Here is a 540300-nt window from a genome sequence, read left to right on the forward strand (position 1 = left end):
TACGTGTAACTGGAAAAAAAATACTAAAATTTTCACCTAACAACAAAGGAGTGGAAGAAGGGAGGTGAAAATAGAGAAATGGAGGGAGAGAGGAAGAAAGGAAGAGAAGGGAAGAAGTGAGGGAGACTCTCAGGGACAATGTACAGGATGAGATCAAAGCAGGAGGATTGGCTAAAGGAACTGGAGGTGCTTATCGTAGAGAAGAGTTTAGGGACACAATGGTTATCATCAAGTTTTGGAAGGGCTATCACATGGAAAGAGGACTGGACTCGTTCTGCCTGGCTTTAGCACACAGAACTGGGAACTGTGGGTGGAAGTTTCAAGTCAACGTAACAACAACCATTATTCTGGCAGATCTAATTGTTAGAAAGCGGAAGAAAATACATTAATCAAGGGCTCACAATGCACAGAAGAAACTCTAATCAGGTTCAGAAGATGACAGTGAGTGCCAAGTAGGACCACTCTATATGCCCCCCCCCAAAAAACCAAGAAGTTGTCCACAATGAGATTTGAAGTTTCATAAATGAACTTTGCATATGGAAAATATAGTCTTTGTGGGTGTTTATCAAGTTCAGAACAGAAATTAAAAATTAAACAAAGCAATGAGAAATGCCACTGTCTGCATCTAAGACTCGAAGCCAACAGACCTAATTGACATTCTCCAGACTCTACTACCTCTCATTCTGCATTCAACATTTCACATGTATTGATCAAAGTGTTGTCTTTTTGACTTAGTCTTTCCATTTCTAAAATAATTAAACATGGCTATTTGTCTCCACTAGCTACCAGCCTTTCCCTGGTGGGGTTTTCTTTGCTGCTATGGGGAAGTTCAGAACTAGCCCATGGCTTTGGATACAGTTTCAGTGGCAATAGGTGACCCTCCAAGGGGTTCTCAGGAGAGTGTCAAGGGAGAGCCTCTCCTGTAGGTAGGAGGGAAAGATTTGGACCCACCACCACCTGTGGCTGCCACTGATGGATAGGGGATTTTGCCCTTTAAAAACCTGGCCTGCTAGAATCCAGTGACCACTACCCTATGAGGAGGCATCAGAGTAGAATCTGAGTGCCCCCAAAACCTTATTGCTCAAGAATGCCCTTTTTATGGCTGGGTAGAAGGCAATGTTTCAGTCTCAAGTCATTCACCTACTTGTCATATGCTAAATATAGTAAACTATAATTAATTTGAACTATGACGAAAGGACATGCCAGTTATAAGAGTTCACAGGCTCTTAGCTTGAGAGCTAAAAGGTATCTCAAAGGCCACTTAGTCCAGCCCTCTTATCTTCTAGATCAGGAAACTGAGACCCAGGACCATTAAGAGACATGCCCAAGATCACCTTGGTATGTACTTCCAAGGTAGGATTTGAACTCTGACCCTGTGACTCCAGAATAGGTGGTCCTTCTAGCACACAACATCAGCCTTCTATCTGCCAATGAAGCCACATGTTACGTTAATAGCAAAGTTCAGTTGAATGGCTCATTGCCATATAAAGTGCCTCTTGAACAGCCTTTCCTTGGCATGATAATGTTTGATAAGTTCGAGTTCTTTGAAGGCTTTTTAAAATAACTTGTTAATAAGCTACGCCAAACATCTATGTGGTATCTTTAAAGCACACCCTCCTAAGACCAGACCATCGATGCTCAGGCTAGTTCCATGTCATGCATGCAGAAGGGTTTTCAATAATCACTGATGAAAACAATGAATTACAGCTGCAAGAGCACTTACCAACTGATTATTCCTTGTATCCATTGACTAGAACACTGTTCCCTGAACATCAATTAGGCTCAATTCTAAGCAGAAGTATGGAATTAGAATTTTGCTCTCATAATTTAATGGAAAGATGACTAGGACTAGGAATCAAGACCTTGATCTCTCAGGACCGCAGTCTCCTTGTCTGTGAAATGAGGAGGTTGGGTCAGATCATCCAAAAGGTGGCTTTTAGGTCTATATTCCATGAGCCTGTGATTATCTGATCTGATGAAGACAGAAGTTAATCTACGAATACAGATAGTCACTGAAATTCTCCTTTAGCTGAAGTCAGGTGTTTTAAAATATGAAACTTATACTATTGGGGTAATTTTTCAGGAAAAGTGGCTGTTCACATTTTGCTCTTTAAAAAAGTATTCACATTTTTCAAAGCAGTAGATAACACATTTTTTTTTGCACTTTTGCATTTAATATTTATTTTTATTTTTAGTTTACAACAGACGGTTCCACATAATTTGGAGTTCCAGATTTTCTCCCCTCCCTCCCCAAGATGGCATGGAATCTCATATAACTACCACAAATGACTTTGCATTGAATTAATTTATACACTAGTCAAGTTGCGGAGAAGACTTATGACCAATGGAATGAATCATGAGAAAGAAGAAAAAGAACCAAAACAAACAAAAAAAAAACCAGAAAAAAAACCCAACTCAAAAACAAAAACAAAAGAGAAGAGAAAAAGGCGAGCATGAAGTTTGCCTCAATCTGCATTCAAACTTCATAGTTCTTTCTCTGGATGTAGATAGCATTCTCCATCGTGAGTCCTTTGGAGTTGTGCCTGCACCTTGTGTTGCTGAGAAGAGTAAAGGATGTCAGGGTTGGTCCTCACAGAATCCAAATATCTGTGGTTGTGTACAGTGTTCTCCTGGCTCTGCTCCGCTCACTCAGCATTATGTCGTGTACATTTTTCCACATTAGATAACACATATTTTAAAGAATAATTTCAGTTTTTCTTGTAACTACTCTAAAACAAAATATAAGAATTACAAAAGAAAAAACTTCTTCCCCCACCCACACTACTGCCCCAACCAACAAGTTCATTCTGAAACTAATAATGAAATCATAGTGACGGGAAGACAACGGCCAATCATACCGTGCAATAAATAAGCGGCTGAGTCCACTTTGACCTCTCTGGCCCTTTCTCCTCATCTGTAAATGAGTGCCTCCCTCTGTAGTAGCAATTTGGATTTGAAGATCTTTCCCACCCATTAATAGGACATGTGACCTGCTTACATCGCAGGAAGCCTAAGACAAATGTGGTAGGAGGAGCTTCCTGACAGGAAAAGGAAGTTATGTCACAGAAAATGCTGACAGAAAGATGTTATGGCTATTGGTGGCTGCCCTCATGATTGTTAAAACTGAACAGGCTGACTTAGCTGTACTGTGAGTTTGTTTTGGGGAAGACCCCAGCAGGGGGTCAGAGAGGTTTTGGGATGGCAAGTGTCCAGGCTGTGATATGGTGTTTTAAGCTCCTTTGTGTTATGATAGAGTGGGCTGACTGACTGTGGGACCTGAACATTTGATTATGGGATATGGTTTTCTGGTGTCTGAATAAATGTTATACTTCTTTTACTTTCTTTATGGAGAGTCTCTCATACTTTGCGGTGCAGAACTACATAGGCACATTCACGACTATTGTTGATGTTGTGTTTACCGCCTTACTGTTTCATTTGGCAACTAGGAGGATGGGATTGCAAGGTATAAGATCTCTATTTAGAGATAGAAGGGCTTTAGAAGAAATGGTTGTCCCAGGATGGAAGGATGTAACTTATTGCTCCCTAGCAAAGGAATGATCTAAGTGCACTGGTCTCTGTGACGACTGGAAGCAGAAGCTACAGGGTGGAGAACCTAAAGATTTGTAGCGATGCTTCAGAGAAGTTACTGTTGAGCCAGGAATAGAAGTGCCAAGAGTGACCTCTAGATGAGGCTGGATTTTACTCACAGCCTATCGTATTGTTTTTTTTTTTTTCAGGTTATAATAATTTGTCTTTTTATTGAGCACCTTAACAAATCATGCCTTAACAGCAAATTTCCGAAGGGGGTACAGGTGTTCCTTCCTCTGCTGTTTTTTGGTCTTCAGGCTTTCCTCGTGCTTATTAAGCCTGCGGCGCATGGCACGGGTCTTCTTGGGCCTAAGGTCCAGAGGCTTGTATTTCTTGCCCTTATAGAATTTCCTGAGGTTCTCTTTCTGTGTCTGGTTGATGACAGTTAGGACTCGGGCCATAGATTTTCGGACAACTCGGATCTTAGATAGCTTGGATGCAGCTCCTCCAGTGACCTTGGCCACTCTCAACTGGGAAAGTTCCACCTTTAAATCATCCAACTGTTTGAGGAGCTCCTCCTTCTTCTTCCCACGAAGATCCCTGGCCTTGATTTTTGCCATGATCGCCGATCAGACACACCGCCACCGCCTCCGAGGGAAAAGAGGAAGCAAAGCCTATCGTATTGTATGTGAACACAGAGACAGACTATCAAGAGAGAGAGCTCAGGCTCAGACAGTTGCTGAAACGTCTGAGAATACTCAGCCTATATCACAGCAAGATGGAGAAACTCAGGTGGCAGAACAGCAGGAAGCTAACAGCCTTGTTGTAAATTCAGCTAGAAGGCAGAGGGATCCAAGGAGGTCAAGAGTGCACCTCGGTTCAGCTGAGGTCGAACCTAGAAGTCAGTCTGGTTACCTGGTAACAGGGGCAGAGAATCTAGACAGAAGGATACAATGTCAAAACTTTCAGCATAAAGTGAAACTTTGTTGCAAGCTACTTCTCATAGAGACAGTAAGATAGTATCACACCAGAATTCTCAAGAAGTGCGCCCCATAGAGCGGAGGAGGTAGGAAAAATAAGGTGATACTACTCAGTTTAGGCTGGTTTTAGAGGATTTTACACAGCAGGAGATCACAGATATCTTGAGTAGGTTCTCCTACAGAATGGTAGAATCGTTAATATCTTGGATGGTGAGAATCAGTGACGAAGGAGCCACAGGAGTGTCTGTAGACTCTATGGATTATACGAGATTCATAACTATTAGAACTCTTTTGTACAGCAAGCTTTTAGGGATTATTATTCGCAAAGAACTAATCAAGCAACCAGTTTGTTGGCTTTGGCTGCAACAGGCTGTAAAGAGGAATATCCTGCTGATAGCCTACTATAGACAGACCCTGGTAATGAAGACTGATATTAAGTTGGGGAACACCGAAGTTTATTATGAAACTCCATTGGGAGTCTCTCGTAGGAATTTGATAGTTAAGATGGCACCCACCACTTATAAACATGTGATTCTTTGACTTTGCTGATTGCAGAAGTAGGGAACCCTCTTTAGAGGTGCTGGATAAGATTTCACAGTTAAGTGACTTAGGAGACTGGGGAAAAGGTGATAAATTTCCTCAGGAGAGAAGGGTAAAAAACCAGCAGTCAACATCAGAATAGAATGACAAGGAAAATGATGTTTAGTGCTCTATTGAAAGGAGGGGTAGATTTTAGAAGAATAGATGGTATTCCAACTAATGAGCTATACAAAATGTACCAAGATAAGGAGCTTAATAGCAAACAGAATAGAGAAGTAAGAATAGTTCCTACGAATCCTACAGATCTTGAACCCTTGTATGCAAGTGAGTCACATCTTCAAGGAGACTAGGGAACAGGCCGAGCCCCAGGTCAGATTAAAGAAACACACAGACGGGATTACAGACCCCATATTAATCTGACTAGATATTGGAAGAATGGATCAGATACTGTAACTAGGACATTAATAGACACTGGGGCTGAGGCCAGCTTGATTTATGGAAACCCTGATAAATTTAAGCATGGAACACCTATTACCATCACAGGACTAGGATGGCTGAAATATCAGCCAAACAAGTGAAATTGATGATGAAAATTGGACAATTGCTTAAGAAAGAATATACCATGGTCATTGTACCTATCGCTGAATACATCATTGGAATAGATATACTGAAAGGCATGACTCTGCATTTGCCTGAGAGGAGATATCAATTTGCAGTAAGGAAGATAGGAATTAATACAGTTTTGGTGGGAAAAGTAAAGATGAACCCAATCACTTTACCTGAACCCTCTGGAGTAATTCCTTTGAAGCAGTATCATGTGCCAGGTGGGCAAGATGAAATTGCCAATACTATAAAGGAATATGTTGAAGCAGGATTGTTAGTACCCACAACCATTCAATGGAATAATCCTGTATGGCCAGTACAAAAGTCAGATGGAATGTGGAGAATGACAGTTAATTACAGACAATTGAATAAAGGGACTCCTCCCTTGTATGCTGCTGTTCCAGATACTGTTACCTTAATAGAAAGGACCCAGAAATATGATGGGACTTGGTACAGTTACTGATTTGGCCAAAGCTTTCTTTACAATCCCAATAGACTCTAAACAATGGGACCAGTTTGCTTACGTGGCAGGGCTGACGATATACTTTTACACATTTGCCACAAGGATATCTGCATTGCCCAACTATGTGTCATAGGATTGTGGCTGAACATTTGGATGAATGGAAGTTACCTAGTATACAGCTTACCCACTACATAGATGGTATTTTGATACAGGGAGAAATTGTAAAAGACGGGGAGAAGAGTTTTGATACTTTTGATTGAGCATATGAAAAACAAAGGCTAGGAAGTTAACCCTGCAAAGATTCAAGGACCAGCTCAAACCATGAAATTTTTGAGTATACAGTGGAATAAAGGACTGCAAGAAATTCTCCCACAAGCTCAACAAAAGATTCAAGATTTTCTAATCCCCACCAATAAGAAAGAGGCACAAAAGTTCATAGGACTGTTTGGATATTGGCAGCACCACATGCCACATCTTGGACAAATTTTGAAACCCTTAAAGTTACCAGGAAAAAGTATGAATTTGACTGGGGACTTGAACAGAGTAAAGCATTTGAAGAAGCTAAAGTTGCTATACAATTGGCTTTGGATTTATGGCCTATGCAAAGTGGACCAGTGGAATTACAAGTGACTGTACAAGATGACTGTGAATTGGAGTTTATGGCAGAAACAAAAAAGCTGAAATACACCCTTAGGATTTTGGTCAAGGAAGCTACCTTCATCTGGATTACAATATACACCTTTTGAAAAGCAGTTGTTAGCTGCATATTGGTAGAGATTGAAAAACTGACTCTAGGCCATGAAGTGATATTGAGGCCTGGAATCCTGATTATGATTTGGGTAATGAGTATCCCAGCATCTCACAGAATTGGACATGCGCAAGAGGCTAGCATAATTAAATGGAAATGGTATATACAGAATAGATCAAAAACAGGTAAAAGAGGAGTTTCTGCTCTACATGAATCTATTGCAAGCATCAACATTGATGGAAATGACAAACACTCTGAACCAAGGCAACAGTTGGTACAATCCTTAGTAAAATGGAATGACAGTTATGATGGACTGACTGAAGAACAGAAGAAACATGCATGGTTTACTGATGGGAGAGCAAAATATTTGGGCCATAAAAGACATTAGAAAGCAGTAGCCTATAACCTGTGTACTAAGAGAACTTTGGAAAGTACTGGGATAGGTGAAAGTAGTCAATATGCTGAGCTTATGGCAGTACATCAAGCTATTAAAACAGAGAAAGGAGGACAAGAATCATATATTCACTGACTTGTGGGCAGTAGCTAATGGGTTAGCTACATGGATGCCAATGTGGAAAAACCAAAATTGGGAAATTCATGGTAAACAAGTTTGGAGCAAAGAACTATGAGAAGATATATGGGACATCTTTGATTACTAATTTGTCAATTTTTCATGTAGACGCTTACATGCCTCTCACTATGTCAGAACGTGAGTACAACACACATGCTGATTGACTAACACATATTGCTACTGAACATATTGTCCCACACCGACACCAACTGATGATCCAGTACTAGCAAAATGGGTCCACCAAACGGCCGGCCATTTAGGGGTCCAGGCCACACATTGGTGGGCACAAGATTGAGGTATTGGTATCTCTTATTCATTGTTAAAGCAAGTAACAGAGGAATGTCATATATGTAGGGGAAAAGTTCTAGCCCAGATTTGGCAGATAGATTATTTCGGACCACTACCCCAAGATAAAGGACGTAAATTTATATGTACTTGTGTTGACATCTATTCCAGTGTCCTAGGGGCTTGTCCTTATAAGAATGCAACCCAGAAAAACACCTGTAAAACTCTAGATATTATAAGGCTATATTACGGAGCCCCAATGCAGATTCAAAGTGACAATGGGTCATATTTCAAAGGTAATGAGATGAAGAGATACTGTGTATTGAACAATATAGAGTGGATATATCATATTCCATATTATCCACAAGCATCCGAATTGATAAAAAGAATGAATGGTTTGTTGAAAGAACAGTTAAGAAAGTTAAGTTCTAATAATTCATATCAACATTGGAAAGATAATTTGATCATTGCTTTACGTAATTTGAATAATAGACCATTAGGAGGAAGTACACCTCTAGCCAGAATGATGACCCCAAATCTGCAAATCAGAAAACAGTGAACAAATAAGATCCAAAATATTGAGTATTAGACTGTGAGGGAAGAGGTCCCACCACCGTATCCAGGAATACCTGGCAGGATATGATTTACATTGTTTAGAGAACTTTTGGTTGGATAGAAAAGAAGTAAGAAAAATCTCTACTGGGATATGTATGAGAATCCCTAAGAATCATTTTGGATGGATATTACCTAAACCAGGATTAGCAGCTCAAGGAATACATGTATTGGCTGGAGTGATAGATTCTAGTTATCAAGGCGAAATTATTGTGACACTCCAGAATTTAGGTGAACCTACACAGTTGTGTAAAAATGATAAAATAGTTCAATTATTATTCCTTGTGAAACAATACCTCTTGTGAAAACTGACCCTCCTTCCAAAATAACTATCAGAGGAAAGGTAGGATTTGGTTCTACTGATAGAATAAAATTGGGAGCTAAAGTATGGGTAAAGTGGAAGCTGGACGATGTTCCAAAGGCTGCAGAAATTATAGCACAAGGTAAAGACAACGCTGTAACAGCGGTTTACCGAAGAGAAAATGGTTATGAAACTGTATCTTCGACTTATGTATTCTATCGTGAATGAGGCTACGATAGCCTCTTTGTTTCTTTTTGGCTTTCGTCTGCTAAATTTGTGAGATTTGTTTCCTGCAGACTTAGTACCATCCACCTGCAGATGCCTGATGGCTTAAGTCAGATGTCATCCTCTGATGTTTTTGGATGTCACCCCTGGACCTGGCATCAACTGAGTTCCAGATGCCAGCTTGCTGAAGAACTGACCTCTCGATCAGGACTCTATCTTTTGGGGCAGGGACAGCTCTATGTCCAGCTTCAGCAGAAAGAAGCTGTGAAGGATAAGACTTTTGCCCCTTACCCAAGATTTTGAGCCCCATTCATTTGACGGGGGAATGAAGACATTGTTTTATATACTTATTTTCTGTTATCCTTGTTATATTGTTGTGTAAAGTTCTGTTGACACCAGTTATTCCAGAATTCCCATTGCCCTATCTAATGGATAAGAAAGATCTTGCTTGGGGCTGAATGTAGTAGCAATTGGGATTTGAAGATCTTTCCTACCCATTACTAGGCCCTGTGACCTGCTTATATCACAGGAAGCCTAAGTTACATGTGATGGGAGGAGCTTCCTGACAGGAAAAGGAAGTTATGTCACAGAAAATGCTGAGAGAGAGTGACAGAGAGAGAGAGAGAGAAAGAAAGAAGAGAAAAGAAGAGAAAAGAAGAGAAGAGAGATGTTATGGCTGCTAGTGGCTGCCCTCATGATTGTTAGAACTGAAAAGGCTGACTTAGCTGTACTGTGAGTTTGTTTTGGGGAAGACCCCAGCAGGGGATCAGAGAGGTTTTGGGATGGCGAGTTTCCAGGCTGTGGGAGCTGAACATTTGGTTATGGGATATGGTTTTCTGGCTTCTGAATGAATGTTACACTGCTTTTACCTTCTTTACGGACAGTCTCTCATACTTTGTGATACAGAACTACATAGGCATATTCACGACTATCGTTGATGTTGTGTTTATTGCCTGTTTCACCCTCACAAAGATCAAGCAACGTAATGTTGGTGAGGCTCTACATAAATGTGTGCCAGGTAAATAGCAGGTTTCCATTCAGTAACTGTGTGCCCACTAGGCATTTAAAACATCTTAGACATTTGGAGGAAAAGTCAAGGGAACCTCAAGAACTGTGACTACAATATTTCTGCAACGTGCACTGATATATTATACTAATATTTAAGTTTTGCTTACCTGTTTGAAGGATCACAATAGTAAACTGACATTGTAGCAGGTAATAAAGCCATTTTCGTGGCTAAAAGTCACCAGATTAACATCCCTTTGTTCTTTAATATTTAAAAACCATACTGAGAAAAAGAGCAATACTCTATTCCTTATTTTTATTTATAAAGTAGTTATTAGTATAATTTACATTTTTTAAATACTTGTCATTTAAAATTCACCTGTCACATTGTTAAACTATTGCTCATTAGCTATGTTTAAGTTATTTTTTGAGTGACTATCATTCTCATCTCAGTTAAAAAAAATCAAAAGGAGAACTGCATGTCAGGTATATAGTTTATAATCTTTGGAACAAAGAGCTAAGCCAATGCAATTACAAATCTTATTTACACTGATGAAATTGTAGCTTGAGCAGCTAGAAATACACCTGTACCTATGTTAAAGTCTCTGTATTTGTTTGGCATTGGATACTGCCAAACATTTCTGCTGCAAAACCAGTAAACCAAAAACTCTACACACACAAGTATGAATTGCTGAAAAATGATACAGAAATAATAATTTAAATAATACAAACCCTCTTATATTTGGAGCAAAATATGGGAAGCTTTACCACAAATCTGTATATTCATTACATGTATGATTTCATTTTAATTATTTGAATTTTTCTCAGTATTAATATCATAATTTTATAATTTGTACAAATCATTATACTTCAAATGTAACTTATTATATATTAATGAAAACCTGAATCATTTGGGCATTTAATGAAATGGTTTTGAGGTACTTCTAAAACTTACTGGATAGTAATGCAAAACAGCTTTCAGCAGCTATCTGGCAAGTCAGCCTTGAATAATACTGCATTTTTTTTAACTTCCTCCCATGTTCTGTTTGTCACCACTTAGCTCTTCAGAAGCTACTTAATGAAGAATGGTCTTTAAATGCCTTTATGCGTATGTGTGTGCATCTGCATGTGTATGTGTGTATGTGCATGCACGTGCGCACGTGTGTTGATTCACTTGAAAAACATACATTTGGTAGTAGTGTCCACTTGAATATAATCACAGAAAGAACAAATAAAGAAATGAGAAAACTATACTTTGTTAACTTTTTAATAGATTTGGTGTTTTCTAGATAAGAAACACTGTGCTACCTATTCTTCAGTCTTACTAAAATTTTATCTAGTACAAAAATATATTGAGAATTTTTCAGAGTTTGTCTCATCCTTACTTAAAAGTAAATTAGATTGTTCCAGTAGAATGTAAACTCCTTAAGGGCAGGCAGAAGCTGTTATTTCTTTTTGGTTTTTGTATCACTTGCAACTTAATACAGTACCCGGTACACAATCAGTGTAATAGTTTAATAAATTCTTGCCTGCTGTTGTTGCAATAACATCTAAGTATTCACCATGAAGTCTGCACTGATTACAAGTCTAATCATGTTCAATGAACCTTCACAAAATAATTCAGCACATTAACTCATGTGATGCCAATAAAGAAAGGAATGAAGTATTTTTATAAAAATCTCAAATAGCTCACTTACCAAAGTAACTTGACCTAGAAAAACCAATAGTAGAGGTTATTTTTAAAGTACATTACTCTTACAATAAATGCAATAATTTTAATATGCAATCCCCAAATTTTAGTTTTTTAAAATATAGGGAATAATAAATATGGTCATGTTCAGCTCTGTCATAATAATGAAATAATCATTAATTAACCCTGTATTTTATTAGCTAATTACTTAAAAATTACAACTGTCCTATTAAAATAACTTTCAGAAAAACAGGACATCCCAAAATTCTAAGTTAGAGCAGACAAAAAAATTGGAAGGCAATGTGTTGATCAAAAATAGATCTGTGAAAAACCTACATAAAATATAATTTTATGCAAATTTCTTTTTCTTATGAAAAGAGGCACTTAGTGTATACAACTGAAGTTTCAGTACAATAAACATCCTATGGACTTCCCTATTATGCAAAAGGCATTTTTTACAGTTTCATCACAAAAATACAATTTTTTCCGAGCAGTCAGTTGAGATGTAGTGGTGATCGATCATCTACAATTTGAGTAAAAAGAAAACTCACAACTTTTCGGAAATCACAAAAACAATACTGAGTCAGAATATTTCTGTGCCACCAAGGCCATTCCAAATGACAAAACCAACGTTTCCATGTTCAGCTTTTAAAAATTGGTCCGAAGTTTTTTGTTCTCTTCTCGCAGTCTCTCAATTTCAGCTACTAAACTTTCATTGACTGAGTACCTTTCAAGTAAGGAGTGCATTTCATTCTAGAGGGGAACAAAATCAATAGTGAAACTCGATTTGGCAATCTGTACATTCAGTTTGCAATTTTTCCCATCATGATCCCCTCTTTCAAATGGCTAAAAAAATCTCTTCTCCTGTATTCAGGTCACCCTTTGTACATCATATTAAAAGAAATGCAATTGAAACTGTTGATATACTTATAAATCTAGGAGCTTCTGTGGCCATATCCTTCTGAAAGGATGAATATGTAAAAAAATAAAAAACAAACCAGACTTATTTAACTAGGTTCCCATATTCATTCCTTTCATCCCACATATACAGTCAGTTAAAAAAATATAATTGGTCAATTAAAATCCATTTATTCACTCTGCTCCCTATTATTCCTTATTTAGATAGCTTAGCAACTAGATTTAACGGTTAAGTAAAAAATAGCTATAGTTGCCCTTTCGATAGACTTGCTAACTTTCCAGCTGCTCCTAGTCCATTTTTATACACCACTTCCAGTACATACCAATTGCATATGGAACTGTTTAATCATCTCCACTTGCAAATTCACAATGTCACGATGACATGCTTCCCTAGGAAAACAAGAACAAAGAACATCGTAACACAGGAAAGTCAATCCATTCTATCTTAAAAAGTTATCTACCAACTTCTTTCTTTGTGCCATTTTTAATGGTCTTCACTTTTGGTTCAAAGGTCTTTCATTGTATTCATTCCTACAGGATTGTCAATGAGTTGGTTCAAAAACACGTATAATCTCTGGTATAATTGTGGGGAGGGAGAACAATCAGGAGAAGAAATGCTTTTGGAAGTATTCCACAAAGCCAAATTTAGACTCCTCTATGGTGGAGTTCTCTCTACAAATCATCTCTGTAAATTCTATACATATCTAACTATAAGTCTATGTTCATGCACCATGGGGCCCAAGTTCAGATAATAAACAGGAGCCATAAAGCTCATCTAATTTGGCCTGTTTATCTCTACATTTTAGAAGTACATTCCATATGGATTCATTTAATGAATACTTGTAGAGTACCTACTAAATGCAAAGTAATGTACTGAATTACTATGCTAACTAAATCCAAATAAGAACAAGCCCTAGTCCCTACCCTCAAGAGGCTTGGCTGAAATCATGTGTATATGCATATGTGTGTGTGAGTTTATGTATATCTGTAAGAGAGAAGGAGAGAGGCAGAGAGAGACAGGGTTAGAATAAGAGATTTGAACACATCACATACTACAAAGCAATCTATGACAAACAACATAAAAAAGTGACATAGCATTAACAACAGGGAATTGTGAGAAGGGAAAAAATAATTCCTGCTTGGAGTACTCAGATAAGTAGGAATTCAGTTGGTAGAAATGGACAGGACAGAGTTTCTACATCAGTTTTTATTTAAATTTCTTAAACCAATGAAGAGAGAGAGAGATCACTATGACTTGTTCATCTGCTTCCTCTCTCTCATCTCCTAACCCAGGCACAGCAAACTGAAGGCATGTGGGGAAGAACCTGACAAGAGTGAGCTGGAAACCGCCTTGGCCTCTCATGCTCAAATGAAACAAAAATTCTCTCCTCTCTCCACCATTCTTTCTTTCCTACCACTCTGGGCCTCAGTGCTCATTTATGTTCCTCTCTGAGCAAAACCCTACATTGCTACCACCCTTTACAGATATCACTGTTCCCCACATCCCAAAAATTGCCTCCCCTCAGGCTCAAAAACAATTAGCACCTGGCTCTAAGAAACCGAAAGTGTAAATTGATGCCATATATCATGACTGCAGAGATACTTCTGTTATATAAAAATGAAAATAATTATTTTCAATTATATGAATGGCTAATACTTATACTTAATTTCCATGCAGCATACCAACAATAACACATATCATTAAATGTGAGTCAGATTAACTGCTTTAAATTATTTAATTTCAACAAGTTAAAATATCTTCATAGTTTATTTTTCAATTAACAGGGCTGCCCATTCACAATTACAAAGAAGGTGAAAGCAGGAAGGTAGAAATGAGGGATCTCAGGAAAATGAAATTCAGTTAAATTATTTTGTGGGCAGAAAACTGTAAAAAAAGTACTACAAACCAATCAACCGATGGCAAAGACTACTATGGTGGAGTGAGCTAAAGGAGGGTATATTAAGAATATATAAACTACAACCAGGCGGTTGTCAAAGTTTGTTATAACATTTTTAGTATCCAAGAGATGTTTCAACTACGTCAAGGGTTCTTCGATGTTCTAACTGCACTGACACTATTCCTATCACCACTGTTCCTGGCATCACAGATGATTTTAGAAAATGTCATGACAGTCACTTGATTTGGAGCATCTACTTCAGGAAATCCTGGACTAGAAAGATGACCTCTAAGGGTCCTTCACTACCAACAAAATGTGCCGAGTACATAACTTATTATCACTTTGATCTCTTGCCCAAGGCAGGATGGGTGGGTGGGGAAGGGAAGGGGGAAGGGGAAGGGGAAAGAATGTACATTTATTTATCCAATATCTATGCAAAGGAAAACATTACTAAATTTGAACAAAACATTACTAAAATTGAACAATTCTTCATAAAAAAGCAATTATGACCAATAACTATAAATTAAGGGAAGTTGTTAGCCTCAGAAATTTATGTTCAAACAAAAACCAAACTTTAGGCTCACTGATCAACAGGCATTTGGTGACACAGACAATATGTTTTTTGCCTTTCTCAGTATCTAAGCACAGTGCCTGGCATTCTTCACAAAGGCTTTTTGACTAACAATAAAACAATCCCTGCCCTCAAGAAGCTTACATTCAATCACAAGAGAAAACATGTACATACGTAACATTAGGAAAATACACTGAAAATAACTACAAAGTCACAATTTCTTTTGGAGGGCAATAAAAGCACCAGCAGCTAGAGGGAATCAGAAAAGATTTCAGGTGAAAGGTCTCACTTAAGTAGAGTTTTGAAGGAAACAAAGCAGTCTCCAGGCCGAGCTTAAGTGAGGTTTCACTGACCCCAGGGTTAATAGAGAGGAAGATTACAAACTCAGGGTAGCCTTTCCTTTTTATCCCACTAGCTCTTACAACTTCCTGTCTACCCAAATGTCACCTTCCTCCTCCTCCCCTTTGTAGCAATATTTAAGATCTATATTCTTTTCCTTTAGAATGCTCATATATCCATTATAAATGTTCTTATAACAATATATGTCAACAGAGGACTAGTGGCGTTCTACAAATACCCTGCCAATGCTAATCAATCAGGGACTTCAAGAGGTGTTAAAAAGCTATGCAGGACTTTTAAGAAAGGCAACCAACCCAGTAATTAAACAGTTTCAAATTTGGATGGAAGACATTGAGAAGGATGTAGCACCACATTTAACAAATTACTTTCTCAACTTTCTAGAAGTTTAAGGAAAGGCTGAGAATTAAAAGGCTAGGGACAAACAAAAGTTACCAAAAAAAGGCTACAAGTAGATGTGTTCTATTTATAAAATGCGTGTCTCATAATTGCTTTTTTAAAATGTATTTCTCTACTGTATAAATAAATGGTATATTTGACAGATGATCTACAAGTCTTATATTTAAGGGACCTTGTATAAGGGAAAACCAAAAAACTAGATGTTTTCTGTTTTTCAAATTTGGGAAACATTGTTTTGCTAACAAAAGCTTCCAAACTGACAGCTTGCCTGCTGAACTGCAGCTGCCAGGATGCCCTGAATGAATGAATCTTTCACTGGAGGATAATAGGTAAATGCAAGAGACTCAGGTCAGCATCATAATCCACACTACATATTTGCTAAAGTCGTACTAAAAAACCACATTCAAATTTTTGACTTCAGGACTCGAAGCAGAAACTTCAAAGTACTAGTCACTGCATTTTAGTTTTAGTTTGCTTGTATTATAAACAAGAAAACAAACAAACAAAAAACAAGTCAAGAATAGGGGGAAAATAACTTTATTAAGTAATACCTAAAGTCATCCAATGTGTCCTGTATCATGTTCTGGATAAAATGGATTTGAACAGATGTCAGCGGTACATTTGATCTGTTGTTACCAATGGTATCTGCTATTTTTTCTGAAAGTGAATTGGCAACTCCGGAAGTAACAGAGGACGTTATCTTTGGATCTAAAATAGATCAAAAAAACAATCAGACATTTCTAAAAAACAAAACAAAACACCTGGCAAATAAATATTTGAAAATCAGGGGGAAAGAACTAAGTTTCTATGACATTTAGGAGGGAAAATGTCTCTAAAACAGATCCCAAGAACTTTCTATTACGTTATTTCTAACAGTCATTTATCTATATTTATAAACTGCCAACATACTAATGTGATAATACATGACAAGGGGATTCATCTTAAAATTTCTATGAACCATTTATCTATCTTACATAGAGTAAACATAACAAGCTGGTTACAGCTCAACAAGAGAATATACGAGTAAAGGTAAGTATCACTAAAAGATAAATGGCTAAATATGCTTTTAAAATTATTAGACCAACACCCAGAAAGAAGATGAATAAAAGTCAAAATACGCAGGAACCTCATCTTTTGTCATAGTATATACAGTTTATTGCTAAGTGACAGCTGAATGTCTAGCTAACATTTTTGCTAACATCTTTAGTGATCAAGTTGTACATTTTTCTGTTCAAAGATTTAAATGTCGGAAGTTCCCTTCCTCAGAGAACTTTGTTACAGATAGATGTATGTGAGAAGTCCTAAGAGTGAGCACTAAAATGCTGTAAAAACCATCTAATCATGAGCAACGTCTGGTAGCTAAAATCCTTGTAGCTCAATCTGGTGGCCAAGATTCAAGCCAGATATGTGTTATACCTAAAACTATAATCTTGGGCTGGAATTGACCTTTGATATCATTTAGTCAAACCTCTTATCCACACAGGAACCTCCTCTGTGACATCCTTTATCAGCGCTCTCATAAAGCATCTTACTCCATTTTAAATAGGTCTAACTTCTAGGAAACTTTTTGCTTTTTGTTTGTTTACTGAGACCAAATGTACCTCTCTAAAACTCCAAACTATTGATTCTTGTGCCATAAAGAGTAAATTTTACTTTTTATACAACTAGTTAAGTCAGTCAACTCGCATTTACCAATTACTCCTGTGTTCACAGACTGATATCACTGCACTCCAAGTTTTCCCTTTCCTAGACTCAATGTTTCTACTTCAAAGATTCATAGAAACTCAGAGCTGGAAGGCCCTCCCCTGAATGGGAAGCCCATCTACAACACAGTCCTGATGACTCATGAGCCAACCTCTACATGAAAACCTTGAGTGAAGAGAAACCTACTCAATATCTCTTCCTGAGACATTTCATTCCATGTTTGGCTGTTGCTAATTATTAGAGAGTTTAACTTTATCATCTCTAAAAGACTCTACAATTCCTATCCAACTGTTACCAGTTTTGCCTTCTGCCAAGCAGAATAAGCCGAATCTCTTTTCCATAGGACAATCCTTCAAATACTTGAAGACATCTATCATGTCCCCCCTCGACCTGGAGAATAGAAGGTGTAACAATTCCAATCCCTTCTACTGATCCTTTTGTGACATGATTTCTATTCCTCTCACTATCTATCTTAGAAGCACATGTCTAGACGCTCTCCAGCTAACCAATGTCCTTTCCTAAAATGTGGCATCTAGAATTGTACACAACGCTCCAGATGTGTTCTGACCTTGGAAGAATAAAGAAGGATTATTCCCTTCTTCGCTGTGGCCATTTAAGAAGCTGCCAAATCACACTGTTATCTCACATTAAGGTTACAGCCCACTAAACATCCTAATTTGTTTCCACACAAACTGGTACATAGCCGTGTCTCCCACTTGTGCAGGAAATTCCTCAATCCCAGGGGAAAGACTTGACAATTATCCCTAATAAATCTCATCTTATTAGATATAGCCCATTGTTCCAGTCTGTTAAGTTCTTTTTGGAACTTGATGGTCTTACACATACTAATGATCCCTCCCCTCCCTGCACTGTCATCTGCAAATCTGCTATTTCTGACAGTTTTCAAGTTCCTCATAAACAACCTGAACAGCACAGGGCCCAGGACAGGTCCTTGGAGCACTCTGCTAGAGACCTGCCTGCAGGCTAAAGGCCTATTAACGACTACTCTGTGGGGTTGGTAATTCAACCAGTTGAGAATACTATACTGTTGTCTGGCCTGTATTTTTCCATGTTATCTTCAAGGACAGCACTGGAGCCTGTCAAATGGTTTACTGAAATATAGGCATATCACAATTACAGCATTCCCCTGATCTACTAGACTAGTAATCCTACCAAGAGAAGAAATTAAATTAGTCCGGTATGACCCTGATGAAGCTTTGTGGGATCTTAGGAATAAAAAACAAACAAACAAAAAAACACTTTCCTTTCTAAATGGTCATAGTCTATCTCTTAATTAGGGCTTTTTAAATCTTTTTGTGTCATGGACCTCCTTTGACAGTCCAGTAAAGCCTAGACTCATCAGAATAATGTTTTAAATGTATAAAATAAAATACAAAGATTACAAAGAAAGTAGACACACACACAAATACACTTATATACATACACACATATGCATACTCACACAGACATAGAAAACAAGCTCACAGATCTCAGGCTGAGAAGATCTTTAATAACTGAACTCCATTCTCTTCCATTTTGGAAAATTAGGAATTTGTCAAGTATTGAAACAGATTTCCCATTCTCCATTAATAACAGCATAGCCTTTATATCTTCCTGTTCTTTCAGAACTCAGGGCTGTAGTTTGTTGTACTCATTAAGGATAGCTAGATGTTCTCTTTTATTTATGTTTTATCCCCCTGTTCACCATCTATTATCCTTCCTAATACAAATAATGCTCTTCTAGGAACTGAAATTAGCAAGAGTTGACCAACTGCACCTTCTTGATATCAACCATTTTCACTATCTTAACCACTGAGGGGTGGTCCTATCTCTACAATAAAAAAAGGTCTTTTATTACTGTTCTTAGCATTCATCTCCAGCCCCACTTCACCTGAAGATTTGCACTCTCTTACATGAATGTGCAACTTTTATACGTGTTCTTAATTACCTGCTCTTACATCTTCTATCTTTTTAAAATCTGAAGTGGGACAACAAATGTCCTCTGTATCCTCAATGGTCTCTTTAGACAGTCTTCTTTCTTTGCTCAATGGAATAGTTCATGCTTATGCATTCAAAACTTCTGGCTATGTAGTCCTAATTCCAATACCGACTCTCTTGCGTATCGATAACTGCTGTGTATCAGGTCGTTTCTGATTTTTCTGTTAAGTAATGACTACTGTCTATTACTCATTCTTTCTACTGGTATTTTTCCCATGTCATATTTGCTACTCTCTTTAGTTATATGGCTTAGCAGCTATCATATGGACAGTTTTTTTTTCCTTTTTGCCTCTGTTGTCTATTTAAAGTCCTCTTTTTGATTTTACAAATCTTCAGGCAAAGACATATCTTAATGGCCTTTTTTAAATACGCTCCATCCCCAAATAAAAGTCCATCATTCAGATTCTAGTTAGTTGTGGTCAATAACCAAGTCCCTTTTTTAAGTATCATCTTCATAACTAGCTGCTCACTTCCCAAATCTAGCTTTTCTCTTCTGAACAGACTTCCCACAAGGGTTACACGGTCAAGCTACAGTGAGTCATATATGAAAAAAGGCTCCAGTTCATGCGAGTCACCTTACAGACATTGGTGCCTGGCAAATGTAATGAAACAGTATAGCTATCTTTGCTAATTCATATACAATGGTAATTGCCTTCTGTATTCCTCCAAAAATTGAAAACAAAGTCACCTTGGACATGTGTCCAAAATGAAATACATACTTGGGAAATATTTAAATAAATAAAAATGTATTTTAAAAAAGAGAGAATATGAAAAAAAAACCTTAATACTACATACTACATATCCTAAACCTCTTTTCCAAACTCAGTGCTTCCTACTGTATTTAAATTTTTCAAGTTAATTTTTCTCAAACTTTTGAATCCATGCACACATAAAGAAGACATCAATAAGTGGTTTTATGCACTTACTAGCTATGGTAGTTCCATTGATTGGGGGCTCATGTGTCAAATGGCCTTGAATTTCTCTCTCTGGCCTTTCTGTTTTCTCAGGGCTTCTTGTGGCATTAGATGTTGGGGAGGTATTCAGATTTCCAGATTCAGCACCGGAGGAGATGAACTTGGCAAACTTCAAATTTATAACAACAACTTATTTTAGCAACGTATTTGTAGCTTCCAATTTTTTTTTAATATATTAATCTATATCAACAGATTTTTATCTTCTTTTCGGGAGTGGAAGAGAGAAGTGAAAAAAAGTCAGAAGAAAAGTAGTACTGGGACCAATTATTAAGATAAATCTTACTAGAAGGTTAGAACTAGACTCACTGACCTCAACAAATACAATAACAGACTGTTTTTGACAGCCTGATAAAGAAAAATCCAGTCATCCTGAACATTTATTCCTAAATATCACTTTCAATAGAAATACTATCCAGTAAACTAGGATTCCTTGTGAGAATAAAGGTGTACGTTTGACTCGTCCCATAAATATCTGTTAGGCAGTTCAAGCAGCACTTTCATTCTTTTTGAACAACATGTATATTGATTGCTTCCTTCCTCTCAGGAGACAAGTGGTGGGCTACAGGGACAGAGTGATACATAGTCTATCCATGGGAGGCCCTGACAGTTTAGTTATGCTGTTTTTTGCTGGTTTTATTATTGTTAGAAGAAAGTTACTATGGTGGATATTATTGAAATAACTACTGGAAATTGGCTATGGTATAAAAAAATTACACTAATAAAATATTTTAATAACCTGCTTTAATACATTCGGTAATGGTGCTCTTAACATGAATAAAAATCATGTTCTACTGTGTGACTAACTATTTAGCTACAACTCCCTGGCCTTTATGTTTTCACTAGTTCCACCTCTTATGAAGAAGCAAGTTTTTGCAGAAAATAAAATGATTTAGGTCAAGTAAGCTGGATTCTAGTCTTAGCACCACTGATTTGTGACATAGCTTAGGTTAAATTACTTAAGTTCTTTGGTATTTTATGTTCCAATGGATATACGAAGTTCCAGGTGAATGGGGTGAAGAGTGATCTGTTATCCACTTATAAAGCATCTTGTTATTAAAGGAATAAAGAAAGTTTAGCCAATCTGAAAGCTGTGAGGTGGTACTTCAGGGTTGTTTTAATTTGCATTTCTATAATGAGTAGTGATTTATAGCATTTTTTCATATGACTATAGATAGCTTTGATTTCTTTGTCTGACAACTGCCTGTTCATATCCTTTGACCATTTATCAACTGGGGAATGACTTGTATTCTTATAAATTTGATTCAGTTCTCTATATATTTTAGAAATTAGGACTTCAGCAGAAATGTTTGCTGCAAATTTTTTTTTCATAATTTCCTGCTTTCCTTCTAATTTTGGTTGTTTTGTTTGTGCAAAAACTTTAACTTCACATAACCAAAATTATCCATTGTACATTTTATAATCCTCTCCATAGCTAGCTTGATCCTAAATTCTTCCCTTATCAATAGCTCTTACAGGTAAACTATTCCACGCTCTCCTAATTTGCTTATGGTATAACCTTTTATGTGTAAATCATGTACTAATTTTTACCTTATCTTGGAATATGGGGTGAAATGCTGGTCTATACCCAGTTTCTGCCACACTGTTTTCCAATTTTCCTGGTAATTTTTGTCAAATAATGAGCTTTTGTACCAAAAGCTTGGATCTTTGGATTTACCACACACTAGACTACTATTTACATCCAGTCTTGTATTACATCAAGTGTTACTTCAAAATTATTGAAGACTGATTTTTAAAATCATGCCTAACTCCTTACTTAGTTACTCCAAATGCATTGAGAGTCAGCTTCAGACTCTCAAGAGACATCTAAAGATGGGCTTTCACCATGTACTTTACGAGGTCTGCCCCACATGACCCAGCAGTTATAAGGCCTTGCACCAACAACACAATTTCCAATAACCTTCTAACAACAAACTGCACTGGCCTCCACTCAAGTCATACTCCAATTCCTCATGGTGTAGTGGAGGCGACTCTGAATTCCTGAACACTCTATCAGTGGTCCATAAGTTCTGTCAGGTTTTACAAAACACAAAAAGCTTGAAGACAGACACAGAGATGAGACTATATGCCTGCTAGCTGAGAGTCGGTCTTGCTAATTCAGCACCAGAGGTGGGCCAGCAGGTGTTGAATCTCTTTGGCCAATGAAACTTATGAAGACTAAAGGTGCAAAAAGGTCTTAACCTGCATCAAGAGAGCATTAGCAAACCTAAAAAATCGTGAATCTGGTTAAGTATTGAAATGCATTATGCTTACTATCTGTAAAAAGAGAGAAACAAAAGAACAAACAAACAAAAAAAAAAAACCAAACCAACCTGATGGAAATTCTCCTGCAAAGATACCTGTTTTAAGGGTTCCCTCGATTCTTGTTTTCCTGGTTGTATCTTCTTACTCTCTGCTACTATATCTTGACTTTCATTCTCTTCTGTAAGTGGGAATTCCATTGAGACATGAAGAGAGCTAAGATGTGATCCTGGTGTGTTTGTACTTGATGGTTGTTTTCTTGCTGGAAACATTGCATTTAATTGTGGGAGAAAGTCTAGGCCTAAAAAGAAGGAAAAAGGATTTCTTTTGTACATGACTGATACTACCTGTAATCTATTCTCCATTCCACAAAATACTAGTTGTTTAAGTAGTTGGTATAAGTAACAAAAAAGTTATAAACTTCACAGAGATCTTAATCTTTAATATAAATCTCTCATAAAAGTCCTATCAAAATGGGAAAAAAGTTGCAAAATTCCTACCATCTCCTCTGGCAACAAAGTCCTCATTTGCCTTGTGGACAGCAGCATCTATAAAAAATTATACAGTAAAGAAAAAAGTGAAAATAAAACCAAGGTTCTCATTCCCCTTCTATTAATTGTGAAGCCTCTTGAGAGGAATAGAAAAGAAAATTAGCAGAGGACAAGGAAAGGTTTAGAGTCGGCACTTTCTTCTTCATTTCTTCAAGTGGTAGCTACAAGACAATTGTGTTGGTAAGCAAAATGGGCTCCTTAGCACTTAGTTCAACCAAGTGCCCTTGAATAATTTGGCTTTTGTTTCCTTTGAGTAACTCAGTGTATTTCATTGAGTCTTACTAGGTGCTAAGCCCCAGGCTCTAACCCCTATTAGGTGTTAACCTAACCTATGTGGATGTGAACCTCCCAGGGTCCTAAGGGGAGGGGCTAACTCAAGAGCCAATCATAGCAGCCTAAGTTCTGGTCATTCAGATGACGTTTGATGATGTCTGAAGCCCTATATGAAGAAAGGACAGAGCCATTTGCTCACTCGTGGTGGTGCTGAGGCGGAGACTCCTGGCAGCTGTAGCTAGAAGCCCTCCAGCTTGTAAACCAGATGCTGAGACTTTGTTAAACTCTGGTAACTATGTGGTAACTATGGATTTGAATCAGACAAGGTCTGTCTGTTGATGTTTGTACTTTGTTTGTATTTTGCTCTGAAGTTCGGGGTGCTGGCTTTTTCCCCTGAACTAAGTGAATGATATTTGTATGCTGAATTAAAGTAAGCTTGTCATCTTGCTTTCCTTAGTTAAGCAGATCAAAAGAATCTGTGCTTTTGCAGCATGCCAGTAGCGTTCTTGTTGTTGGGGTTGTGTTGGTCTTTCACCCCCATAGCAGCTGCTAGCTGGATTGTTGAAACAACAATACCAAAAAAACAAACAAACAAACAAAAAACCCCACAACTCTACAATGCATGTTCATTTTCTTCCACAATCAATAACTTATTTTATTTTAGATCAGATTAATTTATCAATATATCTAAATGAAACTCCCTTTGAAACAAAGAAAATTTAAGCAGAATTGAACCTACTAAGCAACTGTCAGTATATACATCATTCCATACCCACGGTTCCCCACATTTTTAAAAAGAACAAAGTACACTTCCTCTTTTCTCCATTCATTTAAATAAGACTGGTAACGTCATATTTAAAGAAGGGTCATAAAGGCCAGGAAAAATGTGTTCTAATCCTGACTCATTACACACCACTGAATAAACTTAGGAAAGTCATGACTTTTCCAAATCTCAGTTTTACTCTACCCATAAAACAGGAATAATGACACTTGTCCTGCCCATCTCACACGGTAACTGAGAGGACCAAGAGACATAATATGGTTGGAACTAGTTCAAAATTAATTTTAAAAATTTATACAAGACATTCTTTTATTTTTAATTAAATTTTATTTTCAAACAAAGATCTGCCTTTTCTTGTCCTCCCACCTCCAAAACAAAAACCCCTGTTTACCAACATGTATAGTCAAAACAAATTCCTTTACTGGTTAGGTCAATTTGCAATCTGAGTCTACCACCTGAACAGCGTGTTTTATCGGGAGTGTAAGGTATTATTTTAAACAAAATGATGTTCACTGCTGGTCTGTTCCCACCTATATCACATGACTCCTATGTCCCCCATTCTGGTCCCTTTCTTTGAGTTAAGGAAACTTGCTTTTAGTTTCTTTCTTCTTTTTTTCCCAGACTCCAAGTCTTCTCTTTAACACATATTTTGTAGGATGTGAACAGTCTCCCACCTCCAATCTGCCAAACTATATCCCTCCCCACATTCAAAACCCAATTCAAACAAGTCATATGGCTGGGTTGAGGCATAGGGAAATATGAAAAAACCTGTGAAATAAGGCTGCAAAGGAAGGGTGGGGTTAGTTTATAGAGAGGCTTGAAAGTCACACTATTGGTTTTATTTGTTAGGCAATGGGTAGCCACTGAAAGTTGACAGGGAGATAATGTCATAAGCTCTGTGAAATTATGAATATCGATTCGGCAGCAAATGGGCACACACTACCTAGCAAGTCTTTCCTTCGACTCTAATTGAATCAAAGTGTTTTAAACCTCTTCCTCTCTCCTTAAGCCATCAAAGTTATCACCATGGTCTCCTCTTTCTCAATAGATAACCCCACTTTACTGAAAAGATTGAAGCCATCCAGTGTAGGCTCACTTATCTTTAATCACCAAAAACTGGAAAATCTCTCTACATCCTCCCCCATCCTCTAAGGCTGAGGAACCCCACCTACCTGAAGACACATGCACCCTTGACCTCGTGCCATTAGAATTCCCTCTCGTCTTCGGTGTCTCCTTCTCTAACGGTTCTTTCCCTCCTGCTTGTAAAGACGGTCAGGTCCTGTCACCCCAAAGGCTAGCATTCAACATCTTCTCTCTTCCTATTGGTGATTAAACTTGCAGGAAGAGCAGACCAACACTCAATACCTCGACTTTCTCACCGCCTCAACCTTCCATCCAAAGTGCTCTCTTCCATTTCATCAATGATGTTTTATCTGCCAAATTGAGCAGCCTTGTCTCAGGCCAAATCTTTCTAGTCTTTTCTGTAGCTTCCAATACTCCTGACTATCCTCACCTTCTTCCTTTCTTCATGGCTTCCCTCTTTTTGTCTGACCATGCCTCTGCTTGGCATCCCTCCACTGGTCCATCCCACCACTCTCTTCTTGCCAGTAAACGTAGGGTTGTTCCCAAGGCTCTGTCCACGGTCATCTTTCCTCAATACTCTGATGGCTGTAATTATGTCCCTTCTCTGTAGCTAACTACCAAATCTATCTATCCATTTTTAATCTCTTTCCTGAGCTATGGTGCATATCCAAATGCTTGGAAATCTCTACCTGGTGATAACATACCAGTATCTCAAAATATCTGACTGAATTTCTATCTCACCATGAAAAAGCCTTTCTTCCCAGCTTCTGGATTTCCACTATTGGCACCACTATCCTCCAAATCACCTAGGCTTAAAACCTCACAGTTATTTTTAATACTTCCTCTTTTTTTTCTTCCAAACCACATCCACTAAGTCTTAATTGACTACTTTTTCTTGTTGTTGTTGCTGTATTGTTTTTAGGACTAATTTAATTGAGCTACGAAAATTTCCAAATGGGCTTCAGACTCAAGGTTCAAAGTATGGTACATACCTTGTTAACACAGTACTTGGTCATTAGAGAGGGAGAAGACACAGCATTCCTAATCCAGCTGCCAGGCTGCTCAAGATCCACATTACAATATTCTGGCCCAGGCTACTAATTAGGGTCCTGGTGTTTAAGAGCATCATGGAGGCAGTGGATAGTTGTTTGTTCTTCTGTACATCAAGACAACAAGCTAGGTGCCTGGGCAGAAAGCAGCTCACTTATGCTTAGAGGAATATTCCTTACCCCTCTAGATGTGCAGCTTAAAGCTGGGCACACTTCACTATGCTTGTCTACAAGCTGAAAGGCCTGTACTCGCCTCAGCATCTCAGCCACAGAGAGGCCCACAGGAAGGTGACCTGCAAAGGAACCCCTTCTCATCCATGATGAAAAGACCTCTGAGTGAAATGCATTTCACTTTGTAGCTAGAAAGGCTGATGTCTTTGAACTGCTCATCTGACATAACAATTGTAGCTTTGAAGCCTGGGGCTGGTACACACTTCTGGCATTTAGTGCTGACAGCAACCACTCCACGGAATTCTGACTCAACCCTAATTTCTATCTCCACCCTTTGAGGAAGTGAGCAAGTAGCAGCCCCCAGCTCTGCTTCTGAAATCCCTCTCACTCTGGCCCTCTCCTCTCACTTATTTCTCCTCTGCCACCTGCCTCCTAGTTCAGGCCCTTATCATTTAACACCTGAACTAGGAGTTTCCCCACCTCCAAACTCTTACCCTTCTATACCACACACTTGCCCAAATAAATTCTCCAGAAAAGTAAAGATCTTAGTATGACATTTCTTTAATAAAGAACCTTCATGGTGAGTTACCTCCAGAGGTAAACCCTCTTCAGATTGGCTTTTAGGTCCTTTACTAAAAAGCTCTAATCTACCTTTCCGAACACACTTGACAACCCTTTACCTCTTTACATACTCCATGTTTCAGCAACACTGATTACTCATGATTCTTCCGTCTTATCTTTTACTCCTATGTCTCCATCCAGATGACTCCCATACCTGGAACACACTGGCTATATCTCACTTGTTGAAACCTCCCACTGCCTTTAGGGTCCAGAGCTTTGCTTCTCATTCCTCCACAAATCCTTCCTTCTTCTTTTCTCTCTCTATACTTTTTTTTCTTGGTGAACTCATCAGCTTCCATTGGTTTACTTATCATTTCTATGAAGATTACTCAAAGAACTCTTTATTTTAGCCCCAGTCTCCTCCTGACCTTCAGTCCAGCATCAGGAACTAATAACTCTACATTTCAAACTAGATGCCCCAGAAGTTCAAACAGAACTTGTCCAAAATAGAACCTACTATATTTCTCAAAAAATCTAGTCTTCTTCCTAACTTGCCATTCATAGAAATGGGGATCACCCTGAGAGTATCCCAGATCTGTAATCTTGGTTCCTCACTCTTGCTTGCTCTACGTATCAAGTGAGTTGAAAAATGTTGCCATTTCTATTTCAACATCTCTCAGATCTGATCCTTTCTACTCATGTAGTGGCCCCCTTAGTTCAGATCCTTATCCCCTCTTGCCCCAATGATTTCAATGGCCTCCTAATTGTTCTTCCCACCTCAACTCTCTCTACTCTACAGACTCCACACAGCTGCCAAAGGGACTTTCCTTAGTGCCACCCTCACCATATTCACTCTCCTCTTTAATAAACTTCTCTATGAGCAAATATAAACTCTGCTTAGCCTCTAAAGCCATTCACAACCTGGCCCCAACCTGTCTTTCCAGATTCGTTATACATTACGCCCTACTTCTGGCAGTCTGCAATCCAGCCAAGTTGGCCTGCCCACCATTCATTACACATTCTGTACTTCTGCACTGACTGTCTCATGCCTTAAATACACTCCCTCCTCATAGAATCCCTCTGTCCTTCAAGATGTAGTTCAAACAGGAGTTCTCAACCTGGGATACATGAACTTGAAGTTTTAAAAATATTTTAACATCTATTTCAATGTAATTGGTTTCCTTTGTAATCCTATTTATTTTCTGTTCTACATTTAAAAACATTACTCTGAGAAGAGGTCCACAGGCTGCACCAGACTGTCCAAGGGGACCATGAGCTAAAAGAGTGTGAGAGCCCCTTTTCTACATGAAGGCTTTCCTGATTCCTTAAACTGCTAGTACCCACCCTCTCTCCTAAACTACTTTCTCTTTATGTGGTATTTATTCTGTGTATACACACACTGTCTCCCTTAATAAAATACAAGCTCCTTGAACTACAGATAATTTTATTCTTTGTATTTACATCCCCTGTGCCTAGCCTGGTACTGGGCACAATGTAGGTACTATATAATGGCATGTAGTAGGCACAGTGACTGGCACATAGCAGATGCTGTATAAATGGCACATTTGTAGGCCTGGTGTCTGCAGAAAGTAGGCACATGCCTGGCACAAATAGGTATTATATAAATGTTTATTTCCTTCCCTTCCCTTCAATGCATGTTGATTGACAAGCGATCACTCCTTTACCCCACTACCACAGGCACTCACAGCTTGTGCATTTGTGTGCCTGTCATTTATGCCACCAGGGCACTGGAGATGCAGGTTTGAACATCGTCTGCATAAAGTACTTAATTGAATCCACTGAAATAAATGAGACTTCCAAAGAACTTAGGGGGGAAATAAAGGGGACCAAGGATGGATTCTAAAGAAACTAGGAAAAGTAAAAGGAGCTAGAAAAGGAAGAATTTGTCTCTGAAGCTGGGACATCTCCATAGCTAAGAGAAGTTGGTCAACACTAGGCTATAGATCTGTCAAGGATGAATGGAGAAAAGTCATTGGAATTGCCAAGTTGCTCATTACTGAGTGACCTATAAGAAAGTAGAGTCATTACAACACTAGTAAGGAATGCTAGTCTTCAAGGGGTTGAGGAGTATGTGGTGGTAAGGAAATAAATGGAATCTGTAACTGAGGATTATTCTTGCCAGAAGTTTGGCAGAGAAGTGGAGAGAGAGGTGGGGAGGTTGTAGGCTCAAGGGAGTAACAAAACTAAGGAAAGGCACTTTCAGGAATACAGAATGATGAAACAGAAAAATCAAAAGTAAAAACTCTCTCCACAAAATTAAAGGGTGAATAATTTCTAAGGATTTCTAGGAAAGGTGCACATTATTGTGCATATTCTTTGCCACCTAATGTTATAATCTCCTACAAGTCAAGCATTGTGTATGTCCAGGTATATTCAGATCACTAGTCAGCACACTATGGGTGTGTAGGCTCAAAAAATGATATTGCAAGTCCAATTTTACCCTTTCAAGAATTACAAACCAGAGGAACTAGCTTAACCTACAACGCAATAAAAAACTGAACACCAGGCATTAGCTTCTAGGCCATGTACTTGGGTAAATAATCTGTCTATATGTGCCTCAGTTTCCACGTATGGAAAATAAAGATACTGCCTTATCTGATTCACCTAGAATCAAATTTAAAATCTGAGCTGGGAGGAGCCTTAAGTTGAGGTCACATAATCCAGTCATCTCCTAAGTCATACATCACTTCTACAACATGGCTGACTTGAGTGATTCCAGGGACAAGCATTTCCTGAAGCAGTCCACAAAATCTGCCTGTCCATAAGCTTTCATGCACTAGTGCAAGTTCTTCCCTTTATAACCAAGTAGATGAAGGTGCCATCTTCTGTGTGAAAATATTTTAAATGTAAAATAAATCATGCCACACACCCAGCCCTGCAAGTGTTTTATCTCTAAGATGAAATACCCTTATAACTGGTTCTCAAAAGCAACATCATATGAATCAACACAATATCATAAAAGCTCTGAGAGTAGCAGAAGAACCCAGACCACTAAGGGGGCTTCAAGCTCATAACCCTCAACTAGGGAAGCAATGACTGAGCCAGCAACTTCCACCAACTGCCAGCCAAGTGCCAGTCACATCAGCAAGCAGGTCAGGATGGTGGACACAGGGAGAGACTCTGAGGGAGCAAGTGGAGGTAGCAAGTGCCAGGAAGGTTCAATCATCATCACCACCACCAACCACATCGACAGCCATCTTCCTTCAGACCAAGAGACTCATGAACAGCAGTGCTCCACCCAAGCCATCAGAACTACTTCTAGACCATCCTCCATAGTCATCATAGAAGCAAGAAATTGTAGAGAGGAAGTGCACCTTCCTCATCAACACCAAAAACTACTATTGACCAAGCACCATCAATAGGCAGATTAACATGAGAGCCCCACCTCAACCTCCCCTAGACCACTAGACCTCAAAGGCACCAACTGGGGAAGTAGCTCTGGAGAAGAGGTCAGCCATCGCCACCAAGTGACAGCCAATTGCAACACCCAGTGCAGACATGCTAGCCTAGCTAAAGCAGCAAGGCACCTGTAATACCAATTAAGTTGGGACTTTCTTACTGTTTTAAAATGGTTAGTTAAGTGTCTTTGAGTCTTACTAGGTGCTAAGCCCCAGGCCCAAACCCCTATTAGGTGCTAAACCTATGTGAGTGTGAATTGGTAACTAAGGTGGGGCCCCAGGTGGGGCTAACTAAGGGAGGCCTGATTAGATCTTTGCTCCTAAGTTTGCCCCAAACCCCTAATTACTAGGTGCTACACCTATGTAGGTGTGAAGCTCCCAGGGTCCTAAGGGGAGGTGCTAACTCCAGAGCCAATCATAGGAGCCTAAGTTCTGGTGGCTCAGATGACGTTTGATAACGTCCGGAACTGTATAAAAAAGGGAAGACAGAGCCATTTGCTTAGGGCTCTCACTCTTGGTGGTGCACTGATGGGGAGACTCCGAGCAGCTGTAGCTAAGAGCCCTCCAGCTTGTAAACTGGATGTTGGGACTTTGTTAAACTCTGGTAACTATGAACTGGGATTTGAATCAGACGAGGTCTGTCTGTTGATGTTTGTAATTTGTTTGTACTTGCTCTGAAGTTCAGGGTGTTGGCTTTTTCCCCTGAACTAAGTGAATGATGTCTGTATAATGGATTAAGTAAGCTTGTTAACCCCTTAATGTAAAGCAGATCAAAAGAACCTATTCTGGCAGCGTTCTTGTTGTTGGGCTTGTGTTGGTTTTTCACCCCCACAGCAGCTACTAGCCGGGATTGTTGAAACAGCACCCTGAGGGAGAGATAGAAGGCAAGGGTCAGGCAAACTGAACTAAAACTACCACTACCATCTTGACCACCATTCTCATCTTGGACTCCGATGGAGACAGCCTGGAACCTTGAACCCAAGAGCCTTGGGAATGGCAATGCTTCCAGCTCAGTACTCACAGCCATCACCCTAAGAAGGAATCCCTGTGCAGATGCAGCCTGGGGACTGCTCTTGTAGAGGCTACAGCCATAGCTACTAGAGACCAAGAGAGGGATATTTTTGCTACCAAAGTCCTTGGCACTGTCACATGGCACATCAGAAAGTGATATGATTTTATCAGTGGAAAGGACACTAAAGAAAAGGTATGACCATCTGTTTGGAGGCTGCACCCTAAAGACCATGGAGCCTTCTATCTGACCTGCATTTGAAACCTTCTGTATGAGTTGTCTCCTCCATTACAACGTGAGCTCCTTGAAAGGAGGGACCACCTGACTGTTCTATTTATATCCCCAATGCTTACTGTATAGCAAAAATGCTTAATAAATGCTTCATTCATTCATCACAGTGACCTTCTTCTGGACAACACTAACATGTGGTACCTAAAACTGCACAAAATATTCCCAAAATGCTCTAGTAAGGACAGGGCAAAAAAGGACTGCCATCTCCTTCATTCTAGCCACTATAGTTCTATTAATGGAGCCAAGAGATTTCATTAACTTTTATTTTATGGCTGAAGGTGCAAAAATCGGAGTCAGGAAGACCTGAGTTCCCCAGGCAAATCATGTAAACTCTCTTGAGCACTAGTTTCTTCAACTGTGAACCTCATAAGATTCAAATGTCATAATGTATATAAGGGGCTTTGGGAAATGTAAAGCACTTTAGAAATTCCAGTTATGATTATGACAATACTCCAAAGGCCTTTCTGATGAAGACTGCTGTATGTGTAGGGCAGCTAGGTGGCACAATGGTACAGACCGCTGACCTTGGAATCAGGAAGACTTATGAACTCTGTGAATTCAAATCTGGCCTCAGATACTTACTTAACCCTGTTTGCCTCAGTGTCCTCATCTGAAAAATGAGCTAAAGAAGGAAATGGCAAACCACTCCAGTATCTTTGCCAAGAAAACCCCAAATGGAGTCATGAAAAGTCATACGCAACTCAACAACAACAACAACAAGTTGTAAAGGTAGGTTTCCCTCCATACCACAACTTTTGTGCTCTTCCAAAGCCACATGTGGGACTTCAGATTTATTTCTAAGTTGCAGATCATCTACCCTGTCCAAATATAATTTAATAAGGTTATTTCTTGGACCTTACAGGGTTGTCCAGAGAACTGAATGACAACAAATATGAAAGAGTTAAGACAAATGTACAATATTCCTGGGTACCATCTATCTTTATATCACTTCACCATTTACAAATGAGTTGTGCAAAGGGGGCAAGCATCATTAACAGTGTTTTACAAACAAGGAAAGAGCATCAGAGGGGTTCAAGTGATCAGTACAAGGTTATGGACTACTAAGTGGTAGAGCCAGTAATTTATCCCGTTCTGAGATCCCACATTCAGCACCATTTTTACCTTTACAGGCAGTATAAAACTAAAACTCAGCAGACTTAGCTAGCTATAAGAACTGGGAAGAAGGCCTAAGTCTGGCATTTACCATGTGACCCTTGCAAAATCACTTCATTTCTCTGAGCCTCAGTTTCCTTATCTGGAAAGTGGGGATAATCCTTGCATCTTCCCCGCAGCCAAGTGAGCTGCCATGGCTATCCATCTGATCTTCTTGCCTCTTGGTACAAGAGTTGGAGTGCCTGGCTCTGCTCTTACTTCCTCTCACTATCTCTGTGATCTGGAGTGAATCCCACCCTTCTCTAGCTGGGTTTCCTCCTCTGTAAAATGAAGAGTTTGGTCTGGATGGCCTATGAGCCATGTGGAATCCTAGGAATACAACAATAACTGCACAAAAACATCCTATTAACATTTTGTTCCAGTAAATACAACATATCAGGAAGAATTCACTAGAAGAATTCAGGTGTGAAAGGATCACACCAGATGTTCCTCTGCCTCACTCCCTAAACCAACAAGTCTTTCCTCGTGTTCTAAAGATGTAAAGAAGTGATCACCAAAGCTGCACTGAACTTCATCCACCACCATTACCCAGGATTTTTTATGACTATAGTTAATTAAAAAAAAAGGGCTCAAAAATGTGACTTACCATCTCTCACTGGTGAGAAGAGGTCCCCTAAACTGCTTCTCTCGCCAGAATCATCAAAGCTGGAGAGATCAGAATTTTTCCCACATTCTGTCTCTCTAGGTGGAACAACATCTGGATTTGTGCTTCGAGGCAAGCCTGAAGAAAAAGGTAACAGATATCAAGCTAAGTCTTGTGTTACATGGAGTTAGAAGCTAGACCTGTATTCAAAAACTGGAAAATTGTACCTGTGTTCCAGCAGTGTGGCAATTAGCAATACACAGCTTTATCAAGAACATTACCACAAACACTAGTACAAAGGAGCACAGAGAAAAGGTCCCATTTCTCCAGCATCTTTTGAGTTCTACAAAGTTGAGTTTTTAAGGGAGTGGATACTTACTCTTTCAAGTACCACAATTTTGTTTATCCTAACCAATTCTGATGGAAATCCTGACTAAGATATATGATATCTTTCTCTGGTTTGGGGGGCATGGAATACTGAATGCTATTTAATTCTTCCTTGAAGATCTGTGTTATCACTAAAGATCCATTATTATCCTGGGCTGGAATTCACAGATAACTTTGGTACTCAGGAACAAATGGGTTCTGAAGGGAGCTAAGGGCCCCCATGATCAGAGCAGAAAGCCTAATTTTAGGGCAGGTGCTCAGAGCCCCCTGTTCTGGACGCTCAGTAACCCCTTTTGCTTTTTCTATCTTAAGAACTATGTTCCAGAAGGTCAAAGATGCTAAAAGACTCAGGGAATAGGTGGTAGTTTACCATATTATTTAAAAGGAAGGGGCTTTAGTATATTCTTAGAGGGGAAACACAAAAGATGCCTAAAAATGGTCACAGTATGCTCTGTGTTGCTGGACCACTTGTTTGGAGTACTATCTGATATGAAACTACAGAACCCAATTGTTTATATAATTAGTGCCAGCCAGAAGCCTCCAGGAGAGCCAGGAGCCAAAAGCCAAGATCCACAAGCCTGGCCAAAACAAGATGCCTTAAGCAGCAGCATACTGACAACTTGTCAAGCTTTCAGCTCTCTGATTTTTCTGAAATTATTAGTGAGTGGCAAGAAGACTACAACTGAACATCTGACAAACATTTTGGGTAAATGTCTATTTCCGGATGTAAGACAAAAATCTGTGCAACCAATTATCACAATGGTCAGAGTTGTTGTAGACATGCGCTACATAGATCCCAGAATATAAGGAGGCAAGCCTGATAGACCTTAGGGCAAAGTCTGAACCACCTAAACCAAAGGAAGAGTTTCCAGCAAGTATTTAATAAAATCTATCCTTTTTTTTTTGACACTAACAGAGACTGGATTATTTATCCTTTAAAATAAAACTAATGTTCTTATCAATTTATAAGACTGTAAGGTGTATGTACACAGACACAATACCTTGCTGCTGAGTGAAGGAAAAAACTCTCTGTTGGGGAAGGGGAATGGGGAGGTGGAGCAAGGAGGAAAAAGTCTCCAAAACGTATGAGACTGACAGAAAGTTCTGTCATTCATGAAACAGCATCAAAGAAATACAGACTCTCCAAATTAGAAGGGTGGAACCTCAATCAGCATTAGTCCATCCTAGCTAAAGCATGAATTTCCCAAACATTAATCTCATCCAAAAGGGGTAATTTAGTTTCTATTTAAAAATCTCTACTAATCTCTACTCACTAACTGTGGGCAACAATTGTCATGTAGAAATATTTGCTTCTAGTTAGCCAAAATCTATCCAACTACTGCCCAGTAACTTTAGTTCTTCCCTCAGGAGTCAAGCAGTATAGACGTGATCTTTCTTCTACATGTCAGCCATTCAAATATAAGAAGACGGCTTTCAAGTTCTCTCCCTCCCCCAAAGTATTCTCTTTTCTAGGGTAAACACCCCTAGTACACAACTGTTTCTTTCCATGACGGGCAGTGATCTTGTCAAGTATCATAATAGCAAAAGAATACCCAAGCCAAGTAGCGGTAATGATAAAGATAATCATAATGACAGTAGTTGTGGTAGCAGCAGCATTTTATACAGCACCTTAAGGTTTGCAAAGCCAAACTTCCATCATGAAGCCTATTAAGTGAATTTCATGAATACCATAAAAGATTCTTATAACTCTCAAGAATTATGCATAATTTGAAGATTTACCATTTTACCTTGTTAAAGTTTACTCAAAACACTGTAATACCATAATGGTTTCAACAATAAATATTTTTCTAACAAGTTACATGTAAATTCACTCTCAGTATAATGAATTTGTTTACATGGCCTAGGTAGGTCTTTGCTTCTTCACACAAACTCTAAGGTTATTCACATGACAAAGGTTATTAACTAGCATGATGAGAACCATAGCTATGAAACAACTGTCCTCTCATTTAAAATGTCACAGTCTGCTCCTCCATTTAAAAATAAGAAATCCTCTGGAAAGAAGTGACTTCTGGAGCCTGGTCATTTTTGCTCTGGACCTGGCAGTCTTTTGGTCAAGTTGCTGAACAGTTGCTTTGTGAACTATTTAAAAGGGGTATTAAATTAGATGACCATCAAAATCCTTCTCAGCCCTAAAATTCAATAAATCTATTACTCTTTGCCTTCTAATTTATAAATATAAAACTGTTCTTAAAGTTCTTAGTTCTGTAATCACAGGTTTTTTTTTTAAGGCTCATGTTGGGATAGTTATTCTAATCTTGATTATAGTAATGCTGGTCAATGATACTTGTGGGCAAAGTGTAAACTCTCTATTTCACCTACAAAGTAACTAAACTACCTAATGGGTATCATTAAGTAATACCCTTAGCGAGACTGAGGGGACAGCTAGGTGGCACAGTGGATAGAGCACTGGACTTGGAATCAGGAAGACCTGACTTCAAATCTGGTCTCAGACACTTACTAGCTATGTGACCCTGGGCAAGTCACTTAATTCTGTTTGTCTCAGTTTCCTCATCAGTAAAATGAGCTGTAGAAGGAAATAGCAAACCACTCCAGTATCTTTGCCAAGAAAACCCCAAATGGACAGAAAACAACCGAACAATAACAATTAGATAGACTGAACTTTTACTTCCTCTAGAGTGTTGTTATTACTAAACAGGAAAACTTCCAAAAACTATCATTCAGTAGCACTCATTTTATAATTCTTAAAAATAACTACAGTTTATATAATGAATTAATTCTAAGTCCTTGCAAAAATTACTTAATATAATATTGGGGGAAAACAACAATTTTTTCCTAAGTGAGCTGAAATCCTATCTTGTTGGATTCTATAATGATTAATAATTTCCCCTGTAACTATCAGGACTTATGGGGATAATAAAGATATCCAGAGCCCATATAAAATGATTACAGAGTAGTTTCTAAAAGTACTCATCACCTCAAACGCATGAGTGAGAAACAAGCACTGGTCATAGGACAGTAAGAATGTGGCAGATGGGTTGAGAACTCCACTATAACCCCACAATGCCTGGGGAAAGGCCCCAACAAATTGGGTAGAGCCCCTGGGGCACATTTAAGGGAGAGAATGGATGAAGAGTACTCAGGGCAGAGTGAGATCCTGATCACAGCAAGGAGTGTTCAAAGGGATGAGATCACAGATATATTTGCATATTTTGAAGACTGAACACCCATTACTATCCAAGTCAACAAATATACCATCTATTTTACAATCAGGAAGGAAGGCAAGTCCACAAACTATACAACCCATGAAAGAAAATAGTTTTGCTAAGCTTCTTACACTTTAAAATTAAGACATATACAAATACTTCTATACCAGAAAGTAACTACTACTCTGGAAATGGCCTTGAGCATCGAAGGCATCAATAAATACCTGTTGAGTAAGTGAAAAATGGCACCTCCATATGCTCATTTCCATACCAGCACACATTTAGGGTTTTTCTTTTAATTAGCTGCTGGAAGTTGCTGATGTGACATATTTCTTAGTAGATACTAAAAAGGCTTCCTTCCTTTCAACAATTTAAGTGCTGTACCATTGTACTCTATTCTGGGCAAAAGCAAATGGAACAGTTGGTCAATGCAGAAAGAAGCAAAGTAATATCATGGAAAGAAAAAGTTTATCCCAAAGATCTACCTCTAAGTAGTTAAAAAAAAATCTTTCATCGGTGAAGTCATCATACTTTAAAATACAACTTTTTTCTTCTTTCTATTTTGAAATGACAATCGGAAATAAAATATAAAATAAAGGAGGATCTACTTAACTGGGTAAGATGAAATCCATGTTTGGGGAGACTACTCCATGCTATCTCAACCTCATAAATCTGAAGAAGACTCTTTGGTCATGCAGTACTAAACATGCTGATGTAGTAGCCTGAGCACCGAGAATTTCTATAACCAGCACCATTCTGTCAGTTTGTAGGTAGCCAGTATTCTTTACTGAGTACACTGTTTTCATTTTTAACATCTTTTAAAAAAAACAACCCTAAAACTTTTACTTTAAGTAAATATGAAAAGAAAACTAAATTTACTTTAAACAAAAAAAAATAACAGTTCAGAGTTTCAGGGAAAATTCTGGCTATATAAATCAGATGAAAAATATTAAAAATATTAAGATACTAAAATAGGTTTACCTGATTTGTCCGGAACAGCCACCGATCCTTTCCCTTCAACTGTGGTCATGAGCTGAGATAAAACAGCAGTACCTGATAGAGAAGCTGGTTCTCTGACAATTGCAGGATTTTGGACTGGTGTGCTGGTCACTTTACCCGTTCTTTTGGTCAGGGCAGATTTATTTGAGGAGCCTTTATTTAAACTTGACTAAAATATAACAAGGAATAAGTTTAAAATGTTTTATCACGAGTACTCCAATTTGGAACATAACAAGCCACAAATGCCCTAGTTTGTTTTTTTTTTTTTTTTTTGCTGCGGAGGTCAGATTTCTCCCATATCAATTTCAGCATTATTAATGGCATCTGTACATTTTTTTTTCCTAAATTACAAAGAAAAGTTTAGTTATTTTAAAATAGAGGTTTTAGAAGGAAGAGAGACTATATGAGAATTAAATGTAGAAAAGAACATAGGCATCTTAAAGACAAAGTTTGTCACATGGATATTTAAAAAACAAGATGGCCATTTAAAATTTAATAGACAATAACACTACTCAAATCGTTTTAAGTCTCGACCATGAAGCTTAATCTTTCTCATTACTGCTGTGATTTTATTTAGCAAAACCTAAAATGATAAAAGGAAATTTCTCACCTTAGAAAGGGCAGAAGAACACTGAAATGTTATACACTGCACAGATGTTTTGTGAGCAAGGACGGTCTTTACTGGAGAATTCAACATCCTTAAATCATACTGATATATTTTCCCACGGGAAGATCCAATTGCCAATGTGGCTCCATCAGGCATGAAGTCTACTGCAGTTAGGGGAGCCTCAGCCACTAAAGTTCTTAGTTGTCTTCATAAAGGAAAAAAGACATAGGTCTATGTATAAGTGTATATGAACACAGCCTTTAAACATCCCTTATATCTAGAACGCCACAAGAGTGTAACCCTTCAAATATGGTAGTTTAAACAAAGCAGTATTTTAGAACTGAACTAAAATATCCTCAATACATGACACACATACTTACTTGTAAAAGATATATCCTATCCTATTTTCTTGTTAACTTGTATGTATGTGTTTCTACACAAAAAATATGTTCCTCACCTCACTGCCCATGTTTTGTTGGGTCTGTATGTTAAACTAGTATCTGAAGAAACCAAATGAAGGGAGCTAAACCACATGCCAAACTGACATGTATTGCCCACCCACCTCCCCTACATCCTCTGCTCCCTCCCAAATCCTGTAGCCCCTAGGTTGAAGATTATTAATCATCATCCTTCCCTCTCCTCCCCCCTGAATTAGTGCTCTACCCTTACATCCCAAGCAAAGAGAGCTAGGACCCTTTCTTAAGGAGAGAACTTTCTCCTTAGCTCTTTTTAGCTGCTCATCTCTTAGATTTGGAAGCAATCAAGGAGAACAGAAGCAGCATTCCCCAAAGAAGTGACATAGTACTTGGGCCTACTTGGGCCAAGGCAACAAACTACAACAAGTGAAGCTTCTAACTCCCACAGCTAAGACTAAGCTGACCAGGAGTGAAGGAGGAAAGGGTTCGGAAAGACCACAGACTTATTTTAATAAATTATATCATAGCAATAGTACATACATTAAGATGAATATAGAGGCAATGAACTGAGGGAACAAAAGGCATTACAATTTATAGAGCCCCATCAAATTTGAGTAGTCAAGGACTTACAGTAAGTTGGATTTTCATAACGAATATTCAGAAAGCTATAAAAGTAGTAGCAGTGAAAAACTTAACACGGGGGCGGAAGGTGTCAGCTAGGGCACTCCCTGACGTTACTTGTAACACTATCTTTCACCACGTGAATCCCGTGGTCAAGGGCTCTCATCTTTCTGTAACATCCTGGTAGCTATGTTTACAAAAGACCAGCATCAAGCCAGATTAGAGCTCAGACAAGATGGTACATAATAGTACAGTACCAATATCTGGCAAATTCTGTAACACCAAGATTTTTGGTAATTAATTTTTCCTAGTGTGTTAAAACAAAATGAATCCTGATTTAAATTTTACATACTTAGTTGATCTACTATGAAGGATATCCAATTTGTGAGACAGTTAATTCTGCATGTTTAAAATAATAAGCAACTATATTCCACAGAAAATTTCTTTTTAAACATTGTATCATCATTGTAACAAGAACACTATCCCTGAAAAAAACCTTCTAGCTTTTGCAATATCCTTCATAAAAGAAGAATAAAGCTATCTTATTTCAAACCAGCCACTTAACAACTTCGGTGCTGCTAAAACTTTCTCTAGATTTTGTATAAGCCACAAATGCACACTCTAATTAATATGGGATAATATTTACTCATTACCAAATTAAGAAAGTAGTAAACCACTTACATCTTACTTGCAGTGTCATAGAGAATGATTCTTTTATCCAGGCCTATGGTTACAAGCAGCATGTCATTGACAGGAGAAAAAGATATTCCTGAGGCTGGAGCTTTGTGGCTACATTCAAAATTATGGTATGGACTCTGACTATTAGCATCCCAGAGAGTTACTACTCCATTATCAGACACACTGCCCAGGAGAGATTTCTTAAACAAGGAGTACTTCAATTGACGAACAGACTGTTAAAAACAAAACAGAAAACATTTCATGGAAGTGCAAGCACATACAGCATCTTGTGAATACAGATAAATATACATATGTACATAACGCAGATACTGATCAACCAACTGGATGCCCAGGGGTGGGTACCAGACAGGCAGTATTCTGGTTTCTAGAACAGAAGCTTTCAAGCATTCCCAGCAAATATCATGTTTAATGGTTAAGTCCCAGCCTCTGCCCTCAAGGAGACAAGCTCAAAAGAGGAGAGAAATACTCTGTTACCAATCACACAAAGTGTAAGGTGCTAAGTGCTATAAAAGAGATAAAAAGTATGATGGGAATGTATAAAACCACAGAATCTTGGACTTGGAAAGGCACTTTGAAATCACTTAGTATAACTATTCTGGGATTCCCCATTGCCTGCCAAATCCCATTCAAATGCATGGGCCTCCACTACACGGCCCCACTTTGACTCTATAACTTCCCTCAGGTTGTTCCCCTCCATGCAGTCTACGCCCCATCCTTTCTCTTCCAGGGCCTTTTAGGACTCTTGCTGCTGAAACACTTTTCCTCTTGCTCTTTACCTGCTAAATTACCACCCATCCTTCAAGGCCTAAATACAATGACATCTTCCGATAGCTTGACTTGTAAGGCAGTGAGCTCTTCCACAAAGCTCTCCTTTTCACCAGGTCACTAGTGACCACCCTTTTCCCCTTAACAGTTCAGAAAGCACACTCTTCATGCTTTATTGTGGAATGAGATAGGGAAGCAGCATGGGAGAACCACACATGGAGAGCTACACTTGGAGTCAGAAAAACTTGGGTTCAAGTTCTGCCGCTACCACTTGGTAGAACTGTGATCATGGGCAAATCACTCCATCTCTTTAAGCCTCAGAGTTCTCACCTATAAAATAAGGCTACTGATACAAATGACACTCATTTACTGCTACCCTGTGCCATGGGCCCTGTCCTTCAACAGAGATTGAACAAAATCATCAAGGCTCTGCTTGAATATCTCTAGAAATGAAGATCTCATTATCTAACAAGATGTGTGATGACATTTTTAGATAACTCAAATGGTGAGGCAGTGAACTAAAAGTCTGCCCGCCTCTAACTTCTACCCTCTTGTCCTAACCGGTGCTTTCTCGGGCCAAACAAAACAATTCCCTCTGCTACATAACAGACCTTCAAACATGTGAAGGCCATGACTGCAGTCCTCACCCTGCCCAAGTCTCTTTTCTTTTCTACAACAAAGCTCTTTAGATCCTTGTGCTGGCCCTCACCAGCCTGGACAAGCTCCTGATTAACCGGCTCCTTTATAAAAGGTAGCAGCCAGAAGTGAAGCCAGTTCCCGAGGTGGTCCAACCAGGATAGCAGTCACAGCTCAGACACAACCTCAGAGCATCTGCCTTTGTGGATGTCATGATGTCACCGTTATTCACTCACAAGGGACTTGCAGATTTAAAAAAAAAAAAGTATTTTTCATTGGAGCTGTTGCTCTCTAGCCACATGAGTCCTTCCACTGTACAATGGATTTTTTTTCCTCTTGAGTGCATCGCTTTAATAACACTATTAAAACTATTAAAGCATCTCATTAGATATGGACCATTATTAAAGCCTGCTGAGATCTTTTCAGATTCTGATCCCATCATCCACCACATCATCAAGTCCTCCCAGCTTCTCAACATCCACAAATTGAATAAACATGTCCTCCTCCAACCAAACAGAACAAGACCTAGGACCTCGGACAGCGCCCTCCAGTGAGCAGCAAACTGCCACCTGGTGGCAAGGGGGCATTCTCTGAGTTAGGAGAAACCTGGGTCAAAAATCCACCTCTGGCCTTGGCTAAATCAATTAACTTCACTAAGCCTCAGTGTCTTCCTCTGTAAAAATGGGGATCCTAATACCTGTTGCAACTACTTCACTGGGCTTAAAGCAAGACTTTAAATAGGATAATACATGTAAAGAGCTTTGCAAACATTTAAGTGTCAGATAAATGTCAGCTCTTATTATCACTCCAAAGTGTATAAAAGGTACCTAACTTTACATCCCCTCTAGCCCAGGGGGTGGGGAACCTGTGGCCTCCAGGCCATGGTCCTCTAGGTCCTCATGTGCACAGAAGTTTGTAGCCTTCTTTTGATCCCTAATAAAAGGATTTATTCTGTGAAGTTTGGATTCAAAGGGCTGCACTTGAGGATCTAAAGGGCCACATGTGGCCTTGAGGCCGCAGGTTCCTCACCCCTGCTCTAGCCTATGTATCTCTATCTTGTCCATAAGGATATCATAAGGATAAATACTTTTTAAAATTCATTCATTAACCATTTATTAGTATCTATTAAAAGCAAAATACTGCTAAACATCAGAGGAAATAGAAAGAGACATAAAATACAGTCCCTGGACTCAGAGTCTAAAAACCTAGTAGTAATACATGATATTTATGCCAACTCCCTAATGGATGATGGCTTGGTATAATTACCCAATTCCTTTTCAGTGCTAACAAACCATTGCTTTGATAATCCTCCAAGAATTTTGCCAGCTTCCCAGTCCATAGATCTGAATCCACCTAATTCCCTCTTTTGCAATGAGGGGAACATTTCCTGTTTTAAGTTCCTTGGCAATGTTCCTGTTCCTAATTCTTCACAGACTGCCAACTGAGGTTCAACAATCACACCCACAAGTTGGAGTACACGGGGCCAGAATTCACCTGGGCCAGCTAAACTGACTTTACCAATTAGGTGCTCTTCTATTAACTCCTCATTTGCTCCTGGTTTGAGTTCGCTTATCCATTTTTATTCTATCCTTTTTTAGTCTCATGGTTACTTTCCTTGATAGAGAAAACAGAAATAAAGTCAGAGTTCAAGGGTTCTGCTTTCCTTTCATTCACTGAAATTTTCTCACCTACTCATCAAGTCAGAGATCCATTATTCCTTTTTTAAAATCTTCTTCTGCCAGGCCCCTACAATACAGTTAAGGAAAATGCTATTGATTGTCCTGGGAATTTATGAAAGGCTTAGCCCAAAGTGGGATTTAACCTTCCTAAGGCCTACTGACTAATCCTCCTCCTTGACCTTGCTTGCACTTGTTAAGACTTGCCCTTTTAAAACATGAGTCCAGATAGTTCAAAGCACAAGCCCCAAAGGTTACAGCTCAATGTTTTCCTCTTCATTGGGATCATATATGATCATACTATCAACCTATTGTTGTCTCCCATTCTTCCATGGTATTTTTCTTTTAGTCTCCAGCCATGAGATCCCACCAAACTATTTTTCAAACTTTTTGAAATCTCTTTTCCAAATTCTAAAGTACATGCAACAAGTCATTCAACACTTACTGACCCTGAAGTACATACTACATGTTCTACATGTCCAGCCATGCTGAATGTTCCTTTTTTTCTATCACAAATGCTAAGATGACATAGTCTCTTTTTCCCAAAGTTCCTGTCAACTCATACAACTCCAACCACTTCCTTATTGATAAGCATTAAATCCAGCAGTAGTGAATTAGCAAGAGAAGCAAAACTCCCAACAGACATCCTGAAGGGCTCAAGTTTTCTACAAGTATGCCTGGTGTCTAGGCTATATTATCTTGACTTCCTATTATACAGTGTTACTTCCTATTATACTCGGAGAAAAAGAGTCTAATCCATTCATGTAAAGACTTAATAATATGGGCCCTGTGACTGGTAATGGAATGCTACTTAATGAGATAAGCATCATATACTTAAGAGGATAAGCTTTGGTAACCCTGTAATACTTGAGCCTCATCTGGAGCCATTTATTTCAACTGCTCCTCCATGCGTGCTTTCAAAAGGTACCAAAATTAACTGATTTCAGTTTTGCTTTCTTCTTTGCCATGTCTCCTAGCTGGAGATATAAACATGTTCTAACTTAGCTTAAAAAGGAGACAACAAAGGGAGGCAGGCGAGAAGAGAGAGAGGACAAAACAACTGATCGATCAAATGGAATCAGATTTCTCTTACCAGACACGTCACACATGTCAAAAAATATTACATTGTTAGGAGCCTAATAACATAGCTCTAAAGAAAACTTTCACTATTATAAATCCAACTCAAGATATCAACTAACTCTCAGCTAGACAAGAATTCCCTCACCCTTGTTCCATGTGGTACCACCTGTCACAATGGTTTCAAGTAGAGGTGAACTGACATTCACTTAAACCAAACTCCTCATTCCACTTCTTTGTCATCTGGGTTCCTATATACTTTAGGTGGAGAAAGGGAGGGCTGCAAAGCAAGTGTTTAGGTCCATCCTTAAAATAACTCATCTGACAGTGGCGACAACACTGGATTCAAGGTCAGAAAGCCTGGGTTACCATCTCTGCTCAGGTACTTGCTATCTGTGTGACCCCAGGCAAATCTAGCCTCCAGGGGCCTTACTTTATTCAAACACTTAAAAAAAAAAAGTAGAGGGAGAAGAAGACTGGACTAGTTCAGGGTTCTTAACCATGAACTTGATTTTTCTTTTAACATATGCTGATAATAAAATTCTAATATATAATTGATCTCTATTATAATCTTAAATAATTTGTTCTGCATTTAAAACTATTATTCCAAAAGGGATCCATAAGCTTTACCAGACTGCCAAATGGGTCCATAAAACAAAAAAGGTTAAGGAATCCTGACTAGGTAATTCCCATGACCCATTCTAGCTCTAAGCCCTATGATTCTTTGATTCTAAGGACACACAATGGTAGAAAAATAAGCTCCAAAGGCCAAACTATGTCCTTCACCCTTCTTTTTAAACATGACCTGAAGTCTTTTCTGATTTACTGTAACCAACAATGACCCCTCCTCTCATCTATAACTCCTCATCATCGAAGGACTCAGTTTATGTCATATTCCTATGATTTTCAAGTGTTCTTTAGTTTTTAGTGTGGGTGGGTGTGTGTTTTATTTCACCAAACAAACTAGACCCTCTTGGGGAAGGGATCATGTTTTTTATATTTATTGTCTCCCTATGTCAATGCCCAATATAGTACTATGCATACTAAAATCCCTAATACATCACTAACTGAATCGAAATAACTTAAGCTAGAAAACCCATGTAATCAAATTCTTCAAAAAGGACTAAAAAAGCTTGTCACAAGGCAGCATTATCACATCACCATATGCTGCTTTTACCTCTTAGGCAAATCAATATGCTGGACACAGAGGAAAAGCAAAAGGCTCTTCTCAGTGAAATGAAGGCTGAAGGGACAATGCTGTGCATACCAAGCCATTAACTATATATTCACTTAAAACTACCTAAAAACAAACTACAAAGACTAAACAAATCCATAGATTTCATAGAACTTCAGACAAGGACAATCAGATGCACACTTTGTGCAAGTACGCTGGCAGTCCTATTAAATACAGATAGATGGAGCCTTAAGGTAAATTCTTGTGGAGATCATTCCTTTAGATATGAAATCTTTTAGAAAACCAAAATGGGGTATTTTCTAGGAAGCAAGCCTTTTAAAAAAAGTGAAGAGTTAAGTAAACTATAGCTTAAGTGGCTTCAAACACTTCATGTGTCATTAATAATAATAATAATTAATAAATAATAAATTAATTATAAAAGACATTTAGTCAGTCCTCTACAGTATAAGCATCTCTACCAATAATCACCTAAGTTGTATTTTCAAATGTCAAAAATTTCCCTTCAAAAAAAGAAAATGAGATGTAACTTGCAAAGACTTTTCTACATATAGCAACATCCTAAAAATCTTAATCTCACTTAAAATGATCATGCTAAAATTGTTACATTTAAAGCCCATTTTGGATGTAAAGGGCCAAATATAATCAGATGTTCTATCTCCAAGCTTCATTTCAAGGAATGGATCTCAGGGGTTGACTAATCACCAATTTGTGTGCCTAACTAGTTATGGGCAATTATAATCCAAGGGATCTGTCAGCCATGGCATTTCTGCAGAATCATCAAGGCTTGTTCCTTTAGAGATATATTCCTGATCTATAGAATGCTCAATACAGTTAGAATACCTCAGTACAGTTCAGGTATTTGAAAGCAAATTTCTTAACATGTTCAGAAGATCTATTTCCAACAGAAAATTGAGTCTCTGTGATATCACTCCATAATACTGTCAGCTTCACTAAAAAAAATACAAAAAACTATTTTCTCCAGTTTCACAGACTTCAGGTTCTTGGTTTTTTAAAGAGTTCATGGAATCAATAATAGACTATGTGAATGTACTTGTTGAATATGCCCTAATAATTTTTCTCAAGAACTCTTTTTAACTACAGCAAAAGTAATTGACCTAAAAAAGAGCAATGGAAACAAGTGTTTCACAATTCTTAAGTGTATATTTTAATAGAAGGAAGCTGAATTTCTCTTCATGGGTGCATATGAAATCTTATTTTTAAGAAATGAGTGCTTTAATCATAGTTTGCTGTCCTCCCCCTCCCCTTTTACTGCCCCCCCACCCCAGGCTGGGTACTTACAACAGCCCAGTGATGCCATATGGCTGTGAATTGTGGAACACCAGGTCCTGAATAATTAACATGACAAATAACTCAAAAGGTAATGGAAAAGACAGATGGTGGATGTAACTGCTTACAGTTAGCAGGCTGTAGCATGCTACCAACAATGCCTCACATGAAGGATGTGGCATAAAAGGCACTATAGAGGACATGGATAACTGAGAAAGGAGGTACGCTGGTTGTGTAAGATGAAAGAGAGACAACAGTTAGACAATTCTGAAGGATGCACTGGTACACCTGAGAAAAAGAAGAAGGCTTTCAATGTGTACAACCATTTCCCCAGGTGAGGAATAACACAAGATGAAAGAGGGGTTACAATCTACATCAGTGAAGGAAGTACTTCCACCAATGAAATCATGTCAAACTAAGGGTGATAATACCAAGAGAAGCTTCCAGTTCACCTTTGGGGGAAAAAAGAAGTTTTCCACAAGGTTTTACACTCAAAAAGGGAAAAAGTGAAGGCCATGAAGACACAAATCTACAGGCATAATCTGTCTATGACTTCTCATCTGGGGGTGAGAGGGATGCCTCCTCACCTACATATGGGAAATAACACTATACCCAGTTCTATTTTCTGGGCAATATAAGTTAGTTTGGAGGACAGCCCTCTAGGGGAAAAAACAGAGTTGAGAAATTATTATGTATATACAAATAGGAAGGGAAATCTAGTTTGAAAGACCAAAGTTTAAATCTAGTCATCTCCTTATAAAGCAGATTATGTAGTTATAGAAGCCAATTTTTACTTTCAATCAAAGCTAAGGAAAAAAAAATCTAAACATTTTAAAATTTACTTGGGAAAGAGAAATAGACTAAAAGCTACTTTAACTGATTGGTATCATTATTTTAATAAACCTGATGTACCTAAAAATACTAAAGCTACCCTGCAGCACAATCTTTCTGATTTCTCATGTGTATAACTATGTCAAAGATCACACGGCCCCGTGGTTTGGCCAAACACAAGAGATGGAAGAGAAATCTCTTGAGTTCTGGCTTTTTTGACCTTGGGCAAGAAACAAGCTCTTGGCATTATAATCTCATCTATAAACTAAGGAGGATAGGAACTAGGCTCTAACAGTTGCATGGCAAAGAAAAATGAAATCAATGATCATACAGATGTCTAAAAATTAGAAAGGCAACAGTCATTCGGTTATCTAAAATTATGAAGGAAATACTGTGGCTCTCTTTATATGAAATACACATTTAAAAAAGACTTTAAGGGGAGCTTGTGTGAGAGAAATGATTATTAATAACCAAAGATTTCGGGAGACCCAAAATTCCTCCCTTTTGCTAAAGTCCTCATTTCAAAGCTCAGTCTCTGAAGGCTGAATTAACTTTCTCTTCAATTGTGGTCAGACCCCATCCAACCTCACAAGGAATTTAATCTAAGGAGCCCAATGTGTTCTATACAGATTTGCGTAGGGATAAATTCTTGGCCTAGATTACCCAAGGATGGCAATTTAGAAGCAAATGACATCATCAAAGTTCTTTAGAACAGGTCCAGCCTCTCCCTGTAAGATTCATTCTCTCTTATTACTTGTTAGCTAATCAGAGTTGATTGCTCATCCTCTGGAACACTCACTTTTCAAAGCGTGTATAACCCATGAGCCCTGAGAGTGCCACTGACCTCTTTTATTAAAATGGTAGCATTATTAATAAAATGACTAATTACCCAGAAATTATGTGTCTCTATCTTTTTAAATGTCATACATGTAAAACTCTGGACGCAGAAAGGGTGGGAAGGTAACCACTTTACCCCTTCATTTTCCCATGATCAGTAAGTTAAGACATCAAGGAAAAGAAAAACTGAATTGTGGGCAGTCAAGATCTTCACAGGCTTTAAGGAGTTACAGGCCCTTGAATCTCTGTCTACTACATTTGCCTCTGTACCCCAGGATTAAAAGGAGATGTGAGTCGAGAAGGACACTGGTGAATCCATTCAAATGGGCACATGATTGAAAAATGTGTTTTTTCAAACTCTAAGGGTGTATGTTAAAAGGTCCTGTCCATACCAACAATAAGCGGCAAATACTTCAGCCTTTCAAGTAATTCAACCTCTTGCTGGGTGACATTTCTCACCTCTTTGGTCATCAAAAATAGAGTTAGTCCCAACCATCCTTACGAGAAAAGACAACAGCTACTTCCTTGGTACTGCACTGGATTTGTAAACTCATCTATTTCTTTCTGTATAATTTTTGTCCAAGCCTACATAGGTCTCCCTCTCGGTGAAGGGTTCTAAACTTTTTGTGTGTCATGACCCCTTTGACAATCTGGTGAAATCAGATGCCTTTAGAGAACAATGGTTTTTAAAATGCATAAAGTAAAACACATAGGATCACAAAGGCAATTAATTATACTGAAATACAGTTATCAAAATATATTTAAAAAAACTAAGTTTATGCACCCCAAGTTAAGAATCCCTGCTCTAGATCTTTTAGGATTTCCTAAGTACCAATATTGAATTTGGGGTATCCCTCATTCTGCAAGAACAGCATAAACTTTAAAAATAACTTAAAACATTATTCTGGATATTAAATTTAAGCTCCTCTTATATTCTTGACAACTGTCTTTTCCTTTTCTTCACTTTCTAATAAATATACAAATGAACAAACATCAAAAGAAAAGGAAGACTCCTCAATGATACAGACACCAAATAATCAGCTGTCAAGTATTCAAAAGCTAACTGTAATAAGATTTCCAATTAGGAATTTAACTAAAAATTTGTCTCATTTTGACAAAGAACAATTTGATATGCCTTAAGCAAGTATGAGACAGGCTCTAAACAAGCAGGCAATACATTTTGTACAAGAAAAAAGTTTTGGTATCTCTAATAAAACTGAAGAACTGTTAGCACAGTATCTCTTACATGAAAGACACTGAATCTATTAAACGCTTAGTTAAGTACAGGTTTCTCATGTCCACTTCTACTATCTACATGATTATATTGCAAATGGCACATGGGGGTAATAACAATTAAATGCATACCTCTCACATGAGTCATATACACAAGAACCACTTATAGATGATTATACACTAAATGGCTTTTGAAGAGCCAAGTGGTTATTGAGATCATTCTTTGCACTAAGAAAACCCAAAGATAACGGTAGATAGCCAAAAAAATAAGGCAGTACTGAAAACTGACAGCTTTTCGGATAGCATTTAAGAGCAATTCCAAATCACTTGTGAGTTAGTTTTATAAGTACCTCAGAAACATTTTATTAAATTCCCACAGAGATTCAGGTTTTTCATTAATCAACTTATAGTTAAATTTGAAATATAATAAAATGTGCAAGTTAGCCTAAAATTACAAGGAATGGCATTTAGAAAAAAATTTATTAATACATAAGAATAAATTATACATATATCCACGTGTGTACATATGAGTATATCTAATACACACACACACACACACACACACACACACACACATATATTAAAACTTATAATCACTGTAAACTTACAGAACAGGTTAAGGAATAGAAAGAGAACAAAGAAGAAGAAAAGAAAGGAGAAATGTTCAAGATTCACTTTGCAAGAAGTAGGTATTTCAGGCTTATTTTTTCCTTCTTAGGAATCTTAGCTTCATTTTCTCACCATGTCAGGAACACACACAATGAGCAGACCACACCCTTCTTGACCCCAGCTCCCCACAGAGGACTGACTGGAGGCCAAGTGCAAGAAGCTCACAAGATGAGGGGACATGACTGGACTGCAATTTGTTGATGGAGAGAGATCGCAGATCCATCGAAGTAATGAAGGTAATAAACACAAACAAAGCAGAACTATAAAAAAGTGTGTTAATATTTATTTTTAAGATTTGAGATAATATTTAATAAACACATAATTGGAGCAAGAACCATAACCCAGTTTCCAAATGAGGTTTTCCAATATTATTTCCTAGTTTAGCTTTACAAGAAGATAACCAAACGAGATACAGATGATCATAAAATACATAATAGAAAATGTTGATTACATAAAAGTGAAAAGCTTTGTACCAATAAAAACAAGGCACTTAGAATTAGAAGTAATCAGCAGGGGAAAAAAACCTCTACGGAAAATTTCTCTGGTAAAGGTCTGATATCTAAGATATATAAGGAACCGACACAAATATCTAAGAACAAAAGCCATTCTCCAGTAGATAAAAAATATGAATAGGCAACTTTCAAAAGAAGAAATGCAAGCTATCAAAACTGAAAAAATATTCCTAATCACTAATAAAAAGAGAAAAACAAATTAAAACATCACTGAGGTTCCACCTCACACTAATCAGATTGGCAAAGATGATAAAAAAGGAAAATGACATCTGCTGGATGGCCTGTGGGAGAATAGGTGCACTGCCGAAGGAGTTGTGAATTGATACAATCATTTCAGAAAGTCTTTTGGAATAGTCAAAGTCACATATTCTGAGTATCCTTTCACCTAGTTATTTCACTACTAAGTACCTACACCCAAAAGATCCAAGGTGGAGGGAAAGGAAGGGCCCACATGTACAAAAATAATTGTAGCAGTTCTTTTTGAAGCAAAGAACTAAAGTGGATGCTCACCAACTAGGGCCTGGCCAAAGAAATGATGGCATATAAATGTAAGGGAATATTACTGTGGTGAATAAATGATGAAGGGAATTGAATTCAGAGGAACTGGGGAAGAGCTGTATGAACTAATGCAAAGTGAGCAGAACCAGAAGACCCATCTATCCAGTGACAACAACAACGTAAAGGAAAACAACTATGGAAGACTTCAGAACTCCGATCAACAAGATAACCAACCATGATTCCAGAAGGCTGATAATGAGTCACAATGCCCACTTCTCATCAGGGATGTGATGGACTAGAGGTATCAAACAAGACACATTTTCAGACCCCGCTAATGTGGGAATTAGGAGAGGGCTTTTATCTAGGGGCTGAGGAGAAGAGTGGCAAGGAGAGTGAAGGAGGAGTGAATTAGTGATGTTTAAAAAAAGAAAACAAAGAAAAGGAAAAAAATCCATAAAACAAAAGCATATAAATGCAGCTAGATAGACAGACAGACAGACAGATAGATAGATAAAGATAGACAGATAGATAGATGAGAGCACAAGGAAATTCATATGCTGAGAGAAGTAAGTGGGGCAGTTTGGTTATTAGCAGAGTCTTAAAATATATATTCTTTTAAAATAGCACATAACATAATCTTTCTGCTCTTTTCTGCATACTGAAATGTTCATGTTTGTTAATATTTATTAATTTGTTAAGAAAAAAGAACAAAGGGGAATCTATGTTAATAATTATCCAATTCTAAAAGCTAAAATTGAGATTAAACTCTTAAAAATGTTCTCTTAAGATATCCCAAAAGTTTATTTTAAGATGCAATGATCTCATTATTCAGCAAACAAAGCGGCTTTATTTTTCCTCAACAGGAATACTCAAGAGAGTATGTATTTTAGCCAGAATATTTTAATCAGAGATGGACTCTGCATGCACTTCATCATGCCTCAAGGGGGTCAGTACCTAGCTCAGTCTTCCTTTGCTCTCATTTTAGGGCCTGTAGACACACCCAGTGATGTAGCCAAGAGCTTTCCACTCCTACTTCCCATCTTCACGTTCCACCACCCACAGGGATGGTCAGATCTCAATTCTCACCACAGGCAATACTATGTGCTAACTCCATGACCCAGAATTCTGAGAATTCCCTCTGATCATCTCCTGCTGTCTATCCTTCCTTTGTGGCCTCTGCCTTGTTTTTCCTGAGCCTATTTTTATCTTCACAATGAGCTCTTGTCCCCCAATGCCCTGTTCTGTCGGTCCAACACCATGGCTTTGGCTTCAACTTCCTCCCTTTCCAGTCAAGTCTATGGTTACTGAGTTCAGTCATACACCGTACCCTATCTTTTCATCTGCTGCACCTTCATCCTATTTGCCCCTGACATCCTGCCAAATCCTAAATTTCTATTACTCCCAACTACCTGCCTTCTCTACTCCTACCTGAGTTCCTTCGAATACTGGTAGAAAAAGTCTCATGAAGGTACTGACTGGGTCCACCATAATTTGGTGATACCTAATCTTGACTTGGCCCTCACTGCTTCTCCCTCTCATACTCCCTTCAACAGCTATTCCTAACCTCCTCTTCTATCCTCAAGGCCCCCCTTCATTACTCCAACTCCCCGTCTTCCTAGCAAAGGACCTTAGCTCCTACATTACTAAGAAAATTAAGGTCATTCTAAATGAATCAAATCTTCCCCCTCACTCTACACCTGAAAACCTTCTACAGCATATCCCATGCTCTCCTCTGCTCCGACCTCTCAGAAACAAGTGCCTTTGTTCCTTGCCTCTACCAGGACCCTTGATCCCATCTGCTACATCCTCTAGGATCCTCCCACAATTATGGTCTCTCATCTCCAATCTTTCCTTATCTATACGCATTTACTAAATGCCTACGATGTGCCAGGCACTGTGCTAAGCACTTAACAAATATTATCTCATTTGATTCTCACAATAACCCTACAAGGTAGGTGCTATTACTATTATTCCCATCTTACAGCTGAAGAAAACTGAGACAAACAGAGGTTAAGTGACTTGCCCAAGGTCACACAACTAACATGTAATTGAGGTTGGCTTCCTGAGCTCAGCACTCTATCCACTGCTTCACCAAGCTGCCTCACAGCTATTAGCTCCTTTCTTCCTGCTGACTAACATAACCAAGTCTTCCAATTATTGCAAACCTTCATTTGAACCCGCCATCCCTCATGCTATCATTTTATATTATCTCCTCCCTTTCACCGCCAAAATCCTAGGAAAAGCAGTTCATACTTGTCTTCACCTCATCTCCCACTCATGCCTCAATCCTTTGCAATCTGGCTTCAAACCCCACCATTCACATGAAATGGCACACTCCAAGTGTACCGAGAATTCCTTGATTTCTCAAACAGATGATCTTTCCTCACTCCTTATCCTCCATGACCTCTCTACAGCTTCTGACAACCACTTGCTCCCTCCTTATGGACACTCTTTACCCCACAGCTTCCAAGACACTGCTCTCTTTGTTCACTGCAGATATGCCAGACAATTCCTTCCCATCTCCTTTGCTGGATTAGCATCCTACTCTGTGTTCCCCAAGCCTCCTTCTTGAACTCTTACCCTCCCCCTCTACAGGTGCTCTCCCCTTCAGGGATGTCAGGAACAATCAAGGATTCGTTTGGCAAATGAGTCCCAAACTTACACATCCAGCTCCACTCTGACTCCTCAACCCTAGTCAGGTACCATCCACTAGGCAGCTGTACGGAGATGTCCAATCACTAGCTCAAACCAACAAATTCAAAACAGAATCCATCCTCTTCCCCCTACACCTAGCCCTTTTCCAAACTTCCCTGTCTCTTGCGAGAGCACCACCATTCTTCTGGCCTCCTATACTTACCTCAGATATACAACTGATACTCTCCCCATACTGGCTAAGTTGCCAGCTCTCATCAATCACACTGGCCTGATCTCTCGCACATCTGTTCCTTCCTCTCCACTCCCAATTCCAACCCCCTTATTTTAGGACCTCATTTCTGAGGTTTCTAAGTGCTCCTCCTATACTTCCATCCTTCCCACTGCTGCCAATTCAATCTTCAAACACAGATCGAAGTAGGTCACTTCTCTGCTCAAAATTCTTCAGTAGCTCCCTCCCACCTCTAGAATAAGACAGAAACTCCTGAGTTTGGCATTCAAGGCCTTTCACAACCTGGCCCTCACTTCCTCTTCCAGACTTATTGAATATCACTTCTCCTAACATACTCTGCATGCCAGCCAACATGGCTCTCTTGCTTCTTCCTGTACTTTCATCTCCCACCTGTGGCTGCTGTACTCCTTTAAAGTTCTCCATCACAATCCCAGGAACATGGTCATCCCGGGAGACTCAAGAGCCTCCACACTGACTCCTCATCAGCACTCTCTGGCTGGAAGGCTGAGCTAAGGAGCTCCTCCACAAACCTCCAAGAAGGACTTCTCCAGCCCACCCCTTCAGCTTCCTTTTGGGTGGGGTCTTTTCCTATTAGATTTGAAGCTTCTTCAGAGCACAGACTATTATTCTTTTTCATGTTTGTATCCTCAACACTTAGCACAGTGCCTGGCACATAGTAGGTACTTAATAAAAGTTGCCATGACACCTTTGCACAGGCTCCCCCACCTTTCACTGCAGGTACCACCTCCTAGGTGAAGCCTCTCCCCATCTCCCCAATTGCTAGTGGTGGCTCTGTCCTCAAGTTAACTTGCATTTAAATACCTGTAAACACACATGTAACAGCCCCTCCTGATTTTACCGCCTGTGTGCCTTCCTTGGTACAATTAAGCTTCTTTAGGACAAGGACTATTTCATTTTTGACTCTGGATCCTTAGTACTTAGTACACAGTACCACAGTAAGCAGGCACTGAATTAAATCTCTATTAGACTGAATGAATGACGTTAGCTCTTGGACCCTCACTGATTCTTCTGCCACGTCACTACCAGGCTTATTTTCTTTATACCCACACCAGGTCACATCACTCTTCCGAACAAAACCTTCTCTTCCTCTTGCCCACTAATGAATGAATGAAAAACAATTATTAAGTACTTATTATGTGCAAAGTATTGGGCTAAGCACTGAGGATACAGAGAGAAAAGAAGACAATACTTGCTCGCATCTCAAGCATCTCACAATCTAATGATCAATGTTCAAATTTCCTTCCCTGGAAAGGAGGAATCTAAGACTGTGCACAGTCTGAAGGCATCATACCTTTCAATTCTTATCACCTCTCCACACTAGCCAAAAAGTAGCATTCTGTCCCCATCGATAGCCTGTGTTTTGGAGTTCATACTTCCCTACACCTAGAATTTCCAGGGGCTCCTATCGCCTTCAAGCCCCAGAACCATCTGCATACCTTGAGGCACTATGTAAGGAGGACTTCTTGGAGGAAAAAAATTCTACTTTGTGTGCAAATCTTCTATACTACAAAGCATAGTCCCTGGGGATGAAAAATCCACCTTATCTACCACTAATTACATGACCTTGGGCCAGTCTTTCATCTTCTCTTAGCCTCAGTTTCTTCACTGGAAAATAAGAGGGTTTAACTAGATGACTTCTAAGGTCACTTTTACTTCTAACATTTTATGATTCTGTGATGTGTGAATCCTCCATAATATGAGGTGCTGTTGGGCCTAAGTGCACATCATATGCCATACTGTCCATACAAGGCAATAAATGCAAAACAAACAACAACAAAAAAAAACCCACAACATTTTAATACAACTCTATGAATATGGCAAAGAATTTTAACCACCATACATCGTAAAAGGTAAACAAATTTCTAGAGAACTTGAGAGAAAACCCTTTTTTAAGGCTTTGGCTTTTCTAGCAAATGAAAAAACAAAACCACATTGAAAAAAACTGTTTAGCACTAAAACAATCTTTTCCTTTATGTACAAATATCCTTGACATTCCAACATTAGCCTGGTTAAGTTTTGCCATTTGTTAAGTTACTTTTTCTTCTGTGAACAAACAGAAGAATAAAACCCTTTATTATCTACCAATAAAATGTATTAAAACGTTAGTAAACATGAAGACCTGCCTTTCCCTGTCCCCGAACATGAAGTATAACAAGTGTTTTTCGAACTGTAACAGAAATCCTTCGTAAAACTTGGGATCGAGGGACGGAATTTATAGAGCTATGCCACCTGCTGATGCACAGGGCACTGATATGCTTATACCCAAACAGACAAGACAGAACAATCATAACTGTATCTTTTGGCAGCTAGATTCTCAGTGGATAGAGTGCTGGGCCTGAAATCAGGAGGTTCATCTTCCTAGGTGTGTGACTCTGGGTAAGTCACTTAACCCTGTTTGGCACAGGTTCCTCATCTGTAAAATGAGCCACAGAAGGAAAAGTCAAACCACCCCAGTATTTTTGCCAAGAAAACTGCCCAAGGAGCTACAAAGAGTCATACACAACTGGAAAATGACTGAATAAAAAAACCTCACATATTCATACAGATTATCAGTAGGATTAGTTATTTGAAAATTACCAAATACTACTACTTTTAAAGCAATATAAAATGTTTTAAAACAAGTCAAAAAACCAATTTCAACCAACAAATTCTGGCTGGCCTTCACCATTTAAAGAGCAATAATCCAAAATTGAAATAAAAATTTAATTCATGCCCATACTATACCTGGCCATTACCATGACCAAAGGGAGTACTGGATAAATTGGTAGTTAGGCTGTGCAAAATAATTTCACCACTTATAGATCCAGAAGCAATGTAGCAATCATTCCAATTAAACGTCACACAAGTTACTTCATTTTTATGATCCTGAAAAGAGATAAATTAAAATATGATGCCTAAAATTTGTTTTAACAGCCTATTCTTTAGACTGTTACATTACATTTTTTTTTGGTCAATCTAAGAATGTTTTCACTTTAACATGTCCTTCTATCTAAAAATTATATAATGGTTAGCAGAATATCTATACAACAATAAGTTTTCTTTGGTTGGGAGGGTGGGGAGAGGTGGGGTTAGGAGAAGGGAAATGTTTAATAACACCATGGAGATTATCCATTTCCTTCACTTCAGGAAAAAGTTAGGGCTAGACAAAGAGAGATGTGAGTAATTTGACACCAGAGGTCATTCATGACACAAAACAAATTAGTAACTAGCTAGTAATGGTCAGATTAGCACTAATATGAAAGATAAACACCATTACTCTATTTTTCTGTAACACTAATTAATAAACATTTTTTAAGTACTAGAAGCCAGGCACAGCGCCAGGCACCGAAGATACAAAGATGAAAATGAAACAGTCCCTTCCCTCAAGGAGTTTATGTTCCATTGAGGCAGACGTACACAGATAAGTAAATGGGGTGGAAAGAGAGGCCCTAGCAGCTAGGAAGATGAAGCTAGGCCTCATGTATCTACAGCAACTAACTCAGAAAGGTTTTCTCAGCATCTTATAAGGCTCAGTGCTATTCTTCCTTTTCTCAATCAAATGAAGAGCTGCTATTTCAAACAGGCAATAACTACAAGGGGATGGGAGAGGAAGGAAAAGAGGTGGGACTATTGTTTTAATATTTCAATTGTTTTTAATGTACAATGCAAACATCTTTTATTTTTGAAAGACATAAGTATATTCTTTATTTCAACTGTTAATACTACGGCACAGCAGTTATGTGACTTGCCTAAAAAACTGGGCATACAAGTAATAGAACTAAGAATATAATCCTAATTTCTTTTCATTTGAGGGAATGCTCTCCCATTCTCTTTCAAATAAATGTCTATATCTAAATATAGTTTTATTTTATCACCTCCAATTTAAAGAAAACCTGTATCACCATTCTAGGAAGAACTTATTAACTTTCCATTTATCTAATGTTTATCTAATACTGTAAAAAGTTGATGATCTTCCAATTTCAGCTAACAGGCATCTTCCCCCAAAGGCTGCTAATTACAAAGGTAATTCTAGTATTACAGATATTTTGAAGGATATAATTAAAGCTGAGAGAAAACCATTCATCTTTTTGCAATGTTCATTTCTCTAACTATACTGAACTGACTCAATGAAATCAAGGTCAGTAAGGTTTTCATCTACCTCATTTCCAGGGTAAATGACCACTATAAAAATTTACCCATAGGTATTCACATAGATTTTAGTCAACTTTAGAAACTAGAAACAAAGAAAAATATACTGCAAGGTGTTGTTTCTTTAATGTAAAAACAAATAACAAAAACCCAGCAGCAAGGGAATATTTTAGAGTACTTGAGTCAAATTCTTGATTCTGATGATTTGCAGGGTCCAATAACAACTGTCATTACTATTCTCTCTCATTTATCCATGAGCTCTTTCTTTTCTTTTTCATTAACTTGGTGGTAACATCAAAAAACACTTAAATAAAAAATGATGAGATGGTTCATTTTACTCAAAACAAGAAGTTTCTATTGTAGGGTTAAAACAGACATACAAAGAAAAAGACTTAAATGCAACAATTTATAACTTACAAAAAAAAAAACTATGAGAAAAGGACATTTGTGTCTAGAGGATTTAATAATATACATTTTTTTTACTGAGTCTCATGAGATCTGAAGCATCTTACTACTTTTAGATTGAATGTTAAAAATTCTTAGAAAGTAAAACTTGCTTAGTATAGCAAATAGGAAAAAACTCCCACAATTTTTCTGAGAATTCTGTTGGCAAACTAACTTAAAAATAGTTTCTTACCTTAAGAGATCGATGAAGTCTCTTTGATTTCAAATCCCAAATATTAACAGTGCTATCAAGGCCTCCGCTTACCAGATACATAGATGTAGAGTTTAAGTTTATACATGTCTGCTTTTGCTAAAAAAAAAAAAAAAACCCAAAATTCAATATAGTGGACACACAAATTCAGATTACAAAAAATTAACATGTAATTAAGTAACTGCATTCCTTGTAGAGTAATCCAATTTCAAGTTCTCCTTTCTTTTTGGGGTCGGGGGAGAATCTTTTCAGTACACCAAGAATGTCAGCTCAAGATTTTGGCAGTCAGATTTCAAACATATACTACATATACAGCCATCACCTCTGTCCTTCTGAGGAAGGACTTCTCTACTCAACCACTTGGAGTCTGTCGGGCCATTTTCCTGGCTCTACTTTATAGCATGAACACACATGTGGGGACCATTCAGGTAGTCCCAACAGCTCATCATGTGTTTCATTTAGGCCAAATTGACATGGTGTCAAGAATAGAATTTCAATGGATAACTGAGCATTATGATGTATCAAATATTAATGACCCAGCAGACCTCAGAGATTTTCAGCTATGCCTTTTCTTAGGTCATTCTGACATTTCAATGACCTATAAGCCAAGTCAGGGAACCAGGCACAGGCTCCCACTGAATTACAACACCTACATACTATGTTCTTAAAATCTTGTCATGAAAGGTTTCTTTCTCTTACAATATTATGCAAATTGGAACTTCTTTTTAGTTAATAGATGATTTTTGTTAATCCAAGTTATTAAACTTATTATAGTTAGTTATCTATTTATAAATACAGACTCCTTTTCTGCCCAACAAGAGTCCTTCTATGACAACTTATGGAAACCTTCTCCTAACCAACTTCTACCCAGCCCCATCCCCCCCCCCCCACCCACGTCTTCCATCTTGCTACCAGAGGTGCCAAGGTCAGGTCCTCCTGTGCAGGAGTTCTCTTACTACACTTCAGGAATTACACAGCTTTCCCACTGCTGGCCTCAGGGCTCAAGACTCATAGACACTTACTTCAAAAGGTTTTTTTATGAGCTATCCTAGGAACCTCACTATCATTTGCAATGGGAAAAAGGGAAATACAGTCTAAGTTTCAAACAACCAACTTACTAGTGAATCTATGGAATACAATCCATTTCTACACCAGAGAGTACCTTACAGAGTTGAGTTGTTTTGTTTGTTTTAGGAAATCAACAAGCTCTTAAGCCTGGTTAGGAAATGTCAACATATCCATGAGCATACTTTCAATTGCCTTTGACTATAACAATCAAACACTGATGGGCTTATGAAGATTTTCCTAAGAGCTACATTCCATTCATTCTAGACTATCAGAAAAGCCCTGAAGATTAACTGAAATCACTCCCTCACTGGATAGGAAAGGGCTTACCACAAAAGGTTCATCTTGTAGAGTGCACCATGCCCATACAGAGAGCTACTTGAATATCAAGTTATTTAAAGGATTCTCAGATCAACATCTTCTAAACTAGATGCAATAGCAGAATTCTATAGACGTCTGACCAAAAAGTAGGCATAAAGGAAAGCAGACAAACTGAGATTGTAGTCACATAAAATGGAGGTAATTGTGGTAAGCAAAGGGACCACCTGGAAATGTGGCCAGGTAGCCTCAAACCATTCTCTCAGAGGTCTTATTGAGGTCTTATCAGAGGTCTCTGCCAATAATACTTGTCACCAGGGTCATTAGCCTGTTCAGTTCATCAGCCTATTTATCATGTGAAGCAAAGAGACACAGTGGAAAGACGAGAAGCCATGGAATCACAAGACCTGAGCTCTAATCCCAGTTCCAATTCTTGCCACATGACCTGGAGTAAGTCACTGAGAAAACCAAGGCCCAGGTACCTCAAGCATAAAATGGGGACAACAACCCTAGCTTGTACTCTATGCTTCCCAAGGCCATTTGAGGATCAAAAAAGGAACTATACAGAAAACCCTTTCTGAACTGTAAAGTGCTCTATAGACATGAGCTACTAATTACTGTTATTCTTCCACTGTGACCCGTGTCCAACTCCTCACCATGCAACAAGGATGGCCCTGGGCCCTCCAATGTTGTGCCAGAGGAACACAAACAGATCCCACTACGCTGGAAGGTCTCCGAGTAGAAGTCCAGTGGGACAGGTGCTGCCCAAGGACCCACGTGGTTTAATATCAGAGAGGCTCACAGTGTTGCTTACAAAGAGATGGGTCTTTGTGGCTTCTGTAATTCTTGGATACAAGTCTGTTAAGGTATGGAAGGGTTGCAGCACTGGGTGGAAAAAACATCCACAGTAAAGAAACTATGGGTCATTAAAGAATTTGGTAAAATTCTCAAACTATGTTAGAATAAGCATAAACTGTACTAATCACAGGTGTTCTTGTAGGCTGATGGTCTCAAGAAAAGCTCTCCTTTTACTTTACAAATACAGTCAGCGAACTTTCCATGATTAGGACTTTGATCTTTACAGCATAAATCAAGCTTTTTTCTTTGCCATGATTCTGTGATCTCTGCAAGTTAGATCTACAATAAAGTGTTCCGGAAGTCAGACAGCTTAACCTCCAAGAGGCCATTCTTTTCACTTAAAATTATTCCAGCAGACTGGCATTAACTAGAAAGGTGTGTTAGTTTTCTGTTCAAAATAGTCACTGGTTATAGAACTCATAAACCTCTAGAGCCACAGAATACCTATTAACTGTCATTTATTTGCAAGTACTATTCAGAGAAATCACTTCATTCTAAACAACAGTAAGATTAGTACCATGACTAAACTCAATTTCTCTCTCTCCCTTCCTCCCTCCCCCCAACTCTGTCTCTCTGACTCTATCTCTCTCCCTTTTGGAGAGCTACAGTCACCACATAATAAGTTAGAAATTTAACTTTAAGGAAAAAACAGGAAAAGGTGAATTTCTTGGAAGACTCACAGCTTTAGATTTTGGTTGTCTTAAAAATCTCTAACTGACCTGTAAGGCACAGTGAAAGATCCACCTTTACAAGTTGGCTTATCCTAAGGAACACAGAAGAGTTGAGGTTTCATTAATGTGACTAAGAAGCATAATTAATGGATTTTTAAGAATTGAGATCTTGTATCCCCAAGATTTTTCAAGCAATGGGCATTTTTTGATGCAAAAATAAAGCAGCTGGTTAAGTAAGTCCACGTAATAAGTATATTTAATAGAACATATAAAAATATTTAATACTTCTAATATCAGTTTCTCTTTTAAAAGATAATGTCTTTGAATATTTGCTTAAGTTCAGCACTTTAGTTGATTCAAAATTTTCTTTCAAACATTTATCCATGTGGATGAGGCAGAGTAACCAACTATAAATGAACAATCTGCCTCAGAATTCTCATTCCAACATTTATCTGGCACCTGCTCAATGTTATGCACTGTGCTAGGCAACAGAAAAGCTACAAAGATAAATATAAAGACCCTGCCCACAAGCCATTTATAATCTATGAGGTATCTCTTGCACCTATGTGAACAAACATGATATAAATGAGAATATAAGTGTATGAGAGGGCCCAGCGCTGTGGCACAAATGAGGGGAAATCATTATCAGCTGTGGTATACCAAATAAGGCTTCATAGAGAAAGTGGTACTTCAAGTTGCCTTTGGAGAATAAGTCTGATTTCAAAAAAGATGTAGGAGAAGGGCATTCCAGGCCCTTTCCTAAGAAGTAAGGGTAGAGAGGCAGGAAGACATAAAACATCCAATATGTGGTAAGTAGTCCAATTTAGGTGGAATAGAGTCCACAAAGAGAAGTAGTCTGAGAGAGATTGGAACCAAATTATAAAAAGCTTTGAAAGTCAGCCTGGGTGTCTTCAACTTTATCCAGGAGGCTGTTCTAGGTACTGGAAATGGAATCAATTGCTCACTGAGAAAGGAAGACAGATGACCTGTTTAGGATAGATGGAGTCCAGGGTCATCTGAAACAAGGCAGCCAATTAGGAAGCTACTACAGTAGCCTGGTCAAGTGGCCATAAGGGTCTAAAGTATGGTGCCGGTCAAGGGAAACAGAAAGAAAGAGAAGAAAGAAAGAGAAGAAAGAGAAGAAAGAGAGAAAGAAAGAAAGAAAGAAAGAAAGAAAGAAAGAAAGAAAGAAAGAAAGAAAGAAAGAAAGAAAGAAAGAAGGAAGGAAGGAAGGAAGGAAGGAAGAGAAGGAAGAAGGAAGGAAGGAAGGAAGGAAGAAGAAAGAAAGAAAGAAAGAAAGAAAAAGAAAGAAGAAAGAAAGAAAGAAGAAAGAAAGAAAGAAAGAAAGAAAGAAAGAAAGAAAGAAAAGAAAAGAAAAGAAAAGAAAAGAAAAGAAAAGAAAAGAAAAGAAAAGAAAGAAAAAGAAAGGAGGGAGGGAGGGAAGGAAGGAGTCAAGAAATACAGAGAATGGAACACAACAGCAATAACATCAATAATAATAACAGCTACCTTTCACAGAGCCTTTACTGTGTGCCAAGTACTTTACAGCTATTACTTCATTTGAGTCCTAAAACAACCCTGGGAGGTAGGTGCTATCAAGATCTCCTTTTCACAGAAGAGGAAGCCAAGGCACACAGGTGTAAAGTGATTTACCCAGGGTCACACAGCTACTAAGTGTCTGAACTCAGTTCTTCCTGACTGGAGGCCAGTGCTCCACTGTTGCCACCTAGCCTTCTACTAATAGGACTAATGGTAGCTTATTTGTACCTCTCACAGGCATTTCATTCTATATACCAGTCTTATCTTCCATGCTTGATAATACCCTTGGGAGTAAAGTGCTTTATAACATGGTATTCGACTCTATGGAAATGCCTGAAGGACATCAAAGTTAAGTGACTGGCCCAGGGTCACCAAGCTTTTATGTATCAGAGGCAGGTTGTAAAACTTAGGTCTTTCTAACTCCAAGTTCAGCTCTTCCTGATTCCAAGCCACATTTGCTTCTAGTTGGCACTTAACTAATGTTTGATGAATGAATTACTGGGATCCAATAATCGGGACCAATGGTACAGAAACGGCTCCAATGGTACAGAGATACACCATATAATAGAGCATATTAATTGACTGTGGCCCCCCAAAACCTGTGATGATATATTTTATACCTTCCAGCAGCTGAGCTCTCTCCTCTGCTTCTAGTTCTCTCTCTTTTTTTAAGGGATATTTCTCCCATCTTCAATCGATTTCTGGCACAGGTGGTCAAGAACATGGATTAGTTTTTTCTCTACCTATCAGCCTAACCAGCCTAATGTTTACCACAAAGGAGAGCAGAAAAAATTCTGACTGACCTCTAAGCCAAGCTGAATTATACTCTGTGAGATAGAATGCCACTTATTCTTCTGAACTGTTTAAGCTGTTTATCCCACTGGCTAGGGATTGTGGTAATTCCAAGGGCTTTAAAATAGATATAACAATGTTCTAAAGACACTAGCGATAAAACTAAGCAAGGCAGTATTATCTTAAAAGTATATTCTATAATCCAAACTAAATCAGGAAGAAACAAGATACCTCAACTAACAAATCCCTTTGTTACTGCTCTTTTTAACAAGGCTGGGCTGAGCATAAAGGGCAGGTCCAATCTTCCTCATACTACAATCAAGATGCTGGGAACAATGGAAAAAGTAATACCAGTTGAGGTAAGGCTTCTTGGAGGTGAATCAGGGCCAAAAGGCGGGCTGAATCTCCAGAACTAGGACTGTTCCAATTATTTGGGAGTCAGAAAGATACTAGACACATCCCAACCATACTCAGCCTCCTAAAGCAGTCACTGAGCAGCACAAAAGGTCAGGGAGCCACAGTGTTCCTCAGATGGAGGAAGTAAGAAGGTGTCTCAGTTAGACAAAGAGAATGCACAGCCCAGAATACATCATCATACCTTCTACAGTAATTCTTCTTTCTGGTAGCAAGCTAAAAAGGAAGCTTGTTATTATGGAATATTCTCTTTGCTAAGAGGTATTACACATTGTAGTGTATTTGTGTATTTAACTTAGAGTTCTTAATGAATGACAAACTATCTTTGCAATTAGGTGCAGGTGCCATATACCATCAGGGAATAAAACAAGGTAAAGACCAATGGAAAAAAAAGTCAGGAATACTTACCCCTTCCGCCAACTCTAAAAGTGGAACTGGTTTACACTTGCAACTGGAAACGACTATTTTATCACCACCAGCAGATGCAGTCACCAAAAAATTATCTAAATGAACAGTTACGGAACACTGAACAATACATGAAAATCTACTCAAAGTTCATTTGTAACTAAGTGGTTTTAGAGCTGAAGCGAAACCTTGAAAGAGCTATTTTATTAAATTTGGAAGAATGTTAAAAGAAATCTATTAAGAACTGGTAAACTGGTGCTTTTTAAAGTTGTTTCAGTAAGCACTATCATCTCTGGTTTTACTAGAACTTGAAAGCATTTATAAATGTATTTCTCTAAGGGGCAAGTGAGTGTTTCGAATTTTCTCTCTCAAATATCACAGTAAGCTCAAAGGCCGTAGCAACTGATATCAACAACACAGCTCATCTATGAATTTGGGCTCAAGACAGACCCTGGCCTCCTGGCTGCCCCATGGACAAGATCCTCCATCTCTCTGCTCTGGGCATTCTCTTTGGCTATCCCCTATGCCTGGACACAGGCCCTCCTCCACTCTAAGTCATTTAGCCAGCCCTCATTTCATCTAGAAACCAAGAGGCTTGAACCTCTAAAGTCCCTTCCAACTCCAAATTTATGCTCCAATTAACAGGGAAAATAATTTCTAACCTATCTGGTAACAAGAGTCTAGAATAGCTTCACAGAATAATGCATTTATTATATACAGGAGATCTTTTGATACCAGATGTAGCAACACTGTAGTAGGGATTATTTTTTAGTCACCTGGGTTTCTTACAAAATTAAACAAGTTAATAACTAATGCTTAGAATTCTTGAAGTCATGAAAAATACTAGTCTTCACCAGAAGTTTAAAAAAAGAGTTCAAAAGGCTCATAAAATGAATGAAATTAATCTAGTATTACAGTTAAGATTCTACTTCATTAATATATAGTATCTTCAGAAAGTCCTAGTGTAGTTTAACATTTAATAATCTAGGTTAGTTATAATAGAAACCAACTACTTGTAGCCGCATTTAAAAGACAACTATGTTAAAGCTTAGGATAACTATGTCACAGAATTTGTAGACAATGTATTCTTCCTGACAAACAAGAAATGGCTACCATAGACAAGATACATGGTGTCTGATGACTGGGGAAATTTATGATTTAGGAAGTTACATGTTATTTTCATAAGATCAAAGGTATTAAGGTAAAATGTTACAAAAAGGGCTTTATAAAGCTCCCCCAAATATCTTAGACATTCTAAAAAATAAATACCTTTTAGTATTGGGATTTGGCTCTAGGAAAATCAACTGTTGAATTTTAGCTTCTCCAGGGAAAACTGCATTTTCAAAATCCTTGTTGCCATAATTGGGCAAAGGAGGGAATGAAATTCTTTATTTACAAGTTTCACTCTCCCCTTTACCTTACCCATGGTAAACGTGGTGTGGCAGAAAGAACACTGGATTAGGAAGCAAACTGTGTTTCTGGTCCCAACTCTATCATTACCTTTGGCTAAGTCTTTTCTAGGTCTCATTTTGCTCATCTGTAAAATGAAATTTCACATATTGGGGAATGACAAGCCAAACTGTGACTTGTGGATAGAATGAAATGTTATTGTACCACAAGAAACAATGAACAAGAAAATTTCAGTGATGCATGGGAAAACTTCTATGAATTAATGCACAGTGAAGTCAGTAGAACCAGAAAAACAATACAAAGGGCTGCAACAGCATAAATGGAAAGGGAAAAAAAAAAAACAAAACCGGAATGTTATAAAATTAAAATGACCCAGTTTAGTCATGGAGAAAAAAGGATGAAACGCATGTGTACAAATACACACACATATATATACATATATACCCTTCTCCCTTTCTATTTTGCGGTGGTAGATGCCTATGGGTATGTAACATCATATATGCTAACAACTTTGGTGATGTGTTAATTTAGTTTTGCTTTTTTTCCTTCTTTTTTTTTTTTAATTCATTACTAAAAGGATAGCTCTCTCAACAGAGAAAAATATACTCAGAAGTGAAGGTGATTAAAAAACTCCAAAAGTTATCAATAAAAATTCATATAATAAAATGAAGAAATTAGGATTGATCAATGATCTTTAAGGTCCCTTCTATTGATAAACACTCTCATATTCTGATTCTAATTATTATTCCTAAGACAAAGGAGATAAATCATGTGAATTTAGAACCCTGACAGTCTAGTTTAGGCTGGTGCTTTGTATCATTTTAAGAGATGAGGTTACTTATCTCCAGCCAAGACAGAAAAGAAAGGAAAAGTTCTAAACAGATCAATAGGATGGAACAATTAGGCAACTTCCACCTCTTCCAGGGTCAAAGCTTTATCATGTGCCTTCATTATTTTGTTTAAAATGCTGCCAATTTCCAGAGAAGAAAAATCCCAGTTTCAAGGGGCTTTAGATCATCTAGTCCTACTCCCTGCTGATAGTATAATTCTCCTTTGCAATATGCTTTTCAAATTTCTTTAGGGGGCAGTTCTACCTGTTAATAAGTTCTTCTTTAACTTAAACTAAAACCTACCTCAATGTAACTTATAGCCATTGATCCTAGTTGTCACCAAGCAGAGTAAGACTAAGCCCTCTTGGACACAAGGATCCTTAAAATATATAGAAAAATACCTATTCTCCCTCTAAATCAGGGGTTCAGATGGGGAAAAAATTACATTTTTATTTTCACTAACTTCTAAATGAAAGAAACATTTCCTTTAATTGTGAATGTAGGCAACAAGTACTATTCCAAGGAGGTCCTCACTTGCTAAAGGGAATCATGACACATGAAAAAAGGTTAAGAAACCCTGTTTTAAACTATCCCTTCTCTAGGCTAAACCATCCTTAATGCTCTAAGTTGACCTCATTTATCCTCCAACCTCTCCATTCCCTCAGAATAGATGAATTGTTTTAACAAATACCTGGCTCTACATTTTGAATTATTTCTGCAAAAAAACCCCAAACTCTCAAATATAAAACAATGCTCTTATGAAGAAAAGGATACTATTGCTACTCCAACACAAAGAGCTGATTCCAAGAGATGATGAATGGGGGTTGAACTGTTCTATCACAGTCATAGAGGACGAGTCCCATATTTTAATATCGTCCCCCGATGAGGCAAATCTGATGCTTTCTTGCATGACTGCACCTACAAGAAATGTGAAACAATGTATAAAAAGCATGTTGAAATGAAGCAGTTGATGTGAACCAAATGACTGTTTCCCCTCCATGAAAGCACGATAACAATCAGACCCCACTTATCCTAAAATCTCATCTATATGGAATACAGCAGAATGCCAGGAAGCCAACATCATTATCATACCGTGTAACATTTGCTTAGAGTTTTCACAATTTGCAGAAGAGTATCCCATACATCACCTGAGTCTTTAAAAAGCCCTCCGATATAGCAATAGGAATTATATGCTAATGTTATGGAAGATGAAACTGAGGGTCCGAAAGTTATGACTTAGTCAGGCACAGAGCTAGCACATGGAGATCATGGGATCTAGGGCCCAAACCATCATCTGACTTCCAGGCTAGCACCCTCTCCCCTTCGCTACACTGCCAGCTCAAGGCCACTGAGAGGACATAAAGGCACAGAAGTCAACGTACCAAAGCTCAGCCTGTGACTAACTCATACAAAAGAACTTTACTAATTTTTCAATCACACACACCTCATGTCTACATGTCTCAGACCTGGGACTCACAGGCTCACATGCTAAGAATGGACCTCAGAGGCCAAGTCCCACACAGTGGAAGCTTCCTGAAGGCAGGGACTGTTTTTACATTTTCTTTTGCTTCCCTTGTACCTTGTACGTAATAGGCCCTTCATAAATGACAGTCAAATTGAACCTGTAACTAAGCAGGAATCACCTCCAAAATCCTAGCAGTCACCCTACTTCTATTTTTGAGTCAAACACAGGCTTCTGGTGCACATTCCCCAGGCAATGGCCTAATGTAAAGGTTCTGCTATCCGTGTGATCTTGGCAACTTCTGCTCTCTGTATTTGCTTCTTACCTCTAAAATACAGATGTTGGATTAGACTATTGCTAAGGTCTCGCAGACCTCTGAAACCCATGATCCTAGGTCTCTCAGAAGACAAGGACCACATCTCTTCAAGCGTTGGACCCTGGCACTTAGCACAGTACCTGATACATATTAAGCATCACTGAATTGAACATCTACTGGAGGGTCATCTCCACTGAAGTCCTAGTCTGATGCCTCCTGTTTGGAAGAAACTCTGAGTTCTTTAAATCAGCGATTCAGTTGAGACTTCTCAAATGTCCACTCTTTGCAAGGAATTGTAAATACCAATAGATATAGTCAAAGGTAAAAACAAAGCCTTCCCTTAGAGGGCTACCTTCCACTGGAGGAGAGATGACACCGGTGGTAGACTGTAGCCAGCTAGCCATTGTTAAATTCTCACTGTGAACATATGCACCTTGGAAATTGGCAAACACTACAAATAAAAGCTTGATTTATTGTTTTGTTAATTGTCTGGACTTAAGAAAGTGATGGTGAAACTGTTAGTAATAGAGATTAAACTTTAAAGGTTGTTACAAGTACAACGAAGAGGAGGAGCTGTTTGTTAAACATTTACTAAGACATCACTGGGTGAAATACAAATATAACATTAATAAATACAAAACAAAGTTATGCAAAGTAATTTTGAGGGAGAAAAAATGGGGAGGGGGGTGGAAGGTGAAGGGGAAAGATGCTGGAAAGGACTTCTGTAGCAGGTGATACAAGAGCTGTAGAGGCTTGGGGACCAACCACCCCTGCAGAGTCAGGGAGGCAGCAGATGAAAGTATGTGACGGGGAGTCATATGAAGGTTGCTGCCATGGGGCACAAGCCCTGGGCGAGTTCTACCAAGTGGGAAAGGCTTTCTTCAGTCCCCCATTTCTGAAGCTCACTTACCAAACTAGGCAAGGCTTGTGATTGAATTCAACAAATGCTAATGAGGGTGCCTCCAGTGCCCCATTATGTGGTAGGCACCAGGGAATATGAAAATAAAATCATGCCAGTCCTAAAGGAACTTCCTGTGAAAACATCTATCCCTGAAAATAGCCAAAATCCAATCTGCTAGAGAGGAAGTGCTGAGCAGTGATAAACAGGCAGCCTCTGATATGGAAAGACCTGCCTCTGTTTCATACTGGCTGTGAGACTAGGGATGAGCCAATCAACCTTTTAGTGCCTTCAAGTAACTCTTTAAAGATAACTCTGGGAACTCCCTACAGATGAAATCACAGGATCAAGATCTAAGGTCGTATGGGACCTTAGAGACCATCTAGTACAATCCTTTCATTTGACAAATGAGGAAACTTGAGGCCCAGAAAGGTTCATTTACTCCTGGGAGTTTAGGTGGCCAGGAGTCAGACCTGCGTTCAAATCCAGCCTTGGACAGTTACTCCCTGTATGACCTTAGGCCTGAGTCCATTAACCTCTCTGAGACTGAGTTCCCTAATTTCTAAAATGAGGGGATTGGACTAGACGATTCCAGCTCTAGATCTATGAACCTATGATTTTGGCAAGTCATTTAATTTCCATGGACCTAAGTGACCTCATCTGTTAAATGAGGAAGACTCAGGCCTGGAATGCTCCCCCTTCTTCTCTTCCTTGGCCTCCTTCAAGTTCCCACCTTCTACAAGAAGCCCTTCCTGATCGCCCTCAATGCTGGCACCTTCCTTCGGGGATAATCTCCAGCTAATCCAGTCCACATTTGTTTGGACAGAGCTCTGTCGTGAACAGGGGCTGTCTTGTGCGCCCAGCACAGCACAGCACCTGGCACATAAAAGATGATCTCTAAATGTTATCTATCATTATTCTTAGGCTGGTGCCTGGCACATAGTAGGTTATTAATAAATGCTAGCTATCATTATTTCCATCACTAAACCCAGTGCCTGGCACATAGTAGGTGTTTTATGTAATATTAGCCATTATCATTATAATCTTCCACTTAGACCAGTGCCCAGCACATAGTAGGCTATCAATAAATGCTAGTTATTATATTATTATTTCCCTCACTTAGCCCAGTGCCCAGCACGCAGTAGGTGCTCTATGTAACCTTAGCTATTATTATCCTCTTTGCTTAGTCCAGTGCCCGGTACATAGTAGGCTATTAATAAATTCTAGCTATAATTATTATTTCCATGGCTTAGCCCAGTGCCCGGCACATAGGGTGGCTGTTAATAAATGCTAGCTATCATTTCCAACGCTTAGGCCACACAGTAGGTGCTATACACATGATGTTTGGTATTATCATTATCCTCTTCGCTTGGCCCGGTGTCAGGCACATAGTTGGCGCTTCATAAATATTAGTTCTTATGATTATTCTCGCCCCCCTGTGCTACGCCCTGCACACAGTAGGTGCTCAATACCTGGTCCCTCCCAGCTCTAGATCGGTGCTGACGCCCAGGCCTCTGGGGGCCACTCTACACCCTTCTCTATCTCGATACTGGGGTTATTTGCCCACACCAGGCACAGCCCCTCGGGGCACTTCGGGCCCAGGTAGTCTCGGCATTCAGGGCTTCTGCTGAACATCTTCGAACAAGGTTCGGGGGCTGTGCGGCACCCGCGAGAAGCTCCATTCAGTGCCTGTTGCAACCCTCCCCTCCCCCACAGAACCATCCACGGTGGGGGGTCGGGGAAGGGGGCGGAGAGAGGGAGAGGAACGAGGACGAGAACGCGGCTGCGCTGGGCAGGAACGAGGTTGCACCGCCCCTAGACCCCCCGCCGGGACCTCCGACGCCCCGGAACCTCAGCAGCTCGGACTGGGGAGAGGCCCCGTGCCGGGGCCGCTGCCTGAGCCTCACCTTTCCGTCGCCGGGTGTGAGAGTTAGGAATCCGGCGACGGAGTCCGCGGTCCGGGACCCCCACTCCAGAGCGCGACTTCCGGCTCCCGCGCGAACCGGTTAAAAACTTTGGGGAAATCGGAAGTCCCGCCTCCCCCTCGAGCCCGCGGCCTCGGTTCCGAGCTGGCGCGTGCGCGCCGCGGAGCTGGGGCGTGGCTGCGCGTGCGCGCGCGCTGACGTAGTAGGGCGGTCGGTCGGTCGGTCAGTCACAGGCGCCGCGGGGCTCTCCGTCAGTAACTAGCGGCGGCAGCGTGTGGGTCAGCTGCTGTGCGGCTACGGAGAGTCCGCCGTGGTCGAGTGAGAAGAGGGGCGGGTGCAGACTCCGAGGCCACGGGTTCGAACCCCTCCCCTCCCCCGGGTGACCTCCAAGCGAGTCACCTGTCCCAGCTGGGCCTTAGTGTCCCCATCTGTGTAATGAGAAGACTGAACGGCCCATGAGTGTCTTAAACTTGGCGAATTTAAAACGGAACTCCTTAAGTACTCCTCCCCCAATCGGTCATTCAAATTTATCAGTCAGTCATTTGAAGACCTACTGTGTGCCGGGCGCTGGACTGCGCTGATGATACCAAGACAAAATGGAAAAAACCCGTCTAACAAACTTCTAATTTTTCAGTCTTTCAGCCCCCTTCGTTCCCATCCGGAGTCCATCCTCGGCTGCTTCTTCCAGCTCCATAACTCTTTTTTCCTATCTCAGAGACTATACCTTCCCATGCCCATCACCTCTTCTCTCCCGGACTATTGCAATAGTCTCCCAATTGTCTCCTGCTTCCAGAATCTCACCTCTGGAATCCATCTTCTCTTACGGCTGATATTCTCATAGCAATGCTATGGCCTTATCACTCCCTGTCCTCTCACTTGGACTATTTTAATTTTCTTCTCACTGGTTTATCAGCTGCAACTTTCCTCCCCTCTCCAAACAGTCTCTATGTAGCTGCCAAAATAATCTTCCCAAAGCATTGGTCTGACGATGTTCATTCCATTCTGAAGAATTTTCGGGGAGCTTTTATTGCCTCGGGATAAAGTAAATAGCTCGAGAAGGCATGTCTAAAGAACGCCCTTCACAACCTGGTTCCAGGCTACACTTTTCAGAGTCACTTCACACCATTCCTCTTCACTGTCCTCTCTTTTGCAGCCAAAGGCTATTGTTTAAACTTGACATTCCCATCCTTTGTCTTCACACCTCTCTTTGAACAAGCTGTCTCTATTCCCCCAAGGCCTGAAATGCACTGGGTCCTCCCCTCTGACACTTAGAATTTTTAATTTCCTTCGGTGTTAGCTCAGATGTCACTTTTTATGGGAAACTTTTCATGATTCCTTTACTTGTGGATTCCTCTCACTCTGAATAAACTTGCATTTATTTATCTGTACTTTGTATCTGGAGGACATAGCACAGGGATTGAATTGAGACAGTGTAGTGTACCAGAAAGAGTGCTAAACTTAGGAATCAGGAAACCCAGGTCCAAATACCAGTTTGATAAGCGGTCTCTAGACTGTGTCTCTTCTTTTTCCTGTGATCCTACTTCCTGGAAACTTCCAGCCTCCTAGCCAATCCCTGCCAGCTCTGTGCCTGTGATGTCAGAGGCAAAAAGACAATCAGACACGCCTGTTAACCCTACCCTCTAGTATAAAGCCTCTGCCCTTCTTTGGTCACTGAACTGACGTGTTTGGTGAGAAGGGATGTAAGTGATCTTGTACTGACCTCAGATGACTGAAGAGTGTGATGTAACTTGAGTGTCAGGTAAAGAGGGCTCTGATAGGATCAAAGGCTCCCTCCTTTCTTCTACATATCAAACCTTAACTCTCTTATGAGAGCAGTCCTACATCACCATTGCAGTTCTGATCATCTGCACCTGAATGTGCCATTGGCATCACAGTCTCAGTATGTGCCAAAACAGACATGTTTATCTTTCTCCCTATCCCAACCCTATTCTTACACTCCCTTTTTTTCTGTTGAGGGTACTACCATCCTTCCATTTACCAATGTTTCCAACGTGAGAATCCTTCTCATTCATTCTTCCTCAGCCCTATTATCAACCCAGTCAGTCGCCAAGTCCCTTCAGTTTTTAATTTGCAATATCTCTTGCATATATCCTCTCCTTTTCACTCACACAGCCACTACTTTCTTCAAAGCCTTGTAAGCTCTCAGCTGGACTATTGCAAAAGCCTCCCAATTGGTCTCTCCACATCCAGAATCTCTCCTATCAAATCCATCTTCTGATACAGCTACCAAATGGATAATCTGATGGCACCAATATGACCATATCACTCCCTTGTTCAAGAAACTTCAGTGGCTTCCTGTTGCCTCTAGCATAAATTTCTGGCATTTAAAGACCCTTACAGTCTGACTTCAGCCTATCTTTCCAGACTAATTTTACATTATTCTCTCTGACATACTCCAAACTCAAACTGAAGGGGCCTATTTGCAGTTCCTTGCCTCCCACCTTTGCAGAAGCAATCTCCCTAGTCGGGAATGCTCTTCCCTCCATAATTCCACATTTTGGAATCCTTAGTTCCTTCCAAGTCTCACCTTAAGTGCCTCTTCCTTCAAAAGGCCTTTCCAGATCACCCCAGTGGTTAGTGTTCTCATCTGCCCCCTCCCACCACTAGCATTTGTTAATGGATGAAGAAAATAGTAGTGTATAGAGAGCTAGAGCTTGGAGCCAGGAAGAAGTTGGACTTCTAACACACTGGCTGTTTGACCTTGAGCAAATAACCACCCCTAGATCCCTAAGCAACTCTCTAAGACTCAGTTGTAGAGAGGGTGCAGATTGGCATTGAGAGGGGAAGTTTCCTCCCCTGAGAGGTGGCTCCCTCTACTAGTGAAATCACAAGTCCTGTCCCTACCCCCTCTCATAGCTCTAGAATGGGAAGAGACTTCAGCGATCATCTCAGTACACTCATTTTACAGATAAGGAAAACTGAGACCCGAAGAGGTTAAGTGAGTTACCCATGATCACTCAGTTGAAGTACAGACCAGGATTTGAATTCAGGTCCTCTGATTCTAAACTAACACACTTCACTATGACACATGTATAGATATATATATATGAGTATGTGCACATATTTGTATATTTAGTTTATATGTACACATTATCATTTCCTTCCTCCCATGGTAGAATGTGATGATTGTCTCTATATCCCCATTGCCTAGGAAGGTGCCTTGTATATAGTAGACACTTAATAAATGCTCTTGTATTTATTTTAATTTCCTAAAGACCATCTTATCCACATCCCAGCAGGACCCTTCATCTATCTGTGTCTTTTCTTGTGACTGATTAAGTTATTATATCTATTGTTTCTGAAGACTGTGATGCAACTCTGTCTGTCCTTTACCCTGGACCCCCTTAACCTTGCCTCACCCTGACACCCTTAGGTGTTCCAAATCAGACCTTATGCTCTTCTTGTGTGTGTGTGTTTGAAAATTTTCCATTAATAAAGTGATATTACTTTTAGCGTTGATGAGTAATCTGTTTCATCTCTGGGAACCCCCAAATTCCACAACAGACTAGAATGGAGAGGGGCAGGGCTAACTCTGACACCCAGTAGTTGTGTGACCATGAACAAGTCATTTCTCTGTGCCTCACTGTACTCGTATACAAAGTGATGGTGCCTGGGCAGCTTACATATGTCATAGACATCACCTCACTTCAGGCCTCTACTTCCTTTCACCTGAACTATTTAAGTAGCTTACTATTTGGTCTCCCTGCCTCAATTCTTCCCTGTTCAATCCATCTTCCATACAAATGCCAAGTAACTTTCCTAAAACTCAGGACCATGATCATCTGCACCTCCCCCCACCCAACCTTACTCAACAGATTGCTGTAGCCTCTCTGGAATCAGATATAAACGCTTCTGTTTGACATTTAAATTTCTTCACATCCTAGCCCAGAAAGAAGACATTGTCTGACTGGTCCGTCTTTCCAATCTTTTTACACATTACCTTGGATAGGCCTTAATTTAGAAAGACCAAGGTCACCCCCTGCACCTAGGCTGTTTATAGTTATCTTGACCTTTGTCTTGCCACTGGACTCCAATGACTGGAGGAGAGAGCTAGCTTGATGACTTTGCACAGCTCACCCTCACCCAAGTCCAGTTCACTTGCAAGTCAAGACATCATGCTTGTGATGTCATCAGTCCTCTTCAAGAACAAAGGATGAACCACAACAACACATTACTCCCCTCCTTGAACTCTACTTTGTAGGCCAGCTTTACTGGCCTATTCTCTGTTCCACATGAAGAATAATCCACCTCTCATTTCCATACTTTTGATTGGGATTAGCTGGGCTGTTTTCTCCCCTGCCCCACTCCCCATGCTTTCTGGCTCTGTTCCCATATGCCTTCAATATATTCTGTGTATTCTCCCTCTTTACTTCCCCGTGGTCTCTCCCACTTTGCTCCCTCATGCCTAAAATATTCTTCCTCCTTAACTCCACCTCTTCGATTTCCTGGTTCCACTTGAAACTAAGTTCAAGGGCCACATGAAGGCTTTACTGATCTCCCACCAACTATTAGGACACTCCCTCCCAAAATTACCTTGTGTTCACATTCTATCTATGTTTGTGTTCTCTCTCCTGTTGGAATATAAGTCCCTCTGAGGCGTGTTACACTTTTTGTCTTTCCCCAGTATCTTAGCAGAGTGCTTGGCTGTAAAATAAGCACTTAATAAATTTGTATTCTTGTCTTCCTTATTGCTCTTCAGAAAGAACTTTTCAGATCTTTTGCTGCTTCTGATTCAAATAAAACTTTTGATTTCCATACTTTGCCTAAATAGGAGCAGCCAGACAATGTTTTCTACAAGCTTTTTGTTGTTGTTTTTATGAAAGATGAAAGAATGGCCCCTTCTCTGTCACTTAATGCTAGTTGAAATGGCAAAAGATTTTTGTGAGCAGTTGCAATTGACTAAGTCATGGGTGTTTTCTGAAGGATGGCTTTGGTATTATAAATTTTTAGACAAAGCATTAGAAAACTAGATTAGCTAGTAGAAAGCAATCAACAAACCACAAAATTGTGATGTATTTAGAGTGAGCAAGAAGGTTGAAGTAACTCACTGTTACAGAATAAGGAATAATATTTTCAGTGCTGGAAGTTCAGAAGACACTAAAAGAAAAAGATTCTAGTGAAATGGACAAAGTAATATAGGGAAATCCTTCAGGCCATGATACAGAAATAAAATTTGCAGAAACCTAGCTATATTCTGCTATCCGTGAAAACAGGCATTTGAACATTCCATTTTGATAATACGCAAAAGATAAGCAAATAACCTAGTATCAGGGATAGTGTTTTTTAAAAAGCAACCTAACAGGAAATGTCATCAGCATAGTCTCCTACATATTTATATTGCTGATCTATATGGCAATTGATGAGAATGGGAAACTGAAGGCTCTGAAATAATGTTATTTTTCTGTCATTATGGGAGTGCTTGTATTGCAACTATATGAATATTGGTAATCTTAAGATCATAGGTCTAGAGGTAGAAAGAGGCCCAAGGTCAAACCACCTCATTATATGTAGATGAGGAAACTGAGGCCCAGAGATATTAAAAGTGACACAAGTAGTAAGAGTCAGAAATGGTATTTGAAACCACATCTTTTCACTCTAGAATGAGTGCCAGTCTTCTAAAAAAACAACAAAAACAAAAAACAAACAAGGATATGCCAGGATGTCATAGACAGACAGAGAGATCCATCGATCGATAGATAGATACCTATTTTTTGGGAGAATTGGTAAGGAAAACATAGCAAAATATAGCAAAGCAGTAGTTTGGCTATTCAATTATTTTTATTAACCCATTGTCATATGAACACATAAAAAAGCAGTGATTATTTACACAAATAATGTAATAAAATGTGCCTACATTTTTTGAAACACTCAATATCTCATAACTATTAAAACATGGCTATGAAAGCCAGACTTGGGGCAGTGTGGCCTTACAGATTTATGAGTCATTGAAAAGGGTAGATAATTGAGATAGATCTTACTAGCAATTGGTAATAGAAGGAAGTACAGATAGACAAGTAGTTGACACCAGGAAGGATTAGGTAGTAGATACCAGGGCCTGGGGTTCAGGGCATTATTCTAATCCCTGATAAGCTCATCATCATTATCATCATCATCATCTTCATAATTTATTGCTCTTTAAGGTTTACAAAGCTCATTCTTTACAGCTCTGGGAAGTAAAGTAGTGCAAGTATGATTATTCTCATTTTAAATATGAGAAAACTGAGGTCTAGAGAGGCCAAGTGACTTGGCAAGATTACATAGCTAGTAACAACTGAGATCTGAATCTAGATTTCCTGACATGAAGTCTAGCACTCTTCATTATACCTTGCTTTAGAAAGGACAAAGTAGAATCCCTCTTCTGGCAGAAATTGGGGTAATGGGCAAAGAATCAAAGCAAAGATTCAGATAGAAGGTCTGGGACTTAGCAGAAGTAGGATAGATTAAAAAGAGGTAGCAAAAATACACAGAGGAACCATGTAAGAAAGATCTTAACATCACAATAACCACAGTGGTATGGTTACCCCGATCTAGAGCCAGATGTCCAAGAAAGTGAAGTCAAGTGGACCTTAGGAAGCATTGCTAACAATAAAACTAGTAGATATGACAGAATTCCAGCTGAACTATTTGAAATCCCAAAAGATGATTTGGCTTTACTCAATATGCCAGCAAATTTGGAAAACTCAACTGTGGCCACTGGATTGGAAAGATCAGTTTACTTCCCAGTCCTAAAGAAGGGCAAGGCTGAGGAATGTTCAAATTACCTAGCAATTATGCTCATTTCACATGACAGCAAGGTTAGGCTTAAAATTCTACAAGCTAGGTTTCAGCAATATGTTTAACCAAGAATCACCAGAGGAGCAGCTTGATTTTCAAAGAAAAGAAACTAAAGACCAAATTGCCAACATTTGCTGGATTATGGAGAAAGCAAAGGAGTTAAAGAAAAACATCTACTTCTGCTTCATTGACTACAGGAAAGCCTTTAACTGTGTAGACCACAACAAAATTTGGCAAGTCTTAGATGGAAATACCAGATCATCTTACTTGTCTTCTGAAAAGCCTATATGCAGGCCAAGAAGCAACAGTTAGACCCAAACATGGAACAACTGATAAGTTTAAGATTAGAAAAGGAGTACTACAAAGCTATATATTGTCACCTTATTTATTTAGTCTATATGCAGGGTACATCGTGTGAAATGCCAGGCTGGAGGAATCAAAAGCCAGAATTAAGGTTGCTGGGAGAAATATCAACAATCTCAGATATGCAGATGATACCACTCTGATGGCAGAAAGTGAAAAAAATAAGAAATCTCTTGATGAGGGTGAAAGAGGAGAATATAAAAGCAGCAACTGGTCCCATCACTTCCTGGCAAATAGAGGGAGAAGAAATGGAAGCAGTATCAGATCTTATATTCTTAGGCTCAAAGATCACTGAAGAAGGTGACTGCAGCCATGAAATTAAAAGGCACTTGCTTCTTGAAAGGAAAGCTATGGCAAATCAGGACAGCATACTGAAGAGTAGAGATATCACCTCGCCAACAAGGGCCATATAGTCAAAGCTATGGTTTTTCCTATAGCAATGTAAGGCTGTGAGAGTTGGATTATAAGGAAAGCTGAGTGCCACAGAATTGACACTTTTGAAGTGTAGTGCTAGAGAAGACTTCTGAGAGTCCTTTGGACGCCAAGATCAAATCAGTCAATACTTAAAGAAATTAATTCAGACTCTTTACCAGAAGGTCTACTATTGAAGATGCAGCCTAAATATTTTGGACACATGATGAAAAGACAGGATTTATTGGAAAAGACCCTGATGTTAGCAAAGATTGAAGGCAAAAAGGAAAAGGGGATGGCAGAGGATGAGATGGAGAGATCATGGAAGCAATGAACATGAGCTTGAACTGAAATCAGGAGATAGTGGAAAATAGAAGTGTCTGGCATTCTGTGGTCCATGGGATTACAAAGAGTTGGACTCATCTGAATGACAGAAAACAACAAAGGTAAGTAAAGTGGAGGTACCCGGTAAAAGTCTTCATCACGAGGGACAAGACAAGAGCCAGGTTCGGTCAGAGCGGGACTAGTAACAAGATTCATTTGTTGCTGAGCCACTCAAGCTAAGTAAGATCTAGCTGTGACTCTTGTATTTTCCTTGGCGAGGTGATGAACTGAGAATGGGACTAAGGGAATTAAGGGAACCAGTTTGTGGAGACCAAAAAACTATGGCAGGAACCATGCCAATCATTCATTACACCAACTCTGAGTTAATGCCTTATTCCTCTATCCTAATAAAAATATAGAGTTGAAATTCACAGAATGTGTATATGTGGGTCTATACTGGGTATGTAGATAAAAGTAACCTAAAATGACTATAACGTATCTGTATGTACAATCTAAGGTAGTGTCATTAAGACAAATGAATAATCTGAAGTATCATTCATGTCATGATTGTGGTCTTTGCCACAAAGCCTGAGGGATTCTGGTTTTAATGAGTTCAGTGGTATTTTGAGGTAGCTTTACCATGGCAGGTAGCAGTTGGAAGGCTAAAGAATTCTTAGACGCAGCCCTGGCCTGAACAAAGACCAATCATCATGCATTACAGTCTTAAGGGTCCCCTATTATATTATCTGCAAATAAACTTAATCTTCCTTGCCTAGCTAAAATTTAACACCATTCCACCAATTGAATTTATTAGCCTTGCATTTTAAACTTGATTTCTTGTTACTCCATGCCCTACCTACCTCATCAAGTAAGTCGTCTTATTACTCTGCATATGTGGATTCCTGTCCATCAGATTGCTCCCATTAAGATCCCTACTCCCTCTAATCTTCAGTCTCCCTTGCTACTATCTTCTTACTTCTATACTCTTCCTAAAAACAGTTTCCCCTTTTCTTAATTTAACCATATTGTCCAATATCTTGTCCAATATCTCTTCTCCTTGGTTAAACTCCGTGAGAAAGCATATTAGGTGCCTTCACTTCCTTTCTTACTCTCCTCTAAGTCCTTGTCAATCCGGCTTTTCCCTTCTTCATTCAACTGAAACGCCACCGTTGTCCCACTTATATAGTCACCCAGCTTTAGTCTCTTCCTCACCTAGCCTAGACTATTGCAGTAGCTGTCTAATTCAGCAGCCTTTCTGCTTCGGTTCTCCGTCATCTTCCATCATCCTCAGTTGTAAAAGAGATATCCCTAAAGCTTAGGTTTGAGCATGATAGCACCTACTCAGTGAGCTCCAGTGGTTCTCTGTTACTTACAGGCCCAAATATAAAGCCATCTGTTTGGCATTTAAAGACTACTTTTCCAGTCTTACACTTTACTACATACACAGTGATCCAACTGTACATCATGTAACCAACTACAGGGCAGGGACCATGTTTTTGCCTTTCTTTGATCAAATGGGGTGGCATATGTGAAGCTCTTCCTAAACCTTAAAGTCCCATATAAATCTGTTATGTTACATTTGATCCTATGTAGCACATTAAAGATCTATATAAATATAAAATGCTGTATAAAGCTCTGACTCCCCAGCTCTTAATACAGTGCCTAGCACATAGTAATTTTTTTTTTAATGCTGTTGGCTTACTTACTGTTAGGGACCGGGAGGGTGCAGAGAAGTAAAACCGTGCCATCAGGAAACTCACAGCCTAATTGGAGAATCAAGAGACAAATATGATCATTGAAGTGATATAAGAATTACCAATACAGTCCAAAGATGCCACAAGGCAGCATCATTTTAACATCATAGATATAAAACTGCAAGAGACCTTAGAGACCATATAGTCCAACTCCCTCCTTTAAAGATGAGGAAACTGAGGCCCAGAGAGGTTAAGTGATTTATGTGCAGGGTCTCAGGCAGAGAGTGCTTTCTTTATAGGCAATAAGCATCCAAAAGAGGAGAGGAATGATGACTGGCATGACATGGGATGGGTCTGTAAAGAAGGACTATTTTTCCTTCTGCTTTATCTCCAGAGCCTAGCACAATGCTTTGTAATTCATAGGTGCTTAATAACTGCTTGTTGGATTGATCATTGCTTATTGAACACACTGGTTTGTGGGCTTTTGGCTCAGTTCTTCACCATTAGATCTGATGTGGCAACTAGTTTTAATATGTTGGCAACATTTTAATCTCTATAGCAAATCACTAAATATAAATGTTCTCTCTCTCCACATTTAAATGATGTCACTCAGCCTCTTTTTACTCTTTTATAAAAACTGCTGTGGATTACTCCAAAGTCTTAAAGCTGAATTACTGTAGGCCAGCTAGAGACCCAAAAGTACTTTTGGCAATTTTGTTTGAGTTGTGATGATGCTTCTCAAACAAAGATTAAAGATTGGTTCAAAGAATGACTTTTTGCATCCCATGCAGCAGCTGATTGATCACAGTGCTTGAGGGAACTTTAGCACAGTGGTACTCTCTAGACCTCTACTGAGAATACACTGCCCATATCCATGCAGGTTCACTTTGCGGTCACAGAGCTAGGATGTTTCCTCTGAACATAAAATTTTAAAATGCTTTATATCACTTATCCTAGTACCATGTCACAGACTTTGATTCAACAGCATCAAGTCATAACATCTAATTGGTCCTGAGCACACTTCCTGCCCACCTCTCATAACATGAAGGATGCTTCAGACTTGTTTTATGAGTATGTTTTAACTTTCAATTTTTTTTAAAAAAAGCTCTTTCACTTTAAAGAAGAAACTGGAAATTAGATGATCATAGGAACAGTCCAATATCTGATGACCTCTCATGGGGTTTCCCCATAATATCTATTGTGTCACATCTTTTGTGGAAGAGATTTCTTTTTCTGTTCATTTGCCAGCTGGAAAATTTTCACATTACTATGTTTCACCTGGACTTTCCTATAAGTTGTGTGGGAAGAGAGTTAGAGAAGTTATTTTTGAAGGATGACTAACAATGGCACAAGTAATAGGAATAAGGCCACAGTTTGAGATACATTAAGCTGCATGGTCTATAACCAAACAGGTGGAACAGGAAAATTCGTTTGAATAGAAATTCCCTCACTTAAATGGATTACATTTCTAACACATTTTTTGATTCAGGAGCACATGATATTCCTGTAAAAAGAAACAAGAAAACTCAAAGCAATAATAGAGCAAACTAGCACCAGGCAGTCATGTTCCTAATGATTCAGAGGTGTCACAAGCCCTGCTATGCTCTCTAAATCATTAAAGAAAGATTAAATTATATTCACTATCACTTTAGTGTTAACTATAGAACTCTGCATGAGATGTAGTAACCACTAACTACAAGAGAGCATCCATTTCATAGTGGTAGAGGGCCAGTCTTCAAGTCAGGAAGGTCTTTTTGCCCTTCCTTGCCTGTTACCTAGTAACTATGTGGCTAGGAGCAAGTCACCTCACTTTTCAGTGCCCCAGGTGACTCTCTTAAGACTAAGACAAATCACCGATCTGACTCTGTGGAGAAGGTACCATGTGGACCAAGAAATCCCCTATACCAATGAAATCACAGGTGCAGACAAAATCCCAACCTATTAGCCATAATATGTGATTTCCTCCAAGTGATCACATCAATCCAAGACACAGTACCATTTCTTTTTTTGAGTTTCCTCCTCTTCAAGGAACATCAAGCATTTTGCAAATACCTCTTAAGTCATGTCAAATATGTTGCCATGTCAAATATGTACTTATAGAGAAATTAAGAAAAAAAATCCGAAGTTATATCATGAATCTCAGAGTCATATTATTATAAGAGCTGAAAGGGACTTTAAAGATGCCATCTTCCCTACCTCATTTTACAGATGAAGAAAACGAACCCCAGAGAAATGAAGTGAGTTGGCTTAGGTCATTGACAGAGCCCAGACTAGAACCTAGGTCTCTAGACTCCTAATCCATCTAGCTGTAAGTGCTAAAGTTGGTGATTAAGTATCAATCTAATGGCTCCTTATTCTAGCATAATTGTTATGTATGATATATTCATAGAACTATAGAGTTAGAGGTTGAAGAAATCTTAAGAGGCCATGTAGTCCAATCCCTTCATTTTACAGATGAGGAAATTGAGACCCAGCGAGGTTAAATGTACTAGCCTGAGGCCCCACATGTAGCATAACACGCTGTGTTTTTGTTGAATGATTCTAGATTATAATCATCATTGGACTGACTATATGTGAACCATCATTAGATGATTAGGAATTCTAAGGCTCCCATTTTAAGGTGCATACATTTCCACAAAAAAAAATTTAAAAGTAATCCTGTATTATGATTCTTAGCTCTATTTTGCTTTGGGAGAAGCTGCATCTAAACAGCTGGTATGAAATGTTATAATTGAGAAAGAGAAAATAAAGTTGATTTCTCAAGGCCATTGCCACACAAGAGGCAACTGAAGGTGTTTCCTCACTTAGGAATGCTCCGCTCCATGCAGATAGCCCTGCTCCTCATTCAGCCCTCTCACCCTCTCCCATCCCTGCAGGCTGCTTACAAAGTGGGTCGGAGAAACCTAAGCAGCAATCTGAGAATTCAGTAGTGTCTGATGTGGTTGGGACGTTGCCATAGCAACAATGGATACTGCATTTTTCAGGCTGCTGCCTTGGACCTTCTGGTATTGAAGTAGTGGAAAGGCTATGGAGGAAGAATCCAAAGACCTTCAGCATTTCTCTGCCTCCTGTCACTGCCTATCTGAGCTGTCAGTCTGCACCAGGCCAGCCAGAGCCCATATAACAACTAATTAAAATTGTTTCTGGCCCAGCGATGAATGACAACGCAGTTTTAGAATATTGGAAAAATAAAAAGAACATGCCCAATTTGTTCAAAAGAAAACTTTTTTTTTAAATCAGGGACAGGTTTTTGATAAATATTTTGTCACTTACAAACTGTAATTCTGGTGTAAATGACAGATCAGAATGGGGGAAAAGAAAAAGAAAGAGAAAATGTCCACGTGGAATTTATAAAGTATACAGCTATTAGGAAATACACTAAGCCTTCCTCCTGTGTGCACCTGTGTGCACCTGTGTGCACTGCTTGTATTGAAGTATATAAATTTACAGTTTGAAAATGTGACCAAAACTTTACCTAGGGCTATTTGGAAATTCTGCCTGCGGCTGCCACTCTCCCTACCCACCCGCGCTCCCGCTCCCCGCCCGCCTGCCCGCCGGTTTCTTCTGGAGAAACTGCTGAGTCCTAGAACGCGCGGCTCGTGGAGCAGGGACTCGAGAACCCCCTGAGTTATGGCCGCCATCCGAAAAAAGTTGGTTATAATTGGTGATGGTGCATGTGGGAAGACATGCTTGCTGATTGTATTTAGCAAAGACCAATTCCCCAAAGTTTATGTGCCCACAGTGTTTGAAAATTATGTAGCAGATATTAATGTGGATGGAAAACAGGTGGAGTTGGCTTTGTGGGACACAGCTGGTCAAGAAGATTATGATCGCCTTAGACCTCTTTCCTATCCAGATACCGATGTTATACTTATGTGTTTTTCCGTCGATCGCCCTGATAAGTTAGGAAGCATCCGAGAGAAGTGGACCCCGGAGGCGAAGCATTTCTGTCCCAGCGTGCCCATTATCTTGATTGGGAACAAGAAGGATCTTCGAAATGATGAGCACAGGAGACGAAAGCTGGCCGAGATGAAGCAGGAGCCAGTGAAACCTGAAGAAGGCAGAGATATGGCAAATCGGATTGGTGCATTTTGTTACATGGAGTGTTCAGCAAAGACCAAAGACGGTGTGAGGGAGGTTTTTGAAATGGCCACAAGAGTGGCTTTGCAAGCCAGACATGGAAAGAAAAAATCCGGGTGCCTTGTCTTGTAAGCACAGTGGAAAGCCCAAGTCCTAACTCGGTTAATTTTTGAAGTGCTGTTTATTAATCTTAGTGTATGATTACTGGCCTTTTTCATTTATCTATAATTTAAGAAATTTACAAATCAGAAATCATCTCGCTGCCGGTATTTAGAAGCCAACCGTGATTGTTTAATGACAGTCTGTGTCCAACAAGTCTGTGCACACCAGAGTCCCCCTGACATTACTCTTAATAACCTTCATTCTCCCAACCATCATATCTGGCACTAATTCAAGGGAATTCTTAACATCTTGCTTCTTTCTACAAAGAGATAATTTTGTGAATTGGGCTTTAACTACTTTTATACCTGACCTTTTATACCTAACCTGCCCTGTTGATGTCAACTTCAGGGCCCTCTGGGGAATAAATACAAAGTCATTTCAGAGCAGGACTTCTTATAAGGCTTTTTATTGGTAAAGCTCTGGGGTATTATTCAATTGTTTGAAAATGGGACCCAGTCAGAGATGGCACATCCCCATACAGCTGTGGCAAAGCCACAGTTCTGTCGTTTCGTGTTAGTTACCTTAGAGTTACTGTGTAATTATTGCCACTTAATGTATGTTACCAAAAAATAAATATATCTACCCCAGTTTACATGTAGTATTTTTGGTATAATTGGATTTCCTAATACCAACATTTGTTATCTCTACAGAAGTTCTCTGTTGTTTTTTTTTTTTTAAGAAAGTACATTTGAACATAAAGTCAGATGGAAAAACATTTGAAATCCCTTTTTGTCATTTTCTCCAGTGAATGACAGCAGTTCCTTTTGTGCACGACATAGACCAGTGTCCAATCCTGTTTCCTGGAGCTGGGGTCAGTGAATGGAGAATTGGTTCCACCCCAAGGCAATGCTATGGTTCAGTGATTGGTCTGAACTCAAGTTGTAGCATCTTGGTCTATAAAATGCTTCTTTATTTCTTACTCTTGCAATGGTGCCTCCCCTTAATCTTCTGGGGGAGCTTGCTACCCATTCTCTTTGTTGGTGGCCAAAGTCCCCCCTTGGAACTTCTCATTCCTCTCCAGTGGACTGAACTTTATTCTGTATCAGTTGCTTTTTTTCCCAACTACTAATAGAATTAAGGCAGTTTTCTAAAAATAAAAAAAGAGAAATTCTGCCTGCCTTAGATGCAATATTTCCCTGTCTCAATTCTTTCTTGGACCAGAGCAAAGCTGTGGAATGTGAACATGGTTGCCTTCAAGTAGAAGCCTCATTTGTATGTTTTAACAACATATGATGCCTTGTTGACCAAAAAGAGCTATATCCACAATTCTCTTAGCAAACCATTACCTTCCCCTCAGAGGTATACAAAAATCTGGCTCTTTCAGTGATATTTGGTGCATGAACAGCACCATCCTCTGTCTCGCATTCATTCTAGGATCACATAGCAATCAGTGGCAAATCAAAGGCAAAGTCTTGTTTTGTTTCCTTGCAAGAAAGCAATTGCCCACTTTGGGGGTAGAACCAAGATGGTGGAGTACCAGAAAATATAGCCAAGATCTCCGATACAACTTCTCCACAAAGAGCTCAAACAAACAACCATACCAGACTAAGTTCTGATCAGGAAATTCAAGAAAAAATCCCAATGAGTCTTATTTCCCACTCATGTCAGCATAGGAAGATAGGAAGAGCATTCTGGGATAGAATATTGCCAGATACACATAATACACAGGAACCGAAATGAGAGGCTAGGCTGCTGGGAAAGAGGAGTAAGAATGGAGGGCAGATTAAGGTAGCTGTTAGTTTTAAACAAATCAAACCAAGAAGGGTAGATTGAGAACATCACCAGTCTGGCAATTCCTTGACTGCGCATGTTTGTTCCAAGGGTTTTATTTTTCTTGTTTTCTCAATTGGGGATGAGCAGAAGGGGAAGGAAAAGAAGGAGTAGTATCATATGAAAAAAATTGGGGTTAAGTGACTTGCCCAAAGTCACACAGCTAGTACATATGTCAAGTGTCTGAGGCTGCATTTGAACTCAGGTCCTCCTGACTCCAAGGCCAGTGCTCTACTCATTGCTCCACTTCGCTGCGCCCCCCCCCCCAAAATTTTTTTTTAAAAAGCAGTTGGAGTAATTGGGCATCTAGGGGGCACAGAGGATAGAGCATTGGACTTGAAGTTCAAAAGATTTTAAGTTCAGATTTTTCCTGAGACCCTTACTAGTGACGCTGGATAGATCATAGATAGAACCTAGATAGGCTCTCTGAGTCTCGGTTTCCTCCATTATAAAATGGGACTAGTAATAGCACCCACCTTACAGAATGACAGTTGTGAGGATCAAATGAGGCAGTGCGTGAAGCACTTTATAAACTTTAAAGCATTTTAAAAACAATAGCTGTTGGCTCAGATTCAATCTAGCTCAGAGTGAATCTGGCCCTCTTGTGAAAACAAGCATCACAAATGGTAAAAATTTCTTAAGAGAACCCATTACGGCGAATCCTTAATAAACTTTGTCTTTTTCCTTGGCTGAGAAGGCTTGAGTCGAGTTCTTTGGGCAGGACCCAGAGTGTTGGTATTTTGGGGTCTCGAGCACCTCTAAAAACCCATGGCTCCATACCATCATCATTTTTCTTTAACCTCATCATTTTTGGTTCCCTGAGACCAGGAATACTCTAATCTCCAGTTCTTCTCCAGACAAAACTGGAAGGTATGTAAGCCTCTCCCTCTCCCTATCCCCTTTCCACCCTCCAAGCACTTTGGAGTTGCTTTTCAGGCCTGACTTCCCAGGTCCCAGTAGGTCAGACAGCTGTGAGGCTGTCTGTATTCAGCCTGAAACTCTCAAGTTCTTGGTCCAGTGGTTATGTTCAAGGCCATGGACCTGGGCTCAGCTTCTAAAGCATAGAGGACAAGGACAGACTCCCTATCTGGAAATGCATGCCCAATTTCTCAATTTTCTCAGCATTAGGAAATGGGAAAACCCAAGGTACTTTATTGTGTTTGGTTTTTTTTCTGACTTGTTTTGTTCATTTTTGAGTCTTACTCCCAGATCCTCCTTGTGGAGGGAGAGACTTTCAGCCCCCCAAGCCCATAATGGGTCAATCCTCTTCAATCCCCAAAAATTCGCCTTTGGGTTATCATTTACAAAATTGGAAGAAATTTAGTTTCTCTAAACAACTTAAAAAGAAAAAGCAGGTGTTCTTTTGCAATGCCGTTTGGCCTCAGTATCACCTAGAAGGCCACGAATCAGGGCCCACTGCAGGGACTTTACAATATAATACTCTTTTGCAGCTAGAGTTGTACTGCCAGCGAGAAGGAAAATGGAGAGAAATTTCCTACATAATGGCCTTCATCAAGCTCTCTTGGAACCCTGTTCTCAGAAAAGGTTGTAAGATGCTTATAGCTAGAGCCACCCAACAAAGGGTCAATGGGGGTCAACAGGACATTTTGGATAACCCCATTCTTATGGCTTGCAGGGCTTCGGCCCCAGCTCCTCCTCCTCCCCAACCTTCCCAGAGCACCCTTGTTTTCTGTGCTCCCCTTCCTTGGCCACCCCCTCTTTCCCTTGATTCCCTTCCCTTTTCCTCTAGCCCAACCCTCCTCTTTTCCTGCCTCCTTCACAGTCCAAGTCTCCTACCATGCATCTCCTCCCATGGCCCCTCCCCACTTGGCAACCCCTGCTCAGGTCCCAGCCAAGGGTTTTGTTGAGGTGCTTCCCTCTGTGGCCCCTTCCCCTGAAGGGAACCCTACCCAGGTTCTGGCCTCATGGCCTGCCCCTGCTTCAGGCCCTGCAGTATCTACCACCATGGGCCCTACCCCCAAGGCAACCCCTACTCAGGTTCCAGCCTCTGGCCCTGCCCCCACAGCAGTACTTCCTCCCCTGGCCCCTCTTTCTGAGGCCCTCTAAGGTCTCTTCAGTAATTCCCCTTCTGACCCCTACCCCTTCTCAGGTACCAGCTGATCTCCCTTGCAAGTCAGATCCCTCAACCTTGCAGTCTAATACAGATCAGCCAGGATCTCCCTCCCCAGGCTCTGGTTCCCATAGCACCTTCACAGCTTTTTCCCCTGAGGGAAATGCCTGCCTCACACAGGAGGGACAGTTAGAGTCCATGTTCTGTTCTCCATTTCGGATCTCATTCAGGTTAAAGAGAAACTGGGGCGATACTCAGAAGATTCCATTAAGTTTACTGAGGGTTTTAGGGATCTGTTCCTAAAATTCAAGCTTGCTTGGGGCAATTTGCATATCCTCTTCTCTACCTGCTGTACCATTGAGGAGAAGAGGAGAATCTGGGAACGTGCCCCAAAATTTGGGGATCTTTTGGCTAGCAATGACCCCCTAAAATACCCCCCAGGTACAGCTGCTGTCCCCAATAGTGACCCAGGAAAGAATTATCAAAAGAGTGAGGATAGAGGAAAAAAGAGATCATATGATAATTTGCCTGTTAGAAGGCCTAAGAACAGCATTTCAAGAGCAAATAAATTTTCAAAAAATTAGGGAAATTACTCAGGGAGAAAAGGAAAACCCTGCTCTTTTCCAAAATCAGCTAGTAATGATGAGGGTACAGTCTCTGGGAACTCCCTGGAACCTGATGGAGTACAGTCTCTGGGAACACCCTTGAACTCTCCTTGAATCTTCCCACTAGACCTGGCCTTCCCCTGAGGCCATAAGCCTTTCATCATCTAGGCCCAAATCTCTGCCTGGCCTAACCCAGCTGCTTCCTACCCTTAATCCTATGAAAATTCCATTCTCCCAGTCTCATCAGGATCCTCCTTGGACTCCTCCTCAGGACCCTCCCTAAACCCCTCCTAAAGACTACCCCTCAATCCCTCCCACAATCTTTCTGTATATAATCTCCATCTTGCCTCCACTAAGGCGCTTAGATTCAATCTAGCTCAGATTCAATCTGGCCCACTTAAACAAGCATCACAAAGGGTGGGATTTCTTAAGATAACCCATTATAGTGAATCCTTAATAAACTTTGTCTTTTTCCTTGGTGGAGATGGCTTAAGTCAAATTCTTTTGGCAGGACCCGGACTGTTGGTGTTTGGGGTCTCAAGCATCCCTAAAAATATATGGTTCCCTACCATCATCATTTTTCTTTAACCTCTTCAGTAGAAACTATTAAGAAATATACAAATTTGGATCCTGGTTCTATAGAAGGGGTGGTAATCCTCAGCATGTATTTCATTAATCAGTCTGCCCCAGATATTAGGAGGAAACTGCAGAAATTGGCGATGGGACTCCAAAAATCTCAGGCCCAATTACTGGAAACGGCCTTTGGAGTCTTCAATGACAGAGACCTGGTTGCAGCAGAGGAAAGAGAATGCAGGGAAAGGGCTAGAGACAGAGAACGTGCTCAATTCTTGGCTGCTGCCATGGCCAGGAAAAGACCCAAGGAGCACCCCTCCAGGGCACCCCCTTGGAGGAAGCCCTGTGACTTGGGGAGTGGGGAAATCTGCTTTCAATGCCACAAGGAGGGTTGCTGGTCCAAAGAATGCCCCTCTAGGGTGCCCCCCTGGAGGAAGCCCCTGGAGGAATCCACACCTCCAGGATAGTGCTCAGCATGTGACCAGGAAGGACATTGGAGGAAGGATTGTCCCCGAGATTGGTAAAGTGGTAGAGCTGCCTCCCAGTACCCTATCCTCCAGTCTTCTCAAGACTGGGAAGGAGGGGAAAGCCTGGGGCTTTGTAATACAAGGAAAATTAGGAACCCCTGAGTAACCCCTAGCTACTGACAAGCACCCCCAGAAAGAATGGACTCAGATATCTTTGGCATTTAGCAAACCCCCTGGGACTCCATGACTCCACCAAGGAATGCCAATAGATAGGACCATCCCACTGAAGGATAACCTGGCAGACCCTTTCTAGCAGATATGGAATGTAAATGAGATTATCCCACTAGTACGATAACCTGACTGAATCTTTTGATCAGCCAGGACCTTTGTTCCTGTTTCCCTGCCCTGTACCCCCACATATCCTATATAAGCCAAGCCATCGCCCCAACACATGGCCATTGATTTGTGGTGCAGTACCTCAATGGCTGCCGGCTAATAAATTCTCCACTTAAAACTTATACTCTGTGGTGTGTCTCGCTCGCTTCTGGTACATTTTGGAGGCCCCAGCGAGACGAGGCGGTATTACGTGTTACCGACCTGGAGACACACACAGAATTTCAGACCTCAACAGGGAGTCTCTGCCCCCGATCCACCTTCTCTCACTTCAGAGAGCTGGCTCCTGGGGATTTCTTTTCCTAGGACTCTGATGTGGAGTGATAGTCTCAGAGAATGGGCTCTTTGCTGACCTGTCCCTTTTCGGCCTACGGAGAATTCTGGTTTTCAGACCTCTAGAGGTAAGGTTTTTCTGGTTTGGGGCTAGCCATTTGGGTCTCTGTTATCATGATAAACCCTGACGAGGTTGTGGTACAGAGCTAGGGGGGCTGGGATGCCACCCTCCCTATTGGGGTGTGGGAAGATTGGGGTGTTTTCCTTGAAGAGGAAACCTGGTTTATTTTCTTTCCTCTGAGGGGACCTGTTTAGCCTCCAATTAACTCATGCTAATGGTTTTCTGTTTTGTGTTGGGGTGTGGGAAGATTGGGGTGTCTTCCTTAAAGAGGAAACCTGGTTTACTTTCTTTCTTCAGAGGGGACCTGCTTAGCCTTCAATTCGATCCACATTGTGTTTTTTGTTACATTTTGAGTTTGTCTCTGTTCGTGTGTCTATGTCAAAATTGTGAAATGTCTATGTTTTGTTAAAAATCTGAAACACAGGCAGCCAGAGATTTCAGGCTGCAACTAGGAAAACAGAGACTCTTTTCCCTTGTGGTTCTATGTGTGGGGTCGACCTGGAATCACAACGGAAAAAGGGTTAAAATTTTGGCAAATTCTGGGTTTTAAATTGTTAAAAAGTTTGGAAATTGGTTAGTTGAATTTGGGAAGAAAGAACTCCTGAAATTGTAAAGTTATTCCAGGGGCTCACTCTTGCTAAAACACCTCCTCCCAATGAATGCCTTCTGGCTAAAGTCTTTGTCTTAGTCCCTGATTCCCTTAGATTCAAGTACAAAAGAGGTTTTTGGGAGTGAGCAAGGGGGTGAAGTTTACTTGAATTACAATCATTGAGATCTTTTCACTAGGGCTGCAGTAAAGGTTAGAGCAGTTAAATCAAACTCTTCTCCTCCCAGATCAGATTAGAAGAGAATGCAGGAGAACTGTAGGGAAAAACTTAAATCGCCCTCCCCACCGGGCAATAGGAGGAGAGGGACAGAAATTCACAGACTGACAGTCAGTCCTGTGGCCCTGGGTACCTTTGTAGCCAGTCCTTGTGGTAAAGTTTAAAGGTAAATTTGTGAAAGAGAGAGATAGAAAACCTGCATAAGGAATTTAGGGGGGTTGTAGAATAGCAGCTTGAGACTACCTGTCTAGTCAGGAGTCCATGTGCTCCTCTTGGCTGCCATGTGCTCCTGGCCACACCCTTCCCCCACCCTCCACATCGAAGGATTATCAGAGTTGAAGCTAAAAGAAAGTTGTAAAGAAATAGGGCTGGTTAGTTAGTGCTTGGAAGGGTAGGCTCCTTGCCCTCAAGGGGCTGCCAGGCCCCACCTAGGGAGGAGCCCTTAGAAAACTAAAAGGGATTTTTTCCTGCTCTTAAGGACCTTATCTTCCTTGGGAGTCCAGAAAAAAAATCCTTTAGGCATTTTTGTATAAGATGAAGCTTGGAAAAAGTGGGTGCAAATTAAGTTTCTCTTTCCTTCATAAGTTCATTCATGGCCAGGCAAAAGTTCTAATACCTGGGCCAGAGGTAGTGGTGCTGAAGAATATACAGCTAAATAAAGTGTATTTGGGATGTTAATGTATTAATATATGTGATACATGTATTTATATATTAATGCGTTAATATATAATATCAGAAGTAATAAGACCAACAATTCCTATATTGTATCTGGAAATGCAATTGATGTCATCTGAAATTTATTGTTTCTGTATTTCTAAAATTATACTGTATTTTAATTTGAGTTTGATATATGTGAATTGGATGCTTTTAAAGGATGTGATGAAAAGTTGGTAATTTTAAACTATCATATTTGGTTTAGAAATGTATCTACCTAGCCTGAAATGAGTGGTTCAAATTTTACATACACAATAATGTTTAGGGCATCGTTACATTTCTGTAATATAAAAGTATTTTGTTAGAGTTGCATTAGGTTAAGAAGTTGGACAATTGCTGTAACCTAAGAATTTATTACCTCCAAGTTTTGTCTGGAAGTTCAGTTGAAATTGTTCTTGTTATAAATCAACCATTTTGTTAAAATGTGGTTTTATAAACAGTAACCTTTTCTTTTTCAATGCAGAGAGTATTGGGCCTTAGAAATTAAAATGTTACCACTAGTGGTTATGAATCAGATTCGATTTGCTTACCCAACTCAGTTATGATCACTAGATTGGTAATTAATTGGAATCTGTTTCAAGTTTTAAATACATGATAATTGCTTGTGGTGTACTTATTTCTAAGTTTGTTATTATATACAAATTGGTTAACATCGCATTACCTGTGCTGTTAGAGAATAATTTCTCTTACAATCTGGATGTTGTTAGATTAAGAATTGTACTTAATTAAGAAATTGAGGTTGTTAACTGAACCAAGGACGTTTAGATATTCAATCTTGTGAAAGTTTTCAGGGTAGAGGGATTCCTATAGACAAAGCTTTTAAAAGTCCTAGTAAACTTTGTTATTGTAATAAAAGCTAATTTAATTGGGTCCATTACAACATCTTTTTGACTTAAGGATTTTGTGATATCTAGAAATTCTGTAATAACAAAGAATTGAGTTGTTATGATACCTTGAAAAATATAGGGGTATGATTTTCAAGCCCGTATCATCTAAAGATGTATTTATGTATGTTAATCTGGAGGTTTATGGACTAATTTGTGAATGAATCCAAATGTTTAGAGGTTATTTTGCTTTAAGAAGGGAAAATACTTTTGAAAAAATGTTCTGTAAAATCTTTTTGTATAATTTTAGAAGGCCTGCTGAATTTCCACCTGTAAGCTAATTGGTTGCAGTTCAAACCTATTGTGAGTTTTCGGAGTTTCTGGGTGAGAACCTTATTAGAATTATTAGAATTAATGCTTATCTATAGAAGCCTTGAGGGGGAGGTTGAAGGCCCATTCAATGTCTTATTAAAAGTTTTTTTTTTTGAGTAAGAAGGTTCGAAAGGACAGTCTGAATTCCTTACTCCTCCCTGCCCTTAGTTTAGATAAGGAGAAAAGAATTTCACCTTAGCCTACCTGTCAGAAGGGAAGGAAAGGGGAGGGGCAGCAATAAGAGGATGGTAGGGGTCAAGAAGCCTCCAACCTGGCTTCTTAAAAAAACTGATAAGATTAGACTAAGACTTGAGATGGGTTTGGCCTGGTAGTTTAATTAGTGAAGTCTGCCATCTGATGGAGAAGAACCCACCCTTAGGGGGAGATGAGATGGCAGATCTTTTTAATAAGTGTTCCCTTCTTTTAGAATGAGTTATCACGAAAAACAAATCCCCTTTTTTGTGTCTTTGTGTGTTTAAGAAGCTGGAATGGGATTCCGGTATACACAGTTATGACAATGAAAGTACTAACTTATGAGTTGTTTTGTCTTATGGTTGAAATGTAAAGAAGACTGAGTAATGGGTTTGAAAGATTTGGAAAGGTAAATTAAGGTTGAGGGAAAATAGGAAAGGCAGATAAGAAAGTTTGGGGACAAATGGGAGTTAGCTAAGCCTCTCCTGTCCCAAGAATGATAGTTTCAGATGGTCAAAGTAAGTTGGAGATGAGTGTGAGGAAGTATTTAGAAGATGGAAAAGTTATGTGGCTTGATGTGATAATTATTAGCTCAATAAAATTTGGGCAGTCTTATCTGAAGGATATTTATTTTGCTATTTAAGATTTTATGGGACTACAATTTAATATTGTCTTAAGCTCTGATTACAGGACTAGGTCACATGAAGGCAGTAATAGCATGGCAGGCATTGCAAGCTGAGAACTCGAAAGGTCTGTGCCTGGGAAAAGTCTTGAAGATGACCTTGGACACAGCCTAGGTAGGATCTTCCTGACTTTATTTCCCAACTCTGCTATTTCCTTTCTGAAATGGAAAGTCCCCACCTGGTTACTCCTAAGCCCTGCTTTCAGCACCTGGTGACTATAAGATTAGCTATCAGATATGACTCATGCCTGGAATCAAACAGAGCTAAGGAAGTTCTTTCCTTCTGTTAAGATATATGACATTGTCCCTTGTTTCTTTCATAACAAATTTATATTATCAAGAAGTTCTGTAAGCACTATGCTAAGTCTGTTAGGTAATAGATAGATGAATATTGAAATATTTCTGAGTTATTATAATAGGATACAGGTATGAATAGCTTACAATTTTAACTTATGTTCATGACCAAATAAAACATTGAAATAATATAGGGATAACATCCTCCAAAAGGGGAAAATGATTAGGCAAAGCAAATAAGGCAAAGATGTAATGTGATCAATGTCTAATAAAAGGAAGGGATAGCGAATTTTGAAAAAGGCAATAGGATCAGATTGATTCCCCTAAGAATTATGTACAGATGTGTATGATTGGCTCTAAAAATTTATCAGTTCTGGAAATTCGAGCTGATAAATGTGTTTTGGTAATAAGATCTTAAATTTGGATGCTAACACAAGAAAATTGTATAAGATAGTGGTACAAGTGAAAATATATCTCCTTTGTAAAGTATCTGTAAGTTATAGTAAGTTAAAATTGTCTGAGAATTTCTATATCTGAACCAGAGAAGCAGAACTCTCTTTTACTATCAAGGGAGCAGATAACTACTATCAGGCATCTGGGATTTTAAAATACTGCTTTAAATGAACATTGTGACCGTAATTTAAAGTTACTTTGTATACAAAATGTGCAATTAATTGCTGGAATTGAATCAGAAACATTTTTTAGCTTTGTTAAGAATGGTTTGTGGACTATTTGTAAATGCCATCAAACAGACATGGCATGGCTAAAAGTTTATGTTATATATGATTGTTAATAATGATTGCATTACTTTGTATGGTTCAGGTTTAAGTTTTCTTGTTATCCAATTTATGAATGTAAAACATGTGACATGCAAATCTCCCCCTCTATTGTGAGTCATCTAAGTAATTGGTCTGTACCTGACCCAATGTAATTGTGCAGTTTGTGAATTATGGGAAAACTTTATTGTAATTGTTTGGACTCAGCCCTGTGTGGCTGGGATACTGAACTACTTCTTATATCTGTTTGAACTTAGCCCTGCGTGGCTGGGACCTATGTTGTGTTTCTTTTCTTAATCATCAAATTACATGTGTTCTGGGAACCCCGTGTGAGGAGTGGACATCTGGGCCTATAGGAGACCTTGCCCTGCAGTTCCAAGAGCCTGAGAGGGACAGCACCGGATGCGGATGGCTTTCTCACAGGATCTGGAACCAGAACCTGAGCAAAGACCTGCTTTTTTTCCCTTCTGAGTCCTTGTGTTCTCAAGACTGTTTTCTTGAATTTTTATTATGTTCCCTCTGCTTACTTACAATTAGTTTACAATTTCTGCCCATCCCTGGGGATGTCCAAATACAGAAAAGGGAAAACCTGACTCCACCTAGATAGGGATTTTAGAACTTCACCCCTGTGGAAGATAGAGTTTTTTTTTCCATACCATTAATTGGTCTTTAGGTGAAACTTTCAGTTTGCCTTTGACCAAAAAGGCGGAAATGTGGAACATTTTATACCATTTCTTAAAATTTCTGGAATGCAGTACCCGGGGAGGCTCCTTGGACTCTCCTTGAGTCTTCCAACTAGGTCTGGCCTTCCCCTGGGGCCAACGACCTAGCATTCCTTTTATTGTCACCCCTGCTTAGCATTTGGTTGGCCTCCTAATTTTATTGCTATGCCCCATCAGGTCGTTCATTTTTCAAGGATTTGAAACCCCTCATGAAAAAAAAAGTGGGGAATGTAATACAAGGAAAATTAGGAACCCCTGAGTAACCCCTAGCTACTGACAAGCACCCCCAGAAAGAATGGACTCAGATATCTTTGGCATTTAGCAAACCCCCTGGGACTCCATGACTCCACCAAGGAATGCCAATAGATAGGACCATCCCACTGAAGGATAACCTGGCAGACCCTTTCTAGCAGATATCCCTGGGGCTTCGTGACTCCACCAAGGAATGTAAATGAGATTATCCCACTAGTATGATAACTTGACTGAAATCTTTTGATCAGCCAGGACCTTTGTTCCTGTTTCCCTGCCCTGTACCCCCACATATCCTATATAAGCCAAGCCATCACCCCAACACATGGCCATTGATTTGTGGTGCAGTGCCCCAATGGCCGCTGGCTAATAAATTCTCCACTTAAAACTTATCCTCTGTGGTGTGTCTCGCTCGCTTCTGGTACAACAGCTTGGCAATGCTCCCACTTTCTCCACCTCTCTTACTGAGCCCTGGGCAAAATAAAATTGAGGCTGAAGGCCCCACCCATCAACTTCCAGATGACTGCTCAGACTATGTACCCCTTGAACTGGATCCATCGAGGCAGGGAGAGCTCTACACCCCTTCCCAGCAGGAAGCAATTTCAGAAGTTGAGACCTTCATCCCTGACCCCAAAAGAATTTGGGTCCCATTTGTTTGAGGAGGGAATGATGAGCGTACAGTCTCTGGGAACCCCCTTGAACTCTCCTTGAATCTTCCCACTAGATCTGGCCCCACCTGAGGCCATAAGCCTTTCATTATCTAGGCCCAAATCTCTACCTAGCCTAGCCCTCTATTGTCCAGATGCTTCCCACCCTTAATCCTATGAAAATCCCATTCTCTTGTTTCCTGGAGTCCTGACCTCTAGTCACCCCAGTCCCATCAAGATCCTCCTTAGACTCCTCCTCAAGACTCTCCCTAAACCCCTCCTCTAGTCACCCCAGACTGCTTGACCACCCCTCAATCCCTCCCACAATCTTTCTGTATATAAATTTCATCTTGCCTCCATGAAGGCGCTAAGATTCAATCTATCTCAGATTGAATCTGGCCCGCTTGTGAAAACAAGCATCACAAATGGTAAGATTTCTTAAGACAACCCATTATGGCAAATCCTTAATAAACTTTTTCCTTTCTTTTTCCTTGGAAAAAAAAACAAACAAAAAAACAATAGCTATTATTATTTTTAGAGGAATTGTAACCAGTATCATTCTTTTTTAGAAAAAGTACAAAATAAATCATCAGTTTTGTGACATGATCATTTCCTCAAGATTTAGAGGGTCAGTTCTTTCTTTCATGCAGTCTTTGACCACTCACTTTTCCAAATAGCCCCATAGCTAAAAGATTTCAAACACAACAGAATTTCTACTTTCATCAGAGCACACTAAAGAGACAAGGGCTTTCTTGGACACGTACTAATGTTCCAGCTTACTGCAGTACAGAGTCATATCTGTATCAATCAACCAGTAGACACTAAGCACCTACTATGTTCCACGCACCTTGCTGGGCACAGGAGACAGAAATACCAAGAATAAAACAATCCCTTTTCTTAAAGCACTTACATTCTTTCTCTACTTCTTGCTCGGGTGAATCTTCTTTTCTCCACATTTAGCATTCATGAACTGCTGAAACACTACTTACTGGGAGATGCAATCCTAACAGACCAACTGTCTGCCTCCTATGTCATTTATCTGTTGCCTTTAAAACTATTTAATTTATCCAACCCCAATCAACTGAGGAAGTTTTCTCTGGAGTTGGAAACTGCAGAAACAGCAACGGTCAAGTTGTCCTTCAGAACACTTCTCTGGCTGCCTCTGGCAAAGTCTCTCCTATGCCCAATTCCAGTCCACCATGGGGATGCCACTTGGAAAATACCATTGGCAAGAGGTACCTCAAGATGAACAGTCCAGTTAGAATAGAGGCCTAGCTAGTCTGCAGACTTCTCCATACTTAGTACTTCCCCTGGCCCATAGCTAGCAAAATCCTAACTCCCTTTTAGTTAATCCCTGATTGATAGTTGCCTAGGCAAAAAACCAAAACCAAAATAAAAAAACTACCTCTTTTCTGGGCTTCCTCTCCCCACAGGCTTATCCTTGTCCTTAGTCCTCCGTCCTGCAGTCTTTCCACCTAGGCCCTCTACTTCCACTGTGCCCTCTGGAACTTCTGCTGTATCTTTTAACAAACTTCACTTCATTCTAGTTCTTTTCCATCTTTTATTGCTCCCAGAAACCTTTCTCCTGAAGACATAGGGTCCCATGCCACCCTTTTCACAGGTGGCTACTCCTATTATGCCACCAGACACATGAGTCTAGAAGCAGGAATCACCACACTCTTTGGTCCCCGCTGATACTTCCAGAGCTTTCTTTACTCCATCATTAGCACTGAGAAACCTTTCCTCTTTCGAACGTTATTTATTTGAACGTCATATAGTGACGTTCAAATGATATCACTATCCAGATGGTTGGGTCTGCCATCTACCAATCCAGACTACTCTGTCCTTTTTCCACAAATTCGTACCTAACATAGCTTTACTTTCCACCACAACCCCTTCCCTTTTCCTTAGTGACAACAATATATACATCAATGACCCATTGAACATTCTGGATGCCCAGTTTATGAACCACCTCATGACCTACATCTCTTACTTCAATTATCCACAGGGATGGATAGACATTACTACTTGCAAAACAATATTCTCCCTCCATGATCTTGACTTTTGAAATTTCTCCTCTTATCACAACTTTTCCTTACACCTCTCTCCCATTGCTTAAATCCTCCTGAACCTTTTCATCCTTCCTGCAACCTTCAGTTCCCCATCTCTCCTCCTAGTCTAGTCACTCATTCAATAAACATTTATTAAGCACCTACTATATGCCAGGCACCATGCTAAGTACTGGGGATACAAAGAAAAGCAAGCAGTAGTCTCTGCTTTCAGGGAACTCATGGTCTAATGGGAGAGGCAGCAATCTAAACTATGTACAAACTAGCAATATACAGGATAAATTAGAAATATTCCTCAGAGGGAAGGCACAAGAGGCTCAAGAAAGGCTTCCTGTAGAAGGTGAGATTTTTAGACTTGACTCCAAAATTAACCAGTTTAATAAGCCATTGTTCCACCCTTGAATTCCATAGTCCATTGTCCATATGCTACTCACCCTGCCACAATCCTGGGTCACTCCTACCATCTATCTGCTTTTTCTATGCCTATCTCTGAACCATTCAACGTCACTGAAAGAAATCTTGCGATTTTAGCAGCAGAGTCCACCAAAAATTCATGTTGTCTAAAATCAACTAATCTTTCATTGGCGGATGTCGTCTTTTTGTCCATCTTGCTGTTTCCTCTTCCAGCCTCCGTTGCTGCTCCCATCTCCCTCTCTCAGTGCATGACCATAACACTTGCTTTACTAAGCAAATTGGAATAATCCCTCATGAGTTCCTTTATGTTCCCTCCTCCAAACCTCAGCACTTCTAAACATCTTTACCTATGTTTCTCATCCTTTTCTCTAGTCTCATGTTGAAGCAACCCTTCTCCTTCCTTGAGCTAACCCCTCTACCTGTGTTCTAGGTCCCATCCTTTACTGTTTCCTCCAGGAGCTTGCCCTTTCTCCACTGTCTCAGCCCCCTCCACACAATCCCTTGAAGCACTATACCACCCCAGAAGTCCCTGGACCTTCTGCCAATAATTCCATCTGTCAGCTTATCCTTCTGCCATGGCCAACAAGCGAAGCAGCCTTTGATTAGGCTTTAGAAAAAAGTGATTGACAGGAATGCAAAATACCTATTGACTCCTTTGCTACTTAGAAACAAGCTCAGGTCTTTTTTACCCTTCGAAAACCTTCCATCAAGGCTATCATCCTATCATTTAGATCTTCTAAGTGTTAAAATCCTTTAGCTTTTCTAACTCCTCATCTTCCTTGATCTCACTGCAGCTTTTGACACTGTTGAACACCCTCTCCACGTGAATTCTTTTTTCCCCTTTGATTCCATGACACTCTTAATGCTCCACTCTCCTGCAGCCTATCTCTGTTGGATTGGCATCCATCTCCTGCCTTTTTAGCATGGTGTTCCCCAGGGCTCTGTCACGGATATGTTTTTCTCACTTTCTGGCTCAATCATCACCTCTGCACAAATAACTCCCAAACCATAACTATAATGGATCTCCTCCTCATCTCTACCTCTCAGAATCTTTTTTTCTCTTCAAAGCTCAGTTCAGTTCCCTCCACTCCACACTCACCCCGGCCCTCACTCTATGACTGATGGTGGAGAAACAAAAGCATTGAATTCAGAAGGGAACATAGACAAGCAGGGCAGTGCTGGAGCTGCCATATTAAAAGCGAAATATTAAACAATAAAACAAGCTGTACCTTGTGAAGTTTCAAAGTTTCATATACAGTATTTTTCTGCTCTTTATTAAATAGAATGATCATGTTTATTAGTGTTTTCCAAGTTCATAAAAATAGAAAGGAAACTTTACAAAAAAGAAACAAAAGTCTTTTTGAAGGAGCAAACATATTTAAAGACATATTATTCTTAGTAATGGAATAGTCCAATGAGTACTAGTGAAAAAAGAAAACCAATCTCTCCAATCCTCAAGGCAGGTTTTTAAAGTTATTGTTTTACTTCTACTTGCTTAAATGTTTTCATGTATTTTTATAAGAATGTATTATCTCTCCCATCACTGCAACCCTGATTGGAATTTTTTTTAATATCTTATAGCAAATATTCATAATCCAGCAAAACAAATGCTCACATTGACTATATCCAAAAATGTATGGCTTATCCTACATTTTAGCATTTGAGTCCATCACCCCTCTGTCAAAAGATGGGTGACATGTTTCATCTTCAGTCTTTTGGACTCAGGATTTATTTGCCTTTATAAAAGTTCTGAAGTCTTTCAAAATTGTTTTTCTCTATAATGTTGTTGTCAAATAAATTGTTCTTCTAATTCTGCTTACTTTACAACAGTTCATTAAGATTTTCCCAATTTCTTCTGAAACTATTTTGTCATTTCTTATGACACAATCATATTCCATTACGTGCACATACCATAATTTGTTGATCCATTCCCAAATAGGAGCATATCCCTTTAGTTTCCAATTTTTGACTTCTATGAAAAGAGCTGCTTTAAATGTTTTATACTTTTGGGTCCTTTTTTTCTTTCTCTAAACTCTTTGGGGACATACCTGGAACAACGAGTATGAACACTTTAGTAATTCGGGGAGCATAATTCCAAATGGCTTTCTAGAAAGGCAATACCAATTCACAATTCCACCAATTGTGCACCAATATACCTATTTTCCCACAGCCCTTAAACATTTTGTTATTTTCCTTTTTCTGACATCTTTGCCAGTCTGATGGGTATAAGGTAGAACCTTAGAGTTATTTTAATTTGAATTTCTGTAATTATTAATGATTTGGAGTATTTTTAAAATATGGTTATTGATAGCTAGGGTTTCTTCCTTAGAAAACTACTTCTTTACTTTTTTTGACCATTTATCTATTGGGAAATTGTTCTTAGAATTATAAATTTGAATCAATTTCTTCTGTCTCTTGGATATAAGACCTTTATCCTAAAATTTGCTACAAAAATGTTTTTTTTCCTGTTAAAGACAGAAATATTTTCTTGTGATCATTAACTACAACAGAAGATGAAGAGGGGGCTACCAGGATAGTCATCCTATCAATGGGTGCCTCTTGACTTCAGAGTTAATACAATAGTGATTTTTAAAAGCCATGAAACAGTGGGGCGGAGCCAAGATGGCAGCTGGAAAGCAGGGACTTGCCCAAAGCTCTCCCCCAGGACCCTCCAAACACTGATAAAAAATGGCTCTGAATGAATTCTAGAACTGCAGAACCCACGAAATAGCAGAGGGAAGCAGGGCTCCAGGCCAGGACAACATGGATGGTTGCTGGGTAAGGTCTATCACACCGTACTGGGGGTGGAGAGGTCAGAGGCCAGCATGGGTGCGCCCAGACCAACCAGACCAGGAGCTGGGCAGAACAAGCCTTGGCACCCTGAAATCAGTGAGCTGTGGCAGTTCCCAGACTTCTCAACCCCAAAGACAATAGAGAAAGTTAGTGGGAAAAAACTGCGGGGACAGAGTGAAAGGAGTTTGGGCTGTCAGCCACCACCACTGGGGTGGCTTGAAAGGCAGAATTAGCCAAATGGAAAAGGAGGTCCAAAAGACCACTAAAGAAAATACTACCTTAAAAATTAGATTGGAGAAAGTGGAAGCTAGTGACTTTATGAGAAATCAAGATATTATAAAATAGAACCAAGGGAATGGAAAAATGGAAGACAATGTGAAATATCTCATCGGAAAAACCACTGACCTGGAAAATAGATCCAGGAGAGATAATTTAAAGATTCTTGGACTACCTGAAAGCCATGATCAAAAAAAAAAGCCTAGATATCATCTTTCAAGAAATTATCAAGGAGAACTGCCCTGATATTCTAGAACCAGAGGGTAAAATAGAAATTGAAAGAATCCACAGATCGTCTCCTGAAAAAGATCCCAAAAAGAAAACTTCTAGGAATATTGTCGCCAAATTCCAGAGCTCCCAGATCAAGGAGAAAATACTGTAAGTAGCCAGAAAGAAACAATTTGAGTATTGTGGAAACACAATCATGATAATACAAGATCTCACAGCTTCTACCTTAAGGGATCAAAGGGCTTGGAAGTCAATAAAGCTAGGATTAAAACCAAGAAACACCTACCTAGCAAAACTGAGTATCATGCTCCAAGGCAAAATATGGATTTTCAATAAAATAGAGGATTTTCAAGCTTTCTCAGTGACAAGACCAGAGCTGAATAGAAAATTTGACTTTCAAACACAAGAATCAAGGGAAGCATGAAAAGGTAAACAAGAAAGAGAAATCATAAGGGACTTACTAACGTTGAACTGTTTTGTTTACATTCCTGCACGGTAAGATGATGTGTATAATTCATGAGGCCTCAGTATTAGGGTAGCTCAAGGGAATATACATACACACACACACACACACACACACGTGTATGCATGTGTAGACAGAGGGAACAGGGTAAGTTGAATATGAAGGGATGATATCTAAAAAAAATCAAAGGGATGAGAGAGGAATATATTGAGAGAGGGAGAAAGGGAGAGATAGAATGGGGTAAATTATCTCACATAAAAGTGGCAAGAAAAAACAATTCTGTTGGAAGGGAAGAGGGGGCAGGTGAGGGGGGATGAGTGAATCTTGCTCTCATCAGATTTGACTTGAGGAGGGAATAGCATACACACTCAAATGGGTATCTTACCCCACAGGAAAGAAAGGGGAAGGGAATAAAAAAGGGGGGATGATAGAAGGGAGGGCAGATGGGGGAGGAAGTAATCAAAAGCAAACACTTTTGAAAGGGGACAGGGTCAAGAGAGAAAACTGAATAAAGGGGGATAGGATAGGAAGGAGCAAAATATAGTTAATCTTTCACAACATGAGTATTGTGGAAGGGTTTTGCAAAATGATACACATGTGGCCTATGTTGAATAGCTTGACTTCTTAGGGAGGGTGGGTGGGGAAGGAAGAGGGGAGAGAATTTGGAACTCAAAGTTTTAAAAGCAGATGTTCAAAAAAAAAGTTTTTACATGCAACTAGAAAATCAGACATACAGGCAATGGGGCATAGAAATATATCTTGCCCTACAAGAAAGTAAGGGAAAAGGGGATGGGGGGGAGTGGGGTTGCAGAAGGGAGGGCTGACTGGGAAACAGGGCAATCAGAATATATGCCATCTTGGAGTGGGGGAGAGGGTAGAAATGGGGAGAAAATTTCCACTATCTCCCTTCAAAGATTAAGACAGCCATTTGAGATTTCTGTACTTAAGATTCTCTGTCTGTATAATGACAATAATGAAATTTGACTAATCAGACAAAGGTGTTATGAAGATTTCAGATAGCGGATATGATAAGGACTTGTGTATCTAATTACAGCTCTTATAAAGCTGCGGGTCAAGAGAACAACACTCTTTGGCCATATCAGGCCATCAACCTTACCCTTGTCTTAACTTTTTTAATTAGGTCTATTTTTGTTTTTGCTTTGTCTGAGAGCAGGATTGCCATCTCTGCCTTTTTTACATCTGCTGAAACATATTAGATTCTGCTCCAGCCCTTTATTTTAACTCTGTATATGTCTTTCTGTTCAAGTGTGTATCTTGTAAACAACACATTGTTGGATTCTGGTTTCTAATCCATTCTGCTGTCTGCTTCCATTTTATGAGTGAGCTCATCTCATTCACATTTACAGTTACTATGGCTAACTGCATACACTTCCTTCCATCCCATTTTCTTTTCTCTTTCTCTCTCTCTCTGTCTGTCTGTCTCTTTATCCTGATTCTCATCAAAAGTTTATTTTGCTTCTAACCACTGCCTCCTTTAACCTGCCCTCCCTTTTATTATTTCCCCCACTTTCTCTTATTACCTTCCCCTCCTATTTTCCTACAGGGTAAGTTATATTTCTATACACACCTAAGTGTGTAAATATGTATTCTTCCATTTTTGAACCAATTCTGATGTGAGGTTGAAGCATGGCCTGTCCCCCATCCCCATTTCCCCTTCAATTGTAAAAGCTCTTTCTTCAATGCCTCCCCATTCTATTTCTCCTTTCTCCCTTCTCCCAGTGCATCCCTCTTTCTCATCTATTCATTTTTTGGGAGATTATTCCAATATGATCGACTCATACCTATGCCATCTGTCTGTCTAACCTCCTTTTAACTGCCCTAATAATGGTAAAGTTCTTAGGAATTTCATGTATCATCTTCCTATACAGGAATGTAAACAGTTTAACTTTATTAAGTTCCTTATGATTACTCTTTCATGTTTACCTTTTTTGCTTCTCTTGAGTCTTCTGTTTAAATGTCAAATTTTCTATTCATCTCTGTCCTTTTCATCAAGAGTGCTTGCAAGTCCTCTATTTCATTAAATATCTATTTCCCCTGAAGGATTACACTTAGTTTTTCTGGGTAAGTTATTCTTGATTGTAATCCTAGCTCCTTTGCTTTCTGGAATATCATATACCAAGCCTTTCAGTTCTTTAATGTGGAAGCCATTAAATCTTCTGTGATCCTAATTGCGACTCCATGATATTATAAGTGTTTCTTTGAAGTATTTTCTGTTTGATCTGAGAGCTCTTGCATTTAGCTGTAACATTCCTGGGAGTTTTCATTTTGGGATCTCTTTTGGGAGGTAATAGGTAGATTCTTTCAATTTCTATTTTACCCTCTGGATCTAAGATATTGGGGCAGTTTTCCTTGATGATTCTTGAAATATGATATCTAGTCTCTTTCTTTGATTATGGCTTTCAGGTAGTCCATTTATTTTTAAATTATCTCTTCTCAATCTATTTTCCAAATCAGTTGTTTTTTTCCCACATTTCATATTTTCTTCTATTTTTTATCCTTTTGACTTGTTTTGTTGTTCCTTAGTGTCTCATGGTATCATCATTTTCCACTTGTCCGATTTTTAAGGAATTATTTTCTTCAATAAGCTTTAGTGCCTCTTTTGCCAGTTGGCCAATTCTTGTTTTTTAAGATGTTATTTTCTTCAGCATTCTTTTGTGCCTCCTTTAACAAGCTGTTAATTCTCTTTCTGTTAGTTCTCTTTTCATAATTTTCTCTTGATTATCTCTTAAAATTAATTAATATTGCCTGGGACCATTTCTCTCAGGGATTAATAATGCATCATCTCCAACTGAAATAAAATATGATGACTACAATATAAAACAAAGCAGTTGAAAAATTCATATCTCTCAACATATTTGTTATATAAGCTCCTGTTGGAAGTTATTTCATTCATTTAATAAGCGTCTGCTGTTTGCAGAGCTTTGGATTAAACACTGTGAGAAATGGGAGGTTTAGAGAAGATACAGTCCATAATCTCTTGGGCTGTTAGTCCTATGGATAAAACATAAACCACAAACACAGATAATTGTAACATACAGTTGTGTGACAAGAACAGTAGAGAGGTACAAAATAAATTTCCCTCTCTGGGTGGGGATTCATAGAATCATAGAACTAGATCTGGGAGGGATCTTAGGATTCCTCATTTTACAAATGAGGAAACTGAGGCCTAGGGAAGTTAAGTGAACTGCTCAGAATTACACAGGTAGTAAAAGTCTGAGGAAGGACTTGAACCCAGAGCTTCCTGACTCCAGGGCCAGGACTGGAGAAGGAGAAGATTGTTACCAACTCATGGGAGAAGGGAAGGTTTCATGAGATAGGTATCTTTTGAATTGGGCTTTAAAGAATCAATGAGAATTCAGTAGGAAAAGAGGAAAAAGGAGAATGCGTAACTTAAAGAAAAGAGACAGTTAGGATTTATCTATCAAGACTACTGAAAGCCCCAGCCCTAGAATAATTCCTTCATAATTCCTGAAGTAGCGCAAGACCATGAGTCATAAAGGACCGCAGCATTAAGAAAGCATCCCTTCCCTGCCATCCCATACCCAGCTGGCAATGCTGTAGTTGGGAAAAGGATATCTAAACTTTATAGGATTAAGGGTTTACAAAGGGCTTTACCTATGTATTGCATTTGACCCTTACAATAATCTTGTGAGGTATGAGTAGGTGCTATTATGATCCTCGTTTTATAAATGAGGCAACAGGCTGAAAGAACTTAATTGTCTAGCCTGATGCTGCACGGCTACATTTGAGGAGGGATTCAGATTCAGGTCTTCCTGATTCCAGTTGCAGTACTCTATCCACCTATTTGCCTTTAATCAAATAGTAAATACTTTCTGCCTTATCTAGCCCAGGGGCTGCCACCCTCTGAGGGTCCTATTGCTGGCATATTCCTCATTCCCACCCATCTTTCCACCCTGGCATAACTACAACAGATTGGAAGGCTGTGGGGGGGGGGGGCGGAGAGGAGAGCAACCAGCCATAAGCATACATGCTGACATCAGGGTATCCTGGGGTCTCTGTCTATTCCCTAAATTTGCTCCACAATCAAGAAAGGCCCCATTAACATCTCTGGCTGAAAGAGATCTTACAGATTTTCCAGTTCACCCTTTGATTTTACAGATGAGGAAACTAGAATTCAGTTAATCTGGTGTTTAACAGGAATACCAATTGCATTGTATTCTGTTATAGTTTCCACCTGTGATCTTCATAGAGCTTTCCCCAGACTTAATCAATCCTTAGCATCATTAATGAGAAAAAAAATTACTTCTTCCAGGTTCAAGTGTCAGGTTCTAATCTATTCCTTAAGGTCACATAATTTTTCTTCACAGCATCCAACATTCATAATTTAAAATTTCAGCTCTTTCACTTTCCCTATTAAGCTATTATTTTGATTACTTCATTATCTTAAATTTTTTCCCTCAAGACAATTCAAGATGGTTCCTGACTACCATAAGTCATGCAGATTTCCAATACATTCTCACTCCCTTTATTAGCGTGATCTGCATTAGCAAGGACTTCATTTTCATTCTGAAGGCTAAAAACAATTTCATTATCTGATCAAAATTATCTTCTCATATACTGTAAGGAATGATTCTCCTCATTTGTGATCTCATTAAGCATTTCATCTTCATTCACTGCAGAAAAGAATTTCTTCATCTCCCACTAAGCAGTCCTTGCTGTGACTCAGTTGACAATATCTTTAGCCAAGGACTGTCACATGACTTACTTTCTTTTCATCTAAAATAGTAAATCTTTATACAACTCCTATTTGCATACTGCTTTTTTTTGACATAACATGACTTTCCATTGGTATCTGAATTTATTTAATTGTACATCCAGCCATTCCACCTATAGTACAAGGAGTAGGACGATGGAGGAGCCAGAAGGGACAGAGAAGGGCCCTCCTTAGCAAAGGAAGATGTTGAGCTGGTAAAGGTGGATGAGTAGGCAGATGGAGAATTTTCTGATCAGGAGATAACAAAACACGAGTCGTCAGATGCCCACCAGAACGAGCTCACTGGTATTTATGGACATGCATTAGACCACTCTCAGAAGAAGAGGGAGCATAAAATGAGCAAAAGGATCAGATCACAGCAGGATGTCAAGACCACCATCTTGGGAATAAATGTTTTTGTTTCTCTCCTAGAATATTGCCATAGCCCCCTTAACTATACTCCATGCTTCCTATCTCTCCCCACTCCACTTCATCCTGAACACTATTCCTAGGGGTAGCTCTGACTCTGCAGTTAGGAGACCTAGGTTCTCAACCATGACTTCCTATTTGCTACCTGTGTGACCTTGGGCAATTAGCTCCACTCCTTTGAGGCTCAGATTCCTCATCTGTAAAATGACATTTTCCAATTCCTTTCCAGCTCTGAATCATTGATTCTGTGATTAATTAATGCACAGTTCTCCTCCCAGGAATACACTGTTCAAAATTCTTCAGTAGTGAGTGGGGAATTCTTTTAGACTAACTTTCAAGGCTTTCCATGACCTCACTCCAACCTTCTTCTCCAACTTTACCACACACTACCCCGACATCTTAAATCAAGTCCAATCAAGAAAAATCTATGGTGAAGTTCTAGATTGTTCCTCTTTGTAGGTGGTACCCTGGGATATAATAAAACTTCCTGAGTGAAATCCACTGGAGTGCAAAAGGTTCTATCTAAATATTCCTACTTAGGTGGGGCAGAGCCAACATGGCGGCTGGAAAGCAGGGACTAGCGTGAGCTCCCCGCCAAGTCCCTCCAAAAACCTATAAAAATGGCTCTGAACCAATTCTAAAACTGCAGAACCCACAAAATAGCAGAGGGAAGCAGGGCTCCAGCCCAGGACAGCCTGGATGGTCTCTGGGTGAGGTCTATCCCACATGGAGCTGGGAGCGGAGCGGAGTGAAGCAGAGCCCAGCGCGAGCGGCTTAGACCAACCAGACCAGGAGCTGGGCGGAGGGTGCCCTAGCGCCCTGAATCAGTGAGCTGCAGCAGTAACCAGACTTCTCAACCCACAAACACCAAAGACAACAGAGAAGGTTAGTGGGAAAAGCTGCGGGAGTGGAAGGAGTTCACGGTTCAGCCACCATCCCGGGGGCAGTGGAGGTGAGGCAGCTACAGAACTACAGCTGCAGTTGCTTCCAGCCCCAGGCCCACCTGGTGGGAGGAATTAAGTGACGGATCAGAGCAGAAGTGAAGAGCCTGCTGAAGATCTAAGTCCAGTCCAGGTTGGCGGTTCTTGGGGAAGGAGCAGTGCTGGTGTGGCAGAGCTGGCGCATCCCCCCAAACTTGGAACATAGTTCTCTTAACTCTACAAGCGGTCATACCCCGCTGAAAAACCCAAGGGTCAAGTTAGTTGGCTGGGAATATGGCCAGGCAGCGAAAATGTACCCAGATTCAGTCTCAGATTTTGGAATCTTTCTTTGGTGACAAAGAACACCAAAACATACAGCCAGAAGAAGTCAACAAAGTGAAAGAGCCTACAACAAAATCCTCCAAGAAAAACATGAACTGGTCTCAGGCTGTGGAAGAGCTCAAAAAGGATTTGGAAAAGCAAGTTAGAGAAATAGAGGAAAAATTGGGAAGAGAAATGAGAAGGATGTGAGAAAACCATGAAAAACAAGTCAATGACTTGCTAAAGGAGACCCAAAAAAATACTGAAAAATATGCTGAAGAAAACAACACCTTAAAAAATAGACTAACTCAAATGGCAAAAGAGCTCCAAAAAGCCAATGAAGAGAAGAATGCCTTGAAAGGCACAATTAGCCAAATGGAAAAGGAGGTCCAAAAGACCACTGAAGAAAATACTACCTTAAAAATTAGATTGGAGAAAGTGGAAGCTAGTGACTTTATGAGAAATCAAGATACTATAAAACAGAACCAAAGGAATGAAAAAGTGGAAGACAATGTCAAAGATCTCATTGGAAAAACCACTGACCTGGAAAATAGATCCAGGAGAGATAATTTAAAAATTATTGGACTACCTTAAAGCTATGATCAAAAAAAGAGCCTAGATATCATCTTTCAAGAAATTATCAAGGAAAACTGCCCTGATATTCTAGAACAAGAGGGTAAAATAGAAATTGAAAGAATCCACTGATTGCCTCCTCAAATAGATCCTAAAAAGAAATCTTCTAGGAATATTGTCACCAAATTCCAGAGCTCCCAGATCAAGGAGAAAATTCTGCAAGCAGACAGAAAGAAACAATTTGAGTATTGTGGAAACACAATCAGAATAACTCAAGATCTAGCAGCTTCTACATTAAGAGATTGAAGGGCTTGGAATACGATATTCCCGAGGTCAATGGAGCTAGGATTAAAACCAAGAATCACCTACCCAGCAAAACTGAGTATCATGCTCCAAGCCAAAATATGGATTTTCAATAAAATAGAGGATTTTCAAGCTTTCTCAGTGAAAAGACTAGAGCTGAATAGAAAATTTGACTTTCAAACACAAGAATCAAGAGAAGCATGAAAAGGTAATCAAGAAAAAGAACAAGAAAAAGAAATTACAAGGGACTTACTAAAGTTGAACTGTTTTGTTTACATTCCTACATGGAAAGATGATGTGTATGATTCATGAGACCTCAGTATTAGGGTAGCTGAAGGGAATATTCATACACACACACACACACACACACACACACACACACACACACATATATATGTTTATGTATATATATGCATATATATAGTTTATGTATATATATGTGAGTGTGTATGTATGTATATATGTATGTGTATATATAGATAGAGAGAGAGAGAGTGGGCACAGGGTGAGTTGAAGATGAAGGGAAGATATCTAAAAGAAATAAAATCAAATTCAGGGATGAGAGAGGAATATATTGAGAGAGGGAGATAGGGAGAGATAGAATGGGGTAAATTATCTTGCATAAAAGTGGCAAGAAAAAGCAGTTCTGTAGGAAGAGAAGAGAAGGCAGGTGAGGGGGAATGAGAGAATCTTCCTCTCATCGGATTTGACATGATGGGGTAATATCATATATACGCAATTGGGCATATTACCCCACAGGAAAAAAGGAAGACGAAGATAAAAAAAGGGGGGATGATAGAAGGGAGGGCAGATGGGGGTGGAGGTAATCAAAAACAAACACTTGCGGAAGGGTACAGGGTCAAGGGAGAAAATTCAATAAAGGGGGATAGGTTAGGAAGGAGCAAAATATAGTGAGTCTTTCACAACATGAGTATTGTGGAAGGGTTATACATAATGATACACATGTGGCCTATGTTGAATTGCTTGACTTCTTAGGGAGGGTGGGTGGGAAGGGAAGAGGGGAGAGAATTTGGAACTCAAAGTTTTAAAAACAGATGCTCAAAAACAAAAAAAGTTTTTGCATGCCACTAGAAAATAAGATACACAGGCAATGGGGCGTAGAAATTTATCTTGCCCTACAAGAAAGGAAGGGAAAAGGGGATGGGAGGGGAGTGGGGTGACAGAAGGGAGGGGTGACTGGGGAACAGGGCAACTGGAATATATGCCATCGGAGTGGAGGGGAGGGTAGAAATGGGGAGAAAATTTGTAATTCAAACTCTTGTGAAAATCAATGCTGAAAACGAAATATATTAAATTAAAAAAATATTCCTACTTAAAAAAATGTAGAAGAAATTCATATATTGCTTAGACCATGGCATGACCCTGGAGAGGCAGCTCACCAAAGTATATCTTGGAGCTAAGCCCTGAACTAAATTGGAAGACCATAGATTTAAAGCTAGAAGATATCTCAGAGACCAGTGAATCCAACCCTTCATTTTACAGATGAGGAAACAGGCACAGAGCGATGAGATGACTTTTCCTGGGGATTGAGTCAGTATTAGAATTCATTTCTTCTTGTTGCCAAGTCCAACACCCTGTACAGATAAGGATTCGAGGGGTTAAAATATGCATCGGAGGGGACAAATAAGTGGTGCAGTAAGTACAGCACCAGCCCTGGAGTCAGGAGGACCTGAGTTCAAATCTGGCCTCAGACACTTGACACACTTACTAGCTGTGTGACCTTGGGCAAGTCACTTAACCCCAATTGCCCTGCCTTCCCTTCTCAAAAAAAAACAAAACAAAACAAAACCAAAAAAATGCATTGGAAACACCAGGGGATTCATGGATCCACCAAAATACCAAAATCCTCACCAGTGGGTGGATTTTCACAATGGAGTTGCTTCTTAGAGAAGAGCAACAACTCCAGATGGGACAATCTTACAGCTAAACAATGTCATGTCCCAATGGCCAGAAGAATTGGACCTTCTCAGTTTCTAAAACAGTTCAAGTCTGAGATGAATGTTAATGTGAGGTGTCTCTTCAGCGGCTACACTAAGTTGTCATAACTTCCTCAGGCAGTAATGGAGCATTTAGATGCTTTATCTTTCCACATTAAAGCATGTTTATGAGTATTGTGGGCCATAAATATTTATCATAGCACAGGAAATAAAGAACTGGCCCATCCTTGAGATTCATATTATACAATGAGTACCTTTCTAGTGGAGACCCTGCAATACACATTCTGCAGAGATCCTAGATATGAATTAATTCAACCACTGTTTTTTAAGAGAATAATTACTAACCACTTAGGTTCCAGGCAGTGTGCTAGGCACTGGGAATGAAAAACAAGACAATACTTCCTCTCAAGTAACTTCTGTTCTAATAGGGGAAAACAAAACAAAAGGGAAAAAAGTGAGGAAGATGAGGTAGAAATAGAGAGGGTACCTGCATGGGGTCAAGATGGCAGTTGTGGAGGTGGAGAAAACTGGAGATTAAGCTGGAAGTAAGGAAAGAAAGGAATCTGACCCCTCTCCACACACACACACACACACACACACACACACACAGACACACACAGACACAGACACACACACAGACACACACACACAGACACACACACACACATACACACAGACACACACACACACACACACACACACACACGTCAGGCCTTCCAGAATGAATCAGACTCTACTGTTACAACTTGAGGGATGACCATTTTTATTGCCATAACTTTCCAAACTAGGCTTTCTGCCTTGCCTCTTTTCTGTCTCCCTTCATCCTGAACACTGTTGCCAGAGGCAAATGGTCTCTCCTTTAATGGGCCCTCTGGGCCACAGGGTGCATAAAGTCTTCAGAAGGAGCGCAGATAATCCGACTCTTCAAAAATAGCTGTGATTTCATTAGTTTGGCTCTTTCTTCTACTGACACAGATCACAGCCCCTCTGTGCCTTATTAGAATCCTAGAACCATCAATCTAGAGCTGGGAGAGACCATAGAGGTCGAGTCCAACCACTTTATTTCACAAATGAGGAAACTGAGAACCAGAGACTTTAAGTGATTTGACAAAGTCACCAGGTAATAAGTGATGGAGATGAGAATCCAGGTCTGTTGGCTTCAGATCCAGTGCAGCAGGATCTGAACCATCACTCTTAGTGGGCTGCTACAGCCAAAAAGAATCATTACCTTGTGGCAGCATTCTGACCCACTCAACTGGGCTGGTTCTTGAATGACCAGTGCCATCTCTTCCTGGTCCCACCCTCAAAGCTCTTTCCAGTTGGTAGAAACTGCCTGAGCTTTTACTCATGGGCAGAGCCTCTCAGAGCCCATATCCACTTAAAACTTTGTTTTCCTCTTTATTATTGTGAACTTGAAAAACATCAACAAACGCAAACATTTCCACATACAAAGAACAGAAAAGAGGATTGTACCTGTTCGGACTTTTTAAAAAATACGTATTTCAAAATTAATGTGTTAGTTCCGACACTGCCCTGCTTGGCTATATTTCCATCTGAATTTCTGCTACAGAGCTACCTCTGTGATCACAATGAGCCATCAGAGTGAGACTTTAGTGGATATTTAGTGGAATATTTATGTAACAGCCTGTTATTAATAATTGATTTGTTTTAAGCCTAGAGGCATAATGGCAACCGAGGTCTATGGGGTTCCCTTTACTGGGTTTTTAGGGAGTTGGTTTTAGGTGAAACACTATGGTCTCCCTGAGCCCCTTAAAATAGTAATATTGAAGACTAAAAGTAAATAACTATATTTTTAATAACTCAGTAATTACTTTCAAGTGGTAGGATAATCAGTGGAGCCCCACCCTTACATTTATAAATCTCTGAAAAAGGCATATCTGCTTTATTGAAGTAAAATCCTAATATGGACAGGAGTCTAACATCCAAATAAAATAGTAAGACATGACCATTTCTTCTCATCATCACTATAGGCATTCACTATAGAAACCTGATGGCTTCCACAATCTCCTGTTTCACACTCTTGATTTGCTTCTCAGTTTGGGGGAAAAATTACCCAAATACTTCCTCACTTCACTACAAGGTTATTGAAAAAGATATGAAATGGGAAAATGTGAATGCCATACTAGTGTTAGCTATTCCATATGGAAGACATAATGGAAATCTTCTACCTGGCTGTTTCTTTCAGTTATTTCCATTTCTTGAGAATTAGAAGAGCCCTAGAGGAAATAACCAGGGAGATGAACCCCTTCTATTACACATTTTCCCTAGCCTCATTGATCTTATCTCATGTAGTAAAATATGCTTCTGATTTTCCTTTCCTTCATATATGCTGTTGCCTTAGGCAAGGGAAACATCTAGCAATAGGGAAGGAGTTTGCTATCCCAATTATTTGGCCTGATTATAATTTGATTTATTCTTTAATAATTTTGGCAACTTTTCCCTAAATCTCTGCAATACCTAAATAAAGAAACTACTCTGTATTCATATGACTGGGTGAAGTGAAGGTGTTTTATCATCCTGCAGTACCACTCTCTTGTGGTTCTCCTACTTCTCTAACAGTTCCATCACTGTGTAAGATCCTAGCTTTAAAATATCTAGACAAAACATCAGGGGCCCAAAGAGTTTAAGTAACTTGCCCAAGGTCTTTTAGGTAGTAAATGGAAGAGCTAAGAATGACATGGGCCTATTGACTGCAAATGCAGCTCTCTTTCCATGATGGCACAAGGCCATTTCCCTTGCTTCCTTCTTTTCTCTAAGTGTGGATATTAACCAAGACTCTGCCGTAGTCTGCATCTCTTTTCCCTCCATACTCTCCCTGAATGATCTCCTCCATCTCCATACAGGTGATGCCCAAATCTGGATCTCTTCCCTGCAAGGTAGTCCTGTATTTCCAACATGCCCGCTGGATATCTCCCACTGATTATTTAAAATATCTCAAACTCAACATATCTAAAATGACTCTCCAAATCATTTTCACCCCCAATCTGTCTTCCAAACTTCCTCATTTCTGTTCTTTTAAATAAGTTTCTGTTGTTCTTTTGTTTCTTTTTTTTTTACATGATCACAATTTTCCCCAGCATCCTTTCCTCTGCCTCTCCCAGAGAGCCATCCCATATAATAGACCAAAAAAAAAAAAAACCCCAATCAGGAGAACCAGCAATACATTGAAAAAGTCTGAAAACATGAAATTTGCAACACCTGTGGACCTCCCGCCTCTACAAAGGGATGGATTGGGAGTGTCCTCATATCTCTCTATTCCATTTCTATTAATGACACCTGCCCTTCTTCTTCCAGTGACCTAGACTTAGAATCTTCGTGTCTTTCCTTCTTCCCTTTCTATACCTCCCAGAGCCAGTCGTTTGACAAGTCCTTTGACTTCTGCTCCCACACTGCTGGCTTACATTCCTCCTCTCATTTCTACTCACAGTTACCACCTCAGTTCAAGGCCTCATTATCTCCTGCCTGGATTATCACAGTAGCCTCCTAGATGCTTATTCTCCCTTTTCTAATCCATCCTTCATGCAGCGGCCCAAATATTCTTCTTAAGGCACATATCTATATCATGTGTCATTCCCCCTGCTCAAAAACTTCCAGTGGTCTCCTATTCCCCTACAAAGCAAAATGCAAACTCCCAGTCCTGGAATTCAAGGCTTTCCCCCATCTGGCTCCACCCTGCCTCTCCAGTCTCCTCTCACACTATTTCCCAACAAGCATTTTGTCTTAGAGCCAAACTGGTCTCACAGTTCCTTTCTCTCATCTTGCCACCTCCCTCATCTCTTGTCATTTTCACAGGTTATCGTCCTTCCTGGATCAAAATCTTTCCATATTTCTACCTACTTATTTCCTTCTCTTACTTAGAGACTTAAGTTTCCCCCCTTTTCCACAAAACCTTCCTTCTCTAATCTCCCCAGCTACAGATGACACTTTCTCTATCATTTCTTTCCTGATCTTTCTTCCCAAATCCCTCATCCATTTCTGCTTAAATTCTTCCTTGCAACAATCACATCCTGCCTTGTATTATATCTTCAGTATGAGGTCTTTCCTGATTCCCCCAAACTTCTGGTACCCACTACTTTGTATGTATTTGTAATTATTCACTTTATATTTATACTGTTTGATTATTTTACAGGTACTTGTCTCCCCCACTAATACATATATACTCATTGTAAGTAGACCGTTTCAATTATTGCATTTGTGTCTCCAATGCCTTGCCTAGCCCAGGGCCTGGAACGTTGTAGGTACTTACCTGATACTTGTTGATTAATTGACAGAGTTCTCTGATGAATTTGAGTTGCTGAAAGGGTAGTGGCCCTTTGCTTTCTATGTGATGAGTATCTTTTTTCATATGGAGAATATGGACCTGCCCATTGGAACCTAGTGGAGATGACCTAAACGCATCTTAACTCTGTGCCTGGAGCTACTCCTAATTTGAATTAGTTAGCTCAGAGTCTTAGGAAGACTTGGTCAGTTGGGAGGAGCCACACTTTATGCTGCCCTATAGTGGATGGGTGAATGTTGTTGTTGTCGTTTGACCTTGGACCATGACGTCAGGGAGGTGATGCCATGATGTGCAAGTGAATTGGATTTAAGTGAGGGAGGGCTGTGTAAAGTCACCAGACTCACTTTCTCCTCTGGAGCCATCTAGGTCCAGTGGCGAGATATAGATCAAGATGACTGGAGATGGCCCTGATACAGTGGGAGACCTTGGCCTTTTTAAGCTAAGGTCTTTAATAGGATGGATAAATGAATGAATGAATGAATGAAAAACACTAAGTGCTTATTATGTGCCAAGCACTGTGCTAATCACTGGAGAAGGAAATGGAAAAAAAAAAAGACAGAACTTGCTCTCAAAAAACTCATATTCTAACCAAGGAAGGAGAGTCCAGCTGTAGGGCTGGAGGAAGGCCCAAGAGTTGTAAGGGTGCAAGCTTCCAATCAGATAACAAGGCCCTAGAGTCCCTAGGATGCATCAGGGTGTGTTCTCCATAAAAGCAGCCCACCACCATTGGGAAGGGGAAGCGGGCCTAAGGGTGGGAGTGCAGAAGAGATTCTGTGCCCCCTGTGATAAGAATGGGGACCAGAAGTCATTTTATGGTCAGGATTTGAAAGGGAGAACGAGACATTGGCAGGGAGATTGGGGGCAGGGTCTGAGGAGGGGAAGATGGAGGTTGGGAGGTTGGGTCCCTGCTTGGTGCCATCTCTGGCTATGGCCTCCTAGTGGGATCTGTGGTAGCCCTTCACAAGAGATCTGACAGAGCAGCAGACGTGTATGGGGAGGGGTGGTTTCCAAAAGAACTATTAGTGGCTGCTGTGTGGCATAAGGAAGGATATCTATTGATCAATCAATCAATATAGATATATAGATACATCCTTGCTCCTATGGTCCTATGGTTCCTTTACAATGTTTGCTCTGAATGTGAGCTTCTTCTGTGCCCTGTGGGTGTATGTGTGATGGGGTGATGGAAAAGGCACCATGATCTTAGAATCTAGCCTTCTAGGTGGAGAGGAGAGATTTCATGGGTTGCGCCACAGGGCTTGCCTCACAGGTAACCCTAAATTCAGTTCCCTCTTGAGAACAGTCTAAATCATGGCATGGCACTGAATCTTTGTGACTCTACGAAAAAATGTAAACTGCTGGGGAAGGAGAATTAGACTGTTGATTTATGAGCACCTGTGAATCCTTTACATGTTTTGCATTTTCTCTAGGGTCAAATAAAGGCTGTCTTTTTTTTTTTTGAAATAAATACATTCGTTACCTTGGGTGCTTATATAGGATCTGTGGAGGTCATTGTAATGGCAAGTAAAGTGGGACTTTTTGTTGTCTTTTGTTTTGGAGTGCTTCTTAGCACTAAGGCAATCAAGTGCCTTTGAGTCTTGCCTTTGTTTCAATCAAGAGTGTTTGAATTAGGAGTCTTTGATGACCTGCTTAAGTCACAGGAAGGCCTAGCTCACATGAATTTGAATTGCAAGGTTGGTGATGCTCCCTGAGGTTAGCATTTTGTTTGGGGTTCACTCACTGGAAGAGTGTCATGTTATTTGACCAGACGAGACTCTGGGTAGCCATTAAGGAGCACCCCTCCCCTCAGGCTTTGAAAAACCCAGATGTTGGTGCTTCTCTCTCTGGGAGCTATGTATATAATGTCTTGGTCAGACAGCCAGAAGCCTGTCTGCTGATTTGTGTTATTTTGCTCTGTTTATATAATTTCTACTTGTAATTTCTGTTTGTGTTTTCTTTTTTTTTAATTAAAAAAAATTTTTTTTTGCAGTGGGGAAGGTAGGGCAATTGGGGTTAAGTGACTTGCCCAAGGTCACACAGCTAGTAAGTGTGTCAAGTGTCTGAGGCTGGATTGGAACTCAGGTCCTCACTGTGCCACCTAGCTGTTTGTGTTTTCTCTGAAGTTCAGGATGCTGACTTTCCCCCCTGAACTAAGTGAATGACATATGTATGTTTAATTAAAGTGAGATTGTTAACCCTTTAAAGTTGCTTTCCTTAGAAAAGCAGATCAAAGAACTTGTGCTAGTAGGCCTCCTGTGTGCTGGTGTTATTGGCCTTACACAGCCACAGTAGAGGCAGGTAACATTGTTGTTACAGTCATGCACTCTGTCTAGAAGGAATGATATTTTAGAGTTGCTCCCTAGAGTGGACAAGGTTCCATGTGATCCCAAGACTTGAGGCCACTGGGCCATAGGTTATACATATCTCATTTACCTACTAGATTAGAAACTCCTGCAGATTCTCTGGTACAATTTTAAAATTTTGCATCCCTAACACAGAACACTGCCTAGTACACAGCAAATAATTTTGCAGAACTGAAATGTTAAATCATCCCCTATAATAACTTACATACTCCTAACTACCAATTGTGTTTTCCATCAGTGGTTCCACTTGGTTTTGACTCCAGGGAACATCATGCCTCCCCCAGGATAAACTGATCACCTGACATCTTCTGGCTGGGAAGATTGACTCAGCTTGTGATACTTCAACACCTTCTCAAATTCCTCAGTTGCCTCTCCCCTCTGATTAGAGGGCTGGAGGGTGGAGCAATGGACCCCTTACAAAGCCTTTCTTTGTAGAGGGCACCATTTTCTATCAGTGGGTCTGCCTAGTTTCAATTCTACAGGACATCAAACCCCTGGACCAAGTGCCCTCTTCAGCCCCCCTTACATATTGTCTTCTGCCATTGGGTAGGTTAGGGACTGTTTTTCTTTTTCTTATTTGTTATCTCTAGCAGCGCTAGGAACATAGTAGGTGTTTATTAAATGTTTATTGTTTTCTTTATCTTATTTCTAATCTGTATGTAACAGAGCATGGTGGAAGGAATACTGTTTGGGGAGTCAGAGGACTTTTGGTTCAAATCTTACCTCTGATCCTACTCATGTAGGTAGGCCTTAGTTTCCACATAAATAAAATGAGGGGTTGGATTAAATGGCCTCTGATGTTCCTTCCTTCTAGCTCTAGACCTGTGACCCTAGGAAATAGTTAATCCAAGATAATGTCTCTTAGCTATATCTAATATATATGGGACTTTACTTTGGAAGCATTTTGTTTTTACTCATACAATAGGCATACTCTCAAAATATCCTCATGAGAGAGATTATCTTTTTTTCAGCTAGGGAAACAGATACAAACTGATTAAAATGTACTAGGGTAGTAATGAGTATAGCATTCCCAAGTAAAGCAGCAAAAAATATCCCCATCTCCAAAGATAAGTGAGTAATTCAATCAGATATACTGGCAATTATAATTTGTAGGAACATAGGAAAATAAAATTGACCCAATGCACTGATCTAGAGAGACTAGCCTCCCTCTGGATAGCACACACACTTTGATTTCCTAGATTCCCATCCTGTACAGACTGTGTATGAGCCACTGCAGCAACACCAAGGCTGAGCCCCTTTGACTCTGTGTTCTCTCTGACTACAGTGTCAAGAAGCATAAACCAACTTGCTTTAAGCATGTCAAAAGCAGCAGCTTTTGAAGGCTGGAAGAGTCTTAGTGGGTTTTTGAAAAACAAAAGTACACCTGATAAATTTTTATTACCTGGTGAAAACATGGGGAAAAAAGTCATATTGAATTTAATCCCAACTCCTACGTACTCCAAAATGAAATCATTTTTGGTAGGACAAAGAAAAAATAAACCCCAAAGGATATATTTTTTTAAGGTACTGAATCCTTAAAGCCGATCTCACTGTGTCAAAGGCTTCTCCATCCAAACTTGAATAAATTGTAAGCACAGTGTTGGTTGAAAATGTATGAAATTCATGTATTCTGTAAAGTCAGGATACAGTCTGGATCTTCTCTTTTTGAAGATTCCCATTTAAACATAATTGATCAAAGGCTTCATGAAAGTCAGGTATCTTTTGATTTTAGAATATTTTGCTTGTGGGGTGATCATCCATTCAGGTTTCATTCAAACCACATACGGCACTTAGAGTACAACCTCCCCCCAAGAGTCCCAAATGAGGTCTCTGCCTCTTCCTGAGGTCCAGGCAGCCCTATGGAGCTCAGTGTGCATCAGGTGCCCCTGAATTCTGGAGTGAGCTAGACCAAAGGTGGCAACCTTTTATTGATGGAAAACCTTGGTGGAAACTCCACTGGGAGCTGACCCTAAAACAGAGGCCGACTCGACATGGAAAAAAACCACCAAATAAAGAGTTTACTTAGTTTACTAGAAAAGACAAGAATGCAGGAGAGAAGCAGAAGATACTTATGCAGAACAATTTCAAGTTAGAGAGATCACAAAGGTTAAAGCACAGAAAGAGAAATCAGAAGAGTCAGCTACCCTGGGGAGATAAGAGGGTAGATTCAGGGCAGAAGCTCCAATGAAAAGAGAAAAGAAACTTCACAGGCCATAATCCCTCAGCTCTTCAGTAAAGGGCAGATGGTCAGCATCCTGTCTGCTTCCTACCACATCTGCCTCTGCTCCTTTGGCCCCTCTTCAGATGTCTGTGGCTTTGCCTCCCTTCTTCCCCCTCGTCCACTCAGAACAACTTCACAGCACAACCGAATAGCTACAGTCGATCAAAAGGAAACCCAAAAAAGCAGAAAAACAAAATAAAAAAAGCTTTAAAATCATTTTAAAGCAAGACAAAGTACTTTCTGCCATTGGAATTCTGCATGCTATTGGGTAGGTCTGGTAGATGGAGGAGGATAAACAAGGCAAGAAGGCAAAAAAGGACTGAGAGGAAGAGAACAGGGAGAAGGACCTAGGAGACTCAGGGTTTACATAAATGGAAGATGAAAGCCTGCTTATAATACTTTCTATTATTTCACTAAAACTTTCCTCAGTCATACCCACATTTGCAAGTGGGTATATCTATTTCATCATGCAAGGAAGTACCATGAAGACTTGTTCTCTGGTTTCCTGGATGGGGGCTATGAGCCACAAGAGTGACAAGTCCCCTAAAGTGCACCCAAGCGCTTTTTCGTATCGTAGCTTTCTAATATGAATCACATATGCAAAGCATTTTTAAAGTAATAGGCTAAACATGTTTCCTTTCATATCCATCTACACCTTTGGGGACCTTAAGATGTCTCCTAGCACCTCATTTTACAATGGAGAACACTGAGGCCCACAGGTGGAAGATGATGTGCAGGATTCTTCTGGACAGGAACGCCTGTTGTTTCATGCTAACTTAGAAGCAGAGTTTCAAATGCCCCAGGATCTTTATGGCTTGTTGGGAAAGGCCAGGGGCTAACATGCATATGGTCACCCAGAGGGATAAAGAACCTTTTTATATTTGAATACAGGCCCTGCCTCTTTCTTGCCATCCTTATTTGATAGTGGAGACAAGGGATGCCTCAGAAACCCATTCTGAGGTTGTCTAGTATGGGACGGATTCTTATTGTGCTGCATTGAGCAATCTGGACCACGTAGGACAATTCCCTAGTGCCTACCTGCTAACCAAAGATAAACCAGGCTAGCTAGAACCCCTAAACAGGGGCCACTACTTTCACATGAACACAGAGGGAGGATGGTTCTTAATAAGATACTCTCAGAAGGACAGTTAGGGAGGTATCTACAACTTATGTGTAGCAGGCAGATCTCCAAGATTTCACTTCCCACCACACTTAGGGCTAAAAGACCAACATGTATTGAGAGATGTTCTCTGGACCACATTTCCCAGAAGGCTTTAAATATGACTGCAGAGCATGGTGATGCCAGGAAAGGCCTATTCTGTTTAATGGGGAGTACTCTACAGAGCCCAAGGTTTTAAAATTGGGTTAGTGCCAATGGGGAAAATGGAGAAAAGATAACTATTGGATAGTTCAAGTGGGCACAAGAAGGGTAAGCTTATGCTTGTGGTCAGAGTGGGAGAAGGAAGGAAGGGAATAAGCATTTATTAAGCACCTACTGAAACTATTATCTCATCTGGTCCATACAACAACCCCAGGAGGTGGGTGGTATTATCATTCCCATCTTACATTTAAGGAAACTGAGGCAGGCAGCAGTAAAATGACTTGCCTAGGGTCACACAGCCAGTAAGCATCTGAAGCCATAATTGAACTCAGTTTTTTCTGAATCTAGGCCCAGCACTTCTATCCATTGTGCCACTGAATAAAAAAAGAGAACCACATGCTCTCGTACAATTCCATGTATAGCCATGGAATTCCCAGATCCAGGAGTCAAGACTGAAGAGACAGAAAGGGTCAGAATTGCCTAAAACTGCAAGTAGAGATTTTCCATCTTCATTCAGTCCTGTTTGTGCCCTATGGCTATAAAAAATGTTCCCAAAATGTGAGTAGTTATTAATTTTCCTCATGAAGTCAAGCCTAATGCCAGTCTCAGAGCACTGGGATCAAGTTAGTTCAGATCAGTCCAGATGAGGGAGGGTAAAGGCAATCAGTGCATGGGAAGATCTTCCCCAGTCCATTTGAGTGGGCTTCGGGGGCGGGGTTCTCAGGGTCCTGGGGGGAGTGGCTAGGACTGGAGCCAATGGAAGCCTGTGGTGGGAGGAGCGGTTGGAGCAGAGCTAAGAGGCAGTTGGTGAGAGCAGTTAAGAGCTGAAGGAGAGAGGAAGCAGTCAGCTAGCTGGAACACAGCTTGGAGATTGCGGCGGAAGCAGCAGAAGCAGTGGCAATGGTGGCAGGCACTACAAAAAAAGCAGGACTGACCCTTGTGGAGACCGGAGAGTGCTGAGCAGGGGCTTGAGGCCAGTGGGTGGTCTTCTTGCTGGAGGGCCCTGGCATTGGAGGGGAAGCACCAGTATGGCTTGGCTTGCTGCCATGATGTTTTTCTGTGGCCTCCTGGTCACTATTGTGAGATGGGCATACTGGTTTTGGAAGGTTCTTGCCAGGGTGTCGAACTGGGGACACTGGTTTTCTACTACTTTTGAGTTTCAATAAATGCTTTAACTCCTCTGCCTTCTACTTAGAGAATTCCTTATATCCTGTGATTCTGGACCATTCAGGCATATTCATGGTTATCTTTGAAGTCATGAATTCTGCCTTAATGATACAGGGAGGGAGGAAAATCAGTTGTGAGGACACCCCTGTACCTGCTCAGGGGCTACTATTTTTCCAACATGCATTTTCAAACCTTCTCAGGCAGCATGTGTTTGACAGCTGAATCTGCTGCATAGAACTAGGTGGGGCTTTTGCTGGGTGCAGATGGTACCTTTTATTACCCGACAAATATTTGTATACCAGCACAAGGTGGTGTTTTCCTCTTGTGTTGTTGGCCCATATGCATCCCCATCACTGCAGCGTATCCCCAGCACTCGGTGGTGGACCTTCCTTTTTCGAAGACCAGTGACATCACTGGGTTTTGTCTTGACTCGCTTGTGAATTGGATTTAAGTAAGACAGTTATGCAAAGTCATCAGCCTTACTTTCTCTTCCAGAGACATCGAGGTCCAATGGTAAGACAAAAGTCAGGATGGCTGGTGACGCACCTGGGGTGCAGTGGATGACCTCAGCATCTTCGATGTCTGACCAAGCTCTAAGTGCTCCACAGAGCCTGCTTCAACTGCCTTCAAGGCCACTGTAACAAACTGTTCTCATTTGCTCATTCTGTTTGGGGAGATCTTCACATGTTTGGGATGGACATCTGCCTAACTCACAGACAGGTTTAGCTCTCGGCCAAGAGCTTTACCAGGGCGTGGCCACCACACCTGGCACAGTTTCTTAGAGCCACAGGAAAGAGTTGGGTGACAGGTGGACACCAAAGGTGAGTGAGCAGCCCTGAAAAGGACTTGACAAGCCCTCTTGCCTCAGCCAGAAGGCACAGTAGATAAAGTGCCAGGCCTGGAGTCAGAAGATACATCTTCATGAGTTCAAATCTGGCCTCAGACAGTTCCTAGCTGTGAGACTCTAGGCAAGTCACGTAACCTGCTTTGCCTCAGTTTCCTCACCTGTAAAGTGAGCTGGAAAAAGTAATGGTAAACCAATCCAGTATCTTTGCCAAGAAAACCCCAAATGGAGTCATGAAGAGTTAGACATGACTGAACAAAAAACCCCCCAAATTATAAATGCTACCTCATTTGATTCTAACAACCCTGGGAGGTAGGTGCTATTATTATCCCCCCAGCACTTAACACAGTGGGTTGTACCTTATAAGTGCTTGATAAATGCTGTTTCATTCATTCATCTATTTATTCATATGGTTATAAAGACCCCCCAAAAATCACTCAACTGGAAACAAGGAGATCTGGGTTCTATTCTTGGTCCTACACCTATTAGCTAACTGTATAACCTTAGGCCTCCTTTTCTTCATCTGTGAAATAACAGGGTTGGGTTGAATGAACTCTGGACTCTTTTCCAGCTCTAACATGCTATGATTCTGTAAAGTGACCTCCTTCTGTACCCTGAGATAGAATTAGCCACAATTTTTTTAAAGTCATAGTTATTAAATAATTCAAGGTTTATATATTTTCAATGCCAAGTCTCCTTCTAATACCTCCTTGTAACACACAGGTAGCCCAGGGCTACCAAGGTAGAAAGGGAATAAGTAGGGACCTAGTGACAATCATCCAATGCCCACCCTAGCCAAATGCAGGTGATTTTTCTAAAGTCTAGGTCTGACCACATTACCCACTGCTCATCGGCCTCCAGTCCTCATTTCCTCCAGTGTCAGATATGAAGTCCTCTGTTTGGCATTTAAAGTCCTTCGTAACCTGGCCTCTTCCTACTTTTCCAGCCTTCTTATCCTTAACTTGCCTCCCGTCCCTGACCCCTCCACAAGCTTGATGATCAAACTACACAGGCCTACTTGTATTATTTATACACACACACACACACACACACACACACACACACACACACATACACACAGAAGGAGAGTGAAAGCAGGGTTATTTTTACATGTTGTCTCCCCTTTGAGAATGTGAACTCGTTGAGATCAAGGACTATGTTTGCTTTTCATTTTATCCCCCGGTGATTAAAACAATGCTTTGCACATAGTAAGCGCTTAATAAAACACTTGTTGACTAACAGAAATTTGTCACCAAATGGTTGGCCATGAGGGAATGGATATTTTTAGCCACAGGAACTTATGGAGACTTTTCTGCTAAGGCGAACAGTTTTACGCCTGCCTAGAGTACAGTTGACATAACAAAAGAATTAAGAAAACCCTGAGTCAAGCAAGAGGAGGAATCTTTCTCACTGAGCCAGAGAATGCAGAACCTGAACTGAGAGGAGGGGAAGTCTAGGCAACCTGAGAAACCAGACTAGGCCAATGACTAGGGAGTATATGGGGCACCAGAACTTAAGGGGCTAATGTTGACAATCAGAGGAAAAGGAGAAAAGGAATCCGTAGGAAATAGAAAAAACAAAATGCAAGGTTAATTGTCGAGGGACTATCAAGGAGCTGGCATTTTATCCGACCCAGTCTGATTTCTCAAAGCCCTTGTCTGAAACGGATGTGCCCATTTGGTCAAGGGTGACTCCCACCATACCTCCTCATGACTCAGCCATTCTCTTTTATCTGTTTTCCAGCACATAGCAGAATTGTAATCTCTCTTCGTGAAAGGAATAACCACGACAGTTCAATCCTGGATTCTTAAAGGAAATAAGTCACTATAGAAAGGACCAACCAACAGTAGAAATTCAAGGAACCTTTTCCTCAATAAGAAGTTATTTTCTTGATTTTTCTAATTAGTTTCTGGACTCACTTAGCTACCATCTTAGTCTAAGTGATAAGGATCACTTCTTGCCTAGAGCATTGCAATGGGCCCCAATTGTCTCCCTGCCTCATGTCTCTTCTTACTTCAGTCCATAGTCCACGTGGTTGTCAAAGTTTAACCATGCCACTCCCCTACTCGATAAATTTAGGGGCTTCCTGTTACCACTATAATCACTATAATCTTCCTCTTTCTAAAGCTCTTCACAACCTTACCCCGGCCTATTTTTCTGTTGAACATCACCCCATCTTCCATACTCTGTGACCGAGACAAACTGATTTTCCCCCTTCGTTCCTTTAATTAGACACCCCACCTCCCATTTCTGTGCCTTTGCAGGCAGCACAGTGGTTAGAGTGCTTGGCCTAGAGTCAAGAAGACCTGAGTTCAAATCCAGCCTCAGATACTTACTAGCTGAGTGACCTGGGGCAAGTCTGTAAAAAAAACTGTAATAATAGTACGTACCTTTCCAGGGTATTTGTAAGAATCAAATGAGATAATATTTGTAAAGTGCTTAGAACAGTGCCTTGCACATAGTAGGTACTTAATAAATGCTTGTTTCCTTCCTTCCTTTGCCCTGCCTGGCTGTCTTGCATGCCTGGTATGCACTCTTTCTTCCTCTATGCCTTTTAGAATCTTTTCCCTTTCAATACACTGTTCAAATATCACTTTCCACATGAAGTCTTTCTGCTGGTGCCCCATCTCATCCAAAATTAATTTACATCTATTTTATATTTGTTTTTATTCTCTTTATATTTGGCATATTCCCATATAAGTTACTGTTGTCTTCCCAGTTAGATTATCAGCTCCTTGAGGTTGGGGTTGTTCCACTCTTTTTTTTTTTATCTCCAGCTCATACCATAATCCCTGGCACATAGTAGGCTCCTAATAACGGTTGCTTGATGTTTTGCCTGAGTGACCACAGTTTCCTAAATGTAAAAGAAAACACATTAGGAATTCAGTTGGAACCTTACTGAGCAAATTGAAATGAAAAAAAAAAATGGTTACATCTGGTTGAGTGAGAGGTTTACTTTGAGGAAAAAATTCCATGAATTGAATGGAATCAATCCATTGAATTTCAACCAGGTGGAAAATTTCAAAGGAAAGGTGTTGGGTACTCTGCACAATATCCACATTTGGGCATAAAAGCCAAAGAGGCATTTCACTGACTCTGGTCTTAACTGAGTGCATTTCATGCTAAAGCTATTAAGCACAACTAGTTTTAAATCTCCCCAAAATGAGGGATAGCACAAGAAGCAATTTATTTGCTGTGAATTTATGTTGTCTGTCTGGTATAGAAGAGACCAGCCAATCATAGCCAAATTTGATCCCTCTTAACCCAGCTTTTTAACTAATGAATTCAATTATGAAGAAAAGTGCTGTCACTGAATCTTTCTTCTTAATCTCGCCAAGAATTTGAAATATTCCTGCATCTGTAACATACGCACCCCTTCCTCACCAGAATCTGTTGCTATGGAAATTCTGATGTCAAATTTTCAATGCAGAAAGGCAAAAGCAAGAATTGAGCCATGTTCAAGGAAACTTCTTCCTTGATATTTTCTTTTAAACGTTAAAAATGTATAAAAGGTGGCTTGTCTTTACAGGTGTCCTCATTGTGCATGATAGATGTGCTTCTGAAAGGTTCTGTATGAAACTAATTTTTGCAAATTGAATGATATTTAAATTCGGTAGAGAAAATGGCTATTTAGAGGAAGCCAACAGGGAATCCTTTTGTGAGGTAAATAGCAGTTTTTAAAATGTAATAATCACAACCTATTTATCTAAACGGGGGTGTCTGATTATAGGATGTAAGTGCAGAACCGAAGGAAGGCAAAATCACTGATGCCAGAGAACTCTTTATGGGTTGTTTGCTCTATGCTTGTTATGCCTTCATAGCTTAGCCATCTGCTGCATGAATCAGTATTTAGGCCTGTTGCTGAGGATCATCAACTTATGATTTAAGGCCCAGGATGGTGAAGGGATCAAGTGATATACAGAGCCTTTGATAAGACTAGGAATGTTCAGCCTGGAGAAGGTGGTTGGGGCAAGGTGGAAAGGGGGAAGAAGGGAGGTCGGTAGGATAGAATGAAAGCTGTTTTCATTATACTTGGCCCGAGTACAGATGTGGGAACAGTGAGTGGCAGTTGCCAAGTGGGAGACTTGGGTTCGATATACAGTGAACTTTGTAAAGATTGGAGCTGTCCTGAAGTAGAATTAACTAGTGGTCTCCCTACTCTGAGTCTGTAAACAAGAAATAGTTTCTTTGTGAGTATGGATTATAGGAACATCAGATTTAGAATCAAAGGATCTGAGTGGATAGAGTAGAAAAAGCGCTGACTATGGAAAGGGACCTGGGTTTAAAACCCATCTAGGGTGCTCACTAACCACATGACTTTAACAAGTTACTTAAATTCCTTAGGCTTTGGCTTCCTCATTTCTAAAATGATGAGATTACAAGACCTTTGTCTGAGGGCCTTTCGGTCTCTAGATCTACAAAGATAGTGGCTTCTCCATTGCTCATGGTCTGCAGATAGAGGTAGAAGGATCAGTGTTTTGATGCCAGTGGAGTTGTGGGTCAAGGATGGATTATGTGGACTCCAGCCTCCTCACAGCCCTGAAATTCTGTGGATTTTTGCTTTTGTTCATTGTCAAATAGTATTAAGATGTATGTCATGAGGGGCAGCTAGGTGGCACAGTGGATAGAGCACAGCCTGTGGTCAGGAAGACCTGTGTTCAAGAAGACATGTGTTCAAATCCAGCCTCAGACATTTACTAGCTGTGTGACCCTGGGCAAGTCACTTCACCCCGTTTGCCTTAGTTTCCTCATCTGCGAAATGAGCTGGAGAAGGAAATGGCGACCCCCTCCAGGATCTTTGCCAGAAAAACCCCAAATGGGGTCACGAAGAGCTGACATAACTGAAATGACTGAACAACAACAAAATATATCATGAATGAGCCTTTTAGTGAGAGCTAAATAGCTTGAGTTTTAGTTACTTGGGTTTAAATCCCAAGTCCATTATTTACGATTTGTGTGACCTTGAGCACATAATGACAACAACAATAAATAATAACACGGCCGCCACCACTAAAAGCATTGTTAATCCACTTTACAGATGTTGTTTCATTTTGTCCTTACAACAACCCTGTGAGGTTGGTAATATTATTGTCCCTGTTATACGGTTGACATAACTGAGTCAAATAGACACTAAGTGACTTGCCCAGGGTCACACTGCTAGTAGAACTCAGATCTTCCTGACTCCAAGTCCAAAACTCTACCCGAATTACTTGACCTTTCTAGGCCTCAATTTGAGGGAGTGAGAAAAGATTTCTAAAGCTTCTTCGAGCTCCAAATCTGTGATCTTAAAATCTTTTTTGGCAAATTCTAATTTTCACTCTATGGTTGAGTATAGATTTCTAAATGATTTTGACTTTTCAATACATCCCAAAATTATGACAACCAGCCTTTGGAGAGGACACAGGCAAGAGTTTCACCAGATGGGCAGGAATAGATGGGATATACTCTGCATTGCTGAAGAAAAAATTCAAAATTAAAGGTCTTGAGTAAGGAGCTGGTGCCAGTCTGTATCTGACCTCCAATGACCAACCTAGCTAAATGTAGAGTGGCACAGAACCATGTGATTGATCACCATTCAGCCAATGAGTGTTGGGCGGTAGATAAATGGTGCCACCATTATGGATTTAGAATCACTTCACATGGGTTTGAATTCTAGTTCTGTTACTTGGGCAAGTCACCGTCCCACTCACCTCCACCCTGGGAACTCTCGCTCTCTTCATTTATCAAATGACATGAGGGGTTGGGACTGGATGATTTCTAAGGCCCCTTGTGGTTCTAGATCCTCTGCTGGGCATCATCTCCATCAGCTGGGTAGAGGGCTGATCTGACCTCCCAAGCAGTGAGCAGGTTTCACCAGCAATTCAGGCTGTAAGCTTCTGAGGAGAACGCCAGGGCCCGGTGTTTTATGAGGAGCCTGAACACTAGGAGCTGTACACAAATCTCCATTTTTCAGCCACCAAACATTAGGAAGGTAATCGCTTTCTCTAAATACCAGCCTGAGTTTGTAAGCAGAGCAAATCTCCTGGAGAATCAAGAATTTGGACTTCTGTCACTCAAGTTGTCATTTCTCTCCTCATCTTTGATCCCCTTTTCTTCCTCTCCAATGACTGATCTCCCTATGTCACCCAGGCTGGAAGTACAGGGGCCACTTATGGGTGAGATCCCACTATCAGCACAGGAACCTTGACCTGTTCCATTTCAGACCTGGCTGGTTAGTCCCTCCCTTCAGGCAGCCTGATGTCTCCCCACTCCCCACCTCCTGGCCCATGCCCACTGGTGCCATACTTAGTGCAGACACATGCTGGGCTTTAGCCTCACGGCAGCTCAGATGAACCAGATGGCCCACAAACTTCTGAGCTCAAGTTGTCCATCAGCCTTCCTAGTAGTGAGGATCATAGGCATGTGTCACCAGGCCTAGTTCATTATCTGCTGTTATAATTGAAATAAATGTGGAAAATCTTCTGTAAAACACACTCAGATATTATATTGTTTATGCTGTTGTCCGGTCATTTCAATCATGTCCACTCTCCATGGCCCCAGTTGGAGTGTTCTTGGCAGAGATACTGCAGTGGTTTGCCATTTCCTTCTCCAGCTCATTTTACAGATAAGGAAACCAAGACAAACAGAGTTAAGTGACTTACCCAGGGTCACACAGCTAGTAAATATCTGAGGCTAAATTTGAACTCAGGTCCTCCTGACTTCAGGCCCAGCACTCTATCCATTGCACCGCCTAGACAGATGCTATGTCAGATGAAGAAAGCTTCTTATAAATTAGTTCATATAGAAAGATATTTTCTTTAAAGCATGCGCATGCGCGCACACACACACACACAAAGTCAAAAATCTAAAAATAGTTTTGGAAATAAACACCTCTCTCTTCTGGGTGGATCTTCTATGTTCTCATCTTTTGTGCATGAGCCCAGTTCCGCATCATTTCCTCACACCTAAATCACCACCTTCCACAGAAAGTTTCAGACTTAACAAGCTGTGAGTTTGCGTCTTCTTTGAGCAGAGATGGGGGATTTCTGGAATGAGAGCTCAAACAGGGAAAGCTGTGAAGGCAGGAGTCTGGCACAAGGGTTATAGACCCTGTTTTCTCAGTCAAAACAACACCCCTGACTAATGGCACCCACAAGGAGAACTGCAAAAGTGAAGAGACGCTCCAATTGTGCGCTAAGTGGATCTGGAGGACATTTCTGGCACTTTAATCAGGGAAAGCTGCAAAGGGGGCTTTCTCCAAAGGATGCCACCTTGAAGCAGAGAGAGAGAACCAGCCAGTGCCTTCCACAAGGCCTCGTAAACCTGCGATGCGGCGTCCCACTGGTCAGTTGGTAATTGAGCTACACGCAGACGGCAGCATCAGTGGTCGTTTGGATCGAGGCTCCAGAGCTGGAAGGGACCTTGTGGGCTACCCGGTCCAACCCAACGAGGACACCGACACCTAGGGAGGCCGAAGGACTCTCCAAGGTCATAGTGGTAAGCCTCAGGGGCTGGATGTAAAGCCACGTCCTCTAATTCAAGAACCAGTACTCTTTCCAGTATATCACATCTTAGCTGTGTCTTCTGCTCTCTGGTCTCAGGCTGCCACACCAGAAGAGCAAGCATGTGGGCAGGAGACTGTTCCAATTCTACTCATCACCTTCCTTGTACAGCCCCATGAAATGATTTCTGGTGCCCCTTGGTCAGTGCCCAGTACCTTGTACTCAGAAAATGTCTGATTAATTGAAGACATTGAATTACTCCAAAAAGTTGGTGCAGATACTGTTTGCATGTCCTTTTTGGCAGGAAATCAATTTTAAAAATACATTAAAATATATTAAAATACATTTATAAAGCCTTGGGTATAGCCAATAAATGAAAGGTTCTAATTTAGGCAGAAAATCCTCCTTCTAAACTTTCCCGGGAAACTGTCATTTGGTAGAAATGATTAGCATGCAATATTTGCCATTCTTTATTTCTGTACATACCATGTCAGTTGTATACATGAGATGTTCTACCCTGGTTGCTAATTTTCCCATAATTAATTAAATTTTCCTTATTTAGAAATGCATATAAATAATTTTAAAGTATTCTTTAACCATTTATATTCAACATGACCTTCAACTAGTTGACAGCATGTATAGCTTGATCACCACCACACTGTTGAGAAACATCCAGATCCTACTTGGTGCCAATTGCAACATGGAAACAGGATGCTGTGGAAAAATCACTGAATTTGGAGTCAGAAGATCTGGGTTTGAAATTTGGCTGCATGACTTACTATATGGGTGACCTTACAGGAGTCATCTCTCTTCTCTAGGTCTCAGTTTTTAAGTCTGTAAAATGAAGAGGTCGAATTAGATCACCTTAAAGGTCCCCTAGTACCCTAATGCATACTGAGCATGCACAATTAGAACCCAGGATTGTCAAATTAGAAGGATCTGTGTTCTGCTGGAAATGTGTATGTCACACCCAGGCTCAGGGCTCCAACTGGCCATCCAAAGGTGGTGAGAAGCCCTCACACAGTGGGGTTCTAGTGTATGGGCGTCACAAGCTGTAACGCAACAAAGAATCAAGGTGAGTGGTGTTTACTTGGGGCCTGGCTGCCGCTGGTCAAAAGGAAAACCACACTGTGAAGGCCTATGAAGAGAACCAAATAAAGCCCAGAAAAGAGCTCCAGACATTCCACTCCTCCATGCACATGTGATGGCAGTGGCCTTTCTCCCCTCTCTCCCCCAACTCTAAAAACAACTGGCAGCAAATTGAACTGACCCCAATCTTAGATCTACTTTGTGTTTGTGTAGCTGTGGCTATAGGTGTAAGCTCATCTCCATCATAAATATGTAAGAGAGAAACAGTTCTATTGTGAAGCTTTGCTGAGACCCTTTTTTCTAAGTGTCCTTTTTTGGGGGAGGGGTAGTTTTAAAAGTAGCTTTGGAATTTAAAACAAAATACAAAATAATTAAAGTCTATTCTCTGAAATGATTTTAAGCACTCGCCACTTTGTATTATTAAAGAATAAAAAGCATAAATTTTGTAAAAGGGAAGACACTTTATTTTGTTTTTGGGTTTTTTTTTAACAGCAAAACCATAATAACCATAATTTCAAGCTAATTCAGAACAAAACACTATTGAATTCCCTCTGTTCTTGTAAAGGTTGCAGTATAAAGGGTGCTCATTTAAGAAGAGATGTAATCCACTTGAAAATGTTTTTTGACTTTATGACACAGCCCTTAGAGGGATCAAAAAGCATCTCCAGCTTCATTACAGTGGACAAAGTTATTTCAAATGGAACCTGGAAAAGACAGAAATGTGTTCCTTAAATAAGTGGCTTTAAGTGTTGACAGAATTAGATTCCCTCAAATGCTAAAATATCAATTTCAAATAACAATCACCCACAGCTATCCAAATACAGTCTGGATTTATAGAATTTGCCAGGACTACTGAAAATGTGTTTACGGCCAGTCAAAATGCTGTATGGTTTCTATTTTAGACCACAAAAGACTATCGATGACTACTCTATGGAAGAGGTCTGTCATTTTCATCTGTTTGTCATGATGAGACACGATCAGTTTCCATTTTGGGGCCAGTGGCCCTGCTCACCCACGCCACACTATTTCCCTGGGTGGAGTCTGACAGATGATCATTGCTTTTGCCAACAACCTCCACTCACGACTGGGGAAGGGTTGAGTCATCGACAGGGCCAGGACGCATGTGTCCAGAAGAGGAACTGGACTCTCTTGGTCTCAGGTAACTGGAGCCAGAATTATATTTATATAATCATAGACTCAAGTGGGGAAGGGGCCCTAAAGGTGACCTTGCTAGTCAGTACACTTTTATGAAGTGCCTACTATGTGCCTTCGACTGTGCTAAAGTCCAAAGACAGTCCCTGCCCTCAAGGAAGATGTAATCTAATGGGGAAGATAAAATATAAATGCCTCTGTACAAATGAGAGAGAGACAATGTGAGAGCATCAGCTGGGAATAAGCAACAAACAGAAGGCCTGAGAATTAAGGGGAGTGGGGAAGAGCTTCCTGCAGAAGATGGGATTTTAGCTGGGACTTGAAGGAAGCCAGGAGGCAGAGATGGGAATGGAGAGTATTCCAAGCATGGAGGGCAGAAGAGGAAAATTTCCAGAGTCAGGAGTGGAGAGTCTTGTCCAAGTAGCACCAAGAGGCCAGTGTTGGTGGATCAAAGCAGAGATGGGTCTAAGAAGACTGGAAAGGAGTGGGGAGAGGAGGTTATGAAGGGATTTGAATGCCAAACAAAGGATTTTATATCTGATCCTGGAGTTTATTGAGTAAGAGGGTGACATGGCCGGACTTGTGCATTGGCAAGATCACTTCGACCCCTGCATGGAAGGAACATGGACTAGAGTGGAGAGAGACTTTCAGAAGGGAGATGGTGCAGATGAGGAAATCAAGGTGTGAGAAGCAAAAGGTCTTGCCCAAAGTGACAGGGTCGGAAGCAGCAGAGCTGGGGTCAGGATCCAGGCCCCCTGCCTTCCAATGCAATGTTTCTCCTGCTTCACCATGAGTCAAATGATGAGAATTTAAAAAGGGTACCGAAAAGGTAGCATTTGTGAGCATACTAGGGGAGCCCGCCATCTGATGATGCTAAATATTTGAAAGTTAAACAGGTAAATACCATTTCAAACAATTACAAATTGTTCCTCTTCAACTCAACAGGCATTTATTAGACCGACTATGTACCATACAAAGGTTCTATTATATAGACTAGGGAAAGCTGGCCAGGAAGTCCTGGGTTGAAAGGTTCAGGTCCTGCCTCTGACCCATACTAGCTGTGTGACCTAGGGTAAGTCACTTAACCTCTTAATGCTCCAGGCAACTGCCTGAGACCCTAAGTTACACACAAGATGCTAACTTTAATTGGTAGAGAAAGTTTCTTTTCCAGGAACTTCCCTGAACCATTGAAGTCACAGGTCCAGTTCTTGTCCCTGCCAAGTGCCTAAGGCTATCCAAGGTGCTGGGGCCATGTAGGCAAAAACCCAAACAGGCCCTGCCCTCAAGGACCTCTAATTCTAATGAGGGGGAACAACCTGAAGAGAGATAAAAATAACAGAAAATGGGTACAAAGTAAATAGGAAGTAATGACTCTGTGTGTATGTGGGGAGGGGGGGAGGGATAACATGGAGACTCAGAAGATCCCTCCAGGTGGGAGGGAGCACCTCTGCAAGCCCTCAAGGGAGCTACAGCTTCCAAGCAGAAATGAGCTGGAGGCAGCTGGGCAGAACTCAGTCAAAATTGTCAGCATGAAAATGTCGGAATGCTACAAATCAGGACTGGATTCTTGGTTTTGTTGATTGTCTAGACTTAAGAAAGCAAGGGAGAAAATGTATATTGATGCAGATTCCACTTCAAAGGCTGTTGGGCTTATATCCCCTGCCTCTGTCCCACCCCACCCCACCCCACCCCCAGCCAATTGTTGAACATTTACTAGCATGCCACCACTGGTTCCAAGAGATGAAAGTGGAGAGCTCTCCAAGCATGAGAGAAATCTATGAGAATGCATAGGGATACAGGGAGACCATCTCTCTGCCACCTCTTGTGTTTCGGGCCTTGGGCTGTCTCCATCAGGATCTGAGGGGAGATGGAGGTCAAGGTAATGATGATGGTGGTTTGACTTGCCCTGCCCATGCTGCCTCTTGTTTCTCCCTCTGATGCCTTGTTGTTTCTGCTAGGCTGGTTTCCTTGCCCCATGTGTGGCAGTCGGTAGGAATGACCGACCCCTTCTTTACAGGAGCTGCTTCCCCAAATGACGATTGTGAAGGTGGGACTGGAAGCAAGAATGGTGGTTTAGGGGTTACTTCTACTCCCAAGTCTCCTGTGACTCTCCCCCTTTTGGAAGCAGTTGGGAATACTAACAGACCCTACTGCTTGTGAAATGTGTGGTTAATGCTATGGTAATACATTAAAGAACACCAGGAAATAAGAGATGGAGAAAATGAAGGAGAAAAGTGGAGGGAGGGGGGAGGAGGACAGAAATATGATAATCTCCTTACTTTCTTTATATGGCAGTAGGAGGAAAACCAGAATAAATCTTGGGCATAGGGTGATGCCTTCTGAAGGAGTGGTCATATTTGAGAACTGTGACTTTGGGGACAGAAACATATCTTTAGGACTAACGGTTGCTCATTCAGGTGTCTCTGTCTGTCTTTCTGTCTCTCTCTGTCTCTCCCTCCTCTGAATAAAACCTCCAATATTTGGAACTATATGCTTTTAAGTAAGTAAGTCTCAGTAAATGGTAGAGTATCAATGTACACATTTCCTCAGATTTCCTGGGTAGTAGTTACAAGAGAATGGTAAAATCTCCCAAAGTGTATCCAGGTCCCTTGGGTTTTGAAAGTCTTTAACATACAGCTTACATTGTGAAATCCACATAGAGTGGTTGGGGTGAGGGTGAAGGAAGGAGCTCTGGTCTATCAATGTATTTCTAAGATTAAAATGTATCATTTAAAAGCTGTGTCCTTGGTATATTATTTATACTATAAATATTTCCATTTAGCTATGCATGTGTATACGTGTGTATGTGTATGGGAGTGGGTGGATGTTAAAGAGAGAGAGAGATTTGAAGAGGCTCCATGGCCTAGCGGCTAAAGGGTCAAGAAGACTTGGGTTCAAATCCTTTCTCTTATACGTAGATGTCAGGTGATCAAGGACAAGTCACTAAACCTCTCAGTGCCCTGATATGACTCTCCAAGACTGTAAGTCACATATAAGTGGCCTGTCTGCATCATTATCTTTAGAAGTTTTCCACATCAATGAAACTACCAGTTCACCAGATTATGTCTATATCTATCCATCTATATGTGCACACATGTATCCGTGTATTAACACACATATGTTGCACACATGTACATACATGTATACATGCATATGTTTTGTGGTGTGTTTTTACACTCTTAAGAATAAACATGCAATGACATTAGTTATCAATAAGCAGAACTTTGCTAATTCACAAGATAGCCAACTGGAGACTTATAAAACGTCATCTGGGCCACAGTGGATTTTAGTTCCTCAAAACAAGGATATTCGGCTGAAACAAATTCTTCCAGAGAAGAAAATTTCACTGAAGTTACATTTAGGGGAATTTTTTGGGAAAAATAAACAAATGCAAATCTCTCCATCTGGTGCAAAAGAGAAAGTTTTCATATATATTATACTTAATGGATCATCAGTTCATAGCTGGAAGAGAACTTTAGAGGTGAACTAATTCAAACTGTTCATTTAATAGATGGAGAAAGTGAGACTCATGGTATGGACCTTGCCTATATTCACATAGCTAGCAAACAGCAGGTCTGTCTTTTGCACCCAGAGGCCCTAATTACCAATTCAGTGCACCATCCACTCTACCATGATGGCCACGAAACCGGCATGAGTTTGCACATGAGAGAAAGAACTGCTGAACTTAGAGAAAAAGTTATAAAAACAAAAAGAGGCCAATTCACAGAGATATTTTACTAAGTAGTTCTCATCCCAGGTGGTTTAAAATAAGTAATTCCAGGTGCACTGTGCTGAAAAAGATCCTTTATTTAGAAATCTACACCCCTAGACCAACATCCCAGGTGTGACTATAATAAGGCTGATTTTTTTTCACACGCATCAGAATTTGTGCATCCAGATGAGTGTTGCTGCATTCAAAAGTGTCACTTGGGGAGGCTTCTCCTCTCTCTCCTTCCCACCACTATTTCAACTGTGACTCTGAAGCTTTCGCTAACTCTTCTTTGGAAGTCGCTCTAAGAGTTAGTTTTTGTTACTGTTTAGTCATTTTTTACTCATGCCCTACTCTCTGTGACCCCATTTGGGGTTTTCTGGACAAAGACACTGAAGTGGCTTGCCATTTCCTTCTCCCAGCTCATTTTACAGATGAGGAAACTGAGGCAAACAGGGTTAAGTGACTTGCCCAGAGTCGCACAGGCTAGCTAGTGTCTGTGGAGAGATTTGAACTCAGGAAGAGGAACCTTCCTGACTACAGGCCCTATGTTCTATTCACCCCACCACCTAGCTGCTCCTGCTGTAGGAGATATAAAGATGAAAAAGACAACAGTTCCTGTCCTTAAGGAGCTTACAGTCTAGTACTAGAAGAGATGAAAAGTACATAGGTGATTGTAATGCAACACGATGTGGAAAATGCCAAAAGAAGTACAATCAGGAGTGTTCTGGAGAGGAGACAAAGATAATTTCCTGCTGGGAAATTAAAGAGAAAGAATCCCAAATGTTTTGAGCAATGGCAGAATTGCTGAAATAAATATAGAACCTTTCAAGGTGACTACATAGAAAAGACAACTTTCAACAAATGTTCCAGTAAAACTTCAAGCCATGGGGAGATATTCTTGGGACAGGTTGACTCTCCCACTTGGCATCAGCCTCATCTGCTCATCCATAACACCACGGGGGCAGAAATGAGTCTTTTGATCATTTCTGGTACTCTCTGTTGTAGAAAGAGCAGCTGCTCTGACACTCTAGCATAGCATTTTCCCCTATATATAAGACTGATTAAGAATACCTACTCTAAGCAGGGCAAATGCACTTTAAAATGCCCATGACCCTGGAGAACAGACACCTTCCATTATATACACTAAGAAGAAAGAGGCTGAAAGGGGGAGGTCAGAGCCAACTGCTTAAAGCTTAGAATTTTTAAAGGGAATGGTTTCTTGGGATAGAGTTAGAGATTAAATTTGATATAAATTCATGAACTTTAAATGCCAGGAAATCCAAAGGGTTCATAAATTCCCCTTTAATTATTATTTATGGTGGGTCTCTATGTGGCTCAGTAGATAGAGTGGACAGCTTGGAGTCACAGTGGATAGAATGGCCAGCTTGGAGTCAGGAAGACTAAGCTTACTGAGTTCAAATATGGCCTTAAACACTAGCTGTGTGACCCTGGGCAAGTCACTTTCCCCTGTTTGCCTCAGTTTCCTCATTTGTAAAATTAGCTAGAGAAGGAACTGGCAAACCACTCCAGTATCTTTGCCAAGAAAACCCCAAATGGGTTCATGAAGAGTTGGGCACAACTGAAAAATGGCTGAACAAAAACATGGCGGGCCTCTATTCACCCACTCTCTCACATCTAGATCCCTGGTTTACTGGCTTCCCACTCCCCACCCCCGACCCCTAGCCTTCTCTTCCCTTGTTAGGCTCTGGAGATGCAGAACTAGGCTAGCCCAGTTATTCATGTTGTCAACAAGGCTTCATCATCCTAGTCCCTAAAGCCACTGTGGGGATCTGCTTCAGACTCAGGGCTTACAATCACCTTAACAATTACACAGGTAGCACTGGCCTACCTCTGGAGCCATCCTGCTCAGAACCGACCCCCAAGCTTCTGTAGAGCCAGCCCTGCATCATCATCTCCCATGCTGCCAGGGTTTAAAGAGCCAATATCACAGAGTTCCACACCTGAGCCATTTCATACACACCCTGCCTTGATAACCCTTCAGGGTATCAAGAAAGCACACGTCTCCCCTAAACTTCCCTAAGGATCTGCACCTACACAGATTCACACAGACTTGCCACTGACTCACCACTCTGATGCTGCTAGACATGCCCACGAACTCATCATTCACTGGGATACACAAAAAGACATCTCATGCTTGACTACCACCTACTCATGAAACTAAACTTGTAATATTCTCTGATCAGCTCGGCACAGCTGCTCTCAACTACCTGAAAATCTGCCTTCTTCTGCCAAGAACTCCAGCTTCAAGGAAAGATTCTCACGTCTCCCTCTTGGTGGAAGCTCTTGTAGGGCCCGGACCCCTTTGGCAGCCTGTTAAACATACAGTCCCCCTTCTCAGAATAATGTTTTGTCGCCTGCATTCATAACTGAAGGAAAGGCTAAATTTCTTTTAGGAGGGAGTGAAAATCAAAGTGTAGTGTTTTTTCTTATCCAAGTTCACAGACCCCTTGAAATATATCCATGGACTCTCTCTGGAGTCCTTGCTTTAAATTATTATTATTTTAAAGAGCTTGTTAAATTGTTGTTTTTATATTCTGAGGCAAAATAGTTGTTGTGGGAAAACATTTCCCTTTTTAAAAATAGAAAAGGTTATTCATCTTAAGTCTCATGCATAAATCACAAAAAGGAAACCTTTGGAATTGACCGGACTGATGTCACAAAAGGAAGTCAGCTGCCCTGGTCTGTATTTCTCTTTTGTTCAGTCAGCAATAGAGAGACAACACTGCATAGAGGATAGAGGGGAGCAGGAAGGTAGGTTTTGAGGCTGCATCTGACATCCCGGTGGCATGACCCTCTCAGTGCTCTAGGCAGTTCTCAACATGTAAAAGTGGCAGAAAAGGAGCCCACCTGCTTTGGGGGAGGGAGTTCCCTTCCTTAGGCACCCCTATGCCAAGGAAATCACAGGCCCGGTCCCTTTTCCCACTCAGCCAATAATTCTGGACCAGAACCATTCTAACATCCCTTCCAGCATCTATGATCCTATGAACACAACACTATGTCCTGAGGGGAGGAATAAATTAAATAAAAAGCATCAAGCTGTTGGTTCCTTTATATAATTTCAGAAAGAGGGGGAAGAAAACTTAGAAGAAATATATAATCACAAATATTATTATCAACCCTGACTTAAAATTTCCAGAGGTTGTTAGATGAGTGGAGTGATTGAATGGAGGTGGAATTAATCGGGGAAGCCTTCTTGGGGCACATGGATTTTAAGCCAACTCCAAGAAGGGCTAATGATGACAAGAAAGATGGAAGGGGACTCAGGTGGAGAGGGCCAGAAGTGAAAGCTCAGGGCCCTAGTGTGTGCATGACTGAAATTGGAGCCTCTAGTTAGTAAGTACCGTATCTCACACTGTGTCCAGTCTCTTCAGAGGACCAGCATGCATGCTCTCATTTTTCAAGCGTGGGAGCCCACTGTCAATCCCTAATCCCACTGTCAGTGGATGATACCTTCAGGACTTGAGGGAAGGCTCTGGCCACTATGGAGGAGGCCCCATCAGGCTCAGGTCAAGGCTCTGATCTTTGGCAGCAAAGCCTTTCAGGAGGTGAATCTGCTGCTCTCCCTCCTGGGAGTTTTGCTGGTCCATCCTTTCCAGGCCTCGGGCTCTTGAAAAAAGACACCAGCTTTGGAGTTTGAACAATACTTGGCATTTCTGCATGCTTCTACTGGAAGGTGCTCATGGGGCTGAACACTAATTACTTAACTTCTGACTGTCCGTATCAGGTGGCCCTGTTGTGAGCAAAGGGCCTAGAAAGAACATGAACCGGACGGGGAGAGTCATCAACAGCTGCGGGCCATGCTCCAAATAGCTACAGGAACCAACCAAAGGACAGGCTGAACAAGGGAAGTGGGAGCCAGGAACTGTGGGGCGCATTCGGGTCTTTTCATTCTCACCCGCACACACACAAATAGCAATTGTCAGTATCAACTGCAAACCCTCTTTGTAATGTGGACACCGAAAGTATATTAAACCAGCCACCTGAGGTATTTCTAGAGCCCAGCAACCTTCTATTGTCCAACAAGAGTAACCCCTGAATAGATATAGGCCACTGACAATTCTGTTCCCAGCCTCTGGTTCCCTTGGCTGCGTTAGCAGACTTAGTACTTTAAGGTATATTTTCAAATCCCCAAAGACTTGGGAATTAAAAAAAATAATAATTCTTATCAAAAATATTTTGATATAATAACATATAGCAGGGATATGCAGGAGCCAAGGAGAGCTGATTTTTAAATATGATCATTTATACCTTAGAAATTGGCAAATGTTACAAACTGGAGCATGATTTGTTGTGTTGTTGATTGTCTAAACTTAGGAAAATATTAATAATAATAATGATGATACAGATTAAACTTGAAAGCGTGTCCTGCATAACCCCACACACACTCCTGCATATGTGTGTTGGGGGGTGGGAGAAGTGATTTCTTAGCCTAAAGTCCAAATGGTTCATGTCTATAGCGGAAGAGCACAGTTCAGGGAATTTAATGCAAAAGTATTTAGAAAGCGCCCACTATTATGTGCTGGGCATTGTGCCAGGGCCTGGAGATTCAAGGACAGAAGTAAAATAGGCCCTGACTGTCAAGAAACTTCTCTTCTACTTGGGGGAAGGAACCCTAATGATAATGATGATAGCTAACACTTACACAGCATCTACTATGTGCCAGGTCCTGTGCTAAGCGCTTTACAATAATTGTCTTATTTGATCCTCACAGTAACCCTGGGAGGGAGGTGCTATTATTATCCTATTAGACAGATGAGGAAACTGAGGCAAACTGAGGCCATGTGCCCTTGCCTCAGGTCACACACAGTGTCTAAGGCTGGGTTTGAACTCAGGTCTCCTTGGCTTCATGCCAGCTACTTTATTCAAAAAGCCATCTAGTGCTATGCAGATAAGTAAATGCAAATATATATATATATATACAAAGGAATTCCAAATAATTTGGGGAAAGCAACTGGTGGGGGTAGGGGGAATCAGGATAGGTTCCCTGTAGGAGATGGTGCTTGAACACAATCTTGAAGGCAGTGAGGGATTTCCAGTGTTAGAGGTTAGGAGTGAGAACATTCCAGACATTTGTGCCAAGGCAGGATATCTGGAAAAAAGAGAGAAATGTGTACACGTGTATGTGCATGTGTGTGTGTGTGTATGTGCATGCATCTGTTGGGGGCATGAGGGCTAATTAATGTGTTATTAGCAATTCTAGCACTGTCCCTCTATTGGTCATTTCCAATTAATCCTGTACAGAGCTTGTTTGTCCATACCTGTTTGCATGTTTTCTCCTCTTAGACTGTGAGCTCCTTGAGGGCAGGGCCTGTCATTTGCCTTTCTTTGTATTCCCAGCACTTAGCACAGTGCCTGGCTTATTGCAGGGGCTTAACAAGTGTTTATTGATTGTCAAAAACTAGGTTGGAGCCACAATGTGAAAGGCTTCAACAGACAAGCAGAGGAGTCTGAATTGTATCCAAGAGCCCACGGAAGCTTCAGTGTTTCTATAGTGCTTCCATAGAAGCCTGGTCCCAATGGCGCTTCAAGGCCACGTCTATCAGTTGCATGGAAAATGGATTGGAGAGAGGGTACAGGAGAGACAGACTTAAATGGGATGGCTGAGGGCCTGGATTAGGGCTATGTCATGTGGCTGGAAAGAAGAAGACATCAGGATTTTTTGTGGAAACAGAGTTCATAAGGCTTTGAGACTGGTTGGAATGGAGGTTGGATTTCTCTAGCTGTTTAGAGCACGATCCCAAACATTAAGCTCGAAGTCTTAATCAGAAGGATTTTCAAATGAAAATACTGGGTCTTCAATGCTTGGTAGCTAGGTGGTACAGTGAAAATACAGTGCTGGGTTTGGAGTCAGGAAACCTTGAATTCAAATCCTGCCTCAAAAACTTTCCTCTGTAACCATTTTCAGTTGTGTCATGCTCTCTGTGACCCCATTTGGGGTTTTCTTGGCAGAGATACTGGAGTGGTTTGCCATTTTCTTCTCCAGCTCATTTTACAGATAAGGAAACTAAGGCAAACAGGGTGAAGTGACTTGTCCAGAGCTAGTAAAGTGTCTGAGGTTGGATTTGAACTCATGAAGATGAGTCTTCCTTTCTCCAGGCCCAGTGCTCTATCCAACACTCTAGCTTTGGGGTACCTTAGTTTCATCCTCTGTAAAATGGGGACAGTTGTTGTGAGGACCGAAAGAGATACCACATGGCAAGTGCTATGTAAAGGCTGGTTATTGTCATTGTTATTAAATCCTCCCAGTCCAACATCGATCCAAACCACTGATTCTCTCTCTAAGGTCACTAATGGCCTTTTTTTTTTTCATTAAATAAAGACCACTTTTTTATTTTCTGACTTGATATTTTCTTGCCCTCTATGTAAAATCTGATGCAGCTAAATACCCCAGCCTTCTTCATACTCTCTCTCTCCCTTTAGCCCCCATATCCCTGCACTGTCTTTCTTGTTCTCTGCTGGCTTTTCTGTTACCTCATTCTCCTGTCCCCTCACAGTAGACATCCCTCCCAAGGTTCTGTCTTTGGCCCTCTTCTGTGTTTACAGTCTCTCCTTTTGGACTCAACTTCAAGAGCAGTGGATAGAGCTCCAGGCCTGGAGTCTTACTGAGTCCAAATCCAGCCTCAGACACCTATGAGCTGTGTGACCTTGGGCAAGTCACTTCACTGTGTTTGCCTCAGTTTCCCCATCTATAAAATGAACTGGAGAAGAAAATGGCAAAACACTCCAGTTTCTCTGCCAAGAAAACCCTAAATGGGTCACAAGAGTTGGACATGACTGAAAAATGACTAAACACCAAATCAGTCATGTGGCTTCAATTATCCACTTTTAAAATCATTCTATTCCTATCCTTTCCCCAGAGATCCAGTCTCTTATCTCCAACTGCCTGCTGGCTACCTCCACCTGAATGTGCTCTAGGTATGTGCAAAACTCACCCCATCATGCCCCACTCCTTGACTTCTCCACGTCTATCGATGCAATCATCCTGTCATCCAAGCAGAACCATCTGGGTCATCGTGGGCTCTTGCCTCTCCTTCATAGTCGTTAAGCTGCCAATCCTGATTCTTTCTGCTCACGGTGTCACAGCAGCCTCGCTCAGCTCCCTCACCTCTTCTCACCTGGACTGACCGCTGGAACAGTCTCCTGAATTGCCTTGCTGCTTCTACTGGGTCATCCCTCCAATTCATTCTTCAGTGCAATGGCCAAGGAATCTCCCGCATTCACCACTCAGGTGATCTCACCTTCTTGGCTGCTACTGCCTAAAGCTCTGATCTGGACATTCTTCAGCCTGCCTTGCCTCTTCATACCACTATTCACTCCATATTCCAACCTAACTGGACTAGCCTCTGCCCCTTCCTTTCCTCATCTCTTCCACCTCTGCCTTGGTGCATGCTTTCTGCATTGCCACGATGGACAACCACCTCCTCCCCATCTCTGGACATCTCCTCCTCCTTTGACAGCTCTGCTGGGCACCTTCTCTCCTATAAACCCTTCCCTGAGACTCCAGTACATGGGGAAAGGCACTAGTTCTGGTGCCAGCCCAAAGAGGACCTCTGCTCCCTGTGTGACCTTGGGCACTCCACTTAGTCCCACTAGGGTGCAGTTTTCTTATGTGGAAAATCAGGAGCCAGACTAGAAGGTCTCTGAGATGCCTTTCAGCTCCAGATCTACGATTCTGTGATCTTGGCTTCAAGTAGATCTCTCCTTACTTAAATTTCTTTTTTTTTTCTTTCTTACTTAAATTTTTTAAGAAGCTTTGTTTGGACCTCTCCTTGGTACCTCTCTCACTATTCTCCCCTAGACTGTCAGCCCCTTCAGGGCAAGGTCTCTTTTTATCTCATTTTATATCCTTATTATCCAGCCTAACACAGTGCCTTGTATACAGCAGATACTTAATTTATGCTAACTCATCCATCTGCCACCAAAGGGCAGCTGTGTCAAAGGTGAAGAATAGGGTGTAACCCTCTGCCACACACTGGCCGTTGGGAAATGACATCATTTTTGCCATTCTCCTTTGGTCTCACTTACATCCTGGCCACTTTATTCACTGGCACTCCCCATTTCACTGTAGGCAAGAGTCTCCCCACCCCACCTCCCTGCTTGAGAATGCAGATTATATAAAGGGTCTTGAAGTCATGATGCCTGAGAGCTTCCTTTACCCTGATCCCGCTGCTTGGCAAGGCTCAGAAGATTCGAACATTTTGAAAATGCTATCAATATCTTAGTCTTTTCTTAGCATTTTGAAAACTGCCTTAATAGTCTGGCCTTTTCTTAAGGTTTTTTCTCCCCCTCTTAGCCAGATTTGACAGAAATGAACAGTGAGAGACCAAGATCAAAGTCAGCGGACTGTTTTAAAAGCAGTCTGGAACCAATGTCATCCAGCATTGTCTTCAAAAGAATGGAGGAATATTAAGTGGATGTTTCATGACCTTACACACAAAGAATATTCTTCACATGAGGACAGGGGGATTATATCTCACAGAATAAAGGCAGAATGAGAAGCTCTTATACAGCCTATTCAAAGGACCATTAACAAATACAATAAAGAAAATAAGGCAGGCGACTGCTTTCCAATTTACATCAGCCCAAAGATATTACGTACAAAGGAAATAATTGTTCCAGGATCCATTACCATCACCTCCATCAGATAATACTTACTGAGGACCCACAGGTTGTTGGTGAGGGGATAAGCATTATACAATGCTAGCACAATAAACTCAGTACCCTCCTCTGTAGGAATAAATATTGGAAAAAGGGGTGAAAGCAATGTAGAACCATACAGACAGGCACACACACAGAGTACAGAGAGACACACACACAATACTGATACTTTCCACTCATGAAAGTTTGAAGTCTTCCAATCTCATTAATCCCAGCCCAGGCAGTAGTCAATGAATGTCCTGCCTTCTTGGCAAGAGCCACCGTCACCAGCCCAGAAAGCAAACTGGGCCTCTTTGGTGGGATTCCAAAGGTGGCTGCTTTCTTACTGAGCAGAACTGGGGATTCCAAAGGTGGCTGCTTTCTTATTGAGCATAACTGGGGACCTGCCATGACCTGAGAGAGCAGGATGATGCCCGGAAGCAGGAAGAGGCTCAGGGACAGAGAGGGGGTTTCCCAAAAAGGTCCAGTAGGCAAAGGAGTTGTCATGGTATGAGCCAGTGAGTGGGAGGTTGTGAAGAACAAAGTATTTTGGCTTTTGTAATTAAAGATGCAGGATGGTGTAATAGACTAAATTTGGAATTAAGGACCTAGGTTCAGATGGAACCTATATAGGTAGTACCTATATAACCTTAGGCAATATACTTTCTCTGCCAGTCTCAGTTTCTTCAAATATAAAGTGAAGGGGTGGGCTAGATGACCTTTGAGGTTTCTTTCAGGTCTCAATCTGCAATTCTATGATCTTTCCACAGCCGGAAGCAACCTGTGAGGACCAAGGATAACCTCAATTCCTTAATGAAGAAAGTCAGATCGAAGTTGAAAATGAAATGCCAAGAACTCACAAATTTTTACTGAGAAATAACCTAATTTTACCTCAGAAAACAAGACCATTAGAGGGACCAAGCAACTGGATGAATTGTTACTGATTCCTCTACAGTGAAGTATGGGCTTCTTTAGGTTGGAAGAACAGTGAGAAGAACAATGAAAACAAAGCCCCGAACAGTGGCTAACCACTGCTACAAAGAAAAAAGTACCTGCCATGGGCAAGACAATACAAAGATTGAAGTATTAAAAATTGGGAAAAGGTAATTTTTTACTAATGAAACACAATTTTACATTCAAGGCTGCACCAAAACTATTGTCAGCAAATGTGAACCTGTAAGATCTGGGCATCTTCATCAGACTGTAAATCACTACCCCTACCTGCCCCCCTCAAAAAAAAAAAGAACCAAAGTGTTTTGGGCATTTTTCTTTTACTTTCAATGGGCCTGGAGGTCTTGCTCCCACTGATGGAATGATGAGCCCTGATAACTATATTGAGATAATGAGAAACAGAACTGCTCTAGAATTCCCGATTCCCAAAAAGGAGATAGCACATTACAAAATGACCTTGTACTATGCTAGATTCCACAAAAAGGTCAAGGAATGTGTCCAAGAGATGAATGTAGACCCAAATATGACTTAGCAACTTTCTTGGTTTAATGGCTCATCAAATGTACACTTAACTAGCCAATGGGATAAAAGTGTGATATCACAAGGATGATGATGATGATAACCAGGGTTTATATAATGCCTACTATGACGATGTGAAATCCTGCCCACAGAACCCTGGGCAATTCACCACCTCCCTCACCCTGTAAAATGAAGAGGCTGGACTAGATGGCCACTGAGGTCCCTTTCAGCTCTGTGGGTGAACTTAGACAACCACTCAACTCCCCTGGGCCTGTCTTTTCCTGTCTGTAAAATGAGCATGTTAGACATGACCTCCAAGGTCCCTTCCAGCTCTGGATCTCTGATCCTACAATTATGCAACTTCTAATGATACTACTCATGTTACTTCTTACATGCTGATCCTCACTGGACATATACCCCAACTTAGGAATCCTCAACAATCTGATTCTGCCATCACAGCTAAATTATCTTGCTTCTTTTCACAGCTCCTATTTTCATTCTCTGATTTTTTACATTTCCCTCCCTCTCCCCTCCTATTTCTGTCTACCTGTCAAGTATCTCGAATCCTGAAATTCTGTTCGAGATTAGTTTCTAAGTGGACAAGGAACTGATAAACTCATATGCAAGATCTGTGATGGACTGTATTGTGATAAAAACTCTCTTTCAGGAGTACAAACGGTGTGTCTTCAGACAACAATCCATTTTCATATGTCTTAGTTCTGCCCAAAGTGAGATTTATGATGAGGTTTGTTATTAATGGTTTAGCACCTATATTTCTGGAAGTGAAAATTATATCTATTGCTAAGTCACATTAATTAAGAAGATTGGTTTAGATTCTTGATATTCTATACCAAAGATGTTTTATGCATTTTGGTTTCCACAGCATCAAGCATGTTTGCCTAGAGATAGGGCTGGTATTTTTAGCAGAGGTTTGGTCTTAACACCTCGGTATATTACCTCAACTTTTAGGGGCAAGTCTTCACGTTGCAAAAGCAGACATTCTATCTCAGTGCAACACTCAAAAAGCATAGTCTAGAAAGGAAAAGAAAACAAATTTTGTAAAATGAATCTCAGATAGCTTTTTTCAAAAAAAGGAATTTCTGTATTTTCCACATTCAATTTAACAAACATTAAAGGAAAATGAAGCCGGGTGGAAAGAGTTGGGAGCCAGAGATTTAGATTGATCTGGATTTGAAGTTCAAGGACACGGGTTCAAGGACAAGGGACACTTTCCTGCTTACTACCTTGGTGACCTTAGGCAAGCCACTTAATACCTGGGGCCCCAGGTTCTCCAGAAGTAAAACAAAGGGGTTTGGATTAGATGACATCAGAGGTTACTTCTAGGGCTAAATCTATGACTGTTATGCAGGAAGGGTGAGGACAGTCATTACAAGATATAAAGACAGATTGATTCTTTTTTCAAGGAATTTAGGATCTAATGGTTGGGAAAGTCCATGCATATCAATAATTATGATACAAGCAAGAGTGAGATAAATGCAAAAGAGAGGCCTTTAACTTATGGTCCTTACATCTAATACATCATTACCAGCCCCCACCCCATTCCCCAAACCACCCTTAGTCATGGGCAGGATGGCCAGTTATCTCTATGGAATAATTTCAGGATTAACATCTCTATCACCACCAGCTTTCCTTCACCCAGGTGCCACTGGGTAGGAAACTTGACCCTTGGGGATCTATTACTTCCCCTGTCCCTACCCTGCCCCCTTTAAGATGCAAACACTCTGGAGAGGCACGAGATCTTAATTAAAGCCAATGTGTTCTTGGCACATCTGATTCAGTGAGAAGAGCTGAGTACCTGAGTTTGCATGGGTTCAGTGAGGCAAATAAAAGAAGGGAATGCACAAAGGGAAATGAAATGCAACAAAGACTGTGTTTTCCACTATTATTCCTAGTTCTTCACCTACACATACCACACATTTATTCTTTTGAATTAGTACAATTCAAGTGTAAATGCATTAATATTCAGTGTATTATGACAGAAAACCATTTGATGCCAAGTGACTGATGAATCATGTTGGATAGCTCAAAGGAGCGTGTCTATACCAGCTGAGGCTCATCAGCCTTATGATGGCAAGGCAGGCTAGAGAAGGAGAGAGTGCCCAGCAATCTTGGAGCTGCCAAGGGTCACTTTCCATACTTTCCATATGAGTGGTCTCCCTCATTAGAATATGAACTCCTTGGGAGGAGGGACTGTTTGACTTTTTCATTTATAGCTCCAGAGCTTAGCACAGTGGTTGGCATATAATAAGCAATTAATTAATAAATGCTTCATTCATTCATTCTTTGGCAGAGTAATGTCCACAGATTTAATGCTCCATGACTACTGGGTCTTTCAGGTTTAAGCATTCATATCCATCTATCTAGCTAGACTTACAGATCTTAGCTGTTTTGTGTGCCATGGACCCCTTTGGCAGAGTCTGAGGAAGCTGATGTGGAACCTTTCTCAGAATGATGTTTTTAAGTGCACAAAATAAAATACATGATATTTTTTAACTTCCCAACAACATGAGCATGACTGTCACTAAATGGACTGCTGGTATGCCAATACTAGCCAGGTACATCTGCTCCTTTTCAGGAGTTCATGGAGACCAAGCTTGAGTAGAGGTTCATCTGATCTTGGACTCCCAGGGTTCTTTCTGTGGCCACATTTCCCTTCTAGCTTCCCTTGACCTTACAAGATACTCCCTCAAACAACTATAACAAATACCCGTGGAGTTATTCTCTTTTCACCTTGCCAGATGGGCTACAGAGGTTTCCCTCAAACTGGCAAACCCTGACTTAGAACCCTGCCACATCTTCGATCCAAGAGGCACCAGGTGGCAGAGTTTAAGGATTGTTGCTACAACCATTGCACATGTGCTAAGCAGTCCGTGTGGTCACAGATAGATATCTCCACTCTTATTCTCCTAATGCCTCACACCTGTGTTGTTCTTCCATCCTCTATGGATCGAATCCTAGCAAAAGATTCTGGCTAGGATTCTGGGAGTATCTTATGTGTGTTGTCCTTCCCCTCGCTTTTGTGAGTAAACTTCCTGCACTGTCAGTGGCTTGGGACTTGAGACTTGAGACCCCCTACCCTGGCTCTCAAAGCAACAGTAGTGGCTGGGCTGGGATGAGATAGTCCAGCCCCATCTCTTCATTTTGCAGTATACAGAGCTGAAGTTCAGACCAATTTGGTGACTTAAGATTCACATGCTTATTTAAGGTAAGAACCAAGACCAGGACCAAGGTTCTCCTACCCTCCAACCCAGTGCTCTTTTTGTCTTACTGCAAGGACTCTTAATGCTAGTAAACATTATGCAGTAGAAACCTACGAGGAGGTCTGGTTTCCCTTGTTGTAGAAGGCTTATACTGCCTTTAATGGATTTTCAAATTCCTCAGTCTTCTTTTACATGTTAAAAAAACTAAAAACAAAATAAAATATGATACCTTCCCTCAAAACACACACACACCTCTTTCAAGTTTAATCTGATTCCTCATCATGGACTAGAGGTCATCCTGAGCTCTCCAAGGGTACATTAAAACTTGAGCAGACCTTATAGAGGAAAGGTCTTAAGGACAGGCTTGGTGATGAGCTGTATATACCCTATCCAAGAATCAGCCTAGCTGGGTCCCAAGGGGCTCATCACCAGAGAGCTGTCAATTGGGTGATGAGTGGTTTTGAGCCATAGTAGTTCATGAAACCCCTTTCCTCCAAGGAGACTGTGAGCTATACCCACATTTGTGACATCCCCTAAGTGCTACAGTAAAAAGTACCTTCCTCTTAACTTTAGCCAACTCAACAAAAACCAATAAGCCAGTCTATTTTTCTTTCTAATTGTACTCTTAGGATTGGCTGAGGGAGAACGGGCTGGCTAAACCAATCAGCAAACACATTTTCCATAACGACCTCAGTGAGTAACTGTCACTACTTCATCAACAGCTATCAGGCAAAAACACAACATCTACCTCATTGATCATTTCATATAAGAGGCAAAGTGACGGATACTACATGATGAATGTCTTCCACTCTGGAAATAAACGTCTTCCTGGCTCAGCATTCATCACGCAGCACTTTGGTTCTGACTACCTTCTATTCTGCTGACATTATCTCTTAAATAAACTGTATGGAAACTTGGGAAATTGGCTTGTTTCTTGTTTTCTGCTGTGGTAGAACCACATTCAACCTGGCTAGCAGAAAAATGAGAATAGGGATAGCACAGGACAAGAGAAATGCCTCCCTGGGGATGCATTACTCCCAGGTAAAGAGAATTATCTGAGGTTTGGACAGGGGCGTCCAATCTGGGCTGAAGATGTCTTGCTATTTTTCCTTTAAATGAACTGTTTTCTTTTGTTTGACAAAGAACCATGTTGTTCTGCTACTTGAAAAGTGTGACAAGGCCAGGTTCACGTAGACCCGCAGAGCAAGACTGTCCTCTCCCATGGAGGTGTAGCTCCTGGTGTCCAGTCCAGGATGACTCATATTTAGAGAGCACAGTATTAAAGAACAGAAACTGTGAGGTCTGGAGACTAGTCTCAGCTCTCTCCTTTACTGGCTGTGTGACACTGAACAAGTGGCTTCATTTCTCTGGCCCTGTTTTCACATTAGTAAACTAGGGATATTTGCCTTGTCTCTCACAAGGTGTCTCAGTTCAATTCATATCAATTCAACATGCTTTCTATGTCTTTCTTCCTTCCTTTCTTCCTCCCTTCCTCTCCTTCCCTCCCTCCCTTCCTTTTCTTTCTTACTCTTCCATATTTTAAAAAAAATAACCCTTGCCTAAAGAAATGGAAATTCTACTGGTACTTAGCAGCAAGTACATAGATAAGGGAAAAGTAAAGCACATAGATAAAGTGGGACACAGGGAAGAGGAGGAAGGTGGCGATGTAATTTTCCACATGGAAGAAGCTGGGGAGCCTACTTTAGGAAAGACAAGATGACACAGAATGACCCTGTTCCCTCACTTGGGGCATGTGCAGATGTTTTATTGGTGGCTCCAGTCTGCTGACCAGACAATAAGAAGACAGACTGTGATTGGTTGAGGTGCATTCAAAAGTCATTAGCCTCTCAGGACCTCTTCTTCTTCTTCTTCTTCTTCCTCTTCTTCTTTCTTGTTTGACTCCTTGTGACCCCATTTGGAGTTTCCTTGGCAGAGACACTGGAGTGGTTTGCCATTTTCTTCTCCAGCTCATTTTTCAGATGAGGAAGTGACTGGTCCAGGGTCATACAGCTAGTAAATGTCTGAGCCCAGATTTGAACTTGTGAAGATGAGTCTTCTTGATTCCAGGTCCAGCTCTCTATTTACTGTGCCACCTAGCTACCCTTTACTGCCTGGCTGCATTCCCATGAGAAAGTAAGTGCTATAAAGAGACAGGTCTCAGGGCCCTCCTCCTCCGAGGCCAATGAAATGGCCTATGAATGCAGAACTCAGTTCTTTGCCTCCTTGTGTTGGTCACTGCTTGTAGTTGAAGGAGGATGGAGACAGCTGGGACCTGATGAGCTTTGAAAGTCAGAAGGGTGAGACCCCAGAAATGCCGAAGTTTGAGCTGTGCTGGGAGTTGCTGGATTCTAGACAGTAAGGCATGATGGTTCTAGGTGACCTTTCTAGGCCAGTCCAGCAAGGGCAGAGATACAGATTCATAGGAGTTCTCAAAGTGTGGTCTGGGGACCTTGAGGTTCCACAGGATGTCCATGACCTCAAAACTATTTCATAAAAAATACATTTTAATTTCTAATAAGGTAGTAAATGCCAGTAGATGTAACCCAGATAAACAAAAGCTCCTTGGGGTCCTCAGTAATTTTTAAAATAGTATTTTCTTTTCCCCCAATTGCATGTAAAAACAATTTTTAACATTTTTTTAAACTTTTGAGTTCCAAATTCTATCCCTCCCCTCTCTCTGAAGCAGTAAGCAATCTAATATAGGTTATACATGTGCAATCGTGTAAAACATATTTCCATATTAGTCATTTTGTGGGGAAAAAACTCAAATAGAAAAAAAGGACAGGAGAGAAAAAGAAAGAAAGAAAGAAGCTGTGTTGGTAACCAAAAATGGGCTCCTTAGCACTTAGTCAACAAGTGCCCTTGAATAGTTTGGCTTTTTCCCCTGAACTGAATGCTGTTTATATGTTGGATTGGAGTAAGCTTGTCAGCTCCTTCACCTTGCTTCCCTTGCTTAAGCAGATCGAAAGAACCTGTGCTCTCCCGGTCAACCCCTTCACCTTGCTTAAGCAGACTGAAAGAACCTGTGCTTTCCCTGGCATACCTTACACCCCTGCAGAAGCTGGATGGTTAAAAACAGCTTCCGTTGGAGCCAGAGGCTGCTACAGCTATAGCCACAGCCGAAGCTGAAGCAGGAGCTGCCGGTAGCAGAGCTGACCTATGCGAGGATTGAGGATTAAGGAGTGCTGAACAAGGACTTGAGGCCAGTGGGTAATCTTTTTACCATAGAGGGGAAGCATGTATATGATTTTGCTTTATACCATCATGCTTCTCTGTGGCCTCCTGGTTACTCTTGTAAGGTGGACTTATTGGGCCTGGAAGCTTTTGATCAAAATATCAAAATGGGGATGCTGGTTTGTGGGTTGGTTACTGTGGAGCCTAAATATATGCTTTGATTCTTCTGCCTCCTACTTTGAGAATTACTTATATCCGGCAGTTCTGAACCTTTCAGACATATGTATGATCCTCTTTGAAATTATAAACTCTGCCCTCATACTACAGAAGCAAAGTAAGAAATTTCTGAGAAAAACAGCATGCTTCAGTCTGTATTCAGATATCATCAGTATTTCCTCTGGAGGCAGATAGCATTTTTTTCATCATGAGTCCTTTGGAATTGTTTTGGATCGTTGTATTTCTGAGAATAGCTAAGTCATTCACAGTTGATCCTCCTTACAATATTGCTTTTACTGTGCACAGTGTTCTCCTGGTTCTGTTCACTTCACTCTGCATCAGTTCACATAAGTCTTCCCAGGTTTTTGTCCTCAGTAATTTTTAAGAGTGTAAAGGGAGACCAAAAAATTTGAGAATTTCTTCATTAGAGAAAAACTTCTCCAACCCCTAGACTGAAAACCTGCCCTAGAACCCTGAAGGAAGTGAGTTAAGAGAGTCACAATACATACAAATAATTTCTGGGAGGACCGAAGAGCACTAAAGGGGGTGGGAGGTATCACAATGGGCATCAGGTAGAAGGTAGCACTTGGGCTAAGCCTTGAAGAGAGCCAGAGCTTAAAGAGCTGGAAGTGAGGAGGGGGAGTGTTCTAGGCACAGGGGACAGCTTGGGCCAAAATACAGAGGTAGGAGATGGGGTTGCTGTGTACAGGAAAACAAGCTGACCAGTTTGACAGGACCACAGAGTGCCATGGTGATCATCTCTCATGAGGATCAGATGAGAAAATGACTAGGGGATCTTGGGATGGTATAGAAAGAGTTAGAGCTGGAAGGGACCTTTATGATGAACTTCACCAAAGGCTAGGATAATAAGCTTGCTGTGAGCATTTATTATGTGCCAACTATTTGCTGGGTCAATCAGTCAAAAAACATTTGTTTGCTATGTGCCAAGCACTGGATAAATATCTCTGAGAATACAAAAGAAAAGGCAACACCTCTCCACCCTTGCCTTCCTGGAATACATAATCTGATAATCATTTAATATCATTATAGTAACTTCAATAAGGGTCAGACCCTGAACTGATTAACCAGAGGAAGAGCCTGAACTGATTAATCAGAAAAAGAGTCTGAACCTAACAACCTCTTTGTTCTCTGAGTAAACTCAGAGAATACCTCTTCCTATGTCAACAAGGCCAGATCAGGCTGACTTAAGGGCATTCTTTCCTCTGTCTATTAGCCATTAAAGATGAGACCCTTAACCTGAGAAACTATTTTGCTTAATATTTTATGGGCATATACTATGTTATGGAAAGTTAATGGTAAATTAAACACAGAAATGCTAGGTTGCAGTTTCAATTGACCCTTGTCAACTCTCTTATCTTATTGTATTTACAACCTATTCAATTTAGAAAAGTCTTTTTCTTTTATCATGGTTAAACATATATAGAGATCATAACATTGAGTAACACAGACCTGCTGAGTTGCGACTGTTCTAAAAATGTATTTAAATCTTCTCATACTTCTGTTCAGGCAGTCAGATTTTGTCTGGCCCCATACATGTACATATCTGCTAGCTTTAAGGAAATTAACGATATGGATTTACATATCACCTAGCCTGTTTGCCTCCTTTAACCAAACTTTCAGGTCAACAAATCTAATGGGGGTAGACAACATGTAAATAACCATGCACATAATGGATAGACAGAGAATAGATGAAGGCAATTTGAAAGGGGAGATATTCTGCCACTGGGGGACTGGGAAAGGATTCCTTCAGAAAGCAGAATTTGAGCTGAGCCTGGGATTTTGCCTTTGAAGCTGCCATTTGACTTCTTCCAGTCCAGATCAGCCTCTTCTCTGCATTTCTTCAGCCCATAAGATGTCTGGAGTTTGCGTGCTTTCAATTGCAGTTTGCAAGTTACTTGATGCTGCTTGTGAATGTTCCTAAGTCATTTTCATGTCCTTGTTCTCTCTACCCCAACAGACTGCAGGCATCTCAGGGCAAAAACCATTTTTCCTCTGCTTTTATAAATAGCCACAGTACCTAACACTGTGTTCTACACTCCAAGGTAGCTCAATAAGCTGGTGAATAACTAATGCAAATCACTCAATCACTTGAAGTCTGTACAACTCTTTTCAGAGCTGGGTCTTGTAGGGTGTTAAAGACCAAATTAGTTGGAACACCTATCCTGTGGCCTTCCCAATACAGTTTGCATTCACATTTTCTCTCCTGAAGCTTGTGACATACTTGGTGATTTAAGGACTGGATTTTTTTAAAGAAATTGGAAGCTGGGAGGAGGCACATTTCATAGCCTTTCAGAATGAAGCAACTGCCAACAACTAGTATCAAGGTAAGGAGAAAAGATACTAGATTAGAGGGTCTATGAAATCCTGTCCAGTACAACTTAAGCTTATCTCTCCGTGTCCTAGTTAACTTCTAATTAGCTGCTTGAGATGATACTACACTGTTTACAACTCTTGTGATTTTTAGGTCCAGCTAGAATTGTAGTAAGGGGAGAAAATAGCCAAAACCACTCCCTTTGTTTATTTAACTTCCAAGGGTTGAGAACTTGCCAAAGTAATCAAATGTCTGTCTTTTATCCAGAGGGTGATCTATATTTTTAGCCCTGTCCTCCCCTCACCCATACCAAAAAGAAAATTGGTCTGTCTATAAGATTGTTTTTTTTTTTTTAAAGCAGATTATTTTTTGTTAAATTGACAAACCAGATAACTCACCCAAAATTGCTATACTCCACAGTTGCAATTGGCAGAATTACTGAATTTCAGAGATGGAAGGGACCTTAGATGTCAGCTTGTCCAGACAAAAAGAGAATCCCACGACATCATACCCAATAATTAGTTGTCCAGCCTTTGTTTAAAGACCACCAGTGAAGGGGAGCCCACTCCCTTACAATCCCACCATTTTTCTTCCATTTTTTGGAGAGCTCTATTAGGAGGTTTCTCGAGACAACAATCCTAAATTTGGCTTTTTGAAAATTCTAGCCACTGTTCCTCATTCTGCCCTCTGCTGCCAAATCACCCCATCCAAACTCCCTTCTATGTGATATTCCTTAAGATACTAGAAGACAACCATTATATCCCCTTCATTCTTCCCTTCTCCCATGCTTTAAACCTTGCCATATATTTCAATGGATCCTCTCAAAGCACTAACCCAAAGCTCTCCTTGTTAGCCTCAGCTCCTAGTTTCATCATTTCCGTGCCTTATTATTTGTTTTGTGGTGGGCCTGACTCAGTCTAGCCCCCTGGTAGTTTATGTTTGATTATGGAACAGAACGAGACATTCATAGGTCATTGGACAGTTAATAAAAAGATATTTACTTACCTGGAGGAGAAGGGTGTTCAAAAAAGGACAGGCAAAGAACTGGAAATTGAGGGGATGCTCATCAATTGAGGAATGGCTGAACAAGTTGTGGTATGTGATTGTGATGGAATACTGTTGTGCTATAAGAAATGATGAGCTTGATGACTGTAGAAAAACATGGCTAGACTTGCACAAAATAATGAAAAGTGAAATGAGCAGAGCCAAGAGAATGCTGCATACAGTAACAGCAATTATTGTTTTAAGAAGGACTTTGAGTGATTTTGACTATTAAAAATACCCAGATTAACTACAAAGGACATATGATGGAAGATGCTATCTGCATGCAGAGAAAGAGCTAATAGCAGTATGTATTGAATGGTTTTACACATATACATACACACATTTGTGTCTAATGGTAGCCATCTCTAGGGTAGGGGTGGAGGTGGGGTAGGAAGGAACAAAAAAAGGAAAAAAAAAGAAACTGCCATGATAACTTTATTATATATTTAAAAGGAATAGCTGGTTGAACACAATAGATTTACAGTTTCATGTACAATCATCTTTTTTTCCCTATTCTATGTTATGGAAATGTTTGCTTTATTTCTTAAGTTCCAAATAAAATAAATAAAATTTTAAAAATAAATTGTAAAATTAAAAACAAAAGGACAGGCAATGAAGATAGTTGATTCAGCTGAGTGAAGCTTCCTTCCCTGATGTGCCCCATTTTCCACAAACCAAGCTTCAGAGAGAGCAGCTGGAGTTCCTTGTGGCGGTCTGGTACTTGGACAATGAGATGAGATGTCAGCAACCAGAGCCTTTAGTCCACTCAGCCAAGCAAGTCTAGAAGACAGTCTCAACGCTTTTCAGGGAGAAACCAGTGAGAGTTAGGATGTCGTTCCTATGGCACCATGTTTTGGTAGTCACTCTCCAATGCTTTCATTTTCTGTAAGTCTCATTTAAAACTGTAAGTTGGTCGGAAGTTCTTTGTGAATTCACGTTGCATTTTTCCCCTTTGAAATCATTTTCTTTCACGACTTGAGAATTTGCCACCCCTACTGGGTTGACCTTTCCCGTAGAATTTTCTTCCATACAATCTGACCTGTCCTTCCTCTGAAGCCTGTGAAATCTTCTTTCCCCAATGTTGGAGTATGTGCCAGATGGCCCAGTTTTCCTCTCCTCTAATACAAATACCTAAGAGGCAGTGCCCAGTGCTTGGTACAGTGCCTGGTACATAGCAGGTATTTAATAAATGCTTACTGATTGGTCACTTTCCCCAAGGTCCCCATCATGTTCTCCCAAGCAACCCATTCCTCCTCATTAGTAAGAACTGGATTCTGAATAGATTTGTCCCCTTTGTTTTTTTCCTTCACCTTTTAAAGGATCACCTGATTCTTACAATCTATTTTGATGACTTATTTATAATACTTTGTAGACTATTTGGGAAAATAGGTGAAGAAGGAGTCCTACCAAATTCTTTTTATGACACAAATATGGTACTAATACCCAAACCAGGTAGAGTCAAAACAGAGAAAGAAAATTATAGACCAATTTCTCTAATGAGAACCTTCTTAATATACAATGTTACTCCACCCTCTTTCACCTATCCAGTTTTTTTTTTTTAAATAAGTTATAACTTAGAGTAGGGCCTCTTAACCTCAGGATCTGTGAACTTGTTTTTAAAAAAGAGTCTGATATAAAAGAGTATAGTAAAAGAATATTCTGAGGAAGGGATCATGGGCTTCTCCAGACTGCCAAAAGGGTCCAGAACACAAAAAAGGTCAAAAACCTTTCTCAAAGTGGGGTGATTAAACAACTGCACAAAACGGACAATAGCCGATAAGAATAAGAAGGGGTCCTGAAAAGTGTCTCCACTTCTGCTGTCATTTCGTAGCTGAGGAAATTGAGGCCCAGAGAGGTTGTGTAGTTGATCCATGACAGAACAAGGACTTTCTCCACCCTTAGTCCTTTGTGTTTTGTTTTGTTTTGTTTTGTTTTTGGCCGGAGCTATGCTGCCTCTCCCAAGTCTTTGAGCTGATAAGATTGGCTTAAAACTAGAAAACCTGAGTTGATTGTTGACGGTAGACTTCAGAACTGGCTAAGAAAAGAATGCCCTGGGCTATGACCCCCAATTTCATCATGCTCTTCCCCTCTGAGTCCAAGAGTTAAAATACTTTTCAAATAAGGGCGTATACGTTAATAGAGGAAATACAATGGACAGACATTGTGAGATGGAGGTGGAAAGCATGAATGAATGAATGAATGAAGCATTTATCATGGGCAAAGCATTGTGCTGAGTGCTAGGGACTGTTTGTTTTGAAGAAGACCAATGACATCATGGGGTGATTTCTTGACTTACATGTGAATTGGATTTAAGTGAGGCAGAGTTGCCCAAAGTCATCTGCTTTACTCTCTCTTCCCGAGTTATCAAAAACCCGTGGCAAGACAAAAGTCAGGATGACTGGCGATGGTCTGGGATGTAGTAGATGACCTTGGCATCTTCGATATGTGACCAAACTCTAAGTCCTCCACAATGCCTTCTTCAGCCGCCTTCATGGCTGTTGGAACAAATTGTTCTCATGCGCCCATTTTGCTGGGGGAAGTCTTCATGTGCTTGGAGTAGATATTCCCCTTAGTCACTGATGGGTTTGAGCCTGTCCAGAGTTACCTTCTACCTGGTTTAACCCATCTTTGGAGAAGGTTTTACCAGGGTGCGGCTATAGCTTTTCAGAGCCGCGGGAGAGGTTTGGATGAAAGGCAGACACCAAAGGTGGATGAGCGGCCATGAAAAGAGCTCAGCAGCCCTCACACCAGAGGGGCTAGTCCCCATACAAACACAAATACAAAAGAAGAGACAGTCGTTTCTCTCAAAGAGCTCACATCCTAATGAGGAAAACAAAACATAGGGAAGGTTCTAGGTGTATATTCAACCTAGATCTGGGTTCTAATTCAGTCTCTGATACTTACTACTATTTACTTTTTTTCCCCAAGGTACAATAGGGTTTATTATTTCACATTAACTGGATTTTTGTTCAAATAAACAGAGAGTTCTCTTTAAATAATGATCTCATACTCTGGCCAGTTCAAGAGGAAATCAAAGGAACTTAGTGCATCCAGGAGGGAGTCATTAAGCAGGCATGAAGCTCAAAGGGAAGAGATGAGAATCGAATTGGGACCAACAACAGACACCTTCATACTTGAAGGCCATGGTGGCTTTGGCATAGTAGGCAGTGTGGTCCAACTCACATAGAAATGGGGGCTGCTGAGCCATACATAAGGATCTTTGTGGGCTGCACGTTGACTCAGAAGGATTGTCTTCATCACTAAAATGTAGGGGTTGGGTCTGATGATCTCTAAGGAGACCTGGCTCTCGCTCTCTGATCCCATGACTCTCTCTGAGCCTCAGTATCCTCATCTGTAAACTAGATGTATTACTTAACCTAAGTTGCCATATCAAGAAAAGTGTTTTGTAAGCTTCAAAGTGTTATAGAAATGCAAGCAACCAATAATGAATCTCAGACAGTTATGTCAGGGTGATTTATCATTGTTGTTAGTTGCCCTGCAAGGAGACTGTGTGTGAAATCTGGAAGAGGGTAATGTTCTCCCTGAGAACTGATATGAAATGAACATTTTCTGCAACTCTGTACTTTTGCCAAAAATAATGGACACAAAATAAACATTTGACTGTTGGGGAGACGGTGTTGTTTACTCTCTTCATTTGGGGCACTGTTAATTAAACCTTTGAGTTGCCCTGCTTTAATTATCAGTGGTATAGAAAATGATGCACATTCCAAAGCTTCAAGTGCCAGGCCATCAGTCCCCTGGCTCAACATGGGACCCAGGAGCTTTTGTTGGTTGTAGGAGGTATTTTTAAAGGGATAAGATTGCCCTCTGCAAATCCTTCTACCGCTGTTTTTGAATAAATACAAAATGCATTAGCTTATCTCATTGGCAAAGCCTAGCTTAAAACTCCAACAGAGTCTAATGCAAAAATCAAGAATGAACACATCTGAACAGAAACATTTAAGGAATAAAAATATGGAGAAGAAGGGGACAATGAAGGCCACATGCACGTCCCACTAGAGAAGACTTGTAAGAATTTCTAGCGAATGGTAGGTTCCCAACAATTGAGAGTGGGACAGGGTCAAGCCCTACAAGAGAGTGAAAGCAGTGACAATGGAAAAAGTGACATATTGGAAAAGGATAAAACAAGAGAGCACTGGCCTCTTCTCATGACAGTCGAGGTAAAAGCAAAGTGTCTTCTGTGGATTGGATTTAATTGTATCCAGTGAATCGAGCAGAAATGCTATTGTCATTCAAAAAGGAAGTCTCTTTCCAGAAGTTTTTGTCTTAACCATTTCTTCCAGAGGGAGAAAGGAAACTATTTGTGTAGTCGATGGTTTGGAGTCCATGGATAGATTTTAGGGGGCCCATGAATTTGAATGAATGGGAAAAAATGTACGTCTTTATTTTCACTAGCCTCAAGATTAAACATCTTCACTTATTTAGAGGCATTATTCTGAGGGGCAGAAGCCAATGGACAGATTTCAAGGGGCCTATGAATTTGGAGAGCAAAAAAATTGTAACTTTATTTCAATATAATTATTTTTTCTTGTAATACTGTGTATTTTATTTTACGAATTTAAAGACATGATTCTGAGAAGAGGTCATAGGCATCACTAGTCTGCCAAGGGGTCTATGACACGCACAAAAGGGTTAAGAACTTCTGGTTTAGACTGATGGGAACTAGTTGTTTCTGTTCTGATAAAGGCAGTTTTGGTTTGTTATTGCCATCCAAACATCCCAGGGATACAACATAGCAATGTGAAACTGGTCCAAGTTACTTGCCTTCATTTCTTTAGTGAGCATGACATTTTCAGGGACATCTGGGTTGATTTTTGTAGAGGAATCAAATGACTTTCCTTCTGGAGACAACGGACACGTGTATAACAACATTTCAGCTTGTTGCCTAAGGCCAGATAGTTTTTCATGTAAGGCCATAACCCTAAAAGCAACAGGGGTAAAATCTTTAATCAGCAAACTTACGAAATAAATGCAGGAAAGTATTTTAGGACATTTATGTTCAAAGTGAGCACATGCCTATCTACTAACATTTCAATTAACCAGAAGTCAGTTGGGTCTTTGGGATCCTCAAACATCCATACTGGTGTTGAACATGAAAATAAATGGGGAAATATGGGTGAGGAGGCAAATGGGTTGAAGAGGGTGTGATGAATGAGGAGGAAGAAGCTTGGAGCCTCAGCAAAAGGAGTTCAGAAGTCTAAGAGAGTTCAAGATCATACGCCATGTTGCTGGAACAGAAGGAAAAGAAAGGCTCCACCTGGCTGGTACTGTATATGAAAGGCATGGAATACACATAGAGCCTGCAAAATAAGGAAGGAGTAGACAAAAGACCAGGAGAAAAGGAAAAATAAAGAGGAATGGTGGCAATAATCAGAGAAGGGTAGAGGCACATCCCATATGTCTTCAGCTGCGGCCTCAGGAGAGCACAGTCATTGCCATTCTTAATGACAACGTTGGGTCTCAAGGACATGTTTTAGCAGGCTCTGTTTAAGAGGCAAGATGTGTATGGTTCATGCTATAAAAATTTCTATCATATAAGAAACTGATTAAAATGAAAGGTCTGGTACTCAATGCATTGATATTTCAGTTATCCAGAAAACCTACTTATCCAGAAAGCCACATTCCTGAATGATGCCAGATAACTAAGCATTAAGGACACAAAACTCCATTAAGCTGTTTACTTAATGCCTGATTTATATCTAAATATAGGTTGATGGAGAACAAGGCTTTTGTTGCAGCCTGACTCAAGGAAAAAAAGGAAGGACCCAGTCAGAGAGAGGAGGCACAAGGAATGAAGCTGAGCCTGAGGGCCAGGTATTTTGTCATGCCATTCCTCCAGGACACAGCTGTGCCTATTTTCCCAGCTGCATGAACCCACAGTATGAGAGAGATGAAACTGGGGCATTCCAGAGGCCACTTCCCCAAGGACAAACCAACCCAAGACACACAGTTGTCCATTTGGCCATACCAGAGGAATGTCACATAATAAACATGAGAAAGGGAATGACCCAAGATGACCCCAAGACTTCTCTGACTCACCCTAACCCTGCAGTAGAGACAACTCCCATTTCTGGGAGTACCTGTGTTCTGGACAGCTCTCATCTTTGAGAATTGTTCCAGAAGATAAGGCCCAAGGAGGTACAGAGTACCCACTGACACACGGCCAGGAGTGTCAGAGATGGCATTTGAACTGGGGTCTTCTGACCTCAAGTCTGTCACCTCTTTCTAGTATGGAGTCTTCAGAGGTATTCTGTCTTATGCAAACCTTGTGTTCTGACTCCCAGTTGACTGCCATTTTCCATTACACTAATAAGGAGATTTGGTCATTTCAACTTTTGTTGTGTTCAAAGATTAAGGATACACTCAGTTGTCTAGATTTGCAACATTTCTTATGACTCCCTCTTTCTCTCCCCATTCTTATGAGATTCCCTCTCCTTCCTGTTTATACTCTACAAGACAGGAACAGTGGATGAACTTCGACATGCATTTATGAGGGCATTTACTAGAGCCAAACCAGGACCATCACTAGAAATTGTAACAAATATTGATGAATGGTGCCTAATTTCTATATTGTATTGATTATTTCTGCTTGTGAATACCTTATACCCAGGTTTTCCCACCATTTCACTGAATAATTGATAGTCACTGAATAATGGATAGCTACACCACCTCAAAAAATAGCCTTTGTTTTATTATGTTTGAGGTCTATGCTGAAGAGTCCTTCAAAATTAGAACCACAGAGCAAGAAGACAGCTCCTTGGGGGAGGAAGGAAGGGGAAACTTCATAATTTAGGGAATTTAAAATTTAATTCAAGAGCCATTTCTTGAGTGCTTGTGGCATGTGAGACACTCCTCTGGGCACTAGGGAGAAATCAAAGAATGGAGAATGTGACACTGCATGGGGACGGCTCATTTGCCGTTTTCAAAGGGCTCTCACTTCCATGGCTTCATCAGACTCTCACAGTAACAACAATAATATCTGGTGATTAGCCTGAGCTTTGGGGTTGGCAAAGCTTAACATATACTCTATACTTCACACACGCCATTTCCGTTGTTGTAAGAGGAGAGCGCTACTATCATCTGTATTTTAAGGATGAGGACAGTGAGGCTGAGAATGATTAAATGACTTGCCCATGGTCACACAGCTAATAAATGTCTTAGAATCTGAACTCAGCTCTTTCTGCCTCCGAGACCACCACTTTATCCACTGCACCAACGACCTGCCTCAGTATCTTTTATGGGCAAGGAAGGTGGGAATTATTGGCCTGTCTTACAAAGAGGACTATGAATCAAAAAGAGTCAGTAACTTAATAGCTAGGACCAGACCACAAGTCTTTCCAGAGTTGCTGTAGGGATCAAATGAGATGATATTTGTAAAATGCTTCATAAATCTTAAAGTACTATATTAATGCTATTGATATCATTATTATTGCTAATCCAGCACCCTACGTACTTATGGCACACTGTCTTTCCATGTTATAATTATCATGTATAGTCTCTGCCCACGAAGGATTTATAATTACCTTGGGAGACAGGATAGATATGAAACATGTAAATTATAATCTTAGTATATGAGAAAGTGCCCAAATAGAGGTAGGTTTGGGTAAGATAGCAGGAGTTTCCCAGCCTGGGTTCCACAAGGGCACCAGAAGGTCTGCAGGACTGGGGGGGGGCGGGGCGGTGTCAAAAAGTGAATAGCCAGACTGAAATGAAAAGAAATGCATTCAGTTCATTAAGGAAGACCATTTGGATTGAAGGCAGCTTTAGCTTCTTTAGGGTATAGGTTGGATTTTACAGCTTTTAAGGCTTGCCTAAAAACACAGCCAATCAGCTGCATTCTGTGGCAGGAAAGAAATGGGGGGAATGTGTAAACCTTGGGGGGATGGGTCATAGGACTTGATAAAGGTCAGCTTTGTTCCTGTGGGAAATACATTTCTCTATGGTTGGTTTGATCAAAATCCCCTGAATTGACAGGAAATCTCAAAGATGGTGAAGGCCCTCTAAAAAAGCATCATTCTTGGTCATCCTGCCTTGGCCAATAAGGAGAGAAGTAAAGTAGGTATCCTTTGGTTCTGTTTCCTTCATTTCAGAACATTTGGGGAGAATAATTCCTCAAAATCCACAGTATTCATTTTCACCCAGCTCTTCCACAGCAATAAAGTATCATGTGATTTGGAGGGGTCAAGAAAGGATTTATGAAAGAGGTAGCCCTTCAGTTGTCCCTTCAAGGAAGGAGGATTAGGATGCATAAAGGGTGTGGGAAGTCAGAGGATATAAAATGAGTCCAGATTCAGAGGCACCAATGGAGCAGAGGTTTCGTGTAGGGACAGAGAAGTGGGAGATGTAATGCCAGAATAGATGGTGCTGATATACAAGTTTTGATGTGAGTCTCCAGCCCGGTGGTCTCCAGACTTTTCTGATCCTTTACTCCATCAGTAAAAAACAATTCTGAGTACCTCCCCCGACTATCTGTACATTTGCTTATTCACAAATAATACTGACAATTATGTACATGATAAAACTTACACAAAAAGCAAAAAAAAATTAAAGATGAAATAATATTTGATCCTAGAAGCAAGAGTTGCTGGAGTTTAGGTGAATGAGACAGCCAGACGTGCAGTCTCTGTGACAGCTGTGTGGTGCATGGACTGGAAAGCAGAGAGGCTTGAGTCAGGGGCATCAATTAGGAGGTTATTGCAATTGTCCAGGCCAAAGAAGATGAGGGCCTGAGTGAAAGTGGCCACTGTGGGAGTGGAAATAAGAGCTTAGATACAAAAAGGGATGTGCACAGTACATTTTAAAATTTAATGTGCACTGCTAACATTTTCTCTGTCCTGTCAATCAACAAAACAAAAAACTGATCTCTGATTTGCAGTTTGCTGCTTTCTGAGGTGTAGATGCTCACAAAGAATTTAACGATGACAAGGGCTGGTTCGAACTGGCTCCATCTCATCCTTGGATGTAAGTGATACTGTGGAACAAGACATATCAAGACATGGTGACTGATTGGACCTGTGTGGTGAGGAGAGTAGGATCAAAAATGTTTGTGACCACCGCTCTAGACTGCGAACTATTGAAAGCTTCTGACCTCAATTTAAAAAAAAAAGGCAAAATGTAACCCAGCTAACCATCCTGCCCTTACTGGATTGGCTGACGACTGTGGAGTCATGGAGAGAGCACAGTTCACAGAGGCCGTGGACTTGTCATTAATGAATCTTCTGGTCTTGGGCAAGTCATTTTTACATCTCTGGGCACCTGTTTCTTCAACTACAAATGCCGAAAGCCTAGGATTGCTCCCAATTTCACATTCAACTCCACAAGAATCCTCTCCACTCTGCCTGCCCAAAGAGACACTTGAGACAGCAGCAGAATGCTACGACATCACAGATGATCCTGCTTCACTTACTTGTCCAGAGAAAGCCAGTAAGATCCAGCATATATATGGTTGTCTTTGAACTCAAGGGCATCATAAATCTTGACAGGTTTTGTGTTAACGGCATACAGCAGCATGATCTGGAAGGAGATTACAAAGGCGTGTCAGCATCACACCAAAGGTGCCCCTGCCTCGCAGGTTTCCATATCTGTACCACGTTCATCTTCAGAAACCAAGGCTTTTGTCCTTTCTCTTTTTTAATTGGATGGGAGTTCTTTTCTCCACTTCACTATGAAGTGAAATAATGTAAAATCTCTTCAACTTCCTCCTACCTTGAACTTCCAGTGCATTTATAGCTTAAACCAAGCAACTTGGTATTTAATTATGTTAATGAAACCATAAGAGGCAGCATGGCATACTGTCTAGGGGCTGGCTCTTCCAGCTGGGAAGAGCCAGGTTCAAATCCTCTCTCTCACATGTGCTGGTTGACCCTGAGCCAGCCACTTAGGGGTGTGTGGGTGACACAGGTAACTTTAATCAAGGAAACAAGGAACATTTACTGAGCCCTTATCTGTGACCAGCTCAGTCAATGCTAGGAGCTGGGGATTCAAAGACAAAAGTACAGCTGTCCCTGCCCCTGAGGACCTTATGCAATATCAGAGGAGCCAAGCTAGTCACTAGGTTCTAGAGTGTATAAAGTAGAATAATGCATAACAAGGCTGGAAAGATAAGTCAGAGCCAAGTGAGGAAGGGTTCTCAATAGCAAACAGGAATTGGCATTTGACCCTAGAGTAAAACAGGCCCCCACCAGAATTGATAGACAATCAATGAGGTGAGTGGCATGGGCAGCAGCCCCATGTGTTAGCTGTGAGAAGGATGGACCAGAGAGGGGAAAGACTTGTGGCAGGGGAGACACAATGATGGTCTGAACTAAGGTGGTCGCCAAGGGAATAGAGGGGAATGGATGCTAGGGAGGTTGTGGAGGTGGTGGGTTAAATATGCATGGTGAAGGAGAACAGGGAGCAGATGATGACTCTGAAGTGGCAAACCTGGGTGACAATGGGAATGGTGATACCATTGACAAAAATAGGGAAGCTGAAGAAGAGGGGTGAATTTGGGGCAAGATAATGAATTCTGTTTTGGATGTGTTAATTTTGAGATGCCCACTGCACCCCTAGTTGGAAATATGTAGCCGGTTATGAGGAATTGGTACCCTATGGAGCCCAGGAGAGTATGGTTCATCTACATACAGATGATAATTAAATCCACAAGATCTGATTAAGTTCCATGGAGAGAGAGAAGAGAAGGAGGCTCAGGGCAGAGCCTTGGGAACATCCCAAGTTTTGTGGCATGATATGGATGATAGAGACTGAAAAGGAGGGTCAGGGAGGCAGGAGGTGAACCAAGAGAGATCAATGTCACAAAAATCTCAAGAGTATTCAGGAGAAAAAGGTGGTCAACAGGGTCAAATGCTACAGAGAGGTCCAGAAGAGGACCAAAAAAGGCCATCGGATATGGCAATCAAGAGATCACTAGTCATTTTGGAGAGAGCAGTTTCCATTGAATGATGAGACAAGAAGCCAGACTGCAAAAGATTGAGGAGTGAGAGAAAAGGAGCCAGAAGAGCAGACAAGACAGCCTTTCCTAAGAGTTCAGCTATGAAAAGCAGAAGTGATATAGGATGAATGTATGTTAAGTGTTTGGTTGCTTGCTTAAGGGGGTGGTAGAGGAATGGAGGGTTCTTTTAGGATAGGGGAGACTTTGACAAGCCGCTTAACCTCCAAGTATTCTAGCCAACTCTCTAAGGCTTAAATTTGAAGAAAAGGTGCCAACCTGCATTGGTAGCAGGGGTTTATTCACCTGGGATTTCCCTATATTAATGAATGTACAAATCCAATCCCTATCCCTAGGAATTTACGATTGAGAGGACAAAACATCTGAAAAAGTGGGTTATCTTCAAACATTCTTGGGAGTGTCTGTTTAAAAGGTTGGTTTATTGTCCTTGTGGGGATAAGACAAGAAATACTACTGAACTTGTGGTAGCAACCAGTTCTGAGGATTGAGGGTTAACACGAGATGAGGTATGAAAGGAGCCACAGGGAGAGGCAGAGAGTGCTCAAAGAAAAAAGGCACAGTCGGCGTTCTAGCATTCTTGGCTTCCCAACAGCAGAGTTACCCACTGAGTTGTAAGGGATGTGAGGCCTGCAGAAGCCACCAGGCACACGGCGAGAAAACACAGCACTCAGGGGCTGGGAAGTAGGGGAGTGGGTTCAGCCAGAGTCCAAGAAGCAGGGTACCATGACTGACAAGAGTTCTGGGAAAGAGCGAGGCTCCAAGCAAAGCTTCATGGGAAATAGCCAGAGGGATTTCTTTCCCTCTCTTCTTAGGGAGGCAGTCATCAAAGGGCTGCCAAAGCAGGAGGTCTCTCTGCACCAGGCACCAGCATCGCATGTAAAATAACAACTTGGAAGGGCCAGGCCGGCAGATCTCTCAGAGCCCTCCTGAGCCATTTTTAAACCTAACCCTGCTCTCTATCTCCTCAGTACTATCCGAAACCTGCCCAAAATGTCACTTCAATTCCCTCAACTTATGGGTGTCAGCAAATGCAAATGAGATAATATGTTTGCAAACCTTAAAGGGCTTCATCCACGTGAGTTATCTATTACAATGCTTACTAATGCCAATGGAGCACTTTGGGCAAGGTCCTCCATTCATCTGTCTCATGGCTGAATCACCCTATAGGGCAGGGTAACATGCTCCATGTCCTGGACCCTTTTGGCAGTGCAGTAATACCCATGGACCCCTTGTCAAACTACTAATGCCTTTAAATGTACAAAATAAAATATGCATGGTTACAAAGAAAACCAATTATGCTGAAGTACAGTAAGGAAAATAATTTTTTAAAAAAAAAAACAAGTTCATGGAGCCTATGTGAAGAACCCTTGCCTTAGGAGTAATGATACCCTGGCTTGGGAACCCTTGGTATTGTACATAGACAACTGGCCTTGTAACCAGGAAGATTTAGGTCCAAGCCATACCTCTGACACATTGACTATGTGACCCTGGGCAAGTTCTTAGCCTCTTTGTGCTCCCAGGTGACCCTCTGAAACTATTCAGTTATAGGTGTGGATTTGGGGAAGGAGATTTCAAAGTGGAAGTAACATGAAAAGATAAACTCCTGTATCTGAACACTTCCCACCTCCACTGCAAGCTAGAGACCTTAGCTCAAATAGGCCAAGAAGCAATAGAGAATCCTGCTTGGCGCAAAGAATGCAGCCACTTGCCTAAAACAAATGCCCAAAATGGGGGGCTGAGGAGGAAGGGAGGCAGGTAGAAGCCCTTGGGCTGACTTGGCTAATATCAAGGGCAGGGAACATTTCTTTAATGACCTGGTCTCACCCCTGGCAATGGTTAAGTTTTATAGAATGACAACATTTCATACTAGTATGGGACTTCTTGGGGCCTTCTAGTGCAATCTCAACCTCTTCTTGAAGGCTTCCAATGAAGTGGAACCTCTCATCTCCCAAGAAGACTCATTCCACTTGTTAATAGCTCTGATTAAGTCTAAATTGACCTTTTAAAGATTATTCCCCATTGTTCCCTGTTCAGTCTTCTGGGATCAAACCTAACAAGTCTAATCCTCCCTCCACCATCAGCCTCATCCTCTCCCTCCCCACCTCCACCTTACTATTGTCCAGCTTAAACATCCTTAGGCCTTTCCATTAATCCTTATACAGTATGAACTCAAGAGGTTCCTCCATCCTAAGTGTTTTCCTCTGGATTCTCTATAGGCAGTGGTGTCAAACTCAAATAAAACTGCCACTCATTGAGTTTGAAAACCACAAATTAACATTATCTTTGTTGTGTTGTAGTTTCTGGAGAAGGAAATGACAAGGCACTCCAGTATCTTTGCCAAGAAAACCCCAAATGGGGTCACCAAGAGTTGGATGTGACTAAACTGAACTGTCATTTTATATGATCTATATAACATTTAATATTTAGAACTGGTTCAGGGGAGACACTTGTGGTTGTCTGCTCTACAACTTACCAATGCCCCTCTTAAACTATGACGCCTATAACAGAGCACAGTTCCCCAGAAGAAGCCTGGCTGGGGTCAGCTTCATTCCTGGAAGCACCGCTTCTCTGAAGGCAGAGGCCTTGGGCTGCCATATCACAACACTGACTCTTACTGGACTTGCACTTCACTAAAATCCCCAGATCATTTTCAGAGAAATTGCTTTCTAACTATGCCTCAGTCATCCTGTGCTTATGAAAACGAGATGTTGGTACCCAAGTGTTTACCTTTGTCCCTACTGGATTGCATCTTTCCAGGTATTCAGCACTGAGTGGTCAAGATGTTTGTGGTCCCTGACTCTGTCACCCCATGTGCCAGTTATCCCTCCCAGTTTTGTGTCCATCACACAGTTGACAAGTTTGTCATCTATGCCTTTAACCAAGTCACTGATAAGAATGTTAAAGAACAAAGGACCAAACACAGATCCCTGGAGCAGTCCTCTAAGACCTCCTTCCAAAGTGACACTGAAATGTTCTCCTCCCTTGGGCTCTGGGGCGTCTTCTTCTGGTTTTCCACCCACCTCTCTGAATCCTCCTTCTATCTCTCTTTGTTTCCCTGACTCTTTTCAGTCAGTACTTGAAATGTTCCTGCCAACATAGCCATGCCCAATTACCAAGTACATGGTGCTGGTTAAAGGTAGGGCCACTATTCACACCTCAGCCAAGTCATAAATGACCAGTGAGAGGGTGCATGGCCACTGGCCATGGTCCTAGTCTTATCTGCAGCCTGAGGCTCTGGGTTAACACCCAACTGTCACACACTCTTTTCAGGACTCCAATAGCTGGCTAACTCCTTCTTGTGGCCATCTGATGGTCTACCCTTACTCCCTCCATGTTGTGAATTCACATACCCTGGATGGGGGCTTCAGCTACTGACCTGGGATAAGGGTCTCTTGGCTTATGCCTAGAAAAGCAGGGCTTCATCTATCTGTCTATGCTGCAAAAGGCACCATTTGCCAAACTAGTTGAGCCAAGTAGCCCTGAAGGTTAATGAGGATGCTTGATCCACAGAACTACAGAATTTCAGAGTTTGAAGAGACCTCAGCAGCCAGGAAGTCTCTTTACAACACACCCACAAGTGGTGACCCATCTTTTCAATAAAGATCCAATTCCTTAATCAATCAGCACTTATTTGGCTGCTACTGTATACCAGGCACTTTGCTTAGTGCTGGGACAAAAGTGAAACAATCCTCAGGTAACCCATTCTACTCTAATACAGTTCCAATGATTAAGAAGCTTTTCCTGACATCAAATTTAAATATGTCTCTTATCCTTTTCCACACTTTGCTCCTAATTCTATCTTCTGGATCAATGCAGAGCAAATTCAGTTCCTCTTCCACAGGTAAGATAGTGATCACTCTCCCTTGAGGCTTTTCTTCTCAAAGTGTTCTCATTGGCTAGTGCCTGAGTCATAGCTACTTTGGGGATTTTTCTACTTGAAAATCTAGGGAATAAGATGGGAATACTTAAGACTTCAACCTCATCCTCTCCTCTCTTTTTCCTGCCAGTATCCCCTGCCCAAAGCTCAGATCCCAACTTAAGCTATTAGAGAAAGGATACAAATTCAACCTAATCAATCAATAAAACCTGCTGGGATGTGACTAATTGAATAAGGGAACCACAAGAGCAGTGACTAATGGTTAAATGTCAGCCTGGGGGGAGTAGAGTGCACCAAGCGTGGGTCTCTGGACCAGTTCTGCTTCAGTAATTACCAATGGCCTGGGGGTAGGCATAGATGGCCATACTGATCAAAGCAGAAGATGATTCAAAGCTAAAGGAAAAGCAAACAATTTGAATGACAGAACTGGCATTCAAAAATATTTCATCAGGTCAGAACAGTGTACCAAGACTAATGAAGTGAAATTTAATAGGGATAAATATTTCCTACATTTGGCTAAAAAAAAAAACCCTGCACATTTATGGGATGGGGGACATGTAGCTAGATAATGGGGGAGGGAATACATGGGGGTGGGAGGCCACCCAAGGACATGCACCAAGCTCATGGTTAATCTAAGTCTAGCTCTCCTCCAGAACTTCAAAACAGAAATCGATGTGCGAATAAAATAAAAGAACAGTGGCTACAAAACAGAGGAAAGAAGTTATCAAGTTATCACAAGAAGCAGAAGAAAACAGAAAAAATCAATTGAGAGATTGAATAAATGAGTGAGCACCAGGGCTCTTTTGCTCTCCTACATCTAGGCACTCTTTGGAAAGCACTTAGCACAGTGCCTAGCACAGAGTAAGCACTATATAGAAGTTATTATTGCTATTATTATATAGAAGTGGTAGGACAGTCAGCTCAGAACAGAAGCTGAGTTACCTGAGTAAATCAGCGGACAACCTAAAGAAGAATGGAGGAAACGAAATTCAAAAATGTAATTATACATTAAGAAATATTAGAGCAAAAATCAAAATTCAGAAAAATTGGAAGAGTACATGAGATACTATCAAAAAACAAATGAAATAGGAAAGATGTATGGAGAAAAATCTGACAAATCACCAGTTTCCAAGAAAAAACAAAAAATTAATGTATGAGAAGAAATCATAAAAGAAAGTTGCCCAGAAGCATTGGAATCAGACATAAAAGTACAAACTGAAAGAATTCACAGGTCACCTCCAGAAAGAAGTTCTAGGTAAAATGATACGTGAGTGTGATTGGTAAGCTCCATAACTCCCAGGTCAAATTAAAAATTGCAAGTATTTAAGAAGAGAAAGATCAGATACCAAGGAACCTCATTCAAAACTGCATAGAACTATGAGGAGCGAAAGAAAAATAAGTTATAATACAATATATCAAAAGGCAAAAGAAAATAGCTTCCAGCAAAAGAGAGAAAGAAAAGATCGATAAATTGAACATGTGACAAAAAAAATTTAGAAAACCAACCAACCAGGGGCAGCTAGGTGGCACCATGGATAGAGTGGTGGGCCTGGAGTCAGGAGTACCTGGGTTCAAATCCAGCTTCAGACATTTACTATCTATGTGACCCTGATGTCAAGGAAGGAAGGAAGGAAGGAAGGAAGTAACAATCCACAAATAAACAAAAACATTTGAAATTCTGAAAATCAGGAAAAAATAAAGATTAAAAATAAAATGGCTATTGAGATAAATAATGCTGAGAGTTGTCTTTTTTTTTTCAATGATTAATAAAATGCACAATCAGCTCCCAACTCTAGGCATTTTTATGGGCTGTCCCCCATGCCTGGAATGCTCTCCCTCCTTACTTCTGCCTCTTAGCTTCCCTGGCTTCCTTCAAGTCCCATCTCCAGTCATCCTGACCTACATCTGGCCGCTGGACCCAGATGGCTCTAGAGGAGAAAGTGAGGCTGGTGACTTTGCACAGTCCTCCCTCACTTAAGTCCAATTCACTTGCAAGTTATGGCATCACCTTCCTGATGTCCTGGTCTTCTTCAAGAATGAAGGACAAACAACAAAATCCTGCCTTCTACAGGAAGTCTTTCCCAATCCCCGTTGATGCTAGTACTTTCCTTCAGTTGCTTCCTTCAGTTCCAGTTTATCCTGAATATCTTTCATTTTTACATAATTGTTTGCATGTTGTCTCCCCCAGTAGACTATGAGTTCCTTGAGGGCAAGGACCTTGTTTTTTGCCTTTATTTATATTCCTAAAGCTTGGTAACAGTGCCTAGCACACAGTAGGACCTTAATAAATGTTTACTGAATGAATGACTGATTTGATCTCTCCCATCTCCTGCCCTCTCCAAAGGACAACCAAATTACCAAAATAAAAAATGAGAAGGGATTCACAAAGAATGGAGAGGAAATAAAGAAAAGCATTAGATACTCTTGTGACTATGTGCCAACGAAACTGAAAACCTAAATGAAATAGATGAATGTTGTAACTATGATGAATATGAAAATAGCAAATTTCCAGATTAATAAAATAGCAAATAAATAATATGCATTATAAAATTTTTCAAAAAGAAATTGAGCAAATTGTAAATGAAGTCTTACAGAAAAAAATGAATCTTTCAAATCCATTGATTTAAAGATAGCTTTGTTTTAAATTTAAATCCAATTTCTAAAGTACAGGGTGACCCAGAAATCTTCTGGGTCACCCTGTATAATGTTGCAAAATATTTAATAGGCTGCATATCTTGTCAGAAAATTGTAATTTTAAAAGCCACTGTCTTTAAGAGATAGCATGTTTAAAAAAAAAGACAAACAACAACAAAGCTTTGTATGATTGTTTTAGCTTACCATAGATTCTGTTTCCTTTGGAGGTTTTTCTAGAGGGGGTAGGTACCACTGAAAGCAAACGTCTTTGCTTACAGTACATACAGCAAAATTCGTTATAAAGTCTGGAGGAGCTGATAAGGAGGTCTTAGAAGCTGCAAATTTTTCTACTATCACAGTCGTTTCTTGACCTGTCTGTTGAAGGAAAAAGATCAATCAGAGATTCTTCTCCCTTTCTGTCACCCTCCCAGCCATCCCTCCCTGACCCTCAACATTTGAAAACAATTAGATTTGCCACATTATGTTGATTTGTCTCCTATTGCTATGGTTTTTTGTAGGAAAACTTCCTCTGAAACTTCCTTTCTGCATCACCTCTCAGGTACTCCCCAGTCAGCCTCCAAGTACTATATATGAACAAGTCTAATATGGAAAAAGGACGCTTCATTGAAATTAAAATCTATACTTTCATGAGTTTGCTTGATGAGAACCTCCATTGATATACTGTGAAAATGAAGCTGAGAATCAAAAGCCAGAGGTTTTGATTTCTTTGTCCAGAATAAAACTTGAGAAGTCAACAATCATTTATTAAGCGCCCTACTACGTGTCAGGCACTATTGTAAGCACAGGGAATACAAAGAAAGTCACACACACACACACACACACACACTTACACACACACATACCCAGTCCCTATCCTCAAGGAGCTCAGAGTCCAACGGGGAGATGCCATGCAAGTGACTATGGACAAACAAGGTATCAGCAGGATAAGTCAGAGATAATCTTGGAGAAAAACATGAGCATTAAAGGGGGTCTGGAAAGGCTTATTGTGGAAGAGAATTCATTTGTCATCCATTGCAGAAGGAAACCCAAACTCAGAATCACTTTTTCTCTTCTTTTCTAGAAATCAATATTATTTACCAATTCTCAACAGCAAAGGCTGAACACTGCAAGGTTCTGAACACTGCAAGGCTGGGGCCAGGCATATAAAGCTTTTTCACCTGTATTTTGCTGCCTAAAAAAGAGTCTCTTCATTATGCTTATATTTCTGACACACCATGAGTTAATCCTTATAAGAAGAGCTATAACAAGGGGGAGGTGATAGGGTTTCGTCTGAGAGTAAGTTCCCTTCCCTCTTAGAAGGGCAGAAGCATCAGAGCATTCTGGGGTAGGTTTCCTCCTTCCCCAAAGGCTGCACCCATGCTAATGTATGGGACAGAATCTTTAAATAATAGGAGAGACATAATTAGGAGAAACAAAGCAAATTTATTCTACAAACCTTGCAAGACTTGGGCACACCCCCATAAGGGAGGAGGTGAGGTAAAAGGGAACCTGCCTTAATTTATAGTCTTAATGAAAAAGATTCCCACCCACCTCTATCCCTTCTCACCATTGGCTGGGGGGTGGGCTTACAGTCTAGGCGTGAAAACTACACAGAGGACCAAGATTGATCCGGTTCGTTCAGGTTTTTCCCTATCAGAACTCAACTGCCAGGGTGGCGTCTGAAAGTCTAGGAAAAGAAAAGGGATGGGGGAAGGAGAGACCTTCCCAGGGCAGAGAACAAATAGCTCACAAGAAGTTCATTATCTTCTAACATCTGAGAGTGAGGGAGGGAAGGGCATGCCTTCCCAAAATTATAAGGCCAAATCCCAAAACATCTCCATTAGACATACCCTGTGAAGTCTTCACAATTATCCACCCCATACACTAAGCTTACCCCATCGCCACCATTTTGCCATATCTGCAAAAACTGCTAGTTAAATATACTTGTAATTTGTAGTGTTTGTTGTGAAAGCAATAAACTTCATTGAGGGGAACTAGTTTCTCTACTCCTTTAGGTTATTTAAAATAAATATTCCACTTCCTACCATGTGTCTTCCTTTTTTTTTTTTTTTTTTTGAAGTTTGGTTAATGCCCCTAAAAGTTTCAAATACTCAAAAAGTTAGGTGAACAATTTTGTTTCTTCATCGATGTATAGCTCCTTTTCCTGTTGCATATAAAAATTACCCTTTCTATGTAACACAGGGAATTGTAAGAGCTTATTTTTTAAGACAACTGAGCTTTCACCTTTGTCCAAAGTCAAGACCTTCGTTTCCACACTGCCAGTGAACTAACTAGATTTTGCTTCATGATTCTCCTCTTCCTTTGTAAAATGGTGAACTTCCTAGGATCATAGATTTCAAGTTTGAAGATACCCCAGAGATCATCTTTTTTATCTCCCCCATTGGACAGATAAAAAATGGGGGCCCAGAGAGTTTAAGATCACATAGCTAATGGGAAGCAGAACTGGACTTTGTATCCTGGTCCTGTGACTCCAACTTTAGCGGGCTACCTCCTTCAGTACTCAAGATGACAATGGTACTAGAATGGGACACCAAAATGCCAAATCAGCTGCTTCTCAGCATGGTGTTAATAATCATATGGAAACTACCAAAATGTCTGTCATCATATTCCTTGTTAGGGAGAGGTTGTCAGTATTATAAAACAAAAATAAAATAAAAACAAAATAAAACAAAAATAAAATTATAGGATCATAGATTTAGCAAGATCTTGAGGTCCTGAAAATGACCAGAGGGGCCACTGATCACCAATCCTGATGAAAGTACTTCTTACTTTTGTTCCCTGTTCTGAACCATGGGGAGCCAGGCATTCATCAGAAACAGCTTTCTCTTGGGGCATTAATTTTCAGGTTGTAATAATAACCATAATAATCTTCAATACTTTAATATTCTACAATTAGTCCTCCAAGTCTTATCTGACATTCATATAGCATTTCATGAGTACAAGGCAGTTTAGGGTCACGGGATCATAGGCCACAGCTGGAAGGGATCTCAGTTGGTCACCTGATCCATTCTGTTAATTTTATAGATGAGAAGACTGAGGTGCAGATATGGTGTTCAAAACCAGGTTTATGCCTCCAAATTTAGTATTCCGGGGAAAAAAAAAAAAGATCCCTAGCAGAAATGTGTGCAGAAAAATCTCCCTTTGGTTTGGCCTTTTACAGAAAGCAATCAGACCTTCTCCATGGCCTTGAGCGATTACCACTTTGAAATATTTTCCCTGTAGTGGGGATTTAGAAGTAGAATGATAAACTTGGGAGAGAGGAGAAACAATAACCAATTAGCCCCCTGGAGACTTTAGAAATTTTCCCAGGCTGGGAAAAGAGTAGGTCCTTGTGTCCTGCAATAACACCTGCGCCTAGATTAACAACCTCCCCCCCCACCCCCCAAGAAGGCTATCCTGACCATCAAAAACAGAACGACAAAAATACAACCAATCAAAACTCTAGAATAGAATGAAAGAATTCACTTAGCAAATGCCTCCCTTTATGGAGAGTTAATCAGACCTTGAGGATGATGTCTGGAGAGGGGTTTGGGAGAGGGTCAGGGAGGGGAAGGCCCAACTGGTCCTTTTCCATATGAATAGCACCACAGTTTCTGAAAAATGCCCTTCACAGACTGGCAAGTTTTTCGTAACGTAGGAGTCGCTTGGTGCCAGCACCATCCGTGATTCTGTAGAATCTATAGACATGCAAAAGACAGCATTCTGAACTTAAGGGTTATGGCTTGCTGCTGTCATTTCCTCTGTGGCTGATTTGTGATCACTGGCCGTGGTGAATTCAGGGACACTCAGCCTATCAAAGAATTACAGCTTCTTTTAGGGAACACGAGCCTGGAATCAGTACTGGTGGAGAAGCACAAATGTGTGGGGTCCAATTGGCACTGCCATAAATAATTCACTGGGTTTTTTGAGATCTCCAGGGGCACCACATAGTGTTCAAAATCAGCCCTGAGAAACAGGGTGATCAGAGGGGCTGCAATAACCCCAACAATACCCTCCATTCTTTTATAAAGACCTTCCTCAATGATGTTCAGAGGGCTTTGTGAAACTAACTCCTTGATGGGGAGTGGGAGGGGGAAAGGCGGGTTATTTGTAAGCAGCATTTTTCAAATCCACCCAAACTAATGCATCTCAGGGTTAAATGTCCAGGCTGAAAAGGAGCTTCAGGTGGACTCTCCTGGTGTGGTTCTGTTATCCCCCACATTATCCCGCTGCCTATTCAGGAGAAGATACAGACAGCACTGTCAGTGTGAGGCCTCAAATAAAAAATGGAAATAGGGACGCTGACCTTTCAAGTTGTCAGCCTGTGAGATGAAAAATGCTTTGACGGAAAGCTACTGCATTGAATGTGGAAATGTGTCAAAAATAGATCTTAAGCAACTGTCAGAAAAAGAGATTGTAAAAACCCAAGATCTTTGCCTAACTAAGCAGCAGGAAGATAAAAGTGGGACCCAGGAGTCCCATGAAGAAGATTAAACTCTTAAATGGCCCCTAAACAATTTTGCAAATCAAGGCAATCTGGGGCCAGCCAACTAGCTCCTGAGCGGGCTAGTAAAAGGATTCCATGTCAATTCTGATCCAGAAAGATAGCTCATTTCTCTACAGTTGGCCCACACGGAACCCACCAACTCTGCTGAGGTAGTCATTAACTGTCCAGGTAAGTTGAAGAGACAACAGAGACCTCAAGACCACATACAAAATGGCTATTAGCCTGGAAGTATAACAGTGAATTGGAAGAGGATTCAAAAGCAATTCAGACCTACAGTTTTCCATTATCCTGAAAATAACCAAATACAACGCAGAATCAGGAAGAGCTCTGAGTTCAAATCCTACTGCAAATACCTATTACTGGTGTAACGCTGGGTAAGCCACTTCCTGTCCTGGCACCTCAGTTTCCTCATCTGTAAAATGGGAAGAATGATGGTTTCCTTCAAGTTCCAGCTAAAATCCTACCTTCTACAGGAAGCCCTTCCCAGTTCCCCTTGTGCCCTTCCCCTGTTGATCATCTCCAACTTATCCTGTGTGTTTGAATGCTGTCTCCTCTATTAGACTGTCAGCTACTTGGGGGCTGCAACTGTCTTGCTTTTCTTTGTAACCCAAGTTCTTTTCTTTTTCTTTTTGGAGGCAACAGGGATGAAGTTACTTGCCCAGGGTCACACAATTAGTAAGTGTCTGAGGCCCGATTTGAACTCAGGTCCCCCTGACTCCAGGCCCATGGCTAAATCCACTGCAGTGCCATCTAGCTGTCCCATAACCCTAGCTCTTAACAACACTGTGCTTGGCACATAGTGGGCAAAAGTTTATGGACTGACTGTGGAGAGCAAAAAAAGATAATTTATGTAAAGTGCTTTGTAAACCTTAAAGCCTACATAAATTCAAGCTATTGTTACCAATGAGTTTAATCTAGTGTTAATGAATGGGCTATGTAACAGTTACTTTTGATAGGCTTCTTTTATTCTTTGAAAGTCAACCAGCCCCAGCACCAACCAACACAATGGAGAGAGTATGGCTTGCATTTATTAGCCTTTATCTAATTTTAACCCTAATTCTCCCCAATCTCCAATCTAAACATGTGAAGGACCTCCCCCAGTACCCCCTTTCCCTCTTTCCCCCAGGAAACTGTCACTGGAGGGTTGTGAAATCTAGGCAGGAATACTTCAGCAGTCTACTGGATTTTAATTACATCCTCTTTTGGAACTGTTAATGTCATTTGTTTGGCACCTTTGTTTTTCCATCATAAAGCTTCAATAGACTCAAAGATATGCAGACGTACAGAGATGATGGGAGCTGGTGAACACAAAACAATGCTCTTTTTGGAAAAAGTCATTACTTCTTCGTGCTGGGGTGGAGTGGGGGTGGGGGGAGGAAGCGGGTTTAAGTAGCCAATTACAGAAAGAGTTTGATTGAAATAGCTTCCTGAGTGATTAAAGCCTCAAAAAAAAAATTGTTATTACAAAAATCAACGAAGCTTACAGTTGATGAAAAAAAAATCCAAAAAGCTTTCCGCTTGTTAGCTGTCTACGCCAGTGAAACTAATACATGATTACGCTGCTTGCACCTGTCACGCATATGACAGTGATCTCCCAAGCTGATTATCCTAGGAGAGTGTTATACTAATTATATCACAAGAAGAGCAAACAGAGTGAAACAACTCTTTGATACACTGCTGCTGTTATAATTGTCACACATATTTACAATTTATTCAAGGTTGCACATTCAGTGCCTCATCCTTAGGAACCGGGTAATGATAGGTTGTCCTCCATTCTGGAATAGTCAAGCCCAGCAACTCTCAGAGCAGCTCTTGAAAGGTTAGGAGAAATGGCTCCGGAGAATGGATCTTTCAGATGTATTCGTAACACATTCCTTAAATTCTCCCATGTGGGGAGGATTCCATCTCCCATCACAGGGCCTCAAGGTGGTACAGGGAATGGAGAGTTGAATTGGGAGTCAGGATGGCCTGAGCTCCTGTCTCAGACCCTTGATAGCTGTTGAGTCCCTTAACCTCTCCTGGTTTCAACATCCCCATCTGTGAAATGGGAATAATACTAGCACGGTTATGGGAAAAACAGACAGCTAGGTGGCACAGTGGCTAGAGCGCCAGCCCTGGAGTTAGGAAGACTCATCTTCCTGAGTTCAAATCTGACCTCAGACACTTATCAGCTGGGTGACCCTGTTTGCCTTTCAGAGACAAGTTTTGGTCAGATAAGGTTAACATCGACAGAATCCAGGCTTTCAGTTAACCAAAAGTTGCAGAAAAGAATGGCCTTAAGCCCTAAATAATATAAATTAACAAAAAGAAATTTAAAATCTAAAATTTCCATTACAGCACCAACCTCACTGCTTGCTGTCAGGATCAAACAAGATAACGCTTAAGGTAGTTTACAAACCTTCACTGGATATATAAATGCTAGCAGTTTTCAGTATCTCTGCGCCCTTGTACAGGCCACCCCCAAGCCTGGGATGCACTCCCTCCTCAGAAACCTCTCCTAAAATACCTAGTTTCCTTCAAAGCTCAGCTCACGGGCTACTTCCTACAAGAGGCCGACCTTGATTTCCCTCAGGTACCAATACCCCACTCCCCCCAAGTAGATTGTATCTATTTTCTATTACTCATGCATATGTTGTTTTCCCTCTGTAGAATGTAAGCTCAATGAGGGCAGGGACTGATTTCAGTCAATCAATCAGCAAGCACTTATTAAGTACCTACTGTGTGCCAAGCACTGTGCTCAGCAAAGCAGGTACACAGAAAGGCAGAAACAATCCCTGTTCTCAAGGAGCTCACATGCTAACTGGAGGAGACACAATGAAAATAATAATGCTTGAACCAAATATACAGGAGATAAATCACAGAGGGAAGGAATGAGCATAAAGCGAGACAAGGAAAAACTTTTTATAGAAGTTAGAATTTGGGAGGGTGTTGTTTTGTTTTGTCTTTGTACCCCCAGGGCCCAAAACAGTGCCTGGCACATACGAATTGCTTAATATTTATTGAATGAATGAATGATTTAAAAATCCCTCAACTTCATATTGACAATCTATTTACTAAAGAATAGTTTTTAAATGGATGGCAGAGTTGGTAACATTTAAAAACTATTCTTTTCCTGGGACGGAAGGAAGGAAGGAAAGGAGGAAGGAAAGACAGAAGGAAGGAAGGGAGGGAGGAAGGAAGGGAAGAAGGAAGGAAGGAAGGAAGGAAGGAAGGAAGGAAGGAAGGAAGGAAGGAAGGAAGGAAGGAAGGAAGGAAAGGAGGAAGGAAAGACAGAAGGAAGGAAGGGAGGGAGGAACGAAGGGAAGAAGGAAGGAAGGAAGGAAGGGAAGAAGGAAGGAAAGAAGGAAGGAAGGAAGAAAGGAAGGAAAGAAGGAAGGAAGGAAAGAAGGAAGGAAGGAAGGAAAGAAGGAAGGAAGGAAAGAAGGAAGGAAAGACAGAAGGAAGGAAGGGAGGAAGGAAGGAAGGGAAGAAGGAAGGAAGGAAGGAAGGAAGGAAGGAAGGAAGGAAGAAAGGAAAGAAGGAAGGAAGGAAAGAAGGAAGGAAGAAGGGAGGGAAGGAGGGAGGGAGGAAGGGAAGAAGGAAAGAAGGAAGGAAAGAGGGAGGAAGGGAAGAAGGAAGGAAGGAAGGAAGCAAGGAAGGAAGGAAGGGAGGGTGGGAGGATGGGAGGATGGGAGGAAGGAAGGAAGGAAGGAAGGATTTGTTAAGCACCTACTACATGCTGGGTACTATGCTAAGTGCTTTACAAACATTATCTCATTGATCTTCACAACAGCCCCTGGAAGGTAAGCACTGTTATTATACCCATTTTAAAAGCTGAAGACACAGAGGCAGAGGTTAAGTGACTTGCCCAGGGTCACACAGCTAGTAAGTGTCTGAGGCTGGATTTGAACTCAGGTCTTCCTGACTCTAGGTTCAGCATGCCACTGTATCATGTAGCAGTTTTTTAAACCAACATTCTAGCTGTCACAAGTAGATCTATAGAAAATGAACCAATCTTTATTGAATTGTGCGGAACACTGTAGTAGGTACTGGGAAAGCTACGAAATTTAGATAAAGTCCTGTCCCTGCCCTTATACTTTGTCCAATAGGCATTAGGTCTAAAATCTAATAAACTTCTTAGAGCAAATGAGAGATTTTCCAACCTTTAGAAAAATTGATGCCGAATATAATATTGATGTGTCATGCACTTAGTAATTTTAGCTGGGGCAGGTGCATAGGAGCGATGTTTATAAATATATTGACATGGCTAAATCTTCAAGCACTGCTCCTATACTCCCTATTCAGAGATTACTAGATGTCCTTTAAAGTAACTTCTCTCTACAAAATTTTCAATAAGTTTATTTTGTATAATCATTCCCTTTAGCCTTTCTGTGGGAAAAGCCCCAAAGATACAACATTCTTCCTTCCTTTGTAGATTGATTGTGTGTGTGTGTGTGTATATGTGTGTGTGTGTGTGTGCGCGCGCGCGGCGTGCACTTGGGAAAGGTGGGGGCGGTGGGGAAGAACGTCTGGTTAGTAGTTTGGTTGGTTTGAGAGACTTAACAGTATGAACTTGGAGTTAATGGAATTCAGAAATTACAAGAGCTGGAAGGGATCCTGGAGGTAATCTAGTCCAGGGCTGTCCAAAATGTGACCCACAGTCCCATTCATGCAGCCCGCCTACAAACATAGAAATTTACATAAATGCTTTAGTAAACACAGCCGAGCTACCCCAGAGCTCTCACTAAAATGGCAAATCAAAATATATTGTCTATTGTTTCAATAAAAACCTAAGGTTGGACAGCCCTGATTTAGTCCAACTCCTTTATGATACAGATAAAGAAACTAAGGCCCACAGAGTTTAAGGGACTTGCTGTAGGTCAGGGGTGGGAAACCTGTGGCCTCGAGGCCACCTATGGCTCTCTAGATCCTCAAGTGCGGCCCTTTGACTGAATCCAAACTTTTCTGAGAAGTCAAAGGGCCTCACTTGAGGATCCAGAGGGCCACAGGTGGCCTTGAGGCCACAGGTTCCCTACCCCTGCTCTAGGTCATTCTAGCACTAAGGTCAATTCTAGTACTTAGTAACAGAGATATTAGGTCTCTTTTCTCTCAACTCCTGGGAGTTTCAAATATATTAGGTTTGTATCTGATCACAATACAGAATATTAATATGATAGACTAAGGCTAAAACCTTGGTGGGTGGGCAGAGGACACACCCTTGCCAGAAAGCTGTTGATTCTGCTGGAAGCAAGGAGTGAGAAATAAGTTGTGGCAGTTAAGAACCACTGTCTACCTGGCTTGGCTGATATCAAGATCAGAAGGACCTGGTCTGGAGTCTTGCCCCTGACTTGTAATGACTGTGTGACCCTGAGCAAGCCAAGCATCCTAGACAACTCTCAGTTGTAGAGAAGATACTAACCTGCATCAGTAGAGGGAGTTTCCTCACCTGGGAGTACCCTATCCCAATGAAACCACAGTTTCAAGCTAAAAAGAGAAAAGACCTATGCACATTTCAGAAGCATTTGTAGGAGGCACCAAACAGCTGGAATTATGAGTCTGTGCTCTTGTTTGTTCAACCTCATGTGAGAAGTAGAAGGGCGAGGCATAATTATCATGGATTCAGAAATTCAGGCACAGGACCAGGGTCATGGTGTCAAGCCAGTTTACCTAACTTTCAGTCTAGTGGCCTAGGGCACATTAGAATCAGTCAGTCAGTCAGTCAGTCGATAAACACTTACTAACCCCTACCACATGCCTGTCACTGTGCTAAATGCCAGGGATGCAAAGAAAGGCAAAAGATAACTCCCTGTTTTCAAGGAACTTGCAATCTAATGGAGAAAACAGCACAAAAAGAGGCTGGAAAAGGGAAGGGGAAGAGGGTACCCCTGAAACTTCCAGGGTAGGTCTTGGTACTTCTCAGAAATTAATAATAAGGCCTCCTGACACCTGCCTAGAGTTTTCTGGGCTCTCTTCAGGAACATAAAGATTGTTTTTTTAAACAACTGGTACCTTAATTGATTGCCTACGTTGGGATTTTTCATCGTTGGATGGTTTTTCTACCACAACAAGAAGGTCTTTCGGAAATGGTTCAATACAGGTTCGAGTAAAAGCATTTAAGAATATTTTGAGGAAACCATGCAATTCTTTCTGACGTAAAATCAGATCTGCATTGAAAATGGAAGTGTAGAATACTTCATCTGCTAAGAAAATTGGCTTTGGAGAAGCTTAAAAAAGAAAAAAAAAGAGACTTTAATTAGGCAATACATTCAATAACGGAATGGTCACAGAAAAGTTGGCATGGCATTTCTATCAGCTAGATTTTTAAACTTAACCCAGTGTGGGAATTTCCAACAGCTACTACTAACACTCTGCTCTCATCCTACCTACTTTAGGTCAGGCTGATCAGCCCTGTCACTAACAGGGCCTAATCTAGATCCAAGAGAACTGTCTCCTGCCAGGCAGAAACAGTAGAAAAGTCAGGAGACGGATCGTCAAACTGTTTTCAGTCCTCTTCATCATGTGTATTTTCTTCCCTTGTACATTTAACAGCTAGCGAGACTCCTTGTCTGAGACTTCATACTGTCCTGATACGTAAGCCCTTCATTTGCTAGTATCTTGCTGGTTCCTAGACATATCACTTGCCGCTGGCCTTCTAGGGATGTGACTCCCCGTCTTGGTGTCTGGCTTTGACTCGCTGGCTTGCTTGTCTATCCCGTGGCTGGCCCTTGGTCTGGCGTAGCTGCTCCCCAGTCTGAGTTCCTATCGCTGATCATCAGCCCCTTGCTGCCTAAACCCTAGCACTGACTTATGGGTAAGAGTGACAGTGCATACTCTTATAAAATCTGGGAAACAGGCTAATTAAATCAATTAAGATCATTTCTAAGATGATCATTTCCAGAAGCTACTTAAGGAATATTAATTTAAAACAAGTGGGCACCATTAGAGGAAAATATCACATCCAATAGTATGTATTCTTGTTGTTTTACAAGGCTGAGTGGGCACGAAGTTTTATTAACACAGTGCTGGATATAAATTAACTTAGAACATTATGTGCCTTACATTTGCACTGTAATCTAGACACAAATAGTGTGGTAGACAGAAGTCTGGCCTTGGGCAACCCGAGGTAAAGTGTTCTTTCTGTCTGACAAATACTAACTGTTCACATGTGAATAGGTCACTTAACCATCATAAATGATCCTCTTAACACTGCAAGTTACAGAAAAATTGATGGTCTTGAGACAATGATGATTTCTCTCTTATATTAATAACCAATTATTGAATTAGGACTAAAGTTTTTCCCCTTTTCTATATCCTCATTCAGAAATCAGCCCCTTCTAGGTTACTCAGGCAGCCACTGAAGTACAGGGCTGATGCTGAGATCGAAAACTTCGATCTGATCATAAAGCAAAGAAATTCTAATTTATGTGAATTGGTAGATTCTGGCCCATTGTTTTAGCTAGACAGATCTGGGTGGAAGTGGATACCTCCTTTTATCTACATTATCCTAGGCAGGGTAGTATAGATCTAGGTAAGTTTCTTTGACCAACTCTGAGTCTGATCACTCACATTATTAGAATAAGCCTATTCCTTGTAATATTCATTCTCTCATTACTTGTTAACCCATCAAAGTTGATTTCCACCCTCAGGAACACCCAGTCTTCCAAGAGTATGTAGGCACTGAATGGGTTTCATAAGGGGTCTTTGGTTTAGAAGATACAGCCAAACGACCCTTTTATTAATTATCTGCTAGCATAATTAATAAAATGATTAATTGCCCAGAAATTATGTCTCTTGAGCTCCTTATATGTCAGTCTGAAATCCGGTGAAGAGAGGTTCCACAATGGGAGTCCCCCCTCCCAGAATAAATCATAGATTTCTTCATTTCCTCAAAGGGACTCAGTAGGAGGCAGCTAGGTATCCCAATGGAAAGAGTGTTGGGTTTGAAGTCCAGAAGACCCAAGTTCAAGTCTTGCCCCAGACACTCACTGGCTGTGTGACTCTGGGCCTCTCACTGAATCTCTCTTAGCCTCAGTTCCCTGATCTATAAAATAGGCATCATAATTAACACCTAACTCCCAGGATTGTAGAGAGGATCAAATCAGAAAGAGGTACTGTGAGGCTCTGACAGCCTTAAAATACTCCAGAAATGCTTGCTGCTGCCATTGTTCCTGTCGCTATGGGTGAGGGGTGAGCTAAAAACGAGAATCAGGAAGAATTCTGAAGAAATCACCGCCCTGTCCTCAACAGCTTACCAAGCAAGGTATTCATATTGTTAACTCTTAACAGGTGAATATAGTAGCAGACCAGATGGACCCAGGAGATATTTGGTTCATTCTGCTCTTCATTTTCTTCACTCCCAGTGGTTTCATGATCTTGTTCCACACTTGCATTGTCCAGAATGTTGTCAGGTTGTCTTGGAGAGGAAATTGCAGTCTTGAAGACAGCTTTATAGCTAGCTAAAAAAAAAATTAAAAATTCAGTGTTCTAGTATGACTTTGTTTTTGTGAAAAATAATTTTCAGAACTCATTTATTTTACCCCAAAAGATGCTTATATTCTCTGGTGACAGCTTCAATTATGGAGGTGGGGGAACCTATTATCATTTTACTCACCACTATTTAAAGACAATTATGACTATTTTACTTACTGGAGGTTCAAATGGTAAGGAACATCTAGCTATGTAAATGAACTGCACACAGGAAGGTCTAAAGGAAATGGAAGACAGCCCAATATGGCTGGGTGGCTGTGGCTTGCAGGGCTGGGTTGAGAAGATGCAACTTGGGGAACCAGCTGAAACTTTCTGGCATATCTAAAGAAGGCAGAGGGTTATTGTCAGGTTTACAAGGATTCTTTACTCCTGAAAAAATCCACAATATGATGGAAAAGCTTTGTGCCAGTTCAACAGGGCATGAGTACAAAGAGGCTCATTACCAGGCTGGCTGCAGGGGACAAATGGTTCAGCTATGATTATTTGCCAAGATTGATGACTCTGAAGTTTTTCAGAGTTGCTCTTTCTATGATTGTTTTAGGGAATGGAAATTGTTCTTTGTTTTGTATATTGAAATGTCTGTCTGTTGATGAAAAATTTTTTTTTCCAAAAAGACTGTTTACTCTGACACGGAAAGGTTGCAATCTACATTGGCAGAAGGGAGATCCCACAAAATCACAGGTCCCTGAAGTATTAAAAATCTATCTCTGCATGGGCTCATCAACTCAGGATGGCTATCTCCTAGCTTTTGTGAATAAGCACATGGGTTTTGAAACATCAAAGAAGTAACAGGGTGCCATGACTCCAGAAGGAAGTTATATACAGATCAAGGCTGTGATATAAAAAGGAAATCAAAGCATGCTCTGCCCTCATGGGCCATTATGTGGTATGTATGTAAAGGATTTTGCAAAATTTAAGGCAATTATTACTGTGATGGCTATTTCACCATAGTCTACTTCACCTATATTCCTCTTTAAAGCACAACATCCTTTCCTTTTAAAAAAATACCCAGTGTTAACATTTTTAAGGCTCTAAAACAGGAGCTCTTAACCCTGTGTTGTGTCATGGACCCCTTTGGGGGCCCGGTGAAGCCTATGGACACCTTTTCAGATTGATGTTTTTAAACTAATAAAATAAAATTCAAAGGACACCAATTATGCTGAAAAACAATTATCAAACTTTCTTAAAAACTGAAATAAAGAGACTCCAGGTTAAGAACCATCACCTTAGTGAGTATGGCAAACATGTGATTGTGCTGATAAAGTAAAGCTCTCAAGTAAATTTACCTTCTTACCCAACGGATGATGGGTTCATTACCTTCTGTTACACCCTGGACTTCTATGGAGAGCGTTTGTTGAACTCAACTGAAAGGTGATCTAACATGCCCGAGTTGCTGTGGCTTCAGGGCTGTGCTTATAAGCTCCAACTTAGGAACCAGCTGAAACTTTCTGGTACATCTCATGCAGGGTCGGGCTATTGTCAGGCTTGGCTGGCTTCTTTACTCCTGTACAAATAATCCTTTTGCAATAGCTTATTTATACATGATTTGCTGGACCCCACTTTCCACCTTTCTACATGTGGATTGCTCTGAATAAAAAGCTAGTCTCCTGATCTTTCTTCTTGGCTAACCCATGTCTTTTACTTAATTCATGTCCCCAATAAGTAAGGTAATAATAGTCCTACTGTGCTTTTTGATGACCAAACATGTAGAACACAATCCGTTCAATTCTGAGCATTATGATGGGCACTGACAAATTGGTTAATATATAAAAGGCAAAGGATCTGGAAATACAATGTTAACTATGATAGAATAGAAGGAATTGGGAATTGAAGCCTAGAAAAGCAAAGATTTAGGAAGGACAAGACAGTGGTCATTAAGTACTGGACAAGTGGCATGTGGAAAGATTAGACTTTAGTCCATATAGTTTTCAACAGCACGAATCTAGGAAATAGAATTCCCTCTGATTGTTATGACCAAGCTCCGAGCTCTTCCTTTCCAAATCCCTGTAGGCCGCAGGCTCATAACTTTCGGGAGGTCTGTGAACTTGTATGGGGAAAATATTACAACCATATTTTTGCCTAACCTCTAACTGAAATTTAGCATTTCTTTCCATGACAAATGTAGCCGACGAAGAACAGCAGTATTAGCAGGCCCTGTGGTTTTGTCACTGAGAGAAATCACAGGTATTCTCATGTTACATTACATGTGTTGAAGATATGTCAAAATATTGTTTAAACTGATCACTACTTAGAAATGACTGTAGTCATTGGACTCTTGAATTTGCCTGTACCTTAAATGTATTGTCTCATTGTTTAATGTGATAAGAAAAAAGCACACATACTGCCATATCACAAACTTGTTTCTTTAATATTTCAATGTTTCCATATCATTGGTATCTTTGTTATCCTACGTATTTTTATCTTATGCATTTAAAAACATGAATCTGAGAAGGAGTCTGTAGATTTCACCAGACACTGCCAGAGGAGGTTTGTTCAGCACATAAAAAAGATTGTGTTCCTTAATGAGAGCCTGAAATGCTGATTCAGCCTGAGTTTACAGCAGAAATTCTTAACCTGGGGTCCATGAACTTGTTTTGTTTCCTTTGCAATTCTGTATATTTTATTTTATGCATCAAAAAATTATTCTGACAAAGGATTCAGAGGCCTCATTAGATTGCTAAAGCGGGGTTTATGACCCTCCCCAAAAAAGGTTAAGAACCCCTGCTCTAGGCCATTACAGACCTTAATTTTTTTAAAGCAAAATCGAATCCCTGATATTTGGTTACATGTCTCAGCATTATACAGAAGACTGATTTGACAAATGAACGTACCAGTCAGATAATCTACGTATGTAGAAGTGAGATCCACAACAGCAAATTCTGGGATATTCTGGAAGAGCAACATTTTAATTTTCTCGGTCAAAATACTCTTCTGTCCAAGTAGCTTCTGAACTGCGTTTGTAGCTTTACTGACCTATAATTAACAAATCACTTAGAATCTATTCTATATTTATGCACAGTACATTTTATGATCATAGACAGGCAAACCATCTGTGAAAAGGAGAATCACAAAACAAAACGCTGTATATGCATTGTGTTCTAAGGGGAAAAAAAATAAGGACAACCTAGAGAGCCTGCTTCGAAACCCCGTCTCCCCACCCTGCCCCACCCAACATGAAATTCAAGTCATTGTCAAGTAAGTCATTGTTGCTGACAATTTAATTAATGTCAAAATCATTTCAAATAGACAACTTCCTCTGTATGATTGATATTTGCCTTCCTATCATATCCACACACAACCATCTCCTGATGTTTTCATTAAATCAAGGTTGGAGCAAACAGGGCTAGGCCTGGTGAGCTCTGATTAAAGGCACTGCTCAGACGGGCCCACTTTCGACTACTGTGGAGAACCTCACACCAGCAGAAATCCCGGAGAGTCTGGCTTCAGCTTTCTCCTGTATAACTAACTAGCTGTACTGTGTTTCCTTGGCAGCTGGTAGGAGCTGACTACAGATCTGAGGGCACAAAGGGAGATTAAAGCCTGTGCCACCCACCTGCGAAGCAGCTCGGATTGCCATCCAGGACAACATCAGGTACAGATCACCTTTCCCTTCTGTGGATTCCTTTGATGGACTTCGGCTTTGGGAAGAAGCCTAAAAAATAGCCAAAAGTTCTCTAATGAAGATGGGAACTTGTCCATTGAAAAATCCCAGGCTTCTTATTTTTTAAGGATGGTCCCTTCTGTTTTGCATTTTGTTTTGTTTTTTTGGCAGGGCAATTGGAGTTAAGTGACTTGCCCAAGGTCACACAGTTAGTACATGTGTCAAGTGTCTGAGGCCGGGTTTGAACTCAGATCCTCCTGCCTCCAGGGCTGGTGCTTTACTCACTGTGCCACCTCGTTGCCCCTAGGATGGTCCCTTCTAATGGAGCCAGCTAAAGATTTGCAAAATCTGGGCTGGTAGTATGTTAAGTGCGAAAATAGGGGAAAAGAGCACTGTTCCTCAGACCCATTACTAGGTGGTACTTTGAGTTTTCATTTGGGAAAATGTTTAAAGAGAACTATATCACAGTTTCCTGGAATGGCTTTAAAAAGAAGAGTTGGGGAGCATTTTCATTGATTTTTCAGATGGAGATTTCTCTCTTCTTGAAGGTAGGAAAGGTCAAAGGGGAGACATGAAAAAGAACAACAACATATTCCTGCAACACATCTAGAACATTCCAGGAGAATGTAGTCTTCTGAAGGGCCAGGGCTGTTTTGTAGCACAGCGTAGACTCCACGGTCTACCAGATGGTGGCACGGTGCTACAATTGTGAGGATGGAATTGGAATTTCATAACTACTCATACTAAAGCTGGATCAATTTAAAAGTTGTTGGGTTTGTTTTTTTTTTTTTTAGATTCAAAAGACGACTGAGAAAAATACTCCACACCAAACTCTGCCATCTCCAATATTCTATGTTGACTATTTAGTGATGGGTTACCTGGGCACCGTACTTCATCTTTTCATTGCTTGTTATGGTGGTTGTTCAATCCTTTCAAAGATACTGGCATGATTTGCCATTTTCTTCTCCATCTCATTTCACAGATGAGGAAATTGAGGCAAATAAGGTTAAGTGATTTACTCAGAGTCACACATCTAGTGAGTGTCTGAGGCCAGATTTGAACTCAGGTAGATGAGTCTTCCTGACTCCAGGACCAGCACTACGTACACTATGGCGTTTTCTAGCAGCCTACTTTTGAGCAATTAATAGGTCTTTAATATGAGTGCTAAAAATAGGCAGGGGAAGTAGATAAAAATTCAAATTGGACAATTCAACTGATAGGTCACATGAAATAATATATACACACATATATAAATTGCTATATAAATATTAGTTATTGTTAGAAATACTTGATATAAGAAACAAGTTTATATGTATGACTAAAGTGAGATTTTATATGTGTCTTTTAAATTAATTGAAGATTTAATTAACCATTTATATATGGTGGGAATGTGAGAATGGGACCTATGAATCCACAGTTAACATAAACTATCTTGAATGAATGTAAACATCAAAAGAAGCTCTATCCCATGGGATAATTGCACATGACCCTGAGTGCCTTTTTTGTTCTGTTTCTTTATATCTATCTATCTATCTATCTATCTATCTATCTATCTATCTATATCAATATCTACCTATTTATCTATCTGTATTGATATTTATTTATCTATCTCTCTGTCTGTCTATATCAGTATCTACCTATCCAAGTATCTAACTATCTGTATCTATGTCTATCTGTATCAATATCTATCTATCTATCGATGTATCTGTCTCTATCGATATCTTTCTATCCATTTATCTATCTGTTTTGATATCTATCTATTTATCTATCTCTAACTTTGCCTAAGGGTGGGGCAGGGATCTCTTATTCAGTCCTCCTGCCTGGCCTCCTGAGTACACTCCCCCAATTAACCTAATAAACCTTAATACATATATATCCCCACACTGGCATGGATTGCCCTTCTGTCTTTGGTAGCCTCTTAGAGGGTCTGCTACCCTACAATTGGCAAAATCAGGGCAGATCAGATCTACGTCCTTGCAATTTCTGCTCCCAGGTAATGTTAAGAATTAGGAGTTGTCTGTGTTAAGATTTCTAGAGAGGAGAAAACAAAATTTCCTAAGATCCATTTCTTCAAGCGAGATCTGTTCAAATCGATATTCCAGTCTGGTATCTTGGTGTCTGTACACTCTCACCAGAACACGGTGAGGTCTCAGAGGGTACAAATAATGAATCCCTGAAGTTACTGCCTGTAAACTATGGCAATTTGTGCCAGCCAGGGATTCATTATTTACACTCGTTGGGTCCTAGCTGTATACATGCTAAAGGAAGGAGGGGGAAAAGCCAAGAATCTCTCTCAACTCAGGGCTATACAGAGCATTTGGAAAGTGTGTTCATTTTTAAGTTGTCTGGAGGGTGGGTGGGGGTGGTAGGTCTAAGTTCAGGTTGAATGCTTCAGACACACGGAGGGAGCTCACTAATACAAACATTCTATAACAAACTTTAAAATAACAAGCTGCAGTCCTCTTTCCAGTCTTAGCTGGGCATTCACCGCCTCTCTTCTTCCTGTGTCTATGAAAAGGAACAACTTTTTTTAAAAATCCTGCTATAAATACAGGTGTACCTAAAAATAAAGGGGCTGCCTGAATTCAGCTCCTTTCAGCTCATAACTTGTGTGATAGAACTTATACAATCCGATGCAATTTATTAAGCACCTACTTATATGTAAGGGCATATATTCATACACACATAAAATATACATACATATACATATGTGGAAACCTTCTATACAACAACCTCTATGGCATCTACTTCATAGGGTTTTTTTCTTTTCTGTTTATTTGATTTGATACCTCATATGAAGGGAATTCTACAAATATTACTGGTTGCCTGACAATTTCAGAAGCTTGAATAAAGTTAATATGTAAAAAAGTCCAGAAAGAGCTGAAGATGAAAGATGATGAAAAATGTCTAAGAATCATCAATGTTTGACTAAGATCTTTTATTCTCTAATTCAATAACTAGTGGCAATGAGGCCTGAGAAACTTACTGGCTGTGTAATCCTGGATGAGTCACCTAACATTTGTCTGACTCAGCTTCCTCAGCTGTAGGATGGGCATAAAAATATCACCTGTCTCCTCCAGTTGGTGTAAGGATCAAATGAAATTCTACTTATTAAGCACTTAGCACAGTGCCTAGTGCATAGTAGGTGCTTAATAAACACCTGTTCCCCTCCCTTCCCTGGTGTAACAGAGCAGTTTCAAGTAGATGAATCCCTGCAGAAATCAGCAGAATTGAGCCGGGTTTAGCACGGTTGGGGACCCAGTCCTTCAGTGGTCTACCATAAGTGGTGAGAAAACAAATCATCTCCAATGTTCACGTCACCACACATGTATCCAGCTCACTCCGTGCTCCCGGGGCCATGATCACAGAAGCTTGGGAAAGCAACCATTTCCACCAGCCATGGGTGAAAATCATCTTCATCACTTCATGCCCATACTACATAGAAATACAACGGACCCCAAAGCAGTTCATACAGGAATGAAATGGTTTACCTTAGATTCTACATTGCGTTTCTCAAGATTCTCCATATGTAAATATAATAGGGCTATTTCCAGGTAGGATTTCCTTATCAACCTTAAAAAAAAAGGAAGTTGCAGAATTTCAAAGAGCAGCTTGACTATTTATTACCATGCAATCACTTCCACTCCCTCCTCTTTTCTGCCTCCTGACTTCCTTGATTTTCTTCAAATCCCAGCTAATATTCCAACTTCTACAGAAAGCCCTTCCCGATGCCCCTAATTTCAGTGCTTTCCCTCTGTTGATCATTTCTAATTTACTATGTAAAGATCTTATGTGTGCATCATTGTTGCTTGGTCATTTCAGTCGTGTCTGACTCTTTGTGACCCCATTTGAGGTTTTCTTGGTAAAGACACTGGAGTGGTTTGCCATTTCCTTCGCTAGCTCATTTTACAGGTGAGGAAACTGAAGCAAACAGGGTGAAGTGGCTTTCCCAGGAAGACACAGCTAGGAAGTGTCTGAGGCTGGATTTGAACTCACTAAGAGATGAATCTTCCTGACTCCAGGCCCAAAGCTCTGTGCACTGTGGTGCCACCTAGCTACTACTTGTACAGAGTTGCTTGCATCTTTTCTCCCAGAAAGACAGTGAGCTCCTTGAGGGCAGGGCCTTTTTTCTGGTATTTCTTTGGCTCCCCAGCACTTAATATAGCCCCTGGTACATCTCCAGGGCTTAATAAAAAGCTTGAGGACTGACTCCTTTTGTAGCCAATTGCTTCACAAAGAGAGACAGTTGGTTAGGCCAAATCATCCATACTGACTTCCTTCCCCAACCCTCTTTTTTCCCCAGGGGTCACGGCTGCAGCCATTGGTTCCTTGACACCTAAAATAAGAATGATCTAGATAAGTGCTATAACATTCTTGTGCTGGGGGTTTTAAGCTCTTTATGTGTCATGGACCCTTTTGATATCTTGGTGAAGTCTATGAACCCCTTCTCAGAATTTTGTTTTTAATTTATAACTGAAATAAATGCTAAATTTTAGCTAGAGGTTAGTGAAAATCAAGATCTATTTTTTTTGTCTTCCTGGTTCACAAATCCCTTAAAATTTAGAGAGTCTGTGGGCCCCAGATTAAGTACTTCTATTCTATTGCAACTAAATATGTGCTGGGAAACCTTGGAGCCAATGTCACCTAGTACCTCCTTAACCTCCATACATAAAACCAAGTGAGCCTTTTCATGACAGCATAGAACTTTAAGAAAGAATTAAAAACAACCATGGGGAATTGTGCAGGCTGATACTAGTGATCCAAGAACTTTCAAGGGGACCAGGTTATGCCAGGATCTCTTTTTCCCTTTTCAGGCTAGTTGAGTTCTAGTCCTGGCCCAGACTAGACCTCTTAGGAAACTCCTCTAGGCCTATTCTCCTTCAGTACTTGCACTGCAGGGACAGCTCCTGTGATAGGATCATTTACCTGAGGTCTACTATGTGGGCTAGCAGATTTATGCACCAGTACTACAAAGGAGAGTCTACCAAGTGGCCTGAAGAGTTTAATAATGATGTTTGTTCCCCAGTGTAATAATTGTTGACTCCCTCTTGGGAAGTACATCATCACAGGCCATCCACGTGAACTGGGTCCTAGAGCAGAGCTGAAATTTGTGGTTGATGACCAAATGAGCACACTTGTTAGCCAGAAATTCATTGAGTTACTGGAGAAGTATGCCAGTGACCCAGAGCTGACATGAAGAGGCTTCACAACCATTTCTGACTTGAATAGTCTAAAAGAGAAATACCCCCCAAAGAAGGGCAAGACAAAAAGGCCAAACATACAAACTGCTACGATGGAAAGATATGCTGATTTTTTTTACCCTGTATTTTGATCATTTTTCAGACTTATTTTTATAGCTTCAAAGAGATCTTCAGGTATATGCGTTGTCTCATCTGCAATAAACACTTGACGTTCTAATTTGCCTGAAAGACAAGAAAGGGAAAAAGTAGGTATTAAAACTGTTTCTGTCCTTCTTCATTTTGGCCACCAACATCTCATGCTGGAAAATTAGAAAACCAAATGTACTTTCTGATCCTTCTAGTGGCAGGAAGGCTCATAGTGGGGAAAGGCTATTTATAATATTTTCAAAAATATTCAAGGTTGCAACATCTGCTGCCAAATGAAGAAGTCTGTTTGCCGCCAGGCCATCAAGTGGACAGAGGCCACCAAACAATTAATCAATTGTTCTAGTATGTCTCTTTTGTTCCCAAGTCTTTTCCACAATTCTTTTCCTTACCCTCTCACCTCTCTTTCTACATCTGTGCTTTGTTTCTTCCCCCATTTCCTTTATTTCTCCTTTCTGTAACTATCCCTTCTTTATCATCTACCTTGTCTAATAGGGTAAAAAATAGAGCAAAATAAATTGGTCCTTGGCAACATCGACCAATCAATGAGAACACTTAAGTCCTTTCCTGCAGCCCTTCCAAGCCCCTCTTGGAGAATTCACTGCTTGGCTTAGAGCTAAGTCTGTTCCCTTCATGTTTTCAAAGGCACCACTTGGTGATGGCAGCAGCACCAATACTTCAGAGAAAGACGAGAGAGATGAACACAACGAGTATCAGAACATTGCAATGAAAACTGATCATGGGAAATACGACAAAAACTGATCATGGGAAATACGACAAAAACAACTTGACACCTAAGACAGAGAAGGAAATGTTAAAAAAAATCATAATGAAAACTCCTGGTTCATGCTACATAAATGGCTAAAGGACAGGAACAATTTTTAAAAGAGGAATAATTATTGATAATCACTGAAAAAAGTATCATCTCTCTAATAATTACAGCAGCTCTGAGGTGCTGTCCAGTGCCCATCAAATTGGTAAAAATAAAAACTCAACACTGTCAAGGTTATAGAGAAACTGGCACACTCACTCATTGTGGATGGAATTATAAAGTTGAAGAGTCTTTTTGAAGAAGTCTGGCAGTATACAGTAAAAACTATAAAAATAACCATATCTCTTGAGCAATATTTTCTGATAATCATAAAACATTTAAAAAGTTATCAATCAAAAGATTTTTATGGCACCATTATATGTAATTGGAAAAAAAATTACCTGAAAGCAATCAAAATATCTAATAATAGAGGGAACAGTTAAATAAATGGGTTACATTAATGTAATGGAATTCTATAATGCAATTATGCAGCATAAAAAGAAATCCAGAAAGACCGTTATGAAATAATACAAAGGGGAAAAAGCAGAGCCAGAAAAATGGAGCATATACTGTCAGTTACTAAGTCAATGAACATTTATTTAGTACCTAACATGTACTGGGCACTGTGCTAAGTGTTAGGAATACAAAGAAAAGCAAAAGACAGTCCCTGCCCTCATAAAGCTCACAGTCTAATGGGCATACAAGAAAAAGTGAATGAGAATGAATGGACATAAGGAAGCACAGACAAGCAGAACAGTTTTGAAAGCAATTTGTTCAATTTATTCTATACTATAAAAAAAGCAGTACATACAAGCCTCTTTTTGAGTTCTCTTTTTGTGGTAGGAGGGCACAAATCCAAAAAGATTCCATAACTATATATGGAAAAAACTCATTTTTATTAGTTAAATTCAGTATAAAAATATATGTGCTTATATATAAATAATGAATGGACAAAGGATCCTGATGAAGCCTTAAAGGAAAAGATTGAAAAAAGAAATACTTTATGCTTTCACCTGATTTAAATGTGCTTAGCACAGTTCTTGACACATACTATCATCACCATCATCATCATCATTAAATATGAACAGTTAATAAGCATTGATGTTTAATGTTAAGCTTCTAATAAAAGATTTAATTTCTTTTTTAAAATTGGTCATATGATATGTGTGGGGACATGCACATCCTCCACTATTCTGCTTCCTCATTGAGGCATGAACTAGACCCAGGGATCCCAGAGACTCTGTCTGACAAGCACAAGCTTTATCAGCCCTACCTTATCCCACCCCGAGATGGATGGGTATTCAGTACAGATGGACAGAATACAAGCTAAGAAGTCCCAGCACCAGTCTTGCTAGGTTCCCTGCAAGGCTTATTGTGAAGCTGGCTGCAAAGGGATGGGTTTTTTAGCCACTCTCAAAGACCAGCTACTAAGACACAGAGAAGCTGCAATCTATATTAGTGAAAGGTAAGCCTCACCAGTGAAGGAGTCTATGGGCAGAGTAGCATCCACAAGCAGCGCAGACGTGTTACAAATGGCTCACTTTGATACTTATAAAAATGGATGGCTAAGATGGCAGGCTGGGGGTGGGGAATCTCTTCCCAACATTAATAATAGCAAGCTTTTATGGAGCATTGTTAAGGTTTGCAAACCCCTTTACAAAATATTATCTCACCCTGAGAGATAGATGCCAATATTATTTTACCAATGAGGGAACTGGGGCTGGCACACCACTAATACATATCTGAGGTAGGATCTGAATTCAGGTCTTCCTGATTCCAGGTCCAGAACTCTATCCACCAGGTCATCTAGCTGCTCACCACGTTAGCCAAGGATCTGATGTTAGTATGTATGTTTAACGTGGAGTTGAATCTTCAACAAGAATAACAAATATTCATAAGAACCAACAATTCCAGACAAACTGGAAATGCTGCTGTTTTATCTCCTATTAGGAATGACAAAGGCACAAGTACTTTTTCCATCAGTAAACCCTGCATGATAATAATGTTATTTACATCATCTTTTAAGACATGCAAGCCACTTTACACACGTTATCTCGTTTGCTGCTCACAATAATCCTTAAAGTAGCTGCCATTATTATGACCAGTATTTCAAAAATGAGAAAGCTCAGCTAAGAGGCTGAGGGGCTTTCCCAGGGTCACAAACTTAGTAAGTATCTGAGACAGGATTTGAACCCAGGTTTTCCTGATTCCAAGTCCAACACACTGGGCACTGCACCACCTAGCCACCATGAAAACATGTCAACTGCTGGATAAAGGATTTACATGAGAGACACGGAGAAAAGCTACTGCATCATATGACTTTACTATACCCAAGACACCCAACATCCTCACCTTTCTCGAAAAGGATTTCCGCTTCTAATTCGCCTTCTTGTACTGCAGCTGTCCTACAATGATACAATGCTATCTCAAAGAGATGAATGATAGGTTCCCATTGAGAAGGATCTCCTTTCCCGGAGGAAGCTACTTGCTTGGCTAACGTATGAGCTAGAATGGAAAACGGTCACAATAAATTAAAACAAAAAAATTAAGACAGAAATTCCATCTGCTAGAAGAGCAAACCTTCCAGAAAGTCAGTTACAGGAAGGTCATCCCTAACTAGTATGGTGTAAGGTGTCTTACGGGACTTGACAATTTCCAGTTCTTCTGTAAAAATTTTATTTTTTCTAAAGATTTTATTTAAAGATGCTAAGCAAATAAAGGGCTGGTATCTGAGTTAGGTAGAACTGAGTTCAATTCCTGCTGGGCATGTATGTGTGGGAAAGTGTACCCCAGGTCCTGGGGAGAATGCTTTGTTCTTATAATACCATCTCATTAAATAAATGCCTTTGTAAAAACTAATTCCATCCAGTGAAAGCTCAAAGACTACCTACAGTATTGGGAAGTGTTAGGGGAATAGCCACCCATAGGCCTGCCCCTCGAATCCTGAGAAGAATAGTGAATATCCATCGGGCAGTCAACCAAACAGACTAAATGGAGAAGCAAACGTGGAGGGGGAGGTATACAGATGTCTGCAAACAGATGCACAGTAAGAGGAGGAGGAAGGGCAGAGATAAAATAGGGCTAGAATCAGGGAATGGATGTATGAGAAGAGCTTGTGAAGTTCGTAAGAGAAGGAGAGGGGATTGAGCCATTGATGATGGAGGCTGGGGGAACTGAAGGGTGCAGAGTAAGTCAGCATTGTTGGGGGGTAGGGTTGAGAGATAAGGAGACCTGATTCGGGATACAGTGTGAAATTAGCAGAGATACTAAAATGCTCTTGACCAGACCCCCCCCCTTTTTTTTACAAACTTGTATTTGTTTTATTAACCCTTTCAACCCTATAAAAAAGCATGAATCAGACTGTGTTTTAAGAGCCGAATAGCTCAAAATCACTAATAACCACCAGAGAAATCACTCCTCTCTGGCTTCTCATGACTCACCTTACAAATACTGGCCCTTCCCTTCCAGAGCAGCCTCTTTTTTTATTTCTTTTTTTTTCTCTGCCTGCCATGCTTGGACATGGCTTTGAGATCCAGGCTAATTATGCCATCTCCAGGAAAATCTGCCCTCTCAAATTTATTGATACGAAAGAAGAAGAAATGTAACTAACTGAGTGAATCTGAAAAAAAGTGCTGAGGATTGAGATTAGAGATATTGGCCTTGGGAACAAGAACATGGGCCTGGCTGCAACGGTTGCATGGAGCTGATGACATTGTTGGAGAAACAAGTCGAGGCATCCTGAGTGCCACACCACATCGCAGGGGTGCCGGCCCAACAGACTGCACCCTGACCTGTCAAGGGGTTCTGCCACGGGTGAAAAGGACCTGGGGCAAACTCCTTGCCAGCTCCCTGTGGGAGAGGCATTGGGCTTCCTCATTTTGCTTTATCAATGGTCAGTTTATGGGAGCTTTAGTCGACCACAAAATCAGTGAATCAAAAATGATACCATGTTCTGAGCATTTTCAAATATCTTTAAATTTCTCATAATGTTCTAAATCATAGAATCATAGATTTCAAGCTGGAAGGGAATTTAGAGGCCATTTGGGCCAGATATAGGGAGCCTGCAAAACTCCCAAGCGTAGCCCAAACCAGATTAAAATGCCATTGGGAAATGTTTTTAAAAATAAACGTGACATAGGTGATGTTGATTTGTGGTTTTCTAAGTCAGTATGTGGCCCACTGGATTAGTTTCTTTTAGTTTGGCACCCCCCTTCATCTTTATAGTTAAGGAAACCAAGGCCCAGAGACTTGCCCAAGATCAGATAGGTTTCAGTGGCAAAGCCATAACTCAAACTCAGCAACTGTGACTCCAAGGTCAATACTCTTTGCATTAGACCACACTGCTTCCCATAACACTATGGAAGTCAAATGCTGCAGGAAAGAGAAAAGAAGGGAATAAACATTTAAACATCACCTACTGTGTTCTGGGCACTGTGCTAAGCTCTTTAAAATATCATATTTGATCCTCACAGCAACACTTAGAGGTAGGTGTTGTTATTTTCTCTATTTTACAGTTGAGGAAACTGAGGTAAATGAGAATTAGGTGACTTGTCCAGGGTCATATAGCTAGTGTCTGAAACCAGATTCGAAGTCAGACCTTCCTGTCTCCAGGCCCAGCGCTCTATCTACTGTCCCCCTCGCTGCCTCATAAATAATTAATTGATACAAATTCATATAATGTGGGCAGCTAGGTGGTGCAGTAGATGGGGCTCTAGGCCTGGAGTCAGGAAAATCTGAGTTCAAATCAGGCCTCAGACACTTACTAGGCGTGTGAACCAGGGCAAGTCACTTAACCCAATTTGCCTCAGTTTCCTCATCTGTAAAATGAGCTAGAGAAGAAAATGGCAAACCAATGCAGTACCAGAAAACCCTAAATGGAGTGATGAGGAGTCGGACACAGACCTTCACAGGAGGAAGAATACATATATATATGTATATATATATATACACACACATACATATACATAAACATATAAGTGTATATATGTATGTACACATACGCACATGTGTGTATTTTTATACACGCATATATGTATATCTACAATACACCTATACGTACATGCACGGGTACTCTTTTGATACAGTTGTTTTCGTAAAATAATAATATTTATCCTTAGGAAAGCCTGTTGGGTATAGAGGTAAATATCTAATCACACAATCTTATTGGGGTGGATAATCTGTCCGTGAAGGGAGATGACAAGTCTTCCCTGCCATAGTAAACAGTCTCAGGGGTGCTATAGCCCCCTCAAAAATGGCACCACTCAGTAGTTGGCTTTTTAGTGATGAGACTCTCTGAACTCAGCTAGGCTGATCCATAGGAGACATGATGTCATCTTTGCTCTGCCTGTATGCAATTCTCTTCTAGCTTGGAAAGGTCCAACAGGGCTCAGCTTGTAAGCCTTCAAGGACCCAGTTTTCTCCAGGCCATGATGAAGCCCTGGAATACCACGTTGGGGGAGAACATGTTTGTTAAAGCTGGAAAAAAAAGTAAATCTCAGGTGTTTGGCATTCACTTTTTATTAAAATTACTGTTCAATAAAAACATATTAATGTAGAATACTATCAGGACACAAATTTAAGAGGAAACTGGCAATATGGTTGATGCCTGTCATGTCTTGGTTTCTAGAAATAAAACCCCAAGACGTCTTTTCAATGAAGGCTTTAGGAACATGAATCTTTTCTTTAAAGCTGCCACATTCTTGGGTCAGGATCTACATTGTCACTATTAAAAAAGCTTACGTTTCCTATCAGGAAAAGAGTGTCACGTGCTCTATGCTTCATAATATTGATATATCAAGAAGGCAAAGAGCCCCATTCTTTTCAATAAACTAGAAACTGTAGGAGCTGATGTTGTTTTGACAAGAAAGCTGTTCTTGGTTTTGTTTTCCAAATCTGTATTCAATGCAATCTAACAGAAACAAGCTGTTCACCAGCAAAATGAGTCCCTCAAATTACAACCATTTTGTCATCTTGAGCGGATGACAAGTTTTCAAGTTCTTAAGGCACAGCAGACAAGTATACATTTGGGTTCACACATTGTGTGTTCTTAACTTCCAGTTAAACCAAATGTAATAATGGGGGATAATTGTGGTGTTAAAAGTCCAGGGAAATAATTCTTATACAGTGCCTCTCATTGGATCCTAGATTTGGAAGGGATCTGTTAGATCAGGAAATCTGAAACTTCATCCTACAGATGAGGAAACTGTGAGGCACAGAGAGGTTAAGCCCAGAGCCATCCTAACTCCAAGGTTAATGCCTTGTCCACCACCATATCCATCCCTTATACATTTTTCTTTTCTCTTGGGGGCTGTTTTGCATGTGGTTTTCCACTCTGGAATGTGGGCTCCTCGGGGGCATGCAAAGAGAGACAGTGTTTTCACCTTTTCTTGTATCCCCAGTGCCTGGCACATGCAGGGCTCTTAGGAAATGCTTGTTGACCACTCTTGGCCCCAACCTTTCCAGCCTCGCTGGGCTTTACTTCCCCTCCAGCATGTGGCTACTCAACCACTCATGCAGTCTACATGCCTGAAAGGAACACCCTCCCCTTCCTTTAACTGCAGTTCTAGCACCATCTTTTGAATGAAACCTTTCCTGATCCCTTCCATTGCCCCTAACTACCTTCTATATGAATACTTTGTACATATGAATCCCACTAGACTATAGGCTCCTTAAGGACAGGGACAGGGTTTTTTGCCTTTCTTTGAATCCCTGGTGATTAGCATGGTGCTTGGTGTCTAATAAACACTTGTTGACTTAGCCTTAGGTGTATGCTTTATACAATTGTCTATGGACTTGTCTCCAACAGACTCTATGTCCTTGTGAATAAAGATTAGTTCATTCTTTTTACTTGTATCCCTAGTGTCTAGCACAGTACTGGGCACATGATAAGGTCTTAATAAATACTTGTTGATTGATTTCTAGATTTCTATAGTGGAGAGAATAAATGTGCCCAAATGTCTCTGAGAATCACCTACAAAATGTTACTGAAATCAATTTCCATTTGAAAAAAACAACTTAGAAGTAGGCAGAATAAGGATTATTTAGTGATATCTTGACTAAATAAAATAATTTCTAATAAAATAAAAGCATTGTATACTGCATTGTAACAAGGGTCCAGGGTACCAGAAAATGCCACACATTGCCCATGCCATACATGCGGGCTACCTACCAAACACTCATTAAAGGACAAATGCTATAAATGGGCATCTTTGTGTATCATGCCCTTAATTAAGTAGTGCTCTTATTCAGAGAATCATAGCATCATCGACTGGGAGCTAGAAAGGGCCTTGGAGGTCATATATTTCAACCCTTTTAGATGAGGAAACAGAGATCCTGAGAAAAGTGATTTGCCTAAAGGTCACATTGGGAGAACATAGCAAATACAACAGTTGAACCCAGAATCTTGTATTCCAAGTCCGGTGCCTTTGACTGGTGGCGTCAGATAAGCCTTAAAGGCAGCGATAAGGACCAGAGTTCCTTTCTGAAGAAAAAGCTTCCGTTTACTATAAATCTAGAGAGCTGAAGCACTGGCCAAAGACACCCATCAAAAGGCAAGCTCCCCATTGGCCATGGTGTGAAAAGAATAGCAAGCCAGGCCGAGAGACCTCTTCATGACACACACCTGTCACTCAGATTAATTGGAGGAAACCAGGGGACAGTCATTAGTCAGTTCATTAATCAGGATCCTGGCTCTAGCTCTCTTGCAAAGGATAATCCCTACGGAGATGTTTAAAATCATGTGTCTTTTGGATAAATGTTATTCTGAGATGATATCAGATAGCGACAAGTCACAAAGAGTTGTGAAATTCAAGCATGTTACCTTGGATGACAGTAATGAACCAAGAAGGGTGATTTACAGAAATGACTAAAATCAAGAAGAAGAGAAACCAGACATTGATTAGTGGAGATACCACTGATTATTTTCTGCCTAGGAACAGTTAGCCCAAAACAACTGTGCAATTTTTCTGTGATTTGTAATGGCGTTACTTTGACCATTTTGCCACTAGAGAAACAATCCAAACCATTATAACTATGTCTTTTTAGATGAGCTTCTAAATAAATAATTTTCTTTATATTTTGACCCTTCCTTGAAGTAGCATTATGACAAACGAATTAATAGGAGGTGAACTGATAATGTTTTCTGAAATCTACCCCTCAACAATTTACAACTTTAAGAACTCAAAAATATATAAAATTATCGAAATCTTATTGTTTTGCCTATGATATTTCCATTACAACCTATCAAAGTTATCTTAACATCATTGGATTCTACCACTCAGTCCCTACATATACCCCTTAGAAGATTAGTGGTCTTCTGTTTAAGGATGGAGGATTGATAATATATGTATATATATACACACACCTATGTATTTGTACACACATACATATACATACACGTACTGTAAGTCAACAAGGCAGATGGCAGACTTGAAACTGCTGACCTCTGGGACACAATTTCAGGGGCAATGTTTCAGTTAAACCATTTACTTCTTATATTCCTTATATCTTTTCAGAATTTAAAATATTAGACTGTTTTATGCATATAACTCTTTGTTGATAAGTGTGACATTTAAAAGAAAATTTAAACTTGCCACTGGTGCTCTCTCTATACATACACACACACACACACACACACACACACACACACACACACACACACAAACCATGCTTTAAAGAATTATATATCTATATTATACAATATATGGCCATGCTTTATATATATATATATTACATTATATACAAATGTACATATAAATATAAATGATGCACTCATGGTTAGTAGGCAATAGTGTGATTCTTTGGCACTTAGACGAATTAAAAGGAGTTGAGTGACATTTCACTCAATTTTAGCAATTGAATCTCACTGGGGAAAAGTAATCTTCAAAATCCATAGGTGATTTAGCCCAAACTATTATGATATAATATGAACAAAAGTGTGATTTATAATTTGCTAACAGGCATAAATGCACCATGAGTCAAAATGGCCAGTCTTCTTGACAATTACACTTGCCGGGACTATTACCACAAGTTTCATGTTCTTGCAAATAAAATTCATCCTAGCATATGAGATACTTTATTTTAAAAGGATTTGTCTCATTAAGAAAAAAATAGAAAAATTCTCCTTTTTAATATTGGAGAGACTACAAGGAAAAGAATGCAGGGAGCAGTAGGTCTGCCAGGAGTAAGTCTGAAGTCACATTTGAACTCAGGTCTTGCTGACTCTAGGTTCAGCCCTCTTTCCATTATACCACTTAGCTACCTCTAGGAAGGGCACAGGATAAAAAGGTACAGATGATCCATTCCATTGGAGGGCATGTTTATGGAGCTAAGATCAAAGATTCATTGAAAGGTGAAGATGGGGACCTGAGGCTCTTAGCCAAAGACTGGCATCCAGAACAAAAGTCAGAATGGCGGGTAAGTCCTTGGACTGAGGAGCAGGACACATGGAAGGAAAAGAATGGAGCTTCGAAGGCAGAGGAAATGGGAAGCAATGAAAGAGTCCTAGGAAACTAGGCACTGAATAGGAGTAGTAGCCATGTAGCCATTATAGCAGAGAGAGTCCCAGACTTAGGATCACATCTTGAATTTGTGTCCCAGCTTCAACATTTACTAGCTAGGTGACTCTGAACAAGACCCTTAATGTCTCGACTCCCCTCACTTTCTAATCTGCAGAGTAAGGGATTAAACTTCGTCATTTCCAAGGTCCCTTTTGCATCATCCCTCATCCTTACCAGAAGTGACCTCTGTCTTCAACTAGAAGCCAGCTCTTCCTTCAAGAAGCGGTTCAAGCACCACCTTCTACACAAAGCTTTCTTGGTTCCCCCACCTGCTAGTGCCTCTATAGAATTGTGCTGCACTTATTCTATTTTATTTTATTTTATTTTATTTTATTTTATTTTTTAATCAGAACTGTAGGATCTTAGATCCAGAGCTGGAAGGAGAACCGAGAGGTTGTTAAGTTTGGGTTTCCTTTCCCCAGGGTAACAAAGGTAATAGGCAATTTGAGGGTCATGTCAAGATTTTGAGCCTGGGTAACTTAGAAGAATGAATACATCATGCTATAATTGTCAAAAAGAAAGAAATCAAGAAAAGGAGTTGATTCAGGGAGATGACAAAATGGATTTTTAGGAGATGTTAAAATGTGTGTGCAAAATTGTGTGTGTGCCTCTGGTCCCATTTAAAATTTTATAATAACACATGGCTCTTTTATTTTGCAAATATAAATATATAATCTCTGAACCCTTGAAGGAAGAGGGGAAAGTTTTGAAAAGTATGAGCTTCTTGAAAAAGAATATATTACCATGATTGATGTTATGTCTACCACAATGTTCAATGAAATCATCCTTTGTGCACAAGCTCCTACAATCTACCTACAAAATAATAACTTACAATTAACTTCTGATTTGTCATTCTAATGCAATGACATATTTAAATTTCCTTACCAATTCTCATCTTCACTTTTGCCATTAAGTTGATATATGGAAGATAAACGTTTCTCAGAGGGTACATGATATTTGCATAATCAGTGTCTGAAGAAGCCAGCTTAATTGTTTCACCCAAAGACAGAACCTGTTCAAGACAGACAGCAATGCTTTGAGAGAGTGACTCAGCAGAGTTAGGGGTCAGGAAGGGCAGTGGAAGTTTCTGAGTTGGGCAGAAAGAGTTGTATTCTCACCTGTTCGATAATAAGAGCATGAGCCTGATTTAGTAAATCGAAATTTTCATTTCCAGGAGAGAGATATTTCTGGGGCTCCTCAATTTTCAGTAAGTCATCCATTAACACTAGGCTTTTCACAAGTATTAACGAGCCTCGAGGAGTAACAAAGGGTTTTCCTTGAAGTAAATTGATTATATCCTATTAAAAAATTTGAAAAATGTTTAATAGTAAATTTATCCAAATACTAAGAGATGCTGCTTATTTATCGCACATCAAGAGCCTTATGCAACTTGAATACCTAATTAAAGCATAGGGGCGTGGGAGCTAGAGGCTAGCCTTGAACTTGTGAACAATAAGTTTCACATCCTGCCTCTGACACCTACTGTAGAGGTACGTGACCTCTACAAGTCACTTAGACTCTCAGCGGCCCAAGAAAAATCTCTGAGACTAGAAACAACAAAGGTATGAACAATCTGTATTAGTGGAGGGGTCTCCCACCATGGGAGTTCTACATAAGAATGGCCCACTCCTCCTCCCCATCCCTCATGGAATAAATTTTATTTGGCTATAACTGAGATAATTGTCTACAGAATAATCTAAGGGGGCTTCTTTTTGTACCTGAAGGTGTTTTAGGATCTCGGCCGCAGTGTGCCTTTCTTGCAGGTCAAGCTTGACGGCCTGTACCAACACCTCTGCTTGCATCTCGGGGTCGTTCCAGTCCCGTGCCTCCACGAGCACTTCGTTTATCAGATGTCTGCAGTCGGTCATGTCATTTTCTAAAAGAAACAAGCATATATACTTAGCGATAGTGCAGAACTAGAACAAAGGCAAAAATAATGGGGATGATAATGTTTATTATAGGGATACCGCATAATGCAGTGTTGATAGTAATTGGATTGTTAACAAATGTGCGCTATATGAGACACTTTCAAGACATTTATTGCAACTAATGAGAAAGCATTTTAATGGGCTTCCATGTCTCAAATGAATGACAGAATTAAAATGAAATAATACTTAGCTTAAGATACGTATGTGGGTCAATACAGACCATGAACTATCTGAGTGACCCTGGGCAGGTCATTTTTAACATTCTAGGCTTCATTCTCCTCGTAAGTAAAATGAAGGAACCAGATTGACAAGCTCCAAGGTACCTTTGGTTGTGACAGTCTAAGAATCCAAAAATTTGAACTGGGATTTTATTTAAAATAGACCAAGTCTCCAACTGATGATGCTTTTGTGCTTTGAATGTTGGCTGTTTGGAACTTGGAATGCATTTCCCCACAGAAACAATTATGGAAATGATCGTGTTACTGTCTTTGATCAATCCCCCAAACTTTGAGCAAAGAGTGTAATTAAGGTAGAGTGCATCTTGGGACTGTTTCTACCATGCCTATCCTTTATAACACTTTCTCTGGCAAAGAGAATCAGGACTTCTAAATCAGGAAGCTTAGGATTTATCATGCTTCTTCCTTGCTTCTTCCTCCCAACACACATCCTTAGATCCAACAGGGTAGGAGCCCTTTACATACATTAATCTATTTGACTTGCACAAAGATCTCAAAGCAGTTCAAATATTATGGTGAGGGTTTGGAAAGTGCCCAGGCCAGCTAAGAAGGCATCATCCATGTGGAAGAATCCAGAGGGCTGCTTCTGGGAAACTAGAGAACTGGTACATGGGGTACATGAACATTCTGTGGTGGTCTGCCATCTTGGTAGGAGCTGCATTTTTCTGTTGGCTGCATAGCCAGGACTATCATCATCTTTAAAACCACCCATGGCCTTCGATGGCACTTATTCCCAAGGGAGGAGATAACTCAGCCCAAAGCTGGTGTGACCATATGGTAAAGGGGAAGGTCTTAGGGGCCTCCTTCCCCTCCTGAGGACCTATGGTTCTCAGATACTACATCTCTGGTCTTCTCATTCATTTTCAGTTTTGGGTTTTTTTTTTGTTTGAAGTGGAGGGAGTAGAATCTCTGTGAACACAAACCACAGGCACCCAGGAGTTGAAGATTAAGGCCAGATGTTACAGCCAGCCCAATAGCAATGTCCTAAGGATTGAGGGTCCTGGGACTCCAGTCCAACAGAAGCCATATTGTGGGCTTTGAACTTGAACTTGGTTGGATCGATGCTGTGTAGGAACTGAGTTAAGCTGTGAGCCTAATCCTGTCCCCCTCCCTACAGTTGATACAGAGTAATAGTTTCCTCTAAGATGTTGGGGGAAATGTTTGTATGTTTGTTCTTGCTACATCTTTGAAGTAAATATCCATTTGTAAAAGCTAATCCAATGTTGAGTGATTAAATAGAACTCAGGTGCTAGTCACTGAGCCTTGGAAAAATAGGGGAACATGATTAGTGTGTGTGTGGGGGGGGGGTTAATCCCAGGGCAGAGGAAAGAGGCTCCCCCACACTTTCTGGGTACCCAATAAACCTGAGTGGGATACAACTTGACCGGCCTGGCCCTGAAAGAGTTGGAACAGAGTCAGCCATGGGACACTATTCTACTTAAAGACACTATTCTATTTCCCAAGGCATATGGATGGAGTGCCCAGAGTCAGGAAAACTTGAGTTCAAATTTGGCCTCAGACATTTACTAGCTGTGTGATCCTGGGCAAGTCATCTGCCTCAGTATCATGAACTGTAAAATAGGAATAGAAGTACCTATGGCCCGGGTTACTGGCGGAACAAATGAGATGATATATGTAAAGTGCTTAGCAGAGTATCTGACATATAGTAAGGTGCTTAATAAAAATGCTCGTTGCTTTCCTTCCTTCTTTCGTTCTTCCCTCCCTCCTTTTCTCCCTTATTAGGGCATATGGCTAGTCAAGAGTCAGAAACAACATCAGATTCCATGACTTGAATTCCCAATCTAGATCAAGCTCAGAAATTGCAAAATCTAAATGTTACCCTCAAGTATATCCCACTAAAAACAATATTCCCATAAGAGAAATATATCACTCAGCCCAAAACGTTCTCCCTGGGAAGGGTGTTTATTTGTACCTTTCAAGACCCCTATGCCACGGATGTGTGCCACGGAGGCCACCACCAGGGCCAGGCGGCACCTCAGCCACATATGAATGTTCAGATGTTCTCGGGCTGACATCCCAAGAGGCTCCAAGGCATCGAGCTCATCTGGGTTCTCATAAATCTGCAGCAATTGAAAGACAGTGAGGGAGTTGTGTTCCACCACTGGATGTAGTGCCCCATACACCATCCATCCAACACAACACCCGCCAGAGCGGCACCCTGTATTCTGACACCATATTTTGAAGCAAAGAGAAAAAGAGAGGTGAGGTACTGAGTCAACCAATGGGAGGTATAAAGACCAACCAACATTTACCGAGGGGCCTATTATAAGTTGAATAATTATAAGATACCACTTCTTCGCTGTGTGATCATGGGTAGGTCACATCTGAGCCTTAGTTTCCTCATCCGAGAAATAGGAAAGTTGGACTAGATACCTCTACATCTAAGATCCTAAAGTTTTAATGAGATATAATTATAATTGGGTATTTGGGAAGTCTTGGCAAAACTATTTCTCCAGATCTGATTGCTATCTCCCTAGTTACTAGGCTTCCTTGGACAACAGAAGTGAATCTACTTTCCAGAGGAGATTCATTCCCTTTGTCCAAAGAAACCTAATAACCAGGTGAAATGGTTTTGCTAAGACTTCCCCAGTATTCAGTAATTAATCTATTTTCATCAAGGTTTGGGCATGGTGAGATTCTAGGGTGGGTTGGGGGCAGGGGAGGGGAGGCACACAAATAGATTGATAGAAAACAGATTGATGGAATACGTTGATAAAAAAGATTGTCTGCTCAGACATAAAGGGATCATACTCAGTATCAGAGGAGGAAGTATTGCCCACAGATGGTGATGCATCCTGGAAGTATATCAGTAATTCCAATGAGCAAATAGAGCAGTCTATAACTTAATAATTTCGTATTAAGTACTATAGAGGAAAAAATACATACTTCTTCTTTAGTTTTTTGGAAAACTTCTGCATTCTGAAGAATTTTAATTGCAGTGAAAACAATAGAAGTGCTAGGGAGAGAAACAAAAATAAATTATTATTATTATTTTGTGGTTATTGCTGTTATTATGAATAGCTTTGTGCTTTAATTTCCAAAAGTCAGAATTATTCCAATATACCATGATTGTATGTACTATAAATATTCTGATTAATTATAGAAATGTGTATATTTAGGGTACTCTTCTTCTTCGATTTTTTTATACCTAGAACCATGGTATACCATTGGGCTAAGGAAAGCTAAGACATGTGAATGTATTTGCAGAATCCCACAGGTGAAAGGGACCTCCCAGAGCATCTCCCCCAACCCAGGACTGGAACAAGAACCATCATTGCAACATACCTGAACAAAAGCCTTAGTGAAGGTTCTAGTAAGGGAGGACCCACCACCCCTTGAGGTAGCCTTTTCCACTCCTGGAAAGCTCTAAAAGTCAACAATTCTATTCCCAACATCCACCCATTGTTCTGCCCTCTGGGGTTTAGCAGAACTAGCTGAATTCTGCCACTGTGGAATAACCCTTTCAATACTGAGAGACAGCCATCATGTATCCTAAGTCTTCTCTCCAGGTTAAACACCTGGAAATTCCTTCAACTGATCCATTCAACAAACATCTATGTTCACTTTGTGACAAGCTCCGTACTGGGTGCTAGAGATAAAATGATGAACACAAGAGTCCCTGCTCATGGAACTTTCATTCTATAAGGGAGATAAATATATATACAAATAAGTTTAGAAAAAGGAAAACTGAGGAGAAAGAGAGAGGGCAGAGTGAAGAGGGGTGATCAGAAAAGGCATTTTGGAGGAGATGGCACCCAAGTTGAACCTTGAAGACATCAGATAGTAGAGAAGAGAGGCAGTATGCACACTCCAGGCATGGGAGTGGTTTGGGTGACTATATGTTGGTGAGAGAGGAGATATTGATTCAGTGGGAAAGGGCCATAATCCAATTTGGCTGAAGTGCAGAGTATATGCAGGGGAGAATAATGGAATAAGGCTAGAAAGGTAGATGGAGCCACACAATGGAAAGTCATAATGTCAGGATGCATTTTATCCTATAGACCAGTGGTGTCAAGTTCAAGTAGAAATAGGATCCACTGAACCATACATGAGGATCCTGAGGGTCATATATTGACTTAGAAAACCACATGTTTATGTATTTCTGTTTAAATGAATATATCAACACATCAGGAACTATACTTTAATCTGAGTTGTGGGGCCACACATGGCCTATGAGCCACATGTATGATACCTCTGCAAAAAACCACTGAAGGTTTTTGTTCAGGCGAGTGAACTGCAACTTGGGAAGATTATTTTGGTAGCTGCAGAGGATGGATTGTAGAGGGGAGGGGCCAGAAACAGGGAGACCTATTAAAAGAATATTGTAGTTGTCTACACACAAAGTAATGAAGACCTGAACGAGGGTGAAGTTGAGAGAAGGGGGAAAAATTATAGATAGAGATAGAGAGAAATAGAGACAGAGGCAGACAAGCAGAAACATAGGAGAAAGACACACACACACAGAGAGAGAGAGAGAGAGAGAGAGAGAGAGAGACAGAACATTTATTAAGCACTTACTATGTGCCAGGCACTGTGCTAAGCACAGGGATAAAAATGCAACTCAGACAGTTCCGGACCTTTCATTCTAATAAGAAAGGGCAACACATAAAAGAGGTGGGGGAGAGGAGAAGGGGCTACACAAGGGCTTGGCTTGGAGCTGGTGGCTGGGGCAGTAAGGTAGAGGCTGATTTCCAGGCAAGATAAGGCAGAAGCTCACCATCTCATCAAAGATGGAGATGGAAATGATAAGGTTCGACAGCTGACTGACCACAGGAGATGACAAGAGAAGTCAAGGAGGGCTCTGTGGTTAGAAAGGCTGGCGAATGGAAAGATGGCAGCTCTCATGATCTCCATAGAGTGGAGTTGAGGCCTCCAGCATTGTGAGGCTCTCCAGATGCTATTGTAGCACTCAGAACTGAACTCCATATTCCAACACAGAGTCTGACCAAGGCAGAAGATAGCATGGTCCCATGACATCCGTAGTCCTGGAGGTGCTACATCTCTGAAGGCAGCCCACAGCTGTATGAAGGTTGTTTGCTTGGCTACTATCACTAAGGACTCATTTATTAAACTCTGTAGATCTTTTTCTGATGATTTGTTTCCTCACCATGCTTCCTCCATCTTTTCCCACACTGGGATTGAGACTGGACCTATTATTTCATTGGTACAGAGAAATTCTGGTTGCGGAGGCACCTTCTCTTCAACTTTCACCCTTAGATGCCTGGACCAATGAGAGGTCAAGAGCCTTGGCCAAGGTCATACATTCAGTACATATCAAAGGCAGAACTCGAACAAGGTCCTCCTGGCTCCAAGTCCAGCTCTTTATCTCCCCGACACCATGCTAGCCCATCACAAGCACCCAGGAAATGCTTATTAATCGATCTATTGCTCTGTGAACTTGACTTTTTAAACCTGTTTAAGACATTATCTTTATTCCTATTAAATTCTCATAAATTAGATTCAGTCCAATGTTTTGGCCTGTCATTATAAGATCATGAGGGGGCAGCTAGGTGGTACAGTGGGTAGAGTACCAGCTCTGGAGTCAAGAGGACTAGAATTCAAATCCAGCCTCAGATACTTACTAGCTATATGACTCTGGGCAAGTAACTTAACCCCAACTGCCTTCAAAAAAAGATAATGAGATCACAACTTTGTTAGTCAATGTGTTGGCTATCCCTCTCATTGGTGTGCCATCTGTAAATCTCCAGACAGTCAAGTCTTTTTTTTGCCTTTACCTAAACTATCAGTAAATATGTTAAAGTTAAACAGTCCCAGCACCAAGTGCAGATCTTTGGGGCATCCTACAATTAAAGATACTTATATCTTTAATTGGATTAAGAAATATACATATATAATGGAATAGACATGTCTATACACATATTAGATATATTTATATATACATATATAATGTGTTTTTGTATATGTATATTTTTTCCATGCCCGTATTTTCTTTCAGAGAATCCCCTGAGAAATCTTGAAGATGAATGGAATTCTGATGGGGAAAATGTTCAAAGAACACTGATCTCAGTTATTATCTGAGCCTCTTGTGACAATACATATTTCTCACAACTCAAGTGCAGCCAAGCTATTAGTCCTTTAATTTCCTGGAGCACCTTGTAGTTCTCAAAGTGTTCCATTTCACTTGCTGCTCCCAACCACTCTGAAGTAGGCATTATTATTTCCATTTTTGAGATGAGGGAATGGAAGCTCGAAGAGTTAAGTGACTCTCCCAGGGTCACACAGGTAGATGCGATCCAGCCTGGAGCCTTTGAAGCAGAACCCTTTAGAGCTGAAAGGGGTTCCAAATGGCTTCTGAATTGCACATTCTAGATCTAAAATGAAGATATAAACTTGACATTTGGGGTCTGGAAATTTCCATCACCCCCCTTTGAGGATGTTTTACTTTGATTTGGCCCTACTGTTTCATGGGATGTCTCTGCCAACAGCTTCACCTTTCATTTTTCTTCTTAGTTTATGAGCACCTCCTCAATGAATGGTTGTTCCCATCAGAGACTTGGGCAGGACTCACGGAGAGGACTCTCACAAGGGTTCCAGAGGTTAGGAAATGAGGCTGTAGCCTCAGATTTCAGGATCACTATTTGGGGGATGGGGAAGGGCTGTACAGTGAACTCTGGCTGATAACTTAGTGAAATAGCATGGGGGCAAGATTGTCTCTTGATGTCCTATGGTTCAGATGTGGAATGATTCCTCTCCCAGCTCTGATGCTAACTCTACAGGCTTCACCACCATATCTCAGCTGCCTTCTCACCCTGGGACATCCCCCCCAGCCCTTTTCTCTCATAGATGGATTCCTCACAGAACTCTCCAACTTAAGGAGCCCAGACATCATCCCTCTCTGAGCTGAGTTTCTGACTCTTCAGACTCAGCCACCAAGCTCACGTTTGGGTACCTTTCCCCTTTGCCCCCACTTGTTAACTCTTTTTTGATGTTCTCTTTGAGGACAAGGACTATCTTCCTTTTTGCACATATCTGTGTCCCTAGCAACCTGCATCAAGCACTCTGCCTGGTTTCATATCCATGCATCAAGATGCTCCCATGTCAAGGACCCTGGTATCTGCCCCTGCCTGACCTGCTTCCTTTCATATGCTGTCTCTCTCCATTAGATTGTAAGCTCTTTGTGAGCAGGGACTGTCTTTCTTTTTATTAACGGAATCCCTAGCATTTCACACAGTACCTGGCACATGGTAAGGTTTATTGAATTGAATTGGACTTAGCACTGTGAATACATACATATGTATGCATACATATATGCCTGTATGTATACACATGTATGTGTGTATGCATATATAACTATATACCTATATTGCACATATATTCACATATATACATACACAGTTATCTATGCAAGCATATACCCACATATATACAAATATATGTATATATAGTGCAGTTGAAATACATTTAATACTTGGGGACATCTTGGGGAGACAGAGGGAGGGAAGGAAGGAGAAGGAGGGAGAAAGGGAGAGGAGGAAGGGGAGAGGGGGGAACCAGAGGAGAGGGAGATGGGCCAATGAGGAATAAGATGAGAACGTGGAATGGTAAGCAGGAGGCCCCTGAAACCACAACCATGTAGAAGATTGCTGGCATCCAACCATTTCCCTCGATTCCTGTCCCTGCACCCCAGAGATTGCTAAGAGCTTATGACTTAGATGAGATCTTTTTTTTCCTGGCTGAGCTGAGATTTCAACCTGGACCACAAAGCTTCCTTTCTTCTATTGCCTAAACTAATCTGTACAACTTCCCCATTACTGTTTTAGCGTTTACTTTGACAAATGTATTTGTTCATTATCTGTGATTGTCTTCTGGGTAATGAAAGCGCTTGAAAGGAGGGAGAGCTACTCAGGCTGAGATTAAGCTGTTTCTCCCCACATCTGGGGTGGAACTATCCCCCCCCTCACCACCAGTGACCAGGGAAAGTAGACTTTATCCTAAACCCTAAATACGAATTATACCATTAGATAGCAAATATCTGAAGGACAGACTTAATTCCAAGCCCATCATCCCTCTTAGATAAGAGATGGAGTGACTCCCCAGATGTGGCTGTCCCACAAATATGCATGAAAGTAAAACTCATGTCTCACTGAGACATGGAATGGAAGATGCCAAATTTAGCTATGTATTCCTGTTACACATGAGTCACTTTACTCATCCTGTCATTAAGCAGGCCATAAAAATCTCTTCCCTCTCTCCCTCTCCCCTTTCTTTCTGTCTGTCTGTTTCTTCTCTTTGTCTCACTCTCTATCTCTGTCACAGCATCTCCAAAAACACACATACATACACACATTATATATGTGTATTTGTGACTGTGTGTATATAGACACAAGGAATAGGGACTAGACCTGTAATTAGTATAAGGAACTCCCAGGTGAGGTAATACCTTCTACTAAGGTTTCTTACACCTTACAACCTCCCTCACTCAAATCCAAGTCAACCGCAAGTCACGACATCATTTCCCTGATGTCATGGCCCTCTTCGACAACAAAGGACAAACACAAGAACAATGGTTTTGGAGAGTGCTTAGATCACTGAGAGGCTAGTCTTGCCCAGGGTCACAACAGCCAGAGGCATGTCTTGAATGCAGAGCTTGAACTTCCCAGCTTTGAGGCCCACTCTGGAATCTATCACATCCTGCTGCCTCTCTACACACAAATTGGGGATGGAGAGATTTCCAAAGGCCCTTAGGAAAACAGAACTCAACATAAAATAAGATGCAGATGAAGCCTTTAAGAAATTTCCAATTTGAGTGCCACACGTCCAAGAAAGGAGAAGAAAGCCAGACTAGGTGTCTGATGAAGGAAAGGGCGCCTGGAGAAGGTGGCGGTGCAATTTGAGTAACTGTGATCACGTTTTTTTTCTGATTAACATTCACAGCCAAAATGGTCAGTTTTTTCCTAAAAATATCCATGCGGCTCACTCTTCCTGTCAATTTCCTTGACACGTTATTTTATTAACGGGATTATAAAATGTCAAGTTGGCATTCTTGTGAGAAAATGACTGTCCAACATCTCAGCAATGCCCAAACAGAAGATAATGAGGGGGAAAGTTCATGTAAGGAGAACTCCTCCATCTTGTCAGGAGGTCTCCCCCAAAACCAAGCGACATCCAATAAAATGAGAAGGACTGATTTTCATAGAACATTTTCCCAAGGACTATATCCAGGTATTTGAAATGGGAATGAGAAGAATATGTTTGCATATTATTTGAACATCCCCATTCTAGCCTACTTCAATTCTCTGGTATTTTTCAGATTAATGTACTTTCACTATTTCTGTTGTTTCTTGATTCTTCCCTAATCTTTTCCATCTCTCGGACTGACTACAGTTATTTAGCTCTGTCACCAGGTAACTGGCTATATGTGAAAATAGTATGAATATTGAATAAGGTATTCATAACCACATGAAAAACTACTCCAATTATTCATAAAATTGGAAAAATGTAAGCAAAAGCAACTCTGAGACGCTAACAGACTGGCAAAGAGGAAAATGACAGCTGTTATAGGGGCATGTGGACGCCCTGTGGGCAGAGCTATAAGTTGGTCCGGCCATTCTGAGGAAGAATTAGAGCTGTGCCCTGACAGTTACTAGACTGGAAGCTCTGATTTACTTTACAGAAGTTTCTCTCTAGCAAATCCTCCTGAAATATCTATAGGTAGGGTAAGTTGGCTTCAATTTACTCTATGACCGTCTATGCCACAGGCACAGGGGCAGACATTTATCACAGTCTTTTCTCCCCAACTGGAAGTAAAAGGGAAGAGCATCACAGAACAATTGGGCAACCTCAAGTAGCCATGACTAGTCTTTTGCCCAAAGGGTGTGCCCAGTATGAAAGAGGCATGGGTCTATCTCCATCAGCGTGGAGGTTCAGGACATCCTTTAATATTCCTCTTTCTACCACAGGCTAGACCACTCTGGGCCTAAGTGCTCTCCTCCAGGATGAGAGGTAGGACCAGGTGACCTCCAAGATCTCTTATAGGTCAAAATTTATGACCTGCATTCCATTCCCACATCTGACACCTATTGGCTGTGTGGCATTGGGCAAGTCTCTTCATTTCTCTGGGCCTAAGCTTCATTATCTGTAAAAACGATTTGGGGAAGGAGGTTTGAAATGGTTCTAGATTTGTGATCCTATAATTATGATTGTGCAGTCTCATTTCTGAGGCTTTAATTTCTCAATCCAGCCCATGTTTAATTTAATATACTTGTAAAAAAATAAACTATGCATAATAGAGATTCATAGTGTCATACCCACCCCCACCCCCACCCCTTTTTTGTTCTTTGTACAAGGAAAGGTTCATGCTCATGGTTCTGGGTTGGGCCTGACTCAGGCCTGTCCCCTGGTGGTTGATGTTCATGACCGGAATAAAATGAAATACTGGTAGATCATTCAATAGTTAACAAAAGAAGATGCACTGAGCCATAGGAGGGAAAGGATATTCTTCATCAAAGAGATGCATAGAGAACACCATGAGTTGGTTCATCTAGAAAAACTGCCCTGCCTGTAAATTGCCCATTTTGGTCCGCAGGCTGAGCATCAGAGTCAACCTGGTGCTCCTCGTAGCTGTCAGCTCCCAAGAACTTTGGTCCTCTGAAGCAATCGACTCTTGAAGGTTTGAACAACTCCTGAGGAAAAGCTTGCCTAACCTTTTTTTTGGCAGGGAGGGGGCAGGGTGGGTGGGAAGGAGTTAGGACATTGTTCCTACCATATCACACCCCTTAGTGCTAAGGTCCTCAAGCTTTTCTAGAGGACTTTCTACCACTTAAATGATTTTAGGGTTGTTAACTGGCCTACCTTAGAGATTCAAGAGGCCTGATATAAGGAGCATCAAAGGAAGAAAGGAAAAACCACAGTACAATTAGCCAAGCCAAAAACAGAGCTGCCCTATTCCCCCTCCAGCCAGGATCTCCTCCTCTCCAGGATCTTTTCCCTATTAGAGGCCTCTGAGGGGCTGCCCCCTTCTCCTGGGGGAGCCCTGGTAGATACTTTAACCTGTTCCCTTTTCCAGGGAAGCAGGTCCCCACCAAACACTGCTACCTGTAGGTCCTCCAAGCCCTCCCTGGGGAACATTAGGTGTTATATTGCCAATAACGTAGATGGGCCAATCAATTCTAGAATATGGTAAGCACAGGCCTGCATGGGTCTGTCTTTACCCATTGCTCAATGTGTCTGTGCCCCATGCTGCTGCTGCCTGCTCTGCCAGTCAATGTCCACCCCCTTTCACAAGGGACAGTAGTGACCAACTGCCACTACTGTGCCCTGAGCTCTGCTGCCCAAGGCTGGGTCGAGCACTGCCCATCTATGCAAAGATGACTTCTGCTTCCCCTTCCCTCCTGGGCCCAGCCTTGTGAGCCCTGTGGGTACTCTAGCTGCTGGGGCTCAACCCTGGAGCTTGCTCTCAAGAGAGATTTCTAAAAAGGTAAACTTTTCTTTATAACATTATATTTCCAAACATACCAAATATGTGTGTATATTCTGAAAGCAGACATAGAAGAGTGTCCTGAAAAATATATGTTATTGTAAGACTCATGTCATTACAGAACTAAATAAAATATACTTAATCAATTTTACCTACTTTATAAACATCATGATTAGCTTATTATGCATACTCCACAAAAGCAAATTTCTGATGAGCTCTAATTCCAGGGTAGGGGTCTATTTCTTATTAGCTGGCATAGAGAAGAATGGGCTGGTCTCCAACTCCACTGTGTCCCAGCAATACCAGAAAGCCATGCCACTAAGGGGGTATTAGTACATCATCACTTTGCTACAAGTGCCAGTCAAGATGATGTGGTGGCCTCTGGAGAATATACCTTGATAATTTTAAATATAACAAAAACAAGATCATGGAATTAAGGGCAGGAGGGGGAGAAAATAATAACCTTGTCAGGATTGGACACCACCAGCTGCATAGCATCACTGACTCAGTCAACTGCAATCATCCCTGACCCTCTCTTCCCCTTAATGGGCTTAGTATATAACATAGTTCAAAAGTTGCTATGGTTTTAGAATACTTTTTTTTAAATTATTATTTAGATGTAATTAGTAAAAAAAATCCATATGTGCTGTTTTGGGGTAAGCAAAAAGTTATTCCTAAGATTGTCTCTCACTTAAATAAAAAAGCAGAGCTCAAATTAACTTGCGTGTCCTTTACAGAGGAGGAAGAGGAAACCTGCCAGCAACATGCTGTAATAAAGCAGTTACTAGGGTTTAACAGCTGTCCCTTTAAATTTTGCCATATCTGGTTAAACCTCCTGATATCATAAAATCAGTAGGCTTTTGGGACCCAGAAATTACCATACAGATGTAAAATTTAAGTCATTTTAGAAATTAGGGAGAGGAGAATACTTTAAAATTATTTTAAATGACTTGCTGGATCTGAGATTCAGTTTCTGTTCCTTGGGGAGTTGGAGGGGATTGAGGCCATCCAAGAGACTGAGTCCTGTGATCTGGGGCCACCAAAGTGCCTGGGCAGGAGGGTGTCAGATACACCAGAAGATCTATGTGCTTCTGGGAACACTGAGGCTGGTTGCTAAGTGCCTGTGCCATCTTTGGAGGTTTTTCAAAGGATTCTTCATCCCTGACCATATTAGGATGTAGGCTTGCCCTCTGCCACCACCACAGAATCACAGAATCTCACAATCTCACGATCACATCACAGACTCTCCTCATTGGAAAGGACCTTGGGGGCCATCTTGTCCAATATGAGCAACAGTTCCTACCATGACAATCCTGACATGTTGGCCATCTGGCTTTTGCTCTAGGACCTCCCATGGGAGAGACCCATTGGGCTTGTTACATTAAACTTAAACGTGCCTCTTCTCATGGTCCACCAGTGGCTCCCAGTCCTGCCTTCTGGGGTGAGGCAGAACTACTCGAATCTCTTATCTTCCACATGGTGCCCATTCAAGAACTTGAACAAGGTTATTGCAATTATCCCAGGTCTTCTCTAGGACAAGAATTCTCTTTTCCTTCAACTGATCTTCACATGGAATGAGATCAAAGGCCTTCACCACTCTTCCCAAGAACTGAACAAGGCATGAGCTTCTCTGTTAGACTGTAAGCTCCTGGAGGGCAGGGGCTGTATTTTGCCTCTTTTGGAACCATGAGCGCTTAGTCCAGAGCCTGGTGCATAGTAGGCATTTAATAAATGTTTACTGATTGACTGATTGAGATGTTGTCTGACCTGGTCAGAGGATAAACAGACTACTCCCTCTTTATTCTAGGAAGAGCTGGCTTGGAAGTTGCCCACAGTCACCTTAGCTTTGTTGGTAGCCACATCCCACTCATGACTCGGACTGAGCTTGTAATCCACTAAAACCCCTAGATCTTTTTCATACACTATTGTCTAACCATCTTCCCCCCATCTTAGATTTGTGAGACTTTTTTTAAACCCAAGAAGAGTTTACATTGATCCTTACTGAATTTCACCCTATTAGATGTGGCTGTGTGATATTATGAAGAGTAACCCAGAGTGGGAGAAAACATGGGTTCAAATTCTGCCTCAGAAACTTACTTCTTAGATGATCTTGGGCAAATGTCTTAGCTTGCTGGGCCTCTTCTCCCTTATCCTTCCTTATTCCTTAAATGACAGGGTCAGACTAGATGGCCTTTGAGGTTCTTTAGACTTAGTCTAGCCCATCAAAACATTCTGGATCCTTATTCTGTCACCTACTACTCTAGTCAATCTCCCTAGCTTTGGGCAATCTGCAGTTTTGACCAGAATTCCACCCAAGCCTTTCTCCAAGAAAGTGAGAAAAACATTACACAGCACCAGCCTCCCTGAGAGATGTCCTTCTAAGGCAGCCCCAAGCCATTGCTGACTACTTGAGCTCAGCCACTCAGTCAGTCTTAAATCCATCTAATTATCATGGTTCTAGCCCACATCGCTCCATCTGTTTTCACAATAACAAGCAGCAGCATGGCTCAGTGGATAGAGTGCTGGGCCTGGAGTAAGGAGGACTGGAGTTCAAATCCAGACTAGCTACATGACCTTGAACAAGTCATTTAACTTCTAATTGCTTCAGAATCCTCAACTGCAAGATGAGAATAAAAATAGCACCTGCCTCCTAGGGTTGTGAGGATCAAATCAGATGATATTTGTAAAGCACTCAGCACAGGGCCGGGCATGTAACAGGCACTACATAGATGCTGTTATTCCTAAAGTGGAGGTCTGATCCTGTCACTCTCTTACTCAATAATCTCCTATGGCTCCTGATGGCCTCAAGGATCCAATACAAAATGCTTTCTTTGTCATTCAGAGCCCTTCACAACCTAGCCCCCTCCTACCTTTCCTTACTTCCCACCACATACTCTTCAATCTAGTTACACCGGCCTCCTGGCAGCGCCATTAGCAAAACCCTCCATCTCTTGGCTCCGGACATTCTCTGTGGCTGTCCCCCATATTTGGAATACCCCTCCTCTGCTCTAATCACCACCCTGGCTTTCTTCAAGTCCCAACCTTCTTCAAAACCCCACCTTCTACAGGAAGCCTTCCCCAATGCTTCTTAATTCTAGCATCTTCTCTTTCTTATTTCCTATTTATCCTATATAAAGTTTGTTTGTATATATTTGTTTGTGTGCTGTCTTGCCCATTAGACTATAAGCTCCTAGAGGTCAGGGGCTGTCTTTTCACTGTCTTTTGCCTCTTTCTGTAACCCCAGAACTTAGCATAGTGCCTGGCATGTACTAGGCACTTAATAAAAGTTTATTATTGAATGAAATATTTTTTCAAACACTCTGCTACAATCCATAGCACTCCCTTGATCTATCAGCTTAGTAGCTCTGTCAACAAAGAAATATAAAGTGACTGTGTCATGGCCTGTTCTTAGTGATCCTGATGATCACCACACTGTTCACTAACCATCTCTTTAATGATAATGGCTCATTCCATTACCGAAGCAGATGACTCTCAGATCTGTATACCCTACTCTCATTCCTCTGGATAGCCTTCCTTCAATCACCAATTGCCTTACTGACATCTCCACCTGGATGTCCCATTGGCTACTCAAACTCAACATGTCCATACAACATGTCCTCAGTATCTTTCCTCCTGACTTCCCTATTTCCCTTGAGGGCACTGTACCATCGTCCTCCTAGTCAAACAAGTTTATAATTTCAGTGTTAGCTTCGATCATTTCCTCTTCTTTGTCTCCCATATCCGCATGGTTGAATTGTCTTGTTGATTTTACCTCCACAAAATCTCTTCTATCTGTCCCCTGTTCTCTACTGGCATGGCCTCATCCTCCTTCAGATCCTTATCACCTGCCACCAGGACTATGGTAATAGTTTTCTCATTGCTTTCCCTGCCACTCACCTCTCCCCTTTCCAATTCTTCCTCCACCCAACTACAGAGGAATCTTACTAAGGCACATGTTTGATTATATCACTCCTCTACTCCAAAGCTTTCAATGGTGCCCTATTTCTCCTAGAATTAAAAAAAAATCCACCATGACCACCTCAGTCTAGCATTGAAGGTTTTACATAGCAAGTACCTTTTTAGCTATAGTTCACATGATTCTCTTTCACACATTCCCTGAACTTGATATTCCAACTCCTACACTACCATACCTTTGCTTAGGCCATCACCCCAGCCTGGGAATGTCCTCTCTCCTTATAGCCACCTCTTCTCTCCTAGAACCCTCTCAGGCTATGCCTTCTCTGTGAAGCCTCCCAGCTCACCTCCATCACTCACTCTCTCTCCCCTCTGTAACTGCTTTTATTATCTTGCCTGCGCATTTGCTACTTCTCTCCTATTGGATGTAAGCTCTTCAAGGTCAGGGGCTGCTTTGCTTCTGCCTTGTATCCTCAGTATTTGCACTTAGTAGGTGCCAAAAAGTTTATGGAACTGAGCTAAAATAAAGTAACTCATCTTGTCCAGGGGCACTTACCTGAATGGCGCTTGTTGTCTCTGCAGGGCAATAGCAGCTAGCTGTAGCTTGACCTCAATCATAATCTCTAAATCTACCGGGTTAAACTGAGTTATCCTCTTTTGGATGAGTGACTCTGCATTTTCTATTAGTGTGAGAAGCTTATCTTCGGCTTCTGTGAGTAAAATCCCCTAAAGAACCAAAGGAAGGGAAGAAAAAAATATTCAAATGCCTATCCTATGACAAGTACTGCAAGCACGGATTATACAAATAGAAAAGTGAACCAGGGCCTGTCCACCAGGATCTCACATGCAAATGGGAGAGACAACCAATACAAAGGGCTTGAGCTGCACATCAGAGGAAAAGGCCCCATGGTCCTTAGGGCACAGTGGCAATGTAGATGGCAAGGCCTCTTCTTCAACATCATTTCCACTGATCCAATGACATCAGTTTCTGATGCTGGGCCATCTGACAGTGCTGAGGACTTTGGAAAGAACATTGCATTCACACCGAAGTTCCAGAATCATTCGAATAAAGAGTAGACACTTATAAATTAGCCCAACATCCAACAAAATCAAAATGAATTAAATTCACTGTTTTTGTTATGAACCTGTTCCCTGAATATTTCCCTTAATCTATAGAATTCTATGAGTGAAATGGATCAGCTCCAAGGTTTTACTTAAAACCAGCAAACTGGCAAAAATAACAAGAGGTGGAGAGTAACAGTGCTGAAGGGGAAGGTTTCTGATTTTAACCTTTCTGATTTTATGTAACTCAGATGCAAACATTGCCTAGGTGAAGGCATGTGATAGTTATACTGGAGAAAAAGAAGAAAACCAATAGCAAAGGGGAGCTTGTCCGTTATTTTCCTAGAATCCCATTTTATTTTTTAAAATAAATGTGGGTCAACTAAGTAGTAGAATAAGAGTAATGAAATATTAGATTATCCAACAAAGAATAGGGGGTCCTGCTGCTGTATTTGCAGCAGAAAAGGAAAAAGATACAAAGAGGACTATAGGAAACCACTTCCATGTTATAGAGCAGCCCCCACCCTACAATACTGAAGAACCTATCTTTTTGCACATGAGATGAGAATTTAGGAATGAAATACGAAACATAAGCACAATCAAACAAATCATCTCCATGAGTAGACACCCCCGGTCTTTCCTCTATGTCTTTTATTTAGGCAAGAATAAGCCCCCCAAAACCCAGCAGGAAGAGATAGAAAGATAAATTCCATTTAAAATAACTGCAGATGGTATAAAATACTTACGACCATATTTGTCAAGACAAACCCAGGAACTATATGAACAAAACCAAAAACACTTTTCACACAAGTAAAGACAGATCTAAATAATCTCAAGAAATATTGATTGCCCATAGGTAGGCTGAGTCAATATAGTAAGAATGACAATTCTACCTAAATTAATTTACTTATTCAGTGCCATACCAATTTATCTGCCAAAGAATTGTAGATGTAGGAAAAATACCAAAAAATTCATTTGGAAGAACAAAAGGTCAAGAATATCAAGGGAATCAATGTAAAAAAATATGAAGGAAGGCAGTCTAGCAGTACCAAATTTGGAGCTGTATCACCAAGTAGAATCATGAAAATAATCTGGTACTGGCTAAGAAATAGAGGTGGATCAGTGAAATAGATTAGGTAAACAATACATAAATGACAATAATAATCTAGCATTTGATAAATCTAAAGATCCAAACTTTGGGGAGCAACAACTCACTATTGGACAAAAATTGCTGGGAAAACTGGAAAGTAGTTTGGCAGAAACTAGGCACAAGCCTACATCTTGTACCATATACCAAGATAAGGTCAAAATGGAAAAATCATTTAGACATAAAGAATGATATCATAAGTCAATTAGGGGAGCCTAATTCTGCATGCTAGGCCTGTCAGATCTATGAGAAAGGGAAGAGTTTATGACCAGACAAAAGATAGAGAGGATCAGAGGAAGTAAAAAGGATAATTTTGATTATATGAAATCAGAGTTTTTACACAAACAAAATCAATGCAGCCAAAAGTAGAAGGAAAACAAGAAACTGTGGGAAAATTATACAAATTTCTCTGATGAAAGCCCCATTTCTCAAATATATAGAGAGCTGAGCCAAATTTATAAAAGTAAGCGCCATTGCCCAACTGATAAATGACCAAAGGATATGAACAGGCAATTCTCAGAATAAATCAATGCTATCAATAGTTATATAAAAAAATATTCAAAATCACTATTGATTAGAGAAATGCAAATTAAAATAACTCTGAGATATCACCCCACATCTATCATACTGGTTAACATGACAGAAGAAGAAAATGACAAATGTTGAAAGAGATGTGGAAAAATTGGGACACTAATGCACTGTTAATGATATTGTGAACTGTTCTAGCCATTCTAGAGAACAATTTGGAACTATGCCCAAAGGGCCAGAAACTGTGAATACACTTTGACCCAGCAATATCATTACTAGGTCTGTACCCCAAAAAGATCAAAGGAAAAGGATATGTCTGTACAAAAATATTTATAGCAGCTCTTTTTGTGGCAGCAAAGAATTAGAAATTGAAGGGATACCCATCAAATGGAGAATGGCTGAGCAAGTTTTGATATATGATTGTGATAAAATACTACTGTGCTATAAGAAATAACAAGGGGAATAGTTTCAGAAAAACCTGGGAAGACTTATATAAACTGATGCAGAGTGAAGTGAGCAGAAACAGGAGGTCATTGTACACCGTAACAACAATTTTGTAACAATAGTCAAAAGTGAAAGACTTAGCTACTCCGGTAAAAACAATGATCCAAGACAATTTGAAAGGACACATGATGAAAAAGTGCTATCCACCTCCAGAGAGAGAACCAATGAATTGTGATTGCAGATTGAAGCACACTTTTTTCACTTAATTTTATTTTTCTTGCTTTTTCTTTTACAACATGGCTAATATGGAAATATGTTTTACATGACTTCACATGTATAATTGATATCATATTGTCTTCCCGATGGTGGGGGGAGGAGCTAGAAGAAGGGAGAGAATTAAGAACTCAACTTTTTTTAAAAAAAACATTAAAATAAAGTATAATTATTAAAATCTAAAATAAGCCTCCATCTCTGTCTCCTCAAAGTTAAATTCAGACACAACATCACTCGGTAGTTCCATGGCAGCGCATCCCTGAAAGTGGGCATGGCCAAAGGCACAAGGACTGAGTGATTATGCATCTTGTGATAAATGAAATGTTTAAATTACCTTTAGTTTACCTGGAGTCAGCTCCTGTTTGGTCTTGGTCAGAATAATAGTTGATGTAGGTTCATCCTTTGCATGTTCTTTTATATGGAGACACAGGAGATTTTGGAAAGTAAAACACAAAGTTCAGCATTTCAACCAATGAAACAATAAAAATGATCACGACGATAACAAGAAATGTCCTAAGTCTAGCATCTTTAGCTTGGGAGGAAGGGAATCTGTGAACTTGTATATATGTGTTTTTTAATATTTGGATAACTATTTCAATATAATTGGTTGCTTTTGTAATTCTATGTATTTGATGCATTTAACAACATTATCCTGAGGAGTGGCTAGACTATCAAAGAGGTCTGTGACGCAAACAAGGTCGAGAACCTCTCTTGTCTCAAAAGACTAAAAATGCTGATCTCTCAAAAGCCCCATGTTCACATATCACAAGCCCAAGTCTCACAACGACACTAATAATAACAATGATAATGACAAATATTGTTGTTGTTCAGTCATTTCAATCCTGTCCAACTCTCCGTGACCCCATTTTGGGTTTCCTTGGCAAAGATACTGGAGCGGTTTGTCATTTCATTCTCCAGCTCATTTTACTGATGAGGCAAACAGGATTAAGTAACTCACCCAAGGTCACACAGCTAGTAAGTGTCTGAGGCTGGATCTGAACTCAGGAAGATAAGTCTTCCCGACTCCAGACTCAGTACTCTATCTACTGCAAGAAGAGGAGGAAGAAGAGGAGGAGGTAGAAGGAAAAGGAAAAGGAAGAGACAACAACATTAAGTTGTTCTAGGGCTGCCAAGACAGAAGTGAAATACTCCCTGCCCTCAAGGATCTATTCTGTCAGGGAGACAATATGTGAATACATAGGTATAATAATAACAGCTAACATTTATGTATCACTTTAGGGACTGTAAAGTACTTTATGTAGATTTTCTCAATGGATCTTCTCAACAAGCTTTTAAGGTGACTGCTAGTATTATCTTTTGCCTGGTCCTCTGCTTTCATTTGATTAGGGAATTCCCAGGAAGGAAACCCCCTCTACCTAAACAGACTGGCGACTCTTCCAAGTATGGTCTTAAAGAGCAGCCTGGGGCAGTGGGAGGTTAAGCGTCTCGCCCAGGGTCACCCAGCTAACACATGTCACAGGTGGGACTTGAACCCAGGCCTTCTCAGCTCCACGTCTAGTACTCTATTCTCTTTGCCACGGTAATTCACGGTGGGAGGGGGCAGACTTTGAGAAATTTCGTGAACTCTGGAATCAGGAGACATGTGGCTGGAAAGGACCTTTAAAGGCTCATTCAGGTGCTCGAAGTGCCATTTATTCACTCACTGCCTCTGAGTGGAAACGGATATCCAGATGATCAGAAAGAGTGGTGTGCTTATCAAAGATGCCTTAGAGAACCTTTAAGATCTGCAAAGCATATTCCTCAAAACAGCCCTCAGAGACGGGTGGTTTAATAAGTATTATCAACCCCTTCTGACAGGTGGAGTGGCTGAGGTGAAACAGGAGAAAGTGACTTGGCCATGGCTACAAAGCTAGGTAAGTGTTGGAGGAAGGATTTGAACTGAGCTCCACCTGATTCCAAATCTGCCTTTTACACTATATGATGCTGCCCCATAGCACGAGAAAATAAGAGATGAAGTGTAGATACGGCACTTAAAGGTCTGCTAAACTTTAAACCACTTTCTGTGGCAGCTACTATCAGCAGCCTTATTCTCATTTGACTGAGGAGTAAACTGAAGCTCATGGACTCGGTGACCTGCCGATGGTCAGATAGCAGGCTAGTGTCAGGAGCCAGATCTCTCCCAAGGTTTCTCAGGACATCAAGTCTAAAACTCTGCCCAATCCTCATGATTTCTACTTCCTTTGTGTCTATATGCCTCATTAACTAATCAAGTAATCTGCCCTTATGTACTCTTTCATCGACATGACATCCGTTTCAGATGGTCAGGACATCTATCGTTATCTGGCATGATTGCCAACTAGAAACACTGACTTGTCCGTAAACACATGGCCAACATTGTGTTTTCTGTGCTATTTGGGGGCTTGGTAAGGTCATGTCCGCCTGCCACTGGCCTCAGAGCTATGTGCATCTCTAAGCAGGCAGGGTAATAAACAGGGCTATGAATAGGGTGAGGTGACTATGGCTTTAATGCAGGGCGCTGAAATGTAGAAGGTCCAATTCAAATTTATTTTGTGTGTGTGTGTGTGTGTGTGTGTGTGTGTGTGTGTGTACACATATATATATATATATGTAATATTGATTTCTTTTTGTATATGTTGTTTCTCTCAAATAAAATAATAATAAAAGCAGTAGTACTAGTAGTAGTTAATAATAGTAGTAGTGGTTTGTAGTAGGGATAGTAGTACCAGTAGTAGTAGTTATATGTAGTAGTGGTAATGATAGTACTAGTAGCAGTAGCAGTAGTAGCAGTAGTAGTAGCAGTAGTTAGTAGCAGCTTGCATTTATATAGTGCTTTGATAAATATTATCTTATTTTATCCTGACAACAATCCTAGGAGGTAGGTGCTATCTTTGCTCCATTTTACACAGGAAAAAACTGAGGCAGAAACCTGTTAAGCGATCCTTGCCCAGAGTCACGGAGCTAGCAAGTGTCTGAGGCTGCTCAGAGACCAGTCTGCTGCTAGGTCTGCTGGCTATAAGTTTCTCTCCTCTCCAGCCCACCTTCAATCGTTAAAGTAAATTTCCTAAAACACAGGTCCAACCGTGTCACTCTCCTACTTAATAAACTCCACTTGCTCTCCATCAAATATAAAATCTTCTGTTTTGCAATCGAAGCCCTTTATGACCCTCTTTCACCACCACCACTGCCACCACCTTTACAGTCTTCTTATGATTTAGACCCCAAGACACAATTCTTCACTCCAGGGACACTGGCCTCCTTGTTCTCACATGAAGCAGATTCTCTACTTCTCTTGGCTCTGGGCATTTTCTCCAATGTCCTCCATGCCCAGAATACTCTCCCTCCTTATTTCTGCTTCCTGGCTTCCTTCAAATCCCAGTTAAAATCTCACCTTCTACAGGGAGCCTTTCCTAACCCCTCCTAATTCTACTGCTTTCCTTCTGTCGATTATTTCCTTTTTATTCAATATATAGGTCGTTCACGCTTAGCTGTCTACATGTTGTCTCCTCCGTTAGATTGTAAGCGGGGACTGTCTTTTGCCTTTTTTTGCATCCCTAACTTTTAGCACAGTGCCTGGCACATAATAGGCACTCAATACATGTTTACTGACTGAGGCTGGATTCAAACCCAGGTTCTCCTGATTCCCAGTCCAATGTGCCACCTAGCTGCCTTGAGGACAGTGTCTTGTTTCTCTTTCTCTGTACTCCCCAGCTCCTGCTGTAAGTAGACAAAATTGCGTGGTTAAAGCAATGCAGTTCCCACATGATGCTGATTCCAGCCACCCATGAAGGATGATCATTAGATAAATAAGAATAAATTCTAGACATCGGTCTTTGCCCCTTCTCAGGGCACAGACTCAGCAACCCTCCAAGACTGAAGCTCACACTGCCAGGGCTCTTTTTCCTCTGCTGTCCTGTGACTGGCAGCGTCTTCCAATGATTTCTCAACACCCTAGGTCATCATTTGGGTAAAAAGAGGAAGAGACTGGACAGCAGGTCCCAGCAAGAGAGCCCTGGCATATTTCGTCTCTCCTCTGAGCCCTTCCATTCAAGCGTCTTTTGGCTAATTCTGTATGTCTTTGAGCCTCTCTGGTTGCTCTAGCTTTTTGGTTTTATGGGAGGGGTCAACATGGAGCCCTTGCACCTAAGCATTAGGATCTGTAATTATTGGTATCCCCTTGTTCGCTTTTTCCCAAAGTAACATCCATGACATTTTTTCTAATCATGAAATTGTCTAAATGCCATTAATTTGATCAATGAAGACATAATATTAGATGAAACAGTATTGTAGAGGGCAGTTAATTCCGTAAAAAGCTTATCACACATGGGTAACACCACACCAGAGTTTACTGATATAATAAGTTAAGTTTTTTACTATCAGAAAAAACCAGCATTAGTTTACATGATATTAGTAAAAAATGGGAAATCTTCATAGAAAATCTTTTCAAATCATCTCTCCTGTTTAAATAATTTCATTTTAAAAGAGCTTATTCCCTACCACCCTTTATAATTAAAGTTCACTCTGCAATGTGTCAGGAAATTTTCTACTTTAGAAACAAATTCACATTTTTAGTATAAACTAAAAATAGTTGCTGACTGCTACAGAGGTTTTTACAAAGTTCAATAAATGAAAGTCAGCTAATAGTCACTAAATTATAACAAAACCTCACTAATTTGGACTAATAGGCCAATCTGACTTGGGGAAAAGTCAAAATTATGGAATGCTTGAAAAGAAGCATGGTTGTATTACTTTCAAGAAGGTACTAAGTGCAAGCTAATAAAACGTTCCTTAGAGAGATTTTATTAAGGAATAGATGAGAATAGTTTAACATTGGCATGTCAATTTTAAATAGCTAGGTACTTCCAATGGACTCAGAGGTTTCAAAAAAATTTCCTTTCCTAAGAAGTCACAAATATTTTCTTGTTATTTTGTTTTCTCTGTTGACCTTGGAATCACTGAAAGCACAGTAATTCCCCAAATGCAACTGAGCACACTCTCTTCTTGCATCAAACGCCCCACTCAACTCATCGTCCTCATTGAATATCTGCCCACGATATATGTTGACAGGATGTGGTAGAAAAAAATGCTGCACAAGGAGCCAGCTCAGACCTGGGTTTGCATCTCACCTCTGACACTCACTGGAGCTGTCAGCCTTAACAAGTTCCTTTACTTTTCTAAGCCTCAGTTTCCTCATTCGCAAAGTGGGAACGATACTTACAGTACTGATCTCGCAGGAATAATACGAAGGTGGAATGAGATACTGTATATCTTCAAGCACTAGCTACGTGCCCCCTCTTGCTATTTACTGCTTACAGGTGGACCTCATGGACTTCCCACCAAAGAGCATCCCACAACCCTAAGAAGTCAAAAATGCATGGGACCCCAAAGTCAGGGCAGAGATACACAATGGGGCATATTATCCATGCTGGCAAAAGGAGATGGAGGTGCAACCGGACAAGGAGATGTGCCACTCATGAATTAAGGGTGAGGGGCAGTGGAGTAGCACGTGTGCTCACACAATGTTAGGCCACTTAGAGCAAGGCTTCTTCTTCTAAGGGGAATTTATAGGAAGAAAGGAAGAGAATGAGGGAAGCTGGGAAGATTTGGACAGATTGCAGACTGCATTGTGGGAATCCCTGCACTGATGAGATGAGGAAGGAAGGAAGGAAAGAAGAGAAGGAGGGAGGAAGGAAGGAAGAGAAAGAGAGAGAAAGGAAGCAGGGAAGGAGGAAAGAAGAAAGGAAGGAAGGAAGGAAGGAAGGAAGGAAGGAAGGAAGGAAGGAAGGAAGGAAGGAAGGAAAGAAGAGAAGGAGGGAGGAAGGAAGGAAGAGAAAGAGAGAGAAAGGAAGCAGGGGAGGAGGAAAGAAGGAAGGAAGGAAGGAAAGAAGGAAGGAAGGAAGGAAGGAAGGAAGGAAGGAAGGAAGGAAGAGAAGGAGGGAAGCTGGGAAGATTTGGATAGATTGCAGACTGCATTGTGGGAATCCCTGCACTGATGAGATGAGGAAGGAAGGAAGGAAGGAAGGAAGGAAGGAAGGAAGGAAGGAAGGAAGGAAGGAAGGAAGGAAGGAAGGAAGGAAGGAAGGAAGGAAGGAAAGAAGAGAAAGAGGGAGGAAGGAAGGAAGAGAAAGAGAGAGAAAGGAAGCAGGGAAGGAGGAAAGAAGGAAGGAAATCAAGAAGGGAGAAAGAGGGAGGGAGGAACAAAGGGTGAGATAAGAAAAAGGGACAGATGAGAAGGAAGGAAGGGAAGAAACAAGAAGGAAGGGAGGAAGGGGAAGGGAGAAGAGAAGGAAGGTATTTATTAATACTAAGCATTGAGGTTACAAATAGAAAAGCAAGAGAGTCCCAGCTTTCCAGAAGTTTTCATTCTAATGGGAGAGAGCACACCTGGAGGAGGTTTCAGATCAGCGATGAGTCAGATGGAAAGACTCCATGAACTTTAGCTTGCATATGCTGAACCCTGTGACAATGCCAGTGTAATGTTCAACCCAACCCCTGTCCAAATTCTAATTTTGAAAATAAGCGATTCTAAATTAGCCATGTGTACATTCGTGAAATGTTATATTTAAACAAATGCAAGTCAACTGAAAATTGTCAGTTCCCTGACTGCCCACAGTCTTAAGCTCTGCCACACCGCCTTCCACAAAGCATCCATCATTAAGGATTCATATGGATCATATCTTCCCAGGAGGGAAAAATATATATTTCATTTTTAGAAATATAATTTTATTTACAGTGATACAAAGTATGTGTCAGCTATCCTGTGTGCACAATTGTAGAGAAATTCTAATACGTCTGCCACAAGGTCATTGTGAAGTCTGGGCCAAGCTGATCTCAGCCCGCCTTCAGCTTCGTCATCTACTCTAGGTTATGTTGGGAGGCCTAGAAATAATTTCCTACGTATCACGGCGGCGGCTAGGCAGTGCCTTGGATAGAGGGCCCTGGCCTAGAGTCAGTAAGACTTGCATTCAAATCCAGCCTCGGATGTTTAGTTCTTCTAGCTGTCTAACCCTGGGCAAGTCACTAAAAACACCATCTACCTGTTACCCCAAATGCAAAATGGGAATAGTAAGGTAGCATCCACCCTCCGGGGTTGTCATGAGGATCACATGAGATAATATTTGCAATGCCCTGTTACACAATGGTTGGCACATAGTGGGCACTATATAAATGTTACTATTATCATATAATATAATGCTATTATATTATATACCCAAGGCAGAGGTCCTAAGTTTAGAACCAGAAGTGACCTTAGAGGTCATTTAGTCCCATCCAGATCATGTAGGTCATAAGTAACTGAGCTAAGACTGGAAGCCTGCTCCTCTAGTCTCCAAAACCAGCCTTCTTCCCACCGCTCTTTGCTCCTCTCCCTTCCCCATCCCTGCCTGCCACCTCACTGACCCACCTAATGTCACCAAAACATCATTTCTTTCCACTCGGAGTAGCAGGGCCTTGTTTCCGACCTCCACGCTGCTATCCACTAAAGAGATGATGCATTGTAGATAGGGACAGAAATCACTCCAAACATACTTGATCTACAGAGATTGAGTCACAACTCCCCATCTGGGATTACCTTTATTGGACATGACCTGAAGTCTGTTTCTCTGGGGAAACTCCCGGAAGAATGATTTCACTTCACTTTCTGGCAGGCAATTTATTGTTGCGGCCAGACTGATGAAAAAGCGCATTTTGACCAAAGTAAACTTATAGATGAAAGATGGATGGCACAGAAGAGTCACACACCCGGGGATGCTGTGATTCAATAAATCTTCCAGGGCCTAGGAAGGAGATTGTGAACAAGAATAAGCAACGCAACATTTTAGAAGTTATCAGTTTCTTGCCCCCCTGAATTCAGGACACTCTGTGCCCATCCCTCATATTGCACAGGCCAGCAGGGCCTAGAAGGAGAATATGGGAAACTATATTTTGCTGAAAATATGGCAGTCACCAAAGTGATGCCTTATTGATTCTACACTGGTCAGCTGTGAAAGCTGTACAGTCCAACAACGGATGAGGTGCCACAGAATGGTGCTGCACATTGGCATGGAGGAGGCAGCCTAAGCTCACCCTCATTCCCATGAGCAAATGGCAGGTGCTACTTCGTAATACCAAGTACATAGGCAAACGCCCCAAGGAGGGCTCACAGGGAGGCCTAGGAAGATGAAGAGCAGTGAATGATAGAAATAGCTAGCATTTATAGAGCGCCTTAAAGTGTGCAAATGTTACTTTATTTGACCTTTACAGCTGAGGAAACTGGAAGTGTTAACCTAGAGAAGAGAATATTGGGGTGCAGGGTGATGAGCATTGTTCTACAAGTGTTTGAAGGTTTGCATTGTGGAAAGGAATCAGATGAATGAATGAAAATAGGCACATGTATATGCCTGAATCAGTGAATGGACAAAAAGTGTTTGGCAAGTTCTTGTCATATGCCAAGACCTGTGTTAACTATGAGAAATACAAAAAGAAAAACAATATGGCACCTGTTCTCAAGTTACTGGGTCACATTTGAGTAAAGGGAGACACTCTGCTTGGTTCCAGAGGGTACAACTGAGATCAATGAGTGATAGTTACAGACAGTTTCAGTCCAACATGAGGAATCCATTTTGAACAGTTACAGCTATCTGAAACTAGAATGGCTTCATTTGAGAAGTAATGAGTTCCTCATCAGTGAAGGTTCTCAAGAAGAGGCTTGATGACTACTTCTCTGGAAGAGTATAGAGAAGATTCCTGTTCAGCTTGGGTGAGATAACCTCTGAGGTCCCTTCCAACTGAGATGCTCCAATTCTGATGTGAACTCAGATCATGGAGGAGATTATGTCTCCCAAAGAGGAGTTGGCATATTCTACGTACCCAACTCCCACTTCCAGATCTTTTCCTCTGACAAACTCAAGACCCACCTGTTCCCTTTTCACCATTCTAATCCTTGTTGCTGCCATCTGACAAGCTCCAGGACACTGCCCCATGCCTTGATGGCCTCAGCACATGCAAGGACTTCAATTTTCACATCATACTCCTAACACCCTGGTCGCTTCATTCTTTAACATTTTGTGACCTCCATCCCTAATCTATCTCAGTCCTACCCAGGGATTATCATCCCTCAAACATCCTCTAAACTCTTGTTCTCTCTTACCAAGACCCAGAACACTGGAATTCCCTTCTTTGATCGTAATCTCTTGTCTTTTTACCTCTTCCACCAATTTGCTCCTCTTAAACTTGGTCCTCACCTTATCTGCCACCTCTGTTCCTCAGTCCCTATTTGTTTACCCTGGTCATCTTCTTGGTTCCTTTCCTTACAGGCTATCACTAACAACTATGTGCTCTCCTCTCCTCTCCCAGAAATCATCTTCTTTTTTTAATCATTATTTATTTATTTAATGTTTTTAGTTTTCAGCATTAATTTTCACAAGAGTTTGAATCACCAATTTTCTCCCCATTTCTACCCTCCCCCCCCCACTCCAAGATGGCATATATTCTGATTGCCATGTTCCCCAGTCAGCCCTCCCTTCTATCACCTCACTCCCACCCATCCCCTTTTCCCTTACTTTCTTGTAGGGCAAGATAGAGGTTTATGCCCCATTGCCTGTATATCTTATTTCCTAATTGCACGCAAAAACTTTTTTTTTGAACATCCTCTTTTAAAACTTTGAGTTCCAAATTCTCTCCCCTCTTCCCTCCCCACCCACCCTGCCTAAGAAGGCAAGCAATTCAACATAGGCCACGTGTGTATAATTATGCAAAACCCTTCGACAATACTCATGTTGTGAAAGACTAACTATATTTTGCTCCTTCCTATCCTATCCCCCTTTATCCAATTTTCTCCCCTGACCCTGTCCCTTTTCAAAAGTGTTTGCTTTCCATTACCTCCTCCCCCATCTGCCCTCCTTTCTATCATCCCCCCTTTTTATCTCCTTCCTCCTTCTTTCCTGTGGCATAAGATACCCAATTGAGTGTGTATGTTATTCCCTCCTCAGGTCAAATCCGATGAGAAAAAGATTCACTCATTCCCCCTCACCTGCCCCTCCTTCCTTCCCAAAAGAACTGATTTTTCTTGCCACTTTTATGTGAGATAATTTACCCCATTCTGTCTCTCCCTTTCTCCCTCTCTCAATATATTCCTGTCTCATCCTTTAATTTGATTTTACTTTTTAGATATCATCCCTTCATATTCAACTCACCCTGTGCCCTCCGTATATATGTGTGTGTATATATATATATATGTATATGTATATGTGTATGTATATGTGTATGTATATGTGTATGTATATGTATATTCCCTTCAGCTACCCTAATACTGAGGTCTCATGAATTATACACATCATCTTTCCATGTAGGAATGTAAACAAAACAGTTCAACTTTAGTAAGTGCCTTATGATTTCTCTTTCTTGTTTACCTTTTCATGCTTCTCTTGATTCTTGTGTTTGAAAGTCAAATTTTCTATTCAGCTCTGGTCTTTTCACTGAGAAAGCTTGAAAGTCCTCTATTTTATTGAAAATCCATATTTTGCTTGGAGCATGATACTCAGTTTTGCTGGGCAGGTGAGTCTTGATTTTAACCCTAGCTCCATTGACCTCTGGAATATCATATTCCAAGCCCTTCAATCCCTTAATGTAGAAACTGCTAGATCTTGTGTTATCCTGATTGTGTTTCCACAATACTCAAATTGTTTCTTTCTGTCTGCTTGCAGTATTTTCTCCTTGATCTGGGAGCTCTGGAATTTGGTGACAATATTCCTAGGAGTTTTCTTTTTGAGATCTTTTTCAGAAGGTGATCAGTGGATTCTTTCAATTTCTATTTTACCCTCTGGCTCTAGAATATCAGGGAAGTTTTCCTTGATAATTTCCTGCAAGATGATGTCAAGCCCCAGGTCAGTGGTTTTTCAAATGAGATATTTCACATTATCTTCCATTTTTTCATTCCTTTGGTTCTGTTTTAAAATATTTTGATTTTTCATAAAGTCACTAGCTTCCACTTGCTCCAATCTAATTTTTAAAGTAGTATTTTCTTCAGTGGTCTTTTGGACCTCCTTTTCCATTTGGGTAATTCTGCCTTTCAAGGCATTCTTCTCCTCATTGGCTTTTTGGAGCTCTTCTGCCATTTGAGTTAGTCTATTTTTTAAGGTGTTGTTTTCTTCAGTATTTTTTTGGGTCTCATTTAGCAAGTCATTGACTTGTTTTTCATGGTTTTCTCACATCATACTCATTTCTCTTCCCAATTTTTCCTCTACTTCTCTAACTTGCTTTTCCAAATCCTTTTTGAGCTCTTCCATTGCCTGAGATCAGTTCATGTTTTTCTTGGAGGCTTTTGATTTAGGCTTTTTGACTTTGTTGACTTCTTCTGGCTGTATGTTTTGGTCTTCTTTGTCACCAGAGAAAGATTCCAAAGTCTGAGTCTGAATCTGAGTCCATTCTCACTGCCTGACCATGTTCCCAGCCAACTACTTGACGCTTGAGTTTTTCGTCAGGGTATGACTGCTTGTAGAGTAGAGAGTACTTTGTCCCAAGCTTGAGGGGATGTGGCGTTGTTTTCAGAGCTATTTCTACACAGCAAGCTCTGCCACATCAGTGCTCCTTCTCCCCCAAAAACTGCCAACCTGGATCCGACACAGATCTTAAGCAGACTCTGCACTCCTACTCTGATTCACCACTTAATTCCTCCCATCAGGTGGGCCTGGGGCTGGAAGCAACTGCAGCTGTAGTTCTGTCCTCAGAGCTGCACCACCTCCGCTGCCCCTGGGGTGGTGGCCGAACTGCAAACTCCTTTCACTCTGTCCCCACAGCCTTTCCCACTAACCTTCTCTGTTGTCTTTGGTGTTTGTGGGTTGAGAAGTCTGGTAACTGCCACAGCTCACTGATTCAGGGTGCTAGGGCCTGTTCTGCCTGGCTCCCGGTGTAGTTGATCTGGGTGCAGCCCATGCTGGGCTCTGTTCTGCTCTGCCCCCAGCTCCATGGACGATAGACCTTACCGAGGGACCATCCAGGCTGTTCTGAGCTGGAGCCCTGCTTCCCTCTGCTATTTCGTGGGTTCTGCAGTTCTAGAATTTGTTCAGAGCCATTTTTTATTGGTGTTTGGTGGGTCCTGGGGGAGAGCCCTAGGAAAGTCCCTGTTTTCCAGCCACCATCTTGGCTCCACCCCCCAGAAATCTTCTTAACCTCTGATGGCCCTACCCTGCAAAAGCCCATCCCTGAGTAGCAGCCATCTTTTGCCTTCTCTGTTCCTCTATTTGAGCTGCTGGGCACTGATGAAATAAATTACAAATCACAAAACTGCACTGATTGGGTCCATTACCAATTCATGTTAGTTAGTCCAACTGGGCCAGCATGACTGCATTGTGCTCTTCTCTGCCACATTCACACAGTTGTCATAAATTTCTCATTGCGCTTTATCTGGGGGACCCCCCCACCTTTACATTTGCTACATCTTTTTTTAATCTGGTGTCATACTTATTGGTGTTTATGTTTTTCCTTCCTTATAGATTAGAAATTCCTTGAAGGCAAAGACTGTCATCTGTTTGTCTTTGCATGTCCAACACTTAGTCTGGTCCCTTGTATTTTATAAGTGTCCGTTGATATAAATGGAACCCAAATGAATGGAAATGAGTTGAATTCATATTTGACCAGAACTAGGAGTCGAATGGCCATGCCCACCACTCTTCTGTTTGCCCATGGAGGGCAAGTCATAGAAGCTGCCAGGGTTGGAAGCCATTTCAGGGTCATCTAAGTCAGCTCCTTCACAGAAAGGTTCTAACCCATTTTTGGGTTATATGTCACCAGACTTTGGCAGAGGCTGGTGAAGCCTACAGGCCCCTTCTCTGAATCATCTTTGTTACCCCCATTCATAAGTGAAGGAAATGCTAAATTTCCCTCAGAGGTTAGTGAAAATAAAGATATGCATTTTTCAGTTTTTTCTCTATCTAAATTCATGGGCACTTCCCACCCCACGCATCTCCCTGACAGAATCCCCAGACTAAGAACCTTTGCCCTAGCTAAAGCTGAATCCCCTCTAGGATGTCTTCAACAAACGGTTATCAGACCGTTCTCCAACACCTCATGACAGTGGCATACACCAGGCTAATACTGAATTAAATCTGCCTCCTTATACCTTCTGCCTCTGCCCTTCTGGCTGAAAGCTGGCAATTTTTGTCAGCTTTATCGCTGCTTAGGAAAAATGGAACCACTGGGCTCATGGCACAGGAAAATAGGCATTCAGAGTCATTCAAGTAGATTGGAGTGGAAGTACAAAAATCAAGACTCTCTGGGCCTCTAGTCTGCCATTGTATCAAACTCCCATATCCAGTAGCCAGAGAGATCCCAAAGAGATTCCCAAGTTTGTTGTCCCATCATCCATGCCTACAATATTGTTTAACTCACAAGGGTCCAAAACTAAGTTTCAGCAAATAGAGTACTTTTTTTAGAATTTTGATGTAATCAGCAATGACAATTATATACAAATACTTAAGGATCAACAGAAAATTACTGAGTTATATTCTTTAATGTTACTTTCCCTCAATGCTAAAAAAGTGTGCTCTAAAGGGTATTAAGCAGCCTCCAAAATAGTATTTTAATTAGTTAACTAACGAGTTCATTACTTTGCCATTCTCATTTTATATTAAAAGGAAAAGATCTGAGTGACATTTCCTTTATACATAAAATTATTCCTACAGGAGAAAGCGGGAAGAAATGGAAAAGATGACCTGACATTTCTCTCTGAAAGGAAACAAATACTCTCGAGCTTTCTGAGGGCTTGGGACCTTGAATGAAATACAAATGTGTGATTACATCCTCCTAATGGCAGCCCTTTCAGTGCAAGCTCCTTACAGGGAACTCAAGATCCATTTCACATTCTAATGCAAGAAAAAGAATGAGCCACCTGAAAATGAAGTCTTTGGAATGAAAGTGAGCAATAAAGGAGGAGATTTACAAAGCTACTTTTATTCCAAGGAAAGTGCATTCCTAGCACAAGTCATAAGACATGGAAATGACTCATAAATGAATTTGAAAAGAAAGTCTTCTCAAAACTCGTTAAGAAAAGTAAAGAACTTTTCTAAGGAAATAGAACCCAGAAATGACATAGAAGGATATCCACATTATTTGGGGGCATTTTCCATAGCAAAACAGCATGCTCGTTCCATTGCCTATGACAGCCTGCCTATCCATATTCATAAAACAGTCCCATTGTGGCTGAATCTCTTCCTAGCTATGTGAACAACTTGTCTTTGCTAAGTATCATCCTTCAACAGCATACTGAAAGTGCTATTACTGAATATGAATAGAATTCATCCATTCTTGTTCATGTGGAGGGAGGAACTGAGGATGGCACAAAGAATTTACCCCATTTATTTGATTTTTTAAGCCAGCATCAAGAATTACTAAATGGATGGAATGGGACCCAAGAAACAATCTTTTGTTTTCTGAGAGAAATTTCATGGAAGTTCAAGAATTCTCTTATGATAATGCTTGATTAAAAGACCAAAAAAATGCCAAACAACCCTGTGGAAGGGTTAGAATGAAGGTTAAGGTTAGGAGGAAAAGAGCAGGTATAAAAGAAAAGCAATGCTTGATGGTCAGGAATTTCTAATGGTGAAACCCTAGTATTAGCACATTTGATGAACATCTAACAGGAAATGTGAATTTTGACAAAAACATATACAGGCATAAAGCACATAAATGTATGCATATATACATACATGCATGCAACTATACACGTGCATGTGTGTATCAAGTTAAGTCAACAAGCATTTCTTGAGCAAATATTATGTGCCAAGTGCTATAGACACAAAAGAAAAACAACCAAAACAGAACAAAACTAAAACCAAAACAAGTCCCCACACTCAAGGAGTTCTAAGTCTAAAGGAGGAGATGAACAACTACACACAAAATACATACACACAAAAACAGAGAGAAGGCACTGACATTCGGGGAGTTGGAAAAGGATTCTTGAAGAAAGTGGGGTTTTAGATGAGACTTGAAGGAAGCCAGGAGACAGAGATGAGGAAGGAAAGAATCTCAGGCATGGGGAACAGCCAGTGAAAAATGCCCAGAGTCAAGGGATGGAGTACGTTTCCACAACTGGAAAAATGGGGATTGTAACTGACATTTGGCCCTAAATGGCCCTGTTGTATCTTGGCATTCATATATGGATTTAATGACCACCTCTAAGCTGATGATTCTCAAATCCACTTTTCCTGCCCCAGTCTCTCTGTTGACCTCAAATCTCGCATCCCCAACAGCCTTTCAGATATCTTGAACTGTATGTCCAGTAGACATTTTAAATGCAACATATCTAAAGCCCAATTCATTATCTTTCCCTGTAAATCCTCCCCAATCCCACAATCCTTATTACTGTTGAGGGGAACACCAACCTCCCAGTTACCCAGACTGGAAACCTAGGAGTCAACCTGGCCTCCTCACTCTTGTTCACCTCCCACCTACCCACCCCAACCCTACCCACCCCTATATTCAAGCTATTGTCAAGGCCTCTCGATTTGACCTTTGCAACAGCTCTGGAGTACACCCCCTTCTCTCCTCTGACAATGACACCCCCCTGGAGCAGACCCTCACCACCTCATACCTAAAATAACCTCCTGGTGGGTCTGCCTGCCTCAAGGCTATCCTTCACTCAGCCACTACAGTGATATTCCTAAAGCATAGGCATGACCACTTCTCTTCTCTACTCAATAAACTGCAATGGTTCCCTGTTGCCTCCAGGATGAAATACAAAATGCTATTTGTCATTCAAAGCCCTTCCTAACCTGCCCCTTCTTACCCTTCCGGTTTTCTTATCCCTCAAAATGTACTCTTTGATTCAATGACACTGGCCTCCTGGCTGGCCCATAAACAAGATATTCTATCTCTTGGCTCTGGACATTTTCTCTGGCAGTCCCCCATGCCTGGAATATCCTTCCTCCTCCACTCCAACTACTGACCTCCCTGGCTTCCTTCAAGTCCCAACTTACACCCCATCTTCTACAGGAAGTCTTCCCCAACCGCCTCTTAATTCCAGGGCCTTCCCTTTGGTAATTATCTCCTATTTATCCTCTACATTGCCTGTTTGTACACATTTGCTTATTGTCTCCTCCATTAGACTGTAAGATCTTTGAGGGCAGGCACTGTCTTTTGCTTCTTTTTGTACTCCAGCATTTACCACAGTGCCTGGTACTTAATACGCCCTTAATAAATGTTGACTGACTGACTTATACTCTCAGCATTCCTGTCCAACTGTCTCGGCATTCTGAGAGAAAGCACAGGTAAGTATGAAAAGGCAGCAAACTTTTAACTCAACAAATGCTTTTCCTCAGACCCAATACTGGCCAATAATAATGATGATATGTGATATCATATCACTTGTCTTCTCAAGGGGTGGAGAAGGAGCAAGATAGAGGGAGAGAATTTGGAACTCAACATATTAAACAATGAATGTTAAAATATTTTTAATTTAACAGAAATATTTAATGAAACAAATAAAAATATTTTTGAAAATATAATATAAAATTTAAAATGATATGCAAAAAGGTATTTTACTTACCTGTATATTTTCTTTGCACATATAAGATTTTCCTCCTTCAAATGGCTGTGTGATTGGCTAGCAAACACAAAATTAGAATTAGTGTGAGGACTTTTTTAAGGTTGGCAGAGTGAATTTAATTGAGTGTTGCTATAGCAATGTGTTCTATAGTATCTTTTAAAGACTGTCCCAGTTCTCCCAGGTGTCTCTAGCAAACTCTGTACCATCGGTGGCATAAAAGTGTGATGAGTAAGAAGAATTCATTCCTCCTAGGAAGGTGAACATATGCTTTCCTTCTTATGGCACAAGTTAACCTAAGGAGAAGACTTCTGCAATACTGACCAAGAGTGGGGAAAGCACAAGGGAAAGAAGTCCCTGAGTTCCCGTTCCGTCTCCGATGATAGCTGCTTGTGTGTTCTTGGGCAAGTCTAAGTCATTGCGGCCCTAAAGTCCAAGTCATTGGGGCCAACAAATTTTCAAAATGGTAAGATACTGACTCAGAGTGTTAGTCCAACCTCTACTACCTCCATTTTACATATGAGGAAACTGAGGCCCAAAATGGTTCAATGGCTTGTCCAAGATCATGCAGCTAACTATTAATCAAATCAAACCTGTTTTTTCTGACTCCCAGTTCACAGAGCTACAAAGTCTTGGAGATAGACAGGAGCTCAGAAATCATTCCAGCTAAACCCATCCCTGCACAAGAATCCCTTCTATGATACACCTGACGGAAGGTCACCAGCCTTTATTTAAAGACCTCCAGGGAAGGCTGGTCCACTCTCTCTTGAGTTAGCCCCTTCCACATCTAATTATGAGCAGGCTCTTCCTGACATCAGTCCTCAATATGTCTATTTGTAATTTTTACCTCTGTTCCTGGTGGTGCCCAAGCAACATACACTGACCCCTTCTTCTGCATGACCCCTTATGTCTTCTCTTCTCCAGACCTATCTCTAGTTCTTTCTAATGATCCTTGAGGGAAGCGGTTTTCAAACTTTTTGGCTTCAGGACCCCCTTAAACTCTTAAAAGTTATTGAGAACCATACCCCTCCCCCTCCAAAGGACTTTAATTTATGTGGGCTTTATCTATTGATATTAACTATGCTAGAAATTTAAATATCTTAGACTTATTCTGAAGATAGTTTCAACCTTGCAGACCCCCTGGAAGGGTCTTGGGCACCCTAAGGGGTCTGTTGACCATGCTTTGAGAGCCACTGTTCTAGATCATTCACCATCTGAGCTGCCCTTCTCTGGATGCGCTCCAGCTTATCAATGGCTTTCCTAAAATGTCACGGAACACAAGCTTCCATATAAAGTCTCATTAGGGTAGAGGGATCCCTGGGCCTGGATACCACGTCTGTCTTAGTCCATCTTAAAAACCACGTTAGCCTTCCTGGCTGCCATATCTTACTCTTTCTACTAGCCTATGCTTCATTCTTTACTATGCCTCAGTTTACTAAAAAGCAAAACAAGGATAATACTGGTTGGCCAATCCAATTCACAGGGTTGTTGTGAGATTAGATGAGAATATCTGTATGACACATTGTCACCATAAGCCTTACATAAATATAAGTTGCTGTTACTGCTATTGCTGTCACTGTTGATGCCTCGAAGGAGGAGGAAGACAAGGAGGAAGAGCACAGAACTCTTGAGAATCCAGGCAGAATGATCACAAGAACACAGGATTGGAAACAATAGAACAAAAGATAAAGTGATTCAACAGGGAAATTTACTTCAAAGTGTCCTTTGAAGAAAAAGGACAGGGAAGCAGTGAGGTTGGGGCAGTTAGGATCCTGGCACAAGGAAGAGAGCCCAGGAGACTAGTTAACTTTGAGAACCACTAGAAGGAGGATTTACAGGGAAGAGGTTTTGTGCCCAGTCTATTAGGCTTGAAGTAGGCAACTTTCTACAAAGTGAGAGACCAGAGCCTGGAGAAAGGAAGAGAGAGAGGCTAGGGATAGAAGGATTTCATGATCATTTATTCAGATATTTTAAGTTAATCTAGTTGGTTAAAAAAACAACAAGTGGGGTCATCAAGAGTTGAACACGACTGAAAAACAACTAAAACAAAAATTAAAATATGGTACTAAAAATGCTCATGTTAATGGGTTTGATCCCCACATGGGCCGGTTAGCTTGATTTCATGTCATATTCAAAAACTGGTCCTCAGATACCAATCGCCCATTACAGGAAGATCACAAAAGAGATAAGTGGGGGGAGACTGAATGAATCAGTAAAAATAACAAAAATAAAGTAAAAATAAAAGCCCTGAAGGCTGCTAAATGGCCCACGGGAAAGAGCTCTAAACTTGCAGTCAGGAAAACCTGAGCTGAAATGATGCCTCAGACATCAGACCCTATGACCTTTAACATTTAACCTCTGGCTACTTCAGTTTCATCTTTCTAAAAGTAGAGATAATAACAGCATCTACCTCCCAGGATTGTTGTGAGGATCAAAGGATATAATATTTATAAAGCATTTTGCAAACCTTAAAAATACTACTTATTACAATTTTGATGGTGGGCCAATAAATCATCTTCAAATACAAAATAGAGCTTTTGGTCTTTGAGAATGGTGAGCTCAGTGAAAGATGAGATATAAAGTGAGGAGACCGAAGACCAGATGAATATTAGGGGATGTCTTTTGTCATGGAGGAAGGGAGGAAGCAAGTGGAGGAGGCTCCAAAGCAGCAGCTGAAGCAACAAGAGGAAAACCAAGACTTTATGGCATCAAGGATGTCCCAGTGAGCCATGGCACAAAGATCAGATGCTGGAGGCTAAGCAAAGACAGAGGAGAAAACTTTAGATTCAACCATTGGGGAGTGGATAGGTGATTCTTTCTGGGAGAATGGCTTCAGTACAGTGATAATACTAGGATCAAATAAGGTTTGGAGGATAAACCAAATAATATAATATATAAAAAGGCTCTGTAAATAATAACAATAATCATAATAACTAATATTCATTTAGAGTTTTGAGGTTTAAAACCTCACCCCTATGAGATGCATATTGCAAGTTCTATGAGTCCCATTTTACAGATGAGGAAACTGAGTCTCAGAGAAGTGAAGGGATTTGGCCAGGTCACACAGCTACTGAGTGGTAGTGCCTGGATGGGAGCCCAGACCTTCAGACTTCAGTTTCCAGAGCTTTTTCCACCACAACTCAAGTGATACCTAACCATTTCCATGGACCTACAAATGTGCATTGGTCCCACCCACATTTTCATTTCTTACTGTGATTCCCACCCCACCCCCAGCTCATCATTCTAGCAGACTACGCTCTTTCTGCTATCTCCCAGAGTACCAAGTGATGAAATAAAATACAAATTTACTTATGGCAAAAGCAGACAGAAGTCTAGATTATTGCAAAAACCAAAGCAAAAGAAAATGCAAAGAGGCAGGATACATTAATTTTCTTTGAGTTCCACTTTGATTTAATTTAGACCTAGGTACAAAGACCATTCTTCATTTCTGGGGCTGCTTTAAGCACTCAATTCAATTCCCAAGAACAGAATAAGGAAAGCTAGGAAAAATTATCTCCAAATGGACATAAAATTTGAAATAAATTGGAAAAAGTGGGAGGAAATGTTTTCCTTAGAGAAAATGAAGAAATTAGGGATGAGAAGGGAACACACAGTTCTTACTCTTTAGTGGTATTGGTCAAAACAGTCAAACCAAGAAATTAGGAGAGATGAACTTTTGATTAAGGTCACTCTCTTTAAAGAGGATTCCTAACATTACCCCAAACCTAGGTACATATTCATAATGAAACATCTCATCATTGTTATAATAGATATAATTGCAAAATAACAAGGCCACTAGGAATTTGATTTAGTTTTATTTTAAACATTTCTTCTAAATTGTGGTAACAAGAATGGTACTGTGCTACCATGAATATGCTGACTACAGAGAAGCATGGGAAGACTTATATGAACTGATGGAAAGTGAAGTAAGAAGAACCAGAGAAACAATATACACAGTGACTATACACGTTGTAAATGGAAAGAATGACAACAACAAAACAATCAAAACTGAATGTTGTGAAATTAGAATGGCTAAGCTTAGTCCCAAAGAAGAGATATGAGAATGGACCACCTTTGCCTCTTAGAGGAGGTCAGAAACTATGAATGTGGAACACCGCACATAGTATTGGACTTTTTTTTTGCTATATCCATTCATTTTGGGGGGGGGGTTGATTTTGCTAAATGATTTTGTCCCTCTTTTTTTACTGTATGTTATAAAGGATGACATTCTCGAAGGGAAAGGGAAGTGGGATTCACTGGGAAGTGACGATGATAAAAAATCAATAACTATCAATGCATATTTATTCAAAGAAAAATCACATCTCTTTTGTTTACACTCTCTACGCTTCCCCACCAGCCACTTCCCGACAGCAGGCCTGGGGCCCTATCCATTGTGCTCCCTCACTGGCCCTATCCTAAATATGTGAAGGATACTTAGAACTATAAAGATGAGTCACTGCTGAGAGGCAGAATGGTGTAGTGGGCAGAGTTATCCTAAGAATGAGAAAGACTCAGCGTGAAGTCCCACATCTGACTATGTGACCTTGACCAAGTCAAGTGACTCTGAGCACTTTCCTCAAACTAAGTTGCAGAGAAGATGCCAACCTGCATTAGTGGGAGTTCCCTATATCAGTGAGCTCATAGGTCTAGTCCAAGACCTCACATTTAAAGTACCTACAGATGGGATCTTAGCACCCCTTAGCCACATGCTATCAGCACTTTGCAAGGGAAAAGGGGATGAAGAGGACTGATGAGGGCTACTTTTCTTGGGTTCACAGGTTTCAATGGCTAAATAATTCATAACCTAGGGGCCAACCCAGCGGTGATGAGCCCATCTGAGGTCATCTAGGTCCGTCCTCAGACCAGTTGATTGACATCATCTATCACCAAGGCTATCTTGGAAGCCTTTCCAACCAGGTGGGTCCCATCAGAATTTGTGTTCTGTTGGTGCCACCATAAAGAACCCATGTTACATACCATATTCCAACAAGGCACTGTAGCAGCAGGACCTTGTAGAATAACTTATAATTATGTAAACAATCAGAATAAGCACACAAGCTTGGCCCAGGCAGTGTGCATGAGGTTATAAGAAGCCATGGCTAATTTTCTTCAAATGAGTCAAACTGATGAAAACTGGATTACTCTTGACTTTAAGAGTTCCACATGTGGCTCTTAAACATTGCTTTCCCCACCCTGTTTTTCTAATTCTTTTTTTTTGCAGTAGTCAGTCACCAGAGGCTACAGATGCCTTGATGAAGTCAATTACATACCCTATTTCCAGTGTCTGGGCTGCCATTACATAGGAGCCTGCTATAACTCTGAGAATCTACAAGGCCTCTGTGGGTCAAATCATACCACCCAAACAACTGTCTGTCTTGGGCAGGATGATCGAACGGCCAGTATAAGTGGGCTGTTAGTGTTATTCCCCTAATCCCCATCTTGTAAAGGGTCTACTCACCCTTCAGAGTAAAAAAGACAGCTTGATAATGACTTTCCTTACATTTTAGAAGAAAAGCCTTTAAAGGTAAAAAGATGGCTTTGACTTAGCCTTGAAGACTTACCTTGGGTTTTGAAAAAAGTTTGGAGCCTGAAGAGGTGGCATTGGGGGTGCCTTTTCCAGGACAAAGATTGGCTATTTCATTATAAGCTTCAGAAAGGAATCCTAAGTCAATGAGGATTTCTATCTTTAAACAAAAGAAAAGAAAAAATGAGGCTTTGGATCTGATCACATTAAGCTGCAGTGTGAGAAATGGGGTCAAATCCCTCTAAACTCAGGATTATCCTGATTAACACTGATAATCACAGAAAAAAATAAAAGAAGGTATGTGTTGTGTCTGTAGAGGGAGAAAAGGAAGGGGAGAAGAAGAAAGTGAGAGACAGAGAGGCAAACCAGTGGATCAGTAGACTCAACAGCCAACCAAAGTTTGGTGTCCTGGTAAAGTAGCAAGAGTTGGAATCAAAAGGTCAGGGTTCAAATTCTAATTCTGCCTCTTGCTAACAATGCAAAATATGACAACCCACTTATGATCTCCAGGTTTCAGTTTCTGTATCTGACAAAAAAGGAAAATAATATCAGCCCTCTGTACCCCATGGATTCCTGGGAGGATTATGTGATACATATGCAGGAGTGCTCTGAAAATCATGCCTAGGAAGTCATACCATCATTACTGTCAATACCTATGTGTCATACAGAAAGGCTTACCTCCTGTAATATCAGTGGGGTACCTCTTGGGCTACCATGCATTATGATTTATCCTCTGCATTTGTCCTCTTACTTTTCAACACTTGAAGCCACATCAAAGCCACATCTGACACTTCTTTGTAACTCAAAAACCCAAGCAAGAGGTATCGCACAGAGTACTCACATAATAAATGACTAAGGGGGAGGAGAACATTGGCCCAGAAGAAGACTCATCTACTGATCAACTAGAGAAGACTTGGCTACTCTGATCAAGACAATGATTCAAGACAATTTCAAAGTAGCCATGATGAAAATGCTATCCATTTCCAGAGAGAGAACCAATGAACTCTGAGTGCAGACTGAAGCATATTGTTTTTACTTTCTTTGTGTTTCTTGGTTTGTTTGGTTTTTTTTTTGAATGCATGTTTTCTTTAGCAACATGGTGAATATGGAAATGACTTCGGCATGATTTAGCAAGTATAATCGATATCATAGTGCTTGCCATCTCATAGGGTAGAGGAAGGGCGGGAGAAAGAGAGAATTTGGAACTCAAAATTTTGAAAAATTGATGTTGAAAATTTTAATGTAGTTGGGAAATATTTAGTGAAATAGATAAAAAAATTTAAAGAATCATCTAAAAAATTTGTTTATTGTAAGAAGCCCATATAGAAATTCAAAGCCTACTGACACTACCAAGAAAACATATGATTTTGTATTATTTTAGTTGTAGTGTTTAAGTTTGTTTCTTATTTCTTCTTTTATTTTGTATTTAGTTTAAAATTTTTAAAAATTTAGAAATAAAAAAAATATATGTCTAGGACTAAACTATTCAAATAAGGTGGCTTGGTTCCATGCTTTATTTGAATTATATCAATACATAAAACATGACATTATTTAGCCTTTTTCAGCTGCCAGCATAGCATTGAGGATTGACAATGAATTTGAACTGGGAAAGTATTGATCTAAATCTCAAATACTTAATCTCCCTGTGACTCAGAGTAAGTCATGTAACTTTTTTAGTCTGTTTTGTCATTTGTTAAAATGTTAAAAATTAATATCTGTTACAGTAACAGCAGCCACTTAAAAGAGTTGTTGTGAGGATCAAACAAAATGATATATGAGGCATTTAAGTGGCATAATAGATCTGGAGTCAGGAAGATTCAAGTTCAGATCTGGCCTCAGACACTTCCTAGCCATGTGATCCCGGGCCAGTCACTTAACTCTCGCTTGCCTTTGTTTCCTCATCTGTAAAATGGAGACGATAATAGCACCCACCTCCCCAGGTTGTGGTGTGGATAAAATGGAATATTTGTAAAGGAGTCAGGAAGTCCAGAGATTTGCTTTTTCTAAACAAAATTAAGTCATTATTAAAGCTTCACTATCAATCTCAATGATACTTTAAAGTGCTTATAAATACTATTTTTATTATTAGCTATTATTATGTTGTTATTGTTGTCTAGTAGTTTTCAGTTCTCTCTGTGACCCCATTTGGGATTTTCTTGGCAGAGATACTGCAGTGGTTTGCCATTTCCTTCTCCAGCTCATTTTATAGATGAGGAAACTGAGGCAAATATACTGGGCAATAACTTGCCCAGGGTGACACAGCTAATAAATGTCAGATTTGAACTTGGGTCTTCTTGACTCCAGGATCAGCATACTATCTACTGAGCTACCCAGCTGCCCTGTTATTATGTAAGAGACTCATAAAACCTAAGGACCCACATATATGTGCCGAGTAATATTTTCCTATACTTTAGTTAAAATAACGTGAAATTTAACGTTAGTCCTCTTTAAATTACATTCCAAGGAGTGTTAAAATTTTTTAAACTTTAATTTAATTTTTTTTGTTACATCGTGAGTTCTAAGCTGTCTCCCTCTCTTCCTCCCCTTGCAAGCCTACCCTAAAGACGACCACTACTAGACATGACATGTGAATAAGTAAAACCATACTGGGCATACTTCTATTTATCAGTTCTTCCTCTGGAGCTGGATAGCATCTTTCTTCGTGGGTCCTTTGTAGTTGATTTGCTCAGAATAGCTTAGTCGTTCACAGTTATTCTTCCTAACGATATTGCTGTTACTGTAAACAATGTCCTTTTGGTTCTGCTCACTTCCTTCTTCACTGTTTCATGCAAGTCTTTCCATGTTTTTCTAAAATCTACCTGCTCCTCATTTCTTACAGCACAGTAGTATTTCATCAAAATCACATATCACAACTTGTTTAGCGATTCCCTAATTGATGGGCAGCCCCTCAATTTCACCATAAAGAGAGCTGCTATAAATATTTTAGAGCATATAGGTAGGTTCTTTTCCTTTTTCCCTGAAGACCTTGAAAAACAGACCTAATAGTGTTATAGCTGGGTCAAGAAGTATACACAGTTTTATAACTCCTTGGGCACAATTCCAGATTGCTCTCCAAAATGGTTGGGTCAGTTTGGAATGTTAAAATTAAATTGATTTATGACAATAACCTAAAAAGGGGAACAGATTTGTTATTGAAAAATAACATATAATCTACTTAATGTCTTAAAAGTCAATATGCCATTACCTTAAGGATCTTTGCATCTATGCATTTAGATGCATCTTGGCAAACTTCTGAGACAAAATAATGGTATAATGAAAGGAGCGGCAGAATCTACAGAAAAGGGGGAAAAATTGGTATTTCAGACATACATCTCACAAATATCTGAGAGAGAGTTTCCAATTTAAGAAAATATTAATATTGAAATGATGAATAGCAATCAACCTTCCCTCTTTAGTAACTGGGATGTCTGCTATTTCTGAAATAGGTTGAATTGGCTAGGCATACACTGGGTAACCTTATCAAGACCGGTAGGAAGGAATGCCAGGTCTTCCAAAGGGTTCACACTAAACAGCACAGGTTGTAACAACAATGCTGCTTGCAGCCACTGTGGAGGCACAAGGCCAATAACACCAGCACACAGGAGGGCTGCTAGCACAGGTTCTTTGGTCTGCTTTTCTAAGGAAAGCAACTTTAAGGGGTTTACAATCTCACCTCAATTAAACATACATATACCATTCATTTAGTTCAGGGGAAAAAGTCAGTACCTTCAAATTCAGAGAAAGTACAAACAGAAATTACAAGCAGAAATTATATAAACAGAGCAAATAACACAAATCTGCAGACAGGGCTTCTAACCGTCTGTTCATAGCAATACACACATAGTTACCAGAGAGAGAGAAGCACTAACATCTGGGTTTTCAAAGTTGGGGCGGGGGTGGGGGCACGGCTCCTTAATGGCTATTCAGAGTCTTGGTCTAGCCAAGTCACAGGAACACTCTTCCAATGAGTGAACCCCCAAGCAAAACCTCTCCTCCTGCAGTTCTGAGAGTTCTAGCTTAATGACTACCCTCAGAGTATATATACCCTTTTTCAGGGCCCGAGGGTTTCACACCTCTGGAACTAATTAGCAAAAGGGTGTTGGCCTTCCCACAAACAAAGGCAAGACTCAATCAAAGGCACTTGATTGCCCTAGTGCTGAGAAGCACTCCAAAAGAGAAAAACAGTAAAAAGTCCTACTTTGCAACCTTAAGGGCAACCTTACACAGGTTTCCTCTTAGATAGCTAAAAGACAACCTAACTCAGGACCCCAAGGCTCCAAGGAAGTAAAAAGAGGAAGTGCAGAGGTTTGCTTTTTCTAAACAAAATTAAATCATTATTTAAGCTTCACCATCTACTTCAATGTCACAGCTGATTTAAAAGGGCTCAGGAAATGAAATAATTTAAAACAATAATCCATATTGTTATAGATCTTGGAGTATCAAGTTCAGAATCTGAACAACAAGGAGTTTAGCCTAAATGACCTCTAAGGTCCTGACCTTCGAGCTCTGAGGAACACAGGAAAGAAATGTGAGGCTGGTCATGCAGAAATAAACGTTGAGGTGGCAGCATCTTACTCCCTTTGATTTTGCCTCAAAACCACAACTCCAAGGGAGGGCATGATGTCTGCCTGTCAGCCTCCTTTTTGGCCCTGGTTTCACAGCCTGTATTTTACCCAAAGTAAAGAAATGTGAGTATTAAATGGAAGCAGAGATCTCTGATCTTTCCATGTCTGTTAGTTCTGAGGCTGCTGACCTAGTATGAGAGTCATCTAGCTTTCTTTGTTTCTTCTTCCTCAGGACATGTTTTTTAAAAAAATAAAATTGTCATGGGGGCGGCTAGGTGGCACAGTGGATAGAGCACTGGCCATGAAGTCAGGTGGACCTGAGTTGAAATCCAGCCTCAGAGACTTCATGACCTTGGGCAAGTCACTTAACCCCAATTGCCTCATCACCACCCAAAAAACCAAAACAAACAAATAAACAAACAAAAATTGTCATAGCAAGGCAGTATGGAACAGTAGAAAGAAACCTGGATTTGGAGAGAATGGGTCTGGGTTCAAATTCAGGCTCTGTTACTTATTACCTGTGTTACCCTGAGCAAGATCCATAAAGTCTCTGGGTCTCATTGCCCTCATTTATAAACTGAGGAGGCTGGAGTAGGGGCTCTCTGGAGTCCCTTTCCCTTTAAATCTATGACCCCATGATGTGGCTTCATGGATCTCTGGCCATAGCTGCCTCTCTGAAGCTTTCAATGGTTGTTTTTTTGCTTTTTGTTTTAAAAAAACTAAAAACTCCCTCTAGATGATCAGGAACTTATTTGGAGCTAAGGTAATACAAGTTTTGAAATAATTGTGGACAATGGCACCACTTCTCCATGGTAACCATCAGGAAGAAATAAAAATGTCCTTTTTTTCTCTCCACGATCCATTTTGAGGCGGCCCTCTCAATTTCTCATGCATCTGAGAAAAGCGTCAGCTTTGCTCTTGAAATGAGCAAAAATGTCTCCAAAATGAAAATGCACTGATAACCAAAAGGAGTCCAGTTTAAAAAAAATGCAACCAAAGAATGGCCACATCCAGAGAGAAGAAAAGAAATCTAGACAGCTAAAAAAGTACATCCTGAAACAGTGGAGCAAAGAAAATTATCACTGTTATTAAAGATAATGATGATGATGGTGATGATGGAGATTACTTTCTGCTTCTTAAGAGCTCCCAATGGAGCAAACAGGAAAAGTCCTGGTACTTTTTTCTGTTTTGATGTCAGGAATGACTTAGTCATTCAATGTGTCTTTATCTAACTACTCACCATGTTTTTACTGTTGTTATATCACTGGGACGCAGGGCTCAAAAAGGGGTCTGAGTCAGAAGCCACCAGGGAGCCACTGTAGAATCAGCAATAATAACTAGCATTTAAATGGGGCCTTAAGGGTTCCAAAAATTTTTACATATAGGATCTCATTTGGTCTTCACGACAACCCTGGGAGGTAGGGTCTCTTATTGTGCCCACTTTTACAGATGAGGAAACTGAGGCAGACTGGAGTGAAGTGATTTGCCCAGGATCAGACAGGGATCTGAACCCAGCAGAAGAATAAGGGGTATAGTCTACAGGGGAGTAGTCAAAGGTGAAGATCCAGGAGAAAGTGGGCATGAAAGCCAGAGTAACAAAAAGAAAGAAGAAAGAAGAAAAATGAGGAAAGATGAAACAGGGAAAAGGAAGAAGATTAGCAAAGATTACTAGGGTACAGTAAAGGAGGAAATTGTACCAACACAAACACAAACAATTCTGATAGCAACCAAAAAGTGGGGAGGAACTTTCTGAAGAGTCCCTTTGTGCTTACTCTGCGGGAAGGAATAAGGAAGCCCCTCTGTGTTGCCGACTCTCAGGTGGGGTCTTGAGATGTGTAATGTACCTCAAGAACACCAAAAGATTTGGATGAAGCTTTAGTCTGTCTTTCCCAGCTCCTTCCCCCCACCCCTCCCACACACAACCCCAGATGAGTGGTGACTCTGCTGTAGGCCTCTCCGGAACACAAATAAATGTTCTCATTATGTTTCACAGTCAGCAATCCCTAGCCCACTTGGGTGCTTGTTAGGTGGTGGAATAGCCAAGTGAAGCAAATGATGAAACTACGGTGCTCAGCTCCCCAGCCAAGTACTCGTAAGGATGGATGGGCCATTGATGTAAAAGGAATAAAAGGGGGGGGCCTCTGCACATGGGCTTTGTGTGCACTAATCTCCATGCCTGAGCTCTGTGATATTGCCTTAATCACAGAAGGACTAACATTGGGACGTCAGGGAAAACCAGATAGAAGCAGGCTGGCAAAGACTTATTTTTGTATTCAGTAAGAATATAACTTGTGCAAGAATATTAATACCTTCAAATATAAACTAACTTAAAAAGGCACATGAGGATCTCCATTTCATAATCCTCAAAGGCCATGCCCAAACGGATTCCAGTAAGGTCATATGAGAGACACATAAATGAGTAAGAAATGGCAAAATTGCTGTAACATGTTATTGTTTTAAAATTTTATACTTGACTTACGATGAGATTGTGGCTAACGGAATGGAGCTCATAACAGAGGTAAATTAGGCTGCTGAGGACAATGGTCACATCTGCCCTGTGTCGATCAGAGAAGAGATCCAGGCCTGGTGTGAGCTGGCCAATTTCATACTGGGCATACTCATGGTCATGTTTGGGATGTACTAGAGAGGTTCTGAGGAGAGCCTGGAAAGAAAAAAAGAAAAGAGAAACTTCAACAACTATCAAAGTACATCAGTAAATCCAGAGCAAATATGTATATATATATATATTTATAACATGGATAGAGATGATTTTCTGATTAGAGCACCCCATGTTTCCATGTTTCTGCACCCTCACTATGGGCCATGTAGTTCCGAGATTCTAAGGCATCACTAATGGCAGAAAATGCCATCACTTATCTGGGCAAAAAGCCATGTATGTTACCAAAAAAAACCATTCTGACCAACACTTCCTGCCTCATCAGGCAGAAAGAAGAAAGCCATTGCTGTGAAAGTCCTCTGACAGAGACTTCACATGTTTAGGGGACTCCCCAATGTTTTAAAAAAAAGTTTTAAAAGTTTGTTTTTAAAAAGTCAGGGTTAGTATGGTGGACAGATTGTTTGGCCTTAAAGTCAAGAAGACCCAAGTTCAGATCTAGCCTCAGGCCCTTACCAGCCTTATGACTCGGGGCAAGTTGCTTCATTATCTCTCAGCTTCAGTTCCTTCATCTGTACAATGGGGGTAATAGCACCCCCTTCACAAGGTTGTTTCGAGAATCAACTTAGGTAACTATGTAAGCCTTTAGAGTACTACTTTGTGAGCCTTAGGGTGTTGTATGAATTTTAGTTGTTAGTAACTATTAATAGTATTATTATGAAAGTATAGGTCTCATAAATATATGTTGATTTTTGTATGTGTATGTGCATACACATATATGAGTGTGTGTATGTGTGTATATGTGTGTGTGCATGGGCAACTAGATGGCACAATGGGTAGAGTGCTGGGGCTTGGAGTCAGGAAGTCTCATCTTTCTGAGTTCAAATCTATCCTCAAATCTAGCTGTGTGACCCTGGGCAAGTAACTTAACCTTTTTTGCCTTAGTAAGTTCTTCATCTGTAAAATGAGCTAGGGAAGGAAATGGCAAACCGTTCCAACATCTTTGCCAAGAAAACCCCAAATGGGGTCATGAAGGGTCAGACACAACTAAAAACAATGGAACAACAACGTGTATAATATATGTGTGTGGTATGTGTACATATATGTATGTATGTTCTTCCTACTGTGAATGCATCGTACAATTCTTTTAACAGGTGCTTCCGAAGAGAAGTCTAAGTATATTTCAATGACCAATCAGAAGACTACAAGCTTGTGTAACAAGGGGCTACTTCAAGATTTTACTTCATTAATATATTTTTAAAATCCTAAATAGATTTGATATAGTTTGAGAGATTCAGGGACCCCTCAAGGACAGGAGAGTGGGACAGAGTCATCTGGAATGAATTCACAGACTCAAGCATTCTTTAAGTCAAGGCAGGAAAGTTTTATTGTTACGCTTCTCAGAGGATAAAAGTTCTGAAGGAAACTTCAACCTTAGAGGGGTACAGTTAAAGTTTATATAAGATAAACTACAGTAAAACATGTGCCAAGTATGCTAACTAGGCAATGTGGAGTGGGATTAGGGAGTGGTTAAGGAGTGGTCAGTTTTTAAAGGAATGTGCACTTTTTCTATCTACTGAGTAGGTGTTTTACCCAGAGTTCACCAGGAAAAGCCCAAAGCCACAGGGAGGTGTGGTTTTTAGGTCTGGCACATCACTAAGTTAACTAGTTTTTGTTAGATTTCCCAGTCTGCCATCCATCAATGTCTTGTTTGACAAGACATCAAGATAGATGTAGGGAATATACATATGTTTCAAGTTTAGGATACACACAATGAGGAGTCCAGGATGCACATAATGAGGTAGGGAGTTGGTATAGATAGTCCGGTGGGTACAGAATATCATTAAGAGCTAGTACAAAGCCAGTTCAAGCTAATAATTCTTACTGGTGCAGTTTGTTACTGTACCAGGTAGAGTGATAAGTGTTTTGCTGGGGTCCACTCATGAGTAATTGCTAGGCATAGTGTCCTTGGGCTGGTGAGAAACTGCCAGGGATAGTGTTTTGAGGCTAGGGAGAAATGTAGTCTTGGAATTCAGGTCCAAGTACAGGCACCCAAGCACCCCATCAAAATTAACCAATTTTTTTAAAAAATGCCCCAATAATCAATCATGATTTTAGCAGTTTTTATTAATAGATTGATTATTTTTGTTCTTGTTGTTAAGTTGTTTCAGTTGTGTCTGACTCTTTTGTCACCACCATTTGGGGTTTTCTTGGCAAAGATATTGGAATGGTTTGCCATTTCCTTCTCCAGCTCATTTTACAGATGAGGAAACTGAGGCAAACAGGGTAAAGTGACTTGCCCAGGGTCACACAGCTAGTAAGTGTCTGAGGCCATATGGGAACTCAGGAAGACAAGTCTTTCTGATTCCAAATTCAGTGCTCTATCCACTACACCACCTGGCTGCACCAATAGCTTTATATTCATACTCTATCAAAAGTCAGATATCAAATTTTATTATTCTTTAAAAGGAGTAATTCCACATCCAAGATCAAATGCCCTGTGCTCAAGAAACAAGGAAGGTGAAAGAGAAAAAAGCATAAGAAGAGCAGCTCAAGTAAGTGAGGAGTCCAGGGAAGCTCCTCACTCCCAAAGCAGCCTCCACTTCTCCTCCTCTTCCCCTTTGAAGCATTTGTAGGAGGGATAAGACACACCAGAGGCTGAACAAGCTGGCCTTGTATTCAGAAATGCTTCCCCCCAGAGAGCTGCCTCATCAAGGCTTCATGGAATCAGCCTCTTCTGATACATCAAGCAAGCAGAATCATCCTTCAAAGTAAACAAAGCAAAGGCCCATGGCTACATCTCTAGGTAAAAAACAAAAACTCCAAAAAAGCCCCTTTTTTCTAATTCAGATGAAAGTCTTTTTATCAGCAAAAATCAAGGAATTAAAAACCTAAGAAGGGGAAAGAATTCCACATATGGATAGTCCAATTGGTTTCTTCTCTTCCTTACATAGGTACCCCAAGTCACCAAGGCAGTCCAACATTTTGTTTGGAGATGAAGTTGCCTGGATCCCATGGCTACTGGAGCAATTGGCCCAAGGACTACAGGATGAAGTCGAGAACGACATTTTGACAACATGAACACAAATAATCTTGATTAGGACCAGAAAAAAGGACAGTAGAACTGCCTGAAGAGACCAATATAGATGCCCAAAGAACTCTTCTGATGCCCCCTCTAACACTGAGACTCTATCAAAGAGCTCCAACATTCAGCATATAGTTTCCAGGGGTCACTAAACAAAGCCCACTTCCCAAAATTGGCTTCTTAGATAGGGTTTCCAAAAAAAATTTCAAGTTTTAAATTGCACTAAGATTTTGCCAACAGCTTTCCCTCCTCCCCCCGGAATAATTTTCAAGGGGCTTCAACCAGTTCTTTCAATCCAACTTCCCAACTTAATTTACAGTAATTTAAAGTGACAACCTGTTTTCCTATCATTTTAGGCCTTTGAAGGGGGATATTTAGCCAGCGCAACCCTAGTTCTAATTTTTCAAGAGAAGAGAGAAAAAAACTATTCTCCCCATTCTTTTAAAAAAAATTTAATTTTCTTTCTTATTGTGAACTTCAAAATGATCAAACCCCAACATTTCAATAAACAATTTTTCAAAAGACTGTAGAATAAACTTGATCTTCCATTCTATAGAGTTTATTTTTAAGCATATATGTATATGTAATCTATATCAAATTGCTTACCATCTCAGGGAAGGGGACAGAGAGAATTTGGAACTCAAATTTTCAAAAAATAAATGTTAAAAATTGTGTTTACATGTAATTGGTAAAAAAAAAATTATTCAAAAAAAGTGTGTAAGTAATCAAATTGCTATATTTGTTAAAAGTTCCTTGCCTACTTTTTTGGTTTTTTCTGCACATTAAAAAAAATCTTGAACTCATTGAAACGCACCTTGTCATTAAGATAAGGATGTCCAATATCTCATTGTGGCAGGTAGGGATCTGGCCGTGAACTCGCCAGTGGAAGGCCACTCTGAAACCTCTTCAGGACTAGCAATAGACGCTGTTGTCCTTTGAGCATCAGTCAAAGTTCAAAGAGATTCACTAGCGTCTGAACATGGACTTTGGGTCCAAGGGTCACAGGGAGGTAAACTAGATCTAAACCTCCCATTTTGTAAATGAGAAAGTCAAGGCTCCAAGAGAATATGAGTCAGGACAGACCTCAGGTCTCCAAAAGTCCTGTCTAGGTGTCTTTCATTTCAACTACACTTATTCCTATTTTCCTTTTGACACTTTTGTGGAGTGGTGATTGCAACAGTGTAGTTACTTGCTCTTCTGACACAGATTATGATCCCTCTGAGTCTTTTCCTCCTGTGAAATCCCCGTCCACAACTTTTCATGGATCCTCCAGAGAAGACCAATGATGGAAGTGCTCAACTGTGCTCAACATGATGGAGACCTCTCTCTCATTCATTTAGTGATGTTGGGGTACTGAGGCAGTGATGAGTCTCTAACTATACAACTGTCTCACCCCTCCATTCCCACCATACCACTACACCATTTATAATGGCAACTTGTCATCAGAAAAATCTTTCAGCAAACTCACATCTACCATAGAACTTAACTTTCTGCTTTGCATAACTAATAGTCAACAAGCATTTATTAAGTGTTTACTATGTGCTATGTGATAGGCACATAGGAAAATGCACAAGTTTGGTCAGGACTAAAGGCCATATTCTTGTCTGTTTCATAGGCCACAAAGGTCATCACTTAGTAGTCAACTTTTTAGTAATGAGCCTCTTCATGCTTAGCCAGCCTGTCCCTGGATATCAGGCCTACTGCTTGCCACTAGGCCCACTCCCAAAGGCTTTCCAAATTGGTAGAATTAGCCTGTGTGCTCACTTAGCTGGCAATGCCTTCAAGAGCCCAGCACCACCTCCATGCCAAGATGAGGGTTCCAAGCAAGACATTTGTGGAGACCTCTCTTCATAACTATTTAATGTTTTCTGTGTGTTCTTAAGGGCAGCTAGGTGGCTTAGCGGATAGCTTGAGGGGCCTTGAGTTAGGAAGATCTGAGTTCAAATTTGACCTCAGATGCTAGCTGCATGACCTTGAACAAGGCACTTAACCCTGTTTGCCTCAGTTTCCTCATCCCTAATGACAAAAGAATCATTTGCCCTATTAGTGAATCCCTCCCTAGGAATCACAATTGCTGTCCTTTGACTTTCTCAAGCTTATTGGGATGGGTGGAGGTGCTAAGAGTGAATCCAAAAGGAGCCAAGCAGGAGCTGAACAGAATGGTTGGCCAGCACAGTGAATATGGGCTCCTTACAGTGAATCCCTTTCACACTGTGACTTTCCCTACTGTGATTTCAATACATCATGGGTTGGCATAAGAAATTAAATGAGAATTTCTGCGAAGTTTTTCAGAAGGCACAGATGACGAGCGAAGGCCAGCAGATGACACAGAGCTTATGATCAAATACTTAGCCCAAATTTTACGAGAACGTACTGTAAATACCCCATAAAAGAAAAAGAAAAAAATTAGGCTTCCTCTCTGGTATGAAGGGAGGGCCAAAGAGTTTAGAACTTTCCAGATTGTGGAAGTGCCGCACCCCTAACCCTGCAATGTGGAAGGGATAACTATATTTCTAACCACAGCTTCCTCCCTCCTCTCACCCACAATTTGTAGGCAACTGGATTTGTTGAGCAATTAATTGGTCATGTTATTATGGAAAATTATAAATAGTTACCTTAAAAAAATAGGAAGAGAAAATGCAGCATTCAGTTCGCTCACTTACATTTGATATCAAAATGTATCTGAAAAAAATTACAGCAGAGAAATTATTTGATTGGCAATCAATTTTTCAAAAATATTTTTAAAAGATTATCTAATTACAGAGGATAGCTAGGTGATACAGTGGATAGAATACTAGGCTTGGAATCAGGAAAACTCATCTTCCCGGGTCAATCCAACCTCAGACATTTACTAGCTGTGTGACCCTGGGCAAGTCACTTAACCCTGCTTAGCTTAGTTTCCTCATCTGTAAAATGAGCTGGAGAAGGAAGTGGCAAAGCACTCCAGTATCTCTGCCAAGAAATTAGCCCCAAAATTTTTCATGAAGGGTTGGACCCAACTGCAACAACTCAACAACAACAAATGGAATTATGGTAGTCTTCGAATACACTAAGTATTTTACTTTCTGACAGATGAAATGAGCTAGTTTCATTGAATAACAAATTACTTCATTCTGTTTATTCCAAAAGAACTCACGAGGTGGGATTATTTGCCCTTCCTCTATGGAAGAGAGTTTTCTTCCCTTACCTACTTTGATCCCAGGGAGGAGAAGCAAAAGATCATTTATTAAGAACCTACTAAGAGTCATGTACTGTGCTACGTACTTTTTATTTTACAAATAGTATCTCATTTGATTCTCACAAGAACCCTGGGAGAATGTTGTTGTTCAGTCATTTCAGTTGTGTTTGATTGAAGTTTCAACTCTACTTAGGAGGCAATAGGGAGCCATTGAAGAATTTTGAGCAGGGGAGTAACAGGAGCAGATATATGCGTAAGAATATTCTTCTGCCAGTGGAATGAAGGAAAGATTAGAAGTGGGTGGGTGTGGGGTGGGAGAAGCAGGGTGAAGGCAGGCAGTGATGAGGTCCTGCACCAGAATAGTAATAATGAGAATAGAAAAGAGGACTCTGGAACTGTTCTGATAAGAGAGAGGGGAGACAGAGAGAGAGAGCAACAGAGAGAGACAAAGAGATAGAGACAGAGAGGCATAGAGAGATGGACAAAGAGAGAGACCAAGACACAGACAGAGAGAGTAAGAGAGAGTGAGAGAGAGAAAGAGAGAGACAGACAGACAGAGACAGAGAGACAGAGACAGAGGAGAGAGGAAAGAGAGAAATCGGCAGAAGTATTGATGGGAAGAAGAAGGGTCAGTTTAGGGGGGAAGCTCCATTTTGGACACTCTGTGTTTAAGGTACTAGTAAGACATCCCAACAGAGAAGCCTGATGGGGAGTGGAAAATGATCCTTCAAAGCTCTGAAGAAAGGTCAGGGCTGGAGATTTGGGAGTCATCTGCAGAGAAGAGCAAAAGCCATGAGAGTAAAACTATTTCCCAGGCATGGAATATAGAAAGATAAGAGAGGGGATGACCTTTCCACATAACAGTGGAAAAATCCACCCTAAAGATCAGGAAAGAAGGTGAGGAACCAAGGAAAATGGCAAGAAGGAAAGCAGGAAGGAAAGAAGGAAGGAAAGAAGAGAGGGAGGGAGGAAGGAAGGGAGGGAGGGAGGGAGGGAGGAAGGAAGGAAGGAAGGAAGGAAGGAAGGAAGGAAGGAAGGAAGGAAGGGAGGAAGGGAGGGAGGGAGGGAAGGAGAAAGGGAGGGAGGGAGGGAAGTAAAGCATTTATTGAGCACTTACAGAGATAAAACAATTACAGAGGCAGAGATAGAACCAGGAGTGTATGATATTTCTGAAACCAAATGAGAAAAGAGTATTCATCAGAAAGGTATGGTCAGCCACTCTGAGATCAAGCAGGAAGAGGACCTGGGCAGAGCTGTTGGATTTAGGGCATAGGATGCCACTGGTGACCTTGGAGCCTGGTGGTGAATAAACCACATTGCAGGGGACTGAGATAGCAGGTGATAATGTAGAGAGAAGTGTGGGCTACAGACATGCTTTTAGAACTAGATTTTCAAGAGCGTGACCAAAGCAGGGCTTTTCTACAGCCCTCAAATGAGCAGGTGGAGCCCTGACTGGTCGGGGAAAGCTGGCTTACTGCTGACCAATTCCCCCTCTCTGCCTTCCTGCCCCTTTCTCTTACCTGAATCCAAGCTGGCCCATGTGGGGCCAAGAAGCCAATTCGTGTGCATTGTAGTCAAAGTCCACACCACAGCACATGCACCTACGGAGGAATGTCCTCCTCCTCTCAGACTTTCCCACATGACTCATGAAAGCCCATTTATTAGAAGAACAAACATAAATAAATAAATACATAACCCAAATCAGGCTCCCAATAAATCAGAACTTAGCAAATTACATTACATTTTTAATCTGATTCTTTTACAAACAATAATTTATGAATTTTCTGAATACATTAAAGCTCCACTTATTACGGATGAGTAAACAGTCTACGTGGGTGATGGAAGGTCAAGGGAGAATCCTGATTTGCGCTTCCATAAATTTTCTTCTGAATTTGTCTCTGGGCTCAGGATATTATGTATCTGTCACCACCTCACCCTTAGGTCATGGAGGCAGCCTTCTTTCATTTTCTGTTCCTCCAAGAAGCTGAAGCTACTCAAAAAGATGACAGGAAATTCTGTGGCAGAGGCTCCTGTCACTAGCCAATCCCATTTCACCCCTCCTTTTACAGATGAGGAAACTGAGACCCAGAGAAGTCACAGGTGCCACAGAATTAGAGCTGAAAAGGGCCTCAGAGAGGCTGTATATCCAAGCATACATGGGTAGAAATGGCAAAGCCAGAATTCGAATGCAGGCCCTAGGACACCAGAGGCCAGCGCACTCTCCATTCATATAAGTTCACTGATTCTGAGCTGGAAGGGACCATAGACTCCAATTCTTTCACTTTACAGATGAGGAAGCTGAGGCACAGGGGATGTAACTTCCCTAAAATCAAAATTACCATTTGAAAAAGGGAAAATCAGGGATAAAAATTTTTCCCTTGGATAAATTTTCAAATGGGAGTAGAATCAGCATTGAAACTCAGGCCCCATTTCTACTCAAACAACTGTTCAGTTTTGGGGTGTTTTTCTTTGTCTTTATAAAAAATATATCTAATTTATTCATTTTCAGGGGTCTTTTTCTTAAACAATCCAATTAAAGTGAATAGTTGTGAAACATTTACCGTTTTAGGCATCGGTAGACTGTTACAATCCTCAACAAGCAGAATCAACCATTTCTGGATAAAGGATGAGCAGGACAAATCCCTCCATCTCAAGCCCCTTGACTTGTCTGTTTGAACCATCTACAATGCTAAACAAATGAGTGATCCACCTTTTGCTGAAGTACCTGCTACCATCCCATGCCTTCAGTAAGTGAGGTTTATCCAGTTTATAAGAACGATGATCACAACATTCTTAGCCATAATTATCTTCTTTTTATCCATCTCAAACTCTGATAGCTTGTTTTCTGCAGGTGGATACTTGAAATAATAATAATATAGGCCACAGACAACATTTATGTGAGGCTTTAAGGCTTGCAAAGCACTTTACAAACAGTATCTCATTTCATACTCACGACAACCATGAGAATTAGGGGCTCTTATCATCCCCATATTACATATGGGGAAGATGAGGCAGATTTGCCTGGCATTACCCAGCTAGTAAGTATCTGAGGTGGGATTTGGGCTCAGGTCTTCCTGATCCCAGATCCAGTGTTCTATCCACTGGGCCAAGCATCTTCACCAGCTAAGTAGATAGGAGAGTGAAGTTCACTTATGACTAGAGTTCAGATTTCTGGTCACATTATCTTTCTCTCAAGTGATCATCAGAATAAATGGTTACTCAGATGCCCATGCAGACTGAATGTTTATATGAAGAAGTGAACTTTTGACACTTCGAGAAGAAACCAGACAGTATCTCCAGTGCCAAAGATATTTTACATTCACATAAACAACAAGGAATTGAGTTATTGATTAGTTGGTTTTTTAACAGAAATTGAAGAAGCGTTGTTACTCTTGCCACTTACTGTGCCATCTTTGAGGCTATGACTCCTCCCTGCAAGCATCCCCAAATTCCAGCTATCGACAGAAATTCCTCACTGTAATCGATGGAGTTTGTACCCATGACAATATCCGGAGTTTTTAGAGGGGGATTGGCCAGTTCTTTCCATGTATGAAGAACATCTGGTTTTTTGAGAATGGCATCAAGGGCTTGGCTCCAGCATTTATAAGCTGCCCTGCATGTTGGAAAAAAAATCAGAAATATGCCACTTTCCTGTACATAGAGAGCTGGAATTGCTTCTGTTAGCATCACAGATCCACTTTCATTAAGAAAGTAAATACATGTTTGGACTGATTCGGATGACATTTTACTAATATTTATAATTTATATATTTATAAATATAATTTATGTTTATAATATACCATCAATATCTTAAGGAGCATTTGAATAAAAAGATGATTCCATTCCCATTTGAAAAAGGGGAAATCAGATGAACAATCAATCACTCCAGAGGCATTTCTCAAGTGTCTTCCACATCCCAATGCCAGCAAAGGAAGCCACTCATAAAATGCATTAATATAGCAGCAAGGTTCATGGAAGTGTACCAATAACAGAACTGTTCACGTTAATTAAAATCACTTGCAAATTGGTTTTTAAAAAAGGTTTTCATACATTCTAGCAATGCATCTCCTTCCCAAAAATTCACCTTCTGTTCTCTGCATAGATGTGAAGATTTCCAAGCTCATGTAGTGCTTGTATCTTGAGATCTGTTAGATTGTTGATTTCAAGGGTATCTGGGTTTTTTCCAAAACAAAAGACAGACGTCAGTTCCTCAAAAATAACCGTGACTCCAGACTGTTATGCAAGAGTATTTTTCAAAAGCCTTTAAAATTCCCTTACATATTAATGACAACTGGAAGATTCATCAATTCTTTATGGTTAAATAATTGACCTTGATAAATATTTAGGCCTATTTCTCTTGATCTGAAGGATATTATTCATAGCTAATCAAAACAAAACCAAATTTTCTTTCTCCCCACCTCCCAGATTCTCTATTCTTTGGATGCAGGCTTATAGCTAGATTGAAGGAAAAGCACTTGACTGTGGTCCAGGGCCCCTGGAGCTACAGACCAAAGCACATCATAATAATGACAAAGATACCGCTCCTCAGGGCAGAGTGGGAACAGCCACTAGCCAGTCATATATGGCTGCTATCTACACTCCTCAAACGTTTGTTCTCTTAGTGCTGTATGACCATGGAACAGCATGTCCTAGAAGACCTAAATCTGGGATGGAGGATGTGGGGAAGAGAACGTAAGAGGACCATTCAACTACCACTCCCATAAACCCACACTGGCAAAGCAGGGTAGGTTAACATACACCCGTTTACTTCCTTTGCTAAGAAGAGACTCACACTCAACAGGAATGCATCAGAACAGAGGTAAACCAGGCTTCCAATAAGAGGGAACAGTAATGGCCTGTGTGTGTATAGAAATATGTGTATATTTTTACATATATTTGTATATGTATATTGTGTATACATATGTTCACATATGTGTGTATACACACACAGCATTTTAAGGTTTTCAGCATGCTTTGTAGATAGCCTCATTTTATCCCACAACAACCTTGAGATGTAGAAGCTATTATTATCCCCATTTTAAAGATGAGAAAAGGGAGACAGGTAGGGGTCAAAAGACTTGCCCAGGGTCATACAGCTATTACGTGTCTGAGGTCACATTTAAATTCGGGTTTTCTTGACTCTGGGTCCAGTGCTCCATCCACAGCACCACCTGGCTGCTTAAATAAAGATTTCAAAACCATCTGGAATTATATTTGTTTTCCCAATAGATGAATTCAGGAACTGGGTTCCCACCCCCACGAGGTTTCCAAACTGCTTTGATTTACTGGTATTTCACAATATACGAACTGTCCTTCTTCGAAAGCTAAGAGTTGACGGTGAGATGAAATTTGACAATCAGTCTTGAGGTGGCACAGGAGATCGAGCGCCAGCCCTGGAGTCAAACTCAAATTTGAACCTGAGTTCAAATCCAATCTCAGATACTTACTAGCTGGGTGACCTGGGCAAATCACTTTACTCCCTTTGCCTCAGTTTCCTCGTCTGTAGAATGAGCTGGGGAAGGAAATGGCAAACTACTCCAGGATCTTTGCCAAGAAAAGCCCAAATGAGAGCATGAGGAGTCAGACACAACTGAAACAACTGAACAATAAACAACAACAAAAAACGTGTCTTGCTGAAGTCTTACCAATAGTTTTCTCGTAAGAAGCTATAACAAGTTGAAATTGGGAAGGAGAAAGTTTCTTGCTCTCCACTGTAGTAGAAATAGCGAACTTTTCACTGAGAAGATCAGGGGGTGTTGGCAAATACATTTCTTCAGCTCCAAGGCTAAATTCCACTTTTCCATAAAAAAACTTGGGATTGTTTATCCCACCACTGCTTTCTAAATAGGGGATGGGGGGTGGGAGAAGGGGATAAAAGAACACTTTTTGCTTACATTGGTGATTAACCTGCAGCTTTCTTGTTAGATATGCTAAACTCTTTCTCTCAGATAGTTTGAAAAGAGACCAAATACTCAACAGCAGAGTTCTACAAACATTTTCAATCAATAGCAGCTCCCAACAGCAAGCTTCTAAAAGCTTCTGGTAGCTCCCACCAAGCTAATTTTTCTGTTTGTATCCCTAGGACTTGACACAACAATTTGCAGATCAGTTCAGTTCTGCCATTTTTCTAGTAGAATTCAACTTCTTGTGACCCCATTAGGGGCTTTCTTGGCAAAGATACTGAAGTGGTTTGCCATTTCCTTCTCCAGCTCATTTGACAGATGAAGACACTGAGGCAAACAGGGTTAAATGACTTGCTCAGGGTCACACAGCTAATAATTGTCTGAGGCCAGATTTGAACTCAAGAAGATAAGTCTTCCTGATTCCAAGCTCAGTGATCTATCCACTGGGCCACCTTAGCACATATAGGTGCTCAAGTGTTTTTTCATTCATTTATTCATTCAAGCCAGTTGATAGGAAACCAATCTTCTAAATGATTAACAAGCATTTTAGATTAAGGCAGGCCCCACAGTCCTTTCCACCTTCCCCATAAGATTATCTCCAATTTACCCGGTATTTATCCTGCATGTGTATAGCTGTTTGCATACTGTCTCCCTCATTAGACTATGAGCTCCTTAGCGGATATGACCTTGTTCTTTGTTTTTGCCTTTCATTGGATCCCCAGGGCTTATTAGCACAGTACCATACACACAGTAAATGCTTAATCAAAGCTTGTTGACTTGACATGTGGAGAGAAAAAGGAGCAAGAAATACCTTGCAGAAGCTTTGGGGATAAAAGAAAGATAGAGGGAGGTGGAGACAGGGATTGGAAAAAGAGGTAGAAAGATTTAGCTGTGTTGAAAAAAAGTGAACAAGCAGAGAAAAAAAGTCATTTAAGAGAAATAAGCAAAAAGCAGCTGAGACAGTAGTTAATGAAGGTTCCTAAAGTGATTTAGAACTGAAAGCTGAAAGGGATCACCATGGTCACTCAGGTCTCCCCACCCCTGACTTGAGAGTCAAAGAAACTGAGGCCAAAGGGTAAATGACCTGCCCAAGGTCACAGAGGCAGCTAACCAGAACACTTTGGATTCCAGCCCTGGTGTCTTGATTCTAGATACAGCGCTCTGGCCATTATGCCATGGGCTACTGGAAAAGTCCCAAGCCTGAAATTTGAGGATAAATTATTGGAGAGGTTTTGGGTACCAACTTTCAGAGCACAAGTTAATGCCTCAAAAGACAAAAAATAACAGTAAAGAAAGTAACAGACCTATATATTAGGATTTTTTTTCAAAAAGTACTCTAAGGAAGTATGATTTTTAATTTGTAGTTGAACTGAAGGTGATTTGAATTTGCTTTTAATGATAAGATATTTTTTACATTGAAAGGTATGAGTATCAGTGGTTATAAACCTGTGGTTTAGGCTTAGAATGAAAACCTACCATCAGCAGCAGTCTTTTCTATGTATACCCGATGGCACCTTTCTGATATTGTAGGGATTAGAATGAAATTCTGGTAATGACAGCCACAGTGAAAGGCTTAGCACCAGGAAGACCCGGGTTCAAGTTCTGTCTCTGGCAGAAATGGTTGTTTGACCCTTAGACAAGTCACCACTCAGTGCACTAAAGCCACTGTCTTGAGCCTACAAATTGCAGAGAAGGAGCTGACCTAAATTAGTATAGAAGTTCCTTATACCAAATAAATCACTGGTGAGATGGGGGAAAAGAGCTAAGTAGCATGGCTCATGAAGTGACTGTTAGTTTTATGCCAATGTACAAAATTGTAACCAACCAGTTCCAATTTCTATACCATGCCATCTACAGAAATAGGTCACACTTTCAAGAGACAAATGCAGTAACAATCTATGACAACTGACCAAGTAATTCCAAACTCCCCCTGAATCAACTCAACAATTCCCTTGGGTTTTTGGCCTGAAAACCTGGAAAATCACCTCAGGTTTCCGCCTTGGTGTTAAGTCCAAGACAAGGTAAAATGAAAAATTTTTATTGTGTCCAATTGGGAGGCACACAAAGTATGCTGCAGAAGGGGACACTGACTTTGTGACAATGGCCATGACATGGAAAACTGTGTTGGAGGTTTCTCAGGAGTTGAGGACATTTCCTCTCTGCAAGAGTCCCTGGGATTTTTCCTGGAAAAAATGTAGAGGTCAATTTCGTATGCAAAAATGGACCTATATAGTGTGAAATCACAGGCCAGAGCAGTCATACTATAGGCCACTGCTGGTCATTAAGAAACTGGCTACAGATGAGAAAAAAGGGGTCAGAGGTTATAACAAACATCTAGTGGATACCTTATTAGAGTCATAAGCTGTCAACTTATTAAAATTAATGAAGAAATGTATTGATCTTTACATGGGAAATTTATTTATTTTGCATATTTTGCACATTTAATTTATATTGCTCTGAAGAAATCTATTCAACTTGTAGTTGAGTTGAAAGTGACCCAGGTCTCTTCATTTTAATAATAAAATATGCTTATTTAAATTAAATGGCATGGAAATCAGGTGTTGGGATCTGAGGTCTGACATCTGGAATCCTGGAGAAAGCATACTCCCTTCAAGTGAAATCATGATCATACCCAAGAGCAGCCTGCTAACAGTGCAGGAAAGAATCAGGGAATTCTGGGCCCCCGCATCTCCCGTCAGTGCATATCAGGGAAGACCCCGGGACCTGGCGGAATTGCATTCGACACAATCTAGAGCCCTAGAGCCAAATAGCCTAGAAAGAGTAGTGTACCCCCAGACCATTTGTTCCTGCTTTCAACGCAGCACTAACAGCCTGTGCAGAGGGGAGTAACCCGGCAACTGTGTCTGCAAGTGCCATGGTCCCCTCCTCTTCAGAAGCTACAGCCAATGAATGATAATAATAACAGTAGTAAGTAGTAGTAGTAGCAGCAGCAGCTAACATTGATGTGGCACTTACTATGTGCTAAATGTTTTACAACCATTATCTCATTTACTCCCTATAATAGAAATAATAACAGCTAATATATACATACATACATATATATATATATCACCTCCTATGTGCCACTTTATACAAATATTTTCTTATTTGATCCTCACAACAACCCTGGGGGGTAGGTGCTTTTATTAAACAGAGATGAAGTGACTTGCCCAAGGTCACACAGCTAGTCTCTGAGTCTGGTTTTGAACTGAGGTCTTCCCCCAGCCTCACCGACAATCTCAGATATTCAGATGATACCATTCTGATGGCAGAAAGTGAAAAAGAATTAAGAAGCCTCTTGATAAGGCTGAAAGAGGAGAGAGTAAAAGCTGACAAAGCTTAACATCAAAACAACTATGATCTTGGCAACTGGTCCTAAAAATTCCTGGCAAATAGAGGGAAAAGAAATGGAAGCAATGTCAGATTTTATATTCTTGGACTCAAAGATCACTGCAGTGACAGCAGCCATGAAATTAAAAGACACCTGCTCCTTGGAAGGAAAGCTATGGCAGATCTGGACAGCAGACTAAATAGCAGAGACAGGCTTTGCTGTCAAAGGTTTGTATAGTCAAAGCTACGGTTTCTTCTCAGCAGCAATGCATGGCTGTGGGAGTTGGACTATAAGGAAAGCTATCGCCATAGAATCAATGCTTTCGAATTCTGGTACTGGAGAAGACTTTTGAGAGTCCCTTGGCCATCAAGGAGATTAAATTAGTCAATACTTAAGAAATTAATTCAGGTTTTCACTGGATGGTCACATACTGAAGCTGAAGCTTAAATCCCTTCTTTGGCCACACGATGAGAAGACAGGACTCGTTGGAAAAGACCCAGATACTGGGAAAGATTGAAGGCAAAAGGAAAAATGGACGGTGGAGGATGACATGGCTTTTCTGCTGTTTGGCATGGAGCAAGCCCTTAATGAACATTTGTTCATTCATTCATTAATTTGTTATGGCTTGAGAAATCCTATGCATTTACAGGAAGAAAGAAAGAACTATTCGATCCAAGAAAACCACTGATGGCAAAGCTTGCTGTGGAGAAAAGAAAATCACCAAGTCATTGTCTCAGGTCTTGTGGGAAAGTTTAAAACATGTTTACGTCAAAGCACAACCATTTTCCTGACTCTGAACCCCTCAGCAAGCTAAAAAAAAAGGACATAATTGATTCAGAGTGTTGTCAGTTCATCAATGACAATTTCATTTTCAATTACTTGCTCTGAGGGTGACAAAGAAGGCAGACAGAATCAACCAGTAAATTAATCAATCAACAAATACTGATTGAGGTCCTACTCTCAGCAAGGCATTCAGCTATGTGCTGTGGGAGAGAAAGTTTGGTGAAGAAATTGTAGGGTATGGTGAAAATAAAGGGTGGTAAGAAGGGGTCAGAAAGACAGTGGTGGAAAGAGACAGCAGGAATCGGGGTAGGGATGGAGAGACAAAGAGGGAGGGGAGGGAATGAGAGGGAGGAGCAGAGAGGGGGAGAGAGAGGGAGAGAGAGGAAGAGAGAGAGGGAGCGGGGAAGATAGGAAAGAAGGAAGGAAAGAAGGAAGGAAGGAAGGAAGAAAAGGAGAGAGAAAGGGAAGAGAATGAGAGGGAGGAGCAGAGAGAGGGAGAGAGAAGGAGAGAGAGAGACAGAGAGACAGAGACAGAGACAGAGAGAGAGACAGAGAGACAGAGAGAGACACAGAGAGAAAGGAAGGAAGGAAGGAAGGGGCAGAAAGAGGGAGAGAGGGAAGGATACACAGAGATACAGAGAGAGGGAGGCAGGAGAGAGAGAAAAAGTGAGGAAGGGACAGAAGGAGAGAGAGTAGAAGGGAGAGAGAGAGAAAGAAGGAAGGAGGGAGAAAGGAGGGAAGTTAGAGAAGATTCAGAGATGACAGAGACATAAAGAAGGTGACAGCTGGGAAGGGAGAGGGAAATGTGGGGAAACAAGAGGGGGACAGACAGGGGAAGACGGTTGGCCAATAGAACCCCCAAAGTGATAGCCATACCCAGTTAATGGTTCAGTAGAGATCGTGCGGATTCCTCTGATGGATACTGTACCTTGTGTGTTGGCCAGGAACAAGGTGAGCAACTTTCTGCTGTATTTCAGCGACCTGTTGTGGTACTTAGATTTCCCCAAGGTTTCTCTAAAGTACCTCAAAGTTTCTTTCACATTCAGGGGCACAGAGACTAGTCTGTTTGCTTGGAAGATTTCTAAAAGGAAAACACAGGATTATTGGACAGGAATCATACTGCCAAGTTATTATCAGCCACGTCTATTTTATAGATTAGGTGTTTTTCCTTTCACAAACCAATACTCTCTCCCTGGACCACCAGTAATTGTTTCAACAATATTCAACATGGAAGCTGACTTTGGTAACTTTTTTAAAAGTTAATTTTAAAAACTTGGAAAATTCTTTTGATTCTTATGAAATGCAAATAAGCTCGGATCTCAATGATCTTCTTTATGAAGTCTACTATTTCTCTTTTCTGGCTAATCATAAGAAATGAAACCATCTTTTTTTTAAACTCAGGTAATCTTTTCAAAGCAAGGGAGCCTTGGGGAAGGGAATACAGGAAGAGACTAAGAAACTTCGTGGACTGAGAAGTGTTTTTTTAAGGAATGAACATAAAGGCTCTTGGCAGATTGAGAATCCAGAAGAAAATAAGGTCAAGAGTATGATGGAATGGAGAATTATGCAAATAACCAAGGATATAGAAGAGCATATGGGGAGGACAAATTTTAAGAAAAGGGCAGTAAGAAGCCTTTGACTGGTGAGGAATTGGCATGGGGAATTGGGGAACACTGAAGTGGAAATTTATCATACATGGATGCTCTTCCAAGACATCTCCAAACCTTGTTAGAACAGAGGTTCCCCACCCTTGTGACCTTGGGCTCTGATAGACCAGTGTTCACCTTATTTTGCCTGGTATTGGTATGGCCTGCCATACAGTTACTTGGGTTTAAAGCAGGGCTGTGCAGGAGACAGCCGGGTGTTAAATATTCACTGTGAGCAGTTACCTTTCAGAAAATGGCAAATGATACAATCCAAGCCCTGATTTATTGTTTTGTTGATTGTTTAGGCCAAAGGTGTCAAACAATACTGCTAAGGGATTAAAAGTAACAGATTAAAATGTAACTGAAATATTTGACAAAATAAATAAAATATGGGGTTTTCTAATATGAAGCCAGTAGGGATCCTCACGTACAATTTACTGACCCCCATTTCTATCTGAGTTTGAAGCCATAGCTATAGACATAGTGATGCAAAAAATGCTAACAATGCTGCATTCATGTGGCAGAGGTAGGAAGAACTGGTTGTAAAATGTTTACTAGCGTGCCCTTTGTTGAATTCAAAGAATCAATTATACAAGTACAGGATGGGGGGAGGCAAGACTAAATAAAAAGTCCATGTGAAAAAGGCTTACAAGTCTTAGGTCTTAGGGTCCCAATCAACAGAAAGCCCAGATCTTCTTGGTTGCATTAAAGGAGGTCTGACGTCCAGAATGAGGCTAGCAATTATTCTACACAGCACTGTGCCCCAGGAAAACCACATCTGGTGTATATTACATGCCCAGGTGCTACATTTGAGGAAGGATCTTCACTAGAATGTTCTCCAAAGGCTGATGACCAAAATGGTGGAGACCAAGCCATACAGCGATAACTTAAAGTAATAAGGGGTGTCTAGCCAGGAGAAGAGACGGCGAGGGGTGGGGCATAAGAGTTGCCCATGGGCTGACATGTAGGTCTTGGATGCCTTTTTCTTGACCTCAGAAGGCAAAACTAAGAGCAATGTGTAGAAGCTATGGAGAGATATTTAACTTCATAAAGATGAAATGAGATGTCCCAGGGGTAGTGGATTCCTTGTAACTGGAGGGCTTTAGGTGGGGGCTAAATAGGAAGACTTTTCAGGTTATGTGTAGAGAAGCAGTGTCAAACTCAAATAGAAACAGATGCTTGTGGGCTGCATATTGACTTAGAAAACCCCTAATTAACATTCTCTAAGTTGCATTCTATCTTTACTTATTGGGTTTTGTGGCCCTTCAGCCCAAAACCCTTCTGTTGTAGAGGAGATTATTTTTTCCTCTAGCATAGATTGAACTAAATTACCCCGATAGAATTTCTAGTCTTTTTAAATAATATTTTATTTTCCCCCAATTACACGTAAAAACAATTTTGATGATTTCTACTCTTGATGCAGGGAGACCAATGATAAGGCTACTAGGGAAGAGAACCAGGACTAAGACAGTACTCATAGGAATTGAAAGGAAGATCTGACACACCCTGGGATGATGAGAATTGAGAAGATTGGGGTAAATGTGGGGGTTGAGAAAAAATTTAAGAGATTTTAAGGTTTCAATCCAAGGATGCTGGAAGAATGGTGCTGCCTCTGACAGAAAGAGGACAGTCAATGAAGAGAGTCTGTTGGTGATGGCAACTTTAGAGATGTTGAGTTTGAAGTTAGAAGTACTGGGAGTAGGAAATGGGGAGGTAAGGGAGTCATTTAAAACTAAAAGAGTTCAGAGATAACCCTCCTACTTTAGAGAGAAGGGAACTACAGCACAGAAAAGTTAGGTGACTTGTTCCAGCTCTCACAGATAGTAACAGAGCTAGGATTCAGAGCCAGGTCTTCTAACTACAAATCCAATGCTCTTGCCACTAACCCAAAGAAACAATGGAAGAACAGTATGAGTCATAAAAACGACTATAATGAAGGCTGGCAGTTCCTGTGGAATTAACTATTGCCTTATGAGGGGTAAAGACCTAGTTTGTTTATAGAGGAGGCAGCACATTATAACGCAAATAGTATAGTAGAGTCAAGCATAGGACTTGAACATTAATCCCAGCTCTGTTCCTTATTACTTATATAACCTTTATCACAGTGGCTTAGCACACAGTAAGAACTTAATAAATGTGCGCTCTCTCTCGCTCTCTCGCTCTCTCTCTCTCTCTCTCTGTCTCTCTCTCTTTCTCTCTGTCTCCTCTCTCTCTGTCTCTCTCTCTCTGTCTCTGTCTCTCTCTGTCTCTCTGTCTCTCTCTCTCTCTCTCTCTCTCTCTCTCTCTCTCTCTCTCTCTGTCCCTCTCTCTCTCTTTCTCTCTCTCGCTCTCAACTATCCAGAAATACAATGGACGCAACCATGTGACACAAGAATTAAGAACCCAGTAACCCAGAGTCTGTATTATAACAGAGAGGTGAGGAAGAATATTATCTTACACTAGAGTACACTATGAAATCTTCCCTTTCTATATCTCCCTCAAAGGGGGGAACCTTATGTGTGTCAAAAACTACCCCCTTCTTTTTTCTAAAATGAAGCCATATAGAAATTTTTTCCTTTACTGAAAATGGGGATGAGGACAGTAACACTACTTACTCACAAGGCTAAGCATGGGTTTACTGATTTGTTTTTGCTTCTTGGTTAACTGGTGAGGATTTTGAACATATTCCTTTAATTAATGAGTGATTGTTGTCTCTGCGTGTCAAATTGAAGCAACTGAGTGAAAATACATTTTGTGTGGGGGTGCCTTAACCTGATCCTTCTGTCTCAAGAGACTTCCTGTCTAAGGGATTCTATTTGGTGGTAGAGTCCAATGCTAATGGTGCTTAGCATTATGTCTGGCACATATTAAGTGCATAATAAATGCTCATTGACTTGACTAATGGAGCCAGTTTTTCCCATCCTAATAAACACATATTAAAAGGAGAGAATTGTCTTTTGCTGCCTAGCCCAGCACTGCTTGGCCTGGTAACTACTAAAAGTTTCTCTCCTGATTCCATGGAAGGTATGTTTTGATTTACCATGGCACACAGAAGAATTTTTATGGAACCCATTTTTTTTCCTGCACATTATGCATTAAATTACAATCATGGCAACAGAATATGGTTGAACTCTGGATGGTTATTCTAGAAAAGTCAATATATTTATTCCAAAGGCATATCTATATCCAGAAACTATTTCAAAGTCACTGATATTCTTCACACTTTGAACTGAAGTCAATAAGAATATGCTTCTCCCTGCATCAATGTGGAAACTGAAGCTTAAATGCCAGAGGCTCCCGAAAGTCTAGACCACAAAGAAATAATAGAAGTGAGTGCACTCAGCAACCTTCAAGCTACATCCAAAATACTGGTACATGTCGATCTGAAATGTACAAAGAAACTGATGAAACACACCTGTCAAAAGGGTGAACTTTCAACCGAGTCGGGCATTAAAACCTACCAAAGTAAGTAAATATTATCAGGCTCCAAAGTCAAGAAAATGACTCCAGACATAAAGTTAAAATAGTTCTAAAAAAGAGCTGGTTCATAGAGGTCATGCCACCATTTTTGATTCAGAAAATATGGTTGCTCTCTGCCTCTCGACCCCGGGTGGGAGAAAGGCAGAAAACAACCATATTTTCTGAATCAAAAAATGGCAGGTATGATTTCATACTGATTTTAATCTGTGAATTTATTTTTATGAAAAGTCTTATAAATTATAAAGTGGGGATAACATTTAGTTATAATATATCTAACCACTCATCTTTATTAGAAAAATAAAATTTCATGGAAATATAAAATTCAGCAAAAAATGTATATTAATTTCAGCAAAAATGTATATTAATTAAAGCTATATTTATGTTGTCATATTCATCATTCATCTTAATGTTGAAAAAGTTTATACGGTGAATTGTTCTGTTCAAACTTATTGGAAAAATTCCGCCCGCTCCAGAGTTGTTTATGTCTCTTAATTTTTCCCTCTTGACAAATCTCTGAATAATTCATTTGGATTATCAAGAGACATTTTATAGTTTCAGAGATCAGTGGTGGCTTTTCCAATCTCCCAAAGTTGTTAATCAGTGAAACTGACCTCTACTCAGCTGTGAGAAGATAAATTCATCCATCTCTTTATGTTTGGAATACAAATGAAAAAGTCCTTAATTAAAAATGTTCAACCACTTTTTTAAGACCAGATCTCCCTATTTCAATCCAGCTGCAAAGTGCAGTAGCCCAAGCGTGGAATGCTCTTTTCCCCGACCTCTTAACATCCATCCCTGACCTATTTTACTCAGCTCAGAGACCAACTTCTGCAGGAAGATTTTCTGGGCCTGCCAGTTATTTGCCTTCCTTCCTATTTTGTATCAACCAATTGTTGATATGATTCTAATAACTTGATTTATAGGGCTTTAAAACCATTCTTGCAGAGGAAAGGGGAAAGACTTCTTTTTTCAGTTGAGGGGATCCTATCTTGAAAACTACAGCAGGACTTAGTGTATCAACAGAATGAAGCCTACATGGAGGAAGGGGTCATGCCTGTGTGTGCTGTGAGGAGGGGAGGGAGAATGGGAGGCATAATTCTGAAGGTGTCAGTCACTGCCTTGGGACCAAACTAGACTCTCTTTAAAGGCCTTTTTCTTGGATTTGAGGGTAGATGGAGTGGGGTGGGGAGGAGGGAGAAGATAGAGACAAGTCAATTAGTGCCAAAGCACTATGGGCTAGGCCTTGGAGACCAAGCAGTTCTGGGACCAGTGTGAGTATGTGCAAACTCAGCCCTTTGTTCTGAGGGAGTTTCATGGCCATGAGCTTCCCTGGAGCCTTGTACCCAACTATAGCCCTGGGATGGGGAATCTGGACCTGTTGTGGGAGGGTTACACCACTTGTACCCAACTATAGTCCTGGGATGGGGAATCTGGACCTGTTGTGGGATGGGTACACCATGGGGGACCCAAGTTACTGGGGTTGATCATCAACATTCCTGGGATGCTAGGGGAGCTCCCTGTCAGAACATGACTCCTTTAGTCCCTTGGGCCCCTAGTGCTCAACACAGTGCCAGGCACATAAGTAATGCTTTATAAAAGCTTACAGATTGCTTGATCACTAATCTGCCCCACTCAACTAGTAAGAGCTTAATCAAATATTGAATTGACACAGAGATGGAAGGATCATTAAAGATTTTTGAATATAACCCCTTTATTTTATAAGTGAGAAATTTGAAGCCCCATAATCCTCTGATCCTCTGATTGTGGGCAGCTAGGTGACTCGGTTGATAGAGCACCAGGCTTAGAGTCAGAAAGACTGCTCTTCAAGAGTTCAAATCCAGCCTCAGATACTTACTAGCTATGTGACCCCAGGCAAATAACTTAACCCTGTTTGCCTCAGTTCCTTTATCTGTAAAGTGAGTTGGTTAAGGAAATGGTAAACCACTCCAGTATCTGTGCCAAGAAAACCCCAAATGGGGTTACAGAGAGTCAGAAACAAATGAAAACAACTGAGCACCACCACCACTAACAACCTCCTATTCCAAATCCACTGAGTTCATTCAAATGATCCCAGTACAACAAAGTGGGACAGACACTTTTGGAAAGATCCCCTGTCTTCCATGGATCATGCCTTTTAGAGGATTTTTTCATCCCTAACTGGATCTAGACTGATAGAGAATGCTGAGGACAGCTTTCCAAAGTCTAAATAAATCGAACACTTAACCAAAGAGCCCTCTGTTATAATTGCACTAGTTCATAATATTTCTCCAATCCTCTCCACTCCCAAACTCTCTTCATCATCTACCATCCTTATTCCAGTGTTAGAGAAAGCTATGGCCCTCTTCCTTTTCAAGACTGTACCCTCTTCTTTTCCTCCTTGATAACATCCCTTTCCCATCTCATTCAGGAGCTTATCCTCCAATCATTTCTTCTATTGCTGTGTCTATCTGTCCGTCTGTCTGCCTGTCTGTCTCCTAAAATCCAATCCTGTGAATCAAACTGCTTGCTGGGCATCAATCAGTACCTGTATGTTTCTATTCAATCTCAATCTCAGCATGCCCAAAACAGAACTCGTTCTCAAAAGGCATAATGGTGGATGAGAAAAGTCTTGGACTTGGAGTCCAAAGACACCACTGTTTCTCAGTCCAATCTCAAACATTCATTGATTGTATAACAAAAAGGAAATCAGTCCAACTCTCTGAGCCAAAGGCTCCATCTGTAAAATGGTTATAATGATATCTATAATACTTATCAGGTAGGATTGTTGCAAGGATCATGGATGTAAAGTGCAGAACTTAAGGCATGACACGAAGGTCAGCCTATTATTATTTCCCCTAAACTTACGCTTCTTTCAATGGCTTTATTGGTTGAGGACACCACCCAAGTCAGGTTCAAAATCTGAGTGTTTCTCAATTTTTCCTTCTCCCACAAACCCCACACACAATCAATGACAAAGTCTTATTGATTTTGCCTCCAAAACATCTCTCGCATCTAGTTTCCTATTCTGCGCTCACATGGCCAATGAGGCTCCTGTTCCCTTTCAACTAGATCAGCCTCTTAACTGGTCTCTCTAGGTTCAGATTCTCCATTCTCTGATCCATCCTCTACACGGCTGACAAAGTTATCTTCCTAAGGGGCAGGACTCATTGTGGCATTCCCCTCTCAGTGGCTCCCTGTTGCCTGTGGGACAAAATATAAATTTCTTAGTCTGGCTTTTAAAGCCTTCTAAAACCTGCTTTCAACCTACATTTCCAGACATTTCCCATTACTACCCTTCATATTGGCTTAATTCTAGCAAAACTGTCCTAACTATTCCAATCTCTCATGTCTGGACCTTTTCCCAGATAGTCCTCTGTTCCTGGAACATGTTTCCTCCTCAGTTCTGTAAATGAATGATTTTTTTTTTAAAAAAAGCATTTATTAAGTGCATATTAGGTGTGAAGCATGATGCTAAGTGCTAGGGACACAAAGTGAAAAGCAAAGATGGGCCTTGCTAAGGACATGAGCCCTGACCCCTTGTTAACGGACACATTTGACATAGCAACTCCTCATTAGTCCTTGGTCCCCATGGTTGGAGTTGAGAAGATGGTGGGAGACCAAGCCAGGAAGAACTGCCCACCCTGTGGCCTTTAAGAAAAGCAAGCTAAGCAACTAAGGATTAAATTAAGCCAGAGTGCTCTTGGCGAACCAACTTACTCTTGGCCATATCTCCCTCAGGAGGGAGTGTGCCAGTTTCAGCAGCTGCCTTCATGCCACAGCAGGGGTGGCAAACAACAAGCATATTGTTGGAAAAGTGTCCACACACAATAGCAGCATCATATGCATGCATGCACTGGGTCTCCAGGTTAGCCACATACAGGCAAATTAATTCATCAAAAAAAAAAGGTATTTCAGCCTGGATTCTGTGATGCTCAGCCTAGCTTAGTCCCTTCCCTTCGCAGGCAGGCTGGGCGGTCCTCACCAGCCAGGCTTCTCCAGGCACCTTCTCTTCTGCCAAGCCTGCTCCTCCCGGCTGAATTCTGTTCTGGCTCAGGTGATGGCTGGGTCTGCTTCACATCAGGGCCAAGCTCATGTCCTGTTGATGCCAGGATGGGTGCTAAGGCTATGGAATGATGGGCATTCCTCCCCACTGTCATCACATCTCTACCATTTTCTCCTTTTCTTTCTGCCTATGGTTCTATTTCCATATTCTCCCTTCCCTTCTGCATCTGGGAGGATTCATTACCACAGCAGACAGCACAACACCTAGGGTATTGGACCTAGAGTCAGGAAGACCTGAGTTCAAATCTTGCCTCACATACTTACTAGCAACATGACCCTGGGCAAGTCACTTAACCACTATCTGCCTTGTTTCCTCAACTATAAAATGGGGTTAATAATAGCACCTACTTTACAGGTATATAAAACATGTAAAGTGCTTTGCAAACCTTAAAACAACATATTAGTGCTAGCTATTATTAACCAATATCTGAGGACACCTCATGCCACTGAACGCTGCACATCGGCATGTTCCAGCATGTAAATATGTGCTATGCAGCTGAACCCTACCAAAGTTCTGCTGCTACTGACATTTTGAGGAAAAGACTCTAAAAATTGCTCTTTTTAACCTCTTAATAATAATGATGATGATAGCGAACACTTATATAGCACTCCAAGGTTAACAACCCTGGGAGGCTTTCATTATCACCATTTTATAAACAGGGAAATTGAGGCACAGAGCAGCTTAAGTGACAAAGCCAGTAAGGGTCTGAGTCTGGTCTTCCCGACTCCAGGTCCAGAGCTCTACCCACTGTGCCTCCCAGCTTCCTCTTAAGTTAATGTTCTCAGCTGACGTGCCCACCATTTTCTCTTTGAGTCTGCTGCAGCTCAGGACAGAGAACTTCTTCCTTCGAGGATCCATGATGTTTTTTGAGCGTCCCTTCACTGACACAGATGGCAACCCATTTATGATGTAGCAGACTGTCTTCAAGAGTGGAGGTGGCAAAAAGATTCTTCCTCCTCTGGGTAGGCCACTCCTTTGGAACCAGATACAGTGCCCGTCACAAGACATGGACTCAAAGCCTTTCCATCCTGATAGGACCCTCCAGAACTGGACCCCACACCATGAGGCATCAGAGCAGGATGTTAACAGAGGAACAGGTCACACAGTCATATAATTGGTCACTTGCTTCACCTGGTAAAGGTCAAGTTCAAGAATGTCCATTTTCAACTTCGCCATGATTCTATCAAGGCACCAAAGTACCAAAAAATCCAAAACTTTCAAAAAAAACCAGTTTTCTAAGCTAGGGACAATTTTTTTTACCTTTGTGATTAGATGAGTCTATCATAATGGCAAACACATAGCTTCCCCTTATTCCTAAATACAAAGCCTTCTAACCATCTAAAGGAAGAACATGATTTCCATAAATGCTTTATTTTTTAGCTTTTATTAATCAAAATGTAGGTTCAATATGCAAATTTGTTTAGAGGTAGATCACAATGATTAAAAATCATAATGGTTGTATGATGGGATACATAATTACTTTTCCTCTGTTCTCTTCAAGGGTCTATGTTTTCACCCTTCTGATTATTCCTTCCATGAATACACACAAGCCCCAGACGCGTCAGAAAGAGCATCATTATCACCTGGGTGCCAGTTAAAGCAGTCCCACAGACATTCCACACCACAAGGAGATAGCAGAGGGGAACTCTGGGGTAGGGGCTGCACTTTACCAGGATATAAATGAGAGTTCTTATTGACAAAACTCCCATTTTGATAGAATCATCTCTTACGAGAAATGTCTTCATTGAGGCACTGGGAACTACAGAGCTGACAGCTAATTGGTCTGAGGGCACACGGAGGGAGTAAGTAAAGGAATGTCAGATTTTCTCTGGGTATTATGCATTATGGGAAACTGTCCGATTTCTTTTTTAAAAAAAAGCAAAGCCTCATTAAGTGTACATTTTCTTTTCTTGACCTTTGCAACCATTTTGTATTTTTGAAATTAAATTTCTATTAACAAGCAATTAACATTCTCTCCCTCCCATGTACTTTCCCCAAAACAAGAAATAAAACTCCTGCAACAACTTATTCTGACACAAACATTCAATTTTAGAGTTAGATAATGTTTTTAAAAATTCAAAATTAAAAGCGAAGACTTTAGCCCTTTCTGAGTGAATTGGGTACTCAGCATGTATGTGTGTGTGTGTGTGTGTGTGTGTGTAAGATGGAAGACGAATTGAGCTTACTTTGTATGGTCTCAAAAATCAGAAAAGAAAAAATAAATGGAAGTCAAGAGAATCCAGATTTCTGCTAATAGAAGGAAAATGATCAACCATGTGATGTAGTAGATAGAGAAGCTGGTTTCAGAATCAGGAAGCCCTGAATCCGGGTCTCATATCTGACCCATCCTGGGTGTGGCCTTGGACAAGTCCAGTCCCTCCTCATGGCCACAGGCAACTCTCTAAGACTAGAAGTTATGGGGACAGAGAGATCTGCATTGGTAAAGGGAGCTCCTCACCAAGGTGAAAAAAATTAAGAAAAACATTCATTATAATTCTGAGCTGTACGCATAGAATGGGCTGCCTTCATCACAAAAGCTATAAAAAGAAAGCAGACGGAGCCTCGAGGGCTATGGAGGGGACTCTTGTCAGTATAGGATGGGCTTGGGGACCTCTGGAGTCCATCCCTTCCAACTCCGGCAGTCTATGATTTTGTGATTCTAGGGCCGAAAAGTAAGGAGCATCTTTATATGTCATAAATTTCACATTTCATATTTCTTAGATGATAAATGTAACTGCAAGAAGGAATATCTAGCAAAATAGTACCATACATATTGTCATCCCAGGATTCCCTGAATTTGAGACAAGTTAATTTCATACAGGCAGCTAGGTGGTGTGGTGGATAGAGCGCCCGGCCTGGAGCCAGGAAAATTAATCTATCTGAGTTCAAATGCAGCCTCAGATACTTTCTAGCTGTGTGACCCTGGGCAAGTTACTTCATCTAGTTTGCCTCAGTTTTCTTATCTGTAAAATGAGCTGGAGAAGGAAATAGCGAACCACTCCAGTATTTTTTCCAAGAAAAACCCCAAAAGGGGGTCATGAAGTGTCAGACATAACTGAAAAATTACTAAATAGCAACAATTTCATATAGACAAGACCAATAAAGTAGCTCCATGCCACACTGTACAGAAACTCAGAATCTCATAGATGAGGACTTCAGTACTACCCAATCCAACCCATATCAGAGCAGGAATTCCTTCTACTATAGCCTGGACAAGAGGACTTAAAGTCTAGGCTTGAACCTCCAGTGACAGGAAGCCTTCCTCATCGTTACCTTCCTAGACCCTCCTTTCCCCTTGGAAGCTCTAAGTGTTAGGAAGATTTTCCTTATTTCGAACTGAAATCTGCCTGTCAGTAATTCCTGTGCTCCTCTGGGGCCAATAAAGAAAATGTCATCTCCCTCTCACAGGATGATTCTTCAAAGACATGATGGTAGAGACCCCGCCCTTCCCTGGGTCAGCTCCTTTCCAGGCTGACCATCACCTCCTTCAATAGGATACCCCGTAGTATGGTTATTAGTGCTGATGCAAGAAGTGATTTGGGGTAAAACTGAAGGTGTTCAGCTGACCCAAATGAACTGGGAGAATGCTGCTGTGAGCTGGAGCCAGATGGCAAAAAGAGGAGATTATATCAGATCTCAAAGGTATCAGGGGCCACCCTACATCTAGAGTGAGAGTCTCCTACTACCCAGGGGCCCCTGTCCATGGGAGACAACAAAGTTTTTGCATCTCAAATTCTATTCCTATTGCCACCCTCCACACACACACACACACACATATTCACATAGGCATACATATACTCACACAGTCATATACACACATACACACATATACTCACACATATACACACATTCACACATACTCACATGCAACTCATACAACACACTAACACATACACACCTAACACATCTATACACACTCACACAGATACACATAAACAGACACATACACACACATACTGACACATACACACTCATATACACGTACACACATTTAAAAGGGCCGGGCTGGTTTTAAACAAGGCTCTTACCTAGTCAGAACAGACAAGTATTCCGCATGCCAACCTCCGAAGCCACTGGAACCCCCAGGGCTCCCCCACCTTTTACTTGTGTAGGTCATGGTTTTTTTTTAAATCCAAATGTTGTGTTTTCTTTTATTCCCTATAAAATTAACTCAATTTGATGTGACCCATCATTCCAGCCTGTAAAGATCTCTGTACCCTGACAGACCAGGGGGGAAGATGGAGACCTCTTGCCAGTTTCACCAGCACTAATGCTCTATTTACGCAAATACGACCCTGCCTCAGTCCCTCCACAAGTACCAGCTGAGCTCCCTGTGCTAAGAACACCTCCATTATCTCAATTCACTTTCTTCCTGAAATGATAGTTGTTGGTTTGATGACATTGAGAGTTTCTTCATCCTTTCACCCAAATCCTCTTCAAATTTCTTCATTGTCGAGTGAATGAAAGGAATCACATTTATAATCAGTGGGCAGGTCCCGAAGCAGATGGCTTCCCAGGTCTTGGAAACCAATGAAGGCCAGGACTATATCACTTCTCTGTCTTTGTACCTACAGGGCCTAGCACAACACAAAGCTATGAAACAAATTCTTAATAGACGCTTGTTTGCCTAATCTAACCCTTTTTCATTTAAAGGAATTATTCAAAAAAAAATAGCCAGTGTGGTCTTTCTATTGCTTACTGAAAATTACGCCTCCACCTCCTCCCCCAGATATGGTTTAACTTCTAGAGGTGACCCTTTAGATTTGAACTTTTACAGAAGCAAGTCTAGTGCCCCTTCCCTACATCACTAACCATTACCAGGAGGTACAAGAATGAACCGAATTCAAGACAATTCCATCTTTTATTCTCATCTATGTTACCCTCTCACTGTCTTGTGTCTTCAAGCTAGAGACAACCCAAACCTTGAAGCTCAACTCTCTGGGTGACACATGAGCTAAAATCAGAAGTCACAGGTTCCCTAAAAGCCCTAAGCCTCAGATGACAATCTGAAGAGAGGGAAACTAGGATTCTCAGAAGAGGCAATCTGTATTAATCACGGGAACCGGGGCTGCTTTAGAAACCAGGACAGAAGCCTCTCTGGGGTCCCAGGCAAGGCAACAGCGGAAGGTCATTTCCAATTGTTTCCTTTCCCCTATACTGAAAGAAAGAAAACCACCAACATGTGGGAAATCTCCAACCATCCAGTATCTCCTTTCATCTCAAAAATTCAATAAAAATACATTTGCTTTTTTTTCCCAAAGAATCCATCTTAATTGAGGTTTATAATAACCTAAATCACAAAACTAATGAGATTAAGACAGATGGGTAAATGCCAAATGGATTATTTTTTAATCAAATAAACGTCTGGAAAAGGACTTTTGAAACTTTTTAATTAGGTAAGATTAAGTTCTAGCAGACCGTAGAAGTAATGGAGGAGAAAGGTGAGCCTTATGTAAGAATCAGCAAACAGAGCATCCCTACCTGAATGACCTGCATCCTGATCAAAGTCAACAAAGCCTCCATGCCACCCTCCTTCATTAGGCCGAAAAGCAGGATGGGGCTGTTTTCCAACGACATTGCGGAGGTTTATCTTTAAAAGAAGAAGAAGAATGTTTATTACTTAATCATCCATTTCTAGTCTTCCTTGAATTTTTCTCTTATTTGCACTTGTCAAAATAAAGAAGCAAAACATGATGCTTAATATAGTAGCCAGGATGGCAGCATTCAATCATGATCAACTCTCCCAAACAAACGACAGCATTTTTCATATTCGTTTTGTAGAGTACAGCTGGAGGAGAGCATTATACAAATTACATATGGCAATTAGAGGATAGTTTTCCAATATTGTGTAATTCACTCTCCTAAATTTATCTAATTTGAAACATTTAGGAGATGCAGGCTATTTCTTGTTACTTTGCAATCACAGAACATGTGGGATGGTTCTCCCGTCCCATTTGTCATTTAGGACAATTTAGCGCAATTTCAATTTCCCTTGACGATGTTTTTCAGAATTAACTTCCTCTGTGCTTAATTTGGGGCCATCTACTCTCTACCATCATGAAGTCCAAAGCCTGGAATCATAAGGATTTGAAAATAGAAAGGGTGGAGGAAAGCCTGTCAAAATGAGGGCATCATTTCCGAGGACTTGAAACAGAGGTCCCAGTGTATATGAAATGATGATACAAGCTAATATAGCCAACTGTGGTGAAAACTTTTCTGTGAAGTTTTTCCTTCTGGATACTCACAGTAACCCATCTGTGCCCATTTTGGGAAATGCTACAAAAAGGCTAAAGGAAGAATGGAACATATTCATACAGATGTTTTCTGTTTCAAGATGAGCATGTGGGTGGGTAGCTAGCTAGCTAGACAGACAGACAGACAGACAGGTAGATATACATACACACACACACACACACACACACACACACACACACACACACCCCTCACCTTGTCCTCAATCTCATTTTCTAGATCGATCATCTCTTGGCCGCTAAACTTCTGGATTTTCTCTAGAAGCTTCCTCTGTGCATAGACTAATAATGGTGTCACTTGCTCGGTAAACCTCTCACTGCCAGAACAAAACAGGGCGTTAGAACCATAGCAGTTAAGAGTGTCAACTAACACAGGCCATTTGTATTGGATGCAGGCTCTGTAGGTCAACCCTCCATTCAGTATTACTTACTGTGTAATTTCATTAAAATGGAGAGCAATATGCGCTAGTGTTTCCCATTTTCCCACTCTGTACAAAATTTCCAAAGTTTTAAAGATGAAGTCAGAAATATACTTCAAGTCAATCAAATTCATGTCATCAAAAGGATCTTCAAATGTCAGATTAAAGCCACCATCGTCATCTTCGATGTTCCCGTAAGCGCTTGGAACACCGAAATCTTTATCATCATCCAAAATCTGCAAATGATCAATGAGTTGTGTATCGAGATCAAACACGCGACTATTCAGGATTTGGCGCCAAGGTGTATTTTCTTTCAGACGACACCCCCAAAACTCACTAACCTTAAGTGCATCCAAGAAGTAATAATAACCTAGATCAATCGATCCATGCACAACTATTTATCAAGGCCTTGATCCAGCCAGGCACTGTGCAAAGCAATGCCTGCTCACAAGGCGCTTCCATTCTAATGGGGGAAATGACAGTAGCAATCATTATAATAATAACAGACAGAATTTATACGGTACGCTACGGCATGCAATGCTCTTCACATATGTTAACAACTTTCCCACTCATGATAATCCTGTGAAATGGACGCTATTATTACTACTGTTTTATAGACAAGGAAACTCAAACACAGGGAGATTTAAGGGACCTGTCCAGGATTAGTCACGCATCTAATAAGTTTCAGAGTCAGGATTCCAACTCAGGTCTCTTTAACTCCAAGGCCCATACTCTAACCATTGCACTACCTGCCTCACTGCCTGACTTGAGATACAAGGTAAAAACAAAGTAGTTAAATAGTACCTTAGTCAAGAAGACTTTCCTCGTCTTCCTTGATGCTGATGCCTCCCCTCTGAGGTTATCTCCAATTTATTTTCTCTATATACATATATATTTACTATAATATATTTTATGTTTATATATGTAGGTATATAAGTATATGTATACGTATGTGGTGTTATTCAGTTCTGTCCGACTCTTCATGACCTTGTAATGCACCAATACTGTCCATGGGATTTTCCTGGCAAAGATACTGGAATGGCTTGCCGTTTCCTTCTCCAGTGGATTAAGGCAAACAGAGGTTAGTGACTTGCTCAGAGTCACACAGCTAGTAAGTGTCTGAAGCCAGATTTGGACTCAGGTCTTCCTGACTCCAAGGCCAGCACTCTATCCACTGAGCCTCCATATGTAGCTGCCTCCATGTGTATGTATATATGCATATATATACATAAGTATATATACATATATACACACACATATGCTGGTTATACAAATAAAGGCAAATATATGTGTTTATCGATTTTTATACATATACGTGTATATGTGCACACACATAGACACACACATACAACATACACAATTATTTGAATATTGTCACCCTAAGCAGGGACTATGTTTTTGCCTTTATTTGTATCCCTAGCACATAGTATGGTGTCTAGCACACAGCAGGGGCTTAATAAATGCTTACTGACAACTACACCTAGAGCAATTACAATGCTTGACCATGGGCAAGTCACAGCTTCTCTGAGCTTCAGGCAGCTCTCCAAGGTACCAAAATGAACTAGAAAGGGATCCTCGTGGGCTTCAAAAACCACTAATTAACCTCATCTATACTGTATTTTATTTTTATCTCGCTAGTTAAACATTTCTCCAATTTAATCTGGTTGGAGCAGGCCTCCAGTGGGACCCCTCAATTACAGATGATTGGTGGAGGGAGTTTCCATGTTGTCAAAAATGACAGATCCTAGACATATTGACACATTATCATTATTATTTATTGTTGTTGTTATGAGGCAGATGTGGCATGCTAGCTAGAGAACTGGTCTTGAAGTCTGGAAGGCCTGTGTTCAACTCCTGTTTCTGACATCTATTAGCTGAGTGACCCTGGGAATTCTCTAAGACATTAAGCTGCAGAGTTGATGCCATTCTGCATTGGTAAAAGAATCCATAAACCCCATTGCTAAGCAGCCCACAAAGTACAGAATGCAGAATTCCAGGTCCAGTGGCCTCACCTCTTAATGGAAGCCACCAATCTTCATGCTGACTGTCACCCAGGCAGCTCCCTAAGTATAAGCCGCTACATTTGTTCCTATTGAATTTCACTCTCTTTGACTCTACCTTGCCAAGATCTTGTGACCACGTGTCTGTGTTATTCTCTGCTTCCATCATCTATTCAAGCATTTTAAAAATTTTAGCTAGTTGAAAATTTCCTTGTGCACCTACCCAAGTCTCTTTAAGACAGTGGCCCTTTGCACTCATTGAAACTGATTTATAACTTAAGAATTTCATTCTTTATAACTCCCCGGCCCTTCTAGGCTATGCTTGTAGAATTCTACTCCTATAGAATTTTAATCCATGGAATTCTACCTATCCTCCCTTGGAACCCCTTGAAATCTGTTCTACCAAAATCTAAGGTTTATGCCAAGTAATTCCTAGTAATTCTCCATCACCAAACTCTAAGGTAAAGTAATCATTTCCTACCAAGGTTTCTGATATTTCCCACACCAGCCACCAGTTTGATAGATTTAGAGCTGGAAAGTCTTCAAAGTCTTAAGTCAACTCCTTCATTTTAAAAACGAGGAAATGGAGGCTTTAAGTTGTAAGTTATTTGTCTAGTCTCCCAAAGGGCACTGGAATTTGAAACCACGCCCCCTGATTCCAGACCCAATGCTGTTCCACTATATTCCCTATCATTGGGGGGAATCAGATCCAGAAGGGGGTTTCCCTTGACAGGTTCCTGGACCTTTGGAAGGATGAAATGATCATGAAAGTGAGCCAAGAACGTGCTTGCTGCTCTGCTTTGTGTAGAGAGAGCTGCAGCAAATGAGTGGATAACTGACTTCTCCCATCACTTCACCCTACCATGTCTCCGGGTCTCACCCCTCTGTTTCTGCCTCGACTGATCCTTATCCAAAAGGTGTTCACCATGCCTACTCCTTCTCGTCCTTGGATTTCTTCACACAAGTAGATCTAATGAACATACACTATACCCTCCCCTGGGCTCCCTTTAGCTGTCCTTTTTCTTTTGCACAAAAAGTCAAGAGGAGAATCCTATCATGTCTCAGGGATACTTATGCAGCTACAGTTGCCTCAGTTTCCTTATCTGCAAAATGGGAATAATTATCACAGGGCTGTTGTGAAGATAAAATGCCATAATGTTTGTAAAACCCTTCACACATCTCCTGGAACACAGGAGGCCCTCCAGGAATGTCTGGTCCCTCTTCCCATTCCTCCTGATGAACACTTGGGCCACTTCATTCAATACCTTCAGGTGGAGTTCGCCCTGGCCATGAGACGTGAACTGATTTGGAGTTCCAAAGTGCCTTCCTCCATCTCTGCATTTATCTTTGGTTCCAAAGCCCTCTTACCCACCCCTTCCAATCTTAAGAGGCTTCTTCCCGATAGAGGATACAGAAGCAAGCTGGAATCATAACCCTGCCCCTTTGTGTCCCAAACATGGCTCAAAATATCCTTCCTGTGTAACTTATATCACTCCTCTGAACCTCACCTCCTCATAGGATTTACCCTTACAAGATTCTTGCAGGTCTGTACTAGGTTTTGTTTTGTTTTGTTTTTGGGCTCTCTCTTTGCTACATGCCTCTACTTCCAATTAAATGCATTATTTATTTGCAAATGTGCCCTTTCACTCCCATGGCACCTGCACCCCCACCACATCTATCTCCTTTAGATGTTTCTCTTCTTCTTCCTCATCAAGACAATTCTCAATCCCAACATGAAAACCCTGCTCTGAAGAGCCTCTGGATCCTTCTGGGGTCTCCGACTATAAGGTCATCTTTTATCCGAGCTTTAGGAAATTTGCTCTCCTAAGGTCTCAAGCGTGGCTGACTGCGCCCAGAATTCCCCTTTCTGGCTCTAATGAAGCCTAGGATGACATGGTCCCTTTCTCTCAGAATTCTCATTGGTTAGGGGCAGAGGAGCAGCTACTCTCACCACTTGCTCACCCTCTGATCAGTCACTAAAAAGAGACATAAGTGTTTAGACAAAATCTATTTTATTTTCCAAATTTATTATGCTTTCCAACTCTGTGCTTGGATAAAATAAGAGTTACCTGGTTCTTCCAGGCTTGGACTTACTTTAGCAAGTGAGAGCCAAGGTTTCTTTTCCCTCAAATCTCAGCTTCAGACTCTTAGTCCTACATCACACACTTTGATATAAATATGACTAGGATGAGCACAGATAATTAGCTCAATCAGAACTCACCAAAGGTGTGACAGTAGAGCGGCACTGATTTCTTTGCAAATGCATTAACAGTTGAGTTCTAATGCTAACATAATCTAAATTTGCTTCAGTAAAAGCTAAGTATCATGTTCAACATAATTATGAGAAGCAGATGGACTACAATATAAACACAAGAAGAATTAATTTCTATTTTTCCCAAGCTGTGAATTCTTGAAAGGACTTTAAATGAGTGCAACATCATTCAATTCTGCTGTTGCTAAATATGATAACACACACCTGTTTAAGGCCAGAATCTGGTCATATTTGACATTGTCTTCTCCGTACAAAAGCTACATTACTGGCTCAAGCCAATGCATCTTGGGTTGTTGATGCTCCTGTATAAGTCACTCTGAGCCCACAAGTTCCTGTGATCCTTGCTGCATCACTCACCCACCATCTGCCTTCCTGAGAAGCAGTTTCTAGTGGAAGATACAGTAGAAAGACTCTCTCTACCCAAATGACTTTACCTTAAGAGATTTGCTGTTCTGCAGGTCTAGCAGCATGTCAAGGAGCGCTTCTGCTGTCAAATAAAATGGCAACACAAACGTGCACAAAATGGCATCCTTGCTGAGGGGAAATGTTCTGGAAAAAGCATTTGCCTGTGTAAAGAGCATCTGTACTTCCAAAGCGTAGTTCCAAAGAATCCGGGAGGTGTTCTGAAGTAAAGTCCAGTTACCACCACGATGAGCAAGAACCTACCACACAAGCGATATGCAACATAGACTTACGTTTCCAAAAGATAGATACGAAAAACATCTCTCTTCACTGAGTTATTAAAATACATGTGCACCTTTAGAGACTGCTGGTAACATTTCATTCACTGCCTAATCCAGCTAATATGAAATCACAGGAACATTCTTTAGAAATGTAAAGGAACTATGTGAAAAGACTATCAAAGAAATTATTTCTAACATATGCCTAATATGTACCTAACACACATCTTTGCATGATGCAAAACTATGGAAGCTCTAACTAAATGTAGTGCTAAGAAACTGAAATACTTTTAACAAGTAATAGTTTTTCAGGCACCATAATTTTTTTTCTAACACTCATATATCACTTACCCATAGTTACTGTCAAAATGCAAAGCCTATATTTAAAAAAAAAACTGTCCAACATCAAAGCACATTCTGCAGAAAAAAAAGGCAAAGTGTTTCAAGACCAAATAAAAATCAGGCTGAGGAAAACTAAATATGTGTGTGATATAAATTCTCTCACTGAAAATAGTGGTATAAATTCTGAGGTACCACCTCACATCCACCAGATTGACTGATATGACAGAAAAGGAAATTGACAAATGTTGGAGGGGATGTGGAAAAATTGGGACACTAAGGCACTAATGCTAGAGGTATACCACTGAACAGATTTCTGGGCCTGGAGTCAGGAAGACTTGAGCTCAAATCCAGCCTCAGACAATAGCTGTGTGATCCTGGGCCAAATCACTTAAACTCTGTTTGCCTTAGTCCACTGGAGAAAGAAATGGTAAACCACTCCAATATCTTTGCCAAGAAAACCCCAAGGGCAGCATTGGCATGCTCTGGCCCATGGGGTCACACAACTGAATAACAACAACAACGCATCATTGGTGGAGTTGGGAACTGATCCAACCATTCTGGAGAACAATTTGGAACTTAGCCGAAAGGGCTATAAAACTGTGTATACCCTTTGACCCAGAAATGCCACTACTAGGTCTGTGTCTTAAAGAGATCAAAGGAAAAGGAAAAGGGCATACACGAACAAAAATATTTATAGCAGCTCTTTTGTGGTGGCAAAGAACTGGAAACAGAGAGGATGCCCATCAGTTGGGGGATGGCTGAACAAGTTGTGGTACATGCTTGTGATGGACTACTCTTGTGCTATAAGAAATGAGGAGCAGGATGTTTTCAGAGAAACCTGGAAAGACTTACATGAACTGATGCAGAGTGAAGTGAGCAGAACCAGGAGGACATTATATACAGTAAAAGCAACACTGTATGATGATCAGCTGTGAATGACTCAGCTATTCTCAGCAATACAATGATCCAAGACAATTCTGAAGGACTCGTGATTTAAAAAAAAAAATGCTATCTATCTCCAGAGAAAGAACTGATGGTGTCTGAGTGCAGATCAAAGCACAATCTTTCTGGTGGGTTTTTTTTTTTGGTCTGTGTTTTCTTTCACAACATGACTAATATGGAATATATTTTGCATGATTGCACATGTGTAACCTATGTCAAACTGCTTGCCTTCTCAAGAAAAGGAAAAGGGGAGGGAGGATGGGAAGGAGAAAATCTGGAATTCAAATTTTTAAAAAATAAATGTTAAAAATTATTTTTACCTGTAATTGGAAAAAATAAAATATAAAAAATATTTAGAAGAAGTGTGCCACATTGGAAAGATTGTTGGATCTGGAGTCAAAGGATCATGATTTAAATGGTGTCACTATCATTTACTGACACCCTCACATTGAGCCAGTCATTTAACCCTCCTTACAATCCCCATAAACTAGGGTGAGTTTTCCCACTAAAGAGACCAAGCCTTTTGCCATCCAGGATATGAGCTCACTGGGAGAGGGAATCCAACTCTCTGATTCCTGAGAATTTGGTGTCTGGAACTGAGAATCTACTAGTGGGGAATGCACAAGCCTCCAAGGCAAAACCTTAGGTCTGCACCAACTGGAGAACATTTTACTGGCCCTTAGACAAGGATTCTTACTCTTTTTAAACAAGCTGATTAAAAGAGCACAGCAATGCATTCATTGAGGATTTTAGCCAGAAGTTAGGTGTGAGGGAAACTACACCTGGAAAAGTTTCCAGAGCATTTGGTGGAGTGGTATAAGGCAGAGCACTGTTGAACAGAGACAAGACATTGGGGTCTCTGTGGTCCTGATACCCTATGGCCACAAATGTTTGTTACATATGTTCTTCTCTGATTGGGACCTCGATGTGTGTCCACTCTCCCCACTGTTCCTAGGTATATTTGTAGGACAGTGTGCCCCAGTTTTAAGGGGGAGAGATTTTGTTGCTTCTTTCCTTACTGTGATAATTCATTAAATGGTGGTACTTTGAAGAAAAAAAGCTTCTCCTCATCTATTAACATAGGGATGTCAGCCTTGATGACTTCCAAAAATCATTCCAGGTCAATGTCTGTGATCCTGTATCCTCCACCCCAGGAGTCTCTCACCCTGATGAAATGACAGGTATAGCCCAATAATGATGAAGATGAAATTGCTCATGACTTCAGTCAGAAAGGGCTCTCTTGTCCACATTTCTGGAGATTTCAGACCTGCTTCCACACCCAAAAGCAAAATAGAAAATTAAAGCAATAGCTCACTTTGGTGAATCTTTGGAAATCTAACCCAAGCAGACAGTAGAGTCTTTCCTTGCTTCCGAAAGTCTTACAAACTGAAACAAATACTTTCTTCAATAAAATATCAATGTAAAGAAATTGAGTCTCAGTTTCTTCTGTCAGATAAGGTGTTTAGAGTAGATGGACAGCCTCAGAGTCTAGAACTAGGATCCTACAAAATCTGTAGTCTGTAGAATAGACCACTCTACATAAACAATGGTGATCTGTTTCATTTAAAGACGTGTGAATTCATCCTTTGGGCAGAGAGAAGTGATGTACTCCGGCATAAAGGATGCTGACTTTGGTGTCCAAGGACCTTGGTTCAACTATCAGCCTTATCACTTGCTCCCTATGTAACACTGAGCCTTACCCTCTCTGGGCCTCAGGTTCCCCATGTATGAAATGAGAAGGGTAGGTCAGGTAGCCTGCTCAGCTCTATAAGATCCTACACCAAGGTTTTTCCCAATGGTTATGCCTCTTTCCAAGAAGTACACATATTCCTAACAAACTTGTGTGGGGATCAAATTTTCATAAATATCAGTTAAAAGCATAAAGTGCCATTATTATTTAAAGGAACCCCACAATAAATTCTTTTTGTAAAAAGAAGAATCCTCTTAAACAATTAATAACCATCTCCCAGTTCACCTGTTGGATGTCATGATCTCTTTACATAAGGTTCCTCTGAAAATGGGGTAAGGATAATAATATATTATCATAATAATCTATAAGAAGAATACTTGATTTTTAATTTCATCTCTCAGTTTATGAATCATGCAATTTCCAAAAGGTAACAGGTAAAAAACATTTATTTAGACTGACTTTTAAAGCAATCCTGTAAAAAGTAAGCACACTGTCTGTCATTTAACCTAAGACCTCAGTTCCACAGGGTGTTTTTTTAAAACATCTATAAAAGCTGACAGAACCACTGTCACTATCTGTTCACTTAAGCACATGCCTGATCAACATGGGAGGATCAGTGAAATAAGTGTAAAGATCACAGTTTCAAGTACAGAGAGTAATTAACAATTCCTCCATTTTTATGTGTTCTCAGATTCCCCTGGACTTGTTTTATAAATGTATTAATGGTCATTACCATTGCTATGTTAGTTATATCACAGAGTTGAGCCAAAACAGCAAAAATTCTGTGTATGCCACATAGGATATTTTAATAAATTGTCAGCTCATGGGTGAAAGTTAATTTCAAGAAAGGTTTTGTTGACATAGTTTGGGTGATGAGACATTGAGGATCTCCTGTCTTCTTTTCATTCTCCAGGCAGGCCAGAGTTCAACAGAAAGCCTTTAAGCCTACAATTTAAAAGGTATTCCTGCATAAGAAAAGCCTCCTCTTGAGGAGAAGAGAAGAGAGAGGTGCAGCCAAGTTACACAGCATGATGCCTTATATAAAATTACTGACCATAAAATCAGGAAAGGACCTTACAGATCACTTAGTCCAACCCTCCAGGTGACAAGCTGAAGGCACAGAGAGAGCTGGTCACTTGCCCGAGGTCAGAGTTCATTTTTCTAATTGATTCTGCAGATTCATTGCCCCAAGTAAGAGCAACAAGGAGAAGAGGGCTGGAGGCCATGTCATATCATGAACACTTGATGGAACTAAGGATGCCTGGCCCAAAAGTGAGAAGACACAGGAGACTGGACTAGCTATCTATAAGGATCACCATGTGGAAGGTCAGAACTCGGAATGGTAAATAATTATTAGATAATTAGATTCTGGAAACACTTCCTAATAACTGGAACTCTCCATAAACGGAAAAGGTTGCATCGGAAGGTAATGAATTCCCTATAACACCATTATTCAAGTTGATCTGATCTTACCAATGTGAATATTACCTCCAACAATGCAGATTGCAATCAACTGAGCCTACTAGCTATCTCTTCTTCTTGGGATATGAGCACTCCAGCCCTTATTACTTCTCCCATCAGATACTGTTCTGACATCTTTCACACTCTTTCTCTGTAGTTCTTCTTTTGTACCAAGTTTCAGCCTGCTCACTCACCCACTGAACACCTTTCCACTGCCCATTAGGTGGTCCTCAATTTCGATTCTATGCAGACTATAGTATTCCATGACTGGTAGCTACACAGCATCACTGGAAATATATCCATGTTCACATAGGCAATAAACAACTCTCTTTTTCCTCCTCCTGTTCGTTGTCTGTGTGCAATGTCCATCCTAGATGCTGGATGAGCTCTTAAGGTTGTCTATTCAGCTGTCAATCATGGTCCGGACAAGAGGCAATCCACTTGGTTTCATCCCTTGGTCAAAAAGAGGCCAAATTCTTTTTCAGGCCAAATGTCTTAGTTCTATGTCATTGTGAGTTCTCCCTGCCCGGAAGGCTCCCAGCAGAGGGAGGTTGACCTCTTGTTAGGTAGGGTGTAGTGAGAAGCCTTTTCTAGGAATAGGTTGGAATAGATGACCTTTAAGGTCATTCAGTCCCTGAGCATTTGTTAAGTACCTCCTATGTGCCTCTCCTTGCCAGAGGCTGAGGTGACAAGGACAGAAGTAGCACCATCCCTACTCACAAAGAGCTTCTGTTCTAATGGGGAAGACAACGTGGACATAGAAGTCCATACAGAACAAATATAAAGAGAATAGACACAAAGTTCAACGTAATGTGGTCAGGAAGGGAAGGCCCTGGCAGGTGGGATCAGGAAACGCTTTTGCAGAAGATGGTGCTTGAGTCAAATCTTAAAGGAAGAGAGGAGTTCCATAAGGTGGAAGGGAAGAGGGACACGTGGTAGGGAGATGGATATTGGGAGGTCCCTGGTAACCATCAGGTTCTATGATTCTGTAACACAGCCAGACCCTGCCTCTGCCTCTCCCACACTCACTCCACAACCTCTTCTCCTCTGAGGCATATAGAGGGCTGAGTCTGGAGGGAGTCAGGAGGACCCAGGTTCAAACCCTGCCTCATTTAATACAGAACCACTCCCTTCCCTCTCTCAAGGCATTCCATCACTGGCTCCCAAGGACTCTGACCCCTCAAAGAATCTGGCTTCTTGGTCTATTGACCCACTTAACTTCCAAGATATATAGACAGGTCACATGACCCAGAGGAAATAGGAGCACAGTGAGTCCAGAGAATGCTGGGTTTGAATCCTACTCTTTATTCCCGGTAGGATCCTGGACAGGTCACTTCATCTCACTTGACCCCTAGTTTACTCATCTCTAGAATGGGGAAGAAGTCATTCCTGTAGAATTTACCAAATGGGTTTGTTGAGACATCAAATGAGATAAAGCATGTCACAAGTGCTATCCAGTTAGCTCTTATTAAGATGTTCTCATAAAGTCATGAAGGTGGGAGTGATCCCACCTCGGATCTCCCATTTCTCCATCACCCATCAGTACTAATGAGCTCTTCTCCAAACTTGACCCTCCAGCTCTCAAATTTGCCTAAACAAGGGGTGGGGAACCTGTGGCTTCAAGCCCACACAGGGCCCTCTAGGTCCTCAAGTGCAGCCCTTTGACGGAATACAGACTCCACCAAACAAAGAAGCTTGGATTTGGTCAAAGGGCTGCACTTAAGGACCTAGAGGGTCATATGTGGCCTTGAAGCTGCAGCTTCCCCACCCCTGGCCCAAACCATCCTCCATGCCTGGAATGTACTCCCTTTTCACCTCTCTCTCCCCAAATCCTCATCTTCTTTCAAGGCTCAGCTTGGGTGCCCTCACTCTCCGAAGTCTCCCAGATCTCCTCAGGTGTTTGTGCTCACTCCCTCTTCATATAACTTACCAGTGAGCATGCTGCACTTCCCATAAAACAGAAGGGCCTTGAGGTCAGGAACTGCTTCATCAGGGCCTGCATATCCCCCCAGGATCTAGCACTCACCCAAGGTCAGAGAAGCAGTGTATGCCAGATGCACTCGATAAAGAAATTGTCCTCAGATAGTTTCACTTATGGCAAGAAAGTCAACATCAAAATGGTTTTGTTCCTCTAGCATATTAATTTGCTGGGCAAAATTCTGGCATTTAGAGTATCAAGAGGTGAAGTTCATGTTTGAAGGAGATCTAGAAACTCTGGGCTTTCTCCTTTCTCCCACCATCATGTCATCATTGCTACAGAAGAGGGCCACAAGGCAACCAATGCCATTTTGTCCTTCTTACTCATTGCCATGTCCTATGAATTCATTACTCAGTGGCCAGCCTGATAGTCACGAGCCTCTCCACACTTGGCTAAGCTGTTCCACTGAGAGTAGCCTTAATTTGTTATCAGTATATACTGAAATCCTTCCTTGCCTAGTCAAATCTGATAGGGAAGGACTTCCACTGGCAGAACTTTGGAGGGTCATCTCCATGACATGATGGAGTCTGACCTATGTGATTTCTAGTAGACAACCAAAAAAGAGAATGCTTTCCCCCAGATATCTTGTGTATGCACAAGGGAGTTCTATGCCTATTTGTAACCCCTACGCTTCCTGGGCAACACAGTTCAAATCTGGTGGTAGGATCATAGATCTAGAACTGGCTCTCAGAATCCAATCACCTTATTTTACAGATGAAGAAACTGAGGCTGAGAGATGTCACAGGATTACTGATCTGGAGCTCAAAGTCAACTTGGATTCCTCCAGGTCCAATCCTATCATTTTACAGACAAAGAAATTGAAGAACAGAGAAGGTAAATGATTTACCCAGGGTCAGAGAGTTATCAAGGGTCTGAAGCAGGATTTGAACCCAAGTCTTCTTGACTTCAAGTCCAGTGTCCTAGATGTTTGTTGACTATCATGATGCCATGGTTAAGTGACTCACCCAGGGTCACACAGCTACTAGATGTCTGGGGCAGGATCGAACCCAGGTCTTCCTGAATTCAAGTCCAGCACTGTAGCCATATGGGGGGGGGGGGCGGGCGGTGAAAGATTTCCAAAAACATGAAAAAAGCTAAGAACAAGTTGAACAACACTTATTCCATCGTTATTTCAATACTCTTTGCAAAGAAAATGCTTGATAAATTAGTAAATGAGATTAGGAGTTTTGCTACATTACCACTGCTCTTCTGCAATGCACAAAGGTTCTCATAAAATGGTCCAAGATTTCAAGATTTCCTGTTTGATCTTTAATACCAGTGTTGACTTCAGGGGAAGCCAGTATCTTGGGGCTTTCCACTTCACTCACTTTGGAGCTGCTAAAAGAAAATTCATCAGTATCTACGGGTAAAACAAACAGACAAAAGGATCAGTATTAAAAGGCTCACTATGTTCCCTGAAACATTCAGATTCAATACTATGCTATAATTAGGAAACCATGAGACATTGGTGGGGTTTTTCTCAAAACCTTTCAGTTCATCCCAATCCCAATTCCATTTTTTAACGTGTTCATTCATTCAGCAATTGTTTTAGCGGGTACCTATTATTGTGCAAGTCTGTGCTGTGCTGAGTGTGGGTTACAAAGATACCCACCATTTATCAGGGAAATGAATGAAAGTGTCCTTAAAAATATAGTTTTGGACACCAATTGCCCCCAGATACCATATAACAAGACCAAAGGGGAGGAAACTTTCCTTCTGTATCTCTTCTAGACTCACCGTGTCAATCAGCCTTAGGTGCATTTCAAGGAGACAATGAATGATTCAGGTGAGAGATATGGGCTTTGTGGCTAATGGAGAGGCCCACAGAGTCACAGGCCTGTGGGGCCACAAAGAAACACCAGAGATCCCCATGGGGTAACTTTTAGTGGCTTATAGATTTAGCCAACAAATATTTCTAAAGAATTTCACCTTGGCTAGGGGTACTTTGAGGCATACAAGACCTCAGGAGTCTAAAACTCAGTGAGTATGTGCTAGAAAGGTTCGGATGACATTGATTAACCAGGCTTTCAGATGAGGTTGGGGCACTCTGTATACTCCAGATCATGCTAACGGGACACTGGCTACGTATCTACCCAATAGGTACAAGTATAAAGGATGACTGAATTTTGTTTCCACAGAAATTATATTGAAACATGATCTGAAGCCATACTGGTGGCTAACATAAGAGAACTACTTGTAGAGGGCAGGGGGTGGGCGGAGGGGTGTTGGCCACCTGAAAATCAGCATATCTACCACCTTTCTTTGTTCTGAGAAGGCCTTCTCCTATATATCAAAAGAACTGCCAGGCCAGATGTCATTCACAAAGGATAAGGTCCATTAACCCAGACAGTGGTGTCTGCAATAATGGGACTTTTTATCTTTGATAAACTTCAAAACTTGTGGCTTTTGTCAATTCTCTTAGCAATTGAGAGGGATTCTTTCTCATGCTATCTGATGCAGACAAACCAGGAAGAGACTAAAAGTATTTTGGACTGGTATTTCCTTTTAAAGAATAAAGTATATGAGGATAAAAGGGGGGACTGAAATGTACAAATGAGAAGATGTAATCAGGGGGTGGGGTTTAGGAACTCTGAAGTGCCTAGCCAATGGGAGACAGGAATTAGGAACAGCATAAAAGGGCTTGCATTTGTCTAAGAACGCATACTCTCTATTTGGGAGGTACCCATCACTAGTAATGTAGAATAATTGGCTAAAATAAAATGAACTTTCTTGGCTTCACAACAAGTATTGTTCTTTCTCGAAGTGAGCATGTTTCTCATACAAAGGACACATGGGCAGAGGACACTTCACCAAGAAGATACTTTGGAAGCTGCAGACATATAGGTTAAGCTGGCTATATAACCTGTGTCTGATTTCTAGCTTGTTCCTCTAGAGTCTGTGGAGAGTTTCCTTTGGGGGAGATGCAGCCCCTGTGTTCTGACTGGAGCTCTCATCTTGCTCTCAGCTTATATAGATCTTACATATTCTTAGGCATATTCTAATCTGCATAATTTCTATTTGCTATTTTGCTTGGATAAATGGGTTTATTCTGCTATTCACTATTTGTCTTTTTGTGGTTCTACCTCCTGCATAGAATTAGGCCAGGTCTCAAATTCTAGATATCCATCCATGCCACTCATTAACCACAGCCACGTAGACACATCTACCTTATATGGGCATGTACTATAAGGCAATCATATCCACATTTTCATAAAGTGATGACTGGGCAGGGTTTAAATAAGCAATACAAATAAAAAATGCTATAGGAGTTTGGGTGGAAAGAGAGATAGCTGTACTGAGGCAATCAGGGAAAATGTTTCGGTGACAACTTGAGCTGGGCATTGAAAAATGGACATAATTTGTATAGGTTGAATGGATGGCAAAGTGTATTCTCTCCAGGCAGTAAAAGCAGCATGAACAGAGATACAGGGGCTGAAGGCATATGCCACATTCTAGGGACAAGGAGTAGAGTCTGGCAAGAATCCCAGCCTCACTTCATACCCCAAGGAGGGGCATTCTACTCTTCCCTCAAAGCATTGTGTCTAAGCACAGAGAAGATTTCCCTGGGGCATTAGCCTGGTCTCTGAGCTGGGTATTAGATAACTAGGCTCATTAACATGATCTAGCTGGTTTCAGTTTTCATCAAAGCTCTGAAAAAGAGAAATTTTAAGGTAATCAGAGCTCTGTGTATTACAGTCCATATGCAGAAACCAGACATTTGTAAATGAGCTTGGCATCTGCAAAAACACAAGAAAAAGAATGAAAAGGAGTACCCTAATGCTTAATTGAAAAAAAACAATTAAAAAATGGGAATACATATTGTGACATGACTATAGCAAAAAAGCACAGGGTATAAGTAAAAGTTAAAAATTGGTTTTTTTTAAACTTTCGCTCTCAAAAATAAAAAAAAAACAAAATACAGAAACAGTTACACCAACAGGTTCATGTAGTAACTGCCAAGATGACAGGTACATACTTTATATGATGTTATACAACATATACCATATGAGATGCTATTTCCATCACAAAAGGACTGAGCAGTCATTTCTGAGCTCAAGAATTCTGCTGTTCCTGTACTTATGGGCCCCCGACCTCTAACACAAGCACACCAGAAAGGAGAAGGGATGGCTGAGAAGGAACTAGAAGAGGAGCCAGCTTTCACAGCCCTGGGAATTCTGAGTCATCTCAGTCCATAATGGCCGTTGGAGTGTTTCCTGAGCCAAAATCCCAAGCTACTTAGCCAGCAGGGTTTGGAGACCAGGAGGGGCATGGAACACACAGATTTTAGATGCTTTCCCAGAGGGTGGGCTTGCTGGCAGTGCACAGATACAAAAGGATTAAAGTACCCCAGAAATTCACGATCTGCCATCCTCTCTAGCACTGGCACCAGGCTGAGCTAACGCCTCCCCACTCCAGTCTGACTCCCCAAACCAACGCTAGCTCTTTACCTTAGCAGAACCCCAGGGCAGTTCTGAAGATCAAATGACCTGACCCAGACTGGCCAGCTGTGTCCTTGTGGCTCAGATACATAATCTGACGGGAGCTGGGCCTGCTCAGATAGATCCAACTCGGACCTTCCCAGCATCCACACCCCTGCTCTTCCTGGTCCTCATATCCCCACTGTCTTCCTTCTTTGTTTCATTCACAATGCTCCCCTCAATACTGCCTTTGTGAAGGTAGACAGATGTCTGGAATCAAATTCCCATTCTGGACCCCATCACCAGGCCCTGCATTATGCAATCTTCCCAATGTCACACTCATCTCAGACCATCACACTAACATCAAACCATTCAGTGATAAATGAAGCTGAATTAAATACAGAAACTTAGGGCAATCCTAAAGAATGTTATCATTTTATCTACCTGAGAGGTTGGTCTTTCCTGTTTTGCTTGTAAGCAGGAATTCAAGCATTGCTTTGTAATATTCCTCATTAACGTTTTCTTGTACTAACAATGTCCCAGAATTGTGGAATGAGAATGTATCAGGGTCTAAACTTCGGAAGCTGGAGAGATAAAAGAACCACATTAAAAGGCAGCAGAAGCCAAATGCAATGAAATCTTGTCAAAGGTGAGTCTACCTCCATTTCAAAAATGTTCATGAGTGGCAGTGAGGGAGATTAAAACCAAGACAGCAGCAATGAATTTGGTTAATCAGCAAATGTCACTGTAAACCTGGGGTAGAGTGATCTGTGAAGGAATTGCCCTTTTGTGATGGTCCTTAGTGCTCTTATCTTGTAATTATGGGTTTTTATTTCACCCCAGCCCCTCCTGGATCATTTCCTTGTCATGGCAGAGGGGTTTGCGTAGCTCAATGAAACCAATGAGTTATGCCATGCAGGGTTACCAAAGGTCAAAGTAGAGAGTTCTGACAAAAGGTGATCCACTGGAGAAAGGAATGGCAAGCAACTCCAGTATCTTTGCTAAGAAAATTCCATAGATGGTATTAAAATGATAAAAAGATGATACCAGAAGGTGTGCCCCTCAGGTTGGAAGGTGTCCAAAATGCTACTGAGGAAGAGCAGGGGAGATTACAAGTAGCCCCAGTACTAATGAAGCAGCTGGGCCAAAGCCAAAAGGAAGCTCAGCTATGGATCCATCTGGTGACAAAAGGAAAGTCTGAGGCTCTAAATATCAATTTTACATAGGAACCTGGAATGCAAGACCTATGAACCAAGAGCAAACTAAATATGGTCAAACTGGAGGTGGTAAGACTAAACATTGACATCTTGGGTGGCAGTGAACTTAAACAGATGAGGACGGGTGATGAGTATTCAGGTGGTCACTATATATACTACTGTGGGCAAGAATCCCTTCGAAGAAACTGAGCAGCCCTCATAGTCAATAAAAGGGTGAGAAAAGCAGTACTGGAGCATCATCTCAAAAGTACCTGAATGATATTTGTTTAAATCCAAGGCAAACCAGTCAACATCACAGTAATACAAATCTATGCTCCAACCACTGATGCTGAAGAGGACAAAGTTAATCAGTTCTACGAAGACCTAGGACATCTTCTAGAAATGACACCCCAAAAAAGATGTAACATTCTTCACAGGGGATTAGAATACTAAAGTAGGAAACCAAAATATACTTAGAATAACAGGCAAGCTTGGTCTTGGAATGCAAAATGAAGCGGGGCAGAGACTAACAGGGGTTTGTCAAGATAACTTAATGGTCATAGCAAATGCTCTTTTTCAACAACCCAAAAGGCAACTCTGCACATGGACTTCACCAGATGGTCAATATCAAAATCAGATTGATTATAGACTTTGTAGGCCAACGTGGAGAAGCACTATATAGTTAGTCAAAACAAGACCTGGAGCAGACTGTGGCTCAGATAATGAGTTTCTTATCGCAAAATACACATTTAAATTGAAGAAATCTGGGAAAACCATCATTCTATATAGGTATGACCTGAATAACATCCTTTATGAATATAAAGTGAAGGTGCTGAATAGATTTAAAGGAATTAGATCTGGTAGATGGAGTGCCTGAAGAACTATGGACAGAGGTTCATAATATTGTACAGGAATGCAGCAACAAAAAATATTCCAGAGAAAAAGAAGAGCAAGAAAGCAAAATGGCCACCTGATGAGCCTTTAAAAAAGCTAAGGGAAAGAGGAAAGCAAAAGGGAAAGGAGAAAAGGAAAGAAATACCCAAGTGAATGCAGAATGCCAGAGAAGAGCAAAGACAGATAAGAAGGTTTTCTTAAATGAACAATTCAAAGAAATAGGAAGAAATAATGGAAGGGGAAAGACAAGCGGTCTCTTCATGAAAATGAGCTATCAAGGGAACAGTTCATGCAAAAACGAGGCATGATAAAAGACAAAAAACAGTCTAGACTTAACAGAAACAGAAGAGATTAAGAAGTGATGGCAAGAAAGCAAGGGAGTTGCAGCAAAACATCTACTTCTTTCTTCATTGACTACACTAAAGCCTTTGCTTGTGTGGATCACAACAAATGTGGCAAGTCCTCAAAAGGATGGGAGTACCAGATCATCTTATTTGTCTCCTGAGGAACTTGTGTGAATATCAAGAAGCAACAGTTGGAACTGGTTGGTTTAAGATGGAAAGGAGTATGACAAGGCTAGATGTTGTCACCTTATTTATTTAACTTATATGCAGAGTATAGCATGTGAAATGCCAGGCTGGATGAACCAAAAGCTGGAATTAAGGTTGCCAGGAAAAGTATCAACAATCTCAAATATGCAGATGATACTACCACTCTGATGGCAGAAAGTGAAGAAAAATTAAAAAGCCTCTTGATGAGGATGAAAGTGGAGAAAGTAAAAGCTGGCCTGAGGTTTAACATCAAAAAAACTAAGAACCTGGCAACTGGTCCCATCACTTCCTGGCATACAGAGGGAGAAGAAATGGAAGCAAGTGTCAAATTTTATATTCTTGGGCTCAAAGATCACTGCAGATGGCAACTGTAGCCATGAAATTAAAAGATACTTGCTCCTTGGAAGGAAAGCTATGGCAAATCTGGACAGCATATTAATAAGCAGAGACATCACCTGGCTGACAAAAGTCCCTGTAGTCAAAGCTATAGGTTTTCCAGTAGCAATGCATGGCTGTGAGAGGTGGACTATAAAGAAAGCTGAGCACCTCACAAGTGATGCTTTCAAATTGTGGTGCTTGGAGAAGACTTTTGAGAATCCCTTGGACAGCAAGGAGATCAAATCAGTCAATATTTAAAGAAATCAATTCAAGCTATTCACCAGAAGGTCAAATACTGATGCTGAAGCTTAAATCATTTAGTCACACAATGAGAAGACAGGACTCATTGGAAAAGACCCAGATGTTGGGAAAGATTGAAAGCAAAAGGAAAGAGGGACGGCAGAGGATGAGATGGATAGATGGTGCCGTGGCAGCAGTGAACGTGAGCATGGACAGACTTTGGAAGATAGTGGAGGATAGAAGAGCCTAGAGTGCTGTGGTCCATGGGTTACAGAGTCAGACACAACTGAACAACAGAATAACAACAAAGTTTCACATTAGAAGCAGGTCCTGAGCACATGGGATCATAGATCTAAAATGTCTTTCAAGAGGGTTCAGAGAGACTAGGACGTGAAGGTCATGGTGAGGTAGGGAAATGAGAAGGAATTCGTTCATGGTGTGGGAGCCTAGAAGTCCTTTTGTTGCTGTGCCGGTGGTTGCTGTTTTACCATAACACCCAAAATATACACAAACCATGTTGATGTGGGTAACAAGTCATTTTTATGTGGAAAATACTCCATACCTCATTATATTTTGTAAACTGCAAGCCTTCATCTTCTTACGCTCTGCGAGTTTGATTTTGAATAAGCTGAAATGAGCATATGCCAAATGTACATTCATCTGAGCTCTCCAGGGTAACTCCTCAATAAATAATTGGTGCAACCTTTTTCTTTTTATATACCGAGCCACTTTTGGGCTCAAGAGCTCCATCAGGACTTTTAATGCTATTTTTCTAACATCAGATCTTTTAAATCTAGAGGGAGAAAGAAGAAGCAGGGATTTTTTTAAAAAAATTACATAAATACCAGATGAGAGAAAAATAATAATATTTTGTGCAAAATTCAGAAATTCCTATTCTGGCTTGATGGCAATTAAACTATTTGGCCATTTCTTTGAGGCTAAAGCACTGGATACTATAAATACCACAAAAAATACCACGAAAAATACTATAAAATACTATAAAGCAACAGCAACAGCTATAATATGAGATTCCATACAGATGGAAATGCAAGATATCCAGCTACATATTCTCAAAAGTCTAAGTGACAATTAAAGAAATTTTCAAGCATTAAAACTAACACAATTACAAAGTCAAATTAAAAAATGGATGTCTGAAAAAAGTTTTTTAAAAATTATGAGAAATCAGCAAAAGTGAAAAGATACTTTAAAAATCAGTAGGAAATAACAAAAAAAATACTGCTATGGAGAATTTAATAGAAAACCTGAAATAATCAATCCAGCCAACCAACAACACTTACTACAGCAGAGAGAATTATGGCCAACTAGGGAACATCTGGAGGAAATAAAAGTTGCAGAAAAATCACTGATCTGGTCAGTGGGAAAACATACAGAACTAAGTGATGGATCCAAAGGATAGATCACAATGTGGCAATTTCAGAAATTTTAAGAAAATGCAATAATTTTAATACAATATTCTAGAAAATCGATGGGAACTTTTCAGAACTAGCAAAAACAATTTCAAACGTGCAAATGGAAAGAATTCAGAAGTTCTCAACAAGAAAGAACCCAAGGTTCAATATTCTTAGACACATTATAATCAATCTCAACATTAAAATAAGGAAGAAAAAATTCAGTCTACCAATTTAAAAAAGGTTACTTTTATATTATATATATGTACACATATATAATATGTATATATATGCGTATCATTAAAAACAAATCAGGATCCTAGAGAACTCCTCAACAAGGGCAGGGGATAATAAGAAAAACTAAAATATAATTTATACAAGATAAAGAAGTCGAGGCCACAAAGACAGAAGCATCTACCCAGAAAAACCTCCAGATGCTGCTTCAAGGAAAGAGATGGACAGGGTGTGAAAGAAGAAGGAAGAAAAGAAGTAAGGTGGGAAAGGGAATGAGATCAAGGCAAGCCCCAAACAAAACTCTTATCTTTGAATGATGAGAAGATGAAGTTAAAGATGCCCACATAATTTAATGAAAGGGACTTTTTTTCCCCAAGTGGCTTTGTTAAATTTGAGTTAACAACAGAAATAATAAGTATAACATAAGGTGTATTCCCTTCCAATTGAATTTGTAAAAGGGAAAGCTAACAACTGTAAAGCTAAATGAAAATGGACTAAACTTTTCAATAAAAAACAGAAGAAAAAGTAATAAAAACCATTGCCTTGGAGAAAAGGAACATTTAAAAATCAAGTGAGTTGAATAAATTACTAGAAACAAAATCAATAGGTTTGATTATACTCAGGTAAAAGAATTGTCCATGACAACAACAAAAAGCAATGTAGCTAAAAATAAACAAAAGAAATAGATATGGGGAAAATATTTCCATTATATATCTCTATATCTACAATATATACATAGATTTATAATATATATATATATATATTTAACTATGGCTTAGATCAATGTCTAAAACCCAGAATTTATTAAAGTCTGATAGATAAATTATAAGACAAATACACAGCCTCTCTTAATGAAGCAATAGTCAAAGAATATAAATAAGCAATTTTCCAATAAAAAATACATTAGAAATGATCAAATTCCTTTATATAAAGAAAAAGGCAAATGAAGACAACCCAAAGATATCATTATATGACCACTAGAATAGCAAAGTTAAGAAAAAATAAGAAAATCTTAACGGGAGTGGAACTGCAAGGGAACAGGTACTCTGATACATTGTCAGTGATGCAAACATCAATCAATCAATAAACATTTATTGAGCACCTACTATGTGCCAGGCACTTTCAGGAGTAACCTGTGAATACAAAATGAAATCACAAAACTGAAGTTCCCTATTGACCAAGTAACACCTTGGATCAATTTTACCCTCCAAATATCATAAAGAAAAATCATTATTAGTCCATATTTAGTCCAGCGCCACTCACTCAGACCATGCTTCACTTTCCTCCCATGCTTGTACTCTCCTCAAGGGACATCTGGGTCCCACCCTGGGGCAGTACTTCCTTCATTAAATTTAGGCCAACCCCAACCACTCAAGTAAGCTTCACAGATGTCTTCTTGCTGTGCTGACATCACACGACACCTTTCCACCTTGGGCTTTTGGAATGGTAATCAAATCCACAAAATGTGTGTTGATCAATTACCCTTTGGATCCACTCATCTAACTCTGAGATTTCCCAGTCCAAAACCTCTTTTCCTAGATATGACTCCCCCATTGGTATTGTTTTCTGTTAGAATATAAGCCCCTTGGGGGCAAGGGCTGTCTTATTTTTTCTATTTGGATCCTCAGTACTCAGCATAGCACCTGGCACTTAGTAATTAATATTAATCCCAAACTACTCATACCTGTACAGAAATACTCACTCATACTACTTATTTTTAACAGGGGAAAATAACTCAAAACACATTGAATGGCTGGAGAACATCGCATAAATTATAATTCATTGGCACAATAGAATAATATGATGGAATAAAAATGAGAGACATAAATACCAAGAAACAGGGAAAGATTTCTATTAAATGATTAAAAGTGAGATTAGGAGAACCTGACCAGCATACAGCTCAACTGCAACTATATCTCAAAAAGCCAAAAAAGCTCAAAGCACCATAACCCCAGCCAGACTTGGGAGGGATCAAAGAGAAAATGTACTTCTTGTCTGTTTGGTTTCTGGAACTTTGTTTGGTTCTATCCTATGAAAACGATAAGTTTTATTAAGATTTTTCTCCACCGATTTTATATTTACTTGGCTATTTGCCTTTGTAAATAGATGCTATTTTTGTAATAGCTTTTTAAAACACCTAGGTGAATGTATAAGATTTTTTACAAATGTGTTAAGTAACACATTTAATCAACTGTTGAGATCAAACCTCAAAAATATGTAACTAGCAAATGCTCAGGCTCAACAAAGTGCTACATTAAACAAAATATGAACACTGAAAACAATAAAAATGCACCATATTTCCTTCTAATAGGAAAAAACTATCAACAATTTGTACGCTCAAGGATTGGACAATGGATGCAGAAATTGAGTCACTGATACAATGGAATGATGGGATGCCATAAAAATGAGAAAAAATCCATACAGTTATGAATAGTTTGGTACCATTAACCAAATGAAACAAAAAGGGAAAAAATATCCTAAATATAAGTCAGATATTAATGTATGTATAAATATAGGAATTAATAGATGTTAGACTGACGTTAGATGAAACTCACTAATTTCATTAAATAAGTGCTGGATATTAGACAATTAATCCCACTAATGTCCAGTATCAGTTATTGTTAGAGATATAGGGTCAGAGATTTCAAACAACTTTATTTCTACCACAAATGTCTTCGTTTGGTACCCAGAGGATAGTTAATTCCTGTTTAAAATGTTTAATAGCATTTTAATAGCATTTAGACTTTCCATTGACTAGGGAATCAGAGGGAGCTTCCCACAGCAGGTTAGCTTTCACTGACCTGGTAGAAATACCACTGAACCAGTCCTCCATGCCCAACCTCAAAGTGAGTTAGCTCTTTGGACATGGTTATGACAAGGTAACTGAAGAGAATTCTGGCATGGATATTTAACTATCTATGTGATCTTGGACATGTCAGGTTTGCTCATAAATAAAAATAAAAGAGTTGGACAAAATGAGGTTCATGATACATTGAAGAACACAAACAGAATGTGCCTTTCATTGCTTCAGCAGGACATGAGACATCTCAGAAAGACTGATCACAAACCTCAAAGGACTAGCAGCTGGGAAGGGAAGCATCAGCTTATTACCACTACACGATGGCTCACCTGGTCAGGGTGTCCCCTACGGGGCCAGGAAACCAGCCTAACCAAGGGAGAGACAGGAGGCAGAATGTGATGGGCAAGTCAAACCACCACCACCATATCACCTTGACCACCATGTTCCCTCGTACCCAAAAGAGACAGTGCAGGAATCTGTACCCAAGAGCCTTGGGAATAGCAGTGTTCTCTGGATAACTGCCTCTGCCTCCTGCCCCTGAAGCCATCATTGAGGAGAATAGTCACTGCAGAAAAGGGGCCATCTTCCTTTCCATAGTCAACACTAACTGTTGACCAACTTCCCCCAATATGCAGGCAAGCTCAAGAGGCCTTAGAGATGGAGGCTGTCCTTCCTCTCCCACCTGCCTTTACTCCAAACACCAACAAGGCGCAAGGTCCTGTTTTCAGCCTAGCCCCAACAGGCATCATCCTAGCTGGTAACCCCTGTGGAGGGGCAGTCTAGCCACCACTCCTGCAGCCACAGCTGCTGAAAACCCATAAAGGGAAGCTCTCACCACTCAACTCCTTGGCTCTGTCCAATGGCTCAACATCAAAAACCAATAGGATTTTATGAGTGGAAATTACTTTTGAGAAAAGGCATGAACCCTTTGCTTTGGTGCTTCACCTTAAGGGCCATAGGATGATTCCATCTGACTTGTAAGTGAAAGCTCCCATGGGTTGTCTCTCCTGTTAGAACATGCACTCCTGGAGATCAGGGGCCATCTTACTCCTCGGCAATTAGTACAGAGCTTTGCACACAATAAGCACTCAATAAATGCTTTTTCATTCACTCCCTAAACCCTTATTTTGGTACCAAATAACATTGCTTTTGGCCACAACTATAACTAGTATAAGACCAAAGCTTAAACACCAGCACTGTTATCTGTTGTTCTTTGCTTAAATATGTTATCTGCTTAAAGCCAGGAGAACCAAGGAGAAAGTGCCCCTCCGACCATTGTCTTATATAGAAAAATTAGCTCCCATTAGTCCATGCAAGGAGCTTATTTTTTTGTGAAGACACTATGTTGGAAAGAGATTCAGATTCAGATTTCTCTGAATCTCATGCTATTGCTATGCCAGCTGAATTATGTGGTTTCATATGGGGAATAAAGAACTGTATGTTTGAATGAGAGAAAGAAGAAGGAAGAAGAGGAGAAAGGGAGGGAGGGAGAGAAAATGACAGAGAAAGGGAAGAAGAGGAGGAAGGAAGGAAGGGAAAGAGAGAGGGGGAGAGCAGGGAAGGAAATAGACACACAGGGTGTTAAAGCTTTAACAACTTAAAGCTGCACTAAGACTTCTGGGACAACCAGCATATAGGCTTGAACTTTTGATTATGATGGTATGGGAAGAGAAGCTCCCGCTACCAGTGCCAAGGATCACTAACGCTTGGTAGCTCGAGTCTTAGAGTTGCCTGGGGCACTGAAATTAAGTGACTCGGCCTGGGTCACACAATTAGCATGAATCAGAAGATCCAACCTGAGTTCCATCTGGTCTTCCTCAATTTAAGTCCCAATCCCCTACACTAGGGGCTAAAATTCATAATAACACAGCAGAAGAATTCTATCCATCTCACACACACACATACACACACACACACACACACACACACACACACACACACACACATATATATATAAGAAAGACAAACACCATCAAGCTTGTTACCTCGTAAATTCTCTATAAAGTAAGTAAATGTCAAAAAAAACATGTATAATTTAGAGGCTCAGACAGACCAGCTGAAAAAGTGTCCAACAGGACACTAACTTAAATGTGCTTAAACCAATAATAAGTATAACCACTTTCAAAGTTTGCAAACAAGAAAAACCAATATCCAGCAAAATTTTATCATGTAAATAAAGTGATTCAGCATTCATATGACTCAGAACACAGAAAAATAGCAAATTTCTGAGAAATGAACCTACTTATCCAGATCTGGCAATTCTGACAGTGACGGGCGTTTGGCAAAATAGTCTTTCAGAGCACCTCTTTTCCTGGATTTTAGCTTCACAGGTTGTATCTCTGTGGCCTTGGGAGATGACAAAAACAGCCAATTATGTTACAGAGCAAACAAATTTTCAATAGAGTGACTTGGGCACATTTTTTAAAGCTAACTTATCATAGGTGACTATGATCCATTGTTTTCATCATACAACAAAATGGAGATTGACATCAAAAATCCTTTCCCCCTTTGACTCAGCAATATCACTTCTAGGTCTCTATCCCAAAGAGATCATAAAAACGAGAAAAGGACCCACATGGACAAAAATATTTATAGCAGCTCTTTTTGTGGTGGAGAAGAATTGGAAATTGAGGGGACGCCCATCAATTGGGGAATGGCTGAACAAGTTGTGGCATGCAAATGTAATGGAATACTATTGTGCCTTAAGAAATGATTGGCAAACAAACTTCAGAAAAGCCTGGAACTGATGCTGAGTGAAATGAGCAGAACCATGAGAACACTGTACAAAGTAAAAGCCACATTGTGCTATGATTGACCCTGACAGACTTAGCTCTTCTCAGCAATGCAAGGACCTAAGACAACTGCAAAAGCCACATCCAGAGAAAGAACTGGGGAGTCTGAATGCAGATGAAAGCATACTATTTGCTCTCCTTTTCTTTTGTGGTTTTGTTTTGTTTCTTCTTTCTCGTGATTCCTCCAATTAGTTCTAACTCTTTTTTACATCATGATTAATGTGACAATATGTTTATTATAAATGCATAAGGAAAGCCTACATCAGATTGCACACAGTCTTGGGGAGGGGGGAGGAGAGGATGGGGGAGAAAATTCAAAACTCAAAATTTTATGGAAGTGAATGTTGAAAACTAAAAATAAATTACTAAAAAAATAAAAAAAAACCTGTTTTCCAAAGTTCTATATTTGGCAAAAAAAAATCTGAAATGCTATAGTAGGGAGGAGGGATTAGAACTGTACTGCTTGGCACCAGAGGGTAGACTGAGGAATAATAGAAGGAAGCTACAGGGCAGATTTTGACTCAATACCAGGGCAAACCTCCTAATTATTTTGTCACTGTTGTTGAGTCATTTTTCAGTCATGTCTTACTCTTGGTGACCTCATTTGGGGTTTTCTTGGTAGAGATACCGGAGTGGTTTCCCATTTCCTTCTCCAGTTCATTTTACAGATGAGGAAACTGAGGCAAACAGGGTTAAGAGATTTGCTCAGAATCACACAACTGATTAGTGTGTGAGGCTGGATTTGAGCTCAGGTGTTCCTAACCCAGGGCAAGGTTCCATCTATGGTACCACCTAGCTGCCATAATTATTAGAACTGTCCAAGAGAGGCCTGTACTTGGCAGGATGATGAGGCTAGAATAATGGGATACCCACACAATGGCATCTCTAGGACCTCTCCATCCAAGGAGAATCTCTCTCTCCTCAACTCAGACTATGTTCCGGGTCTGCTAATACCATCAGGAAGCCTACATCCCTATCATAGGCCTCTCTCAGTATTAATAATCAGTGAGACAATCCAGGAAGTGAAGAGATCTGTTTGAGTAGGGGGCATCTCTTCCCCAGAAGATCATACGAGGATGTGAATGAAAAAGAAAAAAAAAATAATTAAAGAGTGATCCAGAGTTGTTTTTGTAACTGAACTCAGATGAAATCCAGAAGGAACTGGACAAGAGGAGTGTCCTGGAGAGGGATGAGTGAGGGCTGAGCTGTAATTTAATGCAATGAATCAACCATCGAAACCTGAAAATAAGGAAAGGGGCAAGGCTCCCCACAGAAGGGACAGGCAGAGACACAGCCAGACCTGGGGGGCTCCCTAGAACACCCTGAAACAGTGGACTGGGATGAGTGTTGGGGTGAAAACACTTGGTCCTGGCTAATGTATACGATCAGGTCATAGTACCCCATGGGGGAGGGTCACATTTCTGTATTACTTATTACAATAATGAGAGAGAGAGAGAGAGAGAGAGAGAGAGAGAGAGAGAGAGAGAGAGAGAGAGAGAGAGAGAGAGAGAAGGAGGGAAGGAAGGGAGGAAGGGAGGAAGGAAGGAAGAAAAGAAATTCACAACTAAGCTTATTTACCAAGCCAACAAAAGAAACACTAATGTGTATTATTGTACATAATGATAATGTTATACCTACACTAATTATAAAAGTGTCACCTCAAGAAATATACACACATATTGTGAATTTAAATAGATCTACCATCTCTCCCCTTTTGATGTTGCGAGCTATATTTTATTTTATTTTCAAAAGCAAGATTTACAGTAGGAAAATCTTTGGATTTTCTACATTGTATCCATAAACTGCTCTTAGGGCTAAATAAAGGAGAATTCTTGTTCAGGTTTGCATTGCTTCATTTACAATAAGAAACCAGAGTGAGATTTACTTTTTGAATCTCCATGGCAGCTGCCTTGTACTTCTTTGGGTCTTCATTAGCTGGAGTAGTTTCTGCAGCTGCACTTTTCTTTATTCCAAGAAAGTTGTCATTTCTCCTAATACAAAAATAACAGAAATAAAGTTGTCAATTCTCTTGATACGGAAATAATAAGTTAGTCATAGTCTAAGAAGTTAAATTAGGAAAACTATACATGTCCTGTTGATTTATTTTTATAAATATTAAGACAAAATGATTGCTCCCAAGCTATTTCTGATTTCTCAGAATATATGACGAATTTGACTGAAACTGGATTATGGCCTAAAAACCTCCCACCAACCATTTAATTTATCCAAGGAGTTTTATGCATATATATAATATATTATTATTTATATATTATATTATTAATATAATCAGCTATCGCACCCCTGGTCATAACAAATTCAGTGGACTATGGAAAATGAGATTTTCACTACTCAAGAAACAAGGATGAAAGTTTATTGAAAAATTATATACTATTAGATTATGCATTATTATATTGTGTTATATTATTTATACATGTAAATAAGGTATTATTAGATTATGTGATGTTATATATAGCACAGTGCCTAGTGCATATTAGGCATTTAATAAATGACTGCTGACAATAGGAAAAATAGTAAACAAAAATCTCCGAATTATTTGTGGCTTCAACATCTTGTCTGGGGGAAGGATTTCCTTGTTTTGGCACTCAAACATTATTCTGCAAGATCTACAATTATGGCCCATAAGGAAAATCCAACAAAACAGTTACATTTCTCAATATTGACATTACAAGTACCTTTTTAGGAAGTTTTGAACAGTATATGACATCTCCACCACATAGTTAAATTTCTCTTCATGAATACATTTTGTTATAACTTGAACAAAGAATTCCAGAAAACGAGGTTTATTCTTGAATTTCATTACTGTATAAGCAAAAGAAGTCAATATATCAGGATGAATTTTGTTGATCATGAGCCACTTTATGAATTTACCTTTTAGATTTCTCATTTTACAGAAAACCTGCAAGAGTAAATGACTCAGGTAATACTCTTTGTCTGAGGTCCCTTTCCATCATTCACTTTCTAAACACATCAGTGAGAACAGCCCATGGAAAAGACCTCTTAAGGATTTTATTCACAATGTGATTGGCTGAAAGAGCTAAGAAATGGATGGCTATCCTTTGAATGAGCCTGATACTTAGAAATTAAGCATTGATGATGCTAAATATGATTCAAAGACTATTGGAAGAAGATTGTAGAAAGGCTCTTGTTGGTGCCTAGTTGCTCAACAGCAAAAGTCTTTATCAAAATGTGAACCCATGGAGGCTCCCCCAAGCCTTTGCCTTTGGTACCTGTTGGCCACCATCACTTTTACATATGAAACCAAGAGCAAACCCGGGAACATTAAGCCCGCAAAGCTTAACAAAGGTTAAGGACCCAAAAGGCATTTACCTTCTCTCATGGCACCTCTGAGTGTCCAAGTTAAAATTATAGGGTAGAGAAAAAGAGGATCTTCTGCTCCTGTGAGTTCCATAAAGGCATCTAAATTAAAACAAACATGAATTAAATATTCTAAGTAATACAAAAACACAGATGGATAAATTACTTCTTGGGGTGACAGAGAAGAAAAACTCAGGTATCTTAATTCCTCATAATGTGTTTTCAAGTATGATTTTATATCATGAGAGTTTTAGAGACAAAGAGAAACCAATGAGTTTTTAATTATTAAAGTCTATTATTTTCAGAACATGGGAGAGTCTGAAGTTATATTAAGCAAAATATTATAGGGGGAATATAGTACCCTGATTAATAACAGATGTGTATAACTGAATGCAAAATGTAGAAGCCCTAAAATTATAACATCTCGCTTAATATACATTTTTAACATAACAAAAGAGAGGCAGTGTGACCCAGAGCATAGAAGACTGGACGCTGAGTCAGGAGAACCTGGAGTTGAGTCTCAACTCTAATATTTACTTGCTAGGTTGTTGCTGTTGTTGTGTTTGTCCTTTGTTTTCGAAGAGGACCATGGCATCAGGGAAATGATGACATGACTTGCAGTTGACTTTGATTTGAGTGAGGGAGGGCTAGGCAAGGTCACCAGCCTCACTTTCTCCTCCAGAGTCATCTGGGTCCACCAGCCTGATACTCACCAGGATGACTGGAGATGACCCAGGATGTTTTTGGAGACCTTGGCCCTTTTAGGCTAAGGCCTTTTCATGTACTCACTTAGAGTGAGGTAATGCCCATTCAGTGAATAGGCCTCTTTAAGAAGTGAGTCAAGGGATGGCCCCTTTAATTAGAAAAGAAAAAAAATCAAGTGGGGAGGGGAAGACCCTCAGGGTTGCTGTTCCAAAGAGAAACAGTTACCATTGACATTCACTCTAAGCCAGGAGGGCCCAAAATACAGCCATTAAGTGGACCTTGGGTGGGGACCTATTGTGGTCCAATCTATGAGCTTCTGAGTGAACTGGGTTTAAGGTTTTTGTGACTATAGGTAAGTCACCTATCCTCTCCTATCTTCAGTTTCCCCATCTGTAAAACAGGGATAATAATGTTTATGGTACTTAATTCACATGGATGCTGGGAGGTTCAAATAAGTTATATGTGAAGAGCATGATATGCTTGAAAGGGCTACCTAAGTGTCAGTGACTATAATTGTAGAAAAAAATTAAGGCTTTATTGTACCTAATTAGAATTCCTATTTTATTTATGTTGCAACTGTGATTAATTCATATTTCTAGAATGCAATCAATTTTTTTTTCTTTTTTCAATTAACAAGCAATTATTCTCTTTCTCTCTCTCTCTCTCTCTCTCTCTCTCTCTCTCTCTCTCTCTCTCTCTCTCTCTCTCTCTCTCCCTCTCTCTCTCTCTCTCTCTCTCTCTCTCTCCCTCCCTCCCTCCCTCCCACCACCATTATGGAAAAAAAGAAAGAGAAACCAAACCTGTAACAGATATGCATGGTTAAGAAACATAAATTCCTCACATGTTCACAAATATATGTCTAATTAAATGCACTATATTTTCAAGGTGTTTTTATTTTTATAGAGTATAATGAGAGTGAAGGTTTATACTTCTATGGGGTCTTTGCTGACTAAGAAGGGAAAAATAGAGAACACTGGCTCCAAGTTTAACTTGAAAAGGACAATGGACAGTTGGGGGTGGGGGGGTGGGGTTGGGAAGGAGAGTTCAAAGCTGTGACTTCATTGCATGAAACTCCCAAGTATGGAAGCTCCTTCCACTGAAAAGGACCAGCAACTCCTTTCTACCTCCCTCCTTAGCTGACTGGGGCAGTAAGACTTGCTTGTGGTCACACAACCAGCAGATGTCAGAGACAGAACTTGAACCCAAATCTTCCTGCCCCCAAGGCTGGCCCTCTATCTGTTCTGTCTACCATGTCACCAAATGTGGGAAGAGAAAAAGACAAAAGTAGATGATAGGGAGAAACAGGTCACTGAGAGATGCTGTCTAGTCAGGCACAGGAGGAGACATAGCAGTTGAGTTCACCCCTGGTCTCATCGCTGATGTACTGGGTACCCAATGAGCACAGGACCTTCCACAGGGGCTTACTGCCTTCCCAAAGCTAGATGAGTTCACCTAAATCTTCAAATGGCTGCTCCAGCCCCACACAAATAGCTCAGAAAAGCCTTTGTCCTCAGGGTGTTGGTTCTATTTCATTCCTTCACACCCTGTTAGGGGTCTAGGGTCCTGTTTGACAAAGCCACAAGTCTGGTCTATTCAGGAGAAAACAAAACTCTCTCCCCTCCAAAGAAGACAGAGTAATGAACGTGGAATCAGGAAGACTCATCTTCATAGTTCAATTCCTTCCTCAGACATTTACTAGCTGTGTGATCCTGGGCAAGTCACTTAATCCTGTTTGCCTCGGTTTCCTCATTTGTAAAATGAGCTGGAGAAGGAAATGGCAAACCACTCCAGTATCTTTGCCAAGAAAACCCCAAATGGGTATATGGCCGCTGCCACCTGGGGCTCCCGCCGCCCAGAATAGCCAGGGAGCCATGGTGCAGCTCACGGCACCGCTGAGGGTGCACGCCCGCCTCACCAACAGCTACTGGCGGGTCTAGGACGAGCTGAAGTACGCCCGACACTTTCGGGGAAGGAAAAATCAGTGTTAACAGTTTGGCTGTCAGGGCAGTGCATAGAGCCTTCGCGAAATGTACCAATGCCAGCAGACTGAAGAAGAGGAACATGGGAACGCTTTGCATTAATCGAATTACAGCTGCTTCCCAAGAACAAGTATCCATCATTTATTAGCAATTTGATCAAGTGTCAGGTGGAGCTCAACAGGAAAGTCCTTGCTGACCTGGCTATTTAGGAACCCAAGACTTTCAAGTCTTTGACTGCTTTGGCCAAGAGGAGAGAAAAAAGGCCTCGCAGACGCTCTAGGGGATGAGAAGGAGCCGGCGGGGATCTTTTCCCGGGTGGTGCATTATCAGTGAAGGCGATGGAGCCTCGGCCACCACCAACACCGCTGGGGCGCTTTGCCCAAGGAAGGGCTGGGGGTAACTCAGCTACACCAATAACAAAGATGGCCAGTGTAAGAACTTCCCCAAGCTGTTCACCTTCTTTGGTAATCATGTCTTTTCACATTTCAGGAGCATGGCAAGAGGAGAGGTAGCTGGGCTTCTTTACCAGGTGGGAGGCTGGGGGAGCCCTTTTCACACTGGAAACCCTAAAAGATTCATTCAGCTTATGTTCTTTTAAACCAGGGGCAGACTTTAAAATGTATTCGGGAAGAGATTATAAAATAAAGCTTTCATAACAAAAAAAAAAAGCCTCAAATGGGGTCATGGAGAGTCAGACACTATTGAAACAACCGAACAACAAAAATGTTCAGTGCCAAGCCTGGGACCCTGGCCTATTATCAAATGAGAATAGTCCAATGACCTAATTCAGCTTGTTCTTCTATGGTTCCTGTTGAAATAAATCACTCATGGACAGTCCCACAGCCCACCACCCTTCCCATCTGCTCCTCATTGATGTATTTGAGAAGATCCCTAAATATGAAAAGAAAGTGGAGCAGAGGGGCAGAGAAGGCAAGAAAGCTCCTACATTGTTTTGTCAGTTTGAGCAGCTGGGCTTCCATGAGGTTGAGCTGTTCGCTGATTTTGTCCAGCATGACAACCTGGGCCTTGGACTTCTTCCCTTTCTTGATGGAGATGCCCTAGGAGTGTACCATTGCAGAGACTTAGAAACAGCAGTCACATTCTACTGCTAGACATCCCCCACCCCCGACACAGATAGTATATCTTCAAAATCTGGTTTTTGTAGTTAGTAAATGAATCTAAGACTTAGAAAGCCATGATGCACATAGCTTCACTCTGTGGTTCTCCAACTTTTAACAATAGGGGAACCCTTCACCTTAAACAAAAATGTGGTGGTGTCCTTGCAATAAAATACTTTCAAAAGGACTGATGATAACAATACTAAATTATAAGGCTGATTATTTAAAAGCTTGCATTTTCAAATCATTTTTTTCTAAACCTAGCAAAACTAGATAGAATTTTTAGATTTGATTGCATGCAATTAATAAGTGATTCCTATTTGAGGATATGAGCGTGAGAGCTCACATTGCTAACTTCCTTTAAGTGACAATGTGACTAAGGGAAACAGTTCCAAAGAATACTGGTTTATGAAAATAGAGAAATGAAGAGTTGATTTTTTTTAATTTCCTGTTCCATTCATAAATGCCTTCTTACAAACCAAAGAGGTAAGAAAGCATTTTAAAGTTTCCTGTCTTTTCAAAATACTGGATTTTATCCAATTATCCATGAAAGGTACTGACACAGAAAAATAAAATAAATAAATAATATAAAAACTATTCAACGGGCTTCAAGCTGAAAGTGATTGTGCTCTCTGAACAGCATGTAATACCGGCCCATTTTTTTAAAAGCTCCACATAATGGCCGCACAATCCACTTTTTTTTTTTTTTTGCAAAAATCTGGCATAAAATCTGCAACAATTATGTGGTGAAATATGGTATATATACACACATACATACACATATGTATAAATGTATGTATATATGTATATATACACATGTACATGCATGCATGTACAAATTTATATATTATAATATATTATTAAAATATATAAATAATATATATCTACAGAAACATATGTTCATATACACATGTGTGTATGTGTGTGTGTATATATATATTTGAAACCCAACTAAAGATCAGCGTCCAATTTTAAGAAAAGTCATCCTTGTTCATATCCTACACATAAGTTCTTGCTGTTCAAACTACCACCAGCATCCCCCAACAAGCACATGTTCCTTATCACATGTCCCTTATAAAGACCCAAGAAAGCATCTGTATGAAGGAAAACTGAAAAATAAAATAATCACCTCTTCCACTACTTCATCTTGCTCATCATCACTAAAGGAAGTTTTACCAACATTTGAGAATAATCCTTGTGAGATATCCAGCAACTTTTTCCCAAAATTTATAATTATCACTGCAAGGTCAAATTCCTTCCAAGAGCGCAACACCTGAAAAGAAAGATCTATTAATTGCCTTTGAGGGATGCACCTGAATCTTTTCAAGTAACATGTTTCATTTTCTTTTTTCAAAACTTTAGAAGACACACAAATTTTGGAAGTGTAAGAGCCCACTAGCATGTGATGATGACACTTTTAAAAGGATCAAGTTTACTAACAAACCCAAGTTCCTCAAGAATTCAGCTCCTGATTACATTTGTCAACTATCAATGAAAGTTTATCTGCATGACTTTATGGAATAGAACTTCATTGAATGTTTTTTAATGTCCTTGGGCAGGACATATCCTTCTGGGACTCGATTCCACTAAAACTGAGTGCCTTTCAGTACTACTAACACTTATGTGGGCCTTCTTTATGCGCTGCTTTAAGGTATATAAAGTACTCACTTCCATTCTTTATCTCATTTGATCCCACAACAACCCTGGGAGGTAAAAGGAATTATTATTACATTTTACAGGTAAGGAAATTGAATCAGAAAGAGTTTGGGGGATGTGCAAGGTCATAGAGCACCAAGCCTGGAGTCAGGAAGACTCATCTCCCTGAATACAAAACTGACTTCAGACACTTACTAGCTGTGTGACTCCGGGCAGGTCGCTTAACCCTGTCTGGCTGAGTTTACTCATCTGCAAAATGAGCTGGAAAGGGAAATGGCAAACCACTGCAGTATCTTTGCCAAGAAAACCCCAAATGGGGTCACAAAGAGTGGGACACGACTGAAACGAATGAGCGACAAACAGCAACCAGGGTCACAAAGTTGATGAGTGTCTGATGCAGGATTCAAATTAAGGTCTTCTTAACTCTGAGGCCAGTGCTACTGACATGCCGCCATCCAGCTGCCTAGTCATCTTGTAAAGTTTCAAGGAGAGAAGTTTAGTAAAGATTTAGGAGGCAGGGTGAAAGAGGACAGCCTAATTCTCCTCTGCATTTCAGTGGAAATGCGATGCTCAGTCACACAAAAGGAGATATATGCTCCACCTTTTGTAGAGCCTTGCTCTGAACACCTGTACCAGACTCCTTCCCAGACTGAAAAGGGCATGGCTGCCTATAAATTGTGCTAGGCCAAGTGGTCAGCAAAGATGTGTCTGAGCTTATTCCTGAGGCGCTGATATGAGCACCACAGACAGAAGACTAGGAGTTTCCTGTATCACTGGGAAAATTCCTGATAACATGTAAGCCTAAGAGGATCCACCCAGAGTACAAATCCTCTTCTCTCTATTCCATGTCAAGCTATGAAGGAAGGCTGTCTTCAGGGGCAGGTGAGTCCAGATTGCCCATCACGAGCTCCTCATGAAATGGATCGGTCATGGAATTGTTGAATCATCGTCATTAAGTCCAGTCTTAGAAAAGCTGAGGCATAATCTCATGAGGCAAACAACTTTCTTCTAGGGTAAAAAATCATGCTAACTGGTAAACTGATACAGCAGAAAAACATTTAAAGACAGAGATGAGATGACTCCTATTTCCCTCAGTTGTTGCTTGCCAACATATCTGGGTCCTGATTTTTATGACGTGTGGTATTCTCTTGGTGTGCAAACATTGAGGAGATTTCCTCTTAAGAATCAAGGTGCTGGGGAATCCGTGTGTATACATATATGCATGTGTGTATGTATATCTATACATATATGCATGCATGCATATGCATGTCTATACATATATGCAATGATATTTCATGTATCCGCCCAGGTAGGAAGGATCTGACCTGTGATTTCATCAGAATTAAGAACTTCTAGATAAGGAAACTCCTAGTCAAGACCCTTTCTGAAACTTTTAATCCTACAGTGCTGTCGGGGGTACAGAGTCACACAGAGGAGAGACTGAACCCAGTGTTTTTTGGCTCTAAGGTCAGACTTCTATCAACTATTTCACACCTGTCTCTCAGCAGCTAAAGAAGAAAAACAAAGAGACATTCAGACTGAGCATTTCCAGGACATGAAAAGTGACACAACAAAATTAATGAAAAAATTAAAGATAGTGGATCACAGCGTTGCTACTTCATCTGGAATTCTAGCAACTTTTCCAAAATCCATTGCCACTCAGAAAAGACAATTTGAGAAATCTAAAGAGGATGCCAATTTTTTATGTCCTTGAAAATGGAAGAGAGCCATGTGAGTCCCAAATGGGCTTGACCATTTAAATCATCCTACAAAGAACAAGGTTCTAAGAAGGGCCAAAGTAGGTCTAACAGAGGTATCATATAAGGTGGCTGCAGACCTCATGTGGCCCACAACAAATGTGGCCTGAAACAGACTGAAATATAACTGGGAAATATTTAACAAAATAAATTAAAAGACATTAAGACATAACATATTTTAAAACTACATCAATATATGACCCATGGGGATCAGTATGTGCTAAGTAGTGGTCTATAAGAAGTGTTAATTCGAGATGCAACTTAGTATAATGAATGGAATACTGGACTTGGCTTTAGGATGACCTGGATTCAAATACTGCCTCTGACACTATCTGTGAAACTATGGAGAAGGCATTTAACTTCTCATAAAATGAGGATAAGAGCTGAAAGCACCTCTCTGCAGGGACATTTTGAGGCTCAAGTGAGATGACCGGTAAATAAACGTAAAGCACCTACTATGTGCCAGGCACTGTACTAAGCACTGGGGATACAAAAAAGGGCAAAAGACAGTCCCTACCCTCAAGGAGCTTACTAGTGTAAAGTGCTTTACAAATTCTAAAACATTAGAGAAATGTCTCCTTTTTTATGTATTTGAAAGTTCATGGGGTACAAGATCATCTTGACTTTGAAAAAGGTCCGGAACTTTATACCCGATGCCTCCACAGTTTCTGAGGTAGCCTGGCCAATTTCTAAAGCTGTATAGTGCAGAAAAGGTGTCAGACTCCACTGTTAGGGGGAAGTTTCCTCACTGGAAGCTCGCTGTGTCAATGAGATCACAAGTCTAGACAAAAACAAAGATAGATAGAGAGAGAGAGAGAGAGAGAGAGAGAGAGAGAGAGAGAGAGAGAGAGAGAGAGGACGAGGAAGGATAATTGGACCTCTTAAACTCAGGACTTCACTAGCTTGCATAACCACGATATTAAGACCAAACAGATCTCTGGGCTTTTGGGAGGTAACACCTAAATACTACTATCATGAAAAAGCACCATTTCCTGTCAAACTGATGGTTTCTAACAAATTTCCTGGCCCACGTCCCCCTCTTCCCTCCCCTCTTCCTCCACTTGCTTCTCCCACCAGAGGAGAGATATCTCTAAAATCTAGAGCTCTTATCCAACCGGTACAAGGAGTCATCACCTTTTTTGGGGTCCTGGACCCCTTGAGCGATCTCATGAAGCCTATGGATGCCTTCTCAGAATGATGTGGTTTAATGGGGACAGCTAGGCGGGCACAGTGGACAGAGCACTGGACCTAGGGTCAGGAGGCTCATCTTCCTCAGTCCAAATCCAGCCTCAGACACTCCCTACCTGTGTGAACCTGGGCAAGTCATTTCACTTTTATTTGCCTCTGTTTCTTCATCTGTAAAATGGAGATATAATAACAGAACCTGCCTAGCAGGGTTGTTGGGAGGATCGAATAAAATAATAATTGTAAAATGTTTATCATAGTACTAAATGCTAGCTATCATTATCACCATCATCTGTCTCCTCATTAACACAGTATCTACACAGTAGGAGCTACATAAATATTGTCTATTATTATTGTTGTTGTTATATGCATAAAATACAGAGGATCACGGAGGAAATCAGTTATATTGAAATACAGTTGTCAGAATATGTTCTTATAATAATATTCTGATTTTAGAGTTACTATGACCATGTTAGTGCTTTTCAGTTACATCAAACTTCCGTTCTAATATAATAAACCTTTTATTTAAAAAAAATGTGCGGATTCTGGATTTAAATGGTGCCAAAACTCAAATGGAAACAGGTCCCACTAATGCTTAAGGACGTCTACTTGCCCTGCCTTAACCCGAACCACATACTGAGCCCGGCTCTGGGCCTCAGGAGAAGCCAGGTCAGTATCTAAGCCTGGCTTGCAGATGGACCCTCTCCCACACCTGCCACCCCACCCCAGTGTATCGCCCAGAGTCTCAATGCCCAGATTTAGCATCCCCTGATCAGCTTCTTCCCCCACGTCCATCTACAATGAGGACAAACAAGTAGTTTGTGATCATAAGGAGTATAAGAAGATATTCTCAAGATTATAAGCTCTAAAAAAAATCTGCATGCTCACACGTAGTGCTGGCACTGACATGCAGCTATCGTTCTGAAAACATGAAAGTTTTACTTGGAAAAGTATCACAAGATTAGGTGCATCTTTGTCAGAAGAGTCTTCATTTTGTCCCATGTATTTTCTTGTCTCTTTAATATTCTATCTAGAAGTAGGTCACTTGGACAATAACATCAGAAGCATTTTAATCAGACTGTCTGATTTTGTGACGGGAAGTGTCCTTTGTTACCAGACTGCGCCTTCTAGAAGAGAGTTCTCATTCTCTCAATGTGTTCTCAACTCTCGGACCCCAGGTCACATCACCAGATGAGTACCTTTGTCGTGTAATAAACAGAACATGCGATCATATGCTGGATACTCTCAAAATTCCCCATCTGTCTCTTGGGAAAGTTAACATTTGGGATTTCTTGCAAAACTACCAAACACTTAATTAGGATCTGAAAAACAAAAGCATGTTTTGTTTTGTTTTTTATATAAAGATCATCTGTAAACAAATGTCCTACTCAGTATACGCACATTGTAAAGCCAGAAAATGAGAAATGTTACACTGATGTTATACATTGAGAATCGCATGTTTTAAAAATTAAATCAGTTCAGTATCATAGCAGGAAAATCAACCAGTAGTTCAGTTTTCCTTCTATCATCTTTGCTTTGCAACTTATGACCCAAGGACTCACATTTTATTACCAATGGCTGTGAGGGAACATCATCGTGGGGCTACAGCAGCAGATAGACAAGATGGCAGCCAGCCAATGAAGCTCTCTGAGAAGCTTGCCGGCTGACCCCTCTGATGAACTGGACAACGTAGCCAGAGTTAAAACTTCAATTCGGTCTTTATTCTGTTTCAAGGACGCTTGTGACATCCAGGCTGGGCCACCCTATTCCAGTCAGCAGACTTTGTTTTAAATAAGAGACACCCCCTAGCAGGACCTTTGAAGGCCTGCCACAGCCAGACACTACCAACCATTGGCTCTACCAGTATGGTGGAATATGCCCGCTACTCTCACCGGGCTACCACATGATCTGAGGGGATCCAGACAACTTTTTTTGGATAGAGGTAGCTCTTGCTATATGGTCTATATTTTGATATGATTAGTTTCCTTGTGATCCTATATAAGGTACTAAACTTGTTTTCTCTGATTCCAGAAGACTAAAGTAGGGAGTGCCAAGTAGAAGCTGCAGAGAATCAGATTTTTAGCTCAACATAAAGAAAATCTTCACAACCACCAGAGGGGTCCAAAAGAAGAATGGGCAGAAAAACTGATTTCTGAAATGGGAAAAATCAATAATCAATGCCTTGAATGCCTTGTTCTATGATCATGTATGATCTATAACTATTGGGGGAAGAAATAACTATGTGATTTATAGTAAAGACATAGTCCCAGGTATCAAAAACCTGTGTGTAACCAAACTATCATGTAGTCCCAGGAAAATGCCTGTGTTAGTTAACCTAAGGAGTGTGATTATAATCATTATGAGTGTAACAGTGGAACTATAATCACTATAAAAGTGTGTGACTATTAATCATCTTTGACTATTATCATCTTTGTATTAAAGTGCAGTTGTTTACTCTGAGTTTCTTGCAAAACAATGACCTCCTTTTTTCAAGAGCCTGCCTGAGGTCAAAGAGAACAAATTTGCCTAACACAAGCCTTTTCCTTTTTTCCACCAAACAAGAATTAAGAAAACTATAAATCTTTATGATTTCTATAGGTTGGGGTCTCAGATCATACTGGGTGGACAGCAGACCACTAACTCTGTTTTCTTAAATAAAGGTGGATTTCTTTGCCCAGAAAGGCTCTCAGTTTTTCTTTCTCTTTCTTTCTTTCTTTCTTTCTTTCTTTCTTTCTTTCTTTCTTTCTTTCTTTCTTTCTTTCTTTCCTCCTTCCTTCCTTTTTTTTTACAGTCTCCTATCACTGAAAACACAAAACAGAGCTGAAGGACTACTTGCTGAGCCATTTGTAGAAGAGATTTTTGCTCAAACATTGGCTAGACCTGATCACCTCTACAATCCCCTCCAACCCTTAAGGTTTTATGATAACATGATCATCCAAGAAGGAGAGGGGACATTGTCTGAATCATAGTCTCCTCTATTCTCAGGATGCCATCTTGAATATTGAATTGGTCGAGGCCCTCCTCAGATCCCTGTACCAGCTCTCCTTATTTGCCAGACTGGTGAAGTGCCGATTCACAAGGGACAGCAAAGTACATTCAAGGACACCAAGCCATATTTTGCTTTGGCTCAAACCTTGATTTACCCAGACCCTTGTAGCAACTCAGAGGAGAAACCAATCTCTCTGAGTCCAGCCTGAGCACACACAAGTGTGCCTTCTTTTAATAGAAAAAAGTGACACTACATGGAAAAGAGCTATTTGTAGTGAAGGTGAAATTTGAAGTGTGGGAAAACCACCTAGGAGGAGTTCAGAATGCCCTAATAATATACACATGGTCTTTCATGTTAACTCACTGCATAGCCAAGGATAAGTCACTTCCTGCCCCCTGGACATTTTTCCCACTTCCATTCTCTCCATCCATCACTCCATCCCATACACCATCACTAGGCTCCTTCTTGTTCCTAGCTAACTTTCATCCTACAAAGGAGACACTACCTTTATCTTCCCCGTCCACCTCCCCAAAAGACATCCTCCATCATCAACTGCTCTTACCTGGATTGCTGGTACCAGAACAATATTGTGAAAGATTAGAGGGGCCAGGAGACCATAGCACTGAACAACAGCTTGTAGGGCAAAATTCGAATCATTTAAGGACATACTAAGTTCAATTGCCACTAGCATTCTCTGACATTCCACTAGTCTGGCAGCCTGTTTTAAAAAGGGGGGGAAAAGACATTATTACTCAGCTACAATATCTGCTTCCTTAATCACTCATCTCCAAGGAAAAGAAGAGAGTCTGGTGGCTCAGCAACTCCTTTGGGAACAGCCAAGGGCAGCAAGATGGCACAGTACTGGATTTGAATTCAGGTCTTCCTGACTCCAGACCCAGAGCTCTATCCATTGGGCCACCTAGCTACACAAAAGAAGAAACAAAGTACAATTCAATAGAGACTAGTGGATGATGTTTAAGGCCAGGAAGAAACAAACAGCAAAAATTCACAACTGCCACATGTAGGTAAATAAAATAGAAAGAGAGATAGGGACTTAAGGGTCACGATCAGCTAAAATTTTAAACTTTTAAGAAACATCATTTGATTGTTAAGAAGTAAACACTAGAAAGCTGATTTTCTTTTTTCTTCTAATAGGTTTTTATCTGTATCTTTTATCTTTAAATTGCCTTGACTTTTCCCCATGTCTTCTTTCCCCTCCTCCTCTCCGTCCCACAGAGGAAGGTTATTCTTTATAACAAAAGGATTATAACAGAAAGGTCATTTTTTATAACAAAAAATTAAGAAAAAATAGAAGAAGAGGGAAAAGTCAGCAAAATAGATCCTTCTTTCCTCCATTTTTGGAATTTTCCATTAATTCTAGCAGCTTCTTGGCTTTTCCTTCATAATCTGTCTTGACTACAGTCAACAAATCCAACATTATATGCAGTGTTCCAAACCACTGGACTCCCATCTCTCCAAAGGAGTGGGAGGAGGGGGGAATGCCTTTTCCTGCCTCTTCTGGGAAACCAATTTTCTTACTTGCTGGAACCTGCGCACATGAGACCTGCATGTCCAATAAACATGTTGGAGCCGCCTTGTCCCTAACCATTAGGGACTCATATATTAGAAGCTTTCTGTCCCACAAGGGGCTATGGTTGGTCATTGTTGGGTTAAATGATGAAACTTCAGGCTATAAAAAAAAGAAAATCAAGATCATTTCGCATTAGGGGCATTTTGCTATCAGTTGAATCCACTTACTTGTTGACAGGTGAAAACCTGATTTCCCCTAATGGCATCACAGAAGAGCTTTTGTTCCACAATGTTAATGCTACTCGTTACAAAAACACATCTTATGAAATGGTATAAAAGGACTGAGGAAGACTCTGACAAGGTATCTGTATGTAACCTACAAAATATAAAAGCAAGGAGAGGGTGACTACAGGGAAAAACACAACCTGGTCCAATGTGTACACTAGGTTAATGATGGCTCTCAAGAATCAGATTTCAACAAATACTCGTTAGGCATACACTACAAGAGGCCAATGTTGTAAGGTACCTCTACTGGGTGACAAACACACAGCCCACTTGGCTGTGCTATTTAGAGAACTTTCTCCTGTGAACAAATTCTTCCATATTCTTCAATACTTCTTCCACCTCCTAAAAACCTGGCGGTCCATACTATATCCTTCAATGACATTCTCCAGAGATATGCAAAATCCTTTGTGGAATTTGTTGGGGGGAAGCCTATAGGTGGAGAATTTTTCATAAAAGTTGTCTAGTTTTTGGATGAATTGCTCAAAATATGTTATTTTTTTCCTATTCTTCTTCCCTAAAGCATTAGGACAAGAGGAGAGCCAGGCTTACTTTTCACAGCTTCCTGATGTCTGTTTCTCACTCAATCACCTCTCATCTTCCTAAATCTGGCTATCTTTATACTGCCCACTTCCTTTTACCATTCTGATTTCAGTCACTTACTAACATGCTAACTAATCCTTCCCCAAATTCTTCAATGACTTCGGCACCTAGGGCATCCATCTTCCACCTCATCTTCTAGCAACACTCTCATGATTCCAATGTCCATGTTGAGCCTTCTATCACACCAGGATCGTAGTTCCAGGACCGCCACTGCAGTGACTTTCATTTCCATTCCATTTCACAGCCCACCCATATGGAAGCACCTGAGATCTCACTCCACCTGTGAAAGCTTGAGCTGCAAACTTCTTCTCTGACCACAAGCTACTGTTCTTTGACTCCTTCCTCTCTCCCCCTCCATCACTGCCACTGGCCCTGCTCCTTCCTCCTGAAATGATCTCTACTTTCTTGAACGCTCTCTTTTTTCTAGTCCATCTTACCCAGTAACGCTTCACTTGTCTTCTACCCAGAAGTATGGATGTGGTACACTACTGCCCTCAGAGTCTTTTTCCCATTGACCTTCTCTCCTTTCCAAACCCCAATGTATCCATTTTATCTGTTACCATTCTCAAACTGCCAACCATGTTAGCATATGTCACAACAAGACTTGGCCCACTACAAAGTCACACCATTTAAACTCAGTGTAGGCTTCACTACTTCCCAGCAAATCTTTCATTAATTTTATTGACTTTTTCTCCTATTTGTCAGCTTCTCCTACTCTCCCAAAGGCCTCCTTGTCATTTTTATCAGATAATGTTACACTGAAAACATAGATAGGATCTGAATTTGCTACAATTTCCTCTTCTTCCCCTCGAACAAGCTTTATCCTCACCTCACCAACCTTTTCTTTGCTCCATCCCTGAAGAAAAATGACCCATCCCCCTTCCAGATTTAACCCCTTTCACTATACTTGATTCTTAGCCCCTCCCACATCTCCTAGGGCCCTATTCTACCAATCATCTCCAGCCTTTCTCTCTTCATTATTTCTGAGGTTCTATAAATGCAGTGACATTCCCTACCACTTCACTAAAAACACTCTATGTTCCAGCTAATCAGTCAGTCAAGAGTCAATAAGCATTTATTAAGCACTTACTGTATTCTAGGCATTGTGCTAAGTGCTTAGTATACAAAGAAAGACAAAAATATGGTCCCTGACCTCAAGAGGCCCATAGTCTATTGGGGGAGCCAACATGGAAACAATTATATGTAGCCAGATTATTTCTTACAACCCAAATTACCTTTATGCCATATGGCCCCATCCAACACCAATTTTCTCAATGTATTCCCTCTGACTTGAACGTCCATGACCCCTTCCCCAATTTCTACCTATATTCCGAGGTCCATCTCCAATGCTATCACCTTTGGGGAGCTTTCTCTGATATCTCAACCACCTCGGATCTCCCTCTGTTCTGAATCCTGATAGCACTTGGTACCATTCTTATGAAATTTATCGTACGTTCATCCATACATTCATACACTCACTCAATTTCGATCTGTCCCTGCCTTGTTGAAGGCCAATGAGGTCAATCCTAGGAAAAAATTAAGCAGCTTGTGAAGTTGGTTTCCTCTCTCAGACCACCTCCCTTTCTGTATTCCAATTAGAAATAATCTTGACTCCTCCCCCACCTTGGGCACCTCATTTACTCCTCTCTTTCCTTCTTACCTCCTGCAAAACAGGTGAGGGCCCATCATCAATTTTTTTAAACCGGAACTGTTATTTCACTGGTATGGGAAATTCTAATGAGAAGCATAGGGTCTCTGCTGAGACCCTCCTACTAATGAGGTGACATCCCAGATGGAGTGCCAGACTTGGAGTCAGGAAGACCTGAGTTCTAATCCTGCGCTAGCTACTTACCAGCTATGTGATCATGAGCAAGTCACTTAAACTCTTTCAGCCTCAGTTTCCTCATCCATAAAATGGAGACAACAGTGTTGCCTCTCTCCCAGGGCTGCCAGGAGGTCCAAATGGGGTAATTTACTTAAAGGCATAAAGCACTATATAAATGTTAGCTAGCATCACCAGCCACGCAGACCGGCGCTTGGATCGGCGCTTGCTCTGCAACTGAGGCCCTAAAAGGTGAAGCCACTTGCCCAGGGTCTCCCAGGATGTGTCAGAATCAGGACTCAAACCTGGGTCTTCTTGCCTCCAAGGCCAGTGCTCTACCTCCTTCATCATATGGCCTATCAAAAGCCATTTGTCACTCTTAGGAGAATGAGAGTCAGGCAAGAAGCTAACTCCACAGCCCTTTGAATTTTAAGTCTTTTATATATAATTGTGGACTGAGATGACATATGTACCTACTTAAAGGCACAAAAAGTATCTGCATGCCAGAAATCACACTTTACCTTCTCCTGGACCATTCCTGGTACATGGTAGCCAGGAGGGGGAGAAGCAGATATACTCTACTGGCCCTGGTTTCAGGTCCTAGAGACCTATTCCTCGGAGCTATTTAGAAGGAGGGAAGAGTTGGGGAAGAAGAAGTGGGGTGGAGAAAGCAATCACTTCTCTCTCACCTTAACACAAGTCTACCTAACCCCAAAACAGCCTTCCCCATCCCTCTCCATGGGGCTTCAAGGTTCCCAGACCCATATTTTGCATTTTCTGCCACATTAGGTAGTATTCTCATGAATTTTTAATGATATTTTTATACTTGGATGTCCCCATTTGACTTTCTAATGCTTCTCTGTGCTTCGTGCATTATTTCTCATTCTCATAATGAAGTTTCTAACAAAACAAATGTATCGTTGGAATGCATGTGTAACATAGATATAACTGTTAATTATATAGCTATAACTATTAATATAGATACTTATTAACATAGATATAACTGTTCACCATATGTAACAATTATTATATGTCAAATATAATCATTAAGAAACATCTTTAATGTTAAAATTACAATAAACCACTGCACAGTCTCATCCCAAAGAATGACATCTGGAATAGCTAAATCTATATTTGAAAAAATATTTTTCCAAATACCTGCGTGGTATAATAGTTAGCGTGCTGTTTAAGGAAATAATTGATGGATTTGCTGGAGAAGGAGTATAGACAAAATAATCCCAAACTGGTGCAAAGGCTTTCTTGGCCAACGAATATTTACCAACTTGATAGGCAACCTACAAGATAAGGCATATTTTTGAAATATGAAATTTTCTTTTACTTCATGGGCACAGATAATTAAACATAACTTCTGTTTCAGTGCTATCAAACTCTAATTTCAAATACAATTTTTTTTTAGTTTGCTGTTCTTCCTTAGAACACCAAGAACACCACACACTATGGTAACTATGTCAACCGGCAAGAGAGACTAACACATTTTAGAACCTCTTTCACTCCTAAATTACATGGAAATTTGAAATCTCTGAAAAGATATTTCAAATCCTCCTAAGCAAAACAAAGATCACATCTGAGCCAAATTAATTTCATTTCCATCTATCTCTGCAGTACATGGCATATATTATAAATATTGTTATAATGAACAATCTGTTCCAAAAGAAACAATCATATTTCCCAAACCAAAAGTATGAAATATACTTCATTCTTCCCTGGCTCTGACTGACACTTTAGGGGCTTTCATACAACAAAGGGAAAAGAGCTGAAAAGAGAAAAGAATAAAAGAGAAAAGTTAAGAAGGGACACAGTATGTCTTATGTTTAGCACTTGGAGTAATCATTATATCCCTCATATCCACCTCCCCATGACATTCTAATCTCACTACTACTTGGGTAGGGCCCCATACAATATAGCCCCAATAAGCTGCTGGGATTTCTCAACTTTTCTCAACTTCTCAAGCATTTCTTGACTTTAATCCACTTTCCTTTGCAGTCAATGGAAGCCCCTGTGGCTTAAGCAGGACCAAACCCTGATTCCTTCTCTTTTTGAATAGCACGCATAGATTACCTGAAACCCAGAAGAAGACCAAGCCCTTAAGTATACATAGAATGGCTATCCTAAGCCAGCCAAGGACCAGACCCACAGAAATCACAACCCAGAAAATGAAGGACCAAATAATCAGATGCTGGGAAGCCAGGGTTCTTCCTAGAGCCAAATCCTGTAATGATTTGTTTTCTTCAGTCAAAGCTACTGAAGCTTCAAAAACTCTTCAATAACTTCACTACACAGAGATGAGGTCATCATATGATAACTAGTACTAGTTGGTTCACATAGGAAGCCCTTGACTGCCAAGTGGCCTAGAGAGGAGGAGTTACTGTCCTGTCTAAAAGCAGCCCTCAGGAATCATCAATGTGAATCTGAGGCAATTCACTTTCCCAGGGTACCTAGGTCTCAGAACACCTTAGTCTCCAAATGTGTCAGCACCACGGTCAGCAGCCCACTCCAACTCGTGGCTTCTGGCACTCATAAATGCTTATGCCCCATCAGCTCCAAACCTTTTTGAGTAAGAACTCTTTTTAAGAGGAAACAATTTCCACAGACCTCTCACAGACCCCCCCCCTATCTCTCCTAGCTTTGTGTCATCTGCGAATTTGTCTTGTTATCTCTACCCCCCAATCCTTCCTCTCTTCCAGATATTATGGTGTATATCAAAGGCAATCTCTATCCCTATGAAATATCATCTTAACAGATTCAGCCCAGTCTTTGAGTCTATCAAATTCTTTCCAGATCCTAACTCTGTCATCCAACATGTTAGCTACATCTCTTCCAGCTTTGTGTCATCTGCACATTTGAAAAGCAAATATCATCTTGGGCTTTGAAAGAGCCCAAGATGAAGGACAGAGCTAAGGCATTCCTTATGCCTCTAAGAGCTTCTTACAAAATAAAACTGAACTGTTAATGACTCTTCTTTGTCTCCTGCCAATCAATCAGTTCTGAATCCACCTTATGGTAAACATTCATTGACCTTGACTTTAGCACTCTATGTTATCCATAAGAAGAGCGTTATACCTTGATGGACTTTGGTGAATGCTTTGCTAACACTAAAGTACAAGATATGGAATTAGCTTCAATTTGCAGATAAACTGACACTACATCATTTCATATAACTCAGCTCTAGAAGATGTCAGAAATCATTCAATCCAACCCCATTATTTTACGTGTGAGGAAACTGAAGCCTACAGAGTTTGCATGACATACCCAGCCACAGAGGAAGCAAACACCAGAGGTGGGTTTTGAAGAACCCATGTCTTCTAATCATAGAGCCAATGCTCTTTCTAACACCACACTACTGATTGTGTCTGATTCTACTATTTATCTAAGATCTTACTATGTAGGGCCAAGGCTACATTTTCAATTGCCTACTTTTTACATAATATCATTCAGCCTCCATAGAATTGCATTTAAAATGGAGGAACATAAGATTATGCTCTTGACCTGAAGAATAAAGCTAAAGAGAAATGGAGATAGAAAAAGGGTAATAAAAGGAAATGCAGAGCAACTGTACAGTTCATAAAAAGCTCCTTAACAATTTCCAATAGCTTTAATTAGTCACTCTTAAGACAAAGAGAGAAATACTATAGAGAAGGTCTGATGAAGAATCACCTGACTCTCCTAAAAGCCATCAGCTAATATTGAGAAAAAGTATGAAATCAACTCTAAAAGGTAATGTTAGCCATTAAGAATTGGTAAAATATGAACTCTGATGCTAATGTGGACTTGATGCCAACCAACTTATTTTTAACTTGCTAAAATGACCAAAAGGGCAATGGACAGCTGAAATTTTATAGAAAGAATTAACCCATGTACATCAACTCCCATGAAAAGGAGAACAAAAGAGCCTTAAAATAATCTTAGTCAGAAAACACATAATTTACTTGCCAAGATGTATTGGTATTAAGATGGGCTTTTAGCACTTATTCAATCAAGTGCCCTTGAAGAGTTTGACCTTTGTTTCCTTGATTAAATTAGGAGTCCTTGATGACCTCCTTGCCTCAAGGGAAAGCCTAGTTTACATGGGTTTGAGTGACATGTTTGTGACATCTGAGGCTTTTCGAGCACGTGGGTTAAAATCGAGTTTTTGTGACGCTTTTAGGTCACATAGGTGGGTCGCATGTGTGACTCACCTTTGACCCTGAACAAGATATATAAACCCAGAGGTTGGCGTTCTCCCTGGGAGCTGTGAGCCACAGGAGGAATGGCGCGTGACTCTGGGCCAGCCATTGTTATGAGCTCCCCAGCTCCTGAACTCAGATGTTGGTTTCTTGGTGACTGTGAATTGTATTTGGTCTGTTTATAATGTATGTTTTTAATTTGTTTGTATTTGCTCTGAAGTTCAGGATGCTGGCTTTTTCCCCTGAACTAAGTGAATGATATTCGTATGTTGGATTGAAATAAGATTGTTAACCCCTTAATGTTGCTTTCCTTAGTAAAGCAGATCAAAAGAACCTCTGCTGGCAGCATCCGTGTTGTTGGGCTTGTGTTGGTCTTTCACCCCCACAGCAGCTGCTAGTCAAATTGTTGCTACACAGGAGAAGCAAGATGGTGGCTAAAGCCAACACTGGTTTAGAATGCAAACTTGTTTGTAGAATCATACAAAGATGAAGGATGATTATGAGGAGTATTGCTTCAAGAAGCAGAGAAAAGCAGCTTCTAAAAAAACTTAACAAGGGATCCAAATAAGAAAAGTCATCCCAAGGACACTTAAGGACAAAAATGGGGCATGAAAAACAGAAGAAAAATGGAAAAGATCTATAAAAATCTTTAGTGCCACCACACCTGAACTCTAACATCATGGCCCCAGAGGTGTTTATAGAAGAAATTAAAATGGCATTACAGAAAACAAATCTGGGGAAAGCAACCAGACTTTTCCAGTATATTCAGAGAAGATCATGCTGGTACCAATATAATTGTCAGGTTTTTGAGGGACCAATTCACCAAGTAGCTAAAGAAGAGGAAGAATCAAAGACCTGGAAAACATATCAGACATTATTAATGTTGCACCCCACTCCCCAAAAGACAGCTGAAAGAATTATCAGGAACTACTGACCTATAGCCCTACTTTCCTTTTCCATAAAGAAAATCTTGATGAGAATCATCTAGATGTGAACCAAGGGCATCCTCAATGAGAGTGTTAGTAAGGAACAGCCAAGTTTTCACAATATCCTACAGTGTATCACCTTTTTAGGATGAAGTTTGGGGAAGGCATGGACAAGGGTCACACAGGTTAGGCAGTCATGAATAGGTTGTGATGTGTGCCACTAGAAGGAATGTCCAAATAAGTGAGATTACAGATCCCTCTGAGTGACTGAAAATTGAAATTAAAACACTAATGTTACCTTCAAACAAGTATAAGAGAAATGATCAATCCCAAGAAACAGAAACAGTAGGAAAGGTAACAACTTCTAAATGATCCTTCTATTGCTAAATCAAGAAGATTTCAATTTGGTTTCTATGTGAAACGATTTACTAAAGAGTAGTAAAAAGTGAACCCAGACACCTCTCAAATTATGATGTTCTCAATTTGTCAATGCAAAGCAGAAAAATAATCTCCAGCTGCAAGCCCAGTGCTATGCTAAAAACAGCTAACATTGTCAACTTACTTTCTGGCACACTTTGCACTACAGAAGGAGACAATTTCTTTTGAAAAATCAGGCAAAGGAGACCAGGAGACCAATCATTTCCTACAGGAAAATTGATCTTGACTAAAAAACAAAAAACTGTCTTCCCTACCAAATAATTTTCTTACACCAAAGAGGGCTGTGTAAAGATTCCAGAGATGATATCCAAACAAAGAAAATGACTGGCCTTGGGGCAGCTAGGTGGCACAGTGAGTAGAGCACTAGCCCTGGAGTCAGGAGGACCTGTTTTCAAATCCAGCCTCAGACACTTGACACAAGTACTAGCTGTGTGACCTTGGGCAAGTCACTTAATCCCAATTGCCCTGCCCCCCCCCAAAAAAAACAAAAACGCAAAATGACTGGCCAACCAAACAATCCCAGCTAGTGTTGAAAAAAACCCTGGAAAGCTCTCTCTGCATTTTAAAGACAGATATTTGGTATCAAATACCTCATAATTTTGATTTATGAACTAATCAACTTGAGTGGAAAATTTTTTTAGAAGAGAGCAAGCTGGAAATGTGAAGAAATAAGAACAATATTCCACATCAGCACAATTAACAGACTGAAAGCCAAATAAATCTTGGGCTGGTAGAATCACAAACCTCCTTTTTCCCCTTTGAGACCATACCTGTATTGGTTAATGATGTCTTCAATCTACATATACCTAGAAGACATTTGGGGGAAGGGGAGGAAGGTGGAGAGGGCAATTAAGATGCAATATTCAGAAAACAAAATCCAAAGTAGTTTCAAGCTAAAGAGAAGGGGTGTGATATAATGGGCTCCGGAGTCAGAAGACTTGGATTCAAAGTCTGTATAGTCCTCAGGTAAGTCATTTGATCTCTCCTGGCTTCAACTGTATCATTAATAAAACTAGAAAACTGACTACAAAATCTCTAAGGTCTTTTCACCTCTAAATCCTCTGAAATGTTCACTTAATCTCAGATATTTCCCTCTTCAGACATTCCTTTTTACATAGTCTCTACATACTGATTTAATTCTATTTTTATCTTCATAGTAATGCTATCAATGTTTGCTGCTTAAGAATTAGACTAATAAATAGAGTTTTAGAAAAGCTAGATATGATAGAACTCTGAAGAACACTGAATGGAAATAGAGAGGAATATATCTAAATCTTAGATGTCTATGGCACCTTTAGAAAAATTGTGTATTAAGGCATTAAAAACCTGACAAACAAATGCCAAAAAGCATTCGTTATAAATATTAAATGCACCCTTTTTGGACCATTCTGCAATAAAAATTACATTCAATAAAGGGCCTTTGAAGCATAGATTAAAAATTAATTGGAAACTAAATAATCTAATCCTAAAGAATATGTGATTCAAAAAACAAATCATAGAAACAATCAATAATTTCATTACAGATAATGACAACATGAAGCTAAAAAAACTATAAAAACAACAAATTAAAAATCTCCATTTAAACATAAAAATAGAAATCCTGAAAATCAAAGGAGAGATCAATAAAATTGAAAGTTAAAAATCCATTGAATAAAACTAAAAACTAGTTTTATGAAAAATAAAATAAAATGAACCATTGGCTAATTTGATTTTTAAAAAGAAAGAAGAAAACTGCGGAATCAGCCTATTTTCTTCACTACTTTATGAATGCTATTAAAAAGTATAAGCAGCCTTAGCACAAATTGCATAAAATAAGATACTGCTTGAGACAGAAATTATCTGGTTCAAACCAAGTAATCAGAAGTCTAAAACAAGATTTATTTTTAATAAGAATGTTTCAATATGGCAGAAGAGTTTTTATTTTGTTGGGATGGCTAGCTTTTCCATTGCCAGAGATCACAACTGTAAATTCCTATATTCCAAAAAAGTCATTTTCCTGTGGCTATCTCTCTGGGCATGAATCCTGACAAATTGAGCTAGCCTCAGACAAGTCTTTTTCTGGGCATATCCACTTTCCAAATTGGTAGGACCTGATAAGCTCACAAAGCAATCAGGAAACCACAATTGTCTCTGTGTCGCAATGAGGCTTCAGAGTTGGGCTTTAGAGAAAATTCATTTGTAGGGAAAAAAAGAGGAATTCACATGCTTTTATGTCTTGCTCTAAACCTAAAGCTATTGGAATTTGCCAGTCTAAGATACAAAGTAAGAAAAAACAGATTTAGAAAAGGGAAGATTTGGATCATTCATATAAGGGAGTGTTCAAGCTCCACCTCTACTCATACTGATCATGTGACCTTAGGCAAGTCACTGAATCTCTCACTGCCCTTGACAGCTAAGATTCATAAGTTGCATAGGGGCCATTGTTAAAAGGAATTGTCCTCTTGTGGGAGTACCTCCTACCAATGAAATCATGCATTCAGTCCCCAATTTTATTCCCTACAAAAAGAGGGAATCCTAAAATTATTTGGATGGGTTTAATTTTTACTCATTTTCTATTTATATCATGGTAAATTCTTAGTAGATTCTTAGTTTTGCAGTCAGATATCTATTCATTTCTCACCTGGCTGCACTACTCTTGGGATTTCTCTGTCTTCTCCATCATGCCCCAGGACACTTATCATTGGGATAATCTCATCCTGTAAGATCTCCTCAGCCTTGGTACTCAACCTCATCACCACCCTCTGTGTCTCTGACTGGAGCATGGGACCTTCATTTAAGGAGAGAGCTTATAAGGCTCAGACATCTCATTTCTCACGGCTACACTACTCTGGGACTTTTCTGACTTTTCTATCTTGACCCTACAACAGGTAGGGTCTTCCCCTCTCCCTCTTTTCAGCTTCCTTTTATGTATTCTCCTCCCCTATTACATTATAAGTTCCCTGAGGGCAGGGACTATCTTTTTTTCACCCATGCTTGTTTCCCCAGGGCTTAGCAGAGTGTCTGGTACATAGTAGGTGTTCAGTAAATATTTACTAACTATTGACTATTTTGGTTATCCGCTGTGTTTTTTTTTAATCAGAAACCAAAATATTAAGAAAAAGAAAAACTGGAATTGGGGAGAGACAGAGACAGAGACAGAGACAGAGAGACAGACAGAGAGAGTTAATTTCACAGCTTAAAATCTGTCCTACCTCAGTCAGATATAAACGAGTAGTAACTGTAGAAAGTGGCATGTAAACCAGAATTGGCTTAGATGTCTCTCCAATTGCCTCCCCAATAAGTTCTCCATCAGGGCCATAAGCAGCAACTGCAAATATGTATTTTTCATTGGGCTCTAAACCAACAACTTCTAAAAGGGTTTTATCATTTGCAGGCACCTATTAACAAATAACATATCAGATTACTTAGTTTACATTAAGACATCATCCACACTGTTTATAAAAGTAATTCAATAAACTACCCCTCCAAAAAAAACCCACACTTATTGTTTCCTGTAATATAGAGTGTGTTCAAAAATCTTAGTGCAGTTTTAGTTTTAAATAGCTTAAAACTATGACTTTGGGGATATCCTGTGCAATGGGAGATTAGTTTTATTTCAAGTCACAATTCAACAAATTCCCTGAAGCAAACACTAAAAACATCATCCTTATTTAAGAAAAAAACTAATCTGTACTAATTAGGCAATTTTAGGAAAAATATAAGCCATAGACAAGTGATGACTTTGACTTACTGGTTGTCCACAGTTTGGAAGACAATGGTTGTTCAACCTTACTTTTCCAATACGTGTTCCCACCGGACATCCCAAAATGGTGTACCAAGCAACCTTTCAGAAGAAAAAGACAGCCTCATCATGTGCAATCTCAAGAAGATATTTAGCTTGTCTCATCTCATTGCATCAAGAAGGAATTACTTTCTGAATAAGCACATCATCAAGTTTCTCGATGAATTTTAAGCTTATAACAGCATAAGACAATTTACAAAATATCTCAATTAATTCTTAAGCAAAATAGCAAATTTAGTGGTAGCCTGCTACCATGACTCAACTAGATTCTGATTTTCTAAGAAGTTCTTTAAGCTCTATCTTGACATTTAAATGTTAATACCTCTGCCAAGATATCAACAGGGAGACAGGTTTTATTGTAATCAAATGTGTTATCTAACATATTAGTGTTAAAATATGAGACCTGAAGAATAGCTCCATAAGCCAGCATGCCCTTAGGTATCACTATGCCTAATTTCCCATTTCTTCCCCACCTCCTATTAGGCAGTAGATGACAGGGGCCCAGGGAAAGGCAGACAAAGGGAAAATATGGTGATTGGTGATATTTGAGAAGGTCTAGCAGCGACCTGGTATTCATGTCTGCATCTCCTCTCCAATCCACCCTCATCTCCATTACATCTTAAACAGTTCCAATGAAGCCTAAACCAAAAGACACAAAGCCTCTAGGGGAAGAAGACTGATTAAAAGAGCTGAGATATAGTGAGTGGGAAAAAATGAGTTATTTTATAAAAGATTTTTGAAATTCAGTTCCCCAGTTTTCATACAGAAAATTTAAAGGTTACAGTATCATTAACAGGTTACGATGTTATTGTTCTCAGTTTAAATTTTTAAAAAGCCAAAATCAAGAATTCCAGAATTGAATGTCTCTGTAAAACAAATTTTCAAGTTTTATTTAAATAAAGTCCATTTATTTAAATAAAGTCTATTGAAAATAACACAAAGTATGTTCTAATTACAAAAATAGCATATAATCAGTGTATTTGGAGAATTTTTAAATGCCATGTCACCTTTTTTAAAAAAGAAGTATTAATTCCCATAGTTAATTCTAGGAATTTTAATTCCCTAAAATTTTTTATTTTGTAAATTAAAGTACCTTAAGAAGAGATTCTGGTAAGATTTTTCCAATGGCTGAATTGTTAAATTATAAAAATCCTCTACTTAAATAAACACATAGCACCACCTAGTGTTGTAGCCAACGACTAACATTTTCTGAAATCTGTGGCATCGATGGACATAAAATCAAGTATTAGAGGCCAGTTCTCAAAAGTAAAGGTTAAACATTAGAGACTTGTGTCCTCTGCGTTCCAAGCATCCTGAAGCTAAAATAATATAATGACACCATAATGGCTTTGCAATTCCACAACCTATTGCTACCCATTCTGCAGGCATTATAAAGCCAAGCATTAGAGAGATCTGAGTGACTTTAGACATAAACCACTTTAACTTCTTCATTTAAAGATGTGGTAACTGAGGCTTGGTGGGGCTGTGGTCATCCCAAGGTCATACCATCAGTAAAATGTTGGAGGTCTTCAAAGCATAATCCAGGGTTTTCTCCCACCCTTTCCCTCCAGGCAAGTGCTTGGGATGAGGCCTCTGTCATTTCTGTCTTGATAAGCCCAGCACCTAACCTAGTACCTAGCACATAGTAGGAGCTTGGTAAATGCTTGTTGATTGAATGATTATACTATGCTGCCTGTCACAATGAAATGACTAAAATGAAACATATCCAACATAAACATATAAATGAAAACTTTAAAAATATGCCAATTGCCCAGATACAGTATTTCAAAATACAGTTGAGCCTCATTATTATTAAACACATTCATTTAAAATTCAATTCAACCAACATTTACCAAGAATCTACTATGTCTATGGTGACGGTAATACAACAAAACAAAAGAAAAGACCCCTTGCCTTTAAGAGCTTTACTTTCTATTGGGGACAATATGACATACATGTAGATAATGATAAGACAAAGTAGGGAGTGATGGGGTCAAAGAAGAAATAAGAGATCTCTAGGAATATCTAGAGAAGCACAGAACCCTATTACCACCCCAGTGGGAAGGTTTCACAGAAGATGTGGTATGTGAGCTGAGTCTTGAAAAAAGGTAAGGAAGCTGAAAAGGCAGAGTTAAGAAAGGGACATATACCAACCATGGTGGACACTGTGTGCAAAGGAATGGATGCAGGAGAGAGGGCGTTGTGTCCAAGTCCAATTTGGCTGAAACATCAAGTACATTTGCGAACAGTGGGGAAAGGGAAGGAACCAATATGTAGATGGAGAGAGATGAAAGTTAAGAGAAAGGGGGGAGCAATCAATGGGGAAAACTGATGAAAATGGCAGGAAAGGAGAGAATTCAGGGCATAAGGAGAAATATTGGTCTCGGCAACAATGACCACCTCATCATCAATTCAGAGGAGAAGGCTGGTGATATAGACAGGTTTTAAGATATAGAAGAGAAGAAATGGGGAGCCTCCTCACCTAAAGCCTTATTTTTCTCAGTAAATTAGAAGGCAAAAGTCTTCTGCTGAGAGAGACGGGAATGGGACAATAGAGAGGTCACGATTCAGAAGCTGAGAACTGAGGGAAAAACCCAAATACATGCAAATAAATCTACAATGACTGGTGCTGTACCATCAGGTAGACTGTTCTGCCCTCTTATCATACAATATTAAAGAAGAATTCTATTTTTCAGTTTTGAACCGGATTGTGTTAGTATCATATAACCATAACCCAACATCTCATTTTGAAGCGAGTAGTCCAAACCTTGAGTATCTCAAATATTTGTATTCAGCAAAACCAGGCAGAATGGCCTGGAACCCAGGAAGACCTGCATTTGAGTCAAAAAAAAAGTTGGAGTTGATACTCATCTAAAATCAACAAATTTTTGTTTGTTGGAAAAACTGTGGGCACTGAACAACCATGCACTGCCTGATGCCACAATGATAGCTAGGGACTTTTTGAGCCATGGGCAGCCTTCACCAAAAGATTGGATCCATAGGCCTCCCCACCAAATTTCCATAGGCCTGTGTGTTCATATATTTAACAAAGAATATGTCATGGTTATATGGGGACTTAACTATCTATTCTTCAAACCCTCTCCCCATATTTCTGGGTCTGATCAGTCAGTAAAGCAGCAATCCTAAATACCACGGAAAAAAATATAAAGAAAATAAGATATATAATATATATATATATGTCTATAAAGAAAATAAGATATATATAAAATAAAAACATTTAGTACCTATTCGATGAGTCAGTGACTAAAAAAGGAGAAAGCAGGATATTTTCGGATATATTCAAGACTATCTTTAGAACAATCAAATAAATACTGCTGAAATAACCTTCATTATAGTCACTGTTAGTTCTCTTATCCATACTGTACTACAAATTTATAATGAAAGAATTACCATTCTTCCGCAAAGTGGAGCAGGTTTAAATGTCACCGAACAATGAGTTCTAGAAATTAATATGGGAGGAGAAGGAACTTTGCCACAGGGTATTTTACCATCCTCTGCATCCTTCTGATAGGAGTACAGTGCAGTTTGCTCTGATTCAGTCTTCTTAATTAAGGAAAATGCTTCCTGCATTGAAGTATAAAAAAAGAAACATGAATAGTAGTGTATTGGGCCTCATTTAGATACACCGACTTCTCTCTTACGCAGGAGATGGTCTTTGACTTATGACGAAACATAGAACCTTGCATTAAATAATAAATACTAAAGAATTCATTGGCTACTCCTCAAAAAAGTTAAGAAAGATGACCAAGTAGCACCATAAATGATCTAACACATATAGTATACTTGTATTTGTAGCAATATGTTCCCTATAATACACAAATCATAAGCCTTAAAACTCTAACTGCTTTTACCTTTATTTTATAGTGTCTTATAAATATTTATATTTTTATAAATTCTATTCTTATACAATTTTTATCTGTATATGTATTGTATATATTGTACACATATAGTATACATATGCATATATATATTGTATATGCCACACACCTTTAAAAACTGGAAAAGCCCTGCTTTTTTGTATATGGAATTGGCTGAAAGAGGGAATAACATACACACTCAGTTACATATGGAAATCTATCTTCCTCTGCAGGGAAGTAGAAAGGAAAGCAGATAAGAGAAGGAGAGAGGGCTGATATAAAGGAGGGTAGACTGGGGGATGTAGTGGTCAGAAGCAAAACACTTATGAGGAGGAAAGACAAGGTAAAAGAGGAGGAGAGACAGAGAGACACAAAGAGAGAGAGACTAAGAGATAGAAACAGAGAGAAACACAGAAACAAGGAGAGAAATAAATGGGAAAATAGGATGGAGGGAAATATACAACTAGTAATCATAACTGTGAACACGAATGGGATGAACTAACTTCATAAAACAGAAGCAGATAGCAGAGTGGATGAAAAACTAGAAGTCTAAAAGATGTTTACGAGAAACGCACTTGAAGCAGAGACACACACAGAGAAAAGGCAAGCGGCTGGAGTAGAATCTATTATGCATCAGCCGATGTAAAAAAAAAAAGCAGAGGTAGCAATTATGATCTCAGACAAAGCAAAAGCAAAAATAAATCTAGTTAAAAGAGATAAGCAAGGAAAGTGTATCTTGCTGAAAGGTACTATAGACAATGAAGTAATATTAATGTTAAACATATATGTACCAAATGGTATAGCATCCAAATTCTTAAAGAAAAAGTTAAATTGCTACAGGAGGAAATAGTAAAAACTATACTAGTGAGGAAACCTTAACTTTATCCTCTCAGAACTAGACAAATCTAACCAAAAAAAAAGAGAAGAGTTAAGGAGATGGAAAGAAAGAATTTTATAAAAGTTAGATATGATAGACCTCTGGAGAAAATTGAATGGGAATATGAAGGATATACTTTTTTCTCAGCAGTACATGGCACCTACACAAAATTGACTACATACTAGGGCATAAAAACCTCACTACTAATGCAAAAAAATAGAAACATTAAATGCATCCTTTTCAGATCTCAATGCAATAAAAATTGTATTCAATAAACCAAATTAATCTAATCCTAAAGAACAAATGGGTCAAAGAACAAATCATAGAAACAATAATTTCATTAAACAGAATGATGAAACAAAATTTATGGGATACAGCCAAAACAATACTTAGGAGAAAATTCTCATCTCTAAGTGTTTACATTAATAAAATAGAGAAAGAGCAAGTCAATGAATTGAGCATGCAATTAGAAAAAAATTAGAAAAAGAACAAATTACAAATCCCCCAGTTAAGCATCAAATTGGAAATCCTGAATATCAAAGGAGAGATTAATAAAACTGAAAAAAAAACGTTAAACTAATAAATAAAATAGCTGGTTTATGAAAAAAAAAAACAATAAAATAGATAAACCATTGGTTAATTTGATTTAAAAAAAGAAAACTAAATTACCAGTATCAAAAATGAAAAGAGTGAATTATCAACAATGAAGAGGAAATTAAAGCAATTATTAGGAGCTATTTTGTCCAATTATATACCAATAAATCTGACAATCTAAGTGAAGTGGATGAATATTTACAAAGATATAAATTGCCCAGATTAAGAGAAGAAATAAAATATTTAAATAACCCTATCTTAGAAAAAGAAATTGAACATGTCATCAGTGAGCTCTCAAAGAAAAAGTCCCCAGAACCAGAAGGATTCACAAGTGAATTCTACCAAACATTTAAGAACAATTAATTCCAATACTACATAAACTATTTGGAAAAATAGGCAAAAGAGTCCTAACAAATTCCTTTTATGTCACAAATATGGTGGATACCTAAACTAAGAAAAGTAAAAACTAAGTAAATATTTTTGCACATATAAGTCCTTTTCCTTTCACATTAATCTCTCTGGGATACAGACCTAGTAGTGGTATTGCTGTGTCAAAAAAAATATGAATACTTTTACAGCCCTTTGGGCTAGTTCCCAATTATTCTCCAGAATAGTTGGGCCAGTTCACTACTCTTCCAGAAGCTCATGAGTGTGCCTATTTTCTCTTATCCCCTCCAGCATTTGTCACTTCTGATAGGTATGAGGTGGTATTTCTCTATTCAACAATGATTTAGAGCATTTTTTCATATGACTATATTCATATGACTTTGATTTCCTCTTCTGAAAACTTCTAATTTATATCCTTTGACCATTTATCAAGTGGGGAATGACTCTTATTTTTATAAGATTGACTCAGTTCTATACTCAATATATATTTGAGAAATGAGGCCTTTATCCGATAAACTTGCTGTGATTTTTTAAATATTACTTCATTATCTGAATTACTTTTTAGCATAATTTCCCTTATTATCTCTTTTAATTAGGGCTATTTTTAATTCTGCTTTGTCTGAGATCATTATTGCTACCCCAGCCTTTTTTACTTCAGCTAAGGCATACTAGATTCTGCTCCAGCCCTTTATTTTCACTCTGTGTGTGTCCATCTGTTTCAAATGTGTCTCTTATAAATAATGTATCATTGGATTCTGGTTTCTCATCCATTCTTCTATCTGCTTCCATTTTATGGATAAGCTCATCCCATTCAGTCCACAGTTACTATTAATTCTGTGTTTCCCTCCATCTCATTTTTTCTATTTCTTCCTCTCTCATTCTTTTTATTCTGTCCCTCATCAAAAGTATATTTTGTTTCTAACCATTGACTCCTTTAATCTGCCCTCCCTTCTTATTTCCCTATACAACTGACTGTGTATTTGTGGGGGGTGTGGGTGTTGGTGTGGGTGTGAGGGTGTGTGTATAGATATATAGATATATATTCCCCCTTTGAACCAATTCCAATGAGAATGAAGTTCAAGCATGGCCCTCCACCCCTTCCCCATTTTCCCCTCCAACATAAAAGCTCTTCCTTACACACCTCTCTTAAGTGAGAAAAATTTCCCATTCTACTTCTCCCTTCTCCCTTCTCCCAGTGCATTTCTCTTTCTCACCCCTTCTTTTTTATATCTTTCCAACATAATCAACTCACATCCCTGACCTCCGTCTATGTAAACTCCTTTGCTAAAGTTAATGACAAAGTTCTTATGAGTTACATGCATCATCTTCCCATATAGGAATGTGAATACTTTACTTTTGTTGAGTCCCTTATGATTACTCTTTCATGTTTACCTTTTTATGCTCCACTTCAGTCTTGTATTTGAATGTCAAATTTTCTATTCAGCTCTGATCTTTTCATCAGGAATGCTTGAAAGTTCTCTATTTAATTTAATATACATTTCCCCCTGGAGGATTACACTCGGTTTTGCTAGTTAGGTTATTCTTGCTTACGATCCTAGTTCCTTTGCCTTCTGAAATACCATATTCCAAGCCCTATGCTCCTTTAACATGGAAGCTGCTCAATCTTTTGTGATCTTGACTGTGGTTCCATGATATTTGAATTGTTTCTGGCTCCTTGAAGTATTTTCCCTTTGACCTGGCTCTGGAATTTGGCCACAATATTCCTGTGAGTTTATAGTTTGGGATTTCTTTCAGGAGGCAATCAGTGGATTCTTTCAATTTTTATTTTAGCCTCTGGATCTAAGATATCAAGGCAGTTTTCTTTTATATTTTCTTGAAATATGATTTCTAAGCTCTTTCTTTGACCATGGCTTTCAAGTAGTCCAATAATTCTTAAATTATCTCTCCTCAATTTACTTTCCAGGTCATTTATTTTTCTGAGGAGATATTTTGCATTTCCTTCTATTTTTTTCGTTCTTTTGACTTTGTTTTATTGTTTCTTGATGTCTCATGTGGTCTCACCTTCCACTTGCCCAATTCTAATTTTTAAAGAATTATTTTCTTCAGTGAGATTTTGTGCCTCTTTTTCCATGTAGCCAATTCTGTTTTTTAAGGTGTTGTTTCCTTCAGTACTTTTTGTGTCTGTTTTATAAAGCTGTTAATTCTCTTTACATAATTTTTTTGCATCACTCTCATTTCTTTTCCCAATTTTTTCTCTGCCATTCTTATCTCTTTAACTCTCCCAGGAATTCTTACTGGTTTTGGGTCCAATTAGCATTTTCTTCGAGGTATTTTTGTAGCAGCCTTCACATCGTTATTCTCTTCTGGTTTTTTGTTTTGGTGTTCCCTGCCACTGTGGTAGGTTTTTATAGTCAAATTCTTTTTTTTCATTGTTGTCTGCTTCCAGCCTATTTCTTGACTTTGAACTTAATCATTAAGTTGGGTTCTGCTTACCTGGGAATGGGGAGGCACTGTCCCAAGCTTCAGGCTTTTTCATGCTGCTGTTTTCACAGCTAATTCCGAGTTTTCAGTGCTTCAAGGTGGTATGATCCAGGGAGAGGTATGGTCGCTGCTCTCTTGGTCTGTGCTCTGGTCTTTACCCAGGAAGGACCCATCATCCCCTATAGCTACAGGTGCTCCTCTCTGCTCTGGAACTGCAACCCAGAACTGCTTATTGGCAGTCAAGTTGTCAGTCAGTGTTGGTTGTACCAAGTGCCAGAAAAGCATCCCCCGTAATCTCTTTCTAACCAGCTGTCTGCCACCCTACCCCCCACCATCTCGGGGCTGGGAGCTCTTGAAGCTGCTGTTCCTACTGTGGCCACTACTGCCATGGCCATGTAGGGGGGCTCTGGACAGCCCCCCATCCTGGTGTCACAGATTTCTCCAGTGGACTCCTAAGTTTTCTTACACTGGAAAAATGTCTCACCTCAACCCTTTGTTGGCTCTCCTGCTCCAAAGTTTGATTTGAGGCATTATTTTAAAGTTGTTTGTGGGGAATGCTGAGAAAGTTCAGCTGGATAGCTGCCTCTAATCTGCCATCTTGACTCCCTTGCAGATACTTGAGCAATAGATTGTGCATAGGTGCTCCAAAGATTAACTGAGCAAAGTTACTTCCTAGCTGTGTGACCTTGGGTAAGTTGCGTTCCTTCCTCTGGGTCTCCTTTTAAGTGCCTACTATGTTCTAGACACTGTGCTAAGTGCTAGGGATACAAAAGAGAAAAAGAAAGACAGTCTCTCCCCTCAAAGAGCTTATAATGTAACTGGGGGAAGATAGCACACAAAAATTATGATCTTTTGTTCTCTAAGGTACTTACCAGCTCTGAACATTTATGTTTGTTATATTGTATTGATATGCTTCCTCATTTTATAGATAAGAAAACTGAGATTCAGAGATGGAAAGTAAATTGCCCATGTCACAGAGCAAGTTAGTATCATAAGAGGGATCAGACCCTGCATCATCTGAGGGTTGATACAGTGCCTTTCTCCACTAGAGACACAGTTCTTCCCACAGTGAAAAGAAAGAAAAAATAATTTACAAAAATGTCATATTAACCTAAGAAGAACATGATCTCCCTAAAAGAGAGAGGACTATTTGCAAAAAAAAAAAATTATAATGATAAACAACAACAAATACCATAAGAAAAAAAATATTTCACTGAAGATTCGCCTTCATGAAGTCTATTTTCTTCACCTGCTTTATTAGTATCACTGAATGATGGCATTTCCAAGCTGCAAGGGATCTTAAAGGCCACCTGGATCAATCCTTTCTCATCCATTTTAAAGATGAGAAAATTGAAGCCTAGGTAGGTAAGTGACTTTTCTAAGTTCAGAGTGATATATAGAAAGGGTATGGATTGGGAATAAGAAGACCTAGGTTTTAGCTTTGCCTCTAAGTCACTGTAACCTTGGAAAAATCACTGAAAGCAAATCATTTTTTTTCAAACGATTAAAGAGTAACTCTCAGGGATGGGGAAAAGGGCATAGAAGACATAAAGAGGGGGTAGCATCACCCTCCTTTCTCTGTTTTGGGGGGATGCTGTTTTTCTGTCATTTTTCAGTAGTGAGAGACTTTTCATGACCCCATTTGGAGTTTTCTTGACAAAGATACTGGAGTAGTTTGCCTTTTCCTTAAAAGAAATGGTTATTCCTCTCTCATATTAATAGCTAATTATTGAAACTGGGGAGACCCAAGTTTTTTCCCTGTTCTATTGCCTTGTCCAATCTCTCAAGGGCAGGGCTGATGGAAGATAGGATTAACATTCTCCTTATTCTGGGTACTGCTACTCCACCAACTAGATCAGATTTCTAATCTAAGGTGAAACTCCCTTCTTCTCAGGCTTGAGTGGGAGATAAATTCTTTGTATAGATTGTCCAAGGCTGAGTAACTTAGAAAATAAATGATACAATGAAAGTTCAGGTCTAGCCCTTCATTGTAATATTCATTCTCTCATTAATTATTAACCAATCAGAGTTGGTTGCCACCCTTGGGAACATCCCTCTTCCAATGGGCATATAAGTGATGAGCCTGCCACTGTGATTGTCTTTGGTCTACGAGAGAGACAGACAAACTACGATCCAAACCTGCTGGCATTATTAATAAAATGATTAAATTACCCAGGAATTATGTCTCTCAAACCTTTTTAAACTCTTCTCCAACTCACATGATAGATGAGGAAACCCAGGCAAGCAGGGTTAAGTCACTTACTCATTATGGTCACACAGCTAGTTAAGTATCGATTTGCCAGATTTGAACTCAGGAAGATGAGTCTTCCTGACTCCAGGCCTGGTGCTCTATGCACTACACCACCTGAGAACTGAAGCCCAAAGAAGAGTAGTGAGAAGAAATTCAGAGTCCCAGAGAGAACTATCAGAAATCACAAGACAACATCTTCCCTGGCATATATCTTTTACATAAAATGGGAGTTTTCAGTACAAAAACCTTTGCTTTAAAGGAAAACATTTTTTCAACAGGAAACACTTGTTAAAAAAGACACAAATGCTTAAAAGACTGCAATCAAATCAACCATTTCCTTCTAGGTTCTTTAGCTATTTTGCAAATGGAAGGGAAATGGATAGGGAGGGGCGATTGGGCTTCCATTGGGAGAGGGGCTGGTGGGGAATGAAAAGAGGTGTTAGTGCTGCCTACCACAAAGGCTTTTGCAAAACACTGCTTCAGTCAAAACACAAAAGCTTTTTAGGAAATATCTGGACCTCTTAATAATGGCTCAGAGTATACGTTTTAAAAACATAATACAAAGTCTCCAAGAAGCCAAAGGTGATTACTTTCCTATATTTTACAGCCTCTTAAATCTGCCCAGCAGCTGAACCCTTCTCTGTGTGTAATCTTCCCCATCAGCATATAAACTCTTAGAGACCACAAACAGTCTTGGTTTTCTACCTGTCTCCATAGTACTTGGCACATAGCAAGCATTTAATAAACATTTTTCCATTCCATCCTTAGCTGAAATTAAGGAGGCATTTCCTTCACAAAATTAGGTGATGTGAATACTGGTTTCCAAAAAGGCAATTCAAGATCCAATACCAGCAAAATCTTGAAATATCGACTTTTTAAAATTCTTTCTAGTCTACTTAAATCATGTACTTATATTTTTACAATCTCTTTAAATAATAGATTCCAGATTATAAAACCTAATACTATTTTTTCGTGGAGCAGACGTAATTTTACAACTGTACAGTGCTCTCTTTACCAATGCAGACTGGCACTTTCTTAACCATTTACATGTTAATATTAATAATCATTTACAGATTTTATACTCAAGTCTGTCTACTAAATTATGGAGATGTTGCAACTCGTGTCCATGGAGAGAATACACCACACTAATGAAATTACACCCAATTAATTGAATCCATTGAATTAAGTATTTACTAAATGTCTCACCCTTTGTCCCAGACATCCCACTGCTAGGCCTATAAACTGCAAAGAGGCCAAAGACAGAAAAAATTAGTTGTCATAAACACCAAAATAGTCATAGGGTCCTCTTGTGGTAGAAAAGAACTGGAAATAAAATAGATGTCCATTAATTGGGAGATAGCTAAACAAACTGGGGTACATGAATGTAATACACAATAAGATACAATTAATATGAAGGATTTATAGAGAAACTTAGGAAAATTTATATGAACTGATTCAGAGAGCCTGGAAAATAATATACACATTAACTACAATAATGTAAATGGAAAGAACACAATAACAAAACTGAACACCATGTAATGACAATAGCCAAGAATATCATGTAGGCATCTCAAACCCAACACCATCTTTCTGCAAAAACTATTCTCTTTTTCTGAACTTCCTTATCATCATCAAGACGTCCATCATACTTCCGGTCACCCAATATATTGATTCAATATTAGAAAGCTTTCACTAAAACTAAAAAAATTCTGATTTTTCTCAAGGTAACACAGGTAATTATAGGCAGAGTTGGTTCAGAACTCAGGTTCAGAATTTAGGGCTCATTCTATTCTCATCTCCACACTCATACCTTCCCCTCCTCTTCTCTTTGTAAGGGTATTTAACATATATAATGAATGTGACCTATAAAAACCACACTCTTACAGTATCATCTAAGTCTTACAATTTCCAGAGGGACTGGCATTCAAAGCCTTCCACCAATGGGATCCAGTCTATCTTTCCAATCTTATACTCTCCCTAGCATACTCTTACACTCCAGCCAAACTAGACTATTTACTTTTCCCAGCGTACCTCACTTCACGTTTTTACCAATATTTATGACACATTCACTCACCATTTCAACCGACATCCTACCTATCCTTCAAGGTCCAACTCAGATGCCATGTCCTCCATTACAACTTCCTTGATCACCTATCAGAGAGGACCTCCACTCCCTTCAAAGTCTCACAGCACTCAGTGCATATTATTTTTGTATCTCTGTGCCTAGAAAAGTACCTTGCACATAATAGGAACCTGACTGATATTTGTTGAATTAAATTGAACTAGACATGGAAGTCAATTTCATAACTTGGTCCCCTTTATACTTTTCTATTCTTCACCTATCTTACTACCACCTTCACTCACTCTTCAATCCAGGGACACAAGTATCCTTCCTCCTCCTTACCCAAGACCCTCCACCTCCCAACTACAGGCATTTTTACTGGTTGTTTGCCATACCTGGAACTCTCCCTTCTTCATCTCTGCCTCCTGGCTTCCCTGGCTTCCTTTATACCTCAGCTAAAACCCTACCTTCTACAAGAAACCATCTCAGACCTCCTTCACCTTAGTGTCTTTCTTCTGAGATCACTCCAAATTTATACTGTATAAGTCTCCTTTGTACGTAGTTGCTTGCATTTTGTCTCTTCCATTAGACTGTGAGTTCCTCAAAGGCGGCAACTGTTTTCTTCTTTTGTCTTTGTTCATTGTTGTGGGTTTTTGGTTGGGTTTGATTTTTTTGTTTTGTTTTGGCCTTTATTTGTATCCCCAGCACTTAGCACAATAGCTGGCACAGAGCAGGTGCCTAATACATGCTAGTTGACTTAACCACAGTAATATGAAGACATGAGAAACTTGGGTTGGGGGAAATGGAATGGGGGAAATGGAAGCCTACTTTGCCTACTCAAAATAAAAATCAGTCTAGGAGGGGAAGACCCCCAGGATTTCTGGCCAGAACAGAAACAATTGCTATTTACACTCACTCTGATCCATCAAAACCCAATGACCAAGCAAGGCTTGGGCTGGGACCTATTATTGGCATTAATAGGTGTACAACAGGAAGACCAAGGAAGACAAGAAGCCTATCTCTTGTCAGTCTTACCTCCAGTAACTTGAAATCCTGGAGGGGATCTTCCTCAAATAATATCAGAGCTTTTTGCATCAAGAAGATTGCTTTGGATATTCGATTCTTGTTGATTTTTTTCAGTATGTATGATTCTGTAAAACAAAACACTCAATTCAGGTAGGATTGTGTGAAAACATTCTTCTATCAAAACTGGATCAATGCCCTGTCCAAGTCTACATAATGTATATCCAACTGTGTTCATATTTTACCTGTGAAATAACTAGTGCTGGCAGACCCTTTTGTACTTTGACCTTCTTTGGATTTCTGGAGAGGAGAGTCCCAAGCTGAAAAAAGAAGACGACTCACCATTAGGGTTAGGTCTATGTCTGAAAAAGTCATCATTTTCTAGAACAAGCATCTAAAAATCACAGGAGATATGTCATGTTCCCCTTTGGCAGGCCAGTGAAGCTTGTGAGCTCCTTCTTAGAATCATGTTAGGAAACGCATAAAATAAAATATAGAGTATTGCAAAAGGTAACAATTATGTTGAAAAACAGTTATCTGTACTGAGGGGCAGAGCCAAGATGGCTGCATGAAAACAGCATCTTACCAGAGCTCTCTCACAAGTTCTGTCAGATTCCTATAAACAAGTGAATTTGAGCAGATTTGAGAGAGTTAGAAACCATGAGAAGTTTGAGTGGGGCAAATTTCCCAGCCAGGAGAGTCTGAAAGGCCGAAGGAATGAATCTGTGGGCTAGGAGAGCGCTTGGCATGCGGAGCTGCGCCAGACCAAAGCGGAAGCGGCCAGCCGGGAAACCCACGTGGGAGACAGGCCGGGAGAAAGCTGGGCGCCGGAAACCAGTGGAGATCCCCAGGCTTCCCAACACAGGACGGCACCCTGTGGAAGCGAGGAGAGGCAGTGCAACACCACCTACTGTGAGATAATCAACTCCTGAGGCTTGCAGTCCTAAGGTATGAAACACTTCTTGAACTTCCAGGAGACATAATGGTCAGGTAAATCCCTCCCCTCCCCACCTAGAGAATTCCTCAGGAAAAAAAAAATGCTGGAATAGAGGAGACAGAAGTGGGGCTTCAGTGGCCTAGTAGTGGGAGTACCTGAGTCCCAGAGGGGCAGAGCCAGCAGGGGTCAACACCAGGAGCCCAGACGTACTCTTGCTCTCCCAGGGGAAGCGCCAGACACCCAGCTCAAACAACAAAGACCTGAGACCATTGCTGAAGAGCAACAGGGCTGGAGAACAACCCCAGGGGAAGAGGAGATTTCGGGCAGCCAGACCCCCTCCCCCACACCTCAGGAAACTGAAGGCTATAATTCACAAAGCCAACAACGAGACTCACAATCCCCAGAATAAGAAAGCTGGGACAGAGAGCCCTGAGCCCCAAAAGCAGATATTTATTGTAAAGCCAGGAAAAGGCTAACCAACATGAAGAACACAAAAATACTGAGGACCATTGACTCTTTTTATGGAGACAGGCATGATCAAAATACCAATTTGGAAGAGGATAAAAATGACACTATACTCACATCTGATAACTCAAAAGGTAGTGTGAACTGGTCTCAAGCCCAAAAAGCATTACTGGAAGAGCTAAAGGAGGATTTTAAAAACCAAATTAGGGAGGTAAAAGAAAAAATGGAAAAAATGGGAAAAAAATGGAAAAAATGGAAAAAAAAATCCACTGACGAAATCAAGGCCCTAAAGAATAAGATTGGCAAAATGGCTATGGAGATTCAGAATCTAAATAGAGAAAATGAGACCCTGAGAGGTAAAATCAACCAATTGGAAAAGGAAACTCAAAAGCAAAATGAAGATAGTAACTCATTAAAAATTAGAGTTGAACAAGTGGAAGCTAATGATTCTATGAAGCATGAAGAAGTAGTAAAACAAAATGTAAAGAATGAAAAAATAGAAAAAAATGTGAAATATCTGATTGGGAAAACAACTGACCTGGAAAAAAGATCCAGGAGAAACAATTTAAGAGTTACTGGTCTATCGGAAATTATCAAAGACAACTGCCCAGAGGTCCTAGAAGCACAGAATTCACCGATCACCCCCTGAAAGAGATCCCAAACTGAAAACTCCAACACATATTATAGCCAAATTTCAGAATTACAAAATCAAGGAGAAAATACTGCAAGCAGCTAAAAAGAAATAATTCAAATATTGTGGAACTACAGGCAGGATCACGCAGGATCTTTCAGCTTCCACTTTAAAAGACAGGAGAAACTGGAATATGATATTCCGAAGGGCAAAGGAGCTGGAACTACAACCAAGGATCAACTACCCAGCAAAATTAAGCATAATTTTTCAGGGAAGGAGATGGACATTCAGTGAAATAAGGGAATTCCAGACCTTCCTGATGAAAAGGCCAGAACTCAATGGAAAATTTGATTTCCAAATACAAAACTCAAGAGAGACATAAAAAGGTAAACAGGGGGAAAATCCCCCACAAACCTTATTAATCAATAAGGGCAAATTATTTGCATCTTTATATAGAATTACATCATCTTATGTATGTTTTATATTTATACATATATATGTCAATCTTGAGAATAGTACAGCTATCGTGACAATTGAAAGGGATACACATAGACTGTGAACATCTGTATAAAATAACTGATTTAAGGATAAAAAACATAATTAAGAGATGTAAAGGGAGGGCTTTGAGAGAAGAGGTAAGGAGGTAGTAGAAAAGGGTAAATTACACCAAATGAAAAGGCACAAAAACACATTTTAGTAGAGAGAAAGAAGGGAGGGAGAAGAACAGTATTTGATCTTTACTGTCATCTGATCTGGTTCAAGAAGGGAATAACATACCCCGATAAGTATAGAAATCTAACTTGTCCTACAGGAAGTAGGAGGGGAAAGGGGGAAAAAAGGGAGGGGGGTGGTCAGAAGGGAGGGGAGAAGTAGCAAGTGGGAAATGGTAAGACAAGGGAGGTGAATAAAGAGGGAGGGTAAACTGAGGAAGGCAGCAGTCAAAAGCAAAACTTTGTTGAGGAGTGGAAGGGGAAAGGGAGAAATAAAAACATAAACAGGGAAATAGGATGGAGAAAAAGACACAGATAGAAATCATAACTGTGAATGTGAATGCGATGAACTCTCCCATAAAACAGAAGCAGATAGCAGAATGGATTAAAAACCATAATCCTACAATACGCTGTTTACAAGAAACACATTTGAAATAGGGGGATACACACAGGGTAAAGGTAAAAGGCTGGAGTAAAATATATTGTGCTTCAGCTAAAGTAAAAAAAGCAGGTGTAGCAATCCTAATCTCAGACAAAGCAAAAGTAAAGATAGATTTAATTAAAAGAGATAAGGAAGGACACTACATCCTGCTAAAAGGCACCATAAACAATGAAGCAATATCATTGTTTAACATTTATGCACCAAGTGGTATGGCATGCAAATTCTTAGAGGAGAGGTTAAGGGAGTTACAGGAAGAAATAGACAGCAAAACTATAATATTGGGAGACTTCGACCTTCCCCTTTCTGAACTTGATAAATCTAACCTCAAAATAAATAAGAAAGAAGTTAAAGAAGTGAACAGAATTTTAGAAAAGGCAGATATGATAGACCTCTGGAGAAAACTAAATGGGGATAAAAAGGAATATACTTTCTTCTCAGCGGTACATGGCACATACTCAAAAATTGACCATGTACTAGGGCATAAAAACCTCACAATCCAGTGCAGAAAGGCAGAAGTAGTCAAAGCATACTTTTCAGATCATGATGCAATAAGAATTATTTGTAATAAAGAACCATGGAAAAATAAGCTAAAAATTAATTGGAAACTAAATAATCTAATTCTAAAGAATGAGTGGGCCAAATCAGAGAAACAATTAATAACTTCATTCAAGAGAATGACAATGATGAGACAACATACCAAAACTTATGGGATGCAGCAAAAGCAGTTCTTAGGGTAAGTTTTATATCTCTAAATGCTTACATGAATAAAATAGGGGAAAAGGAGATCAATGATTTGGGCATACAACTGAAAAAGCTAGAAAAAGAACAAATTTAAAATCCCCAATTAAATGCCAAATTAGAAATACTGAAAATCAAAGGAGAGATTAATAAAATTTAAATCAAGAAAACTATTGAATTAATAAATAAAACAAAGAGCTGGTTTTATGAAAAAACCAATAAAATTGATACACCTTTGGTCAATTTGACTAAAAAAAAGAAAAAAGAAAATCAAATTACCTGTATCAAAAATGAAAAGGGTGAGTTTACCTCTAATGAAGAGGAAATCAAAACAATAATTAGGAATTATTTTGCCCAATTATATGCCCACAAATTTGACAACCTTAGAGATATGGATGAATATCTACAAAAACATAAATTGCCCAGGTTGACAGAAAAGGAAGTAAAATTTCTAAATAACCCCATCTCAGAAAAAGAAATTGAGCAAGCCATCAATGAACTCCCTAGGAAAAAATCTCCAGGGCCAGATGGTTTTACATGTGAATTCTATCAAACATTTAAAGAACAATTAATTCCTATACTTTGTAGACTATTTGGGAAAATAGGTGAAGAAGGAGTCCTACCAAATTCTCTTTATGATACAAATATGGTACTAATACCCAAACCAGGTAGAGTCAAAACAGAGAAAGAAAATTATAGACCGATTTCCCTAACGAATATTGATGCAAAAATTTTAAATAAAATATTAGCAAAAGAATTGCAGCAACTTGTCACCAGAATAATACACTATGACCAGGTAGGATTTATTCCAGGAATGCAAGTCTGGTTCAATATTAGGAAAACGATTAGCATAATTGATCATATCAACAACAAAACTAGCAGAAACCATATGATCATCTCAATAGATGCAGAAAAAGCCTTTGACAAAATACAACACCCATTCCTATTAAAAACACTAGAAAGCATAGGAATAAATGGAACCTTCCTTAAAATTATAAATAGCATCTACCTAAAACCATCAACAAGCATTATTCATAATGGGGATAAGCTAGATGCATTCCCAATAAGATCAGGGATGAAACAAGGATGTCCATTATCACCCCTACTATTCAATTTGGTACTAGAAACATTAGCTGTAGCAATAAGAGAAGAAAAAGAAATTGAAGGAATTAGAATAGGTAAAGAAGAAGCTAAATTATCACTTTTTGCAGATGATATGATGATTTACTTAGAGAATCCTAGAGAATCAAGTAAAAAACAACTTGAAATAATAAACTACTTTACCAAAGTTGCAGGATATAAAATAAACCCACATAAATCCTCACCATTCCTATACATTACTAACAAAGCCCAACAGCAAGAGATAGAAACAGAAATTCCATTCAAAGTCACTGTAGACACTATAAAATATTTGGGAGTTTATCTGCCAAGACAAACCCAGGGCCTATATGAACATAACTATGAAACGCTTTCCACACGAATAAAGTCAGACCTAAATAAATGGAATAATATCAGTTGCTCATGATTAAGCCGAGCTAATACAACAAAAATGACAATTTTACCTAAATTAATCTATTCAGTGCCATTCCTATTGAACTACCAAAAAATTATTTTACAGAGCTGGATAAAATAATAACAAAATTCATCTGGAAGAACAAGAGGTCTAGAATATCTAGGGTATTAATGAAAAGAAATGCTAGAGAAGGTGTCCTAGCCATACCAGATATTAAACTGTACTATAGAGCAGCAGTCATCAAAACTACCCAGTACTGGCTAAGAAACGGAGTTGTGGATCAGTGGAATAGGATAGGTACACAAGATGGAGAAGTCAACGACTATAGCAATCTACTCTTTGATAAACCCAAAAAATTCAGCTTCTGGGCTAAGAATTCACTATTTCACAAAAACTGCTGGGAAAATTGGAAAATGGTAGGGCAGAAACTAGGCATAGACCAATATCTTACACCATATACCAAAATAAAGTCAAAATGGGTTCATGATTTAAGAATAAAGGCTTAAACTATAAGCAGTTTGGGAGAGCAAGGAATAGTTTACCTATCAGATTTATGGAAAAGAAAAGAATTCATGACACAACAAGAGACAGAGAGCATTACAAAATGCAGAATGGATAATTTTGATTATGTTAAATTGAAACGTTTTTGTACAAAAAAAGCCAATGCAACAAAGATTAGGAGGGAAGCAGAAAATTGGGAGAAAATCTTTACAACTAATGTCTCTGATAAAGGCCTCATCTCTAAAATACACAGGGAACTGAGCCAAATTTGTAGGAATACAAGTCATTCCCCAATTGAGAAATGGTCAAAGGATATGAACAGGCAGTTTTCAGAGGAAGAAATTAAATATATCTATAGGCATATGAAAAAACACTCGAAATCACTACTGATTAGAGAAATGCAAATCAAAACAACTCTTAGATACCATCTCTCTCTTGTCAGATTAGCTAAAATAACAAAACAGGAAAATGATAAATGCCGGAGAGGATGTAGGAAAATCAGAACATTGTTACATTGCTGGTGGAGTTGTGAACTGATCCAGCCATTTTGGAGAGCAATTTGGAACTATGCCCAAAGGGCTATAAAAATGTTCATACCCTTTGACCCAGCAATATCACTCTTAGGGTTGTATCCCAAAGAGATCACACAAGTGGGAAAGGGACCCATATATACAAAAATATTTATAGCGGCTCTTTTTGTAGTAGCTAAGAATTGGAAATCAAAGGGATGCCCATCAATTGGGGAATGGCTGAACAAGCTGTGGTATATGAAGGTAATGGAATACTATTGTGCTATAAGAAATGGGAATGATATGGACTTCATAACAACCTGGAAAAACCTACACAACATAATGCTGAGTGAGCAGAGCAGAGCCAGGAGAACATTACACACAATCACAGATATATGGATTCTGTGATGACTAACCCTGACAGACTTTGCTCTTCTCAGCAACACAATATGCAGAGACAGCTCCAAAGGACTCACGATGGAGAGTGCTATCTACATCCAGATAAAGAACTATGAAGTATGAATGCAGATCGAGGCACGCTCCATGCTCGCCTTTTTCTCCCCCCTTCCTTTTTTTTCTCTCTCTTTTGTATTTGTTGTTGGGTTGTGTTTTTTTGGGGGGGGGGTTCTGTTTCTTCTTTCTCATGATTCATTCCATTGGACATAATTCTTCTCCACAACTTGACTAGTATGTAAATTAATTCCATGCGAAGTTATACATGGAAGTTATATGGGATTCCATGCCATCTTGGGGAGGGAGGGGTGGAGGAAGGGAAGAAAATCTGGAACTCAAAATTATGTAGAACCATATGTTGCAAACTAAAAACAAAAAGAAAAAATATATTTAAAAAAAAGAAAAAGAAAAACAGTTATCAACATATTAAAAAAAAAAGTTCACAGGATCCTAGGTTAAGAGTCCCCAAGCCACAGATTTTTAAAATACTAGTTCTTCCATCATACTTCCCCTGCTTTTCCCAACTAATAGAAAGGACAATTAATTTGGCAGCTGATTTCTGCTGCTGTATGGGCTGTGGGCTTATTTATGCCTCACCTTATTTTCCTAGTATATAACTAAATCTAAAAGGCAAAATTTAATTTTTACCTTACATCTTAAATATACCAATGACCTGATTGGAGCTCTCCCTCCTGCTTTATGAAATAGGGGGTCCTACCGCAAAACACACACACACACACACACACACACACACACACACACACACACGCACAGATTTCTGCCTTCGTCATTGCCAGTAGTAATGGGTTAGCACATTCCAGGCCACCAAAAGGTCTTAGACTGTGGTCATGGTTCAGTTCTGAAGTACCTCCTATCTGCCTAGCCCTGTGCTAGAGGCTGTGAGGATACACAAACTGTGTGACTTGTTCCCTGGCCTTTTGGAGCTCTTAGCACTACTGGGGAGATGAAGCTAGTATGTAAATAAATTTTACATCACATTAATTGTTATTGTTGTTCATCCTTCATTCTTAAAGAGAACCAACGATGTCAGTAGGGTGATGTCTTGACTTGCAAGTAGATTAGATTTAAGTGAGGCAGGACTGTGCAGAGTCATTAGCCTCACTCTCTCTTCCAGGGTCATCTGGGTCCAGCAGCAAGACATAGATCAGGATGACTGGAGATTGCCCTGGATGCAGTGGGAGACCATGGCTTTTTTAAGCTAAGGTCTTTCCCAGGTCTCATTTTGTCTGAGGCAACACCCATTCAGTGATTTAAGGCTAGGTAAGAAATGAGGCAAAAGATGGCCTACTTTGCCTACTCAAAATAAAAATCAGTCTAGGAGGGGAAGACCCCCAGGATTTCTGGCCATAACAGAAACAATGGCTATTTACACTCACTCTGAGCCATCAAAACCCAAACAATGACCAAACAAGGCTTGGACTGGGACCTATTATTGGCATTCATAGACATACAACAAGAAGACCAAGGAAGACAAGAGGCCTGTCTCTTGACTGCTCTTCCAATCCTGAGTACTGTGTTCTATGCACCATAATATAAGAAGCTCAGTACGAAACTGGAGCACATCCAAAAGATAATGGTCAGGCAGGTTAGGGAACTCAAAACTCTTCATATGAGAATGAGCACTGACTGATTCGAGAGCCAGAGGATCTAGGTTCAAATCCTGCCTCCCAGGCTTACTATATCAGTTTCCTAATCTATAAAATGTAGAGACTGAACCAGAATCATACAGGATTTATAACTATGGACTTTACCAAAAGCACTGTAAGCAGATTTGCTAAGGACAGCAAATCTCTAACTTCAATGAAATGTACTCCATTTAATTTCAACAAAGAAGGTCCCAATTTCTCAAATGAATGAAAGAATCACTCATAGGTATGAACGAGCAGTAAATCAAATGTAGTAGAATGGTCAAAGGCAGGCTTTTTTTTAAGCAGTCTGTTGGCAGGAACCAATGGAAAATCAATTAAAGATTTAGGAGAGGAAGGGGATATGTTGCTAAGGCCAGGTGGGAAGGAATGAAATCAGAGAAATGGGTTAGCCTTAGCAAAGGGCATGCACTCTTCATCTGAGATGGGAAGATAAGCGAAAAAGATAGGTGATGATGCAGAGAAGTTTTGATGGACAAAACAAGGAGGGGGAGGGAGCTCCCTCGGAGGTGAATCGGGCTAAGGAAATACTATAGGAAACTAGGTCATCATCTATGTACCTTGAATATAGCCATTCATCTGCTACAATGAATGACCTTTCCACATAGAAGGCACTTAAAAATATTATACTTAAAATGGCTCTACAAAAAAGGCTCAAAAGAAAATAATTTGACTTGTGTCCAAAAGACTGATTGAAAATAAACTATGTAGTCATTCTGAAAAAAAAGATACTATACCCACCTTTGAGAAGATACCAGAGCTAGGAGTAGTTTATGGTGTGTTGAAGAGATAGTTTATAAGAAGGAGGAATAGCCTCCTCATCTCAAGAGATGAACGCTGCTCAGAAGCAGCTTTTCTGAGGCAAACGTTGGCATCTCAGTGAAAAATTATCTCCAACTGGTACTTCCAAATTTTTAAATTATATACCATCACAGCATTATGAAAGACAGTGTGGTGTAGGGAATAGACAGCGAGACATTTGATTGTACTGTCAGACATATTCGAAGCACAAGAAGTCATTGTTTCTTCCAGAAAGGGGTGGATTGAGAGTGGATTGGATATACTCCAGGCAACTTTTAAGATTGTAGAAAAGATGCAGACCTGTAGTGGTAAAGGGAGCTTCCTTATCAGTTTAGTTCCCTCTCTCAGTGAAATCACACGCCGGAACGTTATCCCTATCGCCATATCACAGGACCACAGCTTTAGTGCTAGAAAGGACCCAAGACCACCTCACCCAGCCCTCTCATATTACAGATGAGGAAACTGAGACCCAGAGAGGTTGAGATATGCCAGAGGTTACAAAAGCAGTGAGAGGCAGAGGCAAGTGTCAAACCCAGGTCCTCTGATCCCAGATCCACCACTCCCCGCTGCCCCCATGCCTCAAAATAGAAGATCCTCAAAAAGACAACTACCCCCCAGTAGAGCACTCTGTTGGCTTGGTCAAAGCAATTAACCACTCACTGTTCAACATGTCTTTAGGTGGTTATCTTTTAACTTATAGAAAACATGGCTATTTCTTGCTTCTTCAACTGCTTTAACCAAGCCTTCAGAGTATAGCTGCTGCTAAGAACAAAATCAGCCCATGGGGGAAAATAATAAGGAGAAGAGAAGAAAATCATGGTTCCTGAAATTGTAGGAGGGCAGTGGAAGCGAATGTACCACTCAATACAGCAGTACAAATTAACGAGGTCATATATACCTGATAATAAGGGATCTGTCATTAAAAACCTAAGTTGTTTATAATTTCAATCCCTGTTCTGTCGATGAGAAATCTGGGAGGTGCTCCGATATCGTTTCACCAAAGACTGATTTCCATTTACTTCCCATTTTCCAATATTTGCCATAATGAAGGGTGCTCTCAGGACCCAATTTAAGCTTTGATTTATGTATTATCTGTACTTCAAATCAGGCAAAGAGTTTTCATGGGGAATGCTCTACAACCATTCAGGGAAATCACAGTTGCTTGGAGTTGTACTATTTCAAATTAACCAGTATCTGGATTAAATAAATTTTAGTGCATGTGAAAATCTGACAAAGTCAGTCTCAAACTTAAAAAATAAAGTAGATCAGAGGTCTATTCAGGGCAGATTCTTCCAGTCTATTCTCAATTAGTCAACATTTTATAGCAGAAAAATGTAGACAGATATGACTATAAGAAAATGAAATGATGCAGGAACAAATAGAATGGTCTGGTCAAAATGTAACCCAATATAGGAAATAATTCAGGTTGAATATCATTGTCATTATTATTCTTTATAATAGCTATTATAGAGTGTGTTAAAGTTTGCAAAGCAATTTACAAGTATTATCTCTTTTGATCCTCACAGCAACCCTGCAGTTAGATTTTATTATTATCCCCATTTTATGGATGGGAAAAATGAGGCAGACAGAGGTTAAGTGACTTTCCCAAGGTCAATCTGAACTCAGGTCTTCCTTATTCCAGGCCAGACATCTATCTGTACCATCCAACTGCCATTGTGTTCTGAAAATAACTGACAAAAAACACTGCGGGCCACTGTCAGCATTATTCAAGAGGTTACTATCTAGACAGGACACCATTCCTTCCAGAGAGGAGTGTAGCGTGGTGGGCTGAGAGCCAGCCTCTGAGGCAGAGAGAGCTAGATTCAGATCCTGCCTCTGGTTCATCCTGGCTGTGTGACTCTGAGCAAGTGATCTCACCTCTCTCAGGGCCCTGGGCAATTCTCTAATACACTAAATTGCAGAGCAGGTGGTGATCTGTACAGGTGGAGGGAGTTTCTTCACTGGGAGCTTCCTTGAAATCGTGGGGCCAGGCAAAAATAAGCAAACATCCGGCAGTATAAAGGGAACCTCCCACTCTTCTCCTCCCTAGCCAGACCCTGTCTGGAGTATTGTGCTCATTCTCAGGCATCACATTTTAGGAGGGGCACAGATAAAGTGAAGGGGGACCAAGGGAAGGTGAGGAAGATGAACGCTTCTCCAGCCGACTGATCATGGTGCCATTATTCACCCAATGACCCACGAGAGGCCATCTTGATACTCTTGCCGCCTCTTCTCTCTCCCTCACCTCTTATATCCAATCTATTATGAGGTCCTTCTGATCCAACCTACATCACACCTCTCCCATTCACTTCATTGACTTTCAAATCCAGCTTCAGACACTTACTAGCTGTGGGACCCTGGGCAAGTGACTTCGTTTCTGTTTGCCTCAGTTTCTCCATCTGTCAAGTTGGGATAATAACAGCACCTACCTCCCCGGGTTGTTGTGAGGATCAAATGAGGTAGTATTTTTAAAGCACTTAGCACAGTGCCTTGCATATAGTAGGTGATACATAAATGCTTAGTCCCTTCTTTTACCTTCCCTTTCTATTCTAAGTCCTCCTTACTGCCTGTCTGGACCCCAAGGATAGCCTCTGAAACAACCACTCAATCAACAAGTATTTATCAAGCCCCTTTTATGAGCCTGGCACTGTTCTAGGCACAGCAGACATAATGGACAAAAAGCAAAACAGACTCTGCCCTCAAAAAGCTTACATCCTGTTGGGGAAGACAACATGTATATGCACAATTATATATATATATATATATATATATATATATATATATATATACGTATATATATATATAATGCATGTGGTGTATGTAATTATATATATATATATATATATATAAATATAATTATATACAAAATAAATGCACCAGAAAATGGTGGGGGAGGGGGAGCAAAGACACCAGGAGCTGCAGGGATCAGGAGAGGATTCACGTAGAAGGTGGTGCTTGAGCCAAGCTCTTTGGGTAAGTAGAAACTCTACAGAGGCAGAGGGCTTTTAACCTTCTAACCCTAATCCATTCTCTGCCCTCAAATCCATTCTTCATAGTCTACTAAGTTAATCTTGCTGGTCCCAACTTCTCACTCTTCCATTCAAAATCTTTCCAAGGCAACCTGTTGCCTAATGGATAAAATCCAACTGAGTCCATCAGCATGCCATTCAGGGTCCTCAATCTACTAGGTACCCCTCTAGCTTTCTAGCTTTGTCTCCAACTGCTGTCCCCTTCTCACATGCATGCTCAGCCCAAACCAGGTTACTCACTATCACTCACACATATCAGTCAACAAGTATTTTCTCAGTAAACCCTCCCTATTCAATAAAGTCCAATGGCTCCCTAGTGCCTCCAAGATTAAACACAAAGTGGTCTATTTGGCATCAAAGCCCTTCATAACCAGCCCCCTCCTACCTTTCCTGTCTTCTTCCACCTTACTTTCCAGCATATACTCTTTGATCCAGCGACACTGGCCTCCTGGCTGTTCCACAAACAACATCCTGCATCTCTCAGCTCTAGGCACTTTTTCTGGCCATCTCTCATGCCTGGACATTGTCCCTCCCCCACTCCAGGTACTGACCTCCCTGGCCTCAAGTCCCAACTAAAATCCCATCTTCTTCTTCATTCTAGCTCCTTCCCTCTCTTATATAATCCCCAGTTAACCAGTATATAGCTTGTTTGTGCATATTTGCTGGCTTGTTTTCCCCTCATTAGATTGTGAGCTCCTTGACAGCAGGGACTGTCTTGCCTCTTTTTATGTACCCAGCACCTAGCATGGTGCCTGGCACACAGTAGGCCCTTAATAGATGTTTACTGACAGACTGACTAAACTCCAGTGCTCCCCATTACCTTGAAGATGAAATACAAATTCCTATTTGGCATTTGAAGCCCTTTACACCCTGACTTCAGCCCTCTCCTTCCTGGCTTATCATGTTTTCCTTCTCTCTACATATGTAAAAACTCAAGGATCTACCACATGTCAGACATAAATCAAACTGGTCCTGTCCTCCAGAAACTTATATTCCACAGGAAGAGATAACAAGTGTACCGTTTATTAGCATATGCTCAGTAAATACAAAGTGGTTTGTGGAAGGAGGAAGCCCAGAGGAGGCCTCATGTAGGAGGCCATATTTAAGGGGAGCTTTGAAGGAACCTTCAGATGGGAAGAGGCCGAGGTGAGGAAGGTATAGATGGCAGGCCTGGGAAGCAGTCCGGTCAAAGGCTCAAAGTGAGAGCTGGAATGGCATGTGTGAGAAACAGCACAAAGCCCATTTGGGTCAGCCTGGACTCCATGAAAAAAGCCATGTGTAATAGGCCAAGGAAGGTAGGTGGAAGCCAGGTTGTAAAGGGCTTAAAACTTCAAACAGATGATTCTGTGTTTAATCCCAGCAGGAGTAATAGGGAGCCACTAGAATTTACAGAACAGGGGAGTAACATGGTCACACCTGTGCTTTAGGAAAATCACTTTGGCTGCTGGAAGATGAGATTGGAGAGAGGAGAGAGACCACTTAAGAGAGAGCCTAACCTAGGGTAGCAGCCTTGTGAGTCAAGAGAAGGGGATGAATGTAGAGGACATCATGGGGGTAGATTTGACAAGACTTGGCAAGTGATGAAATAAGCACATCCTATGATTTCCACCTCTGTGACCTATGATTTCACTGATACAGCATGGAGCTCCCAGAAGAAGAAACTCCACCCATCAATGCAGGTCAGCACCTCCTGTGAAACTTACAGTCTTAGAGAGTTATCCAGGTTATTAAGCAGTTAAGTGATTTAGCCAGAGTCATACAGCTAGTATCATTTGTATGTGTGTGTACATGTACATAATTTGTGAATATATATACACATGTATACCAAGAAGAGGGGATGTGGAGAGGGAGGGAGGGAGGAAGGAAGGGAGGAAGAGATAGAGAGAGAGAGAGAGAGAGAGAGAGAGAGAGAGAGAGAGAGAGAGAGAGAGAGAGACATTGCTATATCATCCCTCCATCTGTACGAGCAGGCACTAGGTGATTTATCTTTTTATCTCCTCCAGTACCAAGTGATAGAAGTTTTTAAAAATGTTTTATGGCTGAAATGAATTTAATATGGTTGGTTAAAGGCCCTGGAGATGAGGTAGCCCTTATGTAGTAAGCCCTTAATAAAGGCCTTATCATTCATCCATCCAAGATAAATAATTTATATTTTACAATGTGCTCTCCGCAGAAGCCTCCTCATTTTATAGAGATGAGGAAAGCAGCTTGCCCCATATCACCAAGCTGCAAGTCAAACCCAGGTCTCCTGATTCTAGTCCAATGCTACTCCTTCTCTATCTCATTCTCTCTCTAAACATGTATTGCTTCTCAGCTCCAGAAGGGAAAGTCAGAGCCAATGAGAAGTTAGAAGGAAGCAGATTTCAATTCTATTTGAGGACAAACTTATTAACACTTAGAGTCATCAGAAAATGTTGATTTTTCTCATCCTGGAAGTCTTTGGGCAGAGGGTAGACAGATAAGCACTGGCTAAGGCTGTGGTGCTAAGGAGCCAGACCATCGGACAAAGAGCAAGACAAGATGACCTTGAGGGAGGGCTCATCCCATTCTAGGAGTCTGTATTTTGAGATCCTTCCATAAAAGGCCAAAACGTGTCTGTGTTATCTTCTATTAGAATGTAAACTCCTTGAGGAGCTTGCATTGTCTTGGCTTTGGTATTAATATCCTCAGGACTGAGCATAGTACTTGGCACACACTAAGTACATTTTCATTGATTCATTTGGTAATATCACAGCCAATAGAAACTGATGTCTTCCCTTCTCAATAAGACCCAAGAAGTTCATATTACTAATAATCTACTGTAACTCATAAAATGTTACTCATTTATTTAAATGTGTTATTTCCTAGTTCACTGACATGTTGTCACAAGATTTATTCAGAGTTTAAAATACTATTATGAATGAATCATTAATAACTTAGGTTTTAGTTCTAATGGTGTCTTGGTACAAATCAATTAAATTGTCATACAAATCAGAGAAGGGAAAGGAAAAAAAAACATTAAAACTTAGTTCCTCATGTGCTAAAGAGTTAGGGGGAAGGAGTTAGTTAACAGATGACTTTCTTGTTAAACTAGTTCTAGACTTCAATTTGGCCCAGAACTGATCCAGCATTATGAAACTACACGTTAGTGACTGATACCTTTGAGCTGGTTAAGGAGCGTGGCAGCTATCCGGTGCTGAGCCAGAATGATTTCCAGCTGCAAATCCATGATCAAACTATTGGTGGTAAATGTCTTGCCAGAAGTTCTATCTTCTGTTGGAGGGATGACCTTTTTGTCCATTTAAGTCACATGAAAATTAAGGGGAAACAGGGTTATCCAAATATCAAAATGAGCATAAAAAAGACCACAAACAAAAACCCTTAAGAATCAGCTCTAAAATAAAGGACAAAATCATTCACCCTAATAAATGCCTTTTCCTCCCAGGGTCAGTGCCTGAAGAAATTGTGAAATGAAAAGCTTGCCTTTGGGGGACTCCCCTTTCAGTGGCTTTTTCTGGTGGTCCTGCTCCCCTTGCACATACACAATGTGTCATGCCTGTCTTGTTTTCCATTCCCACTGTGCCTTCTTTTCAGCTATGGTCATGAATCTCCCTAAATCGTACAGAGTAACAGAGAAGTAGAAAGGCACAAGCAAAGAGCATCTGACCAGTAATGAGAGAAGAAAAAGGAAAAGAAGATGCAAGAAACATCTGGAATTTGATTTCTTCCCATAAGACCCCTGAGACAACAGCTAAATAGAGGAACTATCTGCAATGGACCATGGATAGGAACCTGTGAACTGAAGGTCCAATAAGCAGTAAGGTTAAGCAAAGCAAGATGGTGGAAAACTTGTTATTAAAAATTAAATCTTTTGATTAGGAAACCCCAGCTCAAGAGCCCCTGTGAATGCCCAGTGAAGGGAAAAAGTAATATAAATCTTTGGTTCATCACGAAGCTAACAACAGAGAATCGGAGATCTCAGCTCTGGCAAGTGTAGAAAGAAAGGACATATTCCAGTGACCTACAAAAAACGAGCTGTGCAACCTTTTCCTCCAAAGCCAGCTGACTATTGCATGTTGTCAAAACAAAATCAGGATTTGCTCCCTACTGGAGGAGTGAAAGAAATGAAGAAATGCCTCTCTGGCAGATTAGAGAAGGGGATGTTTTCCTTGAGAGAATGAAAGAAATGCCTCCAGAGGAAAGCAAAAGGATCCACGGAGGCAGAGGGAAATCTGAACCTGTGTAATGAGATTGGAGGATGGAATAGTGTGAGCCAGAAAAGGAAAGAAAGGAGGCCCATTTGGCAGGCAGCAGGTTCAAGACTCTTCCCGAAGGGAATATAACTGGACTCTGAGGAGGAAATGGCTTTTTCTCCTAGCCAAGTGAGTGTTATAGTAGAGAGAATCAAAGACCCGGAGTCAGAAAGACCCTCATTAAAATCTTACCTGAGATACTTAGTAATTGTGTGACACTAGGTGAGTCATTTATCCCCATTTTACAGATGAGGAACCTGAGATTGAAAGAGGGTGATAATAAATAGTATCTACCTCACAGGGCTACTGCAAAGATCAGATGAGATAACACAAAGTGATGAAGTGCTTTGTAACCCTTCAGATACTGTATAAATGCTAGCAACTATCATTTTTGTTATTATGGGCAACCCAAAGGCCCAGAAAAAAAAACCTGCTACTGGCCAAAGGAAGAAAAGAGGCTCTCTGGCTGGCTGGCGAGTCTCTGCAGAAAGGGACCAAAGCAACCAAGATCAACTTGATATCAGCAGCATCACAGGACGTCACAGTCAGGAGACCTTGAAGAAATGCTGTGATCCCGAGGTGCTTTGTCCAGGAACTCCCCACGGCTGATCAAACAGGATGAAAACTTCTCACTCCTGAAGACTCCTAGTGGGATAAGTTACACCACAAGAGAGCATCCCAAAAGCATCTCTTAACTAGCAAAGCAGATGATAGTTTTTTGACTTGCCTCATAATAATTTCATCCTTCGAAAGGTGAAGGCACCAACAAGGGAAAACTCTACTCTGGATTTGATCTTCCCCAACAAGGAGAAACTGTGCTAGGAGACAAATAAAAAAAACCTTGGGGTTGGAGAGGGAAGAAGGGAAAGTGCTCATATTGGAATTTGTTATACAGAAAGAGGAAAGTTTGGAGTTGTCTCACATACATTCGAGATGCATATGAGGAGAGATGATTTCAAAGAGTTCAGAGAAAGAATAGCTAAGATCCCACGGACTAAAATTCTATATGAGAAATCAACCCAAGAAGGATGAGAAGCTCTCAAGCAGAGGAGAAAAGGAGAAAGAGAGCAAGAAGAAGAGGGAGAGGGGAAAGGAGAGGTGGGGAGAGGGATGGAGAAGATGAGGGGACAGTGAGGTAGAAGGAGAAGGAAAGACAAGCTGTACTTACCTCATGCTCTCTTCAAAGCATACCAGAGTGGTAGGTGGCTGCCTACTCCGTCTATTTCAAAGGTCAACCCTCTTCCTAGTAATAATCAAGTTCTTTCTAAATGAAGACTTGTACAGTCTTACCTTGTTATGACAATGATCGTATACTGATGTTCCATCGGGCAGCGTAGTTCTAGTACGAGACATCCCTATCACTGTAACTGCCTTATCAAGAATCTCATAAGCCAAAAGTAATTGCTCTTCACGTGTTTTCTACAAATGAATTGAAAGACAAAAATATTTTGATGAAAATAAAATCTGAGTCAGTCAGATGCATAATTTTGGAAAGTTCCTTAAAATAAATGGGATACAAGCTTTAAATATAATTTTAATCCCCACCCAAAGATAACATTGAGAAAAGTTTTATACATAAGAATTATTGACAAATTGCCTGTATTTCTTTAAGATCGATTTATCTTTGATTAAGTACAAATTGCCCACAAAGCTGAAAATCATTCTCAATAACAAGATGTAGCATGTTTTTTACTAAAAGAAATGAAGTTTTTCTTTAAATTTTTTTCTTTATGCTATTTTGACTTATTAAGTGACAGCAAAGGTAGGTTTTAAATTAGTTTAAGTGATGGAGCTGAAATGATGACATTTTCCTTTACTTAATTCTTATTGAATGAATTTTTGACAAACCATTTTAACATGCTTCCTATGTGCCAAGAGCTCTCCTAACCTCTGGGGATATAAATACAAAAGCCACATAGTATCTGCCCTCAAGAAGGTTCTAAAAGGCAAGGAGATAACACAGATACAGGAGTGGTGACTAAGGAGGTATTCTTTTAGCTTGGAAATTATAGTGATGGTGAGTAGTGCAAAAAAGAACTATGTCCTGGGACATCCCAGCCAGTAGCAATGGCATTATTGATTGGTTATAGTTCCAGAAGCGGAAAGAAGGTGGAGGGACAGAGACAGAAGAAGGATGGCTGGAGACAAGACCTAGATGTGTTGGGCCTACAACCACCCCAACCAGAATCAAAGGGCCCCAAGGCAGGAACTATGGCAAATTCAAAAACATTTTTAAGATATGCCATTTTTATGCCAAAGTGTTAGTCTGTTTGAAAATAACATGTCAGGAAATATACAGATTATACAAACCCACATCATTGAGTAAACATATTTAGGTGCAGTGGGGTAAAGAAGGTTTGATTCCCACCCTCACCCCCACACCAGATTATGGAATCACAGAAAATAAGAGGCAGAAAGTGGAGATTAGCAGGTCGAGACGTGTTAAAGGAACTATAAAGGTAAGTCTATGTTCTATTATCCCTTTGTCAATCAACAAGTACTCACTATGTGCCAGGGGAAACAAAAAGTAAAAGACAGTCCCTACCCTCAAGGAGCTTATTTATAAATATGTGTGTTGTGTATGTATACATCTGTATAAACATATAGGTGCGTACATGATAGGACAGAGTAGAAAGAAGGTAAGCTTAGAGGAGAAGGCACTGAAGTTTCCCTGAAAGAATTAGATTTGCACACAGGTTAGCCAAAGATTGACTGGGATCTTTAAAAAGGCAACATCCCTGATGGAGGCATCCCTGTTGGATATGACCTCTGAACCAGACTAACTCACAGAGGGCAGGAGGGAAAAGGGGAGATTTCACTCTCTTCCTGCTCATCAGCTATGGCGTCTTTCAGAGGAGCTACTCACCCAGCAGGAGACATCACCTTCAATGAGGAACAGTTACAGAAACACAGAGACAGTTACAGCAGAAAGTGGCTCCAAGGAATGGAACCACTGGAAGTAGAGAAGAGAGCCATGACAGAAGAAAGTCAGCCAATGCAGTTAGGACTTGAGCTAGAGAGAGCCCACCTGTGCATATCATGCCTCTATATGTGTGTGTGGGTGTGTTTGTGCGTGTGTGTGGGTGTGGGTGTATGTAAGGGGAATGGGGGGAGAAGCAACAGGAGGAGGACACCACAATGAGATAAAGAAAAGGGGGGCCCTGAAATCCCAAAGACGTGAATTGCCTCGACTACATGTATCCCTGATTGACGAGTTACTAGGATATTCTAAGTTTGTGCCCACTCTTCCCACTGATTCTGTGTGTGCAGGAGAATGTACCTGGCTTTGTGAAAAGAACACTTTGTAGATGTTGTCCTTATAATGTCATCTTAGTAAATGCTTTTTCTATAAGTGAATGACTGTGTCTACTGACTGACCATTAAAAGAAAGTGCACCAGTGGGAGCTCACCAATGAACATCAAAATCTTACAAGTTCAGACCCATAAAGTACCATTTCAATTCGAAACAGGAGCTGACCTCTGGGGGCGGGGGGAGCAGGGAGCATCCAGAGGGGGGAACTACATTGGAAAACTCCAATTATTAAAAAGTTAATTATTCATTTCATGAGAACATATTTTACTCTATAGAAAGGCAGAGAATAAATAGGACTACTTGGAACTCCCAGTTCCCCTAGAACAGAAGAGTCAGACTCAGAGTCAGAGGGCCAAGTACAACCAGAACCAAATTAAAATGTGATTTGGAAATGTCTAAAAAAATAATTAAAAATAGAATATAAAAAATAGAATAGAGATGTGGGTTGCAGGAATTGACACCACTGCCCTACACATTTTAACAAGGACAATTTACATACATTTTAGGGTAATATTTACTGTATAAAAGAAAGCACAACAGTACATTAAGTAATTATTGCTAAACAAGTGTGTGCATTTACCAAAGACGGGCTGCCATATATAAAAAGGGAGAAAAATGAAAACTTACATATTTACTGATGATTATTCATGGATGATAAGTTTTCTATACCAATGAATAAGAAAACAAAACTGACCCATTTTTAATAATGTTCAATTAATAAATGACATTTTGACTGATTTCCAGCAATCCCAGAATCCTATATCTATTTTAAATCAACTAATCCCTATGCTAAGTCACAGTTTTTGAATTCGATGAAGGAAAAGCTAGAGTAGAACCTAACCTTATCTTTTCCTAAATCTCTCCAATCATTTGAACCCTGAGGAGCTTCGATGGCTAGTGCAATACAATTCCTTAAAAAGATATATTAGGCAAACCATTTTAGTCTTGACATTTTGAAGTTTTCACATGATGAGAATCAAATATAAAGATCAGTACTTTTTAATATGTATTCTCAAATGATCAGAATCATATATAAAAGACTAGCTAAAGGAACCATGGAATTTTGGCCAGGAGAAAAGAAGACTTATTGGGGACAGATAGATAGCAAATATCTGAAGGGTTTTATGTGGAAGAGGGGTTAGGTTTAATAAATTTGTCTCCAGAGGGGAAACCTAAGATAAATGGGTTACATTACAGAGAGGCATGTTTTGGTTCAGCATAAGGAGCTCCTAGCAAATGTAACTAACTGAGAGTGGAATATACTTCCCTGAGAAGAATTAATGTGCATCTTTTGCTTAACTAAAAAGTTGTTATTATTCAGTAAGTTTCAGTCACGTCTGACTCTTGGTGATCCTATTTGGGATTTTCTTGGCAAAGATAGTTGAGCAGTTTGCCATTTCCTTCTCTAGCTCATTTGACAGATGAGGAAACTGAGGCAAACAGGGTGAAGTGACTTGCCAAGGGGTCACACAGCTAGTAAGTGTCTGAGGCCAGATTTAAATTCAGGAAGATGAGTCTTCTTGACCTTAGGCTTGGCACTATTCACTGTGCCACCTTACTGAAAAGTAAGTTCCCCCAATAAAATAATAAGATCCTTCTAACATATTCATCCTTAAGGTTTAACATGATACCCAATGAACTGCTGAGTACAAAGAAGGGGCCCAAGGAACATTTGCTTAATAGAGATATACAAGACTACGGTCATGCCTATAGAAGGAACTGCTCTCAATTCAATTTGGACCAAGAAGAAAGTGGTTGATTAGATAATGTCTTAACGACTGAATTAAATCTGCTGATTACTTCTTAATCAGCCATTATAATAGCTTAAAAAATGTCACTGGCTTCCTCTAAACCTAGCCTATAAACGAAGGACGATTTTCATTAATAGCATGTCGTTGGCTGTACACAGTAAATTCAATTCAGAAAGTATTTAGTTATGGTCCAAAAACATTAATTGTAACACTATCTATAAAAAGGCAATGTTTGGAAAATCATAAGAAATACAGAATCATAGCACACATGTATAAGCTCTAACTCACAACACAAAATCATTTGGAGATTTCATTTGGTTTCTTTTAAAGACGTGAAAAAAGCAATGTGGCATGGTGGAGATAAGGTCGGCCTCAAAGTCGACAAGACTTGGTTCAAGTCCTGTCTCTGACACTCACTGGTTTGTGTCCCCTTGGGCAAGTCACTGGGCCTCTCCATGCTCTAGGCAGGTGGAGAATCTGCACTGGTGGAAAGATTCTCCCCACCAAGAGTTCTCTATGAGGGCGAAATGACAGATAGCTAAGGGCCAAGGTAAAGACAGCTTTCTAAATGATAGATTACATTTTTTTAAAGAATCCAAGAACCCAATCAATTCTGACATTGTAAATTTTCAAAACCATTTTTTAAAAAAGTTTTCCATAATTAACTTTTAACTAAAAAGTTTAGCATTGTACAATAATATAGAACCCTCGGATTTTTTGCATGTATTCTCAAGTGTTATGTATAGACAATAAGCAGAAATCATACCTTCAATATTGGAAAAACATCAGAACCACCTTTGTGGAAGAAGGTATGGTCAAAATTAATTTTGCCTCCAGAACCTTTAGAGGAAAAAAATGGAAAATGGAAAATCAGTGCCAAAGTAGCGTCATACCAACTGAATGTGATTGACCCAAACTCTATCCAGCTTGACCCGACGTTATTCTCTCCATAGTCTGTGCTCTCTCATTACTCCATCATCCCAGAATATTACACATTTTCTTGCTCCTCACATTTTGTCATCTCGTTTCCTCTTCCTGAAATGCCGGCCCTGCCCCCCAAACTCCTTCCCACAACCCTATTTGGATGGTCAATATCTTGTCCAACTCAACTCTCATGCTTTCAGTGATGCTTTTCCTGATCTCCTCCTTTCAACTCTGAGAAGACCTCCTCCACCAGCTATGTGGCACAGGGGATAGAGTGCTGGGCCTGGAGTTAAGAAGACCCTAGTTCAGATCCAACCTCAGACAATACTTGCTAGCTGTGTGACCCTGGATAAGTCACTGAACCTCTGCTTGCTTCAGTTCCCTCATCTGTAAAATGAGGATAATAAAAACACCTACCCCAGAGGGTTGTTTCGGGGATCAAATGAGATATTCATAAAGTGATTAGCACAGTACCTGGCACATAGTAGGTGCTTAATAAATATTTATTCCCTTTTTCCTCTTCCTCCTCCTATTTACTGGCAGGACCCTTTGCATCTTTCCTGAACCCTTTCATATTACTTTATATTGCAGTTATTTGTGAACTTAACATTCCTCTCCTAGAATGGAGGCTCCTTGAGGGCAGGAACTATGGCAGATTCACTTCTGCAGCCTTTTCAACACCTTAGCACAGTGCTCTGCATGCAGCAATCACTCAATAAACCTTTGCTGAACTAAAGTGATTTTCTCCATAGCATTCAGTTAACAATAACAATGTGTCCTCCAAACAAATTATGTTCTACATGTAAACCAACAGCAAGAATTTTGCAACATAATAGTTTCTGATCCATCAATAAAATGCAAGCAATCTCCCTGCATGTTACAGGAGAAAGAGCATTGGCTCTTTCTTTTTATCAGAGGGCCTGGATTCCAATCCTGCTTCTGAAGCTTGCTACCTGTGTGACCCTGGGCAAGTCACCCCCGAGCCTGAGTTGCCTCATCAATGAAATAATGGATTGGACTCGTTGGACTCTGAAGTCCCTTCTAGTTCTCAGTCTATGATCTCATGATTACTTGAGTGATAAATAATCTAATCTGTATCCTTGGGTTTAGACTTATGGTTACATCTCTACAAAATAGCAAACCCAACCAATGCAAGATCATAGCGTGAAGTTTATTTTAATTATGATCTTTTTCCATTTTCAGTACCCAGCAAAACCCAGGTATCGCCAGCACTCAACAATTGCTACCAACATGAAGCACTCCTTTCCGCTCTAGGTGGTGGCTTGATGTAGTGGAAAGGGCAATGCATTTAGAATCAGGGTTCTGCTGGTTCTAGGACTTACTCCCGATGTCACCCTGGCACGTCTCTACTTTTCTGAACCTCAGTTTTCCAAATCCGTAAAATGGGAGGGCTGGACTAGGTGATTTCTGAAGTCTCAACAGCCCCTTCTTGACTTTGCATCAGCAAGTAAATAGCAAACTCTTTCAACAACTGGGTGCATTCCTACTCATATTTGTCAAGCAGACAGAAATGACGTGAGAAAAACAATATGTTTGTTTTCACACAACTGATTGGACAGATTCACTGTTCTAAAACTTTTTGGAGAGGAGAGGTCATTCGTAAGAATTGAAAGAGGCCAAAAGCTTATAGAGTCCTGAGATGTATACCTGCTTTCTTAAAGAATAAAACTGGATGATATAGGATATGGAGAATAGCAAATATTTTCCCCAAAAGATCAACTATATCTGAACTCGAAATGCTTATTTAGTGATGTAAGACTCGTTGCTGAATCACCTTTCTACACATATCAGACCTTCTACTAGTTACCTCAGATTAGAAGAAGAGCCTCAAAAACTTCAATAGCCAAAGAGCGATCAGAAGAAGGCAAATGGGTTCTAAACAAGAGGAAACCTGGAAAAGTAGATGGGAAGGACCAAGCACACCAGGATGGAATCTACCCTGGAAACAATATGATCTCAAGGATTCATTTTAAAGACCCCTTGAAGCTTGACTAAAAGGAAAAAGGGGGAAAGATCTCAAAGTGCTAGTCTGTAGATTACATTTTTAAATGCATTTGACTCAGTAGAGCAAAATATTCATAAAAATTCACTTCTGACAAGGGGTCTTTCATACATATTTAAAGATCATGCAAGACAGATAGAACCATAGGGACAAATTTGTTGAATGTCTCTCCTGATTTTCATTTACATGCAAGTCATAAAATAGGGAAAGAAATGCATGCCAGAGATGTTCACCACCATTGTGAAGGATATCCAGAGGCTAAGAGGAAAATGGGTTCTTATAGATGGTGAAGTCCTACAGATGTTTCCATCTGAGATGACATTGTTCTAATTGCAGAATTACTACTGCTCCTCCTGAATGAGAGTCTAGCAATCCATCCAGGAAAAAACAAATGAAGAATGCACATTGCCCAGAAGGCTTCTCCCCATCCTTCAGGACATCTTAGTCTCAAGCAAGGCAAGGATGGGGTGGGGGAAGGCAGGGAAAAGGAGGAAAGAAAAGAAAGAAGGGGAGGAGGAGAAAGGTGGTGGCCAGGAACGAAGCTAGTTAGCACCACTTGTAGATTATAAAAATCTGAAAAAGCTAAAGGACTCAAAAGCATAAGAAGATCCAGACCTGGGTAAAGATTTTCATGGGGCACGCTACAAAGTAGAAAATACATAATTTTAAGCATGAATTAACTCTCTATTTCTTAAATCTAAGTACTTCATGCTCTCATACATTGTGTAGAAATTGCTTAGGAAATGTTCTTTGGACAACTAGTAATTGCTACAGATAGAGACTATTACAAATTCCAACAAAGTATCCATATTGCAGAAATATTTTTGAAATTCCTCCACCATAGCTATGAATGGATCTAACCATTCCAGAAATCAATTTGGAATTATGTGAAGAAAATGACCAAAGTTTCCATATCTTTTGACCCAGAAACTGCACTTGCTAATACCTCAAGTCAGTGATAAAAATAAAAGCTCCATTTATGCCAAAATATCTATAGCAGCACTTTTTGTGATAACAAAAAACTGAAAACAAAGCAGATTCCCACAGACGAGGGGAAACACATCACAGCATATGAATGTGTTGGAATGTTATTGTCCCATAAGAAACAATGGATATGATGACTACAGAGAAGCATAAGAAGATTTATATGAACCGATGCAAAGTGAAGTAAATAGATCTAATGAAATGTTCACAATAACCAAAACAATGTAAATGGAAAAATTAATAATAAAACAACTGGAACTGAAAACTATGAAGTGAAAATGACCGAACTTTATCTCAAAGAAGAGATATAAAATGGCACCTCACCCTTTTTCACAGAGATTGGAGACATTGGCAGTGGAATGCTGCAGAAGATATCAAACTTTTTCAAAGTGTTGATTAGCTTCGCTAAATTGATATTTTCCTCTTTTCTATTCTCTGTTACAAAAGATGATTCTCTGGTGTTACATACAGATACATAATGGGAAATTTAAGTGATGCAAAAACAACAGATATCAATAAAATGTGTTTTTTAAAGAATTTCCTCCATGTGATATTGACTCTTTACCCATCAATTTTGCCCTGAGTGATATTTTGAAAAATACAAAGAGGAGACCATCCAAACATTTTCATCTACATGAAATACTCCAGACAGCCATCAGACTTTTACTGTTTGTTAGATCAAAAACTAGTTTGTGGTCACAGCCACATAATATAACATAATAAAACAATATATTATTATATAGCATATGATATTAGGTTATAATATTATTATATGTTACAATACTGATCAACATTACATTCATCACGGGATCTTTATCTGGGGTCCATGAATAGATTTCAGGATGTCCATGAACTTGGATGGGGAAAAATTACATTTTTATTTTCACTAACCTTTTTTGGCTTTCTTTGTAATCCTCTGCATTTAATCTTATAGCATGCCTTAAAAAACATGATTCTGAGAAGGGCAGACTCTGCCAAAGAGGTCTACAAAAGAGGTTAAGATCCCCTGTTCTAGTGACCTTAAAAGGGTATGTTTTAAAGCAAAGGAATGTCTTCAACAATATCTTGAGTGGTTAACTGACAAACACCAGACAGATGATTGTCTCTTTTGAGAAAAAAACAGAGGAAGAGAGATATCAATCTGAGCAAACCATCAAGTGATTTTTTTTAATTTCCTCCAGTATTTGAAAAAGTTTAGTGACACGCTGGACCCAAAGAAAAATTATTTTCTATCAACCTTACATGATGTCAAAATACAAACCAGAAAGAATAAAATAAGAAAACAGTAGCTTGAATGAATGTCTCAGCTTCATAGGATGAGGTGTTTCCACTTAACTTTCTTTTAAAAGACGTGTAACATTGGCCCACTGTTTTGAAACAAAAACAGCTTTTGGATGTTAAATCTTTTGAAACTTAAGGTCCAGCATTGGTCAAATTAAAAACCTTTTGTTTCTACAAAAAAATTCTTTCCCCAAAGCCAGGAAGGAGGAAAGAGAAATCAAGTTTAGGGTATTAAACATTATTTCAGGAATGCTGACCATTGATCTTTTTCTTATACAAAGTTATGCTGTTTTAAATAGAGCTGGTCTTGGTTGTTTTCTTCTCCTATTTTTTTCAAAATTTTCTCAGTGTCTTTCTCATACTTTGTCTAGTCACCCATAAAGAAATAATGGAAACAATATACAACGCTTAAGATATCCTGAGTTAATATGGCATGGGGTTTCTCGCTTCTGAACTACTTTAAAATTAATCTGAATTAATTCAGTTTGTCTCTATAGTCAACTCTTAATTAACCATTTTTACTGAAAAATGGGAATGTCTTGAAAAACAAAATACATAAAAACAAAGCCTTTTACTAGAGCTGAAAGAAAAAGTAACCTCTCACCTGTTTGCTTCACCATGGCCTCTTACTGGAGGCAATAAGCCAAAAGGCAGAAAGAAAAACCAGAAGGCATGCCTAATAAACTCATCAATTTTCCAAGCAATACTTATTTGGAATCAAGGTTATCTAAGTTATTACTTTTTCCAATGCAATAGGCCAACAAATGTTTACTATTTAATAAGGATGCATGTTACCTAGATTATGACAAATAGCCAAATAGGCAACACATTGAGTCAGTTCATTTCAAATAAACAAGGAGCTGGTCTAGAATGGAATAAGAGATGGCAAATTTCATTTAGAAATTACACATCATTGTCAATGATCAAAGCTGCTCTTTCATACTCTAAAAACACTCTCTCTCTCTCTCTCTCTCTCTTTCTCTCTCTCTCTGTCTCTCTCCTCCTCCTTTTCTCTCTCTTTCTCTCCTATATATCATATATACATATATGTATATGTATACATGTATGTATATATAGAGATCTAGATATGTGCATTTATATATATTTACACATGTATATGTGCATATTTGTAAAGATTATATACAACGTAAAATCTATATATTTAAGGACGAATACTCTAATGATGCTATGTGTCTGAGAATCATAAATGTCCATAATTTCACCAAAACATCAAATTTTGAAAAATGGCCCAAAGAGCAATGGAGAAATGAATAATGGGTATAATTGGGTTGCAGAATATTACCAATGGCAACCACTGGGCAAATCAAATGTAATGAAATATATCAAGAAAATGTATCATTAGAAGAAAGACTAAAGGTCACACTGATAGTTATGACATGTTAAAGGACCTCCAACATGTTGGATAGATCCTTTATGGGAGGCCCCAGCCAAAATTCACACAGGATGAGGTTAAAATACCTGGGAATTCTATGCCAGTAGAATTATTAACATCAATGAACTCACAGATCCTTCGAAATATAAGATTTTTAAATGATTCTTTGTTTCTGACAAGTGATTATCAGTCTAATTTAACAACTATTTATTGAGTGCCCTCCATGTACAAGGTACTGATCTGAGAATTCCAGCATCATGACGTTATTTTGGTCCTCTTCAAGTATGAAGGACAAACATCAACGAGTGATATAAGTATCTCATTCTCTCTCTTCCTAGACTGTAGCTGCCTAACCATGGCTTATCTGTCTTTTTAATCCACCTTGAGTCTAGTATGTTACCATGTACATAATAAGCCCTAAACAAATGTTTGTTAACTTGAACTAGATTTAGCAAATATGGCAGGAATTATGCATTTAAGTGAGGGAAAAGGCAATTCTGTAAATACAGCAAGATACCACTTTATAAATGTTAAGTACCAACTATTTTAATTCAGTACCATAAACACATTTTTGGAATCATAAGACCTGGTTTCCAGTCTTGGCTGCACCACTTGTCATATGATCATAAGCAAGTCATTTGACCTCTTAGCCTCAGTTTCCTCATCTATAAATAATCATATTTACTTGAACTGCCTGTCATGGTTGCTGTAAGTATTTTTATAAATTGTAAAGCATGACATAAACATGAATTATTATTATTCAGGACTGGCTGCATGCAAGGCACATTTGCATTCTGGTCCTTTGGAGAATAACACATTTTAAAAAGCCCCAATATTTAAATTCATGTTGCCAAAATACTATGTACTTACCACAAAAAATAATAAAAATAAAATATTCTGTTACAAAATTAGTAATCAGACAAAACAGGAGAAAAATGAAGAGGAAATGAATAGGAAATTTAAATCTCTGAATGCTAGCACTTGAAGAAAAGCAAGTTTAATTAGAGGAGCCCAAGGTAATAGAGGAGTACTTAGGAAAATTAGCCTTAAGGCCTGACAGAACTATTACTTTATGTCTAATTTCATTAAAACTTAGGAATTCCTTTCTCCTTATTAGAAATGTCACAACTACCCTTCTATTTCTCATGACTGGGGGGAAAAGGGACTGATTTGGCTCACAAAAGAAAGAAGAAAAGAATAAAGAGATGGAGCAGGAAAGGGAGAGAGAATGAGAGAGAGAAAGAGGAAGAGAAGGAAGCAGAGGAAGGAAGAGGGTAATGTTTCTAAAGCGATTAGGTTAGAGAGGCAGGAAAATATGGTTAATGAGTATTTAGATGTATATTTTAAAGAAAGTGGTTAATACAAATAAATAAAAACAAGAACCATTCCCCTAAGAAATAATCTGTCAAAGAATATAGACAAGAATCTTTCAAAAGAAAAAAATGCAAGCTATCAACAATCTTGGGAAACAAGGCTCCAAAAATAATTTAATAAGAGAAGTACAGATGAAAATAAGTAGGATCTCACCTTATCTCCAATAGACTAACAAAGATTACAAAAGGTAAAAATGTTAGTTAATGGAAGGGTTGTATGAAGACAGGCATACTAACTGACTGTTGACAGCCCTGTGAACTGGTCCAACTGTTCTGGAAATTCTTTTGGAATTATACTAGAAACTTCACTAAACCATATGTATCTTTTGATCCAATGCTACTACTGCCAGGCACATACTCTAAAGAAGCCAACGCAATAGGAAAAGGCCCTAAATATACGAAAATACTTACAGCAGCACTTTTCAGAGCAGCAAAGAAATGGAAGAATTGTGGGTGCCCACTGACTAGACAATGGCCGGACAAACTGGGAGATATGGATGCAATGGAATGTTATCATGTCATGAGAAATTATAAACCTAAAGAATTTAGAGAAATTCAGGAAGACTTGTATAAATTGATGTGGAACAAAGAAAGCAAAAGCAGGAGAACCAGAGTATAAGGAAATATTACTGTACTGATACAGTAAAGGAAAAAGATACTGAAAGACTTCATGATTCAGATCGATCCAGTGATCAATTAAGGGTTCAGATGGTAAAGCATGACTCCCCCCTCTCATGAGAGACGTGTCGGACTCTAGGTCCAGAATGAAGCATTAGGTGTCAGATGTGGTCACAGTGCTGATCTGTTTTGCTTAACTTTGCTGTAAGAAGAGTTCTATTGATGGGCATGGTTGGTGAGTAGAAATTAGGAATTTATAGCAACATCAAAAAATTATAAAAGAGATAAAGGGAGATTAAATTTTAAAAATACATTACCTATGGTCAAATTAACTGAAATAAAAGCCATGAAAAGAGTAGCACAGTCTGCCCATAAAGCTCTATGCCCCCCCGCCCATTATAAAATACAGAGTCCTGTTTGGCATGTAAAGCCCTTCACGGCCTGGCTTCTGCCAAATTTCCTGCATTTGTTACGCTTTGGTCTTCTTGACACACTCTAATTTCCAGGGAAATGTTCCCCTGATCTACAGAGTCATCCCACCACCACCTCCACTCCTGCCAATCAACTCCCTTCTTAGGAGCTACTTCCTGCATTAAGCAGTTCTTAACACACCCTCTCCACCCATTCCTTCTTGTATTTACTTACTAGATATTTGGTATTCAGTGATATGTGTACAGGATGATTCTTGGTAGCATATAAGGCAATGACCCACTTGCTTTTTGTCTTTGGGTCAAAGACAATGCATCTAGTGTGGGGCCTAACACATAGCGGGCAGTTAATAAATATTTGCTGGTTGACTTATGGAGAACTATAAAATGTGCATAACCCTAAAGGAGAGTAAAGATGAAAGGACACTGGAAAAACACAAGCTTCTAGAAGTCAGCAGCGGTTTTCTTTTTTGTAGACAGTAACCAGCACCGGGACATTGCACACAGTATGTGCTTAATAAATGTTTGTTGAGTTAAATAGGGAAAAAGACACCCTATCATGCATTCTCCATATCAGCCTCCAGTTGGTGCCACTAGACCAGGACAGCTTGGTTTCTCTTGGAGAGGATAGGGTAGGGAAAGAAAAGGCAGAGTGGAAAAGCTTTAGGGAAGATGAAGAGAGGGGCAAGTTAGTTCCTATGTATGGGAATGTTCACAAATTATGTGTTTGTGTCTCAAGGAGTAATACAGCATGTGAGTCTAACACATGTGAGGATTCTTATGAAGTTCATTTTCTAAAGGATTTTAAATAATTCCTTTGCAATATATTGTTGATGTTTATTTCCACTATTACTTTAAAAAAAAAGATTGCCTAAGCAAAGAAAAACTTCAGCTCTTTCAACTGTCCATATTATCACAAATCCCAAAATGAGTAATGTAATATCTGTTCTCGTCTTATAACTTAGTTTTACAATTTTAGCACCTAGCTACTACTGGGATAATAATAGCTACTATTTATGCAAAATATTTTTTATACATTTGATCCTCACAACAACCCCATTATCACACCACACCACAGTCCCATTTTATTAGAATCTGAAGTTGAAAAAAGACTTGCCCAGGACCACACCACTCTTAAGTGTGAGGCCAGATTCCAAATATGTGGTACCACCAAGTAACAGTAAGTGCCTTGGTCTCATCCTCATGCTCATTTGTCCAAATGATGCTCAAATCATCTCCTTTGATACTTTACCTGAACGATTTTTAAATTTTTTTTCTGGGTTTCCTAAAGTTTCCAGTATTTCACTTAGTCGTAACGAGACTTCAGCCATGACCACAGGGCTGACATCTTCCATTTTACAAGAATGAATCATCTCATTTATCTGCCAAAGCAGATGAATCCACTAAGGAAAGAAAACAGCGAACAAAATAATTTTTTTAAAAGATCAAGTTAAAGCAACATGGATTATCTTTTGTTTGGTGGTTCATATATATAAGTACACAAAGGAGAGACAAGGACTAGTCCTGCGATTTCATTGGTATGGGGAACTCCCAGGAAAGGAAACTCCCTCCACCAATGCATGTTGGCCCATTCTCAGCAATTTCTAGTCTTACAGAGTTGCCTAGAGAAAGAGCTAAGAGTTTAAGTGACCTGCCCAGAGTCACATAGCCAGAAACAAACACACTGTCTAAACAACTCCAAGGTTTCTGGGACAAGGTGGAGCAGATGGGCAACAGAGTGGCTTATTCTCTAGCTTACAAAGGGCAAGAGGGCTGAGAAGAAATTTTTCCTTGGAAGACCCAAGATGGGACAAAATGTCCCATCATCACTGTAGGTAAGCTAATGTTGACTGGGCCTCCATGCAACCTCATGTTCCCAATCTTCAGTAGCTTCAAGATTATAAGAAAATTAGCTATTATAGTTTCCTTCTAAAGCTTTGAGTGATAAGCTTAGGGAAATGGTTTTAATGCTTTTCCCTTCGCCTGAATTCTCTCCTGACAATAATCTACATGTATTACTGGGAAACAAGATGGAAATTTGGTATTTGGTTCCCTGTGTTCTTTATTATCCAATTCCTCTATAGATTTATCTCGGTTGATATGATCTGAGAAATATGCTTTTATTGATGCTTTGTCTCTCCAACAAAACACAAAAAAATTAAGGAGGATGAGAGACTTGCAAACCAAAGATCACTTGGCATTAAGTTTAAGGATATATTGTCTTAAGAGACATGCAAAATCTAAGTTTGAAGTGTTAGCCAGAATGGATAACTGGCCGATCCCTCAATTCAATATTGTTTTTCTTGCTTCCATTGTAGAAAGACAAAGTGGGGCATTGCAAAGGGCACAAGATTTGGAGCTGAAATCCTCTATCTGTCCCTTACCCCCTGTATGACTTTAGGCAAATCATTCAATCTCTCCAGACCCTGGTTTCCTCATCAGTAAAAAGGGGGTTGGGGGATTTAGACTAGATGGCTTCTGAGGTCCATTCCAGCTCTAGGAACAAGCCATTCCAAGAAGGCTCTCCCTCCTCATCCAGACCTTTCAGAACGCTTGCCTTCAAGGTTCAACCCAGCTGTCCCCTCCCCCATGAAACCTGTGCTGATCCCTTGCCCTCGCTGGCAGCAGTCACTCCTTCCTCGATGTTCCTTGCATTGCCTGTGTAAATTTTCTATGCCATCCTTCCCCATTCCATTCCCAATAGAATGCAAGCTCCCTGATATAGGAACAGTTTCATTTTTGTCTTTGTGTGCCTCAGATGGTGTCTGTACACTTCAAAGATGCTTAAAAAATAATATGACATTGAAATGGATTGAGTTTTTCAGACTGTGAGCTCCTTAAAGGTAGGGAACATTTTTGTCTTTCTTTGCATCCCTAGTGCTCAGCACACTGCCAGGCACACACCAAGTATTTCATCATCATCATGATGATTGAATTATAGACAAAAAATAATCCCTTTAGTTTTGAAATGTGGATTTTAACTTAGATTAAGCATAATAAACTATAAGCACACGAAGAAAAGCATAATAGAAAGAAAAAGAAATACTTTGTTAGTTTTGACTTTCTGGACAAACTTGAAATACTCCATTTTTGCTGAGTAGATCCGCTGGATTCCCATTTTGCATTTCTGCCACAGGAACATTATCAGGTCAGTGACAATCTCACTATCAGGTTGAACTTTCTGAAAAGGGGTGTCAGATTAAAGGAATAAATAGATTGATCCCAAACAGTTTTCAATAAAAAAAAAACATAGAATAAACCAAATCTGAATGCTCAATAGAATTTTCCCTTTTTTATTTCTTTCTGAGAATCTAGAAGGATGGGAAAAAAGAAATGGGCTAGTGGGAGAAATAAGTAGGACAGGGGTGGGAGATGAAATTAAAAAAAATTAATCATCTCAAGAGGAGGCAGAAAACCATCCTCTTTCCACATCTTTGTTTCACTGGAGTCTGATAACAATAAAAACTCCCATTTATAGAACACTGCCTCCATTATCTCATTTGATCCTCACAGCAATCCTGGGAGGTAGGGGCTACTATTATTCCCATTTTTCAGATAGGGACATTGAGGCTCAAGGAACTTAAGTGGCTTGTCCAGGATCATGCAACTAATACATTTCTGAGGCAGGATTCAAGCCCAGATCTTTGTAACCCCCAAGGCAGTGTGCTGTGCCACACTGTTTCTTGGATGACTAGCAAAGACCATTACATATCATTAGGGACTTAATAAAAATTACTTGACTCAGTAACAGGTCAGTTCCTTAACATAAGTTACATACTCTTTTAATCCAAAAGAGGAAAGCAAATACCAGCATATGTGAATTGCTGATGGTTTACAAGATATTATGAGTTTGCTTATAAAATGATCAAGAGAGAATAACATCAGAGGGAAGAAAAATTATTTGAAAATCTCTTATCCCCGTAAGCCTTGTTTCTCATCCTTACTCTCTGTTATAATAATTACCATAATTCTTTACGAAAGGAAAGAAAGAAACACCTGATTTCAAAAAGCTATCATAGGTCAAATCCTTTTGCAACAAATACTGTTATGATAGAAAAATCTCATTAAAATGGAAATTTTTTCCAAACCTCCAATTATGGTCTACTGATTTAACCAATATTGGATGCAGTAAAATTTTTATATTACAAAACAATTTTAATAATTCCTATTAAAATAATTTAAATGGGATATGAACTTAAGAAGACAATACTCAGAAAAATTTATACTCAAACACATAACCATTTCTAAATAATTTCAACCTATGAAATAAAAAAGAAGTAAAACCCCCAAACTAAAAAAAAAAGACACTCAGCTTGGCAGCCATGGATTTTGGAAGCAAAACTAGTTAAACAAACATTCACAAAATGATTGACACAGTTTCTCTGACATTTAGAAAAAGAGCTAGAGTGGGCATGTGCCAAGAAGAAATCATTAGTACTGATGCTCATCATTTTATAGAGAGAAGCTGGATATAGGGCAGCTTTCAATAATGAAATATATTGAAAATTATGATCAATCAGGATTCTGATATGTATTATTTTTAATTTTTTTGATAATGTAGAGAAAGCATTATACAGGATTTTAAAAGAAAGGCAGACTGTGTGAGCACCTGTGTTGGTAAGCAAAATGGCCTTTGTTTTCTTTGAGTAATCCTTACTAGGTGCTAAGCCTCAGGCCCAAACCCCTATTAGGTGTGGAGCCTATGTGGGTGTGGATTGATGACTGGGGTGGGGCCCAAGGTGGGGCTGGCTAAGGGGAGGTGTTAACTCCAGAGCCATGCCTTATTAGGTGTTAACCTAATCTATGTGGATGGAAACTCCCAGGGTCCTAAGGGGAGGAGCCAACTCAAGAACCAATCACCAGAGCCTAAGCTCTGGTCATTCAGATGACGTTTGATGATGTCTGAAGCCCTATAAGAAGGGAGGACAGAGCCATTTGTGCAGGGCTCTCGAGATGGTGTTGATGAGGAGACTCCGGGCAGCTGTAGCTAAGGAGCCCTCCAGCTTGTAAACCCAGATGCTGAGACCTTGTTGGGCTCTGGTAACTATGTATTGGGATTTGAATCAGACAAGGTATGTCTGTTGATGTTTCTAATTTGTTTGTATTTTATTCTGAAGTTCAGGATGCTGGTTTTTTCCTCTGAACTAAGTGAATGATATTTGTATGCTGAATTAAAGTAAGTTTGTCAACCCCTTCACCTTGCTTTCCTCAGTTAAGCAGATCAAAAAGACCTATGCTGTTGGCAGCTTTCTGGGTGCTGGCTGTGGGTGGATCTTACACCCCCATAGAAGCTGCTAGCCGGATTGTTGAAACAGCACCTCCATTTTTTTAATCATATAATATCATGAAAAAATGTCAAAAATATTCATTTCACCTCATTATCGGAACAAATGAAGGAAAATAACGTTGACCCCAAGTGGAAAATGTCATCAGAATAGCTTCCGGATAACATGTGAGAGTCTTGATTCATGAAACAGAAAAAAGTTAACATAAACTTAGTATCTAATTACAAAATGATGAATAGAAAATGTTCAAAGAAAGCAAAACTGAGAACCTTCACTTTAGCTCTAAAATGCAGCAAACCATATCCAGGACAAACTCACTTCTAGAAAATATTCTTCATTGTACCAGGGGGATGTAATTAGAGTGGATTTTTCAGAAAACCCAAATTTATAACTAAAGTGGGGAGGAGTGATTCCAAAAGGACTCTATTTTTACGAAGTTTGCTTTGAAACAGCCAGTTTCCCTATGGCATTTAAACTGTGACTGAATTTTCACCAATTAATTTTACATGCAACTTTTTAGGAACACACTTGCCATATAGAGTGGCAAATACTTAGGGATATCCTATAGGACTATCCAATGGGCAGTGCTGATCTACCCTGAGTGGCAAGAACCTTAGAATGCATCTGGTCCAACTTCCTCACTTTCCAGATGAGGAAACTCAGGCCAGTGTAATGGTGTTAAGTGACTTGCCTAAAGCCAAACAGGTAAGAAGTGTCAGAAGCAGATTTGAACCATGACCCTCCATCTGACTCCAAAGCCAGCTGTGCCTGCTCCCTCACCCTCACCTTCTATGAATACACCCAGGCAGTCCCCAGATAAATTTCAGAGGAGCTCAGGTCAGCCAGGAGCCACAGAGGTTGCTAGGCCCTGTGACAGCAGAGGACAGGAGGAAGAAGAGAATCAGAGATTTTTGCTCATTCCCTCTGATACAAATGGCAAATAGCTCTTTTTGATTCCTTCATCATCATTAAATGAGGGGGCTGGGATCTGATGACCTCTAAGGTCCTTTCCAGCTCTAATACCCTATGATCTTGTCATCTTTCAATAACTGTTGGCATCTCTTGGCAAAAGGCTCATCAGGAATTGCCAGGTAGCCACAAGCATCAATAGCCATGCTCGTAGTTCAACTGTCTTAGCCCAAGCTGCAGAATCTGAGACAGATCTGACCTTCTATGGCATGGGTCTGGATTCAAAGATTGGACTGAGGTCCAGAACCACCCATGAGACTCACTTCTAGGCACAGATAAAGCCTGAGAATCATCCTAGAACCTCAGTGAAGGTGCTAATAGAAAGGAATAAGAAGGCAGCAGTGAGTGACCCTGCTCTGCCATGTTTCTTGGAATCTAGTTTCTGACAGAGTAGGTAATTGGTTCACTTGGATCCAATGTGACTAATTTAAAGGCATGTTGTCTTGTGTCATCCCAAACACCTGGGGTATGGAATACTAGAGCTGGAAGGAGGGGGAAAAAAAGAAAGGGAGGATGGGAAAGAGGAGGAACAGGAAGCAGAGGAGGAGGAGGGGAAGGAGGAAAAGGCTGAGGAATAGTGAAGAGGAGGAGAAAGAAGAGAAGGAAAATGAACAGGAAGAGGAGAAGAGGAAGAGGAGGAGGAGGAAGGGAAAGAGAAAGAGGAAAAGAATGAAGAGAAGAAAGAAGAGAAGGAAAAAGAGGAGAAGAGGAGGTGAAGAAAGGGGAGAAAGAAGGAAGAGGAAGAAGAGAAGGAGGAGGAGGAAGAGAACTAGCATTTGTATGTCACTTCAAGGCTTGCAAAACACTACGAACAACGGACCACTGAAGGTTTGCTGGATCACCCCAAAGTGACAAGTCCCTGGGGACATGTCATTGGCTCACGCTCCTGCCTAGAATTCTCTTCCTCTTCATCAAATTCCAGCTAAAATCCCACCTTCTGCCAGCAGCTTTTCCCAGTCCTTCCCTCTGAGACTACCCCCAATTCATCCTGTCTATGGCTTGTCTGTACATAGTTGTTGCGTGCTGTCTCCCCCATAGACTGTAAGCTCTTTGACTAACAGGAGAGCCTTTGGGTGTTTTCCTCCCAGAAGCAGATAAGGCAGTTCAGCTCGCCCTCCTTAGAGCTCACTACAAGTCCCCATGACAAGGACACCTTTCTTCTGCACATGCCTGGGTGTGCACCTGCTGAGTCCTCCCAGTGGAATGGAACCTCCTTGACAGCAGGGGCTATTTTGCCTTTGTCTATACCACCCTGGGTCTGGCACATAGTAGGTGCTGGATAAATGCTTACTGATGGATAGAACCACCCTTCCACATATAGGTTGCACTAGCAGGTGAGAAAAGCCTTCCTGTGTCCACGTGGAAAAACCCTAACATGTTCTGACAAACGCTCACCATGAAACACGATTTTCTTCCCCGCACTTCGAGCTCCATCGGTGGCACTGCTGCCTCCTTCCCCGGTGTAGGCCAAGCCTTTATTTCTCTTGACGTTGATCAAGGGCTCCATCGCAACCAGAAGCCTTAAATCCATCTCAGCTTTTCTTGAGGCTGGGTCCTTTCGACTCTAAGGAACATTATCGGCCCCACAAACATTATCGGCAGCTCACCTTGACCTTGTCAATATGAAACAAGGCAAGACGGGGGTGGGGGGCAGGGGGCAGCAGGGCACGTTACCTGGAGGAAGTTGATAAACTGAGCAGCGGTACAATTAAATAAATTCCATTCCTCAAAGGTGAAAGATAATTTTATCAACTTTACAGCGGCTGCAATCGAAACACCATCTTTCCCCTCGACGGCGAGTTTCATTTGAGAAGAAGCCGAACAAATTGTCTTGAAAAAGTCAAATTTCCCAAAGACTGTTGGTCCGCCACTTAAATCTTGAAACAGAAAAAGAAAGAAATAAAATCAATTCTAAATGTTCTTTGAAATGTTGGGTTTTCAACGGTCCCAAATAGCCTTATAGTTAATAATAATGATGAAACTCATGTGGGAAGTAGGATTATAAATCACTTTAGAAAACAAACCCATCTAAGGTAGTGAGTTCCCCTCTCACGTAAGGTGTTCAAGCAGAGTTTGACAATTTGCAGGGATGAAATAAAGGGAGATTCTGCTATCAATCAGGAGGTTGCATCAGATGTCAGATGGAGCAGAGGGCCGAGCACTGGACCTGGAGTCAGGAAAACCTGAGTTCAAATCCAACGTCAGAGATTTGTTCCCTGGGGAAGTCACTTAACCATTGTCTTCCTCAGTTTCCTCATCTGTAAAACAGGGATGATAACAGCACTCCCCTCCCAAGGTGGTTGTGAAGATAAAATGAGATGATACTTGTGAAGTTTGGGGGTTTTTTGGCCAACCTTCAAGCACTATGGAAGTGCTAGTTTTCATTACTGCCATTCATACCACTGTTCTTCTAGCTCTAGGATGCTGTGGTTCCATAACCAGAATGTTTGGCACAACCAAAGGTAATATGCTTCTAAGTTACTCTGTCTTTCCCAAAATGAGTTCTATGGGTTTTTGGTCCATTTTACTCTGGTTATTTGAGGGATGTGAAGACAAGCCAGCCACTGGGAGGGAGTCCTGGCTCCCCAAACTCTCACACCGACTCACCCCCACCTCACTAACCTGCTGAGTCTCAGCTCTTGTCTTCCCCCTCGTCTCTGAGAGCAGTTGAGTTCCTGCATCCTCTCGGACAACCATATCCCAAAATGTGTTCTCATTGACGCCCTGGACTACTATGACACGCCTCTGCCATCTGCCTCTCCTCTCCCCCCTGCCCCTCCCACCCATCTCTCCTTTATGTTGCTCAAAGAACCATCTTTTTTATACACAAATCTGCTCACATCCCTCCCTGGCTCAGCAACCTGCTGGGGCTCCCCATTGCCCACTGAGCCAAGCTCAAATTTCTCTGCCTGATGTTCAAAGCCTCCCACCTACACCTTCCACTCTTCCCTCATGTTCCCACCCTCCACATCACATTCTTGTACTGTCTCCCCCATTAGAATGCCTGCCCTGGGAGGGCAGGGATTGGTCTTTTTACCTTTCTTTGGGTCCTCACCAATTGTCCCAGTGCCTGGTGCAGAGTGAGCCCTTGATGAAGGCCTGGGTACTGAGTGCCACTCAAATATGCCCAGCCAGCTCCTGCTTCTGTGACTTTCCTGTGCCCAGAATGTCCTCCCTGCCCTCCGGGGCTTGTTGAATTCCTAAACCTCCCTTAAAATTCCACCTTAACTTTCCCCTCCTTCATGAGGCATCAAGGGGGCCCAGCGGATGGAACACTGGGCCCGCAATCACAAAAGACCTGAGTTCAAATCCAGCCTCAGACACTTACTAGCTTGTTACCCCGGCCGGTCACTTAGCCTGTGCCTGCCTCAGTTTCCTCACCTGTGAAATGCAGATAACACCACCTCCCTCTCAGGGTTCTTGTGAGGATCAAATCAGCTACTATCTGGAAAGCACGTGGCACATAGTAGACATTTAATAAATACTTGTCTCCCTTCCCTTCACAGGCTCTTCTCTGGTCCCTTTGGTCTTGGTTTTGCACCTTTCTAAATAAACATTCTATGACACTGCATATCATCATTGGGTCTCATCCTCCAGTACCCCAGATTTCAAGCTCCATGGGGATCCTGCCTGTATCTACTTCCGTCTTCTATCTCCCCAGTATCTATCACAACACTGTACTGTGGTTAATAAATGCTTGTTAAAAGATTGAGGATGAAAGAACTAAGTTTCCCACAAGAGAGAGGGCAGTAGTTTGAATGAGCATTACACTGAAAGCCAAACATTACGGTTCTTCCCGTGATTTGCCTTGATGACTAAGTATTTAACAGGAGACATGAATGCTTTTGAGGCAGCTAAGTGGCGCAGTGGATGGAGCTCCAGCCCTGGATTCAGGAGGACCTGAGTTCAAATCCGGCCTCAAACACTTCCTAGCTGTGTGACCCTGGGCAAGTCACTTAACCCAGTTTGCCTCAGTTTCCTCATCTGTAAAATGAGCTGGAGAAGGACATGGCAAACCACTCCAGTATCTCTGCCAAGAAAACCCCAAATGGGGTCATGAAGAGTCAAACATGACTGAAAATGCCTGAACAACATAGGACTGGTTTTCTTCTTTGGCCATTCTTAGTGGAATGGTCATGTGATATCTTAAAAATTCTGGGAAAAAATGATAAAGATGATACAATAAGAATGCATGGTAGCATTTTATAACATCTGTTTAAGGGACTATAAAAAGCATTTGGCTCACTGTCAATGCAAATACAAGACTGTGGGAGTATGAGATGATGCTAATGACCCATCATCAGTAGAGAGTGAACCTTCAGTTATGGCCCCTCAAGCCACACAATGAACCATTTCACAAGCTCTAAACACAAGCTCTAAATCTATTGCCAGATCTCATCTGGAATCTGTCTTCACCTGAGAAGAGCTCGCCACCTGCCATGAAGAGCTCCGCAAAGACCTCCCGAACCTCCAGCTCCTCCGACATGGGGGGACCCGTCTGCAGCACTCGCCTTCTTGGTTCCGAAAGGGCTTCCAAGACAGCCAGGAACTGGGATGAGCTGCTGTCAAACATCTCAACCAACAGCTTTTCCGTGGGAGTACGCGGCCATTGCAGCTGGAATCGAAGGAAAAAGAAAGACCTAGAGGGGTCCACCAAGATCGTCTAGTCCCCTTCCTGCATCCAGCCCTTCCATCTCATCTCCAGCTTCTCACTGGCTCCCCCCATTGCCGCCACAATTCATAACTACCCCTATTCACTATAGAGCAACTGGTATTCATCCAGTCATCAGGACCATCTCTCAGAAGGGCAGTGGGGCAGGGGAGGGTGAAATAATGGAGGTAGTAATTCTCAGGAGAAAATAACAGAGAAAAAAAGCACATTTTGCTCCAGGTGTCTCTACCCCACTGCAAGACATCCTGGGTAATAAACAGGAAACCAAGGTCAGTCTGACTGCCAAGAAAGCAGCACTGCTTAGCAGAATGGACCTGTAGTGGCTAGACAATAACCATGGAAGGGTGGGTGTGTGCCACATCCAAAGGGGACAGACCAGCCAGGAGGAGGAGAGGTGTCCCCAACTCAAGAAAAGGACGCACCACTACAGAAATCCACAACCATATGGGCAAAAGTGCGGATAGGAGAATTTTAGTGACATTAAAAGGAAAAACAAAAATGACGCAATTGTAGAAAGAGATGCCCATTCTTCCCCCACATCCCAGCCAGATGGATGGTGGGCATGCTGCTTCTTAACAGATCATAAAACTAGCACAGTGGGTGGGTGGGCGCTTCAATGACATAGATATTGGCTATAAATTTCTGTCTTCTAAAACCAGGGCAAATGATAAATTCTTGACCTGCTTTGCTTATAACTTCATCTCTCAGGAGGTAATTAATGATAATATCTGGCATTTATATAGTCCTCTAGGGTTTGCAAGGTACTTTGCATATGCTAAATGATTCAATCCTTTGCTCCCTTTTACTAATGAGGAAATTGAAGCTGAGAGAGGTTGAGTGACAGGATCACAAAACTACCCATTGTCTGATGCAGATCTTCCTGCCTCCAAGCCCACCACTCTACCTATTACACTACTTACCTGTTTTACTAGAAACTTCAAAGGGAAATGGTATTCTTAATTATGCCCATCCTAAGAACTTTCTGAGAATATGGAAGGGTCAGAAATCACAAGAGAAGTGACCACCATCTTAAAATTCAGAACTATCAAGGAAAGGAACACTGGGCACAATCCCAGGTGTAAGAACAATGCAGCTGCTGTGGGAGTACAAGACCAATAACACCAGCACACAGAGGGGGGGGCTGCTAGCACAGGTGCTTTCATCTGTTTTTCTAAAGGAAAGCAACTTAAAAGGGGTCAACAATCTTACTTTAATCAAACATATATACAGCATTCACTTAGTTCTGGGGAAAAATCAGAACCCTGAACTTCAGAGAAAATACAAACAGAAATTACAAGTAGAAATTATATAAACAGAGCAAATACAAACAGCAAAGACCAACAGACAGGGCTTCCAACTGTCTGACCATAGCAATACATACATAGTTACCAGAGAGAGAAGCATCAACATCCGGGTTTTTCAAAGCGGTTACCTAGAGTCTCATCTGGACAAATCACACAAACACTCTTCCCATGAATGAGCCCCAAAGCAAAATGCTAACCTCAGAGTGTGTGTGTGTGTGTGTGTATATATATATATATATATATACACACACACATACTTCTTTAGGGTCAGAGGGTATCACAACCCTCATGACCCAGGCTCATGTGACTCAAACTCATGTGACTCAGGCTTCCATGTGACTTAAGCAGGTCACATGGGCCTATTAATGGATGGGAAAGATCTTCCTATTAAGCAAAAATACATTAACAATACACCAGGGTACTCTAGGGCAGGGGGACAAACAATCAAATTACCCTTGTTTCAAAAGCTAGCATTATTTGAACTTCCATTTTCTGAATGGTTCTTTCTGTTCACCAAGATTTGTTACTCCACTATATACTAGGCTAAATCTGGGGTTCTTAAACTGGGGTCCATGAATTTACTTGGTCTTTTTTTCTCTTTTTTTTTAACATTTTGATAACTACAATTGCTTGTAATCTTCTGTATTTTATGCATTTAAAAATATTATTCTGAGAAAGGGTCCATAGGCTTCAATACACTGTCAAAATGGTCTAGGACACACGCACAAAAATGGTGAAAAACCCCTCCGTTAGATTTTTTGAAAGCAGATTTCAAAAAGATTAAGAATCCCTGGACTAAACCAAAGGTGGGCAGGCAGAAGTTTTAGGATTGCCAGGAAAACAGGTTTCAAGGTCTTCAGAGAATAGATATGTATTACACCATGTCTACAATGTCTAAATTCATGAACGGTAAGAAGTCCTAGAAAAGAAAATCCTGGCAATACAATCACAACTGATCCTAATGAGGAAGAAAGGAGGTAAGACAGCCAGAAAGGAGCCAATACTTTCACAGCAGAGGGGAGGAGGGGGAGGCCAACACACAAAAGGGAGCTGGAAATACAGTACCAGGAAGGAGATGGGTAACAGGTCTAACCCTAAAGCCCCCTCCGAGGCTCTTTTGCCTCTGACCTCGTTTGTCAGGGCTAAGTGGCTGTGCCAGGTCTCTGGAGCCAGACTGGCCTTGATGGCTCAGGCCTGACTGGCAGACAGACCCAGCACAGAGGGTCATGAGCTCCAAGGGCACTTGGAGGTCATCCAATCAACCCCTTCATTTTATATTCAAGGAAACTGAGGCCTACAGAGGCAAATGCCCCAAGGTGGGGCAGGGTATGAGCAGCAGAACCGGGATCTAACCAGAATGCCCCTCTCTCCTAGCCCAGAGCTTCCCCCCCCTCATTCCTCTCCTGGTCAGGGCCCCTGCTACCTGAAAAACGCTCCTCATTGACAATCTTCTCTGGTCTATTCAGGTCCCACAGCAAGGAGAAACCAGCCCATCCACTATGTGGGTGAGTCCTTGCTGCCATCTGCTAGGCCCACAGATCCCGTGGGTTCTGGAGTGATCCAGCCCTACCCCGATGAACGCAGCAGGGTTCTGAGGGGCTTTTCTCTTCTTTCTCTGACCCTGTTCATGGGGGCTAAGCAGCTGTGCCCCAACCCTGGCTCCAAGTGGCTTCCTCTGGTTGTAAGGACAAGTTCGCTATGCCTCCTTTGGACCATTAGGTGGTACATGGATAGAGTGAGAGACTTAGAATCAAGAAGAACTGGGTTCAAATCCACCTTCAGACACTTACCAGTGGTGTGACCTTAGGCAAGTCACTTTGCCTGTGTCTGCCTCAGTTTCCTCAGCTGTAAAATGGGGATAATACCAACATCTCTCTCCCAGGGTTGTTGTGAGGATTAAATGAAATAACATACATAAGGCAAATAACACATACAGGTGACTTAATGCTAGCTCTTATTAATATGAACAACATCCAGCTTCAAAATTTTACTATCTGATGATTCTACTAAGAATTCAGTAAAAATCTATTCAATTCATGAAATAATTCAACAAGCATTTGCCAAGTATCTACGTGCTGGCCACTGTGCCTGATGAGGAGCATCCTAACAAGCCGGAAAGGTCAGCTGGAGCCGGACGGTGAAAGGCCTTCCACACTCAACAAAGACATTTTCATTTTATCCTAGAGGCAACTGAAGCTTCTTCAGCTGAGGAGGAACGTGGTCAGGTCAGAACTGATTTTCGTAGGTCTGTGGCAGATGGCTTAGCGGTAGGGGAGACTAGAGGCAGGGAAGACCAGAGAGAAAGGCTACTGACAGAGTTCAGGGCCCGAGTACCTGAACTGCCCGTGAGAGTGCAGAGAAGGGGATGAGCTCAAGACGTATGGGTGAGACAGAATCAACACGGTTTGGCAATGGCCTGGACATGAGGAAGATGAAGGCATCATGGGTGACTGTGAAGTTTTGAATCTAGGTGACTAGAAGGGTGGTGGGGTCTTCAACAGAAAAACAGGGAAACTGGTAAGGGATGTGGGTAAGGTAGAAAAGACACGGAGTTCTGTTCTGGACATGTTATCTTAGAGGATTTTGTGACAAAGGAGAAAAATCTGGGCATAGTCTGACATAGATCAGGAGTTCTTAATGTGGGGTACATAGATTTTCCCTTAATGTCAGTAAGTCTTGGGAATTTGACCCTAAATTCCTAAGGGAACTTAGGAATGGGGGGAAAATGGGATGGGAAAAAAGATACAGGTTTATTTTCACTAACCAGAATTTAGCATCTCCTTCACTTACTTAAAAGCATTATTCCTATGAGTCCATAGGTGTTGCCAGACTGCCAAAAGAGACCATGACACAAAAGAGTCAAGAACTCCTGTGATCGATTTTGAGAAAACAGATTTCAAAGACCTCAGAGGACGACAAGGTCAGATCTTGTGGACTACAATTCTCAAGGGAAAGTCAGACTAGAAAGGGGAGGAACATTTCCAAGAAAGAAATTCTGAAGGCACAAAGAGAACATCTTCGGCAAGAAGAAAAAAGGGGAGCTGTCTAACAAGGCCAATGTGAATGTAAAGTTTGCACACGCCAAAACATAGATTCTTAAGACTTACAGAAGATGAAAGCAAGAGCAGGTAACAGAGGATGAAAACAAAAATGGCGCACACTCCTATGAGAATTGTCAAAAGTGCTAAAGCTTAGAATGAACTGAGATTGGAGTGAAATGTTAAGAACAACAGCAAAGGTTTGTTTGGTTTTTTTTAAAAGTTATACTGGAAAAAAGAAGAGGATCAAAGAAAGGATAGGATCTCTGCTCTAGGCATGGGAAAAGAATAACTGCCAACATGGAGAAGGCCAAGAGGTCCAGCCCTTATTGATTTCTGTCTTCTCTGCCACTGAAAATCATCTTTCAACTAAAAAGAACAGAGAAATTAAAGCTAATGAGCAGTTAATACCCAAGGAAAGTAAGGAGATTGTAGGAAAGCCCCTGACTGCTCTCGAGTTCAAGTCACCAGACCCAGATGAATGACACCCTTCACTCCTAAAAGACCTGGCAGATGTCAGTCATGCAAACAAGATATAAACAGGGTAAATTGGAGGTAGTCTCAGAGGGAAGGAACTGGCATGAAGTGGGACTCGGAAAGGCCTCTTACAGATGGTGGGACTTGGGCTGGGACTTCTAGGAAGTGATGGCCAAGCTATTGCTAGGGTTAGCGTATTGCAAGCTCACTATTAGTCAACAGTGTGATGTGGCGAACAAGAAAATGAATGAGAATCATAAACAGTATTGGGAAGCCATAGCATCCACAGGATCCAGGCATGGTGCAGGGAATATAGCACCCAAAGCCTTGGGTGCAAATCCTTCCTCAGACACTTAATATCTGGGAAACCCTAAACAAGACACCTAACCCCTCAGCCTCAGGTTCTTCATCTCTTAATTGCCAAACCTAAAGCTTGTTTCTCAGTCTTCTTTCCTCTAGATCTCCATGCAGCTTTTAAAACTGTTGATCACCTTCTCCTCCTGGATACAATCTCTCCACTATGATTTCATGACACAGGTCTCACCTGGTCCTCCTTCCAGGATGACCACTCCTTCTCACACTTTTGTGCTGGCTTCTCGTGTGTCATGCCCATAGCTGTCATCTAAAGCTTTGTTCTAGGTTCTCTTCTCTTTTCACTTGATACTCTTCTTACCTAATCAACTCCCATGAGTTCATCTCTCTCTTTCTCTGTGTGTGTGTGTGTGTGTGTGTGTGTGTGTGTGTGTGATCTGTAGACAGACATGCAGGACAGATTCAATATGTTCAAAACAGAAGTCATTCTCTCTCCCTCCAAACCTACCCCTCTTACTGTCAAGGACACCCCCCACTCCCCCAACCCCCCAGGCCTGCATCCTCAGTTTCATCCTCATTCTTACTCACCCCACACATCCAACTGATATCAAATCTTGTCACATCTACCTTGCCGACATCTCTCATATAAAATCCCTCTCCCCAGCTCCACAGCAACCACCTTGCTGTAGGCTCTCACTGCCTTTCACCCGGACACTTGCGGCACCTTTTCAAATGATCTCCCTGCCTCAATTCTCTCCCCACTATAATCCACCCTCCACTCAGTTACCAAAGTATTTACCTGAAGCATAAATCTGATCATGTCATACCACCACTACCACCACCCAATACACTCCAGAGGCTCCCTATTGCCTCAGGATCACAGAGAAACTTCTCTGGCTTTTTCTTTACAATTAGGACCCTTCCAGTCACCTTATACTTTCTTCCTCTCCATACAGTCTGACCTTGCCATGCCAGCTTGCTTGCTGTTCTGTGCAGAGAACCCTCTAATGCCTTGCACCTTTTCACTGGTTCTTCCCTGTACCTGGAACCACTGCCCATCACTGCCAGATTTGAACTGTCCAAAACAGAAGTACTCAGTCACTGTTCTGAGACCTATTGTTGCCCCATTTGGATGGTGACATTATTCTGACACTGACGATAGCTCCTTACACATACACCTATACTCCTTACATAGTCTTCACTCAGTGTTCCCACTGAGTACTTTGTTTGACCATTGATGAAGTCTCCTTGATTAGATGTCAATTCCTTGCTGTGACCTGGGTTGTCCTATAGACAGCACATGAAAAGTATATGCAAAATAATTAATTGTTCTACTTCCACTTCTTACATCCTTGGACTTGTCCTTTATAAAGAAGAAAACCAATAGAGAATCAAAGTTAAGGGTCAGAGAGAGAGAGACAGAGAGACAGAGAAAGAGACAGAGAGAGAGAGAGAGAGAGAGAGAGAGAGAGAGAGAGAGAGACTGGTCGCACACATGTGTGCATACACACACATGCATACATGCACACATGCACACACATGTGGTTCCCTCAAAAGGAATATAAGTAGGGATTGTTTCATTCTTTGTACTTGTATCCCCAGCACCTGGCACATGGTAGGTGGTCAATAAGTACTTATTGGTTGGTTGAGTGATACGGCCTCTCCAGGTGCTCTCAAGCAGGACTTCTTAAACTTTTTCCCAGGCAATGTTTGTTGGCATTGCCTGCCATCAGGGCATGTGCAGTGCTAAGTATGCATGTTGTATGTTCAGAACCAAGGCTGTAGTGAAGTAGTGTGATGCTACACAGGCAAGTGCTGTCAGAGACACCTCGAGTTCATTGCACATTGGATTTTGAATTAATTTTTGGTCCTTTAACATTCAGAAACCTTTTACTGTTGCCAGATTTTTCAGGACCCCACGTGGGGTTGTGACCCACAGTTTAAGAAGCACTGCCTAGGGAACCATTTGGCCTTGGAGAGGTCAGTGAGACAGCTGGAGAAGGGCATGACAAGGGTGGATTAGCAGAGGGGCAGGAGATAGAGCCATGATGTGGCACAGCAAACACAGATATTGTCTTTCACTGGTACTGTGAGATAAGTAGATGCTGAAGAGTCAGTTAAGGGGGCCAACTGTCTGATAATCCTGAATACTTTTCCAAGAAGTGGAAAATAATGGGAAATATGGTTCTAGAATAAGCAATGAAAGAGTACAAAGTTTCACAGGCTCCAAAAAAGCTTCACATCCATATGTCATGAATACTCTCTCTAAAAATCAGAAGATATTAGACATGGTGAACACCAGGCAACATCACAAAAATAATGCAACATGATCTAAAAAATAAAATTATGGAGTGAGAGAGGAATGAACTGAGAGAAGGAGAAAGACAGAGGGAGAATGGGGTAAATTATCTCACATAAAGAGGCAATAAAAAGTTTTTACAGTGGAGGGGAAGAAGGGGGAGGTGAGAGGGAATGAGTGAACCTGACTCTCATCAGAACTGGCTTAAGGACGGAATAACATACACATTCAATCGGGTATGGCAATCTATCTTCCCTACAGGAAAGGAGGGGGAAGGGGATGGTGGGGTGATAGAAGGGAGGGCAGATTGGTGGAGGGGGTAATCAGAAGCAAACACTTTTGAGGAGGGACAGGGTGAAAGGAAACAACAGTCATGTTGTTATGGAAATGTTTTGCATGACTACACAGGTATAACCTATATTGAATTGCTTGCATTCCCAATAAGGGTGGGTAGGGAGGGTGGAAGGATAAGAATTTGGAACTCAAAGTTATGAAAATGAATTTTAAAAATTGTTTTTACATATAACTGGGAACTAAGACACACAGGCAATGGGGTATAGAAATCTAGCTTACTCTACAGGAAAATAGAAGGAAAAGGGGATAAGAGAAGGGAGGGGGTGATAGAAGGGAGGGCAGAATGGAGGAAGGGGTAGTCAGAAGCAAAATATTTGAGGAGGGTCAGGGTGAAAGAAGAGAGAGAATAGAATAAATGGGGTAGGGGGAATAGGATGGAGGGAAATACAGTTAGCATTAGTAACTATGAAAAAAAATTTGATTCAAGCTTCTCTGATAAAGGCCTCATTTCTCTAACATATAGAGAACTGTATCAAATTTATAAAAAATAGCCATTCCCCAACTGATTAATGATCAAAAGATATAATCAGTTGTCAGATGAAGTAATCAAAGCTATCCATAGCCATATGAAAAAATACCCTAACTCACTATTGATTGGAGAAATCTAAGTTAAAACAATTCTGAGGTACTACCTCATATCTGTTAGGTTGATTAATAGGACAGAAAAGGTAGATGACAAACATTGAAGGGGATGTGGGAGAAATGAGACATTAATGTACTGTTGTTGGAGTTGTGAACTGATTAAACCATTCTACAGAGCAATTTGGAACTATGCCCAAAGGGATACAAAACCATGCATAGTCTTTGATATAGCAATACCACTACCAGGTCTGTATCCCAAAAGAGATAAAAAACAAAAAGGAAAATGACCTATATGTACAAAAAATATTTACAGCAGTTCTTTTCTAGGGGTAAAGAATTGGGAATTGAGGGGATGCCCATCAAGTGGGGAATGGCTGAATAAGTTGTGGTGTGTAACTGTGATGGAATACTATTGTACTATTAGAAATGATGAGCAGGATGCTCTCAGAAAAACCCAGAAACACTTACATGGGTTGAAGCGAAGTGAAATGTAATGTGCGCAAATTTAACAGCAATATTGTAGGATGATCAGCTGTGAATAACTTAGCTATTCTCAGCAATAAAACAATCCATGACAACTCTGAAGGACTCGGGATGAAAAATGCTATCCATCCCCAGAGAAAGAACTGATGATGTCTGAATACAGAATGAAGCAACTTTTGTGTTGTTCTTTTTTTCACTTTCTTTATTTTTCTTGAGTTTTTTTTAATCTATGTTTTCTTTCACAACATGACGATTATGGATAGGTTTGTATGACTACACATATATAACCTATATGGAATCACTTGCCTTCTCAATGAGGCGGGGCGGGGAAGGAGGAAGGAAGAGAATTTGGAACTCAAAGTTTTAAAAACAAATGTTAAAAATTGCTGCTTGGGGGCGGAGCCAAGATGGCGGCTGGTAAGCAGGGACTACAGTGAGCTCTGTTACCGAGTCCCTCCAAAAACCTATAAAAAATGGCTCTGAACCAATTCTAGAATGGCAGAACCCACAGAACAGCAGAGGGAAGCAGGGCTCCAGCCCAGGACAGCCTGGATGGTCTCTGGGTGAGGTCTATTCCACACGGAGCTGGGAGCTGGGAGCTGGGAGCTGGGAGCTGGGAGCTGGGAACGGAGTGGAGCAGAGCCCAGCCTGAGCGGCGTGGACCATCCAGACCAGAAGCCGGGCGGAGGGGGCCCTAGCACCCTGATTCAGTGAGCTGCGGCAGTTACCAGACCCCTCGACCCACAAACACCAAAGACTGCAGAGAAGGTTAGTGGGAAAAGCTGCGGGAGTGGGAAGAGTTCACTGTTCGGCTTCCAGCCCCAGGGGCAGCTGAGGTGGGGCAGCTACAGCTGTTGTTACTTCCAGCTCCAGGCCCACCTGGTGGGAGGAATTAAGTGGTGGATCAGAGCAGGAGTGCAACAGCCTGCTGAAGATCTAAGCCCAGTCTGGACTCCTTGGGGAAGGAGTAGTGCGGGTCTGACAGAGCTGGCACCTCCCCCCCCAAATGTGGAACATAGAACTCGTTAGTCTACAAGCAGTCATACCCCACTGAAAAACTCAAGGGTCAAGTTAGTTGGTTGGGAATATGGCCAGGCAGCGAAAACGCACCCAGATTCAGTCTCAGACTTTGGATTCTTTCTTTGGTGACAAAGAAGATCAAAATATACAGCCTAAAGAAGACAACAAAGTCACAGAGCCTACAACAAAAGCCTCCAAGAAAAACATGAACTGGCCCCAGGTCATAGAAGAACTCAAAAAGGATTTGGAAAAGCAAGTTAGAGAAGTAGAGGAAAAATTGGGAAGAGAAATGAGAAGGATGCGAGAAAACCATGAAAAACAAGTCAATGACTTGCTAAAGGAGACTCAAAAAAATACTGAAAAATACACTGAAGAAAACAACACCTTAAAAAACAGAATAACTCAAATGGCAAAAGAGCTCCAAAAAGCCAATGAGGAGAAGAATGCCTTGAAAGGCAGAATTAGCCAAATGGAAAAGGAGGTCCAAAAGACCACTGAAGAAAATACTAATTTAAAAATTAGATTGGAGCAAGTGGAAGCTAGTGACTTTATGAGAAATCAGGATATTATAAAACAGAACCAAAGGAATGAAAAAATGGAAGACAATGTGAAATATCTCATTGGAAAAACCACTGACCTGGAAAATAGATCCAGGAGAGATAATTTAAAAATTATTGGACTACCTGAAAGCCATGATGAAAAAAAGAGCCTAGATACCATCTTTCAATAAATTATCAAGGAGAACTGCCCTGATATTCTAGAGCCACAGGGCAAAATAGAAATTGAAAGAATCCATCGATTGCCTCCTCAAATAGATCCCAAAAAGAAATCTCCTAGGAATATTGTCGCCAAATTCCAGAGCTCCCAGATCAAGGAGAAAATACTGCAAGCAGCCAGAAAGAAACAATTTGAGTATTGTGGAAATGCAATCAGAATAATCCAAGATCTGGCAGCTTCTACATTAAGAGATCGAAGGGCTTGGAATGCGATATTCCGGAGGTCAATGGAGCTAGGATTAAAACCTAGAATCACCTACCCAGCAAAACTGAGTATCATGCTCCAAGGCAAAATATGGACTTTCAATAAAATAGAGGACTTTCAAGCTTTCTCAGTGAAAAGACCGGAACTGAATAGAAAATTTGACTTTCAAACACAAGAATCAAGAGAAGCATGAAAAGGTAATCAAGAAACGGAAATTGCAAGGGACTTACTAAAGTTGAACTGTTTTGTTTACATTCCTACATGGAAAGATGATGTGTATGATTCATGAGACCTCAGTATTAGGGTAGTTGAAGGGAATATGCATATATATATATATATATATATATATATATATATATATATATATATATGTTTATGTATATATATAAGTGAATGTGTATGTATGTATATATCTATGTGTATATGTATGTATGTGTATGTATGTGTATATATATATATGTGTGTGTTTTTATATATATATATATATATATATATATATATATATGTAAAAGAGAGAGCAGACACAGGGTGAGCTGAAGATGAAGGGAAGATATCTAAAAGAGATAAAATGAAATTAAGGGATGAGAGAGCAACATACTGAGAGAGGGAGATAGGGAGAGATAGAATGGGGTGGATTATCTCGCAAAAAGGTGGCAAGAGGAAGCAGTTCTGTGGGAGGAGGGGAGAGGGCAGGTGAGGGGGGAATGAGTGAACCTTGCTCTCATCAGATTTGGCCTGAGGGGGAATACCATACATACTCAGTTGGGTATCTTACCCCACAGGAAAGAAGAGGGAGGAAGATAAAAAAAAATAAAAGGGGGGGGATGATGGAGGGGAGGGCAGATGAGGGTGGAGGTAATCAAAACAAACACTTTGGAAAGGGAACAGGGTCAAGGGAGAAAATTCAATAAAGCGGGATGGGTTGGGAAGGAGCAAAATGTAGTTAGCCTTTCACAACATGAGTATTGTGGAAGGGTTATACATAATGATACATGTGTGGCCTAGGTTGAATTGCTTGACTTCTTAGGGAGGGTGGGTGGGAAGGGAAGAGGGGAGAGAATTTGGAACTCAAAGTTTTAAAATCAGATGTTCAAAAACAAAAAAAGTTTTTGCATGCAACTAAAAAATAAGATACACAGGCAATGGGGTGTAGAAATTTATCTTGCCCTACAAGAAAGGAAGGGAAAAGGGGATGGGAGGGGAGGGGGGTGATAGAGGGGAGGGCTGACTGGGGAACAGGGCAACCAGAATATAAGCCATCTTGGAGTGGGGGGGAGGGTAGAAATGGGGAGAAAATTTATAATTCAAACTGTTGTGAAAATTAATGCTGAAAACCAAATATGTTAAATAAATAAATTTAAATTAAAAAAAATTGCTGCTTACATGTAACTGGGGAAAAATTACATACTAAATAAATATCCAAAAAATGATATAACATGGAAAATGGATGCTCCCCAAACATGTCTGCCACCATCTCAGATGACATCCAGCACACAATCCAAACGAAAGAAGGATTCTCTATAGGTGGTGAGGCCTCCAGATGCTCCTATTTACAGATGATTGCATTAATCCCCAGATCATTACAGACCTCATCAATGAGATCCAGAAACACTCAAAAGAGTTTAACTTAACTATCCACACAGGAAAAGCAAAGTGGATGAAAAATGTCTCTTGTTCAGACTATGATATGCAATGGGATAGACAGCCCATAGAGCTGGTCCATGAGTACATACATCTTGAAAAGGCCCTGCAGATGACAATGAACTGAGCCAAGAACTGAAAAGAAGAACAAACTATAATGTGTCTGGGAATCTGTACAATGTTTTTAATGACTCCCAAGCTTCTGCCTAAAACAAATGTCCATCTTTAAATAACAGTATTCTGAAGCTACATGGCTACACCTCACAGAATACAAGTCACTGAAACACTAAGCTTGTAGGTCACCAAAAGGGCAAAGGAGACACATGACTGGAGAGGGCTGCAGCAGAGACATCAAACGTGAAGCCTGCAACACTCCCAGATACAGCCCAAGCCAGACTAAAATGCGATTGGGAAATATTTTTTTAAAAATAAAGAAAAATATAATAAAGCATAGATAATGTCAATATGTGATTTTCTAAGTCAACAGGGACCTGCAGAGATCTGGTTTAGTAGCACCACCACCTCCCTTTCTATCTGAAACCACTGGGCTATTGCATATTACCAAAGAAGGATTATGTGGCAGAAGAGGCATAAAAGATATCATCAGACCAATGTAAGATCCAGTGGGCCAATAATGTGACCAAAGTGAAGGATAACAGATGGAGAGCTGGTGTGTTCTATTGCTACTCATAGAATGTCAAGAATTATAAAGGGAGGGCCTCAGTTCATTGGGTGGCTGTTCCATAGAGCATTATGGAAGATGCTCCACTGGAGACAGTACCCACATCAGGAAGGCTCTGGATCTTCTGAAGTATTTTAAATCATTAAATCATCTCCTAGCTTGCTGTTTTGGTTACTCCATACACAGCTGAGAATCCTGTGACTCGCTATCACCCATGATACATAACTAATCTTTAATGACCAACCAAGCTGAGTTGGTGCCTCAAATCTAAAGCCTGGATGGCCATTCTCAGCCTTCTCCCTCCTCCCCCCCGCCCACCACCACCACCCACAGTAGGGAAGTGCCCCCATTTAATAAGGATAAAAGAAAGGGGCAATAAGAATAAAAGGAAAAAAACCTCTTCTCTGTAGCTTCCCACTGACAGAAGAATCAAGAACAGAACTACTCCACACATAGGCCTTAGGAGGCATTTTTTCTTTTTAACATAGAGTTATCTTCTACCTACATTGCCAAGAAGATTTGCATAATGCCAGACTTACATTCTGCGCCTCCCGTAAGTTAAGTCTTGGTTTCGTTCTTATGAAGGACTTGGTCTTTCTTCGAGGTTCAAAGGCGGCTCTCTTGAAGATCATCACTGCCATCTGCCTCAGGGAGGATGATATTTAAGAACAACCATCAAAAGTATACCGTGATGACTCAGAGACATAACCAAATGGAAAAGGAAGCATGTTTCTCTGATTTCGCTCATTTTTATACCTTTATGGTAGCTTCTCGAAAGCTTCTTTTTGCTTCATCCTGTGGTGGTGTAAGGCTCATTACTTCTAGTTGCATTAATTCATCAATTTTTCCCAAACCTCGCCGAGCAAATATCTATTATGGATTAAAAAAATTTGTTTAATTGTTATGTATAATAGAAAAGCAGTGAATACAAATTTTTCAACACAGCAATCGACATTTTATTCTTCTATTCCTTTTCTGACATCGGGAACTTTCAAAATAATATATACCTGAGCTATTCCTTCCCTGGAAGAAATCAACAAACTTTTCTTTCAATATAAAAAGTAGGCAAGTATGTTATCATTGCTAAGCACTCCCTAAGTAAAAATCAGAATTCAGAATGAAACCTTATTCTCAATCTACATTACAGTGAAATTGATCAGCTCCTCATTATTTGAGATCTTCCAGAGACAATAACTCCCAAAAAGAACTTTTAAAAAAAAGTGGAAAATTAATAGTCTCATAAACTGAAGTCAAATGTTATCTTAGAGCTCCTTTTGCAATTTTTGCAAAGGTTTCATTGAGGATTCACCCAAATGCCTTTCGAATCATTTAGTAGTCTCAATGAAGCAGATGCGAGGTTCTGAAGTTAATACATATGAAAAATTTAACAAAGGTACAGAAAAAAATTATAATTTCCAAAAGGAAGCACTATAGTCAGGAGTAAGTACTCTTAACTGTGAGGTGGCTTAGCTCCTTTGACTATTTAATTCAATCCAACAAACATTTATCATGTAGCTGCTACAAACAAGACAGGACAGTTAGGGGGTGCAGTGGATAGAGCACAAGGCCTACATTCAGGAAGACTCATCTCCCTGAGTTCAAATCTGGCCTCAGACACTTAATAACTGTGTGACCCTGGGCAAGTCACTTTATCCTGTTTGCCTCAGTTTCCTCATCTGTAAATTGAGCTGGAGAAGGAAACGGCAAACCACTCCAGTATCTTTGCCAAGGAAACCCCAAATGGGGTCATAAAGAGTGGGACTTGACTGAAATGAGTGAAAAACAACTACTATTATAACTAAGGCACTCTGATAGATGTTGGGATAAAAATAGCCCTTAAAAATTGGAGCTTATAATAGGAAGGAAAAAAAAACATAAAAATAACATTAAAAAGCACATTTAAAATAATATAAAAATAACATAACAAAAAGCATTAAAAATAACAAAAACACAAAAATAACTAAAATAACATTAAAAAACATAAATAACAAAAACACAAAAATAACATAAAATGACATTAAAAAACATAAAAATAACAAAAAATAAACATAAAAATTTCTTAACAACATAAAAAAAAACATAACATAGCTGACATGTTGGTAGAACAAGTGTTACTATCAGATGAGAAAACTGAGGCTCAGGGGAATTAAAGTATTTGCCCAAAGTCACATAGCTGGCCAGCGACCAAGCTGAGATATAAATCCAGACCTGCTAACCCTAAGACTAGTGAACTTCCCACTACTAGGCGATTTTGATTACTACTTAGCTCCCCACCACCATCCCCCAAAGCATCAGAGTCATCTTGAGCCCTAATCCAGTTGGGGAGAGAAGGATCTCCATTCGCTGTAGACTGCCCATGAGCGCTACCCTCAAAGTGGGCTGGGCTAAAAAGTCCCCCATCGTCATTCCATGCATTCCTTCGACTCCAGATGGAGCTCTACCATGGATAGCCCCTCTATTTTCAGATGGGCAAAAAATAAGGGAAGCAATACAGCAGCAATCTCGGTAACTGATTAATTTATGTAAAAATCCTGCAGTTCTGACTCAAGTCTAGAACCAAAAAGACAGAGGAGATAAGGGAAGGCGAGAAAACAGGATGGAGAGAAGACAGAGAGCAAAGGAGGAAAGGAAGCCACAAGAATAGGTACTGAATTTGAAAGAAAGAAACAAAGAAAGATCATTTAAAGCTGGAAGGACCTTAGCATCCATCTAGTCCAATGCCATGATTTTATAGATGAAGAACCTGGGGCTCAGAAAAGTTATGTGACTCATCCAAAGTCACACAGGTAGTGACAGAGCAGGAATGTAGACCCAAGTCCTCAGAATCCAAAGAGATGGGACAAAATAGAGAACAAGGAAAACAAGTGAGATGATGTAAGTAGAGCAAGAGGGGAGTGAGATGAGGAGATCTGGCAGTTTGACCCAAATAAAGGCCTAAAAATCATTCTTGACTCTCATACTTCTATAGAAGTAAACATGATGTCAAAAAATTAAAAAAATAAGTCCCAAGCATGTTGTGCTTGCCCTTTTAAAAGTTAGTTTTATTGGGATTACGATGGGAAAACCAATTACCTCTCCTTGAACTCCAACTTGGCAGTCATAGTAACACTGGGAAACAGCGGTGTACAGGGTAGCTCTCCAAGTCAGATACCTAACTGCTAAGAGGGGTATAGAGGATTCCATACAGACACTTGCCCAGAGCAAGAATTCCAAGGCCTGTGGGAGAAACATAAATGATTCACTGGTTTTGCCAAAACTTAGCAAAACTCAAATGGTCCAAACCTGAAACTTCGGAATTCCCAGTGAAGAAACCCACTTCCCCCAAACCAACACAGATCAGCACTGTCATGGCATGTGTAGTCTTTCAGCCTTGTGTGGGTAGTTTAAGTGATTTGCCCAAGGTCCCACAGCAACTGCGTAGCAGAGGGAAGATTTGACCCAGACTAACTCACCATCTATTATATCACACTGCTGCTCTATTGAAGGGTGCTAATGATTCTAAATATTTGGTGTGCTCACACTACAATTCTTCAATATAGATCAATGCCTACTAAAGGTGAAATATTGAAATAACAAAAAAATGCATTAAGAAAATCTATAATTATCATCTGTCTGTTCCTATTCTACCCTCTTTCTCCCTTCCCCCCATGTATAGGACCTTACTGATAATACCACTGTATCTCCATTCTAATTCTGCCCATCAAAACAACATGGTAGCTGTCAGTATTGTCCCTGTCACAGAGGAACTTTTTGAGGCTGGATGGGCGAAGAAAAAATACAGAGAGTACCATGGAAAGGGTCAATATTAAGACTTAAGGAAGCTTTGTTTTGTCCAAAAAACCCCAGTCTTCCTAGAACTATATTAAGAATTGTGGAGGCAGCTAGGTGGCGCAGTGAGTAGAGCACTGGCCCTGGAGTCAGGAGGACCTGAGTTCAAATTTCAGCTCAGAGGCTTGACACATGTACTAGCTGTGTGACCTTGGGCAACTCACTTAACCCCAATTGCCCTGCCCAAAAAAAAAAAAAAACAAACAAAAAAAAAGAATTGTGTCTATGCCATCTTAGGGAGGGGGAAAAACTTAGAACTCAAAATCTTATAAAAGTAAATGTTGAAAACTAAAAATAGATAAATTTAATTTTTTTAAAAAAAGAATTGTTTCTAATTATAACAATAATATCTAGACAGTGATCTACATTATTTTCACTGTTAATTTGGGGCTTCAGTGCTGAAGAACCCGACAAGTGCCCATTTCAGGTTCAAAGGTGAAAAGACATTTCCAAGAATAAGGACCAATGTTGGAAGAATTTTCCTTTGTTCCTGGAAAATAGAAAATGCATCTGACTTCTAGTGGAAATACATATATTAGCATTCCTCCTGGTTTTTCATAGAAAAACTAAATCTCTTTGAAACTTCGTATTTTACCCCGAAAATTCATAAGAGAGCCTGGAAAATAAATAGTGTAGAAAAAAATATATGAAGTAAGCACACAATTAACAAATCTAGCCACAGGGTGTCACTGCGATACCATGTACATCCTCTAGAAACATGACAAAGGCTTTCTAAATTTAAAGTGGTAGCCAGAATAAGGTTATATCAATTGTCAAATTATGATGTTTTTGCACAATCAAAATATCAGCCAATATTTTCAAATTGTTTGTGCTAATTCCCTTTAACGTCTTAGTTTAGCTAAGTCGAAGTCAAAAAAAAAATTATTAAGCCTCCACTACTTGCCATTATAACTTTTAAATATAACATTAGAATATACTGTTTATACCACAACCAAAAACGAAATTGGATACTCTGTCTTTACTATTGTTATCAAAGAAAACTTTAAAGAGAGAGAGAGAGAAGGGAGAATGGAGGGAAGGAGGGAAGGGGAGGGGAAGGGAGAGAAAGAGAGAGAGAGACAGAGACAGAGAGACAGCCAGAGAGATAGAGACAGAGAGATGGCCAGAGAGATAGAGACAGAGAGACAGAGAGAGAGACAGAGAGTCTTTCTTGCTTGCTGCCTTCCTCCTCTACTGAATTAACTGCGTTTGATTTTCCCAGCTGTACAAATGTCAGGCCTACCTTGGTCTCTGAAATCTTTGTAGGAATTAAGGGTTATGAGAAAAAAGTAATTAAGAAAATGAGCCTGTTCCAACCCTATCCCACCCTGATGTGCGACTGGTATTTGAGCATAGACATGAAAGAAAGGGCTTGGGCTAAGATGAAGTCAAATTTAGCGAGTGAAAAACCACATACTTTGTTCATTCGGCAAAAGTTTCTTAAGCTCCTACTGGGCGTAACACAGCACGCTCAGTGATAGAGAACTTTCAGAAATAAATAAAATGTGGGCCATCTCTCATAGTCAGATTCTCCACCCCCAGAACCTACTTCAGTTCTGGGATGGCCCTGGAGCCATAGTGGTGGCTCTAGGGTGAACAAAGAAAATTCTGAGCTCAGATTAAAAGTTCTTGGCCTGCTCTCAGTGAACCCTGAATCCCAGAGCACCTACAGGACTAATCTGAGAGAAAACATGGAGTAGTAGATGAGGAGCTGTCTTTGACTTTAGGAAGACCCAAGATCAAATGCTGCTACTTTACATGTGTGACCTTGAGGCAATCATGCAATCGCCCCCTGCCTCAGTTTCCTTTTCTGTAAAATGAAGGGACCAGACCAGATGACCTCTGAGATCTCTTCCAGACCTTAATTTACAAAGGCCAAGGGCATCCATCAAATCCTGGGCCACGGCCAGTCCTCTACACTTTTGTCTTGCCGTCCAACTCCAATGACTTGGAGGAGAAAAGCTAATGACGTTGCACAGCTCTGCCTCACTTAAACCCAATCCCCTGGAAAGTCGAGACGTCACCCCAGGATGCCACTAGTCCTCTTGGAGAATAAAGGAGCAACAAATAGACCCCAGCTCAGGATCTACAAGCCTAGGATATGACTCCGGGCCAGGCTGAACAGCCAAAGACACTTACAACTTGGAAAAGACCCACTGACTCCATTCTGACCCAGAACCACCAAATGGAGGGGGAGGGAGAGGGGAATCAGGAGCTGATTGGAAGCATTCATCTTGGTCTGAAAGAAGCCTTTCCTTCTCACGACAACCTGGCAATCTCCTGTTGGCTTCTTTTGGGGTGGGGAAGAAGGAGGAGAGGGCCCCATTGTGCCTTCCTCAGTCAGAGGAATACAGAATAGGGGTGTGTGAATATTTTTAATACTTAGTATTTTAATATTTAAACCTTAATATTTTATTTATCTTTTATTTATTAGAAACAAATTATTTTATTATATTATATATTGTATATAAAATATATTATCTATTGTAAACAAATTCTTATAAATAAATAATATCTATCTCAAATTTGGAGTTTGTGTACTTTTTACTTAATACTTAGTATTTTAATATTTAAAACTTAGTATTTTATTTAATCTTTTAAGTCTGGGGTTTGTGAACTTTTTATTTAATATTTTGGTAACTATTCCAGCTTAACTCATTTCCTTTTCAATTCTAAGTATTTCATTTTATGCATTTTTTAAAACACTTTTCTGAGCAAAGCTTCACCACACCTCCCACCAGGGAAGCCGTGACATGGAAAAAATAAAAGGTTAAAAACCCCTGATCTAGAAACATATGCGACAAAGCATGATTTACATAAACTACAAATAACAAATTATTTTAAGATGACTCAAGCTAAATTAAAATTCTCCCTGGGTGACTACGAACAAAAAGCTAATAGTCAAATGTTGGCACAGACATCACCGTCCTCCTGGCTTTGGCAGCCAGATCAGGCCTGGCTAAGAAAGTGAGCCATGGCATGGTGGTTCTGGGGAGCAGGGTTTATTGCTACACCAAGGGCAACAAGATGAGATTTCTTTTTAGAAAATCATCTGGAACTGAATGCAGTCTCTGGAAGAGTCTGAAGGCCAGCTTTACGGTGTGCACACCCTCCCTTTTAATTAGTGATTAAAGAACCATCGGTGACAAGCACTTTGGAATTCCAAAGGCCCTAGATAATGTCCCTGTGCTACCTTGCCTATTGTCCTTTTAAAAAATTCTATTAACTTTAAAAATGCAGAGAGATTTGTTGTTTTGATTAAAACAATTTTAAATACTTCTGAGCTCTGAATGCCAACATGTTCAGGAAACAGGTTTGCACAGCACTGACAAAAAAAGAAAAAAAAATGTCCAGCCATGTGGCAAGTGCCAGTAACAACTCAAAAATGGCCCCACTGGGAATGTAGTCTCATTTCTTGGCCAGCATCCTGATGTCAGGACAATGGATGCAGGGGAAGAATGTGTCTCCTATCGACAAAAATACCATCAACACTTGCAGTGACTTAACAACAGTCAAGTTTCAATGACTCCTACAAGATGAAAGCCACATCAGTAAAGTCTGCTGGTGGGGAGTGACATTATAAACTAAAACTCCCTGGAACCCCTAAGATAGAGACTTGGTAACAGAGCCTGAGTGGCCGTCTATGTAACCAGCAGCTGGGCTCAGAATCAGAATGACCAAGGTTCTGAGTCAGACACTTCCCAGCTGGGTGGTCCTGGGCAAGTCAATTAATTCCAGTCTGCCTCAACTTCCTCATTTGTAAAAACAAAGAGGGGTAGGATTCCAGGGCCTCCAAGTAGGAATTCTTAACCTTTCATGTATCTTGGACCCCCTTTGGCAGTTGGTGAAGCCTAGGAACCCTTTCTCAGAATCACACTTTTTAAATGCACAGAATAGAATTTATAGGATTACAAAGAAAACCAATTATATTGAAATGCAGTAGTCAAAATATTAAAAATACAAGTTCCCAGACCCCAACTGAGAACCTCTGCCTCATGGTTCTTTCTAGCTCCTGGGACCTGGGTCTGGCAAAACTGCCAAAGTAAAAGCAAAATCACAAGAGGCCGTTAGAGCTACTACTGTTGGTTTCTACCATTCACTATTCATCTGGGCACCCCAAATACAAAGTCTTTAGAGGTACCCTGAACATCCAGTGACCTCAGATTCTATATTGTCAAGATAAATAAAAGAAGAGGGAGAGTCCTCTTTAGTAAATTACAATGTCCTATTACAAAAGAATTACGGGTGTAATAATGGATGTCAAAGCCATGTATGGGAAAAAGAGAAGGGCTGGTCACAGGGTGGGAGCGAGGCCTGCAATCAAGAGCATATATGCTCCACTGGCATTCTTCTGGCCTTACAACTACTCAAGCATGTTGGGTGGGGCCTCTAGGGTGGACATGGATAAGAGTCATGCAGACTGGGCAGGTGAAGATGGGTTAAGACTTGGAGGGGAAAGTCACAGTGAAGAAACCATTGTTCTATTAGATTATTTGAGTAATTATTATAATATCTACAATTTAACCTAGAACTGCCACTGGCTTTGGAACGTAGTGGTAGTGTCATTACGGCCCCCAGATTGGCCTTCTCTGAGTCTTAGAACTCTCCTCTTCTTTTCGATGATGGGAGTCATTGGTACAATGAATCTATCAGCACTGACTGTACCAGTCTAGATCATTAATCCAATCCAGGTCAGGCAACAGGAAACATGAAAATTCACAAACAAGTTTTACTTGAATACCTTTTAAATTTTCTTTATTTTTCTTGTTCTGGCGTGTACGGGCACATATGTATGTGTATGTGTGTGTTTTCTTTTGTAACATGGCTAACATGGAAATACATTTTGCATGACTTCACAGGTATAATCAATATCATATTACTTCCCTTCTCAAAAAGTGGGAGAGTGGCGGGAGGGACAGAATTAGGAACTCAAAATTTTTAACTATGAATGTTCTTGATTATTTTTACATATAATTGGGAAATGTTTAATGAAATAAATAAAAACATATTTTTAAAAATCAGTCCTATTTGTAGTGAGGAATGTCAATGAAACTTGGTGAAAGAGCTGGGGATACAAGAGATTTTTTTTAAAGAATTACAATTTTTATAATTTTCAATTATTTAGCATAACCTTGGCAGCAGAGACGGAAGAAGAAGGCCCAATGGTCAGAAGGCCTGGATTTGAATCCTGCCAAAATGGCAATATGCTACATATTGAACACACCTTTCAAAGGAGTATGCCCATTGATAAATTCTGCCTCCAAAGTCATCATAAAAGGAATAAAGGACCTATCAGTCCAACAATATTCAGAGCTGTTCTTTTGCAATGGTAAAAGACTGAAAAAAACCTCTATTTTCAATGACCACAGAATGGCTGAAAAAAAAAATCATGGTATATAATGTAATAGCAAATCACGACGCCATCATCAAAATTATACGTACAAAGACTACAAGGAAATATGCAAAGAGACATGAGGTGGCACAGAATAAAATCAGGGTAAGGAAGAAAGAGCAAAGGATGTAGAATTTTGGATGGGCCTGGAAGAGGATATGGAAGAAAAGCATCTTCTTTGATTTTTGATAATTCATTGGCTTCTGCCTTATTAGTGGCTATGAGTTTAAAGTATGATTTTATCCCTTGTTTTATAGGTTTGATTATTTTGTTGAGGTTTGGGAAGGAGCATAGTGTAGTGGATAGAGAGCTGCCCTCAGAGTCCTGGATTCTAATCCCACCACTGTCACATCCTGGCTCTGTGACCTTGGGCAAGTCACAATAACTTCTCAGTACTCAAAGACTATGTCTAAGACTAGGCATCAACCTGCTGTGGTGAGGGAGTTTCCTTCACCTGAAGTCCTCTATAGTAATGAAATCACAGGCCTAGTCCTTATCTCTGTCAATGTTTGTTGTCGTACTTGTAACAAATTTTTAAATTAAAAGCTAAACATTTTCAAAATCTAAGCTTAAAGACAAACTTAGGAAACAATTAAACAAATTTTCCTCTTTTTTTGGTATTTCCTTTGCTGTGTACAACTCAAAGTCTGTTTTTTTTTGTAAACAGTATTTTATTTTTTCCACTTACACGTAGATATAGTTTTCAACATTTATTTTTTATAAGATTTTGAATTCCAAACTTTTCTCCCTCCTTCCCTCTCCTCCCCCAACCAAGACTGCAAGCAATCCGATATAGGTTATACATATGCAATCATGTTAACATATTTCCATATTAATCATGTACAACTCAAAGTCTTAAAAGGAACTGATTAGAATAAATCTTTCAATACTTCATTTCCTACCTTAGCAGACAGCCCGATGATCATCAGCTTCCTGCAAATTGTATAAATATGAATTGTACCTAGGTAGAGAAAATATTAAGTTAACATCTTTTCCCATGAAATGACAGCAATCACAGACTAGAAATTTTCAACCTCAATTGTGTTGGAACCTACTTCAATTGGCTCTGGAGAGCTGGATGTTAAATTTTCTGTGTGAACATTGACACCTCAGAAACCAGCAAATTCCAAATCAGGGCCTCATTTATTGGTCTGTTGATGATTTAGACTCAAGAAAGTAAATGAGAAAATGTCAGTCTGGCAGATGAAACTGAAAAGTGTGTCGTAGGCATTTTTTTTTCCTGAGAGCCAGTTGTTAAACATTTACCACATCCCTCCACAATAAATGACCTGGAAAACTGATGACTTTAGAGAGATTTAACTTATTCTAGGCATTCTGATTTTCTAGAAATGCTCAAGTAAAAATATTCAACAAAGGAATTTCAGTGCAAATTTTAAAAGTGACAATAGTGATGATGATCTTTTAGTCTTGACTTTTCAGGCAATTTTGACTTGAAAACTACACTGAGTAGGAACATAAGTTATGTAAACTGAGGTTTTGTCAATGCCCACAAAAAGGTTCACATATTCACCTATATTGTTTAAAAACTGGAAAGCCTCTGCCATTATCTGTGAGGTGACAGTAATATTTGATCTGAACAGTGGAATACAAGTAAATAAGGAAATTAATATTGTTAAGAATAGTGCCCTGGAAAGCATGAGGAACTAGCACATGGACTGTTTTGGGGGGAAGGGGGCTGCGAATGACAGGGATAGAAAGAAAGACTATTGTCGGGGGGGGCAGGTGGCATAGAGGGCATTAGGTGAAAAAGCTTGGGAATCATAGAGTTAAGAGGGATTGCCCAGGGCTAAGAAATCTCTTAGAAAACCAAACCAAATAATGTAGAGCTTCATTTTGATTGGAATGTCCAGAACTGTTTGGGGGAAGAGGAAGGAACGGTCAAGGAAGGTTGGAAAACAGACCAGCAGTGACCACAGACAGGCACGCACGATCCAGTACCTGGTACCTCTAAAATAATCTTGGCCTCCTTTCATATCCATATACCTGAAAGCACTGGCATTTAGAGGTTTCTTCTTTTGAGATTTTCATACCGAATCACATTTTGCCAAAAGAACGTCCCCCCTCCCCTCACCAAAATGTTTATAATTGCAGACAGCTATATAGAGTGCTGGATCTGGAGTCAGGGAGACCTGAGTTCACATTCTACCTTAGACACTCACAGCTGTATGACCCTGAGCAAGTCATTTAACCTCTCTCCGTTTTGTCATCTGCAAGATGAGACTAATGCTAGCACCGACCTCCCAGGGCTGCCGTGAGGATTACATGAGGCAAACCTTGAAGTGTTTCACAAATGCTGAGCATCGTTATGTTTATTATCACTTCTAAAGATGAAGATCAACAGTCACAGTTCAAGAGCTAAGATTCATTGGGCATATGAAAAAAATGCCCACACAGCACCCAGCTAGGGAAAAAAAATTATTTTTTTGTCTTTTTCAATTTTTATTCTCTTTTTTTTAAGTAATAAGTAAAGGTAGAAAGCTGGTGGTCTCTGCCCAAATGGGGGGGGGGGGTCAAAGTGGGATGGTATTTGGAGTCAACCAGTCCACCAACGGTCATCCTGTGCCCTCCCCATTTCCACACAGTTACCTTAGGCAACTCTTTGAACACAATGGGCTATATTATAAATAAATGTCCTGTTGGCTCCCCAGCTATGATGCAAGGTTTATTCCCCCTGTGCCCCTGTTGCGACATAACCATTTGGGAGGAACCATTTTCCAAGATGCCTCTACAAAATGGCACTAGCAGACAAAAGCTATTAATGTTGTTTGTTGTTGGTCAGTTACTTTTCAGTTATGTTTGACTCTCTGTGACCCCATTTGGGGTTTTCTTGGCAGAGGTACTGGAGTGGTTTGCCATTTTGTCCTCCAGCTCATTTGACTGATGAGGAAACTGAGGCAAACAGGGTTAAGTGACTTGCCCAGGGTCACACAGCTAGTAAATGTCTAAGGCTGAATTTAAACCCAGGAAGATGAGTCTTCCTGACTCCATGCCCAGCACTCTGGGCACTATGGCACCACTTAGCTTCCCAAAAGGTCATAATGAAACCCAACATTCTAGGAGAGTATCATGCACGTATTTAGTAAATTTGCTTGAAATAAGGTCAACCAGGTTCCCTAAAAGTTTGCGTCTTGTTCACAAAGCTGAAATCCTTCGCTCCCCTGCCATTCCCATACCGTTGTAGACGATCCAGCAGAGTTTCTCCTGGGGAAGTGCCACTTGCATGATGAGTCGCAATGAAGACAATATATTAAAGCAATGACTTAGAGATATCTCATTCTGAAGATGGGGGTCCCTGGCACAGACCATTTGATACATGCAAATGCATTTCCCTTCCAAAGCACGAAACTAAAATACAGAGAACAACGACAAAAGAAAAAGTCAAAGAGGAAACCAGTCAGCAGTTCCCTTACTTTAGCCATATTCTCTACAGTAAGAGCTAACCCAGGGCCAATTTATTTGGATCCCTGCAGGGATTAACATACAGCATCATCTGTCATACGAATATTCTTCAAAAACATACATTTAGCCAAGATTGGCTCATTTTCTCATGGGATTCACAAAATAAAATATAAGGGAAGGGTCTCACTGAGAGACAGGGTGGTCTGGTACAAGAGCTCTGGAGCTCAGAGCTAAGATGTGGATCTGAATCCTGGCTCCGACACTTACAAACTGTCTACATTTCACCCATCAGGGCCCCTGTTTCTTTATGTTTGAAACTGGAACCATAAAACTCTTTAAGAACTCTCTCACAAGAACGCATTCTACAGACCTTGGGAGGATTATCATTGCCATAGAAAGGAAGCATCTGAATTAAATAGTGACAAAACCACCTAAGCAATATCTAAAGCTCTTAATAATTCTAAATTAGTGGGCGAATGTGTGCTGTTTTGTGGTCATAATTTAGCAACCCATAGGAGAGATCTCCAGAAAGCAGACAAGAGATAAATGAGCCTGGAGATGGCCTGTCAGTCTCTTCTGATGAATGACATTTCAATTCTGAGCAGCTCCTTTCTGTGTCAGGTGCAAAGAGAGGAAAATGGCTGCACATTAATTAGTCTAAAAAGCACCCACATTGAGGGAATCATATTATTGAAGCATGCAATACCTGAGAAACGTGAGCACTCGTGTCTTCCAAAAGTGAACATTTTACTTCTTTCCCAGAATCAGATTCAGTGGATCAATGGGCATTAAGTGGCACGTTTACTCAAAAGAAGCCGATGTATTTACTAATCTCTAGGATAAATAACCTACTGGTCTATTACTCACAAAGGTTTAATGAATAGTACTTGTTTATATAACACTCAAAACACTGCTTAACCAACTAATTACATGTAGCAAGCCGAGCATGATGCAAAGCAAAAGGGAGAGTATGACAATACCTCTCACAGCTTTCAAGTTAAAATAAACAGTGTCTGTCTAACCCACTATTTCCCATTTTGTTCATCTCCCAGGCTCTTACCGTTAGGCTGGAACTTGGGTCTTTGAGGCCACTGGGGAAATAGAAGTTTCTGAACTGACACAAATCCATTTCTGTCTCCTCAATGGTGCAGTCGAACTGGCTAAGATACCTTCCGTAGCATTGTAACAAGGCCAGCTTGTATTGCTGCGATATGAAGAAGGCCAGATTAGTTCTTTGTTTTTCCACGCATACCCTTTAAACAGTCCTGAGTGGGGTAGATAGAACTTCACTTAAAAGCACCATCTTGGGATACGTGCAAACACCCTCAAAGGTTAAAATATCTTCAAGAGGAGATTTTGACTGAATATTCAGAGGTAGAAAAGAAGCTTGAAGGATGAAAAAAATTCATGTCGTTAATGATCAAGTGAAGCAGTGTGGCAGAATGGATAGCAAGCTGGCTTACAAGCCAGGAAGGCCTGGGTTCAAGTCCCACCTGGGACACATTCTGGCCATGCTAGCTCTGATCAAGTCCTCTTAAACATCCAGCGTACTAAGCAACACTCTAAGACTACAACGAGAGTTACCAAGATAAACTTTTTTTTTAGTATTTTGATATATATTTCAAAATAGTTGCTTCCTTTGTAATCTTACATATTTTATTTTATGCACTTAAAAACATTATTCTGAGAAGAGGTCCATAGGTTTCACTAGATCCTGCCAAAGGGGCCCAGGATATAAAAATGGTTTAAAACCCCAGGCAAAAGAAGATGCCAACTTTCTCACTGGAAGATGGAATTTCCTCACATGGGAATTCCCCATATGAATAAAAATCTCAGGCCCAGTCCCTTCCCCTATTGATCAATTTTTCACAAAAGAAGAGACATGTCAGTTCTCTGAAACAGTAACTTATCAAAATGCTTCTTAAGGTCCATTATAATATTTCATGCATTTTTTTTTATTTTTTTTTCCCTTACAGAAACAAAACTTACACATTGAGCAGACTCCAAGATCCCAAATATACTGGCTTCAATGATTCACCAAATCAATTTCACAGGACTTGGGCAAGACTAACACACAAAAGATACCCAATGTCCATGGGTTGGCACAGTGACAACCAGAAACCCAAAATATTCAAGGAAACGCAACGTTAAGATGTGTTAAGTCTGAACACACAGCATGTATTGAAAAGAGCAACAGAAACTTCTGGAATGTATTTCTCTGTTGTCTTTGTTCAGTAGTTTCAGTCACATCTGACTGTGATCCCATTTGGAGTTTTCTTGGCAGATACAGGAGTAGTTTGCCATTTCCTTCTCTAGCTCATTTTACGGATGAGGAAAATGAGGCAAACAGGGTTAAGTGACTTATCCAGGGTCACACAGCTAGTAAATGTTCGAGTCCATATATGAACTCGGGTCTTCCCAATTCCAGGCCTGGCTCTCTATCCACTGTGCCACCTAGCTGCCCTACATCATAATTAGACGTTAATTCTGCAAGTTATCGTATCTTGCACGCAAACTCTTGAAGCGAAGGATAGGTAGGAAAAATAACTACACCAGCGACCAGGAGTTGTAGAAGTAGAAAGCTCTGGGCTGGTTGATGACAGACAGAAAGAGAATCTATCCAGCACACCCATGAATGGCCTATTTACTGTTAAATGTTGGCTAGTCTGATGAGAGAAAAGAGGAAGGAAAGATGGGACTGGAGCCAGTGGGCTGGTCATTTTGCAGTTCACCACCTCTGACCCACTCAGCCCCTCCATAATGGAGCTCACTCTCTTTCCCCTGAACCACAGTCCTTTTGCTGCTTTCCCTTCTCTCTGGGGATGCTATACTCATTCTTCCCATCTATCCACTTTAAAACCTTCACGTTTTCTCCCCCTCCTATCATGCCTCAAATCAATTGCCGTGTCTCCCTGATTCTATCTGTGAAACCTCTCTCTGATGGTTCCTCACTTTACTATTCCCTTAGTAATGCCCAACATCAAGCCCCTCATTGACTCTCCCCTGGAGAATCCCAGTAGTCCAATTAGTTTCCCCTCGTCGAGACTCTTTCGTTGCCAAACCGTCCTAAATACCCCAGACAGATTAATCTCCTTAAAGCAAAGAACCGATCAAATCACTACTCAGAAACCTGCAATGATTCCCCATCAGTCACTAACTAAAGTCTCAAGACCCTTTAGCACATACCTCCACACTCCCAAGGCTTTTTCAGCCTCATCTTCCATGGCTCCATCATTATCGTCTATGGTCCAGCGACCCCCTGAATGGGCCCCACATTCAGTCTTGTCCTGGATGCTCCCTGAGCCATCATGAACCATGTTTCCTACATATGCTGCTAAACTCCTACTGATTTTGCAAAGCCCTGCTCAAACACCATCTCTTCCAGCTGCACAGAGACATAATCTCTCACATGCCTGATTTCATTTAACTTTGTACTTTTTTATTTTTTATTCACTTATCCTATTTCTGATTTGTAGTATATTAATTGTATAAGCCTTATTACTCCTCCAAGAGCATAAGCTTCTTGAGGGCAGGGATCATGCCTTCATCATCTTCTTGTCTTCCCTAATGTCCACCACACTGAGAAGCGGCGTGATATAATGGATACAGCTGGTCTTGCAGCCAGGAAGACCCGTGGGAAATCACTTAACCTCTCAGTACCCCAGATAACTCTCTGAGACTATAAATTTCAGAGAAGATGCCAACCTGCATTTGTAAAGGGAGGTGACTCGACCGGAAGTTCCCTATATCAATAAAACCACAAGTCCAGTCCCCAACGTCTAGCACCCCTTCTCCCCGCTACGATTTTGTACGGTTCTAGAAATGCCAACCTTCGGCAGTAAGAAAAGACCAAAACCGAAGGTATCAGCGACAAAGAGGAAGCAAGACTATCCCTATTTGCAGATGACATAAACAATGTTCTTAGAGAACCCCAGATAAACAGTGAAAAAACCAAATGGCTGACCTTGTGTCTACCGGAAAGAAAGAAAAATGGATCCAGTGATTATGGCTACTCTTGCCTTGTGAATCATTGAAAAGACGAGGAAGAGAAGACCACAGCAGAAAACCTGGTATGAGACCAAGCTAATCCAGATCATCTTAAAGGCATTTATGGGTGAAAATAAGAGGATGACAAACGGACCAAAGATCCAACAGATCTGTCAACAGACATCTATTTTCGCCCTCGGCAATATTTGGACTCGATACCTCAGTTCCCAAAGTGTGATATAGGGAAATGTACATGGACTGAGGAAAATGAATTAAAAATAAGATAGGGCAATGCCTGACCAAGTACACACAGAAGAAATCACTGCTGTAGGTGACAATTTTAAAAACATTGATGGGTTAACTTTCAAAATATCTGAAAGAAGGAATGATGCATATGACATGTATTATGAAATAAAAAAGATGATAAAAATACCACTGATAATAATAGCTAGCATTTATATGGTGTTTTAAGGTTTGTCAAATGCGTTACAAGTATTTTGTAGCTAGGCAGCTCAGTGGATAGAACACTGGGCCTGGAGTCAGGAACACCTGAATTCAAACCTGGGCAAGTCATTTAACCCTATTTGCCTTAATCCACCGGAGGAGGAAACGGCAAGCCACTACAGAATCTTTGCTGAGAAAACCCCAAATGGAGTCACCAAGAATAGGATACGATTGAACAACAACAAAGCTTTGCCAAGTATTGCCTCATTTTATCCCCACATGCTCCTGGGAGGTAAGTGCTACTATTTCTTTTCTATGGATAAGGAAACTAAGGCAAACAGAGGTTAAATGATCTTCTCAGAGTCACAAAGCAAGTATCTGAGTCATAGTTGAACTCGGCACTTACTGACTTGAAGCCCATCACGCTACCAGGGCTACCACACTACAAACTCTGAGCATGTATGCCAGGCTCCGCTTTATGAAATCTCTATGAGAATGACTAATAGACAAAACAAAGATAGGTCTCTTGGACTAAAATATGAAAAAGGACAGGTAGGCTTTCACAAGCAAGTTTCTATCACACGCTAATGAAAAAGTATAGAGATCCCACTTCCCAGGCAATTTTTTTTTATCAATCATAAAAAAGCATTTTACTTGGCAAAGTAAAAACAGACATAAACACTCTCCTCCAAAAGGTAACTCCCCTGCATATCTATCGAGGGGCATTTTTAGGGATTAAAAACAAAAGTAAAGCGACAGCTAGGTGGTGCAGTGAATAGAACACCTGCCCTGGAGTCAGGGGGACCTGAGTTCAAATCCACCCTCAGACACTTAACGCACTTACTAGCTGTGTGACCTTGGGTAAGTCACTTAACCCAAATTGCTCTGCCTTCCCCCTCCAAAAAAAAAAAAAGTAAAACAATCCCTGCCCTACAGAAGCTTCTACTCCATCAGGGGAGACTCATAAATTTGTCGTTCAGTCATTTTTCAATCCTGTCTGTGTCCCCATTTGGGGTTTTCTTGGCAAAGATCCTGGAGTCATTTGCCATTTCCTTCTCCAGCTCATTTCACAGATGAGAAAACTGAGGCAAACAAGGTTAAGTGACTTGCCTAGGGTCACACAGCTAGGAAGTCAGATTTGACTTCAGGCCTGGCACTCTATCCACTGTGCCACCTAGCTGCTCCTGCAACATTAAGCAAGCCATAAAAGGGGATGTCCTTCTTAAAGTCCAAATGGAAGAAGGATTCCTGAAAGGTGTTTCGGATGATCTATTTACATATAAAATAGAGCTAAATGCATTAAACCTCAGAATGCTATTAGACTTCCTCAGCAAGATTCCCAACTACTCAAGATATCCGTCTACCAATCTACACAATAAAAACCAAATGGATGAAAAAATATGTGTTGTCCAAGCTTTGATACCACTGGATGCTATGACTAATGCCTCCTTTTGAATTGGAAAAAAAAGAAAACTTTTTTTCAATCCAGCCCTGAAATGCCCAACCACATCATATTACCCTTGAAGCAAAATGGACATGTGGCAGAACCAGAAATACAGGTGAAGGAAACTCTGAGCCCTCAACAGAAGCCAAGACTTAGCCACGCTCCCTCTGTACCCAACAGATTGAATCCAGGAACCCAAACTACTCCACGGTTCTGGGCACTGATTGGGAACTCGTCTGGGACATAAGAGTAGGAACCGTCTAAAAAAGAGAATGTGAGACTGAGGAAGACCTGTGAACCAGAGGCATTGCCTCTATCCTTGTTAAGTCAGGGCACTCGGCACCAGCTGATGCTTGCAACAAGGGAGACTGGGGGAGGGGGTGCGCCATGCTGGCTACACAAAGCCAGGGAGGAGGAAAAAAAACAGGAAGGGGTGTTCTGGGAGCCCTTTTGTATAAGGTGGGAACATGATGAATCAGCATTTCCTGCATGGAGTCTACCACACCCTAGATTAACCCAAGGCTGATCTCTGGCTGGTCCCTAGCCAACTGTCTTTCATTTGCAGGCATCTTTGGCCCCTGGGGTATCTCAGCCACAAATTAAAATAAGGTGTACCCTATGGGCCCCACTGGAGTTCTCATCATTACCCATTCCTTTGCTCTAATCAAAAAGTTTGTTTGTTTGTTTGTTTGTTTTTGCTGTAACTGCCTAGTAAATTCTGAAAATATATCAAACAAAATAAATTCATTAGGAAAATGAAAAGAATCCTTTCCTTGTATTTTCAATCCCATTTTTAACACTGGGGGGGACTCACTTGCATTTGAACAAGGCTGTCTCCAACCTTCAAAAGCTGCTCGTCATAATAGGCGGGTGGCAGGCGGGCCTCATACTTGTTCCAGATACTGAACATGGTGCTGGCACTATAAAAATCCATAAAACAAAATGACACATCCCAGGTCAAAATCAAATTCAAAATAACCAGCTGGCAACCCTAGAAAAGCTCACTTTAGACACACAAAGTCTTTTCCAAAGGGCCTCATCCTCATTATTTATTTGCATTGGTCTTTATCTATAAGGAGCTCCCATAATTTCAGTTTGTCCCTCTGCCATTTGACACCCAGATCTACTGGCCCAGCTCTCACCTCTCTCCCGAGCTCCAGCTGTAGACATCACCAACAGCTGCCTGCACATCACTGAGGCATCTCTCCCAGACTCAATGTGTGCAGAACAGACCCAAACCTTTCCACCCCTCCTCCTCACTTCTCTGTTGCAGTCCAAGGCATGACCACTCAATAATTCTTCCATTTCCATCTTTGTTCCGGAATCACCAGTTTTTTTTAATACATCGTCAATCTTTCCTTCTAAATTACCTCCTGCCTCAGACACTTATCAGCTGTGTAGGGGCATGGGTAAAGCATTTTGCTGCTGACTCAGTTTCCCCATCAGTTTCCCTCAGCTGTGTTGAGGATCAAAGAATATAATATTTTTAAAGTGCTTCACAAACGTCAAATGCTAGCTGTTGCTGCTATTATTGGTACCATTTAGATTCTGCCTGTTCAGGCTTACTCCTCACTGGTCCCCAAACACTGATCGCCCAATGAGAAAAGGGCAGTGATCTGAACAATCACCAAAGATGACAGTGTGTCTCAACTCCTCTATAGCCCAGGGAATAATGACTAATCGCTGGCAGCTGCGAGTCCCTTTCACCTTCCGAGAAGAGCATTCCCCTTTTCAACTTGGGTTTCCTGAAAAGGATTCATATCTGCCCTCTGTACGTTCTCTCCTTTGACAATCACATTTTCGTCTATGCAAACAATTCCCAAAGCCTTCTCCCTGGTCCTGACTTCTCAATGATGTCTAGACCTGCATCTTCATCTGCCTAAAGGATATCTCCAATCCAGTCCAACAAGTATTTATTAAGCATCTACTCAACACAGACAGCTAGGCAGATTGCATGCATACAAAGACAAAATGAAAAAGAATTCCTGTGCTCAAATAACTAACAATCCCCTGGGATGGATATGATATCATTATTATTAGTGACAATAATGATGAGTAGCATTTATATAATGCCTGAAGGTTGGCCACGCATTTTGCATATATTATCTCATTAATATATTAATAGATCTCATAACACCACTGGGCTCACAACAACTTTATGAAGTAGGTGTTATTATTATGCCCATTTAACAGAAGGGGAAACTGAAGCTGAGATTAACTGAATTGCCCAGCATAACAGCTAATATGTGTCTGTCTGATAAATATATACATAACTATTTGAGGAAGAAGAGAGCAGTGACCAATAGGGAGGTCAGCAAGGGCCTCCACTAGCATGTGGTACATGAGCAGAGCTCCAAAGGAAGCCAGAGGAGTGTAAGGGGCAGAGGTGAGGAAGGAGTGCCTTCCATGCATGGGAGACAGGCCATGTAAAGGCTCGTAAGAAGAATGTGGAAAGCAGGACACATGAAACAGCAACCAGGCCAGTTTGCCTAGAATGCGGCTTTCACAAGGGTGAAATGTAATAAGCCTGGAAAGGCAGGCTGAAGCCAGACTGGGAAGGGTTTTAAATGCCAAACAGAGGAGCTCAGATTTGACAGAACTGTTTAAGGTTCCTGACCCAGGTTGGGGTGGGGGGCGGGGACAATCCAGCAAAACTGCATTTTGCAAGGACTACTTTGGCATCTGTGTGGAGCATGGATTAGAGAGGAAAGACACTGGAGGCAGGGTCCACTTAGGAGGCTTTTGAAATAGTCCAAGCAAGAAGTCAGGAGCAACTGAACTAGGATGGTAGCCACCGAAGTAGAGGGAAGGGGAACAATGTGGGATCCATTGGGAAGGTAAGATCACTAAGACTTGGCAACCTAAAGGGAATGTGAGAGGAGGAGGCACCAAGGATGATGTCAATGTTGGGAACCTAAGTTGCCAGAAGGATGGTGGTACTCTGAACAGAAATAGGTGAGTTTGAAGGAGGGTTTTGTTTTTGACATGTCAACTTTGACGGGCCTAGGGGACTCTAGCTATAGATTCCACTTGGCAATTGGTGATGCTAGACTAGAGCTCAGCAGAGAGCTCTCTTCTCAGATGTGCCACAAGCACATGGATATGTGTCCCAAACCACATTCTCCCTCCCTAAACTTGCTTCTCCTCACAACACCCCTGATTCTTTCTGTGGCACCACCTAGTCTCCCATGTTCATGATCTTGGCACCATCTTGGACTTATCCCTTCCCTTCATATCCAAATAGCTGTTGGGCCCTGTTGAGTCCACCCCCACATTCTTACACATACACCTTTTTCTCCATTTTCACAGCCACCAATCACAAGCACAAGCCCTAAATATCACATATTTGGATTACTGCAACAATCTCCTTACAGATCTTCCCACCTCCACTCTCTCTCCATTCCAATCTGTCCTTCATGCCCTGACCAGAATAATCTTGCTCATACATAGACCTAGTCATGTCAATCCTCTGCTAAAAATCATCAGTGGCTCCTTTCTATCCCCCAGGTAAAGTTCAAATTCCTCTGTGTGATATTCAAGGTCCCCCTTGTGTTTCTGGTCTTATTTCATATTACTTCCTCCTCTATGACCAACTAAAATGGAGTGATTCTTTGTCCCACCAAGCAAGGACTTGGTTCTTACATCTCTCAGTACTTCTGCTTAGACTGTTTTATTTGATTTAAATGCCTGCCTCCCCTGCTTAGCCTACTGGGATCCTACTCATCCTCTAAAGTAACTACAGAGCACCAAATACCTCCTCCTCTAGGAAGACACCCCTAATGTTCCAGGTAGGTAAGGATGGCTTCCCCTCAGCCTTACATAGCCCTTTATTATGTAACTCTCTAATGAAGCCAGAAACCCAAAGAATTCATGGATAGATTTCAGGAGGTCCATGAACTTGGATGAAGAAAAAATTACATCTTCACTTTAGTATAACTGTTTTCCTAAGTAATCTTATGTATTTTATTTTGCACTTTAAAAAACATGCTTCAGAGAGGTGTTCCACGGGCCTCCCCAGACTGCCAAAAGGGTCCAGGATGCACAAAAAAGTAATTCCCAGATCTACTGCATTTATTATATAATACTGTGTATTACGGTCATATATGTCCATGCCCCACCTTTCTACTAGACTATGTGCTCCTTGAAGCTGGAACCAAGCCCTATGGCTAAATTTTGTATCTCCCCCAGCAGCTGGACCCCAGTAGTCTGCATAAAGCAGGTAAGGCACTTATTGTAGATGGCATTATATTTATATTGAATGTACATTTGTAAAATAGGAGGATTGGACTAGATGGCCTCTGGCGTGTGATCCTATGTGTGACTTTTAACAAGTTACTTCACTTCCTTGGGCCTCGGTTTCCCTATCTGTAAAGTGAAGAGAAGGGGTAGAATTCTATGATTTCTAAAGTCAATTCCAGCTCTAAATCTAGGATCCTATGATCCAAGGACCAGAGAGTCCCTCCATTCCAACAATCCCTCCAGCCCTTCTCCTTCTCCTTCCTCCCTTCTCCCCCTCCATCTTCTCCTTTCCCCATCCTCTCCTCCTCTTTCTGTTCCTCCTCCTCCTCACCCAAGCGCATTCCCCTCCACCACGCCCACCCCCACCTCCGTCACCTAGCAACCATGCCCAGCATCCCCAGCATCCCCGCCCCGGTAGGCGGTCACCCGCGCTGCTGGACCCTCTGGCGCTCGTGGGGCGGGGCGGCCTGGGCCAGCTTCCTCCGGAGGAAGCCCAGCACTCCCTGCATCTCCCTCTCGAAGGAGGCGAGCAGTGGATTCCTGGCGTCCAGGGGCCCGTAGAAGGAGGCTACGGGCAGCTCGGCGCTGTAGAACGGCTGGCAAGGCGAGCCCTGCGGGGAGCGGTACTCGCCCTCAGAGCCTGACTGGGGCGGCAGGTAGCGCTTGAGCAGCGCCTTGACGGGCAGCGGCCGCGTGATGGACCCCAGCGTGTCCTGCGAAGGGGGCTCGGCGGCGGGCGGTTGACGCAGGCGGAAAGGCGAGGCCGGGGCCGGCGGGGCCGAGGACCGCCCGGAGTCGGAGCTCGACGGCGGGCTCCTGTAGATGGCGAGGCTCGCCGACAGCGCCGTGGGGTACTGGGGCACGGTCAGCGTCAGCACCGTGGCCGAGCTGCGGCTGTCCCCCAGCGACGACCAGCTTCGGCCCGTGGAGGACTCCGACCCCGAGCCGGCCGACGACGAGCTCGGGCTGGTCGGGGCGGAGCCCCGCTCTCCCGGGACCTTCAGGGTGGCCATGACTGCTGCAGCTCCGGCCAGACCCGGAGGACACCTGCTCCGAGGGGACGCCGGCGGTTGCCGGGAGATGGTCTCCTAACAACCAGACAGCCAATCGGGAGTGGCGCCCGGGAGAGGGGGCGGGGCGAGCCCTGGCTGAGGATCGCTGCCCGACCTCCTTCTATCATCCACCTCGGGCTGGGGGAGTTGGGAAGTTTGGGGGATCGCACCAATGCCTGTTTTCGAGCTGGAGGAGACCTTAGGGACCATCTGCTCCAACCCCTTTATATCATTATAACAGTGCAATATGATTTTAATATATAGTATTACATTTATAGTATAATAATTCTACTAGTCACAGTATTTTAGAACATTAGGAATCCATCCGATGCAACCTATACATCCACTTAGTAGAAAGTGAACATTAATATAGTTTGGGAAGCACTTTACATACATAATGGTGGCAGCGAGGTGGTGCCATGGTGCATAGAGCCCCGTGCCCGGAGTCCTGAAGACTCATCTTCCTGAGTTCAAATGTGGCCTCAAACACTTAATGGCTGGGTGGTCCTGGGCAAGTCACTTAACCCGGTTTACCTCTATTTCATCATGTAAAATGAGCTGGAGAAGGAAATGGCAAAAACTCTCCAGTATCTTTGCCAAGAAAACCCCAACAACAAACAAATTACATAATCTCATTTGAGTTTACAACACTGTGATGTAAGATTACTAGGACTAGGGTCTTTATTTAGCACATAAGGAAACTAAGAAAGATGAGTGACTTTTCCCATGGCCACATAGTTATTAAGTGTAAATCAGGATCTGAGCCCACATCTCCAAACTTGCGATGCAGCATTCTATTGATTCCATTAATAGTCAAACTTTTTAGTCTCACAACCCTTTTCCACTTAAAAATATTGAGGACTGTATCAGCAAGGCAATATTCACAATATAGATGATAATTGTCAGGCCCAGCCTAAAGAACTTTTGTTTATGTAGGCTGGATCTATCAATATTTACCATGTTAGAAATTAAAAATATCTTAGTATTACTATGAAAATAGTTTTGACCTCCCTGACCCCCTGAATGGGTCTCCAGTGGGTCACTTGCTCAAGGTCAAACTTTGAGAAGGAGAATGAAAGGGCACTCACATTTATTAAGTACCTATTATGTGCCAGGCACTGTGCTAAGCACTTTACAAAGATCTCATTTGAGAACCACAGCATTACTCTATTACATTATTGCATTACACTACATATTACTGAAATATTACATTATTACATTACATATTACATAAAATGTAATGCTTAAATGCTAAAAAAGAAATGCTTAAATGAAAAGAGACATTTCAGTTCAAGCATTTATCAAGCTTCCAGACAGGTGCAAATCCACTGTTCTAACCCCAAGGACACAAAGAAAAACATCGTATGTCCCCGGTTTCAAGGCTTTGGCAATCTGATAAGAGAGTGGTGGGGTATATGTACAGAAATAATTGTGATGGAAGTAAAAGCACTAGGGAGGGGTCCAAGACAAACTAGAAATCTAAGGAAGGAGGGGTGACTTTGAGCCACCATGGTAAGGATCCTGGAAGGCTTCGTGAAAGAGGTGGCCTCTGAAATGGGTCTTGAAACAAGGGAAGGACTTCATCAGGGATTGGGAGACATGAGGTGAGCCAAGGCTGAGACAGGAGAGGGTTGGTAGATGGAATAATCTGGTGTGATTATCTTTCTAGCAAGTACTTGCCAACGTAGCTTTTGGGGTTTCTAGTCAACCGACCTAAGCTGGATCCCAACTCTGCCACTGACTACCTATGTCGACTTAGGCAAGTCTTTCACCTGGAGCCTCCATTCCCCCAACTGTAAAAACAGGACTAGGTGGACTAACTTCAACTCTAGATCTAGGATGTCATGTTCTCTGTCCTCGCAGCCCTTGAGGACCCTAGCTCGACTTCCCTGCCTCCTCCACTCAGCCTCTGGCTGCCTCTGGGAGCTTGAGTCTCTTCTAACCAAGCTTAGATAAAATTGTTTAAAGCTGTTGTTAACTCCTGAATATTGAGTTGAAAATAGCAGAAAACAGCATTAATGATTTCATTTCATTATTCCCACATTGAGACAAAGCCTGTAGTAAGGGAGGTAGAAGGGAGTCTGCCTTTACTCCTTTTCTCTACCTCCCCCACATTTCCTGGGTGATAAAAGGCCAGATGCTCTGAGTCTCCATTTCCTCATTCGTAAAACAGAGAGAAGAATACTGACGTGACCTAAATCAGTGATGTTAGGATCACAAATTTAGAGCCAGGTAAGTCCTTAGAGGTCATACAGTACAATACCCTTGATTTACAGACGAGGAGAGTGATTTGCCCCAGTTGAGTTGCACAGACAAGATTCAAACCTAGACCCTTAAGCCTCTGTCTGCCTCAGTTTCTTCAACTGTATGTGAAGAATCGTAGCACCTACCTCACAGGGTTGTCATGAGAATCAAATGAGATCATATGAGTAAATTGCTCATCACAGTGCCTGGGCCATGGTATTGTTGTTACTGAGTCATTTCAGTCATAGCCAACCCTTCGTGACCCCATCTGGGGTTTTCTTGGCAAAGATTCCATCTCCAGCTGAGGCAGACAAGGTAAAGTGACTTGTCCAGGGTCATAAAACTAGTAAGCATCTGAGGCCAAATTTGAACTCAGGTCTTCCTGACTCTGGGCCCTGGTGCTGCATTCATTGAACCACCTAGCTACAACATACTTGACAAAGCACTTGGCAAACCTTAAAACATCATATAAATGCTAGCTGCCCCCTCTGGCACATAGTAGGTGCTTAATTAAAGCTTATTTCCTTCTAAGTATAGCACTAGTTCTCTCTGATGATTGTCAGTAAGGTAAATTTTAGTGTAAGTAAGGAGGATTTTGTTATCCTTTTAGAGTTTAGTTTCTCGGGATCCATGGACATGAGAATGTCTACTTTCCAGGTGTTAGATAATAACCCTCAGAATAGTCTCAAGAATCCTAGATAGTAATTCTTAGAATCATACTGACAGACAGTCCCACTGAGGCTGGGCTGTGAGATATGGGAGTGACATAACTGATATTTACTATAATTGCTCAGAATGACTATATTGATAAAGTTAACTTGTGAGCCTAATGTTGGCAAGATGCCTTCTTTGTCTGCTGCCCTATAAAACAGGTAGGCTTTGGGTCAGTGAGTCGGGGCAGCCATGGGTAACAAATAGAGGAATGCATGTACTTGCCTCAACCAGCCCCCATTGAGGCTTACGGGGATTTAGGGGTGCACAATCTGTGCCTGTCTAGATTGACCCCTAGGGGTAGTTGCCCCGTCTTCTTGCTGGCCCCTGTGAGAAGGGTGATTAGGGATCTACAGGAGTTTCTGCTTATTATCAGCAATACTGTTAGAGAAGACTAGACTAGAATAAAGTTTATTATTAACCCCTCTAAAGCTGTCCTTCCTGTCTAACGAGACCAAGAGTGAACCTGTTAGAGGCTGGAGTCCAAAACTTCCAGTGCCTCCTGTGTGTTATCTGTGAAACCATGATATAGCCTTTATTGCCATTTCTCCTGAGCAATTACTAATTAATAACCAATAACCTATTCTCAATGATTATTAATTAATTATAATGTATTACCATATTCATCCATATATACTTAATAAGGTCTTGGTGACTTCCAGGAACCAGACTCATCACCAGGTCAGCTTCAGGATGATGAATATTTGGCCAGAGCAACTTCTTTTGTTTTAAATATTTTTTTCATCATGAACTTTACAAACACAAACATTTCACTGTACAAAAATACACAAAAAAGAGTATTGTGTATGAAAGTTAACTTTCGTTAATATGCAGTTTGCTTTTAAATGTATGTCGTATTGAATAAGGAAATAATAAAAATTTCTGAACTTATTTATCTTTCCTTTTTTCTTTTTAATGTTTTATTGGTAGTCATTGCTTCCTTACTTTATTTTTCATATCTCATCTCAGACCCATTTAGTCTCACCCTCCTTTCCCTCCACCCAAAGAAGCCCTCCCCTTGTAACAAATAAATAGACTTAGGCAAAATCCATCAATGCATCAGACTTATCTTAAAATGTATGTCTCATTCTGGACCCCAGACTAGCTTTCAAAGATTTAAAAAAAAGCCACACAGCCAAGTTTATATTTAATGAATTTAAAACATATTACCAGTTAAAAGAGACCCTATTTTCTTGTAAACAGACTCAGCTAGAAACAAAGCATTTTAAAAATCAAAATTCTCACTTTTGTCACAATTACAAACAACTCATTAATTTGAGAACAAGTAAGCACTAGTACTAGCTACTAAGTTCAATTTTCCATTTTCAATAAGACTCCCTGGCCTACAATCTGATTTATTTTAGCTCTGACCTAATTTCTTCCAAGCTCTATGGGCCTGTGCTAATTTTTACTGCTGGCCTAATACGATATATTCACTGCACTCAGGATAGTCATTGAAAATGATGACAGTGATGGTGGTGATAATTAAGTATCTCTGTCACCTATTGGAGGCAATGGGCTTCCTCTTTCTCAGGCCAAGATGGAACCACATTCTCTTAAAAAAATAAACAAAAGAAAGCATGGATATAGAAGTGGAAGGGACCCTTTAAAGAAAATTCAATGACCTAGATCAGGGCTATCCAACCTTAAGTTTTTATTAAAATAATAGTCAATATATTTTGAGTTGCCATTTAGTGTTTACTAAACTATCTATGTAAATTTCTATACTTGTAGGCAGCAGCATAAATCACACTGCAGGCCACATGCAGGGCCCCCAGGCCCCATTGTGGACAACCCATCAGATTTCCAGATGACACCAAGCTAGGAAATATAGCTAAAACATTGAATTATAAAGTCAAGATCCAAAAGGCTCTTAAAAGGCAAGAGCATTGGATTGAACCTGATAAGGAGAAATTCAAAAGGGATAAATGAAAAGTATTAGACAAGACAAAACAAAACTCTTAGGGCAGCTGGGTGGTGTAATAGATGGAGTACCAGGCCTAGAGTCTGGAAGACTCATCCCCCCAAGTTCAAATCAGGCCTTAGTCACTTACTAGCTGTGTGACCCTGGGCAAGTCACTTCACCCTGTTTGCCTCAGTTTCCTCATCTGGAAAATGAGCTGGAGAAGGACATGGTAAGTCCACTCCAGTGCCTTCGCCAAAAAAAAAAAAAAAACCAAATGGGCTCACAAAGAGTCAGACGCAACTGAAAATGACTGAACAACAAAACAAAAAAGCTCCAACCTTTATAAGCGCAATATGGGGAAGACCTGGTTAGAAGTCCTGAAAAAGATCTGAGGGCTTTAGTGGACTACAAGCTCAACATAAGTCAACCATGTGAGATGAAATCTGAAGAAGCGAATGCTATCCAGGGATGCATTAAGAAGCCCACAGGCTCCAGGAATAAGGAAGGGTTAGTCCTTTTGTTCTCTGCTCTCATCAGAACTCCTCCAGAGTATTCTGTTCAGTTCTAGGCACTGTGGTTTAGAGACTTGGATAAACTGAAGGGTGCAGAGGATTGGAAAAAATAAAACTCTGGGCCCCATGTCAGCTGTATCTGAAGGGCTGTCATGTGGAAGAGTGATGCAAATTCTTCTGTTTGGTCCCAAAGGGCAGAACCAGGAGTGATGGGTGAAAGTGGCAAAGGGGAAAATATAGGCTTGATATCAGGAAAAGCTTCCTAACAATTTTTATCCCAACATCTAGAAGGGTGCTTTGTTTGTAGTTGTTGTTCAGTCATATCTGACTCTCCGTGGCCCCATTTGGGGTTTTCTTGGCAGAGATACTGGAGTGGTTTGACATTTCTTTCTCCTGCTCACTTTACAGATGAGGAAACTGAGGCAAACAGGGTCAAGTGATTTGCCCAGGGTCACATAGCTGGTAAGCGTCTGAGGCCAGATTTGAACTCAGGAAGATGTCTTCCTGATCCAGGTCTGGCACACTCTATCCATTGTACCATCTGACTGCCCTAGAAGCTGTCCAAAATTGCAGGGGGCTCCTCACAGAGGGGTAGATTCCCTGTCCTTAGAGGTCTTCAAACAGAGGGCATATTATAGAGGATGTGTTGTAGTGGAGATTCCTTTTGTATATGGCTTAGATTAGATTAGATTAGATGGCTGCTGTGGCATTTTCCAACTCTCATATTCTGTGATTCTGTGACCATCTAGTCCAACCTTCTAATTTTACAGATAAGGAAACAGAGGAGGTTTAAAAGCTCACCCAAGGTCACTCAAGACTGTATCACTGGCAGGTTTTAAACCCAAGAATCCTGACTTCACAACCAGCAGATGGTATTTGAATTAAGGTCCTCAGACTCCAAAACCAATCACTTAATGCACTGGGCCATGGTGGTCCCTTATACAGCTATTTTTTTTTCTGGATCTGGCTAGTCCCTCTAATGTGGCTTTATCTGAAACTCAGACAATAGCCTTTAAAAATCAATGATAAAATATAAGCTATGGGTTGTATCTGTCATTCCACTGGCATACTCCTTCCAAAGAAAGAAATTCCCTCTAACCATATCGATCAGCATCTTCCTGAAATTTAAGTCTTAGAGGGTTGCCTAGAACAGCAAGAGAGAAACCGCCTTGTCCAGGGTTCAAGGGTCAGTATGTGTCAGAGGCAGGACTCTGAAACCCAGTCTTTCCGCCTCTGAGGCCATCTAACCAACAGTGAAATATGAGATTAATGAAATTTAAGTATTTAAATTGGGAAATTAATTTTTATTTCTTTTCCTCCTCGTGAATAATTACAAAGGGAACAATGGGGAGTTTGGCAATATTTTAGATAGCCTCCTGGCATATTCACATAGGAACTACATTCTGAGTCATCCCATTGGCAAGATAGAAGCTCCAAGTTCCGTTCATTTGAAATTATATCTGAAGCAATTTTGAGCTTTTTGGGATGGTTTGTTCCTCCTTGTAATTAGATCCAGTGATTATAATATCTTTATCTTTCGCTACTGTTTCCCTTTCATCTCTTAACTGTAATGCTAGCACATTGTATTATGGTAACAATTGTCCCTGACAGTGTTAAAATGTAAACAGCTCTATCCTTATAATTAAAGTCACTATTGGATGTTAGGTTCCCTCATTTTTTTGCCCATGCAAGTACCCTCTTCAGCCAAATTTACTATCAGAGGAAGAATATATCACATCTACAATCATTATTATCCAGATTTAGCTTTTCTTCTCTGGGCCTGACCCAAAGACAAATGTTTTGTTCTATTCAAAAATTCAATGACTTGCTCCTCCCATCCCACCCCTTCTTGGTTTTTTCCACACGATCCCAAACAAAATGAAATAACCCTTGCTAAATCTGCATCAGGGAAAAGCCACCGTCATTGTTCCCTTTAAAATCTCCTCAGTGCCTCTTTCTTCTGTTACAGGCTTCCGATGATTATCTATTTTTAATAACTTGCAAAAGAGCAACAGAAGAAGAGTGGGGAGGATCCTAAGGAACCTTTGATTATTAGCATTCTGAACAATAGAATCACATCAAAGTTACGATGAGATTCTAAGGCTTAAATTATTGTCTCTTTTGCTATCCTGAATGTCACAATTCCTAGAGGAAAAGAAGCATTTTTTTTCCGTTGATAATCAAATAATCCATGAAATAGAATATTTTTACTTTGTTAAAGAAAGAGAAATGTTATAACAGTAAGAATATGCTCCTAGAAATCCTTGAAAACAGTGACTTTGGGTACTCCACAATTGCTAAGGAATTTTTCAACAGGGCTACCAGGCTGGACCCAAGGGGATTGTGTGCAACGATTGTGCACGATCCAGCTCAATACTGGAACCTGCTCAAACCAGCTCATGAGAGCAGATTGTTAGATTTCTAGTGGGAGCACCTCAGAAATCAGCAAATGCTACAGATCAGCTTGATTTATTGTTCTGCCAACTGTCTAGACTTAGAAAATAATGGAGAAAATATTAATAGTGTGTTGAGCTACATTTTTCCCCCAGAAAGCCAATTGTTAAACATTTGCCAGCACACACCTATTGGTAACCCACAGTATTTATACTAATAGCCCCTGATGAAGTTGTATGGTTGTATATGATGGAGTACCATTGTGAGTAGCCCAAAAGGCAATGGGGAGATATATGGCAGGCTTCGAGTAAGCTGTAGCATGTGTCCAGTGAGAACAGCTAGCAATTACATAGGGTATTGCAAGTTACAAAATGCTTTCCACATTTTCTGATTGGGTCTTTACAACAACCCTGTGAGATAGGCGCTATGTTCATGCTAATTTTGTATATCAGGATACTGAGGCTAAAAGACTTCAAGAGACTTGGCCAGAGTCATACAGTTAGTGAATGTCTAGTCAAAATTAGAACTCAGGTCTTCTTGACTCCAAGTCTAGCTTGGGGATTGGCATTATGAAGATCTTTTATTTTTCCAAGGAGGGGGAGTGAGTTATAGGGGAGGGAGTATAGCGGAAGTGATAATGATGCCAAAATAAAAAGGAGAAAAAAAGCAGAAAAAAAGTAACAACGAATTATTCAAAAAACACACAGAAGAAAGAAGGATGTTCAGAAGAGGGCATAGACAAGTAGAGCTCTTGATACTTCCATATTAAATTTAACATAGATATATTTTTAACAAGGCAATTGGGGTTAAATGACTTGCCCAAGGTCATGCAGTTAGCAAGAGTCAAATGTCTGAGGTTAGACTTGAACTCAGGTCCTCTTGACTACAGGGCTAGTGTTCTATATACTGTGCCACCTAGCTGCCCTTTAACATATGCTTTAAAACAAACAAACAAACAAACAAACAAACCCTGCATATAATTGAGGTTCATGTTATCCTATCCAATCCTTTTTTTAACAGTTCTTTTTATATGGAAATGTTTGTTCTATGTCAAGTTCATAAAGAAAAAGGAATTTTTTTTAAAGGAAAAAGAAGTGGCCTAAAGGATATTATTGAAGAAATATGTAGTCAGAGTAGGAGAGGGGGGCAGGGCATGTGGAAAGAGGATAAGCAGGGGATAGCCCACGTGCTTCACTGGTACCCTCTAAATGCAAACATGCCTCAAGAAGTCCTCTAGGTTATGAAACAGATGTTCTAGAGTAGAGGTTCTTAAGGTGTCTTTTTTCTATGTCATGGACCCCTTTAGAAATCTGATGAAGCCCAGGGAACCCCTCTCAATATAGTGGCTTTTAAACGCATAAAATAAAATACAATGGAAATCAAATCTATTAGAAATACAGTTAGCAAGTACTTTTTTTAACATTCATTTTTAAAACTTTGAGTTCCAAATTCTCTCCCTTCCCTCCCCACCACCCCTCACTGAATAGCCAACCGTATAGGTTATACATGTATATTCATGCAAAACATATCCATAATAGTCATGTTGTGAAAGAAAACATAGACCAAAAAAAAAAAACACTCAAGAAAAATAAGGAAAGTAAAAAAAAGTATGCTTCAATCTGTATTCAGACACCATCAGTTCTTTCTCTGGGGATAGATACCATTTTTCATCATGAGTTCTTCAGAGTTGTCTTGAATCATTGTATTGCTGAGAATAGCTAAGTCATTCGCAACTGATCAAGTATTTTAAAAATCAAACTCATGGATCCCAGGTTAAAAACCATTAGTCTATGGGTATGGAAGAAGAAGGGCAAGAATCAAGCAGGATGGGAAGGCATGGGTAGTGTGGGATCGACTCTGATGGTAGACTGATGGACTTCAACCAAATTTCAAGTCAAATAACTTTTTTTCATGATGACTTCTAGGTCATCCTGTCCCAGGAGCAAGCGGCTCTCCACTAAATCTCACCCAGAAGCACGAGTCAGTCTTTTGTTTCTGACAGCTCCAGCAGGGCTGCAGCTTGTCAATGGAGTGATGCCCAAGGTATCAGAAGGGTAGAAGGGGTAGGGCTCCCAAGAGGTCTAGAGAAAGCCAGCAGAGTTGGTTTGCCATGTTTCTAATCTCATCTAAGCATAGATCTCACCATGTCAGACCTACTCCATAAATTTCAGTTGCTCCCTATAATCATCACTATCAAATGTAAAGTTCTCTGTTTGGCGTTCAAAGCCTGTCATAACCCATCTGCTTTCTCCTTTTCCAGTCCTCCTATATCCACTCTGTGATACAGTGACGGTGGCCTCCTTGCTCTTCCTTTAACAAGACCCTTTAACAAGATCTCTCTAGTCCAGGCATATTTCCTGGCTGTCCCTCGTGCCTGGGATGCACTCCACTCTCATCTTTGCCTCCTAGCTTCCTTGGCTTCCTTCAAGTTTCAGTAAAACTCCTACATTCTACAGGAAGCCTTTCCTCATCTCCCTTAGTTCTAGTGCCTTCCCTCCATTGATTATTTACACTTTATCCTATATGTGTATCCTATATGTATCTTGTTTGTACCTAGACTGAGTTTCTTTCTAGCAGAGATTGCCTTTTGCTTTTCATTATAGTCTTAGCACTTAGCACAGTACCTAGCACATAGTAGGTACTTGATAAATCTCTACTGACTAACTGGCATCCTTGAATCAGTTTCACATTACCAATTACCTGCAGGATAGCTTCACCCGGAGCTCCTGTCCATATCTCAAATTCCACATGTCCAAAACCAAAGCCATCATCTTCACACCTAAACCTGACCTTCCTTCTCCATGGTTCCCTATTTTTTTCAAGATAGCACTATCCTTCCAGTGACCCCAATTCAAACCCTCAATCAGACTTGCCTCTTCCCTCTACCTCACTATCCCCCTACTCAGCCACAGCCAACCAGATGGCAAGTCCTATATCATATTTGTCTCTTTTTCTCCACTCACCAGCACCAGTTGATCCCACAATCCTTACTACGCTGCTAGATATTGTTCTTCTCTGCCTTTGGGAAGCTTTAAAAATACAACTCAATGAAGTCTCTTTTGCGTGTTCTGAGATGCCAGATTCTGCCAGGAAAGGCTCCAGCCAGGGTGACTGGGACCCAAGCCCAAAATGGGTTTTGGACACTTTCTACCCTGACCCCCACTACCTGAAGGCCAGGGAGATTAAATTTTACTTAAATTCCAGGTAGGTTAGATTTTAAACTTTTCCAGGATTTTCCTGTATCCTTAAGGAGGTTTAGGGATGGGGGAGTCTAGGCTCTACCATTTAGCTCTAGCCTCCACTGATGTATGTTCCCTTAGTTTTAGGGGATGAGTTCCCTGTACCCTAGATTCATTCAGCCATTAATCAGATTAGCTTTTATACTGAAATATATTTACTACAAAAGGTATAATCACAAATATATACATTTATTCTCCCATACCTGGGAAGCATAATTCTCCTCTCCCACTGTAGTACCTTAATCTCTGGGTTTGGGGAAGGGAGTAGGTTAACAGTTTAGCTCAGTTCCTGCACAGCATAATCCTATTTCCAAGTCTAAAACTTACATTGGGCTTGGGTCTCAGACACCCATCCACATAGTGAGGGATGCAGAGGCCTCCATGTTAGGTAAGGTGCTACATAGGCCCCTTAAGGGTCCCTTCTTGTTAGACAAACTAGGCATACCCAGACAAACCTGGATTACAGCAGTAATACAATTAACCACCATATCATATTTTTAAAAACTGGTTTATTTTAGAACAAGTAGCAAAACCAGAAAATAAAACAAACTCTTAAAAAAGAAGGATTGAGAAAATAAGGTCATCTCTCCCTTGAAAGAACAAGAGCCAAAGGTAAGCAGAGAACAGGAGAATACTAATCACCAGTTCTGTCTCAGTAGCCCTTGGGTATGACTCTTTGTGTCAATTGCCTGGTTTTTGCCCACACGGTCTCTGTTCTGCTGTCTCAGGGTCCTCTTCTTGTTCCCCAATTTGGCACCTCTCCCTTGCTCTGTTTATCATGGCAGCAGTGGCTTAGCTTGACCTCCCAAGCTGGTTGCAAGGGCAGTGGCTGAAGTAGCTCTGGTTTCCCTTTTGTCCCCCAGAGCATTTGCTCTTTGTCATACCATCAGAGAAAGTCACCTCTTTCATAAAGTCTTCTCTCTTAGGAATAGGAGAGGCTGTCACCCAAGAGCTCAGGAGAGAAACCCTGGGGGCTTCCTGTCATCCAGTGGATGTAAGTCTCCACCAATATCTGGTTATCTGGCCATCAGAGGCAACAAAAGGACAAAAACATATCTGAGTCTTGCTTTAAACTTGCCTCCATATTATTTCATAATCAACAAACAATTAACCCAGATGCTAGCTTTTTTAATGGGATAATCTTAGGATCTGCTCCCATTTTTCTATAATTCGTCCACAGTGACTAAAGAATCTGAAGGGTGCCAGGCAGGATTCAGGGTCATCTTCTATGTTTCTTTGTTTCACAGATCCATGTGTATTAAACCGTAGGTAGAGGGCACCAGATACCACTCAGCCCAGTAACTATGGGCTCAGAATAAATCCTTGCCTACATTCCAAAGGTCTAACACCTTCCTTTTCTTCCATCATCATCTGTCCCCTTGGACACTGAATTGTTCACCTACCACCCAATGGTGCTAGCCAAATTGCCAAGTCCTCTCTTTAATACCCTGTGTTTCAGAGTATGCTTAGTCCCCCTTTAAGATCTCTTCCTGAAGAATAAATTCATTAAAAGGCAGTTTCTATGCATAAGAAATCCCTTAGCACCATTCCAGCCCTAAAGTGGCCATAATACATTTCTGAAATTCCAGCTGATTTGACTTTAAATGGTATGCAAATTAGGATGCTAAAATGCAAATTCCTATCTACCGATATAAAATTCAGGGGAAAAAATTAGCTCATTTTCTTTTCCTACGGTTGGTCCTCAGAGATACAAATAAATCCCTTCCAGTTTCAGGGCATCCTTTATAATGTGTAGTCCTACCAGAATTTTTAAGGTGTCTATATTTGTCCTACGTTTAGCCAGCTAGAATCTTTTGACTGTGTTATCTACCCTTCTAAATAGATATCTGGAACAGATTTTTTACACTGTAGCTCTTTATTTTCCTTGAATATGTTTTACCCTCCCTAGCATCTGAATTTCATTTAGAGATGGAATCCATTTTTTTTCTCCTACATTCACTTGTAAATATTAAATCAAGTCAGCAGATGATCCGCTCCTTCCCAGCTTGAAAGATGCTCCCGTATTAGCATAAGGCTGTTGACATTTTAAAGAATGAAAATAAGTGACAGACTGTCTCTTTACCCCACAAGCTATTTTTTTAAAAAACCAGTAAGTGGCATTAAAGTAGTTGGATATAAGGATCTGAAAGATCCCCTATACATTTGGTTTTGAAAGAAGGAAGGAGCAAAATGACTTTGCTGGCACTTTAGGGAGGGCTTTTGTCAGGTGCTCAGGAGAGGGCCCGCTTTCAGTTATTATGTATGATGGTGACAGCTTCCAAAAAGCAAACACATTATATATTTAAGAAGGAAAGGCAAATTTTGACCTAGAATGGCTAAGCCAATTGAAAGGATGTTATTTAGAATGCATTTGGTCAGACTTTAACAAAAAAAAAAAAAAAAGCTCCCCCACCTACCTTTCTAAGGAAGGACAAAAGCAGCAAATGCCACTAAAAGAAAAATCTTACCACAACAATTTCACTCAGAGAGTACGGCAATGAAAAGCACACTGAAACTGGAGTCGAAGGACCTAAGTTAATATGCCAGCTCTGCCACTAACAACATTGTGTCTTTGTCTCTGTGCCTCAGTTTCCCCCTTCCATCAAATGAGCAGGTTGGACTAGGTAGGCTTTGAGGGCCCATCCGCAGCTAATGTCTAGGATCCTCTGAGGCGTATTGAAGCATGGGGGTGACCTTGATGTTATCTAGAGCAGATGATAGGTTCAACTACCAAGATGGAAAGACTTCAGATACAGACCCTGTGTCACCTGGCAAAGAATCACCTACCTACATTTAGAGCAAATTGTCAGCACAGAGGTGCCAGATGATGTCTCCTTCTGTCTATAGGAAGTCACCTTATTAGAGCATAGGGAATTGTGATCTGCACTTGTTAATTAAGTGGCCTCCAACACCTCTCACACACACATACACACTGAAGAAAGACCTTTTGAAATACTAAAGTATATTTGGCCATCTGAAATACTAGAACCGTTCTGGGTTATTGCTCCATTTGGGAACACCCCAGCTGGAAGCTTCCCTTCCCACCACCACCCCATCTCTACCAACACACATACACACACACACACACACACACACACACACACACACACACACACCCTGCTTCAGTTTCCTCTCTTCTTTAATTCTTTGGCTGAGTGGTGCTACTCCATGGTGCTGTCCTAGACAGGATACTCTGGAGTTTCCCACTACTCTCACCTCCTCTGCAGGGGAAGATGCCAAAGTTGAGTTCTGCTACTTGTCACCACTTAATGGTGGGGTGACAGTAGGGACAAGGTATACTAACAGAGACTGCAGCAACAGCAAAGAAATTTCTGAGTGGATCCCAGAGCACAGGACAGCGGGATGAGTTGTACCATCCTTGCAGAAGATAGGTCCTCATGGGAGAGAAGATGTTGGTGAATGTATGAGGGATTACCCTTCTCTGCTATTAATTCCTCTGATTATTACTGCCTTAGACTTCTTGGTGTCTTGGCTTGTAGCGATAACTATAATTCCTTTACCTTTTGGTCATAAATCTCATTTGGGGGAGTTTTGAGAGTTTATAAGGATTGGATGCAATGTCTAGTCCTCCATCTTATTGGCTACATACTCAGATGTTGCTGGAGTTGGATCCTAAAGGAATGTAAGGAAATCAGGAAGCAGAGATGGGGAGGCAGAGCATTCCAGGCACAGGGGAAAGCCAGTGTAAAAGGTGCAGAAATGAGAGATGGAGCACTGGATTCAGAGTTTTAAGCAGGCCAGTGTAGTTGGATTGCAGAGTATGAGAAGTAAGAAGACCAGAAAGGTAGGAAGAGGCTAGATTGTGAAAATGCTAAACAAAGGAATTTATATTTGATCCTGGAGTCCATAGGGAGTCGCTGAAATGTGTTTAGGTCTCTGCACTCAGCCAGAAAAATGAAGAACAGAGGTCATGTGGTCAGACCTGTGCTTTATGGAGATCACTTTGGTAGCTGAGTAGAGGATGGATTTTAGTGGGCTGAGGCTTGACTCTGGGAGACCAGCTAGAGAACTATGCCAATAGTTAAGGCAAGAGGTAGCAAGGGTTTGAACCAGGGTGGTGAAAATGTGAATAGAGACAAGTGAACATATGTGAGAGACATTGTAGAGAAATTCTAAGAGTCCACACCTCTTTGACCACCAATTCTCTGAAGTTGTGATTGGACACATCTGCACAATTTCCCAAAGTTCTGCTTTTCTCCTATCCAATTCTGCGGTTCATTGTCCATCTGCAGGTTCTATCCAAGATAACACAAGGCTTGGCACATAGTAAGCATCCAATAAATGCTTTTGATTGACTAATCAACTGTTAAATGCACAGACAGATGAACTGTAGAGTTCATCCATCTAAAAACCATACAATCTGATTTTCCTGGTTCTCTACATAAATTTAATTTAAAGCTCAGGATCAGCAGGGAATCATGGAAAACAGGTTATGAATCACCAGTTCTAACACATATCTATTGATTTGTAAGAACAGAACCCAGAAATGACACAGGACAGGGCCTTAGGGGCCATCAGGTCCAAACCTCTCATTTCACAGATGAGGAAAATGAGCCATCTGTAAAATGGAGATTATAATAGTACCTCCCTCACAGTGCTGTTATGAGGACCAAGGGTGATAAAGTATGTAAGGCTTAAAGTGATATAACAACACCAAGTTTAACCATTTTTTTTTGTGGGGAGGGGGAAGGCAAATCGGGGTTAAGTGACTTGCCCAGGGTCACCCAGCTAGTAAGTAACTGAAGCTGGATTTGAACTCAGGTTCTCCTGACTCCAGGGTCAGTGCTCTACCCATTGCTCCACATAGCTGCCCTTTAGGTATTATTTTTAACATCTTGGGGGAGGAGGTGTGGGGGGGGGGGGGGGGGCGGGAAGTGGAATCTAGTCCTGTGAGATTTTATTTATTTATTTATTTATTTATTTATTTATTTATTTATTTATTTATTTATTTATTGCCAGGCAATGTCCTCCTCTGGCCAAAGGCGGAAGAGATAAAAGAGACCTGGCTAAAGGTAAAGCTGAGGTCCGTATTTCTCCCCTCTCCTCCCTCTCCATCCCCCTCCCATTCCTTCTCTTACAGCTCTTCTTAAACTGTGGGTCAGGACACCAAATTTGGCAAGAGTAAAAGGTTTTTGAATGTGCAACGACTAAAAATTAATTCAAAATCAAATGCATAATGAATCTGAGGCGTTTCTGGAAGCACTTGCCCATGTTCGCATCACGAAACTTCTCTGCAGCCTTGCTTCTGAACACACGGCATTCACACTTTGCACTGCGCATGCCTCAGGCCATGCGATGCCAACTAACGCAGCTGAAAAGGGGTCCTGAGTGGACAAAAATTTAAGAAGCCCTGATCTAGAAAGTGCTATAAAGTCACACACTCTAATTTCTGGAATTTCTCCCATTTTCAACTTGTTTGATAATATACAGAGATCCCCAGAGCCATGGTTAACTTGCCTGGCTTACTGGAACAGATTTTTGGTCTCATGTCATTTCACATTATTCAATGACTTTAAAAGATTTTTCCCATTTAGTCTAAGATCTTTTGATTAATTGGTTGACTGATTGAAATGGGTTTTCACCTAGTTAAGGGACCTGAGCTAAGGGGTGGATACAAAAACAAGCAAATACAACAGTCCCTGCCCTCAAAGATCTTCCATTCTAATGGAGAAAGAGAATACACAAAGGGATTCTAGAAAGTGGAAGGGTGAGGAGAAAAGTGGGGTGTCTGTGTGTGTGTGTGTGTGTGTGTGTGTGTGTGTGTGTGTGTAGGGGCCACACCAAATCTGAAAAAAGGGGACTGTCATCTATCGGGACCAGGTTCTGTAACTACAGAAATCATTTGGGGCAGGAATCTTCTATGTACCACGTGTGTTGTCTCCTCTATTATATGGTAAATTTCTCAAAGTCAGGAACTATTTTTGTTTTTTGTTTTTTTCTTTATATCCTCAGCACTTGGCAAAGTTCCTGGTGAATAAGATACGGGATGGGTATGCCAGCATCCCTGGGGCTGTGGTGTCTAAAAAGTTTCAAGAAATAAATTCTGGGAAATTTAATTATTTTGTTAATAATGCTAGCATTTTAATAAAAGGATAGTCATGTGGCCAGGTGGGCTCTCAGTTTTTATGCCCTTTTGGAAAAGGAATGTTCAAAAGGATGGCAATCAACCCTGATTGGCTAGCAATTAATGAGAGGTGGACTTTACAAAGAGAAGTGGGCTTGCTCCAGTGAGAGGCTGTGAGTGACATCATGTCACTCTTGGACAGATAGACCATCTCTCTACCCAGACCACCCCCAGCACTGGAAAATTGAGACAAAAGGGTCTGTCTCCATCCCAGCTTGAATGAATGGAATTCACCTTAGACTACATATTCCTTGTAAGTTTGGGTAAGTAAGGTCAAATAGAGGAGGTTAGCTCAAACCTTTGGAGACTGAGGTCTTGAAATGAGGATAGAGAAAAAGAGGAAACTCCGAATCCTCCCCCAAAATAATTAGTTATTAATAAACATTTCTCTCAGGGCAAGTATTAAAATTGACCCTTCCTCTGAGGGTGGGCATAGCTGGCCCATTCTCCATATCAGGAAGTCAGTTGTGGAACCCTTTAGCAGTCTGGTGAAGCCTACGGACCTCAGCTCAGAATCAAGTTTCTAAATGAATAAAATAAAAAGAAACCAATTATATTGAAATACAGGGATAAAAATAATTTTTAAAGTTCATGAACCCCAGTTAAAACACCCTAGACAAGGGAAGGTTCTATTGGAAGTGGAAGGAAGAGAGACATTAGGAAGTGACCATGATGTAGAATGAGACAAAAAAGTAAGCATCAATAAAAAAAAAAAGGAATTTGTGTGGTGCTTCAAATAACTCCCCAGCTTCTCCCTGAAACAAAGAGCCATTTCTTTAATCATATAGTTCCAGTGATGCTGTGTGACTGTGAGTCATCAGATCCTCTAGTCTCTGGAGAATTCAAATAGAGGATCACCGAAAGGTCACTGTTGAGGCACAGTGAGGGTAGCAGGCTCCAACATTCTCAACCAAGAAATTGCACAAGACAAATGCTGTAAAGCAAGGATTCTTAATCTGGGGTCCAGAGAACCCTCCTCAAGGGCTCCATAGACAGATTTCAGGGGGCTCATGAGTGAGGATGGGGAAAAATAATTACACCTTTATTTTCCCTAACCTTTGTTTTCCTACGTTATTCCGTGCATTTTGTTTGATGCATTTAAAAACATTATTCTGAGGAGTCCATAGGTTTCACCAGACTGCCAAGGGGTATCCATGACACAAAGAAAGTAAGACCCCTGGAGTAAAGGATATAGGACCAGAAAAGAAGGAGGCTCAGGGGAGAGTTATTAAGGAGTGCCCCTGCATGCCACTGACATCCTCCCAGTGACAAGAGAACAAGAGGAGTGGCCCCTGGCACTTCAGACTGACCCCACCTGCCCAAGGCAGGAACAAGAGCCATCAAGTCAGACAGGAAATGAGGGCTTAAATAGCTTATAGTGGGAAGCAGTGAAGTCACAGATCCAGCAGAGGTGAAGAATAGAAACTGGCTCAATACAGCCCAATGTTTGTCTCCTTGGAACTGAGAGGAGATAACAGGACAGAAAAAAAAGTAGGCAGTGGGGTGGGCTGGGAAGGGAGGGCAATGCAAGAGACTGAGCTGGAAGGGATGATAGAAGCAGGGTACTGAATGTCAGCTTCTAACCACCTCATTCATTTCAAACCTCTTCACAGCCTTCCAAAAACATTCTCTAAAAGAAAAGCACCCCCTCTCCAAAGCGACTTCTTAATGTCACCAGGTTCCCGCATGCTCGCATGTCATTACAGCCCACACACTCTCTCTGTTGCTAAGTGCCCCTGGCTTGTCAAAATATGTTCCAAAGGCTTCTGATTTCTCTCAAATTTAAGAAATGTACAAAAGAGCTTAAGCCTTTTTGATAACATATAGAGATGCTATATGATGGAGAGATAAAGAGATTGATGAATGGATGATATGTCATAAGTGGATAAGAGATACTTTATTCTACATGATAGATGATATGTGATAGATGGTGATTTATAATATTATATAATATGTAATAGACAAATTGTATGTGATGGATGGATTAATAGATGATTGATAGATGATAGAGATAGGTAGATAGATTGCAAAAAGAGACAGGTAGGTAGACAGATACATAGACAGATGATAGAAAGGGATGGGTATGTAGGTAGATAGAGATAACAGAAAGAGATAGGTTGGTAGTTAGAGAGACAGACAGATAGATAGACAAGCAGACAGGTAGATAGATGGAGAGAGAGAGAGAGAGAGAGAGAGAGAGAGAGAGAGAGAGAGAGGTATGTAGATAAATAGACAGATAGGCAGATTTTAAAAAAAAATTAAACACAGAAAAACCATTACTGTTAAGGTACAAATTGTACTGATTGCAGCCAGCCAAGGCAGAGTCGATCAGTACAGGCAACACATAATATTATGTTCTAATTTGGAGCTCCAGGGTGTTGGTCCTTTCATTTTGCATCCCTTAATTCACTTCCTTTGGAGCTGCTGGTGCCAACTGACTGTGTAATATGGTATTAAGGAAATAAGAGAGGCAGAACAGTGCAGGGAATAAAGAGCCAACCTCAGAGTCAGAGAGACCTGGGCTCCAGTCCTACTTCTGATATAACCTGGCTATGTGACCCTCACCCCAAATGGAGTCACTTAAAATCTCTGTGCCCCAGGCAAGTCTCTAAGACTAGATGTTAGAAGGGATTTCTTATCGGGCATTCTACACACTAATGAAATCACAGATAAGGGACCCCCCCCAAAAAAATCTATCAGTATAATCCTACTGATTTGGGGAGAACTAGCAACTGAAAAAAGTGGTGTTTAAGGTAATCCTTTTGGTTTTTCAGATCCATTGGCATTTAAAGTCAAATCAACAATCATTTATAAAGTGCCTAGCATGTGCCAGGTCCTATATTAAGCCCTTCACAATCTAATTCGAGCCTACTTTCCAGGCTTGCTACACGTTTCTCCCCTCACACACTTCCCCTCCAAACTGGTCCAGTCGCTATGCCATTTCCAGTCCATGACATCCCAACTCCATCACTCTGCCTTTACACAGGTTGTTCTCCATGCTTGGTATGTATTCCTTGCTAGCTTCAAGCTCCAAGAATTGCTAGCTTCCTTCAAAGCTCAACTCAGGCATCACCTCCTATAAAAAACCTTTCCAGAGCCACTTGAATGCTAGTGCCCTGCTAAACAACTGCTTTGTATTTATTCTGTATATAGTTGATATTTGTGTATAAAAATTGTTTGCTCCCCTACTTCCCTTCCCCAGTAGAATATAGGCTCCTGAAGAGCATGAACTGTTGGCTTTTTTTCCTTCGTGTACCCAGTGCCTAGCACAGTGCCTGGCCCAGAGTTGATGCTTAACAAATGTCCATTGGATATTGAATTAATAAGTGTTTCATTAATTATTAGAGATGTTTTCAACCTTCCCATTGAACCCTCCCTTATAATAAAAAAAGACAGTTAAGCAAAACCAGCCAAGACATCAATTGTGTCTGATGATATGAAAATTTTAACACTTATAGGTTACCACCTCTCTGCCAAGGGAACATGTGCCATCACTAATCCAATGGGACCAAGAATGGTCTCTGCACCTAATCAAAATTCAGAGATTTTAATACATTGTTTTCATTTATATTATTATTACATCACCTTAGTTGCCCATATCTCTTGTTTCTTACTGTACAATAATATCCCATTATATTTCTATACTGTAATGTCCCAACTGTTCCCCTTTCAATGGACATACATTCTGCTATTTTTAAAAAATGTTTGGGGGAATATTAGGGTATTTGGGGGAATATTTTGGCATTTGTAGGGACCTTTTTTCTGCCACCGAGCTCTTGGGTCATATGTCCAGTAACAAGATCACTCCATTTATATAGAGTAAACAGAAGCAAGGACAACTTTATGAGAAAAAAAAGTTAAAGTGAAAATCATAAATGACACACATAGAGTATGGTAAGGAATCAACAAGTCCATTCAGGCTTAATAATGTTGGATGCAACTGAAGGACCTCAGAGTTAGAAACAACTAGTTTTTGGTCATTTAGTCTAATCCTGAACCAAAGCATGAATCTTCTTTACAAAAGTATTCATTTCATTCATCTGTTCATTCAACAGACACCTACTGAGCTCTCATTATGTGCTAGGCACTGTAGGAGAGACCAAGATGATCTTTGCCCCCCAAAGAAGTTCATAATCTAAAAGAGGAATTTAGTTACATTTCATACATTTCCCCATACGTTCATTCAACAGGTAATACCCATTGAATAGCCATTATGCACAAAGCGCTATTTGTCCAACAAACTGTAGTAGAGACAGTAGTGCAGGGTCGCCAGCCTCATTTTCTCTTCTGGAGCCAACTGGGTCCAGTAGCAAGATAAACATCAGGATGACAGGAGATGGCCCCCAGGCAAAGCTTGAGTTGTGTCTTAAAGAAAGACAGAGTTTCTACCAGGCACAGGTCATGAGGGGATGCTTTGAAGGCAAGTAGGATGGCCAGTGCAAAAACATAGAGATTAAAAGTGGAGTGTCGTGCATGAGGAACAGAAAGAAGGCCAGTGTGGCTTGTTCTCAGAGTGATGGAGAATAATATCCAAAGGGTATGAAGAATTTAGTGACTTTGAGGGCATAGTTTCAAATTGCTTCCCAGAATGGCTGGACCATTGGTAGCTCCACTAACAGTCCATTGGTATGCCTCTCCTTTCACATCACCTCCGACAACGGTCATTTTCTTTTTCGTCATCACCCATCTGATGGGTCATAGAATAGAATCTCAGAATTGGTTTAATTTGTCTCTCCCTACTAGTGATATAGGGCATTTTGTTTTCACAAGGTCATTAATAGCTTGCATTTCTTCTCTTAAGGATTACCTATTCATATCCGTCGACCATTTATATACTGGAAAAGGAGTCTGGTTCTTATATATTTTAATCATTTCCTTATTCATCTTAGATATCAGGCCTTTATCAGAGAAGTTTGCTGCAAAAAAAATTTTTCCCAGACACATTTTCCCTTTTTAATTCTAATTTTGATTAGCATCGATTTTGTTTACATGAAAACTTTAAAATAAAAATGCTCCATTTTATCTATCTCTTGTGATCTCTCCGCCTTATTTGGTCAAGAACTCTTCCCCTGCCTATAGTTTGTGAAAGGTATCTCATTCCCTGCTCCACTCAATTGATGATGATGCTCTTTTTACATCTAGGTTGTATTCATTTGGAGCTTATTGTGGTATGTGGCATGTGATATTGACTAACACCCAATTTCTGCCTGAGTCTTTTCCAATTTTCTCAGCAGTTTTTGTCCTTCCCCCAGTAATTGGTCTAGGAAACACTAGGCTTTGTGTGTTTACTTTTAGTTTTTTTGTCCACCTTATAAAAAAAATTAATGATCTGAACAGAAGAAATATGACCAATGTAAAAAGAAATCTCTCTTCTATTGATGCACCACTCTCTCCCCTCTTCCCAGCAGCCAAAGACCTCCCCTTAAAAAGTAACACTGATAGAGGAAAGGGAAAATTGGTTCCTAAGGAAAAATATATATTGCAATTCATGGCAATTGTTTTGCCTCTTGGGGGACCTAAGTGTTCTCCTCTCCGTGTTCTTTTCCTGCCCCCACACCTCCCTCCTACCTCCGGCCCAGTTCTCCTCCCTGTGGGTACAAGCGGGTGTCCACCTGCCTCTGTTGAATTTAGATCCTGCTGTTCTTTTAGAGCGCTGTGGCACGACTATAGCTCTTTGTTCTATGAGGAGAGGCAGTATGGTGCAGTGGATTGTAAGCTAGCCCAGGAATCAGGAAAACCTGGGTTCAAATCTCAACTCCAACACATCCAGGCTATGCAAGAGTGAGCGAGTCCCTTAACCTTTCCATGCCCCCGGGTAATTCTCTAAGGCTCAAAGCTTTAGGATAGGTCATGTTCTCTATTGGTAGAGGGAGTTTTTCTCAAGCTTTCCTTTACCAGTGAAATCAGATGTACTCCACAAAATGTCTGACCATCCATTGAAGGTACCTAAAATTCTGAGTAGGAATTAATATCGCTCTATCCCTCCCTTCCTCCTTCCCTGCCTTCCCTTCCTTCCTTTCCTTCTTCCCTTCCTTCCTTTTCCCTTCTTTCTTTCCTTTTCCTTCCTTTGACTCCTTTCCTTCTTCCCTTCCTTTTTTCTTTCCTTTTTCCTTCTTTCTTTCCTTTTCTCTTCCTTTCATTCTTTTCTTTCTCTTCCTTTTTCCTTCTTTCTTTCCTTTTCTCTTCCTCCCTTTCATTCCTTTCCTTCTTCCTTTCCTTTTCCTTCCATTCATTCCTTTCCTTCTTCCCTTCCTTTTTCCTTCCTTCTTTCCTACTGTTTTCCTCCTTTCTATCCCTCCTTCCTTCCTCCCTCCAGCCCATCACACTTCTAATTAGCATGGAAGCTTTGACCTACTCTGTTACCAACCTGGGCTGGCTCACCCCTCCCTGGGAGGTCAGGCGGTTCCTTGCTTCTAGGGGAAAGGAGGGGTGGTGTTTACCATATCAGCACTAGACAGAAGGACAACCAATTGTTTTTCTAGCCCTAATGCAGTTTAGGACTACTGAACTCAATAGATCCATGAGCCTCAGCCTCCCCAGTAACAGAGATTATTGGCGTGGCTGCAGTACTATTTTCAGCTTTTATCATAGGAAATGGCTGTGAGATCCAAGGAAACACAGGCATATAAAAATGTTTATGCAAATAGTTTTAATTTGCCAAAAATGTTAACAAACCCAACAAGGCTTAATCAAGATGAGAATCTTATCAAACTTTAGATCTAGCAGCATTTTTTGATATGAATTAGAGAAAGAGTTGGTCAATTAGTCAATAAACATTTATTAAATATCTGCTATTTGCCAGGCACTGAGCTAAACAGTAGGAATATGGAATTAGGAAACTCAAGGTATCCCTTGGTCTCATGGGTTTCTTATGTGTGTTCCTGCCTACCATTATACTTTAAATTTGAGCCTACTCTCTCTAAGGGCCATTCAGAGCAGAGAATGCACCATCTGTTTGGGGAATATTTTGTAACTTCTACCTTTGATATATGAGGGAGCCCATCATATAAGGACTTGTGAATACCAGCACTAGAAAGCAGATTCCCCTCAGGATTGTCTGATATTTTGACCCTGGAGTGAGGTGGGATGGGGGACACAGTCAACTCTGAGAACCATCCTGCCTATGTGAGTGGGAACTGGGGAAAAAGCCCAGAGCAGGATCTATATTCCTATAGAGAATTTCTTTTTCTTCTTGTCCAAACTCATTATTTCTTCAGTATAATGAATTCTCAAGATGCAAATGCCTTACATTGATGTAGATAGGGATTTCACCTTGTAACTTTTAGTGTTTGAGAGTTGCCTGGGGCACCAAAAGGTCCAATGACTCATCGAAGGTCACACAGCAAGTACGTGTAAAAGGTAGGGCTTGAACTCAGATCTTCCCATGTCTAAGACTGGCCCTCTCTCCACTATATCACACCAACTCTCACTAAAGAAGATAACATTTAGATGACTATTTCATCATAAAGTTTTGAAGACAGTTTTTCAATCTTTTAGGAGCAACCAGATTTTGAGGTATTTTCTACAGTAAAGTCTTTATCATAGCATGAAGACGACTTGACTTCTGAAAGGCAAAGCTAGTAGAATGCAAACTCTTGTAGGTTACTCTCTCATTATAAAGGTGGAGAAACTGAGGCACAAAAAGATAAAGTGATTTTCCTAGGGTCACATAGCTAGTAAGGTTCACAGTCAGAATTTGAATCCAGAACTCCAAATTCATCACTATCCAGGCTGCCATGCTGCCCTTCTTCCCACAGCAGTATTAGTTAGTATATGGTAGACCATATGTCCGTTGTTGAAGGACCAGGCTCATCATCAGGTTGATGGCATAGGATCATAGATTTAACTCAGAACTTAATTAGTTTAACCTCTCTGTTTTACAGATCAGAAAACTGAGGTCCAGAGAGATTGTCACTTGCCCAAGATCACAGAAATGGTACATACAAAAGTCAGGATTTGAATCCAGGTCTTCTGCCTCCATAGCCAGCATCCTTCCCACTGTAACATGCCCATTAATTAGGGTCATTACTTTTTCAGCCTCAACAATTCTTGAAGGGCATATCCTAAGCCAAGGGGTCAATATCTTTTATGTGTCATGGCCCACTTTGGCAGTCTAGTGAAGTCCAGAGACTCCTTTTCAGAGTCATGTTTTTAAATGCAAAAAATCAAATAGGATTGCAAGAGAAATCAATTATATTGAAATACATTTATCAAAATTTTGTAATGAAAAACTGGACCTCAGGTTAGGAACCTCTGTCCTAAACTGTAATTAATTGACAATAAAAGCTAGCATTTATATAGCACATTAAGGTTTGCAAACTGCTTTACATATGTTATCAGATTTGATTATCCAAAAGACCAGCGAAGTAGGTACAAAGAATGAATGACTTCTACTCACAAAGAGCTGTTCTAATGGGGAAGACAACAGGAACATATGTAAATATATGCAGAATAAACATAAAGAAAATAGAAAATGAATAAAAGTAAATATAAGGTGACTTGGGAGGGAGGGCTCTTGCAGTTGAGGGTGAGGAATCAGGAGGGGCTTCAAGTAGAAGATGGTGCTTGAGCTATGTCTTGAAAGAAGAGGGTCATTTTATCAGGCAGAGGTAAGGATGTCCAAACATGTAGCACAACCAGTGCAAAGGCCTGGAGCTGGGAGATGGTCTGTCATGTGTGAGACTCAAAGAGAAGGCCATTCTGGCTGGATCTCAGCATGCAGGAGGGGGAATAATGGCCAGTGAGGTTGGAAAGTTAGATTGGGGCCAGGCTATACCAGGTGAGAAATAAAGGTGATTCTGTATGCTAGCAATCAAGCTTCTCCCTGTCTCAGTCAATTCGATTCTGAGCAAGCATGTGGGAGATGCTCCAGGTGATTCACCCCCCCTTAGGAAGATCATTCACCTCTTGAAAAGACATATATATTTTATATGTATATATATATATATATATGTATATACATATACATATATATATATTTGTTGTATGTATGAAGAGGTAAAATCCACCTGATAGGCATACATACAGACGTTCATAAATGAGCCTTGTTTGTGTACAAGTCCTTTGGAATAACAGCTCTGGCTGATAGAGCATAGACGCTCTTTTCTAGCACTCACAGTCTCGTGGCAGCTCTGTCTCTGTGCAGCAATAGATAATTAGACCCTGAAAAAATGCTGCTGAGTGTCACCAGCCCCCGCAAATCTGTTACTTGTCAGATGCAGCTTACAGCTGCTGTTACAAAAGGATGTTAAAGCGGAATGCTTGAGTTCTTTGCTTCCTTGTTCTCAGATTCTGAGGATTAATCTGGCAGAACAAAGATCTGTCCACTTCTCTCTTTGTTTTTGCTATATCATGACTTTTTTCTTTTTTATAATATAAGCTCTTCGTAGATGACAATTGTTTTATTTTTTGTACTTGTATCCTCAGTGCCTAGTACAGTGTGCCTAGCATATAATAATTGCTTGTTATCTTCCAGTCAAAAGAGGTCCCAGTAGCTTTGTAAAGAGAAAAATGTGCTGGATTTAGAATCAAGGGATTGGAGTTCAAATCCAGATTCTGTCACTTATTTACTCTATGACCTTGGGTAAGTCTCTTAACCTCTCTGAGCCTCAGTTTCCTCATCTGTAAAAAGAGGTGGCATGGACTCAGACCCATTCCAGACTCAGATATGTGATCCCATCACCCCTTTATAATGAGTTGCTTAAATGATTTGGGTCTCAGTTTCCCCAGCTATAAAATGAAAGAGTCAGAATAGATGACCTCAGAGATCCAGTTCTAGATCTAGGATCTTAGGGTGGACAGACATAGACAGCCTATGATTTGTTCCACTGGAAGGAATCAGTGAGATCACAGACATATTTGAGTAAAATGTGGCTTACATTTGAATTGCCTACCTTACAAGGTCACTGGGAGAAAAGTGCTTACACCTTAAAGCAGTATATAAAAGTGAACGATTATTACCTTCCTTGCAAAGTTGTGAATAAAGTGCTTCATAACTTTAATGTGCCACACATAAAGATGAGTCATTATTATCAAGCAATTTGCCCATATTCATACAGCTATTTAGAGTCAGAAAAAAGTCAGAGAAGAAACTAGTTTGATTGTAAAATGAAGAGAATGTCACAAGACCTAATCTTGATTTTAGTATTCTTGCCTCTAAAGGGTTAAGCTTTTTGAAGAGATTTTGAAAACCACAAATCCATACTTAAGGTTGGATTGCTTATATAAAGAAATCCAGTGAAATTCCTAAAATGCCAACTACTAGATAGAGTTTCTCTTTCAGCAGGCTATTGCTGCTCTCTGGGAAAGTACACCAAGTACCAAGCTTCCCATAGGTCATCAGACATAATTCCTGGTCCTTTGGTATAGTCTAACAATCCCTGTATTACCTGGTTCTGTGTCTTTTAGCAAACTGCAGACACGCTGCCCTTGGAAACAGCTTACCCAGTGCTCCACCAAGGAGGGAGCAAGGGATCAAGGGTATTATTGAACTTTGCAGCTATACTTTCTTTCCTCCTCTGAAAAAAAGTTGGCGCAAGCTAACAACACGTCACATTAAAGGTGCTTCCCCAGGTTTTCCTGGAGAGATTATGTGTCACATCCTGTTCATTTGGCCAAAGTCCTTATCTGGCTTGGGATACAGATCTGAGCTGCAAAAAAAGAATGCTTAAGGGGAAACAAAGCACCAAGATCAAACCAGATGTGTAGCTCCAGAGGGAAATTGACTAATCTTAAAGAATTTTTTCTCCTTTCCTCATAACTACCCCTAGTTAATCTTGCCAGAGGAAAATGACTGCCTTGGACCATTTCCCTTTTCAATAGAGGAAACTGACTAGCATCCTAGTCAGGCTTTGAGAGAAAGGAAATTGTCTAGCATCTTAGTCAGTTTCCCTTGGCATTTTACCAATGGCATAAAGAGAAGATTTGACCCTTCTAAGCAACTGAAGAGGAGGGCTAACAATAAATTAATGAATGAACAGATAATAGACAGGTAGAGAACCCAAATGACCAACTTTAAGAGTGGTTTGGTGACAAGGACGTATATTCCAGAGAAACAATATAGAGATCAGACTACTTATAATGGCTATTTAATTGTAATCAAGAGGTTTCCTACCAGCTTGACTAGATTTATACATTTATATAGCATCTGTGCACTAAGCACTTTAGAATTACCTTGTTTGATTCTCACAACTCTGGGAGATAGGTACTATCAATATCTCCATTTTACAGTTGAGGAGATAGGCAAGCAGCAGTGACGAGACTTGCCCAGTCACATAGCTAGGAAATGTCTGAGGCAGGATTTGAACTCAGATCTTCCTGACTTAAGGCCAAGCACTCTATGAAGTATGGCCCCAACTAGCTGCCTCTAAGCAAACTAAAGGTAATTTTTAAATCCTCCATAATGAGTGTAGTAGATAGAATATTAGCCTTGAAACCAGGAAGATTTGAATTCAAATATTGCCTTAGACACTTACTAATTGACTGTGGGTGGTCACTTAAACTCCCTGAAATCTAATTTTCTCAGCTGTAAAATAACAACCATGGCAGCTAGAAATGCACTTTAAGGTTGGCAAAGTGGTTTATAAATATTATTTCATTTGATCTTCACAACAGTCTGGGGAGGTAGGTGCTATCATTATCCCCATTTTACAGACGAGGTAACTGAGGCTAAGGGACTTACCCAGAGTCACACTGCTAACATCTACGGCCAGATTTGAACTTAGATCTTCCTGACCCCACGACTGATGCTCCTAAATCCTGCCTCTGTGAGGACAATGAGGATAACACCTGTAATACCAACCTCTCAGGGTTATTTTGAAGATCAAGTGAGAAAATGTATGTAAAGGGATTTGCTAATATTAGAGTGCTCCCACCTGTTATCCCCCACCCTTCCTATATGATTGGTCTACTTCCTTTTCCATTTCCTTTTCATTCTTAATGGTGTTTTTATTCTTGCATTCAAGTCATTGTTGGGAAATGTAATTTTGTTGACTTATACCCACCATGTATCTTTCAATTGCCCTTTGGGGCTCTTCCATTTTGATTCTTTCAAGATATTATATGTCATATTCTATGACACCAAACCATGTAGTATCACTAGGAGACTATTAGAGCTGAAAAGATAGATTTTGGCAGCAAAGAACAAGCTGGTACTGACAAAAGTGGTGCATAGCCTTCCAAATGCAATTTAGCACCCTCTCCTCCTTTTATTAAAATCTGGGACCAGGGGGTAGAGCCAAGGTGGCAGCCAGAAAGCAGGGACTTGCATGAATTCCCCTGCAGGTCCCTCCAAAAACCTATAAAAATGACTCTGAACAAATTCTAGAGCTGCAGAACCCACGAAATAGCAGAGGGAAGCAGGGCTCCAGCCCAGGACAGCCTGGATGGTCGCTGGGTAAGGTCCATCACACGGAGCCGGGATCAGAGCCGAGTAGAGCCCAGCGTGAGCTGCACCCAGACCAACTAGACCGGGAGCCAGGTGGAACAGGACCTAGCACCCTGAATCAGTGAGCTGTGGCAGTTACCAGACTTCTCAACCCACAAACACCAAAGACAACAGAGAAGGTTAGTGGGAAAGGCTGCAGGGACAGAGTGAAAGGAGTTTGCGTTTAGGCCACCGCCCCATGGACAGCAGGGGTGGTGCAGCTCTGAGGACAGAACTACAGCTGCAGTTGCTTCTGGCCCTAGGTGCAGCTGGTGGGAGGCATTAAGAGGAGGATCAGAGCAGGAGTGCAGAGCCTGCTTAAGATCTGAGTCCAGCCCGGGTTGGTGGTTCTTGGGGGAGGAGCAGCACTGGTGTGGCAGAGCCTGTTGTGTAGAAATAGCTCTGAAAACAACAGCGCAACCCCTCAAGCTTGGGACAAAGTACTTTCTACAAGCAGTCATACCCCAACGAAAAACTCAAGGATCAAGTAGTTGGCTAGGAACATGGCCAGGCAGCGAAAACAGACTCAGATTCAGACTCAGACTTTGGAGTCTTTCTTTAGTGACAAAGAAGACCAAAACATACAGCCAGAAGAAGTCAACAAAGTCAAAGAGTCTACATCAAAAGTCTCCAAGAAAAACATGAACTGGTCTCAGGCCATGGAAGAGCTCGAAAAGGGTTTGGAAAAGAAAGTTAGAGAAGTAGAGGAAAAATTGGGAAGAGAAATGAGAGTGATTCAAGAAAAACATGAAAAACAACTCAATGACTGGCTAAAGGAGACCCAAAAAATACTGAAGAAAGCAACACCTTAAAAATAGACTAACTCAAATGGCAAAAGAGCTCCAAAAAGTCAATGAGGAGAAGAATGCCTTGAAAGGCAGAATGAGCCAAATGGAAACGGAGGTCCAAAAGACCACTGAAGAAAATACTACCTTAAAAATTAGACTGGAGCAAGTGGAAGCTAGTGACTTCATGAGAAATCAAGATATTATAAAATAGAAACAAAGGAATGAAAAAATGGAAGGCAATGCGAAATACCTCATTGGAAAAACCACTGACCTGGAAAATAGGTCCAGGAGAGATAATTTAAAAATTACTGGACTACCTGAAAGCCATGATCAAAAAAAGAGCCTAGATATCATCTTTCAAGAAATTATCAAGGAGAACTGCCCTGATATTCTAGAGCCAGAGGGTAAAATGGAGATTGAAGGAGTCCAGCGATCGCTTCCTGAGGAAGATCCCAGAGAGAAAACTCCTAGGAATGTTGTTGCCGGGTTCTGGAGCTCCCAGATCAAGGAGAGAGTGCTGCAGGCAGCCAGAATGAAGCGGTTTGAGTATTGTGGAAACACAATCAGAATAATACAAGATCTGGCAGCTTCTACATTGGGGGATCGAGGGGCTTGAAGTGTGATGTTCTGGAGGTCAATGGAGCTAGGATTAAGGCCAAGGGTCACCTACCCAGAAAAACTGGGTGTCATGCTCCAAGGTAAAATATGGATTTTCAATAGAAAGGATGACTTTCGGGCTTTCTCAGTGAGGGGATCAGAGCTGAATAGAGGGTTTCACTTTGAAACACAGGAGTCAGGAGAGGTATGAAGGGGTAATCAAGAGGGAGAGATCATAGGGGACTTACTGGGGTTGAACTGTTTTGTTTGCATTCCTGCATGGAGAGATGATGTGTGTAATTTATGGGACCTCAGTGTTGGGGTGGCTGAGGGGACACAAGGTGAGTTGAGTGTGAAGGGATGATATCTGAAAAAAATGGAGTCGGATTGGGGGATGGGAGAGGAATGTATTGGGAGAGGGAGAAAGGGCGCGATGGAGTGTAGTGGATTGTCTCGCATGGAGGTGACAAGAAAGGCCAGTTCTGTTGGGGGTGGGGGGGCAGGTGAGGACTAATGGGTGAGTCTTGCTTTTGTCAGATTTGACCTGAGGAGGAAGTGGCATGCACACTCAGTTGGGTGTCTTGCCCCACAGAAGGGAGGGAGAAGGGAGATAAGGTGGGGGATGATAGAGGGGAGGGCAGATGAGGGGAGAAGGTGGTCAAGAGCAATCACTTTTGAGGAGGGATGGGGTCAAGAGAGAGAATTGGATGAGGGGGGATTGGATGGGAAGGAGTAAGGTGTAGTTGGTCTTTTGCAACATAAGTATTGAGGAAGGGGTTTGCATGCTGATATGCGTGTGGCCTGTGTTGAATTGCTTGCCTTCTTGGGGAGGGTGGGTGGGGAGGGAAGAGGGGAGAGAGAGTTTGGAGCTCAAAGTTTTGAAAGCAGATGTTCAAAAAAAAGATTTTTGCATGCAGCTAGGAAGTGAGATGTACAGGCAATGGGGCACAAAAATCTATCTTGCCCTACAAGAGCAAGCAGGGGGATGAAGGGGAGTGGGGTGACGGGGGTGGGGTTGACTGGGGAACAGGGCAATCTGAGTGTATGCCATCTTGGAGTTGGGGGGGGTGGAGATGGGGAGAGAATTTGTAGTTCAAACTCTTGTGAAAATTAATGCTGAAAACTAAAAATATTAAATAAAAAAATGATGATTTAAGATAAAGGTTAAAAAAAAATCTGGGACCAAATCACTATTCACTTGCAAAGTCTATCTGGTATATCTGCACTTATGGACCAACTCAGAGGGCTGTCCATCCAACTGCATGCCCTAGCTAGCCCTAGCCCAATATGCATTCTTTGTTCACTCAGCCTTTCCTCTGCAGATTAGTAAATCAATCTCTTATGTATAGTCATGTATCTCATTGGGGAGTCCTGTTGCATTCCAAGATTTGATTCAGTCAGCTCAACATATCTGCAAAAAAGAGCATATGGAGGACCTCACCATCTAAAAGAAATCTCTCTTCCATTTGGGCTTGATACAGCACGCTTCACATGACGCCAAGCATGTGGCCCTATATTGTGCCTTGCTTAATATTCTTTTTTTTATTTTAAAACTTCCATTGCCACATTTTGTTTTTATGTCACCTTCATTTCTAAATGCATTCTTCCCTGTGCCCCTACACAGAAAGCCAGCCCTAGCAATACAGAATAAAAAATAAACAGAAGATTAAAAAAAAGTTCATTGATACTAACAAATCAACCAAGTCTAACAGTGAAGATAATATTTTACCACCATTCTTCTTGACCTCTGCAAAGAAAGGAGAGAAGTACATTTTCTCATCTTTTTTTCTGAGACAAAGCTTGATTACTACATATAGTGTGTGTGTGTGTGTGTGTGTGTGTGTGTTCTTTCCATTTATAACATTATAATAATTTTGTGTATTACTTCCTGGATTCTGCTTGCTTCACTTTGCATCAGTTTATGTGTCTTCCCATGATTCTCTGAATCTTTCAAATTTGTTGGTATATTCCACTCCATTCAGGTACCACAATTTGTTTATCCACTCCCAAATCCATGCGCAGCTATTTTGTTTGCATTTCTTTGTTGCTCCGTCATTTCATTCATGTCCCACTCTTCATGACCCCATTCGGGGTTTTCTTGGTGGTTTTCCATTTCCTTCTCCAGTTCACTTTACAGATGAGGAAACTGAGGCAAACAGACTCAGGTTTTCCTAGCTCCAGGCCTACACTCTATCTACTGTGCCACCTAGCTGTCCTTGCATTTCTTTATTGCCACAAAAAGTGCTACTACAAATATGTTGGTGCATATGGTGGCTTTTTTTTTTTGTCTTTGACTTACCTTGGGTGCATATCTATCAATGGAACCTCTGGATCAAAGGGTATGAACTTTTAGTCAGTCACTTTCTTCTCCTTAATATTGTTGATCAAAGGATTGTTGAATGGAGTTATTTCTGTGATGGCTTCTATCAAGGAATCTCATAAGATCTTAACATGGGCATAAGACATGCTGTCTTGGACAAGAGCCTTCAAGACCATGTTTACTCTGTAAAATCAAGTGCTCTCTTGTAATCAGCAAACAGCAGGTTCTTGTAATCTCTACACCTCTCAATCAGTTGTGTAACTGTGATGATATGGCCTGCTGTAGAGAAGCATCTGCAAAAACCTGTGTCCCACTCTCATGTTTTTGTCAAGGATGCTGATAAATCCTGAACAGGTAGCAGATGTGTGTTTGCATGAGTCTAGCCAAAATACATCTTAGTATAGGAGCTGAGCCAAAGAAAATACCTGAATTATTGCAATACCTACTAATTGGTCTCACTGCCTCAAGTCTCTCACCATTTCATTCTGGCCTCCAAATACATTGCCACCAAAGTGATTTTCCTAAAGCACAGCTCTAATTATGTCATCCCACTACTCAATGAACTGATATAAACTCTCCTGATTGGCATATAAAGTTCATTACAACCTGGCCCTTTCCTCTTTTAAGTCATTATATGTTATTCCCCTCTGTGTACTCCATAATTCAGCTGGACTTGCTCACTTGCCATTCCTCACATATGATAGCGCATTTCCCACCTCCATGCCTTTGCATGCGTGGTCCCCCATCCCTCATATACTTAAAATACTTATTTCCACCCCCTTAAAAGTCATGGCTTCTTTCAAGACTCAGATTAACTTCCAGTTTGTGCATTTCCTCTCCAAGTCTACTCAGCAGCTGATGCCTTTTCCCTTGTAAGGTCACCTTGTAACAGCTCTGTATGTGTCCCATACATACCTAATAATGTACCTGTTGTTCTCCCATTAAGACGTAAGCTCCTTGAGGGCAGGGATAATTTTTGCTTTTTCTTTGTATCCCCAGCACTTAGTACAGTGAAAGCACAAGGAGACCTCTTAATAAATGCTTGTTGACTGACTGAAGGATTGATCTTAATTTATCCACACTTAACACTAACAGGTCAAATTAAGCTGTTTATCTGGTGAAGGATACAGGGGCAGGAACATGTGGGCTTCCTCTGTTGTACAGTACTTCAGATCCCTACAATCTAAAGTACAGATATCAGTGGAGCATCCATTAATTAATAGATAGCCAGTTCCCCCAAGACACATCAGCTGAGAGGGAAAGAAACATTGCATGAGTTTGCAGGTGTCTGGTATAGATCTTTGGTGGCTTTGAGGCTGACAGAATTTAAGTGACTTAAAGTGACTGGGTCACACAGCTAGTTAAGGATCTGAGGCAGGATTTGAGCCCAAGTCTTTCTTACAACTCTATTCACTACACCATACTGCTTCCCATATCCAGCCCTCCTGAGTTCTGAATACAATCACCAACTGCCTCTTTGACATCTATACCTAACCCTAACTCTAACCCTAAATGCCTCTGACTCTATCTTTTCTCCCTTCTTTCTTCTTAACTTTCTCATTCCTGTTCAGGGTACCACCTTCCTTCTAGTCATCTAGGTTTGCAATTTCAATCATCCCCCACTCTTCCCTCTCCCAATCAGTTTCCAAGTGTGGTCCATTTTACAACATTTCTCACCTACATCTCCTTCTCTCTACCCACACAACTGTCACCCTAATGGAGGCTCTCATCACCTCTTGTCTGGACCCCTGCAGTAGGCTCCAAACTGGTCTCTTCTGCATCCTTTCTCTCCTCTCTCTCTAATCCATTCTCCTCAGAGCTGCCAAAATGATATTTCTAGATTCCAGATCTAATCATGTCATTCAGCATTCTTAAAAAACTTCATTGGATCCTTATCGCCTCTAGAATAAAATACAAACTGTTTGGCACTTAAAACCCTTCACAAATAGGCTCCAGCTCACCTTTTCAGGCTTACTGCACACTGTTTCCCTTCAGATACTTTGTATTCTGGTCAAACTTGCCTCCTTGCCATTCCCTTTATGTGAATTTCCATCTCCCACTTTATGCTTTTGTATAACCAATCTTCCATGCCTGGAACGCTTCTCCTCACATCCATCCCTTAAAATCCTTAGCTTGCGTCAAGGTTTAGGACAACTGCGGCTGCCTCTTAACAAGAGACCTCATCTAATCCGCCCCCATTAGTAGTGCCCGCTCCTCAAAAATGACTTTGTATTTACTTACCTGTAACATGTTCCCTCCCTCCAGTAGAATGTATCTCCTTGAAGACTAAATCTCTAGCAGCTGGGGATTGCTTGACACAGAGTAGACAAGAAGAGTGTGCTGAAGGAATGAAATAATGTACAAAACATTTTGCAGGGTTGGAGCCTCCCCAAAATGCCACATATTTTTTCATAGAAAAATGTTTTCAAGGTGAGATGCCCTCCTAGCCCACAGCTTCACATTCTATTATGTCACTTCTCTGTCAAAAAGCCTTCAATGTATCCTAGTTGACTGCAAAATAAAATTCAAATTCCAAATCCAAGGCCCTCTACCAACTAACCTACTTCTTGACCTTCACATCCCCTACTGTTTCCAAACACACAGGTCTATTCATTGTGGACAACAAGTGCCCCTTATAATCTCTCACTCCAGTGTCTGACCATGCCATTCTCCCATCGGTGATACCTTCTTCCTCTCTGCCTGTCCAAATCCTATCCGTCTCTCAAGGCCCAACCCACTTATCTCCTCCTCCATCAAGAGTACTCCAGGTCCCAGTAATCATTCACTTCTCCAAGCTTAGAGGAGAAGTAGTTTTGAATGCTGGAAGGAACATTGGTCTTCAAGGCAGAGGATCTGGCTTCAGGTTCCCAACACTAACCCTCACCTGCTGGGTACGAAGTTACGATAATAATAATGGACAATCTCTGTACGGTGGCTTGCCAACTTTAAAGTACTATGTAAATGTGAGTTTTTATAAAAATAACAATGTATTTCAAGAAGGCTACCACTTGAGGTTTTATTGGTTAAATCCAAGTGGTATCTGACAGTGCTTCTGTATTGATATTGATAGTATGAACTAATATAGGAAGGCTTTTGCTTCTCCCCCTAGTAAAAGTTTTTAATAATAATAATTTTCCACAGTTTTACATTCATTATCTCACCATTATCTCACCAGCTGATACTGACAACAGTCCTATGAGGTAATAATAATATCATTATCCCCATTTCGCAGATGAAAAACTGTGTTCCAAAGAGACTTGCCAGAGATTACATAGGCAATAAGTAAGTGTTAGAGGTAGGATGTGAACTCAGATGCTCTGCCCTTTCCAGTCTATCAGGCTGCTCTTCCCAGGGATTGCAAAAGGGTAACAGGAAGATCTGCAGCAGACAGACAGCCACAGTTGACCTGAAATTCCAGGGTTCAAGTCAGGAAGTTAGAAAGAGAGTCACCATGCCAAGGAACCATCAATTAGCAGAAGGTCAAGTGGCAAACATCATTACTAGCAAAAACACTAGGAGCCAGGAAGCAAAGCTGTAAGATTTCCAGATGCGAAGAGACCTCAGAGAGACCATCTGCCTAATCAGAATCCCCTCTCCAACTTTGCTAACAAAGACCTCCGGCAAAGGGAACGTTTTTGCACAAGTAAAACCAATGCAGCTAAAATTAAAAGGAAAGTAGGTAACTGGGGAAAAAAATCTTCCCGATAAGTTTCTCTGACAAAGGTCTCATATCCAAAATAGACAAAGGCCTGATACAAATTCATGTAGATAAGAGTCATATCCCAATAAATAAGTGGTCAGAAGATAGGAACAGGCATTTTAAAAAAAAGACATCCAACTTATCAATATCTACAAGGAAAAAAAAATGCTCCATGTCACAAATTAGAGGAATACAAATTAAAACAATTCTTAGGTTCCACTTCATATCCATCGAATTGGCAAAGATAATAAAGGAGAAAAATGGCAAATATTAGAAGGGGTATAGGAAAATAGACAGACTAGAGCATCTTGGTAAATCTGTGAATTGGGGTAGCCCAGGGGTGGGGAACCTGCAGCCTCGAGGCCACATGTGGCTTTCTAAGTCCTTGGGTGTGACCTGTTTATTTAAAATATGATATATAAAATTATGTATAAATATATGTAAAATAAAATATAAAACTTGGACTCAGTTAAAAGACCACACCCAAGGCCCTAGAAAGCCACATGTGGCCTCGAGGTTGCAGGTTCCCCACCCCTGGTGTAGCCATTCTGGAAAACAATTTGGAATTGTGCCCACAAAGTCTAAACCTGTAGCCCCCTTAATCCAGAGATCCTACTACTAGGAATATATCCCAAAGAGATCACAGAAGGAGGCAAAGCATATATACATACACGACACACACACACACACACACACACACACACACAAATATTTATAGAATTTCTTTTTTGTACTAGCAAAAAGCTGGAGACTAAAGGAATATCCATCTATTGGGGAATGGCTAAACAAATTGTGGTATGTGTGATATGTGGATGTGTTGTTCAGTTGTCTCTGACCCCATTTGGTATTTTCTTGGCAAAGATACTTAAGTGGTTTACCATTTCCTTCTCCAGCTCATTTTATAGACGAGGAAACTGAGGATAACAAGCTTCAGTGACTTGCCCAAGGTCACACATCTAGTGTCTGAGGTCATATTTGAACTCAGGAAGATGGGTCTTCATAACTCTCGGCCTAGCATTCCAGCCATGAATTTAATGGAATATTATTGTTCCAAAGAATTAATAAAGTAGGGAGTTTCAGAGGAAATTGGGAGAACCTCTATAAAATGAGACCTAATAAAGTTAACCCACTAGAACAATTTAATCGATGACAACATTATAAAGAAAAACAATTCTGAAAGACTTTAGAACTCTAATCAAATGCAATAATCAGCTATGATTCTAGAGAACTAATGGTGAGCTGTGCTACTGCCCTCCCACCAGAAAGGTGATGGACTTAAAAAGGAGAATGAGAGAGACTGTTTTGGACATGGTGAATGTGACAATCTGTTGTGTTTGACCTTGTACATTTGTTACGAAGGTTTGATTTTTTTTTCTTTTTGTCTTCAATTTTTTACAGGGAGGGGGGAAAGAAGAGGGAAACTATTTTATTAGAAAAAAATATAACTTAAATTTGCTCCCCCCCCAAAAAAAAACTATTGTATAGGGATAGTGTGAGGAAGACGTGTAATAAATCTTCAGAGTACTACAAAAGAATTACAACTAAAGGGATAATTAATTATAATAACAGAGAATTCTGGGGTCTCAATAGTCACATGTTGCAGGGCCCTGATGAGATACACTGACATGCTTTCTAAATACTGGTTTTATTTTCCTAGTGAATATCCTAGAACTGAAACCATTGGAAATCTGTTAGCCTACACAAGAAATACAGGGTAATTATTTGTCAAGGAGACATTGCCAAAGTTTCTCCAAGCCAAAAATCTGCAGGAGCTCTCAGTTTGGAATAAACCACAGAAAAAGAAGAAAGATAATAGGATAAAGTCTAATCAAGGGTCTACAGGCATGTGGGAAATTTCCATTCCTCTTTAGGTCGTTTCCTCAATCCCTCCCAATGACTGTGTTTATATTCTCTTCTCCCTTGGAATTCAACAGCTTGATGCCCTTCCATAATCGAAACAAAACCACATTTCCAAATGCAAAAGGCAGAATCAGAAATAAAAATTATTTTCAACCACCAATATTCAATTCAGCTCAACCAGTATCCATTAAGTAATTATTCTATTCAAAGCACTATCCCAGGTGCTAGAATAGTAAGGCGAAAAATGGGAACAATTCCTGTCCTCAAGAAGGTTATTATATTCTATTGAGAACGAAATGCATACGTATACAAATTAAAAATTAGGTGCAAAATAAATACAAATTATTGGATATGAGCTGAGTGCTACCCACTGAGGGAATCAGAAATGGCCTCCAGTCAGAGTAATGGTATCTGGGATGGGCCTTAATGGCAGTTTGGTATTCCAAGAGGCAGGGGTGAGGAGGAAGGCAATATTCCAGGAACTGGGGCTACCTGGGGATAGATATCTGAACAGAGGTGGGAAATGAGATGTGTGTACAGGGAATGAATGTTTGTCACCCAGCAACAAATCATTCCCTTACCCTGTTCCCCCCCACACTGTCTGTGGTTTCATCCTTTCCAATGTTGCCTGCGGTTGTCCCTTCCTTTCTACTTGCACTACTGCTGACTCCCCAGCACCTTACAAGGACACTATTGAAAAAGCTGACTACTTGCTCCCCCTAGAATCTGAACCAGTTGAATGGCTAGACTCAAAGGGTGTTGATTTATAGGTGAACATCAATCCAAAGGGAGGTGTCTGGTTCTGTACTAGAAAAACTGGAAAGCCATTGGGCCGGATTAGACCAATATCTCACACTGGATACTGCAACAAACTTCAAATGAGTACATGTCTAAGACATATAGAGTGATATCATATGCAAATTAAGGGAGCAAGGAAGAAATAATTTTTTGGATATGGGAATAGGGAAATCATTCCTGACTATCCTGGGACCTATTCTTGATGCTGTTTATCAATGACTGCCATCCTAATTAGATTTGCAGATGACATGAATCTGGGAGAGATGGCTGATACTTTGGATGATAGAAGTGGGAGGTAAAAAGATATGCAAAAAGCCTGGAAAGATGGGCCAATTCTGATAAGATAAAATTTATGCTTCATTTCTCATATTCAGATACTTTCATATATATGTTCATATATATTCATATAGTTCATTTCTCATTGGGTCTGCCATCTCATTACTATGAGTACACCTACCTACAGAGCACATCTTAACCCATCCATGTTATCTTATCTTGTGTCCTGTCATCATCTTCCAATACATTCAAGAAATACTCTTAAGAAGCTGTTGTTGTTTTTTTAACATTCTATAAAGTACCCACAACCCTGAAAGTAGACAATTTCAGGTCTGAGGCAAGAATATATCGTTGTATTAAATATAATAAATATAATAAAATAGCATTCTATGTGTTACTAACTTAACCCTGGGTTAAGTCACTTAACCTCTGTTTGCCTCAGTTTCCTCATTTGTAAAAGGGGAATAATAAAAAAAAAGGCATTTCACACAGTGCCTGGCACATAGTAAGCAATATGTAAACATTAGCTATTAGCTATTATTATTTTTGTAAGACCCACCTACAACTTCTAGCTAAGATGGCTGCCTGTACAGAGGAAAATCACCCAGCTCCCTCATACTCCAATAAAAAGTGGAAAGTCATACCTGATCACATAATGATCAAGAAAAGCTAATCAGAAACTACAATAAGTGACTTCTTTTTTAAGTTATTTTTTAATTTAAAGATTCTCTCCTACCTTGCCTAGGTTAGAAATATAGAAACTATTCCCGGACCCAATGGGTGGCAGGGGAACTTTGACCTGCTCTGTTTCTAGCCTGAACCAGTTTCCCCTTAGGCATCTGATGGCTCTGCCTCTTACAGGATCTCTCCTTATTGATGCTGAACTTAGTGAGGTCACTCTACTGGCATAGCCCACTGCAGCTCAGAACTGTGGAGTGCAAAAGGTATGCCAGCCTTAGCTTCCCCAGTAGCTGAGATCAGAGGTATGCACCATCATGCCCAGCAAAAGGACTTCTTCTGTCCTAGAATCACACATAAACCCTTCCAGAAGACCACTCATATTAGGAAAGAAGGTGACCTGATGAACCAGCATTAGTGCAGACAAACGAGCCAGTGGATCCCACAGCTACTGAGGGCTGCATTAGACATGGACAGCCTTCAGGGCTCTATGTGCAGAGGCAGCAGAAATAGAGGAACCCCCTAGAAAGCCTCAGAGAGATCACAAAGCCCAAACACAGGGACCTTATGGGAGAGGAGCACTCAGACCACGGGCTCCAACGTCCCTAACAGTCTGTTCCAAGATTCCCTTTATAACCAGCACTCCAAATCTCAAGGATCCAGATGGGCCTAAACTGGGGAGGCAGAGGCCAGCTCAATAATCTAAAGTAAGACCAAACAGGGAAGACCACCCCACCCAAAAGTACAACAGAGGGCAAAGCCTTGCCTGGGCTTCAGGAACTAAGGCTGGAGAAATGAGTAAATCCAAGAAAATACTGGTCATTATTTTTAAAAACTATTACATATCTAGAGATTCCCAAAAAGGAGGAGCACCAGACTGTCAAATGGGTCCATAACACACACAAAAAAGGTTAAAGACCCCTGGGTAACAGGATTTTCAAACATTTCTGGGAAAAAGACCTGATCCAAGTAGAAAATTTAAAAGACAAACACAAGTCCAGAGAAACCAAGAAAAGTTAAATTTATTTGAGCAATTGGAAGGAGCTATATACAGATATAGTGCTAACATTCTAATAGGGGAGGAGAAACAAGGGTCTCCTCAAAATATTAATGTCTTCAAAGAATATTGAAGGCGTTATACACGAAAAACAAGGATCTTTGAAGGTGGTTTGGTCCTGTTCTGAGGGTTTGTAGAGAGGAAAGAGAAAGAAAGGTAAATGGAAGAATGCAATACTCAGAAGGAGAAAGAAACAGGTGAACTTTGCTATTTCACAAAATATGAGATGATAGAAACATAGAGGGAGAGGAAAGGGGAGGAGGTCTCAAATGAACCCCATTCTTATGTGAAAATGACAAAGAGCTGAACACATACATGTACACATATAGTTTTGTGTAAAAACACATCAAACTCAACAAGGAAACAAGGGGGGGGCAGGGAAGGTGGAGTAGACAAGAGGGAGGATAAAAACATTATCAATGAGGATGTTCCCTTTCCCACATTCCGACATCTAGCCAAATGGGCCTTCTCTTTGTCTCTCACACGTGACACTCCATCTCTGGTCTTCCCACATTCCTGGAATGTCCTCCTTCCATACCTCCTCATCATAGGCATCCCTCTCTTCCTTTAAGACACAGCTCAATCACTATCTTCACAAGAAGCCATATCTGATACCCTCAGCTGCTAGTGTCCTCCCTCCCAAATTCCCTGGTTTTTAATTACTCTGTATTCATTCCCTTTAAACTTAGGATGTATTTACTTATACAGGATATGTACTTGTCTCCACAGTTAGAATATAAGCTACTTTTAAGCAGAAATTGTTTCATTCTTTGTACTTGTATCCCCACTGCCTAATGCTGTGTCTGGTGCAGAGTAGGTGCTTCATAAATCCTTGATATATATTATTCTTTGCTCCCCTCACTGTTCATAGCATTGTGTTTTGTTGGTAGCAGACTCTGAATAAATATTTGTGGACTGGTTGGTTTGATATAAGTCGTTATACTTGTCTTTCCTGTTCTTAAAATTCAACCTTGGAAGAAAATGCATTTTACTTTCTGGAACATGCAACCTAAGAAGCAGCTGTTGAGGGCGGTTACAAAGGGATCTGACAAAACTAGGCTTGGTGATTGGGGAACAGAGTGAGGGGGAGTGAGGTCTGTTGTTAGAGAAAAAAAGAAAAAGAAAAATCTCCATAATACAGAGCGGTGAAGGAGGAAATAGAGAAGCCATGTTAAAAATATAGGCTTGTTGTCAGCCTCTCCTCCCCATCTTTCTCTGTTAGTCAATTTGTCATTCAACAAGCATTTATTAAGCTCTTCTGATGTGCCAGGCACTGGGCTAAATTACACACTCTAGAAATGGCCCCTGTTTTGTATGTAGAAATAAAGTCAGAGCTGAATCATGGAATTAGTTTATTTAGTCTCTTCAGTGGGAGGGAGATAGACAAGAGAAAGAGAAGGCATGTAGGAGTTAGTGGGAAAGTAACTAGGGACACCTAACTGGGTTGTTGTTGTTTAATTTTATCTTCAATCTGTGGAGAAAGATAGAATTTGATTTAGATAGAGAGCCGCTAGACTCAAACCCAAGAAGATCAGGGTTCAAGTCCTGCCCCTGACACATACGGGCTGTGTGACCCTGGGCAAGTAACTTAACTTCTCAGTTCTCTAGTCTCTACAACTCTCTAAGACTAAAAATGGCAAACAGCTGCTAATCTACCTTGAAATAAAGAGTTTCCTTACTGAGGAGTTCCCTAGACTAATGGAATCACAAGCCCAGCCTCCCCTCTAAAACAAACAAAGAAATACTCGCCCCAAGAAAGGTATGGTGTCATGAACAAAGAGCCACCCTTGCAGCTAGGAAGACCTGGGCTCAAGTCTGACCTGTAGTGTCTGTGTGACCTTGGAAAAGTCCTTTAACCTCTCAGAGGTCTAGGCAGCTTTCTAGAACTACAAATTTCAGAGCAGGTCCCAACCTGTATTGGTAGAGGGAATTCCTTATGCTAATAAAAGCATGGGTCTAGTGTCTGTTCATGTATACAAGTGGAAGTGATGAAAGGACTTGAGTCCATGCTATTTGAGAATTAGTTGAAGGAACTGGGGATCTATGAATTGGAGAAAAGAAGGCTGGGGACACATGATAACCATCTTAAGGCAGGACCATTACTTGGAAAGAGGAGCTAGGTGGCTCAGGTGAATAGAGCCCTGGCCTTGAAGTCAAGAAGACGTGAGCTCAAATCTGACCTCAGACACTTACTAGCTGTGTGATCCTGGACAAGTCACTTCATCCTATTTGCCTCAATTTCCTTATCTGTAAAATGAGCTAGAGAAGGAAATGGCAAACCACTCCAGTATCTTTGCCCAGAAAACCCCAAATAGGGTCAAGAAGAGTCAGACAGTACTGAAACTACTGAACGAACAACACCTGGAAGGGGAATTAGACCAGTTCTACTTGGCCCCAGGGGATAGCAGTAGAAGTGATGGGTGGGGAGAGTTAAAAAGTGGCACATTCAACTTGATGTCAAGAAAAAACCTCCCAACAATTAACGCTATCCAAAACTAGGATGGGCTGTCTCAAGAAATGATAAGCTCTTCCTCACATGCAGTAGGTAACAGCCATGTTGCCTAACTGACTAGATGGCTCTGGAAGAGAAAGTGAGGCTGATGACTTTTCATAGCCCTCCCTCACTTAAAGCCAATTTACTTGCATGTCATGGCATCACCTCTCTGATGTCATGGTCCTCTTCTAGAATGGACAGACAACAATGAGGCAACAGCCTTCTGATTGATCTCCTGCCTCAAGTCTCTCCCACCCCAATCCCAATTCCCAAAGCACAGGTCTAACCATGTCATCACCCTATTCTCTATTACTTCCTTTTTACTTTTCATACTGGAGAATCAAATACAACATCCTCTGTTTAGCTTTTTAAAGCCATTTACAACCTGGCCCCTTCCTATCTCTTTAGTCTTCTTACAAACTATTACCCTCCACCTACTCTTTGGTCCAGCCATATTGTCTTACTTGGTGTTTCATACCTGTGACATGTCTTTTCCCATCTCTGTGACTTTGCCCTGTCTATTTCAATCAATCTATCAATAAACATTTATTAGGCACCTATTATGTGACAAGGACTTTATTAAGTCTGGAGAAACAAATGTGAAAAAGACAGTCTCTTCCCTTAAAGGAGCTTACAATCTTATAAAAGAAGACAACACACAAAAAGAATGAATGGTGAAGAGGCGAGGAGGACTTAGAGGACATGGTGGGGAAGTCTGTGAGGGAAGCCCCAAAGTAGTACAACCAGGAGAGAAATGGGGAGACATGAGAGCTGAGCTATCCTACAATGGAGGTTTGGAGTTCATGGACCGCCATCAGAGGGTAGTGATAGGATAGAGAACCAAGACAGATGAGATCTTGCAAGATGATGAAGTTATCCCAATAATGAGCTTCCTGGAAGTCAGAGAAGTCCTAGAGTAGGACAGCCAGGTGAAGAAATGCAATGCCTGGAATGCCCTCCTTCCTCACTTCAGCCTCTTAGAATACCCGGCTTCCTTCAAGACTCAGTTCAAATTCTACCTTCTTCAGGAAACTTTCCCTGGTCCCACCCCCCCTCCTGGTGCCTTCACCTTTAAAGCTACCTTGTAGCTATTCTGTGTGAATCTGGTGCACGTGTGTCTTCTTTACATTAAAATGTAAGCTCCTTGAGGGCAGGGATTGTTTTTGCCTTTCTTTGTATACCCAGTACATAGCACAGTTCATGACATAATAAGTAAATAAATGCTTAATGATTGATTAATGGACATTTAATCAATGTTTACTGCCACATCAAAAGCTAAATTCCCCTTTTCCATCTCCTAGGTCATCTCCCCCATCACCCACAGATGTTTCCATTTGTATATTTTGCTCTAGCTAATTTACTTGCCGTCTCCCACACATCCCATCATCCTTTTCTCCGTTCAAGCTGTCCTTGGTGCAATTTTCCTAGCTTAGAATATCCATCTTTTTTTTTCCTCCACTGAATCATGATTCTCCCCTCCTTCCAACTTTTGACAAAGGTTTATCCCCACTAGGAACCCTTCCCAGATTAACCCCATTTGGTTTAAACCAATCAGGGAACTTCTTTTTTCTTCTTTTCACTTCCCCATGTATGACACTGTTATTTCCTTCTTCCTCCCAAGCATAGCAACAATGTGAACATATTATTATCCAAGGATATAAGGTCTCAAGGCTTCTTTAGCCTTTTTTTGTATGTAGATAAAAGCAAAAGAAGAACAGTCCTGTGTAAAAGAGGTTGGAAATCTATTTTAGGAAATGGCATTTTTTGTTGTTCATCTGGACCTGTGATTTCAGCAGTGTGGTAAATTCCCAAAGCAGAAAATGTCTCCTAGATGGCAGTTGAAAATGTCTCTCAAAAGAATTTAAGTCCCTTGAGAGCAGGGACTTTTTTTTTAAACTTTAAAAAAAAATTTGTGTCCTCAGTGCCTAGCACAGTACCTGGCACATAGTAAGCATTTAAGAAATACTTGTTCATAGAACTGTTTTGAATGAATGAACGAATGAATAAAAAGCATTTTCTAAGCACTTACAATGTCAGTCAATCAAGAAGCATTTATTAAGTATCTACTATGTGCGAGGTGCTGTGCCAAGCACTGGTTTATAATTTATCTTCTTAGAAAATTGTCTACTGCCTTGAGCAGATTAAGAGACCTGTCTGGGGTCAGACAGATAAAAATAGTTGGGCCTTTAAAGCTCTAGGCTTAATAATAGGCAAAGTGTTTTACATATATATGTATACATAATCTCATTTGATACTCATAGCAGCCCTGCAAAGTAGGTGTCATTATTACTACTACTTCACAAATAAGGAAACTGAGGTTAAGAAAAGTTAAGGGATTTGACCAAGACCACACAGCTAAGAAGTAGATGAGGCTTGATTTGAACTCATCTTCCTGGTTCTGAGTCCAAAACTCTATACAGGGGCCAGTAATAAAGTGTTAATCTAACTGTAACAGTGTGTGGTCAGGGCCAGATGATCTCTTACTGAGGTGTGAACAAGTCCCTTGAATGAATTAATGAAAAGGAATACCAGTAGTCAAGCAATTATTGGCTATGCCTCCTGAGTGACATGTAAAAATCGGAAGTCAAACTCAAAAAGGAACCCAGTTCCTGATGAGAACCACAGAAAGCACACAGAGCTAAAAAAGTGGAGGCCATGAGAATCAGTATGTACCTGGGAGAGGCCGAAGCCATAGAGAAAGGGGGCCAGGACTCTGGGAACAAGGTTGTTCAGGACAATCAGGCATGAGGAGGATCTGAACAAATGCCATGTTGCTGAAATCCCTCTGCCCCACCTGTAGTGGGAAGGGAATCTATCGCCTTTCTTCCACCATCTTTCTTTCCTTGGATTCCACATAAAAGCCTGAAACCTTTTCTTTTGAGCACAGGAAAATCTATTTACTTATCTTTGGTTTAAATGTTTATTTTGTGTTTATAAGCCTTTACCAATAGGCTTCTGCTAGTATGAATATACTTATTGAAATTGTAGTTGGAGGGAAGGAATTGAGGGGGAAGAGTCCCAGAAAAGAGGTAGATAAAATATCCAACACTGAAGTGTTTTGCCAGAGTTCTGCCTTCAGTGAGGAAGCCTGGAGCTAAATGTGTGCGTATGTATGTATGTGTGTGTGTGTGTGTGTGTGTGTGTGTGTGTGTGTGTGTGAGAGAGAGAGAGAGAGAGAGAGAGACAGAGAGAGACAGAGAGAGAGAAGAAGGAGGAGGAGGAGGAGGAAGAAGAGGAGGAGAGAGGGAGAGAGATTACACATCCGTTGATAAAATTTTTCAGAGCAGAGAAGGAACATACTAACAATTCATCTAGGTGATTAGTCATAGTAAGATGGGGTGGGCTATTTTTTAAGGTTGAACAACCCTACTCACCACACCGTCGCATATTTGACATTAGCAGGTTGTAGCATATCACTAGTAATAAATTGTACTCATGAAACAAAGTAAAACATAATATCAAAAGAAGTAAGCCCAGAAAATAAAGCGGGTCATATTCTGAGAGAACATGAATTAGAGCCATTCTGGTTCGGAAGGCATGGACAGGACAATAGTCAATACACATTTATTAAGCATCTACTATGTGCCAGGAAGGGGCAGCTAGGTGGTGCAGTGGATAGAGCATTAGGCCTGGAGTCCAGGAAGATCTGAATTCAAATCCCACCTCAGATATTTATTAGCTGCATGATCCTGGACAAGTTACTTAACCATTTGCTACAGTTCTTCATCCGTAAAAGGGAGAGACACTGGAGAAGGAAATGGCCAACCACTCCAGCATCTTTGCTAAAGAAAACCCATGGACAATATCCATGGGGGTCACATAGAGTCAGACACACCTGAACAACCACAATGGACTGGGTACTGTGCTAAGTGCTAGGGATAAAAATAGGGAAAACGACAGTCCCTGCCTTCAAGGAACTTACAATCTAATAGGGGAAAACAACATGCAAAAAGGAGGTGGGGGTGGTGGAGAAATCAATTAGAGAAGTCCCAGCATAGCTCAGCAAAGTGAGATTAAGGAGATGTCTGAGTTGAGCTCTTGCCTTAAAGGGAGATTTGGAGTTTGTGGCCCCATCCTCCAATAAGAGAGGCAGAGGATGATGATGAAGTGCAGTACCAAGGTTGAGGAGATCTTGCAGGATCATGAGGTTACCCTAATAGTTTCCTGAGGCACGGTGGGAAAATCGGAAAAGTCCCAGAGTAGGGCAGCCAGGTAAGAAATGAGGTTGAGCTCAGCCCTATTGGAAAGAACACCCACTTCCATGCAATCACCAAGCCATTGAGAAACTGAACTATTTCATGTACAACTAAAAGCTAGGGTACCAGATATTTTATTTTCTAATTTTTTCAAGATTCAGGTTTGGAACCAATAGCCCCAAACTCAAGTTCAAATGGTAGCCTGGGGCAGTTTATTACATCCCAGGAAATCTTCAAAGAGATTTTGAAGCTGCGTACATTGAAATTCTTTGGTTAGTCAGCACTAAACTGACTCCTAAAATTAGATCATGCCTTAATAAGTGCTGAATCAGCCATTATTGGATCACATACTCACTTCTCTAAAGCTCATCAAAAGAATTGCATGTAGTTCACCTGTTAAATAAAGCCCCATTTCAGGGAGTAACAGAATCTGAGTTGGAAGAGATTTCAGCAGCCATCAAGTCTTACCCACATTGGAACAAGAATTCCTTCTATATCGTTTTGTTGTAGTTTAGTCATTTTTAGTTGCATCTGACTATTAGTGGCCCCACTAGTGGCTTTCTTGGCAAAGATAATGGAATGGTTTGCCATTTCCTTCTCCAGCTCATTTTACAGATGAGGCACTGAGGCAAACAGGGTTAAGTGACTTGCCTGGGGTCACACAGCTAGTGTCTGAGGCTGGATTTGAACCCAGGAAGATGAGTCATCCTGACTCTAGACCCGGCGCTCTATCCACTTCACCACCTAGCTGGCCAAAAGATAAAAAAAATAAGTGCTCGTCAAGTGATTTTTGTTGTCATTCAGGTATTTTAATAGTGGCTGACTCTTCCTGACCCCATTTGGGGTTTTCTTGGCAAAGGTACTGGAGTGCTTTGCCATTTTCTTCTCCAGCTCATTTTATAGATGAGGAAACTGAGGTAAACAGGGTTAAGTGACTTGCCCAGGGTCACACAGCTAGGAAGTGTCTAAGGCCATATTTGAACTCAGGAAGATGGGTCTTCCTGACTCTAGGCCCAGCACTCTATGCATTGTGCTACTCAATGGTTATTCATCTTTTTGAGGCCACCATTGAGGAAGAACCCACTGTTTCCTAAAATAACCCATTCTGCTTTTAGACTACAGTCATTGTGAAGAAGTTATTTTCCCTCTCACATGAAATGTAAATTTGCTTTTCCGAAGCTTCCATTCATTACTCTTAGTTCCACTCTTTGGGGCAGGCAAGTCAATATTTAATCAGAACACATTTATTAAGCATCAATTATGTGGCAGACCCTGTGCTAAGTGCTGGCAATACAGAAAGAGTCAAAAGATAGTCCCTGTTCTCAAGGAGCTTACATTCTAATGGGGGAGACCACATGCAAACAAACATACACAGAGCAAGTTATGTGCAGGACAAAAAGGAAATAATTAAAAGAGGGAAAGCACCAGAATTAAGTGAGGTTAGGGAAGGCTCCCAGTAGAAGGTGGGATTTGAAGCATTTATTAAGCACCTACTATGTGCCAGTCACTATGCTAAGTGCTGAGCATACAAAGAAAGGTAAAACACAATCCCTGCCCGAGAGGCACTCACAATCTAACCAAAAGAAGAAATGCAAGGCCTTTTCCTTCAGGCATTGGTGATGGCTCCCATGTCCCAGCTAAATGTTCTCTTGTCCAGGCTAAGCATCCCCAGGTCCTTTGATTGCTATTCATAGCCCTTTACCATAAGGATTGTCTTTCTCTAGACGGTCTTCAAAATGGTGAAGTTCTTCCTAAAGGACAGCACCCAGTGCTGAACACAACAGTCCATGTGTTATCACGTGGACCAGGGCAGAGTACAGAGGAGCTTGCACTAGGCACAATTCCTCTCTTAATGCAGTCTCCCACTGCAATGCTTTACCCGTAGGCCATAAATCAGTGTTGCTTACAGTGTTGAGTCCATAGTCACCAGGTCATAAAATCATAGAGCTAGAACTAGAAAGAGTCTATGTGGCTGTCTGGTTCAACCCCCTCAGTTTCCAAGTGAGGATATTGAAGTTTAAGCAACTTGTCCAAAGTCATTTGAACCCAGGTCCTTTGACTCTAGAGACAAAGTCCTTTCTACTGTGTCATGCTGCCTAACATCCCCTGACCTTCTTCAGATAAACTGTTGTCCAATCATACCTTCCCATTTTTGTCTTGGTGAAGTTGATTTTTTTTAATCCAAATTAGTCAACAAGCATTTAAGTGCTTACTTTGTGCCAGGCACTGTCCTAAATGCTAGGGATACAAAAAAAGACAACACGGTCTTGCCCCTCAAGGAACTCCCAGGCTAATTGAAGAGATAATATAAAAATAACTATAACTGTAACTATATATATATATATATGTATATATATATGTGTGTGTGTATGTGTGTGTATACATATATACATACACATATATACATACATATGTGTTTGTGTGATAGCTAGATACACACATAAATAAATGCACACACACATACATAGATATATAGTATACACATTCCTAGATACATAGATACATACATATAGATAAATACATGTGTACATAGATACATGGATGAATACATAGATACATACATACATACACTGATGGATAGATACACAGATATATACACAAATAAATACATACATAGATACAAGCATACATGCATACATGGATAGATATATACACATATAGACACATGGATAAATAGATATATATATACACATACATGGATAAATACACATAGATGGATAGACACACACATAGATACATATGTACACACATATATATACATGCACATATACATAGATAGAGATGAAAATGTAGTCTCAGTGGGAAAGGGCAGGAGGGGAGGTAGGGAAGACCAGGAAAAGCCTCCTGCAATAGCATAAAACTTTCCATTTATCCCCATCAAATTCCATCGCATTAGCTTTGACCCGATTCTAAACTGTCAAGGTCATTCACATCTTGCCTCTTTTATCCAGTGTGCTAGACTTCCCTCCTCGCTATGCTTTCCATTTCCTATCAGCAATGGGTAGTGGAAAGAACACCCAATGTGGAGTCAGAGAACATGGATTCCCAGCCTGGTTTCATTGCATACTCACCTTGTGAGCTTGGGCAAAACGCTGGTCTTGCAGTCAGAAGACCTGGAGTTGAGCCCTAGTTGTGCAACCCCACACAAGTCACCTAAGCTTTTCTGAGCCTCAGTCACCTCATTGGGAAAGTAGGGATGATAATGTTTACATCAGTGCTCTTCACATGATTGTTGTCCATTTAAAACCATGACATGTGATGACAGAGTGAATAATTATAGGGCAAAAGATCAGATTTATAGATTTAAAGCTGAAAATGACCACAGAGGTCATTTAGTCCTCTCCACACCATGAGAAAATTGAAGCCCATAGAGGTCAAGTGACTTGCCTAAGATTATAGTGGTAATTTCATAGTCAGAATTTGAAACCAGATCATCTGAACTCTATGCAGCTAGGTGGCACAGTGAATAGAGTGCTGGGCCTGGAGTCATGAAGACTCTTCTTCCTGAGTTCAAGTCTGGCCTCAGACACTTACTAGCTGTGTGATCCTGGGCAAGTCACTTAACCCTATTTGCCTCAGTTCCTCATCTGTAAAATGAACTGGAGAAGGAAATGGCAAATCACTTTAGTATCTTTGCCAAGAAAACCTCAAATGGGGTCACAAAGAGTGGGGCATGAGTGAACAGCTGCCTTCCATCTTCTAGCTAGAACATCGGAGCAGAATCCCAAGGTGAATGCCTCATAGAGCTCCATTCAATTCTTTCCCTTTTATTCAAGAAAAGAACATGCCTCAGGTACAGTTAGAAAAAGAAAGCTGTTAAGAAGTCTGTCATTTAGAGAATCTCTAGCAACCTAGATTTCCTTTCTCTGAGGCTGCATAGGTGAGAAAGCCCAGCCCTGGACTATTGTTCAATGTATTAAGAATTCTGTTTCAGGAGCACATAATGCCACCCAAGGAAATCCTCCAGAGGTATTCAGACCTATTTAGGAAATTCATTTCTCTCTCTCTCTCTCTCTCTCACCCTCTCTCCCCTTCTTACCCTCTCTCTCTCCAATTCCCCCTCACCATCCTTCCCTCCTTTTCTCACTCTGTCTCCTCTATCTCTGTCTCTCTATCTCCATCTTCGTCTCTCTCTTTCTGTCCTTTCCATCTTCATGTGCTTCCCCAGAATAAATGTGCTGAATGGGCCATCTCTTTAAGTTGGCACAGGTTCAGCAAACAAAGTGACTGAATTCTGAGCACAGATATGACACATCCATACACATGTAGCAAAGCACTATTTGCTTCACGCTTGGGATTACTTGAATATCCTTTGCACAGCTTGGGGACAGGGGTTGGGGTGGGGTAGGGTGGGCAAATACAGTTCATCTCTGAGAAGACTCACTTCTTTTCCCTGAGCAATCTAGTCATGTTTGAAGGACTTAAAAGTAATTGTCAGTATCTTTCTTAACTGTACATGTTACAAGAGTTAAGTGACAATGATAGAAAAATAAAGGATACTAATTTTTTAAAAGTTTAATTATTTTTAAAAAAGGTAATCAAAAGACCAAGACAAGATGGTAAGGGGATCAGAAATGGAAAGAATTAAAGGAGAATTCTTTGTTGTAGCAAATAAATGGAAACAAAGTCTATTGGTTGTGAAATAGCTAAAAAAGAATTGTAGCACACAGACATGGTAAAAAGTTGCTGTACCACAGGAAATGATGAAGATGAAGAATACAAAGAAACATAAGAGGACTTACATGAACTGATACAGAATGAAACAAGCAGGAGCAGCAAAACAATAGACACTATGACTACAATACAAGGTGTTCCTAAAGTCTGGACGCATAGGCAAAAATGCATATTTTCAAGAAATGAAATGAATGAAACTTTCGACCACGTTTTATTTAATTGGAATATTTACAAATAACATCTTCAATATGATTTCCACCATTTGTGATGCAAAGGTTGATGCACTTTGCAAGATTCATGTGAACTCAATGCACTAACTCCATATTACCATCAATTTTAGCACATTCACTCTTTATGCATTCTATCAAGTGTGTTGCACCTGTGCTTTTCATTGAGTACACCTTATCCTTTAGCATACCCCAGAAAAAGAAGTCAAGGGGACTAAGGTCTGTTAATATTCCAAATACTTCAAAATATGCATTTTTGCCTAAGTATGCAGACTTTAGGGACAACCTGTAGTACGTAAAAAAAGAGCAACATGTAAGGAAACTTAAGGCTACATAATATTGACCACTTGGTCTGAAGAAGAGATAAGAAAATGCAGCACCCTCCATTCTTTGAGGAAGTGGGGGTCTTTGTGTGTGGAATACTACATAAACTGCCATACTATTGATGTGTTCATTAGTTTTGCTGGAGTTTTTTTTTTCCTTCCCTCCCTCCTTATTCTTTATTATCAAAGGGTGGCTCTCTGGTTAGAGGAGATAGAAATGTTATTTTTGGAAATGATGGTAATATAAAAATAGGAGATTTTAGTAGGGTTTTTATTTTATTTTAAATGAATTAAAGTAGAAATTAGGGCAGTATACCCTTAAAGAGGAAAAACATGCTTCACAAAGATAAGAAATGTCTGGCTGTTCAAAAATCGAGCAGAAAAAAATACATGATTATAATCAACTGTAAGATGTGAGTCAGCTCATGGCTAAGAGGTGCTCAAGACACCCACTTATAAACAATCAGCAAGCATTTATTAATTACATTCTATGTGCCAGGCACTGTACTTAGAGCTGTATAGAATGTAGAAAGAGCAAGATGGTCATTGGTTCAAAAACCCAGAGCTGAAAAGTACCTTAAAAACCATCCAGCCCAAACTCTTCCCCTTTTACAGATGAGAAAACAGAGATGCAGAGACATCATTTTATTTGCCTAAGGTTACAAAATAGGAAGTGGCAGAAGATAAATTTGAACCTAGGTCCTTTGGCTTCCAGTCTAGTGGCCCTGCCCACTGCTCTAGTCTGATTTACCCCATAAAGTTAAAAAAAAATTTATAGTTTCATCATTCATTGAAAGAAAAGTTGACAGTGTTGAGGGCTATTGAATTTTTGTGGAGTCACCACTTTCTGGTCTCTCAATTCAAAGAAATCTTTCAGAACCCAAAGTTTAACTTATCCAGAGGTAATAAAGCTCAAAGAAAATTAACTCATATCATACAAACTCACAGGAGATTGAATTTCACTGGGAGACCAGTTTATTAATTTATAATGAGGATTAATGGAAGATGCGCAGTTAAGAAGTAGATGTGGAGCTGGCCTCAGAGTCAGGAAGGCCTGAGTTTGGGTCCCTCTCATCCTGGCTGTGTGATTGTGGGCAAATCCCTTAACCTCTCAGTGTCCTAGGTGACTCTCTGAGGTTATAAATTGCAGAGAAGCTAGAGATTTGCATTGGTAGAGAGAATTCTTCACAGGTCCAATTAAAAAATAATGAGCTATAATAGGAGAATATACTCCACTAAGGGGCACTGTGTCATAGTAGAGAGTGTTAGGCTTAGAGTAAAAGACCAGAGTTGGAATCTCACCTCTGATCTTGTGACTTTGGGCTAGTGGTTCAACCTTGATATGCTTCAGGCAATGACTCAGAAGTTGAGCACAGAGTCATAGAAGGGGTGGGTCTGCATTACTGGAGAGAGTTCTCACACAGGGACTTCCCCAAGTTGACTAACCATTCAGACTCACCTAGATGTGGAGGTGACCCTGGATTCTTCAAGGCTGTGCCGGTGAAATACAAGTTCTGGCAAGTCCAACCAAGCTGGCCTGGTGATGTGCTTTCTGTCTGTTGTAGAAGGACCAGCCTGGGTAAATTTGGTGAAACCGGATCATCCAAAGGATTGGCCACCGACTGTCCTTTGGTTGGTTTTTTTTGTTTTGCCATAACAACAAATGAAACTCATCTAAAGACAGTGTTGAACTCCATGTCTCAAGACTTGAATTTGAATCCTGCCTTGGATACTCGCTAACTGTGGGAGCCTCTAGAAGTTGCTTTACCTTACTCAGCCTCAGTTTTCTCATTTGTTAAATGGGGATAAATAGGGTACCCATCTTACAGAGTTGCTATGAGGATCAAGTGTTGAACTCTGCAAATCCTAAAGCTCTATGCTGATTATGGGGATGAGTGAAGGCCTTGGGTGGAGAGGTGGTAGCCAGACTACTCTTTGAAGGAAGACAGCTGTTCTAGCTTCTGACCAATGTCCAAGGTCGCACCTCACACCTCACTGTGACTGTCCTTCAGAAGATCAATAATTGGCCACCATCCTTCCTATTAGGTCTGCCTGGACACAGTGTCCTGACCTTTGTAAGGCCAGTGGGCAAGGTAGCAATAATCCAGGTTTCAAGTCCTGGGCAAAATTCAGGTCTGAGGTAGCAGGTTCCAATGAAGTAAGAATTCAGTGGGCAAAGACAGTGGTCAAAGTTCAGGCTAGTGAGATTTTTAGTGGGCTGGGACAAACAACTTGAGGCATAATTAATTCTAGATAAATCTGAGATCACAGGGCAGCATTTCAGAAAGACCAGATTCATAGGATCATAAGTGTAGAGACAAAAGGAATCTTAGGAGCCATCTTGTTCAAATGAGTCAAAAAAGTCGGCAGTACCCTCTCCACTGAGCTAACCTGGTGACAAGGTCCATAGTGAAGAAGGGGAAAGCTGCCCCGCTGGAAAGAAAAGACCCTGGAAAAGCTTTTGGTAGACCAGATAGAAAGTGCAGTGAGCAAGTACTCTCTGTGGAGAATTACAAACCATAATGAATTTAGAGCTAGTAGAAACCACAGAAATACTTAAGTCCAGTGGTTTGATCTCTGAGGTCCTTAAAAATTATTAAGGACCCCAAAGAGCTTTTTTATTTTTATTATATCTATCGATATTTCCCATGTTATAAATTAAAATTTATAATTAAAATGTTTATTTATCAATCCATTATAAAATGACAATAATGAACCCATTACAAATTAACATAAATTACATTTTTCTTGAAAAATTTATTTTCCAAAACAAAAATATTTAGTGAGAAAAATGGCATTGTTTTACATACTTTTGCAAATCTCTCTAATGTCTGGCTTAATAGAAGACAGCTGGATTCTCATATCTGCTTCTGCATTCAATCTGTCACCATATGTTGTTTTGGTTAACTAGATGAAGAAAAAATAAGGCCTCACATGTGGTTGGGAAAGAGGGGAGGGATATTTTAATAGGCAAATAACCTCTTAGTTTTATTGTGAAAATACCTTTGACCCCACAGATCACCTAAAAGGGTCTCAGGGACCCTCATGAATATGCAAGCTACATTTTGGGAAGTGCTGAAACAGGGCCTCAGTCACACAGATAATACGTGGCAGGGCTAGATTCTAACTCAGCTCTTTTGGTCTCAAATCCAGTGTTCCTTCCACTTCATCACACTATTTCCAGGGGAAGCTGATAGGTTTGGGGCTAGGAAGAAAATGAGGAGAGAGCTGAGAAGTAGCAAAGATCACGCTGACACTTCCCTCAGCTTGGAGTATTCATTGCATCTGTATCTATTTATTCCAAGGGGAGTACAGAGGACACCCTGGCTGTCCTGTACCATGCCTGATGCCCACCTGCAGGGCAGTGACAAGAGAGGGCATGGCTGGGACCATTGACATAACCTGGAGGGGGTTGGGATATTCCTGCTAAGCTTGGAACTGCTATAATTATTCTCCCCGGGGCACCCAGGGTGAGAGGAGGAGGAGGACTTCCAATGGTAATGCTGTTATAATCATTGCCTGGTGCTTTCCACTGCCCCCACACTCTTTCCTGGGGATGGGAGGTCAGGAAAGAGCTCAGCTTGTCTAATTGAGATTGGCAGCATTGGGCTCTGAGAGTTTCAACATTGCTACCCCAGTTTTGATGAATGTTTTGGGTTGGTAGGAATCGTGACTCTGCACCAGCAGAAACACCTATGAAGACCTGGGGAGCCACTGTGTGTTTGCAAAGGGAAAACATCCAGGGTTCAAACACTGGATGCCACCATGGTACTGCATCTAACAGCCTTAACCACTTATAGCACTCTTCCCCTTGTCCCCCCGCTCCAAACTCTTAAAAATCATTCTCTCAGGCCTGAACACAGGCTGGGCTGAGCCAAGCCACAGCAGCCCCTTCTTCTCCTAGGATTCCCTTAAATACCCCGGCAGAGATTGTTCCAGGAGCTGCCACTGGATTCAGCTGTTTCCCACAGCCCTGTTACTTCAAGAAGCCTGCCAGTAGTATCCTAGGCAACAAATCTGGGAGGGGGTGGAGGCAACAGAACTCAATTGCCAAAATTTTGCCTGGAGCCCTTTTGCTTCAAAGCATGACTATTATGAACAATTAGAGTAGTTCAAAGGTGGAATTAGACTACCTCGGAAAGTCATTAGATCAGAGATTCGCAGCTGGAAGAAGTCTTCAAGGTCATCTTCCTCATTTTGCAGTTAAGGAAACTGAGGCCCTGGTGGGACGTCAAACAAACATGGAATGACCATTAGTTAGGGACAACTTAATGGATATTCTTGTTCTGTTGGACTCTGGGGACTCCAGTCAGTCAATGAGTCAAGAAACATTTATTAAGCACCTACTATGTGCCATGTACTGTGCTAAGTGCTAGGGATATAAAGAAAAGCAAAAGACAGTCTCTGCCCCAAAAGAACACACAATCTAATGGGAGAAATAAGAAGCAAAGAAATATATACATATAAGCTATGTACAGGATAAATAGGAAATAATACAGGGGTGGGACTAGAATTGAGGGGTTGGGAAAAGCTTCCTGTAGAATGTAGGGTGTTAGTTGGAAATTGAAGGATGCCAGGGAAGCAAGGAAGCAGAGGAGGGAATGCATTCCAGGCATGGGGGACAGGCTGTGAAAATTCCCAGCAGCTAGAGATGGAGTGTCTTGTTTGTGGAATAGCCAGTGGCCAGTGCCAGTGGATGTCTTCCTGTGTTCAGATTCTGTGATGCCGATAGACAGATAGTGCTTAGAGCTTCTCCACTAGTTAGTCATTTATTAAGTGCTTACTATATTCCAGGCACTTTAGTAAGCACTGAGGATACAAAAAAGGCAAAAGCACTGTGTCTGCCCCCAAAGAGCTCACATTCTAGTAAAACTATGTATAGACTATATCTATTTCTATAGATGTATATGTCTATACATACATGTGTATATACACACATGTGTATCATATATGTGCATACACACATGTACATGAAGATAATCAGAAGGATCATATATGTGCATATACATACGTGTGTATGTATATGAAGATAACCAGAAGGAAGGCACTAATAGTGGAGAGGGGATGAGGGTTAATGGGGGAAAGCTTGCTGCAGAAGATTGGGTTTGAGCTGAGTTTTGAAGGAAGGCAGGGAAACAAAGAGGGAGGGAAAGGTGATGGGTAGGAGATCTTTCTATTTATAATAATAGTTGACATTGTACTTTAAGATTTGCAAAGTACTTTTCACAATGGCAAAGAATTAGAAACTGAGGGGATGCTCATCCATTGGAAAATGACTGAACAAATTATGGTACATAAATGTGATGGAATACCATTGTGCTATAAGAAATGAAGAAGGGGATACTTTCAGAGAAAGCTGGGAAGACTTGTATGAGCAGATGCAGAGTGAAAGGAGCAGAACCATGAGAACAAGTTATACAATAACAACACTGTGATAAAGACAAATATTTTTAAAAACTTATCTGATCAACACAAAAACCAACCAAAATTCCAGACAACTCATGATGAAACATTATATCTGTGTATAAATATATGTGTGGACATGAAGAGGAAAACTAAGATTAAGAAAAGTTAAACCACTTGTGTATATATGTATGTGTGTGTATTTATGTATACACTCATATGCCTTCTTTTGCACTGAGGCTGTTATCTTTCTACCAGGAGGTAGGTAGCATGTTTCCTGTACATGTATATGTGCTCGTATGTGTGTTTGTATATTCTTATATTGTGTGTATGCATATATATGCACACATATATAACATAGAAATTTGTTTTGCTTGACTACGTATGTTTGTAACAGAGATTTTGTTTTTCTTTATCTTTCTTAATTGGGAGCTTGTAAAAGGTGATAAGGTGAATTTTTGATGATTAAAGAATAAAATGTAATTTAAAAGAGATTTGCAAAGCATTTTATGTACACAATCTCATTTGATCTTTACAATAACCTTATAAGTCAAATACTAAAGGTATTTTTATTACCCCTTTCACAGATGGAGAAAACTGAGGTTCAGCCACTTGTTTGTTATCCCACACCTAATAAATGTCCAAAGCAGCATTCAAACCCAGATCTCTTGACTGAAAGTCACCTCCTTCTCCCTCATTCTACAGGACCACTCATGTATCTATGTTCCTCTCATTCCATCACACTTGCCCTAAACTCAGAGGTTGTTTAGCATAGAAGGCTTTGTAGACAGTGAGGCATAGATGGGGAAGGATGGAGGGAATGAAATATGTTTAAAAGGAAAGACATCTTTCATTCATTTACCAAACAAATATTTACTGAATGAATACCAAATATCTTCTGGTCGTACTGTTACGTTTTTTATTTTAGATCAGGGGTTCTTAATCTTTTTGTGTATCATGGACCACTTCTCAGAATGCAAAAATAAATGCACAACTCCCATGGTTACAACTGAAAACACCCCCAAATAAGTATCAGAGGAACAAGAAGAGAATATGAATTTTAAAGGGAGTGTTCCCTTCCCCAATGATGTGGGATTCTTTGGGAGATCATATCTTTTCATGTGGGCAACTAGGTGGCACAGTGGAAAGAACACTGTGCTTGGAATCAGGAAGACTCATTTTCATGAGTTCAAATCTGGCCTCAAACACTTAGTAGCTGCATGACTCTGAGCAAGTCCCTTCACACTATTTGCCTCAGTTTCCCCATCTGTAAAATGAGCTGGAGAAGGAAATGGGGTCATGAAGAGTTGGGCACGACTGAACAACAACATCCTTTCATGCATGGGTGCTGAGAATTATTCTCTTCCTTGGTTTTCTGATAGTTACTTTGCTATTTTGTTCCAACTAAATGCTTTGCTATTTGATTTATGGTTTTTGATGTCTGGCCTATTAGTAGATCATGAATTAGACAAGGGGACCCCAAACCACATTTGAAAATTATGATTACTCTAAACACTCTCATTTAAACCTGAGGTAGCAAGATGTTCTGCGGGCCCTATGCTACTTGGGATTCTAAATAGTTTCCAGTAAAACACAGAAGTGAGGAAGCCAAAGTTTAGTGCCTCTCTGAATAACAAAATACTTGAACTTTTCACTGGAGAGATTAATATTCTAACCACATCTGGAACTCTCTATGCATAAACACTAAGCCTGAATTTAATGTGGCACTACAGTCATCATCAGATGACAGTCACTTAGGAATATTTTAATTCATTTGAATGTAAGTGAATTTAATCTTTTAAAAAATCTTTTAAAATATAAGACTTACTCAGAAATCAAATAAATTTATTGGTCTAAATGTAGACTTTTTTGTAATTCAAACTGTTGATTTCTAAAAGAACTCTTCTCAGCCAGGATTCAGAAGGCAACTCATACATAGATCATCCGTTTTTGCCAAAGGGATAGAGGACAGTTGAAAATAATTTTCCCATGAAGTTCTTTTGGATGACACTCCCATATTAATCTTCCGAAAACACTACTTTGTGGCACTCCCTTGCTTAATATTCTACAGTGTCTCCCTATTGCCTTCTAATTTCTGACCAATAAGGAAGGATGGGTTGCTAAGGAAGAAAGGATGGGAAGTGTGAGTGACCAGGCCATCTTAAGATTTCAAAAAAGATAAGGAATGAAATGTCAGACATGGTCTGATCTGTTCTCTAGACTTATGGAGCTCAGATTGATAGATGTAGACATTGTGGTTGTGTGGTTTGTCCTTCATTCTTTAAGAGGACCATGACATTGGGAAAATGATGACATGACTTACAATTGAACTGGATTTAAGTGAGGGAGGGCTGAGATGTAGAAATAGTCTTTGTAGGATTCCTGACATGAGACTGTAACAGAGATATTTGGCTTAAGTCTTGGGAGGCCCTTAAGAATAAAACTCTGATAATTCAATTTAAAAAATAATAATATATTGGGCAGTGGCAAGAAAAATGAAGTTGAAGTCAAAGGAACAAGGTTTAATTTCCATTCTGGCACTTACGACTTACTATGTTATAGAAGGCCTTAATTGCCAGGCAAAGGACTTTGTACTTTATGCTATGAGAAATAGTGAGTGGAACATGGTACCACAGAAAGAACATTAGCTCTGGAGTTAGAAAATGGGGGTTCAAATCCCACTTCTGATGCTAATGACCTTGGGAAAGACAGTTGATTCCCCTATGCCTCAGTGTCCTCATTTGTAAAAGGAAGGGGTTGGCTTCTGAGGCCCTTTCTATATGTAGATCTAGGAACCTATGTTCCCTAAAAGGAAACAGTATCTAAAGAGAATAAAGGGATGATATCATGAGATTAACAAACTCAAGATTTTATTTTTTACTTCCTTTTTTTTCTTAATAAATTTCATTTCCACATACCTCACAAATGCACAATTAAACTCCTCTGGCTTCCCCCAATATACAATCCCAGAAAATAGTTGAGTAAAACAGCATAAAAAGAGAGATTACAATCAATAGGGCATTCAGGTTTATATCTTTGTCAGTTTGCATGCAGCGTGTCCCAAAACTTTTAGTGTGGTTTTAAGCTTTAATAACTTAAAGATAGAAAACTGCCAGAAAGCAGTTATTGGTTAAGCTTTAGTAGCTTAAAACTGCACTGAGACTTTTTGGGACACCCCAGATGGTTAAAAATAAAAAGGTGTATGCTGTAACTTCAAGAAGTTAGTATTCTTTTCTAATTTTATTGCTATTTAAAGTTGTCTTTACATAGTTATAGTCATTGTATATACTATTTTTTTTGGTTTGGCTTTCTTCACTCTGGATCATGTTACACAAATATTCTGATGGTTCTTAGCATTCTTCACCGTCATTGTTTCTCACGGCATAATAATGTGGCATATGAGAGAAATGATTATTAAATAACTTATTGTTAATATTGGGGAGACCCAGGATTTATCCCTCTCTGAAACCTTATTCTCTCCACTGGGCCAAGCTAGGGCTGAAGGACATTGTAATAATGAGATTGGATTGGTTTCTTCTCAATCTTGTTTAGATCCCACCTGGGTGAGGAGGCCCACTGTGTTCTACTCAGGTTTGAGTGAGGATAATTGTGGTTTGTCCTTCATTCTCAAAGAGGACCATGACATCAGGGAGATGATGACATGATTTGCAGTTGACTTTGATTTAAGTGAGGGAGGGCTATGCAAAGTCGCCATCCTCACTTTCTTCTCTAGAGCCATCTGAGTCTAGTGGCCAGATATCCATCAGGACAACTGTAGATGCCCAAGTTTGAGAGACACAGTTTCTGAATAATTAATCGTATTATTAATAATGCTAGCATATTATTAATAGAAGGATAGTCATTTAGCAGTCTCTCTTAGACCCAAAGACAAATCTTGGAACCCACTCATTGTTCATAGGCCCTTGGAAGAATGGGTGTTGCTGAGGGTAGAAATCAACTCTGATTGATCAACAAGTCATGAGAGAGGATGAATATTATGAGAAGTGGACCTATTCTTATGAGGGCCTGGGAGGAGGGGGCAGGAAAAGTGCTTTTGATCATGCAATTTTCTTCCAAATCCCTCCCATTGGGCAATCTGATGACTTTGCACAGCCCTCCCTCACTCAAATCAAAGTCAAATTGCAAGTCATGTCATCATCTCCCTGATGTAATGGCCCTCTTGAGAACAAAGGACAAACCACAACCTGTGAGTAGTCTGAGCTGCCTGAATGGGGACCAAGCTGGCCAATTACAGTTGGGCAACTGAGCTCCTCTCCTTTTCTCCCCTCCCCTCTTACCTGAGGGTGTTCTGCCCAAAGTAAAGTAAATGTTGATGGCCAAAAGCTACCTAGTTAACTGTGTCTCTCAAACTTTTTATACATCACACATATTTCCCAATTGTTGGGGATATAGTCTGTCTTCAACTTTATGTTATTACTGGATACTGCTATGAATATCTTTGTACAAATGGGTCTTTTTTTTTTGCTGTCAATAACCTTCTTGGGATATAATATCAGTAGGGAGATTGCTGGGTCAAAAGGCAAGGACAATTTTGTAACTTTTCTTACATAATTCCAAGTTGTTTTCCAAAATGATTGGAACGAATCACAGCTCTGCCAGTAGTAGTATACTAGCACTAATGTTTTCCCATAACTTCACCAACAGTGAGCTTTCCCTTTTACTATCTTTGCCAATTTAAAGAACAGGAGGCAATACCTCAAAGTTGTTTTAATATGCATTTCTTTGATGGTTAATGAATTTGAGCTTTTTCATATAACTGTTGATAGTTTTTGTATTTCTCCTTTTGAAAACTATTCATATCCTTTGATCAATTACTATGGGGCATAGCTCTTAATCGTATAGATCTTTAACAATCCTCCACCCCTTAACCTGGGTTTTCAGCCAAGCCTATGGCATGTTGCCTGCCATTGTATAGTCATGAGAAGATTACCAAAGGATGGTGAGACTGTTAACCTAATACTGAAGATTTATGTGAGGGGTAGTGTGAGTTCCAGACTTTCTTGCAGAGAGATATTCTTTAAGAGAGAGACATGTGGTTCTAGATACTTTCCAGGAGTGATCCCCAGAGAGAGGAGAGAGACTTTGGAAGATATGGACATGGCATCACTTCAACATGTCAACTCCTCAATGTGATTTCCAGCTTGCTTCCCTAATCAATAGTAAATAATCATCAATAAACATTTATTAAGTGCCTACTATGTGTCAGGCACTGTGCTAAACACTGGGGATACAAATACCAAAAAAAAAAAAAGACAGACCTTACCCTCAAAAAGCTTACAACCTAAGGCGGGGAAGATTGTTGTTGTTTGTCCTTCTTTCTTGAAGAAGACAATGACATCAGGAAGATGATGCCATGACATGAAAATGCATTGGATTTAAGTGAGGGAGGGCTGTGCAAAGTCACCAGCCTCACTTTCTCCTCTGGAGCCATATGGATCCAGTGACAAGATATAGATCAGGATAACTGGAGATGGCCCTCAGGGGATGATAATACACAAAAGGAAGCTGAAAATGTGGGGGGAGGTACCCAATATGGGAGTATGGTGGAAAAGTCAGTCAGAGAAGTCCAAAAGTAGTGCATCCAGCTGAGAAATGGGGGGGGGGGGGGCGGGAAGAGGAGAGGGAGGTGGAGATTGAAAGAGATTTTCCTCTTGGGTGACATTGGGATCTTTCTCTTTTGGTTCAAGGTGAGATCTTATCTTGCTCCCAATAGAAGAACTATCGTGTATTTTTCTGTTATATTCTAATCTAAGCCTCCCATTTATGTTTGTTGCTTTGCTTGGATAAATGGTTTTTCTGCCCCTTTACTATTTGTGATAATCTTTTGTATAACCAGCATTTGGTGGAAAGGAACCAAGCTAGTGTATTGGTAATTAAGGTGGGACTTTTTTTACTGTTTTAGAATGCTAAATTAAGTGCCTTTGATTAAGTCTTACTAGGTGCAAAGTTCTAGGCACACACCCTTTTGCTAACTAGGTATAAAGCCCCAGGCTCACACCCTTTTGCTGATTAGGTATGAATCCTTCCAGCCCTGAACACAGTATAAAAACTCAGAAGTTAACATTTTGTCTGGGGCTCATTCATGGAGGAGTGTTGATGTGGAGACTCTGGGCAGCCCTTGTTAAGAGCCTCCCGGCTTTGAAGAAACCCAGGTGTTTTGTGTGGGGGCTCCTACTCACTGGAAGAGTGGCTCATGACTCTGGGCAAGCTGTTGTAACTGCCCCCTGACTTTGCTAACCCAGATATTGATTTGTATTTGGTCTGTTTATATTGTATACGTTTGTAATTTATTTGTATTTGCTCTGAAGTTCTGGTTGCTGGCTTTTCCTCCTGAACTAAGTGAATGATATTTGTATGTTGAATTAAAGTGAGATTGTTAACCCCTTAAAGCTACTTTCCTTAGCAAAGCAGATCAAAGAACCTGTGCTGGCAGCTCTTGTTGCTGGTCTTGTTGGGTCTTACACCCCTACAGCAGCTGCTAGCCAAAATTGTTGCTACAGCTAGAGGTTGTAAACTTGAGGCCACCATTCCCCCATAACGTCTAGCAACCAGGGAAGTGGCCATTTTTCCAAACCTAAAAAGCATCATTACTAGACCAGGAATATTTAGTGGAACAGATAGATATAATTTTAGTTCAATACCCCTCTCAGAGACTGAAGAAAAGAGTACCCAGTCTCATGATCCTTTTTTTGCTCCCCCAAAGCAGGAATAACAGTGTCCCTTAGAGAGAAGCATACAAGGTTCCAAAAATAATCTTCAGTGCCTCTTATGACTTATGTTAAGACAACCTATGGAATGCTTCTCTCTCTCTCTCTCTCTCTCTCTCTCTCTCTGTCACACACACACACACACACACACACACACACACACACACACACATACACACACCCTATAAGTTTTGGATGTCAATCTTTTATCAGAGATGTTTAACACAAATTTTTTTTCCTAGTTCATACATTACCTTCCTATCCAAGCAATTTTGATATTTGTACAAAAAGCTTTTGTTTTTTAAACAGCAGTTATACCTGGGTTTGCCCTAAGGGTACCCCTTCCTCCCTTTACTGTCTTCAGAAGAAGGTGTCAAATTCCCTGGACAAAATCAACTCTTTAATGAGGGGTGAATTCAGCTTGTCCTTCATGCTTGTTCAATTTATGCCACTAATGATGAAATTTATGTAGAGTTTACATAAATGAGCTATGCCCTTGAGCCTTTAACTGATTGTCACACAGCATAAACTTAAGACCATTCATCCTTCTGGTTGCTTTTCTATGCATGATCTTCAGGTTATCATTGTCCTACCTAAAATGTAACACCCAGAATGAAGACAATATTCTTGATACTGGGTAGAATATAATAGGACTCTCAGCTTCCTCATCCTAGATATTATGGCTTCTAAACATAGCCTAAGATCTCACTAGCTTTTCTGGAGAAGACCAAGTAAAGATCTACTTTTATAGAAAGATAGTGAAGTTTTTTCACTGGCCAAAACATAGCATGATAGCCAAGGAACTTTGCTGTTGACAAATATACGTAATAAAAGCAGGAACATGGGTAAGGAAGGCAGAAAAAAAAATGAAGTTATGTTCCTCACATAGCTTTTGTTTTTATTCTGACTCCAATTGAATGCCAAGCCAGGGTAGAGGGGTGGGGTGGGGTATAAATCTTAGGTATTTCTAACCCTCTGTCAGATAGTTGTATGGGACAATGGTCTGTGATTCCACCCCAGACACAGGAAATTTAAAACAACTAAATAAATGATTTAATCTTAGCCTGTGGAAGCCCTAACCAGATTTGGGGGGGATGATTCATCGCCTCAGTTATGCCTAAAAAGCTATTAACCTGCCCCTATCAGGAAGTGGACATATTATTATTATTGTTCAGTTATGTCCAATTCTTCACAACCCCCTATGGAGATGGTTTGTCATTCCTTCTCCAGCAGATTAAGGCAAATAAAAGTTAAGTGATTTGCCCAGGGTCACACAGCTAGTGAATGTCTGAGGCCAAATTTGAACTCAGGTCTTCCTGACTCCAGGCCCAGCACTCTATCCACTGAGCCACCATTTCATCTTAGCAAAAGAGAGATTAAATGGCCCAAAAGAGATGTAACCCAGAAGACTGTAACAGAGAAAAATTTGATCACTATGTACTGAACAGAGATGAGGTATCCACCAGTGAGCTTCAGTGAGAAGGTAATTTTTATATCACCAAAGGACATCCATAATCCTTTAGCTTTTAAGGTATGAGTTGCTCTGATCATGCATCTTCCCTATATGCATACCTTCTATATATGATCCTTGGTCCCACCTGTTCTTTATGTGCGTGGCCTCCATGCATGGTCTTCGGTCACCCCTGTTCTTCCTATGTGTGCCTTGCTCACTGATTGTATAGTAATCTGTGGGAACATGTGCTCCATGTGTGAGTATGGAAAATCTGACATTTAATTTGCTTTTGTGTTTGATTAAATATCTTTTGCTTGAACTAATCCTCTGGATAGTTGGCTCATGAACCTTGACTCATGGCTTTGAGCAAGTGCTAACCCACAGGTTATCTCAAATCTGGGGTAACTTTTCTGGAAGAATCATATATAAGAATGTGTGCACCAGGGGTCACACATTGATACTTATTAACTTCATTGCAAAGGTAAGGACAGTCAAAGACAGGGAAAAAAAAATTTGTAAAATATAGTTTGGGATAAAAAAGTGAAACAAGGCATCCACATGCCTGCATATCATAAATGCTTTTTAAAGAAATACTGGATATGACGAACCCTGAACAGCATCACAAAAAATTGATATCTTAGCAAATTGGAAATGACATATTACTGATCTGAGAATCATTTAAAAATCAACGAGCTGTCTGTGTGCTATAGATACATTGGTTAGAGGAAAGGTCAAAATCGACATTACATTGAAAGAAACTCTAAAGATGGGAAGAGAGCACAATAAATCAATTTTACCCTTGGATACTTTGAATTTCTACTTGGCAAGATCAAATGCTTGCTGGATGAAATATCTTTTGGCTTCTTGTTTTCAAATGATCAAAATTCTTTAGGAGTTGGAAATAGTTGGTCACATGATCAAAGTGATGCTAGACTATTCTTCTGATCCTCATGGTCTTTCAAAACTCTCCAAAATAAGTATTATGTATAAGGGATAAAGCAATTCCTGCTGCTTCCAAGATCCAAGACACCAAGAACCCTAACAAGGCAAAAACCCAGTGAACTAACAGCAAAGAGGGCTAATCCCTAATCCCTAACTCAAACGCTCAGCACTCCATTCTCCCCATACCCACCCAGTCACCATACTCTGGCAGGTGTGGGAATTGTGGAAATTGCATGAACCACACTGACTCCATCTTGTCATTCCATTTCACTCCCTTTCTATTCAATTATGGGTCTAGTTCAACTTCTGTCTTGTGAAAAAACTTTATTCAATTATGGGAATTTTGAGAAAAACTGTGTTGCATTGTTTGAACCTGGTCCTATAAGGATGGCAAGCTAGTCCACCTCTACCTGCTTCTTAGAGACCCTTAACTAAGGATTTAGGTTATGCTGACCAGAAACCCAGTCAGATCCATAGATTGATACAAGGAGTTTTCCACAATTACTGTGACAATAATTATCATTATTATCTCAAGCAACCCATATGCCTTATTTGAAAGCTGGCCCCATGTTGGTCAATCACTTACTGTTTCTAGGTTCTTTTGATTGAATATGGATACTTGGGGGGAGTGGGATACCTGTTTTTCTGATTTCAGGGAATTGCATGTTTATTCTCCCTGTCCCAAATCAGAAGTCCTTCATCTTTCCTCCATTTAGAAATCAGATTAGCTAATCTTATATCCTGGTTTATGTCCTGGTAATTGTTTTCTTTTAAGGCCTGAAATTGGTGGTACCGTGGATACAGTGCCAGGCCTAGAGTCAGGAAGACCTGAGTCCAAATCCAGTCTCAGACACTTGCTAGCTGTGTGACCCTGGGCAAGTCACTTAACCCTGTTTGCCTCAGTTTCCTCATCTATAAAATGAGTTGGAGAAGGAAATGGCAAATCACTCCGGCATATTTGCCAAGAAAACCCCAAATGAGGGTCACAAAGAGTTGGACATGACTGAAACAACTGAATCAACAGCAATGCATAAAAATTTGTCTCCCCCTATGTTTGGAGTCCAGTGCCAAGCTGAGAAAGCTTGGTCCTGATTAATTATGCAACTGGCATGCATTGCTTAAAAAATCAATATGCTCAGAAGCTTAAACTTTTGTTTCCTCAGTTATTTCAGATTTCACCCATCACACAAGGCTTTACAAGCTGATCTCATAAACTTACAATAGAATTCAATTCTGCCTCTTCTACCCTCACCACCACCTCCCTCCTCCTACACACACACACACAGACACACATTGCATCACAGACATCCAAAAAGCAGAAGTTTCTTTGGCTGGGACTTCAGTGTGGCAATGCTCTATGCTGTAATCGTACTCAGCTAGAAAATTAAGAAAGAGGGACCCTGGGAAAGGACTAATATGCAAGTCTGAAGTGACCAGAGATCTCAGGAGCCTAAGAGTCAGAGTCAAAGCCTTTATTTCTGTCCATTTATTATTTTTCAGATTTGATAATAGGTCTATTCGGGGGCTGCAGTAATTGAATGTATAGGCTAGAAAGCAGTTAATATGAAAAAGATCAGGGGATTTGAGTAGACTGCAAGAGAATAGGAGTTCAACAGCATTAGCCAAAAAAGTTAATTCAATACTATGCTGCATCAATAGATATGTAATATTCAGAAGGAAGGAAGTGCACTTCTCCTCTTGGTTCTTATGGTCAGAACTGCCCGGGAGGATTTACTGTGCTCCATTCTTAGCGCCATAGGGTAGGAAAGACATTGGCAATCCCCATTACAACAAGAAGGTGACCCTGATGAGGAAGGGACTCAAAGCCATTTTCTCTATGAGGAGTGGCCAAAAGATTGTGAATGTTTTAGCAAGAAGAAAGCAAAATTTGAGGGGAAAGAAAACACATAATCCCCTGTCTTCATATATCTGAATGATGGGGTACTTGGGTGCGTGTGCTTGGGCCCTAATTCTAACATTTCTTCTTAACCTCCACTTGGGTGCCTGTGCCTGAACTCCAGTTCTAAAATCACATCTCTCCCTACTTCCAAAGCATTGGCCCTAGCAGTCCCTCTTCAGTTCAAGGGCAGCATGCCTTAGCAAAACACTTATCTCTCCTGCTGATACTGCGGCCAGCTGCATCTATAGAATTTATTGGTCCAACTCCCTGTGTATTGCTAATTGGCTGTGCACTGGGACATAACAATATTTACTACTTAGTGACCTTCCTGATATGTATCCTAGACATAGTCAAATGTATACTCCCTTACATTCATCTTGTCTAACAAGACATTTAATGGAAGCAACCTGGATATTCCCAGTGACCCCTGACCATTAGTTGACTTAGTGATGTTTCACAGTCAAAACCACACCCCCAGGTAGCCCCTCCCCAGCTATTTCCCAGTGAATTCTGGGTAAGATACCTGTACAGTAGATACAAAAAGTGCATGTTTCTTTAAGAACCAACCACCCCTTAGCCACTCCCTAATTCCACCCTGAAACACCTAACTGACAGGTTTCACCCCAAAATCTCATACTCAAACTTTCCCTGTGCCCTTGTAAGGTTGCAGGTTCCCTAAGAAGTCTTGCCCAGTGTAAAGCGTAATAAATCTTTGCCACCTTGACTTAAACAATGTTTGAGATTGTGAATTCATTCCAGATGGCCCCAACCCTCTCCAGTACTTGGGAGACCTTAAGCAGTTAGAGTCTGTAAAGGTGCTCCACCCTCAGGATCCCTTCCTAAGCAGTTAGAGTCCCTAAGGATGGGTAAAACCAATTTGATTCCTGAATCCCTGGGTTTTTCCCCCTCAACATGAAGAGAACACTGCCAGCAGAGGACAGAAAACATGGCACCTGATCTGAGCTATTTGTCGTTCAGGAGTGACCAAGTTTTCATGACCCCATTTGGGGTTTTCTTGTCAAAGATACTAGAGTGGTTTGCCATTTTCTTCTCTAGCTCATTTTATAGATTAGGCAAACTGAGGCAAACAGGATTAAGTGACTTGTCCAAGGTTGCACAGCTAGTATCTGAGGACAGATATGAACTCAGGAAGATGAGTCTTCCTGACTCCAGGGCTAGTGCTCTATCCTAGCCATGGTGGAAGACAAAGAAGGAAGAGATGAAGAAGCAACATGTTCCAGACATGTACAAAGACATGGAAACAGATGCAGCATGTTTAGTTCAGACAACATGATACAGTCTAGTTTTGCTAGAATGTAAAGTGTATAAAGGGGAATAATGTGAAATAAGACTGAAAGAGTAGGGTAGAACCATATTATAAAGAAGTAGTGTCAAATGATAAAAACAGGGTCCACTGAACAGTACATAAGGATCCTTACAGGGCACATATTGATAGTTTTAAAATGTAACATCTACATTTTAGTGTATTTTTATTTATTTTGTAAAATATTTCCCAATTATATTTTAATCTGCTTCAGGCTGCACTCCAGAGTACTGTGGGTTACATATTTAACACCTCTGTTATAAATAGCTTTAAATACTGGGCTAAGGAATAGGTATGTCATCCTATAACCAATATGCAGAGAACATGGTACAGTAGAAAGAACTTTGGCTCTGGAGTCAAAGTTCAAGCCTTGTTCTTGCTGCTTCCTGTGTAGCCTTGGACAAATCATTTAACCTCTCTGGGCCTCAGCTTCCTCAACCATAAAATAAAGGAGCTGGACTAAATTGCTTCTGAGGTCCTTTCTAAGCTCTAGATCCATGAACCATTGAAGTTTTTGAGTCCAATAGGGTGTAGTAATATAATCCTACCTATGCTTGGAGGTCCCTTCACCTGTGATTCTTAGAAAGACTATTTTGGCAGCTATGATGAGTGAATGGGAAGGAAGGGAGACTCCACAGAGATAGAGTGACCAGTTAGGAGGCTATTGCAATTTGTTGTTTGCCCTTCATTCTTTTTTTTTTTTTTTTTGCTTTTTGGCAGTGCAATTGGGGTTCAGTGACTTGCCCAAGGTCACACAGCTAGTAAGCAGTGCTTTACTCACTGCGCCACCTAGCTGCTTGCCCTTCATTCTTGAAGAGGATCAATGACATCACAAGGGTGATGCCTTGACTTGCAAGTGCTATCTACATCCAGAGAAAGAACTATGAAGTTTGAATGCAGATTGAGGCACACTACATGCTCGCCTTTTTTTCTTCTCTTTTGTTTTTGTTTTTGGGTTTGTTTGTTTTTTTTTTTTTGATTCCGTTTCTTCTTTCTCATGATTCATTCCATTGGTCATAATTCTTCTCCGCAAGTGAATTGGATTTAAGTGAGGCAGAGCTGTGCAAAGTCATAACCCTCACTTTCTCCTCCAGAGTCATCTGAGTCCAGCGGCAAGACATGGGACAAGACAACTGGTGATGGCCCCCAACGCAGTGGCATATGTTGGCCTTTTTATGGCTCTAATTTTTTTTCTTTTTGGAGGGGGGAGGCAATTGGGTTTAAGTGACTTGCTCAAGGTCACACAGCTAGTAAATGTCAATCATCTGAGGCCGGATTTGAACTCAGGTCTTTCTCACTCCAGGGCCGGTGCTCTATTCACTGCACCACCTAGCTGCCCCTACGTTGGCCTTTTTAAGCTAAGGTCTTTCCCTCAGTTTGTCTGAGGCAACACCCATTCAGTGATTAAAGGCTAGGTAAGAATTAAGGCAAAAGATGGCCTAGTTTGCCTTCTCAAAAGAATCAGGTTATTGTGTTTGTCCTTCATTCTCGAAGAGGACCACGACATCAGGGAGAAGATGACATGACTTGCAGTTAACTTTAATTTGAGTGAGGGAGGACTATGCAAGTTCGCCAGCCTCACTTTCTCCTCCAGAGCCATCTGGGTCCAGTGGCCCTCAAAAGAATCAATCTGGGAGGGGAGAACTGTCAGGGTTTCTGGCCAGAACAGAAACAATTGCTATTTATACTCACTCTGAGCCATCAAAACCCGAATGATGAACAAGTCAGGCTTGAGCTGGGCTTTATTATGGACCAATCAGTGAGAGCCGTAGTGACTTGGTTTTAAAGGCATACTCAAGTAGCTCCATTTGAAACCCAAAGGGCTTTATCAAAGCCTGGTTTTCCAGAGCTATATTTCAAGAAATCATAATGAGAACTACATGAAATGAAAGAGTTAATTATCCCTGCTTTTTGAAAAAAAAAAAACAATGATAGGGAAGAAAATATCTAGCCCCCAAACCCCAAGGTATCTTGCAAAGTATAAATAATCGAAATTTAGATTCCTTTGGACAGAGTACACACATGTATTCTAGGGTTTATACTTGGGGTTTGACTCCCCAAGTGGATAGAGGGAGAAGAGGAAGAAAAGGAGGAAGAGAAGGAAGGAAGGAAGGAAGGAAGGAAGGAAGGAAGGAAGGAAGGAAAGAGCAGCATTGCCCAATTGGAATTGGCCAGTTGGGTCCCCAGTGGGGCAGCTACTACTATTCATGCGTATTGCAGTAACCTAGGCAAGAAGTAACAGGAACGTGAATAGATTGCTGTAACCAGAATGGCCTTTGTTTTCTTTGAGTGACTCAATTTATCTCAGTGAGCTTTACTAGGTGCTAAGCCCCAGGCCCAAACCCCATTAGGTGTTAATGTAATCCATGTGGATGTGAACCTCCCAGGGTCAACCTTAGGGTTGGCCCCTAAGAGTAGGGGCCAACTCAAGAACCAATCACCAGAGCCTGAGCTCTGGTGATTCAGATGATGTTTGATGTCTGAAGCCCTATAAGAAGGGAGAACAGAGCTATTTGTGTGGGGTTCTGGAGATGGTGTTGATGAGGAGACTCTGGGCAGCTGTAGCTAAGGAGCCCTCCAGCTTGTAAACCCGGATGTTGAGACTCTGTTGAACTCTGGTAACTATGTGCTGGGATTTGAATCAGACAAAGTCTGTTGATGTTTGTAATTTGTCTGCATTTTGTTTTGAAGTTCAGGGTGCTGGATTTTTCCCCTGAACTAACTGAATGATATTTGAATGCTGAATTAAAAGTAAGCTCGTCAACCCTTCACCTTGCTTTCCTTAATTAAGCAGATCAGAAGAACCTGTGCTGTTGGCAGCTTTCTGGGTGCTGGCTGTGGGTGAATCTTATACCCCCACAGAAGCTGCTAGCCAGATTGTTCAAACAATTGCTAAATGGATAGATTGTAAACTCTTATAAATGGAGTAATACTAGTACAAATGACCAGTCAGGCAAGGTTCATTAAAAATAGGGCACATTAGATTAATCTATACTAGTCTTTTAGGGTCCATGAAATACTTTGATTCACCTGTTCCCCATCTTTAATACTGTCATCTATTAACTACCATGGCATTCTCTTAATTTGTTCAATTACTTTAGTACCTGGCTATGGTGAGAGAATATCCCAACCACTGCCCTCAGGCAAATCGGCTACTTTTTCCTTAGAAGGAATTGAAAGTATCTACCGGAAATTTAATTGGCTCACAGGACTTAAGGCTGTTGACAGAATTTTCTGATCCTCTAAGTGGCTAGTTCCCAAGGAGCTTTTGTTGTTGTACAGTCCTGTCCCACTCTTCATGACCCCATTTGGGGTTTTCTTGGCAGAGATACTAGAGTGGTTTGCCATTTCCTTCTCCAGCTTGTTTTATAGATGAGGAAACTGAGGCAAACAGGGTGAAGTTGATGGGGTGCTTAGGTGCTTGTGCGTGGACTCTACTTTTTAAAATCACATTTCTTCCTAGCCTCAATCCCTGACAGTTTTCTCCCCAACCCAAGACACTATGTCTAGCAATAACTCATGAGTGGCCCCCACTAAGACAGACTACCTTTTCCCGAAACTAATCATGAGCAGGCCCCAGTAAAATAAACTATCTTTCCCCATCACAAGAACAAGAATTCTGGAAATCAATACATGATAATTCTGTGGTTTCAAGATAGTCCTATTTTTGCAAGAGAATTTCTTCAAAGTTATCATATTCAATCCAGAGGTCAAGCTATAGATATCAGTTCTCAAAACTATCTTGCTACAGACATAACAGACGAAAAATACACCCCTGAGAAACCCCTTCCCCTGGTTTCCAGTAATGAATGACACCAGTTACCAAAGCTGTAGGTTACCACCTAGTTGGCATATCTGTCAGATAATCCAGTCCTTTTCCTATATAAGCTTTAGCATCATTTCTGTTAAGTTGCAAGTTCCTTAAGGAGCTCTGCCGGCTGTAATAATATAACAATAAACCTATGCTAACTTGACTTAAAGATTGCTTGAGTCTGTGAATTCATTCCAGAATGATGACCCTCCTGTCCTTCAGTCCTCGAGGGGTCCCTGAACCTCTCAAACCTCATCAAAGTGACTTGCCCAGGGTCACACAGCTAGTAATTGATTGAGGACAGATTTGAACTCAGGAAGATAAATCTTCCTGACTCCAGGACTGGCCCTCTATGCACTGTGCCACCTACCTCTAAGCATTCTCTAATGCTTGATTGGTGGACCATGACAGGAAAGTCAGGGAAGAAAGCTTCACGGAGTAGAAAGAAAACAACCAGAGGTGTTCTTAATGCATATCCTTTTAGAATATCCTTCTCTTTATGGCTGAGAAAATTTCCTCTTATTAACTGTTCAAATGGCTTATGAGTATATCATTTCAATCCAAAATCAAACCTAGACCAAGAGGAGTATGGCCTGAGCCAGGCCTGGCCTAGAAAAATTGAAAAATTGACATAGCTATACAGGTTTAAAAAAGAATGACCTCATTGAGTACTGGGCAGTGCAGAAGAAGATGAAGCAGGATTAGCCTTCCTGCATCTGAGGGTCTTTTAGGCCTACCAGCTGTATTAGTCCAAGTTTTACTGTAGATATAGCCAGAATTTAATTTACCTTCAAAGTAGCCCTGAGCAAACTAAATTCTTTGGGGCTGAACTGGATTATTTTCCCCTTCCCTAAGTGGAGCAAATATAGAAGAATGAGGAGTACTCCACCCTTGCTGGGACTGAAGTGTCTTTGTATTGCTAATGGTCATTATGACCGAATTGCTTCGAGGGAGGCCTACTGAAAAAAAAGGCTCTCTCTGCTTTAAGGGAGTCATAATGTGTGTGAAGGAGGAAAGAACTGTGTGTTCTTAAATTATTTTTTTTTCAGTGAATAAACATTGATTTTCTCTCTCTTTTACACTCCTCCTCACGCTGGAAAAAAAAAAGAAAAACGAAATCCTTGTAACAAATATCCACAGTCAAGTAAAATAAATCCAAAAAATGTCTCACTTTGCACCCTGAGACCATCATCCCTCTGTTGGGAGGCAGGTAGCATGCTTGATTCATCATCAGTCCATTCAGCACTTAGGACAGTCAGTGCCTGGCATCTAGTAGGTGCTTAATAAATTTTTATTGAATGACTAATATGGAAATGGGGAAAGGGGAGGAAGGGAGGGAAGGATAGAATCTACAACTCAAAACTTTATTTATTTTGATTTTAATTATTTATTTAATATTTTATTTTTCCCCAATTAAATGTAAAAACAATTTTCAACATTCATTTTTAAAATTTGGAACTCAAAACTTTTAAAAAATGTTCAAATTGTTATAACATGTAATTGGAGAAAAATAAAATATTATATGAAACTTTAAAAAATGTTTATTGAATCATTTGTCTGGAACTGATGAGGTCTGGGAACCACATGTTTTTAGGGGTGCTGGAGACCCCAAAATACCAACATGCTGGGTCCTACTGGAATGAATTAAACTCAAGCCTTCTGACAGCCAAAGAAACACAAAGTTTATTACAGATTTGCCATAATGGGTAGTCTTAAGAAATCTCACCACTTGTGACACTCGTTTTCACAAGCCAGTCAGATTCAATCTGAGGTAGATTGAATCTGAGCCCCTTCATGGAGGCAAGGTGAGACTTCTATACAGAAAGATTGTGGGAAAAGATCTAGGGTGGTCCTGGGGTGATGGGAGGAGGGGTTTAGGGAGGGTCTTAAGAAGGAGCTTGATGGGACTGGGGTGAAGTCAGACTCCGGGAACCAAGAGAATGGGACTAAGGGTGGGAAGTAGCAGAAGGCTACCTGGAGATAACAGACCATGCAGGGCTAGGCTAGTTTAAGGATAACAGATTTGAGCCTAGACATTTTGATAGGATCAAGGGTGGAAACTAGCCAAACAATGGAGGGCTAGGCTAGTTTAAGATTTGGGCCTAGACATAATGAAAGGCTTGTCTAGTGGGAAGATTCAAGGAGAGTTCAAGGGGGCTCCCAGATCCCATATCCCATCAGAACCATGGCTGGTCATCACATTGTCAGAGAACTATTTGGCTTTGAATGACTTTTTGGAAAGCACAATGCAACTGAGTAAGAAATCCTCAGATTGATCATTGTAGATGGACACAACCAATCAATTGAGAGGTGAAATGAGAAAACACAAAGGAAGGCAGATTCCCAGAATTTAGAATTGAATGACTGCTCTTCTGAAGGATTGTTTGAGTGTCTGCTTGTTTTAAATTGGGCATTAAATTTGGGCCAACCCGAAATGTGCCCCTTGGACTTTGGCATTATCATCCAGTATGAGCCACTGTGGGAGGTACTTGGACAGTGCTTCGTGTTTTCCAGAAACCCAAAGACATTTTTGGAATTGAAAGTGTGGACAAATATGCCAGTTGAAACCCAGTTGATTTGTTAAGGAGAAGCCAGGGTAGTACATCAGTTTAAAAAGGACACAATCTCACCTCTGAACTGTGAACCATCTATCTCTCAAGAATGTCCAATGAGGCATGGCCATGAAAGCCCAGAACTAGGCATCCTCTATCATTGTTTGTACATAGGAGATCCTGCTGTATCTGCTGGCCTAGATGCATCTCTGACTTTCTGGCTTTTTGCTTTGCTTTGCCTCTTCCCCCAAGCATAGGGAGGCCATTCCTGAGTCTTTTCCCTGATTGTCCCCCATGCCTGGAACACTCTCCTTCCTTACCTGTGCCTCCTGGCTTCCTTCAAGTCCCAGCTAAAATTTTACCTTTTCCAGGAAGCCTTTCCCAATCCCTCTTAATTCTACTGCCTTTCCTCTGTGGATTACTATTAATTTATTTTGCATATTGTTGGCTTGTACATATGTGTGTGCTTATTGTCTCTCCCATTAGATTGAGGATCAGCAGCTGTCTTTGGCTTTTCTTTGTATTTCTGGTGCCTAGCATAGTGCTAGCACGTAGTAGGTGCTTAATAAATAGTGACTGACTGAGCCATATGTTCCTAGTCTTTGTGGCAGCCTTACGGGTGAGATGTCAGGAGCCGCCTGGGTCTCTCAGTGGGGGCCTGCTAGCAGCAGAAGGAATTTCCTTCGATGGAAAAAATGACAACTGACAGGAAGGGACCTGTCATCAACTATTGTCAACAACTACAGTGAACCAGCCAGGGTCAGGGATACTCTGGCCTGTAACCACAGGCGCCCGTATAGGAGGGCAGAATCAGGTCTCAGCAGTGGCAGGCCTGGGCATGGGGGGCTGGGAGGGAGAGGAATTAGATTTACTCCAATATAGGAGGACAGTCAGGCTTGCCATAGTGGGGGCAGAGGCCCCAAAAGTGGCAGGCCTGGGCATGAGGAGAGAGTGACATTCACCCCAACACAAGCGGGCAGAGTCAGGCCTCCAGCAACATTCTGCTCTAGCATAGGGCAACAGAACTCAGACCACAAAAGAGGCCATTGTCCTGCCCTGACCCAGGGGGAAACAATTGACCCTGGCGGAGTGGGCAGCAGGCACAGATATAAGCTGGATAGTGGAGCTTGCTGGAGCAGAAGGGATGGCAGCATCTAAGGGAGCAGTGCCCAGCGGCAATGGCATTCCAATGGGGCTGGCCTGAACGGTGGCAAAAGGTAGATCTTCTCTAATGTATTGCTTCCTGTAAATGTGGAAATGATAGGCCCCTCTACATGGGTGCCAGGACAACATCCAGAGGTCTTTGTACAGTTCCTCACAAGGGAGGGCTTGGAAACCCAAAGACTTTGTTGAAAGTGCCTTGCTTTCTGGCAACAGGTTGAAAGTGTCTACCTAACCCCAAAGAAGGGTGGCAGGGCAGCTCCTCTGAAGCTTCTCATTGGGTAAAGATTTTCTATCTTTCCCCCTTTTCCTCATCCAAATTTATGAAGGCAGAAGCTATTTGTGCCTTTCTTTGTATACCAGGTCCCTAGAACACCGTGTGCACTTACTAAATGTTCATTAACTGACTGACCAAGAGTCACATTTATCCCCATGTCTTAAAAGTCCCAGATGACTCAACCATCCCAGAAAACCCCCAAATAGACTCTCCAGTCTTGACCTCTCTTCCAAGTTTCAGGTGCGCAACTCCAAGTACCAATTAGATACCTCCAGATGAAGGTTCTATCAGCACCTCAAACTCAATGGGTACAAAACTAGGTCCTTTACTCTTCTTCCTAAATATGCTTCTCTTCCTGACTACACTGTTTCTATTTCTGAGACCACCTTAGAATCTTACATTTGGAACTCCATGCTTACCTTTGATTTTTCCCCTTCCCTCAATCAACTCCTAGGTCCTGTTGATTTCCTGTGCAGCGTCTGCCATATCTGTCTCCCCCTCATTATTCCTACCACCCCCACTCTCATTACCTTCTGCTTAGACTAATGCAATAGCTTCATTTGGGGGTCTGTCTGCCACCACACTTTCCTCACCCTCATCCATCCTCCAAGTCATAATCCTTTGTGCACATAGACCTGGTTACATTATTCATGCTCTCAGAAATTGTAGTTGGCTCCTAATTGCCTCTCCCAGAAGAGTTCAATTGCCACATGGCATTCAGGACACTCCACGTTCTCATCTCTGCTTCCTCCCCCAACTTCCTGGCAGCCGCATCTCATGTTATTTCCTTCCATATACTAAAGAATGACTCCATTTTTGACACTGACTTTTACAATCATAGCTACACCATGCATTTGTTAATAGTTATGACAATTCATGCAGAAACACTTGATACAGAGGCCTCAAGAGTGCTATTTCATCATGCCTAGCAGTGGACAGTGAAAAGAAAATTAACTAAAGAAGGAAAGACTGTTAAGGGCCCTGCTCTCTCCTGCGACCTCATTTTCCTCCAGCTTTGTTAACAACACTCCTTCAGGAATAATCCTAAATTTAAAGCTGAGAGGAACTTTAGAGGGGGAAGGGAAGAAGCATTTGTGTAGTACCTACTATGTCCTAGGCACTTTGCTAAACAAATATATCTCATTTGATCTTCATAATAACCCTGGGAGGTTACTATCCCCATTTTACATGGGAGGAGACTAAGGTAAACGTTTAGAGATTAAGTGACTTGCCCAGGGTCAAACAGCTAGCAAGTGTCTGAGGCTGGATTTGAATGCAGGAAGGTAAGTCTTCCTGACTCCTGGCCCAGCACTCAATCCACGATATCACTTAGTTGAAGGAATTTAAGGAACTCAGAGCTGAAGGCACAAAACTGGTCAAAAGATCTTGATATCCCTTAGGGTGTTCCACTATTTCCCTTCTAGTCGGATACCAGGTAATTATCTTCTGGCAGGTATAATCTGCTCTGCACTATTCCTTATGAGTTAGAATTAAAAGTACAAGTTCAACATTATAAATTCCAAAGGAGGCAATATGGAACAGTGAACACAAGGCTGGATTTGGAGCCAGAGGACCTTGGTTCAAATCCTGGCTCAAATCTTACTACCTATGTAATGTTGGGAGGGTCACTTAAACTCTCAGGGTCTCTGGTCTCAACAGAGGAGGCAGATGTGCCTAAAAATGTGTTCTAAGGGCCAGTGGAGAGTGCCCATTGTTGAGGGTTTGGGGAGACGAGGTCCAGGAGCCCCAAGAATGGAGTTCCCAGACGGTGTAGTTGAGGGGGCATACCCCTCAAAGATGCCAGTACTGAAGAGAGTCGGGGCTGTCTGGAATGAATTCACGGACCCAAGCATTCTTCAAGTCAAGGTGGCAAATATTTATCACACTTTGCAGCAGGCAAGAATTCTTAGGGAACCTGCAACCTTAGAGGGGTGCAGTTAAAGTTTTTATAGGAGATTTTGGGGTAAAACATGCTAAATATGTTAATTAGGTGTTTTGGGGTAGGATCAGGAAATGGTTAAGGGGTGGTCAGTTCTTGTATCTACTGCACAGGTATCTTACCCAGAGTTCACTGGGAAATAGCCCAAGGCGGGGGGGGGGGGGGGGCGGGGTGCTACCTGGAGGTGTGGCATTGACTGTGAAATGTCTCTAAGTCAACTAACGGTCAAGGCTGACTGGAGGCTGCTTCCATCAAATGTCTTGTTAGACAAGAGAAATGTAAGGGAATATACATTTGACTATGTTTAGGATGCATATCAGTAAGGTGAGTAAGTAGTAAATATCATTATGGCTCAGTGCACAGCCAATTAGCACAAACACAGGGAGTCCAAACTAATAAATTCTATAGGTGCAGCTGGCCACAGTATCAGAAGGAGAGATAAGTATTTTGCTAAGGCATGCTGCCCTTGAACTGGAGAGGAACTGCCTGAGACAGTATTTTGAGGCTAGGGAAGAGATGCGATTTTAGAACTGGATGTGGTTTTGGAATTGGGGTCCAGGTACAGGCTAAGGAGAAATGTGATGTTAGAATTAGGGTCCAAGTACAAGCACCCAAGCACCCCCATCACTGTCACTTGATAATGAAGGGATTTCTGATTCAAGGAGGTCCATCCCTATTAAAATTTGCCTCCCCCATCATGAAATCACTTTTCTAAGATCTATTGCACTAGTTACAAAGGAGAGGGGGAGGAATGAGTTGTCACATCCTCTCTTCCAATTAGCTCAAAAGTAATGAGATTTCAGTTAATAATTATGGCGCTGTCATGGTAGTAGACAGGGTCCTTGCAAGAATGAATATTAAATAGAGGTATGTAATACACATGTATGGAAATTGACTAGCCCTTCACATTTTCTTGTTCAAAGTGATTTGTATTATAATAACCTGCAGAATCTGTACTCATAGACCAGAGTACTGCTACTTTAGATAGCTGCCATACTCCTTGCTTCCCACTGATATTTCTAAATCATTGTTCTACCGCTATCACTCAATGGTCTTTCCTGTTTAGAAGTTAATGCCATCCAAATATATCAACCTTTCCCCATCCTTGTGATAGTCAGGATATGCTCCCCAAACTTCTTAATTACCTTGGTACTTGGCACATAGTCTTCTTCAATGCTTTGTTCATCACGCTTAGAGATTTCAGTGTACGTTTTGTGGATCAATTCGACTCAAATATTAAGCACCTACTACTATGTACAAGCTATGTATATGTTGAATGCTAAATTTCTTGGTTTTCTCTTGGGAGATCTCTAATTCAACATCCAAAAGTTCACAACTGCTTCTCTTGACCACCTATGCCTCCCCTGCTAGTGTCTGTCTGTCTATCCCTCATGCAGATGCATGGCACTGGAGGTTGAGCAGTGTCTTGGCTAATCAAGAATCACCTGTCCCTATTTATATACCTGACCCTAAAGAAAACTGCCTCAATCTTGGGAGGAAGTGGATTTACATATTTATCCATACACACACACACACACACACACACACACACACATGCACGTACATGCACACACATACACATTATATTTCCTAATAGAGCATGAGCTCTTTGGAAGCAGGTATTACTTCATTTTTATCTTTGCATCCTCAAGAGTTAGCACAGTGCCTGGCATATAGTTGGTACTTACTAAGTGCTTATGGACTAATTGTTCCATCAATCAGCGCTCCATCCGTCTCTGTCTCTGTCTGTCCCCCAACCCCACCCCACCTCCTCTCTTTCTGAACTTCAGTTTCTCCATTACTGACTCTTTCCCCCAGCCTATAAATATGCCCAGGTATCCTAATCTAAAAGAGTGGGGTAAACCAAGTATGATATGAATTTAAAAAGAAAAGCCATTTAGGAACAGCTAAAAAGAGTAATTGTTGTATACAAATGAGGTGCAAGAGGAAGAATCGATACAAAGGAATTAGATGGGGGAGGAGGGCTAGTAGTTCTGGTAACCTACTTTCATTGGGAATGGGTTTAAGAGAGAATAATACATACATATTTAGCAGAGTAAAAAAGTCTTCTAAATTCAGAAGAAATAAAATGGTAGGGGCATAGAGAGGGCAGAGAGGACAAAGGAGGGATCTTTAGAGGGGAGGGTGAGGGAAAAAAAGGGGGTTATAGAAAGGTGTTTAGATTATGAGTTTGGGAGGATAGGGGTGGGATCCTTGGAAGGGGGTAGGCAAGTAATAGGAGCACAGAGTGGTTGGTGGAGAAGGGAGGTAGGCAAGTATTAGGTAGGCAATGTAGCTGGTAGAAGTAAAGTAGAGAAGGCAGGAGGGATAGGAAACAGATATGTACAAACATAAAAACAAAGATCAGGAATAGAATTTGTTCGGGAGAGTATATGTCTATATATGTATGTATATGTGTATATGTGTATGTATATGTATGTGTGTATATGTGTGTGTGTGCATGTGTGTGTAATGTATATGTGTGTATCTATATATTGAGAGACAGAGAGAGAGAAAAACATATCCAAACTTAATTTTAGCCTTGGGGGGAGCGGTGCGAGGGGGAAAAAAGAACAAAGTAAAAAAGTGCACAGCAGACAACAAAAGAAAACTTACAAGGAAGCAAAGCTGGACAGCTCTCAACACAATGTGTATTATTTATCATACAGGCTTTCTTGAAACGAAAATTTATTGTTACATATTTCGAATCCTCTCTGATGTTCTGCTATGCACATGGTATGCATTTTTTTTCTTTCTTACTCTGTATCTAAGTTCCAATATTTAAGTTTATGGTATGTTTTTGTTTCTTTTCTCTATTCTGTATTTGTGTTTTGGTGTTTGAGTCTAAAATAAAATTGGAAAAAAATTTTAAAAGTCTAAAAGAGCCCCACTTTCCTTGCACTCAACTATACCAAATCCCTCCCCCTTTTCTGTTAACCACAAAACTCTTTGGAAAAGTTGTCTTCACATCATCGCATCACATCACTCCACAAATCATCTCCATGAATTCTCTGCCTCATTATTCCTCCACTACTTGCAAAGCTTCCATGGAAGCCCAGAAAGGTGAAAATGTCTTGTCCAAAGTCCCTAGACTAGTAAGTGTCTGAACCAAGATTTGAATCCATGAACCCACTATATCTCTAACACTTGATTGAAACTACTTTCAAAAGTCACCCACAGCATCAAAACCCCCAAGATGGTGCTCTTCTAAATCCTTAATCTCTCTCCATTTTCAGATTCTTTTTTGGGGGAGACAAGGTGAAGAAGAGGTAATGTTAGGGGTTAGTTAGTTAGGAGTCAGGGGCCAAATTCTACTTGAGATATTTACTAGCTGTGACCACAAGCCTCAGAGCTCCACTGGGTCTCAGTTTCCACAAAGGCTTTTTCAGCATGTGTCCCTCACAGCATCCCCTGGCTCCTCATTCTTGCTGTATGTCAGGCTTTATTTAGATTTTTAGTATTTCTGAGAAACTTCAGTTCCTCACCAGGCCCAGCCCCTGATTCACTCTCATTTAAATTCCTGATCTAAATCTCTTTTCCCATGTGAGGGTTTTCCCTCTGGTCCCATAATTGCACTAATCACTGACAGGTGCTGGCTCCCAGTATCATCTGTAACATTCTTGCCTCCTTCTTCTCTCTTAATAGTCTCTCCCCTGGCTTCTTTAATACTGCCTTGTCTGGATTCTTTTCCTCGGCCTCTAACCATCTGTTCTCTGTCACCTTTTAAGATTCCTTTTCCTCCTCCTATATTCTGAGTTCTCCAAGTTCCTCATCTTGGTCTCTTTACATTTTCTCTTTATATATGTCCTCCTGCTGCCATCTCTTTCTCTCCCACACTTCAATTATCATCTCTGTCTGAAGGACTCCTAAAACTACACCTCTATCTTTCACCTCTCTGGGCCATCAGGAAGCAGAGTTGTACAGTAGGAGGGGCACTGACTCTGGAAGAGCTGGATTCAAATTCTGTCTCTAATACTTATTACCTGTATGACCTTGGGGAATGGGAATGGCCAATAAACATTTATTAAGTGACTATTATATTTCAGGCACTGCACCAAATACTAGGGATACAAATACAAACTGGCAGAGAAGCTGAAGAAGTCCCAAAGTAGTGCAGTCAGGTGAGAAATGAATATTGAGCATTTATTAAGCATCTACTATGAGAACATAGGAAAGAAACCAGCATTTATTAAGCACCTATTATATCCCAGGCACTGAGCTAAGCAATTTACAAGTACTATCTTGTTTGGTCCTCACAACAACCCAGAAAGGCAGGTGCTATTATTATCCTCATTTTACAGTTGAGGAAACTGAGGCAGACAGGCTAAGTGACTTGCTAAACTAGCTTCCTCCCCTTAGGCAAGGCACAGTTACCTTGGGAATTGGATTAGATGGCCCCTGGGGTTCTGCCCAGTTCTTGATCTATGAATCTCAAGCTGAGCTCATCACCTTCCTCCCTAAAAACAAACTCCCAACTCTTAAGGCAGTTAGATGGCACAGTGGATAGAGTGCTAGATCTGCAATCAGGAAGAGCTGATTCAAATCTGGTCTTAGACACTAGCTCTGTGACCCTGAGCAGGTCACTTTAACCTCTGTTTGACTCAGTTTCCTCAACTGTAAAATAGGGATCATAACAGCATCTACCTTGCAAGATTGTTTCAAGGATGAAATGAGATATTTGCAAAATGCTTAGCATAGTGTCTGGCATATAGTAGGTGCTTAATAAATGCTTATTTCCTTCTTTCCATATGTCTGTCTATTAAAGTCATGACCATTCACCCAGTCACCTAAGCTCCAAACCTCAGAGCCGTGCTTGACTCCTCATTCCCCACATCTAATCAGTTGCCAATTTTTCTTTACTCCATTTGCGCAATGTCTTGATTCTGTTCCTTTCTTTCTAGTCCTGCCACCCCCACTTTAGTTCAGGCCTCATCGCCTCCTACCTGGATTATTGCAAGAGCCACTTAACTAGCTTGCTATCTTATCTACTGCCAAATTAATCTCCCTGTATCATAATAGGGACCAGATCATCCTCCTACACAAAAACCTCATCCACTATGGCCTCTTTGGATAGAACAGCCATTTACTTTTCTACTAGGCTATAATTTAGAATAAATAATAATAGCATTTATATAGCACTTTAAGGTTTGCAAAATACTGTGTGTATTATCTCATTTGGTCCTTTCTTCACAACAACCCTATGAAGAAGAGAGTGCAAATATTACCCACATTTAGTCGATGAAGAAATGAAGGCTCAGAATGAAATGCCTCATTCGATGTCACGAAGCACCCAAGTGTATCCAGGATTTGAACTTGGGTCCATTACTTTCTCCAATAAACCAACCAGACAGCTAGCTAGAGCTGGACGATCCCAGGCTCAGCTCCCAGGCTGCCTTCAGAACAAGGCTTCCACCTCCCAATGATACCTTACTTAATGGTAAAGTATAGAATTTTGCGATTTTCTTATTTTATCTCCATAAAAACCATTTGAGGTGGGAAGGGCAGATATCACAAACTATATTTGAGAAAGGAGGAATCTGGGACTTCCCTAAAGTCACTGAGTGTCAATTGACAGAGCTGGGTTTTCTCATTCAGCTCCTTCCATTATGCACCTTAATCAGGAAAGCTCACATCTGTATCTACTTTCAGGTTTGCAAAGTGCTTTATATGTTATCTCATTGTATCATCACGACAATCCATGGGCTGTTACCATTCCCATTTTGTTGTTTATCCTTTGTTCTCATAGAGGACCATGACAACAGGGAGGTGAGGCTGTGACTTGCAAGCGAATTGCATGTAAGTGAGGGAGGGCTGTGCAGTCACCAGCCTTACTCTCTCCTCCACAGCCATCTGGGTCCAGTGGCCAGATATAGACCAGGATGACTGAAGATGGCTCCCCATTCCCATTTTATAGTCAAGGAAACAGAGATTCTACATTCCCACAGCTAATGAGTATCCTAGGAATTTGAACCCAGATGTTCCTGACTATTGCACTCACTCAACCACAGCTGTCTCTCCTGATACCATAAGGTCTCTTTCTGAATTTGCTCTTCCTTGAACATGACATTGCATCTCGTGACTCTGGCATCTTCCCTGGCTGTTCCCCATGCCTGGAATTCCTTTCCTCTTCATCTCTGCCTCTTGGAAGCCTTCAAGGATTAGCTAAAGTCCCACCTTCTGCAAGAAGCCTTCCCCAGTCCTCCTTAATTTTAGTGCCATGCCTTTGAGATCACCCCCAACTTATTCTGCTTATATCTTGTTTGTACATACTTGCTTGCATGTTGTTTCCCCCATTAAACTACGAGTTCTTTGGGAGGAGGGTCTAGTTTTGTCTAACAGTGCTTGGCATAGTGACTGGAGTGATTAGTAGGTACTTAATAATAATAATAGCTAGCATTTATATGGCACCTACACTTTGTGCCAGGCACCATACTAAACGCTTTACAAATATTATCACATTTGATCCTCATTAACAACCCTGGAAGGGAGGTGCTATTATTATCCCAATTTTACAATTGAGGAAACTGAGGTTAAGTGACTTGCCCAAAGTCACACAGCTATGGCCACACTTGAACTCAGATCTTCTGGATTCCAGGCCCAGCACTCTATTTCTGCCACCTACCTGCCTGTAAGTGTGTTGACTTGACTTACTTAGCTCCCTTCTAAAACCAGACATCTAAAGCCCTTATGTTTTCCACTGACAATTTAAATCTGTACCCCTCCATCCCTGACTTTCAAAATTTCCCTTTTTTTGCCTAAATAAAAATTCTAATTCTTAGAGTACTCAGTTAGGTATCGATTTAATTAACTGTTAGAGTATTTCATACTTGGGTTTGAGTGAAAATGTATTACCTCTATATGGGTTTCAAAAAGCAATTTATTAATAGAAATGAATTTCTAATATGTAGATATAGACTGCATAGGGAGAGGTCTCATTTTTCTTCAGGTCCCTGCTTGCTCCTCTCAACTAAACTTGTTTAAGGAGGCAAATAATGCAGTGGATAATGGGCTCGACTTTGACTCAGGAAGACCTGGGTTTGAATCCCGTATCAGAAACTTACTAGTTGTAGGACCCTGGGCAAAGCATGTAACTTCTCCTAGTCCCTGTTTCTCATCTACAAAATGTAGATAATTATAGTTATTACCTATTATTTATGAAGATTTGCAAAAGCTAGTATTTGCTTTAGATAAGGAAAGAATTGCAGTTCAGAAATTAGCTTCTTATTCCCTTTCAACATACTATGTTTGTGTATTGTTAGCTACTAATTGTGGCTGCAGCCCATACATGGAATATGACAATCCTATTTTACTTAAAAAGACACCCCCTGCTCCCCTCCTTATCTGTGGTACTTTTTAACATAATGTAGTTTTCCTGCTTATCTCTTTTAGTTAAATCTGTTTTAGCTTTAACTGTGTCTGAGATCATTACTTTTTTTTTTTTTACTTCACTTGAAGCATAATCAGTTCTACTCCAGCCCTTTATTTTTATTCTAAATGGGTCTCACTTTTAACGTGTTTCTTGTAAGCAACATATTGTCAGGTTCTGGTCTTTGATCCATCATGCTATCCATTTTGTGTTTTATAAGTGAGTTCTTCCCACTCACCTTCAGATTTATAACTACTAGTTGTATATTTCTTCTTAGCCTATTTTTCCTCACTGTTTTGTCCCTCCGCAGAAAGTAATTTACATTGACTTCCATCTCCCTAATCCACACACCCTACCTTATCCTATCTCATCACCCTCCAATTTCTTTGTAAGTTAAGAAGACTTTTATACCCTACTAGATGCATATGTTATCCATTCTTCAACCCTGTTCTCCATGAGAATAAGGTTCGGACATGACCTGCCCTCCACCATCTCCCCCCACCCTCCATTGTAACAGTTCTTCCATTCATAGTGATGGAGTCCTAATAGAACTGCCCCCAGCCCCAATATTCTAATATTCTAGGCCCCAGTAAACAGCAGGCTCATTGTACCTACCTAGGTTCCCCCACTCCCTGCCCCACCCCACCCCCCACCGCCAGCCAATATCTTAACTTCTCCTTACATGCTTCACTGCATGGACACAACAGGTGTGTCCATGTGATGGGATCCTAGCCATTGCCTCTAGCTAGGCTCTGCCCCCAGACCCATTCCTCAGATTTCCCACAGAAACAGGTGTGTCCATGCACTCAACCACAATCACATCCATCTTGACCAGACAGGACCACAATAGCTAGCCAATCAGAAGACAGAACCACCAAGATGTAGAGCAGGATGCTTGGCCACCAAACTGTAGAAGGGGCCCACCCTACGATAGTGCCTGTGCAGTAATAATAAAGAACTGACTTAAAGTGAATTTACGACGTAGACAGGCTTATTATAATATCATTATCATACACATGTACCCCCCAAATGGGTTTTTCTGTATGCATTGTGGGTAATCGCATATGCAGTTCCACTGTGGCTTTTTTTACCTAATCCCTTAACAAACTCCTCCTGCTTTTTTAATATTCTATGTGAATTTTGATTGTTTAATCTGCATCTTTACCCTATAAAAATACATCTTGTTTTCTCTGAAGTTGCTGGTTCCTCTTAGAATTTTTCCTGCTTCATGAGAGGTGTCAATCTCAATAAACGCCTATACTTGGATTAGATGTGGTCTGACTGAATTCTTTGAGATGGTTCCACCACAACACATCATGAAATCCCAACAGTTTTGGCATAGGCAGAGACTAAACTGCAACAACACCTCTTTTGTATGAGATAATTTGCTCCATTTTACCTCTCCCTACCCAATTTTACTTCTTAGGATCACCCCATCATAATCAATTCAACCTCAAGCCTCTATGTGTATGTATACTCTTTCAAACTACCCTAGTAATGATAACATTCTTAAGAGTTACAAATATCATTTTCCCATATAAATGGGAAACAGTTTAATCTTATTAAATCCTTTATAACTAGTCTTTCATGTTTACCTTCTCATGTTTCTCCTGATTCTTGTAAGCCAAATTTTCTGTTTAGTTCTGGTCTTGTCCTCAAGAATACCTGAAAGTCCTTCAGTTCATTAAATATCCATCTTTCCCTTGCAGGATTGATGGGGTGCTTAGGTGCCTGTGCCTGAACCCCAATTCCAAAACCACATCCAGTTCTAAAATCACATCTCTCCCTAGCCTCAAAATATTGTCTCTCTAGCTCAAGGGCAACATGCTCCAGCAACACATTTATCTCTACTCCTTTCACAGTAGGCAGCTGTGCCTATCTATAGACTGACACCCTGTGTACTGATAATTGGCTATGCACTGGGTCATGACCATATTTACTACTTACTGACCTTACTGATAGATATTCTAGATATAGGTAAATGTATACTCTCTTACACTTATTTTGTCTAACAAGACATTTGATGAGAGCCACCTAGATATTCCCAGTCAGCCCTGACCATAAGTTAACTTAATGACATTTCACAGTCAAAACCACTCCTCCTAGTAGTGCCCCTCTTGGGCTACTTCCCAGTGAACTCTGGGTAATATGCCTTTGCAGTAGATACAAAAAGTGCATGTTCCTTTAAGAACTGACCACCCCTCAGACACTCCCTAATCCCACCCCAAAACATTTAATTGACAAGTTGTACCCCCAAATCTTGTATATAAACTTTCCCTGCACCCCTCTAAGGTTGCAGATTCCCTAAGAACTCTTGCCCTGCTGTAAAGGATGATAAATCTTTGCCACCTTGACTTGAAGAATGCTTGAGATCATGAATTCATTCCAGATGGCCCCTACCCTCTCCAGTACTTGGGTCTTTGAGGGGTACTCTCCCTCAACAACCCTGTCTGGGAACTATAGTCCTGGGAACTTTAGTTTTGGCATTCCTGAAACCCTGGGTTTTTCTCCCTCAACAGGATTACATTCAATTTTGCTGGGTAGGTTATTCTTGGTTACAAACTTAGCTCCTTTGCTCTTTGGAATGTTGTATTCCATGCCCTTTGGGTTAAATTTTGTGTTATCCTGACTATAGCTCCACAATATTTAAATTGTTTCTTCTTAGTTCTTTATGATATTTTTTCCTTGACCTAGGAGCTTTGAAACTTAGCTACAATGTTCCTATGAGTTTTCATTTTGGGATCTCTTTGAGGCAGTGATTGGTGGATGTTTCTCAAGTTCTATTTTACCTTCTAGTTCTAGGGCTTCCAGGCAATTTTCCTTAATAATTTCTTGAAGTACAGTGTCTGCTTTTTTTTTTTTGGTCCTGTCAAGTGGTCTAACAATTCTTATATTATCTCTCCTTGATCTGTTTTCCTGACAATATGTTGCTTACAAGAAACACAGTAAAAAATGAGAGACACAGAGTGAAAAAATAAAGGGCTAGAGTAGAATTGATTATGCTTCAGGTGATGTAGGAAAAAAAAGGGGGTAGCAATCGTGATCTCAAAGTTAGAGCTAAAATAGCTTCTCCTTGCCCAATCCTAATTTTTAGTGAGTTTTCAGTAAATTTTTAGATTTTTTTCAATTCGTTGACTCTCTTTTTTATTTTCTCATATTACTTTTATTTCTTTTCCTAATTTTTTCCTCAACTCTTATTTGATTTTTAAAGTCCTTTTTAAGCTCTCCTAAGAACTCTTTTTGGGCTTGTGACCATTTAACATTTTTCTTTGAAACTTTACAAATAGGTACCCCCCCCCCCCCGCCATGTTTTCTGATCTCTCTCTTTCTCTATCTAGCTCTCTGTCTCAGTCTCTGTCTCTCTGCCTTTCACTTTTTGGTTCTTCCAACGTTCTACAATCCAAGGCCAGGTGTCGTCTCTGCCCCTTGAGCCTGGCTGCGGTCAGCGAGTGACCTCGGATACTTCTCTTCATCCCTGAGCCCCAAACGGTGACCCCAACACCACAAAAACGCTCTAACTCCCGGTGGCCCTCGCATCCACCAGCTTCAATTCTCAGCTGGGAACCGGAACCGGAAGCAGAAGTGGACAGCCAGCAGGCCCCGCCCCCCTGCTGTGCGCTGCTCTGCGTGGACTTGCTCCTTTTCTCCCCTCCCCCAAACCACAGCCTGGGACCACAATGCACCTGCGCCCCCAGCAGTAGTGGGGGCGGGGCCTCACCACCCCAATCCTCACACCTTCTCAGAGCTAAAGATCAGAAGCTGAGGCTGCTGCCCATACAGCTGCCCCCAGGGCTTGCTGCTAATTGAGTCCCTCAGGGATCTACACTTCCCTGGACCACGCTGAGGTCATATCTCTCCCAACGCCCTCCCAGTCTGTCTTAGGCTGGACAACGACTTTACCCCGACTTTTACTTCTTTCTGCCTCTCTAAATTTCACTTTGAGGTGCTAAAGTTATTTGTGGGGGAATTTAGAAGAGACAAGTAATTTTTCTACTTTATTCTGCCATCTCCCCACAATTCCTCCCCCCTACCAATTCTTAAACTCAACGGGTCTCAAATTGAACTCATCTTCCCTCCACCCACCCCCACCCCCACAAGCACATTCTTCCTCTTTCTATTTTCCCTTTTTACTGTGGAGGGCACTCCAGTCCTCCCAGTCCTCAGACTCACATCTTGGGCGTCATCTTTGACTCTGGACCCCCCTGTATAAAACTAGTGGTCAAGTTCTGTCATTTCTATATTAATCACACCTCTCATACACACCCCCGTTTGTCTTCTGTCATTGCCACCCGCTAACTGCAGGTCTTCATCACTTCATATCTAGGCAATTGTAATAGCCACTAGATGATGGCCTGGCATCAAGGTATCTCCCCATTTTTGTACATTTTTCACTCAACTGTCAAGTGATTTTCCTTAAGCACATATCTGCCCATATCATCCTCCTCCCCCATCCAATAAACTGCAATGGCTCCCTATTACCTCCAGGATGAAATATAAAAGGCTTAATTACCTGTTCTCTTCCTACCTTTTTAATATTCTTACACCTTACTCCTACATATGAACTCTGAGATCCATTGGCACTGGCCTCCATGCTGTTTCTTGTACAGAACAGTCCCTCTCCTGACTCAAAAGTATTTTCACTGGTTATTAGGGTTGAAATTGCCAATCTGCACCAGGAAAGGGTCCAAGGGACTAATAGGAGAAGAAGGAGGAGAAAGAGGAGAAGGAGAAGAAGAAAAAGGAGAAGAGGTACAATGTTTAATTTTGAAGTGTTTTAATATAAATAAGAACCCCAATGATAAAACTCATTTTCTTTTTTTTTTCTCTAATAACAGAGGAAAGCCAATGTAATAAAGAGGGTTCACCAGGATTGTAATCTAAAAATTAGCTTTTCCTTAGAGCCCAACAACCTCTTCTTAAACTCTCTAGTGTCCTGCAAAATATTTAGAGATTAACATTCCCTAAGCATTTTATCACCGAACAGTGAATAATTGCATTAAAAAAAAACTATTTTTTTTTGAAAATTGCTTCCTTCTCTTAACCGCCAAGATTGAGTTGGGCTGCTGGCTTCATTTTCCTCCCATGCGCTGATGACATCATCCTCCCAGCCAGCTTTCCTAACTAAGGCTCACTGGATGTTAGCAGCTGTTTGGGATGATATCAAACCTCTGTGGTTAAAACCCAACCACCCTCTACTTGGGATTTTACAGGTAAAGGGAGGAGGAATTCCCTTTTCAGTATTTGTTTTTTTAATCTAACTTCTGAGTCCTGGAAGATAGCCTGCCAGTAGTTTCCTAAGTGGTTAAGCCAGCTGCATAAAAGCCATACAGTTAATCTTCAAGAGATAATCTATGGAAAACAATATTATCTCAGAAGAGTGGCCCCAGAGCTGTTTTCAAAGGCTGAGGCCAGGCCAAGAATTTTCTACTTCATTCATATTTCATCTATGAATCTGATTGCAAAGTTAGTTATGAAAATCAAATATTAGGGTCAAGTCGGGCATTGGTTTTCAAGGCGGGTCACAAATATCCTGTTGGGATTTGGGCAGCTCCCAATTTCCCTTTTTTTAAAAAAAATTTCCTAAATATGTAATGTTGCTGTAATGAGGCAGCTAGATGGCGCAGTGGATGGAGTTCTGGGTTTGGCAGTCAAGAAGACCTGGGGTTCAAATCCTCTCTAGCTCTCCCACTATGCAGGGCCATTTCCAGTAGTCCTGATTTTTGTCTGGCCATTGGACCCAGATGGCTCCAGAGGAGAAAGTGAGGCTGGTGACTCACTTAAATCCAATTCACTGGCAAGTCACCTTCCTGATGTCAGAGTCCTCTTAGAGAACAAAGGACAAACAACAATAATAATTACAGTCCCTGATGTGTCATCTTGGACAATCACCTAACCTTCCTGGGTTTTAGGTTCCAGGATATCATTCTACTTTTTATGCCATAAAATACTTTTTTAAAAAATCATAGCAAATTAAATCCACAACAGAGCTCAATATATTAAAAATTATTTACTTTCTTGAATTTTTTTTTAACAATTCAGTTTTAATTTATAGAAAAAAAAAACCTCCAATACAGCCTTACCTGGATACCATACCTGGGCTCAATAAAAATGAGGGGGTTGGATTAGATAGCTCCCTATGACTTTGTCCAAACGACATTCAAATAATAAGGTCTTAAACTGCTGCATTCTGGATGACTTAAAGAGGTCAATTATGTGGCCCAGTTCAATAAAAACTGACTTATTTATGGAGGGGTTGCCTCTTTGCAACCTAATTGATTTCTTTTTTTAAGTCAGAAACAACTCTGATTTTTGAATAATTGGTAATTATTCAGAAATTCAACAAGACCAAAGGGATTGCTTTTGGTAGAATAATAGGTATATATTTTCCAATAACATAAAACCAATCTGATAATATCCATTTAATAACATATCTCTCTTGTAAGCGTACGTTGTCTAAAAATATATTTCCTAAATGATAAACCATCAATGACCCCCGTCTACAAGTTGTGGTAGAGAAGGTGCTGCTCTGCATTGGAGAGGAAGTTCCTCATACCTACGGCAATCCCTGGGCTAATCTAAAAAGCACCAATACTTAGGACTTTAGAATTATAGCTCTAGAACTAGAAGGGACCTTGGAGATGAGTCTAATTCCCTTTTTTGACAGATAAGGAAACTGAGGCTTAGAGATGTAACATGAAGTATCAGAAGCAGGACTCTTTGGTTCCAGGTATATCCTACTATACCTCCTACTAATACTTCATTTTTTAAAAATCACAGCAATCCATGAGGGATGTCAATAATATTAATACACATTAAAATTACTTTCTAGAAATGCTTTTTTTAAAAAAAAACAATTAGCCTTTAAGTGGCTATAGATTCTTAAAGGTTACACCAAGTAAGCCCAAGCTCTCATAGGACCTGTTGTGAGGAGGAACTGTTTCATTCTTTGTCCTGGTAGCCCTGAGGCATAGTACAGTGTAGATGCTTAACTCTGTGGTTGAGTCTGTCTGATTCTTTGTGACCCCATTTGGGGTTTTCTTGGCAAAGATGCTGGAGTGATTTGCATTTTCTTCTCTAGTTCATTTTACAGATGAAGAAACTGAGGCAAACAAGGTTAAATGACAGTCTCTGCCCTCAAGGAGCTTACAGTCTAATGGGGGAGATAACATACAAACAAATATATACAAAGCAAGCTATATACAGGATAAGAAATAATTAACAGAGGGAAGACACTAGAATTAAGCGGGGTTGGGGAAGGCTTCCTGAAGAAGGTGTGATTTTAGTTGGGACTTAAAGGAAGCCGGAGAGGTCAGTAGTTTGAGCAGAGGAAGGACAGTATTCCAGGCATAGGGATCAGCCAGAGAAAATCCCCCTGGACCTGAGAGATGGAGTTTCTTGTTCTTGGGACAGCCAGGAGGCCATTATCACTGGTTCAAAGAGAACATGTGGGAAAGTAAGGTGGAAGAAAGCCCAAAAGGTAGGAGGGGCTGGTTATAAAGGGCTTTGAATGCCAAACAGAGCATTTTATATTTGCTCATTGAGGCAATAAAGAGCCTCTGGAGTTTATTGAGTTAGGGGGTGACATTACTGGACTTGTGTTTTAGGAAAATCACTTTAGCGGCTAAGTGGAGGAGGAATTGAAGTGGGGAGAGACTGGAGACAGGTCCATCAGCAGCTAATTGTTAACAATTCAGGTGTGAGGGGATGAGGGCCCACATGTGTACAGTGGCCATGGCAGAGGAGAGAAGGGGACATATTTGGTAAATGTTGCAAAGGTGAAATGTTCAGGCCTTGGCAACAGCTTGGATTTAGGAAAGGGTTGGTGGTGAGAGATCATAAGGAATCTAGAATGATTCTAAGGTTGTGAGCCTAAGAGGATGGGAGGCTACTGTTGCCCTGTACAGTAATCAGGAAGGTAGGAGTGGAGGAGGGAAGGTTTAGGGGGAAAGATAATGAGCTTTGTTTTGGACATGTTGAGTTTATGAGGTCTTCTGGACATCTGGTTCGAGATGTCTGAAAGGCAGTTGGAGATGTGAGACTGGAGGTCTGCAGAGAGCGTGGGGGAAGGAACAGTAGGTTTGAAAACCAGCATAAAGATAGCAAATAAGGTCATGGGAGCAGATGAGATCAGGAAGTGAGTTAGTATAGATGGAGAAGAGGAAAGGGCCCAAGACAGAACACAGAGAGACACCTGCAGTTACAGGATATGATCCACAGGACAATCCGGCAAAAAAGACAGAGAAAGAGCAGTCAGAGAAGGAGGAGGAGAACCTGGAGAGACGGCTGTCCCAAAAACTTAGAGAGAAGAGAGTATCAAGGAAGAAAGAATGATCACCAGTGTCAAGGGCCATAGGGAGGTCAAAGAGAATGAGGACTGAGAAATGGCCACTGGATTTGGCAACTTTGGAGGGAGAGCATTTTCAATAAAATGATAAGCTCAGAAGCCAGATTATAATGGGTTGAAAGCAAGGGGGTGGAAAACAGAAGAGGCACCTTGGCCTTTTCAAGGAGTTTAGCTACAAAGAGCAGAACAGATGTAGCAGGGATGGAAGGATCAAGTGAGGTTTTTTCAAGATGGAGGAGACACAGGCATGTTTGTAGGCAGTAGGGAATTGTGGGAAACAGATGGAAGGAATTTTGTTTCCACAGGATTAAAAGCACCTCCCACCCCAGCTTTAGCAGAATATAAGTCAGGTGACTGGTTCTAATCAGAGCTGTGATCTAGCAAAAGGGTGAAAGGTTAGAAGCTTGTACATGTGCTTAACAAGCTGTTTGAGGGAGGCAGGACAGCCAGTTCAGAGGGTTGCATCTGGCCAATGAAGAGCCAGGCAGGAGATTCGAATTGGGAGTCAATAAAAGGACTGGTATTTGTCTGAGTCTTTGTACTCTCCTGTTCTCCGTTCAGGGGACGTACGCATTTATTCAGAATGAATAAATGTAAAATATAATGAAAACCTTCCTGGCTGTCTGAGTATTGCTTATTCCTAGAATATATTTCTAACAGAATGAGCCAGTAGTCAGGAAGAAATCGAAAATAAGTAAGGGAGTGGGGAACCACAGATGGGACAATCTGTTGGAGGAGATGAGATGGAATGGGGTCACTTGAATAAGTAAAAAGGTTAGCCTTGGTAGTCATGTGAGACGGGTGAACGAGGAGAGAGTGACAGAAGGCATCTGAGTGATAGGAGATGAAGAAGGCAGGAGAAGAGGGAGCTCAAAGAGAATACAAGGCAAGGTTTTCAACTGGAGGAGTAGGGAGAAGGAACCATGGGAAGTTTGAGGAGGAATGAAAAGGTTTGGGAGAACCACTGTGGAGCATGGGATGGTGAGTCAATATGGGAAGGATTGCCTAGCTGGAGGTCATAGACACTGAGTATCTGAGGCTGCATTTGAACTCATGTATCTGTGATCCCTAGGCCCAGCACTATCCACACCACCATCAGTTGCCTCTAAGGGGATGATAATAACTAGAATATTTATATTATGTTATGTTATATTATATCATATCATATATTATATAAATGGGAAAGAAAATAACTATGGCACCTACTCCCAAGAGTGTTTGTGAGGATCAAATGGGGTAATATATAAAATACTTTGGAATATTAAAAGGGATGGGGACTGGACCTGTGATTTCACTGATATAGTGAACTCCTTGGTGAAGAAACTCCCTCCACCAATTCAGGTTGGCACCATCTCTGCAAAAAAAAAAAAAAAATCATTAGACTGTGCGTTCCTTGAGGGCATGGGCTTTCTTTGTACCCCCAGTGCCTGGCCCAGAGTAGATGCTTGATAAATGCTCAGTGACTCGCTTTACAGAAGTTTCTCAAGCACAAACAGAATAAGCAACTTGCTTAGGGTCACGGATCCAGGATGAGTTAAGTGTAGGCTTTGAACCCAGGTCTTCTTGGCTCTAAGGCCAGCTCTCTCTCTGTTCTTCCATTCTGCCTTTAAAATTCTACAAGCTCACCTGTAATGTCATTTGTCCTTTCCAAGAACAATGGACAAACAACACACAATAATAACAACATTCAACATAATGTCATTTACCATTAAATTCAATCCATCATCATAGCATAACATGTCCAGATATTTTTGGATGCTGATTCTGTCACCTGTTTTTACTAACTGTCCCTCCCTGTTCTGGGTCACCTGCACATTTGACGGCATGCTGCCTTCATCCAAGTCAATGCTAAAATACTGAACTTTGTACGGTTGAGGTAAGATCCCTGGGGCCTTCCACTATAGACATTCTCCCAGGGTGACATAAGTCTATTATAAAACAATGCTCTGGGTCTGGTTTTTTTGTTTTTGACTATATCTGAATCCATTGAATTATACTATCATTTAGCCTAGTTCTCCTTTCATCTTGTCCTCAAGAACAAATGTTATACCAGGCTCTGCCAAATGCTTGGCTGAATTCTGGATATGCTAGGTCTAAGGCATTCCCCTGGCCTAATAACCCTGTTCATAAAGGAGATGAAGGAAGTCTGGCATGCTAAGTGAGAGTGCTGGCCCACTAGTGATCATCACTTCCCTTTAGAAATGCCCACAGACCATCCTTTTAATAATATGCTCTATAATTTTTTTCCAGGAAATTATCTTGAGCTTGCTGACCTAACGTTTGAAGATTCTTCCCTCTTCCCTTTTCTGTCTCCATTCGTGAGGCAGGCACTTTTCTCACTCTCATGACTCTTCAGAGGTTGAGTCTGTCATCAATCAAATCCACCGGCTCTATCATAGGACCGTAGGTTTAGAACTAGAAAGGGCCTTTGAGGCTGGGGAGTCTAACCTCTTCATTTTACAAATAGAGAAACTGAGGTCTAAGAGATCTACCCAGAGTCACAAAGCTAGTAAACATATGCCTTTGGAATGTGAACCCATGTCTTTTTTATTCCAAGTCCAGGGCTCTATCCCTTGGAATTGTGATAGAGGGGAAGGGAACAAACATTTATTAAACACCAACGTGTGCCAGGCATTATGATAAGCACTTTATAAATGCTATCTCATTTACTCTTTACAATAATCCTGGAAGGTAGGTGCTATTTTGTAGCTGAGGAAACTGAGGCAGATAGAAGTTAAATGACTTGCCCAGGGTCACATAGCTAGTAAGTGTCTGAGTCCAGATTTGAACTCAGGTCTCCTGACTCCAGTCCCAGCACTCTATCCGCTTCTATTTGATCCTGGAGGTAATAGGGAGCCACCGAAGTTTATTGAGAAGGGGTGGTAGTGGTGATGTGATCAGATCTATGATTAAGGAAGATTAATTTGACAGCTGAATGGAGGATGAGTTGGCATGAGGAGAGACTTGAGACGGGGAGACCAGTGAGCAGGCTGTTGCAACAAATTAGGCATAAGGTCATGAAAGCCTGTACCAGGGTGGTAACAGTCAGAGGAGAGAACAGGGTATTAAAAATCAAATTTGGTGGTTGATTTTCCTGAGTCTCTTTTAAACAGCTTTTCCTTTCCCTCCTAATTGGCATCATTTATGTTTGGATCTTCAGAATTCAGTTCATGACGGCTTCATATCTTTGATCAAACATCATGACCTGACTTTCACCTGCAGAAGTGTGTTGTTGGTCTGTCTGACTCTTCATGACCCCATTTGGGGTTTTCTTGGCAAAGATACTGGACTGGTTTTTCATTTCCTTCTCTAGATCACTTGACAGATGAGGAAACTGAGATAAACAGGGTTAAGTGACTTGCCCAGGGTCACACAGCTAAGAAGTGTCTGAAGGCAGATTTGAGCTCAGGAAAACAAGTCTTCCTTACTTGCAGGTCTGGCACTACATCCACTGCACCATCTAGCTAACCCATAGAAATGTGGGATTCCACTAATCCTTTCTCTAAATTCTTTGCAATCTTTTCTCTCCCAAAGCTAAAGTATGTGTATGTGTCAGGTTATGCCTGCCTGGCCTTTACCTCCTTGTATAGAGTACCCTTTCTCCTGAGGTTTCTGTCACTTGTACTTTGGGAGCCATTTCCACCTTGTAGTTTAGCATTATCTCTATAGTAACAGTGCCACTCATGATCTATTCTATTGTTTGAAGACGGATGTTGGCATTTAGACTATGTCAATGGCATTGCCATGATCTAATACCCTATTCAAAAAGGAAGTACAGTAAGTTTGGCATGACTTATTCCTGACGAACTTTGCTGGCTCTTGGTGAGCATTGCTTCCTTTTATAAATGTCCACAGACCATCCTTTTAATAGTTTGTGTTAGAATTTTTCCATGAAGTGATGTCAAGCAAGCTGGTTCCCACTTACCTTTCCTGACATATTTTATACTACCCTAGCTCCCTCACAAGTACTCCACACTTCAGTTAAACTAGCTTACTCTCTTTCCTCTGTTCTTGACCTGTCAATTCCTGTCTCCATATCTTTCCAGCGGTTGTCCTCTCCTTATGTTAGTACAATCAGGAAAGCAGGACATTTGAGCTGTGGGAGCAAGAAGATGTTTCCAGGAACAGGGAGACTCTAAGCTTCAAAACCAGTGGTATCAAACCCAAATAGAAATGGGGACACTAAGCCATACATAAGGATCCCTGCCAGTTGCATGTTGACTTGGAAAAACTCATATTAACATTGCCTATGTTTTATTGTAATTTTATTTATTTTGTTAAGTATTTCCCAGTTGCATTTTATTTTGTTTTGAGCTGTATGTTACAGGAGTGTTGTGGCTGCATGTTTGCCACTTCTGCTGTCTGCTGATGTTTCTTAGTCTAGTCTTTCCTATGGCTGTAGATATAAGGGTATTGATAGAAAGTAGAACTCCAGAGAGACCTCCCAAGAGCAGAGCAGTGAATATGATTTGTGATTTGAATGGCTTTCCCTACATAATCTGTATTTACTTTTCTCCATGTTCTACATCCTTGGGAACAATGTTGTGCATTGAGCCTTGTAGCAGCTCTAGGCAACACGGAATAATCTAGGTGTCTGTGGATAAATCATGTGATTTGGAGTCAGGATGACCTAAGTTTGACGTTAAATAGCTGTATGACTGTGCTCAAACTACTTACCTCTTCTCAGTCTCAGTTTCCTCGTCAATAAAATGGGGGTAACAACAGTATCTGTAACAGTATAGTAGAGTATATAGCATAGCATAGCATAAGACAGTAACAGCCTGGAGATGTTAGGAGGAGAAAATGAGTTAATCTATATAAGCCATATAAATGCTAGTTATCATC

The 540300-nt window shown here is 40.6% G+C and overlaps 4 protein-coding genes and 1 pseudogene across 8 annotated transcripts; 2 read left to right on the forward strand and 3 right to left on the reverse strand.

Moving 5' to 3' along the window:
* Positions 1–3737: 3737 nt before the first annotated feature.
* Positions 3738–4179, reverse strand: LOC118851701 (60S ribosomal protein L35-like). The gene has a single exon (XM_036761216.1). It carries the CDS (start codon positions 4146–4148, stop codon positions 3777–3779), a length of 372 nt encoding a protein of 123 aa, XP_036617111.1. The 5' UTR covers positions 4149–4179; the 3' UTR covers positions 3738–3776.
* A 5981-nt stretch (positions 4180–10160) lies between these two features.
* NEDD1 (NEDD1 gamma-tubulin ring complex targeting factor) lies at positions 10161–72493 on the reverse strand. Of its 3 annotated transcripts, none has more exons than XM_036761018.1 (15): positions 72277–72493; positions 68468–68611; positions 65457–65551; positions 59374–59490; positions 57333–57473; positions 40470–40699; positions 38755–38956; positions 38127–38313; positions 33577–33711; positions 23130–23177; positions 22728–22930; positions 20323–20479; positions 16246–16402; positions 12793–12859; positions 10161–12304 (listed from the first exon to the last, which is right to left on the reverse strand). In XM_036761018.1, exons 2-15 carry the CDS (start codon positions 68601–68603, stop codon positions 12200–12202), a joined length of 1980 nt encoding a protein of 659 aa, XP_036616913.1. In that variant the 5' UTR covers positions 68604–68611; positions 72277–72493; the 3' UTR covers positions 10161–12199. The 3 variants fall into 3 exon arrangements, with proteins under 3 accessions (XP_036616913.1, XP_036616912.1, XP_036616914.1); XM_036761017.1 differs by having other exon boundaries at positions 22701–22930; positions 72277–72434; XM_036761019.1 differs by lacking the exons at positions 65457–65551; positions 68468–68611 and having other exon boundaries at positions 22701–22930; positions 72277–72352.
* Positions 72494–85493: 13000 nt separating this feature from the next.
* On the forward strand, positions 85494–86093 carry LOC118850678 (transforming protein RhoA-like). Of its 3 annotated transcripts, none has more exons than XM_036760251.1 (2): positions 85494–85667; positions 85920–86093. In XM_036760251.1, exons 1-2 carry the CDS (start codon positions 85512–85514, stop codon positions 86091–86093), a joined length of 330 nt encoding a protein of 109 aa, XP_036616146.1. In that variant the 5' UTR covers positions 85494–85511. The 3 variants fall into 3 exon arrangements, with proteins under 3 accessions (XP_036616146.1, XP_036616147.1, XP_036616145.1); XM_036760252.1 differs by lacking the exon at positions 85920–86093 and adding an exon at positions 85789–85854; XM_036760250.1 differs by having other exon boundaries at positions 85494–86093.
* A 49448-nt stretch (positions 86094–135541) lies between these two features.
* CFAP54 (cilia and flagella associated protein 54) lies at positions 135542–439113 on the reverse strand. The gene is made up of 72 exons (XM_036760711.1): positions 439087–439113; positions 438067–438728; positions 434216–434321; positions 428587–428730; positions 427301–427472; positions 425009–425067; positions 417959–418102; positions 415643–415756; positions 415426–415527; positions 401458–401656; positions 399775–399786; positions 398716–398897; positions 398437–398605; positions 396162–396247; positions 393834–393968; positions 392040–392190; positions 382530–382603; positions 377990–378118; positions 375606–375735; positions 360317–360391; positions 360084–360199; positions 349969–350142; positions 346507–346599; positions 345968–346153; positions 338387–338523; positions 334750–334897; positions 333554–333709; positions 331202–331324; positions 326534–326677; positions 325233–325344; positions 321615–321704; positions 320960–321086; positions 320152–320257; positions 317717–317820; positions 311594–311824; positions 308217–308356; positions 304554–304714; positions 296696–296923; positions 292002–292225; positions 291767–291887; positions 290801–290909; positions 277101–277253; positions 271801–271995; positions 270240–270327; positions 269559–269768; positions 265593–265659; positions 259758–259940; positions 255919–256005; positions 252751–252873; positions 252557–252559; positions 247193–247249; positions 238244–238448; positions 238076–238150; positions 231029–231105; positions 227797–227966; positions 214775–214844; positions 213801–213948; positions 211422–211579; positions 210822–211001; positions 210589–210715; positions 202499–202651; positions 199311–199413; positions 197482–197563; positions 193943–194041; positions 193221–193362; positions 190155–190358; positions 187912–188126; positions 177621–177791; positions 169364–169470; positions 164722–164878; positions 150907–150981; positions 135542–135661 (listed from the first exon to the last, which is right to left on the reverse strand). The coding sequence occupies exons 1-72, from the start codon at positions 439111–439113 to the stop codon at positions 135542–135544; spliced, it is 9906 nt and encodes a 3301-aa protein (XP_036616606.1).
* On the forward strand, positions 324179–324619 carry LOC118851502 (annotated as a pseudogene).
* Positions 439114–540300: the final 101187 nt, after the last annotated feature.

The sequence above is a fragment of the Trichosurus vulpecula genome, chromosome 5 (genome assembly GCF_011100635.1).
Source record: "Trichosurus vulpecula isolate mTriVul1 chromosome 5, mTriVul1.pri, whole genome shotgun sequence".
Classification (NCBI taxonomy): domain Eukaryota; kingdom Metazoa; phylum Chordata; class Mammalia; order Diprotodontia; family Phalangeridae; genus Trichosurus; species Trichosurus vulpecula.

Excerpts from the sequence above, each read along its gene's own strand:
- CFAP54 (XM_036760711.1), bottom strand. The coding sequence starts at position 439,113 with ATGGCACCACCTCGCTGCCACCATTAT. Across the intron at positions 428,731-434,215 it reads ACAGCCTTGTTCAAATGCAA|CAATACAAGCTGGCCTTGTT; the intron begins GTGAGTCCCCCC and ends TTCATATCGCAG. Across the intron at positions 190,359-193,220 it reads ATACGTAGATTATCTGACTG|CTAGCTATAAAGCTGTCTTC; the intron begins GTACGTTCATTT and ends TTTTTTTTTTAG.
- LOC118851701 (XM_036761216.1), bottom strand. The coding sequence starts at position 4,148 with ATGGCAAAAATCAAGGCCAGGGATCTTCGTGGGAAGAAGAAGGAGGAG.
- LOC118850678 (XM_036760250.1), top strand. The coding sequence starts at position 85,512 with ATGGCCGCCATCCGAAAAAAGTTGGTTATAATTGGTGATGGTGCATGT.
- NEDD1 (XM_036761017.1), bottom strand. The coding sequence starts at position 68,603 with ATGCAAGAAAGCATCAGATTTGCCTCATCGGGGGACGATATTAAAATA. Across the intron at positions 65,552-68,467 it reads TTTGTGTTGGAGTAGCAATA|ATAATTTTTTGGTGACTGCA; the intron begins GTATCCTTTTCT and ends CTGTTCATTTAG. Across the intron at positions 20,480-22,700 it reads TGCAGGAGAATTTCCATCAG|TTTGCCAAGTTCATCTCCTC; the intron begins GTTGGTTTGGTT and ends ATAAATTTGAAG.